Source organism: Watersipora subatra, chromosome 3 (assembly GCF_963576615.1).
Source record: "Watersipora subatra chromosome 3, tzWatSuba1.1, whole genome shotgun sequence".
Lineage (NCBI taxonomy): Eukaryota > Metazoa > Bryozoa > Gymnolaemata > Cheilostomatida > Watersiporidae > Watersipora > Watersipora subatra.
Window position 1 is genome coordinate 73392461 of NC_088710.1, and position 560248 is coordinate 73952708.

Sequence of the window (560248 nt, forward strand, 5' to 3'; positions counted from 1 at the left end):
CTGTAGACAAAGCTGTGTATGACCAGCACACAAAGGAACTAAAACCTCTGCAGGATGGGGATGTAATTCGACTTAGACCAGTGACCTTGGGTCAGAAGGTTTGGCGACGTGCTCAAGTCACACAACGTCTGGATGAACAATCTTATATGGTACAACCAGAGAAAGGAGCTCCTGTTCGTAGGAACAGAGTGGATATTAGAAAAGTCCCTCATCCAACAAAGTCTGAACCAGAAGTACTCAGCACTCCTGAAACAACAACATCAGAACCAGTGATAGACAACTCAACATCTACCAAAACTAAAGAGAGTGAGGTATCAGAGGCAACGCCTATCAGAATCACACGCTACGGAAGAACAATCAATCTTCCTCGTCGCTACCCAGAGTAGCGGGCTGTCTTTTGGACAGCGTTGTACATACTATATTACTGTACTACTTACCTTACATATTATTATATCAATACTCATATCTTACTGAACTTGCTAATTACTAGCGTCGATCATATGGACAATCAACGGGGAACACAACAATCAATATATAAACAATTCTCTACATAACAGATAGACTCAACACATTATTAAAGCACATAAATTACATAATTTTTTTATTATATATTTCAATACATCAGTCTTGGTTTTCGAATAAGCCTATATTCAATACACAAAGAATAATAGAACTATGAAAAACGGGGTGTCAAAAGTACGTCCTGAAAAAAAAACACTTGGTTCAGGTACTCAAAATGTGGCATCATAATTCTCATTTAGCCTTAGGTCATCGATCCCTTTCGCTGCCATTGAGGCTGAGTTTTTCTGTGACATTCGGTGCTGTTAAACCCGGAGAGCGCTAATAATAAACTAAGATTCTAGATAATCAACAATGCCCGCGATTGTGCTAACGGCCGACCAATACAAACACATGTTTTGGGTTAATTAATTATGCTTCAATAAATGTACTGTCGTTGATAAAGGTAATGAAACCACATCGATTAAATTATGACCTGTGGTTGCGTGGCCCTAGGACTAAATGTCAATCGCACATTCGCGAGATCACGCAATGCTTGAAATTAATTAGTCTCAGTCGTCACCCTTAACATCGCATTAAAAATAAAGAGCTAGTGCATAATATCATCGGGAAAATATAGTGTGGTTCTTGGAGTCTGAGGTACTTATCATAGAAATAATATGTACATGGAGAACTAATGACACTGATTCCTTTGTTATCTTCATTCGTTCTCTGGAGTTGTCCTACCTTCACCTGCCATTAGCGTCATTATCGTCATTTTCGTAGTTGATAAATAAGCGGTAAGAGCACACAACAGTGAATATGAGAATTGTGACGTCACAATTTTCGAGACTATGCCAGTAAACTTTTTCGCGGTAGAGCTCTGGGGAAATCCTATAAACACCAACCAATGCCCGTCTCACCATGGCAAACAATAGCTCATTCGAAAGCCAAGACTCTGATGTATTGAAATATACAATAAAAAATGTAAGTTATGTGCTTTAAGAGAAGGGAGGATGTTGTGCCGAACTATTACCGACGCCAATATAGACTATGCTTTGCACATGCGTAAAAAGTCCATGCTCGATAAAATGGCAACTTGACAATTAGAGTATTTATTTAAGATTTAGCCATACCTGCCAACTCTCACGCATTGGGCGTGAGACTCACGCAATCACCCCAAAGAAAAAATGAAAATGCGTGAGATTTTTGCACCAATTTCCATAATTTTATATATACTATCATTGATACATCAATTGCCCCAAAACCAAATCTCCCGCATTGCCCCACTCTTGGGTTGGCAGGCCTGGATTTAGCCTGGCCAGGTTTATCATTAATATTTTCATAGTCGCACATATACTGCATACACATTCTACCTAACACAAACAGGTAAGACGCAAAAAATTGTACTATAATATAGAAAGTGCCACTAGAAAAAAAACACTAATATAAAAACAAAACGCTGGAAATGAAACCAACAAGAACGTCATAAAATGCCACCTTTTGGCGGAGTCCAATGATTTCCGGGTGAAGCTTCCAGCATCAAATACTCGATAAAGCTTTGCATTCGCCTGAAAATAATAAACCCAGCTGCAACCTTTGGAACATCCATAATGATTAATATATATATTATACAATAACTAGGGGCGAACTTGACTGTGCGACGCAATCGACTAGCATGATGATACGCAGGCGACTGACAATTTTTTCTTACACGGCTTTTCATGAGCAGACAACCCGATTACATAAGCAAACGTTTGCGTGAGAACAAAAAGTGTACGGGCGCCAAATGAGCTTCTTTAGCTTAAATATCTGGTAATAAAATTATTCCGAACAAATTGGTAACAATGCTATTGCATCTGCTCGTTTTGATTAGCTAGGAACGCGTAGCGAAGTTTTGCGCTTGCCTCTCGCTAGTATAGCGACTTACGGCATTTGCAAACAGGATCTATTACAAGTTGGCTGATCTTACCAAGTGTGATTAAATGAATACTGTATGGCGGTATTAGTGTACTACGTGCTTTGGTCAATGATTCAATAACACCTGTGATTAGTTCAGGGCTGTATTTGTAGTATTATTGCGTTTGGCTAAAGGTAGAATTGTAGAGTTGCGGTTTTATTCGTAGTTTATTGCGTTAACTTGCGCCCAGAATGATCACCGATGTCAAGGTCAAAAACTACGTAACATTACATAAGCAAGGAAAGACAACACTTAGAGTATAGCCAGCCTAGTTCCACTACATCTCCCCTTCTGGGATTAGAAACAAGCACCAAATGCAACTTAAAGTGTGTACAGCAAAAGATAGGGTATACAACAAAAATGATTATCAGTAGGATTTATCTCAGTACAAAAAAGTACATCATAGGATATATATGTCATAATTATCCGAGGGATGTTTGGTAGTTTTTTACAAGATATGGCGGTGGCTTGCGATCACGTCGCGGTCTACTGTTGATGTTTGGAGACTGAATGTCTTGCCCCTTTTCCGGTATATCCACTGGTCTACACTGTAGCTTAGCTGGTGTGATCACCCGAGTATCTGAGGGGACTGTCATTGGAACGAGGGCTGATCTATTTCGGCGTACTGTGTTGTCTGCTTCATTAGTTATAGTGTAGGAACGAGGAGCTACTTGTCGTAAGACTACTCCTGTGGCTTTCTGATCACGGATGTATACCTGTTGACCTGGTTTCATCTCTGGAAGGTCTTTAGCACGATGACGTTTATTGTAATGCTCCACTGCATACTTTCGTCTGTCCTTCTCCCGGCTGCAAATCTCTTGTTGATTGGCAAGAGCAGGCATAAGGTGATCCGGAAGGACCGGTATACGTGTTTTGAGGCGTCGGCTCATCAGAAGCTGTGAGGGAGAGGATCCATTTTCCAGAGGGGTTGATCGATAATTCAACAGAGCTGTGGAGAGGTCCCCTGTCTTAACCATTAGGCGTTTCATGGTGCCCACTGCGCGTTCAGCCTCACCGTTAGCTCGTGGATAGCGGGGTGATGAGGTAATGAGTGTAAAATTGTTGTCTCTTGCATATCGCTCAAAGCTTTGTGATGCAAACTGAGGACCATTGTCTGATACGATATAGTCTGGGAACCCATGTGTTGCAAAGACTTTGTCTAGGATGGCTACTGTGTTAGCAGAAGTCTGGTTCTTCGTGGTTTCATGAACCTCAATCCAACGACTATAGTAGTCTACAATCAGAAGGTAGACCTTCCCGTCTAATTCAAACAGATCCATCCCGAGTCTCTCCCATGGGCGATCAGGGAAGGAACTGGGTGCCAGTGTCTCTCTTGGGGTAGGCCGAACTTGTTGGCAGATGTTGCATTGACGAACTACCGCTTCTATGTCACCACTCATACCTGGCCACCATATATCTCTCCTTGCTCTCGCTCTACATCTCGCTATGCCCTGATGGCCCTCGTGTACGAGATTGAGCATCTCCAGCTGAAGACCGCCAGGTATTACAAGTCTCCCATCATAGAGCAACACTTCCTTATCTACAGTCAGATGGCCCTGATGATCAAAATAAGGTGTAAGTGATGGATGTTCACTTTTGTAGGCTGGCCAGCCACGTTGACAGAATTCTATTACCTTCCGCAGGATTGGGTCATCGTTTTGAGCATCCCGTATGCGATTCACAGATGAGTGCTTTGGTATGAACACCTTATTGAAGTATTCCACTTCATCAATGAACTGCACTTCGCTAACAGTAGTCGGCGCTCCATTAGTCCTTGATAGATAGTCTGCTACATGGTGTTTCGACCCTGGGATATAGGTAACTGTGGGAGAATACTTCATCAGACGAAGACGAAATCGAAGAACACGGGCCGGCATATCCGCAAGATTCCTTGAATTGAGCAGCGTGACTAGAGGCTTGTGGTCTACCTCTACGGTGAACATTAGCCCGTGTAAGTACTGGTTGAATCGTTCACAGCCCCAGGCTACTGCCAGCGCCTCTTTCTCGATGACTGCATATCTTCCTTCAACCTCCGTTAAGGATCTTGAAGCAAAGCTGACTGGTCGTCGTGTACCATCAGCTTGAATCTGAAACAAGGCCGCTCCTACTCCGCTGTTACACGCATCTGTGGCAAGTACTGTCTCCAGTTTTGGGTCATACGGAGCAGGAACTTTGTCAGAAGCCAGTATTCCTTTCAGTCTTGCAAATGCTTCCTGCTGAGCCGTGCCCCAGACCCACTCTCGATTTTCTCGGAGTAACTGACGAATCGGTGCCGTGAGCTCCGCTAGATTAGGGATGAACTTCATTAGCTGATTCAACATACCGTTTAGGCGTCTGATGTCTGATTGGTTCTGAGGTTCAGGAAACTTTAAAATGGCCTTGGTCTTCTCTGTGTCAGGGTGTATACCCTCCCCATCTATGATATGTCCAAGAAATTGGACCGATGTCTGCCTAAATAGACACTTTTTCCTATTTAGAGTCATGCCTGAGTGAGCGATACGATTAAGAACCTTCCTGAACCGGTCATCGTGGATTTCCTTAGTAGCGGCATGGATCAGAATATCATCCATGTGAATTATTACGCCCTCGATATCACCTAGTAGTTCATTCATATATCGCTGAAAAACCTCTGGTGCGGCTGAAATTCCAAATGGCAGTCTGTTGAATGCATATCTACCAGACGGTGTAAGGAAAGTGGTCAGCAATCGAGAATGTTTTGTAAGGTTGATCTGATGATACCCAGAATTGGCATCCAGACGAGAAAAAACCTTACTCTGTCCAAGTTTGGCCAGGCTGTCCTCGACACAAGCAGTTGGGTAAATCTCTCGCCTAACTGATTGATTTAGGTGGGACAGATCCACACATATGCGCACGGATCCATCTGGTTTTGGTACCGGCACCATTCCACTACACCATTCCGTGGCCTCCTTCACCGGGGATATAACGCCCATTTTTACCATCTCCTGGAGTTTATCTTTAACCTTCGGTAACAGAGGTTGTGGTACAGAGCGGGCCGTATATATACACATAGGTCGGGTATCTTCTTTGAGACTTATTTCGTAAGAGTAGTCCTTGACAAAACCCAGTCCATTGAAGACTGTAGGGTATTGCTGATATATTGTCTCTATGTCTGTCTCAACCTGGTACACATTGCATGTTAGCAGCCCAAGGTTTTTGCAGGCCTCCCGACTCAGTAGGTTGGTGTTCTGGTTAGCTATCACATATATAGTCTCGTTGGTAGATTTTCTGCCATATCTGAGGCACGCTGTAAAAGTTCCTAAGCAATTAATGCTGTGGTTTCCAGGACCACGAAGACGAGACGGGGCTTGGTCTAGATTGACCCTCTGAACCATGGGTTCCGTAATTTTCATAACTGAAGCATCTGCGCCAGAATCGAGCTTGAATTTCACTGGTGTCTTATCAACTTCTATAGTAGCTGACCATCCTGGATGGTTGTGGACACTATCAATCTTGAGGTCCTCGCAGAACAGAGTTTCTTCGGCAGGGCCATCAGACTCTGTTTCAGCCAAATTGATTCGCTTGGAATAGATCGCTGATCTGCAAGCCTTTCCCCAGTGGCCAACTTTGTTGCATTCCTTGCACCTATCTGACCGAGCTGGGCATTGAGACCTTGGATGTGTTTTTCCTCCACAGTAGCCACATGTGCCTGACTTGCCAACACTTGGTTTACTGACATGGGCTGGTTTTTGTCGTCGTGATGACCGGGAGACAGCTTTGACTGGTTTAGTTGGCAAATCAGAGGCGAGTGCTTGTGAGCTAATATCTTTCATCGCCCTGGCAGCCAATTCTTGTGATCTGCAGATTTTTACGGCCTCTTCCAGTGTGAGATTATTCCCGAAGGCTATCAGCTTTTTCCTAGTACAGTCTTCGCGGATGCCTAGAACAATCCTGTCGCGGATGAGGTCTGATTCTACATAACCGAATTGGCACTTCTGAGCCTTTTGGCGCAACTCAAGATAAAATGCCTCAAATAACTGTCCTTCAGTCTGTGACGTAGAGTTGAATAAATATCGATCATGGATGACATTACGTTCTCCGACACAGTATAAGTGTAAGATTTTAAGAATATCGTCCACTTTACACGAATCTTCCTCATACTGTGGGCTTGTTTCAATGATTTTAACCGCTTCAACGCCTACGCAATGTTTTAGCATAGCCACTTGGTATTCATTTGGCCGTTTGTTTAGCTCGGTTAGTATATAAAACGTTTTCCAGCTTGACACAAATGACCTGTAACTTTCCTCCTTGTCTTGCAGTAAGTCAATTGCAGCAGGCTGTTGTATGACAGGTTGATATACAGTTGACATGTTGCCAGTCGACTCAAAGCTCACAAAAACAGTTTGGTCAGTTGCTATATCTTCGGTACTTGAGTTCAATAATTGGCTCTCTGGTTCAACAGAAAACACTGGACATGGGAATCACCAAACCAACTCGCTGCCACCATGTAGTATTATTGCGTTTGGCTAAAGGTAGAATTGTAGAGTTGCGGTTTTATTCGTAGTTTATTGCGTTAACTTGCGCCCAGAATGATCACCGATGTCAAGGTCAAAAACTACGTAACATTACATAAGCAAGGAAAGACAACACTTAGAGTATAGCCAGCCTAGTTCCACTACAGTATTGTCCAAAGAAAAAGTGGTCAGGAGACTGTCAATTAGTAGTTGCCAGAGGCCCAACTCGGTTGTGCGGGGAGGGTCAGGGAGCGGAGCTGAAGCGCCCTCCCAGAGAAGGGGGTTCGGGGGCCCTCCCCCGAGAGAATTTTGAGAATTGAGAGCAAAATTAGAGTATTTTAAAGCGTATCTCATATTATCTAAGGTGGATATCCAGGTCCTGCCAAGATGAGTCATTTCAAGTCTTGCAAAGAGAGCTAGCTACAGAGTTACATGGTTTTGAGTTGTAACCATATATGTATATTTACATTTATGTTCATAAATATACATACATGTACATGTGTACATAAAATATTGATTGTTATTGTAATGTCGGAGTTGTCTACTCAATATGTATATTGACATTGCATCATCATTTCATCAGACTATGTATTGCATCATCATTTCATCAGACTATGTGTGATGATGACAGTTGTAATAGGGAGTTGAATCACTTAGAATTGTGTTGTGTATGCTTATAGACATAGTTACATGCAGAGAATAAACTGTACTTTAAACTGCAAACTTCTACACTTATATATATATATATATATATATATATATATATATATATATATATATATATATATATATATATATATATATATATATATATATATATATATATATATACACGCAGAGACATTACAACGTTCAATACCCACATTGGTTTATACCGTTACAAACGCCTGATGTTTGGTAGTAGCGCGGCACCAGAAATCTATCAGCGCGAGGTTGCAAATATCATTCGAGGCATTTCTGGCGTGGCCAACATGGCTGATGACATAGTGATTCATGGTAGAACATGTTCTGAACATGATCAAAGGTTGCTTGAGACTCTGACGCGCTTGGAAGCAGCTGGCATGACCCTCAACAGGGAGAAGTGTGTTTTTGGTGCTAGAAGCATAGACTTCTTAGGACACCATATATCAAGTGACGGTGTGAGCCCAGGGAAAGATAAAGTCAAAGCTGTAGGTGAGGCCCGCATGCCAAGGAATGTAGGAGAGCTTAAGAGTTTTCTGGGATTGGTTGGATATTGCTCTAAGTTCATTCCATTTTTTTCTGACAAGACAGAATCCTTCAGAAAGTTGACACTACGAAAGAGCCCTGGAACGGAGATTTCAATGAACACACAGGAAGTGAAAGCATTCAACCTACTGAAAAAGGACTTAAGCAATTATGAAACACTTGCCCACTTTGACATTAATGGGGAGACTCTACTGTATACGGATGCCAGCCCAGTTGGTCTAGGGGCTGTGCTAGTGCAATATTCAGAAAAAGGGCCAAGAGTGGTTTGTTACATCAGCCGTGCCCTCACTAATGTCGAAAGACGCTATATGCAGACTGAGCGTGAGGCCCTAGCTATAGTATGGGCATGTGAGAGACTACACCACTACCTCTTTGGTGTCAAGTTTATACTACTAACAGATCACAAACCATTGGAAGTCATATATGGCAGTAAGACCAAGAGGGCTTCAATGAGAATAGAGAGATGGGTGCTGAGAATGCAGTCTTATGACTTTGAAGTCAGATATGTGAAAGGCAGCGAGAACATTGCTGATCCACTGTCGAGGTTATTAAAGGCTGTCGATAAGAGGGAGGAGCTTGAGCAACCTCAAAAGGAAACTGAAGATACTGAATTATATGTCAGACACACTGTACTAGATAGTATCACAGCCATAACAGCTAGAGAAGTTGAAAAAACTTCTCTCACTGATCCTGAGTTGTGTCATGTCCGTAATGCTCTTGAGTCCGGTCAATTTCATGATCTTCCGTCAGAGGTGCCGCGCATATATCGAACTCTCAAGGATGAACTTTGTGTTATTGTTAAATTGGTGCTCCGCGGCAACAGGATAGTGGTCCCGAAGGAGTTGCGAGAAGCCATGATCAAGTTAGGGCACGAGGGGCACTTAGGTATAGTAGGTACCAAGAGAAACCTAAGAACAAGAGTTTGGTGGCCAGGCATCGATGCCGATGTTGAGAGTTATGTGAAGCGTTGTCAGGGGTGTCAGGTAACAGGTTCACCCACCAATAGGGACCCTATTAGGGTCACGGATTTGCCTAATGGGCCATGGGAGGAGCTAGGGTGTGACTTGTTGGGACCATTGCCAAATGGCGACTACCTGTTTGTTATAGTTGACTATCATAGCCGCTGGTATGAAATAGAGTGCATAAAAACAATCACTAGCACCAAAATCATTGAGATCATGTCCAAGATATTTGATGCGCATGGCCTGCCAGTATACATCAAAAGTGACAATGGTCCTCAATTCGTCTCACATGAATTTAAGCAGTACATGACTTCCATGGGTATCCACCACCATCTGGTGACTCCTAGGTGGCCTGAAGCAAACGGAGAAGGGGAAAGACAAAACAGGTCAATAATGAAGCGCATAAAAATTGCGTATGCTGAAGGAGCAAATTACAAAGTTGAGGTACAAAAGTATTTAGTGGCATACCGCAACACACCCCACAGCATTACAGGTAAATCCCCAGCTGAGATGTTATTTGGTAGAAAACTGCGTACTAAATTGTCACATATTAATGACATTCACAACGCTGAACTGCAATGAAGAGATAATGACGCTGAGCGTAAGCACAGCATGGTAGAAGGGAAAAACAATGGGAGACATTTTCATGAAACAAAATGTGGGGATCTAGGGTTGTTAAGGAGGGAAAATCCTAATAAAATCCAAGCTCCATTTTATAGTGATCCATTTAGGGTTCGAGAAGTCTGTGGGCCTGTACTAGTTCTTGAGTCCAGGGATAGTACAATCTTTAGGCGCAATGTCCATCATACCAAACCGTATCTGCCGCCTGCTACTGTTGATGTTTTAGATAGAGACAGAAGACAAGTCCCACAGAATAGGAATGAGCAGATACCTATTACGAGAACAAATGTGATGCCAGTGATGTCACCAGGTTCGCAGGACCCTAGGCCACAACCTTACCAGATGACACGTGTTGATGATGAGCCAATTGATGGGGCAGAGGGATCTAATGCTAACACTGATATTGATACGCCACCTAATGCAGACTATCCTAATCCTGGGGCAAATGAACCCAGGAGATCCAGTCGTCACTCCCAGCCTCCGCATTACTTGAAGGATTATGTGACAGGTTAACAGAGATGCGGACAGCAGTCTAATTGTAACATTAAACTAAGTGGTCTGGTTGATCACTATTTCATACAGCCGCGTTCTATTTGTTCGATAAATGTTTTGTTACGAATGAACTATTCGTCTATAAACGAAAGGAAGGATGTAATGTCGGAGTTGTCTACTCAATATGTATATTGACATTGCATCATCATTTCATCAGACTATGTATTGCATCATCATTTCATCAGACTATGTGTGATGATGACAGTTGTAATAGGGAGTTGAATCACTTAGAATTGTGTTGTGTATGCGTATAGACATAGTTACATGCAGAGAATAAACTGTACTTTAAACTGCAAACTTCTACACTTATATATATATATATATATATATATATATATATATATATATATATATATATACATATATATATACACGCAAGATACATTACAGTTATAGCTTGACACTTGTCTTTTAAAAAGCTCTTCTTCCGTCAATGTGTCCATGGCAGAAATCTTTCACAACTGATTCTGTATCTATATCAACATCTTTATGTATGTTATATATTCATACTGTAACATGTTCAGGAATAAAGAACCACAGGCTAAATAGACTACTAGAAGTTATAGCTATTAGGCTACGGCTTAGACGTCTAGGAGACACGTGACCCCCATCGCTATATAGTGACTGGAGACCAAGCTGACGGCCTCTTGTGATCTTGAGTTCACGGTGAGTGCTTTATTGCTCCCCCAGCAATATAACATGGCGTCGTAGGCAGGGTTGTTCGGGGAGAATTGTGATTGGTGATACGTTATTATATTGTGGTGTAGTGGTGAATAGCTAGTGATATCGGCGATCGATAGTGGTGATACAGTGGTTAGTGATTTTCCGTGGTGTATTTTCTGTGATAAGTGGGATTCACTATACAAGGTGAGTGGTGATAACATTGTTATAGAAGTTCCAAAGAGTGTTCGGAGGTAAGTTTAAGCTATTTTTGAATATGGCTACAAATTTGAATTTTAATGACTTTCCGAAACTAGTAATTAATAGCGACGATGTTGCTGGATCATGGAAAAATTGGTTAAATGAGTTTGATCTAAGCGTTGAAATGATCACACTGAGATTAGGTGAAGAAAAAGTTACAATAGAGGGCGAGGAAGAAACTGTTGATGTATTTAGAGGTAGAATGAAATTAGTATCTTTGTTGAATGCTGTGGGTAAGGCAGGTAGAGCAGCTTTGACATCTTTAGGTTTTGATCAAAAAAGTGCAACTTCTACATACGAGGGAGCCATGGAACTTTTGAAAACTGTTTATGAATCTGAAGAAACTGTTTATGTTAAAACAATAAAATTTGTAACCGCTAGTCAGGCTATAGGAGAAAATGAAAATGACTATTTATTACGAATTGAAGATTTAAGTAGAAAAATGACTTTTGGAACTGAACATGATGCTTTGAGACAAGAGTTTGCTTTAGCTATTGCAGTTAATGGGTTGAGAGAATCTTCTCTTCGATCCCAGCTGATGCAACAAAATGACTTGAATTAGACTAAGTTTTCAGGTATCTTGAGAGCTAAAAAAAATAGCTAGAGATTCAGAAAGAGCTATGGAAACTGTTAAAGCAGGCAATTTTAATGTGAAATTGGAAGTAGATGCAGTAGAAAACAAATCAGAGGACAAAGATAGTCAATTTAAATTTGACTCTGATTCGGATAATGAGAAAGAAATGAATAGAGTATCTTCTAGAGATAAATATAAATCTAGAGGGTATGGTAAGGATAGGAAGTCAAGTAAATACGATAAAGACTATAGTAAAGTTAGAAGCTCTAGAGACTATAGTAGCTCATCTAGGGATTCTGTTAGAGAGAGACCACTTGAATGGCGTAGGAGAAGTAGAGACAGGTATTTCCCGAGGAGATATGATGATAGATCTAGCAAAAATTCTAGACGGTATTCATCTCTAGGGGCAGATGAATGCTATGGTTGTGGAGTGAGAGGACATGAAATCAGATTTTGTCCAGAGGTAAGATGCTTTTTTTGTGCTACCAAAGGGCACACAATTAAGGACTGCAAGGTACGTAGGAGTCAAAGGAGAGATAGGTACGAAAGTAGTGGAAGTAGTGAAGGTAGAAGAAGTCCTACTCCCAGAGTAAGGTTTTCTGAGTCTAGTAATAGCAGCTGACTAGGCAAGAAATTTGTCAGAAATTTATCTGTAAATGGTAAAGATATGGAATTTACTTTTGACACAGGAGCTGATGTAGTAGAGCAGGAACATAAACTTATCTTTCAGCCTTTTCCTTCGGAGGGTGGGCTACTCCAACTAAAATGTTTTATAGTCAGAAATTTATGCTGAATTCAATTATAATGTTTCTACACCTATGTGTTTGCACATTTTTGAGCTAAAAAGCATTTTCGAAATGAGAGGGGGCAACTCCAAGTTTGGTTGGAAAACCTTACATATCAGACAAAGAAAACTATTTTATAATCTCAAAAATTAATAAATGCTTTTGTTTGAGATTAAGTGAGTCAATTCTCAGCATTCCTTAACCCATGCCAAGGATGCAGCAAGACCGCTTGTTTCACTGTCTTGATTAGTCTGTGAATGAAACCCTAGTCAGAGTGACTAAACTTCAATATGAGACAGCCAAACAGTATTCAAACAGATGGTTGATATTGGAAGAAGAGAGCATTCAATGTGAAATTGCTCAAAAAGTGCTAATAATTGAGAACTTCGATGAGAGTTCAGACTTCTTGTCATTATGCCTGTTATAAAAAGTATTGTAACAAACTCGTTATGGAAAGAGCTGAGAAAAGACATGAGAAGAGACAGAAAGAATGTGATACAGCAGAAGAGGTGAGATCAGATATTTATAGCTTTACAAATTCATGATGATTACTCCATGATGATGGTACTTTGGTGGGAGAAAAAGAAAACATTTTCATGTTTGTCTGCACATTTTGTGAGCAGCAAAACTAACTCTTTGCAGTTTACATGACTTGTTATAGTCTACAATTTGGACATAAATTTATAGATGAATTACATGTATGATCCTTCCTTGTTTTTTGCATATGACCACACAAACTACACTAGATATGGCATGCTGTACTATGCAGAGATGACTAATCTGAAAGCATGGCGTAGCAAGGTGTATGAGGCTCTTATGAAGAAGGAGTATTTTACTTATCAATCACGACACCACTGTCCATTCAGCTCTATCGCTTGTGATCAATCTATTGAGCAAACAGTTAAAAGAGACTCAAAGTCTCACGGTAGAATCATAGGGTTTAACAGGAATCATCGGCCTCTCAATGCTGGACTCTATCTCACCCAGAACGAACAGCTGTACATACAGACATGAAGAAGATGCTAGTGCCTGGTGATTCGGATGCACCAAGTTGTGAGATGCGTGAAAAGGCATGGAAGGCTGATGAGGAAATAAGGGAAGTCATGAAAGACTCATAACAGCAAGAATAAATCCGCTTGTGTTTCAAACCACCAAGCTAGTACATATTACCAGTGGTGCAAAAGCCTCCATTGAAGTGGAGCAGGATCTTGAAATGGCAAATGTGATAGGAGAGAAACAGCTTTCAGAATTTGTCCAGAGGAGGTTAAGCACCCAAGAGATTGATTTCAATGCATCCATCAAGTCAAACAAGCTCAAAACCATCCCCACATTACTATCAGCTAAGAAAAAATCAGAAGAAAAAGTCCTAGCGTGTTCGCACAGACTGTTTGAGAATTTGTTAGTGATCAGCCAACAGCGTAACTTGGATTTGAGAAAAGTGTTATCATTCTTTCTTGGCAACATCAGCTGGTCCCTGGCTAACTCTGATGGCTTTATATTGAAGGCTGCCAAGTCGGCTCTGATGACTGCTGTTGAGGAAGATGCTGATGATCAACCATCAATCTATGTTAACCAGGATCAGCTACCAGTCTTTGACGCTGTTGTGGTTGATGCTATGGCCAAAATTCAGACCCTTAAAGCTCCTCCAACTTTTGGCATGGTTGCAAGTCAGCTTTTTCAACGGATAGTTAGTATTGCAAATGTATATCACACGTGTCGTGTGGATTTTGTTTGTGACACATACCCTAATATCAGCATTAAAGGAGGTGAGAGAAGTCATAGAAGTGTGGAAGGAAGGCAGAAGGTTGCTGTGTTTAGTCCGAACTTCTGAATTTTCAGCAGATGGCTCAAACAAGATTGCTTTAGTGAAATTTTTAAAGGATACTTAGAGGAAGTCAACTGTGAAGCAGAAATTAGATCCTGTAACAGCTTTTTCTCAAGAATGCCACACGATCAGCTATGACCTTAATGGATCAATCGCTGTAAACCAAATAGATAGCTTGACACCAGACCACGAGGAAGCAGATACGCGCATGTTATCAAAGATAGTGTGTTAGCAAAGATAATGGAAGACAAACCCAGCTCAAAAGTTCTAGTCAAGTGCCAGGACACAGATGTTTTCCTAAGCTGTCTATCTCTAGTGAATGAGCTGCCATCACAAAAACTCATTTACTGCTGTGGTAAGAAGCAGTTGAGATATGTGAACAGGTTGTCTGTCTACTGTCCTCACATCCGAATGATGCAAAGCACTGCTCGGGCTCCATGCTCTAAGTGGATATGACAGTGTAAACGCATTCTATTCCAACAGGAAGATAACTTTCTTCAAGCTGCTAAAGAACGATCTTGAATTCTGTAACACACTGAAATCATTGGGAACAGATTTTGAAGTTGATGGTGCAATAAGATAATCTATTGAGACATTCATATGCAGATTATATGGCGAAGAGACAAATTCCATCAATGAAGCAAGGTATAAGATCTTCTGCTCACCGTCTCGCACATCACAACTAAACCTACCACCCACACTAGATGAGTTAAATCTCCATATATCTAAGGCTGCCTATCAGACCGCGATATGGAGAAGAGCCAAGCAAATCATCATCAATGTCCCATCTCCCAGCAACATGGATGGTTTATGGAAGATGGAGAGCTTAAAGCTAGATGGATAACACAACAACCAGCACCTCCTGATGTGTTCGTGGACATGTTTTGTCGATGCAAAACTGGGTGCCAGTCTCGTCGCTGTCAGTGTAACAATACAGATCTCAAGTGTACGGACATGTGCAGAAGCAGCTGCTGTAGCAATAGAAATAAAGAGGATGAAGATGAAAGTATTGATGCAAAAGACTCAGATGACTGTGAATTAGAAGGTTAGTATTTGAGTGGTATTTTAACCAAAGGTGCGCTTCATGTTTGATTAGAATAAATATGTGTCACACCGTATAAAAGACTGACTAATTGCGATTTCACTTGCATAATAAAGTAAACGGTTCAACATAATAAGCATTAATGATGAATATATGTATACTAAAATGTTATATATACATGGTCTGAGTCTTTAAAAATACTTTTAATTTTGTTTTGCAGATCTGTAATGATATATGAGTTGCGGGATAACAAGGACAAACTGTAAAGCTGCCACAATATCAACCAAACTGAGAATACATACTATTATATAATACAATTCTAGTATTATAATATTTGAAGAATAAATATTTTAATGTTATCAGAATTGATTCCAACTTAGGTTATTGCTAATTATTTAGTATTTATATGCCATTTTCATTATTACATTGTTGGTAGAAGCACATGAAACATTACAGATATTTATTTAATTAAAACCATATATTAATTAAATTGCTCAAAAATGAACAATCTGAGAGGTGTAGAAACCAGATATTTGAAATCAGCTCAAAATTCTGATCTAGATGCCACTCTTATCACATAGCCCACCTCCAAAAGGAATAAATCACTTTTTTGACAGCTTTTTGATGCCCTCCTGCTCTACTAATGTGTCCACGATGACTGAGAAAGCTAGTAGAAAGCTTGGTTTGAACTTAAAAGAACCCGAGCAAATTTTGAATGGAGCTGATGGAAATAGATTGAATGTTTTAGGAGTAGCTGATGTAGCTATTAAAAGTGCTTGCAGAACTATTGATACTTCTGTTTACATACTTAAAGGTTCTAGAAGAAATCTTTTAGGTATGCCCAAGATTAAAAAGTTGAATTTCTTAGCAGTTATTAATGCTTTGTGTGCTAATGAATTCGACCCTTTGAATGAATTTCCTAAAACCTTCGAGGGACTAGGAACAATGCCTGGTATTTTTAGTATTGACTTAAATAGGAATGCTGAACCTGTTAGATTGTACGCACCTAGGCCTATCGCAGCAGGCTTGCGTGAAAAAGCTAAAAAAGAAATTGATAAAATGTTGGAAAGTAAGGTTATAGAACCTATAGAAAAAGCAACTGATTGGTGTTCTGGCCTTACCATTGCTCCACAACAAGGTGGTAAGATTAGAATGTGTGTAGATTTGACCAATTTGAATAAATGTGTTAAAAGGGAAGTATATCCTTTACCTAGGATATCAGACATGTTGAGTAAATTGGCAAAAGGAGTTATGTTTTCCAAATTTGATGCTAACTCTAGATTTTGGCAAGTTAGACTTGATAAGAAATGCAAAGAATTGACAACTTTTGTAACCCCATGGGGTAGATTTTGCTTTAAGAGAATGCCTTTTGGGATATCTTCAGCCCCTGAATTTTTTCAGAGAGAAATGGAAAAGATATTGAAAGGTTTAGATTGAATTGTATGTTTGATGGATGACATTTTAGTTTACGGTAAAACTGTAACCGAACATTGGCAACGTTTACATAAAGTTTTAAATAGAATTGAGAAGTCTGGAATGACTTTGAGGAAAGAAAAATGTGAATTTGGATGTACCGAGGTGAAGTTTTTAGGACATTTAGTTAGCAGTGCTGGTATTAAACCAGACCCAGGTAAAATAAAAGCTATAGTTGAAATGAAGCCTCCGAGGAGCAAAAAGGAGGCCAGAAGATTTACCGGAATGGTTAATTAATTGATGAAGTTTAATAAAAGGTTAGCTGGTTTATGTACTGCGATTTATGGAGTAACGGATAGTAAATCGGAATGGTTTTGGGGTCCTGACCAACAAGAAGCTTTTGAAACTGTTAAGAACGAAATTTCTAATAGTCCAGTATTATGTACTTTTGAGATAAATGCTAAACATAGAGTTTTCGCTGATGCTAGTAAAAATGCACTAGGTGCAGTTTTGCTACAGAATAACGAGGAAGGTGCGTGGCAACCTATAGAATACGCTTCTAGGAAAATGACTGAAACTGAAGGTAGATATGCCATGGTCGAAAAGGAAGCTTTAGCTACGACATGGGCATGTGAGAAGTTTGATTACTATTTAGTTGGTAGAAAATTTGAAATAGAGACAGACCATAAGCCTTTAATTGCAATTTTAGGTGAAAAGGATTTGTTTAAGCTACCTGTAAGAGTACAACGTTTTAAGTTAAGACTAATGAGATATGATTATGATATTTTTCACACTCCTGGAAAAGATATGTTCATTGCTGATTTGCTTAGCCGTCTGAACAGTGGTGATGTTTGTGATGAGATAAGTAAAGCTGTTTGTAATAAGGTAGAAGCTTATGTTAACTCAATAGTTTCCTCTTCTGCATATGGGGACGTTAAAGAAGAGAAACTAAGAGAAGAGGTCAGTAAAGATTCAGATGCTCTCAAGTGTATAGAGTATTTATATTCTGGTTGGCCATCTGAATTGGATGGTTCTAGTAAAGAACTGATAGGTTTATATGGATCTAGAGAGAGATTAAGTATTTATAATAATATATTGTTATATGACTCTAGGCTGTATATTCCTAAGTCATTAAGACAGCAGTATTTGGAAATTTGTCATGAGGGTCATCAAGGCATAACGAAATGTTGCAGACGAGCTCAGCGTCATTTTTGGTGGCCTGGTTATAGTAAGGAGGTTGCAGATTATATAAGTAGATGTAATGTTTGCATTATGCGTGGTCAAGTTAAACACCAGCCCATGTATGAAGCAGAAATGCCTTCTAAACCATGGGAGGTGATAGGTTCGGATATACTTGTGTTTGATAACGAATATTATCTGATAGCTATAGACTATTATTCGAAGTGGATAGAATGTCTGCATATAGAATCTCAAACTGCAAGAGAGATAATTCGAGTACTCAAGTATCTGTTTTCTTGATTTGGTATACTCAACGTTATCAGGTCTGATAATGGAACTTGTTATGCTAGTAAAGAATTTAGAAACTTTGGAGAGAAAATGGGTTTCATTTTAACTACTAGTAGCCCCCGGTATTCTTGTTCTAATGGTTTAGCAGAAAGCGCCGTAAAATTTTTTAAAGGATTATGGGAGAAAAGTCGAGATAAAGATGTGGCTTTGTCTGCGTATAGGACTACACCTTTGGCTTCAGGATATACGCCAAGTGATCTGATTTTTGGTCGAGCTATTAGATCAAACTTGGGCTTCCCATATGAAAGTGATGTAGACTATGAACTGTTTGAAGAAAATGAAATTAGACATAAAAAGAAAATTAAGAAGCGGTGGGATAAAAAGTATAGAGTTTCAAAGCTAGACGAGTTAAAACCTGGTCAAATGGTTTATGTAAAAGCTCCTACTGATGTAGGTTCAAGAGGTATAGTTTTGAGAAAGGATAAATCCCCTGAAAGTTACTGGGTCAATGTAGGCATGAGTGAAATACGCAGAAATAGAAAACATTTGTTTTTGTTGAACTCAGATGACGAGAACACATTATCTGACTCTTCTGAGGATAATTGTCTTCCCTTCGGTAGCTACTCCTCAAAAGAAGGCCACCCTGAAGTAGTAGAAAATGCTAACGGTTTATCTGAAAGTCAAGAGAACATGATTCCTGATTTAGGGATTCTTGAGCAAAGGGAGGAAACTCCTGGTGTGGCTGAGCACGTGGAGGAAACTCCTGGCATCAGTGAACACGAGGGGGAAACTTCTGTTGTTGAGAGAAATTCTAGAAGTAAATTTGTGCCTCTTAGTAGAGAACCTGTTGTCACTAGCTCAGGTCGAGTTAGTAAACCACCTAAGAAATATGGTATGGAATATTATAAATGATCTTGCTTATAGTTTCAGATTGATATCAGACCAATCTTATTTCTCTATCACTTATGAAGAGTGCTGGCGATTCGCCGGGAGGTGGTGGTGCCGAGAGCGGCGGTGCAGGTAGAGGCAGGGGTGGAGGTGTGAAGGTGACGAAGGATTCAGAAGGTAACACAGTGTGTAGTAAGCAGAAGGGGAGTGAGTCGGGTAAGAACGAGAGCGAAGGTAAGAAAGAAGTGTACGGTAAGCCAGGTAACATTAAGTGTGTTGTCTGCTAAAGCTTTAGAGACCACTATGCTGCTCAGTGTCCTGGATTTGTTTGTTATAATTGTAAAAGTCAAGGACATTTTGCGGTAGATTGCAAGAAGACATTGTGTAGGTTTTGTGGGAAGTTAGACCATGGACTTGAAGGATGTACTCTTGGTGGGTCTTCCTATAGAGATATTGCAGCGGGTATTAAGCGTAGGGTAGAGGAGAGTAACAATAGGGGACCGGATTCTAAGTTGAAGAAGCCTAGTTCGAGTTTACCCTTTGTTGCTGAGATGGATAGTTTTGTAGAAGAGATGGAGTCAGAGCCTGTTTCGACCGAGGCTGCCATCGAGCAGAGGAAAGCTATGCTCTTGCATAAGAGGAGACAAGTAGAGAAGCAGTACAAGCGCGCATTGTCTGCTATAGAGAAGGACGAGAGAGAGTTGGAGGAGGAGATTGAGAGTGAGAAGGAGTATAGAGAGGCTCTGTTGCACTTGGCTGCTGTAAAGCAAAAGAAGGCTCAGAGGAGGGGTGCAAGGAGCGTGAGTTCCGTAACGACTACTAGAAAGAAGAATAAGGTTGAGGAATCCAAAGAGGAGATCCAACCTGAAACCTCCGTTGTAAGAGTAGTCCCTAGCAGAGATGCTAGTTGTGAGGAGAGTAAGGTTGAGGAACCCAAAGAGGAGGTCCAACCTGAAAGCTCCGGAAAGAGTGGCAATGATGACCAGCTTGCTGGTTCTGAGCCAAAAGTTCAGAGTGGCAATGACGACCAGCTTGCTGGTTCTGAGCCAAAAGTTCAGAGTGGCAATGACGACCAGCTTGCTGGTTCTGAGCCAAAAGTTCAGAGTGGCAATGACGACCAGCTTGCTGGTTCTGAGCCAAAAGTTTCAGATAACCTGGTGGCAATGGAGGAGGAACATGAGAAGGCCGATTGGTATGGGGATACTGCCAGTATGGAGGAAGGTGATTTGCTAAATGAAGATGAGGTAGATTGAGATGGATTGGGGTGCGATTAAAACTGTTAAATTTGCGATAACTGATGACTGAAGGAAAGACGAGTAAGTAAACAGAATATTGGGTGAGTAGAGAGATATTTATCTCATCTTCGAAACGGTAACTATGATTTGAAGCTTTTGTGATTATCTAACCTGCTTGGCTTGATAACCCTGCTTCATTGAATTTAACGCTCCTCTTGAGAGATTATTTGTTCTGCTAATGGTGGTTGCACTTGGGTAAATTTGAGTGTATTGGAATTAGAGTTCGTATTTGGATTTTAGATTAAGCGGTGTAGTCTTGAAAAAAAAGGGCATGTTATATATTCATACTGTAACACGTTCAGGAATAAAGAACCACAGGCTAAATAGACTACTAGAAGTTATAGCTATTAGGCTACGGCTTAGACGTCTAGGAGACACGTGACCCCCCATCGCTATATAGTGACTGGAGACCAAGCTGACGGCCTCTTGTGATCTTGAGTTCACGGTGAGTGCTTTATTGCTCCCCCAGCAATATAACAATGTATGTGTAATATTAGAAGATTATTTAGACAGTCTGCCCTATGGTGTTCTTCATCGATGTTTGGATTTGCTTCAATGCAGAAAAGTATCTCTCGCCCACTGCATTGGTGGCAGGCAAAGCCAATACTAGATTAGTCAGCCTCTCTACTTACTCGCTAGTAGCGATAGAGCGCAACATTGCGCTAGAGCGCTAGGTAATTAGTTGTTGGAAATTCCAAGTGAATGATCTTAGACTGAAATTCTTACTAATTAGCCGCCGAAGATCACTAAAAAGTTGGGGCAACTCAACTGCCCAGCTGCCTCAGGGAATAAGGACCTGAGAATTTTAGTGTCACGTAATGGCTTCCACCTGTACACTATGCCGATTTCGCAATTTCCGAGATTTTGACAGAAAAAAGTGCTCCGGATGGTTCCGGAGTCTCCTAATAGGACAATACAGTACTGGATTAGTTGTGAGTAGACCGAGCTGTCCACAAACGAGAGACCGTGTGCAGACCAATGTACTAAATGATTCTGTACATTTTCTGGGTTTGTATCAACCAAGACTGCCAGCGTATTCTGTACACTTTGTATATTTCTTGTATCGTTATTTTCTGTACAATGCTATGATAATTAACAAGCTTGGGAGTCTTTAGTTTATAGCTTTTATTCTTGATTCTTTCTGTAGTGAGTATGTAAGCAATACTGATTCATAAACTGCGATGCAACAACTTATATATGATAGGCTTTGCCCACTTCTCATTAGTATATTCCTTATAAGGTATTGCAGCTTCTTAACTACTGTATTGTCTCGAATAAATGCTATACTTATAAAATGAAAAAATAAAAAAATGAACAACAACTTGATAAATGTGATGAATAAACTTTAGACTTGAACTATGTAATTTTACTACACTCTTCCTTTCAGCATAGTGATATCGTCTACAGTTTATGATCAGGTGCAGGATATCTTATAGAGCACAAAATCTCCATATCGAATCGGGGGTTTCCTGGGTCGCTTTGCTATTTTGTAGTTGTCTTCTCTTTTTGTTATGTTGGGCTCCTCATGTGTGTCGCTGGCGATTTCATCTGTAATATTATTATTTGATTCTTCTTCCGCGACTTCGTTATCGTATTTTTTGTAGCCTCAAATTCTTTTTCTCATGGTATGATAGGTACTTCACGCTGATCACCGACCTTTTTATCGATCGGCTCTTTTGGAAAACCTGGTCGTGCAGGTTGGCGATTTGGTTCTTGTATGACTGAGGCTCTCCCCCAGTTGCTATCAGCTGGAGTGTATTCATCGTTTCTTTTGACGGCATCACCCTGTTTGCACATGTGCTCGTCCACGAAAAAGCCGCCATCTTTGTAGAAAACGATCGTCATTCTCTTGATTTTTTGTATTTTTTGGTGTTGTTTTGATACTAAATTAAAAAATTTGCAAACAAAAGCATTGTTTGCAATAATTAATTGCAGAAGCTTCGTGTTTTTAACGATAAAAGTTGTCCATAAAGATGGCAGACAACAACAGAATGACGTCACGAAAAAATGAAGGATAGTTTTAACCTGGATTCGTGCTCAATCAAGGTTTTACCATGTAAATCAATTAAATAAGTATGATTTTCAAATGATTTTTTGACTTTATATGGCCCTTGCCATTTTGCCTGGAGTTTCGGTGTGCATCCCTTTCTGTATCTTTTGGCTTTCAGCCACACATAGTCACCGTTTTGAAACAACACGGATTGTCTGGGATTATTTGCTCTGATTTCGGCTTGTTTATTCTTTGTGAATTTATATGCTACTGTCAATCTGTTCTCTAGCTCAGCTGCGTAGTTTTCTCTGGATTGTTTCTTTAGACTTGGTCCTGAAATGAGGCTATCTGGCATTGTGATTTCTCGTCCAAACATCATGAAGTTAGGAGTTTCACCAGTGAAACTGTGTGGTGTGCCTCTGATAGAACTGGTTAACCGGGGTAATAACAAGTCCCAATCTGTCTCATCACGGTCTAATAAAAAGGACCGCAGTGCATTTCCTAAGTCTTTATTACCTATTTCGACAACACCATTTCCTTGTGGATGGTAAGGTGTTGTTCTACTTTTATCTGTGCCCCAGATTTTACATAACTCTTGCATCAATTGAGACTTGAACCCAGCTCCCTTGTCTGAATGAATCCTCTCTGGAATCCCAAAATAACAAAAGACTTGGGTCTCTAAAGCCTCTGCTATGCTTCTAGTAGTACCATCTCGTATGGCTATAGCGTCACGCCAACGCGTGAAGTGATCAGCTAATACCAAAATCATGGTATTGTTCCTTGGTGTCTTAGTGAATGGGCCCACTAAATCTACAGATAGAACTTGCCATGGACGGCCACAGAACAATCTCTGTTGACTTGATCCTTTGTTTGTATTACTATGCTTGGCTGCTTGACAAACTTCACATTTCTTAACTCTGCGCCTTATCTGCGATACCATGCCTGGCCAATACCAATTGAGCCTGACCTTCTTGTATGTATTGTTGACCCCTGCATGATGTTGACTCTGGTGTTGTCTTATTACAGATGCTCTGAGCTCTGTGGGACACACTATCACCCAGATGTACTGATTGTTCACACTTAATCTAACTTTGAGCAGATCATCTTCTACCTTCATGACTTTGAATAGAGCACATAGTTTCTTGATCTCTGTGCTTCCCTGCTCAATTAGTTCTTGTGAAGGTTCTTTTCCATCTGTTATTAGTTATCTTACAATCTCTGTTGCACTTCCAGCACGTTTCTGAAGAGGGATTATCTCTTTTCTTAGTTCAGATTCTGTAAATATACCACAAATCGTTGGGTCCTTTCTTCGTTCCAGTACATAGCTATCTGGTCCTGACTCGCTTCCTTCCAAGATTTTACTGTCTGCTACTCGTACATGATCTGTTATCTTGATATCTTTCCTACTTGGTCTGCCATCTCTGCGTTCTATGTTACTACATTGTCTACATTTACAGCAAACTCTGCTTAGCCCATCAGCATTCCCATGCTTTGCTCCGGCACGATGGCTAAGTGTGAATTGAAACTCTGCTAGTAACTCCAGCCACCTGGCCTCTTGATGGGAAGGATCTCTTCTCTTGTAAAGCCAGATTAGTGATGCATGATCTGTGCGCAGGTGGAGTTTCTTCCCATATATGTACGGTCGGAAGTGTTTTGTCGCTAAGATTATTGCTAGAAGCTCTCTTCTTGTTACACAATAATTTCTCTATGCTGGATTGAAGGTTTTACTGTAATATGCTATAGGTCTTTCCTCTCCATTCTGTACCTGTGATAACACAGCCCCAGCACCTTCGAGACTAGCATCTGTATCCAGTATGAATTCTTTGGTGTAGTCAGGGTAAGCTAATACAGGTGCCTCTATGATAAACCTTTTTAGCTTACAAAATGCCATCTCTTCATCTTTACCCCATACAAATGGAGTTCCTTTAGCTGTTAATCTGTTGAGAGGTTTTTCTGTAGTTGCAAAATCAGGACAGAACTTTCTGTAATAACCAACAAAACCCAAAAATGTTCTGACTTCTGTCTGGCATTTTGATGTCTCCCACTCCTTGACAGCTCTAACTTTGTCTTGATCTGTGGACACTCCTTGTGAGCTGACTACATATATCAAAAACTTGACTTCTTTTTGTAGCAGTTCACACTTTAATGGTTTCAGCTTCAAGTTAGCTGTGCGGAATCTGTGTAATACTGACTCAAGTCTTTCTAAGTGAGTGTTGAAATCTGTAGAGAACACAATTATATCATCCAGATATAAAAGTAGACTTTTCCAATGTAACCCTCTGAGTACTTGTTCCATAAGTCTTTCAAAGCTTGCTGGTGCCGGCGTTAATCCAAACGGAAGCACCTTCCATTTCCAGAGTCCCCCCTCTGGTAACAAATGCTGCCTTCTCTTGAGCATCTTGGTCCAATGGCACCTGCCAATAACCACTTGAGAGATCTAGTGTACTAAACAATACACTACCTGCCAAGGCATCGAGACTATCATCGATCCTGGGCAGTGGGTACGCATCCTTGCGTGTCCCAGCATTTAATCTTCTGTAATCCACACAGAGCCTCCAACTGTTGTCTTTCTTTTTGACTAGTACTACAGGGGAGCTCCATGAACTATCTGTAGACTCAACCATTCTTTTCTTTACATGATCAGCTACCTGTCTTTCGACTTCCAGGTCTTTCTCAACACCCATTCGCCTAGGCGGCTGTCTGATTGAGCTTGTACCTGGTTCTACTGGTATACTGTGTGATACTAGATTGGTTAGACCTACATCTGTGTCATCTCTACTGAACACATCTGCGTAATTCACTAGAAGTCTAGCCATTGCCTGTACTTGAGCAGAAGATTTACAGTTCTCAACTGCCTGCTCATATAAGGAAATTACGTGTTCAGGTACTTGTGAGTTTAAGTTTGTGGGCTGTGGTTTTTGTACAGAGTTGTCCTTCTCTATATCTGTGAAGATTTGATCATGGTCTACTGGAGTGTATAGTCTTATATTAGTGCCAGCCTTTAGTTCTACTGTAGCTGAGCTTGAATTGAGACATCTCACCATGACTCTCCCTCTACTATTGGGTTGTGTGAGTGTTGCTGCTATAACCACCTTTGAATCCAGTGCAAAGAAGTGCTCTATTATTCCTACTGGATGAGTTGGACTTGATGTTAGCCTACAGATTAACTGTGCTTCATACCCAGGGGCAACTGTTGTGGTCTCTGTCACCTGTACTTTATTAGAGTACAGTGACCCATTTCTACTGGCGCATAGAAGCAACTGATCTTGTATATTTAACACTCCTTTACCCAGGTTTATCGAGCATCTGTGTTCTTTGAAGAATTGAATACCAAGTATGGCATCATCTGTGATGTTAGCTACTTTGAATGTGACACGCATTTGCATCGTTCTGACACGACAAGGCAATGTTATACTGCCATAAATAAGAAGTCCGCTTCCATCAGCCATGCCTGCAGTGGTTTCATCAACGTCTAGACTTGCCTTCAGCCTACCAGAGAGTTTGTTGAATAAGTTTCGAGATAGAATAATTTCTGTGCTGCCTGTACCAAGAAGGTATAGGAGTGAGTGATTCTCTACCTTGCCTGGTATGTATAGGCAACCATGAGTTTGCCATTCTATGTCTCGTACTTCAGTATTCTCTGATTTAGCCTTAGGGCAAGCTTTCTTGCTCTTAGGCTCTTTGTGTTTTATTAAAGGTCCACGCTGAGATGAGCCAGTTACTGAGCTGGGCCGTTCGCGTTTCCCTGGTTCTGTGGTTCTTGGGTCTTGAGCTTAGGGCAGTCTTTCTTCATGTGCACTGAAGAAAGACTGTTCTTTCCAATTCCAGACGGTTTCTTCCATTGCACTGAAAGCACCCACATCTGGATACATCAGGCTTTCTGGTGAACTCAGGTGCTGTATAGACAGGAGACCGTATAGGCTGTGTCCCTGCAAAATGTGTAGCTTGATCCATTAATTGGTTTGGCCAACTTGTAATTTGTCCTTGTCTTTCCTGGATCATTTTTATAATGTCTGCCTGTTGTTTCACAGTTTGTTGTAATGCCTGTATCGCATCTAAAATTGTACTTGACTCTTCTGTAATAGCAGTCAACTTTGTTGACTTGTGATCTACCTGGAGATATTCTTCAGTCATCTGTACAGCTTCTTTAATGCTTTCTGGTCGTAGAGTGATAAGATGCCTCTTGAGACCTGTGTCATTCATGACTGCTGTAAATTTATCCATGGCAAGATCTTCTTGATCTATATCTGGCATATTAGGATAACTCAGTTTCACCAGTCTGAGGATTTCAGAACCTAGTTCATGAGTGTTCATGTTTGCAGATCGCTTGAGATTCCCTAGTTTATCTCTAGCTTGCTTTGTAGTCAACCCAAACTTGGATCTTAAGTTAGCATAAATCTGTGCCATTGTGCTGTATATACCTTCATCTCTGGCTTTGCTAGTTAGATTGAGCCGTAGATGAAGCAGTGATTCTTGGTCTGACCATTGATTCAAGTTAGCCACATCTGTAAATTGTTGAATAAAAAGCTCTACATTTCCTTCCCCATCAAATGTAGGTGCTTTCAATTCTTTACGATCTGTGTGCTATGTTCTGTGTAGTGCATGTACAAGATTATCTATATTAACTGCACCATCTTGTCTTGTTGGGGTACCAGCTGCTAAAATTGTTTCATGCAAGTTTTCTAATTCTTTGTCTTGGTTATTTCTTCTTGTACACCGTCTGGACATGATTAACGGTGCTTATGAATTAACCCTGTATCTGTACTCTGTACTCTGTATTCTGTCATCTGTACTCTGTAATTTGTACTGTACTCTGTGATCTTGGCTGACAATAGCCCACTGCTGCCACCAAAATGTACTAAATGATTCTGTACATTTTATGGGTTTGTATCAACCAAGACTGCCAGCGTATTCTGTACACTCTGTATATTCCTTGTATCTTTATTTTCTGTACAATGCTATGATAATTAACAAGCTTGGGAGTCTTTAGTTTATAACTTTTATTCTTGATTCTTTCTGTAGTGGGTATGTAAGCAATACTGATTCATAAACTGCGATGCAACGACATATATGATAGGCTTCGCCCACTTCTCATTAGCATATTCTTTATAAGGTAATGCAGCTTCCTAACTACTGTATTGTCCCGAATAAATGCTATACTTATAAAATAAAAAAATTAAAAAAAATGAACAACAACTTAATAAATGTGATGAATAAACTTTAGACTTGAACTATGTAATTTTACTACACCAATACAACGATGTATTATCTAGAAAATTAATACTTGCCAATATAAGTAAAGACAAACTGACGTAGTCAAACAAACACGTACTCAAAGAAACTGAGCGTTTATCAATCTCAAGCGCAATGGATCAAAACGCTGCTATAGTGTGTCGTATGAATCAACCGAATGACGAGACTTGTCCCGAAAGCTTTTACTCTTCCTCGGCTTTTCCTAAAGAAGAGGAAAAGCTAGCAATACTCTAGTTACCCTAATCTTAGCTTTTTATAAGCCGGTATTCATAGAGAATAATAGTAGTGTCAAGGGAGAAATTGAAATATTTAAATTTATTTATATTGTTTATAATTTATATTATATATTATTTAATTTGAAGTATGATTTGCAATTAATCTTTTAACAGTAATAATAATAATTTGATATTTAAATAATAGTATGAAATGTATTGTTTTTGTGTGTTTCCTCTGAGTGTAATAATATTATGGTTCTATGGTTCTATGTGTAATGGTTAGCCTCTGGACCTTGAGTTCAATTTCTCCCGAGACAAAATTTGACCGGAGACAAAGTGGCACTTTCCACCAAAATCAGACTGCTGCTATAAGGCCAAATTGAAATAACAACTCAATCAATTGATATGAACACTCCTATAGTTCTTCTTGCAATTTGTTTTGACAGTAACACGCTATTGCAATGATGAGCCCAAGTATCAAAATTCAACACAAGTAGCATTGAGATTGCAAGGCCTACAACTACTTGTAGGAAATTATTCTAATAGACAACAAAAATGGCCAGTGGGTTGTTTTCAAGTGTTTGTAAACTCTATTTCCTTTAGAAGATCAAAAATAACAGTAATTCTGTCAATACTCACTAGCCAAAGCAAAAATAACAATATGCTTGTATACTTAGCCCTATTAGTTATGGCCTTTCTAGGTTTAATAATTACGTGTGTCTGCTAGGCGTGTAGTGACGAGGCGTGTAGTGATGAGGCGTGTAGTGACAGTTCCTTCTGCTGGCAGGGGGCTGAATGAATTCTCTTTTCTCAGAGCTTTGTAGTTTCCTGGCTTCCCGCCTTTTTGAGTAAATTGTATCCGCTGTATGCTTCCTCCTCAATGGGTTGATCCTCTGCAGGCTGTATGCTGCAGGCTCCTATGGCTTATATTAGCCTCTCTCTATGCGGCCTCTTTTGCTGCTTGGCTCGCTGCCAATCTGCTGTCTCTGGCTTGCTGCCAAAGGCTCTGGCTCGCTGCCAGATCCTCACTGCTTTGGCTCGCTGCCGCCTTCTCCTTATATGGTATACTTATTCTCGGATTAGTGTCAAATGTCACTGGATTCTTACAACATTTTCGTAATGTCTATTTCTAGTGTCCAGCCAGTGTTCCTTTCTGACACTTGATCTCTGACATCTCAGTTGACATCTTATGGGATTCCATGACGATGCGATACGCCCATGAATTAAACTAAGTCAATAATTTGTACAAGGCTTGTCTTCCATGTCAGTCAGCATTCTTTTTCTGACATTTGATATCTGATGCCTTGACAGTTGACACCTTATGGGATTCCATGACGATGCGATACACTCGTGAGTTAAACTAAATCAATAATTTGTACAAGATTGGCCATACCCTGAAAACTGTCAATAGCTGATTCATATAAAATGGATTTTGCTATAATACTCATTCTGAGACAGTTCTAATTATTCATCTTACATAAAGCAAAAGAGATATTCATATTTCATGCTATTCTATATTCATTACATCAATTCTATTTTTCAAAACATTAAAATTCATGCATAGTTATATTATGATTTTACAAAGTCATACTATCTATAATAAATGATGTTATAAGCTATATCTATAAAATGTGTTGTAAATATTCGATTCGTTTATGACTGGTCGACGGTTCGGTGTATGTATGTCCTTGCTTGTGCTTGTCCCTGTAATTGATTAGCATATGGCTATACATCTTCTTCGTGTGTAGTGGTGATATTGTAATGGTAGTGGTAGCCTGATAATATCTCTTCATCAGCTGTAATGGTTTGACGGCTACTACGTTTGATACATGGGAGCACATCATGCAGTGATAACACATCAATTAATACGCTATTTGTAGCAGTGGGGAGAGATTGCCGTTTCTCTTAGTTTTTCCAAGTTTCCTATGCCGGCGTTACCTGTCCAACAATTTACTTATAAATTGTTTTGACAAGTAACGCGCTGTTGTAGCAAGGCTATCAACATGGATGCTGTCCTATCTTCGCAGTCTGACACGCTGACCTGTCAGAGCTTCCAATGCTGATGCATTCCTAGCTTGGCAGTTTATTACGCCTTTGTTTTAGCATTACAATCTTCGTGAATCCAATCCTAGCGTGATTGCTGCTTTCTGCCTCTTTCAAGATTTTAAACCTTCCAACCCTGACAGTAGCTTCACTGTTTACAGTTGGCAAACTAGTGCAGAACACAGCTTATCAGTTGCTTTGCAAGATTCCATGAGAAGCTAACTCTCAGGAAAGGCAAAGACCTGCGTTTCTGAGTAGAGCATAGAATTATAATCTAAAACTCAGCTGCATTTGACAAACAGTGTTATATTAAATATTTGCTAATGCATAGCCTGATCACGTCATTTCACCACAAACGTATTTTACAATTATTACTTAGCTCTGTAATTGTTGAGCCGGTGGGTTTGAAGTGAAACCGAACCAGTGATTTTAAGAATGTTTTATTTGATTGGTAATACATGATACTACGTTAATTGAACAAGAAACAAAATTTTTGCAGATATTTTACTACTTTAGCAAGTTCAAAGTTAAAAATATATTATGGTGCATTTACCGCGGAACATCACTGATTTTCAATGCAGCCGTTTCCGGTAACAGTTTCTTTACCTATTCCTTAGTAAAATAACATCCAACGCATTTGATATATTTTTTTAGCCACAATCAGTTAATTACAATAAGTAGATGCTTCTTTGCTAGTTGCGGATTTGACACTAAAACTCTTGGCATAACCTTTTTTAGAGTTCCTGTGTCTCAGTCGCCAAATTTAGCAAAAATGTGGCTATCTAAGGCAAAGCGCGCTGATTTAACTTTTCGCAGACTACCTGCTAGTGCGGTCGTGTGCATTAGGCACTTCCATGAGAGCCAGCTTTATTCGGAGCAATTTGGGACAACTACAAGATTAAGGGTGATAGGAGATGTTCCATTCCCTTATGGTGTTGTACCAGACAGCAAGAGGGCATCATCAAACAGGAAAACCTCAACTGTAAGTAATTTATACATAATTTTAAATAGATACATGTATTAATAACAAATAAAGTTATTTTATAATATAAATTGATAAATATAATAATTGGAAATATGTAGTACTGTACATGAGTACAAAGCAATAATTTGATATGACTGGGTGACAATGATGGTGATAGTTATGGTGATGTTAATGATAGTTATGGTGATAGTGATGGTGGTAGTGATGGTGGTGACACTGTAGGTAATGGTTTAGAAGCAATTCAAACATATTAACTTTAGTGGTATTTATTTGTAATTTTTTGATAGGATGTATGGCATTGGACCAAGAATCTGGCCAAAAATCTCACTAGAGCATGTGTGCGCAGAGATCAAAAGGAGTTGCTCTCTTGGATAAAAGAAATAAAAAACCATGTGTGGTATTCTGCGGTTCAATGTAAAGGCAATGCTAAGTTCCTGGTTGAGATGGTACTTAGCATAAGATACCATGTCGCTAATATTCATAGGAGCTTTCCAGGACACGACAAGTTCATCCAGTGCTCTCATGAACCAATTGATCTGTTGGTGTTGAAAAAATATATTATTTACAATGTTGGCATGAAAGCTGTATGTTGAATCTAATAATATATTCAGAAATATCAAAACACAGGCAAATGTGTAATATAATATTTTATATATCACTTGCAATGCCTTTGGTTTGTGATATAAGAAAATGTAGTCATTTATTGCATAATACTAAACAGAGATTGTACAAATGGTAAATATTCTGCAGCTAGTTGACATTAGAATAAACAGAAACTTTGCAGATTTATAATATATTGAAAAATAACAACGAATAATTTGATATGTTTACAGAGAAATGGAAAGAAAGGTGAAATTCCAGGAAGTGCAGGGCACAAAGTCCTCCTTTGTGATGCATTAGGGCAAACAAGACAGCTAAACACATTGTGTCTGTTAAACCATGGTCAACACACTGGTGCTTTATAAAACCTCCACAGCCTCATATCAAGTTATGCACCAAAGCGAATAGAATTCGATCCCCCAGGATATTTTACGAGAATCAAACTAGCATTGACAGATCACAACACGAATGTGGGAAGAGAAGTTCTGACTGGTAAGCTGTATTTACAATAAAATTATATATGGATTATACTACACTTCAGCAGGGATACAACTTTTACAGCTTGTACAACATTAAAGATAAATTTATGCAGAAATTGTAATAACACAGTTGATGACTGGCTTTAAATTTTATATTTATAAAATTATTTTTAAAAGATAGCGATCGGGAACTGAAGATGACAGTCTATTACTCTAAAGAAGCTAAAGGCTTTTGCACAAGAACTGTATATGCTGGAAAGACATTTGAATTTCAAAGATTCTCAAAGAGCTTTTAAAGATTATCTGTAATGAATCTATCCGATCAACTCCAAAAGTACCTGCAGTAAGTTATACCTAAACTGCAATGTAATAAAAGCACATTTTTGCGCCGAGATGTTGGTTCAATTAGTCACTGTCACACAGTCTGCAGAATAATGCATGAACATACAGTCAACATGCAGTCTTAAATTACCGTAACACTACTGTGCGACATTCTGAAATTAGTATGATGATGGTGTAACATACAAAAAAATTTCAACCAGTTTGTTGTACTTTTAATTGCTCTACATGTAGATAATAGTTATATTGTCGCACTATATTAAATATGTGTACATCAATATATGAATTGCAGGACAGCAGCTTCACTTTCAAAAAATCTTATAAAACCAGATGGCAAAACAGCGAAAATAATGCACAGGTCAAGATTTACATAAAAGTTAAACTCAATTCCTAGTTGTATGTGAGGTATCGTTTTGATAAAATTAATATAACAGGCTATTCAAATTATAAATATTAGGCTGTTCTTGTATAACATGATTTAGATTTATGTAACGTAAGCTGTTAAATGTGGTGTTTTTATGTCGTGGCGCAAGTCAAATGATTGAAATATAATTATATATCAAACCGTACATTATGATTGTATTATTTTGTTAAAATCACTTATTCACTGTACACGGCATGAACATCAGTTAAGTATGATGCTGAGTAATGCTGTCAGATTCAGTTAAAAGATTTATAAAAACTATATTTTACTCAACTCACAACTGAACTTACATTAATTTCCTTCATCTATAATAAAAAGCTCCACTTCATCTGCGTCATTTTGATCATCAGCTTCTGATTCTACATTTTTGAAGCCTACATAACTCCCATTTGGATCAGGCCACAATGTGCGTATGTAAAGAACAACGCATGAAGGAATAACTTTTCAGTTTTTTTTCCTAAGTACCCGTAGACGAAATCCATATAGTTTCTATAAGCATGGTGTCTGTGAGTCTTTTAGCCATTGTATTGTGAACGTAATAGAACAACGATAGAAATAAACTGTAGTTAAAATATTTTAGCAATATTAGCAATGACGATCATAGACATGTGTTCTAAATGTGCACTTGTTTCCGGATTGTCATAATTGCAGGGGACGTGCGGTTCCCCTCACATTAAATAATCACAAATCAAGTCAAACGCTACGTGTCTCATGATTTGATGATTGATTGAGAATCAGTGTTCCCAGTGGTGAGTCCGTTTCACATTCATTTTCGCAATGACGTTATCTATACGATTTTTGCAAAAGATGCAGCTAAAAAAAAGGCTCCATACTCAGTTATATGTGGATGCACAAGCATTTTTCGTTTAAAAAAAATTATTCTGACTATTTATTTGTAGTAAGAAATAATTTATATTTTGTTAAACGTAGTAAATTGCACAAAACAAATAAGGTAAAAGTTGTCCTTCACCAGTAAATTCTGTTCTGTGTCCCTTCAAGTAAAATCAGGGCAACCCCCGAACCAGGCCAAGCAGGAACTGATGCTTGGTTATAGTAGCCTAGGCACTTCCAATTTAACTACACTTCCGACACTACCAGTGTAAAAACCATCAATACTGACTCGCTATCGCACAGTCGATAGCAGACTGTGGATATACTAACACAACCCCGGCAAGAGCTGACAACTCAGACGCTATTTATCACAGCTAATAGTGGACTGACTGTGTATATCAGTGCAACCTCAGAGCCGATAAATCAGACTCATTATTACAGCCGATAGCAGACTGTCTATATACTAGCGCAACCCCAGCAAGAGCCGATAATACAGACTATATACCACAGCCGATAGTAAACTGTGTATATGCCAGCGCAACCCCAGTATGAGTCGATAATACAGACTCTATATACCACAGCCGATAGTAGACTGTATATACCAGCGCAACCCCAGCATGACTCGATAATACAGACTCTATATACCACAGCCGATAGTAGACTGTATATACCAGCGCAACCCCAGCATGAGTCGATAATACAGAGTCACAGACTATATACCACAGCTGATAGCAGACTGTATATATACCAAGACAACACCAGCAAGAGCCGATAAACCAGACTCTATATAAAAGCCGATAGCAGACTATGTATATACTTGCACACTTTTTAAGCCAAGCTGACTAAGTTACAAAAGAAGATGTGTTATAGTTGAATAAAATTATTATATCACAGTATGTCTAACCATACTTGCCAAATTACGACTGCTATTCAAATACAAAAACAACTGTTTATATAAGCGAGCAGAAGGAAACACAACATGTGATTGGTGGTTACAAGTAGTTGAAATTAATAGGTCAAAATGGCAGTTACTCTAAAGAAACAAACGGTATTCACAAGTAAATACATGATATAAAAATTTTGCTACATTTTTGTAATACATTAATTAATATGAGTAAAGAGTTAATAATAAAGCAAAGAACCGGCGAATATTTTTTCTTAAAGTTCAGAGGATTTTCTGCTTGTAAGTCCGAGGTAGTGGGTGCCTTATAGTTCTTTTAGCAGGCGTATTTTAGCTTGGATCACAAGATGAAGTTCTCAGGGATGACAAATCCAAAGCAGAACATCTGTTCCATACTATATTTGGTATATGTGACACTCTAACCTACAATGATCCACCTGATCCAGTCAACTCTCAAGATGCTACATACGATGAACATGTGAGTCAGCTCAATAACACCATTTCTATGGATGAAGTCAAACAGGCTATCCATAAGCTTAAGCCGTGAGGAAAAAGTCCGGACTATGATGGTATCCATCCAAAAATGCTCAAACAAGGAACAAACTTTTTCTTAATAGCGCTACACTGTCTCTTTAACAAGGTCATGGAAACTCACAAATGGGCATTGAACAACTCTAATCTAGTCATCTTTCTCCAAAAACCAAGAAAAAAGGATTACAGAGAGACAGGTTCATATCGTTCTATTACTATCAGCTCTTACGTTGGTACGACGCTTGAAAGAATTCGGGAACGGAGATTACACTTGTTAATTGAACATTGGTCTCTCATTCCAAATACTCAATATGGATTCAGGCAGGGTAGGGGTACACAGTCTTACCTTTTCAACCTGCTCACCAAAGCTACACATAATGTGAAAAAGAGATTAACATGTGCAGCTCTTTTCTTAGACCTCCAGAAAGCATTTGACACAGTTTCACATCAGGGGATGTTATACAGATTACAAGAGTTTGGAATTCTTGGCAATTTCCTTGGTTTAGCCAACTCCTTCCTTACAGGCCGCCAAATAAACATCAAAGTAAACAACTACATCCACTCAGCACAGCCTTGCAATATAGGCCTACCACAAGAGAGTGTCTTATCTCCCCTATTATTCATTATATATGTGAGAGACATGCTATCTGAAGTTGAAGGAACATCTCTCCAGTATGCAGATGACTGCACTGTGTCGATATCTGCAAGGGATGACTCTGAACTACAAGGAATGCTGCAAAACAACTGCCAAATTACAGAAACATGGATGGCGAAATTGAAACTGCAAGTCAATTACCAGAAAGCAGAAATTGTGGTGTTTAATGGGACCATCCACCACGAACTTGAACTCATCTCCCCACCATGAACTTGAACTCTATTCAGCTGTCTCCCACATCAAAAGTTTAAGTTTTAGGTATTACCATTGACCATCAACTCTCCTTTGTAAAACAGCGCTGCTCCATCATAAGAAGCCTAACACAGCGATTCAATATGCTGAAACCATTCATCTACGCTGGCCTCAACTGTGAAACTGTCAGGAAAATATTTATTCAAGTTATATTGCCAAAAGCACTTTATGGGGCCTCACTCTGAGACATCAACCCCAGAATCTTGCTCTATCCATACATCAAGCTCCTTTTAGCAGCATATTACAACCCGCCCAGCGACTCCCTACACCTACTGATTAACATCCCTCCAATTAAACTATTATACATGAAGGAAAGAATGATGATTGTGAGAGGATTGGTAAAAACTAACCAATTGGATGAGCTCACTAGCACCCAGAAAAGCCCAATAATGGCAGCTATTATAACAGACCGTTATTATAATAACGACAGACTAGACAGCTATTATAATTCACCGTTCAGTGCCACTCAAAGACATATCCCTAAATGATATATCGAGAATCAAAGTCAACAGTTGTGTAGAAAAAGAATTGAATTGACAATGGACCGCTCTAATCAGAGATGGGACATGCCCATACGACCTTGTCTCAAATCTACATCCAGATCATGTCTTCAAACAACCAATAAAACTGAACACCAAAAGAGAAAATCGTGGAGCTCTATGTGACCTGTTAACGGGCCAAAGCAGACTCCAATTTTTCCAATTCAGATCACGATTGAGTTACAGTCCAACTTGCACTTGTTTAAAAGAAAACAAATCTGCTCACCATTACCTCCATACCCGAGGACACTTATGTATTTGCGTCATCTAACTTTCGCGTTTTTGCGGAGTCATCCTCTCGCAAAAATTTGATGAGCGAAACTAAACAATCATAACAAATGAGCGAAAGCGCGAAATTAAATATCTTTGTTCATTGACATCCACAATAAAATCGTCATATTAGAAATGCAGGTAATTTTCGTGTGTGGTTGGGCTCATTAGGCAATTTCTGTTAAACTCATTATAGCTAATACACCGGCTGAGCAGCATAGCAAAGCAAATTAAGATAACAAGTTTTTTTGGAAAAGCCAAGATAAACGAGGAAAATGATGATATTAGTTTAGTCACTGAATTTGTAACTGATGAGGATGAAAGTCTGGTAGGGAAAATCATAAAATTGAATAATAATTATTGTGGTGATGAATTTTATTACCAACCAAAAACAATAACAACCCTCAACAGGTTCAACCATGTTATTCAATTCTGGTTGTGAAGTTGGTTGTTATCTATTTTCTTCTTTTTGGGACTTGAGTGTGAAAGACATGTATTTAATTTTCCTTGAGTGAAGTTAGCATAGCAACTACTTAAATTAAAATTAGCTAATTATTTACTTAACATACTAAGCACTCATTTTTTTGTATCTTTCTGATCCTTCATTCTACACAAATAAAAGGGGAAGTTACAAGCAGTACACACCAGAGAGAGCCATGGTAGGGAGATTTGCTGCAGCAAACACTTTGAAGGCCACGCAGCACAAATACCCCGATATTCCAGGTGTGACAGTAAGAACATGGCGGGGGCTATATGAGAACAGGGAGAAGAAACTACAGCGAAAACATGGGGCTAACTTTGATGAAAGTGTTCACTCCGTTGAAACACTATCAGAAGCGAAGGTTTGTTTATATGAATTCTTGTATTCCAAGACAATGTCTTTGCTGTATATCACAAGAAAACATTTACATTACCTCCTTGTCACCATGTCATATTGGCTTAATTGTCACTGTGTACTACCTACGAGGTGGTGGTAAAACTTATCAGCCACTCCTAGCCTGGGCATGCCCGCAGCTCCACCCCCCTGGTGTGGACCAGCTTTTGCCTAAATGCTAGCGCACTTCCAATGTTACACATGTGTAACATTGGAACCAAAAACAAAAACCAAAAACGTGCTACATGTATGTAAGCTACGTACAAAGCTACATGTATGTAGCTGTCAAGTGTATGTTTTTGGTTATAAAATATATTATAAACTCTGCATTTTCTAGACTGGCAGACCACTAAATCTTGGCACATATGACGGAGAGGTAAAGGAGCTTGTGACAAAGCTCAGAGAGAAGGGTGAAGTCATCAGCACTCGCACTGTAATTGGAATAGCGTGTTAACTGATTAAGAAAAAAGATCCTTCGAATGAGCATAAGTATGTGTTGGGCAAAGGGTGGGCTGCTCACTCTTCAAAAGAATGGGATTCTCTAAGCGGGCTGCTACTACAGGAAAACTGGAAGTCCTTAGGAACTTGCTTTTGGAAATCAAGCACTCATTCACAAACAAAATTGCTTCAGCATGCCATCTTCATAACATTCCACCAAACATGATCATTAACTTTGATCAGACCCCCATCGAGTACGTCCCAACAGGGAAATATACTTTGGCTGCCAAAGGTTCTAGTGGTGTGTCGATTAACGATAAAGGAGATAAAAAATCTCACATGTGTAGCAGGAATAATCATGGGTGGAATCTTCTTGCCACCCCAGCTGATATACAAAGAATTAACCAAACGCTCTACCCCTAAATTCCCATTTCCACAGTCTTTCCATGTAACAGCCAATGCAACTCATTGGTCCAACTAGGAGACTATGAGTGAGTATGCAGATTATGTTCTCAGACTACATATTGAATCCCAAAGTGAGATACACGGTAGTGAACAGAAATGTCTACTCATATTTGCTAAGTTTAAAGGACATCTCACAACCTCCTTCAAAGAAAAGTGCAGATCATTGGTTGCTACTGCAGTACATGTGCCAACCAGTTTCACGGACCATCTACAGCCGCTGAACTTGAGTGTGAACAAGTTGTTGAAGAATATTGTCAACAACCAGTTCAATGACTGGTATGAGCACATGCTTTCACAGGATGACAGTGGGGACCTGGCTACCACAATTCTGAAATTAGGAGTACAGCTCAAGGAAATAAGTTGTGAGTAGATGGTGAGGGCTTACTACCATTACAATCAGGCGGAGCAGACTCAAATTCTCGCCAATGGTTTCAAGGCTGCAGGGATTTCCGATGCAATCCGTGAAGGCCCCAAAGATGATGACCCATTCACAAACTTGAATAGCAGTAGACCTGATGATATTCTTCCATGAATTGTTTTTTGAATGGTCAACTCAACTGAAATACTGGTTGTTTATTTAATGGCTAAGTAAATTTTGATTTTTGTTCTCTTTGAAGTTTATGACAATATATCTATGTAAAAATAATTAATCTGAATCGGATAATACAATCACTCTAGATTTTTTTCTTCGTGACTATTATGGAGCCCTCTTCATCAGAGCTGGACATTGGCTCTGTGATGGATTTGGTAGGAGCAGGAGGAATACATGTATGTGAGGCATTGGCTTGCTTCTTATCCCAGTCTTCAATTGATGGCTGGAGCAACTCTTTAATTCTGCAAAATAATATGTATCGTTTAAATTGAATGTCAAAATTACACCAGTCTCCCATGGCTATAGAACTGTTAGGCAAACTGTCAAATCGTCACAATAAAAACTTATTCACTGATTGTGCCATTTGCAACAAGTAGTTGGTCATGATTAAGGCAAGGGCAATATTGCATTATCATGGGGAAGAGACAGTAATTGAGTTTCCTTCACAGTTAATCACTGACCTATCCAAGTATTCTTTGATTGTGTGACTGGTGCATACTTTGACGGTAATCTCCAACCCACCAAGGAGTATTGGAGATTTCTTTACCGCTGTAGAATATATCATGCATGTTGCTAGCCCACCATGTCTTATGAAATATGTCATGTGACGGGATATCTTCCGTGGTAAATGTCCAACTGTCTTGATACTCCCATTAACTTGTGTCTTCACTCCAACAGCAAAAGGATCCACCACATTGTTTGGTTCTAACTCTACCTAGTATAAATAACAACACCAAGAACATGTGTTGTTGAGTATCCTATCGCTAATGATTTTAGCGATTGTCGTTATACAAAAGATTTGGACTTTTTAGCGAGTCTGGTATAAACTCGCTTGTTATAACTTTATATGAAATAAAAGGTGATCATGCGCGGCGGCTAGTTTCCGGTCCGTGAGCATGGAACATTTAACCTACAATATTTCACTACTGATTTATTAAATCTACCTACATAAGTCACTCGCTGATACCGTCAGTCAAGCAACTTTACATGGTGCCCCGAGTATTTTTTAATGTATTTAAATGGAGAGTCGAATTGTATTTCATTGTATGGAAAGTATTTTTTTCAAACTCATTAGTCTCGGACGTTTGTCATAAACGAACTTTATAATAATTATACAGTCGTCACGTTATTCTTGGATGTGAATGACACTTTGAATATGGAAAAACTATTGTGCCCTGACCCTTTAACTGATGGAGCAGATCTTCCTGAGCAATGGAAAAGGTATAAACGGAATTTTACGTTATTTCTCACAGCAGCTGAGAAAACGGATGCTGATGATGCTGTAAAAGTGGCCTATTTGTTGAGAACAATAGGTGCACGAGGAGTCGATATATATGACTCTTTTACATGGACAAATGCAGCAGATAAAAATGTTTATGCTACCGTGCTTGACAAATTGGAGGAATTCTGTACTCCACGAGTAAACACCGTGGCTTTGACCCACAAACTACTCACCACCAGACAGGGAAGAATGACCATCGATGAATACGTCACTGAGCTCCATAACATAGCCAGGAACTGTGATTTCCAAACAATGTATGAACGAATGGTTCTTCAAGCTTTAATTCTCGGAGTAGAAAGTGACAGGACCAGACGACGTATGTTTGAGAAAACAGACTTAACACTCACAGATGCGCTCAACATATGCAGGTCTCATGAAGCAGCAAGTCGAGAGCTTAAAGCATTGGATGCCAGAAACAGAGATGATGAAGAGCTCCGCTATGCCAAAGCAAATAAACGCGATGCTAAGTACAAACCTTCACCAAGCGTTGGGGCAGCGAAATGTTCCCGGTGTGGCAGCCCACACGCTCCTAGGAGTTGTCCGGCCTATGGAAAAGAGTGTCATCTTTGTGGAAAAATGAATCACTTTGCCAAGTTGTGTTCGTCCAAGAAACAAAGTCGAGGCAACGATTCAAGAAAGTTCCACAAGAAAGAAGAAGCCCACCAGACGACTGAGTGGAATTATTCATCTGATTCGGATGAACATAGTAACAGCATCAGCGTCTCCAAGAAGGATAGAAAGCTGCTGTCAGTTTTGAACATTAAAGCAGGAGATGTTGCGAGAAACATCGAATTTCAGCTAGACACAGGTGCTACCTGCAATATTCTCAGTACTAAAGACTATCACCTACTTGGACGGCCAAAACTAGAACCCACGAACACGACGATTACCTGTTACAATGAGACGAACAGTACTCCGTTAGGGTGGTGTTATTTGGAAACGAGAGACAGCCAAGAGAACAAAATAACACTAAAATTTCTGGTCCTTGATGTAAAGCAACATAGCCTGCTGTCAATGAGCACCTGTTTAGAAATGCAGCTGCTCCATGTGGCCGAGTCCGTGCACTTGACGATGCATGAAGATTTGGATGCCCTATTCACTGAGTTTGAAGACGTTTTTGATGGACTAGGAGAGCTACCAGGGGAATACGAGATTGAAATAGATCCTGAAGTAAGACCGGTGCAAGTCAGACCTAGAAAGATTCCGTTAACCATGAAATCCGAAGTTGAAGCCGAACTAATCAGATTGGAGAATGAGAAGATAATTACCAGCGTAGACCGACCCACAAAGTGGATAAGTCATATGCAGCCAGTTAGAAAATCCAATGGTTCAATTCGTATCTGCATAGATCCTCAAAACCTGAACAAAGCTATTCGTCGGAATCACACTACTATGCCCACGTTGGACGATGTTTTACCACAGCTCAACGCTGCCAAGTACTTCTCGCTCTGTGACGCAAAAAGTGGCTTCTCTCAAGTAAAGCTAGCTAGCAAGTCTACAGATTTAACTACATTTTGGACCCCAAAAGGCCGCTACAAATATCTGAGAATGCCCTTTGGGATATCTAGCGCCCCTGAAGAGTTCCAACGTCGATTATCAGATTCTCTGGTTGGTTTGGACGGCGTTACAGTAGTTGCGGATGATATCCTGATCTTTGGTAAGTCTCGCCCTGAACACGACAGTAATCTAAGAAAGTTACTAGAAAGAGCAAGAGCTAGCGGATTACGCCTAAATAAAGAAAAATGCAAAATTCTACCAGACGAACTACCATATATTGGACACATTCTCACTAGTTGTGGAGTTAAGGCCGACCCACTCAAAGTATCATCCATCCTCCAGATGGAAGCACCTACGTCAGCTGAAGGTGTTAAACGATTTTTGGGACATGTGACATACATGGCGAAGTTTCTACCTAACCTGTCAGCAGAATCGGAGCCTCTCAGGAGGCTGCTAAAACACAAACCGTTTGTTTGGGAGACAGATCAACAAAATGCATTTCAAGTAATCAAAAAAATGCTGACTCAAACAGAGAACTTACAATACTTTGATGTGAACTGCCCAGCAGTAGTCCAAACAGACGCTTCAGTAGCAGGTTTAGGCGCCACCCTTCTGCAAAAAGGGAAGCCGGTTGCATACATATTTAGATCTTTAACAGACTGTGAGAAGAACTATGCGCCAATAGAGTTGGAGACACTAGCGATTGTTTATGCTATGTCAAAGTTCGACCAGTATTTGTTCGGTCACAGAGATGTCACAATCCACACCGACCACAAAGCCCTCATTCCAATCTTCAAGAAGCCAGTTTTTAAAGCATCTAGGCGGATCCAGTCGATGCTGTTGTGCCTTCAACGGTATGCAGGTGCGAAAGTTGTGTGGCAACCAGGTAAAGACCAACTAACTGCAGATCTTCTGTCTCGAGATGCTTGTATGGAGCCAGCAATATCAACGCCAGTCAGAGATCATGCTTTCTCGGTTGCAGAAACTAAATTCACAGATTGTCCGCTGCCAGACAGCACGTATGTGGCACTAAAAGAAGCTACCCTAGTAGACCCAGACCTTCAGAAAGTTCAACAATATGTCGAGGGCAAGTGGCCACCAGAATGTGCAGTACCCCCACCCTTGAAGAAGTACCTGTCATTTCAAGATGAGCTGTCGGTAGAGCAAGGAGTACTCTTCAAAGGCGTGCGGGCAATCATTCCAACAAAAATGCGGTCAGATATGTTGAATCGGCTTCACAGTTCGCATCAAGGAATCAGAGCCACGCTGAGACGGGCACGGATGACTGTTTACTGGCCCGGAATGGCAGAAGACGTAGTAAAGAAATGCCAAGAGTGCAGGACATGCCTGAAAGATGCGACGAAACAGCCGAAAGAAGATCTGAAAAGCCACTCTATTCCTGTTCAACCCTGGAGCAAGGTGGGAATTGACTTGTTTGAGCTGAAAAAAGAACATTTTGTAATCATTGTTGATTATACCACCGATTATTTTGAATACAGTCGTCTTCGCAGTCAAAAGGCAGTAGATGTTATTACTGAAATAAAAGAGGTATTTGCTAGGTTGGGAGTGCCAAAGATGGTGCAATCAGACAATGCCTCAAACTTTACGTCAATTGAATTCTCGAAGTTTTCCAGAGATTGGAATTTTATCCACTCAACCAGTAGTCCACACTATCCACAGTCCAATGGGAAGGTGGAAGCGGCTGTTAAAATAGCAAAACGAATTATCCGACGCTGCACAGATCCGTATCTTGCGCTCTTAGAGTATCGCAATACCCCTACAGAAGGTATGTCTACCAGCCCAATACAAAGAATTATCGGCAGACCAACGCGATCTATGATACCCCAAAACATCATTAGCTCTAAAGAAAATGAAGCTAATTGGCAGGAGAAGTTGGTAAAGCGACAGAAGATTCAGAAAAACTACAATAAAACGGCTAAGAATCTTTCGCCCCTCCAGATTGGCCAGCCAGTAATGATTCGCGATTACCGAAAACACAAACAAGGCTGGAAAGAAGCGAAGGTAATAGCCGAACTCTCAAAGAGATCATACACGGTGGAAGTCGATGGGGAGCTGCGAAGAAGAAATCGAAGAGACCTACGTCCGGCCCCTGTTGAAGCTGGTTATCCCGGTATAGAGTTCGATCAAACCCAAGCAGAACCACGAGTCCACAACCCAGTGGTGTCTGAGGAAACTGTGCCTCCGATCAATGTAGAACCAAGGCGGTCTGGGCGACAACGCAACGAACCTGCGTGGCTGAAAGACTATATCCGATAACCGGAACTCTTAATAGTATCTGTGTGTCATGACAATCTTATCATATTATGTATTCCAAGTCACTAATTACTAGTTATTGTTTTTTTCCTTGTAACAGCGGGGATGTTGAGTATCCTATCGCTAATGATTTTAGCGATTGTCGTTATACAAAAGATTTGGACTTTTTAGCGAGTCTGGTATAAACTCGCTTGTTATAACTTTATATGAAATAAAAGGTGATCATGCGCGGCGGCTAGTTTCCGGTCCGTGAGCATGGAACATTTAACCTACAATATTTCACTACTGATTTATTAAATCTACCTACATAAGTCACTCGCTGATACCGTCAGTCAAGCAACTTTACATGTGTCATGTGATAATGATCATGCAAAGAGCACAAATATTGTTGTTACTCTGTATGTTTGTGGTCAATGATTTTTTTTGTTAAGTGGTCTTGACAGTTGAGTTTAGTAAAAATAATCATTGATCACTTCACATTGAACCCAGACTAATAAGAAAGTACACCTTAGCAGTATTTTACTTACTGGTTGTGATTGGTGCATCTATGTAATGACTAGGCCGTCTACACCCATCTGATCTGGTAGCTAACAAGTCTACTTGCCAACACCTCTGTTTTATCACCTGTAGGAGGTGATTAGTTATACATGTATTTTATTAGCTTTGGGAACTTATTGCTAGAAAGTTAAGGAAACCAATGGTGATTTTCTGAAATTTGTTTAATACTGTATTTAATAAATTTTTTTTTAATAATTAATAATAAATTTAATTATTATACTTTTGTTCATCGATTAAATCAAATCACCATTCGTTTCCTTAACAACAAAAAAGTCAATGAGTAATTGCCTTTCTCCTCTGCTATTGTTGATAACATACTGTAAAGACATCTTCCATGTCAGGAGTCCAGAATTCTCGATAAACATGAAATCCTCTCAACCCACAAGTGAAATCAAACTGATCCATGGCCACCGCGTGCTATAAATACTTGAAATCTAATATTGGTACCACATCAGTCACGACGGCAGGGACCTAGACGTCATTGATAGTCCAAGAAACAAATGGCAGCAAGCTATCAAATTGCATTATTGATCTCGCCTACACATTTTTACCTGCGGTTCACAAATACAAACTAGTCCCAAATTGAAATTTTTTCTCTTTACCATTGAATTGGACCTGTGGAATCTAATTATGTTTGTTCCACTGCATCTATTTTCACATCACTATATTTTCGCACTCATCAGAGCTGCGAATTTAAGTAGCAGCAAAATTTTACTCTGTACGCTACTCACGAAACTAAATACTAGCAAAATATAAGTGTTCTAGGGTATATTTGCAGATTACAAAAATGCTAGATCACACACACAGCCAACAGAAAATAGTTGGGACTCCATAAGACTTCCTGCAAGTCACCCGTCGTCTCATGTTCACATGACAACAGATGATACTATTATAGCCCTGGTCAAGCGTTAACTCAACTAACACTTTACGGCATCTAGAGCCGTCCGACATCAGAAGGAGACCAGCACCACAGATATTTGCAAATACTGTCAACCCAAGCACTCAAGACAATTTCTTGCCAAACACTCATGACAATTCTTGCCAAACACTTAAGACAATCATGCCAAACACTCAATACAATCTTGATTATGGAAAAATTTTGCCAAACAGTCAACATTGCCAAACATGAACAATCAAAGGAAACACGTCCGTTTTAATTGTATATAATATTATCTTTTTTTGCTATATAATATATTACAATTTATTCAGGTCAATATGTACTATGATCGGACCATACAATTTCATTTCATCTTTGCCTGCAAAAAGAGGCTTTTGTTTTATTGTTGTATATTGTATTTTATTTTATCAATAAAGAGTTCATCATCATCATTTTAGCTTGCATTTATTCCAGCGAGCGTCTTAGTCTTCGTTAGCTGTTGGGACACGTCATAATTTGAATTCTTTAGTTGGATAAATAAGCCCTGCTTGACTCGCTATTGTAGTTTTAGCCTTTGCTCCCATCCTTTCTTTGGCCCTTCTCAGTGCCACCAACATTTAGTGAGGAGTTGTTCTTTCGCTTTAGTGGTGAAAAGTCTTTTTCGTAAATTTTACGCAAATTTACTAGATCGCGTTGCATATGTATATCTTGTTTAGTCCAGCTGTTTCTATCATAAAACACAAGACTATTTTACGATGTGTACTGTCCCTAGAACTACATGCTTTCTCAAATAAATGAAAGATGTGTTATATCATGGTTAAGATTGATTGAGATTTTGTTTGCATATAAGCAGGCGAACTCTTTGTAGACAACCTGTCTTTATTGTATTAGTCACGGAACTCTCGTTATATTGCGAGACAAACACTCTTGTGTAAAAACACGTAAAACATAATATTACAACAAGACGTACATAATATGTTCCCAAAGACGATGACGGTAGTAAGTGTCACGAGCACAAATAATTGTGCAGAAATTCCCAACAGCCATTTCAGTAGTGGTTTATTAGTGGAGCTACTTTGAACTATTTTTTAAACCCAGAAAATGTTTTAAAGATGTAGACCTATCATAAGGTGTACAAAATTCCAGGGGATTCAATAATACACTGGGGAAAATAAGGTAATTTGTGTAAATAAATGTACTCACATAAGTTGTATCAAATAATAAGAACCCGTCTTTCGTTCCACTTCCTTATATACTACCCAATGCTGCCTAATACTACCTAATCTGCTAGCTTTACCCACTAGTTTTATTCAATAGCTTTACCCACTAACTTTATTCACTCACCGTAATTGCCACGACCACCTGCAACTGCTTTGAGCTCAGGCGCCAATATAGCCTGAGCTCCACAAATCCCATAAAACAACATGCCTTTTCTATTTGGGCCACACCATACCTACCAGTGAGCACATGTAATAACTCATCATGTGACGCTTGTTATCTGATTCTGTTAGGGTAGTCTCCATAGACTATGCCTCTGGCTTGTCTAACCCTGTGCCACAGCCAAAAATACTCTTCTCTTTACTGCTAGCACCATTGTTAGTGTACACTCGGTTTTTTCATCACCCTGACCTCTGCCACTACCAATACTTCTACCGTGACTCCTGTCAATACCAACACTGCTACTGTGACCACCAACATCTCCAACATTATTTCCACGAACCCCGACTAGCCCAGAGACTTGGTTGGGTCAGTAATGACTCCTCAAACTCACCGTCCGTTTCTTTCATCTTCACTGTGTTCTTCCCAATAGAGGTGGGTTCGAAGGGCTTCCTGTGGGAGGGCTTCCCTTAAGGTGTAACCGACAGCACTGGGGTTGGCACCACATAGCTGGGAGTTGTCATAGGCCCAGACCTATCAAACTAGGCCTGACCCTCGACTGGTGCAGGTCTACTATCAGGGATTTTTTTCTGGATCTCAGCCAACTGCTCAATTATCACCCTGAATGCCTCGGCATTCTCTAACACGTTGAATGCCGTCTCACACTTGACTTTTAGCCTAGCCATTTTCTCCTTCAACTTTCTCTGTACCTCCTTTTTTTCCCTCTTAATCTACGCAACTTCTCTCATAACCATTTCTGTTCAAAACTTCATTGCTGGATACCTCAGCTAAAAAAAGAGCTCACATTTTCCATTACAGATACTGGTCTAGCTACTTTCTCAGCACCTTCACTTACCTTAGCATGACTGTGTTCCCTATCATGCTCCATAAACACTTTCACCTCTATGACGCGTTGGGCTATCCCCCTTGACTACCAATCTCTCCACCACTGCCTATGTGCTGGTTTCTGATATACCTCTCTATTACTGCGCATTCCCTACTCTTCACTCCCTTTGTTTCACTAGTCCACAAATCTCAACCTGTATAGCCTTTCTCAACATCGTTCTCCCTGACAGACTTATTTGTCAGGTTTTGCAACTTGACATTATCCGAAACATGGCAACTTAATTAACCCAACAGTAATGGCGCTCGACAAAAATGGCCTAACTGAATTAATACTTCTACACTCCCTTCCATTTTAGCTAAGTTGATGCCGTTATTGATAACTATTGGGAATAGTGGGAGAGAGGTGGTGAAAGGTGCAGGGTTCGATGCAGATGGTTTAGATTCAGTTATGCCCAAACTCAGTTATGCTTCAGCTCAGTAATGTCCAAAAAAGTTTGCTTTCAATATTTTCACCACATAAACTTCAGCATCCATAGTTCTGTGTTTAGTTTCTAATTGAACTACTGCCATTACGACTATGTTAAACTCACTACTATCAGCATTTTCTAAAGCTGTTGAAGGCTTCTTTAATTGTAGGTTTAACCCATTGGCTGTTGCCTCGGTTGCTATTGATACCTCAGCCCCAGTACCGAACGTAAATTCAAAAGTGTTTACGTTTGGTACGTTTGGGGCATTACCAGTCAGTTTACTATTGACTTTTAAAACTGCTCAATTCTCTGGTCTAGTCATTAGTCTTTAGCATATTTATTCTTAGAGCCAGAAAATCTTACACTTCAACCTCTGCTACTGTCATTGTACCTTTCATCATGCCTATCCATCTCTTGCTTCTCATACTGACTGTCTCTCTCTCATACCTGTTCATACTGTTATCCCTGTATCTACTTCACTTATCTCTCATCTCACGAGGGCTTTCTCTGCCTCTATACCTTTCCCTACTACTATCTCAACTACCATACCTCTCATAGTTGCTGTCGCAGCTACCTCCAAGCCTACTGCTACTACCTCGTCTGTCATACCTCATTTCTACCTTTATCTCTGCAATATCGGGATACATAGATGGATTTAATGAAGGGACAACTCTGCATCTCATGGCCACTATGCTTGCAATTGTAGCAAACTCTAAATCTACTACCTTCTCTACTACTTGCTCTATATCTAGAAACATACCTCTCCCAGCTATTGTCTCTATACAACCTACTATGGAAGCCCTGTCCGTGCTATACTCTCGACTCCTTGCCCATACCTAATAACATCACTACTATCACCGTAATATTTCTTACCACCTCTAAGGTTACTTCTAGGAAACTATCTACCTCCTGAATCATATCCTCTATTACTACCACTCGGGTGCTGCACATGACTGTAGTACTCTGACACCTCCGCTACCTCCTTAGTAATCTCACTTTTCAAGTCGCTACTTCTACTCTCCGCTCTCAAGAACCTGTCCGAATTATTCGCCATCTCACGAGCCCTCAATGCCTCATTCAACATTACTTTAGTCAATTGGCTTTTTCATCAGGTCTCTCTACTCACTTTTCTATCTGTCGACCCATTAACTGCAACTATTAAAGCAAACCTTACTCTATCAGCATTATTTGCTACCTCGTCATATCTGCTCAAACTCTCAACTCATTGCAAGAACTTTTTATCACTTTTACCAAGTGCCTGTCCAGTCTTCAGGAACTTATGCCCCTTCACAAACAAGCTCTCCTGTCTACCATAATACTCCTACAAAACCTCCACTGCCTCTTCCTGAGTGGAATATACACCATCTACATCGAACCTTACTCACTACCGAATCACTACCTCTCTACCACTGTGCCCAATAACTCTCAATAACGGCATCAACTTAGCTCTACCTCTCATAATAGGACGTGTATTACCTCCTTCATAACCTCTCCTCTCAACTACACTCTCAATACACAAATTCATCTCTTCTAAAACTCTCCCACGAACCATCACCATGCTCACCTAACATCAGCTTCAGTTAACCGAACTTCATCACATCACAACCCAGTCTATTTTACGCCACCAACCTACTCTACACCTCTCCTTAATGTTTCAATTCTCAACTTCCCCCACTCCACGAATGATAAATTTCAACTTCCACCTGTATCTTTCCAACACCAAACTCCACAGCTTCGTCACTCCACAACTACAACAACTTGCCTTCACAACACTACACCACCTCACATGCACGCCTGTGAAAGGGTACCGTCAATTCTCAATTTTACGACACCACCAGTATCTGCACTCTTTCGTTAATGATCTCAAGAAAAAATCAAAGCTTTTGTCAACTGCGCCATGTTGTATAAATAAACTAGCTGGATGCCCGGTGTTGCACAGGTAATAAAAAAAAAGGTTTCGACAGAAAATTTACTTTTAATCAACATATTCAACATCAATATGTACCATTCTAACTTTTAATTCAAAGTGTTTGTTTATTTCTGTCAACTGTCCTATTTATGTTGACTGTTTATTTTTGTGTAATTCACACCGTACCGGCTGCAGTGCCTACTACAGGCCTATACTGATTGTAATGGTTTTGTTGGTTATATGAGTTTAAGTATATTTCTTCACTTATGGGCATGCATTTTTCTTCTGGTAAGGCTTCACAGATTTTTCTTTTGGTATGGCTTTACATGTGAAGCTAGCTGCTGTGTTTAATGTGAAGCCATGAAAGATTGGCATGTATTCCAAGTATGTGCCAAATTTATTCCATAGTATAACAAGTTGTGTAGTGTATTGGATAAATAAATGTCTGTGGAACCAGAGGTTTTGAGTTCAAATCCAGTTCGCTGCGGATTTCACATTTTTAAAATTTCACCGCTATAGCTGGACAGACGGTAGTACATACAAACAGATGAACAAACATTGAGATTTATATCTGTACTAGCTGAATGCCTGGGTAATGAAAGTCTTTGCACAGAAAGTTTATTTTTATTTAACATAAAACAACAGTTACCATTCCGACTTTCGAACTTCATATTATGATGAGAAATGCGTTTTGTGCAGCTTAAATTAATTGAGAGAAAAAATAAAAAAACTGTAAAGGCTTTTAAACTTTGTCAAAAACTGTAACTTTCAAATTTTGTATTATGAAAAAAACGTTTTGTGCAGTTCAAATAAATTAAGAAACAAAATAAAACAACTATAAAAGTGTTTAAATGTAAGTGTGAAATAATTAGCAAGTAATAGTTAAATTAAGTCTATTTTGCTACGATTACAATAAAAGATGATTTGCTGATGATACAATTAATACGAACTGAGAAAATAAAATAAAGACCCTGAATATGTTGAATTACAGTAATAACAACAAATCATGAATAGAAGTGTGTGTGTATAAAAAGGTTACTGTTCCAGTAGAAACTATCCATCAAAACTTTGAATATGACGATACTGGTACCTCTTGATACTGGTACAATAGTAAAAATGAGATATTGGACAGTTTTTGTCTGGTACTTTGTCTGACCAAACAGAAAGAGAATGTAGAGGCTATTTCCACTTGAGATAGTACAATTGTCCGCGTGAAAAGTATTAATTTTTACCAATTTAGCATTCGAACCCTGCGAAAAACCAGAAATATAAGTTCACGAAAACACGAAAAAGCGTCATGTTTCATAGAGTTAATAGAATTCATAGTTCCAATTAATATGTCTTTTAAAGTGTGCAATCAAGAAAAGGGTATACGGTGTATGATGAGATTTAGAGAACGCTAAGAACTGTATAGCTCAGTGATTAAATGCGTGGTTTGAATCTGCGGTTGCGATCTCCGTTAGTTCAAATCCAGCAAACAGCAAGCTTTTCATTCCAAGATTTTAATACTTGTACAGGCAGACATCTGAACAGATAATGACAGACGATGACAAACTTTGAGGTTTATATACAGGGGGTCCTCGACTTACACCATAGATCCGTTCTTAAACCATGGTGTAAGTCAAATTTCAGTGTAAGTTGAAATATCATAAATAAAGTACTTGAAACGCCCTGTACTGTAAAGTATTGTACATTAATTTAATTAAATGTATCAAATGACATAACAAAATATTAATTAAAAGAAAAAAACTTCTTACCGCATGAAGTAAATATTATTTTTTTAAAAAGAGGGAACAATTTCTTACCTTATTTCTATGATTGACTAGCACACTGGAAAGGATGTTGCTGGGGATGGAGAGAGAGGTTTATTGTGGAGAAGTTGCTGGAGAAACTGGGGCAGGGGAGTCAGGATTCTCTGGAAGTGAGACAGATGATGGTGGTGAAGCTGGGAGAGGCGAGTCTGGAGGCGAAGGAGAACCTATAGGTGGTGGTGAAGAAGCTGGGGCAGGTGAGACTGTAGAAGAAGCAAAACCTACAGAAGGTGATGGAGAAGCTGGAGATGCAATAGAAGCAGCTGAAGTAGATGGCAACGGCTCTTTAGTAGAGGGTGCAGGTCTCTCTACTTTCTTAAAATACCTCTCCCGGTTTAGACTGGACAGACAGGATCCCCTTCTCATCTAAGATCTCTTTGTAACACTGCAGTATGTTCATGATGCCTCTGGAAACCTTAGTGAACCTGTCCATGTTAGGATCCTGAGTCTCAAAAGTTGCCAATGCTTGTTGTATCTCGGCAAAACCTTTTGACAAGCCCTCCCTAGTAAAAGTCTTAGGATCTGGGGTGGGGGGTTTCTTCTTCTTCCTCTATAATCTGCTTCTCTATTTGCATCAAGTCCTCCTCAAATAACTCCCCTCCATAAGATTCTAGCAACTCTGTCACATCATCAGCCTTCATTTTCAGACGAATTTCTTTACACAGTGCTACAATGTTCTTAACAGCATGGTCAACTGTGTCCTCAAATCCATGGAAGTCATTCACAAATTGAGGGCATAATTTTTTCCAAACTCCATTCATGTTTGTAGTTTTTACCTCTTCCCAGGAATCAGCTATGTTCTTAACTGCATCAAGGATGTTGTAGGACTTCCAAAAGTCCTTCAGAGTCAAGTGCTTTTGTTTTTCTGTTGCTTGCAATGCCATAGAAATTGTCTTTCCGAGGTAGTAGGCCTTGAAAGAAGCTATCACTCCTTGGTCCATGGGTTGTACAATGGCCGTGGTATTAGGTGGAAGATAAATCCCTTTGACATTATGATTAGTTTCCCAGCTGGGTAGGGTGTTCAGGGGCATTATCCAGCACCAGCAACACCTTAAAGGGGATACCCTTTTTAGTGCAATACCGCTCAACACAAGGCACAAAATGGTTGGTAAACCAGTTTTCAAACACTGCAAGTGTTACCCATGCCTTCTTATTTGCTTTCCAAATGACTAGGAGTTGACTCTTCCATACGTGTCCTTGGGTTTTCTTGGGTTCCTTGAGTGTCCTTGGGTTTTCAGCTTGATACATCAGCAAAGGCTTCAGTTTGAAGTCGCCAGCAGCATTTCTCACAAGAAGCAGTCAGCCTTTCCTTGCCTGCTTTATGACCAGGTGCTGACTTCTTCTCAGCGATATATGTGCGGTTAGGCATGCGTTTCCAGAATAAACCGGTCTCATCCACACTAAACACTTGATGAGCGGAATACCCTCCCTCCCTAATTATCTCAGCCAACGCTTTAGGAAACTCACTTGCTGCTTTTGCATCCCCACTGGCAGCTTCACCTTGAATTTTAAGGTTATGGTAATTGGCCCGAACCTTAAATTGCATAAACCAGCCCCTACTAGCCAAAACTCTTCACATGCACTTCCTTCCCGTTTTTCACTTTTCAATGCTTCAAATAACCTTTTAGGTTTGTTTTGTATCACCATTAAGCTCACTGGTATACAACGTTAATTTTGATCCTCTAACCAAAGCACTAATAATCTTTCCATTTTCATAATTAAACCACCACGCTGCTTAGTTATCACGGTTGATTTCATTGGTGCAGATCTTTTAACATGTTCAACTATGTGCTCTTGATCCCTCAAAATAGTAGCCATAGTAGAACGACTAAGAACAAGCGACCGGCCAATGTTCGTTGCAGTTTCACCGTTTTTGGAGCGCTCAATAATGTCTAAATTTATTTCCATAGTGATGGCCTTTCTTTTCTTTGATGCACTACCATCAGAAGCATCTGACTTACGTTTTGGAGCCATAACGAAGGGCAAAACATTAACAGAAACCATCAGATACGTGAGAGAACGACAAAACGCAGCCAATATGGCGTACCACTGAAACAAAGTGACGCTATTGTCCTCACCTAGCCTCATAGCTATTGCTGTTGGTTACGTTTCTTACGACGCAGAACAGTGTAAGTCGGGAACATGTGTTAATGCTTTTTATAATTCTTATGGGGTGCGTCGAAACGGTGTAAGTCGGGACTGTCGTAAACCTAGGACCCCCTGTATATACATTGGATGTACTCAAATAAGTTGTAGCAAAAAAGAAGAAGAACCCTTCTTTCATTTCACTTCCTTGTTCACTACCCAATACTGCCTAATACAACCTAATCCACAAGCTTTATTCACCAGCTTTACCCACCAGCTTTATCCATCAACTTTATTCACTCACCGTAATTGCCACTACCACCTGCTACTGCTTTTAGCTCAGACCCCAATATAGCCTGAGCTCCACAAACCCCATTATACAACAGTGACCATACCCGTAGGTTGTTGCCTAATGATGGAACCACAAGCCGAGCAATAAAATTTTATTCCGAAAACTTCTCGCTTTAAAGACGAATACAATAAACCAATCAGAAATACGCAGCATTTAAGCTACATTAATGGTAGAACATTCATATAAAAAGATTGTGCAGCCAAGTGGTTTCACACAAGTATTTGGCGGATCTATTAATACTACACGCTCAACTTGCCATATGCTCTGGTCAGCAGTTTCAAAACGAATTGTGTCGATGTTGTTAGGATATTCACGGATATATGTTGAAATCTATTGGCACGCGCCATTATCTTCAGGATGTATACTGTTCTACAGCGGCTTCAAATATAGAGCCGTCAATCTTGCTTACACATTGATTGCAAATAAGTACTATATCTACAAATTAATTTTTTTGCTAACTCCATTGTGCTAAATACTTAGTCTATCGTCATTCTGTTTTTTTGGTCTAGATCAATGATAATAAGGCGATTCTTGGCATATACTTGCTAATTACTCCACAACCAGTTTTCTTGAAACTAAAACATCAATCTCACTCACTGTGGGCAGCAAAGTAAGGTTGAAATGATTACAATACAACCAAACTGGGTGATGTCAAACATGGAAAAAAGTGTGACGATGCTGCAATATCTGAAACATTGCATATAATGAAAAGACAAATCAATCCTCTGACATATTATGGCTCTACAGATTTGGAAGATTTCAGCAACAAATTTGAAAAAAATTGCAAAGCCTAGCCTACAAAAAAAGAAAAATTTGCATTTTTGACTAACCCTTGAAGGTTTGGCTGCTAAAAACATGTCAAAGGCTGATTATGCCACATGTTAAGACCAGCATAGAGTTTCATAGAGTTAATAGAATTCATAGTTCCAATTAATATGTCTTTTAAAGTGTGCAATCAAGAAAAGGGTATACGGTGTATGATGAGATTTAGAGAACGCTAAGAACTGTATAGCTCAGTGATTAAATGCGTGGTTTGAATCTGCGGTTGCGATCTCCGTTAGTTCAAATCCAGCAAACAGCAAGCTTTTCATTCCAAGATTTTAATACTTGTACAGGCAGACATCTGAACAGATAATGACAGACGATGACAAACTTTGAGGTTTATATACAGGGGGTCCTCGACTTACACCATAGATCCGTTCTTAAACCATGGTGTAAGTCAAATTTCAGTGTAAGTTGAAATATCATAAATAAAGTACTTGAAACGCCCTGTACTGTAAAGTATTGTACATTAATTTAATTAAATGTATCAAATGACATAACAAAATATTAATTAAAAGAAAAAAACTTCTTACCGCATGAAGTAAATATTATTTTTTTAAAAAGAGGGAACAATTTCTTACCTTATTTCTATGATTGACTAGCACACTGGAAAGGATGTTGCTGGGGATGGAGAGAGAGGTTTATTGTGGAGAAGTTGCTGGAGAAACTGGGGCAGGGGAGTCAGGATTCTCTGGAAGTGAGACAGATGATGGTGGTGAAGCTGGGAGAGGCGAGTCTGGAGGCGAAGGAGAACCTATAGGTGGTGGTGAAGAAGCTGGGGCAGGTGAGACTGTAGAAGAAGCAAAACCTACAGAAGGTGATGGAGAAGCTGGAGATGCAATAGAAGCAGCTGAAGTAGATGGCAACGGCTCTTTAGTAGAGGGTGCAGGTCTCTCTACTTTCTTAAAATACCTCTCCCGGTTTAGACTGGACAGACAGGATCCCCTTCTCATCTAAGATCTCTTTGTAACACTGCAGTATGTTCATGATGCCTCTGGAAACCTTAGTGAACCTGTCCATGTTAGGATCCTGAGTCTCAAAAGTTGCCAATGCTTGTTGTATCTCGGCAAAACCTTTTGACAAGCCCTCCCTAGTAAAAGTCTTAGGATCTGGGGTGGGGGGTTTCTTCTTCTTCCTCTATAATCTGCTTCTCTATTTGCATCAAGTCCTCCTCAAATAACTCCCCTCCATAAGATTCTAGCAACTCTGTCACATCATCAGCCTTCATTTTCAGACGAATTTCTTTACACAGTGCTACAATGTTCTTAACAGCATGGTCAACTGTGTCCTCAAATCCATGGAAGTCATTCACAAATTGAGGGCATAATTTTTTCCAAACTCCATTCATGTTTGTAGTTTTTACCTCTTCCCAGGAATCAGCTATGTTCTTAACTGCATCAAGGATGTTGTAGGACTTCCAAAAGTCCTTCAGAGTCAAGTGCTTTTGTTTTTCTGTTGCTTGCAATGCCATAGAAATTGTCTTTCCGAGGTAGTAGGCCTTGAAAGAAGCTATCACTCCTTGGTCCATGGGTTGTACAATGGCCGTGGTATTAGGTGGAAGATAAATCCCTTTGACATTATGATTAGTTTCCCAGCTGGGTAGGGTGTTCAGGGGCATTATCCAGCACCAGCAACACCTTAAAGGGGATACCCTTTTTAGTGCAATACCGCTCAACACAAGGCACAAAATGGTTGGTAAACCAGTTTTCAAACACTGCAAGTGTTACCCATGCCTTCTTATTTGCTTTCCAAATGACTAGGAGTTGACTCTTCCATACGTGTCCTTGGGTTTTCTTGGGTTCCTTGAGTGTCCTTGGGTTTTCAGCTTGATACATCAGCAAAGGCTTCAGTTTGAAGTCGCCAGCAGCATTTCTCACAAGAAGCAGTCAGCCTTTCCTTGCCTGCTTTATGACCAGGTGCTGACTTCTTCTCAGCGATATATGTGCGGTTAGGCATGCGTTTCCAGAATAAACCGGTCTCATCCACACTAAACACTTGATGAGCGGAATACCCTCCCTCCCTAATTATCTCAGCCAACGCTTTAGGAAACTCACTTGCTGCTTTTGCATCCCCACTGGCAGCTTCACCTTGAATTTTAAGGTTATGGTAATTGGCCCGAACCTTAAATTGCATAAACCAGCCCCTACTAGCCAAAACTCTTCACATGCACTTCCTTCCCGTTTTTCACTTTTCAATGCTTCAAATAACCTTTTAGGTTTGTTTTGTATCACCATTAAGCTCACTGGTATACAACGTTAATTTTGATCCTCTAACCAAAGCACTAATAATCTTTCCATTTTCATAATTAAACCACCACGCTGCTTAGTTATCACGGTTGATTTCATTGGTGCAGATCTTTTAACATGTTCAACTATGTGCTCTTGATCCCTCAAAATAGTAGCCATAGTAGAACGACTAAGAACAAGCGACCGGCCAATGTTCGTTGCAGTTTCACCGTTTTTGGAGCGCTCAATAATGTCTAAATTTATTTCCATAGTGATGGCCTTTCTTTTCTTTGATGCACTACCATCAGAAGCATCTGACTTACGTTTTGGAGCCATAACGAAGGGCAAAACATTAACAGAAACCATCAGATACGTGAGAGAACGACAAAACGCAGCCAATATGGCGTACCACTGAAACAAAGTGACGCTATTGTCCTCACCTAGCCTCATAGCTATTGCTGTTGGTTACGTTTCTTACGACGCAGAACAGTGTAAGTCGGGAACACGTGTTAATGCTTTTTATAATTCTTATGGGGTGCGTCGAAACGGTGTAAGTCGGGACTGTCGTAAACCTAGGACCCCCTGTATATACATTGGATGTACTCAAATAAGTTGTAGCAAAAAAGAAGAAGAACCCTTCTTTCATTTCACTTCCTTGTTCACTACCCAATACTGCCTAATACAACCTAATCCACAAGCTTTATTCACCAGCTTTACCCACCAGCTTTATCCATCAACTTTATTCACTCACCGTAATTGCCACTACCACCTGCTACTGCTTTTAGCTCAGACCCCAATATAGCCTGAGCTCCACAAACCCCATTATACAACAGTGACCATACCCGTAGGTTGTTGCCTAATGATGGAACCACAAGCCGAGCAATAAAATTTTATTCCGAAAACTTCTCGCTTTAAAGACGAATACAATAAACCAATCAGAAATACGCAGCATTTAAGCTACATTAATGGTAGAACATTCATATAAAAAGATTGTGCAGCCAAGTGGTTTCACACAAGTATTTGGCGGATCTATTAATACTACACGCTCAACTTGCCATATGCTCTGGTCAGCAGTTTCAAAACGAATTGTGTCGATGTTGTTAGGATATTCACGGATATATGTTGAAATCTATTGGCACGCGCCATTATCTTCAGGATGTATACTGTTCTACAGCGGCTTCAAATATAGAGCCGTCAATCTTGCTTACACATTGATTGCAAATAAGTACTATATCTACAAATTAATTTTTTTGCTAACTCCATTGTGCTAAATACTTAGTCTATCGTCATTCTGTTTTTTTGGTCTAGATCAATGATAATAAGGCGATTCTTGGCATATACTTGCTAATTACTCCACAACCAGTTTTCTTGAAACTAAAACATCAATCTCACTCACTGTGGGCAGCAAAGTAAGGTTGAAATGATTACAATACAACCAAACTGGGTGATGTCAAACATGGAAAAAAGTGTGACGATGCTGCAATATCTGAAACATTGCATATAATGAAAAGACAAATCAATCCTCTGACATATTATGGCTCTACAGATTTGGAAGATTTCAGCAACAAATTTGAAAAAAATTGCAAAGCCTAGCCTACAAAAAAAGAAAAATTTGCATTTTTGACTAACCCTTGAAGGTTTGGCTGCTAAAAACATGTCAAAGGCTGATTATGCCACATGTTAAGACCAGCATGGTTAACATGGCATTAAATGGCAATACATGCCTACAAGTTGTTAAGGGAAAACGAATTTATTCACAACCCAACTATACAAAGTTATAAGAATAGCCCATCCAGCACTCAGAGGGTGGGCTTTTCATGCTAGCTGCCAAAGATTCTTCAAGGTGCCAGTTGCATTTTACAAAATCTTGAGAGCTTTCAACTAGCTAAAACACATCTGGGCATTAACCAAGTCATGTGGAGCCAAACCATGACATGTTTTATTTCCAGAAAATTGGTTCAAGAAAACAGTATTACTTTTTACAGCATGGATACTTGAGACTCTCAGTGTCGACACATCTGTATCAGCAGCTCAAAGGCTGCCACATCTCCTCGCTACAACTCGCTGGCTACTTACGCAGGCTAGCCAATTACATCTAGCCATGGGAGATGTAGGTTGCAACCTGCACACATCCCCTCTTGCCTTTTTGGTGTCAGTTTTCATTCACATATTCAGTTAAGCTTAGATTTTGTTATAACCTACAAATGCTGGGTCAGCTTTAAGAAAGCTCAAATCTACATACAAAAGGAACAATCACCAAAGATCATCAAATCGGGTCGCTCTGAGTCGATGCCCAGGTCATCAAGCGCATAAAGTATCTTCATACAACGGAATCCTTGTACATGCCAAACTCAACAAACTCTAGAGATTGCCACTTAGGTTTCTTAACAGCGGCAATCCAAACCACAAAATTAAGGATCACTCACGCAAAACCAATTGTCCTTCAGGCTGTGCACCTGCAAAAATTCTGTCAAGACTCAAAGTTTTGCCTAGTATGATAGTTGTCACTTGTAGTTAGGCCCCTAGTGACCAATCTATTTCAACTAAGACATGGCTGCGCTACAAGTAGCCCTAAAAGCTCCGTTCTAAAACAACATTTGGAGAAGCCCTGATAAGGTAAACGTTAAAATTATGTTAATCCGACACAGAAATATTCTCTGTTCCTTGGAGTAAAACTTAGTCTGTACAATCATTACCCAACAAACCATACTCTTGGTGAAGGAGGTCTCACCCAATAACGCAACACGTATATTAACCTAGGTCAGCCCAAAAAGAGGAAACAAAAAAACAAGTTGGAAAGCTATGACAGGAAGGATTAATTTCAGAAAAGAGTGTTTTGAGCTCTCCAGTGGTCCTGGGCCAGAAAAAGGCTGAGGCCTTATGGTTGTGTATGGACTACTGCAAGTTTAACGATTTCAACTCCAAGGATGGATATTTTCTGCTACGCATTAATAATGTTCTAAAAACTCTGGGGAAGTGCTGTGTTAAGCATGCTCAATTTCGCAAGTGGATGCTGACAAGTTGAGTTCAGTAAAGATGTGTTGGAGAGATCCTCATTTGTCACCTGCAGAAGCTTATACGGGTTGTACATACTTCTATTTGACCTGACATTGACCTGCTCAAATTTTTAGCAACCAATGGAGACTTTACTCTAAAAACTGTACTAAAAACTCTAAAAACTCTACTACTCCAAGTGTTTTTATTTATCTCAATTATATTGTTTTCGCTCTGGACATGAACACCTTTATTGTTCATTAAGAAAAAGCTTCACACAGTTTTGGGAGTCTAGTTCCAAATTGAAACCAGACAATGCCAGCTATTTATCAACAGGGATTGATATCTAGATTCTGCTGCCAACTCAGGAGGAGTAAAAGTCAACGAGGTAAAAGTCATGGTCATCCAAGCATAACCTCATCTTCAGCATAAGAATGATGTATGATTATTTCTGGGAATCTGCAATTACTATTGCTGCTTTATTCGTTGGTAATCAGAGTTGGTTCGGTTATTCACATGACAGCTCTAAGAACACAGCCTTCTGCTGGACAAATGAGTACCAAAAGGCGTTTGTTCCTTACTACAGCATACCCTCTGTACTCGACAATGATGTCAGTGCTGACAAGGTTGGGGTTTTGCTGTCACAGATGCAGCAAAGGCAGAAGCGATCCATCACTTACTATTTGAAGATAATGACAGCCTAGGAATGTGACTACTCTGTCTCACAAGAGCTTTTGACAATCATGAAACTATCATGCATTTCAAGCCATAGCTATATGGCTAATTGTTGGTGGTTTGAACAGACCACCTTACTGATGGGATTTCTGACAAGAGCAACTCACTCAAGATACTCACTTTATACATTTTAAAGATATATTAAAAAAGACAAGATTGTAACGATGTTGATGGACTCAGCTGTCAAAGCTGTAAGAACTGTCAGCAGTGCACAAAGCTCGCTCGAGGTGACCTTCCCAATATGCACTTTGATATCAAGGAACCGAGTTCTCACCAGCACCCAAAATGTGATGCTCAGGCAATGTGCATCAGGCAGTTTGATCAAGAAACCCACTACATCACAAAAGGTCACGATGTCGGGCTTCCACCTAAATCACTGTATTCATGGAGCATTTCTGTAGACGTTGTAGATTAGATCCCATTTTCTCATGCACAGCGCAGGTTTACCGCATCTTCTCACGCAGGAGAATCGGTATCATCATACCTGAGTGGTGATTTTAGAGACACTGCATCTTTAGAAGTTGCGGTCTCATCTGTCCTGCCTTGAAATGATAAGCTACAAATAATTTGGTTCGCTGGAGAACAACGCACAGTCTGTGCAAGAATCAAGAGGCTATTCTTTGTCAAAGACACACACGAAGAAGCTCACTTAGGCTTCAGTAAGGTGTTTGCCGCCATTGGCAGATTTATGCTATTGATATGTTCAGCCACCTGTCCATGACTGAGGACCGCAACACTCTGATTTAGGTCTTAATTGACCACTTTACTAGATGGAGTGATGCCATTCCCATTCCTGATTGAAAGGTGACCACTGTGGCTTGCGCGTTGGATGAGAGCACCTTTGCATATTATACTTGGCAACCTTGGGGTGATGCACCTTAACCAAGGGGCTCAGTTGCAATCAAAACTCTTTCAAGCTTGCTGCAATCTTTAAAGGTTTGATATATCAAAGACTGTGCCTTACTAACCTCTCCAGGAAATTGCATGATCGAGAAACTGTACTGGACCGTTTTAAAGAATTAAAATTAAATAATTTTAATCATTTCACAAAAAAGAGGCTAAGATAAAGCACAATTACATTGAAACATACACCATTCCAAAGGCACTATTGTTTTCGATTTATAAAACGGAGCAACAAAGTCACAGGACTGCAACACAAAGAACTAATCAATCTATATGTAAATGGGGACAAGGCATCCTGAAGAAACGGCCCCTATGCAAACAAACTGACCATCGAAAATGGAGTCACATTGGATCAATCTTCAAACTTACTCTAGATTCTCTCCAGCAAAATTTTGATCAGTCCTGTTCCGGTTGAAGGTACTTTGCACGTATTTGAGAAAAGGGAAAAGGCTCAAAAAAGGGGTTGATCACACTTTTCCTGAGAAGCTCCAATAGAGTTAAAATCTACTAAAATGATGAGATTTCTTCATGCACTTTGTTTCTGATTACAATGACATAGTCAAAAAAAGGAAGATGTTAATGAAGTACACGCAAACCATGCAATGAAATCTTGATTCGAAAGCTTTCTGCTTTAAAGCCTGTTATGACAAATCAACCAACAATGTGAATTTCACAGCCAATTGACTTCAATTTAGTGTTTGTCTGATATAATGGTAACGCAGACTTAACCTGCCAGATATTCCGGTCAGCTTGTCATAGGTCGACTTATGTTGATTATCCACATACCAGATTATTTACATACCAATACATGCAGCTTTTTGATGGAGCTATGCTCGAAATTATTGACACTCCCACATCACCATTTTTTGAACAGACAAAGCATTCTATTCCAGCTGTTAATATTGACTTGCCAAATTTGCTGATTAAACTTAAGATTAAATTTCAGATGTATGCAGATATAAATATGTTTTTATAGACTATATTGTGCTGAATACATAGTCTATCTCATTCTACTTTTTGTCTCGGCTCCATTGTAAAGCGTTGGTACTCAAAATTAACCAGCCAATTACGGCACACACTTTTTTGGAACTCGTGCACGAGTCTATTGCACCAATATATCTAACCTAAATTATGTGATAAATGCTTAAATTCATATTTACACCATCTTAATAAAAATTCTCATTCTGATCATTTTCAACCAGCAGTACGGATTTCGACTAGATAAGCACTGTAATACTAGTTGTTAATAACAATAGAAAATAACTGTATGTTGTACTACTAGGTTGTACTAGTACTACTAGGTTGTAATAAGAACATCAACAAGCCTCTGCGTAAGCGTTTTTGAAGAGAAATTCCTCAAGTTAACCTTCATTTGATGATAGCAAATAAGATGCACAATTGATAGTTGATACCGTTGATATAGATATGTTATTAATGTCTTTGTTTGAATTTAAGATTTACTTTATGTTTCTCATCGCTGATTAAACTAATGTACCTTAGACCTTATACATTTTAATAAATAGATGCTTGACCCAATGCTAGCCTGTGTTCTCGTTTTCTAGAAAATAATACACCAGCTATTCTCAAAACCATGATTATCTCAGAAATATAACTCAAATGGTGAAGTAAGATAGCGAAGTAGTTAACTATAGTTATAGCTGACAAATCCCAACTGATTTTAAACCTTATTTTGTTCTGTTTCAAATCATTAAGGCATTTAGTAAATAAAGTCACTGGCTAGCCACAGTCTAATGAAATTTTAGAATAGTTTTAAAACGAAATTATGCAAATGGTTGAATTTCAAATAATTAGCATTAATCATTTGTCATGTTTACAAAAGAGGTCAGTCTAGAATATTTTTCAGCACTCATAATCTCAGCAATCATAATCGCATGAATTTTTAGACTTTGATTGCCTCTCATCCTCTGATTGACTCATGAGATAAATATCATAAGTCTTAGTAATCTCAACTAGTCTACACCATTTATCTACTGCCTAATCTATTTTTATTATTGATTGCTTTCTCATCTTTTCACAGTTCAGCTAGGGAAATGGAGCTAACATTATGATTAGGTCACATTACTTCCCTCTTCAAAATAACAACAGTCAATTCCGTTTCTAGTGTTCTATTTTTACAAAAATAAACTCTTATCGTCTATTTAGGAATACATCCAATGTTGCTTTTGTTCATTTGCAATCAATTTTGGGCCAAACAAGATAAAAAATATCTTGTTATTTGCAGTTTGAATGATTCGCCTATACAGAACAATGTCTAGCCAAACCTTTCAGGCATGGCAGCCGGTAAGCTTGATATGCTCATAGATTACGTGTAACTCCTAGACAATGTAATAGTCACACAATATGCTCATAAAACTACACATAACTCTATAAAATGTAATAGTCACACGATATGCTCATAAGACTACACATAACTTCTATAAAGTGCAGTAGTCATACGATATGTTAATAGATTACGAGTAACTTCTAGACAATGCGATAGTCATGTTTAATTACTTATTTGCAGAGGCCTTGGAAAAGACATTAATAGCATCATTTGTACATTAATTGCATCATAGTGCTCATAGACTACCCATTACTTTTAGAAAATGCAATAATCACATAATATGCTCATAGACTACACGTAACTTTTAGACAACGCAATAGTCATGTTAATCGCCTATTTGCAGAGGCCTTCACCAGACCTGAGAAAGACATTAATATCATCATTTGTTCATCAAATAAACAGCGTACACAGGTGTATATATTGAAACATATTCTCAGATTTATTTGAAGTTCATTCTGTTATACACACCTCTACTTATCCATAGTTCAATCATGTTTGTGTATGAATTAGTGTAGTTTGGTTCTCTAAGGTTTATCATACATATACATACGTGAAATAGATTAATGTGAACAAATACTATTTCAGAAATGGTAAACTCTAAATGGCCATTAATTGTTAAACTAACTACTGTGATGTTCGCAATATCAGCATGGTTAGTTGACACATATGACAGATTAGTTGATGCATATGACAGGTTAGTTGACACATATGACAGGCTAATTGCCAAATATGGCAGATTAATGTCAGACTAACCTGACACATGTGACAGGTTAGTTGACACATATGACAGATTGGTTGACACATGTAATAGGCTAGTTGACACGTGACAGGTTAGATGACACAAATGATAGGTTAGTCGACACATATGACAGGGTAGTTGACATATATGACAGGTTAGTTGACACATATGACAGGTTAGATGACACATATGACAGGTTAGATGACATATATGACAAATAAGTCGACACATATGACAGAGTAGTTGACACATATGATAGGTTAGTTGACACATATGATAGGTTAGTTAATACATATGACAGGTTAGTTGACACATATGACAGATTGGCTGACACATGTGATAGGTTAGTTGACGCATATGACAGAGTAGTTGACACATATGACAGGTTAGATGACACATATGACAGGTGAAAGTGTTATCAATAAATTGAAGACTAGTGTGTATGGATGATAGTAAGGCTGAAGTGGTGACTGAAGAGTCCATGATATAGAATCATTACAAGGGTCCACAAATTCTAGATTAAACAATTACAAAATATTAAAGCACTTACACAGATATGCATTAACATACTTTTGATGAATTGCCATAACTAGTTGGGTAATGAAAGAGAAGACAACTGCTAGTTTCATACTTTTCGACCTGTGATACTCTGTTGTTTGTGATGCATTTGTCACAAATCACCACACAATAGTTTTATCAAACATTTTATGTGAAAGCAGGTGAAAAAATCCTCTTCAGCTCATAAGGAAGTGTGACTAAAGTTATGTATGTGAAGAAAGTAGCAAAACTTTATCAATGATAGTTCTTCATGGAAAGGGTTGCTAAAAGCCAACTTTAGATATCTCTAATGTACGTAGTTTAAGAGAATGAAAGCTTAAACTTTTACTAGTGTTGCCTGTTCTTTGAGATCTTCAACAGCTTTGTGTTCAAAATAAACAAATCCAGAAAGTCATTAAATGTCTTAATATGGTATTGCCAAGGTAGGCATATTTGATTACAATTTTTATATTCGGTATTCGGCTTATTCTGTCTTCAAATTGCACCGCGGTGCCTAACCAAGTTGCATTGTATCCTTGGTTACTGTAAGTTATTGTCCACATGTAGCGCATCATATATCACATCACATATCATATACCCTGGCATTGCGCGGGTATTAAAAATCAGCTTTTACACAATGACAGGTAATGAAGTTGCCTGCCACTTGCCATTAGCCTGGCACATTGCTAATTTGAGTAAGCTAGTAATGCTAAACTTACTGGTAAAAGCCGTGAGAGAAAGCATAAAATGGTGTTGCGGCGTAAAGCGGAGCGGTATGCGTATTTTCACCCACATAGCGACATGTGTTGCTCAATGGTTTAGCATGTCGTCTGGTGAGCGGGAGGTTCCGAGATCAAATCTTTTGTGATACAGATTCTTCATTCCAAGATTTTAATATCTATAGCTGAACAAAGCGAATCACACGCAAACAAACGTTAAGATTTCTATATATAGATTTATCTTGCCCTACTCACACAAAACATGAGTTTTAAACTCACAGAATTGCATGTACATGTATGCCTATAACTATCATAGACAGACACTACATAGATATTAGTGAAATGTGCATGACAAGTGGTGTTTGAATATTTTAGAATACATGTGTACATGCTGCTGTTATATACAATAGCATGCTTGGAAGTCTGTGAGAGTTTGTAAATGAGTTTGTTCATAATTCATTTGTAAAGTGGCAAGGCGCCTGAGTGGTGTAGCTGTTAGTGCACCAGCCCGTAAATTGAAGGATCCGGGTTAAAATCATGTGCGAGGCAATTTTTTTCTAACGCCACTTCAGACAGACAAACACTGCTCTTATTATAGTAAAGACTAGCTGACGGACCTGGATTGAATAGGTAATAAAAAAGTTTTTGTATAGAAAATTTATTTTAATTGGCTAAATTTCTTTACCTAATGAATTAGCTTAATGTAAACTAGTCTAAATCTTTACTATAATAGCTTAAGCAAGTGTTACTAAAAAGATTGTGCCATGATCTCTCACGCAATCATGATCTTAAAGTGTACTCCCGAAGTGTGAGTGTTTTACCCAATCGGCATTAAAGATTGACAGGCGTAATAAGTATGATGCGCGCAATTATCCCATCACATGGCAATGTAGCTGCTTGGCCTAGTGGTTTAGCATGCCTGTTTGTGGACCTGGAGGTTCCAAGTTCAAATCCAGTGTGAAGGATATTTTTTGTAAATGAAACTTTACTGAAACTGAACACACAAATAATAGACAAACACTGAGATTTATATGGATTAATGTCATGAACATCACACTGAGTAAATGTGTTGTATTACCATATTAGTGGCTGCGCAACGTACTGCTTGTAACTGTGAGCTAGCATATAGAACTGTGAAATGTATTCCTACGAAGACCAAATGATAGAACTATGCATTGATATGATAGAATCTCTTTCTAAGTCCAGTTTAAAATTGAATAATAAATTGGTAATGTCAGTAAAAAAGCTTACGATACACACCATTTATTCGATGAAGTCTCTTATTGCGCGTGGGCTGGCAGATCATCAAAACCTGACATGCAAATGTCATGAGAAGGTATCTCAACAATTAGCATCAGAAGTTTTTCAACTAAATCTTTATCCAGAATGAAAATTTAGGTTGGGAATGCTACAAAATGTAGACCTAATTAATCAAAATTCAGTCAGAATCTGAAGCTAGAACAGTGAAATTGATAATAACCGATTCATTATAAATTTTACTGTTATAGTTTCAAATTGTGACTGAATGGTAATTAATTAAAAACAGTAAATTTTGTAGCAATACCAGAGTGAATTAAAAGTATTGCGCTAAGAATGTGGCTGAGCAGTACGGTTTTATGCCTTGCAACAATGGTACGTATCTGTATGAAAGAAGTATGGCAAGAAATTCGTCTCAACATCAATATGTATGCTGTGGCATATGACAACAACTCAGACAAGCAACATCAAGTTTAGTATTCCTTTACTAAGCTAAATTCGTACAGCACAGAACAATAATTATAGCAAAAAAAGTAGTTTGTGCACACTGATTACAGAAATATCAGGTAAATTGTTAATGAGCTAAATATAACTAAAATGGATATTCTGCAATGAAAGCTTCACAATGTATTTTGAAGGAAACTTTCAGCTTTATCTAAGCCTGAAGCCATATCAGCGCGGCCAGAGAGGCGTTTAGTTTCCTCCAAGTTTCCCCAGTTGAAGCTGACATGTTCATCTGAGAGGATGATTGGAGTGTTGACATCTAGCAACTCAGCTAGCCAGTAATGTACTATCTTTGGTCTTCCTTTGACCATGTACTGTAGCTTCTCCTCAAAACCGTCGTAGACTTTGTAATGACATGACTTCAATCCCGCCTCTTCTTCTGTTTCACGTCGAGCTGTAGTGAAAACATCTTCTCCGGGATCAACGTGACCTATAAGCGATCATATCTATAGTTACATCTAGTCACCTTTCTGTCATTGAAACAATCTAGTTGGGTATACAGAATGATCTAATACAGTCACGCAAGAAACGCCTAAAAATATGTAATTTAACACGGATGATAGGCTTTCTTGGAGGCACCTTATGTTTGAATTTTTGTGTTACTTCTTCATGACATGTTTGTTAGCAAGCTATTTATGATTCACTGGTGCGACAAACACCATCTAAAGCTGTTGTTGTATGGAAATATCACCAAAACGAGATACAAACAAGGAGTGAAGCCAGACTATAAGATACACACTCAATACACATCCAATAATTGAAAAAGCAACCACAAGCAAATTAGAAACTCCAGGGTGGAAGGAATCCATCCCAAAAAATGAGTCAATTGCCAAGCCAGAAAACCATCCAATAGACATTGGAAATGACTCAAATGATTACACGAATAAAGATCTGGCATCCTCTGACAGACACAACCTAGATACCAGGAGTAAGACACGAGCTCCACTCCACATGTTTACACCACATACACCAGCTGGAGACATAACGCAAACAAGATATTTTGGCACACCTGGTACTCTTCACAGGCTAGTCTTTTCTACATGCTAGACATTTGTAAACGAGAACAGCTCTAATGACTCAGCCTCTCTCCCCGAAGGCCTGCTTAAGCGCTCTCCTCTCTGCCTGCTGAGGAGCCTTTGTCTTCTGCTTGTGGAGTTTCTTTTCCCCCACCACCTGCTGAAATTCTCTACCTATGGACTGCGATAACTCTCGTTTGACTGTCAAGACTCGAAGCTGTCCGAGACTGAGCAAGCAAGTATGGACGACCGTTTGAGTAAGGATTTAACATTCATTAACTATTTTAACCTTTTTCCATTAATAATGTTTAGAATTTTGTTAGTTGTGTAATTTAATTGTTGAACTTGAAGAATAAAAAAATATTTTTTACTGGTAAATACCTTTCTTACAATTGGTGGTAAAGTATTGCTTACAATAGCTTAACACTTTCATTAGTACTTGAATTAGTCATAATCAAATTAGTTTCCACAAGCTAAGCCAAAGTGCACAAACTAAACATAGTAAAAAAGAATAAGATGACAAAGCAAATTCAAAACTGATGTTGCGTGTGGATTCGGCTTAGTTATGCATAACATAATTTCTCCATATCTACCCATAACACTGCAACGAATTTGGTTGATTCGCTATTCTTTTAAACAGCTTTTAAATTAGGGGGTTGGCTGTTCCGACAATAGTGGCGGTGGTGTCACAGAAGCCTTTGTCGGTCTGCATACGCACGGTATCACCTGGTGTGAGTGTCGGCAGTGTAACAGCAGAGTGATCAGCGTATGATTTCTGATGAGCACGCTCTTGTGACAGCTTATGTTGTACTGCCTCAGAGTCCATGATTGTGGGTCGTAGGAGCGTCTCGGCTGTCGGTATCAGTGTGCGAGTTCGGCGAGATATGTTTCTCTGAGCTGGCGAGCCCATATCCTTTCTCGGTGTGTTGCGTTGGTCAAGTAGAGCCATGTAGATGTCTCCACCCTCCTTGAACGTCTTCTCAAGCAGGCGTTTGGCTGTCTGAACAGATTTCTCTGCCAGACCATTGCTGGATGCATGGTAGGGGCTAGATCGTACGTGTTCGATATTCCACGCTCGCATGAACTTTCTGAACTCCTCTGAGCTGTACGGCTGACCACAATCTGATATTAGAGTCACTGGTCTACCAAATCTTGCGAAATGGGCTTTCAGTTTCTTAATCACAGTCGCTGCAGAGGTGTCACGAAGTGTGTCGATTTCATACCAGCCTGAGTATGAGTCTACAGTCACCAAATACGTAATCGATCTCCAGTAGAACATGTCAGTGGCTACGATGCTCCACGGTTGCGACGGTACAGGATGTAGGATATTGTGTACATGTAGTTTTGGGTTTTTGTTTTTGTATGGGAGTTTATTCCCCTTTGCTTAAGGGAAGACAATCTGTTTTTTGTAGCGGCCATGTTTTGTTCGTAGCGGCCATGTTTTGTTCGTTGCGGCCATGTTTTTTTTTCGTTAGTTGCTCGTTGTTCCTCCATGAGACACGTTGTGTTATTATCATACTCAGAATATATTACTCTAAATAAACAAAGTTAACAGGTTATGGGCCCAGTGCTGCTGACATAAAGATGGGTGATAAGCTAGAGATTACCAAACTCACCAAAGACAACTATCCTACATGGAAATTTAAGGCTAAACACCTCTTAACTGCAAAAGGACTGTTTGGCTATGTAGATGGTTCTGAGACAGCACCTGGATCTAGTGCTTCAGCAGATGACAAGAAGCAGTATCAGAGTGGCAGAGCTAAAGCACACAGTCACATTGTGCTCTCTGTAAGTGATGAACTGTTATATCTCATAACAGAGTGTGAGGATGCAAAAGACACATGGGAAAAGTTGCAATCGCACTTCGAAAGAGACAGTCTCGCAAACCGCTTGTTCCTTAAGAAGAAATATTTCAGGACAGTTATGAGTGAGAATGCGTCCATCGAGAGCTATTTAAAGGATATGAAGGAAATCACAAACAAATTAGCCGCGATAAAAGCACCAGTAAGTGAAGAGGACCAAGTTGTGACCTTATTAGGTAGCTTGCCAGAGAGTTTTGACACATTAGTTACAGCGTTAGAGGCTCATGGTGATAGACTCACTCTCGAATTCGTATCGAACGCTCTTCTTAACGAGGAACAAAAGCGGTCGGAGGAACAAAGATTACCAGCAACTGCCGGCATCTCCAGCAGCACCAGTCATAATGTTAAATCTGATGCTGCTCTATCAGTTGAAGCCAAAACTGCCGATAGCTCACAAGTCAGGGGGTGCTATATCTGTAATAGCCCTAATCACTATATGAGGTTCTGTCCACAGAACAAAAGTCGCGGCCGAGGTCGTGGTGGAAGGTACAGAGGACGTGGTGGCCACACACAACACCTAGCATCAACTGCCTCAGCAGATGATGAAATAGCCTTCTTGGTACCAGAAAGCAAATCTGCTGTCAATGATGATGCTGTACAACAGCCGTGGGTTATAGACAGTGGTGCTAGCAGTCATATGTGCCAGACTAAGGATGTATTCACAGAGTACACTACGCTCGATAATCCAGAGTATGTGACGGTCGCTGATGGTTCGAAAGTTCAGGGCATCGCCAGAGGTAGTGTAAGACTTTCTGTGCGGGTAAGTCAGACTAAGCAACGCACTGTAACTTTCAAGAATGTTTTACATGTACCTGCTCTTAATGGTAATTTACTCTCAGTCAAAGCAGCCACTCAGAATGACTATGTAGTGCAGTTTGGTCGTAATCGGTGTTGGGTCAAGAATCAGAGAAGCATGGTCATTGCTAAGGGTACACTGGTAAACAAACTGTATTATCTTGATCTAGCTGATATCGATCACACTGCCAATGTAGCATCAGGTATAGATATCTGGCATAAACGGCTTGCTCATGCAGGTATCAGCACTCTAAAACGTGCTCACAACGAATCCCTCGTAGATGGCGCAGATTTATCTAGTGTAAGCTTCGATCTGTGTGGCTCATGTGTTAAGGGTAAAATGGCGAGATTGCCGTTTCAGTCTAGTGGTATCAAGTCAAAGCGAACATTAGAGTTAGTTCACACAGATGTATGCGGTGAAATGCAAACAAATTCTCTAGGTGGTAGAAAATATTTTGTCAGCTTTATTGATGATTTTTCTAGATATGCTCATGTTTACTTTCTATGTAACAAATCAGATGTGTTTAGTGCATTTCAGGATTATAAGGCTAAGGTAGAAACCCAGACCGGCAATAGGATAGCCACGTTACGTAGTGATCAAGGGGGTGAATACCTATCACACCAGTTTAGTGACTTTCTCAGAGTAAACGGTATTCAACACCAGCTGACAGCAAGATATACACCTCAGCAGAATGGGTGTGCCGAACGATATAATCGTACAGTGTGCGAGTCAGCCAGAGCAATGATTATAGAAGCTGATGTTCCTAAATCATTCTGGGCTGAAGCTATTGCTACCTCTGTATATGTGCGTAATCGTTTACCTACTGCTGCTATCCGAGATCATATCACTCCCTATGAGCATTGGTATTATTAAGAAACCCAACATCAGTAACGCTCGTGTATTCGGTTCTCTAGCATATGCGCATATCCCCGACGAGCTGCGTCAGAAGTTAGATGTCAAAGCTGATGTTATGATGTCTGTTGGTTACAGTGAGCAGTCGAAAGCTTATAGACTGTATGATCCTGTGAGTAAGCAGGTTGTAGTACGATGTGATGTCATATGTGATGAAAGTAAGTTCGGTATCCCACAGGCCGGTAAGTCAGAACCCGATACGCTCATGTTAGACTTGTCCCCTCATGATGGAGTGAGCTTGCCTGGTGAGCTCCGACGCTCAAGTCGCGACACTAAGAGGCCAATACGGTTTGGTATCGATGAATTCTGTAATAATGCTGAGCATCATGCACCCACTGATAATGTTTTCAGTGAGCCTTCTAGTTTTGCTGATGCGATGTCATGTCCTGAGGCTAACCACTGGGTGCGGGCGGCCAACGGAGAATACAAATCTCTCATTGATATGAATACCTGGGATCTCGTACCGTTACCACCAGGTAGACAGCCTGTTAGCTGTAAATGGGTATTCAAGCTGAAGAGTAACTCTGATGGCTCCGTAGATCGTTACAAAGCTAGGCTCGTAGCTCGTGGTTTCACACAGCAACAGGGGGTTGATTTCGATGAGACATACGCTCCTGTTGTGCACCGAACGTCACTGCGTGCACTGCTCTCATATGGCTTCAGTCGAAACATGATAGTTCACCAGATGGACGTCGTCACCGCATTTCTTAACGGTGAACTAGCAGAGCACATCTATATGACACAGCCCGAGGGTTTTGTCACTCCTGGATCTGAAAACTTGGTATGCAAGTTAAAGCGTTCTCTTTACGGATTGAAGCAATCCCCCCGCTGCTGGAATCTAGTGCTCGATCAATATCTCAAATCACTAGGATTCTCTCAGTCGTCTGCTGATCAGTGTCTACATATGAAATGACGGTGGTCAACAAACATTGTTGGCTGTTTATGTAGATGACATTGTAATACTTAGTGATAGTGAAAAGTCTATGCAAGACATCAAGTCATCGCTCAGTCAGAAATTCAAAATGAAAGACCTCGGTCCGATTCACTATGTATTAGGTATCAGTGTTGCAGTAAACGATGAGTCACTGAAGATGTAGTACCAGCCTAACTACATCTATCAAACTTTGAGGAAGTACAAGATGTATGACTGCAACCCCGTACACACACCAATGACCATGGATGTGAAACTATGTACCGATGATGGCAGTCAGCCTGCGGACAAGTCTCTCTATCAGTCGCTCATTGGTAGTCTGCTCTATCTATCAACTGCCACTCGTCCTGATATCGCTTATGCAGTGAGTGTTCTCAGTAGATTTACAGTCGCGCCAACAGAAACCCACTTAACTGCCGCTAAAAGAGTGCTCCGGTACTTGAAGTTTACTCCAGAGCTCGGTATCAGCTACTCCAGGTCCGGTTCTAAACCAGTCGGCTATTCAGACTCAAGCTGGGCTGATGATGACACTCGTCATTCAACTTCAGGTGTTGTATTTATGTATGCAGGAGGACCAGTCCTATGGTTAAGTAAGCGACAAAGTGTTGTTGCTCTGTCGACCGCCGAGGCAGAGTATGTAGCAGCTTTTGACGCCACAAGAGAAGCTGCTTGGCTCCGACAACTATACTTGGATATAACAGGATGTGAGTGCACACCGCTTACGTTGTACATCGACAACACCTCTGCCATATGCATTGCAAATAACAGTGCGACTACGAAAAGAAGCAAACATATGGATGTCCGTTACCATTATGTGCGAGAAGAAGTCAACAGCCTGCATATAAAAACTGTACACTGTCCCACTGTAGAGATGATAGCGGACATACTCACCAAACCTGTCCCACGACCTCGATACGACGAACTCCGCTCGAAACTAGGTGTAGCATAGGTGCCGGTTTGGGAAATGCTAGATTAGGATTTAGTGTTTGTGTGTGATGTTTTTACACTTTTTGGTTTTTGGTTTGTCTATTTCTTTTATAAAGAAAAAAAAAAAACAAAGGACCCTGCAACTAAGGGGGTGTGTAGGATATTGTGTACATGTAGTTTTGGGTTTTTGTTTTTGTATGGGAGTTTATTCCCCTTTGCTTAAGGGAAGACAATCTGTTTTTTGTAGCGGCCATGTTTTGTTCGTAGCGGCCATGTTTTGTTCGTTGCGGCCATGTTTTTTTTTCGTTAGTTGCTCGTTGTTCCTCCATGAGACACGTTGTGTTATTATCATACTCAGAATATATTACTCTAAATAAACAAAGTTAACATAGGATACGATAGTAACGGTTCTCTTGGATGGTGATTTCTGGATGTCTGGCATATACTGCAGAGAGCTAGTGCTTTGTCGATGTCACTACTCATGCCTGGCCAGAATACAATGTCGTTGGCCCGTCGCTTGGTTGCTTCGATGCCAATATGTCCTCGATGGAGCTGCTGGATATAGTCGACTTTAAGCGATTGAGGTACGATAGCACGCTCACCTCTGTAGACTACACCATTCTCAACAGCGAGTTCATCACAAAATGCAAAATACGGCTTGATATCTTCGGCTACACTGGCCTCCTTTCTGGGCCATCCAGCCAGTATGAGTTCGCTTATCTTACTGAGTACGAGATCACTGGTTGTGGCTTGCTGTAGCTCGAGATACTTCTGGTCGGTTATCGGTGTTACGGCGAGTACGTCAAAGTCTATGTGTTCGTTATTGTCATTGTCCGGTAGATAGGCGCGAGACATTGTATCAGCGAGGTATAGTGTCTTGCCCTTCTTGTATATGATGTTTAGACGATATGGCTTCAGCTGTAGTAACATACTCTGAAGTCTCTTAGGCGCTGCGGATAACGGCTTATTCATAATCGATACGAGCAGCTGATGGTCGGTTTCTACAGTAAAGTCTCTGAATACATAATCTCTGAATCGGTTGCAGGCGAATCTTATGGCCAGCAGTTCTTTTTCTATCTGAGAGTAGCGTTTCTCGGTATCCGTCATAGCTCGAGAAGCGAAACTGACGACTCTGTTGTCCTGAAGACAGGCTGCCCCCAGCCCAGATTGCGAGGCATCGCAGGTAAGTGTCACTGGCTTATTGACATCGTAGTAGGTAAGAGTCGTTGCATTAGCGATCTCATCTTTTATGGCTTTTAGCGCTTGTGCCTGCTGTGACTCTCAGGTCCATGCTGTGTCTTTACGGAGTAGGTCATTTAGTACGGCGGTCTTCTCACTCAGGTGCGGTATAAACTTGGCGAGATACTTGACTATGCCCATGAATCTCTGTAGTTCTTCTACATTAGTTGGGCTTGGCATGTCGGTGATTGTCTTGACCTTAGCAGGGTCAGGTTTCAGTCCCTGATCAGTTAGTACGTGCCCTACATATCGGACTTCTGTCGTCTTGTACTTGCATTTACGCGGCGACAGTTTGAGGTTTATCTCCTGGTGACATCTACATGGCTCTACTTAACCAACGCAACACACCGAGAAAGGATATGGGCTCGCCAGCTCAGAGAAACATATCTCGCCGAACTCGCACACTGATACCGACAGCCGAGACGCTCCTACGACCCACAATCATGGACTCTGAGGCAGTACAACATAAGCTGTCACAAGAGCGTGCTCGTCAGAAATCATACGCTGGACACTGTTTCGGTGAGTGCCGTTTCCCACAGTTACGGCATGACGAAGTGTTATGACACTTGCAGTTCTGGGTCGCGTTGATGATTTAGCGTGATTACTACTACAGTTAGTGTTACTGTTACTCAGGTGTTGCGTATACGATTTGCGTTTTACTACGTCTACGATCGGTTTACTGAACTCGGCTGCGTTCTGCTCTGAAGACTCGTATATCTGACAAGTTTGTATAGCTTTGGCTAGTGTTAGGTCACTGTTTCTGAGTAGTTGCTTACGTACATTATCATTACGAATACCGGATACAATTCTATCACGTAACAACTCATCTTGCAAGTCTCCAAAATCACATTGCGCAGCTTTAGTTCTAATGTCTGCTAAGAAAGTTTGAAACGGCTCACCTTCCTTTTGGCTGCGTGCATTAAATCGATGGCGTTCTAGAATGACATTGGTGATCGGCCTGCAGATTTCTCTGAACTTCCACTTTAAAGTTGCTACCTGCTCCCTTGTTTCTTGAGGTACAGCTACAATCCCATGCTCCGCATCTTCTGTTATAGCTTCATTGTACGTGAACGGCCGTTCTCTCTCTATTGCTTCTGGCCCGGCCAAGTTGAGCAGCATATACGCTCTGGCAGCCTCTGGTTTGTCATTATATATGGCATTGACATAAATGTCATATTCTTGCTCAAATATCCTCCAGTTTTCGGACACATTTCCCTCGAATGATAGCTGCTGTGGCCTCCTCAGTCCACTGTCCATGATTGACTAGTAGGCAGACTCTTGACACCACGTAATATGTTGGTTCTATGTTGCTCAAGTAAGGAATATTGCTTGGAGAATTGAAACGCAGTTTATTGTTCGCAGGTCTAGACCAGAAGAGAAAGTTTCAGTACAAGACACGTAGTTATGAACAAAGCTGATAAAGCAAAGCTGATAAAGCTAACACATAGTATAATACAAAGCTAATAAAGCTGACTCATAATATTATACAGAGCTGATAAAGCTAACACATAATATTATAATTAGAGCCACGTGATTAGTAGAGTTAGAAGGCGCGGATGCATAGAATATACATAGAATGTTACACTTAGTCACTATATTTCAATGCATTAGCAGCACAAAAAATTGATCTCCACTGTCTAAGCACATAACAGTGACAATATGTAAAGAGCACTCACGAGACGTAACAAACTACTTTAGTCAATCAAACAAGTTAAGAAGTCTTACACGATCATTGTTTTCTTTTTGCCTAACGCTAGCGGTCAATACAAGTAAAGTACTTTCAGAATGTGTTGAAACTGTCAAGGAACGCTACGACCACCTATCTACCATATCTAATCGTACCATAATATAAAAAGTGCCTAAAAACAAAACGCTAGAAATGAAACCAACAAAAGCGTCATAAAAATTCCACCTTTTGGTGGTGTCCAATGAGTTCCGTATGAAACTTTTAGCATCAAATACTCGATACAGCTTGGCATTCGTCTGAAAATGATAAAGCCAGCAGCAACCTTTGGAACATCCATAACGATTAATATATTTATAGTTTTATACAATAACCAATTCCGGAATTCCCCGTGCGACGCACTCGACCGCGTATTATGATACGTCGACGACTGCCAAATTTTTCCTGAACGGCTTGTCATGAGCAGACAACCGATTACATAAACAAAAGTTTGCCTGAGCCCAGAGTTGTGTACGGACTCTAAATGAGCTTCCAACAGTAAAATTATTCCGAACAACCTGCTAACAATGCTATTGTATCTGCTCGCTTTCGATAGCCAGGCGTTTTTCCTATCGAAAAAACCTGTAACCTATTTTATAAGTATACTTTAGTTCTGTAATTGTTGAACTGATTGATGCATTGCATATTTATATCTTGTTTAGTCAGGTTGTTTTAATCATAAAATATAAGACTATTTTACGATGTGTAGTGTTACTAAAACTACATGCTTTCGCAAATGAATGAAGGATGTACATAATATGTTCCGTGTCATGAGCACAAATAGTTGTGCAGAGATCCTCAACAGCTATTTCGGTAGCAGTTTACTAGTGAAGGTACTATAAGCTGTTTTTTAAAACCAATTGTTTTGTAAAGATGTAGATCGATCATAGGTGTAACAAATTCAAGGGATTGTATTGCTCAATCATACGTTTCTAATTGCCGACTGATACTTGCTCGATACTTACTCGATAGTAATATTACACTTGTAACTAGCTCCAGGGGCCTTAAGAAAGTGTCTCAGAAGTAAAAGTTTGGTTAAGACTTTGGTTCACCTAGATTCCAGCATTAAGCTGAGTTGTGTTTCAGTCTGAGATATGTCTCAAGTCTCTAACGGTTTTGGGTAAGAAACTGTTATGAAAGAGGCGAGTCACGACATATATTGATGTTGGTTCACTACGGGCAGCAGCACGTGTGATTATGGCAGTATCCTTTTTGTCAGTCGTAAGCTCACCATGAGCAGAAGCTAGCACATTAAGCTTACGTTCATGTGATCGAATCTTCATCAGTAAAGCTACTCTCTGATTTCTTCTTCTGGGTTCAAGCGATTGTAAACCTAGCTTTTCACGGGTGTTGCTGACACTATCTTTACCTTTAAGGTTGGCTATGAATCGTGTTGCTCGGTTCTGAACCATTTCCAAGTTATGTACTGTCTGTCTGTCACTCCGATCCCATGCTGTACAAGCATATTCCAGCACAGGACGACACAAAGCTGTATAAGCAAGTTGTTTAGACTGTGATGGTGCATTATATAGGGTGTGTTTGATGCATCCAAGAACCTTGGAAGCTTTGTTGGTTTTCTCAGTAGTGTGTGCATCAAAGCGTAGGTTAGACTGTAAGGTGACACCAAGATATTTTACAGTATCAACACATGTAAGAGTCCTATCACCCAGTAAATATTGTGGCTGTTGTTGCTCCAAGTTTCCAAATATTATCAGTTCACACTTGGCTGAGTTAAAGGGCATTTTTCATTTAGTTGACCAATCATAGACTGCATCAATATCAGCCTGAAAATTTCTTTGGTCTTCTGCAGAATTTACTTCTGAGTAAATCAGTGTATCATCAGCATACAGACTGACTTTGCATTGCATGATCTCTACATTCATAATTTTACCAGTCCGTTTTGCATTCATGGAAATTTTAAGGCTAGTAGTTTAACGTCACGATAGGAGGCATCCAATAATACACTGGGAAGAAAAGGTGACCGTTGTATAAATAAATATTGTTATGGATTTGCTAAACTCAGCTATTTCTAATAGCCTTATGCATCAAGCTATTCTAGGATTAGCTAGTAATATGCAAGCCAGCTTTCATGGAAAGCCAATGGATTATCACATAATACTGTATATAAGGATATGTAAGCCAGTGTATAACAGGATGGGTAAGAATAAGTAATGAAGGAAGATACACTAGTGAGACAGAAGAACCAAGAGCACAGAGCATGAGATACTGTCTACAAGCGACGAAACGATATCTGGACATTTGTGGATTATTAGAACATTAACACATCTCTGTGCAGCTTTAGCTTGCGTAATAAAGAGCCATACTCATTCACCAGTCATCTTGCTTGCAACAATTACAGTTGTTCATGAGAGCTATTACTCATTCGGTATAAGACAACTTGTACGCAGAACCCACTTTCAAGTGGCTAGTCAGCGCTGACTTCCACAACAATATACTCACATGAGCAAAGACGAATCCATCTTTCGTTCCACTTCCTTATATACGACCCAATACTGCTTAATACTACCTAATCCACTAACGTTACCCACTAGCTTTACCCACTAGCTTTATCATCTAGCTTTATTCACTCACTGTAATTGTCACGACCATATGCAACTGCTTTGAGCTCCGATGCTGTTGTATAGAAGTATTAGCAAAAGCAGGTAGCATAATGGAGAAACACTTAAATGAAAAATGTCAACATGACACCTAATACATTAGGTGTCATGTTGACACCTCCTGTGGAATTAGCCCATGATGTAAGGGACATCAATTGACATGCCAGGAAACCATTAAAAGATATCAGACCTGTACCAGACACGACCAGAACAATTGGAGTTAGTCATCATTTCCAATCATTACACTCTCATGACATACTAAAGACAAGTTCACTCAATTGCTAACCCTCTGCAACATAAAGAACCGAGCCTGAGCGCCTAAACATTTTCTCACAGGCTAACAGAGGTATCTATAAAAGAGAACAGCTCGAACTACTCAGTCTTTCTCTTCTATCTATCAGTCGATTTATCTCTTTTTCCTGAAGGGCCTGCTGAGGCTCTCTCCACTTGCACAGACGTGTTCCTCTGCCTCTGAAGCCTCTATTCTTTCCCTACTTATGGAGCCTCTTTCTCCATCATCAGCTGATTATCTTCTACTTCCCTGTCTCAATTACCAAACTTCTACATATAAGGACTACCATGACTCTCATCTTACTATCGAAACTTGCAGCCGTTCGAGGTCGAGTGAGCAAACATGGACAACCGTTTGAGTAAGGGTGTAACTTTTATTGGCTATGTTAACCTTTTGTCATTAATATTATAGTTTAGAATTTTGTTAGTTGTGTATTTTAATTGTTGTACTTATAGAATGAAGAATTAACTTTTACTGGTAAATATCAGTATTGCTTACAATAGCTTAACACCTTCATTTGTACCTGACCAGTAATAACCAAATTAGTTCCCAAATGACAAAGCAAAAGTACGCAAACTGAGCATATTCAAAATAGAATGAAATGACAAAGCAAATTCAACACTGATGTTGTGTGTGAGTTCGGATTAGTTATGTATGACATAATTTTTTCACATTCACCCATAACAACGCCAATATAGCCTGAGCCCCATAAATCCCATTAAACAACATGCCCTTTCTTTTTGAGCCACACCATACCTACCAGTGAGCACACGTAGTAACTCATCATGTGACGCTTGTTACCTAATTCCGTTAGGGTAGTCTCCATAGGCTTTGCCTCTGGCTTGTCTAACCCTTTGCCACAGCCAAAAATATTCTTCTCTGTACTGCAAGCACCATTGCCAGTGTGCACTCGCTTTTCCATCACCCTAAACTCTGCCACTACCAATCCTTCCACTGTCACTACCAACACTGCCACTGTGACCACCAACATCTCCAACATTACTTCCACCAACCCTGACTAGCCCGGAGACTGTTGGTTGGGTCAGTAATGACGCCTCAACCTCATCTTCTGTCTTTACCACACTCTTCCCAATAGAGGTGGGCTCGACAGGCTTCCTGTGGAAGGGCTTCACCTGGGTCGTAACCGACTGCACAGGGGCTGGCACCACAAAGCTGGGAGTTGTCATAGGCCCAGACCTATCAAACTCGGCCTGACTCTCAACTGGTGCAGATCTACTATCAGTCATTATCTGGACCTCAGACAATTGCTCAATTGTCACCGTGAATACCTCGGCATTCTCCAACTCCCTGACTGCTGTCTCACACTTGGCTTTTAGTCTAGCCATTTTCTCCTTCAAGTTCCGTTGTACCTCCTTTTCCTCCCTCTCAATGTCATCTACCTTTTTCCCATAACCATCTCTGTCCAAAATTTCATCGCTGGACATCCCAGCTAAAAAAAAGCTCGCCTTCTCTATTGCAGATACTAGTCCAGCTACTTTCTTAGCACCTTCACTTACCTCAGCATGGCTGTGTTCCCTATCATGCCCTATAAACATTTTCACCTCTGTGGTGCCTTGGGTTGTCCCCCCCCTTGACTACCAATCTCTCCACTACTGTTCTTGTGTTGTTTTCTGATATACTTTTCTATTACTGTGCATCCCCTACTCATCACTCTCTTGGTTTCACAAGTCCACAAATCTCGACCTGTATAGCCTTTCTCAACATCGTTCTCCCTGTCAGCCTTATTTGTCAGGTTTTACAACTTGGCATCATCCGAAACATGACAACTTAACCCAGCAGTAATAGCTTTCGACAGAAACGGCCTAACTGGCTTAATACCTCTAAACTCCTTAACAGGCCCAAACTGGCTCCCGCATAAGGCATTTACAACATTCAATAATTTTAGCTGCTTCAACTCAGTTATGCCCAAAAAGTTCATTCTCAATCCTCTCACCACATTAATTTCAGTATCCATAGTCCTGTGTTTACTTTCCAGTGAAACTACCTCCATTCCAATTTTGTTCAACTCACCTCCAGCAATTTATAAAGCTGTTGATAGCTTCTTTAACCATAGGTTTAACCTATTGGCTGTTGCCTCGGTTACTGTCAATACCTCAGCCCCAGTATCAAACGTAAACTCAACAGACTCTTCCTTGAATTTCAAAAACTGCTCAATTCTCTGTCCTAGTCATTGGTCTATAGCATATCTATTCCTAGAGCTAGAAAATCTTACACTTCTACCCCTGCTACTGTCACTGTACTTTTCATCATGCCTATCCGTCTCTTGCTTCTCATACTGACTGTCTCTCATACCTGTTCATACTGTTATCACTGTATTTGCTCCACTTCTCTCTCACCTCACGAGGGCTTTCTTTGCCTCTATCTTTCCTTACTACCATCTCGCCTACTGTACATCTCATAGCTGCTGTTGCAGCCACCTCCTAGCCTACTGCTACTACTTCGTCTGTCACACCTTACTTCTCTACCTTTATTTTATCCCTGAAATATTGAGATACATGACCTCGTCGCCCACAAGATAAATATTTAGTAGAGGTACAATTCCGCATTTCATTGCCACCACGCATGCAATTGTAGCAAACCTTATCTTCACTACCTTCTCCACTACTTGCTCTATATCTAGAGACATACCTCTCCCAGCTATTGTCTCTATACGTCCTACTGTCATTGTCTTTGCTATACTCGACTCTTTGCTCCATACCTAATAACATCAGGCTCACCACTACTATCACCATAATACTTTCTACCACCTTTAGGGTTACTTCTAGGAGAATATCTACTTCCTGAATCATATCCTCTATCACCATCACATCACATCATACTTTGACGCCTTCGCTACCTCCTTCTTAATCTCTCTTTGCAAATCACTACCTCTGCTCTCCGCTCTCAAGAACCTGTCCAAATTATTCGCCATCTCGCGAGCCCTCAATACCTCATTCAACATTTCCCTAGTCAAATTGGCATTCTTCATCAGGTTTCTACTCACTTCTTTGTTTCTCAACCCATTAACTGCCACTATTAGAGCATACCCTACTCTATCAGCATTATTCACTACCTCGTCATATCTGCTCAAATTCTCAACTGGTTGCAAGAACTTATCACTTTCACTAAGTGCCTCTCTAGCCATCAGGAACTTACACCCTTTCACAAACATGCTCTCCTGTCTACCTTAATACTCCTGCAAAACCTCTACTGCCTCTTCATTAGTGGAATCTACACCATATACATTGAGCCCTGCACCCTTCACCACCTCTCTACCACTATTTCCAATAACTCTCAATAACGGCATCAACTTAGCTCTACCTCTCATAATAGGACATATATTGCCATCTTCACCTTCATGTCCTCTCCTCTCAACTACACTCCCAATACACAAATTCATCTCTTGTAAAAATCTCTCCCACGAACCATCACAGTGCTCACCAAACACCAGCTTTATATAACAAAACTCTACAGTGTCACAACACAATCTAGTTTATGCCACCAACCCACTGTACACCTCTCTTTTATGTTTTAATTCTCAAATTCTCCCACTTCAAGAATAATAAATTTCAACTCTTACCTGTATCTCTCCAACACCGATACTTGACAGCTTTGTCACTTCACAGCTACAACAACTCGCCTCCAAAACACTACCTCACCTGCACACCTGTGAAAAGATACGATCAATCATTAAACTTACAACACCACCAGTACCTGCACTCTTTCATTAATGATCTCAAGAAAAAATCAAAGCTTTGTCCACTGCACCATGTTGTATAAATTAATGTACTCCATGAGTTGTAGCAAAAAAGAAAAGAATCTGTCTTTCATTCCATTTCCTTGTACACTACCCAATACTGCCTAATACAACCTAATCCACAAGCTTTATTCACTAGCTTTACCCACCAGCTTTATCCATCAACTTTATTCACTCACCGTAATTGCCACTACCACCTGCAACTGCTTTGAGCTCAGACCCCAATATAGCCTGAGTCCCACAAATCCCATAATACAACAATGACCAAACCCGTAGGTTGTTGCCCAATGACATAACTGCAAGCCGAGCAATAAAATATTAACCCGAAAACTTCACGCTTTGAAGACAGACAAAATTTTTTAAACTGCTTTAAACAGCTATTTTTAAAACTAAAACTATCTCAGAAATATAACTCAAATGGTAAAGTAAGATGGCGAAGTAGTTAGCATAGTTGTAGCTGACAAATCCCAAATGATTTTAAACCTTATTTTGATTCTGTTTCAAATCATTAAGGCATCTAGTAAATAAAGTCACTGGCTAGCCACGGTCTAATGAAATTTTAGAATAGTTTTGAAGTGAAATTATGCAAATGGTTTGAATTTCAAATAATTAGCATTAATCATTTGTCATGTTTACAAAAGAGGTCAGTCTAGAATATTTTTCAGCACTCATAATCTCAGGACTCATAATCGCATGAATTTTTAGACTTTGATTGCCTCTCGTCCTCTGATTGACTCATGAGATGAATTTCATAAGTCTTAGTAATCTCAACTAGTCTACACCATTTATCTGCTGCCTAATCTATTTTTATTATTGATTGCTTTCTTATTTTTTCACAGTTCAGCTAGGGAAATGGAGCTAACATTATAATTAAGTAACATTACTTCCCTCGTCAAAATAACAACAGTCAATTCCGTTTCTAGTGTTCCATTTTTACAAAAATAAACACTCATTATCTACTTAGGAATACATCCAATGATGCTTTTGTTCTTTTGCAATCATTCTTGTGCCAGACAAGGTAGAAACTATCTTGTTGTTTGCAGTTTGAATGATTCGCCTATGTACAGAACAAAGTCTAGCCAAAGCTTTCAGGCATGGCAGATGGTAAGGTAAATGAGAGCTTCAGCCATGCTAATATTAAGCCAAGTGAAGCAAGGAGAATTTTTGAAAGCAGCCATGATATTACCCTGAAAGGAATTAAACAGCGACCATTCAAAAGGTACTATCACAGCATTGTCTAGCTTTGTGTCTCATTTCTTATTGTAAAATGATTAGATTTTCTAACAATATGCCCTATCTAAAACTTCAACACCAACTAAGCTCGGTGGTTCTTTGCTGTAATCTTGTTATGCTATGGCTTTTCATTTGTTAACACTCGGTGAGTTAGACAACTCATAAATGTGTGCTCTGACCCAGTTGATTGTTAGTTTATAGTTGACTCTGTTTACTGGTAGTTTATACCTGACCCTGTTTACTGGTAGTTTATACCTGACCATGTTTACTGGTAGTTTATACCTGACCCTGTTTACTGGTAGTTTATACCTGACCCTGTTTACTGGTAGTTTATACCTGACCCTGTTTACTGGTAGTTTATACCTGACCCTGTTTATGGTAGTTTATACCTGACCCTGTTTACTGGTAGTTTATACCTGACCCTGTTTACTGGTAGTTTATACCTGACCCTGTTTACTGGTAGTTTACACCTGACCCTGTTTACTGGTAGTTGACACCTGACCCTGTTTACTGGTAGTTTATACCTGACCCTGTTTACTGGTAGTTTACACCTGACCCTGTTTACTGGTAGTTGACACCTGACCCTGTTTACTGGTAGTTTATACCTGACCCTGTTTACTGGTAGTTTACACCTGACCCTGTTTACTGGTAGTTGACACCTGACCCTGTTTACTGGTAGTTTATACCTGACCCTGTTTACTGGTAGTTTACACCTGACCCTGTTTACTGGTAGTTGACACCTGACCCTGTTTACTGGTAGTTGACACCTGACCCTGTTTACTGGTAGTTTACACTGTATGGAATAGTCGGCTCTGGGCTGGCTGATCATAACTTACTTATCTTTCCTTCATGTAATATTCAATAGCTGATGCTTCAACATTCTCAGCCTTCAGATGAGTCCCACTGTCGGCTTAATGGAGACCTTAATGGAGACCTTAATGGAGACCTTGCGCACTTTCATGTGGAAATGTATTAGTCTTTCTTTATCTAGCTTGAAGTAGTCTATTGCTCCTCTCACTCCTCCTGTATCCCTAGTCAATTTCGATGCAGAGACTCGAGTGAACACTCTCAGGAGAATTGTGTTACTAGAGGCTATTCATTGGAGTCCGCTAGGGAGGAACGGATCCCACGCCGCACCGCTAGCTTAGGTAAAAGCTGGAGTTTGAGCTTCGATAGCAACAAGAAATCGCTTGTCCCTCCACAGCAGTTCAGATCACAGCGAAATGTATGTTGGCTGTGCCAGCTATCTGCTTTTGAGGATTAATCCATGATGTATTCTGTTTTTAATAGTTGGTTTTGACTTAGTGTTTCTTTTCTCAGGAATGTAGAGCACGCCTGTCATTTGGTTATCAAAGGTTTGTTTTACTGGCAACCTTGGTGCACTCACCAAATTCATATCCATCTAATGAGTTCTGTTTGCTAGCTAATCAGCTACACACAATACGATAAGCTTGCAGGATGTATCATAAGTCTTGTGGACTAGGAGAAAGTTCTTCTTATTTGAATCGGTGCTGAAAACACTCTGGGTGTAATGTTTACATAGAATGCACTCAGCCAATAGGTTGTGATTTTACTAATGATTGATGTAGCCATTATATTATACAAGGTTAACTTTTCAAGACCCTTTCTTAAATCTATAATTGTGCGCTTACAATATTCCAGAGTGTACTATTGCCATCGCTTTTTTGTGACTTGAGCAACGGTTAGTGCAACCATTCATTTTTTAGATGTATTGCAACTATAAGTTGTCTTCCCTTGTAGCGTATCCGAGAATGGTTTAGTGTGTTCAGCGAAGTTCAGAAGAATTTAATGCTCAATGACCTTCTGGTAGGTGCTAATTACTATTTTCTACATTCCTGCGAGTTTTTGAATACTCTCCTGTGTATTGTTCCAAACACTCAATATTCAGCGTTGACTCTGCCAATGATGCACATAACAAACTACAAATAATATACACATAATACATTGCCTTATGTATTCTATGTACTACCGTAATACCATCGAAATAAATAGTCTCATCTGGTTGTTTGTTTGAATCAAGACATTTCTCAGAAGCATTCTGTAGATTCTAGCTTTAGCCCAGAGGTTAAGGCAATCAAATGCTTGAGGTTCCTGTCTTACAAAAGGATGGATATTCATGGTGCTACGAGCAGCACCTGATCATTAATACTGCTGTACTGGTGGCTTTCCTGGCATTTTGGGAAAAAAATGCTTCTAATTTCTGTTTTTATAAATGTGTATCTTGCCAACACACCATTTATCTATTAAATGCATCACGCCAGAATGCCTCGTATTGTGTTCCGTTGCAGGAGATGTGTAACCTCCCCCAGATGCATCTGCTTTCTATTAGGTTGGAAGGAAACCTTCATTTAAAATGTCCTCCTAACTGCATGGATTGGATGTCTTGGCTTCCCCAACCAATCGCTTCCAAGATATTCTCATACCTTGACCCAGGTAGACTATACCTTTACTCTGATAGAATATACCTTGACCCAGGTAGAATGTACCTTGACTCAGGTAGAATATACCTTGACCCAGGTAGAATATACCTTGACCCAGGTAGAATATACCTTGACCCAGGTAGAATACTAAGGTTGCTCTCCTTGACCCAGGTAGAATATACCTTGACCCAGGTAGAATACTAAGGTTTCTCTCCTTGACCCAGGTAGAATACTAAGATTGCTCTTCTTGATCCAGGTAGAATACTAAGGTTCCTCTCGTGTCAGTAATAAATGGAGTGGCATTGCGAACTTTTTATCTTTCGACTTGATCATTTTAAATCATTTGTCTTATAGTGTTTTTACCAAGCTTTAGTCATATGTTAGTCAGTGAATCCTTTTCCTGAGAATTGACATAAATGTCTTACTTTTTCCATGGGCAAACGAAACTTATGCCGCTTTTGAAAGAAATTAATAAAGCTGTTGCTTAATATCACAGGTAAAGGATATCACTGATATTAAACCATAACTGTCACAAACACCTTTTATCGTATTTATTAGGTAAATCAGACACGCTGATTCCGATTTTGTACTCAAAATAAAGATTAGTTCACTAACCTTCAAAGTCATTTAGGCTTTTTTAAAGCATTTCAATGTCCGTTTCGAAAACAACACACTCAGCATTACAAGCTCCGCCCATAAATATGTGACGAAACCTAGCTTTTTCAGGAACGGAAGTTAGGAATGTTTAGTCCGATTTAGAATAATAGAGATGGGTGTCTTAAAACCCATTATTATCTAAATCCAGCCTGTAAAATAATTTCAGTTTTTTATGATAGGTATATAAACTATTTAAAATTGCTCGTAGGTTGTTACATGATGTTTGAATGGGCTGAACGCCGAGAAAAATGAGCTCAAAAAGCGCGGTTTTATCACAAGCTAGCGTTGTTATCGCGCTTTTTTAAATATGCAATGCTAAATAGCTTATCTACCTTTCAGAAAAGACTGATATTATTTTTAAGGCTGAATTTAGATATTAATGGATTTTAAAACACCCATCTCTATTATTCTAAATCGGTCTAAACATTCCTACGTAACTTCTGTTCCTAAAAAGCTAGGTTACGTCACGTATTTATGGGCGGAGCTTGTCATGCCGATCGTGTTGTTTTCAAGACCGATATTAAACCGCTGTAAAAAAGCCTTCATTACTCTGAAAGTTAGTGGACTACTCTTTATTTTGAGTACAAAATCGGAATCAGCGTGTCTGATTTACCTAGTAAATACGATAAAAGTTGTTCGTGACAGTTATGGTTTAAGTCTTAAATATTGTTGACAATGTATTTTTCTGTGAGCTACGGTGTGAAACGATTATCTGAGGGTGCATTGCGTTGTGCCATAAGCTGAAGAATTACAACAATGCGATGACTACTAAAATGGATTGAGGAGAAACAAGTTAGTGTGCAACTTGACGTTCTAAACGGAAATCTAGAAATTTTTTAAATGATCAATGGGGCTCAATGATCCTTTGACTGATCAATATGATAATAGCTAAGATGCACTAGTGACGTAAACGCTGAAGACTTTGAATACAATGAGAAGTGATAGTTATAGTAGCTCGGGCGATGATAAAGTAACGCGCATAGCAACATGGTGTAAGGATTGAACGATTGAAGTGGTGCTTGTTTCTCGTTAATAATAATCTGAAAGCGTTTTTCCTCAAATTTTCATCATTTATGTTAGGTATTTTGCTGATTGTAAGGGTCTGGGCTGTTTGTATGTACTAAGTAATACAATTATTTGCGTGGCGAGGTCGCTGCCAGAAGATTCCTTCGACCACGTATGCTACGTCAGCATAGCTCATTCTAACGCAATACTGCTTATTATTGTTGAATTCAAGCAGTCGCACCGTTGCACTGTTTTATCCCATAATTCTCATCTAGTCAGCCTCTGTCAGGCTTCACGCTGCTGCTGGAGCTGGTATGAGATCTCTCATGACAGACAACTTTGGAAGTCTCTTAGCCACAGGAAGTGCTATACCCTCAGTCCATCGCTGCTTAATGATCTTATTGCCAAGCATACGTCTAGCGACAGCAAATGTGTAGAGGTATTTATTATGCTCATTTAGTGTATAGGAATGTATGCTATGAATAGGGATCTGTGTATGTTACTCCTATGTCATAACTGCCGTATATTTGAGCAAATATTCTTAGAAGAATAGATTTTAGAGCTCAAGCAGCAATAAACACTTCAAGTAACATTAAAACGAAGCATTATAGAAATCTATGTAAAAATTTGGAAACCAAAACTACGGAAGACTAAATTAATAACATTCAGTAAAAAGTTTTTATTTCTCTTTAGCAATATGCATGTTTGGTAGTAGAGTGAGTGGCAGAAATATGCAGAGTAGCCAGCTCTAACTTATAAACTCATAGTCGATAAAACATAAATTAACTTACTATGTATTTTGATTATTTCTACCTTTTATAATTTTTACTAAATCTTTGCTGTATCAAGACAAATATTTGCTCAACTTTTATGTCGTATGTTACAAAGTCAATGCATGACTGCATATACCAAGTGTGTACAATGCATGACTGTATATACCAAGTGTGTACAATGCAAGACTGTATATACCAAGTGTGTACAATGCATGACTGTATATACCAAGTGTGTACAATGCATGACTGTATATACCAAGTGTGTACAATGCATGATTGCATATACCAAGTGTGTACAACACATGTGATAACTCACAGTACACCCCACTGTAAAACCTTTATTTGAATGCCATGACGCTCAATTTTTCAACCCTTCCCTTAGAGTGGCGCTTTCTTAGAGGTGGCATTTGAATAAAGGGTGGCGTTGTATTTTTCAAACACCTCGTCAGAATTTTGATAAGATAAATTTAACCCTTTCACGGGCGAATTGAACATCGCCTAGAATTTGTACTCCTTCTGGCGGTGCGACATTAATCCTTTTTGATGCAAAAAAGTTGCTAACTCACCTCAAACTTGTCATAAACATCTAAATGAATTATCTAAACGAGGAAGCTGATACATGTCTCTACCAGTTGATATCTATTGCTTGCAATCAACCTATGACGATCTTATACCCTGCGTTGCAATTTGTTGGAGCTTTAAAGTTTTGCATTTCGTTTTAAATTTGAAGGCATATTCTTATTTTATAACAATATTTAACTAGGTTGCATAAAACTGCGCTCATCAATATGGTTTGCTACAGTTTGCAACCAATACTGGCTTTTATGTGCAATACAACGAGTTAAGAGCGTTGATCCATTGTAAGCTGAGTTCAGAATACTGCAATCATGCTACCAAATAATCTTCTGTATATATAAATCTCAAAGTTTGTTGTTTGATGTGTTCATCTATAGCTATTAAAATTTAGGAATGAAAGATCCGCTTCATGCTGGATTTGATCTCGAAATCTCTCATTCACCAGGCAATAACCTAACCAATTAAGCTACGTGGGATGCAATGGATTCATTAGACGATATGAGTCGTTATGTCAGTTGAAATGCGTATAGCACTCTGCGTGTGCGCAGATGCAGTGTACGCAAATTGGTCGTTGGCAATGTGCCAGGCTAATGGCAAGTGGCAGGCAACTACATTACCTGCCACTGTGTATAAGCTGTTTTTAATACCTGTGCAACGTCGCGCATTAGACGAGTACGCTATAAATCTGCAATTTTATAAGTTGAATAATAATAATCTATCAACTTCTACAAATATATATTCAAGAGCAAGTGACATAAATAAACCCTAATTATAATACACGCAGAAGCAAAAATTAACATTTTTGAAACAAAAATATTTGCATTGTTTGCTCGGCCGGTTGCGTTCTGATTGTTGCTTCTGTATGGAGCCATTTCATCATCTTCTAGCTGTTCAATACCTCCTACAGTGTCTGCTGACTTGAACTCTTCCTTTGCACAGCCAAACTAGTCGGTATTAGCCTCTAAACAGTTTTTTAGCAGAGCAAAACTTTTACGCGCTGCTATTTGAAAAACTTTTCGCAAAAATATTGATAAAGTTTTAGCCGGACCCGTGCTTAGCACAAGTCATCTAATTGCTAAAACGTTTTTCACATACATCGAAGTATCAAGACCGCGTTAAACAAGGAACTACTATTAGCCTGATACAGTTACTAATCTTTTCCACTATTATTTCTACAGTTACTAATTTGTTGCAATCAAAGTGTTTAACGGAAAACCTAAAGACTTGGAGTTGAAAAGCAGACTTAGATATGAACAGAAAAAACTAGCGACTCAATTTTTATTGATTTAGTATTAATTGTTATTGATGTAATCGAGTCATTATTGGCACATTTTTATGGCCACTTCTTTACTGATCACTTGCTATTATGGCTACATTAAGATCAAGAATGTCAAATAGTGGTGGTCAAATAGAAGTGGAGTTCAAATAGGAGTGGAGTTCAAATCGAAGTGGCATTTAAGTAGAGGTTTTACGGTATGTAGTCTCAAATGGCTATTGTTGAATTTTAGTAGAACACAGTAGGTATGTGTGTTCTATGTTCTAGTAGGTTTATGATGTATACTTTATATAACTTATAAATACAATATAATGTCTTATAGTACCTGCTCCAATTGCTGTCAGGCTATTGTGCACTACAGCTATTTAGTCTGATATAGCTGGCGATGCTGACATCATACATAGCATAATAGTTTCCTTCTATACATTTATTGCATAAATGTAATTAACTCTAGATAATCAGGTTAATGAATAGCTCTGTAAATTCTATAGCAAGTTTCACTGTATTTCTTTTACACTCACATTTTGTTTAAGATTTCCTTGAGTTTGCTACTGTTCTATGCATTGCATCTGTAGTAATGATATTCTACTGTTCTATGCATTGCATCTGTAGTAATGATATTCTACTGTTCTATGGATTGCATCTGTAGTAATGATATTCTACTGTTCTATGCATTGCGTCTGTAGTAATGATATTCTACTGTTCTATGGATTGCATCTGTAGTAATGATATTCTACTGTTCTATGCATTGCGTCTGTAGTAATGATATTCTACTGTTCTATGCATTGCGTCTGTAGTAATGATATTCTACTGTTCTATGCATTGCGTCTGTAGTAATGATATTCTACTGTTCTATGCATTGCATCTGTAGTAATGATATTCTACTGTTCTATGGATTGCATCTGTAGTAATGATATTCTACTGTTCTATGGATTGCGTCTGTAGTAATGATATTCTGCTGTTCTATGGATTGCATCTGTAGTAATGTTATTCTACTGTTCTATGGATTGCATCTGTAGTAATGATATTCTACTGTTCTATGGATTGCATCTGTAGTAATGATATGCTACTGTTCTATGCATTGCGTCTGTAGTAATGATATTCTACTGTTCTATGGATTGCATCTGTAGTAATGATATGCTACTGTTCTATGCATTGCGTCTGTAGTAATGATATTCTACTGTTCTATGCATTGCGTCTGTAGTAATGATATTCTACTGTTCTATGCATTGCGTCTGTAGTAATGATATTCTACTGTTCTATGGATTGCATCTGTAGTAATGATATTCTGCTGTTCTATGCATTGCATCTGTAGTAATGATATTCTACTGTTCTATGCATTGCGTCTGTAGTAATGATATTCTACTGTTCTATGCATTGTATCTGTAGTAATGATATTCTACTGTTCTATGGATTGCATCTGTAGTAATGATATTCTACTGTTCTATGGATTGCGTCTGTAGTAATGATATTCTGCTGTTCTATGGATTGCATCTGTAGTAATGTTATTCTACTGTTCTATGGATTGCATCTGTAGTAATGATATTCTACTGTTCTATGGATTGCATCTGTAGTAATGATATGCTACTGTTCTATGCATTGCGTCTGTAGTAATGATATTCTACTGTTCTATGGATTGCATCTGTAGTAATGATATGCTACTGTTCTATGCATTGCGTCTGTAGTAATGATATTCTACTGTTCTATGCATTGCATCTGTAGTAATGATATTCTGTTTTCTTTTTATTTTAGTGGAAAAAAGTCTTTGCTGAGCAATATCATATATCAAGTAATTGGCGACGAGGTCGTTGTTTTATAAAAGTATTCGAAGGTCACACGGAGTGCATTTCTTGTGTCCAGTTTGATGACAAGAGAATCGTGTCTGGGTCGTGGGACACCACTATCAAAGTAAGTACAGTTTATATCACATACATATGACACTATAGATTTGGCTGGCAGCAGCGTCTGTTTTGTTTCACTAAAACCCCTTTTGTGTCAACTATTAAGTTTAGTATGCTGTGATGTCATTGTGATTATTTAAGCTACACCCTTAGCGGGTGGGTGCACACCCTTAGCGGGTGGGTGCATACCTTAGTGGTTGGGTGCACACCCTAAGCGGGTGGGTGCATACCTTAGCGGGCGGGTGCACACCCTTAGCGGGTGGGTGCACACCCTTAGCGGGTGGATGCACACCCCCAATTCCTACAATTTCCATAAATGCGATTGTTTAAGGATGAACTTAAACAAATTTTTAGTAAATTTTATCAGAAAGTGTCAAATTTTTCTATCACTTGCAGTTGTTGTGTATGTTTGAGAGGATGTTTGACACTCGATCACGGTTAAAACACTAAGAAGAAAAGTACATACCAAATGATGTCACTAGTTTCTGTAGTTGATATGAGGTATTGGGCTCAAGTTGCAGCGTTACGCGTCTTTCTTCTACAAGTTTCTCTGTAACTAAAGATATGATAGAGGTACTTTCGCTTCGTCTGAGCGTTTTAATTGCCATCAAATTTTGTTTATTTCAATCTTAAAACAATATGGGAGTCAGATCGCTTCAAACACCAACATTATGGGAGTCAGATCGCTTCAAACACCAACATTATGGGAGTCAGATCGCTTCAAACACCAACAATATGGGAGTCAGATCGCTTCAAACACCAACATTATGGGAGTCAGATCGCTTCAAACACCAACATTATGGGAGTCAGATCGCTTCAAACACCAACATTATGGGAGTCAGATCGCTTCAAACACCAACATTATGGGAGTCAGATCGCTTCAAACACCAACATTATGGGAGTCAGATCGCTTCAAACACCAACATTATGGGAGTCAGATCGCTTCAAACACCAACATTATGGGAGTCAGATCGCTTCAAACACCAACATTATGGGAGTCAGATCGCTTCAAACACCATCATTATGGGAGTCAGATCGCTTCAAACACCAACATTATGGGAGTCAGATCGCTTCAAACACCATCATTATGGGAGTCAGATCGCTTCAAACACCAACATTATGGGAGTCAGATCGCTTCAAACACCAACATTATGGGAGTCAGATCGCTTCAAACACCAACATTATGGGAGTCAGATCGCTTCAAACACCAACATTATGGGAGTCAGATCGCTTCAAACACCAACATTATGGGAGTCAGATCGCTTCAAACACCAACATTATGGGAGTCAGATCGCTTCAAACACCAACATTATGGGAGTCAGATCGCTTCAAACACCATCATTATGGGAGTCAGATCGCTTCAAACACCAACATTATGGGAGTCAGATCGCTTCAAACACCAACATTATGGGAGTGAGATCGCTTCAAACACCAACATTATGGGAGTGAGATCGCTTCAAACACCAACATTATGGGAGTCAGATCGCTTCAAACACCAACATTATGGGAGTGAGATCGCTTCAAACACCAACATTATGGGAGTCAGATCGCTTCAAACACCAACATTATGGGAGTCAGATCGCTTCAAACACCAACATTATGGGAGTCAGATCGCTTCAAACACCAACATTATGGGAGTCAGATCGCTTCAAACACCAACATTATGGGAGTCAGATCGCTTCAAACACCATCATTATGGGAGTCAGATCGCTTCAAACACCAACATTATGGGAGTCAGATCGCTTCAAACACCAACATTATGGGAGTGAGATCGCTTCAAACACCAACATTATGGGAGTGAGATCGCTTCAAACACCAACATTATGGGAGTCAGATCGCTTCAAACACCAACATTATGGGAGTGAGATCGCTTCAAACACCAACATTATGGGAGTCAGATCGCTTCAAACACCAACATTATGGGAGTGAGATCGCTTCAAACACCAACATTATGGGAGTCAGATCGCTTCAAACACCAACATTATGGGAGTCAGATCGCTTCAAACACCAACATTATGGGAGTCAGATCGCTTCAAACACCAACATTATGGGAGTCAGATCGCTTCAAACACCAACATTATGGGAGTCAGATCGCTTCAAACACCATCATTATGGGAGTCAGATCGCTTCAAACACCAACATTATGGGAGTCAGATCGCTTCAAACACCAACATTATGGGAGTGAGATCGCTTCAAACACCAACATTATGGGAGTGAGATCGCTTCAAACACCAACATTATGGGAGTCAGATCGCTTCAAACACCAACATTATGGGAGTGAGATCGCTTCAAACACCAACATTATGGGAGTCAGATCGCTTCAAACACCAACATTATGGGAGTCAGATCGCTTCAAACACCAACATTATGGGAGTCAGATCGCTTCAAACACCAACATTATGGGAGTCAGATCGCTTCAAACACCAACATTATGGGAGTGAGATCGCTTCAAACACCATCATTATGGGAGTCAGATCGCTTCAAACACCAACATTATGGGAGTCAGATCGCTTCAAACACCAACATTATGGGAGTCAGATCGCTTCAAACACCAACATTATGGGAGTCAGATCGCTTCAAACACCATCATTATGGGAGTCAGATCGCTTCAAACACCAACATTATGGGAGTCAGATCGCTTCAAACACCAACATTATGGGAGTCAGATCGCTTCAAACACCAACATTATGGGAGTCAGATCGCTTCAAACACCATCATTATGGGAGTCAGATCGCTTCAAACACCAACATTATGGGAGTCAGATCGCTTCAAACACCAACATTATGGGAGTCAGATCGCTTCAAACACCAACATTATGGGAGTCAGATCGCTTCAAACACCAACATTATGGGAGTCAGATCGCTTCAAACACCAACATTATGGGAGTCAGATCGCTTCAAACACCATCATTATGGGAGTCAGATCGCTTCAAACACCAACATTATGGGAGTCAGATCGCTTCAAACACCAACATTATGGGAGTCAGATCGCTTCAAACACCAACATTATGGGAGTCAGATCGCTTCAAACACCAACATTATGGGAGTCAGATCGCTTCAAACACCAACATTATGGGAGTCAGATCGCTTCAAACACCAACAATCACAAGTGATAAAAAAATGCCGATACTTTCTGATAAAATCTACTGAAGATTTTGCGTAAGTTGGTCCTTAAGGGATGATTTGAGAAAGAAGCCTGTATTTATTTAAAAGTTGACTTGCAACAAAATTCACATTACAGTTATTTGGTGTCAAAAGATTCACCATGTCTTACCCTGTTGTAGGTGCTAAATATGTGGAAATGTGATTGCAAGCTCCTGAAAGCTCAAAAACGAAAAGCCGCCATAGATTGGAATCTGTTTATTTCTCTGACGTAGCCATTACAGTTGGTTATTGTCTTGTCACATGATGTTCTCCCGTGAATTGAAATGCCAAGTGCTCAATAGTGCTTGGCATATTGAGCACTTGGCAACTAGTGCTCAATATAAAACTAATTGTAGCACTAGTTTATGACAAACACTTCGGGTTTTACCGGAAAGCCCGTATCAAACATGGATGCTCCCTACTTTACGGTTTTGTTTCGGCTTGATCTAATCAAGTCGTAGTCTGATCATGTGACCCAATACTTCGCAAATAATTTTTGCAGCACTTTTCGATAATCACAGGTGACCAACAGGCTCGTCATGATTATCAGACAATGATATGTATTCCTTCGAGCTAAGGTTAAACAATTAAGCGATTTTTTACGGTAAGTTATAAGATACTAGTGCTAAAAGTGACAGCATTACGATGACGATAAAACAGACGCGTAAGAACAATAGACATGGTTTTATTGAATGCGTGAAGTATATTTGTGTTAATATTTCAACGAATGAGGTTGCATTAAAGTGTAAACAAAAATCGTCTTGTAACAACTACGTCCCTTTTGAGCCGTTTTGGAAAGAGAATCCAAACTACGGCGGTCTCGTGTGGCTGCGATTAACTGTTCGTTTTTGATCTTTTAAGAGCTTGTAATCACATTCCCATATATTTTGCACCTACAACACAACAGAGTAAGACATGGTGAATCTTCTGATACCAAATAACTGTAATGTGAAGTTTGACTTTACGCCAGTCAACCTTTAAAGAAAATTGCCTAAATGGTCTGACTAGTTATATGCAGAGCCGCGTAGCTGGCTGACTTGGACTCAGCATCTCATTGCCTAAACTAATCAGTGTAATCTGCACGCAGGTTTGGAACATACGCTCCAACTCAGTCATGCTGTCTCAGACCCTAACTGGTCATTCTCAGACCGTTCGCTGCCTTCATCTTTCTGATGGCCGTCTCGTCAGCGGCTCCAATGACTCCACTCTCAAGGTAAAGACGATGTGCAGTTCTCCTTGCAGGTGGCAGTCTGTTCTCTTGTTTTTCAATTGTTCTTCCTTCTATCGCTACTTCTCATTGGTAAGAATGTTGCAATGTTCCAAGTAGGTGTGGGACCTGGATGGCAAAGCTGGTTGGTCAAGCATAGCTTGTAAGGCTACAATGGTTGGACACACAGATTCTGTGCGCTGCCTGGACGTGAATGGTGATCGGGTTATTAGTGGCTCCTATGACAACAATCTCAAAGTCTGGGATATTCTCACAGGCCAGTGTATGCAGACACTCAGGTTTGTGTCCGCTTGATGATCTCTTCGATTTTGCGTTGATCTTTTGCAGCTCACTGATCTGATGGTTTATCCACGCATTAATTTCCTATATTTGTATAGAGGCTTAGTTTGTCTTAACTAACTCTTTAGGCGGCTTTTTACAGTCTTAAAGGATAGCTTCTGTTATCTTGACATCAACTACTACGTGTACTACTACTGCAACATTTAAAGATTGAATTCTATTGTAAGACTTTGGCTAATTTTCTGCTGAGTAATGAGGCACAATGTTTGGTTGCAATAATTGTTGATTAACTTCCTTCACATGCTTGTTGAATACAGCGGACACTCTGGCAAGGTCTTGTGTGTGCAATCTGATGAAGAGAAAATAATATCTGGCTCATCTGACACTTGCATTAAGGTGAGTTCCCTACCTCTTTGGATTTACTGCGTGAATTTCACGTAAAACAATAATTCACACGAACTTTCAAGTAGCACCTATTACACTAGGTGTAGTGCACTGATTCAGCCTCGCTGTTAGCTACTATTCCTATCAGACCTGTAGCTATAGATAGAGCAGTTATGAACCGGTAATTGCTGTTGTATGACATCCCAAATAATAAAAGTACCTACTTTTACAAATACTAAAATGAACAGGAGTTAAGGAATAATGGAGATTATACCTGCTAATTTAGGCACACATCTTGGTTTATTAGTAGAGTGGGGTTAAGACCGGCATGTCTGGGATATTTATTATTTTCTATCAGCTTGCAGTGGAGATTTTCAACACAAATCGCTAGACTGCTTTCACAACAATCTATGAATGTGTTTATTGAGGGCAATTATCCTTAATGCATGCGAGGGAGCGTTGCTGAGTTTCCAATCAGATGGGTGTATGAGAGGTTGGTTCTCAGGCACCAAACAGAGTTTTGAAATCAAATATTTTTGGCGATCTTGCGGAGTGCACGGAGCATAAGCGTATAAAGTTTGCATGAGATCAGCCAAAAAATGTGGAAACTTGATGACTAGCGTTTACGCAGACTAACGGACAGACAGACACGCACACATGTAATGACAAAGTAGGATTTATTCATAGAGATATGCTGAGTTGCAAAGAACATACAAAGACATGGTAACACGTGTGACAGATGCGCTGTAACACACTCTTTGTAAGATATTACAGTTGTGACACACTCTTTGTAAGATACTACAGCTAGGACACACTCTTTGTAAGATACTACAGTTGTGACACACTCTTTGTGAGATACTACAGTTGTGACACACTTTTGTAAGATACTACAGCTGGGACACACTCTTTGTAAGATACTACAGCTGGGACACACTCTTTGTAAGATACTACAGTTGTGACACACTTTTGTAAAATACTACAGTTGTGACACACTCTATGTAAGATACTACAGTTGTGACACACTCTTTGTAAGATACTACAGTTGTGGCACACGTTTTGTAAAATACTACAGTTCTGGATGAAGGAGGAACGCCTTGCCTGCAACCAGAACCTTTTTGTTTCACTTTCATTATATTTATGGTTTCAGGTTATGTAGGGTTTCCTAAGCATATTTATGCTCGGCATAGCATACTCTTGCTGTAGGTGTTTGTAATTATAGTATCGCAATTATGCAACCGAAATAGCGGATATGTGTTCCCTATAGATGTATGTTTAATATACATCGTCAATTCAAACACAAATCGCATCTCGTGTACCAAAGCAAACGTGACATGAATTTTTAAGTTTCTCTAAAGCAAATTTTCAGGGCAACCTTTTTGTATAAATAATAAAGCCATTCATTCAGTGCATCATTTAAGGCTCGGTTGTGAGACAGTAAATCTGATTCTGAATAAATGACAATACCAGCTGGATTCATCTCAACATGGAAAATTGCTCCATTATATCACTACTTTTACTAGTTGTTGCTTCTGGAACACAGCATTTCAGGTTTATTTATTCCTATAGTGAGTTCAGTTGAGCCATTCTCTTATTACTGTGGTGCCTTTTTATACAGTCCTTCCACAACTGTGGTGTAATGCTCAGAGCCACATATCCAGCCATGCCTTTGCACAAAGGTAAAGGCAGGAGGTAAAGGTGAAAAGGAGAAGGAAAAGCCCCTCCTTTCATCATGGAGGGCTTTCATCATTCATCATGATGAGCAACTAGATGAAGTATCTAAATGAGGCACTGATTCATTAAAAAAATTTCAATTTTGCAATTTACACACCGCAAACTACAATAATAAAAAAAATATAGTCACTGTCTCGTGTTGCGCAACTAACTGAAAACATCTCATTTTCTATTTAGCGGTTGGCTGAAGGCTACATTATTCAAGTTCAAATAATGGTAGTCTGGCTACGAAGGTGCGACCAGCAGTTTTAGGGGTGAGTGTTTGTCTAATCGCTATTCCGATACACTGTTTATATCGGTTGCCTCATTCACAGGTTTGGACATACGATGGCCAGTGTATAAGCACCATGAATGGTCACACCGATGCTGTCACTTCCCTTCAATTTGATTCCAAGCGCATCATTAGTGGCTCATTTGATTGGACGATAAAATTTTGGGATCTGACCGGAACTTGTATTAGGACAATTGATTGGATATCTTCGGAAGGACATACGCAAATCATCAGGTGGGTAGGATAAAAACCTATTTTTTGTCTAGAAATGTAAAGCTAAGGTGTTATTTTCATCATATTTTGAACCTTTTGGAGAAGATAGCCTGGATCAAGTCAGCATATCAGAATACTCTTCACCCTTTCCTTTTATCTCTTCACAAATAATTTTAGCCATTTGTTTGTCAAATGTGTAATTCTTTGAACTGGATCACTAAAACTATGTCTGTAGTCAAAAAATTGGTTTTTAAAATTGTAGTTATTTTAAGCTTTAAGTTTCTTCATCACAGTAATGTCAAACCTGTCGATCACTGCCAAACCTGTTGAGCAATGATATAAACCCCCCACAGGATAGGCGACGGCTATCATATGGGCGGGGTTTAATGATCGAGCTCTGTTAGGATTGTGCTAGCCTGGGTTTTAGGGCTAACATAGTTCTCGTGGGGCGGTCCCGTTACCTTGTTAGGTTTTTGGGTCTAAATTTTTATTGCCTATATGCCTCGATCGCGAATAATACCTGATTTCTGGTTAGTAGTACAAAACAACGAAACCCGTAACCAGCAAACACATAATCCCTCTTTCCCTCTTCAATTTTAGCGATATACTAGGATCCATGGAAAATAAAACATTTCCAATTACCTATTTTTACCAGATTTGAGATTGGTAGAGGTCGTAGTATATGCTTAAAGTTAAATATAATTACCCGAAATCACCCGAACAACGTCCTTTTTTCCCTAGTCTTTGATTAATATTTTGCCACCCCTAATATAAAATGACAAGGTCTTTTCCAAATTCCTGTCATTAAGATCTGTATTGGTGAATCATGGATATGCATTGATAGACTGATTTCATTCATAACAATTTGTAGTGTTATTTCAGTATTAACTTTATTATGCTGTAAGGTATATACACAGTTTCAGCTGTGCTTCAGCCATCAGTTTCAGCTGTGCTTCCAACAAATTCAAACACAAGTACGTACGCTGACCAACTCACAGATTTGTTAGGTATGAACATTTTTTAAATACTACAATAAAAGTACCATGAAATTAGTTTGCCATAGGTGCAACAAACCTTAAACCTTGATGTTGGCAGACATTTGTGGCGGACAACAGATCTGAGCCTTTTTGCAATAGGGAGCTAGAAGCTTTTTGCTTGGTAACAGAGCATCTGTGGTTTAATAAGTGTAAATAATTTGATGCGTTATGGCTGTTTTCCTAATAGAACAGTCAAGACATTGGATATGATAGCCGCAACTTTTAGTGAATTGGCATATCAACAAATGAGGGATATCGTTTAACTAGTACAGCCGAAGGAGCAGCCATGGTACATTGGTTAGGATGTGTGATTATGATCAGTAGGTCATAGGTTCGAGTCATTAGGACCATTGGTGGTGTTAGGACGGGCATCATCGATCATCGATGCTAAAAAGGTAGTGTGGTAGTAATTGTTTTTCAGTGATGAATTTGCTTAAGCAGAAATGGTCAAATTTCTCACGTTCATTTACATTATATTCTAGTCATGTATAATTTTTGATGATTTATAAATAGATGCTAGCGATCAGCTTCATGATCTCGTCACGAGTGCATATCATCGAATAATCCAAAATTATAGCTAATACTGCGGATTGTTAAATAATGCTGATGTTGTCGTTGAGTTGACTCTCAATGATATTGAGAGCTGACTATATCCTAAAAACCAAACTTTTTGATTTGATGAGTAAAGGTTGGAATTATATATTAAGTTTTCATTCTACATGTACATCAGTGATGTGTAGCTTTCATTTAAAGTTTGCTTGAATGGTTTTTCAAAGACCCACCAATTACACTTCAGGTGCAACTTGCACCCTTTTTCTCATTGTATGATGATTCTAGCTTCTTTTTTCTCATCACTTCTCATATTCAATCATATTATCTGACTCACACTCTGTATCAACCTTCCATTCACCTTTCATGTATTCATTTGTGAAGATCAATCATATTATCTGACTCACACTCTGTATCAACCTTCCATTCACCTTTCATGTATTCATTTGTGAAGATCAATCATATTATCTGACTCACACTCTGTATCAACCTTCCATTCACCTTTCATGTATTCATTTGTGGAGATCAAATGATCAACACATTACATTTGTCTTCAGGTGTATACAGGCTGATGGTCGAAGGCTTGTAAGTGGTTCAGATGATAAGACCATAAAGGTATGGAGCCTGGAAACGGGTAAAAGGCTTGTAACACTTCGCTCTCACGGAGGAGGGATAACATGCTTGCAGTTCAGCGACACCAAAATTGTTTCAGGCTCATATGACAAACGAGTACTACTTTGGGATTTTGCAATATAGTTTTGTACTCGATTAGGCAGTTTCACATATCTCCTCACTTAATGCCAAAGGGTATATTTTTCCTGAATTTTCTGCAGTAGCCATTTTACGAGTTTGCAACTGAGTTGCTAATTCAGTGACAAACATTATTGCTGTACAGTATAAAAATGTTTCATATTGTTATACTGTACAGCGAGTACAGTATAAAAATGTTTCATATGCACAATGCCAATATTGATGTAGTTTTGTACAAGACAGTTTTTTATTGTACAGTGCATGAATTACCTATTAGGCTTGTACAGTACTCAATTTGCAGTTGTATAATACACAGTCATTTATTATCTGTTTTATTTTACAGAAGAATGCAATTTGTTATATGATATGGTGTTAATCGTTTTACACCAGCAGAATCAAATGATCAATTAGCCCTCTGCTTTAATTAATCAATTTGCCCTTGCTGACTTTTTTGTATTTACATATAATGACTTGGTTTGTAACCTACGTATACATATACCCCGCAATCATACTCCTATTATACGTTGCTCATATAGATTCATACCTTTACCATCATTCTTTGCCACTGTCATAATAGTCTTTTGTATCCACATGTCTGTTTCAAAAGCTTTTTGTCAACGTTTACTTTCAACATATACCTTTTTTAAACATGTCTGCATGTTAGTGTTTTTTTCATAAATTATGTGATACGAAGTGGAAAGTTTTAATTTCCTAGTCATCTTAATACAGACATACTGTATTTTCTAAGTAATGTGTATAAAGAGTGCATGGTTTCTATAAAAAAAAACTAATGTAGCAAGCGTGATTAACAACATTATATGTATCTGGGATCAATTACGGTCATGGGGTCATATTATGACTCATATTCTGGAGCTATATATTCAGGATCATGTAGTCTAGCATCATTTAGTCCTGGGGCATATCTTCTGGGGTCGTGTAATTCATGGTCGTTTAGTTCAGGGTTGTGTACTTTGCAGTTGTGTAGTCTGAAGGATTATTGTTCACTGCCCTGTAGTCCTGGCTGTGTAGTTCGGGGTTATAAACTATAGAGTATAGACTGCAACGGTGTGGGGTCCCGCAGTCAGGGATCATTTTGTGGGTCGTCAACAGTTCTTGTCGTAGTTCAGTTGTTAGTAGTACTTCATTGTAGTGCTGCACCGCCTTTTTGATTCTTTTGGCAGAACTTTGTTGTGAGAGCCAAAGCGTAGCCAGCAGCGTATCTTCATTATCGACCATCTTATCTAGTGGTCCATTACCCGGCCACCTTCAAACTGCTAATTGAGGAAACAAAGTGAAAAAACAGGTCTTCCGTGTTTTTAGTGAGTTAGCAACACATCGTACATCTATTTTAAATTAACTCATGCTGGCAAGCTATTAAAAATCGATTGATATCCTGTGTGTCTGCCTGAATATCAGAGGTATTTCTTCCAGTAGTTAGTAACTGTTGAAAATTTATGCAAGCAGTGTTTTCCTGTGTTTCTTCATACATTCTTAAAAGAATTCAATCCATTTTTTCTTACACATTAAATATACTGTATCTTATTAGACTCGTTATTGTTAATTCTAGGCAGTTGTTCATGCGCTTTTTAATGGTGCCTATTTGTTGGTCCCACTCTGGTTAATCGGTATGTTCATTGTTATGTAATTTAATTTCATATCAGAATATGGTGATTGGATGATTTGAACACTTACTGCAAAGCTAAATTAACACACTTATGTAACATAAACACTGTCGAGAATGTTAAATTAGCGTTTGTTCTCTCAAGTGACTTTTGAGTTGTAAGCTTAAATAAATCATTCATTTACTGAGGAAGCTTGCTTATTTCTTGAAGACAGTCAATAGAATAATAGTACACTAATAATTCAAAAGGAAGACCAGCAGATTCCTATAAAGACATTTTAGTTTAGTTCCTTTCGAGTTCAGCAAGTTGTATTTCATGTAGCATTGTGTGAAGCCCGCTCCGCTGGGTCCAGCAAAACATAACGAGTCAGTTTCAGCTCCCTCTTGTTGAGTTCAGCAGATTGTGTCACAAGAATTGTTGGGTTCAATTGGCTTTGTTAGGTTGCGTAGCAAATAGAGATATAGCGAAATGGCAAGCTCAGAAGTGAGAGTTATCTTTTTGTCTGCACAATAGGATTTGCTTGAAGGGGTAGGAATAAGGGGGTTTTAGATAGGCCAAGGATTTTTCCTTTTAAAACAAAATTGGGTAGGACTTGCTGGTGTTAGGCTTCTTGTCATAACTCTAAGACCTTTCTCTGTATACTCTGAGCTATAAGGTGCTTAGGACCAGGTTAAAATACATGTATGACCACATATCAAAATAACCTATGTAAACAGCATGGATTCTGGCACTCCAATATAACAACAATTGCGGTAAAATTCGAAAAACAAAATTAAGGATGCATTGAAGCAAATGAAAAGAATTTCATTAAACTAGTTTAAAATATGGAGAAATCCAAAAGCCTGTATAAGAGGCGCAACCTCTGATGGATTTGGGGAGCTCAGCTTTCCTGTAATTAGTCGGCTAATACTATTGAAGCACTACGCAAGTAGGCTTGCAGATAAAGCATTAGGAAAAGGGCAGCCATTAGGATTAGGGCACTACGGTCACATGTGTACGTCTCTGTGATTTTGTGTTTTGGACAAGAACAAACGAGTAAGCTAAAGCTTCATTGAAGTACATTCGAATAACATGCATGCAAAGGAATGCTCAAATTATGGCATCACTGATTTGTTTTTGCATGGCTGTGTACATACTTGTACAACCTTTATGCTCTCCCACATTTATAAGTATCAATGTTTGGGTACTTCTTATCTTTGCATACTCATTTCATTATTATGTACGATTGTATTTGACTAATCGATTGTTACTTTCCTGTCATTCGTTTACAATGAAACTTACAACGAAAACAAACTTACACTCTAGACTAAACATGTTACTGTACAGAAAATTATGTGCTTGCAAAAAATGCAAAATAGGTTGTTTTTTTTCATATTGATTTATACTGCTTTACAAATATCTGCAGCGAAGTGCAAGTCTAATTTGACTAGCTACTTACGAGTGAGTTCTTAATATAAGTTGTCTTATCCTGAATGCAAACAGTTTTGCTAGTTGCTGTAAATGTTAGCAATTAAAACCTTAATTGAAGTGTTTCTCTATACAGTTAATTCGAATATAGCTCCTTGTTTGTTCTCTCCTTAGGGCATTAGGTCCGCAGAGTTTGTTTGATGGTGATTAATACACAATAATCATCTCTCATAGATGATTGTTCTGTATTAATCATCTGATATGGTCTTATTCTTGTGCTTTTCTTGCAAACTGGCTTGCACAGTGCATAAGTCATTTCACCTGACTAACTACAGAAAAACTAGACTGTACTTGAAAAATCCATCACACCAGTAGTGTGCAAGTGATTAAATGTTAGAATTGTCCGCTCTTGGTTTTCAAGTTGTCGTTTTATGTTTGTCACAAGAATCAATAGAACTCGCTTGACCGAGGTTAAACATGGTCGATTATTTATTATACATGTATTGTACATATCAAAACCCATTGAGCACATAACAACATAATACAAATATGTCTGTATTATGCATAAATATTAACGCATGGCACCTCGGATGGTTTCTCACACAAATCAAGCGCTATACCAAATTCATTTAACCACAGTGCCTACTCTTGAGATCAACTCAAGGGAAAATTTACCTATCAAAAACCCAAACAGCAAAAACAATGCCCAGCGTGTCACAAACAATCCAAACAAAAATTTACCCAATAGCAATACAATTATGTAGCAGAAAGGATACCCAACCTGCTACAATTACATCAAACATACCAAAAGTTACATTGAATGCCAAAACAAAACAAATGACAAAACAACTCAACAAAGATAACATTATCAGGAGAATAATAGGTAAAGACTAAGAAATCACTATAGATAAGATTTTTCATAGCGCTAATAGCAATGTTCTAGTTCAACTTAGCGAAAAAATATGGTTGACAAAGTTATTTCACAATGAGAACCAACAACCTTTGGAAACTCCAAAATGTGAAAGCTCATTCCACCAACTCTAAAATCAGGTGTATGAAAGGGTGTTCCAACAGACATAACCGATGAACAGATACAGGACGACCTACAACAACAAGACTATAATGTCACTAAAGTTAAGCGGTACAAAAGAGGCAACTCATACAGTAAAGTAGTGAAAATCAGATTTTAAAATAAAACCGACTTCGAAAAGAGGCTAGCTACCAGAGTCATTATTGACCATCTCGCTATCAAAGTACAACCAGTAGGAGGACTGATATCAGTAACACAATGCTAAAACTGCATGAAATTTGGTTACATAGCTAAAGACTGCATGAGCCAAAAGATATAGCGTCACTGTTCTGACCCCTATGAAGAGATGCATGATGAATGCATTTCTTCATAGGGGCCGCTTCTTCATAGGGGTTTTTCATTCTCTTCATAGAAAAGAAATGCGTTAACTGTGGAAGGAAGCACAAATCCGTAGATGAAGAGTGCCCAAAATACAGAGAGCTCTTTCATCGGCAAGAACTGAGACGAGGAACAATTATTACACCTCATCTACTACTATGGCTAACAAGTCTAGCAACGAGCTAAAGATGATGGGGATTAACATAAATGGTTGTTCCCACCCTTAACTATTAGTTCTAGAAAATTACACCACTCAAAATAAAGCAGATCTAGTATTCATCTCAGAAACTAAAACAATGCAGATTTCAAATGATTACTTCAAAAACTACAGTTTTCACTTAAAACCAAACAACAACAGCCTCTTTAGACAAGGCGGCGTTGTTATATTAGTACACAACACTATAAGCTCTGACACACTACACAGTTTAGAACAACAAGATTCAGAAATACTTTTCATCGCCATCAACATATATGGTAAACGATTCATACTCGGATCAACATATATTCAACCTGAAAATACAACAAAACTAAATACTGTTCGCAAACAAATTAGTAAAGCCAGAGTCGAAGTAATAGACAAACACAAAGATTTCACTTTCATCTGCAATAATAGCGGAAGTGTTATAGACCTTATCATAACAACCCAAAATACAGCTACCATAATAAGCAACCAGTACACAGACGACTCTGCAGAACTTTGCTCAGGAGCACCAACCAACAAGAGGCCACATTCTAGTGTGGACATTGTTTACATCACAGAAAATGAAAACGGAACCGAAAATCTCATACTCTTGGAACAGATGTGAGTCGATTAAGTATGCTATACAATTAGAGATAATTTCAGCAGAAACAGATCATACGATTATATGAAACAAAATTCTTACCAATCTTACTCGTTGTAAAAAATCCAATGTCCTAAAAATTAAGCTATTGAAACACTGCAAACCTTACTAGACTGAAAAACTATCAACCCTATTGAAAGAACTAAGACAAGCAAAAGCAAAGTTCAAATACAAAAGTTCTTTTGAGAATGGTAATTCACTTGTATTGTCAAAACAAAGATTCAGAAAGCACTAAAAATGCAAAAACAAAATTTCTGGAAACAAAAGCAGACACCCTCAACCCCAGTAATGGTCCAGAGTTTTTGAATAAATTCAAGCAGACCTTTTATAACAATGCTAATGCTAACATCGGTGATGTAAGTACTACTGGCAAGATTCTAACCACCGATTCAAGGAAAGTAGAACTCTTTTATGACAACATCTTCAAAAGCAAATACCTCAACATCAACTCTACACCACAGTAAGTCATCAGGGACTCATTAGGGACGCATGTAAACAACAGAGTTGCAGAAGAATTGCAAAATGAACCTTGATTTCCCCACTTGACCTCACCAGTCATAATAGAAGAAGTAATCAAGTCTACACAACAACTTAAAACCAGAAAAAAAGGACCTGACTATGGCGGGTCACACCCTTCAATGAGGAAAAATGGAAGTTTCCAGTTTTAAATTACACTCAAAATCTTGTTTGGCAGCATTCTTACCTCAAGCTCAATAACCAGCAATGTAGTTATTTTCTTGAGAAAGCCTTGGGAAGAAAAATTACATCACAACAAACAACTATCGCCCAATCACAATAACCTCTATATGCGGCAATAATATAATAATTTTTCAAAGAATAATTGAGTGCAGACTTAGATATCTAACAGAGTCAAAAGACTGAATACCAGAATACCAACATGGATTCGTAACAGCATATCTACCTCTACTTACCTATGTCCAATGATGATAGAAATTCAACACAATCAATCATCTTAAGAAAAAGTCGCAGACCTCTTTAACGACCTGCAAAAAGCATTTGACAGCGTATGGCACCAAGAGATGTTGTTCAGACTCGCTGAATTAGAAATAAATGGACTCTTAATTCCATTAATATCTGATTTTCTCACACAACGATCGATCAGAATTAAAATTAACAACCATTTATCACAGCCAAAGCAATGTGAAATAGTACAGCCACAAAGAAGCATCTTATCACCTATACTTTTTGTACTTTACACAAGAGACACGCTGAGCTCATGTAATGGAACTATGCTCCAATATGCAGACGATTGTTCAGTTATCTGCTCAAAGCCAAATGAGGATCTACTATATGGAACAACTAGCTGTACCACCTGGCGTTGCCCATGTAATAGAAGAGTCTTTGGACAGAAAATTGATTTGTATTTAACATTTGCCATTATAACTTTCAAAGTACATATCATGAGAGAAGTGTGTTGTGTAGTTGAAATAAATTAAGAGAAAAATAAAAACAACTGTTTAGGTTTTAAAACTTTGTCAGAGACACTGTACCTTTCAAGCTAGTAGCCTGGCATATTGCCAATGGAAAACTCCACTAAGCTAGTTAATAAGGTTAGGCTTCTAATGACAGTAAGCCATGACTTTGAGTCTGTATTGTTGTCCAGCTCAGCTGTTCTAATAATAGCTATAGCCGGATTTCCAACAGACAGATTTTCAACACACGGACTTTGAAAAATATATATATAGATAGAAAGTAACTGCATGAAGCTCACGCATTGGCTAAAACAATGGCGGATGAAAGCAAATTGTTTCAAGACAGTTACAATTTAAATCAACTGCCAACCCAAAACAACTTTAATTCAGCGGAAAAAAACATAAACATTACCAATTCTATTAAAGTTTTAGGTTTAACTCTAGATTCTAAGTTAGCATTCAACACACAAAGAGAAGAAGCAAAAGCAATATTGACCAAGAAATGGAGACAACTTCTCCTCTTCATCAATGCAGAGTTAAAGCCATACTATTCTAAAAAAAAACTAGAATCAACCATAATACCGAAAGCGTTCTACAACAGTTTTATATGGGACCAAAAAGCTGACATCTCTCCATAGTTGTTTGAAAGACATACTGGGAGTAAAGACTAATCCCTCAACGGAAGCACTTCACCATATCACAAACATATCTACACTTGAGCCTCTAAGTTCCAGAGACATATACACACACTGTAGAATGGCAATAGGACAGAGCTATTTCGCAAAAAACTTTGTTATTTACAAAAGCAAACTTCAAAAGAAGATACCTTCTCACATTGTAAGCCTAACTGGTAAAAACACAACTATAGCAGATATGCCAGCGAGTCATTTTAGAAAATCCTCTATTAGAAAACGACTAAAGAATGATCGATGGAAAACTCATCTGATAACAGGACACTGCTCCACTGGTATATTAAAGGACCTAGAAACAGAACATCTGGAGAAAACCCTATTTTACTTATATTAGGTACCAAGGAGCCAAATATCAATTTTAATTGGGCTCTTCACAGACCACACACCTTACAATATCACCTATACTAATTCCATTTAACATTTACACCCACATGCACATGCCTGGATGAGGATGACACAGTAGATTGAGTAGAACATTACCTACCTACCTGTTGCAATTACGCAAATCTAAGAAAGAAAATATTTTCTAACCCTCACAATTATCAACATCTGCTTTAATTTATACATGAAAGCAGCCGATTCAACTTGAAACATAATTAACCCACTGCAGATAGACCATGAAAGTAAACATCGATGATATTCACAGACAGATGATACAGACCAATTGATCTTGTCACAATTAATACACATAGAGAATCTAGTCTTCAGACAAGAACACCTGTATATACATGTAGTATGGATCAATTTGTTTCTGTATAAGTTGTCCTGCATAACTTATTTGAAGTCATCCTCTCATGTAAATTCTCTTTTAATTCTTTACACAAATAATCTCAAGCTAAACATGAATTGTTCCCTGCTATCTTGTATTCAGGATACTTTTTTAGTTTTTATTTTGTTTGATAATATACCTGCAAATAGAGGCTTTTGTTATCAACAAAATAAATTTGTTACAACTGAGATCAATGTACATGTAACCATTGAGCGTTTGAGTTGAGAGTTTGAGTTCAATGCATAATTATTACTTATGGGAACTTTATCTAATCATGGGTGAGGCGAAGGATTGCTAGCGACTCGAATTAAACGTTCAAATAATAACCTGAGAGCATTATAGAATTTTATGAAGCAACTTGCTAAATAGCCCGTTTTGACGCGAGTGAAACTTTCTCACGCTATGCCATGTGGAAAAGGGTAACGAAACAATGTCTTTTTAAACTACAAACGCTCTTAAATACTCAGTAGTAATAGGTATCTATTTAGCGTAAAAGTACAACAAAGTAACGTGTTTAGCTATAAAAAGTGCAGTTGATGTTATTTTGTGTTAAATATTCGGACCTTCATTTTAAAAAACTCATTTAGCTCATGGTGCCACTAGTTCACTGGGATCTCGCTCACTGTGGCCTGAGAACGCGAAAAAAAATTATTTAAATTAACTTTCTCTATGACCTTGATATAACTTTTTAATATAAATAAAATTTAAAAGTAATGTGGTATATATAATATTGACTGTTGAGCCATTCGTTGGAAATAAAAAACCGAAGAGTATCCCAAGGCTCTAAATTTTATCGCCAAAACCAACGCGACAGTTTTCGAAGATTTATGATCTTTACCGGTCATGTATAAGTAAGTCTCTATATATAGTTTAGTCATATACAGTTCTAGGCAATAAAGAATCGCTAATTTTGCTTGCGCATGAACAGGCACTTCTAACTAGGCAACTCAAAAAATCTGCAGTTCTATGATGAATGTTATAGACGTAAACTGCGCAAATAGGTGTTTAAGGTCAACCCGCATACCACCAGGCAACTATTATTCTGGGTGACACTAATTCATGGTGTAGCACATAAGTCTCTTGTCTCAAACTGTCGTAATGCAAATGGAAACCCCAAATGAAGTTTAAGAAAAAAAATTGTCAAGCTCCCTGTAGGCAATCGAACATACCTTGGCAAACCAGCTATGACAATGGATTAGCCAGTTTGCCAAGCCTACAGCATACTCATTTAATATAAAGAGACATTGACCTGCACAAATACCCACAGGTGTCCTTTTGTGGGATATTGCCGAGGCCGAGCTGTAGGCTACACACACTCACACAAAAACAACAAAGGTCAAAGTAGTTATGAACAAAAACAAAACTATGCATCCAAATATTTCACCAATCCGATGAGCAGCACACACAAAAACTGAACCAATCAACAGGACCACTCATCATGACAAAATGTTCCAAGTTTCAAGTCATGTCTTGTACAACTCACCTTATGGTTTCTCAAAACTTGTCCCTATTAATTTGAGACCGTCCGATTGCGGTTTTTGAAATGGTCACTGCTAGCCTAGCGTCCTGCTTCAATACCTCAGTAACTATCGGGGCATCACTGACTGTTCCCAAACTTTTCCCCGATAGTTACTAATGTGTTGAAGCAGGACGCTAGGCGAGGCTAGCAGCGACTATTTCGAAAATAGCAATCGGACAGTCTCAAATTAATAGGGACTTATAGACAAGTTTTGAGAAACCATAAGGTGAGTTGTACAAGACATGACTTGAAACTTGGAACATTTTGTCATGATGAGTGGTCCTGTTGATTGGTTCAGTTTTTGTGTGTGCTGCTCATGGGATTGGTGAGATATTTGGATGCTTACTTTTGTTTTTGCTCATAACTACGTTGACCTTTGTTGTTTTTGTGTGTGTGTATGTGTGTAGCTTACGGCTCGGCTTCGGCAATTTCCTCACTAAAGGACGCCTGTGCAAATACCGGATTTGGAGGCAATTGCTTAAACATTTTTTAGATCGAATTGAGCTAGCACTCTCCTGGGGTAAACCAGAGTGCTGCAACAATCTTTCGTATATCAACTTGTAGTCACACATGCTAAATAAGAAAAGTTTATGTAGAAGTATGCTTTAATTCATTTTCTAAGCATTTGTATGGATTGCAAGGATATCATATGACAGCAATAAGTATGTCATGTACCATACTTTTTGGATTATTAGCCGCTACTTTTTTTTGACGATTTGAGCCATGTATATATAAGCCCTTATATAAGGGTGCGGCTATCCTGTGGCTTTTTCTTTCATCGCTAGGGCGCATTAACCAGAATCTTCGGTTAGTGCCCCTCTAGCAGTGAAAGAAAATATGAAACAATGCCTCACGGTACTGTTCCGTTAGACACTAGATTAAAAAGCGTCGGTTAATACGAAACAGTGTCGTTAGGCACTGTTCCGTTTTAAACAGCAAAGTTGCTGTCGCGTTAAAAAGCACCGTCTTGAGTTCTGCGGCCAATACAAAAGTGTGGCTTATGTATTGTTCTATTATCTTTTTTGGAAAATAAAGCAAATGCTGCTTATATAGGGGTGCAGTTTATAGTCCAAAAAGTACGGTATATGATATCAATTTTTGAGCTAGTCATACAACTTATAAGCTTATGCGCATAGCACGAGTCATGCATTTTCAATTATACAAATTTCAATCTTAATGCAATGCACAAAAATCAGACTCGTTGCAAATGTGTGGCATGTGTGGAAACCTGGCTCACATTGTCTATGCTTCAGACTTACACACATCAACCTCATATATCTTGTGTAAATGCTTGATACATGTGTGAAAATTGAGAGAACCATTGACTGCTGGCTCTTTGTAGCTTGAGCTTTCCATTACTTTTCTTTTAAAAAAGAATAACAATAACAATAATTCACTTTCTGTGGGAATTGTGGCTAAGCCATAAAAAATTATGATAGTTCATAAAAATACATGTATGTAATAAACAATGGAATATTGACATATTCTGCAGTTTCCAAACCAATGAAGGGCTACTGGAGTTCCTATACAGTTCTAGTGAACTTTGCAGGCTTTTCATGTACCGTACTTTTCGGACTATTAGCCTCTACTTTTTTCTGATGATTTGAGCCATGCGGCTTATATAAGGGTGCGGCTATTCTGTGGCTTTTTCTTTCATTGCTAGGGCACATTAACCAGAATCTCCGATTAGTGTACCTCTAGCGATGAAAGAAAATACGAAACAATGCCTAACAGTACTGTTCCGTTAGGCACTAGGTTAAAAAGCGTCGGTTAGTACGAAACAGTGCCGTTAGGCACTGTTCTGTTTTAAACCGGAAAGTTGCTGCCGTGTTAAAAAGCACCGTCCTGAGTTCTGCGGCGTATGTATTGTTTTATTATCGGTTTTTTGGAAAATAAAGCAGATGCGGCTTATATAGGGGTGCTGTTTATAGTCCGAAAAGTACTGTATGTAACAACAGACTCTGTGCTTCCAAATGCCTACATGTGATTTAGTAAATTTATTACATAAAGTAGGTTAAAACTGTCAACTTTTATTTGTATGTACTTCGATTATTGACTATTGTACCACCTGGATGAAATTACTTTTAGTTGAGGTACCTCTATCATTGCATGCTTTTAAACCTAGTAGTTCTGCTTGCCCTTGAGTTTAGTGTTTAGGCATGCATCATTCAAACGAATATTTAATTTACTCATCGACTACTGCTAAAGTTAGTACAGATTGATGAAATAAGTGTTTACAGTACAAACCTGCTAATTTTGCTTAATCTGGTTTTAAAGCATCAAGTCTTACAATTGTTCTACAGCTTTTATCATAATTATTGTCACAGATGGACAAATTTTATCCTTTTCACCTGTGGATAGATTGTATTGCTAGACAAACTGTGGAAAATTGTTGTCAGCATCTTGTAAAACAAATGTAAAAGTAAATTTTTCCTAAATAACTATGTAATGGTATATGTTATTATTCTGTGTACTGTAATCAGTACTTATTGCTATATACTATTATTCTTCATATTGCAGTCAGTAGGTAACACTATGTGATATGCTTCTCGGTAAACTCATTAGTTCATAGAGCAGGTTGTATAAAGATTCAGCTATATTTGTATCTGCTGAGTTGACTTTCGCTTGGTGCTCTGTTTACAAATCCTTTATGTCAACTGTTTAAGTTTTTACTATACAAATATTTGTTGCTCACAGGCTAAGTAAAAAGTGAACTGTGGTGAGATATTGTATACAAATGCATGATGGCTTTTGAATGTTATTAGCAATAATTTAACTAATTTAATAATTTAATACTAATTAACTGCGTATTGAAACATTCATAACAGGCATTTGAAAAAAATTGTGTCGACCTAATAAAAAATAGGCATAGCTTGTTTTGTTCATTTGAAAAGTTTGTTCTTTTTTAATCTTATGCCTTCATATTCGCTCTTTTAGCTTTTAATAAGTTTTGGAAGCTCATAATACATGTCATAACACGCCTACAACATCAAATACCGTTGTTAGAACTTGGTTTAATTTCTTAATATATAAATAAATGTAGAAATCAAGTAAAGCCAGTAACTTTACTACAATAGAGTGAAGGGTAGCTGTATATCGGTCATGGCAAATGTTTTGCTAGAAAAACTGGATAATGTCAAAAACTCGATTTCTATTTGATATACCTAGAATATTACTTTCATGACATACTTGAACATATTCATACATTTTTTATTACCCGGGCAATGCCGGGTAGTACAGCTAGTCTATACAAATATTTTTCAATTTTGGTATGTCGTTCCAGCTATAGCTATAAAATCTTGGAATTAAAATTTGGTGTTCTGTTAGATTTGAACTAATAACAATATATTATTAGTTCCCGCGATATTCTTATCCAAGCGCTCTAACACTAAGCTACAATGGCATATTGACTAGTGCTGGGCCCGGGTAATAAAACTCGTTGAACTCGCGGGTTTATCTTCTCTCGAGTCTCGGGTAATATAGATTTTGAGCATTTCGGTCTTGCGTGTTCGGGTTTAGACTTGCAAGTTTGGGTTTGACTACACGGATTCGTAGTAGAGAAGACAAAAACTCAGTCTATTGCGCTCTAAACACTGTATGATAACCCGTCTGTTAACCCTTTGAACCCTGGCCATTTTTGTCAATGCGTGTCAGTAACTCTGGGCAATCTGTCCAACGATCCGAAGTTTTTAGACTTTTATTATATGTATCTGAACATGCTCATAATACAATGATATTTGGTAAAGCACTAGTAAAAAAGTCGGGAAACCCACAGCAAATATCATCAAACAGAAAAAAAACAGTATTTTACCATTATTTGGGTTAAAAATATAAAAGTTTGTACGATTTTAAAAAATTTGTAAAAACATTTACAATAGCATCAAATTCATTAAGCACACGTTCATCATTATTTTATGCCTGAAAATATACTGGAAAATTATAATTAGTATTATAAAATTCTTTATGACCATATACTCATTTATGACCTACCAACAAATGAGTCGTGTCAATTTTTTCGCGATATCGTTCAAATAAGATTTGCTATTAAAACGAAATAAGTAGGTACAAATATTTGAAAACTGTTACAAATGGAAGTGAAGTTTCTGCTCTAATATCTTGTGCAAAAATTAATTTGATTGGTTTACGCTGTTACTTAGAAACGGCTTCTGTAAACAAAGCCATGTGAATGCTGGAATTCTGGCCGATAGAGATTCTAACACACCCTACGCAATGCCTGAAAACCGACAGCTGGGGTTCAAACTTCAAAGGGTTAAGGCTGCGAGCACGAATATCGGTCGTTAGAAAATAGTAAAAAACAATGAATAAATTGAATAAAATTATAATTGCATTGTAAATTTTAGAATGTGTCTGATCTTTGGAAATTTTAGACATAAAACCCGTAACAACGAAGCCAGTACCCGAAAAATTCATTGGCCAAAAAGTACTCGTGCCAAGCACTACCGTCTTACCCAATACTCGAAAAACTCCAACGGAAGGGGAGGAGTCTAAACTCGTTGGCCAAAAAGTACTTGTGCCCAGCACTAATATTGACCGAGTCGTTACCATATACTGTATAACCTATGCACATGCTAATTATTTTAGCATTGCGCCCACTCGTTACGATGCCCCTGTTAAGAAATATTTTTCGTAAGGTTCGATTACTATATTTGGGATCAAGGCCAATTCTTCTCACGCAGACAATTATATTATCTCCGCAGGAAGAGCCTGGACATTTTCTCTCCGGTCGGTCAAACAAAGACAGTATGATATTTCGTTTTTACATTTGTACCTGTATCGAGAGGTACCAGTATCGTCGTATTCAAAGTTTTGATGGATAGCTTCTGGTGGAACAGTAACCTTTTTTATACACACACACTTCTAAGCAAGAATTGTTATTATTAATTCAACATATTCAGGATTTTTATTTTGTTTTCTCGGTTTATATTAATTGTATCATTACCAAATCATCTTTTATGGTAATCATAGCAAAACAGACTTAATTTAGCTAATACCTATTAATTGTTTTACATTTAAAAAACTTTCAGAGTTGTTTTATTTTGTTTTTAATTTATTTGACCTGCACAAAACATTTCCTTATGATATGAAGTTTGAAAGTTACAGTTGTTTGATAAAGTTTGAAAATCTTTGCAGTCGTTTCGTTTTTTCTCATAATTTATTTAAACTGCCTAAAACACTTTTCTCGTGATATGAAGTTTGAAAGTTAAAATGGTAACTGTGGTTATATGTTAAATAAAATTAATTTTTCTGTGCAAAGACTTATTATGAAGCATTCAGCTAGTCTATATATATAAATCTCAATGTTTGTCCATCCATCTGTATTTGTTTGTCCAGCTATAGCGATAAAGTTTCAAGAATGAAAAATCCGCTGCAAACTGGATTTGAACTCACAACCTCCAGTTCTGCGGACATTTATTTATCCAATACAATACATCGTCCAACTTGCTACACCATGGTATGATTTGTGTAAAGCCATACCAGAAGAAAAGTCATTGAAGCCTTACCAGAAAAAAAATGCATGCCCATTAGTGAAGAAAAATGCTTAAACTCATATAGCCAACAAGACCATTGCAATCAATATAAATCTGTAGCAGGTACTGCAGCCGCTATAGTATGAATTACGTAGAAGTAAACACAATCAACATAAATAGCACAGTCCACAGAAATAAACAAACACCTTGATTTAAAAGTTAGAATGGTATATGTTGATTAAAAGCAAATTTTCTGTACAAAAACAGTTTTTCTATTACCCGTGCAATGCCTGGCACCCAACTAGTAACTGTATATAACCAATAATTGTGTATATATTGTAATAAATGTATATATATATTCGTTGTATTCGTTTGCCCAATAACTGTATATACCGTAAAACCCCTATTTGAGCGTCATGGCGTTCTATTTTTCAACCCTTGCCATATTAGTTGCATTTAATTAGAAGTGGCGTTCAAATAAAGGGTGGCAGTGTATTTTTCGACTTGCTTGTCAAAATTAAAAAAAAAACTTAACCATTTTACAGGCGTAGCGATGCTAATGTCGCCTATATTTTGCACTTTTCTTCGGGTGCATCAACATTAATGCCATCGTATTAATGGCCTCCACATTGTTGTTAAACCGTTTTTCAATTACGTTAAAGTATCAGATCGAGTTAAACAAAGAATTACGTTGATCATAAAATATTAGTGTGGTAGTGTTATTAATTATTTCGGCAGTATTGCTTTCAAGGTTTTAAAAAAAACTGTAAAGCTTTGGATTTAGAAAACGGATATAGCTGTTTTTTCAAGTTTTAAAGAAGTTTTTAACGTTTTAAAGAAGTTTTTAATGTTTTAAAATTAGAACACTGCATAATGATGGCTGCTGTTAGGTTTTATATTGTTCCTGAAACGTGTTCTCATTGTTGATCAAAAATTTTTTAAGTTTTCAGGTAAGGCTGTAAACCTCATGATGGATGAATCTGAAAACAATGGATATGATTTAGACCTTAGTGACTTCGAATCGGAGTGTAGTTCTGATGATTGTAATGATGTAATCTGTAATTGTAATCTCATGTATACCGTCACTAAAATGATGGCAACTACTACAGCAATAACGAAAAAATTAATTGTTGTAACCGAGTCATTATTAGTACTATTTTGTGGATACTTTTCCACTGATCACTTTCTATTATGGATTTGTAAAGATCAACGAATGTCAAAGTGGCGGTCAAATAGAGGTGGCGTTCAATTAAAGGGTGGCGCTGTGCTCGACCCTTCTTCTATAGTGACGTTCTATTAAAGGTGGCGTTCAAATGGAGGCTTTACAATAACTGATAATTGTATATACAGGTATATTGTAATAAGTATATATATTGTTATTGTATACGCTTTCCTAACAACTCTCATGACTGCTAAAGCTGTTCCATGAAACTTTCAAGTGTTAGTCTTAAATCTTTAGTTGTCAGAGGACTCTCAGCCTTTAATCCCTTTCCTTTTTCTTAGTTTAACCCAACAATTGAATTACTGCCAAATTCTATAAAATCTGTTTCTGTTTATACTGGCTATCTAATATGACACTGTTTTATCTGTAACAGTAGCAGTTGTAACCGTGTACTTTATGCACTTTTTGCAGTAGTATTCATGTGAAAGACTCCGATTATGATCTACATCGTATTGTAGCAGACTCTACATGTCAGCCTTTTCTCTATTTTACAAGAGCATTGAAGCTGTGCTACACAACTGGACTGCATTGCAGGTAGGCCTTGAGATAGTCTCGATAAATAATGGCCCCCGCATAGCCTTGGATACCTCGTTTGTAATGCCCGATCTCTGGCAATTAGGATCTTCCTCTGAATAAGGTTGGCAGTACGCAGAATCAACGTACACCGAAAAATTTAGCTCAAAAGATTCATTCCTATCTATTATGTGTAACATAGTTACATATTTTGCCTCTTTACAATGTACGAACTCAATGTCAATAGAACTTTGCTAAAAATATGTGAGTAATAGAAGTGATGATCACACAAGAGCACTCAAGCCTCCACATACAAATGTATGTGGAAACATACATTTGCATACATGCTAACAAATGTATGTTAAATGTTTTGACATACAACATACAATTTTAGTAAATACTTGTTTTGACATTTGAAGTACATGCAATTGCAGCCATACAACATTTAAAAGTTCTGGTTTAAAAACCTGGTAGAAATTACAAATGAAATGTAAAAAGAATAAAAATTACATTAATTTAATTATAATTAGTCTAAGAGTAAGTTTCTATTATTCACTCTGCTGAGGAACGTAAGCATTTCTGAATCTGCCTTTCACTTTATGTGAAATAGCAATGCTCTATTTGTATAATGTGTTCACATGTGCTCCTATACTACTACAAGTCAGCCAGCTTGTAGCGTTGCAACTCGTGATCACATTTTTGAACTAGCATTGATGCCTTGTCTAGTTTACCTTCTATGGTCTGGGCCAATATTCCCACGAAACAATCTTGATATATCCTACTGAAATTGGTATTCTTGTCTCCTAGCTTGCTGTGGCTCACTCATCAGGTGGTGCGCAGTCAAGGGAGAAAGCTGAGTGGTTGGTCGGTGCAACAGAGCAATGGCTCACTGAAAACAGTAAGTCGAATCTCAACTATATCTCCTTATGTTTATTGGATTGTATACTAGCCCTTTCAGAATGAGCAACAGTAACATCTAAATAAAGAGCACATAACTTCCTATAGTGGTAGAGTGCTGCCAAGAACCTTTTGTAGCTAGTAGATGAGTTGGTCAGGGTTTCTGCTTAATGCATTTCCTTGTTACTCATCAGTGATGTTATCTTGTTTCAGAGCTTGTAAAACGTAATTGTCTTTTATTGTGAGATGTAGGAAGTAGTGGTGCTTATAGCCTTGATCACTTTTCAGCATTTTCCTGTTTTTACATTTTAGTCCCAACAGTTGTAGTGTGTAAGTAGATATTTTTTTATGAAAAAGTTTGCCTTAGTTGTTAAGTTAAAGGCTGTAAGCTCTGTGTGGAAAGCTTGGTTACTCCAAACTAGTCCTAGTCCAGTTTTTATAGACTGCAGACTTTATAATTACTGTTATTTCAGATGATGTGGATTCTCTTGAGCTGGAGGAATTCTTGGAAGACGTCATGTCTTCGGAGTTTAACGCTATTGTTGACGATGGCAGTCTAGCAGAGGTTTGACCCAGTTGCCATTCTATGTAGAATTTTGGCCTCTGAGTGGTTTTTAAGACCTGGTTTAAAGAATGCTCTCAATTTTAACTAAGACGCCTGCTTATGTTCATGTATTTACCGTAAAACCTCTAATTGAACGCCATCTTTATTCAATCGCCACCTCTATTTGGCCGACACTATGAACGAAGGGTTGAAAAATAGAGCGCCACCCTCTATTTGAACACCAAATTGACAATCTTTGATCTTTATGGATCCATAATATTAAGGGATCAGTAGAAAAGTTTCCACAAAATCGTATTAATAATTAATTGTTTACATCAATAACAATCAATTCTCTCATTGTCACGCTCCAAAGCTTTTAATTGGTTTTTCGTTAAAACTTTGAAAGCAACACCATAGAAGTAATTAATACATGTCTCAGGCTAATAGTAGTTCATTGTTTAACGCTGGTTTAGTACTTAGAAGTGTTTGTACAGACGGTTCTCAACCTACGAACGAGTTACGTTCCGAACGATTGTTGGAAGGTGAATTTGTTCGTAAGTTGCTTCAGTGCTATATTTTGTATTATAATTTATGTTTAAGGCCTATATAAGTATATCGAAGGTTTATATAAGTATGTTTAAGGCTTGTATAAGTAACCTGTATTGGTTTGTACTGAAAAAAATATTTAATAAAATGGAGATAATACTTTGGTGGACGCCGGGCCATGACACTGCATTTCTTATTTATTGTATGTCTTGTCCTTTTTATTATATTGTTGTTTTAATCGTTATGCTATCACTTATCGTTGTTGTCTTATTTTTTGTATGTGTTGTCCGTTTATTATATCGTTTTTTCACTCGTTATGCTATTGTTATATGTATCTGATATACCGTCATAACACTATCACTTATCGTCACTTATATTGTTGTCATACCAACGCGCTAGCGGTCCTATTTATTCACCTTGTTAGCCGGTGTTCTTGCCGTTAGCCGGAACGGTTGTTATTATTTTATATAAATGAGTGCGCTCATTTAGTTGAGCAGAGCAGATAGCCGTACGCGCCTCGGCTAGTGAAATTTCCTTCGCTAATTAACAGCTGAATAAAATTACACGCACTCTCTTCTCTTTATTTAGTAGTATAGATCGTGCCAAGTAAAGGCCGGCAAATCCCTTTACAATACGTATGTAAAGTTCAAACAAATAACTCGAAAGTTATTCGAGTTACGAACAACGGTACATACGTTCGTATGTACCATTGTTCGTAACTCGAATGTTCATAAGTAGGGAACTGTCTGTATATAAAAACGGTGTACATTTGTGATGGTACAAAGGTTACATTTAGCGAGCAAAACTTTTATGCGTTGCATTTTTGCGAAATGCAAGGAGTAAAAGTTTTGCTCTGCCAAAAAATTGTTTGGATGCTAATATCGACTAGTTATGCAGTGCATAAGAGGAGTTGAGGCCAAAAGACATTGTGGAAGGTATTGGACAACCAGAAGATGTTTGTTCTATCGAAAGCAAAAATCAGAACGCAGCTATCCGAGCAAACGATTCAAACATTTTTGTTTTAAAAACGTTAATTTTTGTTTTTGCACGTAATATAAGTATGGTTTGTTTATGTCACTTGTTCATGAATATACAGTGAAACTCGGATAACTCGCCCTCGGATAACTCGAAAACACGATTAACTCAACGTATTTGTTTGGTCCGTTCCCACGCAATGATAAATGGCTTTAGATAACTCGACCGAAACTCCGTTAACTCGAACAGGTTTTTGCCAAACGGCTACCGAGACGGTTGTTACAATCGCTTTAGAATATCACTTTATTCCAAGCCATAGAGATAAACATCGACTTCTAGAAGTTCTTAGGCCTCGTTATTACTAACATCGGCAAAATATTTTCATTAACGACTTTTCTTGAGGTTTGCAAAAATCAAGTTTTACCAAACATCCGCTTAGCGATAACCCTCCGAAAGCAAGAAAAGCGAGGTAAAATTCGAATAAATTTAAAGTAAAATCGGCAAAATTGATAATGGGTTTTTAATAGTAAAGCAGTTTTGTAATAACTGATGTACTACAAAATTTATCTTGGTTAAAACGCTCAGTAGAAAAATACGTATGTATTTTTTCTGAGCGTTTTAACCGCGATCAAATTTTGCCAATTTTAATCTGAGAACGTCCTGGCAGTCACATCACCTAAAACAACAAACAAATCTCAAGTGATAGAAAAATATCTATATTTTCTGATTAAAAATATTTAAAACTTCACACGAGAGACCCTTTAACTTGCAACAAGCAATCTATGCTTTTGATTTATATATAGTTTGTATATGTACATGTATCTACTGATAAATACGTGCACTTATGGCTGTCCTGATAACTTGAACGCTCTAATAACTCGAACACTTTTGCTCGGTCCCGTGAAGTTTGAGTTATCCGAGTTTCACTGTATATATACAATGTACAGTCAAACATGGATAACTCGAACTTCGAAGAAAATAACTCAAACTGGACCCAGCGAAAGCGTTCAAGTTATCAGAGCGTTCAAGTTATCAGAGCACTGTCACAAGTCCATTTATTTATTTATTTATTAGTAGATACATGTACATATACAAACTATAATATAAGTCAAACGCATAAATGGCTTGTTTCAAATAAATGCTTGTAATGTAAAGTTTAAAACGTTTTTATCAAAAAGTATAGAGATTTTTCTATCACTTGGGATAGGTTTGTTGTTTGAGGTGATGTTATTGCCAGGACGTTTTTAGATTAAAATTGGCAAAACTTGATCGTTGCTGAAATGCTCAGAAAAAAAGACATCTTCTTATGAGCGTTTTAACCAAGATCAATTTTGCCGATTTTCCTTGAAGTTTGTGCGAAGGCTACCTCACTTTTCCTCGCTTCCGAAGGGTCATCGCTAAGCGGATGTTTGGTTAAAATCAAATTTCACCAAACCTTTAGAAAAGTCGTTGACAAAAATATTTTGCCGATGGTGGTAATAACGACGCCTATGAATTATGAAAAGTTGAGGTTTACCTCTACGGCTTTAAATAAAGTGATTTTCTAAAGCGATAACAACCGTTTTGGTAGCCGTTGAGCAAAATACTGTTCGAGTTAACAGAGTTGAGGTCGAGTTATCTAAAGCAATTTATCATTACGTGGGAACGGACCAAAGAAACCGTTCGAGTTAACCATGTGTTCGAGCTATCCGAGGGCGAGTTATCCATGTTTGACTGTATATATATTTGTAGCATTTGATTGATTATCATTGTATAACTTATAAATTTGCAAATTTATAGTAAATTATTTAATAGCATCCTTGCGGTTATCTTAACACGACTTACAATGGATCGACGCTAATAACTCCTCTTCTATTGCACATAAAAAAGCTAGTTTTGGCTGCAAGCTGTAGCAAACATATCAATGAGCGCAATTTTACAATGTTGAACATTATTAAATACAGATATGAAATAAAAATATGCCTTCAAATTTAAAATTAAATAAAAATTGAAAGCTAACAAATTGCAAGGCGCAGGCTATAATATCGCAGATTAATTGCAAGCAATAGATAACAACTGGTAGAAATATTTCTCGGGTTCCCAATGCATATTTTTTGATGCATATTTTATTTAGAGAGCTTTGACAAGTTAGAGGTAAGTTAGTATATTTACTGCATCCGCAAGGTTTAATATCGCTCCACCGGAAAAAGGGCAAAATATTGGCAACATTCGCTTCAGCCATAAAAAAGTTAAATTCATCTTTCGAAAATTCTGACGAGCCATTTGAAAAATACACTGCCAGCCTCTATTTGAACGCCACCTCCGAGAAGGTGGCGTTTCGGGAACGGTTGAAAAATAGACCGCCATGGAGTTCAATTAGAGGTTTTACGGTATATGAATCATTCATTACCTGTCTGGGCTTGGCGGGTTCCCTTGTTTACCTGTCTGAGCATGGCGAATTCCCTTGTTGCAGGTTGCTTCCAAGATCTGCCAATTCTGTGGCTGGTTCAAGAATAGTCAGTTGGAAAAACTGAATGCTGCTGTTGACAAACTTCCCAAAGGATCGGTATTGACCTCTTCACAACCCGGAGAGGGCGACAGCGATGATGATCTGGTTAGTCCTTGAGCCTTGTAGAGAATCCTTTCATTGCTAGCCCTATTCCTCAACCAGTTTTTCATTTATGTTGTAGTGCTCATTTTTCTGTGCACTGAGGCATTCTGTTGTTGACCTAAAATTTAATCAGAGATCAAATTCGCTGTGCAATTCGTCGGAGCAAATTTAGTTGATATTTGGCGTCCTACCTTGATAAACTGTAACACTAGTTAAATATAAACTTTTCAGTATTCAGTATTGGCTGTCAAGGGTCGTGGAGTACTCTTTGTTTGGCATCCAAAAGTGCTTAGGACTCTTCAACCAAAATTTCTTGTCGTACTTCTGATAAGAAGTTGTTTTTGTGCTAAAAAATTGTTTCAAAATTTGCTGTTGCTTTGTTTCAGCTATTTTTCTTTTTGGTCCCCACATCGAAACTTCACCTTTTGACCCTCCACTACCACCATTATTAAGGATGGCTAATTATCAATGAAGTCACTGAATGTTTTCAGCTGCTGCGATAACTTCAGTCTGGGATCTATTATTTAGGGTTATCTGCTCTTTCCCATATTAGTTTGCCAAAAAGTTTGTTCCTGTTTGAGAAGAAACATTGTATTGTAGAGCATGGATGACAGCAATATGATGAACCACATGAATGCCCTTGAGCTCAGCAAAGACACCGAGAAGCCTGCCCACTCAGCTGACTCTAACTCATCCAATCTGGAGGAGAACGGTGTCGCTAAGGTAGATGCTGAACAGATGGAGGAAGATGATGGGTGGACAACTGTGACAAAGGGGAAGAAGAAGCGTGGTGGCTAGGTTGGCGGAACTGTGTGATGGTACAGAAAAGCAGTTCGAGGGGCAAAAAGTCACGAAGGAGGCGGGCGTTCAAATATTAGTCTTTGCTAATGTCTATTTTTATCCTTCAATTATTTCAAGCCTACACGGCCATAAGATATCTTTGTTTGCTGATATTAATATTTTTTGAAGGCAACTCGCCTATCAGTTACGCATCTCTGTTGCAGTTATCACTGTTCAAGGTGCTAATAAAAGTGCTTGTTTTACAATAATAAACCTGAGAATATTCTAGTTGTATGAGCAATTCATTCGTCGATCATAATTTTAATTGTACTGTAAATGTTTATACGCATTGCCCGTATGTTTCTCAATAAGATACCTGTGGCACTTGGTACGAAGCAGCTGCATGACTCATATCAATAAGATACATGTGGCACTTGGTACGGAGCAGCTGCATGACTCATATCTATAAGATACATGCGGCACTTGGTACAGAGCAGCTGCATGGCTCATATCAATAAGATACCTGTGGTACTTGGTACGGAGCAGCTGCATGGCTCATATCAATAAGATACCTGTGGCACTTGGTACAGAACAGCTGCATGGCTCATATCAATAAGATACCTGTGGCACTTGGTACGGAGCAGCTGCATGGCTCATATCAATAAGATACCTGTGGCACTTGGTACGGAGCAGCTGCATGGCTCATATCTATAAGATACATGTGGCACTTGGTACGGAGCAGCTGCATGGCTCATATCTATAAGATACCTGTGGCACTTGGTACGGAGCAGCTGCATGACTCATATCAATAAGATACCTGTGGCACTTGGTACGGAACAGCTGCATGGCTCATATCAATAAGATACCTGTGGTACTTGGTACAGAACAGCTGCATGGCTCATATCAATAAGATACATGTGGAACTTGGTACGGAGCAGCTGCATGGCTCATATCAATAAGATACCTGTGGCACTTGGTACGGAGCAGCTGCATGGCTCATATCTATAAGATACATGTGGCACTTGGTACGGAGCAGCTGCATGGCTCATATCTATAAGATACCTGTGGCACTTGGTACGGAGCAGCTGCATGGCTCATATCTATAAGATACCTGTAGCACTTGGTACAGAGCAGCTGCATGGCTCATATATTTGCTTTAAAATGTGTATCTTTGAGTAATACAAAGTGTATTACTATTTGAAATACAGTATTTGCCATAATAGTATTGGCAAATTATGTAGTTGTAGCGTAACGTACAAGCCATGAGGTAGTTAGTGTTTCATTTGGACTCCATGCGCTTTACTAAAATGTTATCTGACTACTAGATTTGAACAAGTTTGTTTAAAGCCGTGTTGTTTCTGTAAATGTATCCGAACTTTAGTGCATCCCATAGCCCTACGAGACAAACCGGGTTCATGATTACTATTTGTCAAGTTCAGTTTTGCCTACCATTATTTCGTCGCTTGTCACTAGTCGAGGGGTGCGTGTGTACCGCTGTGTGTTTGTTTATTCACTGCATTTGTTTACTTGTGCCAATCATATATTCAGAGTTTTTCATTCACACTCATAACAAGGATACAAAATATAATGAATGTTACGATATGAGCAAATAAAGTGCCGTAAATATTTCAAAATGGCTGTAAAAATAAAAGTGAAATATCGACTATTCATTACTCATGTAGTGCTTGCTCACTCGGCATAGAGCCCGTATAGACAGCCTACAGCGTATAAACTAGAGTTCTTGAAGCTGCCATCAGCATAATTGTCAAACTTGTCATTCCAGACGCACCTGCTGCCCATAGAAAGGGCAGCATTCTTGTTTTCCACGATAGTGACTAATGAAACAAGCTTATGTCTTCTGTAGCCTTCCGACTTGACTCTCTGCTTGATCATGTCTGCTAGTTCTTTGCATTTTTGTGCTGCCAGTTCCGGGCTGTACTCTTTATTTTCTAGTTGGTCCTTTCAACAAAGAACAGTTTGTGTTGCATAAAACACTAGAGCCTGTTACTGTATGTAGGTGTTAACGTAAATACAACCAAAATGTTGAATCAGGTTAATTTATACTGAACTCAAGATGAGTATATGTTAACTTCCTTCAACTCTAGTTCTATTAACACTGCGCATCTTTCAATGCTTAAACTGCTGTTAGCTGTAGGTCTGTCTACCTACATATAAATATATCAGGGCAACATCTGTAATATGTAAATATAGCATGCTTTTGTCATGTAGTGTTCTCATGTTCTCTAGAGAAACACTGCCAGGACTAGTTTTTTATAAGCTACCTTGGGTGGTCCTAACACTTATCAAGGGCTTCTTCTGGAACTGTCAGATTAACCCTAAGGGATGCCTTTTGCAACACGTCCAGTCTGACAAAACCAGGTAACCATTTCACTTGCCCAATGTGCCCATGTTAAAGATCACGGGCTTCCAAGTTACGGTCTAGATCCGAAAGACCCAGCAATTTGCGGTTAAAAGCTTGCTGAAAGCTTTTTTTCAGATCAGCATTGGGCAGGGCTCAAACCTCCAACCCCATGGTTGAGAGTCAAAGACACTACCCACTAGGCCACCCTCACACCCCAATATATAAGTATAATATATATCTATCAGTACAACCTAACGGTTCACTCTCTTGCTTTGCGTAGCTAAAGATTACCATGAGACTCACTATATTGCTGATCACGGAATACCGACCTGCAGGATTTCATTGATTATTTTTTTGATCGGAGCGCTTGGGAAGGCGTCGTCTGGCTCGAGTTTGAAGGTGTTCTCATATTGCACACCGTGCTTGGCGCCTTGTCCAATATCATGGGGGTGGCTGCGCTGTGTGCTGGCTGATGGATGTGACTTCAACGCTTTGGCCATTGTAGTTCTGTAATATAAGGAAAGAGCTTAACCATAATATGGTTCATTTATTAAAGTGACTGTTTCGGGCTTTGATGATGTGTTTAACAGGTTCTCTCTATTACACCAATCACCCTTCAATTCTACATACTTCCTATTTTCTACTCCTTCCTTTTATGGCTTCAAAAATACTGCAGAATGCATACAACCACTATCAACAGATATTACATAATCATTGCATAATGGCACTCCACTAGAGAGCACTTTATTATATAACTCTATAACTCTCACCAGAAGGCAACTTGGCTGGTGAATAATAAAGTTCTTACATGCGAGAAAATGTGAAACTTGTTACTCCTCTAGCTGGTCGACTTGAGAGCTACACATGCGCAATAATAAATGTTCAAGCCTGTTACTAGCCAAAGATACAATCTGAACACTATTGTTTAATTCAATGATTGAAACAATAGCCATGACTGGTGTCAAAAAATTACAAATTACGCGTTGCTAACTCCCTTACAAAAGGAATCAATAGAAATTAAACAAAGGTACAGTTATAGGCTCAAAGACTACACATAAAACGCAGCTGCTTATAGAATTCACCTCTGAGAATGAAGGCTATTGCAATATTAACCTCTTCAGCACAACTCCCATATTACAACTGGGCCCATAAACTATTTTTATCCTTATGAGCTTAATGTTCGTTGTAGTAAAGTTATTAAGGTTAGATTTCAATTAGTTCCGTTTTTATCTATAAATTTGAGATTGCATGTTTTTCTTGCGTGATGAAGTTCATCATTTAATATCTAGTCCGGTTGTTCTTAACCTAGTGTAGGTTCAATTGAACCCTAGGTGTTTGGTGAGTTAATCACAGGGGTTTGATAAAGGCCTCGTCAAGGCAACAACAGAAACCACTCAAATTTGCAAAGTCATTCCTTTGTGCAAAAATACATAATTTGTTGCGAGTTCATGCATTGTATCAGTTTTGTCCCTTGAACCCTGTGATAGTAATAAGATGTTCCTTTTGCCCATCAGTAAAACATTTACCTATCTTGAATGTGAAACAAATCATATTTTATTTTACCATGAAGAAGAGTTCGGTGGTAGCGCATATGTAATTGCTTACTTGGTGGAGTTCAATATATCCAACAAGATGTAGTAAACTATAACCAAATCTAGTTTACCATTGTTAATTTCGAGTTGTCGGAACGATATTAGTTGATTTTTTTCGAGTCAATTATTTTCGCTTTTGAATTCTACGGCCGTAATTTTATACATGCAGGTAACTTTTTAATATGGCGCTTTGTCAAGTCGGTGCAGCTAATCAGTTAATAGATCAAAACTAATATTTTAAGACTCAAATGGTTTCAGCGCACCTATCAAAGAAATCTTAGCAGATTTTATTGGAAAACTTTTAAAAAAGCTATATGAGTTTTACTTTATTTGGAAATAGTGTGCAACATGACAAATCAACATAATCTTTAAAATTATTGTAATGTACAATTTGGTAGTAACTTTTATTTTGAGAATGTGGGATAATCACTTGTTGGACTCGCGATGAAATCAAACATTTGAATAGTTTTAAAGGTTTACGTTAGATCCTAAAATAGATTCATTGACATTTTCACTTATATTTCCATTAGGAGTTGTTTCCTTATGATGCAGAATAAAAAGGCAAGTATTGAGTGTTGTGACAAGCAATCATACCAATCTTGGCAGCAAAAGATATTAACCGGTTACCGTTGTTAATTATTATAAAGAACTCTGCTCGACCGTTTACTTTTCACAGGACAATTAAGGCAAACAAGCACACGGAATATTAAGGCAATAAAATAGGTATATATTTCACGTAAATCTATTTGAATACATTCACATTGAAAACAAACTTCTGGTGTATCTGTGCTGGACCCAACGCTGACGATGATACAACCTGCTGAATCCAACTCACTTGTGCTCTGCTGAATCAAACAGAGTGCGCTGAATCCAACACTGCCGATGATACAACCTGCTGTCTCCAACAGGAGAGAGCTGAAACCAACTCACTTGTGCTCTGCTGAACCCAACGCTGCCGACGATACAACCTCCAGAAACCAACAGGAGGGAGCTGAACCCAACTCACTAGTGCTCTGTAGAACCCAACTGAGTGCACTGAACCCAACCTTGCCATTGATACAACCTACTAAAACTAACAACTGGGGCTGAACTCAACTCACTTGTGCTCTGCTAAAACCAACAGAGTGCGCTGAACCCAACGCTGCCTGTTGTGAAACCAACAGGAGGGAACACAACTCTTGTAAAAACAATAACTCTTTAGTTATCTAATTATTTGTTTTAATATTCGGGCTTGATGTTAGTCTTTTTATAACGATCAAAAATAATATTTCTCCCACAAATAAACAATTATATTATAGTAATAGTATCATGTGTCTTTTTGAAGAGCAAAACACAAGCTGACCTGCCTAAAAAATTGCAAGGGTATTTATATTACACAAGTGATTGGTTGTGAGATTGACAATTATTGTTCAAGCCAACCCATCACATCGCCTTGATGACTTTGTAAAAGTTTTCGCATCCGGAGCAATAAAAATTGAGTGACAACTAGACATTGCAGTGCAACTATGTAAACATTAACAAAAAGTAAATAAACTTTTACATTCATTATGTAGAGAACAGTACTGTTAAAAAACAGTAAGACACATTTTATTAACGAAAAGGACTAATTACAAAATTTTATCTCGAGAAAATGTATCAACAAAAGTAGAAAAATATTACTTTGATGACTAAAGCAGCTAATACTTGATTAGGACAGATACTTAGATTATTCGGCCACGCAATCATGAACATAAAAAAATTCTTCAAACATGCAAACAGTGAAAATAAATTTGTTAAAGATTGTTCATTGCGTACGAGTTTTTCTATAAATCTCGATAAATGGTGTCTGTCATCTTTTCTAGGTCCACCTCTGTCCAAGAAGTCTATTTTATATATATATATCAACTCGGTCACCTTTTCTTTTGATCAGTTCACCATCATTTTCTGCGTCGAGTGCCCTAAGCGCTTTGCTTCACCGAGAGAACTGTGACGACATGAAAGGTGCCATATCAGAAAGCTCAAATGTCCCTCCTGTAAAAGCGTTCTCACTACCAGGGCAATGCTGAATCGACACACGGAAGAAGTGCATCGGTGGTCTGTGGCCATGCAGACGTCGCCCGCAAAGCCAATGTGCACCAGCAGACAAAGGGAGAGAAGAGCGTCTTCTCCGAGGCCGCCGCTGACTGGGCACAGGAGACCAGTGTGGTGCCCATCTAATTAGCTCGGGACAACACCCACACCAACAAGAGAAATCGCCTCTAGAGTTGTTGCCAGGAATCCCTGAGATATGCTTGGCCTTGATGAGCTTGACTTCCTTGGAACCGACAGCATACAAATAGGATAACTCTTTGGAGTTATTCCTCTCACGGCCTTTTTCAGGGCCACCACTCTTTTCATAGAGTTTGTTTCTTAGAATATCTCGTTTGTTTTTCACGTTTACTACAGCATTACAAAGAACAGCATGCAAGAGACTGCCAGTGACCTCTGACTTTCTTGGCTCATCTGGCCTCCTTATATGGGCTTCTCTTATTTGGCTCCTCTCTGTTTATGCTCGGTTGGTCTTGCGCATGTGACTCGACTCCAGTATATAAGTCATAATATGGCCGGTTTAGCCGAACCGATATATTCAAGCAAACTTTGTTGTACTTAACAAATGGGACTGCCCTGGCCGTGCCGACTTGATCCTGTTAGCCGTGCTGGCTATAGTGCACACCTCTAATTAGTGACCTTTCAGTCGGAATACTCAGTGCTAGCGCCTGCACAGCTGCCACTACGTTATTTCGATGGAGTTGCTTTCAAAGCTTTAAAGAAAAACCCGTAAAGTTTTGAAGTTGGAAAACAAGTTTCAATATACCATAACAATGGCTGCTATAATGTCGTACGGTGTTCCTGAACAGTATTGTCATTGTTCATCAAAACGCTTTGAAATCTTCAGTCAGATTGTAAACCGCATTATCGACGAATCTGAAGACAATGGACCAGATTTAGACCTTGGTGACTTTGAATCAAAACGTAGTTCTGATTCGAAGTCACCAAGGTCACCATTGATAGTCACCAATTGTGATGATTGTGACTATCGATCTTCTCCGGTATTCTTCTTCTCCGATCTTCTCTAAAACCATGGCACCCACTACAGCAACAATGAAAGAATTAATCGTTATTGATTAACATTATTAGTAGTATTATAGTAATTGAAAGTACTGTTATAATTATTATAACATTATTAGTCATTATCAATACTATTTTGTGGACACTTTTTTAGTGATCTCTTTCTATTATGGGTTTGTACAGATCAAAGGATGTCAAAGTGACATTCAATTAAAGGGTGGCGCTGTATTTTTCAATCCTTCTTTTATAGTGGCGTTCTATTAAAGGTGGCGTTTAAATAAGCGTGGCGTTCAATTATGAGGTTTTACGGTACACGCATTTGTATCCTTGCCATCTAATTTTAATTATCTAAATTTGGTAAAAAATAGTCATGTTTATCTTTTCCATTTTTCTGCATCAGCACAAATTAAGTTCTTTTAGGCACCATATATTACATTCATCAGATAGTACACTTTGACTATGTAAAAATTGTATTAGTCTAATATAGCATAAAATATAGCTGCTTTTAAATCATTATCTCCAGAATTGTCAAGTTTTTAAAACTGCGTTTTGTTAATTTCTTTAAATGCTGCCCAGCTTTGGTATTGAATTAAATTCTCTGTTACTATAGTGATTGTGGTCAAAGCATTTGTACCCTCATTTGATGATTATCCATACAGTCAAATTGCAACCACTTCATAGTAGAGATGCACTAAAAAAAAAAAAATGTTTTCAGCTAAATATAAATGTGTGAAGGGTAGGTATGGCTATATTAAAAATAATCTGGCTTATAAATTTCTTTTATTTTAGTTGTGCGATGTTTTTCTTTTACCATTATGTAATATCAAAATCAAATCTCAGCCCTTTCCCAGCCAATATATAAGGTGCTATATGCGGATATTTTGGAGGTAATAGTAGATGTCAGGAAGGTAAAATCCACATTCAGTATTTTTCTTTTCATAAACATTCTTATTCTTTTAGTACATATCTGCCTTGAGGCTGAGTGAGGTATGGCCTGTGGAGTACAGCCACTTGTGTTAGAATACGGGAGTGCCGGGAGTGCCCTCTCCTCTGAGGACCCTGACAGGGCTCAAGTAGGCCCTTGTCTTCTATGCAGGGAAGAGTGAGTTGCATTTCTACCAACATAGCTGTCTCTTGAGTCAGTGTCAACTCATATTCAACTGATTGTCTTTATACATGTGGAAGTTGTCAGACCTTGATAATGTTTCAAATTGGCCATCAAAGATACACACTTAAAAAACTGGATTACCTATACAATTTTTTGCATGTAGTTCGGAAGAGAATTTATTTACCAGCTTTTTGGAGAGGCTAAAAACGTTGCTAAATGTTATATATAAAGGGTATATTTTGGTGAGACGATACTATGTGCCTGTCAAATGCTCTACATGTCGGTTAATTCTGGTATGATTTGTTGGGATTCGTAAAGCTCTTTATCGTTTGAGCTGGCAAAAGTTAACAAATAGTAAAAGTACTTTTATTAATAAATAAATTTTACTCTATACTGTTGTATAAATGCTTCATGATAACTTATAACACCTTTAAAGGTTGACTTTCAACAAAATTCACATTACAGTTATTTGGTATCAAAAGATTCACCATGTCCTGCTCTGTTGTGTTGTAGGTGCAAAATATGTGTGAATACGATTACAAGCTCTTAAAAGCTCAAAAACGAAAAGCCGCCGTAGATTGGAATCTTTTTATTTCTCTGACGTAGTCATGAAATTTGGTTATCGTCTTGTGACGTGATGTTCTCCCGTGAATTGAAAGGGCAATAAAAAGCTCAATATAAAACTTATCGTAGCACTAGTTTATGACAAACACTTCGGGTTTTACTGGAGACCCCGTATCAAATATAGATGCTCGCTACTTTACAGTTTTGTTTCAGTTTGGTCTAATTGGCAAGTCGTAATCTGATCATGTGACCCAATACTTCGCAAATAATTTCTGCAGCACTTTTCGATTATCACAAATGACCCACAGGCTTGTCATGATAATCAGACAATGATATGTATTCCTTCAAGCCAAGGCTAAAAATTAAACAAATTTTTACGATAAGTTATAAACTTATAAGATATCACTGCTAAAAGTGACAGCATTAAAATGACAATAAAACAGACGCATAAGAACAATAGACATGGTTTTATTGAATGCGTGAAGCATATTTGTGAAATATTTTGACGAATAAGGTTGCATGAAAGTGTAAACAGAAACCATCTACCACAGCTACGTCACATTTGAGCCATTTTGGAAAGAGAATCCAAACTACGGCGGTCTCGTGTGACTGCGATTAACTGTTCGTTTTTGAGCTTTTAAGAGCTTGTAATCACATTCCCACATATTTGGCACCTACAACACAACAGAGTAAGACATGGCGAATCTTTTCATATCAAATAACTATAATGTGAATTTTGTTGCAAGTCAACCTTTAAGGAATGAGGCTATAGAATAATACTCTATGATTATTCAGCTTCAACCTCCTAGAGCCTGCTGCTAGAGTGTTTGCCCCAACTAACACTCCATAACATAGTACAAGCACATTCTGTAAGCTATCTTATCAAATACGTATGCCAAAACATACCATATTGGAATACTTGGCTACTTTATATCTCACCTTTAGGTTTAATTTGTCTGGTTCAAATTCTCAAGACTTGTTCAAGCATTTGCTGGAGTCTCACAAGCTTGTCATAGCGGACGCTGATCGTATTGCCAACCTACAAAGGTATATAACATTTTCTAGAGCAAATTGCTGCTTTGTATACAGCCATTATACTTTAAATATAGCAAATACTTATAATAATATATAATATATATATGGGCTATTATATATACATGTATGTAATTATATAATAGCCCATATTATCACCAGGTATATTTTACTTCATCATAATAAGTAAACTTGGCCATATTACTGAGGCTTGTGTTGAATTCTTGCAGTTACATAGAATACTGGAGGCCAAGGCTGAAGAAGCTACCTTTGGAGTCTGTTTGTGTGAAGATGGAAGACATGACTGCAGGTAGCCCTTGTATAGTATGCAGAGCAGATTGCTTGTCATTTTCCATTATACATCTCTAGTGTTTGCTTTTCACTCACAGCTCGCCTGTCTAGTGACAGTACATCTAGACAAGGCAGACAATAGTACATTGGCTATAATGATAATCTTTACTATAATAAGAGCCGTGTCCGTCTGTCCAAAGCCACGCCACGATTGTTAGAAAAAACAATTACACGACTTGGGGATCGAACTGGATTCCTTTTCCAAATGTCTCTCAGATTTATGCTTGAACAACGTAGTCACTTTGACTAGCATTTCACCACCTCATCACCGAGTGCACCAAAATATCTCAGTTGTGATATAATTAGGTTTGATCAGAAGAATCCACTGAAAACATTGACACATCATCCGTGAACTTGATAACCCTTTGTTTACTGCACTGAATTCGTCTCTTACACAATGCAGAAACTGTGCATTGTGACTGGCACATAGTATAATCTGTCATAATCCTCCCTATGCTTTAGCCGCATCTAGTGTCGGAATTGTTCATCTTCTCATCGGAGTGACATCGTTCAGTCATAAACATGCGAATCATTGACTTGAAATCGTGTAGTTTCTATTGGTCAGCCTTGCACTCATAGACGTTTCTATTGGTCAGCCTTGCACTCATAGACGTTTCTTGCTTTAGTTTATCCTCCATATCTCTTGTTTCATAACCTCTTTTCTCAAACCTTTACCTACACTTCCTATTGAACTCCTTAACAGAGATGTGTTTATCTCCTGCTGATTCACTGGCTCTCGTTGTTGAAATATACGGTGTGTTGCCTGGGTGTGTTGGCTTCTCAGTTTCTGTTGACTCACCAAGTTTCATGTCTCGGTACATATTTACCAAGTTTAGGTTGGATGCTGGTTTGTTTTGGTCGTGAGTTTGGCTGTTGGCCAGCGCATTGTCACTATCAACACTCAATCACCTGAACAGATGTTTTCAGCTACATCTCTCCGGTCTCTAGATCACCAACCTCCTCTCATAAACTTTAGTATAGCAACCTCATTCATCTTTCTGACATCTAACGTCAATGAACATTTCTCACTAATCGATGCTGTCCAATCCATGGTTTCATCAATCACTTTGATTTGTTTGTAGTCTAAATAAGCATAATTTTTAAATACTAAATAATTTATTACTCACGAAATGGAGCATAGCAAAAGGGTAACACAGCATTGGAGTGTTATACATGGAGCTCTTTCTAGGTTGAGTGTTTTACATGGAGCTCTCTCTAGGTTGAGTGTTCTACATGGAGCTCTCTCTAGGTTGAGTGTTCTACATGGAGCTCTCTCTAGGTTGAGTGCTCTACATGGAGCTCTCTCTAGGTTGAGTGTTCTACATGGAGCTCTCTGTAAGTTGAGTGCTCTACATGGAGCTCTCTCTAGGTTGAGTGCTTTACATGGAGCTCTCTGTAGGTTGAGTGTTCTACATGGAGCTCTCCGCAGGTTGAGTGCTCTACATGGAGCTCTCTGTAGGTTGAGTGTTCTACATGGAGCTCTCTGTAGATTGAGTGTTCTACATGGAGCTCTCTGTAGGTTGAGTTCTCTACATGGAGCTCTCTCTAGGTTGAGTGTTCTACATGGAGCTCTCTGTAAGTTGAGTTCTCTACATGGAGCTTTCTGTAGGTTGAGTGCTCTACATGGAGCTCTCTGTAGGTTGAGTGTTCTACATAGAGCTCTCTGTAGGTTGAGTGCTCTACATGGAGCTCTCTGTAGGTTGAGTGCTCTACATGGAGCTCTCTGTAGGTTGAGTGCTCTACATTGAGCTTTCTGTAGGTTGAGTGCTCTACATGGAGCTCTCTGTAGGTTGAGTGTTCTACATAGAGCTCTCTGTAGGTTGAGTGCTCTACATGGAGCTCTCTGTAGGTTGAGTGCTCTACATGGAGCTCTCTGTAGGTTGAGTGCTCTACATTGAGCTTTCTGTAGGTTGAGTGCTCTACATGGAGCTCTCTCTAAGTGGAGTGCTATCCATTAAATTATCTTTACATTGAGCTCTCGTTACGTCGAGTGCTATACATTGAGCTATCTCTACGTGAAATGCTCTGCATTGAGCTCTCTACAAATTGAGCTCTCTAAATTGAGTTGTTTCTCTACATTGAGCTGTCTCCAAATTGTGCTCTCTCTAACTTGAGTTCTTTCTATATTGAGCTCTCTCTAAATAGATTCTCTCTATGTTTAGCTCTATTTACATTTAGCTCTTTCCACATCGACTACTCTGTATTGAGCTTTCTATTTCTGTTGAGCTTTCCATACTAAATACTTTATGTTAAATTCTTTCTGCTTAGCGTTTTACATGGATATTTCTATTTTAAGCCTCAGCCCTTGTAGCTCTCCCGATTAAGCTGGCCTTTATTTAGTCCGCTATTCTCATTCCAAGAGCCCCCATTACCACTCATTCCTCTGATTTATTGCTTGTTAAACAGTAATTCTCGCCCATAAACAGCATTAGTAATCTAACTTGAGTCAAACTAATCACCCTCTTTAATTTTAGTTCTTTGATCTATATAATCAATGAATATGTTATCATTGTGTTACAGAGGGCCCCGTCTACTACTACATGTTGTCTTCCGTGCTCAAGGAGGACAGATTGCTCAGATCTAAACTAAACCAGGAGAGGCTAAAAAAGATTCTTAATTTGCAGCAATTAGAAAGAGAAGATAATTCCAAATCATGGTGCTGTCTTTTCTGTGGTGAGCTCATCACAGGCAACAGGTTTGCTGTTTATTTTGACATGTAGTGTCGCTTGAGAGCAAATGTAATGGTTTAAGAGTTATAGACGTTTCTCCCTTCCCTTCGGCCTCCTCAAACCCCACGCACTACCTAGCAAATAGCACAAAACTGCTAAAATTATCATATTCAATTAATACAATTAGGTAGAGGTTGATTAATGGAGTCTTAGAGTCGGAAGTCGAGTTTACTGCATTGTCTGACAAAAGCATTGTCTCACGAAAGTATTGTGTGACGCAAGCATTGTGTGACGCAAGATTGGAGGATAGTGTGGGATGAAAGGGGTGTGTAGACAACCATGTGTTTTGTTGACAACACTAGCGAATGACCAATGTTAAAGTTTTGTAATGTTTTTTGCTACACAGCTATTTTGCATGAGGCTGCCGTCCATGATTGACTTCTTTTGTTTGGATGTTCGAGATTTCCTGTTATTAGAAGGTGTATATAAGTGTCCCTCTTATTAGAAGGCGTATACATTTCATAAAACCTCTATTTGCACGCCATGACGCTCTATCTGTTTACCCTTCACCTATAGTGGCGCTTTATTAGTGGTGACATTCAAATAAAGGGTGGCGTTGTATTTTTAAACACCTCATTAGAATTTTCGGCAAATAAATTTAGCCCTTTCACAGGCGAAATGAATGTCGTCTTTATTTTGCACTTACCTTCGGGCAGAGCGACGTTAACCCTTTTGAATGTTTGAAATTTGCTAACTTATCTCCAACTTGTCATAGATCTCTAAATAAATATACCCGAAGAAGCTAATGCATGTCTTAACTAGTTGATAGCTATTGTGTGCAGTTCACCTCCGATGATCTTATAGCCTGCATTGCAATTTGTTGGAGCTTTCAAATTTTTTATTTCGTTCTAGCTTTGAAGGCATCTGTTCATTTTATAACTATATTTAACAAGGTTGCATTAAAAAGCTTATTGCGCTCTTTAATATGTTTGCTACAGTTTGCAGCCAAAATGGGATTTTTATGTGCATTAGAAGGCGAATTACGATCATCGATCCATTATTAGCCGAGTTCATATTACCGCAATGATACTATCACATAACATGCTATAAGTCTGCAAATTTATAAGTTATATACTAATAATTTATCAAATGCTACAAATATATATTCAAGCGCAAATGACATAAACATACCATTATTATGATACATTCAGAAACAAAAAATAACAATCATTTGCTTGCCAGTTGCGTTCTGATTATTGCCTTTGTTTGGACTCATTTCATATTTTTTTGGCTGTTCAATACCTTCCACAGTGTCTTTTGACCTCAACTTTTCTTCTGCACAGCTGTGCTAGTCGATATTAGCATCCAAACAATTTTTTAGCAGGGAAAAACTTACGCGATGCAGTTTACACATCTCGCGCAAATAAAGAGAAAGGGCGTGTAATCAAAATAGCCTCAAAGTTTTAGTCTCAAATACCTAGTATCACAGATTCCCTTGAAAATGCGGAAAACTTTTTGACATACACCCAAGTATTAAGACCGCAGTAAACAAGGAACTACTATTAGCCTAATACAGTTACTAATCATTTCTATGGTGTTACATTCAAAGTTTAAATGGAAAAACCATAAAGACTTGTAATTGGAAAACGAAAAAAATTAATTGTTATTGATGTAATCGAGTTATTATTACTACGATTTTGTGGACACTTTTTTACTGATCATTTGCTAATATAATATTATTTTTTTCATAAGGATCAAGAATTTCAAATAGTGGTGGTCAAATAGAAGTGCCGTTCAATGAAGGGTTTCACACTATTTTTAAACCCTTCTCCCATAGTGGCGCTAAAATAGAGGTGGCGTTCAAATAAAGGTGGCGTTCAATTAAAGGTGGCGTTCAATTAAAGGTGGCGTTCAAACACAGGTTTTAGGGTAATTAACTGCTGCCACTGTAGAGCATTCTTTCTGTGCTATCCGAGTAGCTGTTGTATACTATGATTTTCATTGTCTCATTGGACAGTTCACCGCATAGTTGTCACTGTTTTTAAAGCTCTGTAACTCACCAGGATTTAGTGTGTCACACAACATCAGGAGATCATGTCATAAGCCTCACTCGGTTTATCATCAGCACATTTTTGCAGCTCTTTAGTTCTTGTTGATAACACACTCATGTAACAATCACCTCTTTATCACTACTTAGCCACAGGAGAAGCATCTTCAAGTCTCTCATAGCCAAATCCACATTATTTTAAAATCAATCATTGTTAGGGTGTCATACGCTGGTTTTTGATAATATCTGATCCCTATTCGGTCTATCCCTAGAGAAGCTGGTCTGGGGATATGCTAAGTCCCTCTTTGTTAAAACTACTAATTAAAATGTCTGCACCATTCCTAGCAGATCATAGCTGATAGACTCGCCTTATCTCGTGTCAGTTGGTATGTTCAAATGGAATTTTTGCCTGTAATACTGCAACCATATTTTCGAAACAGGCAAATTGCGGTATTTAAATAAACGTTAACAACATTCATATACCATTCCGAAATGAGACAAAATGGTGGATTTGCCTTCAAGGTGCATATTAATTACAAATTTGTGCAAGGTGATGAGTTCTGTAAACTAAGACGAGTATGAAGCTGCTCTCATATGAGAATCGTTCCAGGGTTCTTCTGGTAGCACCAGTCGACAGTTGCTAGAATATGCTATAAAAACACTGCTCACCAACAGGTTTGATAAACTTGCTCATAAGGCGTTCGTTCGATATAAGCTCTTTTTGCATCACTTATGTTAGTATTGTGAGGTCGTGACCCCCTATGTTTATCAACACTATTCATCCTAACTGTCCTATCTTCACTGACTTCGTAACTCATCATGTCCACTGTTTTCTCTCTCTCTCTCACTCTCTCTCGCTCTCTCGCTCCCTCTCTCTCGCTCCCTCTCTCTCGCTCTCTCTCCTCTCTCTCTCTCCTCTCTCTCTCCTCTCTCTCTCCTCTCTCTCTCTATCTGGCAGCCAGGCTTTTTCATCTTTTCTCAATCTTTCAACTAACTTACCTCCCTCCTCTGTCCATACTCGCTGCTCATCTCTTACTCCTCGTCTCCGCCTTCCTGTCTCTCATTTTAACTTTTCTCTTTCACGGTCTTTCATCCTCTCTTTGTATTTTCTCGCCTTAATTTTTCCCATCGATTGTTTTCACCCACCTATTAGTGTTCATTTTCAATTTGTCTCTCAATTCATAGTTCTTGTTTCCTTGCGTATCAGTCTTTGTTGCTAGTTTTCATCCTTTTCCATCATCCGTTTTCCTCTGATATTTTACCTTCTACCCTAGTCATCTCCTGGTTCTTCTCCAGTCCTCCCTCCACCTCATTGTAGTTTGAGGTTTTCATCAATGAGATTTTTATTCTTTCTCCATTCTTTAGACATATCATTTCTTATACCCGTGTATTTTATATCTAAATACTGGTAGTGTCAGGTTTGAATAATAATACTGCATACACATGCCTGAATTTATATTATACGCCTATATGTCCTATTTACTCTACACACTATCTGTTTTGTGTACATACTTTGTGTTGTGTACATACTCTGTGTTGTGTACATACTCTGTGTTGTGTACATACTTTGTGTTGTGTACATACTCTGTGTTGTGTACATACTCTGTGTTGTGTACATACTCTGTGTTGTGTACATACTCTGTGTTGTGTACATACTCTGTGCTGTGTACATACTCTGTGTTGTGTACATACTTTGTGTTGTGTACATACTTTGTGTTGTGTACATACTTTGTGTTGTGTACATACTCTTTGTGTTGTACTCACCTTCTTTACTGTACATACTTGGTATACTCTACATACTCTGTGTACACTACACTTACTCTACATATAATGTTTACTTGTGTACTTTACAAACATACACTACATAATCTTCGTGCGCGATATGCTCTTTGTTACGTGTTTTTCAGATCTCTCATCCTCGGTCATATGAAGTCTGAGCACAACTTCAACATTGGACACCCAGATAACCTTGGTAATGTACCGTATTATTTACAGCTAACCTTTCAAGTACACCTTCTTGAGCAGCTCTCCCCACGGCTGGTGTACGTAAAACATCTCGTACACCAGCCGTGTTGATCGAGTTCTCTTTTATAGCTTTATCTTCATTATCTCAATGGGTTTAAGTTCATATCATTCCTTGTCTTTTCATAGAGATCGTTGTCTGCTATATTAAAAAGAATACAAAGGTTTTGCTGGCATTATTATATCCTTTTGGTTTCACGCTAAAGGCTATTTTTGCAGTGCTTGAAGGAGTATGTTGATCGAATAGTAAACTGCTCTTGGAGCATGGAACACTTGTACATGAGCCAGATTGGTCCCCTGAGCTTGTCTATATCTGAGGCACTAATAAAGACAGTTTTACATGTCATGGTGCACTTTTAGATTCCCTCAAATACATTAGCTGCCCCATGAATGACATAGCTTGGGTTCTTACTATTGAATAAAGTGGGTTCACTATTTTAAAATTTTGTTGCATTTGTTTCCAACGAGTGTAAATATATGTTTTCACCCATTATTGTGAACAAAACATAACATGTGGACATTGTCATTACTGCTGTTTAACATGACCCCTCTTCTTCCTTCAATGCCACGTGCTCGCGGTTCTAGCTTGGCTCCTTTATTCTGACAGGAGCTAGATTGACAGTATGTGCTAATAGTGATGGAGCAGTTTGTTCTCATATAGTATGCATGCAGGTACTTGGACGTCCTGTGTTATGGTGGTATCCTGATCTGTGTCATGAGATTGATGTGGCATGATTGTGAGGTGGCTGCTGAAACTTATGCAAAAGAGTGTTGGTAGTTTACCCGCTATATCTTTATAAATCCGATATTGCAGAAAAGTCAGGAGTTTCGAGGTCAAACCTCTTTACACGAGGCTATATTCCATCACCTGGAAAATATATTCGATGGTATTAATAGATTGTCTAACTGAGTGCATGTCCTGTTACAAAAGGTTAGATAAGTTTCAGTGATTAGGATAAGGGCAGAAAGGATGGGACGCGGCATAGCAAGACTCATAACAAGGCTTATCTTCTACTCACGACCCTCATGTAGTGCACCCGGGCTCCTAGCTCTCATTTATCATCAAGAACAAAGTTGAGTGAAGCAAGAGACCGATTTAGTGATCAATACAGTTATTTTGTTGTAACTGCAGTTGAGGAATAACATCGCTTGGCTTCTTTGATTTTAACACTGGCCAAGTAAATGCCAGTAAAAGACGCGTAAGACATACCGTAATTTTCATCGATGAACTTCTACATCAAACTTGGCCCCTTTCTAGCTAATGAAGTATCCTTTTCTCTCCCATCTCAGCTAGATCATACCTAATACGCAACAGTTTTAGTTCTATTTTTACATATAATTTTCATTTTGCAGTTCACGTGGAGGCCTTTTTGAACAAACTGCATGACAAGCTGGACAGGTGAGCGCTCGTATATTCCGCCAGCATTAGCCATGGTTCACGTGGCTACACTCTAGTCGGGCATCTGCTGAGCGCATTGTTTTTTCATCACATTAACTTTATGAAGCTGTGACAAAGGAACTCGCTGTTCCTGGTATCAATTGCCTTTAGATCTTTCATCATATCATGTTTTTGTAAATATGGTTATGAAATTATACTAGCCCTTTTGAGACTTGTGTAGGAGGGGTATGTGTGAGGGAGGGAGAGTTGCTTACATGCTAATTATTCTACCAATTCATCACTGCCAGCTATCAGTATAGCAGATCTCACTCCACACGGCCATGACTCACGCAGTCTCTCAGGTTGTGCCAAATATGATGAAGGTTGGCCCGCTTGTATTCAAGTGGTGCCAGCCGCTGGGTCCGATCAGCCTAAATTAGTGTCAGGCTGCATCGGTTCACGTAATTAACAATTTCTCAGCAGTTTTGATTTGACTACTCAGTAGTGAAGGGGTCAGAGGATTCCACCAGTTTAGAAGCCAGATGGGGACCTTTGTCAGACCTGATAGTTATATGCTCTGTAATCTGTTTATTTGTAAGTGTCAGCAGACCCCTAGCTTATGGAGTAAGTCAGCAAGCCTGATGCGCTAGGTGGGGATTACCTGGATAATTCCAACATTCATTGCTGAGATTACATACCTATTGTTATGTACAGAATATGAGTACTGATTTGTGCTAAATACCCACCTTTCTCAAGTATTAGCACTTTATCTGTCTTTTCTCAGTAATTTATCTTTCTTTTATCTGTGCCCTATCTGTACTCTATCTGTACTCTATTTGTTCCCTATCTGTACTCAATCTGTACTCTGTCTGTACTTTATCTGTACCCTATCTGTACTCTGTCTGTAACCTATCTGTACCCTATCTGTACTCTATTGGTATTCTATCTGTGCTCTTATTGATGGCGTAACGATGTTAGTTAGACAAAATATTTGCTGTAATTTTCTCTAAAGAAGATACAATCGTGGTAGTTCACTCTTGCCGATATGTTTCAGAGGCTAACAAAAATATATAATTGACATTAAGGTACAGTCATACCTTATTAACATATGAGCTTAATGCGTTCTGAGACTGAGCTCATATGTCAATTTACTCGTGTCTCAAGGCACTATTTCATATATAAAATAACTAAATACAGATTAAAACAGGATATTACAGTGGAAAAATGTGTTTTTAATTGTTGTAATTCAGTACATGCGCCAATATAGTAACAAATATCTATTTAATTGTTATGATCTGCAATAAAATGTAACATCACTATGTACACCACTTTATGGAGTTTTTACATTCGAAACAAGACTTTGTGGATAGCGGCCGTCTGAGAGAGATTTGAAAGCAACGCGTTCGGTACTCTAAACTTTTGTGACCCTACATAATATAAACTTTGAATTTAACTTGAATAAATTTAGCTTACTAAACACACTTGAAGCAAAGTTTTAATCTTTTAATAAACTTAGTTTAATTTTGTCGTCTTATTTTTTAGTATCTGGTTCAGCTAGCCACGTTTAGCCTGGTGTTCACTGTAACTTTTAGCCAACCTTTTAAACTGAATCGAGAAAAAAAAGAGCGGTGCTGTTTTCGAAAGCAGCCTCTCACATGCTTGACTATATAGTGGCCGTATAATGGCCATCGAGAACCGTCTCGTATCTCAAAGTTTACTCGTATCTCAAAGATTACTCGTATCTCAAAGTTTACTCGTATCTCAAAGTTTACTCGTATCTCAAAGTTTAATCGTATCTCAAAGATTACTCGTATCTCAAAGTTTACTCGTATCTCAAAGTTTACTCGTATCTCAAAGATTACTCATATCTCAAAAATTACTCGTATCTGAAAGTTTACTCGTATCTCAAAGATTACTCGTATCTCAAAGACTACTCGTATCTCAAAGATTACTCGTATCTCAAAGATTACTCGTATCTCAAAGTTTACTCGTATCTCAAAGTTTACTCGTATTTCAAAGATTACTCGTATCTGAAAGTTTACTCGTATCTCAAAGATTACTCGTATCTCAAAGATTACTCGTATCTCAAAGATTACTCGTATCTCAAAGATTACTCGTATCTCAAAGATTACTCGTATCTCAAAGATTACTCGTATCTCAAAGTTTACTCCTATCTCAAAGATTACTCGTATCTCAAAGATTACTCGTATCTCAAAGATTACTCGTATCTCAAAGATAACTCGTATCTCAAAGATTACTCGTATCTCAAAGATTACTCGTATCTCAAAGATTACTCGTATCTCAAAGTTTACTCGTATCTCAAAGAACACACTTGCTCAAAATGCTGCTCGTATCTTGAGTTTCTCCATGTTAGGGCACTCAGAGGTAGAGGTATGACTGTATATATATATGCTACAAATATCCGTGAACTGAGCATTACATACACAATCAGCAGGAACTGAGCGCAGTTGTGAACAGCTTTCTTTTTTAGTGAATGTTTGCACATATACTTGTAAGGTTTCAACTTTCAAGTCTATAATCTAGCAACTGAACCATCTCCCATCCCTATATGTGTACATATGGGGATAGCATGTAGTGATGTTGGGTACATGTAGTGATAGGTACATGTAGTGATGGGTACATGTGATGATGAATCTAATGGAATGTGGTGAATAAACATAATAACAGGGGTAGATATAATGATAGTTCGAATCCATCGCAAATCCACCGTCACAACAGTATGTTTAGTATTGTATTCATTTCAAAGTAAGCAAGTTTTTTACGTGTATTAGTTATAAGCTATATAGCTTATAGTTATAAGTTACAATGCTTTGTTGGCAGTGTGGAATTTACTGCCATGCTAATAATGTGTATGATGCAGGTTGTTGTGTCTATACTGTGAGAAGACATTTAAAGACAAGTTGACACTAAAGGAGCACATGAGGAAAAAATTACATAAAAAGTTGAACCCCCGCAACCAGGAATATGACAAGTTCTATCTCATCAACTATTTAGTGAGCAGTCTCTTGTTTTATCTCTGGTTTTATCTTGGTACATCTTCACCTACTACTTCTATATTACTACTGTATGTACTACACCCATATATATTACTGCTGTACGCTGGCACACCCATATATTACTACTGTACGTTAGCACATTCATATATATTTCTGATGTATATTAGTGCATGCATATATGCTACTATTGTATGTTGGTACACCCATATATATTACTACTGTACACTAAAAAATCGATATATATTAATACTGTATGTTGGTACATTCATATATATTACTGCTGTATATTAGTGTATGCATATATATTACTACTGTATGTTGGTACACCCATATATATTACTACTGTACATTGGCAAATCAATATATATTACTACTGTATGTTGGTACATCCATATATATTACTACTGTATGTTGGCACATCCATACATATTACTGCTGTATATTAGTGCATGCTGTTTTTATTGCACATGAGCTCTCTTGGTACTCACGCTGTTTTAACTGTGGAGGTGTACGTACGTTGCAACAGGAGATGGGTTGTGACAGGGAACCTAAGACTGTGCGGAGAGGACGAGGTGGCGTTGTGGCATACATAACAACCAGCACTGACAGGTCTGTTTTTACATTTGATTGAGCAAATCAGGATGTTGTGTCATCAACTATCTTTGTACTTTGAAATATTATATTTTTCTTGTGACCCTATCACCTATGTTTATGTCCCGCCAGAAATGTGTAGAGCATACAATCACAAGGCCTTGAGGCTCTTTTTGAAGTTACCGTAAAACCTCTGTTTAGGCTCTACCTTCATTGGAACGCCACCTCTAACAAAACGCCACTATAGGGGAAGGGTTGAAACGTACAGCGCTACCCTTTCATTGAATGCCACCTCTAATAGAACGCCACTTTTACATTCATTATGTTTGATCTTTATGAAGTCACTAGATGAATGCCCAGCGTTGCATTGCACCGGTAACAAAATAGAAAATTGCATAGAAAAAATGTTTTTATTGGGTCAAGTTTCTTTACCCAATAAATTTGAGTAACGTACGTTAGTTAATCTTACTGTATTAAAAGCCGTTATTATAACTTAAGCCAGCGTTAGGAAAAAAATTGCGTCATGCTCTTTAAGCATCCTAGTTGAAGCGTGAGTGTATTGACCGATCGACATTAAAGATTGACAGGTGTAATGAGTGTTATGTGCACTATTTTTCATTGCTATGGCCAGTTAGACATGTAGAGTAGTGGACAGAACTTCTGCCTGCAGACCTGGAGGTTCAGTGTTCAAATCCAGCGCAAATGGATTATTCGTTTCTAAAAATTTATTGTTATAACTGGACAAATGAAAGACGCTGAGATATAGATATTAAAAAGTGGTCAGTAAAAAATTCTTCACAAAGTGGTACTTGTGATGACAAGATTACATCAATAAGGATGAACTCATTGTTGTGGTTGCCATGGTTTTTAGTGATGGTGTACCTGAGAAGATCGTCCCAATCACTATAACTACACTCCGATTTGAAGTTACTAAGGTCTAAATCCGACCCATTGTGTTCAGATTCGTCCATAATGTTGTTTACAACCTGATCTGAAGACTTTAAAATGTTTAGATAAACAATAAGAACATTCTTCAGGATTGGCTTATGCCATAATTACAGCCATTATGGCATATCGAAGTCTGTTTCTTAATTCAAAAGTATTTTGGTTTTTTCTCAGAACTTTGAAAGCAACACCGTCGAAGTAAGTAATAATTATATTAGTCTAATATATTTTACTCAAAGTAGCTCCTTGTTTAACTTGACCCAATATTTCAACATATATGAAAAACCATTTAGCAGAAAATTGATGTCATTAATGTCGCTCTGCCGAGGGAGCATGCAAAATACAGGCGACATTTACATCACTTCGCTTGTAAAAGAGTTAACTTTATTTCCCCAAAATTCTCACCAGCTAGTCGAAAAATAAAGCGCCACCCTTTTTTGAACGTCATTCTCTAATAGAATGTCACTGTCGTGAATGGGTTGAAAAATACTTCACCATGGCGCTCAAATAGAGGTTTTATGGTATGTATCTAAAAATATGACAGCGACACTTTCTGCACATTTATGCAAATTACTGAATATAATTAGTCATACTTTATAATAATAAGTTTTTAAAACATGTTTTACATTTGTTTTTTTTGTGTCCCACATTCTATAGAACCCTGTCTTTGGTTACTAAAGATCAAGGAAATTACTAACTTCTACTTTTAGTAAACTTGCTTCTTTGTTTCGTGGTTCGTGTATCGCTGACGATTAGCTGCTGTCACCACTGCAAGCGGCTGATTTCCACTTCGGAGCTTTGTAATAAATTTGTAATTATTTTGTCTGTTTATTGAACCGTGTTTAAACTCGCTGCAATTTAAATTTCTAATATTTCTCTTTGATCGGGACAGAAAAGCGGTAAACTGTTTGATTTTTAAGGCTTTATGTATAGACATATAAACTGTTGCTCATTTTATTTCATGTACATGTAACTCAGTCCTGCATTGCTCCTACTATGTTACCACTCACAGCCTTTGTGACATACAGAACATTCAAGCTATAGTTTATATTGTACTCTCCGATTCACAATGTTACCACCTTTATTCAAACAACACAATGTCAAACATTGGTTTGTCTGTTAGTCGTAAAACAAGACACTTTGTACTTCCTACATGAGTTGTGCTGGTGATGACTCATCAGCATTCTCTAGCCATATAAATCTAATGCGATATTTTTGACTAATCGATCCTTGTTGGTGTTGCTTAACAACACTCAAGGGGACTGATAAACATATCTACCATCTGGTTAATCAACACAGCTGGATGAAGTTTCTGTTGACCAATGCCAGAATTCTAAGAAAAGCTTTGGTAAGGAGAATGAGAAGACTCGATCTACCATTCTTATGTCATTCTATGAATTTTGGAAACTGGCAGACTTTTATACAGGCTAAATAATGCCTGGATTCACTAGAATTGGGCTTCCCTGCCCCTGCTGTGGGAATCGGTGGAAAGTAAGCTAAATTGCTGATGGATATGATGGATTCTGAAAATAACAAGAAGAAATGCTTGAAATCTGATGGACAGGGTTGGCTTAGAAAATCAGAATGACCAACAGTTCCTGTTTCATAGGACAGTTGCAGACATAGCATTGAAATTGCTGCTTTTGGTAAAACATGAAAGCATAGCAGACACTAGATCACTTTCTTTTGAAGTGGTAAGCAAAAAAAATATCAAGAGTCAAATTTGGTGTCAATAATTTATTTATTTTTGGCCTAAGGTTAGAGCTGAAATTGAGATTGGCGCATTCAGGATTGATCGGTGAATTACAAGTAGACTGTTGGGAGCATAGTCTCATCATCATCATCAACTTTATCTTCAAATGCAAGAATGACCATCAAGGCATTTTCAGTCAAATAATCGCACCTTCTAAACTGTGTTAAATGCAGGGACATTGAGAAGCGCTGAATGTAAAACTAACTACAACAGAGTGTTGTCTATCGTTTCCTTCACGTCGGTGACTTGAGAAAGATGATAAAAAAGAAGTCATACGGCAGATGAATCTTAAAAACCATACAATTAAGAAATATACCAAAAAATTCAAGAAAAGATGGAGTGAAATCTTGGATTATGTTATATTATTGATTAGTAAAGCTTGGAAGATCTGAAACAAGTTGAATTCATCTGTTCACATAATCACATCCTCAATTTTAAGGAAGCATGAGGAGGTTTAATGAGAAAAGATGCAGTTAAAGTGTAATAGCTGCAATACAAAATATGGGGAGCCCTCACCAACTTGCGGTGACTTACGGTAAGCTTGAAAGGTAAACTAGAGATATGACATTGATGGAAAACGAAACTAGGACTATTGCGAAATTGATACGCAGGCATGTTTCACCATGACCTTTGAAAAGTGAATGGATCCAAGAAGAGAATTGACTGTTCAGCTTATTTCACTGAATGGAACCATACTGTTAAAAGAAAAGGATTCGCAGCATATTTCGTTCAGCTTTGAATGTATTTGGCGCTGTGGATTAAGCTGCACTGAACAGAAGTCAAAACTGATGCAGAAAGAATTGAGAATGACACTTTGTATTGTGAGAAACCTATATTGACTAAAGCTTTTACAAGGAAAAACAAGCTTTTTGGTGAGTATAAAACTGGGAAGAAATAAGAAATATTGTGGAATGAATCTGCTTAAACAGCTTTGCGAGATAATTATTTACATGGAAAATCAGAGGGAATATTACCATCGATGAGGCCTTTGTGTCCATTTTTAAGGTGGGTGGTAGGAGGAACTGGTTACTACATAAAAACTCTTTTCCATCATTTGTTAATAAAATAAGGACACATGTTATTTTGGACAGAATAAATTCAAACATATCTCCTTAGATTTTACACTCAAGCAGTTTTTGAAGTGTTAGAAATGCCATCAATATGGTCTTCAAACTCCGACATATCTAAGAATTGTTGTAAAGATCAGAACATGGACTTATCAGTATACATATACCGGTTTTATAGACATAATGAAAGACCTTGATACCGGTATTCAGGAATGGCTTTTTGTGTGTGCTGAAAAAATGTGGATGCGCAAACAAACCCACCGGATTAATCCCAGCTTAACATGATGATGTTGGATCCAAGGTAGCTCAGGCAAAATCTTTCTAAAGGATTTAACATGATAAACAGATAAAGCTGTGAATTTTCATACCTGATTGCAATACTTTTAGTGGCATTTATGGACAATCACAGACAATGCATGACAAGCCATCAAATATCATGCAAAAGAGTTGCTGTCTGCAAAACTAGATTGGTGGATCAGAGTGCTGCAGAAATGCTTCTATTGATTCATAAATCCCCATGACAGTAGTCAATTTCAGCTTGAAGCTCAGTAAAGGAACATTCACTGCAAGTATCAGCAAACTATCTTGCTCATTAGCCTTCATTAATCACCACAAACTAGCAGACGTTTGTACCAGCCACAGACTTTGAATATTTGGGAATGACTATCTCAATAATTTCGAGCAATGTCTCTAGAGTTAAAGAGATTTGAAATGTTGCGGAAAAGGCGAGTGGTGCTTGTGCTACACTCAGAACAACACCATTGTCTTTAGTCAGACGAAGTCTTGAGTCTATCACATTGCAGTACTATAACTTTATTACAAAGATCAGAAAGCTGGACTGTATACCGAGCTCAGCTACAAAAGCTATAGCTGGGTGAAATTGTGAAAATAGGATGCTATGATCAAATCACAAATACAGAAATTCTGTGATGTTTCAACTTGTTCTCAATTACTGTTACTCATAATATAAAAATCGTCAAAGACCGGAAAAATACTCACTCTTTGCATAACTGCTATATTCTATTTAAATCAACTTTATACACGTGTAGTTGTTACTATTATAAATTTTTATCCGCATTGTACTTTTACCTACAAAATTGTAATGTTCTGAAAAAATTTTGGTGTTATTTGCTCAAAAGTATGTTGTATGTCAAAACAAATATTTGCTTAAATTTTACGTTGTACGCTGAAAGATTTATTATGCAGATGTTGGGTTGTATGAGAAATACGCCAGTTTCTAGGAACATCTTTTTGCTGGTTGATATAGTTGCTATAGTGATCGCGTGATTCCAATAGTTGCTATGGTAATCAGATGGTTGCTAATTACTATGGTAATCAGATAGTTGCGATGTTGCGGTATTTCAGGTTATTGCGATGGCTGCCGTCGTGATCAGAGTGTTGCTATAGTAGTCGGATGGTTGCAACAGTTTCAATGCTAGTCAAAGGGTTGCAATAGTTCCCATGGTAATCAGGTAGTTGCAACAGTTGCCATGGTAATCAGGTAGTTGCAACAGTTGCCATGATAATCAGGTTAGCCTATTGGCGTAGCTGTCACCGTGATGTTCTATATTAGAGTTGTCATGTCCTTTTCTATTCTGGTTTTTCCCATCTGATTCTTCGGCCCCCTTAAAAATTTCATATCTCAACCATATTAATAAGTGGTCTAAATGCATTTTAGTTGCACTTTTAGAAAGGTATTTGTATCTGAACTAAGATATATTTAGCTCATAAAGTTAGACACTTTTGAAGTTTCATGCCCGCACCTGTTTGCACCTTTCTTGTAATGGCCAATTTATTACACCAAGAGCCGAAGCGGTTAATACCTACAAAGATCTAAGCGTTGCTTGGAGCCCGTATAATCTCTGCATTAATCTGTCAAGTATGGCAGGTTGTGTAAATAAGCAGTTATAGCCTGACATAATCAGCCTTGTTGATGCTGCAGCTGAATGGTCAATCAGTCTAATCCCCTCTTCAGATTATATAAAAGAACATAAATTAGGGTGCCTTGCAAGCCTTCCAAAAGCCATTCATAAAAAGCTATAAACTTCTGATCATCTCCCACTATTAAAAACATTTTCACGGAATATGAAACAATACATGATACAAAAGCAAACCAAACATATTGTTACATATAGGTATATTATATGTACAACTTATTGTTGGAGGCGGTGTCGCTTTTTGTTCACATCCTTTTCCAGTAGGTCGTAAGATCTATCGAGTTCATCTCACTTCAACGTATATCTTAATACAGCTCTTCTCCACCATAGCCGCCTCAAATTTATCTCATGCGTCAAATGAAGTTTTAATGTGTCTTTTGAGTTTCTACTGATAAATTCTAAGCAATCACCAATGTGGAAAGCTTGTGAAGTTACCAGTTATACAGCAGTATAGGTCTATTATGCACAGATGCTTGCGATAATTAACTCTTGGTTTTTTAACAAAAGTCAAAGTACTTCGTGCAATGACACTGATAACTCTTTTGTAGGAGTGCCTGTACTTGGTACAAACATTGAAAATATCAATGGACGTGTAGCTCTATTACAGACACTAATAGCTCTGTTGCATAGGTTAATGCATGGGATAGGAATGGCTAGTTGTTATGAGAGCTTATTGACCTGATCTGATGTAATCAACTAGTTTTTTTAGCTAAAGTCAGCAGTCAGTGTGACTCATACTTGGCTAATCTTGCAGCGATGCAGAAGAAGAATGGCAGGAGGAAACAGATGAGAACACTGCGGAACAGTACCAATCTACATGCCTCTTCTGCCCTCAGACCGCTGGTCAGCCTCATCTTATATTCACGCACATGGCGGTAGGCAAACTGCAGTATGTTCACAATGTCATGCCTCTTCTGCCCTCAGACCGCTGGTCAGCCTCATCTTATATTCACGCACATGGTGGTAGGCAAACTGCAGTATTTTCACAATGTCATGCGCTTCTGTTTCATCCGGATTAGATTATGATTTCCACCGAGCTATAAGTTTTGTATAGAGTAAAGGAAGACACTGCAACAGCTCCTTTGTACCGTCATTGCTATAGTTCAATATGCCCGTACTAAGCAACCTTATCAGCCAATTAAATTCTATAGCAGTCTTGCCACGAGATGAATGTGGAAGGAGTTATGATGTCATATAATTTCTTATGGCTTCCCACGTAACCCGACTACCTAATGATACAGATGTCTACTTTTAACTTGATGTGTCACAGTTTAGGATACCTCGATGATTTAGTAATTGTAGTTTGCGCCATAAGGTCATAGAGTTACCACTCTCAGTAGTCGAAGGGTCCTTATCTTTTTAGAGTCACGGAATTACTGTTAATAGGCTCATAGAGCTATTTCTTAACTAGATTCACAGACCTATGACTGCTGAAGGGACGGTACGGCTAGTTTACAGTCTTTAATTGATTATATTCTGAGAGTTATTAGGTTTAGTAGAACTGCCAAGTCACTGCTATATTGTAATTTCCTGTTTGCTATTTGATTACATTCATGGTTCTTACACTCTTTTGATGTCATAGAGTTAGCACACTATTACATTAACCCTTATACTTTACCAAAGTCATAGAGTTACCATTCTGCAGTTTATACTTTTTATACTCTACTAAAGTCATAGAGTTACTGTGCTACTAGAGTCACATTTCTTATACTTCACTAAAGCTATAGAGTTACCATTCTGCGGCTCATGCTTTTTTATACTCTATTAAATTCATAGAGCTACTACACTACTAAATTCACATTTGTTATACTTCACTAAAGCTATAGAGTTACCACTTGCGGTTCATGATTTTTATACTCTACTAAATTCATAGATTCACATTTTGCTACACTTAACCTAAGTGATAAACCTTGTACTATTACCACTAATGCTAGAAGATACCGGTTACCTAGCTCCCCTCCCAGCTGCACAAAATCACTACACCAATATGGTTGTAGAGGTACTACTTCTTTTAACCTTAGACTTATTACTGCGCTATAATCATAGACTTATTACTGCGCTATAATCATAAAGTTATTACTGTACTATAATCATAGAGTTATTACTGCGCTATAATCATAGACTTATTACTGCGATATAATCATCGAGTTATTACGGCGCTATAATCATAGAGTTATTACCGCGCTATAATCATAGAGTTATTACCGCGCTATAATCATAGAGTTATTACTGCGCTATAATCATAGAGTTATTACTGCGCTATAATCATAGACTTATTACTGCGCTATGATCATAGAGTTATTACTGCGCTATATTCATAGAGTTATTACTGCGCTATAATCATAGAGTTATTACTGCGCTATAATCATAGACTTATTACTGCGCTATAATCATAGAGTTATTACTGCGCCATGATCATAGACTTATTACTGCGCTATAATCATAGAATTATTACTGCGCTATAATCATAGAGTTATTACTGCGCTATAATCATAGAGTTATTACTGCGCTATAATCATAGACTTATTACTGCGCTATGATCATAGAGTTATTACTGCGCTATAATCATAGAATTATTACTGCGCTGTATTCATAGACTTATTACTGCGCTATAATCATAGAGTTATTACTGCGCTATAAACATAGACTTATTGCTTCACTTATTATCTTATTCACTTATCGTCCATATAAAATAATCCAAGGTTTCTTTCCATCTTTTCTTGAATTTCCTAGTATATTTTTTAATTCTGTGGTTTTTAAGTGTAAACAGAAGCCATCTTGTTCAACTATGTGACATTTGAGCCGTTTTGAGAGGGATTCAAACCTACAGTCGTTTTCGTGATGGCTGCGATTAACTGTTCGTTTTTTAGCTTTTAAGGACTCATAATCACATTTCCACATATTTTGTACCTACAACACAACAGAGTAAGACATGCTGAATCTTTTGATATCAAATAACTGTGATGTAAATTTTTGTTTCAAGTCAACTTTTAAAATTCACTTTTGTATACTTCCTTTTTATCCTCTATATCAAGTTCTCCCACGTGAATGCAGCGATTGACAACAATTGCTACTAATTCGTATATCTGTTAGTTTATTAGACAGAAAGAACGGTTGTACCCGTCGGCATAGATGATGAACAAATGGTAATCCCCTGCGCCTTCATTAATCCTCGAGAACACTCATTGAGTTACTCGTTGATTTACTGGTTGATTTACTGATGGTCTGACTGGCTTATAAACCTTTAATTGCCCGCAAAACACCAGAAATCTGTCGATCAATTTGGCTTTGGCTCATTCTATAAGGGATAACACAGGGGTCGCCGGTCTAATACGCTTGATATCGGTGGCGGCGGTGCTCGGGGCGTATTGAGGAGCTAGCGGGGGCTGGTGCACAGGTGTTTACTCGCAGTATTAAATCTCTATTCATCTTCCTTCTGATACAGTTTAGCAGAGAATTAGGTTTTTCTTGGCAATACGCATGTTCTTTGTCACCTTTTCTACGTTCATTCTCTTAATCAATTGTCCATTTACACTACTTTGTAACTTTAATGGTTTGACTACACTAAATGCCTTCAGACTGCTTCATTTGTTTTCAAAGGTAGAGCATTCCTTTCACTTCCCAGAGTTGATGAAAAGATCTGAACTCAACTTTTACCATCAAATTAAAATCATCAACTATATAAGACGCCAGGTTCGTCTAATCATGTATTTTTTATACATATTTCTGTGCTTTGTGCTGTTACACAAGCAATATCTAGCTATATCTAAACATCTTGTCTTTGGTTTACTCCTGTTACACAGTGATGCCTACACATGCATGCCTATATCTTATTGTGTATACAATGGAAAATCTACACATGCGTGTCTATATCTTATTGTGTATACAGTGGAAAATCTACACATGCATGTCTATATCTTATTGTGTATACAGTGGAAAATCTACACATGCATGTCTATATCTTATTATATATACAGTGGAAAATCTACACATGCATGTCTATATCCTATTGTGGATACAGTAGACAATCTACACATGCGTGTCTATATCTTATTATGTATACAGTGGAAAATCTACACATGCATGTCTATATCCTATTGTGGATACAGTAGACAATCTACACACGCATGTCTATGTTTGACTGCTGTTAAAAAATGGTTATTACTGTTCTTCTCTGTTAATGTATGCATCTGTATTTTGAATGTTCTAGTTTAGTGACACGATCAGGTTTACTCATACTCTTAGGATATATGTTCTAGTTCAGAATGAACTTGGCTTTATTTTAGTCTCAAGGTGTGGGCCAAATATGGCTGCTCTTTTTATTGCCTTTTAACTACAAGAGCTACAACATGTTTTCCTCGTGACTACGGTCATTTTTTAAATATTTTTATTATGATCGTGGACTATTATTAAATGTTTGTTGCGAATATCTCGGCCCACCTGCTCGTATGTGCCAAAAATCTTTAAAAGTGCCGATTCGCACTTCAGTGCTGAACAAACAACTGAGCCTAGAAAATGGGAGACCCCCATGAAATACTCGTGTCTACACGAGGGCTCATTAAAGCTGTCCACCATCAATTCAACAGCTCATTCTCTCATCTTCACAAGGTAACCATGCGTTTCACTAAGCAATACATACTTAAATAGACACATACCTACATGGACACATACTTACATAGACACATACCTACATAGACACATACTTACATAGACACATACTTACATAGACACATACTTACATAGACACATACTTACATAGACACATACTTACATAGACACATACTTACATAGACACATACTTACATAGACACATACTTACATAGACACATACTTACATAGACACATACTTACATAGACACATACTTACATAGACACATACTTACATAGACACATACTTACATACTGTGTTTATATGAGATTGCTGGATAATATGGTTAATATCCTTGTCCTTTTTACGCTGACATCCAATAATTAAACTATCATGCTTATCAGTTAATAACATTTATTATTAGTAATGTGATATTTATATTTTTCTACTTTTTTTTATAGAAAATATGAGATATATATCAGTCAAGGTATTGATTTGTTGGTTATAGTGACGCAAATTATATTTAGACGTTCTCTGAATTTTCCCACTATGCAGATTTCCATCCTTGAGTTTGCTTTGAACTTGCCCTCTGCTAACATGAAGCTACTACAAACATGCCAATGACTCCAAGTTTAAGGTCAGCTATCGGTGTTCTGCTGTTTCATCCTTTAAACATTATTATGGAGAGCAGAAGATTAAAGGTTTAGAATGAGGTAAGTCTTTGATAGCAGCATTTATGCATAATTCCATTGACAGTCAAACCTCTACTTGTGAAAGTAATTCACTCTATGATCTGCTCAGTATGTTAAGACTAGACTTTTTTAAGTTGTAGCTAATATTCTTGTAAGAAAATGCTGCAGTTTAATTTGTTGCATAACTGCTCAAGAATTACTGCAGATTGTTACGCGTTGCATTAAGGCTAATGTTTTATGTAGAACTATGTCAACATCCCAATTATATTAAAATTAATAAGGTGATCCGTCACTACAATAGGAGTGTCTGTCTGAAGACACCCTTGGAGGTTGGAAAAACGATTCCATCACACGGGATTTGAACCCGCAGCTTACAGTATAATAAACCGACATTAACAACCACACAAATCAACTGCCTTGTTGTATGTCGGAATAATTGTGCCATTAGTTATTACAATTGACGATCTCTGACAGTTCACCAGATTGCCAGGTTACTAGTAGTCAGGTTACTAGTAGTCAATAGAAGGAAGTTAGCTTAGACACAGAGGTTTTGGCTCAGCAGTTTGTAGGTTTGGAAGTAAGTAGTGATAAAGATCAGGGATGCGACTTACTATAACTTGGGCTAGCTGAAGTTAAACCAAATGAATTTAGATTACGTATTTTTTATTTAGATAATTCTTTGTATTTTATTTTCAAACTTCAATTGCTTTTTCGCTTTTATTTACGAAACTGCTGTGCTTCGTGAAATTGTGCTGGAAAAGCTTTGAGTGTACTTAAAGGTTGACTTGCAACAAAATTCACATTACAGTTATTTGATATCAAAAGATTCACCATGTCTTACTCTGTTGTGTTGTAGGTGCAAAATATGTAGAAATGTGATTAAAACCTTTTAAAAGCTTAAAAACGAACAGCTAATCGCCGCCATCACGAGACCGCCGTAGTTTGGATTCTCTTTCCAAAACGGCTCAAATGTGACGTAGTTGTGGGAGATGGTTTCTGTTTACACTTTCATGCAACCTTATTCGTCGAAATATTTTCACAAATATACTTCACGCATTCAATAAAACCAGTCTATTGTTCTTACGCATCTATTTCATCGTCATTGTAATGCTGTCCCTTTTAGCACTGATATCTTATAACTTACCGTAAAAATTCATTTAATTTCTTAACCTTAACTCGAAGGAGTACATATCATTGTCTGATAATCATGACGAGCCTGTCGGTCACCTGTGATAATCGAAAAGTGCTGCAAAAATTATTTGCGAAGTATTGGGTCACATGATCAGATTATGACTTGACGATTAGATCAAGCCGAAACAAAACTGTAAAGTAGCGAGCATCTATATTTGATACGGGGTCTTCGGTAAAACCCGAAGTGTTTGTCATAAACTAGTGCTACGATAGGTTTTATATTGAGCTTTTTATTGGCCTTTCAATTCATGTGAGAACATCACGTGACAAGACAATAACCAAACTAATGACTACGTCAGATAAATAAAGAGATTCCAATCTACGGCGGCTTTTCGTTTTTGAGCTTTTAAGAGCTTTTAATCACATTTCCACATATTTTGCACCTACGACACAACAGAGTAAGACATGGTGAATCTTTTGATACCAAATAACTTTAATGTGAATTTTGTTGCAAGTCAACCCTTAACATTCTTACCTGCACATTTAGTGGTAGGTGCAACATTCTTACCTGCATATTTAGTGGTAGGTGCAACATTCTTACCTGCACATTTAGTGGTAGGTGCAACATTCTTACCTGCATATTTAGTGGTAGGTGCAACATTCTTACCTGCACATTTAGTGGTAGATGCTATCTACTGCGCTTGTTCAATTTGCTTTTTGAGCTGACTGGCTTTTGTACAGCGTACCATAGCATTGATAGCCCATAGCAGGTGAGCTAATTTGCCTACAAGCTCGAATTCTTCCATTACTCATTGTCCTAAACTGGAAGAGTATACCGCAGTATAATTTCTATATTGCAGAAGTTTGATAAAGTTGACAAAATGTTTTTTAGCAAAATGACCAAAGTCTCAAAAGATTCCAAGCAAAATTATGTCGCGGGTGAAATGATAATTATTATCATTAAACCTGATCACTGCTGGTAGATTAATGATTGTTAAAAAATAGTCAAACATTACTCTGGTTAAAATCAGGTCTACTATATCAGGTATACTCCTTTATGTGAATCACACAGCAGCATTAACATTACACGGCTTTAAATCGAATAGAGTAAAACTCATTTGAGATTGTTGATGCAACGTTGTGGAGAAATTCGCTGTAAATATAGGGACTGACAGCCAGCACCAGTGGCTGTTTCAAAGGATGCAATACTAGCAGATGCATTCTTTGCTTCATAGTAGCAGTGGGCAACTCTCTGAGCCAAAGGACAAATAGTACATTTGGATAATGGTAGTGGTACGGTTAAGAAGCTCTTGAGCCCAAGGGTCATATATATAGGTACGTTCAGAGCTGCCATGTTGAATAGCAAATAATAATGTGAATGGACGTTGATGGGTTTAACCCTAGTATCCGTAACTAAGGTCTTGTTATACATGTAAATAGGAAGGAGATGGGTACTTCAGGGTGCCCTGTGAGGCGATCCATGTGAGTTGAAAAACTTGTGGTCAAAATCGCTCCTTGTGAACAAATGAGTCATGGGAATATATTGAACAGAGAAAAGGAATACAATAGATTAGGAGCAGGAGTCAAGGAAATGAGAGAAGACGTCATGGACTGAAGAATATGAAATAATTAAAAACCATGAATTAATTACGGAGGGGAACTCTGCAAAAAATAGAAATCCAATATGCTGGGAAAGTAGCGTGTCCAAGAATGGACACATTTGGCAGGACTTCACTATCGGTAAAACGTATAGATTATACAATATATAGACTATACGTAGGTTTGTTATTAAATGCTACTGGAAAAGCTATCTTTAATTTAGGCCTATGCTCATTGCTTACAAGCCTAAATTGAAGCTGACCACATAAAAAAGAGAAAGAAAAGGTATCCAGTGGGAGATAGCTGCTAGTTATTAGGCAATAAGCAGTTTCTGTCAGTGTACATTCAATAACCCACGTCAACATTATCTGGTAAACTAGGCATCACAATGAGCAGACCGGTTGTGCTCATCATCATGGACTTCAATTATGCCCTTTTTCTCAATATTAGTAATAGTTGTACATTTATATACTATTGTAAATATTATATGCATTTGAAGTTGAATGAGCTGAACATCAACTCTTTAAGGCTAAGTGGCCCTAAAAAGAACATAGTGTGAAAATTAGGAAAAGTAGAGAAGAGTGGAGTGGGGGATGAAGAAATAGGAGAGTTAATATATACATTATATACTAAGTCTACCTAAACATGTACATTATTTACTAAGTCTACCTAAACATGTACATTATATACTAAGTCTACCTAAACATGTACATTATATACTAAGTCTACCTAAACATGTACATCATATACTAAGTCTACCTAAACATGTACATTATATACTAAGTTTACCTAAACATGTACATTATATACTAAGTCTACCTAAACATGTACATTATATACTAAGTCTTCCTAAACATGTACATTATATACTAAGTCTGCCTTAACATGTACATTATATACTAAGTCTACCTAAACATGTACATTATATACCAAGCCTACCTTAACATGTACATTATATACTAAGTCTACCTTAACATGTACATTATATACTAAGTCTGCCTTATCATGTACATTATATACTAAGTCTACCTTAACATGTACATTATATACTAAGTCTGCCTTATCATGTACATTATATACTAAGTCTACCTTAACATATAAATTATATACTAAGTCTACCTTAACATGTACATTATGTACTAAGTCTACCTTAACATATACATTATATACTAAGTCTACCTTAACATGTACATTATATACTAAGTCTACCTAAACATGTACATTATATACTAAGTCTACCTTAACATGTACATTATATACTAAGTCTACCTAAACATGTACATTATATACTAAGTCTACCTCAATATGTACAAAAGGAGGAAAGAGACTTTTTGAGCTGCGTAAATATAGGACAACTGTCATACTAAAGAGAGAGATTAACAGACTGTTTACTCTAAAAGTCTTGAGCTACCTAAAATCACGTTACATATATTTTACCCTTTTGCTTGATCAACTTTTCATTTCAAACTGTGGTACTAGAACACATTTGTTAAGGTTGGGATCATAAATGTGTATTTAAATATGTTCTGATTTTGCTTGTACATTTCCTGCATCACTGTTTTAAAATTTTATACGCTATCATACTGATCGTACTGACCTTTAGAGATGGCACATATATGCTTAATTGCCTGATAATACTGCATGGAGTGCTCATATGTGAACAGAGTTTCTTCTCCAGGCAGATAGATGTACATGTCAAATAAGCTGACCAAAACTGCTTGAACATTGCCTTTTAATCATCATTATTGGTCACCGATAAGTGTTTTGTAAAATAATAATTTGCTTGTATACATAAACTATCAGTCTCCTATGCATTGGCTAGTATTTTCCAGTTTTCAGTATTTTGCCAGTTTGTATTTTATATGCGCTTCACTTATCAGTGATAACATTTGTAAATATCTTTCCAAGACCTCAGTATAGGTCATTCGTATTACATTGGATATCATGTGTGTCACAGCTTTATTATTTCACATTGTATATCATGTGTCTCACAGCTTTATTACTTCACATTGTATATCATGTGTGTCACAGCCTTATTATATTACATCGGATATCATGCTTGTCACAGTCTTATTATATTACATTGTATATCATGTGTGTTACAGTCTTATTATATTACATTGTATATCATGTGTGTCACAGTCTTATTATATTACATTGTATATCATGTGTGTCACAGTCTTATTATATTACATTGTATATCATGTGTGGCACAGTCTCATTATATTACATTGTATATCATGTGTGTCACAGTCTTATTATATTACATTGTATATCATGTGCGTCACAGTCTTATTATATTACATTGTATATCATGTGCGTCACAGTCTTATTATATTACATTGTATATCATGTGCGTCACAGTCTTATTATATTACATTGTATATCATGTGTGTCACAGTCTTATTATATTACATTGTATATCATGTGTGTCACAGTCTTATTATATTACATTGTATATCATGTGTGTCACAGCCTTATTATATTACATTGTATATCATGTGTGTCACAGTCTTATTATATTACATTGTATATCATGTGTGTCACAGTCTTATTATATTACATTGTATATCATGTGTGTCACAGTCTTATTATATTACATTGTATATCATGTGTGTCACAGTCTTATTATATTACATTGTATATCATGTGTGTCACAGTCTTATTATATTACATTGGATATCATGCTTGTCACAGTCTTATTATATTACATTGTATATCATGTGTGTCACAGTCTTATTATATTACATTGTATATCATGTGTGTCACAGTCTTATTATATTACATTGTATATCATGTGTGTTACAGTCTTATTATATTACATTGTATATCATGTGTGTCACAGTCTTATTATATTACATTGTATATCATGTGTGGCACAGTTTCATTATATTACATTGTATATCATGTGTGTCACAGTCTTATTATATTACATTGTATATCATGTGTGTCACAGTCTTATTATATTACATTGTATATCATGTGTGTCACAGCCTTATTATATTACATTGTATATCATGTGTGTCACAGTCTTATTATATTACATTGTATATCATGTGTGTCACAGCCTTATTATATTACATTGTATATCATGTGTGTCACAGTCTTATTATATTACATTGTATATCATGTGTGTCACAGTCTTATTATATTACATTGGATATCATGCTTGTCACAGTCTTATTATATTACATTGTGTATCATGTGTGTCACAGTCTTATTATATTACATTGTATATCATGTGTGTCACAGTCTTATTATATTACATTGTATATCATGTGTGGCACAGTCTCATTATATTACATTGTATATCATGTGTGTCACAGTCTTATTATATTACATTGTATATCATGTGTGTCACAGTCTTATTATATTACATTGGATATCGTGCTTGTCACAGTCTTATTATATTACATTGTATATCATGTGTGTTACAGTCTTATTATATTACATTGTATATCATGTGTGTCACAGTCTTATTATATTACATTGTATATCATGTGTGGCACAGTCTCATTATATTACATTGTATATCATGTGTGTCACAGTCTTATTATATTACATTGTATATCATGTGTGTCACAGTCTTATTATATTACATCGTATATCATGCTTGTCACAGTCTTATTATATTACATTGTATGTCATGCGTGCCAGTATAATCTTGTTTTGAGAAATAATTTGAAAACTATAGTTCTAAATATCCACCACTAGCTTGTCTGTTCTACCTGTGATTGCCATTGCGCTGTTGAAGATACCAATTTGTTGAAGATATTTTAGCCTTTTTTTGTAAAGTTTCACTAAACATTTTTTCAGTATTACGTTCAAACCCTTGGATGTCACAATTTGATGATGAGAAAGAACGACCCGTATGTTCTCAAGTAATTGCATTTTTGATAGTTTTATTTTATTCTTCAAGTGTTGTTTTCTCAAATTTTATTGTGTAATCATGTACTCTTCTCGCTATTTTTTATAGTAATTGTTGTTTTTTGTTGTTTTAATGATGGTTGTAGCAATCTAGCTAGTGTTTATTATTACACCGACCTCTTTGAGTCCTGGAATGATCGACGATGTTAGAAGTTACTTAGCAAACAAAAGAAAGGAACGATATTTGATTTTCAAAGTGCGAGAAATGTCTATTGGTTTTCATTAGCTAAATACGTTTAATGGTTGAATTACTGCTTTGCTACATCCTCTCTTGCTACATCTCTCTTGCTACATCTCTCTGCCAGGTTGTACAGTTGTGCTTTGCTACATCTCTCTGCCAGGTTGTACAGATGTACATTTTATTGCAGGTCTCTTCACATGCTCACCGCCTTCCAGATGTCTCGCTTTTAGCGTGAGAGCTGTGTGTGGAAACTAAAGGATACCACCAAGTTCAACCACAGCCTCATATGAGTATCAGAGAGTGTCATACGCAATCCTTTTCAACTTAACCTATCTTATTGCAAACACGTTCTATTACGATAAGTAGTACAAATGATGCATTATTTGTGGTCTATCTAATGAAGTATCGATTTCCAGATGCAATTTATAGCTGTCTTTTTACCTCATTCTTGTGGGAACTTTGAATTTTGATTTTTCAAGTGGACCAACGAGTAGCCAGTAATGAGCTGAGCAAATCAGAGGCTCCCTTCAGTCTTACAGATGGTCTTTCTGGCCCTCATTATTGTGTTGCTAAGTGCTTCCATATTTGCTTGCTATCTATTGTCAGATGTACAGACCCTATTTGTTAATAACCATGGAAACGAAATAAAGTTTAAGTACATTTATTGAAATCTATTATTTCAAAAGGTCACCTTGTACAGCGCTTTACCCGAAGCAGCGTACCAATTACCAAGGTTACAATATGACATTTTCAATACGGATTTTAATTTTGTTAGTTGCACATTGGTTGCCAAGAGTGGCCATTTTGGCTCTTTACATATTTCTATTTGATCAGCTGCTATTTTATATCTCAGGTTACTGCTGACTATGTAGTCCGCTACCTGTAGGGTCAGACCAACCCTGTAGGGTCAGACCAACCCTGTAGGGTCAGACCAACCCTGTAGGGTCAGACCAACCCTGTAGGGTCAGACCAACCCTGTAGGGTCAGACCAACCCTGTAGGGTCAGACCAACCCTGTAGGGTCAGACCAACCCTGTAGGGTCAGACCAACCCTGTAGGGTCAGACCAACCCTGTAGGGTCAGACCAACCCTGTAGGGTCAGACCAACCCTGTAGGGTCAGACCAACCCTGTAGGGTCAGACCAACCCTGTAGGGTCAGACCAACCCTGTAGGGTCAGACCAACCCTGTAGGGTCAGACCAACCCTGTAGGGTCAGACCAACCCTGTAGGGTCAGACCAACCCTGTAGGGTCAGACCAACCCTGGACGTCTACTGTCTTGCGATTGGTTTCGTAGACCGCCTCCAGAGTAGAATGTGAATTACATATCCTCTATGTCTCTGAGCTTGCAAGATCTTGCATTATGCTCAGCTGCCTACTCCAGCATTCTGAACACAGCTAGAGTTTCTCTATTTCTCTGTAGATGCTTGAGATGAAATGCCTCCAATGCAACGACTTGTATGAAGATAAGGCTTCTCTCATGGCACATCTCCTACAATCTGGGCACTTGACTAGTTTTGTTGAAGATAGGACTGTATGGGATCAACCTGAGTAAGTCTATAAGTAAATCTACCTGATCACTTACTTTACTACACATAGCCACATATCATTTCTGCTATCTGTCTTTTCAAGCTACCAGTCGTTCAGTTTTGGTTCCTTTATATTTGTCACTTGGTACTCCAATTGTCACCTAGAGTTCTTGTTTCATTGACGTTGTTTCCTGTTCTAATGTCACTTGACTAATCAACCACATTTTTTAGTCGAACATATTTTTATGACAAACTCTGACTGAAAGCAAGGCCTTACAAATAGGCTTATTGCATACAATAGAACTTATCTAATTTAAACCTCCCAGTGTAGTCATCTCTGGTGTGCTCACGACGTAGTGTAATCATATCTGGTGTGCTCACAATGCACTGTAACAATGTCTGGTGTACTCATAACACATGCAATTATGTGTGTAATTATGTCTGGTGTGCTTACAATGCAGTGTAATCATGTCTGGTGTGCTTACAATGCAGTTTAATCATGTCTGGTGTGCTTACAATGCAGTTTAATCATGTTTGGTATGCTCACAATGCAGTGTAATCGTGTCTGGTATGCTGGCAACACATCATTCTCAAGTCTTTTTCTCATTATTTTACTGTTTCGAAGAGTTGATAAATTGCGTTTTGGAAATGATGACACATCCAGTGTTTCTTTACTCCTTAGACTGAACAAGCCCACTAAACTCATCTCTGGTCGGCTCTAGCGGGCTTATATTCTCATTCCTGATTGGCTGAGACTATCCTAAGACACGCTCGTCTCCAATGAGAATTCAACAATTTTGTATTGTTTTCACATTTTAAACCTACAAATCCTATTGCTATCAATATGATCACAGACTGAATCACGCTGCTTACATGTACATGTTTCTTTGGTAGCCAATCAGGATAAAACTGGTGTAAATCAATCACAGTTTTCATCTTTTTGAAATGTTTGATGATTGTTCTGCTGCACCTTGTAATATCTTCAGCGTATTTTGCCGGTGTCTCCATCAGTGGCTCTGTTTGCTGAAGAGAGTAAACACTCTAAGTTGTATTCCACTTCTGAAGAGGCGCTCGAGTGCGCACTAAATTGATGTTTACCAACTTTGCTCATTGCGGTCGTTCGCTTTGCCTTATGTTTGTATGAGCTGCTATTTGTCGTCATTTTCTGATTTTAGATTCAGTTACTGCGGTTTCATTTTTGCTGGTCAACAAAATTTGTCAATAACTTGGCATCTGATATTATTTTAAATACTGAAAACACCCTAACATCGTGAACGTCAGAGTTGTTATCTGCCTCACATGGCAAGTCATGCTTGGCAACTAATTATATATACACTTGACATCCTTGGGCATAGATGCAGATGTTATCAGCTAGCACACGATGATACATATACCTGATTTACTCTCCACTTGTTCCGGATGACCATCTTAGTCACACTCACCTCTCCCTTCCCCTTTCCTTGCCTTACCTGTCGCCATCACTTTTTGAGATCCTGTTGCAGCGAGTTACAGCATCCATAAACTTTAGCTCTAAGGTCACTTACAGGTCAAATGGTAGTAAGAAATGACTGTGAATGTTTGAGCTGCTCCTAGAGATCCTACCTTCAACCCTGCTGGCTCTGTTAATGTTTTGCATGATCGGCTGCACTTTTATTTGTAAAAGCGTTGTCGGGGTTTAAACATGCCTTGTGAGAGTACAAATAACTTTATAACACATGCTTATCTGGTCATATGATTTGATCTCTTCTAACTATTACTAGCATTGGCAAGTTGAAGAACTGGTGAAGGCTTTGCAAGCCGTGTGCATTCATTTAGTTATTTCAGTTAAACTTTTGTTTGTATTCACTCATCTGACTTTTAGATGTTAGCAGAAGTACCGATACATACACAGGCATATTATTATATTAGCAACCCTTTTTGTGAAATAAAGTAGTGAATTTTCATGTATCTACCTAATGTATATTTTGTGGAATATTCAACATGTCTTTTCAATACCAGAGTTACTGAGCACCTATTACTAAGGTTGAGGAGTACCTACTTCCAGGGCTAGGGAATACCTACTACCAGGGGTAGGGAGTACCTACTTCCAGGGTTAGGGAGTACCTACTACCAGAGATAGGGAGTACCTACTCTTAGGGTTAGGGAGTACCTACTATTAGGGTTACGGAGTACCTACTCCCAGGGTTAGGGAGTACCTATTACCAGGGTTAGGGAGTACCTACTACCAGGGTTAGGGAGTACCTACTACCAGGGTTAGGGAGTACCTACTACCAGGGTTAGGGAGTACCTATTACCAGGGTTAGGGAGTACCTACTCCCAGGGTTAGGGAGTACCTACTACCAGGGTTAGGGAGTACTTACTACCAGGGTTAGGGAGTACTTACTACCAGGGTTAGGGAGTACTTACTACCAGGGTTAGGAAACTACATATATAAATTCAGCTGACCTCACCCCTGGAACTGTCAGGATTGACAAACATTCCGAGCATTGCTCTGTTTAGTGCACCTTAGAACTTTTCTAACTGTTAATGCGCTAAGTATGTTTATAATCTGTGCTAGTAATGCTTCTCAAGCCCTTTGTATCTCTCTAGCACACATCTCCGCGCGCACAAGCATCACTTGTATCTCTCTAGCACACATCTCCGCTTGCAAGAGCATTCTAAGCATCTTCTTATGGCATTGGTGGATTATGTTTCCTCTCTAGTCCTCATCCTTTTGACCAAGTATATGTAAAGGTCACTGGCAATAGTTGTACCCAGTACCTTAGTGCAAGGATTCATGCAGTATCCTGTATAGCTTATTTAGTTCTTTCTAAACTAGATGTTTTATTAGAGGCCTTGACAGGGTTTACTGACGAGAAAAATAATGTGAATTAGATTGGCCTCAGTAACCATCAGGGCTGCAATCCAGACCTTTCAGTTCACCTTTTAGAAAAATTCCTAGCAAAGCACTCAGAATGAAGCTCCAGTCACAGTCATTACCGGTCCTGTCATTCAAAATGTTTTCTATTCTTTCCATCTCAATTATCACTCATCTTATCATTATTCTCTTCATTACAATTATCACTCATCTTATCATTATTCTCTTCATTACAATTATCACTCATCTTATCATTATTCTCTTCATTACAATTATCACTCATCTTATCATTATTCTCTTTATTACAATTAACACTCATCTTATCATTATTCTCTTCATTACAATTAACACTCATCTTATCATTATTCTCTTCATCACAATTATCACTCATCTTATTATTATTCTCTTTATTACAATTAACACTCATCTTATCATTATTCTCTTCATTACAATTAACACTCATCTTATTGTTATTCTCTTCATTACAATTATCACTCATCTTATCATTATTCTCTTCATTACAATTATCACTCATCTTATCATTATTCTCTTCATCACAATTATCACTCATCTTATTATTATTCTCTTTATTACAATTAACACTCATCTTATCATTATTTTCTTCATTACAATTATCACTCATCTTATTGTTATTCTCTTCATCACAATTATCACTCATCTTATCATTATTCTCTTTATTACAATTAACACTCATCTTATCATTATTCTCTTCATTACAATTATCACTCATCTTATTGTTATTCTCTTCATCACAATTATCACTCATCTTATCATTATTCTCTTCATTACAATTAACACTCATCTTATCATTATTCTCTTCATTACAATTATCACTCATCTTATCATTATTCTCTTTATTACAATTATCACTCATCTTATTGTTATTCTCTTCATCACAATTATCACTCATCTTATCATTATTCTCTTCATTACAATTATCACTCATCTTATCATTATTCTCTTTATTACAATTATCACTCATCTTATCATTATTCTCTTCATTACAATTATCACTCATCTTATCATTATTCTCTTCATTACAATTATCACTCATCTTATTGTTATTCTCTTCATCACAATTATCACTCATCTTATCATTATTCTCTTTATTACAATTAACACTCATCTTATCATTATTCTCTTCATTACAATTATCACTCATCTTATTGTTATTCTCTTCATCACAATTATCACTCATCTTATCATTATTCTCTTCATTACAATTAACACTCATCTTATCATTATTCTCTTCATTACAATTATCACTCATCTTATTGTTATTCTCTTCATCACAATTATCACTCATCTTATCATTATTCTCTTCATTACAATTATCACTCATCTTATCATTATTCTCTTTATTACAATTATCACTCATCTTATCATTATTCTCTTTATTACAATTATCACTCATCTTATCATTATTCTCTTCATTACAATTAACACTCATCTTATTGTTATTCTCTTCATCACAATTATCACTCATCTTATCATTATTCTCTTCATCACAATTATCACTCATCTTATCATTATTCTCTTCATTACAATTATCACTCATCTTATCATTATTCTCTTTATTACAATTATCACTCATCTTATCATTATTCTCTTCATTACAATTAACACTCATCTTATTGTTATTCTCTTCATTACAATTATCACTCATCTTATCATTATTCTCTTCATTACAATTATCACTCATCTTATCATTATTCTCTTCATTACAATTATCACTCATCTTATTGTTATTCTCTTCATCACAATTAACACTCATCTTATCATTATTCTCTTTATTACATTTATCACTCATCTTATCATTATTCTCTTTATTACAATTAACACTCATCTTATCATTATTCTCTTTATTACAATTAACACTCATCTTATCATTATTCTCTTCATCACAATTATCACTCATCTTATTATTATTCTCTTCATTACAATTATCACTCATCTTATCATTATTCTCTTTATTACAATTAACACTCATCTTATCATTATTCTCTTCATCACAATTATCACTCATCTTATCATTATTCTCTTTATTACAATTATCACTCATCTTATCATTATTCTCTTCATTACAATTATCACTCATCTTATTGTTATTCTCTTCATCACAATTATCACTCATCTTATTGTTATTCTCTTCATCACAATTATCACTCATCTTATCATTATTCTCTTCATTACAATTATCACTCATCTTATCATTATTCTCTTTATTACAATTATCACTCATCTTATCATTATTCTCTTTATTACAATTAACACTCATCTTATCATTATTCTCTTCATCACAATTATCACTCATCTTATCATTATTCTCTTCATTACAATTATCACTCATCTTATCATTATTCTCTTTATTACAATTAACACTTATCTTATCATTATTCTCTTCATCACAATTATCACTCATCTTATCATTATTCTCTTTATTACAATTATCACTCATCTTATCATTATTCTCTTCATTACAATTATCACTCATCTTATTGTTATTCTCTTCATCACAATTATCACTCATCTTATCATTATTCTCTTCATTACAATTAACACTCATCTTATCATTATTCTCTTCATTACAATTATCACTCATCTTATTGTTATTCTCTTCATCACAATTAACACTCATCTTATCATTATTCTCTTTATTACAATTATCACTCATCTTATCATTATTCTCTTTATTACAATTAACACTCATCTTATCATTATTCTCTTTATTACAATTAACACTCATCTTATCATTATTCTCTTCATCACAATTATCACTCATCTTATCATTATTCTCTTCATCAAAATTATCACTCATCTTATCATTATTCTCTTTATTACAATTATCACTCATCTTATCATTATTCTCTTCATTACAATTATCACTCATCTTATTGTTATTCTCTTCATCACAATTATCACTCATCTTATTGTTATTCTCTTCATCACAATTATCACTCATCTTATCATTATTCTCTTCATTACAATTATCACTCATCTTATCATTATTCTCTTTATTACAATTATCACTCATCTTATCATTATTCTCTTCATTACAATTATCACTCATCTTATTGTTATTCTCTTCATCACAATTATCACTCATCTTATCATTATTCTCTTTATTACAATTATCACTCATCTTATCATTATTCTCTTCATTACAATTATCACTCATCTTATTGTTATTCTCTTCATCACAATTATCACTCATCTTATCATTATTCTCTTCATTACAATTATCACTCATCTTATCATTATTCTCTTCATCACAATTATCACTCATCTTATTATTATTCTCTTCATTACAATTATCACTCATCTTATCATTATTCTCTTTATTACAATTAACACTCATCTTATCATTATTCTCTTCATTACAATTATCACTCATCTTATTGTTATTCTCTTCATCACAATTATCACTCATCTTATCATTATTCTCTTTATTACAATTATCACTCATCTTATCATTATTCTCTTCATTACAATTATCACTCATCTTATTGTTATTCTCTTCATCACAATTATCACTCATCTTATCATTATTCTCTTCATTACAATTATCACTCATCTTATCATTATTCTCTTCATCACAATTATCACTCATCTTATTATTATTCTCTTCATTACAATTATCACTCATCTTATCATTATTCTCTTTATTACAATTAACACTCATCTTATCATTATTCTCTTCATTACAATTATCACTCATCTTATCATTATTCTCTTCATCGCAATTATCACTCATCTTATCATTATTCTCTTCATTGCCTAAGCTCTTTCTTATTCTTTTTTTCTTTGCTGTTTAGTAAATAGAACCCAAAAGTTGGCACGAATAAATATGAATCTTTGTGAGCTACAAAAACAACTTTTACCTTCTTGAGTTTCTTGTAACGTTTCTTATTCCTTTAGGACTTATTTTGATTACGTTTTTCCGATGGACCTGATTTTCTGTCAAGCATTGCAATTGTCGTCACTGGCCGAACAAGCTCTCCATTTCGACATCTCATCCATTTTTCTGTCTTCTGTCTGTTCTAGCTGCGGTAAGGATCCCCAGTCACTTATCCTCAAAGCATTGCATCAATATAAAAATCTGTCAAATCTATTTCCTATTTTTCATCCTAGGTACTACTTCCCGACTTATGAAAATGATAATTTGCTGGTTAGCTTACAATGCGCCGAGGAAAGCTTTGATGATGAGGAATGGGTGATACCAGAAGATGTCCCATCATCCTCCCTCACACAGAGACTGGATGGACCCGCACAACAGAGCTGCTGATACATAACCGCCTGTCATTGCTGTTTAGTCCCGCAGTGATCCTCATACTCTTCTAATATGACATGGCGTTACCTGTTGCTGTACTTTTTCTCTCTGTTGCTCAAATATTGCTCTGTCATCTAATTTCTCTTTCAATGTAAAACATAACATAATAAAAATTAAATATTTATTTAATATTTAATCAGAAGTTTCCTATAGTCAGTAGTGTGACATCTGTCCTGAAACAGTTTCAGGCCTACTCAAGGTGCCTCTCACTAATAATCTAATAATGCGAGTGGAAATAACTCGACACTCAGTACTGGTCATTGACAACTAGAGCTTCTTGTCGCTCTCTAGTAAATCAATGGTATGCTGTCTGCGTGCAATGCTCTCGATGACATACTCAAGTACAGCCGATTCATAAAGAGCCTAATGGCTAATATTAACTGTGGCTTTTAATTAGCCATTGAGCTACATAAGGTTTGGTCTGCCTTGTGTTTAGATCTCCTTTATTACCTAACCTTGGACAAACGAGATACCTTGCAATCACGTCTGAGCAGTCTTTGAAAGCTGATCAAAGAATTGGCTTGAAATCAATTAATGAAGCCAATATGAGACCAATAAGGTTTAACACAGTACAGTATAAGAATTACAAAACATTTTATCTTGCTATTTGCAAGATGTGGACATATTTTTGCAGCTAAATGTCTTCATTACATACCACACAAGACCTTGTGATGTAGAGGGGCGCGTGAAGCCTGTGGTCATATGATTAGTTTGTTATTAAGAGAATCTTACAGTACCTGACTGTAATTTGTTTGAATGCGTTATGTTCAATCATTTGCTAATCTCTAATTAGATTTTGTTGGTTCTTTCATTAGCGTTGCAAAGGCCTGGAAACAAATACCTGTCATACTGTCTGAAGCACCTGCAGTGCTCGTACCTGTCATACTGTCTGAAGTGCGCCTGCAGTGCTCGTACCTGTCATACTGTCTGAAGTGCACCTGCAGTGCTCGTACCTGTCATACTGTCTGAAGCACCTGCAGTGCCTGTACCTGTCATACTGTCTGAAGCACCTGCAGTGCTCGTACCTGTCATACTGTCTGAAGCACCTGCGGTGCTCGTACCTGTCATACTGTCTGAAGTGCGCCTGCAGTGCTCGTACCTGTCATACTGTTTGAAGTGCACCTGCAGTGCTCGTACCTGTCATACTGTCTGAAGTGCACCTGCAGTGCTCGTACCTGTCATACTGTCTGAAGCACCTGCAGTGCTCGTACCTGTCATACTGTCTGAAGTGCACCTGCAGTGCTCGCTGTGTTATGTTTTTCATTTTTTCCTGCTTTGTTATTAGATGGTGCTCCGCGAGGCTCTCTTGTACTGGAAGAAGATAAATTTAGATGCTAGAAATGTTGAAGATTTTCTGGTAGATGATGGAGAGCTGTCGATTTGTGATGACAATAAATTAAACATACTGACAATTTTCTTGTAAATGTTATCTCAGATTTAAAAAGCTTACATCACCGCAAAGGTATTTTAGTGAGAAGATTTATAACTGATGAGGGTCATCACTGAAGAACACCTGGCAAATGCTAAATCAAAACTTCCAATACTTTTAGAAATGCCATTTTGTCAAAAATGCTAATTTTGTTTGCCTATCTATAAATCGTTGGCACTAACATGCGGATTTCATAATAACTATGTGACATCTGCCAGTGCATTTCCTAACAAGATCCTTGCATAATTAAATGAATGTTACGTAATTTAAAATCATGCTTTCTTTCAGAATTAGTTTAATTTTTACACCTAATCTCTGTTGCACAGACCTGTAAGATCTACATAATCTCTGTTGCACAGACCTGTGAGATCTACATAATCTCTGTTGCACAGACTACAAAAAATCATATTCATCAAAGTGTAAACCAAATCAATCAGGAAAACCAGTAAAAAGACTCTAAGCTAGACAAGGTGTTAGCCCAAGCTCCTTAAAGTCTAGCCTATGAATGTAAGTTATTAATCGCTTATTAAACTATATTGATATCTACAAAAAATTTGATATTTTGTATGTTTAAAATCAGTAGTTGTTAGAAATGTCGTCGGGAATACTAGATACTATAATTGACTGACATAGATTTCTAATTGTTATTTATAACAATAGTGCAAAGTTCCTTTTAGAAACTATATTTTACAGCTTAGTGAGAGTTTTGGCTGTTTTATGGTGATTATTTAAAAAGGCAGGTCATTATTTCCATGCGGCTTCCTTCTCGTCTCCAGAGATCTGACTCCAACCTTCTTTTCTCTTTAATTTATGCCAAGCTAATGTCCATTAAGGGCAACGTATTCAAAAGACTTGAAGAAAGATGAAAGGTTCCATACGATTTATTATTTAATTAAAACCTATGCTAGGTTGTCCTTTCTAAATTGTATATTATTGTTTACGAGTAAATTAACTGTGTGCATTAGATAGAGAGCGGAAAGATTAAGAATGGATTACATACGCCATGAAGGATATTTTGAGGCCGTTAGCAATCACATTATTCTATGTGTCTGCCAAGCTTTGCTAGGGAGCAGAAAGCATGATTATACGACTCCCATTCAGACAAGCCTTTCACTTAGGGCATTCGCTAGGGATTAAGCGGTGTGATTTAGCTTATGAGTTGGACGTCCTCAGAAGCATGATCCCTCCTCTGCAGATTAAGAAGATGTTTTGTCCCTTTGATAGTTGTACAATCTCAACTCTTTAATATGTCCATAAATGAATGATGGCAAGTATTAACAGCGGATCAGCAAGGCTGACTCCTATTGATGGTTGACAGCAGAGCATGCTTGGCTGATATTACGAGTAGCGGGAGAACACCTTTACGCCCAAACTGTTTGTGACAGTCACATGGCCTTACAGACTGGAAGCCTTTGGGACAACGAGCAGGGTTAAGACTAGAGTATTTATGTTTCATATATCAAGGAGTTTTTCAACAATGAGTTGTGTACAGTCTTTGATATAAGACAACTTGGCGGCGAGACAGACCCGCATGTAGATAGAGTGAGAAGCTTCTTTTAACAAAATCCTTTCATTTCCTTGATTACGTTGTGTATAGATGTTATCCTTGGAAGGGAATGTCCACTTTAGAACTCATTCATCGATTACAAATGCTCAAGTAATGAAGTAAACACAGTATCAAACGCACTCTGTGAAATTATACTCCGCACCAGTCGGGTTGTTCGAGTCGCTAACTGCATATTTCATAAGATAGCATCTGCGTCTCCTTCACCTTCTAATCAAATACCAGCAAAGAACTGTCTAGGGATGAAGTCTTGTCCTAGTCATCAGTCAGGCGCGTTTTGGGCGTGTCAAATGCAGCGGTGCCTTGAGTCAACCCGGTTCACAACAACTAGGGAATTCATCTTTTTTTGGTTTACATCGTTGAAATATCAGTAATCCTAGGCTGAGCTGGACTAGGCAGGAACACCTGCGTGGCTTTGCCTCTGAGAGGCAGCTGAATGAAGCAGATGTTATAAAGGCCGGAGCTCGCATCTGTAGGAATTATAAAACACATTCTGGTCTCTTGGATCATTGATTGTTGTTTAATTATTTATAATTCATCGTAAGCTCTAAGCTTTCTTTAGCATAATGTATCTAGTAAAAAACTATCTGAAGTGTAAACAGAACGCTCGTCAACTTACACTGGGTGTGCTGTGCGCCACCCTCCTGCGGGTGCGCTCTATATCCTGCTATACTAGATATGATAGATGACCAGGAGAAAGCTGAGTGGGTGTCAAAACAAAATACATTGAATATGTATGATAAACAAACATGGTTCTGAATCTTTTCTACCACTAGTGAAAGAGCACAGAACATGAGTATTACAAAACCTAGCTGTCTAGTCTGGACTAGATTTACATGAATGATACTGATAAAACTACACTGAACTCATGAAGTGAGCATACGGTATATGAAGTCTTTGTTTACGGTGGTGACGGGCTCAGAGTTGGCGATGGTGCTGAATATGATTATATTCTTTTCCTAATGAGTCATGTTTCTCCTCTACCCATTTTTATTGAGTTTGTCATTCTTGAGTCCATCCAAATACTCGTACTCGTTCAGCCGGACAAAGGAAACTATGATAAAATACAACTGGAAATATTCCTGAAAATTAGAAGTAAATTGAGTCAGTTGGAATTAAATGTAGCCGAATATACAGCTTATGGAAATTTTTTTGTGAGAGTGTCAAGGCCAAGAAATATACTGCGACTACACTGATGAACGTGTTAGGGTGCTTCCTACACAGTCACATAAATTTAGCACTCACAGTCTCAGAGTCTAACATCTAAATGTTACATGTGGTCTGATCATGGCTGAGTGCTACAGTAAGGTAGTCTCAGAGTCTAACATCTAAATGTTACATGTGGTCTGATCATGGCTGTGTGCTACAGTAAGGTAGTCTTAGAGTCTAACATCTAAATGTTACATGTGGCCTGATCATGGCTGAGTGCTACAGTAAGGTAGTCTTAGAGTCTAACATCTAAATGTTACATGTGGCCTGATCATGGCTGAGTGCTACAGTAATAAGCTAAGCAAAATCGCCAAAAGATGAAGTAAGCAGGCCTTCTGAAGAAATAGTTGGCAAAGTTTTCTCAAAAATCTAATTTGGGCGTAGAGACAAGCAGAAGTCAAGTGGCTTGGCTACTAAAATGATTTTGTTGACTGGCCAGATGACGGGATGGTTGCACTATTTTGATTGTTATCTGACCAATTTGGGGTGTGTTAGAGAATGCCATGCAATCTTGATGCATGATAGAGCAAGTTTGTCATGTGTTCGGGTGGAAGCAGATGGCAAGAGTAGGCAGGTCGAGAAGGAGTGCTGGTCATGCGTCATACTGGGGAGAGTCTGGTTGGTATGAGGGATGGTTTGGTGTGAAAACAACCTTTAAGCAGTTGTGAAGGTTTACTTTCGTGCCTCTGCCTTCCGACTCCTTCAACTAAACAAAACCATATTCTGTGTTTAAACCCTGTACTTTGGTTAAGATTAGGTTGTGTATGAAATAGACCTGACTGTATGTACATATTGTGTTCAATTATCTGCCTGTGTCCGGCTATTAAATGGGTGCTCACAACTTTATCCAAATATCTTACTTCCGATAGACATAGTTTAACAATGAGTATTGAACCCTGCAATTAAATATTATCTGCAATACTATTCAGATGCCGGTCCTTTCCATTACAGGCAGTTACAGGATGTCATCAGTGTGAATTTCTCTAGCACAAGGTAATACGCTAAAACATGAATTGCATTCTTAGCTAGGCAACTGTCTAGCATTTTCCACTCCTCTTTTCTCGAGAGGAAGTGGAGAAGGAGAGAGGAAGGGATAAGCCGTGCCATTTTGGGATATGCACAAGAATTATATCAGTGTTCATCAGCTTGTATTTCTTATAATGCTAGATGATGAGAAAATGATTTCCCATAAAAATTGATTGCATTGCGATGGTAGCGTGTGGCCACCCAAACGATTGATAAAAGGCAAAAATATTGCTTCGTCTAGCGGCTAAAGATAGCCATAATAAATAACAGTTACTAAACTCTCATTGTAAAATTATAGAGTTGCGTTCTGGTGTGAGAGGAGCGAGAACCTCTTCCCCTGCAGGTCGTGCAGTCTAGCTGCCTAATACAGCTTCGTCTGCTGCCTGACTAAAAATACTAGGCTGGTCCCCGCTGTTAACTGTGGGACAAAAAATCTCAAATAAAAAAAATGTTTGTAATCCTAAACTGGAGAAACCTTCAAATGTCCTCGAGATGAATTGTAGCGCAGACGACTCTCAGGTATCAAACAGACAGGAATGCGTAGACACTTCTATACACTCATCGCTTGCCAAGTAGATGACTTTCGGTATCCGCTGTTCCACGTGACCTTCTGCACTTCTGTAAGACAAGAAGACACTCGTCTATGAGTAGGAGTATAAGACGATCTCTTAGACTGCAACCTAAACTGCTCTCGGGGAGGGAGAGCTGGTGGGGCGCTCGATCTTCTGTAAGTGTCCGAGTGTGAGACAAAGTCAAAATCTGAATCATCATGTATTTCCTCATAAATTGGCTCATCGGAGCTGTCTGAAGCACACTCCATTGCAAGGTTGGATATTAAGCTATCATATAATTTCTCTTTGCTTCCAGCATCAAGCTTGTCGTGTTTGATCTCTGTGAAGAGCTCATCGACAGGTGATTTGATATACACATCGTTGTTATTGTTGTATACTCGCTCCGACTTTCTGCACTCCCTTCGATCGGCTGACCCTTTTGGTACTGAACGCGGGCTTATCGATGAATTAACTGCACTGGACAGCTTATCAAGGCTTGTTTCGTATCCCAGGCTGCCTAAATCACTGATTATTTTAATCATCGATTCGCGGACTCTCTGAAGTTTCTCATCCGCAATATGAAAGTTTTCTGGTTGTTTGCTAAGGCAGACATATTGGTCACTCTCAAGTTCAAAATACTCAGACTCCTCGAGACTCTGCCCAGAGTAAAGCATCTCATCGATTTCACTCTCGCTGCAGGCACTCTGGTAGCCTGAGGATAATGTAGAAGTCGGTGACGAAAATTTGTATTTTGTAGAAGGAGACGTTTCTTTGGGAAGTCCAAAGCGGTTGTGTAAGTCGGCCAAGATGTCTGATGTTCTGGAACTCATCTTGCTGTTTGTCTGGTTTCTATAGAGCATTTGAGACTGCTCTGAGTTGAATTGCTAAAAAAGGAAACACATGAGATGTAAAAATTGCACAGGAATATTTTAAAACATTTTAGTGATGTATATGGTGAATTAGGAAGCAATCAATACTTACAATTTGTCCGAGCTGGACAAATATATCGTGATAAGATATTTTGTGTTTAAGGAAAACACGTGTCGAATGTCGGGTGCCGTTTCTTTTGTCGCTAGATTATTGTCTGAAGTGTTTTGCTTATCTTAGCTTTTTATATGTTTACCTGAGAAGCTTGAACGTATGGGCGGAGCTTCAATCATTTATTGGTCCAATCAAATGTTAGTTCACATTTCTGAAGCTAATATTACTACCAGCTGATGTCTCAGCAATCCTTATATATATATATATATATATATATATATATATATATATATATATATATATATATATATATATATATATATATTAATGCAATAACGCTAGCAAACTAAGTAAACATTTGGAGACTCGTGCTCATTGCAAAGACACCGTGACAAACTGACAAAGGTCTCGGAATGATTTGTTATGCGGAGGCTTGCCACTACATCTTCAATATTTTGGGAATTCATCGGTATGCACTGGTGTGTTAGCAACATAATACGAATATTGTTTAACTATCCCACTCTTTCATGTAGACCCTGACATAATAGCTTCATACTTGTTTTGTAAGCGCTCCAAAAATGACCTTGTTGTCTGTCAAGACCTCGCCGCAGAGAGGAAAAAGTATGTTGTTTGAAGGTGTGCTTCGTGTGGTATCAGAGCCGCACAATGGATAGCAAACTTACGAATTTTTTAGGTCGGGGCGGGTAGACGTGTTCACTTCTGTAAGAAGTCAGTGTCTGTATTGCCCATCTGTACTCTAGCAAATCATGAATACACATTACGGTGTAAATAGTTATCTACTGATTACAACTGCAGGGTACCATTGTAGCTGCCAGGTGTTATAAAAAAGTACGTTTTGAACTTTTAGTACCACATCCTGTGTTTTGTTCTAGGCAGTGTTCACTCCAGAGCTGCTATCGCGTGGCACGCACATCAAATAACAGAAAATTCAAGTTTTGGATGATCTGGCTAATTTGGCTTTTCTTGGCCCAAAGTTATTATAATTAGCAGTATAAGTGATGTGTTCATGTATGTGCGTGCAGACTGACTGGCCGGTGCTCGCCACACTCGAGATTGTAATCAACACTCAGGAATAGTCGAGTGTCATGGAAGCTCTTGTTCGTATGCGACAGGTTTTCTCAAGTAGCCCTCTTATGCATAGCAACTCATTTGACACCCAGTAAAGGTGCCCCCTGTGTGACAATAGCCAAAGTCAAATCATAGGGTATCATATGGCCAGACATTCACTGATGATGTCACAATGGTGCGACTGAGGTGTCAGTTTATGCGCTAATAATATTTGTTAGGCCGACATAAGTAGCTGGTTGTAAAACATAATGTGACGCTCCTCAAGCTCCGCGTAGGGCTACCCGCTTCCGTTCCGATAGATCAACATTCCGCATAACACGAGTGTCAAGCTTGGCAAATATTTCACTTTAGAAATGATTATAGTTATTGCCCCTGACATCTTCTACAGGAAGACCATGCATCAGCTTTCATACTTTTCTATGGTTTTTCTGAGACATCATTTACTAATCTGCTGCTATATCGTTATTAAACATTCTTTCTGAAGGATAATGGAGAAGAAATCAGATGAGAGGGAAGAGGGAAAAACTGAAAATGAAGAGCAGATGGGCCGAAGGGATAATAAAGAGAAGACGCTAAGAGAGATTGAGAAGTTGTGAGAGGGAATTCTTAGTCTTATACTTATAAAATGTAATTTGAGTTGTAAAAGTATTTTACAACCTACATTCACTTCCACACGCATTCTCCTGGCCAATCTACTAAGACAGAGAACGTACACCGTTATGGAGCAGTCTTTTTTATTCATTATGTTGGGGTTGTGCTACATTACTCAACACAAGATATGCAGAAATAGCTGTAACCTTAGGCACCTTCTTATACATATCCAAAATGACTAAAAAAAGAACTGGACAGTAACTTATAAACTTATAACTTGTAAACTTATAAAATTATTGAGAAGAGCTTGACAGCAGCTAAGAACTGAGGCTAAGTAGTCAGTAGACTCTCAATTGTATTACTGTGTATTGGGGGAACTTACGAATGCTCAGAAACAAAGTAGTCTATATTGTGACCTGTTATGGCTGCTACTAGACAGGAGACAGACCTATACATTTAAAAATACTTTAACATATTTCAAGTTACAATCACATCTAATTGTACTTTACGGTGCAAGTTTGCAGCTTGGCTTCAAGCGCCTACTAGTCATAATATGAAATTATGTGCTCTTTTTAACAGTAACCAAATTGACATCAAATGCAAATGTCTTTGTTTAAAAGCAAGTTTCAATATAGAATCTTTTTTATTCGTAGTAAATTTATTAAGTAGTTGTCCTTTCATTGGATGTTTATCGAGGAGACAACCTTTGTGTACAAAATATTATTTGGCTGAAAATGTGAGGCCACTCCTGTCTGGACACAGGATAAAAAGCTAGATCATGTAGAGGCCTGGTAAAATAGTTCATACTACCTATATCTAGCAGTAGCCGGTAGTCAACAGTCATATCATACAATAAATCATGTTACCCACTGACAGGTACCACTACTGACCAGTATTCAGGTACCACTGACATGTATTCAGGTACCACTGACATATATTCAGGTACCACTCACATGTAATACATGTACCACTGTCATGTATTCAGGTACCACTGACCGGTATTAAGGTACTACTGACCTGTATTCAGGTGCCAACACTGACATGTATTCAGGTAGCACTGACATGTATTCATGTAGCACTGACATGTATTCGGGTACCCCTGACATGTATTCAGATAGCACTGACATGTATTCAGGTACCACTCACATGTTTTCATGTACCACTGACATGTATTCATGTACCACTGATATGTGTTCAGGTACCATTTACATGTATTCAGGTAGCACTGACATGTATTCATGTACCACTCGCATGTTTTCATGTACCACTGACATGCTTTCATGTACCACTGATATGTATTCAGGTACCATTGACCTGTATTCAGGTACCACTGACATGTATTCAAGTGCCAACACTGACATGCATGTCAGTGTTGGCACTTGAATACAAGCTATTTTAGGGTAATAGTTGTTGCTACAGGTCTGTTGGCACTGAGTCTATTTATGCTATCATCCCCGCTCACTGCCACATGGACACACTTGTCAACAGCTGCCAATAAATCAATAGTTAACTTGACGCAGATGACTTACTTGTAGATTCGATAAATTGAATATTTTATATTCAAATCATCTCAGTCATATTAACTATGTGTATGTTGTTGTTATATGAATATTTAGATTTTACAAAATTACTGCTAGATTTGGAAGTTTGCAAAAGACTTGCACTTTTACACCGAGTCTCAATAAGTGCAAAATAAATTTTGTTTAGGCAAAGAAAACAATCTTGTTGTGTTTTTAATTGTGAGCGAGTCTGATAGGGCAGCACTGAGTGCAACACCCTAAGACTTGCACGTGTAGGAGAAAGTGTGTGATGAATTAGCTGGCAGATACTCCATCATAGTTATTTTGTTACTACCTACAGGCCCTGCATGTAGTCTAATCCACACTCACTACTCTTTACTACTTACAGGCCCTGCATGTAGTCTAATCCACAGTCCACACTCACTACTCTTTACTACTTACAGGCCCTGCATGTAGTCTAATCCACAGTCCACACTCACTACTCTTTACTACTTACAGGCCCTGCATGTAGTCTAATCCACAGTCCACACTCACTACTCTTTACTACTTACAGGCCCTGCATGTAGTCTAATCCACACTCACTACTCTTTACTACTTACAGGCCCTGCATGTAGTCTAATCCACACTCACTACTCTTTACTACTTACAGGCCCTGCATGTAGTCTAATCCACACTCACTACTCTTTACTACTTACAGGCCCTGCATGTAGTCTAATCCACACTCACTACTCTTGAGCCATTATATTTCAGTTGTGTTCAACCAATCCTAAAGGAAGTGAATTTGTGTAATAGTATATCCGTATTGCTCCACTTTTCAAGGTGACTGTTGGCAATAGAGAGTTAATGCAAACACCCGTTGGGCCCATAGAACACGAAGAAGCGCCAATTTTAGTAATAGATTTTTTTCAGTCACATAGGAAATGCAACTCCTAACCAGTTATAAAGAAAGTTGTAAAACTGTTGCTAACTTTAAAAAATGGATGACTGTCTCAGTAATAAACAATAAAATGAAAATTCATTAATTTGTTGATAATTTTTGTGAAACTAGACTTTTTAAACAATGGATAATAATGATGGTAAGAAAGTTGGAACGAGAAGAAGACTTGGAATAGACTACTCTATATATATTGCGCATAGACACTCTCCAGACTGCATTAATTTTCAAGCACTTTACAAATGACATGCACTCGCTTTTGATTACAGGCATTCCTAACTCTAGCAACTAATCAAAAAAGAAACTTTTCCAACAGCTGTTATCCTTACGGTTTGTTTCCAATAACTAACGATACATCCCGCTGCAGGTGATACCATGCTGACGGGTGCAATGCGAACTCATGAGTAGCATCCCAAAGGCTAAGTGATAACATCATATTAAAGCGGGTTAATTTCTCGTACATGTAGATGAATAAAACCAAAGATTTGGGTAAGATGTGGCCTCAAGAGGCTGTCAGAATATGTTGACGGCTTGTACTGCCCGTATGCATTCACTGAACAGCTTTCAAAGCGGAACTCTGCTGCAATCAAGTCACATAGAAACACTCCTTTAGGGATTAGTTTGCGTGTTTGCTGCCTGAGCTGTTTCGATGCCAAAAAGGAAATACTTTATTCGTCAGACATTATCCAAATGCCAACCTTACTACTCAGCTATACGAATAAACTGCTACCAGAGAACTAGAATATTGACCAGCCACTGACGATGCCACCAATACTATATGAAATTAAAATTGATCAAAATTACTTTAGCATAAATAAAATATATTTTGCGTAATTTTGGATGGAAAGGTTTGTCTTGACACAAGAAGCGTTATAATACACAACAAAAATGGCAATGGTAAACGAGTAAGTCAAGTCAGTGTACACATTTTGTCACCTTTTTGCCTTGACCTCTTGGTAGTGCGGTTATTTAGTTCATGGCTGTAGTAGCTGGAAAAGTTGGAGACAACGACAGGCACGAGCAAAGCGATTGTTATTACTCCCGATACGACACATACAGATCCAACAAGTTTGCCGGTAGCACCATCTGGTGTGACATCTCCGTAGCCTACAGTGCACATGGTAATGATTGTCAACCAAAAGCCGTCAGGTATGCTGGCTATATTTTTAGAGCCTGTGTCTAACATATCCGCATAGTAGATAGCAGCTGAGAAGAGCACGACAGTGATTATGAGAAACAGTCCAAAGAGATACAGCTCTTGTAGGCTCTTTTTTATTGTGACTCCAAGAATTTGCATCCCACGAGAGTGCTTGGTTAGCTTCAGAATTCTAAAGGCACGAAATAGCCTCAAAACTCGAAGAAACACGATTGATGTACTGGAGCGCTTTGTGTCACCACAGCTGCCAGAAATATATACGACTCCGAGGAAGATGTAGAATGGCATGATAGCGGCTATATCAAATAAATTCATCCATGCTTTAAAATACGTTTTAAAGGAAGGAGTGGAAATAAGCCGTAAGATGACCTCACTGGTGAACCAAATGGCGCACACACATTCAACTAAAAAAAATGGGGAACTGACATTCAGGGACTCCTTTGGTCTATAAATACCATCGACAGTTACCCAGCTGCTGTTGTCTACAGTACAGGCTGACTTTTTGAAAGTTGGTAAAGTCTCTAGACAGAAATTGACAATAGAAAGTAAAATTATTATAAGTGAGACAGTTGCCGCTATATTCGCCAGACTCGAGCTGCTTGGATATTCTACGAACAGCCAAATTGATCTCTGCCATGCATATTTTGAAAGCGTTATATTTGACTCGGGTAAAAATCCATTTTTTAGTTTATACTCTTTTAGTACATCAGAGCCGAGCTCATAAAATTCTAGTTCACGAAGGAACACATCCTCTGGTATGTCTTCTGGTCGGTAGAGCCGGCCACCACTCTGGTAGTAATAAAGTATGGAGCCAAATGTTGGTGCGTGACGATCGAGATAATAACTCCTGTGTTCCGGGTTCCAATAGCGCCTCCTTTTCGCCGGGTTACCCAGCAGAGTGTTTGGGTACCTGTTTAATGTGCCAAGCTGAGTCTCGAACACCTGGCCACTGACACACATGCGTAGTCTCTTGCACTGCCCTCGTGAGCAGTCATGTCCGGTCACGCTTTTTCCAGGTACCAAGTCTATCTCCTGCTCATATCCTGGACTGTCTTCAGTCAGCACCTCCACTTGTAAGTCATGAGCTTCAAATTTATGTGGAGAATTTAGCGACCAGTCCGTGTCGTGAATCGGCACACCTAAACTCCCGACATTAGCAAAGTGCATCCTATACACTTTTCTCTCTTGTCTCTCGAGATTAAGAAGCCGTTTGCTAATTGATGTTAATTACTAACATAGTCGATGATTTAGTCACTGATGGTATTTGTTACTTCTTCACCGCTCGTCTCTCTTCAAGCCGCCTTCTCCTTGGCTTAGACGCTTTAATAAACCTTCTGATTCGCTGTCTGATTCTGGCTTGGCAGCGCCTCAACACGAGGATGATAATCTTCAGCTGACAATGCGATGATATGAGAGAACCATAGCATGTCTGGGGTCGCTGCCCAATGAGGTTTAGTCATGACAGTTGAAAGTCGATGATGAATATATCATCTAATGAAACTCTTTATTTATACATTGAAAAGAAGCAGAGGACGGGATGTAGCAACAGGATGTTGAATTAATAGTACATAGAGTTTGAGCAATTTCTCATTTGCCGCACTTTAAAAGGTTTGAAATCATTGCTTGCATACAAGACATCTAATGCCTAGGGCTAAAATAGTAAATAAAGACAGAGATGCCGGTATAGGCATGCATATAATAGCAGTGTAGGCATGTCTAGCATATGATATAATATATATGTCAAGTCAATATAATAGAAAGGTCTGCAAGGCATGGGTTCTTTATAATATCAGCCGAAAGAAGTGCACCATCAGGAAACTGAAGTTGCTTTCTCATGTTCTGGGAGCGTTACCAATGCCAAGCACTGTCTTATGACTCCCAATGCCGTACTTTCCAACTGAAACACAAATGTGCTTAAAATTAATTGAACCCATGGAGCTAGCATGAAATAATATATTAACATAGGTAATCGAAGTTATGTTTGGGTTTTTTCAACCAGCAAGAATTTTTATTTGAAACCGTTTGCAGGTTAAGGGCTGCTGCACAAAACATGAGCTCTCTATTCAGTCTTTAGGCAGTGTATGACTTTAGATGTAAGAGATTTCTGCGTAACCTTTGGTGTTTGGAGTTGCGTTATCCCAGAAATGCAAAGCAAACTTGTAAAGATAACAGAACTCGTTACTAGTGGTAGTAATGAGCAACAATCTTATATTTATATTGCTAATATATTTTACTGAATGTGTCACAAACACCAGCTTAGTATAGGTAAGTTGGTGCCCAACAGTGCTTGTGGCAGCGAAACGTTAAAGCAAATTCTCTCTAGCTGCCACAGACAGGCAACGCTTGCAAATCAAACCTAGAACTTTACAGAAATCAGTCAAGAGCTAATAACACTTGCAAACAAAAAGGGAAATTATTTGTTGCCAGGTGTGTTAAAGTATGACCTTACATCGAGCTGTAGCTGTTCTCCGTATGTTAATTGCCAATTAGTCACAGCACAAAACTGGAGTTGCTTAATCAATAACTCATGAGGGACAACTACTAATAGGAAGTTTTTTTTCTTAAAAGTTGACTTGCAACAAAGTTCACATTACAGTTATTTGGCATCAAAAGATTCACTATGTTTTACCCTGCTGTGTTGTAGGTGCAAAATATGTGGAAATGTGATTACAAGCTCTTAAAAACTAAAAAACGAACAGTTAATCGCAGCCATCATGAAAACGCCATAGATCGGAATCTTTTTCCAAAACAGTTCAAATGGGACGTAACTGAACAAGATGGCTTCTGTTTACACTTTCATGCAACCCCATTCATCAGAATGTTTTCACAAATATACTTCACGCATTCCATAAAACCATATCTATTGTCTTTACGCGTCTGTTTCATCATCATTGTAATGCTGTCACTTTGAGTACTGATATCTCAAAACCTACCGTATAAATATGTTTAATCTTTTAACCTTAGCTCGAAGGAGTGCATATCATACTCTGATAAACATGAGGAGCCTGTTGGTCACCTGTGATAGTCGAAAAATGCTGCAGAAATTGTTCGGGCTGTTTGGCAGGAAGTATGGGTCACATGATCAGATAACGGCTAGATGATTAGACTAAGCCGAAACAAAACTGTAAAGTTGTGAGCATCTATATTTGATACGGGGTGTCCGATAAAACCCGAAGCGTTTGTCATAAACTAGTGCTACGAGACGTTTTATATTGAGTCTTTTATTGGCCTTTCAATTCACGTGATAACATCACGTGTCAAAACAGTAACCCAAATGTTTGAGAACGTCATCAAAATAAAGAGATTCCACACTACGTCATTTTTGTGATGGCTGTGATGAACTGTTCATTTTTGGACTTTTAAGAGCTTGTAATCACATTTCCACATATTTTGTATCTACAACAGCAGAGTAAGACATGGTGAATCTTTTCATATCAAATAACTGTAATGTAAATTTTGCTGCAATTAAACCTTTAATTGAGGTGGTAGGTGATTCTCATTTTATAGGTTTAATGCACTTCTAGTGTACTGTGGTACTTAGTTAGTAATACTATACCTCTGTGGTACTGAGTTAATAATACTATACCTCTGTGGTACTGAGTTAGTAATACTATACATGTACCTCTGTGGTACTGTATTAGTAATACTATACCTCTGTGGTACTGAGTTAGTAATACTATACCTCTGTGGTACTGTGTTAGTAATACTATACCTCTGTAGTACTGAGTTAGTAATACTACACCTCTGTGGTACTTAGTTAGTAATACTATACTTCTGTAGTACTGAGTTAGTATTGTTATACCTCTGTTAGTACTGAGTTAGTAATACTATACCTCTGTGGTACTGTGTTAGTAATACTATACCTCTGTGGTACTGTGTTAGTAATACTATACCTCTGTGGTACTGAGTTAGTAATACTATACCTCTGTGGTACTGTGTTAGTAATACTATACCTCTGTGGTACTGAGTTAGTATTGTTATACCTCTGTTAGTACTGTGTTAGTAATACTATACCTCTGTAGTACTGTGTTAGTAATACTATACCTCTGTAGTACTGTGTTAGTAATACTATACTTCTATAGTACTGAGTTAGTAATACTGTACTGCTGAGTTAGTATTGTTATACCTATTTGATACGGAGTTAGTATTGTTACACCTCGATGTCCGTAAGTTTGTAAATCCACCCTTCTATGACAGAGTCATTATTTGTAACCACTTTCCTTTAAATAGTGTAATGTAAAGCTTGACCAAGCTAGAATACAATATGGACTATTCACTTGACACCCTAATTTATAAGCAATATGTGGAAGAAACAATAGAGTGCTGACATAAAATGTGCAATATCACGAGATACCTGCCTTTGATGTTTGGGCGATCGGTTGGTGCTCACATTCTAAATGCTGAATGAGTGAGTATGGATAAACAACACTCAATGAATAATAGATAAAACTAGGCTAGACTGCTAGACTGGTAACTGATGAGCTAGGCACTACTAACTGGCCATATATTTTACCTGTCATCTCGACCTTTGATAATCGCATCTTTGTATAAAAACAAGAAACTCACAAGTAAACGCAGAAAAATTCCCAGCAATGGGTAAGAATTTGTTACAATGTAAACAATTATTTGCTGGCAACCATGCTGCTCAAGCCAACTGCATCCTGTTAACAACCCATAAGATAGCAGTCTGGACAAAGCCTTTGTTGAAGGGTACAAACATAGGGCACTGACTGAAAACTGAAAGCGGGTTGATGCTTACATGGTGTTGGCTTGGGTCGCTCCAACAGCCAGTACTGGAAGCCCTCTTTGGCTCTCATGTTGTAGCTGGTCTGTAAAAAGTCCTTGTATTGCCTGACGGTCTTTGGGCGAGTCGAATGGTAACTTCCAGGGTTGTTGAGATAACTCCTATTTATCGATGACTCAAAGTGATCAACTACATGTATAATGGAAATAAAAGTTAAGGTCAGGATATTTGACAGCAGCCAACGGGTACTTAAATAAAATATTTCAGAACAAATATCAACTTGATAACTCATAAAGATATGTGATAGGTCAAGAAGTACTTTGTGCAAAACAGTTTGTTACCTGAGGCAGGCAATGCAGACTTGACTCTCTCTGAGGCCTGTCAAAGAATACAATTGTCAATACACAGCTAATCTACATGTAATTCAGGGTTTTCAACATGAGATTAATCCTCTAATCAAAGATGTGAAACTTTTCTTTAGTGCAAATGCCAACAAGCAGGATATTTCTAACATTCAGTTGCACTTGCCTACATGTATGTGCAGTTGTTTGGCAGATTTTCAAACAGGATGTACGAATCTCTATTTTCATAAAATATAAAAATGTGTACTTTGACTCACCCTAATTTTCATCTTAGTCCAATGATCTGTTGGACCAGAAGCATTCCTTACAGCGTCATAGCGAGACCAGAAAGTCATGCTGTTTAAGAGAAAACATCGTAATGACAAACTGTTTGTGATATTTTCAACCGGCAATAAGGAGCAGTAGACAACCTCACTCATAACATGCTCTTACCAGTCCGGCAAGTGTAATGATGCACATCTCAATATTGAGAAGATTGCTACACATACTGCTCCAGTTGAGATTGATATAGACTACTATTTACTACTAGAGACTGGCATATACTACTATGTACTACTAGAGACTGATATAGACTACTATGTACTACTAGAGACTGTTATAGACTACTATGTACTACTAAAAACTGATATAGACTACCATGTACTGCTAGAGACTGACATATGCTACTACGTACTACTAGAGACTGATATATAATACTATGTGCTACTAGAGACTGATAAATACTAGTATGTACTACAAGAGACTGACATAGACTACTATGTACTACTAGAGACTGATATATCATACTATGTGCTACTAGAGACTGATAAATACTAGTATGTACTACAAGAGACTGACATAGACTACTATGTACTGGTGCATATTCAAGTAACTGGCAGGTATGGCTGTAACATACCGCTAGGCTGTAGAGCAATATGTATACAATTAGACTTTGAATTAAATGGCTGTAGAGCATTACGTATACAATTAGACCTTGAATTAAATGCACTTAGAAGTAATTAGACCGACAGGTCAGGAATTTGTTGGGCAGTGTTCAGAGGTGAAAGGTGGGTTACATTTGAGGTGTACAAATCACTGAACAGGTAAACATGACATCGAATATGTAACAATGTATAAACTAATGAAAGCTTGTGAAATCGAAGCGTGATAATACGAATTATCGAATTGTGCTAATCCTCTGACACGAGCTTCCTTTGTCTGTCTGTAGAGGAGTAGACTGCTTTACAAAACTAATAGCAACACACAGACTGAGTATACAGTGGCCCCAGCAACGTAATGTTTACTCGCTATATATTTGTATGTATGCCTGCATAAGATGAAGTTGAGGAACTCATGAAAAATTAACATTTAGATGTGACGGCACACAAAAGAATGTGAAACAGTACATACATGTAGACAATGTTGGGTATCACACAACAGAATGTGAGACAGCACATTAGGGAGTGTGTGGCAGCACATTAGGGAATGTGTGACAGCGCATTAGGGAGTGTGTGAAAGCACATTGTTAAACATGAAGGTTGCACATGAATTCCAAAAAAGTTCTAAAGGCCATGAACAGGCATCACAACTTCAAACTAGAACATACATCAAGTCTTTGAAAAAATACATATATCTGCGCGAAAGTGAACATACCAACCTCATTTGGATAGGAATTCAGGGATCTCAATTATCAATGAGCAAACGCCTTGCAACTAGCAGCAGACAAATACAAAGAATGCACTGTTCGTTTAGATAGGCAGCCTTAGCAGTAATATAAAATTAAAATGAAAGGAACCTATTCTTCTAATGACATAACGCAGACTGTTGGTTCTCAGACTCTCAATGCCTGATCAATAAGAGCGAATTCAATAATTGAAATTATCCAGTCGGATCTGCAGCTGTTGACTTTGTTCAGCGATAAGCGAAGGCATTAGTGCCTGGTCACCAACAATATAGGATTATGGGAAATGAGCTTACCGCGCTGCCCGCCTTAGGGCTAATATAGCAGCGGTAGGTCTGACTCAGTGTCCCCTCTGAATACCTACCGCAGCGTTTCTTGGTCTACTGATATTCCTACTTATACTTATGACTGCTCCCAGCCATACCTACGCATGTCTAAGTACTCTTGGAGCACTCTACTGTAGTACTCTAGAGGTACTACAGCTGTTTGCTACAGATCACTGTAAAATAACTGTGACATGTGTCAGCTAGCACTAGACCAAGAGCTAAAGCTAAGAGTGACAGACGACCTTGCAGAGAATAGAAAGAATATAAAGTGTGATGTTGCTGAAACCATTGTACATGACAGACTTCGTCAATAGCTGTATTGATAGAGACTACATCTCAGTTGGTATAATCACACGGTAGAAGTTTAAAGTATCCAAAAAAACATTTTAACTGAGGGAATATATGTACACTCTCTGTTTATCTGCTCACAACAATAGTTACACTATATTTAGTTACACTATGTTTAGTTACACTGTGTTTAGACACTTACTCAGAGATACGCGCTTCAACAGGTCCGATATCTGGTTTTCTCGTCATGGTAGAAGGGTCATCTAATTCGTGGCCCGTCATGACGCCTCCTAAGAAGAAATATGAGCAGACGACTTGCTAATTTGTAAAAATAATCTTAGCAAATATCGGCTCCTACACTGACACTGCTCTTGCAGGCGCTCTTCGAAGGCTAACTGGAGGATATCCCAGATCCAGTGGTCGAGCTAAGCTCGTTACCAAGCAACGCTGACCTAACTGATAATAACAACATAAAATCAATACACTGATAACTGCGCCGTGTAAGAAGGATGGTAGATCAGTAGAATGCTTGTGACAGTTTTGTATAGCGTGCTACAAAGGTGTCACTTGTGTTGTTGTATAAAGACAGCAATAGTCATTAGATATATCTGGGACTATGGAAAAAGAAATTAAATTATAATAAGTTTTATGGCTAAAAACTTCCACTATAGTCTAATAGTTCATATATATACAGAGTCATAGTCTAATATTTCATATATATACAGAGTCATAGTCTAATATTTCATATATATACAGAGTCAGAGTCTAATATTTCATATATATACAGAGTCAGAGTATAATATTTCATATATATACAGAGTCATAGTCTGATAGTTCATATATATACTGAGTCATAGTCTAATATTTTATGTATATACAGAGTCTCCTAAAAGCATAAGCAAGCGCCGTACAATGCCAGTTAATAAAGGTTAATAAGCATTTTAATCGATGTTATTTTTGCATGGTTTTAATCTTGAAGCGTTTTGGCAGTCAGCTCACCAGAAAAATGAAAAGCAATAGCAAATAATAGAGAAATACCAATACTCTCTGATGAAATCGACTAAAATTTTGAGTAAGTTCATCTTTAAGCCAGTTCCAAAGCCGACTTGCTATAGTTTACTATTATAGCAAATTAAAAAGTTTCTGAAAATACTGCGTCAACCGATACCTACAACCTGGTGCAACTGAAATTGATTTCTGCTAGGAATTATATTTGCGAATGTTAAAAATTAAATATCCTTTGTTTGCAGCCTTGCTTATATCAATAGCTGGACTAACACTAGTACCGTCTAAGGCTCTATAATAAAATACAGTTATAGCATACACTGGAGCAGCAGCAGTATTGCATTAGCCCATAAGGCATTGTCTGCTGATACTAACACTCTGCTGATACTAGCAGTCTGTCTTTACTAACTACTAATGTACTGCCACTATCAACACTTTACTGCTAGGGGTGCAGCAGATACAAGACCATTCATAGGTCTGCAGCAGATACAAAACCATCCATGGGGGTGCAACAGATACAAGATCATCCATGAAGTTGCAGCACATACAAGACCATCTATGAGGCTGCAGCAGATACTAGACCATCTATGAGGCTGCAGCAGATACAAGACCATCCATGGGGCTGCAGCAGATACTAGACCATCTATGAGGATGAAGCGGATACAAACAAGACCTTTTATGGAGCTGCAGCAGATGCAAGACCATCCATGGGGCTGCAGAAAATACAAAAGAAGAAAAGTATTGAAGCCCAATGTATGCAAGCTCTTCCTATAAGGCATCAGCAGATACATGTAAAAGCCCTTCTTATGAAAAACTGCAGCAGATAGAGGTTTTCCTGCAGTACTACAGTGATGCAAAAGCTGGCATGAACCTGAATGCTACATGCAAGGCCATATTCAAAGATCAAAAAGTAGAAAAAAGCCTCATCTATTATACATGTGGAGAAGGGTAATGTTCAAAGATCAATATGTATTATACATGTGGAGAAGGGTAATGTTCAAAGATCAATATGTACTATACATGTGGAGAAGGGTAATGTTCAAAGATCAATATGTATTATACATGTAGAGAAGGGTAATGTTCAAAGATCAATATGTACTATACACGTGGAGAAGGGTAATGTTCAAAGATTAATATGTATTATACATGTGGAGAAGGCTAATGTTCAAAGATCAATATGTACTATACATGTGGAGAAGGGTAATGTTCAAAGATCAATATGTATCATACATGTGGAGAAGGGTAATGTTCAAAGATCAATATGTATTATACATGTGGAGAAGGGTAATGTTCAAAGATCAATATGTATTATACATGTGGAGAAGGGTAATGTTCAAAGATCAATATGTATTATACATGTGGAGAAGGGTAATGTTCAAAGATCAATATGTACTATACATGTGGAGAAGGGTAATGTTCATGTGGTGGAATGTTCAAAAAATGTAATGCAAAAAAACAATTTAGTTTAATAAGAACTTCTGCTATGAAATACCAAATACCAAACATGCTTAACATATTCTACAAAATGGGTGAAGAATCGATGGCTGTTTATGACACAAGTGAAGTAAACTTCCATAAATTCAGAATTTCTGGTATTCTACAAAACATTTTAGGTATGGCGTCTGGAAAAGTCAAGGTCAGGTCAGGGCCTGCTGCATTATTTGTAAGTTACAGTTGATAATTGGATATATCCAGCTATCTGTACGTATGTAAAAAATGGCTACAGAAATAAAAAGATCGACCCAAATAGGTTGACTCGAAGGTATGTATGTGAGGGAAGAACTAATTCCATTGTCTTGCTTCTTTTACTTGCTAGATCTAAAATATAGAAATAATCTTTGCTTGTCTGCCATTGACCTCTACAGAGCTTTGCTTAATGAGTAATGCAGGGCATTTGGTATGAAAATGTACTACAAGGCAATTCTAAAATGACAATGTCTTATATAGTATCCCTAAATGCTTTTGCTAGTTGCTAGGTTTTAAGAGGTACCAGGGTCGGTGGAAAAAATTCCTCATTTCCGTTCATCAACTTGTTTCTACAAGCCACTTCTGAAGGTAAATAAATAATATATTACAAGTCGCTGGTTTCAGTTTGAATTTTTAAAGAAATTTAACTGCACAAGGCAAACACTGCTACTCCTCAGTGCAAAGGAGGTTCTCATCTTTCAAGACATAGAAGAAAAGAAATTTAGTGGTTTTGGTGCTATAAATGAATACTGTTAAGTAACAGTTCTTTGCCTGAAAACTCATTACTAAAATACACAGTCAATGTGACATACTGGGTAATAGAGTGTATCACTTGGTGTACACCAATAAATACGGGTATCTATTCATGTAGCACTGCTCAGGGTACTGTACAACAGATACACTTCATACCTGAACAATTTATTTTTACTTATTGTTATAAAAATGTTTAAATGTTATACTAATATAAATGGTCTATTTTTAGCAAACAGCAGAACAACTAAACTTTTTTAATCTAGTGTCAGGTAAGCCTATAGAATAGGCACATATGAGAAGGTGTAGTATGCTAGATCAAGGGAAACAAATCCAAATTTAGTTTCAGTTGGAAAAATTTGATCTCTGCTGAATTTTATAAAATATTTGTCTCATGTCTCTTTTAAATATTGAGAAGACAGATTTGTTCTAAAATTTACTTCCATTTAGGTTGAGTGCCTTTTTTGTTTATTATTTTGAATGAATGATCAAGCCATTTAGATCCTTACATTGTCTGACATAAAACGAAGTGGACGTTGGTCATATCCTGCTAATTTTTTGTTTGTTTTAAAGAAATAAAATCAGACTGAGCTGTGTTTGGCTATTTTGGCTAAAAAAATATTTAGATTCAGATCTTTATCTGTAATCTTTCTTGTGAAATGATTAAGAATTAAGTAGCATGAAGCCTTCAAATTTTAACCACTCTCTACATCACTTATAAGTAGTATAATGTACGTATGATACACACGTATGATAGCGTGTAAAGTAGCAGATAGCAACAGTTGTAAGCCACTCATATCATATACAATTTACAAGTTATATAATGTACACACTGCCAGGCGTGTAGATCATACAGCATTAGGTTAGGCTGGAATAAAGCTCCGAAAATACTTCTGTAATAGCCTTGATAGCGCATGTTGTCTTTGCAGGACTCGCTCAAATTGTTCTTGCAATCATTTTTCTGGCAAGCGCCGGCTCAGAGGGAATCATACAAGATGCCTACTCTAAGTCAATGGCTTACATTTTTTTCAACATTCTCTGTGGAGTTGCCCTCTCTGTGCAGATAGTCATAGCACTTAGACTGCGCAAAAATGTAAGCCAGCTTTCAAGAAATGTAAGTTAAACTCATGATTGATGAACACAACTGTGATGACTTGGTAAAGCTTCACTAATTTATGAATTACTCCGGATCAATTGTGTAGTTAGAAAAACAACTATGTGCTGAAATGATTTCATTATTTGAAAACTGTGTTACGGTTGCACGGTGTGTTACGGTTGCATGGTGGTTTCAGCAGAGCCTCTTTAAATGTTTGAAAAAAACTGCAAAGTGTTTGTAGCGGATACCAAAGTATAGCTGTTGTTCTACTAGTAATATTAGGTCTAGCCCTAGGAGAGTGGCACAGACAGTTTGTTTGTATTTAAAATGTTGAGGAAAAGCCTTCCTGAAGAATTACATTTTCTTGCATTTTCCATGTTCTTAAAGTATAAAGACTATGAATTCTGTCTGCCTAACATGAAGTATGCGTTTATTACAATTACACTGTGCTTGGTTTCACTCTGAATTTTATTATAAAAAAGGTTTTTCATCTAGTTTTCTATTTATTAATTGAAGTGTTATGTACATAATGAATACACGCTATTTGAGAGTAGTTGGGAAGACAACTCCACATACATAACTGAGTTCTATAACTAAGTAGAACTATGACAAGCATCTGGTTTGTAATTTGTACCAGAGCACCAACCAATATGAAGTCTTTATAATCAACTGGTTCAATGACTCGCAACCTTGCCCAAGGCTGTGTGAGCGTTACTATAGCTCTAGAGTAAACACGAGGAGAGCAGGGCTGGTTCACTATAGCAATATTGCAGTTTATTTCAACTGATTTTCTTATTAAGTACCATTGTATCAGCCAATATCATGTTTGCCACTATTACCCTGAAACCAAGTCATTTTTAGTTGGCTTTCTAAAGATATAAATTATTAATCTCTTTCCAAAGGTATAAATTATATTACTTATATGTGATTCAATGATTTTAATAACAATTTTTGCTGTTAAATCTGTAAATACTAAGATTATCAGGTACCATAATACCTTCCATTTTTCAAATTAGCAGCTGATATAGAAGAACTCTATTGGCTAGATATGCAATCAACGAAAAGCAACAGCAGTTTACTCACTCATTTATCGCAATGTCACATCTGCTTGTAGCAAGCACCCAGTTTAAAATGAGCTCCTCAATGCATTGAGCTACATGTAGTTGGGCCAAATTCAAGCGAATCTCAGGACTGGGGGTATTATGTTGGTCATAGAGGTCCACACACAAGATGCCTAGTTAACAAGTGAATGATATACTGAGTGATAACCTAGAGAATTGATTTTATTAGAAAAAAGGAAGGATATTGCTGCTTCTAAATTAGCTGTCGAAGCATGAACATGTTAACTCATAAGGATGTTTATCCATCTTGACCAGATGATGTACATGGAAGCCAGCTGTTTAGTGCATACATGTAGTATGCTCTTAACATATACGCTTGCAAGTGCACTCGGAGAAAGGCATTCAGGGCCAAAAGCTCAAGTTACCATGTTTGGCTTGTAAGAGTGATGGTGGCGTTATCCTTGCCTCCTCTGGGACATGACATCGGAGATGTTAATCGAGACTAAACTGCGTGAACACACTCCCTTGTTAGGTTCTCCAGTTACCTGAACACACATATGAGATACCTAGAACTACTGATAAGACTACCTATAGTTAGCCTTCACCTGATAGCAAACCTAGTCCAACTAGCCAAAAGGTTCAATACTTGGTCATGCTATGTTTAATAGGAGTGATGATCAAAAGAATGCATATAACACGGATTGGTCCTATTCCATGCAGTGCTACGGGAGCCCTTAGCAAAGCTATTTGTCCGAGCTTTTAGAAAATGGTATCGTAGATATAGGCCAATAGCAGATGACATTTTAAACATGACTAAACATGTAATTGGTAAATGTGTGTGAGCAGGTCAGCTAATAGGGAACCTACATGTAGATAAGGATTGACCACAATATGTTGTTATACTTCAATGCAAGTAGGCATTGATAAGTGATAAAATAAATATTTTTAGTTAACAATCATATACAAGTACTACTTGCTGTGCATGTGGCTAGCATATTATGTAAGCAATACTCTTTAGAAACAACTGTGTTAGTAGAGTTCTATACAAGTACTAGTTGCTGTGCATGTGGCTAGCATATTATGTAAGCAATACTCTTTAGAAACAACTGTGTTAGTAGAGTTCTATACAAGTACTACTTGCTGTGCATGTGGCTAGCATATTATGTAAGCAATACTCTTTAGAAACAACTGTGTTAGTAGAGTTCTATACAAGTACTACTTGCTGTGCATGTGGCTAGCATATTATGTAAGCAATACTCTTTAGAAACAACTGTGTTAGTAGAGTTCTATACAAGTACTACTTGCTGTGCATGTGGCTAGCATATTATGTAAGCAATACTCTTTAGAAACAACTGTGTTAGTAGAGTTCTATACAAGTACTACTTGCTGTGCATGTGGCTAGCATATTATGTAAGCAATACTCTTTAGAAACAACTGTGTTAGTAGAGTTCTATACAAGTACTACTTGCTGTGCATGTGGCTAGCATATTATGTAAGCAATACTCTTTAGAAACAACTGTGTTAGTAGAGTTCTATACAAGTACTACTTGCTGTGCATGTGGCTAGCATATTATGTAAGCAATACTCTTTAGAAACAACTGTGTTAGTAGAGTTCTATACAAGTACTACTTGCTGTGCATGTGGCTAGCATATTATGTAAGCAATACTCTTTAGAAACAACTGTGTTAGTAGAGTTCTATACAAGTACTACTTGCTGTGCATGTGGCTAGCATATTATGTAAGCAATACTCTTTAGAAACAACTGTGTTAGTAGAGTTCTATACAAGTACTACTTGCTGTGCATGTGGCTAGCATATTATGTAAGCAATACTCTTTAGAAACAACTGTGTTAGTAGAGTTCTATACAAGTACTACTTGCTGTGCATGTGGCTAGCATATTATGTAAGCAATACTCTTTAGAAACAACTGTGTTAGTAGAGTTCTATACAAGTACTACTTGCTGTGCATGTGGCTAGCATATTATGTAAGCAATACTCTTTAGAAACAACTGTGTTAGTAGAGTTCTATACAAGTACTAGTTGCTGTGCATGTGGCTAGCATATTATGTAAGCAATACTCTTTAGAAACAACTGTGTTAGTAGAGTTCTATACAAGTACTACTTGCTGTGCATGTGGCTAGCATATTATGTAAGCAATACTCTTTAGAAACAACTGTGTTAGTAGAGTTCTATACAAGTACTACTTGCTGTGCATGTGGCTAGCATATTATGTAAGCAATACTCTTTAGAAACAACTGTGTTAGTAGAGTTCTATACAAGTACTACTTGCTGTGCATGTGGCTAGCATATTATGTAAGCAATACTCTTTAGAAACAACTGTGTTAGTAGAGTTCTATACAAGTACTAGTTGCTGTGCATGTGGCTAGCATATTATGTAAGCAATACTCTTTAGAAACAACTGTGTTAGTAGAGTTCTATACAAGTACTACTTGCTGTGCATGTGGCTAGCATATTATGTAAGCAATACTCTTTAGAAACAACTGTGTTAGTAGAGTTCTATACAAGTACTACTTGCTGTGCATGTGGCTAGCATATTATGTAAGCAATACTCTTTAGAAACAACTGTGTTAGTAGAGTTCTATACAAGTACTACTTGCTGTGCATGTGGCTAGCATATTATGTAAGCAATACTCTTTAGAAACAACTGTGTTAGTAGAGTTCTATTTGAACAACTATTGGACATTTTGACTTGTATTTGGAGTTTAGAGCCAATCTCGTTGTACGGTTAAGCATAGATGGAGCCTCATCTCGCACTCCTCAATTTTACGTTCTCAGATATGTCTATCATACGCAGTGCATATAGCTGAAGGGTATTCAAATCTCTACTTGTAGACCTGCATGTTCCTAGAAGCCAACGCACTAAATTTACTTCTAAACCTGACAGTTATTCTGACATCATACACACTTCTCAAGGTACACATCTACAGCGCTCTTGTATTCCAGACCTCTTTAAGTATATACACGTACACAATGGATTTGGTATGCCTTATATCTTGCAGAAAAGTCATAATTGAGGGCATGAAAGCACGATAGCATAAATTATTCATTGCAGTCGTATGGAGCTGAGGCTGATGAGTACCATTGGTCTATTTACATGCCAATAGCTACATACTTAATTGGAGCTTGTCAACTAACTATCTCTTTGATCACCATAATGCTTCTCCTTTGTCGATATCCTCCAAAGATAGGCGCCACCACACAGTACTGGACAGACGTTATTATGTTCTAAACTCCGTTTTATTGCATATTCTATAATATTAGCATATGATAGGATAATGCAACTGGCCATTACTACATGCAATATACATAGAATGAACATAATTTATAGAGAAAAATAACTGTGGGAGAATGTACAACATTTAAAGAGGCTATGTACAAAAACCAAAGGTTAAACCATCAAGTAGCTGTTCCGATTTTAAACATCTCCATTTGGAGCGATACAGTTGGGATCCCTGGTCACTGCTTGACAATTGGCGTGGATTATCTACAAAAAAGGCTTATTGTATTTATTTGTATCTCATAACTATATACAAAAAAAGACCTGAGCAATCTGATGTTTTCAGACAGACAGATGTTAGCATGGCTGCGATAACATTAACCACATCACAGGTATGGAGCATCTAAACAATTTCTGCTGCAGATATTAGATGTAAGCGCAAGGCCACCATCATAAATACGTGTTCAGTTAAGTAGCCTATATAGGCTTAACTATGTACACAATTATTAACTGAGAGGTCAGTGACTGCCAGCTTTATTAGATAGTAGTTACAATTCCTACAAGACTGACTAGTCTTCACAGATTGTCAATTGTTCCAAGAGTCAAATATATTTAGTCATTAAAGTTGCTGAACAAGGCATAAATTCTGAATCCAGCAGGTGCTGCAGCCATAGAGTTTATACTCAAGCTAAGCTGCGTTGTGAGTGATTGCATATCCTCAAATTATGTATTAGTGTGAGCCCAAGATTTTTAACAACTGTGCTTTTGATAATCGAAAACAATCCATTTGTGCTGAAGTGATCAATACTTTGCAATACTGAATTGATCAACAGCAGACGGCATTGGTTCTTCAGTGATTACATAATTACCGTTTATCAATATTTTTTACTGCGATCGGTTTTAGCTCATAAATATCTAAGATTAAATGCATGTGGAGTTAATTCATAAATGCTATTTGCTGTATGACAACAATGTCTATCAACCAGTGCTAAAAGCAAGCAAACAGTATATACCAGCTTTTCATACAACCTGGCTAAAAAATCGTTTAGTGTGGAACCAACATTGATTATACGCAGGTTTGCAGCAGGTTTTACAGAACAAACACAATGCACTGCAGACACAATACCTAAATGCATACTCACATTCTTTAACTTTTAACCATAACACTAATTCAACTCGATATATCTTATATTCTCACCAAACGTGTGCCAGAAAAACTGATGTCGGGTTTTCTTTGAAAAAGGCTTAGATGTTGATACGTACTGGCAAGCGCTGCTATGCAGTTGAAGCTACTCACACTTTTTGGCATTTCAAGGTCTGTGAAGCTGCGCACAACAATATCTTAATAAGATAATCAAATAGCTATTTATTATTCTGTCTGTCTGTTAGCCTTACAATACAGATTTATTTTATTTTTGAGAGACAATTGAAGATCTTAACAAAAAAATGATCAATTTCACATTTTCTCAAAAGTCTAGAGTTATCTTCCCTTAAATAGTTCTGGCCGCAAAGTTTACTTTCTGTGACAAACTTTCAGCAAAAATGATCAAGGTCCAGAAATATTCCTGTTTGAACTCAAATAGCTGTTTGCAAAACTGATCAATGTCCAAGGCCTACAAAGCAATAACAATCATTGCGCAGTCACGTGATTACTTTCAGCCAATAGCAACGCATGACTCATTTAGGAATTTCCAACTTAAAAACGAACATTTTTTGTGTAAATTTGTAAGTACCTCAAGAGTTAGAAAACAGAAAATTACTTATGTTGATGACATTATAGTCGATTCCGATTCATATTTTTATGATTACACAGATAATTAAAGTAGCAGCACTGACTTTGATGGTAATAAAGTAATAGGTTTGTAAGAGAAGGAACATTATACAAGATCGTTTTAGCTTTGTAGCGATCGTAGCTTCACATAGCTTTAGCAATGCACAAAGTATAAATACATTGAATTTTTTGCAAGCATTATTTGTTAATGCATTAGCAAAATAAAATATAAAACAAAAATGTTCTAAATATAGGTAAAAGTTGAAGAAATTGTATACATGTCATGAAGCAAAATGGTTGGCAGTAGGCCGATAGCTAAATTTGTACATGAATGGCAGTGAAAGGGTTAATAACTTGATACAATGGACAGAGGCAGCGGGAATGAAGGGAAATATCCCAAGAGTACTGATAAGCCAAAATGTGTGTGCAAAAGAGTGTAGTGTAATGCAAAACAAAATATTGCAGTTGTTCTAGGACACTGTCAAAAAAGTTGTTGTTGCAGTATTGTGACCTGTTCATTTTTGTTTGGTTGAAATTTAGATGCTAGGAACCCCATATTTCACTGCAATACAACGTTTAAAATCAGAATATTATAACGCTGTAACACTATCACCTAATAAAACATAATGCGTAGAGAGTTGTCAATGATTTCCAAAGCAAAACGATCAATGCCCGTGTAGTGGTTTTAACTTAAGCCATGTTATGCCACACCAAATTATGTCTGCCGCTTCTTTGTTGACCATATTCACAGGTAATGTCCTTATTGATCTATAGCTAAAAGGTTTCTATGATATAAGATGTGATTCTTTTTTAAAAAAAATTTCCAAACTTTGAAATGGTTATATCTCAAGTTGAATAATTGTGACATTGACCATTCTTCCGTTGAGGTCTTCAATTGTTTAGCTTTTGTATTTGTGTATTTGAGGCAAACATTGACAAATTAAAAAGGTTAAAGCTTTGGCTGTCGGAGAAAATGAGAGAAAAACAACTGAATAAACTGACTAATCAACAAACAAACCTTCCTTCATTTCCATTCATTTATTAATGGTAGTAGGGAATATGCAGGAGACTGACTTACCACTAATGACACAGCAACTTCCTAAACTAACTTTTAGCTTTTTTTCTTTTCCAAACTAATTTATTAAAATGGCTCCTCCAGTACACTGTTCTTATCAACTAGTCACGACTAAGGCGACATGACAGACACGAATTTAATGACCCATTCTGAGTGGGATGGGACAGGCAGTCAGAGCATGCTGTATATTACTAGCACTAGTATTACAAAGGCTGTATATTACTAGCACTAGTATTACAGAGGCAGTATATTACTAGCACTAGTATTACAAAGGATGTATATTACTAGCACTAGTATTACAGAGGCAGTATATTACTAGCACTAGTATTACAAAGGATGTATATTACTAGCACTAGTATTACAGAGGCAGTATATTACTAGCACTAGTATTACAAAGGCTGTATATTACTAGCACTAGTATTACAAAGGCTGTATATTACTAGCACTAGTATTACAAAGGCCGTATATTACTAGCACTAGTATTACAAAGGCAGTATATTACTAGCACTAGTATTACAAAGGCTGTATATTACTAGCGCTAGTATTACAAAGGCCGTATGTTACTAGCACTAGTATTACAAAGGCTGTATATTATTAGCACTAGTATTACAAAGGCCATATATTATATTATTATATTACTATTAAAACATACTCTTGCTCTTCGTCAATCAAATCATTTTCCAGGTCAACAGCTTCAACCCCAGCGTCTCCAACTTCGGTAGAATCGCGAAAATCATCCTCATCAATTCCATCCTGATCTGGTAATAAAAAACTTTGGTAAGAGAAAATTAAATAGTATTGCCATTTTTTATTTTTAATAATCACAAACGAAATTAATCATCTCAGGGGTATGGCCATATAAAATAATCAAACTGTGAACCATATACACCTACTGTAATAACACACATATCAGCAATCCATATACACCTACTGCAATAACACACATATCAGCAATCCATATACACCTACTGTAGTAACACACGTATCAGCAATCCATATACACCTACTGTAGTAACACACATATCAGCAATCCATATACACCTACTGTAATAACACACATATCAGCAATCCATATACACCTACTGTAGTAACACACATATCAGCAATCCATATACACCTACTGTAATAACACACATATCAGCAATCCATATACACCTACTGTAATAACACACATATCAGCAATCCATATACACCTACTGTAATAACACACATATCAGCAATCCATATACACCTACTGTAATAACACACATATCAGCAATCCATATACACCTACTGTAATAACACACATATCAGCAATCCATATACACCTACTGTAATAACACACATATCAGCAATCCATATACACCTACTGTAATAACACACATATCAGCAATCCATATACACCTACTGTAATAACACACATATCAGCAATCCATGGTCTGGTAAACAAGACTGACCACACTAAACAACTTTTACACATGCCCTATATATGGAATCTATCACGTCTAGTCGTACCAGTATTAGAGCAAGTTATTAGCAATGAATATTATACAAGAGGTTTTAATTTTGGGTGAGCAAGCACAAACACACACATGCACAGACGCGCGCAAGCAAACACGCACACACACGCACGCACACACACACAGCAGTACCACAAGAGGTAGTGTATAACCACAACTTACCTGTAGGGTCCATGTCATCAGTCTAAAAGAGATAAATTAAAGTTGAGAAAAAGATGGTGCAATAATGGGAGTGAGAATAACAAGTAAACTTGAAAGGCTATCCATGACTGCAGATCTGACAAGCAAGCATTTTGACATGAAGTGAATCCATTTCGATTCTTACTTAATATGTCAAGGTAGTCCTACATTGAAGCAAGTATTCTTGTGTGAATACACAGTATAGCCCAAAAACTTATGCTTCTGATAAGCACTTAGTATTAAAACAAATGCACTATATACAGCTATGCAAAAAGACAAATGCACTATATACAGATATGTACAAAGACAAATCCACTATATACAGATATGTACAAAGACAAATGCACTATATACAGCTATAGAGGAAGACAAATGCACTATATACAGCTATGTAGAAAGACAAATGCACTATATACAGCTATATACACAGACAAATGCACTATAAACAGCTATGAAAAAAGACAAATGCACTGTATACAGATACAGTCAAACATGGATAACTCGGCCACGGATAGCTCGAACACATGGTTAACTCGAACGGTTTCTTTGGTCCGTTCCCACGTAATGATAAATTGCTATAAATAACTCGAACTCAACACTGTTACCTCGAACTGTTTTTTGCCCAACGGCTACCGAAACGGTTGTTATCGCTTTAGAAAATCACTTTATTCCAAGCCATAGAGGTAAACCTCAACTTTTCGTAATTCATAAGCGTCGTTATTACCACCATCAGCAAAATATTTTTGTCAACGACTTTTCTAAAGGTTTGGTGAAATTTGATTTATACCAAACATACGCTTAGCAATCGCCCTTCGGAAGCGAGGTAAAGTGAGGTAATCTTTGCAAAAACTTCAAGAAAAATCGGCAAAATTGATCGTGGGTAAAACGCTCAAAAGAAAAAGATGAGCATTTTCTTTTGAGCATTTCAACAATGATCAAGTTTTGCCAATGTCAATCTAAAAAACGTCCTGGCAATAACATCACCTCAAACAACAAACCAATCTCAAGTGATAGAAAAATCTCTATACTTTTTGATAAAAACGTTTTAAACTTTACATTAGAAACATTTAATTTGAAACAAGCCATTTGTGCTTTTGATTTATATTATAGTTTGTATATGCTCATGTATCTACTAATAAATAAGTAAATACATGGACTTGTGACAGTGCTCTGATAACTTGAATGCTCTGATAATTTGAACACTTGAACATGCTCGGTCCCGTGAAGTTCGAGTTATCCATGTTTGACTGTATGTACAAAGACAAATGCACTATATACAGCTATGTGCAAAGACAAATGCACTATATACAGCTACATAAAAAGACAAATGCACTATATACAGCTATATAGAAAGACAAATGTACTATATACAGCTATATATAAAGACAAATGCACTATATACAGCTATGTAAAAAGACAAATGCACTGTATACAGCTATAGAGAAAGACAAATGCACTATATACAGCTATAGAGAAAGACAAATGCACTATATACAGCTATGTAAAAATGACTATATTATGTAATGAATGAAAACAAACTACTAGTCGCTTACTATCTTTCGCTAACAAAAGCACCTGAGTGAGACACTTTTTAATTCCTACTCAAGGGAAGGAAACAGACCAAGTGACGAAACTAAGAAAGGGGCCAAAGTACAAGACCTTTCGGTTTTTGTACCAAGAAATATCTTTCGTAAGTCGAAGTAAAATTTTTACCAAAAGACTTGAAAAATTTTGTATGTAGATTTTTTCTCAAGTAGAGGTTCCACTGCAGTTGTTAAAAGTCTACACTTATTATTAAAAATGGTAATAAAAAGTAGAGGAAAAATAAGGTGAAGAGGTAGTATGTAAATAGCCTCCACATATACAATGGAGGCTTGAAGAGGGGATTTGAAGGGTTTGTTTAAGACAGAATTGCTTAACGACAAGCTCTTTAGTCCTCATTAAATGAGGATTAAAAGTATTTTAAAAACATTCAGACATCCTATATTTAAAACTACTGTACTTCGTACGGCAAAACAAATAATCACTTTAACTTCACAATTTGTCTTGAAAGACTTGTCCATTAAAGGCAATCAATCATTGCTGATGTTGACTGAAATTTCAGTAACCCAGTACAACGATCGTCTAAGTTATGAAATTATTAAAAAAAATTACAACCACCAGAGATATAAATGGCATATGACATACCAAATTAGTGCAGATACTGATGTTGTGTACCCTGTGTGTGTGAAGGATGAGTTGCCATGGCGAGGGAACCTTCTTGAAACAGATAGCACAACAAAGCACATCCGGTATATTCTCCTCTAAATAAAAAGCGTGACATATTTATGAATCACCATATTTTATAATCCGAATCGATGGATGGTATCATTGTATCAAGCAATGTATAATCGTTCAGCTCTACACAATGCAAGTCTGCAGTATAGCTTAAATTGAATAATGCTGCCTTGAAACAATCATAGATTGCTCACCGCTACATCTGCATTTTTTCACTGATTTGCAAGGCTCACGCTTATGAACAATCATCGCCTCAATGCCTTTGAAAACAAGATGACACGTTCCGCAAACCAGAATATCAGGAGGAGAGCCTAGAGAATAAAAAATGTCACTCATGAAAATTTAAGTAGACGCCTTATAAAACAAGGTGGTTAAATGGATGCATTAGATAAACTGAAGAAAAAATATTAAAATCTTACCATCATCGATTTTTGGTTTCTTTGCACTGCAACGAATAAAACATAGTTACGCATTGTAATATCTATATAAATTTTCATAACTCACAGAAAGTGACTACGAAGAACTTCTGTAACTGTATTGACAATTAATAGAGTACGATAATAGTTCAGGTTATTTAGATTTCAGTGTAGCAGGGACTGATCAGATAGGACGAGTTAAAAATGGGAAAGTACAACTTACGATGGAATGGAGTTGTCCTGACTGCTAGCAGATCTTTTGAACAATGGGCCAGATTGAGATGTCGAGGTAACCCGAGGCGGTGCAGAAGGAAAACTACCTGAACTTTTTAAATCCGCTTTGAAGTCTGCAAGCTTCACATCTATTACAAGGGACAAAAGCAGGACATGATGAGATGTCCTATATTTCAATTGTTAAATGTGAATGTACATAGGCGTAGTATCGTAAAAACAGTTTAATGAATTAGCATGAAAAAATTACTTTATGGGAGTGGAAGTAGTTTTATGTTTTCAGACAGTTACGGGAACTACAACGGGAAAATACTTTATGGAGGCAGAGATGTAAGGTTCCCAATAATTTTGTATCTAAGTATGGAGTGTCAATAAGTTGTATAATGATGGCTCACCATGATAGCATGACACAATAAGCCCTGAAAAGAACTTTGAAGCATTACTAACCGAGGGCATAACCATAGTAGCCGTGACCATTTTCTGAGTGTACAGCCCTCTCTGCGGATTCTACAGTAGTGTACTGCACAAAAGCAAATGAGCAGTAATCAGAGGGGTTGCGAGAACTGAGATGAGATATGGCGGTGATGGTGCCATACTTGCTAAAGATGACAAAAAGATCTGAGCGTGTGACCTTCCTTTTGCAAATGTTTCCAACATAAATGCGGCTATCCTTGGTGGCAGGATCTTTCGTTTCAAACGACAAATTGTTGCATTGATGTGAGTTAGCCACATCCAAAGAAAACTCTCTGCTATCACCGTCAGTCATATTTGAATTAGATCTAAATCTTTGACCACGTCCTGATGAACCTCCTCTTCCTCTTGCATGACTAAGAAACGTTTGACCACGATTACCACCTCGGCGCATCATAGCTAAAAATACAACTGGCTGAAACAGCTGTCCTACAATTATGAATATCTTGTAGGTGTCGAAGTTGACAAAAATTCAAACCAAAGCAAACACTGTATGATACAACAAACTGACGCACTGAAAAAAATGTCGTTTATTAGAAAATGAATTGTTCACGCAAACAAATAAAGATGCACCATTGCTGGATTAAAAACTTCAATGAAGATGAGTCAATGTGCAAAAGTATATGGCCATTGGGGTTGTTTTACAAGTAAAAAGTGATAAGAGTAGGGAATACGGCAGGCCCAAAATCTCGTTCCAATTTACCTGGATTGGTGGAGAAAAATCAGATGTGATGACTTTTTTGTACAATGAACATAGAATGACATTCAATAATAAGTGATATATGAATCAATTTCTGTTTCGCAGACATCTGAAGTAAAGCTCAAGCAATAAAATAAAAAAAATATTCTTTGTGCTAAAAATCAACCACCACAGAACTTGCCAGACACGCATGAAACGGTCCAAGGGACTTTAACATGAAAATAATCTGCATAAATATGTGAAAAACGACGAAAAACATCCCTAAATAAATGGTAACTCAAAATTTGTAATTCAGAAAGTGTATGTTGAAATACCACAGTAATAAAATAGCAAGATAAAGTCAACTGGTAGTGGCTGCGCAAAGTTTTACCATTTTACAAATGTTGTTATAAGTCTGATAGATAATGTCACGTAAAGCTCATCTGAGAATTACTGCAGACAACAAGACTGACATAAAAAGACTAACTCTAAAAATTTGACGTCCTTGAATATAACCAAATATAATGATGAAAGTATGAAATTCTGTTTTCATTTCAGATCACAAGGAACAGTGCTACTGTATTATGAAGACCCTGAAGAATCTATGGCTAATAAAAATTACTCATGTGACAGTAGCTTTGCTTTTTAATTTCTAAAGCATGATGTAAAACAAGAGAGTTAACTGATTCTGAAAAAAGAATCCACAAAACATCAAACCACAAAACATTGTACACGCAAGACTCAGAAGAGTATCACAATTATTTATTCAGCTGCTGCATTAGACAAAACCTACTCCTAACCGACAGTAAACAATCTTTTATTATTGGATTACTGGAATATGCTGTCAATGCAACTGCGAAGCTACCAAGATTTGGAAATAATACTTGTACAGTTTTAGACTAGGGTACAGAACAAAATTACAAAATAGCAAACGACATGATTTAATCACAAACATATGGCTTGTGTACAGCAAGGTATGAAGGAGTAATGGTGTACAGCAAGGTATGAAGGAGTAATGGCGTACAGCAAGGTATAAAGGAGTAATGGTGTACAGCAAGGTATGAAGGAGTAATGGTGTAGAGCAATGTATGAAGGAATAATGGTGTACAGCAAGGTATGAAGGAGTAATGGTGTACAGCAAGGTATGAAGGAGTAATGGTGCACAGCAAGGTATGAAGGAGTAATGGTGTACAGCAAGGTATGAAGGAGTAATGGTGTACAGCACGGTATGAAGGATTAATGGTGTACAACAAGATATGAAGGAGTAGAAGACTTATGAGATATAAGACTTATGATCTTCACAAACTCCAACATTGATTTATTGATGCAGAAACAGTCTTGCTAATTTAAGAAATCAAATGCTGGCAAGTTCCCAAAAAACTACAGATATTCAACTTTTGCAGCAGTAGCAATTTTAGTTATGTGATTCTTATCTCTTTCTGAACACCTTTGTCGATCGATCAGCAGCAGATGCCCGAGCAATTATTTTAAGCAACTAAAGGCATTGACCGACATTCCATTGCAAGTCTACATGATACAACACTTACTTGCACACTAACATCCATTTTAAAATTATGGATGAGTAAAAAATCTTTCATGAAAGGAATTTGAATAAAAAATTGAGGGTAGATCTGCAAGTGTGATGAAGTGATGATTGGCTGCGATTGGTCTAGGCTTGTCAGCATATCTAAGGATACCACACTACATCATGCAACTGATATGAAGATCACAACCCAGCAGATAAGCTTGGTGTCATCAGAGGCTGAAAAATAGCAGCTAGTTGTTGCTAACTTGTTGGCCGCTGCAATAGACTTTTTTCCAATGCCTCGTCTGTCTATTCGGCCTGACTACAGCGACTCATCGATACAAGAGTATATCCTAAGAACAGTAACTACAGATTACTCTCCTTGTCAGATATGATGGGGAAAAATCGAAATAGAATCAAAAATTTGGAATTTTTTGAAACATTGCAAACTTGTTTACTACTAAAAAAACGAAACAATAACAAAACTAGAAATTATGATATGACTAAGTACTTGCAAGCACAAAATAAAATGAGATATTGCCATGAGTTACGAGAAGTAATGAGTTCCCTAAATGCCGACAAATATTACAGAATTCACTTAACTTCAGATCAACTACATAAAAAGCAAGAAGCTTGCGTAGAGTTGCTATTAAGACAGTACGTCTAAAATGTTTAACGCTTGTGTAGATGCGGAGCTGGCAGGAAAATAATTCAACTGTACAATTTTAGTTGTAGATGTGAAATTACCAAATTTCCATCTGAAATGTTTAACGATTGATTGAAGATGCAAAATTGACAGGTACGCATATTAATAGCTTAATGCTTGGGGTACTGGCTAAGTTAGCAGGTATCTTAATGCTTTCCTTATTCAACTTACCCTCTTCAAAGATGGGACAAGCCGGAATTTGCCTACATTTTCAACCATCACTGAAGACAACATAACAATGCAACTGCAAAAATGACTTGTAGATGCTCTTTAGGAGGCTGATTATGATCATCAGGGAGATATAGAGACATTAGGAATAATATTTACTTGAAAAGTGCTAGCAAAAATGGCTAATCAATCTGGACCACGTGCAAGGATATCTCATGCTGTGAGAAAATGAAACCTTACTCATAAAGCTGGCAATTTAACACAAATCACATGATCTGTTGGTTCTTTTGATATGAAGTTCTGAAGAATATGACGTGGTCAGGGGGCACTAAAACATACTAAATCAAGAATTATTGTACAGGAATAAACTTACTGTCGAGACTATGGAGTACAAAATACAATTATTCAAATGAGTAAAGGCCAAAAGTTCGTAGAGCTATGAAAAATATCTTTTATATGGCATTCCGCAGTTTTTACCACCAAAATCCTATTCTTGAACAAAAATATTACAAGGGAAGATATGTTAAAACCAAACTGATCAGATTCCACTGATGCAAGCAAAATGCAACCGCTAATAAAAACCGACATGTTCATTTCAAACCCTGGACATGATACAGCTCCCATACTGGAAAGCTTTTGACAGATTAACACTACTTTACACCATAAGATGTCAGCACTTGAACGTGTATAACTGCTCTTGGGGCTGGCTATGCTTTTCTGCCATATCAGCAAACATGGTTAGGTCATCACATTTTCATAGGCATCACGTTTTCATAGGCATCACGTTTTCATAGGCATCACGTTTTCCAAAATAACATGATTGTACAAATATCAATAAGCCTCAGACACTGCGCCTTAATTATTTACCATTTGGCAAATTATTAAGGCAAATTATTTACCACTTAGCAAACGCTACTCATTCCATCATACACAAATGAGATTGCACCCGTAAAGGAAATTAAAAAACTGGCTATGAGATTGACAAAGTTCTACAATGGAAACAATTAAGTCTCATTCAAACCAAGCTAATTAGTGATTTGTAAACTAGAGACTTGTCAAAATTTGTTTGCTGAGAAAAAATGGCGTAAAACAGCAACACAAATATTTGAATAAATCAAATGCATAATCATACCGATTGTCACAACTACAACTGAATTTAATTTTGGATTTTTTAAATAGAAGATATCATGAATGGAAAGAGACAAAAAGGTTTTGGCTTGAAGACTCTTTCAGCAGAATCACTTGACTAGTTTCCATTACACAGAAGATCAAATCAGTGAAATTAACACAAAATTTTTTTTAAACATTCTCAATTCTAATAAAAATATACTCTTGCATAAAACTAAGTATTTAAATTATTGCTGATATAACTAAGCAATGAAGCGCAGAATAGCCCGTTCAATTGCAAATTCTATGATTACTAAATGTCAATTCAAATATTTCACCTGAGACAGTTCAATGACTCCGACTAGTCACTCAAAAAATAAGGGAAACGCAATAAAAGAATCAACTTCAGCTTCTTCTGAAAACTGTTGATAAGAATGTTAAAACCTCTCAGAAGTCTTGTCATAAATAAAAAAAACCTGAAGCTATGACCGGACTTAAACAAATACAATCATCAGAAAACTAAACATTCCAAAAATGTTCACAAAAGCTAGTCCAACATGGTAAATTTTCGTTAGTTTTGAAATAAATACAATCAAATTTACAGCAGAATGCTTAATGGAGTACGTTTAGAAGAACTGCTTAAATTTCCTAATAACAGATTTGTGATGTAAACTTGACAATTGCATACAGGCCGATTTTTAACTGGATCATGAACTATTTGAGGAAGCAGGCTACGACAGAGCAAAACTATTAGTCACCAACATCCTTGGAAAGATGCACTACAAAAAAAAAATGAGCAAGAACCTTAGTTCTGTTACCTAAAAACTGACTTGTTGACCTATCAATACAACATTGACATCTCAAAAACAAAGGCCTTTATGAAGATTGAAAAAACTTGCTAAAGATGATATATATAAAAATTCTGTACCTGATACTGAGATTATAGCATTCATAATTGACCCACTATGGCGTATGAGTGGCAGAGGCTTCACTGGATCATGAGATTGGTAATATGGTTAAAGGGTACATTGCGAGACCCAGATAGTAGCTGCACCTTAGCAGAGGTAGCAAACTTTAAAAATAAATTTGAAACGACTTACCATCTGCAAAACGCAATACGTCTCACTGAACAATATGTGTCTGAAACTTAAACCATTAATATTCAAGACAGCAGTCCTGAGTATAACTGTTCAGCAAAATCTCTAAATTTGCTCACCAGCTAGCTTTAGTTTATACTATGCTAGAGGTTTTATGAACAACCTGTCCCTCGCACTTTGGGAATTACCTATCTTTTCAGCTTAATTAATGGCACCTGAGCAATGCAGGAGTGTCCCAGCGTCATGTGCCAGAGTTGAATATACTTTTCTACAAATACCTAGCCTAGAGAGTCGAGTGACGATTATTAATATATAATAAGTAAAGAATATAGTACATTTTTATTTTCAATTATGTATACAGCAACGACTGAACTACAAATCACTATTATTTAAGAGACATGCATTTTTGACCCCAACAAAAAAAACGTGATGAAAACTGAAAATCTGGGTATTTCTGGAGTGATTTGGCTAAAGGTCCACTCATTTTATCAGACATTTAATGCTGCAGCTTTAAATTGACAAAAACATTGCAATAGACAAATGAGTTGTGCATGTGGGCCATGCATAAATTTCATCTACTTAGTACAACAAAAACAGTCATTAAATCATAATTAAATTAATAGTTACTAAAGATCCTTTAAAATCACAGTACATAATTTAACAAAAATATTTTAAGCCATGAACTTGAGCTGTCAGAATAAAATGGGGGAAAGCCACAAAATATTACATATACATGTATATGGTATGATATATTGTACAGCGTATTGTGCAAAATAAACTGGATCCCCTTAGATCACCGAACATATTTTTCAAACTTATATATAGTTTGTTGTTCTCATCTTTGTTACTAGTAAACAAACAAACTGGATACCACTGGATTCAAAATCCTGTCAAGGTTTGAAATATCTCATTAAATAATGCGTAGGATGTAGCCAAATACGATTACAGCTTGCATTGCAGATTGCAGTTTCTCAAGCCAATGCAAAAAAGTCACTAGATTACGCACCTCCAGGTTTCATGAGATGCTTTCCTATGATTTATACATATACAGTGAAACTCGGATAACTCGCCCTCGGATAGCTCGAACACATGGTTAACTCGAACGGATTTGTTTGGTCTGTTCTCACGCAATGATAAATTGCTTTAGATAACTCGACCTTAACTTCGTTAACTCGAACAGTTTTTTGTCCAACGGCTACCGAGACGGTTGTTATCGCATTAGAGAATATATCACTTTATTCTAAGCCATAAAGATAAACATCAACTTATAGTAGTTCTTAAGCGTCATTATTACCACTATCGGCAAAATATCTTCGTTAACGACTTTTCTAAAGGTTTGCAAAAAATCAAATTTTACCAAACATCTGCTTGGGGATAGCCCTTCGAAAGGAGAAGCGAGGTAACCTTCAGATAAAATTGGTTTTTGTTAAAACGCTCAGAATAAAATGTCTTTTTTTTCTGAGCATTTTAACCGCGATCAAGTTTTGCCTATTTCAATCTGACAACGTCCTGGCAGTCACATCATCTAAAACAAACAAACAAATCTCAAGTAATAGGAAAATATTTATACTTTCTGATAAAAATTGTTAAAACATTACATGGGAGGCTCCTTAACTTGCAACGAGCAAATCAATGCTTTTGATTTATATATAGTTTGTATATGTACTGATAAATACATGCACTTGTGACAGTGTTCTCATAACCTGAACGCTCTGATAACTCGAACACTTTCTCTCGGTCCCGTGAAGGTCAAGTTCGCCGAGTTTAACTGTATACAGCTGAACAAAGAATGGCAAGAGTCAACTGAAGTTTATGTCTCTACATCAACTGCAAGAAATAGGCTGATAGCTATTGGTTTGCGTAGTTGCTAAGCTCGCAGTAAACCATTGCTGAAAGAAGGGCAGCACAAGAGAATCTGATGGGCTCGAGAACATGTTGGATAGCCAACAGAAGAGTGGGAGAGTTATATTTAGTGACGAATCAACATCCACAATACAAAGTCACTCTGGTAGCAAATACATGCGAAGAAGACCTAGTGAAAAGTTAAGCATCCCAGTTCTGTAATGATTTGGGGCTGCATGCCTGCTAAAGGTGTTACCGATCCCTGAAGGAATGACGAATGCAGGCAAATACATAAAAAATCTAGAAAAGACGCAGATGCCAAACATCAGGGACCTCTGACTAAATGATTGGTTGTTTCAAGATAACAACGTGCTTTGCCATCATGCAAAAATATGAAAAAATAGGTTGCAGATCCCACCATCACAATGCTCGAGTGGCCAAACCAGAGACCAGATCTGAACCTAATTGAGAACCTTTGGTATGGAATGGGTTGACAAAGAAGCTGACAAGCCAAAAAACATAATACCGTCCATCACCAAACTTAATGCCATTTGGCACTACTAAATCAATGCAGAATAGCGTAAGAAACTTGTTGCCAACATGCCCACAGACTGAGTTGTTCTCAGAATCAAAAGCTTGCCAGCCAAACATTAACCAAGAGTCTATCTTCATACCAATGAGGGTAAACTTCATACCTTCATACCCCAATGACCCTTTTCCGGACCATCTAATGCTGTTCAGAGTAGCTCAAACTACATGATTTGAAACAAGCAAATAAAAATGTGTGTGATGTGTTCATATCTGTACCGATTGTTACCTCTGACCATTAATAAACGAAATGTTCAGAATTTGACCTACATGTACAGAACCATTCAGAAACGTAATTTTACAGCTGGGTGGTTCACATAGTTAAAGCCAGGACAAAAGCAAGATGAATTTAATATATAATTTAAGGCTATTGACAAAATTCACAATAAGTGATGATGTTGTGAATGAGAATTTTAGTTTTACATCAAAGGGGTCCAGTTTATTTTACTACTGTAAGGATAATAAAATTGCAAACAACTATAAAAAAAAACAAAGTGAATTTGACAAGCTAATAAAAGTACACACGTGTGTGCATAAAGGTTGCTTAATTTTTCCGCTATAAATGTGGAAGATGCTTTTTTTGGCACGCTCTTACATTTGGCAGCATGTGCTTGAGATGTGGTGAAACTGCTAGGTGAATTGTTGTTAAAATTCTGGCGCTGAAGTCTAGAACTGGTTTTGAAGAAGTCAATTAATATGTTTCTAACGCATGAAAGTTCTTTGACATTTTTCCATTATCCATTGCGCACTCTGCTTTGTCTACAGCTGCAAATAATTATGTATTTGATCTATTTTATTTCGTTTGGTGCAGTTTTTAGCATTAGCGATGTATGTTTGAACATGGGCTAATACTTATTTTTATTCAGTCTTGATGCCAATGTCAAAATTTCATGATGCTAGAGAAATAAATACCAATACACTAGCAAAGACTCACGCCTATTAAAAATAATATAAGCGTGCAAACATATTTTTGGTTATGCTTAGCTAATAGATGATCACCAGCTTGTTTACATAAAACATTATGAGAAATATTTTACGTTGTTTGAAACAATACCCATGAGTAGTGTTGGTCAACCAAGTACTCGGCATCTACGAACTCGCAAATAGCTTCATAATGATTAGAGCATTTTATCATCACGGCGAGGACAAGGACTGCTCGCCCAAATTTAACAGTGAACGATTAAAAGCTAGTTATCAAATTTATTGCTAATTGGTTACACAAGGTTGTCTGATATTTTAATACGTATTCCGCAAAGCACATGGCTAAACAGAAATAAATGCGTATTAGATAACACGAGGATAACACAGCGCCTCCAACAGTAGGTATCAGAAAGCGGATGTCGATGCACCCAATGATGATAGCGATATTCTACAGGCGCCAATAGATTAAAACTTCAATCGACCACTTATACGAGACCGTTATGCTTGAAAGACAGATATAATAAACCTATTTATTTGTCTATGTTGAAAGCTATCGAAAAAGAGCTACCTGCAACGGATACCAGTACAGCGATTCGGAATTACGGAATTAGCAGAAAGAGTCGCTTTCGCAGTTGTCCACTCTTCAATGTTACCTTGGAAATGTTCAGCATGGCCCAGGTTTTGACACAATGTGTGACAGAAAAATATGCGAAGAATATTATGCAAGCATGAAGCAAAGATTTGGGGGAGATTTGGACATGTCATGTCTAAGTAAAGACTAGTACAAGCTGTCGTAAAGTGTGGTAACTGGGGTAATCCTAGGCGCTACTTAAAAAAAAACTGAATTGATCAATCACTTTGTCACAACAATGATATAAAAAGGTAGGGTTGTACATCATTGGTCACAACCTTCATTTTTAGTGAATCTATCCTAGATTTGTTTAAAAGGAACCAATTTAACATCTGCTATTGACCTTGCTGACCTAGTTGTCTTTCAACACAATTTGTACACGTGAAAGAAACTATTACAGTACTTTAATGCGCAGGCTGTTGGTGTTGTTGACACATCTATTAGGGCTCATATGTAATCAGTTGAACAAGTAAAAGAGTTGACCCTCGCTTCTTTGGGCTTCACTTCCTGGAACTTTCAATTGTTCGAACAACATCCGGGGCTTGGACAATTGTCCAAAGCAGCCGTGTCTGTCCGAAAAACTAACCAAATCCAATAGGTGGCTTTAACGACGAATGACGAGAGGAACATGTGGGTGTGAGTTTTTTTGCCAGACCGTTGTACTTTAATTTTCATTTAATATTATTGCTGCCATTAAATAAATAATTAATTTAATCTGTAGATAAATCTAAGTGTTGGTTTGTCGTATGTCCAGTTAGAGTGATAAAATATGCACACTTGCAGCGCTTGTTAGTATTAGGAACAAAAAACCACTTTGCACTGGAGTTGAACTCGGAAACACCACCTTTGTAGACAAGCACCCTAACCACTACACCACACGGCCACCTTGCAATACTAAGGAATAATTGTGGAGACACTTATTACACATTCCAATCTTTAATGGTACACGGGACTGCCAGTGTATTAGAGCAAAAATATGTGCCCAGACTTCCTTAAAATGCTATAAATATATGTATATCTAACATAAACTTAATAAAACTTATAGCACACACAGAACTAAACAAGCACCTTCATTCAAAAGTTAGAATGGTGAATGTTGTATAACACATGTTGATTAAAAGTGAATTTTCTGTGCAAAAACCTTTTCAAAACCTGTGCAACACCGGATGTTAAGTAGCATTACTGTATATTGTACCCTATTGCAGGTATAACCATATTTTACTTTCTCATATATACTGTATATTGTATACATATGTTTATATTGTACTATATTTTATTCTAGGAGTATATGTGTAGACAATGTTTAATGTACTGTACAGGAAAATACAGCACTCACTTTTTCAATGTCCAGACTTTTTTAATGTCCGGAAATTTTCAATGTCCAGACACTGAAATAGTCCGGAAAATGTCCGGACATTTTTAATGTCCAGACATGGTCCAGTCTGTATTAATCCAAACAAAAAAGAGTTGTCTGTAATCAGTAGCATTGGTAAAAACCAACTAGCACTATTTTCATTATGAATCAGTCTTCAATAATATAAGTTTCGCAAGCATTATTAAAATTATTTCATAAAGACTGACCTTGTCACAGGCAAGCAAACCACTCTAGAAGACTTGTATGCGCATATATGTTGACCACTCTAGAAGACTTGTATGTGCATGTATGTTGACCACTCTAGAAGACTTGTATGTGCATGTATGTTGACCACTCTAGAAGACTTGTATGCGCATGTATATTAACCACTCTAGAAGACTTGTATGTGCATTTATATTAACCACTTTAGAAGACTTGTATGTGCATGTATATTAACCACTCTAGAAGACTTGTATGCGCATGTATATTAACCACTCTAGAAGACTTGTATGAGCATGTATGTTGACCACTCTAGAAGACTTGTATGCGCATGTATATTAACCACTTTAGAGGACTTGTATGCGCATGTATATTAACCACTCTAGAAGGCTTGTATGTGCATGTATGTTGACCACTCTAGAAGACTTGTATGTGCATGTATGTTGACCACTCTAGAAGACTTGTATGTGCATGTATATTAACCACTCTAGAAGACTTGTATGTGCATGTATATTAACCACTCTAGAAGACTTGTATGTGCATGTATATTAACCACTCTAGAAGACTTGTATGTGCATGTATATTAACCACTCTAGAAGACTTGTATGTGCATGTATGTTGACCCATAATTTATTCGAATCTGCATCAGTTCCTTATTGATTAAGAGAATTAAACTAACTAGTCAAATACGTAAAGGAGTGGAAGGCATCTGAATAGGCTGCCATTCCAACCAGGAGGCATGGAATGGCTATCGGATATTCTAACTAATAGCCGATCAATAATGTGGCTATTTTATTGCTAACATTAATAGGAATTCAAACCACTCTTCAGCAATAACTTCAACTGAAAAGAAATTGTGTCTAAACCTGAACTACATAAAATACCTCCATAGCAAAGCTCTCCTGTGCAATAAGCAGGCTATTTCTCTTGCTGCACTCCAGTTTTCGCTGATTGCAGAATTATGGATTTATTGAATATTGTCAGAATTTGGAAAAGGTACTTACAGCGACTAATCAAACATTTAAACTTAGTTTCACTACATTAGAGAGCACTAAGCAATCAATTCTGAAGGTATAGTACATTTGATAGGTCAAGAGTTGAACCAGGTAGACTTCACACGACCATTTCATAGGTCAAGAGTTGAACCAGCTAGACTTCACACGACCATTTGATAGGTCAAGAGTTGAACCAGGTAGACTTCACACGACCATTTCATAGGTCAAGAGTTGAACCAGCTAGACTTCACACGACCATTTGATAGGTCAAGAGTTGAACCAGGTAGACTTCACACGACCATTTGATAGGTCAAGAGTTGAACCAGGTAGACTTCACACGACCATTTGATAGATCAAGAGTTGAACCAGGTAGACTTCACACGACCATTTGATAGGTCAAGAGTTGAACCAGGTAGACTTCACACGACCATTTGATAGGTCCAGAGTTGAACCAGGTAGACTTCACACGACCATTTGATAGGTCAAGAGTTGAACCAGGTAGACTTCACACGACCATTTGATAGGTCAAGAGTTGAACCAGGTAGACTTCACACGACCATTTGCTATCTAGTAATACCAAATACATAAGCTTGTTCGTATTATTCTGTAGACTGTCTAGCCTTATGAATCGACTGGTCAGGTGACTGATTGTATTCATCGTTCTTCCTAGCCTTATGAATCGACTGGTCAGGTGACTGATTGTATTCATCGTTCTTCCTGACTCTTGGGCCCAGCAGCCAAATTAGATCGTTGTTTGACTTCGTAAAATTTCATAATTTTTTTCATGATAGTTACCATGAGCATTTTCTTTCCGATACCTTTGGTGGTTTTTACAGATATTGTTATTAAGTTAATAAAAACTCAAAAATTTTGTGTTGGTAACTGCTGCCATTACAAATTGGCTGCCACTTTTGCGGCTATTTATTATGTTAACAAAGGGTGCTTGCTAGAAGCCATTGCCATCCAATTCTATTTGGCAGTAGAATTATGCCGTGTGCAACCATAATGTTGAGTCGTTATTTCTAGCAGGTTTAGAATTTTCCCCTTGTTCAAAAGCATTTTCTTTTAGCTCATAATTGAACATTTTGAGAAAACGAACAAGAAGAGAACATAGCTCAGCTTCATAAGGCATAGGAGAGAAATGGCTTAACATAGCTGACTGCTATACTGTGGCTATTTATTTGCGTATCTGTTACAAAAAATTGGAAAATAATAAATTGGTTATACATACAATTTTCAGATTAAGATTTACCATTATAAGCAACACAAATGTTTTAAACGTTCGACTGTGATAGCCAATTAGCCAAATGGTTGTTAAACAATTTCAAATATAACACATAAAATAATATGTACGTATATATTATGCCTATATACATGTATATATATTAGTGTAGTATAACAATAGTGTAATATAGAATATAAAGAGCACTTAGTTGTTAGTCGATCACTACAGTTTTTTAAACACTTATAGGTCTGCTATCATCAGGTGATAACTTCAGAAAGGCTTGTGTCTGGTGGAAAGCGCGAGTGTCAGTAGCCAGTCTAACCCAATGGAAGGGTGACGAGTTAAAAACTTATAAATCTATATATATATTTCTCAATGTTTGTCATTTGTCTGTTGGTGTGGCATATGTCCAGTTATAGTGATAAAGTAGCACAAATATTGCCCTTTGAACTGGATTTGAACTCTGCAACTCCAGTTCTTGGCTAGCCCATTAGGCCGCACAAGATAACTACGCGTATAGACACTCCGTGATGCGTAAGGCCACTACAGCTGGCTTGACAGCTCACGGCTTTTATTACAGTATGCTGAGCAATATACTAGCTTAATTTACTCAAGTTAGCCATTTTGCTAATATGCGCTGTTTTGTATTACCTATGCAATGTCGGGCATTCATCTAGTATATATATATATATATATATATATATATATATATATATATATATATATATATATATATATATATATATATATGTCCATTGTATTCTTAAAGCTACTATAAGGCTATACGGCTACTGACACTTGAGTTTCCTACCAGAGACTATGGAGTTTTAGAATCTGTCTCTAAATCTTTATGGTTCCATGTGCTCTCTTAGAATTTATTACTTACCTATGTCGCTGAAAATTGGCGAAGCCGAAACTGATGGTTAGGTGGTACTGTACTTGATGCTTCTATGAGTTTTTGTATAACTGATGTTCTCATATTCTAGCATTTTCCTACTCCTTCTCTCAATGGTTGGTATTTTTGCACTCTCTCATTTCCTTTACTGACTATTTTAAATTAAGTAAACTAAGTGATCAGACAGCTCTGCAAGAATGTGTTGCTCTAAAATCTTTGAGTGGCTTGCACTCTTAATCGGTGGAATACAACTTCAAAGCGCTTCGAGGCATGCACTGCGCAAGCAAGCTTCTCCAGAAAAGAACATGATTGTGTAGTGGACATAGCACACAGACATTATCGGCTACATTTCGAAACTTACACTTTATTTTAGTGATCTTCTGCAGCAGTAGTTGTCATGTACGCATATCTATATTTGTTCACCTATTATATCATTTTCCTTGTGTATTGAATGTCTTACCACAACTTATGTAATCACCATCACGAGTTTGACTATAATAGCTTATATAACACTCATTGTTGTCGGAGGTCAACCATATAAAAGGCTGGCACTCTTTTTGAGATGGCAGAGTAGTCTTTGGCTGCGACTGTGCCAGTTATATGCAATTATACACTAAATGACTACTCCCATGCTTTAATATTACTGAGCCTGAAAAAGGGGAAATTAGCTCGTGTGCCGTGAAAGACCGTCTTTTACAATTGATATACAGTATATGACTAGGTTAAGTTTGCCAAAGGTTATACACTACAAGGACAAGCGATTGATTGAGAGCTGCCTTAGAAATGAGCATTGTCAAGTGTCTTTGGCTAAATAATTTCTCCTTCAGTGCCTCTGAACACACTTGGTTTTTGGTTGCTAACCCAATGAAGCAGCAGCATTGGTTTGCTGCTGCCTCAATTGATTCTGTCGGAGTTTCCTTAGAACCAATAAGGACTGCTAATGAGTAGGAGTATAATACAAACCACACTTTACAATCTGTTACACTTTTTGAGACATTTCTAATTATAGATCTAGTATTTATAAAAAAACAACAGCTTATTGAATCGAAAGTATTTGTCGCTGCTCGCCAACCTCATAGCAGCAGCTGTAAATTCATATCGACAAATTTCTTGAACTGCTGGAGTTAAGGACAGTTATTAAGGAAATATTGCTGGAAACTGGAAAAGCATATGCAAAAGTTGACATGAACTCTATTAGAAACTACCCTAAATTGTCTGAAATGCTTCACACGCCTCCATGTCTTATCCTACTCATTTTATGCTGGTGAGATTATGATGTCAACTATTATATAAAAGGAACCTATCACTGTTATCATTGACCAATGTTATTATTGTATTTTTAGATTTTATGGACCTGATGCTGTGCCGTGTGAGAAATAGTTGGTGATATATTTATCGTATCAAATCCTGCCTCTACTGTTCAAGATAGTTATGATTATATGTGAATATGAAAGAAATGCATTAGGTCACAAGCGTTAATATCAACTGGCACAGAAATTATCAATCAAGCGCAGTCAATGATTGGTAGACTAACTAGAAAATTATATTATTATTTTAACGGTAGTATGAGTTGTCACTCATAAATAGCATATAAAATGATAATAAGTCTAAGTAATAATATGATAATAATAGGTGATAAACTCGTTACTGAACAGCAACAAATAATGCTAATATTGATACCATATGTTACCATGATTAGAACAAAGTTCCAACAATAACTCTCGTCTGTGTCAGCCCAAGAATAGTTTTCTAGATAAAAACAAAATAAACATCGATAATGCTGGTAAGTCGATGAATATCATTAAATAGCGTGTGATATGTAGGTAATAGTATAGTAGTATAGTTCCTATAGTAAAATTTACTTGGGTTTTTGTTCGTGTGTTTTTAATTTGTAAACTTTTGGTGCGCCGGGTACTTAATAATTTAGTCGAGTGCTTGTTGTTGCTGTCTTTACAGCAGTGGTCGTCACTTCCGTTTATCGTTCTACTTCATTTACCGCATATAGACACTATATGACTACTACTACCCAAACTCAAATAGAATCATAACGCTTATCCACAATTCTTTTTCAGTTTAGCTAAGCAAGTTTATGTCCATTTTAGTTGTTAGTATACCTAACTTATATTTTAAAAAGCTTTCCTTTGTGAATAAACAGCCATCTTTCATTCCTTCCTCTCTTTTCATATTAGCAAAAGTTCTTAGAAATAGTAGTTGATTTGATAAATGTAGATATTCATTCCAATAAGCAAATGATTAGTTGATTTTTGGCAATTGTAGATAATAGGCTCCACATAAAATTAATGCAATTTTTTTAATACACGTTTAGTAGATCATAAACAGTTGGACTATAACTATCTCGTTATAGTTTCCTTTTGTATATTGAAAGCACCTCTGACCTCTGGTTAATATTCGTTGTCAGCAGATATAATACTCTGACCTCTGATTAATATTCGTTGTCAGCAGATATAATAGTCTGACCTCTCTGACCTCTGATTAATATTCGTTGTCAGCAGATATAATATTCTGACCTCTCTGACCTCTGGTTAATATTCGTTGTCAGCAGATATAATCCTCTGACCTCTCTGACCTCTGGTTAATATTCGTTGTCAGCAGATACCTATAATACTCTGACCTCTGGTTAATATTCGTTGTCAGCAGATACCTATAATACTCTGACCTCTGGTAAATATTCGTTGTCAGCAGATATAATACTCTGACCTCTCTGACCTCTGATTAATATTCGTTGTCAGCAGATATAATAGTCTGACCTCTGGTTAATATTCGTTGTCAGCATATATAATACTCTGACCTCTCTGACCTCTGGTTAATATTCGTTGTCAGCAGATATAATACTCTGATTTCTCTGACCTCCTTGTCAGCAGATATAATTTCTATAGAATCAGTCAGCACATTATATCCAATGATATTCAGTCAATATTTTCAGTCATCAGTTTCCAAGTAATTTAGTCAAAGTATTTGCTTTCAGCGGCTATTGTAATCTTTTCAAGGCGAAAAAGTCGGTCTGACATTGTTAGATCACTTGCAGTTATAAACAATATGTTAAGTTGGTTCTGAAACATCTGATTTGACAGTGTGAAAGTGCTATTATCTGGTATAATTGTAAAATTTCCGCAAAAAGCAAAGTAAAAATTATTTTCATGTTCTGAACTTAACCCTCTTTAACTTCAAAGCACAAGCATTGTGTCAGACTTGATTCAGTTGGGACATGTCACATGCAGATATATGCGTTGGTACGGCACTGTTCGTACTCAGATGTGTTGGTACGACACTGTTCTTACTCAAATGTGTTGGTACGACGCTGTTCGTCCTCAGATGTGTTGGGATGACACTGTTCTTACTCAAATGCGTTGGTACGACACTGTTCGTACTCACTTGTGTTGGTATGACACCATTCGTACTCAGATGTGTTGGTACGACACTGTTCTTATTCAAATGCGTTGGTATGACACTGTTCGTACTCACTTGTGTTGGTACGACACTGTTCGTACTCACTTGTGTTGGTACGACACTGTTCATACTCACTTGTGTTGGTATGGCACTGTTCATACTCAAATGCGTTGGTAAGACACTGTTCGTACTCACTTGTGTTAGTACGACACTGTTCGTATTCAAATGTGTTGGTATGACACTGTTCGTATTCAAATGTGTTGGTACGACAGTGTTCTTACTCAAATGTGTTGGTACGACACTGATCGTATTCAAATGTGTTGGTGCGACACTGTTTGTATTCAAATGTGTTTGTACAACACTGTTCGTATTCAAACGTGTTGGTACGACAGTGTTCGTCCTCAGATGTGTTGGGACGACATTGTTCTTACTCAAATGCGTTGGTACGACACTGTTCGTACTCACTTGTGTTGGTATGACACTGTTCGTACTCAGATGTGTTGGTACGACACTGTTCTTATTCAAATGCGTTGGTACGACACTGTTCGTACTCACTTGTGTTGGTACGACACTGTTCGTACTCACTTGTGTTGGTACGACACTGTTCGTACTCACTTGTGTTGGTATGGCACTGTTCATACTCACTTGTGTTAGTACGACACTGTTCGTATTCAAATGTGTTGGTACGACACTGTTCGTATTCAAATGTGTTGGTACAACACTGTTCGTACTCACTTGTGTTGGTACGACACTGTTTGTATTCAAATGTGTTGGTGCGACACTGATCATACTCGAATGTGTTAAAACGATACTGTTTATACTCAAATGTGCTAGTATGACCCTGGTTGTATGCAAAATGTTAGTACTGTTGGAAGGAAAACCTGTTATTCTCAAGTTATTAAATTTGTCTCTTATCTAGTCTTTTTCCGAGTCACTTGTTATATTTTTGACAACCTTTGCTCTCAACAATATTCTCTTCTTCTAACCCAAAATTTTGTCAATAATTCGTCAGAAATTTTAATTTTATATAAGTTTTATTTAGTAATATCTAGAACTGAGAACTGTTTGCTATGAATTGATAATTTTTTAGAAGTACATGATTGTAAACTGATGATCTCTAATTCAGGTACACATACTGAAATCTCTCCGCCACATATGCTCCCATTCTTTAACAAACCAATAATTGATGTGAGGTTATTGGGGCAGTGCAAAGCTCGCTGTGAAAATGCTTTGAGGTGTAGACAGCAGAGCGAGAGGCAGCTGCTCCAATTTGGGTGACCATTTTACAACTTCGGCGAGTAATACCAGCAATGTTCAATCAATCAAAATAAAAACACTTGACTGACAAACAAGCTACAATAAAGTTAGAAAAACAAATAGCAATGAAAGCAAGCTAATATCTTCTCATGATAGCGTAATCCTCCAAATCTTGTCAGCTCAGTAGCCTGTGCACCGGACCAACAAAATAGATGTCGACTCAATCCAGTGTCTAATCTATGACTAGCAGTCAGCATCTCATCGCTATGCCAACTAGTGACAGACTACTTCTTCAACTATGCGTACACTATTGTATGTTTAATCATGCTTGGTGCATTAAGACTATCCAGCAACAAACTAGATCAAACCCAAAAGCATTTAGTCATCTTTAGACGATATCACTTATGAATGAGTCATCCTAGAACAGTGAAGGATCATAATACGCATGAGACAACTTCATATGTAATCATAATTACTCATTTGAAAAACACAATAGATTGAGCATATCATATAAGTTATGGAAGTGAAATAAAGTATTTCAACTGCGGAAGACAAAGAATAAGAAGCAATAAACTGCTGTGAAATTTAAATGACAACACAAAAACTGTTGGTGGAAAAATTACAATATTTACAAAAAATTGTAGAACAACATTGAAATGAAAGAATGTTTGAAAGCGTCAGCACCTCTAGCGATAAAATACATGCACTGAGCTGTAACCAACCTAATCACAAAAAGCTGAAAATGTTTTGAGAGTAACCATGTCTCATAACAGCATAACAGCAGTGAGGTAAACTTAAAATAATGACTTCCCTGATTGTCCAATCCATCCTTTAGAATAAGCTAAATAATATCTAGCAACTAACACCAAGTCAGTCGCAATAATTTAAAACGCACGATGCTGAGCAATCAATAAATTTGGGAGCAAGAAAAACTCAGTCTGATTTGTCTGTCGGCAGAGCGGTGCTACGCTTGAAGTCAGATTTGAGCAGTCGGTAGAAGAGGACTATGGTCATTAAGGTGACGACAGCGAGCCCAATACTGCCTATTGTGAAGAAGACAAGAGGCACAAGGTCTTTGTTTAGAAACAGCCAACGAGTCATCCATGCGAAGGTCATGATTCGGAATGTAATAAAAGACCCTGTAAAACAGTGACAACACTGAGAAAGCTACTAAGGATTGTCCTGCACACTGCAGGAAATGTTAATATTCTTTAGGTAGGAACTATCGAAGAGAAGACAACCATCAATGAAAGCAGGACTAGAAAGTATGCAGAAGATGTTAACCTATGTTATTAAGACCTCAGAATGAAGAACAAGCATTTTAAGTAGTAAAACAATAGTGGAGGAGCAAACACCGCAAGTAAAGTAAAGTCGTGCAGCAATACTGTAAGAGCAAGTACGGCAGAGGTAGAGCCCTGTATTGCCGTACTACTCTACTGTAAGAGGTAGAGTAGTACGGCAATACTATAAGAACAAGCACTGCGAGTAGTGCAGCAATACTGTAAGGGCAAGTACTGCAGGTAGAGTAGTGTGATAATACTATAAGAATAAGCACTGCGAGTAGAGTAGTGCAGCAATACTGTAAGAACAAGCACTGCGAGTAGAGTAGTGCAGCAATACTGTAGGAACAAACACTGCAAATAGAGTAGTGCAACGATACTGCAAGAATAAGCACTGCGAGTAGAGTAGTGCAGCAATAACGTAATAGCAAGCACCACAAATGGAATAGCGCAGCCATATTGTATGAGCAGGCATTGAGTGTAATAATGTAGCAGTACTGGGAATGCAGGGAGTAATAGTGCAAAAGCGGAGTAATATTAAAAGAGTGGCATTACTAATGGATTTACATGATAGTAAACTAGCAACTCCTCTGAAACAAGCTAACCATATACTCATTATGAAATATCTGGTAGCCAGTTTACTGTGAATGACCCATAATTACCAAGCCTGAAAAAAACTTTACATCTACTACGAAAAAAGCATAGCTGTAACATAGTATGAACAGGAAATGAAAAGTACATGCTTAATATCCACAATATCTCTAGCAAACCAAAGCAGGCGCGAATAGAATATTATAACATACATGTATATCATTTATAAGACAAACGAAATACAGCAGACATTATTGGTCTGAGTAAACAACGAGCAAATATAAAATTGCCGCAGTCCAGACTGCATGCCTATATGTATGAGACAGTTGTTAACATGTTGTTAACATGCCTTGCACGAGATTTGTTAACTGGAGTAATCATTGGGACTAGTTGACAGAGTGATTAGCGACCTTTAAACTACTGATTAGACTGTTTATGTGAACTTGGGTACTACAATACAGATGAGCTAAAGTCCACACAATACAAGGAATTAAAGTACATACAATATTGGGGCACCGGAGTGCATACAATACAGGGGAACAAAAGTACATACAATACAGGGGAGCTAGAGTACATACAATACAGAGAAACTAGAGTACATACAATACAGGGGAGCTAGAGTGTATAAAACACAGGGGAGCTAGAGTATATACAATACAGGGGAGCTAGAGTACATACAATACAGGGGAGCTAGATTACATACAATACAGGGGAGCCAGAGTACATACAATACAGAGAAACTAGAGTACATACAATACAGCGGAGCTAGAGTACATACAATACAGGGGAACTAGAGTACATACAATACAGGGAGAGTAAATACTGCCAACCATTTTACCCCCAAGCAAGATAAAGGTGGGCGCTGGCTGCGTTACTTAAGCACATTCCCTGTCTACTGTGGAGAGGTCAAGGGTCATAGTGGAGAGGTCAAGGGTCATAGTGGAAAGGTCAAGGGTCATAGTGCACAGCTCAATGGGACAGTGCACATAATACAAAAAAATTGTGAAAGCAATGCATAGAATAGTGCAGTACAATAATGCTCACATGCAATGTAATAGTGCAAGCAATACATAGAATAGTGCAGTACAATAATGCTCACATGCAATGTAATAGTGCAAGCAATACATAGAATAGTGCGGTACAATAATATCCGCATGCAATGTAATAGTGCAAGCAATACATAGAATAGTCAGTACAATAACACTCGCATGCAATGTAATAGTGCAAGCAATACATAGAATAGTGCAGTACAATAACACTCGCATACAATGCAATAGTGCAAGCAATACATAGAATAGTGCAGTACAATAACACTCGCATGCAATGTAATAGTGCAAGCAATACATAGAATAGTGCAGTACAATAACACTCGCATGCAATGTAATAGTGCAAGCAATACAATAGAAAAGCACACTAAGGCAGGACCAATGAAAGGCAGCATTTTAGCACAGCAAGTCTGTTTGCAAAGAAAACATTTTGGAGTAACTAGACGAGATTGTTCAGATATCTTTCAGCAATGTAACTATATGATATTATAGATGAATTATTAATACTTTTAGCAAGAAAAGACTTGCTGTGTTATATACATGTATATGATGTAAACAAACCTCGTGTATAAATATAGTTTAAATCAAACAGCGCTTCTTCAAGGAGCTTTGAACCATCGTATGTTGGAAAGTAATTCTAGTATTGAGTCAAATATTTGCTTAAATTTTACACCAAAAGCCAAAAAGTTAATTTATTAAGGAAATTTTAAGTAGAAGTTCCAGCAAATGACACATTTATTTTTGTATTTACTAATATTAAACCATGGTTCAAGCTTGCATAGTCGGCAGTAGGGCATATGAACGAATCGCTTAAAAGAAGATAAAAATTCATAGCAAAAAGTATTATTAATGCATACTCATAGATAACAGAATCCCTTGATTAAAGATTCTTTATTGCAGCATAAAGTCATCAGACTGTTCGGCCTTGACCTCTCTGTCGACATGAAATCATCATTTTGTCGAACGCAGGTAAAACCAATAAGAATGTAAAAGGAATAATAAGTGTAAAGTGATTGTTTAGAGCACAAATTAACAGAAACAGAATCCGAGGCTATTTGCTGGTGTAATCAAACACGAAAGATGAATTTCACCAAAAGGCCTTTGTTATATGACATAAGTTTATGTTGACTTTGCTACCACTATGTCTATGGTAGCCTGCAACAGCTACCACTATGTCTATGGTAGCCTGCAACAGCTACCACTATGTCTATGGTAGCCTGCAACAGCTACCACTATGTCTATGGTAGCCTGCAACAGCTACCACTATGTCTATGGTAGCCTGCAACAGCTACCACTATGTCTGTGGTAGCTTGCAACAGCTACCACTATGTCTGTGGTAGCCTGCAACAGCTACCACTATGTCTATGACAATACTTTCATCAATCAAAACTGTGCTCTCTGGTAGGGTGAATAGAATAGGCAAACAAATTTTGGTCTAACAAAGCAGAGTATCTCATACCTTACTAGTAGTCAAAGCAAAAAAATTAGACTAGAGCAGTAATATTAAAACAAAAACATTTTGGTACCTTTTTATTTAAAAGATGTGCCGATGATGAAATAAAATTACAAAAAGCGGAAATCCTTTTGCAATATTTAAAAATGTTAATGGGATGAGTAGCATTACATATCATTAGCCTATCTTTCTGACCATCCTTCTAGTAGCCTAGAAAACACTAGAAACACAAATGATGATAAAAGAAAAGGTAATTCCTAATTTTATTGGCTCGTGATATGTTAGGCCGACCTCTGACTCCCTTATTGTAAAGGTTACCTACCAACATTGGCCAAACCATTGAGCCTGAAGCATGCCGACGATTTGTCTATGCGACAGATAAGCATCAGCTGTCTAATGTGAAGGAAGACAGAGTTAACCTCAACGACGAGGGCGACTACAGCGTAGCCAACATATGTCTGAAATGCTATGGCTATACCAAAAGCGACGAGGATCTACAAGAGCAGACGACTACAAGGATAGTGATACAGCATGCAGGGATGACTGAAAAAGCATTTGACTGTTGAGGGCTCCGCTGTAGGTTCAGTGAACCTTTTCAGTACAGTTGACAGAACTTAGTGATGCCCAGACCTGTAGTTATATACCTGCAGGTAAAATGTACATTTAAAGCTGTGTGCACACTGGCTAACAATCTGTTACTAAAGTTTATGCCTTGTCTGTGTGAGCAACTTGCAATGTGAGCGATTGACTCAACCAATAATAGAAATGGTATGATATACACATACCTTATTTTTACCTTTGTTTTTTTAAGGTTTTATATAGCATACTCCAGAATACATGTATTCTGGAATAATTATATCGAATCTGAATTGATTGTTGCTATCCAGAATAAAAACATAACTTTTAAAATCTAGTTTTATTACACGGTATGATAAATAGAGTTCTGCGATGTGTTTTAAATGAAGTTTGGGGATGACTGCACGCTAAAACATGAGTTCCCCATCATGCGTTTGCTACTCTGTGGGTAAAAAACAAACAAAAATCAAATACTTGTAAAGCAAGGTATATTTAAATGTACATGCATTAGACCTTCTTCAGAATTTAGTTATAAAATTTCGCTTATTTTTTTCCAAATATATTACATACTAGAAGTTCCCCTGTCATACAGCCCACGACCTGATAATGGAATAAGTGATAACGGAAAAAAGAAATGGCAGTGCTGGTTGTTGAAAAAGTAGTTGTCAGCAGGGATTGGCAGAGTATAGTGTAAATGAAAGTTGTTCGAGATGAAATAAAATAAATTGGAGGGAGCACGAATTCAAAAATGTGCAAATAACAATTTCAACAAATATAGAAAAGTTAGATAAGTTCAGCGTTCTGTTAAAGGTCACGCAATCTAGTCTCCTCCCTTTTACGTTGTAGGATTTGGTCATTGATAGCTAATCGACTGATGCGCTCCCGAGCGAAGTTGTTAACTTCTAGATTAAATTGTTAATTAAAACTGTAGGCCTAACCTACTGTAAAGGTATAAATACACTAGGCAATATTTAGAGCGATATCGCGCTGCGTGGCGCTAATCTGCGCTAGAATTCACTCAGTGTGCTCATCCAGAGCGATATCGTTAGACTTTCTCTGCACAACTTTATCGCTAGCGAGATGCATTTCGATTGGTTGGATTTTACCAGAATGCAATTTTATGGCGGGTAATTATTTCTTATCGATGTTCACCAACGTACAGCAGCAACAATTTGCTATTTTGTTAATATTGAAACATCTTCAGAACGAGCACTGAATTGTTCATAAATTTAATAAGAGCACTCCCAGTCCTGTGCACCATAACAAACAAAAATTACAAAAAATCCAAGTTGAAAACCAACATTTGGAGTCAATCGTTGCGCAGGTTGACCATCTTGAGAACGGTAAATATTTAATACATTAGGCCTAAATATAAAAAACCACTACATAATAAAATATGTATAAAAATAGTAAAAAATATTACAGTTAAAAATGCAATAATCGTTTTTTCTTATGTCTCCTTGTAGTGTAGGCAGTGTACAATCCGTGAAAGTGAGATTAGGTTTAATAACAAATGCGTTTAGTTGTTTACGTTGTCGCCTAGACAGCGCCATATTGACTGACCTAAATTTATTAACAACTCCGAAGAAACTAATGATACGGAATTTTATTGGCAGTTTGTGGGCGTGCCCATTATATCGCTCGCTAGTGAATCGCTCAAGTGTGTTTATGCACACGCTAGCGATATCTCCGCCCTCCTCATGACGCTCGCGATAAAATCGCCTAGTGTGTTTACACCTTTATGTATGTAATTTAACAAGAACAATAAGAAAATGTGTTTATTATAACTCTGAAATGCAAAATTACAAGTAAAATGGCAAGCTACTGTGTACTACACAGTTTGAAAGTTGGTTGTGTTGAATGTAGAATGGTTTTGATAGCGATCTTTAACAGAAAGCAAGTACCAGCGTTCACGCGTCTGGAAGTTTTCTGCAAACTGCAGCAAAATAAAAAAATGTTCTCATCATAAAGGGGCATTGTAGTTCGGCCCTAGCTTGTACATAAGTTGTAAAGAATTTCGGCTAACGTTTTAACTAATTTAATGAAGCCTTCGTGATTGGACAAAAAAACATAGGCTGATAAACTGTGTACCACAATTTCGTACATGTAAATCGGTCTACGCCTCAGCCTCAAACGGTCTACGCCTCAGCCTCAAACGGTCTACGTTTATTACAGAAACCTTCGAATAAATTCGATTACAAGTAAACAATGCCATAGACTGGTGAAATGAGCACGGTTTTCTCGTGAAATGCGTACTGCTAAATAGTTCTACTATCTGTTGCACGGCTTTATTGGCATATCGTAGGCCGGTCTTAACTTTTATTTAAACCAAGCTTTTCAAGCGTTTTGTGGCGATTTCCGGCCAAATTAATCTGTCTATTTGTGTATAATCCGATCAGATGGGTAAGTTTTAAGATACGTTCGACAATTTACAAAGACTTGGTAGCATATTTAAATAGGCTTATATGTGTTTTGTATCGTTATTATACTTTAACGACTCTACAAAACGATGGTTAAATTTGTTGATGAGATTTCGAAACAAGGGTTTCCAACGTTGTTGATGAAAAATTTTCGTAAGTTGTTTGCACATGCATTTATCTTAAAAACTCTCAAACTTCACTCCGCTCGTTTGGTCGTGGGATTAAATTTGAAACCGGCCGGTGGCAGTACGGCACAACAATGAAAACTACCATGTTATGATTGAAAGTGCAGTCGTAAGCTTGTTCAATGGTAGTATATACCGCCCTCTCACTGATATTTGATACCGTTAATTCTGTGAAATACCTTTAACACGGATACGATGAAGCTCCATTATTTTGAGCGTTTGTAAATGCTTCAGACAGCGATGTGTACATTGCATGTATAATAAAAGAGTTTTCTTTTCATATTTACATCCTATTTGACTCGGCAGCAACATGACCATAAAAATTACTCATGCATCAGTCGACCGCAAAGAATTCACCTTCAAATCGTCTGGCAGAAACTCGACTTATGCCTGAGTATATATGGTAATTAACAATTTGATCAACAGAAATAGCAATAGTTATATTTACTTCAATAGCTAAGTTATCAAGCCCCAACTTCAAGCAATTCTAGCAGAATGCTGTCATTACAATAACAATTGTAATGACAGCATTCTGCTTGGGATACAAATTTTATGTCTTTGGTTGCTTGTAACTAAGTTGTTTACAAACATTTAAACAATTGGAAAGATTGTGAATGGTGCATGTAGTAATAGAGATGTAGCAGACTTTGTAACACTTTGTGATAAAAAATAGCACTGTTAAACATGCGTTCAAATAAAATGTTCTGAATGACTGCTCAAGTTGTAATCAAACTAGTCTTGGTTGTCAGCTAGAGTACACGAGGCTTAGAGGCAGCCACCCCACTCATTTTGGTTTCAAGGAGAGTTGGCTCATATGTTCGGGTTGTGTGACAGTCAAGTGAAAACCAAGGCTAACAACAAGTACTCAGTAGGGCAGAGAAAAGCTTAAGTAGTCAAGGATAACTTACTACTGTGTGGTGACCAAGTAGCTCAAAGGTGTCCCTCTTCCTGTGAAAGAGGAGCATGTCAACGCAGTCGTATATTGTGTAACCTACAAGATAGCCGCAGACTGAATAACTCGGTAACTTAGTGTGACTAATAATATGACAAAACACCAACTATAACAGGACTCATATAATAATAGCACTGTCATTATAACAGCACTGATACTATATTAGTATCGATATTATAGCAGTACTGGTACTACTATAGTATTGGTACCATATTAGTCCCAATACTATAATAGTACTGATACTATAGCAGTACTGATACTATAGCAGTACTGTTACTATGATAGCACTAATATTGTGACAGGCAGAGACCAACTCGCACTGAAACAGGTTCAACCGACTTGACCCAACTCTGACAGACCCGGCTCGGCACAGACCTACAGAGAGTCGTAGACACAGTCGAGGATCTAAAAACTCAGAGTCAATTTGCACTTTCTTGTGTATGCTTGTCTTGTACAATTTCCATGTAGACGCAAATAAATTATTCTGAATTTGAAACATATAGTGTTGTTTCTCTCTGAGTTCACCAGTAGAACTAGTAAAAGTGGCGCAATAAATTCCTTTACAATACTACAATAGTGCCAATACCAAAATAGTACTGATACTATAATAGTACCGATATTATATTAGAACCGATACTATATTAGAATCGATAATATATTAGTACCGATATTATATTAGAACCGATATTATACTAGTACCAATATTATATTAGTACCGATACGATGATAGCACTGATACTATAATATTACTGATACTATAATAGTGCTGATACTATAATAGTACTGATACTATAATAGTACTGATACTATAATATTACTGATACTATAATAGTACTGATACTATAATAGTACTGATACTATAATAGTACTGATACTATAATAGTACTGATACTATAATATTACTGATACTATAATAGTACTGATACTATAATAGTGCTGATACTATAATAGTACTGATACTATAATATTACTGATACTATAATAGTACTGATACTATAATAATAGTAGCGATGCTATAATAGTTCTGGCACTGTAACATGAGCGATATTATTGTAGGAGCTAACACAAACATACATGTATATACGACTTTAACGTCACCCTGAGGTAACAGAATCAAACCTCAATAGTCCATTAATGTAACCCTATCGCTGTTTGCTCTACCCATATCACGTATTAAGCAACATAAATAACTTGATTTAAGCGCAGCACTGCTTTGATAGGATATCATGCTGGAATGCAGAAGAATTTATGCCAAAAGACTAATGCCCGTAAGTGAATCACTAGTCACATGCATCCATAATACATCTCGTAAGACAGTAGCACATATTCATGTTTCCATGGCTCTGGTCCAGCCAGTAAGTGCTGAATACACTCAGCATACAACCATACTTAATGTAAACACTTGAATTAAGCTAATTTCTAGTTTCCAAGGAGCGGACAATGCTGATGCTAGGAAGTCTTAGCATCTGTATCTGACGAAATGAGCTGTTAAACGCTTTGTAGAGCTTCACCCTCTTCCCAACTCGACTGTGTACATTGTAGCAGCGGTTACTACACAAATAAGTAAGCTTATCTCCTATGCTACCATCGAGAAAGAGAAACAAATTTACTTGAATCTGCTGACACAATGATATTATAAGGAGCTCAGTGATAAGCATAGGCGAAACAACAACAGCTACCATTTAGGCCTCTTCGAATCGCCAGCGTTGGGTTGGAGGTTTATCTGGCACTTTAGTTTTGTGAAACCAACAATAGCCCAGTTAATATTCTTCTGTTGCTATAAGGGCTGCATGCAAGAATAGACATTCCTGGGTGGTGTTTGAATAGCGAGGAGATATAGTAGAGGGAATTGACAAGCTAATTTATGAAGTACGCTGAGGAGTGCTAGACTGCAGCTCAACTCACCTAGGCTGAAGCATACTAGACTGTATGAGTAGATATCATGACTCGAAATAACATCTTGCGCAAGTCCTGGCGTATATAGGAGACTACAATATGGACAGCAAAATATAATACAACATCTCATCATATGATACTATTGAAATACTCATTAAAATAATAGAAATACTCACACACTATGTAATCAAATTACTAAACATTTAACATGAGTAAATGAAGAGGCTGATCCCCTGTACATAGTTCAACCGAACACGGAGGACAATTTTAACAGAATAAAAGCGGCAAGGAAATGGTTACCATAGATATGTGGAGTAGCACTTGTAAGAGCAAAGGTCATACTTATTTATACTGCAGGTAATACAAAAAGAAAGATTATTAAATGTAAGATTATTAATTAAATAGAACGGATACAACATGTGTGTTCTAGAGTGCTAGGCATGTATTAGCAGTTACTCGACAATCGCTGAACACTCAGACAAGTCAGGGAAGGTCCTGGAAGATGCAGCAGGGTGGTCAACGGATGCTTGCATGACAGCCCATATTTTGACTCGTCTACTCCTACCTACCACACATACTGTACAGTGGCTGGTAACCACTACTGAATGCAGATGATGTCTCACTGTACGAGTACAGTACTACTCACTGTGCATATCGTATGGAGTACAACATAACTCAGCTGTATATAAACTATGGAACATTACTTACTGTACATATCGTATGGAGTACAACATAACTCAGCTGTATATAAACTATGGAACATTACTTACTGTACATATCGTATGGAGTACAACATAACTCAGCTGTATATAAACTATGGAACACTACTCACTGTACATATCGTATGGAGTACAACATAACTCAGCTGTATAGAAACTATGGAACACTACTCACTGTACATATTGTATGGAGTACAACATAACTCAGCTGTAGATAAACTATGGAACATTACTTACTGTACATATCGTATGGAGTACAACATAACTCAGCTGTATATAAACTATGGAACATTACTTACTGTACATATCGTATGGAGTACAACATAACTCAGCTGTATATAAACTATGGAACATTACTCAATGTACATATCGTATGGAGTACAACATAACTCAGCTGTAGATAAACTATGGAACACTACTCACTGTACATATCGTATGGAGTACAACATAACTCAGATGTATAGAAACTATAGAACACTACTCACTGTACATATTGTATGGAGTACAACATAACTCAGCTGTATATAAACTATGGAACACTACTCACTGTACATATCATATGGGGGTACAACCCAGTCCAGCTGTATATATATATTATATGGGGTACAACCCAACCCAACTATAAATATTATATGGGGTACAACCCAGCCCAGCTATATATATATATATATATTATATGGGGTACGACCCAGTCCAGCTATATATATATTATATGGGATACAACCCAGTCCAGCTGTATATAGTGCATGTGCTACAACCAGCTGAGCCTAAAAACCGACTACTTTAAAAGATGCCTAATATCAAATGCAATTAGTAACCAACATAGTTATCTGGGACTTTGGAATGCTGGTACATAACGCAGTCCATACTTAAAATATTGATTTTTAAAGAACTTGCCACACAAAAGCAGTGCTTTATGGTACCATTGGGTTGCTTCAGTCAAACAGAGCTGCGGATTATGGACATGTATGCTTAATCTCTGCTGCCGACCACCCTACCAACTACATAGCTCCCCACTCATTAACTTGCCGTTGTCCATTAACTTACCAATAGCAAGCCCATGTGCCGCTGGTTGCAGCGTGTAAGAGAGATACGAATATGTTTTTGAACTTCCAAGATGACTTGGAACGACTAGGAATGTTTTTAGAAGTGATATATCCAAGCGTGGAGAAAAGGAGGACTGAAGCGGTTACAGTAGAAATGGGATAATAAGATGTCTCTTCTTCCATAACTATATCTCAGTTGTCTCCTTCCACGGGCAAAACTGTCACCAAGTTGGGACTCTTTCTTGATCGCTGACTCCTCGTCTCACCCTCGAACTTTGGTGAATTTCTGCTAGCACAATTATGCTCTGTTGCGGTAGACAATCCTGAAGTGCAAAAACAGCAACAGTACAGCTGAACAACTTGATAACAAACAAACTTTGCAGTGGCTAGTGAACACTTCAGCAGAGCTACTAAACAAGAAGCTTGGGGGTGACACACGCGATGAGGCATATTCCCGCAAATTACATGCATGAATAAAGCTGTTTACAAATGGAGTTAAGCTCCACCCATATCAGCCTGTAGACAACAGTCTAGTGAGAAATCAAGCATATAGCAGCTTATCTAACTTAGTCTTGAAAAATCTCCTTTGTGAAGCTGCTCTAGTTTTGGCAGGGACGACTCTCTGCTGTTGAAAATACAGTTGACCTTGTTGATTAATACTTTCAACAATGCATCTTTGTAGGAAAATTGCTGATGCAAGGTGTATTTGTCAGATTAGCAATAGAGTAAAATAAGGCCATTCAGCGTCAGCTGTTGTATACTCTGTTATCTACAGTCAATATGGGTGCTTTTGGATTCCCGTCGTGAAGGGGTTGTCGGATCGGTTATACTAATGGAGCTAGATTCTAATCATTTTCCTTCATAGATATATAAACCATATATATATATAAGGTTTATATATCTATGTTTTCCTCTCACAATTTTAGTATTTGGGATAGACCATGGTACGCTCTCGCTCTCATTGGCAACGGGTAACTACATGCTTTTTAATGCATTATTAAAAGCTGACTGGAGATCTTTATAATAGTTCAAATTTGTGGGTTACAATAACTGGCCATGTGTAGAGCAAATGTGTTGAGTGAGTGCTAAAAATGTTTTTATTGGTTTCGTTCCAGATCATATCCAATTAATATAATGATAGCACAGAGTTGAATGTGGCACACATAAAATAACTCCAAGATGAAGGGTACAAGTATCCTATCGTGTGGTTCTACTCTAAGATAGAATGGGTAAGGAATCTAAAAGCACTTTTGATATTATCTACCGTAAAACCTCTAATTGAACCGATGGGGCTCTATTTTTTAACCTTTCCTTTATTAGTGGCGGTCAATTGGGGGCGGCGCTCAAATAAAGGCTGGCAGTGTATTTTTCAAATGGCTCATCAGAATTTTGGGAGAATAAATTAAGCCCTATTACGAGCAAAGCGAATGTCGCCTATACGTATTTTGCTTTCTTTTTCCGGTGCAGCAATATTAAACCTTTTGGATGCAATAAATCTGCTTACTTACCTCCAACTTGTCAAACGATTTTTTAATAAATAAGCCTTGAGAAACCGCGAAATATCTCTACGAGTTAATATCCATTGCTTGCGATTGACCTGCGTTGATATTATGGCTTGTGTTCTTCTTTGCAATTTGTTGGCACGTGCAATTTTTTTTTGCAAACATATTTTTATTTTAAATTTACCAATGTTGCATAAAAACCCATTGCATCCATTGCCATGTTTGCAGCCAAAACTAGCTTTTTATGTACAATAGAAGAGGAGTTACGAGCGTTGATCAATTGTATGATCAGATTACCGCAATGATGCTATCAAACAATATGCTATAAATTTGCAAATTTATACGTTATATAATGATAATCTACCAAATGCTACAAATATATATTCATGAACAAGTGACATAAAGGAAACATACTTATATTACTTGCAGAAACAAGAATTACCGTTTCTAAAACAAAAATATTTTCACCGTTTCCTCGGATAGCTGCAATATCTGTTGTTCTTGATTGTTGCTTTCGATGGACCGAACATCTAATTGCCCAAGACCTTCCACAATGTCTTCTGACCTCAACTGTTCTTGTGCACTGCTGAACTAGTCGATAATAGTGTCCAAACAATTTTTGCCAGAGCAAAACTTATATGCACTGCATTAAGCGCAAATACAACGCGTAAAAGTTCGGCTCGCTAAAAGTCACCTTTGGCCCAATACTTGCTAACCGCTTTTTATAAATGTACATCAAGGTATTAAGACCACGTTAAACAAGAAACTACTATTAGCCCGAGACAGTTAATAATTATTTCTATGGTGTTACTTTCAAAGTTTTTTATATATGTACATCAAGGTATTAAGAGCATGTTAATCAATGAACTACTATTAGCCTGAGACAGTTAATAATTAATTCTATGGTGCTGCTTTCAAGGTTCATACACCATCGTAAATTTAAACCGTTTTTATATATATAGACTACTTCGAAGTAGAAAGACTGCGTTAAACAAGGAACTACTATTAGCCTGAGACCTTTACCGATTATTTCTATAGCGCTGCTTTTACAGTTTAAACGATAAAAAGCGAAAAGCTTTGGAATTTGATGAGAGAATTCATTGTTATTAGAATAAACAATTCATGATTAATATGATTTTGTGGACACTTTTCTACTGATCATGTGATATTATGGGTTAATAAAAATCAAAGATAGTCAAAGTGGTGGTCAAATGGAGGTGGCGTTCAAATAGAAGGCAACGTTCTATTTTTCAACACTTCTCTCATAGTGGTGTTCAAATAGAGGTGGCGTTCAATTAGAGGTGGCGTTCAATTAGCGGTTTTACGGTTAATGTATTGAACAAGAGGTCTAAAATGTGACTGCCTTCTGTAAGCATGTCAAAACTCGACAGTTGGATACTTTTGAAAGCCACATAGGAAAGCGCTTGGGAATCCTATTAAAAATCAGTACACTGCCATTCAAAAAGATCACCCCTCCATTTGCTATAAGACCATTTGATAATTCATTTGGCAATGATATAACATAATGAGATTATATTCTTCTAATCCCATTTTTACCCCATCTGATATATCCGTCTTACCCCTGCATTATATTCTTATGTAAATTACATAGGAATATAATAGTACAGGTGGTAAGGAGGAGCATAGACGAGATAAATGAGTACATAGGTAATAAGGGTAGATATGTGTTGAAGGAGTAAATAGGTGGTATGGGTAGATACAGTATAAATGAGTTCAGAGATAAGAAGAGGTAGATATAGATTGAATGACTACAATAGGTAACAAGGGTAAATAAAGAATATATGAGTTCAGAGATAAGAAGAGGTAGATATAGATTGAATGACTACAATAGGTAACAAGGGCAGATAAAGAATATGAGTTCAGAGATAAGAAGGGGTAGATATAGATTGAATGACTACAATAGGTAACAAGGGTAGATAAAGAATATATGAGTTCAGAGGTAAGAAGGGGTAGATATAGATTGAATGACTACAATAGGTAACAAGGGTAGATAAAGAATATATGAGTTCAGAGATAAGAAGCGGTAGATATAGATTGAATGACTACAATAGGTAACAAGGGTAGATAAAGAATATATAAGTTCAGAGGTAAGAAGGGGTATGTATGGGTTGAATGACTACAATAGATAAAGGAAGAGGTAAATGTGGGATGAATGAAGAGAAGTAAGAAGAGGTAGATATGGAACAAAGTAAACACATTTTAGAAACTTTAAATTATGAAAACATGAGAGACTAAGATAAACACGAGTACCGTAAAACCTCTAATTGAACGCCACCTTTATTTGACTACTACCCTGAGAGAAGGGTTGAACAATAAAGCACCACTCTCTAATTGAACCCCACCTCTATTTGACCGCCACTTTGACAATCTTTGATCTTTACAAACCCATAATATCCATTGATCAGTAGAAGGGTGTCCACAAAATCGTATTGATAACGAATCGTTTACATCAATAACAACCAATTTTCTCGTTGTCGAACTCCAAAGCTTTTCATTTTTTTTCGCTATAATTTTGAAAGCAACACCATAGAAATGATTAACAACTGTTTAAGGCTAATTATAGTAGTTCCTTGTTTCACGCGGTCTTGATACTTCAAAGTACTGTACATGTATATAAAAATGGTTTACATTTTTGATGGTAGATGAATGACTAGTTCAAGGGTCAAGGCTGTATTTAGCGAGTATACCTTGTACGCACTTCATTTGCTAAATGCAACACATGAAAGTTTTGTTCTGTCAAAAAATTGTTTGGACGCTAATAGCGACTAGTTACCAACGCAGAAGAAAAGTTGATGTCAGAAGACATTGTTGAAGGTATAAGCCAACGAAGGTATAAGCCAAGAAGAGGTTCGTTCCATTGAAAGCGACAATCAGAACGCAGCTATCTGAGCAAACAATGCAAATATTTTTATTTTAAAACGTTAACTTTTGTTTCTTCATGTAAAATAAGTATGATTCGTTTATGTCACTTGCTCATGAATATATATATTTTTATTCGTAGCATTTGATCAAATATTATTATATAACTTATAAATTTGCAGATTTATAGCATATTATTTAATAGCATCATTGCGGTAATCTGATCTCACAATGGATTGATGCTCATAAATCCTCTTCTTTTGCATATAAAAAGCCAGTTCTGGCTGCAAACTGTAGCAAACAGTCAATGAGTGCAATGAACTTTTATTCAACATTGTTAAATATAGACTTAACATAACAATATGCCTTCAAATTTAGAACGAAATAAAAATTGAAAGCTCAAATAAATTGCAAAACAGTACACAGGCTACAATATAAAATCGCAGATTACTTGCAAGCAATAGATATCAACTGGTGGAGATATTTCTCGGTTTTTCAATGCATACTTATTAAAAGATCGTTGACAAGTTGGAATTTGTTAGAAGATTTATTGCATCCAAAAGGTTTAATATCGCTCCATCGGAAAAGGAGGGCTTGATATAGGCGAAATTGGTTTTGACCGTAAAAGGGCTAAATTTATCTTCCCAAAATTCTGATGAGCCATTTGAAAAAATACAACACCAGCCTCTATTCGAATGCCACCTCTAATTGACCGCCACTAGAGAGGAAGAGTTGAAAAATAGAGCGCCGTGGCGTTTAATTAGAGCTTTTAAGCTTAAGTAAACCTGAATTAGGAGTGAGTTGGGTGATACTGCAATAGGAGGAATAAGTTGAGTGATATTGTAACAGAAAGAGTAAGTTGGGTGATACTGTAACAGAAAGAGTATGTTGGGTGATACTGTAGTAGGAAGAGTAAGTTAGGTGATACTGTAATAAAAGGAGTAGTTAGGAAATACTGTAATTAGAAGAGTAAGTTGGGTAATATTGCAATTAGGGTGCCATCCACATGTAACGGTTAAGACGAATCGGAATGCAAGTTTATTGAATTGAGTATTTGGCATAGTTTATCTTCAGCCTTATCATCAATGACAGTCTGTAGCCGGTGTCATCCACCTCTTAGCCTGCAACACTGGTTTAATCAATGAAAATTGTCTTTCTTTTATTGCTATTAATAGGCTAGCCAACAATCAACATTAGCCGAATAAAGTAGATCCTAAAAGTTGTGTTTTATCACTGTAGCCATGACGATTTTTACATCACATTCGCGACAAGTACAATTGTACACATTGTAAAATTACAAGTAGCACAAACGTAACCGAAAGTCAAAAGAAAACTACTAATATATAACTTGCAAGGCAGTTAATCTATATACACATATATGCAAAGATAGTCTGTATTTTATTTACATAGACTCACAGAAAATGCATTTAATGTTGCTGACGCTGATGACAGAAATTACATAATCTAGAGTTATGAAGCAGCCCTATGGACAACAACTAGATGGTTTGTATGACAACAAAATGAGATGTGAGATGTGATGGCTGCGTGAGATTTAATAGAATTCCTCTTGTGAAGGTTGTGTTAGACAGCATTGTCTTCCTGTTGTGAAAGGTGTCAGTTACAGTTTTATTAACAACTGAAAGTTAAAAACAAAGCATCACTAAATATTAACCTGTTACTTTGCTGCCTACCTTTTGACACGTAATCATTCTATTCAAGAAAATATTACACCTAAATACTCAATACCACCAATATAATAAGACTTTCAACTGAGAATATTTTCCAATATCTTCAAACATACAATCAAATAAATTAGAATTCATGACCTTCTCTACAAGTCAGTCAGACAATGCTGTCACCTTCTCTATAAGTCAGTCAAACAATATTGTCACTATCTTTCGTAGCTCATCTGTCCTAACAATCTTGAAGTCTTGAACATATATTCCAGCTATGCATTATCAGCGAATAGCTTGAAACTCAATTCTCAACATAAAGCTACATGTAGATGTCATTGCAAAAAAGCTAAACAGTAAACTTGCTGGTTTCAAACAAGTCAGACTTGAGGTCATTAAAATGTCAAATTATGATTAACAGAAGTGTAATACAATAATTCTAACAGCTCCATGCAGTTATTTAAATAAGTTGAATAAAAACAAAGCAAATTATTTCGAGCTGTTGCAATAGTGAGATAGATGTATTTAAAGACAGTGGCACATATTTTCCTTTACAATACACATATGAAGAACGAGTTGAAATGATATACCCATAATTATATTAGTTAAATATTTGCTTGCCAGACAAATAATTGGCTACCTTAAAAACAGTTCTTCCACCATTAGCACCATCAAAGGTGTATTAACACCTTAAATGGTGCTAATACATCGCCTATATCATTCAAATTTTGGTTAACTGTGTAGATAGTCTGCTTCATAATTACAAAGACAAATTTGCATTTGACCTATACGTTTTGTACACAAGCAGACCCCCAATCATAAACTGTTTCACAGAACTTTTTCCTTGAGTATGTTAAGCAACCATTTTTGTAAGATGGCCCCCTTTAATTAGCCATGAAATGTAGCGCATTTCCTGTTGTTATTAAGACTTTCACAAGGTAATGTGAACAACTATAAATATACTCAGGGCTCTAGCAACATAAGCACAAGAAAAAAGAAAGGTGATGATGGTAGATCTTCAACTACAATTTCACTATCAAGTGCAAATGAGATTGTTGGTATTAACGCATTAGTGAACTACTGTATGTAAATGTAAATATATGATTCTCCAACAACAATAGCGGTAAATGTATCAAGCAAAGACATTGCTATCGTATGAGTCCTGTAGAGAATCAAAAGAGTTGATGAGATGTTATTATTGTTATTATTAGATGTTGTACTTCTAGCCATTTAGATTTTTAAAGCTGCTTTCCTTGTAGAAAAACCGCGTATTGATGACATACTGCCATTACAGAAATCTGACAAAACATTTGCAATACATAGGTATAACACAGCCATAAATAGCATAGGTTCCTGAACAACTAAATCTAATATATCATAATTTTTCCAGCACAAGTTGTACCAAATTGAAAAAATTAAAAATACCAGATGACACTGAATAAAAGTTGCCTTTCAGTAATAATATTTCTATTGCTCCATGTAGTATACATCAGAAAAATTAGCTTACTGTTAATGATTTTTTATACCAAGCACTTTATATTTAAAATTACTCTGGTGTCCTGTCATAATACTATGAACTTGTTACACTATGGCTGTTGATTATTACATAGCTTATTAAGGCATAACTAAGACTAAGATTTTGCTTTTTTCACGAACACATGACTTCTCTAAAAGTCAGAGGTGGTTTAGCCCCCAGTTGGGCACTTGTTACTAAATCCTAGTAGTTAAGAAATGAAAGGATAGTTTTACCTACAAAGATGTTAGATTGGAATGATGTATGATAGCATATCCCATGCTGGTTACAAGTACCACTTATCTTGCTAGCTGTCAGTTCACTACTACAGTGTAACCAACACAGTATTTCATAAGACCATATTTGTGTCAAACTAATATGGTGTTTACACATGTTGAAGTGATTGTCTCCTTTTAGATGTGCAACAAAAACCCACAATAAGCACTACTCCAACTTAGTTGTACCCACATTTTCATTTCTCACAATTTATAAAAATCAAATAATGGAGAGACGTACATTTTTTAAAACCCGACTAGTAAGGAGTTGTGGAAAGCACCTTCGTTACACGCAATTTAGTAAACTGCATAGGCAATAATATCAGAGCATCCGTATTTCAAAAGTTAAAAATATCCATGTCTACACTTCACGTCGATATGCTTCTTTTGACGGTATATAATTGTAAAGATATTTCTCGTTATTATAAATGTGTTCAGCGCGATTGTGGTAGCCAACGACTATTCCAGTGAAATGTTATTTTTTAACAGTTCAATAAAAACAAAACCTCAAACAGCTGATAAGTTTCCATTGCACCCAAAAACATTTGAAACAAACCAATATACATACCTTGAACAAACATCCACCAGATGGGCGTGCAGCCGTATGTTTTTCGCGACAACTTCACAACAACGTTTCGTAACGCATATGGCCATAGTCTTAGCTTCATAAATCAATTTCATTTGGGATGGACTAAGCCGTCTCCTATACAGAAATATTTGAGCTCTAAAACCTGATGTTACATAAGCAAAATAAGCTAACCAATCAACTATGCAGAATATTAAAACTAACCAATAATCGCTTTGGCAAAAATCACGCCTTGAAAAAGATACGAAGATGGTTCTTGGTTACACGTGTGCTCACAACTCCACACGGAATTGCACCGACTCATAGATTGTTTATACAGTACACTGTAGGACACTGTATGAATGTGTATAATTATGCACTGTAATACTGGCCAATATTTATTGAGGTTAGCATAAGAATACATAATTTTGTCGATCTCACATAGTTACCATATATGTATGCAGTTTGCACCGATCGTTTAAACTTCAGTCTACTTAGCTCACTGTTTCTGATACTCGACCACATTAGAAAATAAATACAATTTATTTAGTGTCCATAATGAATAGTCCATTGGTGCCACCAAGACGGCTCACTGCCTTGTAACGCTTTGTTAAGCGCACCAGCATGTGTAAAGACTACCACTGCCTGCTCCATACGATATTACTCAAACAACGAAGCGATGCAGAAGGTTAACCAAAAATGACAAAGAAGATGAACATGGCCAAGGACAAGCATTCAAACAGAAGCTGAAAGACATTCACTGTCCACCCATGGTGCAAAAGACCTTAAATTAATCAGGCAACACAAAGATTTAAAACCAATGTTGCGCATATTTATATGACAAAAAATTAACTAAATCAACAATCATTTCAAAAGTACACTTATGAAAGTAAGCAAATAAAATCTATCATAAAAATGTAGATAAGAATTTGAAATCTATCGCAGCCTTCTGGTGTTTGCTCTTATCTACTTATAAAATAGGAATGAGATTTGACCCCACCCCCCCCCATGAGAAAATTATGAGCATTGATGCAACATGTGAACAAAGAGCACCTCAATTAACAAATATCATTAATATGAAGGTGTAAAAAAAGCTATGAGCACAGCTCAATGCAGTTGTTAAAGTCCTTTCTTGAAGTAGACATTGTCAGGTGTATAAAATTGCTAAAGTCCTTTGTTGAAGTACACCTTATCAGGTGAGCTTGGGTGAGCGAGAACCTTTGCTTTAAGCTCGCTTTCGAGTCGACTCGTCTTCATGGAACTCATCTGGGGAAAGAGAGCGCAGCAGAGAGGAGTAGCGAGTACAAGGGATGCTCCAACCATCAGTACCTGCAGGGGAGCGCTCATCATCGGATACCTGCAAAGTAAACAGTAGTGTGAAAGTAAAACATGCAACAAATGCTCTTAAATAGAACCGTAAAACGAAATATTTCTCAGCTTAACCATATTTTTTGGGTCATAAACATAGAATGGGTGGAATTTCAGCTAACAGCTAAAATGCGTTGAAATGGCTTCTCATGTCATTCACCATTCAGTTTTGTTATCTCATTGACGACGTCGACAAGTCGATCCAAAACTTAACCAAAAGATATTTCATTGGTATTTTTAACAGTTTGTTATAAAACAGAGTTAGGAAATGACTCGAGAAACGAATGACATAGGAAAAGTATGCACCTGCGTAGGAATGATCGTTTTTCAAGCTTGGCCATCAGTATTGGTGGTATGAACATTCCCGGCACGGCCATCAAAATTCTGCTTACTACAACCTAAAACAGGCAATGAGAATTCATGCAGATATCAAAATAATCTACTTGTCTGTTGCCAATTTTCCTAAAGACTAAATAAATAATTAGAAGAGATGATCTACTAGAGTTACTAGACAATGAATGAGAATGTTGACAATAGTCTGAGGTGAAGTTAGATTAAACAGTACCTGTGTGATAGCACTCTGAGCAGCTTTACGGGACTCTCCAAGTGCCTCCCCATCTGCTGTCAGCACAGGTATCCCATTGACCAGTTCATTGCTCCTCATCATTGGCAGATTGATAGAATTAGCAGCAGCAACAGCGGCGAATGGTACAAACCTAGGTAACTATGAGTGATGTACAGACAGTAATATGTATTCCAATTGAAGCATTTGTCATCTAGGTTGAAAAGGAAGACAAAAAACTTTGGAGCTTACAGTACCTATGCTGGTTATTTACCCAGCATGGGTACTGTAACTTTAAATTTACTGTAAGCATATTTGGATATGCTTACAGTATCCATAGCATGAGAGAGATGAGCTGGCAAATATGTAAGCATTCATGGCTTGAGATATATTTCTTGGTGTCGATGTAAGCGCATATAACCCTATGAATATGAGCTGCATGTATGCACTCCTAGTTTATAGTCCTAGAGAAATGTGTGTAAGTATCCCTAGAACTAAAGCTAAGAACTTATTGTCATGTACGAATGTAAAGTAACCTTAGCCAGGGACCAGTCAGCTTGATCAGGAAGGTAGAGCTGATAAGGAGAAAGGGCACTGCTAAGAGGGAGCAATGGTAAACCTACCATATAAAACTGCATTGCAAAGATGACAAATACAGCGTCATCAGAAAAAACACATATATTCTTGAAAAGACAGTCTGGGAAAAAGACTTGAGCTTTTTCACCTTCCAATAATAGGAGGGAAGCGGGGCGCGAGTCGGTTGAGAGACAGCGCGGTGACAATAGCGCCAGTAGTCGCTCCCAGGTATGACAGCCCTAGCTGCTTCTCACTGATCGGGTTTGCACCACTTCTGTTTGTGTAGTTCACTAAAACAAGCGAGTAATATTATATGAAAGACTAGCCACCGGTTAAGCAACAAAGTCATCTCGTCTCTCAAATGTTGCACCAATCACAACCAATGATTGAGCTCATTCATTCCTGTTTTTACCAGAGACTTTCAATGAAGAATTCTTACCAATTAGTTAATACCCGATGCACTTTCGAACTAGCAATTGGCAATACAAGTTTATCAGTGTTAAAACTTTTTCTTTTCTTTCGTTAATTTTCAATTTTCAGTTGCGCCTTATGAAAGGCCAAAAACTGAGAGGAAAACCTAATAATACAGTATGTCTCATTACATACACTGCCTATTATGTTATTTCGAGGCAGTTATATCCCAACAACTGTTCAACTTATTAGTCTGAACAAAACTAATCCCTCTCATAGACTATAATCTATGATATACAGTTAGACAAATACCTTTGTGTAGTTAGGCTGAAATCTACAGATCTAAGGTTTGTGTAATCTCACATACATAAAACAGTTCATGATCTTATACATATGAGTATCTTTAAAACATAATCCCCATAGAAAAGTGATAAAAATAATAGCATAGGGCAATCTTAGCTAGAGTTACCCAAGTTGCCTTCTTAAAAAGTGATTAAATCTGGTATTATTTATGGTGTCACTTTGTAGGCATGACATCTGGTGTCACTTTGTAGGCATGACATCTGGTGTCACTGTAGGCATGACATCTAGTGTCACTTTGTAGGCATGACATCTGGTGTCATTGTAGGCATGAAATCTGGTGTCTTTGTAGGCATGACATCTGGTGTCACTGTAGGCATGACATCTGGTGTCACTGTAGGCATGACATCTAGTGTCACTTTGAAGGCGTGACATCTAGTGTCACTTTGTAGGCATAACTTTAGGTATCACCTTGTCACAAGGTCTCTTGTCAGGGAGCATCCTTTAATAATTGATGGATAGTTGCCAAACAGTGAGTTTGGAGTAATGTGAAGTCAGAAGTCACGCCTATGAAATGACACTGGAAGTCACACCTACAAAGTGACACCGGAAGTCATACCTACGAAATGACACTGAAAGTCATGCTTCCAAAGTGACACCAGAAGTCATGCCTACAAAGTGACACCAGAAGTCATATATATCACCAGAAATCAATATATTTTCATTTTTCTTGCTAAACACATTATGTAATACACTATACATATATTTACATACACCGTACACTTACAAATAAACACTATACGCATACACTGACATCTGCAAAACATTTAGACAACCTTACCTACTGCGTTGAAAGACTGGTTAATCCACTGCCAAAAGATAACAGCTGGCGTCGTCTTGTAGAATGTCAACATGCAGCCGGTTACTAGCATGTTGCAGGGAACCTAAAGGTAATGACACAAATGAGAGTCCCACATACATGTAGAAGGTGAAGCTGGCGACCACTGCTGTCCAACAACAGAGCAAATCAAGGGGTGCAGACGCATGAAGAACTTGCTAAAATGAAGCTCGTAAATGATAGTAGACTTCAGACTACTGCTCTACAACTAACACTTGTGACTAACACTTGTTCCATGTGACTGCAAATAGAAATAGCCCAAGTGGAAGTAAACAAATAAGAAATAGCCCTAGTGGAGGTACAAAAGTAAGAAATAGCCCAAGTAGAGGTACACAGGTAAAGAGTAGATAAGACAAACATGATCATCTATAGATAATGAAACAAGTTAAACATTCCTACTGACATTTTATTCATGCCATGTTAGACAAGTCTGCATTGAACTGTGTTTAAATTCTGACCTGGGCAGACATTCTTCCAAGCACAAACATCTTTTCTCCAGTATCTGGATGGTAAGTCGAGTCATATAATTGTTTGGCTCGCCATAATTGATCAGCCGTCAGTCCAGGGAGCACCGCCTTGTTTCTGTATTATAATGTGTATGCTGCATTTGAACAGACCAGTAGGTTGAGTGTGGTATTCATGCTGCCGACGTATATACTCTATAAGGTACACATCATGCTCACCTGTACTCCGTAACCAGCAGCTTGGCTTGCTCAAGTTCGGTAGAGCTAGCTAAGATATTGAAAGGATTAGTAACAATAAAGAAGTGCTTGGCACGTCCAGAGTAGGTGCTCTGATCATATCTGGGCTTGCTAATGTCAACCTTGAGCCTATCAACAGCAGGCTCCATGCTTGTATCGCTCTGTGGTATATGATATCTAATATGATATGTGATATGATTATACACTTGGTTCCAATAAGCTGTGCTGGTCAGCATGCATTAATCTTTGAAAAAAAAAATTGGTGTCATTGATCTGGCACCAAATCAATTTGAAACAGAGCTAAAGTGACTTCGATGAAAAATGTGAGTCTTATTTAAATTGGTCATTCTGTTACTAAAACACTGTGGCGGTTTAAAAGAACTTGTAGATTGGGAACCTCTTATGTTTTTAGTTGAATGTCATGCTGTTAATGGATTCGTTGGAAATCTGAAGAGTACCAAATTAAACATCAATATTGAAGCAAATAACTGCTAAACAGGAAGTATAAAGTTCTGAATAAAAGAGAACATAACATGAAATAGGCTGATGTAGCTCGAAGATAATGTCTATTAAAATTGAAGGTTGCAAATGCGACCATAGCATACTTGAAAAAAAGGTCTTGTGGCAACAGTATTCAGGGCAAATTGTTAAAAAATGGCAAATGGGTGTAGAGATGCATGAGAACCACAACAACCCACGCGTTAAATCAGGTTGATGGGAAACTGTATCAGTGATGCTTTGTCCACGCTTTGCAATAACCAATTTTTTTCAACATAAGCTCGCATAGGTATTTGACATGCACGCCTGCAGCCAGATATACATGTAGGTTGGTGGAAGAAAATCTCTAATAAAGTATAGAAATTTAAACAATATACAGTTGAAAAAAAATCTTTGTATCATACACATTCCTGTACTTAAAGGTTGACTTCGACTTGACAACAAAATTCACAATAGTTATTTGGTATCCAAATGTTCATTATGTCTTACTTTGCTGTGTTGTAGGTGCAAAATATGTGAATTGTGATTACAAGCTCCTAAAAGCTCAAAAACGAACAGTTAGCGCTTGGTGCTAGTTGGCCATTCATCCAATTGTGATTAATGGAATTGACCATAGTACCAAACAACTCGCATTCATCAATTAAATCCGCATACAACTGTTACAAATGCTATTTTGCTTTTATACTAATAATTTGTATTGAAAACAGTTTTTAGCTTGATGGTTGATCTAATTATAAACATGCTTCGTTCACATTTGGTATCAGCAATGTTTTGAACAGATAACTTGGGATATGAAAAGTATCTTCATTTGGCCTTCATATGCAGAACTTTATGAAGTGCAGTAAAAAATTTTAATCAGTTAATCAACGACGTATGTAGTCAGCCTAAAAACATGGCCTAACTTGTACTAAAGCAAACAAACCTATATCAAGTACACAACCTTATTACAATGTAATCGCTGATTGTTTTGCTATAATACTGAGGAATACAAATCAAACTAGACTACTATAATGGGAGCTTTTCACAGTAGCTCAGTCAAAACAAGAACCAAGGGCAGCCCCATTTGTATATCCAATTATCATTTCACAATATCAAAAGTTTGTATTTTTTAAGCAGGCTACAGTATTTATTAGGGTTTAGCAACTTTGTATGCAGTAGATTACTTAGCCTATGAATATTTCAGGAACAAAAGACCACTTGTAGCATGAAATCTGAAATGCTATAAGCCAAGCTAGTAAATTAGACTCTGGGTTTCATATATTCATTGAAAATCAAACCGAATGGGTAGAAAGATAAGCTAAAATACATGTATAATAATTTAATACTGAATTCTGGCTGTATGGCTTGCTCTAATTTTCTTCGCACGTTACTGCATGACTTCGACCTTTCTGATAAACTATTGACACAACTTTTACAAATCACAAGGAAAAGAATCTAAATAACAAGCTTAGCACATTTTAGTATCTGTGCCATACTTTAGTATTTGTGCTATACTTTAGTATTTGTGCCATACTTTAGTATTTGTGCCATACTTTAGTATTTGTGCCATACTTTAGTATTTGTGCCATACTTTATACTGACACTAATTTAATAACTTATTTATATCATAAAGATCAATCGAAAAGCCAAATGGTGACTCTACTTATTGTGTATAAAACATATCAAACTTTTCTGGAAAGCTCTGGCTTCTTCTGTAAACTGTGATATTAAAACTTTATGCGCAATCCTAATGCATTATTTTAAGATGGTCCATCAAATTCTATTGTACAATGCCAATAGCCATCTTAACCAATCAGTTTCGCTTAAAAAGTCCAAAACTATCGAAGAATGTATGGCGAATAATACAATAGTAGATCTGTTCACAAACATATTGACAAGAGGTGACGAAGCTCCAAAGATGCTAGTAGAGTCACAATAATGTTGTATAGCAAATTTTTGAAAACAAAATTTGTGAGAAATCCTGAAAAAAGAGTGTTGTACCCAGATTAGCTGACTAACAAGTTAATTAAAACCATGTTCAATCATAGAAACACCGAGATAGGACGCCGACATTGTCAATCAAAGCTTATAGTTAGTTGATACACACCAGCTGATATGCAAATTTGTAAAAGAGGAAGTGTGAATTGTTTGCATACTACATGCCTTACAATACCCTCAAGACATCGTCAGGGTTCTATCAATGATTAGCAGCTGATTTTAAAATAGTGTGTCAGCATCAACAATCAAGGAAGATTTGTGCATATAAGCTGAGGAAGCCAGTTAGGTAGTGAGCATTGGAAGTCAGGACTTGATAATCAGTGAAAGGAGTTACTCAGAGTTGAATATACATGAGAGTTAGCTGAAGACAAGAGTATGAGCCAGCAAATTATACCACAATCAAGCTGGCCATCATGGCATCTCGCCTTATGATCTACATACAAACTCCAATTTTACAGAGAGTAAAAATAAGTAAATAGGAATAAACTGCAGAGACAAGCTGCAGGTTTCAGACTAGCGATGAGCAATGCGACATACCACATTAGGCCAATGTCTATTAAAAGCGAAAACAACACTGCAGTTTGCAATTCAGTGCGGTAGCCAAACGACTATTATAAACATATATTCTCATGTGCTGCATCTTTATATGCTGTTTTGTTCTAATTGTTTCGCTTATACTAATAAATGCATCATAATTATTTCAAAAGCGAGAGATATAAAAATACAATTTTGCTACATCTATGTCTACGATATACGTATTACCATTCTCATCGACGGCAATAAAGATTTGATACATGAGCGTGCCTTCGCGACTATTCTAAATCACAAATGCCTCTTATTTAGCCTCACTAACTTATTGAACACGCTAAAAATATTCACATTTTATAACTACATAGTCTACTGCCATATTTATAAAAAAATAGTTATCTGTTATTATGCTAACAACCAGCAAATCTATTAGGAAAACCCGGCACAACAAGGGAAGAACAACTCGCTAAATTTGTTGGCAGCGTATCTCAAGAACTTCCTCACTGTACATGCTTATCGGATTTTACGAACGCCCGTACTATGCTAAAAAAAAAAAATACGAGCAATGCATAGAGCAATCTTCCCATGACAAAGGCAATTCAAATTGAAAACGGTATACCAGAGCCGTATAGTTTCACATATACGACACTGCGGTATACGACTTCATTAATAAAGGCGTGTTTGCGTGCATTTGTGGGCGTGCACAAGAAGATGTAGTCGACCTGTTCGTTTAACTGCAACGGTGAACCATGTGAATAGCTCCCTGGATAGCTGCAAAAGCGTACTTGCTGCACCTGATACTCACTACACAGGTAATAATAACACAAATTTTACTCAATCTGAGATTTTTGCAGTGGGAAACAGTTTTAAAATTGTGTATAGCTTTGCTTTTCGTTTTCTTTTCCGAGATCTAGTATAGCAAAAACAAAAAAGCATGGAAATTGTGAGTTTATAAAAAGAGCGGAAATTCTATACAAACCAGCCCAATATTGAAATTAGGTTTGAAGCTATATTGATGTGTCAGGGATGATAATAATGCGACTAAAACAGAAGCTATCCAGATTGGAAGAAATGGTTCACAAATTGAAAGATTTGTCATGCTTAGTGTATCCATTGACGCCATGGCACAACATTTCAGCTTATATTATTTGCCTCGCTTCTAAAAGTAGTTCACGAACAAGCTGATACTGTTTGTTATTTTGATGCAGCTGTTAGCTTCTACACTTGCAATCAGAAATTATCTATCTACCATCAGATGGAAAGCCTATCTCACCATTCTGAAGTAATTCAACACAAGCTATGTTCAATATACACTAGCTCAATTTTAGTTGCTAGTAATTGACTTCCGTGATGTGACCTGCTAAACCAAAAGAAAAACGTTAGCATTCACAGGATATGGGGAGTGTGACATACATTTTTCTATTACCCTAGCTTTGACACGAGTTGTAAATAACTTTTAAAGCAAGCGACGAGTACTCCCTGTTCAATGTGTTGCTCAATTTTGTACCGTTTTATAGAATACGCCTTCTCATTCCTTGCCTCTTTAGTGGTCTTGTTCTTAGTGTTATTTGCAACTTTGATTAAAGTAATGTATCTCCTTATGTGCAAACGCAAAATGCGAGGAGAACAGAAGTGTGTGGAAGAAGCTAGATGCAAAGAACTCTGCAACAGTTTTTCTGCAGGCATTAGCTTTTGCACATTTTCTCTCTTATGCATCATCCAATTAGCATTAACTTTGTAATTATTATTTGTGATTCTATGAAATGTAAGTTTGATAATACAAAAGATTCAATTTTGCCAAAAAAGTTGAAAGTCGCTAAATGTTCGAATCACATTGGATTTGAGGTGGTTTTTGTTGCCTACCAAAGCAACAATACCTACTGATTTCTTACTGGCTACATGCTTTGGCATCGCTCACTGTCATCTTTCAGCAGCAGCAGTTTCTACTAGCACCAAAACCTTACGGGCTGTGGCACTACCTGACCTTATTTATGGTTGGTGTCCTAATAGCAGCTAGCGTTTGTATGTAACTTGTTGGTAGCCAGACTCGGCACTCTTAGCTCAGACAGTGACTTACTACAGCTGTTTTGAGATGCCTTCCTAACATCTTACGTAGTTAGTTTGTAGCATTTTTCATAGGAATTGCTTAAAAAACCATGATACATATGGAGGAAGTAAGAGGAGAGAGTATGGAGTATCCTATGTTGGCAGTTCAAAGAGTTAAACAAAAAGGATACAAATTTACTCTACAATAAAATTATATTCTTTCTGAGGCTACCTAGCAATGCTTACATAGGTTAACTTTACTTCTCTTTGCATCTAACTAGCAAGACTGATTTTTGTTGCAGCTAGCTAGCAAAACTGATTTTTGTTGCAGCTAGCTAGCAAGACTGATTTTAGTTGCAGCTAGCTAGCAAGACTGATTTTGGTTGCAGCTAGCTAGCAAGACTGATTTTGGTTACTCCTACGTGCTTCACTCTAAGGCTACCTAGCAAGTCGCACATAAATAGGCATACTCTCTGAGGTCAGCTAGCAGGGCCATATAGGCTTATTATATGGCCCTGAGTGTTGCAACTTACTATCTGTCGCAGGCTGGGTGCAACGGACTCATTCAATAGCTTCCTTATTTTTTGTTTTACATGAAATATTTGCTTTTTAATTTTGGGTCTTTTCATTAATGTAGCTTCATTTGGATGGATAGTGCGTGAAACCGCGCTCAGTACTGAGTGAGACTCCAATTTGAGCTTTTTAAATTGTTACCCAGAACTATGCATTAATGTACATTTTAAAGTTTGGAGAGCGTATCACGTTATGTGTTAAGATTTCTCAAGTCAAGATTCTAAAACTAAGTTTTCTCCCCTATTACAGACCCACTGTCTTATTAAACAGCTTATTATTGTTCTGTTACCTGTAAGTTAGTTTCCTCCCTTTTTACATACGCTCACTTTAGTTGCATCATCATGGCTGCCAAGGCAAGAGCTCTGAGCCTAATGGGCGCTGTGTCGGGGGCCTCTTGTCGGTGTCCAGCACATGGCGGAGGGTTGTCATCACATGCCAGTTACCAGGCCACTCGGTGTGCTGGAGACTCTCCTAATACGGACTATGCCTTTGAAATGGCATGCTCTAACATCAGATTTGGAGAGGGCGTCACGCAGGTGAGGACATGCTTGTCTTGTTCATTTTTTAGCAGGTCATTGTTATACCGGCTCATATAGCTGCATATTTTTGGAAGTTGTATATATTATAGAAAATTAGTTGACCTGCTTTCAAACGACCTTATCACGAGCTGCCAGCCTGTGACGCTATATAAAGGCCTAGGGTCAAAGGTCAGAGCAGATTAGCCGGCAGTTGGTCACTACGCAAACCAAGGGAGAGCTATGTCAAATGTTAGTATAAATCAAGCCTGCTGGCAACTGTGATCATACTTGGCATTGGCTCAGTTTCAGACACTTACACTTAAGAGTCGTCTTCTACCTGACAACTATTTTCGCACTAATTTCTTTGCATGGTGATAATGCTAACCATTGGTACCTGGCAATGTAGGCAAAACCTGCGTAATTTTATACACACCTGTGTTTCACATTTGTTTACAGTAGATAGCGGATGGTCGTTTATAATTGTCACTTTTTAAACAAGAATACATGGTGAATGCCCTAGAGAATAGAGCCTGTTGGCTGAATCCAACAGGTGAAGGGTTTGAGCCTCAGGAAGAGGTCACTTTCTACCCCCTCCTACCCAGCACGAGTAATAGTATAGAGGTGAAAAATTGGGCTATTTTGGTGATTAGTCCCAATGCTGCACTTACCACTCTACTCAACAGATCATGCAGAGCATCGATAGTCACTACTATTAGTGTGTAGCTACTCACAGGAAGCAAATAATGCTAAGCAGAGCGTGTCATGAACCTTCTATCTATTGCTTCTAGCTCAGGTTTCTTTGACGTTTATTCCAGGAAGTTGGGTATGATTTTGCCAACATGAAAGCAAAGCGGCTGGCTGTGGTTACAGATAAAAATATCTCCAAGCTTCCTGTTATGAAAACAGTGCTAGACTCCCTCACAAAGCAAAACCTCAACTTTGATGTCTTTGATGATGTAACCATAGAGCCAACAGATGTCAGCTTTAACAAAGCTATAAGTTGGGCCAAACAAGGCTCTTTCGATTCCTACCTCGCTGTTGGTAAGAATGGTTATTAATTTGGCCGTGGTTACTGTAGTCGCGGTTTAAATTATCCATCATTTTTTAAAAACATGTCAATCTCTATAATCTTTTCAAATTTTGAGCATATGGTTGTTTTCTTGTACATCTCTACCTGCACATCTACTTATGAAATAGCTGTGTTATTTTGCCCTTGTTGTATAGGTGGGGGGTCTGTGATGGACACTTGTAAAGTTGCCAACCTGTATGCCAGTGATCCTGACCAATCGAAGGAGCTCCTCGATTATGTAAACCCACCAATAGGAAAGGGCACACCGGTGACACACACTTTACATCCCTTGATAGCAATTCCGACCACTGCTGGTACAGGAAGTGAAACTACTGGAGTTGCTGTATTTGATCTGCATGATTTGAAGGCCAAAACAGGTTCGCTGAGCTCTTTTATACTAAATCTCTCAGGCATGCTATAACTTTTTTTACTCCACTATTTAATACAGAATGAATCAAATATTTTAGTTGCAACCCTATGGCATTAAGCCCCTGTCCATGTCACAAATTCTGTTGATTCTCTAGAAGATCGGTATGGCAAAAATTTAAGTTGTGTTGAGTGTAAGTAGCACTTTGCGAGATTGATCTTGCTTAATCCAATCCATGATGCTTCATTCTGGATGTTGATGCCCATCAATGTAACATCTGTACCATGTTGATGCCCATCAATGTTGATGCCCGTCCTGTGGTTATATTTTTATCCATTTTCTAATGATCGACTTGTTCTGTCATGGACAGTGTCTCACTGACCTTACTTCAATTTGAATTAGTGAGGCAGTGGTGTGACACCAAAGAATTATTGTGCCTCAATTTAACAAGGTCGAGCATTGTAAGCCCAAGCATTAGAGATTGCAGGTAAAAGTAACGTATGCCACAGACATCGACATTCTTTAGGAAAGGTAAAAGCTGAAAACAAGTTTACTTGATATAGGCAGATGCGATGCTTCTATGTTTTAAGGGGTTAAAAAACTTGCATTGTGGTAGACAATTGCTGAAATTATTTATTCATTATTTCCTAACAGGAATTGGCAGCAGAGCTATTCGGCCATTACTGGGGATCGTTGACCCACTTAATGTCATGACTATGCCTAACAGAGTCGCCGCTTACAGCGCGTTTGATGTATTTTGTCATGCCTTAGAGTCTTACACTGCCCTACCCTACAATAAGCGCTCTCCCAGACCAGCCAATCCTATCAACAGACCAGCTTACCAGGTAAATATAATTTGTCATAAAGTTTGCTGTCTTCAACCAGAATCACATGTTGTTAATATGTAGTTATCACTTATGTGCTATTGTCTTAATCTGTTGCATTGAAGATGTGCAATTGTTACAAGGTCTGTTAAAGACAGGAGATCCACAGAATCAGTAAAATCTTACATGTGGTTCCTCACATGAATGATAGGAGTTGTCTACACAATTAGTAATAAAACTATTTGCGCCATAAACACCATACATTGCTGTTGGTAGACTAATTTATAAATGGAAATAACATGCTGGGGAGCTTTATTATTTCCATCATTTGTGACATCCACGAACACTTTTTACGAACCGAAATTTACGTCTGATCATTAAATATTTAAAAATTTACAAATAATTTTGTTTGTAGTTGTATGAGCAGATCTGTGCTATGCTATTCAATTTTTATTCAAACTTTTGTTACTCTGGGCTAAACAGAAGTTTGTATACTTGGATTTCAAATTGCTTAAAGGTTGACTTGCAATAAAATTCACATTACAGTTATTTGGTATCAAAAGATTTGCCATGTCTTACTCTGTTGTGTTGTAGGTGCCAAATATGTGGGAATGTGATTAAAAGCTCTTAAAAGCTCAAAAACGAACAGAAAATCGCAGCCACACGAGACCGCCGTAGATTGGATTCGTTTTCCAAAACGGCTAAAATGTGACGTATGTGTGCGAGATGGTTTATGTTTACACTTTCATGCATCCTTATTCGTCGAAATATTTTCACAAATATACTTCACGCTTGCAATAAAAACCATGTCTATTGTTCTTACGCGTCTATTTCATCGGCATCGTAATGCTGCAACTTTGAGCACTGATATCTCAAAACTTAGCATAAAAATATGTTTAATTTTTTAAACTTAGCTTGAACGATTGCATATCATCCTCTGATAAAAATGGTGAGCCTTTTGGTCTGCTATGATGGTCGAAAAATGCTGTAGAAGTTGTTCGCGCCATATGGCGGGACTTGTAACTCATATTATCAGATAATGTTAGTTTCAGTTCAAGTTTAATCTATCGCGAATAGCAAACACGCTTTCTCGTATTAAACTTGTTAATTTTCATTCGTCATAATGTCTAACGCGTCACATCGTGTTTGTGCAGCTGGCAAGCTGAGAAGCACCTTTTTTCTTGGCCAAGAGCAGAGAAAAGACCAGGCCCTCACTGGGCGTGGAGCAACTGGGTGAAGCTGGATGTGACAAACTTTATTTATTCGCCTGCTTACTCTTACCTTTGTTTTCGCCATTTCAAAGACGACATGTTTTCTAACCTGTTTGCATACTCCACATGTCACCAAAGCACGTGAGTAATTTATTTTATGAACTACTTGTATTAGTAGTAGTAACTCGAGTTATTTTCTAGTATTCTCCTAATACTACTGTATTAATCTATATTTAATATTACAATATTAATGTCATTTGATTGTAATATGATATTATTAGTATTTTATCTTTTTAATTACGTGTATTATTCTTATTATAATAACAAAACTAATTCATACTGCATATCTATCTGTAAAACGTAATATATTAATCTATAATTGATAAAATAATGTTATAAGTTTCACGATTAATTTCGCCAAATTTCTTAACTCCACTCACTTATAGATATGTTATATAAAATAGTTATTGTCATTTTCTGGTATCATCGTTAATAGCATATTAATATTATTATTAGTATTAGATGATGAAGTGTTTGTGCCAACCACTGAAGACTGGGAAGAGTTTGAGCGCTATGGTGGCCAGCGTCAAACGCTCTCCAATTACATGTAAGATAGAGCTGAACTTAACCAAACTTGACAAAATATAAAGAATATCCATAGAGTTATTACTCACATTTTTACATTTACAATATCATGGATTCTGATAAGGTTTTGTAAAATCTGTGTCATGATTGCATGGCTATATATTTATTCTTTTTCTGATCAAGCAAATATGATATAATAACAGAAAAAGATGTTGTACAAATCTTATTGCAAGTCAACTATTGTGTTGTGATTTCAGACCCGAATCCTCCTTCAAAGAGGAGAAAATAATAGTAAGTGTGACAGCACTCCAGCGATTATTTCACTGTCACGCCTGCGCCCTGCCCTGCTCATTCACGATGGTGCGAGAACGCGGATGGGTAGAGTTCAAGATTACATGTGCCTCCTGTCACCAATCATACACTTGGGAAACAACTGCCAGGGTGAACAGAGCTCACGTCATCAACCCCCTGCTGGCAGCTACATCACTCTTTTCTGGCGGATGCCTTATGCAGAACCTCCGTTTTCTGTCGCTCCTGAACATCGCGATACCATGCCACAGCGTTTGACTCTACCAACAAAGAGAATACTTACATGGTGTGAATGTTAATATTTACCCATAAACTTGGAAAATGTGAGTAAAAGCTTGGCACACTAATTGAATAACCACATTTACAAACAATTTTTTTCTTGAGATGAAAATATGTCATCCTTCAAGCGAAATATATTATAATTTAAAATTCTGATTCTTCATCATAATATAGCACAAAAAGGGGGAAGAGAATTCTACATTCTTAGACTAATGATAATGATACAAATTAATATAGGAGAATAATGAAGTTTTACAATAGTTTACAGTGTATTGCTGAGCAGTACACCCTGCATAACGAGGGATTGATGGCAGCAATCGATTGGGAGCTTGATTTGGCAGGTGACGGTAGATGCGATAGTCCGGGGCATTGCGCACTATACGGGGCGTACACTATGATGGATCAGAGCTGCGGTTTAATAGTCAGCAGCCATCTTGTCAAGGTAAAACTTTGACAGTTTTTACTTCACGGCCTGACAAAGACCGAAATTTTTTAGTAGTTATTAATACATAAACATGAAGTTGCTGATCTAGCTAAATAATTCATTCAAATAATTTGAAAGTGATTGCTGGTCGTAACTTTCTTTACTTTGCAGTCAACGGAGACCACCAGCTCTAACGCCATGGAGCTGGAAGGCTTCAAGCAATGCCAGTCTGATCTAATTTCCCACGGCTTGAGAGTGAAGTCCATTACAACGGATGTTGTTACAAAGGTTTGTGTGCATACCGCAATCTTGTGTTTTGGCTTATGCCGCAAATTCGTCGCAGTGAGCGACCGCCTTTACCTGCCTGCTCGGTGTCTAAGATTTGGGCTCTTTTCCCACCAACAGATGATGAAGAAGAGTTTGCAGACTTGCAAACAAGATTTGAGGCATAAGCCAAAACACAAGATTGCGGTATGCACACAACCTTTTCCGAGCATTTGGCGATGGCTCTCCAAATGGGAATAGATTATCTACCAAAACAATTATTGAAAAACAATAATTGCTGATCATCAAAATAATCTTGATCTTTATATAATAAAATCATAAAACTAATACACTCTTTACTGTAGTAAGTGTACAAGCCAAATATAACAGTTCTCCTTGTGTTCCACGAGTTCAGATTATGTGTGTTCAACCGATGCATTAAATGTGTAACACAAGAATTGTAGATAATGCTTGACACATTAGCATAGCTTTGGTGTTGTTGGCATTAAATGAATATCCAACTCACTATGATATCGCAGGTAATTATTCCGCCCCAACTCGAGGGGTGCAGGCACCACAAGTTCGTCCACACCAGGATGCATACACAGGCATTCATGCTCCCCGCGGTCATGGAGACGATGCGCAAACTCAGCATCATGGCAGCACAAACATTCAGGAAGAGATGGCATGTCTTGACAGCGCTTGCAGACACACCACTCTGTAGCCGGTGGTATTAGCTCCTAAAGAAATGAAGAGATATGTCTATGCAACCATAGCTAACACATCAGGTCGATGTTATCCAACAGTATATCAGTGCAGCACTAGATTTAAATATTAAAATTGTTAATGTTGTCATTCGAGAAAAATCTTTAATTATTTTTTCGCAATATGAAGCAATAATTATCATCACTAAAATCATATATATATATAATAATATTCGTTCTATCACTCTCTAGCTAAAACTATTACTACTAGCTAGCTTGGCACATAAGAGCTGGCTAGTGGCGGTGCTTACTTGCTGGGAGGTTTGATTCTGTTGAGGATCTTCTTCAGATAGAGCGTCAGGCTCGAAACGCCAGGGTCTTAACTCTTCAAAATTTGACATTTTTTATGATCGCAACTCTGACATGTACACGTATGTTGAATTGTTGGACGGAATGGGCAAGCTGAAACTGTAAAGTAGCGAGCATCTATATTTGATACGGGGTCTTAGGTAAAACCCGAAGTGTTTCTCATAAACTATTGCTACGATAAGTTTGATATTGAGCTTTTTATTGGCCTTTCAATTCACGTGAGAACATCACGTGACAAGACAATAACCAAACTCCGCTGATACATCATCGAAATCAAGAGATTCCAATCTACGGCGGCTTTTCGTTTTTGAGCTTTTAAGAGCTTGTGATCACGTTTCCACATATTTGGCACCTACAACACAACAGAGTAAGACATGGCGAATCTTTTGATACCAAATTACTATAATGTGAATTTTGTTGCAAGTCAACCTTTAAGATTTCTGATGTATCATGCCTAGCTTGTCTGGGAATATTATGTAAAGTATTGGTTCAGTATTCTAAAAGGGCAATCTTATAGCTAGATGAATAAATCGTTTATGAATTATTTAATTGTTTTCCTGATAAATGCACGGTTCTTCTCTTGGCCTTTAAACTGATTAAAATTTTTACATTTTTGTACCAGGAGAGAATAAGATTCTATGCTGGATACTACATGAGTATCTTGTGGAGGAATGAATGTTTTGTTATATTAGCTTCGTGCATAGAAAATCTATTTTTAATTGACCAAGTTTCATTACCCCATACTTGCCAAGTCTCCCGGTTTGGCCGAGACCCTCCAGTTTTTCAAGTCAGTCTCCCTTTTGCACAAAATCTCCTGTTTTCCTCCAGCTTTTACAATAAAAGTAATGGTTTAATTTTTTTACTAGTCGTGTTCCCTCTGTTTACTAGTTGTGAGCCCTCGTCATCATACAAAGTTAGCAACAATGAAACAGATCGCTATTAAACCGTATGTTTGCCATAAAATCTGGGCTATTTAGATTTAGCAACATTGATGTCTAATGATTTGCTCTACAGTTTTTCATCAATAAACAAAGATTATACATGGAGCTGTGACATATACATGTAGTTGGTAAACGACCATGACCTCACATTGACAGTAGAGTACCTAAACATTGAATAAAATCGTGGAAGGTCCTCTTATGTAGGTACCTGTTATGTCTTATTCCCCAAGGTCAGCTAGCTAGCTAGCAGGAATGACCTACTTACGCAATTGTTGTTTTTTGCTTAGAGTGACTCATTCTCTTAATATGGCATGGCTTGCTATCTTCTTGCATGCTGTCAGTTGATCAAATAGATTGTAAGAGACAAGTCAACTTCTCGTTTCTACACAACCTAAGGATTTATCACTGGTGTTAGAAGTGGGATATGTCTATTAAAAAAACCTCTTAATTAAATAAACGCTCAAGTGGACAATGGAGGATACGGTTAAGGCAATGATGAATGCTATGCAGCAGCAGCAGGTTCTGTTCCAGAAACAAATGCTAGAGCTGATAGAGAAGTCGGAAACAAGAACATTGCAAGGTACGAATTCCACTCCAGCTATTCCGAAGTTTGACACATTTGACAAGGAGACTGAGAAATGGCAAATTTATTTGGAACGTTTAACCAACACTTTGCTGTTTTCAATGTTACTGATGCTAAACAAAAGCGAGCCTGCTTGCTGTCTTGGGTAGGCGCGCCAACGTATGACCTAATGATGAACCTGTTCGGCTCAGAAGATATAACAACAAAATCTTTTACTGAGCTAACACAGAAACTAACCAAACACTATAAGGATAGTGTTCATATACAAGCAGCATGGTATGAGTTCTATCAGTGTAAAATGAAAAAGAATCGAACGTATGCTGATTGGGCTGCAGAGTTACAGGGCTTAGCATGCCACTGTAATTTTACTTGCAAAAATAATGGCTGTGGTCAGAGCTATTTAGATGATCAGATTAGAGACGTCATAATCAGAGAAACACCCCACGCTGATGTCAGACGCCAGTGCTTACTGGACAACAACCCTACCCTTGATGACGTGCTCGCTAAAGCCGTAACATACATCAAAACTACGGAAACGGATATAGTGCTGAAAGGTGAGTTCAATGAACCACCTCCAGATTCGGTTAACAGAATGTCTGACACATATGAACAGAGAACCAGACAAGCCCAAAGCGCCCAAAGTAGTAATCAAAGAAACTCAAATTCTAACTCGCTAAATCCTGTCCGAGTTGTTTTATTAAACACGATTGCAAAGATTGCCCTTGTAGAGAACTCGTTTGTAGAATCTGCAACAAAAAATGGCATCTCTCGCCTGTTTGCAAATCGAAGGGTGGGCAATCCACAAAGGCTGAAGTCCAAAACTCAAATCTAGCTGAAGAATCAGTGTGCACGGTTAGGCACAGCCGTGACACTACAAAACATGTCCAGCAGAAAACAAAGGTAGACATAATTGAACGAGTTGTAAAACAAATCTGGGTAAATCTAAAGGTCAATGGAATCGACACAAAGTTTCAGTGGGACACTGGAGCTACATGTTCCATGATAGGCTTGGAAGGATATAAACAACTCGGCTCACCGCAACTGGCGGAAACAAAAACTTGTATCAGTGGGTATGGGGCCCGCAGACTTCAAGTCAAAGGAGAATGCTATGTAGATGTTGGAGTTGGAGACCAGGTAAAACAAAACCTGCGTTTGTTAGTAGTCGATACACCTGTAGGATCTAACCTATTTGGCTTAGACTGGAGTGATCTTTTTGGCTTGTCACAGATGGGCTTGTCAGCCGTGTTAGAAAATGTAAACACAATTCAAAGCGACCCGATTGAAGGTTTGGCAGGTAAAGTCAGTGCACTGGCCACTAAATATCCAAAAGTGTTCAACAAAAAATTGGGACGCTGTAAAAAACTGAAAGCTTCAATATACCGCAAAGAAAAATCACAGCCTGTTTTTTTAAGCCAAGAGAAGTACAATTTTCCCGGCGGGAAGCTGTGAAACTAGAAATTGAGCGTGTAGTCCAAGCAGGAGTGTTGGAACATATTGATTTCAGCGACTATGCGGCACTAATTGTGGCCGTATCAAAACCTAATGGAAAAGTGAGAATTTGTGGGGACTTTAAGATGCTAAACAAACGGATATCTGTTGAGAGAGCCCTTTGCCAAAATCAGATGGGCTTATGGAAAAACTTCAAGACGGCCAACGTTTCACCAAAATCAATCTTGCCGATGCCTATTTACAGATAGAGTTAGACGAACAAGCTAAGCAACTTTGCGTCATCAATACACCTTTGGGGCTTTTTCGTTATAACGGAATGTGCTTTGGAGTTGCATGCAGTCCCGCCCAGTTTCAAAGATGCATGGACACAATGACTAGTGATTTACCAGGTGTTGCTGCATACCTGGATGACCTCATAGTAACTGTCAGCACCAGTGAAGAACACTGGAGCAATCTAGACAAACTGCTAAAAAAACTCCAAGAGTATGGCTTCTGTATCCATCAGTCAAAATGTCAGTTCTTCAAAACCTCTGTGGACTATTTTGGCCACCACATTGACAAAAATGGTAAAACACCATCCAATGAAGCCATAGCTGCTCTCGAGCATCTACCACGACCTCAGAATGTCCATGAAGTTAAGGCTTTCCTGGGAAAAATCAACTACTATGGCAGGTTCATAGGAAGTCTCGCAGACAAAGCAGCTCCACTCAACAGACTGCTTTGCAAAAATGTTACTTTCCAGTGGACACCACAGTGTGAGAAATCATTTCAACAGCTAAAGCAAGATGTTATTCACACTACCCAGCTGACTCATTTTGACTCCAGCAAACCCGTAATTTTATCCACAGATGCATCACAGTATGGCATCGGCGCAGTCCTGCTACAAGAAGTAGACAGCGTATACAGGCCAATAGCTCATGCTTCAAAAACGTTAAACGCACCACAACGCAATTGCTCACAGATTGAAAAGGAAGGGCTGAGCAATATCTACGGTGTGAGCAAATTCAGACAATACTTATTTGGTCGTAAATTCACCCTTGTCACAGACCATGAGCCTTTAGTCGCCATATTTTCCCCTGACAAACACATACCATTGCTCACCGCTCAAAGACTCCAGAGATGGGCACTGACTCTCATGGCCTACCAATATGATATTCGATATAAACCAACTCAACAACACGGCAATGCCGACGACCTTTCTTTTGATTCACAAGAAGCTCGTGATAGTGAGGAAATATCGCATATGATTCAAGAGGATTTGGTGGCTTCACCACTTGATGCTTCCTTAATCCTGCACGAAACGACAAAAGATGCTGACCTTGAATTAGTCAGAGGCTGGATCATGCAGGATAACTGGCCGAAGAAACTGCCAGGAGACCTTTTGCATCTATTCCCCTATCTGAGAATGAAAGATTCTTTATTTATGCATAAAGGAATACTGTTGGTACAAGAAGATGCACACACCAGAGCAGTTATTCCCAGAAATACCATTCCTCAGGTCCTTGATACACTGCACACATCCCATTGGGGAATCGTTAGAATGAAGCAGCTCGGTCGTCGCTATGTGTGGTGGCCTTCTATTGGCAAGGACATTGAGCACATAGTTAGAACCTGTGAACCATGCCGATTTTCAGCTAATGAACCGCAACAAACATACTCTGCATGGCCAGTATCTCAGAAACCATGGGAAAGAATTCACCTTGATTTTGCTGGCCCCTTCAAAGACAAAATGTGGCTACTGTGTGTTGACTCATACTCTAAATATCCATATGTAGCTATTATGGATGTAGGAAGCACGACATCATCCCACACTATTGCTATGCTGCGCCATATTTTTAGAACAGAAGGATTTCCTGAATCTATAGTAACGGACAACGGCAGACAGTTCGTATCAGATGAGTTTGAGGAGTTTTGTAGAAAGCTCAGCATACACCATCTCACATCGGCACTGTTTCATCCAGCTTCCAACGGTGAAGCAGAAAGATTTGTGCAGCCACTAAAAAGAAGCATTGAAAAGACTTGTGCGGGAGGAGAATCACCAAAGATTGCCCTTCAAAAGTTTCTAAGCACCTACAGATGTACACCACACCCAGGGCTAAACTGGAAGTCACCGGCTGAAATACTTCATGGTAGGCAACCTCGCAATATGCTCTCACTGCTCGGGCCATCACAACTAACCAAATCACCCAACCAAGCTCTGACGACTAGCACCAAGTACGAAGTTGACTCATTGGTCTATGCCCGAAACTACAGAAGACCAAAATAGCTACAAGGCAAAGTAACAGCAAAAATTGGTGGTGTAATGTATGAGGTCCAGACAGATAGAGGTATTTGGCGACGCCATATCAATCAACTGCAACCAAGAGTGTATGTTGTTGACGACAATATTCCGATACCCCAGAATCTGCCAGCTGCTGTTCCTGAGCCACAACAACCCGTCTTGGCATCCAACTCACCTAGATATCCACGACGTAACCATCGTAAACCTGACTACTATGACGCATCAAACTATCAACTTAACTCACCTTGTATTAACCTTGATAGCCGGTGGGGCTAACCAGTCACAACGTTCGAGCTCAAAACACTATGTTCGCTTGTTACTCAAAATACAACATTCAAATAATTACATGCTGGAGACATTGCTTAAATTTTGTATTTTGTGCGGGAGGAGTGTTATGTCTTATTCCCCAAGGTCAGCTAGCTGGCAGAAATGACCTACTTGCGCAATTGTTGTTTTTGCTTAGAGTGACTCATTCTCCTAATATGGCATGGCTTGCTATCTTCTTGCATGCTGTCAGTTGATTAAATAGATTGTAAGAGACAAGTCAACCTCTCGTTTCTACACAACCTAAGGATTTATCAGTACCAATGAAGAAAAAAAACTTCACAAAGAAATCTAGGCTTCAGATTCAGCTACTACATTTACCGTCAATCTCACGCTTTTTTTTCTCAACTATTTGGCAAGTATGCATTACCCAATGAATTGGAGTAACTTTAGCTAGTTTAAATCTTTACTATAATAAGAGCCCTGAAGCCAGATTGTGTTCCGACATTGCACTTCATAACCTTACGCGCCATGATCTCTCACGCAATCAATGATCTTCAAGCGTGCTAGTAGTAACCAATAGTATTTTCGCAAGCGCTGGAGTATTAAGCTGTGAGTATTTAAAGATGTGGTTGCATCAAAAAATTCGATTTAATGAAATTAAGACCCATAAAAGGCTAAAACATCAGTTACAATTTGATGCCATTTTTGTCATTGTAGACCAACCCTGTCCAGAGATATATGCATTTGAATGAGGCCCTCTTTTAAAAAGCTCACGTTCCAGCGAGTGCTTCTTTCGTGAGGTCACAAGCAATACATCTGAAAAGAAACCACGAGCGATAAATATGAGGTCGCTTCCTTAGCCAATCATCAGCGCGAAATTTTTATATAGGCCGTAATAAATGTTATCACTCGTAAAACGTCTTGTCTGTGATCTCAAATTTAAGGATTTGACTCTATTATTAAATCGCATGGACATCGATATTTACTAAATTAACCAACATCGTTACTTTAATGCAGTGATTTTCAACCACTGTGCCGCGGCACACTAGTGTGCCGTGAGAGATGCTCAGGTGTGCCGTGAAAAATTATCCGATGTCCCTTTTTAATTACAGGTTCCTCAGGCTCTGAGGCAACCTATGAGGTAGGAGTGTTGTATTTGAATGCCAAGGCCTTGATGTAGTAGGCTAAATATCCAGGCACCATGATCCAGGTGCATCTATTCATGGGTTTGATGCATGGTCAATGCATTTACTATCGGCCCACAAAACTCAAAGTTCATCAAAAACGAGAGGTCGTTTAGTGCCATAGATATATATACCATATGCCATAGGTATATATATCTATGTTTAGTGCAATATGCCTAGTTAGGCACCTTTGATTACTAACTAGTGTGATGAATGTCAAAGTGTCTTTCAAATATAGGTGGCCTTCAAATAAAAGTGGCCTGCAAATGCAGGTTTTACGGTAATATTCATCCATCTGGCACACGTAGCTGACTAATGTACCCAAGAGGTCGTGGTGACAGCCATGGAGAAGTTTTTGAAAAGGACAACTGCAAACTCCGAATAGGTCTCTGTACAAGATTCTGACCCGGATGAAGGCCCTAGTATGATTGGTGGGAAAAAGAAAGCAAAGACGGTGAGCTCAAGGCAATATAGTAAAAGCTATCATTCGTATGGATTCACGTTCACCGGGGATGAGATGACAGCTATTCCATTATGCCTGGTGTGTGGCGAGAAGCTATCTAACAGCGCCATGGTGCCGAGCAAGCTTAAACGCCATCTCCAAATACAACACCCTTCACTTCAAAACAAGCCTACAGACTATTTTGTTCGCTTGCGTGTAAATACAGAGAAACAGGCAACTTTTATGAGAAAAACCAAAAAGGTAAATGAAAAAGCACTAAAAGCTAGTTCCATAGTTTTAGTCCCACTGCTGCTCTGTGTGAGGTAATATGTAAACATTTAAAAAGTCTCGAGCAGAAGTTGTCATTTTATTTCTCTTCAGGATCTTCCTTTGGACAGTTTTTGGTTGACTGCTGCCAAGGAGTTCCCCATTCTGGCCAACAAAGCTGTTCTCAAATTGCTCCCGTTTTCCACCACATATCTGTGTGAGCTGCGCTTTTCAAGCCTAACTTCTATATAAACTAAAAACAGAGAGAGACTGTTGAAGAAGACCTTCGTGTCTGTCTTTCTTTTATTCCTGCCAGGATATCGGCTTTGTGTTTATCTAAACAGACCCAGGTTTCCCACTTACTGAGTATAAATAAATTGATGAAATATATTGTGATTAAATATACTGTTCAGAGTGTCATTTTTGGTTAGTGGTGTGCCACAAAATTTTTCCAATGTAAAAATGTGCTTTGACACAAAAAAGGTTGAAAAACACTGCTTTAATGAATTACTCGATCGACACATTTTATTGGCGAACAACATAATTGTAAAAATTGCTGTCAAGTTACTGCGAAGGTGACTCCGAGTTTTCTTGGCATCAGGTAGTTAAAGTTCTACGGAGGAAGATCAGAGAATGGAGGTAAATTTATCTTTTACTTTGAGTCTCCTATAGAGTTTCCTGTTGAGTTTAAATTCAGATTATATTTCCCTGTTTGAGGCTAAAATGTAATTTCCTGCGCGTACGAGATACGTATGTACAGTGAATTCTTGACGGCTTCTTTTTAATCTTCAGCATCTAGCAATACAATGGCTTAGATTGATGAATATACTCAAGGTAATATTTTAGTACTCATTAATACATGTACTAATTAATAAAATTATAACTTTTTTGCTATCATTAATCATCGTTTTATTTTTTTTATCGGTTCACCTAACTACATTTGCTTCAAATTTTCTGTGGCGGTTTTATCTAGTAAATTAGATTTATGATTTGACTTTAGATGTTCACTTTTCACTTGTAGAAAGTGAAGAAAATCAATTGATCAATGCAAATCTTTAACTTCTTGAACCAAAGCTTCGAATCGTTGGCTTGTGCCTTTGTTAAACATTTATTCGTTTTTAAAATTACACTCGCAACCTATCAAACTCCCAATTTGAAAGCTTTCAATAGATACGCTTTAGAATGACGTATCTATGAATGACATATATTTATTGCATTTGTTTTACTGATTACAGGATGTTTATGTTGTCCCACCAGCCGAAGCAGCTTTGTCAATGTGGAAACTGCCATAAAGTGGAAAGAGAGACTTGAATGTGTGCTGCATAAACCATGATGTTTTGTTTGAGTTTGTTGCAGTAGATGAATTTGTCTTATTGTATCAGCTAAAACTATGTGAGTGGCCACGACTTGATGAATATTTTTAATAAAAGCTTTATGCCGAGATGAAAATTTTTTTGCTTGTAAAAATTATATAATAAAATTATATTGTTGAAGATAATGCAAAACATGATTTGCAGAATATTGTAGTGAATTGGATACGGTATATGGATGTCTGCAGAACTGGAGAATGTGAGTTCAAATTCAGTTTGCAGCAGACTTCTCATCCTTGAAACTCTATCCCTGTGTATATTCTTTTCAAAGACGCAGCTTGCTTATTTTACTTACGGTAGTAAGAAACTAGTTTTCGGTGTGGGCAATGATGTACAGCCCCAAGGATAGGCGACGGACATAATGTGGGCGGGGCTTTTGGGGGGCTGTATATCATTAGTGTGGGTAGCGGCGGAACTGTGCTGATACAAAGACCTTATTCTACATAGTTTGCTTGACAGAATTACCGTAGACCGGTAGAATTGGTAGTCTGTACTCAAATGTTTACATAGCATTTGGAGAAAGTGAGTAAGACAAATTTTCAATTTTCATTATTTGAGGCCTTTGAAACATTCATAATAATGTATCTGTAGCGGGGTTTAAAATTTTATTCTAAGCAACATGAGCAAATACAAAATAAAATATATGCCAATAGGGCCGCGTAGGATTAGACTTTTATCGCAAATAGCTGATGTGAATACGAGATATATTGACAGATAAATCACGTGTGACATCATTTTTGGCAAGTCTGGACATGTTTTTTTTGGCCTGAGCGTTTTTACCACGATCAGATTTTTTCGATTTTAATCTTCAAATATCTTGGCAATGAGATCGCCTAACACAACAAACAACATATCAACTGATACAGAAAAAAAATGCTTTCTTTTAAGATCAACTCAAATTTGACGCAACCACATCTTTAACCGGTGTAATGATTATGACCGCAATTATTCTATTGTGTAATGATGTAGCCGCTTGGCCTAGGAGATGGCATGCCATCTGCCGACCTGGGGGTTCCAAGTTCAAATCTAGTGCCAAGCTGATTTCTTGTTCCTAAAGCTTTATTGCTGTAACTGGAGAAATGACAAACACTGAGATTTATATATTTAGATAGGTATGTTTGTCCTGAACTACTTTGTTTTCTGACAAAATTATATAGCAGTAAGAATGCAAACACAATAGCCGGCAATTATCGATGAAGTAAGGTCACTAACTTACGGGTGGTTATAGGTCACTGAAGTTAGGTTTCTGGTACTGCTAATCACTTGGATTTGTAGCTTCAGTTTTTGTACATAGCCTACCAGCTGAGCTGGTAGCTTTGCTCGTTGAATGTCTTCAAAAAAACTCTCGTTTGTCACTCTCCATGTAGCAATGAAGGTATCGGTAACTATTTCTCACGTGTTACCTTAGTCTTCTGCTACAACAAACTGCTGCTTTCTTGCAGGGGAGCAATCCTATCAGTGATGTCTGGTCCAAACAGGCACTACGAATGTGCAGCTCATTCATGATAGACTCAATCAACAGTCCAGACAACTTTGAGGCAAGGAAGCAGATGTGTGCAGCTAGTGCCTTTGCAGGTAATTTTCAATGTGTCAGCTAGTGCCTTGGGAATTAGGTTTCAATGTGTCAGCTAGTGCCATGGGAGGTAGGTTTCAATGTGTCAGCTAGTGCCTTGGTAGGTGAAAGTTTCAATGTGTACTTTTCATATCGCTTATAATTTAACTGCACCATGTAGTGAATGGAGTGAACTGAGCTTCTCCTGTCTCATCAAGCCTCAGCACCAGTTGCTAGAGGTCATGCGAGATTGGTTTCCCTCACGCCAATAAGTGAGTTGTCTCACTTTTGAGGAGGCCTAATAAAATCATCATGTTATTCCGATGACTGTTCAGCAATATAATTAATATTGTTTAGGGTATAGTGTAGATGATATGGGTGACAGATGAGCGTTGGGAGACTGCACTACCATTGTCTTAACTGCTGTGTCATTGTCTAACTTTAAAACCCTACTTCATGTTGTTATTTATCAGATTTGTTTGCCCCCTGTACTTGGCCTAAAAGCCTGCTTCTTGTGAGGTTACGCATTCGCGTGTTCTGCTTGCAGGCATAGGCTTTGGTAATGCAGGTGTGCATCTCTGCCATGGTCTGTCCTATGGCATCAGTGGTAATGTCAAGGCCTATCATGCTAATGGCTACCCAACAGAAAAACCTCTAATACCTCATGGACTCAGTGTGGTCATCACTGCCCCAGCCGTTTTCAAATGGACAGCCCCTGCTTGTCCGGAGCGCCATCTTGAGGCAGCGCAGATTCTAGGACGAGACACGAGCAATGACAAGCTGGCTGACGCAGGTCTGGTGTAACTTTTCTTCACAACAAAATAAATTGATGTCTGACAATATCATCATGATTTGCTCACTTCCAGCGTCTGACAACTCTATCCAACATTTTATTAAACTGCGTATGACTTCTTGAATAGTTGAATAGTAAGTCTGCTCACAACTTCTTAAGTTTCCCAGGTCCTGAGTGTAAGGCTGCTAGAGTCGATGCAATGTCTAATCGCTCATGGCTAACCATGATTACATAATGCTTAATCAGACACCTTTTCTTGTTGTCTTCTCAAGCACTGAGATGAACATTTGGACTAATTTGGATGGTATAGTCGGTCAACTCATTATGGGAGTTCCAAGACCTCAAGTAGTAACTTGTTTATCAGAAGACAGAAACCCTGTAGCTTTGTATTGTGGTAGAAGATGACTGAAAATCCAGCTGCTGGCTGCCATCCACACATAGACATCATTAATTCCAATGCTAAATTGTGCTAATAATTACTTGTTTTAAAGTTTTCATTCCCACCATCTACTTGTAATAGTTGCCACTTGCTGAAAATTATGGACTCCGTCTTACTCATAGAATATCTGGGAGTAATTAACCGTTGAGTTGCTGAGCTATAAATTACTTTTATGCTCACTGTACATGTACATGGACAATACAGCTGAGTACCGTTGCTTAGCCTTGACCACATATCATGTAGAGAAAACTGGCATTTGCTCACAAGTGATTTGTAGCTTTCTCAACTCGGCAGTCTTTTTGTCAGCACCTGGCGAAACTCAGGCTGTAAATAGGCTCAATTTTTAATAAATTGCGCAGAAAATTAGTTTGAACTGCTAGTGCCAAATGGATGTAATACACTTTTCACTTACAATTAATATAACTTGTAAAGTTGAGTTGTCATTTCTTGAACTCTAACAGATTTGTGTACATTAATTTTCATTTCAAATACCACAACTTCCATGCTTGTTGCATGAGTAGGCGGAGCTATCCATTATCAAAGTGCTGTCAGAGCATGTTCAGACAATCACTAGTGTTACATGCTTCGAATTTTTGAGCTTCGAATTTGTGGTTTTAATCGTAGGAATGAGGACGTATTTACATGAAACGCAAGAGTGGTCGCACAACTCCCAATTGTTCGTAGCTGAAGAGTTCACATGCTATGAAGAAATTGTCACACAATCCGCATTTTTATATTAGCCTGTTGCGCTTTTAGCTACAACGAGGCGCATGTTTTATATCGCGGCTGACACTCCTAAAATGCAAGTAAGGTCAAATGTCAAAGCGTGTAGGAAATTTTTCTTTAAAATTAGGAGTTAATTTTTTTATTTCGGAGATATATTTTTAAAACACGTTCATTCAAAACAGAGCTGCGTAGGGATGCTGTAAAGAGGTCATTAATGAAGACAATGAAATTCCAACCCCAATCACAAAGATTTGTGCAATAACACGAATATCAATGTTTACATGATATGCAGTACTTCATTGTTGATACGAAGTTTTCAAATATCCCCCTATATTAACACATTATTATTATTACTGATTTAGGTGTCATACTGGCTGATATCATCAAAGACTACTGCAACAAGCTTGAAATTGATGATGGCCTGAAAACCCTCGGTTATACTAGCAGCGATATTCCTGCTCTGGTAGAGGCCACAATCCCACAAGAGAGAGTTACCAAGCTGGCGCCAAGAGAAAAGACGAGAGAGGATCTTGCTTCCATACTTGAGAACTCACTTACTATGTACTAGAGACTTATAGATAAGCTCGCTCTCACAAGATAAATAAACATATTTAGCTGCCCATTTTAGTGATTCATTTTTATGCAAGCATTCATTCCTACAACTGGCCAGGCTTGGCATTGGCTACACAATTGGCATTCTTCCATGTCCTTATAAGGTGAAAAAAGGAATGGATAGACAACTTCGCTCAGTGCTTACAGCATCATAGTTTTCAGCAGACAGTTTATACTTATTAAAAATTATAAGTTTATCTCGCAAGCATTACGCCTTTTTACTAACAATATCACGATTTAACAATAAACAGGTACAGACATCAACTGCCTATGCAATGGACTTGTCTATTGCACTATTGCACACTATTCTTGTCAACAAAATGCTATTTTAGCCCTGAAACAGCTAAGTTTTTAAACATGGGACTGTTTCACGCTGCTGACTACAAGTGCACAAAATTATTTTAGGCAGCTTCTATTGGCATACATAAGTGAGGATAACTCTAAAACTCGGCAATACAAAATAAATTTAGGATTCACCGTTATTCTATATAAGTAATACATTAGGCGGCGGTCAAAATTTGTCGAGACGATGATGGCTTGATCGCGTTCCTTGATTTTAAATTTTTCCCTTCTCCTTGAAATGGCGAGAATGCTTTTTCTTCGATCTAAAATATAACAATTATAACTGGAAAAGACATACAATTACTGTAGGTAGCCACAACATAATGCATAGAGAAACTGCTTTTGGCTACACTGCAGCAGGATCAATGTTCAAGCATTGCACTGACAATACTGACTTTCAAATAATCATAAGTGTTAAAATTATAATGACGCCAAATCACTAGTACTGGCTGACTCATACCAACAACTACTGTATCCAACTGACACGAAGTATAATAACATAGAGCTGACTCATACCAACAACTACTGTATCCAACTGACACGAAGTATAATAACAGAGCTGACTCATACCAACAACTACTGTATTCAACTGACACGAAATATAATAACAGAGCTGACTCATACCAACAACTACTGTATTCAACTGACACGAAGTATAATAACATAGAGCTGACTCATACCAACAACTACTGTATTCAACTGACAGTAAGTTGAAGCTGACGTTGAATTAAGATGCGTAAACAAGAAGACACCAGAGTTAGATTGAATATTATTTCATTATGTTTTTCACCAATAAAATAATTAACACACAAAAACATTAAAAATTTTGGAATTTTAACTTGGCATACATCAAGTCAAACCTGGAAAACCACGTATTTCATTGGCCAATAGATAGAGGTTTGGGTTTAGATGCACGCTTCAGCTGCTGTACGGAAATCAAATACTACATATCGCGATTCTCAGGCAAAAATTGAAAGATTTACTGACCTGTTTCCATAGCAAGAATAACAAACATGATTAACAAATCAGAAGCGTGAAAAATAATGAGAAATGACTACCTTATCCTCTTCCCTCTTTACACCACCATTTCGAATGAAAGTTATCTTTCCTTTTTGGTAGTCATAGTTTGGAATTCCTCTACAACAGACAAATAAGTTATTGACCAGCTTCTAAGCTTGCATAAGCGGTAACCATCATTCATATGGTTTGTGTTGAATCACCTTTGGTGCTGCAGGCTGTGTGAACCAGTCGTCGTCACTGGACTGTCCTTTTTTTGTCTGCCATCGAGCCTATTGCCTTCGCATCCAAACACCTGCAAAAGGAAGGAATAACATGCATTTGACCAGTGACAAGCGATAATCGATGACAAGCTATGACAGAGGGTTACTGTCAAGGCTGCAAATATATTCACTGCTATGTGCTAAATCACCATACCACTACCCACAACATGAGGAATCACAGAATCAAGTTCAACATACCACTACTCACAACACAGAGGAATCACCGAGTCAAGGTTAACATACCACTACTAACAGGTCAGATCTAAAAAAGATAACGATTTGTGAGTTTCTAGCCGCAATTTCTAAATCGGTTGCGGAATGTACACGTAAATTAATTTCGGCGCCTACAATATAACTGCGCGTTAATAAGGTCGTTTCTACGCAACTACAAAACTGCTAATGCTAGTTGCACTGAGTAGTTGTAGTAGGCTGTTGTTGTAAATGGTTTTTAGTATACTTTTGAATAGAGCTTGTACATTGATAATATTATTACGAACTATTACGTATGTACTACACTGCAAAACGGTTATTTTGTATGACTAAAGCAGGTTTTGGCTTGCCCACAAAACCGTTTTACTTTTTCTTCTAATTACAATATAAATTTGAACCTGACTTTTCAGCAATTATTAGCCTAGCTACAAAACAGTTATATTTCTATTAAATACATATTGGAACCTGACTTTTCAGCAAATATTAGTCTAGCTACAAAACAGTTTTATTTCTATTAAATAAATCCATTACGTCCATGGTATTACTGATTACATATAATCGCCAACACAGTTACACAGTTTTCAAACCGAGTTAGGAACTGCGGGCTATAAACTCACAAATCGTTATCTTTTTTAGATCTGACCCTACTCACAACACAGAGGAATCACAGAGTCAAGGTTAACATACCACTACTTACAACACAGAGGAATCACAGAGTCAAGGTTAAAATACCACTACTTACAACACAGAGGAATCATAGAGTCAAGTTCAACATACCACTACTCACAACACAGAGGAATCACAGAGTCAAGTTCAACATACCACTACTCACAACAGAGGAATCACAGAGTCAAGTTCAAAATACCACTACTTACAACACAGAGGAATCACAGAGTCATGTTCAACATACCACTACTTACAACACAGAGGAATCACAGTGCCAAGTTCAACATACCCCCACTCACCTGGAAAGAAGCCTGGGGTAGTTTGACAGAAGAATAGTCAACTTCATCTTCTTCCATTTTTTCCTCAGCTTTTTTATATACCGGCTCTTTGTAGCCAACCGGGGGAGCGAATTCAACCTTTATATACAGAAGAGTACACTCTAGTCATTAAATAATCCTTACATCGCTCAACACATGATTGCGTGTCACCATCTAAATGTAGGTACTGTAGTCATGCCAGGTGCACCATACGCTCACTCTTTCATTCAAATAGTTACGACGCTTTCACTCACTAATAATTCAAATGGCTCCACGCCTTACGCTCACCCAACATTCCCTGCATGAAACTTAGTAATTCATTTTCTCTTTACAGCTGATGAAGCATTTTATCAAGCAAAAGATTAAAATACTGAAATCTCACTAAATTTAAAAACAATTAAAAAGTTGAAGTCTAATTTAAAATTCTAAAGTGCAGTGGAAATATTTTGAGCCATTTTGGCTTTAATACGGTCAAGAAATGAATCAACATTAATTTTAGTAAAAACTACTAGCGCTGGTAAACATCTTAGCTCTTCATAAAATTCTTGTTATGCTTCTACTATATTAGACCAATGTGTGATACCTTCATTCTACTTTATATACTGCAAAATATTTGTGGTTTCTGAAACGAGAACCACAAAAATACTGAAATTGAAAGAACTTTTCTCTTTCAAGATTAAAGAATTTATGCGTGCTTCAATTTAGTTCATCATCTCGGGGACGAGAATATAATTCCCAACTTGTGGTTGCCTCGTAAAACTTGATGTCAGTAAAGGAACCTACATTCATGTCACATTCTATGATGGAAACAGCGTTACGAGGTTTCAATTCCAGAACGTTAAATTCGTAATGCTTGTCATTATAGTTTATGGCTATAATGTCTCCAACAGTCAGACAAGCGAATGATCGAAGTGCATGTTCCAGCACAGCCTTGGGGTTGCTTATGTCAAGGAATTCCACCGATTGTGGTTGTATCTTCACGTACTGCGCAACGGGCAGTGAGATACTCTCAATAGCTACAACGGCTCCTTCCTGCAGCAGGAGATTCTTCATCATCTGTTAATAAATAATACTATGGCAGTCACACGCTATGGCAGAGTTTCACAAGCTTGAATATTATTTAATAGCACTAAAACAATGACCTCTAGATACGGTTCTCAATGGCATGTTAAACCGCTCTACTCCTATCTCCCTACTTCTATCTCCCTACTTCTACCTCCCTACTTCTACCTCCCTACTCCTACCTCCCTACTCCTTACCTCCCTACTCCTTACCTCCCTACTCCTTACCTCCCTACTCCTTACCTCCCTACTCCTTACCTCCCTACTCCTTACCTCCCTACTCCTTACCTCCCTACTCCTTACCTCCCTACTCCTTACCTCCCTACTCCTTACCTCCCTACTCCTTACCTCCCTACTCCTTACCTCCCTACTCCTTACCTCCCTACTCCTTACCTCCCTACTCCTTACCTCTCTACTTCTACCTCCCTACTCCTTACCTCCCTACTCCTTACCTCCCTACTCCTTACCTCCCTACTCCTTACCTCCCTACTCCTTACCTCCCTACTCCTTACCTCCCTACTCCTAGCGTACAAACTTCTTACCTCTCTTTTCCTAAACCTAGCCATTGAAATGGCCACCAAACATATTAGAAAAATATTTTTCTCCTAACTCTAGCCCTGGTAATGCTATTCCTACCACTTCTAGTTTAAAGATGTGTTCAATAAATAACATCAATGTCTACACTCACCCAGTGAGGAATGTATATCTTTCCTTGATCAGCGACAAACTCAAGAACTCCGCAATGGGTAGACTTGTTTTCTTCCGAGTTGGTAAGTTTGAATAGCATTGGATACTGTATGTTGCTCTGTGCTACAGTTTTACAAGTACGAGTCAGCAAAGGATTATACACCATACACTCTCCTTCATCAATGGTCAATCAATAAAACACAGCATCAAAAGCACGATAAGTGAGAAATACTTACTCAGGGCATCTAATGCAGAAGGGGGCATGATAACTACAAAAAACACAGCATGCGTGGTCAGAACCATTTCACTAAGTTGTCGGAGCTCCATGAATCCATCCAATAAATATCAGATTAAACACATTGGAAATAAGCTCAAGTATCATTAAGTTTTAATTGAACAGCGACAAAGGTATAAAAATCCCTGGCAAGAAAACCTATATAAATGAATAATGTCCTTATAAAGTAAATGAAGATATTTAGCAATGCTTTCACTGTCTCTATAGTAGATCATTGCACTCATTTGCATCTACAATCAGTAAGTAAATGCCTATATCGAGGGAATGAATAGTAACTGACTAGTTAGCTTATTAGCCATCAATCAAATCCAGCTCAGATAAATACCACTTACTTTTTCCTCCATTATCTACATCAGGCCTGTCTTTTCCTTCCATGAAGGAAACAGAAAAGCAGCGATACTGCCTTCTGAATACACCTGGTCTCATGCTAGGTAAACCCAGCTGTAATGAGTCATGAAATCTACTGGTTTGAACAACAAAAAACTTCTGAATCAATCAACAGCCGAGAGGTCACATTTTACGCAGTGTCATAAGGAAACCAAACTTTAGTCCAAGCAGAAGAAAAGGCTGAACATCACTAATAAGCTTGGCTGTAAATAGCTATTGGGATCAGCTAGAATAGATGACAGATACTATATGAAGGTTTTAGATATGGCGCATTCGCTGGTTAATTTAACAGTGCAACGAGATGTGTAACACAGTTTAACAGTGCAACGAGATGTGTAACACAGTTTAACAGTGCAACGAGATGTGTAACACAGTTTAACAGTGCAACGAGATACGTAACACAGTTCAACAGTGCAACGAGATACGTAACACAGTTTAACAGTGCAACGAGATGTGTAACACAGTTTAACAGTGCGACGAGATGTGTAACACAGTTTAACACAAGATAGTTCACAGGATTTACCTAAATTGAGAAATGAATGAGCTAAGAGGACTTAATAATGCATATCGAGTGCTGTTTAACGTTATGTAATTAGAGATGGAAAATGGTTAAAACATGCATCTGTTCATCTGCATGCTGATGAACAGAATACTAATAGTTTGAAAGATACATTACCATGTTATACACATCCATAGCGCTTGTTTCACAAACGTCTTTCTACGACCCAAAGGTTTATCTCACTAAAAATGAACACAGTCACAGTAATCAGCCAGGAGAAAGCTTAAAGGTTGACTTGCAACAAAATTCACATTACCGTTATTTAACGTGAAAAAATTCACCATGTCTTACTCTGTTGTGTTGTAGGTGTCAAATATGTGGAAAGGAGATTACATGCTCTTAAAAGCTCAAAAACGAACAGAAAATCACAGCCACACGAGACTGCAGTAGTTTGGATTCCCTTTCCAAAACGGCTTAAATGTGATGTAGTTGTGAGAGATGGTTTTTGTTTACACTTTCTTGCAACCTTATTCGTCGAAATATTTTCACAAATATACTTCACACATTCAATAAAACTGTCTATTGTTCTTACACATCTGTTTTATCGTCATTGCAATGCTGTCACTTTTAGCACTGATATCTTATAACTTACCGTAAAAACTCATTTAATTTTTTAACTTTACCTCGAAGGAGTGCATATCATTGTCTGATAATCAAGACGAGTCTGTTGGTCACCTGTGATAATCGAAAAGTGCTGCAAAAATTATTTGCGAAGTATTGGGTTACATAACCAGATTACGATTTGACGATTAGATCAAGCCGAAACAAAACTGTTAAGTAGCGAGCATCTATATTTGATACGGGGTCTTCGGTAAAACCCGAAGTGTTTGTCGTAAACTAGTGCTACGATAAATTACATATCGACCTTTTTATAAATTGGCCTTTCAATTCACGTGAGAACATCACGTGACAAGACAATAACCAAACTGCAATGACTACGTCAGAGATATAAACAGATTCCAATCTACGGCAGCTTTTCGTTTTTGAGCTTTTAAGAGCTTGTAATCACATTTCGACATATTTGGCACCTACAACACAACAGAGTAAGACATGGTGAATCTTTTGATACCAAATAACTATAATGTGAACTTTGTTGCAAGTCAACCTTTAAGGTGCACAGTCTAAATGAGCTAGCAAGGGCAATTGAAATGAAAATGAAACAGTCAGTCACTAATGAATTTATAGGACCTGCTCGACGATAATCAAGTGAAACAATCTTTTAACACAGAGTTGTTTAACACAATTTTTACGCAGTATCACCTAACTTGACGGCATTTGAAGCATCAGTTTGCTTGTAACTTGGCAAGGCCAATTTTAGTATGATTGTGACACGTGGGACATTTGAATGCTTCCTCGCATACTTTTTAGCCCAGATGTGAAATTTGGCTGTCATTTATGCTGTTTTAGGCAGTACTTGACACCAACTATCACAGAATGAGATTTCATCCTTGTGATGAAATGCATTGAAAAATTATTAAATATTAAAGCTGGTGTGACCCCGCGGAACCATAATTTAACATGAAAAACTACTCTGTGATCCATTGCAAAAATCTTATCAAGTTTTTGACTCATGACATTAATGTTTGACAAGCTCATATCTCTACTATCCCTCTACTAGAAATATGTACTGTTTAGTTTTCAGGCACAAGTTTAACGATTCTGTGAAGTTTTAAAGAAGGCAACCACCTGTGACCCGCGGGACAAAAATAACAGTATGAAAAATCCAGCATTTTTCTACGTTTTGCAGCTGTTAGACAACAAATTTTCATGTTTTGGAGTTACAACATCGATATATGTGTGGTACACCAAACAATAAGCTAAAATTAGCATATATTATACAGTACTTATTTTATTCAAACATGAAGCACATACGATTCAAAGATTGTCAGACTTTCATGCAGTAAACCTGTTAGGACGATTTTTTCTTAAAATCGTCCTATTCGACCATTATTATTTCCTGATTTTTTTGGTGTAATAACTGGAAATGCTTTAGGAAGACAGTTCCTATAGGTGGTCCTTTGTTGTCGAGGTTTGACCACATGAACCTTTTGCATGCAAGGTGTTTGTACTTTATAGTGTAGCTACATTCATTGACTTCCGCTGTGATAATTTCTCCAATGTTAACTTCAGAGTCATTGGCCAATGCTATCAACATTTGTGGTAAAAACTGCGTCAGCGTTTGTGAAATATCTCCTGTGGTTACCTCTCGATTAGGTTAGATTTTGGCTAAGGCATAGCAGCACAAAATCAAATTATAGATAAGAATTTTATACCTTAAATGGTTCAGGAAGAACAGGCTGCAACTAAATGAACTAAAATTGTGAGGCGCGGGAAAAACTATTCTTTGCTTGCCTGAATGGTAAGGAAAAATAGTATTTGCTAGGAAAAAACGCCGGGGCTAAAACATCTACTTTGGCCCTAATTATAAAATAAAAACAAAATCTATTTCAGAATGAATAGCGAAATTGAGAGAAGATGATTTATTGTCCCGCGCGTCACACGCCATATTAGACAAACCTACTTTCATGCCCAATATCATCATGAAAGATTTCATTATAAAAACTTTCATGTTTCTGTATGTCTGAGCATGTTTACTCGCTAATTGACAGAAAATTATGATCCCAAAAGGGAGAAAAAAATTGCGTAGGCTCTATGTGCGTGACACTATGCTTGGCGTTGCCCAACTGGGTAAAATAGACAATGTTTGGCAATGGCTGGCAACACAACTACATTCTCAATCAGTCACTTGGTGAAGTGTAGAAATGATTGTTCATTATTGTTTATACTACGCTAGTCCGAGTTCCAAAGGTTTAGTTAGGGGTCCTTCGCTGCAAACAAGTCCTTCTGTCATGATCTTCTCTAATTGTCTGAATTAGACATTCTATGAGTTTTCTTAGAGAGAAAAAATGAAGTGGCTTCCCATTGCTAGCTTTGGGTTTTCTGAGAGGGTTATCTCCCTTAGCACAAAAGCACTGCAAGACCGGATGCCCTTCCTGACATCCTGGAGGCATCTTAAACCACTGACCTTCACCTTGGCAGTTCGAAGTGCTAACCCCCACACCACGGCTCTTCCTTAAATGCTCCAATCAGTTTTGACCTGTTTTTAGGGTAACGATCTTTCACTAGTAGTAAGTGCCAAATATTTTAGTGGTACAATTGCCCAAGCACCAATATTGCCCAGATACCAATAACTGACAACCAGTGTGGTAGAACTAGCGCAATATTCTACCTTCAATGACAACCTCTACTCACACATAGCTAGAATATTTTACTTTTTGAAAGTCTTCAAACTCATTGAACGGGTGATATTATCATCGATGATCAAAGGAGATACAAGTAAAAGCAGCATTTATTCTGCCTTAGCAACAATTAAGCTTTGTTCATTAAGATATCTAGGAAATTCAGCTATCAGTTTTTGTTTGATCATTCTATATTCAAGGGTCGAAGATCATTAATCCATTGGCAAGCTGCGCTAAGCAATAACCTACAGATCTTCATGCAAATCATCAAATGATTACTCAAGGCCATGATTTCTTTTGAGCTGTTGTCTAATATGTGTGCACAATTTAACCATTTAAAGAAAAATGATGCTTCAAATTAAAAACATTAACAATTAGAAACATGATGTTACTAGAATGTTTACCTAAAGTTAGTCCTAGCATGGTCAGAATCATAATGCTAGCGATGTCATCCCTTTTTAGCCTTTCACAGCATCTCTTTTCTAGTCATCTTAGCCTTAAATATATTTTAGTTGCCATGTTCCCTTCATGTGTGATATCCCATTTTTTCTTGTACATACATGTAGATAATTGTTTTTTATTTCCGTTTCACTATTCTGGTTAATTTGATTTCCCAGGCCCCAACCTTAGCATAAACATTCGCTATCTTCAACTGATAATTTGTCCTTGATTTTTTGCAATCTATAGCAACAATATTCAACTTCTGATGTGGGCATCAGTCGATAGGTTTGATGATAGCTGGCCTACTAGACCAAGATGTTTTAGCGCAAGTCAACTTAGGCTTCAAGGTGAGGTGAACAAGGTGACATGACGTTAAGAAGACTTAATAAGGACACGATCAAACAAAATAAAATGTCTCAATGCTATGTTGTATTTATATATTTCAATGCATGTGAAACTTTGTAGCTAAGTTGTTCTGTTCATCCACTTAGTTTTCTCTAAGTTCAATTAGTTCTAAGTGCCCCAGTTCCATAGTAACAGTGTGGTAATCTGAATACAGTGAAACTCGGATAACTCAAACTTCAAGGGACCGAGCATAAGTGTTCGAATTATCAGAGTGTTCAAGTTATCAGAGCACTGTCACAAGTCCATGTATTTACTTATTTATTAGTAGATACATGAACATATACAAACTATAATATAAATCAAAAGCACAAATGGCTTGTTTCAAATTAAATGCTTCTACTGTAAAGTTTAAAACGTTTTTATCAAAAAGTATAGATTTTTCTATCACTTGAGATTGGTTTGTTGTTTGAGGTGATGTTATTGCCAGGACGTTTTTTAGATTGACATTGGCAAAACTTGATCGTTGTTGAAATGCTCAAAAAAAAAGACATCTTTTTCTTTTGAGCGTTTTACCCACGATCAATTTTGCCGATTTTTCTTGAAGTTTATCCAAAGATTACCTTACTTTACCTGGGATTCGTTAAGAGCAACACTCCGAAGCAGTTCAATTAAAAGTTTTACGAGTCTTAATATTTCATCTGGTTAACTAATCAAATAGCTAATCATGTTTACAATAATTTATGCTTAGGTAAAAATGACCATATGGAGCAAGTAGAGCCAGCCTGTTTTGGGGCAGGTTGAGCCTAGCTCAATCTGCCCCAAAACAGGTATTGATTGTAATCACTATTGTTCTATACATTTTTTTGATCCACAATGGTTCGAAACTGTAAAAGGAAAACCGACAGGGTTAAAAATAGTAACTTGACAGAAGAGAAGCTCACAGCAGCTGCGAGATTGGTAAAGGAGCAGAAATGGGCCATCAGAACAGCCGCCAAAGAGTATGGCGTGGATAGGATGACACCAGATTTATTGAAAATGACAATCAGAAAGACTATGAGAAGTATAGTCAAGCACGCAAAGCTTTTACTAACGTAACGAGCAAGAGCTAGAACTTGCGATTCACATCAAGGATTTAGATGATCGATTTCATGGACTTAATCCAGAAAAATGCAGAAAGCCGGCCTTTGATAATGCTATGGCTAATAATGTAAACATCCCTACAACAAAATCCAGACAACAAATCTGAGAGCAGATTAGTTTTCCATGTTAAATTAAAAGCAAAACTAAAACAAAGTTATCGGGAAATTTTAGTAAGGTCATATGGTTCTGGATCACATTATACGAGAGCAAACTTGAGCCTGTGCTGTTGACCGACAAGCTAGCCAATAAAATTACATTATATATTCAGTGCTCAAATTTATGATTACTGTTAGGAGTAGGTCTTCTAGTTAGGACTTAAGTTTCACCTAAAATAAAATTCGATATGCCTATTTATTTTTGCTTATAAGAAAAGATTGGCTAATCTCCTTTATGAAGAACTATAGACTGACAGTTCGCGCTCCGCAGCCCACATCGCTGGCTCCACAGACCGGCTTTAACCATCCAGTGGTAGAGACACTCTTTTCTAAACTGTCAAATGCATTAGAGAGGTGACTTACTAGCCTATTGCCCCTAGGTCTTACCAGTTTGAACATGAGTAAGAAATTGCATTAAGTAGATCTTGTATTTGATTTTTATACTTTCACATTACAGTTTATATTCTTGTGAATGTCAAAATATGCATATTTTTTAGGTACAAGTTTGAACCTCAGCATACTTACAATCTAGATGAAACCGGAATAATAACCGTTCAAACTCCTGCGAAAGTAGTAAGCACTCGAGGCAAAAAGCAAGTTGGTGCTACTGCATCACAAGAACGTGTATAATTGACAACATTGTGCTCCGCTATTAATGCTGGAGGCACCTAAATACCTCCATTCTACATATTTCTGCGTGTATTTATGAAGGAAGTGCTCATGGATGGTACTTCACCTGCTACAAAAGAGGTGGCTTCAATGTCAGGATACATGACCACCAACGTATTTGCAACGGAATACCTTCCATTATTTATTGTTCATCCGCACTGTATACTCAAAAAACTTGTGTTGATGATCCTCGATAATCATAATTCACACGTCTCTATAGAAGCAGCAGTTGAACTCTGCAAAAAAGTCGGCATTGTGCTTTTAACACTTCCACCACATACATCGCATAAGCTTCAGCCGCTCGATCGCTGTGTCTTCGGCCCAATCAAAACTTACTTTAACAAGACCATGGATGATTATATGCGAACCCACTTCGATCGCCATGTCAGCATCTATCAAGTTGGAAAACTGTCTGCCACTAAATTCAATCTAAGTATGACACCATCCAACATATTGTCAGCTTTACGATGCAGAGATATATATCTTCTGGACAGTCAAATATACCAGCAAGTGTAACCAATAGACCCCGGTCTCCTTAATCTGCAGCCAATGGCAGCAACGTGGAACCGATAACTTCTGTCGTCAGCAATGAACAATCGTCAAACTATGCCATTACGACAGAGCCCTTTCATGTTAACAGTGAACCATTAACTTCTGCTGTAACTACAATGCCTTTCTTTATCAGCACCCCTCTCCAAGCTTTGCCGTCAATAACTAAAGTTATTCCACAGGAGATCCTTCCACTGCCCAAAGCTGGACTAAGAAATAGCAGAAGAAGAGAGATCGATCAGCTATCGTTACTGATACGCCTGAAAAAACGAGATTGGAAGAGGAGCTGAGAGAGTGCCAAGCAAAGCGAAAAGCACCTTTCAGAAAACAAAAAGGTGGAAAGCGCACCACCAGACCTGCAGCTGCTGAAGACTCAAGCTCTGAAGAAGAACTGGCAAAGGAGAAGGTAGGCACCGATAGCGACAGTGTTAGTGATGAGCCTGTATATAATATTCCTGCACCTCTTACGAAAGATTCTGTAAAGATTAACTTATTTGTACTCGTAAAGTACACAACAAAGATGAAAACAGACATACATTTTGTAGCAGTGGTGACCGACATAAGCAAGGCATGTATAAAATTAACTTCATGCGTAAGGCAACAGGGTCAGGTTCAACTCTCTCGTTCATCTACCCTGACAAGGAAGATGTGGATGACAAAATAACACTGGACAATATTATCATAGACATGGGTGATCCCATTAGCATCGGTGGTACTAGCCGTTCTACCAGTTGAGCGATATTTTCAGTGGATATCAGTAAATTCAATATTTAATAGATTAGTTTGCCTTTTGAGTTTTATAATTTTTAATTTTTGGCAAATAGCAAATGCAACAGTTGAAATTGACTAAATACAACCGATTTTTTCTTCCATACATTTTATAGCAATTAGTATTTGTGGTAAATAAAACGTATGTGAACTTGAATGTAATGTAATGACTATTTTTAGTAGCTCAACCTACCCCACTATACAAGGTGGGTAGGTAGGGCCACTAAAAGCCACTTGAAATTTAAGCAATTGACTCAACCCACCCCACCTTCCCCTAACCAATTTTATAACAATTCGCTCCAATCTATATACACTAAACTAAAATAAAAAGTTAGGTTTAGCAAAAGTAATCGTATAACAAACATTTAACACAAAGGTTTCAATGACATTCTAAATTATGTTCATCTTGATTTTTATGTTATACGGTTATAAAATTGTAATGTATCTAGACAAAGTATCAAATTCCAACAAACGAAAAAGTTGTTTGCGTTAGCAAAGATCTTTACTTTTTCATCTTGACAATAAAATTATTATGAAGATCATATTTTCAGATATCTATAGATCATATCTAGAACGTGCCTGTAAACAAAGAAAATTCAATAGTTCCTTTATATTCAGCTTTGCGTATGTACAGTGGTGACATGTCTATGTTCGTCACGCTCGATGTTCCCTAAGCCCTATGTTCTACAATTCTACAAAATCGGATGACATTCCTCAAAAGGACGAACAACTTCTAAAATAATTGCAATTATGTCGTTTTAGTTTAAAATCGTCGTTACAAAGACACGCCGTTAAAGAAATACAAATCGCTCTGCCTAACTTACGTAAAAATTAAATATCCGACAAATGAACGTTCGCTAAAAATCGATAGTGAAAATATACAAAATTTTAATGATAATTTGATGATGCTGGAGGTGATATTAGCTTGAGTCTAGATCAAGCTATCAAGAAACGTCGGATTGCAAGAAAATTCAAAAAGCGACTATACAGTCAGATGCAGACCTGCCAACCCAAGAGTGGGGCGATGCGGGAGATTTGGTTTTTGGGCAATTGATGTATCAATGGTAATATACCATATACAATTGTGGAAATTGGGGCAAAAATCTCACGCATTTCTTACACATTTTCATTTTTTCTTTGGGGTGATTGCGAGAGTCTCACGCCCTATGCATGAGAGTTGGCAGGTATGGTCAGATGAGTCAGTGCAGGTTGTTCAGCAAAAGAAAAGACAGAGTCAATGCCAGCAAATCCTAGGACTGAGGAAGAATATGAGAAGCCCACTCGAACAAAGAACAACAAAGCTATCTGTAGTAATTGCAGTCTGTCACATCCACCAAGTAAGTGTCCGACCTATGAGCAACAGAGCCATCTCTGTAATAAATTTAATCACTACAAAACTCAATGCCGGTCAACAATACATGTCAAGGCAGTTGAGGAAGACAGTGATGGCTCAGAAGATTCACTCAGTGTCCAAGTACTGAGACAAAACAGAAAGTTGATGTGCACAATGACCACACAGGCTGGAAACAGTCATAAACAGTCTAAGTTTCAACTAGACACTGGAGCATCTTGCAATATTCTAAAATACAAAGATTATACTGACCTAGACAAACCAAAGCTTGGCAACAATCACTCTCAACTTTGACAATTGATGGTTCAACTACTAAAGCACTAAGAGGCTGTAATGTTCAGGTAGAAGGTAAAGATCTTTACTTTTTAGTACGGAGAAATTCAAGTCACAGCCTACTGTCATTAGATACCTCGTCTTAGCAGTGGTTGATTTCACTCAAAGAAGAATGAGTCAACTTAGTAAGCAGTAGCAGTCTTGATGACATATTGGGCAGCTATGGAGATGTTTTCACTGATATTGGATGCTTACCTGGTGAATATCATATAAAACTTAACAAAAAAGTGGTACCTCATCAATGTCATAATCGGAAAACTCCATTATCAATATTCTAGGACTTGAAAGAGAAATTGGACTCATACACTAAAAAGGCCATACTAGCTCCAGTTGATTATTCTGCCGCCTGGATCAGCAACAACGTGTCTGTCCAACAGCCCAATGGTACATTGAGAGTATGCATAAACCCCTCAAACTTGAATGAAGCTATAAAACGGAATCCTTTTTCGATGCCTACATTAAAATGATGTGTTCAGTGAGTTGGATGGAGCAAAGGTATTTTTACTTGGTGATGCCAAGGATGGTTTTTTTAGATTAAACTCAGTAAAAAATCAGGTGGCCTCACAACATTTTGGATACCCTTTGACAAGTACAAATGGCTGAGAAGGCCATTTGAGTTTTTTCAAGCCCTGAGGAGTTCCAACGGCCCCTATCGAATGCATTGAGTGGTCTTAAGAGTGTTGTAGCGGACGGCATACTCATATATGGAAAGGGTCTACACACAAGGAAGCTGTACAGGACTATGATGCAAACCTGAAAAGGTTGCTTACTCGAACCAAAGGGGTAAACCTAAAATTGAATAAAGAAAAATGCAAGTTTCTTATAGATGAGCTGCGATATATTGGCTATATCATCATTCCTGGTGGTGTTAAACCAGATCTTAAGAAAGTTAGGATTATTAAAGAGAAGTAGCAAAGAAATAGTGATGGAGTCGGACATTTTTCAGGCCATGTCAATTATTTGGCCAAATTTATTGTAAATTTTTCTGCAATATGTGAGCCCTTGAAAAGGTTGGTGGGTGCGAAGGAAAAAAACTTTGCATGGGGATCTGACCAGAGCCTTTGCTATGATCAAGAGTCTTATTGTAGAACCTGCACAACTCAAATACTTTTGAGGCAATAAGTCAGCGGTCGTTCAGATTGATGCAAGCATTGATAGCCTTAGAGCAGTTCTGTTACAGGAGAAACAACCTGCATGTTATGAATCCAGAAATTTAACAGACAGCGAAATAAATTATGCTCCCATCAAACTAGAACTGCTAGCTACAGTATACGGGATGCAGAAGTTCAACCAGTACATTTTCGTGAATCCTGATGTGATAGTCCATACTGATCACTGTCCTCGGGAATCAATCTTCAATAAACCTTTGAACAAGGCCCCAAAAACGTTTACAGTCCATGTTCTTGATTCTCCAAAGATATCCTATCAAGGTACAGTAGTTTATTAACCTGGCAAAGAACCAGTCTTGGCTGGTATGCTGTCTAGAGCGCCTGTAGACCAAGTTAGTACAGGCATCCATGAAAAACAGATTTTCCCTGTCAACCAACTCTGAAGTTTCATGTCAGACCTTAGTAGTGAAAATCTGAAAAGTGATCTGTCAGTGAGTGAGCAAATATACCAGCTGATCAAGCAACACACAAAAGATGACCCTGCGCTTAGTAAGCTACAGTCAATGATCATGTTTGAATGGCCGCTCAAGCTTACTGAAGTGTCTGAATTTCTCAAACAGTGTTGCTCCCATAGAGATGAACTGGCAGTGCTTGATTGTAGAGGCTCATCTACAAAGAACCATAGATAGTCATACCCAATGCTACTAGACCGCTGATACTGGACAAACTTGACAGCAGCAATCAAGGAACAACAGCCACCATACGTCAAGCTAAAGATGCAGTGTACTGACGCCAGATGTTGGTAAATATAAAACTAAGGACTGATCTGTGTATTGCCTGTGCACTCGACTCCCTTAGTCAAGCCGCTGAGTCGCTACACAGCCATGACATACCAGATTCTTTTTGATGCAAAGTGGGTATAGATATCCTATTTCACAATAGCAAAGATTATCTGATACTGGTGGACTACTACTGACCTGAACTACGACTGACACTCTATGAGTGTGAGCTCCTAAAGAATTTACGGTCTGCAACAGCTATCAGGATCTGCAAGAGAACATTTGCCAGGTATGACAGCCCACATCAAGTGCACTCTGATAATGCCTCACAATTCACAACGGCAGAATTCAAAAGGTTTAGCCTAAGATGGCAATTTGTCCACACAACTCTGTCTCCTGGACACCAACAGTCTAATGGCAAAGCTAAGGCGACCGTCAAGATTATGAAATGTATGCTGAAGAGAGCCAAGATAACCCTTACATCGTCTTTCTTAAATATCGAAATACCCCTACCCCAGGCATGACTACTTTACCTATCTAAAACATGTTTGGGCAACCCACTCGCTCTATCCTTTTCATTAGCCCTAATTGCAGGACCGACGGTGTGCTGCTGCAGAAGATCAGCCAAAAACAAGCTATTCAGCAAGCATACGATAGGTCATCTCGTGATTTGGCTTGTCTCAACATTGGCTGCCCAGTTCTCCTAAAAGACTTCCAGGTATTGAAAACGAAATAGTAGCATGACAGATTCATTGACCAACTATCTGACCGCTGGTATCTAGTGGCTAAAAAACCGACTGATCAAGCAGTTAAACACAATAAAGTAAATCTTCGGTCATACCGTGGTGAGGAACAAAGTATTTCAGCACACCAACAGATACCAGTCTCGGAATGTATTCCGGAAATTCTCTAATCACCAGGTGCTGAAGCATCAGACACGCTTGCTACCAACAACATCTCCACAGAACCTAGTGCAAGCAGTGCTCCTGAAACTACCCAGATACCACACCGGCAGACCAACAGCAGTCCTGCAGAAACCAGGGCGAGCAGTGCTCTTGAAACTACCCGAAAACCACATCGACAGACCAACAACGGTTATGCAGAACCCAGTGCAAGCATTATTCTTGAAACTACCCCAAGACCAACCAGACAGACCAAAACACCTACCAAGTTTAACGATTTCGTGTGATGCCAATCAGTGTCATATACATGCATATTATTTTAGTGACTGACTTGGGGACTTAATTTGCTATGGTGTTGTTACTGTGACTACTTTTATCCATTACATTTTGTGTTTCTGTCACTTGCACACAATCTTGTACACACACAATCATTGTTGTAAACTGTCTGCGATGCATAATATTTTGTATGTCACCTTGGCATGGTAGTAGCCTGAAGGTCGAGGACTCACTTTCAAATTATGGTAAAAGGGATGTTGATTAATAGTCATGTATGTATACCTTTTGTGTGATTTCTTGCTGTGGTTACTCCATTTATGTTTTACTAGTTCCTGTTTATCTATTTTTGTATATTGGGGTACTCGTGAGTGTATTGAGCCCAAGGGGTTCACTCTCTTCTATTCATTCCCAAAGGCTTGACGAAAAAAAGCACGTTTCAGGGGTGTTTTTTTGGTGGCCTGACACTCTAGAGTGTTTTCCTAAAAAAGGGTATGTTTGTAGCTTGGTACATAAATAAGGTGAGCAAAAAAGGGGCAATTAGTCTGTGGTGATGAAGTAATAAGGGGTAGTTTTTTTATTAATGTGTAAGTCAGTGGAAAGGGTGCATTTCATAACATTTCAGACTAGCCTTTGGGGATGAATAGAAGAAAGTAAACCCCCTGGGGTATCCAGTGGGCTTTACTAGATCTGAACATTTAGGCTACATTGATGACTTATTTCCCATACAAACATATATCCAACATACATGAACAGCGAGTAATATAGGTTTTTGATTATATGTATAATATCATGTAATCATAAAAATACTTTTTTATTTATTAAAATGATAATATCATCGCTTGGACAAACTGTTTCAAGTGTTCCAACATGAACGAAGTTATTAAATCTTTGCGCGACAAATGTGGCGTGAGCGAATCATCAGCCACTTTTACGTCCACCATGTCTGAACAGCAATAAATTTACTGATTGAGCCGTTGCGATTTGGGAACATTCGGCATGCGCAACATAGGGCTTGCGGAACGTACCTATGATTTGCCAAACATTAGGGCTGTCCCTCTAGAGTCAGGTTGGCATGGTATTGTTGTGTCGATTTTTGTTTTTAGAAAGGAAGTAGGATTATGTGGGATGGCGGTTCTTATATTTCACAGGTAAATCAAAGCATTTTTTATTTTGGTAATCATATATATCAGTGAAACTATTATTAAGCAGCGATAATTAGTCCTTTAAAGGGTGAGTAGAAATACATAAACAATATTTTTCTTACGTCATGCGTAATTAGCCAAATGAACCAATCAGCTCTACACACACAAATCTATACATTGTATAAGTATATTTTAATATGACGGCTATTTGGCTACAATTAGCAATTAGTGCTCGGTCAGTTTTCAGTATCGCCCGGTTAGACGCTGGGTTCCTAATAGGAACTTCCTATCCAAATAAGATAGGATATACTAGTTCCTATCCTAAAAATCCTGCTATCGCGGTGCGTGGTATACACGGTAAAAAAATTTCTTTTCTGAAAAGTATTGCAACAACCCAGTTTTAATCTCTCTCACTCCATTCCTGCGTGTAATTGATATAGAAATTAATAAATAATCGTAATTTATTCAGGATGTATCATCTTCATTTTGCTACTAGCTCGAGGTGAGACAAGTAATTATTGAGTGGAGCGTTGTTGTAAAATAACACAAAGTCTGGCTTGCGTACAGGCTAGATCATTCACAGGGGGAGAGCACAAAGTTAAGCAACAATTATTATTGTTGCTGAACTTTGTGCTCTTTCTCTGTGGATTGCTACTCTGTGTTATACAATACCATAATCTGTGTTATACAGTACCATACTCTTGTGTTATACAGTACCATACTTAATACCCCCTTGATTACCCCCTTGACACCTCAGCCCCAGTATCAAACGTAAACTCTACATTTACTCCATTGACTTCCAAATACTGCGCAATTCTCCGGCCTAGTCACTGATTTTCATCATATTTATCTCTAGAGCTAGCAAATCTTACACCTCTACCCCTGCTACTGTCACTGTACCTTTCATCATGCCTATCCATATCTCGCTTCTCATACCGACTGTTTCTCTTATACTGACTGTTTCTCTCATACCTGTCCATACTGTAATCTCTGGGTCTACTTCACTTATTCTTCATATCAAGAGGACTGTCTCTGCCCCAATACCTCTCCCAAGTGCTATCTCGATTGCCATACTCCCCAACACAGCTGTTATGGCTACCTCTTTGCCTACTGCTGCTACCTCGTCTGTCATACCTTACTTTCCTACCCTTATCCCTGCAATATCGGGATACCTGTCCTCATTGTCCACAAGAAAAACATTTAATGGAAAGACAACTCCGAATCCTGTGGCCACTACACTTGCAATTGTAACAAACTCTATCCCGACTACCTTCTCTATTATTTGCTCCATATCTAGAAACATACCTCTTCCTGCTATTGTCTCTATACCTTTTACTGTCCCTGTCCTTGCTATACTCTCGACTCCTAGCCCTATACTCACTAACATCCCGCTCATCACTACTATCACCATAATACTTTTTACCAGCTCTAGGACTACTTCTAGGAAAATATCTATCTCCTGAGTCATATCCTCTATCACCACCCCTTCAGTACTGCGCACGACTGTCGCACTCTGACACCTTCGCTACTTCCTTTTTAATCTCACTTTTCAAGTCGTTACCTCTACTCTCTGCTCTCAAGAACCTGTCTGAACTAATTGCCATCTCAGGAGCCCTCAATGTCTCATTCAACATCATTCAAGTCAAATCAGCATTCTTCATCAAGTCTCTACTCACTTCTTTATCTCTCAACCCGTTAACTGCCACTATAAGGGCAAACTTTACTCCATCATCATTGTTCGCTACCTCAGCATATCTGCTCAAACTCTCAACTCGTTGTAAGTACTCTCTATCATTTTCATCAAGTGCCTGTCTAGCTGTCAAAAACTTATACTTATTCACAAACATGCTCTTCTGTGTACCATAAAATTCCTGCAAAATCCCCACTGCCTCTTCATAAGTAGAATTTGCACCAACTACGTTAAACCCTGCACTTCTTAATACTTCTCTACCACTGTGCCCAATAGCTCTCAATAACGGCATCAACTAAGCTCTACCTCTCATAATACGGTGTCTATTACCACCTTCATAACCTCTCCTCTCAACTGCACTATCAGTACACAAATTCATCTCCTCTATAAATCTCTTCCACAAACCATCGCCGCGCTCGCTAAACACCAGCTTCGGATAACCGATCTCCATCGCGACAACAATATATTTTACACCTCTACACTCTACACCTCTCCTTTTATTCTTTTAATTTTCAACTTTTTCTACCACTTCACGAATAATAAATTTCTGTACCTCTCCAACACTGACACTTCACAGCTTTGTCACTACACTGCTAGGATAGCTCGCCTCCGCAACACTACACCCCCACACCTGCGCGCCCGTGAAAGGGTATCGTCCATCGCTAAACCCCCAGTACCTGCACTCTTTCATTAACGATCTCAAGAAAAAATCAAAGTTTTGTCAACTGCGCCATGTTGTATAAATGAATAAACTTACATAAACTGAAGCAAACAAGGAGGAGAAGAGAATCCGTCCTTCGCTTCACTTCCTGATATACTCCCAATACTGCTTAATCTACTAGCTTTACCCACTAGCTTTATTCGCTAGCTTTACCCACCAGCTTTATCACTCATCGTAATTGTCATGACCACCTGTACAGCTTTGAGCACAGACGCCAATATAGCCTGAGCCTAACAAATCCCATAATACAACACATATTCTTCGGTTAACCATTCATCTGCAAAGATGAGGCGGCTTATTGTTGGTTGGAGTGTACTGTAATCCATTGGATCAATGATGTAGATTATAATTCCATATGATTCCATATCATACATATAGGAACATATTCAGAATTTTTATTTTGTTTTCTCAGTTCGTATTAATTGTATAATTACCGAATCATCTTTTATTGTAATCATAGCAAAACAGACTTAATTTAGCTATTACTTGCTAATTTTTTCACATTTACATTTAAACCCTTTTATAGTTGTTTTATTTTGTTTTTTAATTTATTTGACCAGCACAAAACATTTTCCTTATGATATGAAGTTTGAAAGTTATAGTTGTTTGACAAAGTTTGAAAACCTTTACAGTTGTTTTTATTTTCTCTCTTAATTTATTTCAACTACACAAAACACTTTTTTCATGATATGCAGTTTGAAAGTTAGAATGGCAAATGTTATATGTTAAATACAAATCGATGTTCTGTCCAAAGACTTTTTTATTACCCGCCGGGTAGTACAGCTAGTATACATATATTTATAGCATTTTGGGGAAGTCTGGGCACAAATTTTTCTTCTAGTGTAGTTTTTATTTTAGTCAATTAGTTCAAGTGTGGTAGAAGAAGCCAAGCAGAGGGTGGTTATTTTAACGAATTGCCTTTAAAGATTGGCAACTCGTTAAAATTAGTAAAATATGTGTAATTAGTATATGTATGTGCAAAATTATTCCACAGTATGGAAGTAGGCTGTGTGCCGTAGTGGATAGCATACCTGTCTGCAGAATCGAGCTTTTCTAGTTCAATTCCAGTGCAAAGTGATTTTGTCTCCTAAAACTTTACTGCTATAACTGGACACACAAATGACAGACAGACAAACACATTGGTATATATAAATACTAAGTGACTGGCATTGTCTGGGCAGTAAAAACGTTTTTACCCAGAAAATTTATTTTTATTTAACATAATTATACAACATTCACCATCATAACTTTTAAACTTCATATCATGAAAAAAGTGTTTTGCGCGGTTCAGATAAATTGAAAGAAAAAATAAAATAATTTTGAAGCTGTTTAAATGTGAAATAATTAGCAAGTAATGGCTAGATAAAGTATGTTTTGTTACAATAATTATAATGAGAAGTGAATTGATACTGCTACAACAATTACAATGAACTGAAAAAAAATAAACATCACGAATATGTTGAATTAATATATTGAACTAGTAATAACAAGTAGTACATAGAAGTGTGTCTATAAAAAATGTTACCATTGCTGCAGAAACTGTTCATTAATATTTTGAATACGACTATACTGGTACCTGTCGATAATCGATACTGACACAAACGTAAAATGAGATATCAAGATTAAATACATCGGTGAAGCTCATGAGGGTGTCTGACCGAACTGAGAGCGAATGTAGAAGCAGTTCTTACTAAAAAATGTCCATGTCATCATTTTATAGTTTTACAATTTTTAGCGATTGCCTTTTGCAATAACCGGAAATTGAAATTGTGATGTTACAGTTGCACTGTAACGGAACTTTTGAAATCGAAACGGCACAATTGAAAATTACAAATAAAGAAAAATGAGTAATGGATTTTAAAATGACTTATACAAAAAATTTCAAAAGAAGAACAAATGCAAAAAGTAATATTAATTTACAACAAAACGCACATATTTAGGTCAGATGCGCAGGTTCGCGTACTTGCACTCGCTATCATCGCTTAGCCTTGTGGTCAGGTGCGCAGGTTCGCGTACTTGCACTCGCTATCATCGCTTAGCCTTGTGCGCAGGTGCGCAGGTTCGCGTACTTGCACTCGCTATCATCGCTTAGCCTTGTGGTCAGGTATGCAGGTTCGCGTACTTGCACTCGCTATCATCGCTTAGCCTTGTGGTCAGGTACGCAGGTTCGCGTACTTGCACTCGCTATCATCGCTTAGCCTTGTGGTCAGGTACGCAGGTTCGCATACTTGCACTCGCTATCATCGCTTAGCCTTGTGGTCAGATGCGCAGGTTCGCGTACTTGCACTCGCTATCATCGCTTAGCCTTGTGCGCCGGTTCACATACTTGCACTCGCTATCATCGCTTAGCCTTGTGGTCAGGTGCGCAGGTTCGCATACTTGCACTCGCTATCATCGCTTAGCCTTGTGCGCAGGTTCGCATACTTGCACTCGCTATCATCGCTTAGCCTTGTGGTCAGGTGCGCAGGTTCGCATACTTGCACTCGCTATCATCGCTTAGCCTTGTGCGCCGGTTCGCATACTTGCACTCGCTATCATCGCTTAGCCTTGTGGTCAGGTGCGCAGGTTCGCATACTTGCACTCGCTATCCTCGCTTAGCCTTGTGGTCAGACGCGCAGGTTCGCATACTTGCACTCGCTATCATCGCTTAGCCTTGTGGTCAGGTGCGCAGGTTCGCATACTTGCACTCGCTATCATCGCTTAGCCTTGTGGTCAGGTGCGCAGGTTCGCATACTTGCACTCGCTATCATCGCTTAGCCTTGTGGTCAGGTGCGCAGGTTCGCATACTTGCACTCGCTATCATCGCTTAGCCTTGTGGTCAGGTGCGCAGGTTCGCATACTTGCACTCGCTATCATCGCTTAGCCTTGTGGTCAGGTGCGCAGGTTCGCATACTTGCACTCGCTATCATCGCTTAGCCTTGTGGTCAGGAGCGCAGGTTCGCATACTTGCACTCGCTATCATCGCTTAGCCTTGTGGTCAGGTGCGCAGGTTCGCATACTTGCACTCGCTATCATCGCTTAGCCTTGTGGTCAGATGCGCAGGTTCGCGTACTTGCACTCGCTATCATCGCTTAGCCTTGTGCGCAGGTTCGCATACTTGCACTCGCTATCATCGCTTAGCCTTGTGGTCAGGTGCGCAGGTTCGCATACTTGCACTCGCTATCATCGCTTAGCCTTGTGGTCAGGTGCGCAGGTTCGCATACTTGCACTCGCTATCATCGCTTAGCCTTGTGGTCAGGTGCGCCGGTTCACATACTTGCACTCGCTATCATCGCTTAGCCTTGTGGTCAGGTACGCAGGTTCGCGTACTTGCACTCGCTATCATCGCTTAGCCTTGTGCGCAGGTTCGCATACTTGCACTCGCTATCATCGCTTAGCCTTGTGCGCAGGTGCGCAGGTTCGCGTACTTGCACTCGCTATCATCGCTTAGCCTTGTGGTCAGGTACGCAGGTTCGCGTACTCGCACTCGCTATCATCGCTTAGCCTTGTGGTCAGGTGCGCAGGTTCGCATACTTGCACTCGCTATCATCGCTTAGCCTTGTGGTCAGGTGTGCAGGTTCACATACTTGCACTCGCTATCATCGCTTAGCCTTGTGGTCAGGTACGCAGGTTCGCATACTTGCACTCGCTATCATCGCTTAGCCTTGTGGTCAGGTGCGCAGGTTCGCATACTTGCACTCGCTATCATCGCTTAGCCTTGTGGTCAGGTGCGCAGGTTCGCATACTTGCACTCGCTATCATCGCTTAGCCTTGTGGTCAGGTACGCAGGTTCGCATACTTGCACTCGCTATCATCGCTTAGCCTTGTGGTCAGGTACGCAGGTTCGCATACTTGCACTCGCTATCATCGCTTAGCCTTGTGGTCAGGTACGCAGGTTCGCATACTTGCACTCGCTATCATCGCTTAGCCTTGTGGTCAGGTACGCAGGTTCGCATACTTGCACTCGCTATCATCGCTTAGCCTTGTGGTCAGGTGCGCAGGTTCGCATACTTGCACTCGCTATCATCGCTTAGCCTTGTGGTCAGGTGCGCAGGTTCGCATACTTGCACTCGCTATCATCGCTTAGCCTTGTGGTCAGGTACGCAGGTTCGCATACTTGCACTCGCTATCATCGCTTAGCCTTGTGGTCAGGTGCGCAGGTTCGCATACTTGCACTCGCTATCATCGCTTAGCCTTGTGGTCAGGTGCGCAGGTTCGCATACTTGCACTCGCTATCATCGCTTAGCCTTGTGGTCAGGTACGCAGGTTCGCATACTTGCACTCGCTATCATCGCTTAGCCTTGTGGTCAGATGCGCAGGTTCGCATACTTGCACTCGCTATCATCGCTTAGCCTTGTGGTCAGGTACGCAGGTTCGCATACTTGCACTCGCTATCATCGCTTAGCCTTGTGGTCAGGTGCGCAGGTTCGCATACTTGCACTCGCTATCATCGCTTAGCCTTGTGGTCAGGTGCGCAGGTTCGCATACTTGCACTCGCTATCATCGCTTAGCCTTGTGGTCAGGTGCGCAGGTTCGCATACTTGCACTCGCTATCATCGCTTAGCCTTGTGCGCAGGTTCGCATACTTGCACTCGCTATCATCGCTTAGCCTTGTGGTCAGGTGCGCAGGTTCGCATACTTGCACTCGCTATCATCGCTTAGCCTTGTGCGCAGGTTCGCATACTTGCACTCGCTATCATCGCTTAGCCTTGTGCGCAGGTTCGCAGGTTCGCGTACTTGCACTCGCTATCATCGCTTAGCCTTGTGCGCAGGTTCGCATACTTGCACTCGCTATCATCGCTTAGCCTTGTGGTCAGGTGCGCAGGTTCGCATACTTGCACTCGCTATCATCGCTTAGCCTTGTGCGCAGGTTCGCATACTTGCACTCGCTATCATCGCTTAGCCTTGTGGTCAGATGCGCAGGTTCGCATACTTGCACTCGCTATCATCGCTTAGCCTTGTGGTCAGGTGCGCAGGTTCGCATACTTGCACTCGCTATCATCGCTTAGCCTTGTGGTCAGGTGCGCAGTTCGCGTACTTGCACTCGCTATCATCGCGACTTCAATTCCAGTATGTTAAGGACTTTTCATCGCGAGATTTTAACCGTTAATTGCTGGACACAGCGACGACGGAAAGCAAGAAACCAACAGAAAACAGAAGGCAAACTTTGATATCTGTTTATATACATGTAGATATATAGATAGATGTGACTAAGCTTGTGCTCTCAGCGGTCTGATAGTGAGACTTCAGCAAGAGGACTGACAAGATAGAAATAAATAGTTTTGTATCTCTGACAATCTGTAACATCATATCTTAGGTTCTTCTTAGTCAACAGGTTGTTGCTATTCAAATCACTTATGAGTATGTGCAGACCAGACATGAGTCATGCAGTATAGCCAATCACGCATATGAAATACACTTTTATATACACACTCCTATAACAATTACACCTTACATATTACAGTGGTGCATCTAGACACATACCGGTATATAGCATACAAATTTAGTTAGTAAATCACTTTACAAGTTCAGCTGCATATATGGTTAGAACCTTCCCTTCCTTACAAATGGGAAGACAACTGCTAATTGCTAGCATTATCATTTATTGAATTGAGAAATGGGTGCAAGTTGCTCGTGACAGGCTGTCAAATGCTGGAGTTGGTGGCAGCAGTAAGTGATTGTCTGAGTCGATAGCAGCTGAATGCACCTGCAGTATGATCCGAAGAGAAAATGTGAAGACAGAAACAAGTTCCAGTAAAATATGATTTTATTGCTTATCATTAATAAAGCTAATAGTTATGTCTATGATTAGCTCCTCTCTTCTCACCGATCATAAGCTTATTTAAAGTATACAGATACTAATTTATCGCATTAAAAGTATTGTTAAAAAGATCATCGAAATAATCTAATCATATTAACAAAGTTTCCTGTCCTAATTTGAGGTTTACAGTGTGAGAGACCAGACAGGAATCGTACGCAGTATAGCTTATTATGCTAATGAAATACACACAGTATATACACTCCTATAAAAATCACATCTCAATTATAGTTTGCATAAATAATACAAATATTACATAAATTTCGCTGAGGGTCTTTCCATATAAAAATATCAAGAATGTTATCAAATACACAAATATAAATGTTTCGAAATTCATCTACAATTATAAATTATATTAAAAAATAAATGAAGAAATGTTGAGTTTTTGAGTAAATAAAACAACTTCTTTCAATAGTTAAAGAAGATGGCAAAGTTTTGTGAGTGGCCATGAGCTGTTCTGCTCGTCTTCTCTACTTCTTTATTGCAGGTATGAGATTCAAGCCAGTATATTGCAAATTTAGCATTGAAGGGAGTCTTTGCTGCCGGTTTCTTCTGAAGTAGGGGTCATCCCATTAGATGTTAGAGCGAGATTAGCTCTGTTAAAATAAAAATTTGTTGATACACCTCGATCTACATGTATGTGTTGGCTGGAGCTTCACCCAACCGCCTTACACCAGTTTCTTAGCTTCTCTCCTTTAAAACAGTTTGTTATTTGAAGATCTATAGCAGTGGTGAGGCGCTGCTGTTAGAACTAAGTCTATACAGTGATTGAATATGCTAAGTCATGCTGCATAGAGACCATAACTCTTAACCTCACACTCTAAACAGCAAATGACCAAGTCATAGACAAGGCAGTCAACTACTAGACTATGCACGTGTCTATACAATCAGGTGATGCACTCATGCTACATGCGTAATAGACTGCAGTCTGAGATTGTGGTCCAAATTAACAAAATTTATGGTTTTGTAGTTAACAAAGAGGATGCCATCAAGGAGTTAACACAGAGGATGCCATCAAGGAGTTAACACAGAGGACGCCATCAAGGAGTTAACACAGAGGATGCCATCAAGGCGTTGAGTCAGAGACGAAAAACATTTGCTAGCAAAAATGGCTTCACGAAGGGCTGGGAAAAAATTTGTCTCTTAAAACTTATAACAATCGGTGAAACATAAAATTGTTAAAGCGTACCAGAGGCTATGAAACTAATAAACAGATCACTAAACCTAATACATGTGCAGCCGTGTCCATGCTTTAAACCTTATTATAGTGCCTCATAGGCTTCGATACTTTATTGTGCGCTTCAGTTTCACAGACGATATGTCTTTAGGTTGAAAGCAACTGTTGGAAAAGAATATATAAGAAATTTTTGATGTAGACCTTCTTGAAGCATCCGAGTGAATAAAATATACATGAAGTGTCAAGTGTATAATGGTGCAGTGTCAATCATTTACAGATACATGAGGTGTCAAGTGTATAAAGGTACTTGAGGTGTTAAATATATAATACTACATGAGGTGACCGGTGTACAGTGGTACATGAAGTGTTAGGTATACAGTGGTACATGAAGTGTCAGGTGTACAGTGGTACATGAAGTGTCAGGTGTACAGCGGTACATGAAGTGTCAGGTGTACAGCGGTACATGGAGTGTCAGGTGTACAGCGGTACATGAAGTGTCAGGTGTCCAGTGGTACATGAAGTGTCAGGTGTCCAGTGGTACATGAAGTGTCAGGTGTACAGTGGTACATGAAGAGTCAGGTGTCCAGTGATACATGAAGTGTCAGGTGTACAGCGGTACATGAAGTGTCAGGTGTACAGCGGTACATGAAGTGTACAATGGTACATGAAGTGTACAGTGGTACATGAAGTGTCAAGTGTACAGTGGTCCATGAAGTGTACAGTGGTACATGAAGTGTCAGGTGTACAGCGGTACATGAAGTGTACAGTGGTACATGAAGTGTACAGTGGTACATGAAGCGTCAGGTGTACAGTGGTCCATGAAGTGTACAGTGGTACATGAAGTGTCAGGTGTGCAGTGGTACAAGGGCTCACTTCAGAACTCCCTAGTTTGATACTATTATCAATGATAAGCTGTTATGCTGAGCTGAAAATGTACAAAGAGCAATTGCTAAAAGTCAGCCTACCTGCTGCCAGGAGCTGACAACGGTCGCTCCGATTTAAATGGATGTCTAAATGACCTATTCTTCAGTATCTTCCGTACTAAGATCTGCAAGATTGACAAGGCAAGTCGTGAACATTCCTACCTTCCAACTTCAAAGAGATACATGCTGTATTTCAAAAAGAAGCTCAACTAATGCTTTGCCGCTGTATCCACTCAGACAATGACTTACCATTTAGTTGCGCTTCGTACTTACAAGTGTTTCTAGCTTAGGGATTGTGCGTATTGAGTTTTTGATGTCCTCATCGTTTACTTTAATGAGACCATCAGGGCAGTTCTGCGACGTCTCCAACATTGGTTCAGTACCATCCTTAGTTACCCAGGCATTCAGTTTAAGCTCATCTAATGTAATTCTTGATTCAGGCTTTTTCTCAAGCATCTGGTTTATACACTCTTTACACTGCCAACTGATCTCTGGACTAGAATACACAACCATAATTATATATGTTGAGCATATATGCAGTTGAGTAACATTTCTAGATGTGATGTCAACAACAAACTCCTACCTTTCAGGGTATGGCACTGGGTCTTTGATTATTTTCTGATGCAATGCTACTGGTATGTCATCCAAGTATGGACACTGCAACGAAAGGGGTTCTAATTCATACAGTGACGGACTACGCAATTATGAATAGCACACACATGCATCCAGAATAAGAGGATATATGCAAAAACATACATAGAGTTTTGCACATACAGGATGTATACATATTGGATACACGCGCATGTTCCTATTACAACTATACAGTTATGCACATAAAGGACGCATATACCGCAAAACCTGTATTTGAGCGCCAACTTTATTTGAACGCCATCTCTATTAATTGACCACCACTTCTATTTGAACACCACTGTAGAAGGTTTGAACACTACCCCTAAATGACCATCACTTTGACATTCTTTGTTCCTTACGAACCCATGAGTGATCAGCAAAAATGCTTTCACAAAATTGTACTAACAATGACTCCGGTTACAGCAACAACAATTAATTCTTTCGTTGCTTCTGCTCGTATCAAAGTCCATTTTTCAACTCCAACACTTTACAGTTTTTCATTAAAACTTTGAAAGCAACTTCATAGAAATAATTAATAACCGTATCGGGCTAATAATCAAGACTTGTTTAACGCGAACTTGATACATCAACGTATATAAAAAACTGTTTAACAGTTACTATGGAATCTGTACTACTACTTTGAGGCTACGACATCTGTTTAGTACACGTGTGCAAGATTACACATGGTTTTCCAATATTTGCGTGACGAGTGTATTTTAAATGGCAAAGCGTAAAGGTTGTACTAGTTCACTTTTTACTATTTCATCACTACAGAAAAACAGTTGAGGTCAGAAGATACTGAGCCAGAAAATGAAATGAGTCCAAACGAAAGCAACAATAAGAACGTAACTGGTTAAGCAAACGATGCAAATAGTTTTGTTTCAAAAATGTTAATTTTAATTTGTGCATGTATTATAAGTATGGTTTGTTTATGTTACTTGTTCCTGAATATATATCTGTAGCGTTTGATAGATTACTATTATATAATATAACCTATAAGTTTGCAGATTTATAGCATAATAATTGATAGCATCATTGCAGTTATATAAAGCTTACGACGAACCAATACTCATAACTCCACTTCTGCAAACTAGCAAATATATCAATGAGTGCAATGAGCTTTGATGCTTTATTGTTAAATTTAGAATGAAATAAAAAATTGAAAGCTCCAACAAATCACAGCGCAGGCTATAAGATCATCATAGATTAATTGCAAACAATAGATATCAACTGGTAGAGATATTACTCAGCATTCCAATGCATATCAATTTAGAGATCTATGACAAGTTGAAGGTAAGTTAGCAAATTCATTGCATCTGAAACAATTAATGTCACTTTACCAGAAGGAGAGTACAAAATATAGGTGACATTCGCTTCACCCGTAAAAGAGTTAAATTTATTTTCCCAAAATTCTGACGAGCTATTAGAAAGATATAACGCCACCCTCTAATTGAACGTCACCTCTAATTAAGCGCCACTATAGAGGAAGGGTTGAAAAATGGAGTGCCATGGCGTTCAAGGAAAGGTTTTACTGTATATATGTTCAGATTAGATAAGTCACAAAAGTAGTCAATGTATACAAGTAGTCTGTGATCCTTGCATGCGTGTAACTTTGAAAAGCTGTACTTTATCGCTCTCAATTGGATGCTTAAATGACTCCAAAAGAGGCGCATGCGATGAAAAGGGGTCAAATTACATGAAGTGAGAAGCGAACCTTGCCAAAGACAAAGCAGTAGAGTGTGATGCCAAGAGCCCAGATGTCTAATGCCTTGCCACTGTAGAGCTCTGTTGAGCCTTGCAGCGTCTCTGGTGCCATGAAAGCGGGAGTTCCGGCTGTGTTGGTAAGGAATGCATCAGCACCGGTAAACTCATTGCTCACACCAAAGTCACATATCTATCAAGAGAACAGCTCAGCCGCTAGGTCTCTATGCAAGTTGATGCGATATACTATATCTACTATATAAATATGAACTATAGTCCTTAAAGCTATCTACTTCCATTAGGGGAGAATAGCCATGCGTAGGTAGATTAAGTACAAGCTTGCACAGCCAATACTAAGGTTTTACCTACCTTGATTTGTCCAGACTCACTGACTAGCAGGTTAGAAGGTTTAATATCTCTATGTACAATCTTTTGATGATGCACTACAAAAAAGAAGTCATCGGTAGATTTTAACTACAGGAGACCACATTTACTCAAACACAGTTTCTAAATATAATATGTCAGTTTTACAACTCAAGAAGTATCTAGTGATCAAATTGTAAACTTTTTGAATTGCATGTCAATCTTGAAAATAATTTGTGCTAAAAATTAAATTATTGTTTCTGATTTATCATGAGAAAACAATCCCCTCAAGTTTGTATCTTTCTAGTTTTGTAATATCTAGCCTTTTACAGTTTATTGCCACTTTATAATGTAGTTTAATTTATGATCTACACCGCAATATTGCATATTGGAGCTAAATGCAAAAACACATCAATACAACTTAGATACGCACAATATTCTACACCGTGAACAACATCCCTGAAGTATCTCCGTGAGAGTTTCTCATCAAAGTAGTTGTCTGTTGGTACATCCATCACCTCTCTAAAAAATGACGGTGAGCATAAAATTGTCATCACAGGCGTAATACTGGAGTGTGGCAACACATGTGAGGATGAGCCTAGTGTGTGGCAGCGCTCACGAGTTTGAACCTGGTAAATGACAGAACACGTAGGTAGGCCATGCGTGCAAAAGATCTTAGCATTTCACAAGAACGACTGCTGTTGTAATGAACTTTTTCTTTACTCTGTTATTCATGCAAATAAAGTTTCCTTTTGCACAACTTAATATACATGGAGGCAATATTATGAGGCAATGCTTTTAAACCTAAACTCTATAGGTTGCTGTAAAAACATCTTTTTGGCCAAAAGTTTTTGTTTCAATGACTGCTAGATAGGAGTGCTGCTATTTCAATTATAATTATGAGCTGCACCTCTTTGCTGGGCAAAGTATGCAGTAGAGATTTGTAGCATTACTACTTCGATTAATACATTTCAATAGGTGCTACTTACAAATCAAACAGCCTGCAGGCAGAGGAGGGAGATACTTACTGAGGAGGGAGATACTTACTGAGGGGGGATACTTACTGAGGGGGAATACTTACTGAGGAGGAAGACGCCGAGGAGAAAGACGCTGAGGAGGAAGACGCTGAGGGGGAAGACGCCGAGGAAAGATACCGAGAAGGGAGATATGGAGGAGGAGAATACTGAGCTGAGGTATGGTGCACTCACCCATGCTCGACAAGCTCGAATGCCATATAGAGGTTATCCTGCTCAGGATCATCAAGCACCTCAATGAGCCGTACAACATTAGGATGGTTGAGTTTCTTGAGAATAGCAATCTCCAAATAGACTTTCTCTAGTGGGTTGGCAGTAGGTTTGGCAGCGACTTTTCGAGCGCTTGGTCCTCTTGGTGGGGGCCTTCCTAAGGATCAAATCACAGAATCCGTCACACAACATGCTAAAGCTTCGGCTTACACCAAAATCGCAGACTAATGCAGTTATGCGGGGCTGGGTACTATAAACTCTGTTATGTATTTGCCTTAGGACAGTTAGGTACTACTTGAGCAAAAGGCCTCTCAGGTACTCATTGCCTCAATACACAAGGGTTGAGGCAATGAGTTCAAAGCAGAGTCTGCAGTGCTTCACTTTTTTAGATGCTAATTTGCAATTTTCTCACAGAAACTAGAAAAATACTGACAGAAGATATATCAGGCTCATTTTAAGTAAAACGAAGTAATCAAAGCATCGGCAATAAATATTTGCCTCAGACTATACTAGACGCAGGCTAATTATCTCCCAGGGACTCGTGGGACAAGACATTATGCCTGGGAGGCAACATGGCAAGCAAATAATTCCAGGTGTCATCGCTGCTGCGCGGAGCATCTACAGTGGCTGATAGTCTAATCAGCACTCGAGTACATAACTCACTCATGAATCCTGCCTTTTTGATTAGCTTCTTCTTCGATAGTATTTTCATTGCCTGTAATAAAGAGAAGCGGCGACTGACAAACAATAGAGAAATGTAGAACAATAAAAGCAATAGAATATCGCATGGACTATTAAACAATCATTATCAAGCGTCAAACTTAAATTTAAATCGTAACTTATCGTTTATCTAGGTAAATCAGACACGCTGTTTCCGATTTTCTACTGAAAATAAAGATTGGTCCACTAACTTTCAAAGTTATAAAGGCTTTTTCGCAGCGTTTCAATATCGGTCTCAAAAACAACACAATCGGCACAACAAGCTGCGCCCATAAATATGTGACGTATGCTAGCTTTTTAGAAACAGAAGTTTGGAGATGTTTAGTCCGATTTAAAATAATAGAGATGAGTATCTTAAAACTCATTATTATCTAAAATCAGCCTTCAAAATAACCTCTGTCTTTAATGAGAGGTAGATAAACTATTTAAAATTGCTCGTGGCCTGTTACAGAATGTTTGATAGGCTGAACGATTAGAAAAATCAGCTCAAAAAAGCGCGATTTTATCACAAGCTAGTGTTCTTATCGCGCTTTTTTGAGCTCATTTTTCTCGGCGTTCAGCCTATCAAACATTCTGTAACAGGCTACGAGCAATTTTAAATAGTTTATCTACCTCTCATAAAAAACTGAGATTATTTTGAAGGCTGAATTTAGATAATAATGGGTTTTACTTTTAAGATACCCATCTCTATTATTCTAAATCGAACAAAACAACCCCAAACTTCCGTTCCGAAAAAGCTAGCATATGTCACACATTTATGGGCAGAGCTTGTTGTGCCGATTGTGTTGTTTGAGAGATCAATATTGAAACGCTTTAAAAAAGCCTTCATGACTTTGAAAGTTAGTGGACCCATCTTTATTTTGAGTACAAAATCGGAATCAGCGTGTCTGATTTACCTAGATAAAATAATAAAAGTTGTACGTGGTAGTTATGGTTTAAAATTTTAGCCCATCAGAGTAGCATAGATGAAAACTCATTTGGATGATTCCGATGAGATAGAAAAACGTCTCCGCACCGCTGAAAAGTCTCAAAATGTTGCAAGTAGTAAAGCAGCCAAACCAGACATAGTTTTAATTCAACTAAGGCATGATCCCTTTACATACACAGATCTGTTGTTTGTGAGCAACTTTATTTGGATATCAAAATTTCTCATGAATGTGTATACAATCCAATGTTAGTTCTCAAACTCTCAGATTTCAAACATATTAGAATTCATGCAAAAACTGTAGACTCTGTTTTAGATGCTGAAGACAAATTTAGTACTTGGACACTTCCCAAGATAAACCTGATAGCTTGGCTTGGTTGCCAGGTGCCGCTCTCATCCACTTCCTCTTTCCCCTTTCCGTATCATTAGTAGGCCTAATTAATTGTTGTATGCCGTTATGTTTTACAGAAAGAATAAAAATGTGCTGTTTCTACACTTCTTTATTTGACACTAATCTTCCTAGAGCTGCAGCCGAGGCATGAGCTGCTACAGATGAGGCAATAAATACCCTGATTAGCCTTGTCTACTGATAGAGTAGCTATAAGAGATCCATAGTACTGTATTACCTGCTCTCTTACTACGCATTGTATGTTGTAGAATAATATGAAAATACAATACTTCTAATGTGGTTATTTAGTTATGTAACGGATTAAAATTGTTTACATTATTATTAGCTAGAAAAAACGTGTCAGAATTGACGCACCACTTTTGGAACTGATTGGTCAGATATTGAAGCAATGACCTAGCGATAAAGCAGCTGCTACAGCTGCTGCCTATAGAGGGCAATGATGATGATTCTGACAGCTGACAGCTGACTGGCAGACTTAGAGCCTGTGACCCTTAGAGTTGGTTATAACACCTCTATAACACATGGGTGTGAGATCGCGAGTCACAGACCGATCAGCAAACAGGCTGACAGGAGAATGATGGAAGCTAAAGAAGTAGCAGCTGTGTAAGCAATACTTACTAACTGATGCCATTCAGTACTTACATAGTAGTTCTGATCGCACTCATTGTAGGCCAGTTTTACAAGTCCATAAGAACCCTACAACAATAAATCTTACCTCAGCACCATAAAGGCTGATAACAAACGAGGTAGAATAATCAGATATCTTTCCTGCTCCAAGTTACATGGAATGTTGAAAGGTTCTGACCACACATACTATGTACAGCACCACCTGAGCACACATACTATGTACAGCACCATTTGACCACACATACTATGTACAGCACCACCTGAGCACACACACTATGTACAGCACCACCTGACCACACACGATGTACAGCACCACGAGTGTCCTATTCTTGGCTTGTTTTAATTATCGAGTCGATAATTATCGTATAGATTTCGCCAAAATCTTGATCAGTTGACAAACTTTGAAAAACTTATTTTCGGTCGACTAAAACTTTTTCAAAAACCAATTTGCACACAGTTGTTAAGTATTGACAACTAATCAGAGTGGGTCGACTGTGTTTTCACTTTTTATGCAAAACAAGCTAGCGTAACCAATAAGATTGATGAACATATTTGCACAAGTAATATCAATCGACCGAGCCGATTGGTTGATGTTCTCATTTGGGGAGCAAATTGGCATTCCAAAATCAGCCGAAAACTAACAACAGATTATCGGCTAGTGAGCTCAAAGTTTACAGAGTTTTTCCGATTCTCTATGAGTAGGTTAAAGTGGTACGCGTGACAACATGTCAAAAGGTATCTGTAGTTGAATGGGATTCGTGATAAGCATTCGTTTGGATCATATCCAATTTATCCATAAACCTGCAGCTATCTGCTACATGCTCCTTTTACGTTAATTACTCCAACAATGATCCAATAACCATTTTGAGCAGACGGACGGCCGGGTTTGTTATAAAGCAAACAGTCAACTCAACTTTGTTATCATGTCGTGTACCTTCATGTCCCTCAGTTAAGGCGGGTAAGCCATAACTTTTTTAAAGTAGCGAGTGATTGGAATCCAAACAGCTCACACGCACCGCAATCGCATATCCCCTCCCCCCCCCCCCTACACATGAGCAGCTGCAAGGACCCTAAGTCTTCAGCCATGCACACTCATCACTCATTCAGTGTGTGTTCATGAGGCAAAGACCAGCCCTTGGAAATCAAATAACAAAATGTAGTTGTACAGTTAATATTGATTGTAAATTGATATTAATTGACGAGGAGATTAGGGTAGCAACTGTGTAGAATATCATAGTAGATTTATTAATTCATAGACTTATTTTGGTTCCACTATCACATGATTGCCCTGGCTAAGAATGACTTTCTTTGACCCTATAGAAACCAGTTTATATGTCTCTTAAAAGCAGGGTTGTGACTATTATGACAAAATCATAACTGCTCGCTGATGCCCGGATGTAAAATGCGTGACACTCAGGCCTGTATTCCCTGGTTGCAAGTTGGAACGGCAAATTATATTTTGACTAGTTATGAACACCTGGGGGTTTGGGGGAGCGGTGTAAGACCCCAACGGGATTCGGGGTAGCGCCCCAAGGCTCTGGACCTTTTAAGCATCAATAACCCTCAATGTATGCATAAATGCTTAAATGGTTCGTGGAAGGCAAAAAATTTTCTTTATTTAACAAACAATAATAAAATTACGATATAAAACTCATGACACTACAGATCTCTGTAAGGGACATTGACAGAACAAGAGATATTACTTTTTTATAGCAATAGCTCTTGTTCTGTCAATGTGTCCATGGCAGAAATTTTTCACAACTGATTCTGTATCTATTTCAACATCTTTATATATGTGTAATATTAGATTATTTAGACGAGCTTGCTCCATATAATAGTGCTCTTCATCGATGTTTTGATTCAGTTATGTTATGATAAGGAAAATGCAAGTTTGGAGGTCTTGTTCACACCCCCACTACAAGCAATTAAGTTCAGTTTTCAAGTCTTAACAAAGTCTCACAAGATCACTCATATGGCGCGACCACCTCGGAGACAATATAGAATGCTAGTTGCTAGTAAATTAGTTGTTGGAAATATTGAGTGAACGAGCTTGGACTGCAATTCTGAGTACTTAGCCGCCGAAAATCACTAAAATCACTAAGCCCCAGGGAATACGGGCCTGATGACACTTGCTGTAAATTTTTGCCAGGGTATCAATGTAGTAACTGTTGTATTAGTAGTGCAGTAGTAAGCATATCACAACCATGCAGTATATTTGCATTGCACACTTTTACTACAGCTCAGTAGGGGAGGAGTAGGATAAGCGGGCCTCCAAAAGTGCTAATAATTTGTTATCTGAATATATTCTGCCAAAAAAGCCAAAAAAACTTCCTATTTCATGTCGCCATGGGTTTAAGCAATTGCTACAATACTATAATGGCGTTAGACTCCTGCACTAAAACATTTGATGAAAAATGAGTTTTAAAACTGTGGCTCATGTATCCTTTCAAAGAGGATACATGAGCCGGTATGGAGGATTCTCGGATACTGCTTTTCTGTCTGTTTTCTTTTTGTAAAATTGTGGCATGATTATCTGAAATAATAAAAAAATAGAATAGATGGACCACCTTCCCAATCTCCCAGGTATGTGTGCATTTATGTAGGATACTTGGACCGCCCGGTCCACCTATGCTACCATGGCATGGACAATGTATCCTTAGTCAAAACATTAGTAATTTGATAAGTTTTGAGATTAAAAAGTTGTAAATGTTTGTTAAAATGCATTGATTGGCTCATTAAATGTTCAACTTTGATATAAAATTCAAGCCCATAACATCTTTTTAATAATTACAAAGACCCAACCAGCATTGACTTACTAGAAATAGTCAAAGTTTGCAAACATAAGGCACCTCACCTGCAGCTCTTTGTATGAATGTTGAAAAATGTTAAAAAGGGTAACCATGGGCTCTTTGTTGATTGAAAAAATTGTTGATAAAATTTGTTGATAAAATTGTTGATAAAAACATTATGGCAGTGGAAAACATTCACAGATAACACAGCTGCCACAAAAAGGGGTGGCCTATATATCCTCTGTGACCATCTATCCTACACCTCCTCTACACAGTATACACACAGTACAACTACTTTCTAATGCGCAGTAAGCAGTTCAGTGTAGTGGCGGTATTACCTACTGCACACTGTGCAGCGCTGTATGCTCTGAGAGTATTGCTAGGGCGCATTTCGCAGTGCTAGACACGGTAGGAACTTTTGCATTACACTGTACATGCATGCACAGCACATTCTCATGAAAACTTATACCAAAATCAACTTACTGAGTTGACTTGGATGAAACACCAACAATTCTATTGCAATTCTAATGCGTCACAACCCTGCCTAGAAAGAATGATGGTTTCTTCAATGGATAGTTTGATGCATGGAAATGCATTGAACCAATCTAACTGCACTTTTTCGGTATCGAAAACTTTTCAGGTATAAGAACAGCTTTCAGTGACTTACTGTCACTTGTAGATTAATACAGACGGTTTCACTTGGGAACCGCTTAAAAGGTTTAAGAATGCGGTTTATAAATAAATACACTGCACGAGCTATAGATACTCTCTAATAAATACATGCACTACACGAGTAATAGATACTCTCTAATAAATACACTACACGAGCTATAGATACTCTCTGATAAATACACTACACAAGCAATAGATACTCTCTAATAAAGACACTACACGAGCTATAGATACTCTCTAATAAATACAGTAGGGGAGTAATAGATTCTCACTAATAAATACACTATACGAGCAATAGATATTCTCTAATAAATACAGTACACGAGTAATAGATTCTCACTAATATATACACTACACGAGCTATAGATACTCTCTAATAAATACACTACACGAGCAATAGATACTCTCTAATAAAGACACTACACGAGCTATAGATACTCTCTAATAAATACACTACATGAGCTATAGATACTCTCTAATAAATACACTGCACGAGCTATAGATACTCTCTAATAAATACACTACACGAGCTATAGACACTCACTAATAAATACACTACACAAGCTATAGATACTCTCTAATAAATACACTACACGAGCTATAAATACTCTCTAATAAATACAGTACACGAATAATAAATTCTCACTAATAAATACACTGCACGAGCTATAGATACTCTCTAATAAATACAGTACACGAGTAATAGATTCTCACTAATAAATACACTACACGAGCTATAGATACTCTCTAATAAATACACTACACGAGCAATAGATACTTTCTAATAAAGACACTACACGAGCTATAGATACTCTCTAATAAATACACTACATGAGCTATAGATACTCTCTAATAAATACAGTACACGAGTAATAGATTCTCACTAATAAATACACTACACAAGCTATAGATATTCTCTAATAAATACACTACACGAGCTATAAATACTCTCTAATAAATACACTACACGAGCTATAGATACTCTCTAATAAATACACTACACGAGTAATAGATACTCTCCAATAAATACACTACACGAGCAATAGATACTCTCTAATAAACAACAGGAATGCACAATCATCAGAACTGTATTGCATAGGACATAAAGCAATGTTGTTGCTGTTGTACTAGAGTTGTGTACTCTTACTGTTACTTACCTTGCCAATTTCATCTTTGAGCAAATATTGATTGAGTTGCGTGAAAGAGGTACCTTGGGGTTCTGTTATTAGTACCCGATCAGACTGCCTCGTGGGATTAGTATTTAAGGAACCTTTGTGTGACCCAGTGTATACATTTGGAGCATCTACAGATTTGGACTGTCTGACCAGAGCTCTCTCAGGTGCCTGCAGGAAGAGGTATTCTTATTATTATTGTTATTATTATTAGTGAAGTCTTGGTTGAGAAATGGTGATGATGGATCTTTGTCAGCCAGTTAAAAATATACTCGTGGCAACGATATCAACTCTCTGCTGCTGTGCATTGAAAGACTCAAGCAAAAACAAATCAGATACAAATGAAGACTCAAAGTAAACAAACATATTAGTGCTTATGTAATCAAAACCTCTCATTGCTACTTGATATTTCCATAATCTATAACTTTTTTCATCCTATCAATCATCTAGCAATAGCAAATTGATCACCTAGTTATAGCAAAGTGATCATCTAGCTATAGCAAAATAATCATCTAGCAATAGCAAATTGTATTAAAATTGTCTACTAGAATGCTTTAAGAGACTGATTTAAGGAATCTACAAGTTGTCTGAAGTCAGCAACAAACGTCTACACTGCAAAGCATGCATTACATGTGCTTGTATGTACACATGCACATATACTTGTATGTGTACATGTACATGTGCTTGTATGTGTACATGTGCATATACTTGTATGTGTACATGTACATATTCTTGTATGTGTACATGTACATATTCTTGTATGTGTACATGTACGTATTCTTGTATGTGTACATGTACGTATTCTTGTATGTGTACATGTGCATATACTTGTACTTGTAGAAATACTTGTACCTGCACATGTACATATACTTGTACATATGCTTGTACCTGTACATGTACATATACTTGTACATATGCTTGTACTTGTACATGTACATATACTTGAACATTTATAGCTTTTGGTGTACTTTGAAGATTCAGCTCACTTCAGAGCTGAAAGGCTGCTGCTTTGTGTTTACATATTTAGGATATCGCTAAGCTCATCACAGAAAGATGCCTACCAATCGCCTTAACTGCCAGGCTGTTTTTTATACCAGGTGATTGGTACAAAAAACGCTATCAATCCCATTTCTCGATAAGCTTCAACAATCAATCAACCAATCATTGTGTTCCAGGAAAGTTATAATATTCCGAGAAAGAAGAAATGATAAAGTTGTATGATTGATGACTGTAATACACACAAGACTGCTGATACACGAGGTGCAGATACATACTAGGTTTATATACAGCTGGCTTGTCTAGATTACATCATACAAGCTCTGAACCAACATAACAACCCATGACTAGAAACAGTCACTAGAGTTTCAACAATGCAATGAGTGCTGAACACTTTTCATTCATTTTGAAGCCATCTTGGTGGATTGAGGTGATTTCTTTATTGAAACATAATAATTCAAGCATGTATTAGAGCGAAAAATAACTTTTTCAGTATCCTTTTCTACTGTTTAAACACATCGGCTAAATTATTTGTCAAGGTCAGTTAAAACAGCAGACTATTATGATTACTATTAGCTACTGTATGTCTGTATATCTTACACTAGTGTACATAGTACTGTATATCTTACACTAGAGTACATAGTACTGTATATCTTACACTAGAGTACATAGTACTGTATATCTTACACTAGAGTACATAGTACTGTATATCTTACACTAGAGTACATAGTACTGTATATCTTACATTAGAGTACATAGTACTGTATATTTTATACTATAGTACATAGTACTGTATATCTTATACTAGAGTACATAGTACTGTATATCTTACACTAGTGTACATAGTACTGTATATCTTACACTAGAGTACATAGTACTGTATATCTTACACTAGAGTACATAGTACTGTATATTTTATACTATAGTACATAGTACTGTATATCTTATACTAGAGTACATAGTACTGTATATCTTATACTGTAGCACATAGTACTGTATATCTTATACTAGAGTACATAGTACTGTATATCTTATATTAGAGTACAAAAGTACTGTATATATCATATACTAGAGTACATAGTACTGTATATCTTAGACTAGAGTACATAGTACTGTATATCTTACACTAGAGTACATAGTACTGTATATCTTATACTAGAGTACATAGTACTGTATATCTTATACTGTAGCACATAGTACTGTATATCTTATACTAGAGTACATAGTACTGTATATCTTATACTGTAGCACATAGTACTGTATATCTTATACTAGAGTACATCGTGCTGTATATCCTATATTAGAGTACAAAAGTACTGTATATATCTTATACTAGAGTACATAGTACTGTATATCTTATACTATAGTACATAGTACTGTATATCTTTTACGATAGTATGTTTTTGATTCCGGCTCTACCAATGTAAACTTTGCAAATAGAGCTGTTTATAACAAAAAAAGGACAACTAATTAAGATGAAAACGTTAACAAATGAGTTATTGTTGCGAATGAACACGATTACTGTGTCTTTGACTGGCACAAGATGGAACAATTGAAACCACTTACAGCTAGTTTAGATGTCTGTGACTGTGAATCGGCAAGTTCTATGGTTTTTGATCGGCGGCGTGCGGGAGCATAGTCAGATGAGTTCCTAGAGTTCTCCAGGCAGCCTTCCATGTTGCTCTTGTTGGGTTCAAGGTGTAGCTCATTAAAAATTTTGGTACTCTTCTTGTCAGTGCACTCGTTACAGCGACTGTCTAGTTTGTCTTCAGTATGAGTCCCATTCCCATGCGTAGTTTCGCCATTCGTTTGAGCCGAGACAACTTCCTGATTAGACCGTTCTTTCCTGCAATCAGAATGCTGCATGTAGTTGGTATGCAGTGAGCTCAATCAAGAAAGGATGGGCTATCACTATAGTTTTATGAAAGGATTAATCAGCAGGGTTGAGTCACCCGCATCAAGGAAATGGCTTAAATTCGCAAGTCAAATAAGTTGTGTCACTCGCCAATTTTTATTAAATGTTCCATGCTTGCGAAAGATGGAAACGGTACTTGTGAATGATGCGCGAGGAGTTGCAGTGCAAGCTATTCCATTTTAAACATTTTCCAAAATTTAGTCTTTCCTATTTTGAAAGCGCGCTGCTAAACGAGACAGGTGTGCGCCGCTGTGACCTCTGATGACGAATTATTCCTCTTGTTTAACAAAGTGCTTGCATGGTAACTCCACATGAGCACAATTCCAAATATGTATCATCCACACAATGGAATCCTTGTTGCCTTATGACTCTACATTCTCAAAGTCAAGCAACAAGTGAGGCCTTAATAGTTAAATAACTCAATACAGACTCGTCGCGCACCCTAAAGAAACCATTCATTTGAGGTAGCTACAGTATGAGCGGCCAGTCTTGTGCTTACTGCCGCTGTATCACCTCTCGCTTCAAGTTATCTCTAAATATTCAAACATTTGCCATTTCTTCCGATAAATGTGTAAAATGTGTACTAATGATTGGCATTTCAGATTTGTGTAAATTTATCTAATCTAATCTTAAGTTCGTATCCATCTTTTGCCATAGGTATTATCACAGCAGGTAGGCCTACGCCTCTGGGGCTGTACAAATGGCTGTACCTGGGGATGTTTACCATCAGGCAGAATACAGTAGCTATGTTCACAACAAGAGATGATGCACACCCTCCATCAAATGAGTGATGCAAATATATTCGCGTGAAGACTCCCAAGTCGACCTACTTTAGGCGTAGATATGAAATGAGCAGAACAAATTCAAGCAGTAAATACAGCATAATCCCCTTGATTGTTTATACCCATGTGAGCTAAGACTATCTAGTCATATAAATAGAGACTTGAGAAGCTAAGGCTACATAAGCATACATAACCGTTGAGCTATTTGAGCATATGCTTATGGACAAGGCAAAGGATACCAACAACTGTCTACACTAACCAGGGAACTAGGATTCTACAGCAGCGGCAGCACTAGCCAGAAGAACAGAGGCTGTCCAGGTGTCACCAAACAACACTACAGTACAAGTGTTATATAAAGCTGCTATCGCTGAGTACAAGCACCTATCGACCGACCAGCTGACCAAGTGAGGAGATACTAAAATGAATTAATGTAATCAGTGAAGAAATCAATGAGGATACCTATTCGCAGAGAATAGAGTGAGGTGCTGGTTCCAGTCCTTCATACCTTAAAGAAAGAAATACTCCGTACAAGCTGACAGTCAGCTGCTGCCTGTTGTACTCTGACTACCGGTCTTGTGTACGTAGTAAGTAGGCAGGTAGTGATTATCACTCTCCATGCACTTATCATCAGCCAGTTATACTAGCAAATCTACGGGAGGGCGAGTGTGGAGTACAATAGTTGATAGCAATCGCTGGCTTGAAAGAACAGAGAGCATAAACTGATTGTTTGTGAGGCCTGCATACATACAGGCATAAAACTGTCACATTCAACAGATTTTTGAAAGAGCTTACAAAGCATGCTGAGCTTTTTATTAAAGCTCCTGCTAGGATGTGGATAAGTTTTCCACAGGGCTCATTGCTGGTTCCTCTTTGAAAAAGGGAAGCTTTTGCCTGAGTAATTCCTGAACACCGAGACACTAAATATATGGTTACATAAAAAAGTCATTGTCTATCATCTGATCAGGATATATTCCTCAAAGGTAGAGGCATACACTCGTGATCCTATGGCACCAGTTAGTGGACACCGGGCTATGCCACGGGATATGAGCGAGGTGACCTTCACGACCTTTTCAGACCAAATGAGAGCAAACTCTGAGATGGAAAAAAGGCTAGAGGAATGGTCAATAACGCTGTTTAGACACTCTGTTTTTGGTAATTGATATGTTGGTCCATACACCAACATGAGAGCTGTTAGTAGAGCCAAAACTGACCTTGTCATTCAAGCATTAAATGCTCTATACAGTTTACAGCCCTATAACATAAAATGTAAATTTCACTGAACATTAAGAATTTATGTAAATTTTTGGATTCGTATTACGTAAGAGATTTGATATAACGTAAAGCGTCCAGTCTGTGCAAGTTGCCAAATTCAATTTGAATAAAGAGAGTTCCAACCAACGCTAACATTAAAAGTATCATTTCATCACTCACCGCACTTTGGCAAGGAAAAAACAATGCATAGGGGTATCTGGATTATCTATTATACATTTCTTCTTTGCGGCATACACCTTTCTGTAGAGAAAAAAGTTGAAAAAATGAATTTAAATTGGCATTGAAAGCGTGCGTTCCCCTTGATTTAGAGTAAAATTAATCGAAATCGTAGAATCTAAACCAAGTAGACGTGATGAGAAAAAAGGGCAAAGTGGTCGAAACAAACCAGTAATACCACAATTACTGTACAGTCATTAAATTGAAAAGTTAAGTTTATTTTTTTCATTTTAAAAAGAAGGGTTGAGCTTAGGATGATATGATGACTATTGTAGCTTCTGAACTTACCCAGAATTCATCTGGCAACTTGGTCTTTCTCCCTTCACATCAACAGTGCTCCCAGCTGAAAAACAAGCATTACCAATAACTCTCAAGGCATCTATTTTTAACTCTGTACATATAGTAAATAGATATAGACATGTAACTAATGGACACGCTAATGGTATGCTCGTTAATGCTTTTACAAAGGAAAACGGTTTTTGCATCTTCAGAGCCTAAAGATTGATTGACATGACAAATGTTGATTTAAAGTGAGGATATAACGCGTAAGTATGAAACCCAGAAGCGTTTAACATAGACCATGAGAGTTTTCTTATTTTTAGCCAATCTTGCTTTTTGTGTCACATACAAGCCAACTTAGATTCAGGGTGATCATGTGTATGAAACTTTTTCTTTTATTTAAAAAAAAACAATGATACAGTGTTTTAAATATAACATTATGACACATTTGTGTGTTTTTGAACAAATTTTCTATAAAAATAATGGCTGCTTTACAAGAATGTAACTAGGGATTCAGCAATCACTGATAACTAACTGGTATTGTAACTGTTATGCAGACACAGGAAGTGCAGATCGGAGAACTCTGTATGCACCAGCTAATAATTTTATGGATTTTGCTAAAGGCAGGATTTATTTGCAGTTATTGACCTATTAGAAACTGGAAGAATGATAGACTCTGCGAGTCCGACACACAAGGAGTAGCCGAGCTGGTTCAGTATATATACACATAAAACAATATAACTTCTATGTATTTTTGGAAGTGTTATAATTTTAATGTGAAAATGAGTCTGCAAAGACGACTAGAGTCCTTCAGAATTTCTTTATTACAAATAACTATTCGGGTTTTCCATTTTTAAGCAAGGCTACAACGTTAAAGAAGGCTTACAGATATCGTGGTTGAAAGTCAACCGTATCTACCGCAAGGAAAGTATAAAAGCAAAATAGGGTGCATCCCCGGGTTACGATGTCCATGTTTTACAGTTTTTTGGCCTTATCATGTTGAACAAGGTGTTTTTCCGGTTGCCTTACCCTCATTACGGCATTTTTCTCGCCATACAACATCAACAAATATGTTTCCCGAAATTCAATTTTGGCGATCAGTGTGCTGAATACATCGGAATAACGAAAATGCCGATATGCTATTTGCTGAATCCCTCTCACAATGCCTAAAAGAGATATGATACTTGTTCTCTCTGTCAGTTCAGCATTCTTCATGTTTTGTAAATGTTTAACATGAGTCAAACGAAAATTAGAAAAAAGTAAGCGAGAGCAAAAACTTGTTGTGTATTTCAATGTTTAATATAATATTTACTACAGACTTGAATTCATTATACATTTATAACTATATAACTAGTAACTACATATATTTTTCATTGGTTAGTCATGGGCCCTAAGATTGATAACGGACGTTAAAGGAAGAAGTAAGAATCATAATCATAAGCAGATCATAACCACTAAATACACTACAGTTACTGTAAGTAACTATAGTTACTTACTTATAGTTACTTACAGTAACTATAAGTTATCTGCAGTAACTATAAGTTACTGCAGATAACTTATAGTTACTCAGGGTGATATACTATTTTGTTACTAATCTTTGATATGTACAATTTGTATATATAAAACTTTGATGGGTTTTACCAGAGGGTGTTTGCATTAGATAATTACTATGGGTTTCTATACACCTCTATACGACATTTTCGCCTTTCGATGCCAACACAGGAACGAATTAATGTCGTATGGCGGGTGTCCACTGTACATTATATGGCGAAGGGGGTCTACTGTACAAAACAACCATCAAAGCAAACGTTATTTCTTTAGCAACAAGTTGACTGGAACTGTATAAAAAAATGTTAATCCTTTAGTAACAAGTTAGCACTTGAACTAGAAGCTAGATATCAGTGAGGAGGTTACATGAGCAGACCAGCTTGTGAAAAAACTCAAGTTCAAAGGCGAATGCTGCTGGTTTAAAGGAAGAGCCTTAGTACCCCGCAGCACCAAATTAGGGTGCTCTATGGGGGGTCGGATGAGTCACATCTCTCACTATTAGATCATATTGTGAGAGGCTGCTGCACAATTATGTTCACTGGCCATCGTGACATATGGGATATGCTATGTGATTCTCTACTACTACCATATGAAATCGCTGCACCCTTGTGACCTTTTGAAAGAGAGCGCTGCCTTTTTTCGCCGGACACTCACCCAATACAAGTATAATTATGTACTTGTGCTGCCATTCGTAATCTCATTTGCTGCTAGGAGACCACGATGGATTTATAAAATATTCATAAGTTGTAGCAGCTCTCTTTTCAGTTTAAAGGTCATTCACATAGCCTCCAATTTCATCTAACAAAGAGAAATAGATCTCTTCTCAACAGACAACTACCAACTCAAAGGAACACATGTGAGCTGATGGGTGGCTACAGTTGGTGTCCTCTGTTTTGTCAACACTGCAAAATGTGCTCTAAATTAGCATACAAACATATGCTTAAAAATGGAATCACTTTTGACAAACGACCACTCACCACAAGACTTAAATTAGGTCCCCTTTCTCAGCATGTATTACTATCACTTTAGCATGAACTGACTTCTTTAAAAATTGGTTTTTACAGCCGGCGAAAGATTTTGAGCATATAGCAGGACCAAATCAAGCCGGTTTGGTTTCTCCAAAAAATATGTGGGAAGTAATCTAGGCCCTTCATGACGGGCTATGATACCATATTAAAGTTCACAAATTTTAAAACAATTTAGTGGAACATAGGCTAAACTAAAAGAACATGCTGTGAATTTATAAATCTAATTACATGTACTAATGTTTTACAATAATGACATGCTAATCAACAAAACTTAAACATTTTAAAGTTTTTTAACAACACCTAGAAGTCTCATAGATGAAATAGAGAAAACCAAATAAAATATGTCATAAAAAATGTCAATCATTATTCAATTTTATTTGTCACAATGAATCAATATTAACTTTGTAATGTTAACGTTTGGTATGCTACTTCAAAACAGAAACGATAGAGTTTGGTACGTTTGTAACAACTGAACCCGCGGCATTGTGTGGTTTGGTACGTCTGGAACAACTGAACCCGCGGCATTGAGTGGTTTGGTGCGTCTGTAACAACTGAACCCGCGGCATTGAGAGGTTTGGTACATCTGTAACAACTGAACACGCGGCATTGAGTGGTTTGGTACGTCTGTAATAACTGAACCCGCGGCATTGAGTGGTTTGGTACGTCTGTAACAACTGAACACGGTGGCATTGAATGGCATGCCTAGATTACAAATGGAGTCCCAGAGAACATTACACACATATTGCTGTCAAAGTAATCATTTCTATCATGTCTAAACTTGTAAGTTTACTATTAATGAAAACTCAGTTTTTTATCCAAAAATTTTCTACCAATAGAAAACATTCATTTTTTCATAAAGTTGAAATGTTCATTGTTTGCGGTGTTAAGAAATGAACTTTTGTGACCACTGTCTATAAACCTATAGAAGTGTTACTTATGTCTTTTAAAGCCCATTGCAACAGTATCTAGACCAGTATTTCCCTGGAAAACATGACGCATCCCAAGCTGTGTTTTGAATGTAGCTACACACTCGCCAATCTAGCTACAGCTAATGTGAGCCATCTGCTCGCATGCCATCAACATAGATGTGAAAACAAAGGAAGCTATATTGTACTGAGTAGATGCAATCCAGAGTTGACAGCAAGTTAAATGACATCTTATGTCCCTACGCGAGCTCAGACAGCTCAAATGAATATTTTATAAATTCTCTACAAAACATACTGGAAGTAAAACTGTAAAAAATATTTTTGCTTGCGCAGTACTTTTATAGCCAATTAATTTATATGTAGTGCTTGTGATATAACCTATATACTTTAAACATAGTTATTATACCATATTAACTATATAATTTTACGTATTTTTTTAGTTTGACTTGTCTCAAACTTTTATATACTGGCAGCTTATATTTTACATTGAGTTGTTTTTTCCGGTGCTGTTCGAATTTTATTTTAAAACATAATGGTCTATAATCATCAACCCAATCAACAGGAAGAACACCCATCCTCTGTCAGCTATGACTTCTCCTGCCTAGGCATGTACACTCATGGAACCCATAAGAACTTTGCATAACGTTTCTGTTACAATTTGTTGTGATTTGACCTTCGAAGGTACATTTGACTCCTCAAGAAGCAGATACAGATAACCATGTTGTAGAGGCCCATGCTGCTCAGGCTGAAACCTACATCAGGCGAGTGGCTGGAGGCTTCACTTGAAGCCATGTCATTTACAGCACGATGAGCAAGCAGTGCCTACAGCTGGCTTGCACAGCCTTCGATTCAGACAAAAGTGGCTCCTAGTCAGTCAAATGTCATCTAAGCAGAGATTTCCCAGGAGACTATCTGACGCTGGCTAACTAGAGCTAGAACTAAAGCTAGTAATCATGCTGAGCGAAGAGTATGACCGAGATGAGCATCTGAATGAAGGAAAGAAGCCCCAAAGGATGAAAGCTGCATAGAGGAGCAGCGTATATTGCTCGCTCACTCCTTGAGCAAAGCGCATTAAAGAAATATTGTAAGCTGGCAGCTGTAGCTTCGAGCAACAGTGATAAGATGTGACTCTCTGCCATGTCGTATAATCTGCCTCCGATCGATGAAGCTATCTTTTTAGTTATTTTCCTAGAAATAGAGCATTTTTTAGGTATCTGACGTGGTGTGTCCTTGATAAATGTTATACGTGTCGCTCACATAATAATTGATTCGTAATAATTAATGTATACCGTGGCCACTATAAATAGTCGTGGGATGCAGTGTGCGGCTAGCAGTTGGTCATTACAATAATTTAACTAGACCGGGTATTTTGTCTTTACTCCAGCTTGTAGCATGTCTGTGTGTAAGTACAACACAAAGTCTTGAGGGAATAAGGTAGATAATTGTATATATTTGCTGTGTCAGCGAGGCGCAAAATTATGTCAAAGAAAACTCATTACTCACTTGGAGAGAGGCTATTTTTAACACAAAAATCTATTGTTTCATATCAAGGTAGCAGTATGCAAGGAGGGAGGTGGTCGGATTGCTGCAACAAGGAACAAGGCTAACACTGTAGAACCTATGCTTTCACTAAAAACTTGTTCACTGTGTTTATATTATGATTTATATTCTGTTCGTACTATATTACGCTATTAATACAAAGTTTTGTGGTACTTAAAAAACATAAAAACTATAAAGGATATTAGTACTGAATTTTGTTACTTATCCGTGATACGGCCTTCTCAAGGTGAGAGAGCCATCTGCATAGCTATATATACAGTTGTTCTATTTCATAAAACAAATCAGCCAGTTAAAAGGCTAAGTCCTTGAACTTTATGAGTTCACGCTGCCAGGCAGCAGTTTGTTTCGAGTGAGTTTGTGACGATAATCAGGCAAACAATGCTATTTTACTTGCATTGTTTTTGTACAATTCCCTCCTTTTATTATAATACAAGACATACAGCAGTCAGCTTAACACTTTCTAACTCTTGCTGTCGGCAGTGCCAGTGGCACTTCATTGAAAAGAATGGGTTTTCCAGTAGAGCTGGCTGGCAAACAACAAATTCATCAACAGTTTACCTCATTAATAAGTAGAGTATGCGTAACAAATGTGGTGCAAACCTGTTATCATCATCATCATAGAACGATGATAACAGATAACATTAATAACTGGATGCTAGAGACACGATGACCCATTCCAGCACTCATTCTAATAGTATTTATTGAAAGAAAAATATGGTAACATTTTTATAAGTTTTATTAAATATAGTCACCATTAAATTTTTATTTTGGACACTTTTTGAAGTTTTTAACTTGGTCATAAATGGCCCTATGACTCTATGACTCGAATTTTAACACATGAAGAGTTAAAAAGAACTTGAAATAGATTTTAGCAATAATACTAAAGATACAGATTGCGCGTTGTGTTAAAGACATTGTGTCATGTGACATCGTGTCATGTGACGGTGTGTCATGATCAAGTACATGTTTTAACTTTTCTTTTGATAAACCAATTGACTTCATATCTGGATGTTGCCACAGACTTCGAGTAATTGGAAGCAGTAGTTCACGTCCTATTCACCCGCACCTACCTCTCCGGCAGCAAGATAGTTACCGATCTGCTGAAACTATGTGAGAGGCATAGACACTGTTATAATATTAAGTACATGTGATGCGCTTAACGCCAACTGAATATCTGCTGTTGGTGCAAAAGCATTGTCACCCACACAAAGATAAAAAAATAACATCATCAGCAGACAGTACCATGTCTGCTTTATTTCTTTTCTTTAGTAAATAATCCAAAATCCTTCAACAGAGATTATCATTAAATATAATTTTCTGTTTCCTGTTTATTACTATTCAAGCAATCAAACCTGACTTCTGGACCTACCGTTAGCTGTTCTTACATTAGATGATTAGAGTGTTGGTAGGAAACCCAGCTGTTTTGTTACTAAATAATATCAACAGATAAAATCCACCTTGTTCAATGCTGTCATCTGTCATTTGATATTAACCAATCATTGGTTAATATGAAACAGTCATAGGGTCTCACGGTCATAGGGTCTCACGGTCATAGGGTCTCACGGTCATAGGGTCTCACGGTCATAGGGTCTCACGGTCATAGGGTCTCACGGTCATAGGGTCTCACGGTCATAGGGTCTCACGGTCATAGGGTCTCACGGTCATAAGGTTTCACGGTCATAGGGTTTCACGGTCATAGGGTTTCACGGTCATAGGGTTTCACGGTCATAGGGTCTCACGATCATAGGGTCTCACGGTCATAGGGTCTCACGGTCATAGGGTCTCACGGTCATACTGTCTCACAGTCAGGTTTGATCAGCTGAAGAATAGTAAACAGGAAACTTTAAGCCAAACAGTGCTAAGCTTCATCTCACTGCTGAGATATCTACAAATATAGTTACTTTCACCACATGTTTCCAGAGAAGCTGGGAACATCTAACTAAATAACAACCATTTGTAAATGTCTAAAGTTGGTACATTCCACTTAACCACTACAGATATTCAAGAGAGATTTTCATCATAAAATTGAGACAGTTTTGAACTTAACAAGCTGTCACCAAATGACCAAAACAGCACACACATCTTCTACTATTTTTAGAGCAAGGTTTTTTAGTCCAGTGACTCGTATCTGCAGCTTCAAGCCTTTTTACCAACTGATTATATAGTGTTCTAGATTATATGCTCTACTAACTCTATCACGAAAGACATTTACTGACAAGCCCATTGGATGTTTTCTCAAGTGGGTTGCCTTTTATGGAGCTTGGCTTTCACTATGTATGGAGACATAAAACAGGCTCAAATAGTTTGTGTAAGGAAACAAGCCAAATCTCGTTCGATGGCCTCAATGCAATGCCAGCATAATTCAGAGTCGGAATGCGTTAGATAATCGTTACTATTAGTTAATGTCCTGCTGCCAAAATCTGATCAATTTTTTAAATATCAATCTGGACATAGCATTACGTTGGGATAGTTATATGCTAGTCTACGACATCAACACCATCTGTTTATTCGAACCCCTAACATCTTACTCAATGTATCTATGAACACAAAACATCTAGCATTGTCAGCTATTAACTTAACAGCATTCCTTGTCATTAGCTTTTTTGACTCTAGACAAAATTGTACTGATTTCTAGCAGCTGGTTAACTTTTGAGAAGCTCTATCTAGTGTACTAATACTTCACTGTCTTGTACAGAAAGAGAAGAAAGAGAAAAAAAAGTGAGAGAGAGAGAGGGGGAGAGAGAGAGTGAGAGAGAGGGGGAGAGAGAAAGGGCAGAAATATGGAGCAAGCATTGTTGAAAAGAATGATGGATAGAAAGTGGTGGAGAACCATGATTGCCCACATCCTCACAGGACATAGCAGTTACAGAGAGAGCCTTGTGACACCTTGATTACTATCACAGGGATCACCTGTATTGTACTACTAAGGTTTTGTGTCTCCTTTGCTATCCGTCACTTATATTTTCTCCCAACATCTGTAACAGTAGAGAATTCAGACTAGGGCGTCTATAAATCTTGCCATATTTGTGACTTGACGGTGTTGTGACTAGTGTCTGCAAGCAGTTGGTTAATCATTCAAGCCCGACTTTCATTTATGGGCAATAGCTTTATGACATGATTTATCTTCAAAACTGTATTACAATTGTAATGACCCAATTTCTATGGATCTTCTAACCTATCGACCTTTCATCGATCAACTTTGCAGCATGCACAGCGGCTCTACCACACTTAGAGAAGAGCGTTCCTGGTAGGTTACCAACTTTAATTCGGACCTATTCCTCAGCAAATAATTCCAGCAATATGAGCCTGTGCTTCTCCCACCACCAACTGATGCTATTATTTTTTGTAGCTATTTGTATGCTGCCAGTAATCCCATCATAGGTGAAAGAAGATACCTCGCTGTGCCAACTGGAGTGCAAAGCAATAAAACGGTAGAAAAGTATTTAGAATACATTCTTCTCATGACAATCTTCTATTGGACTCAAACCTGGCTCAGGGCTTGCTGATTGCAAATCATGGACTAACCTTTGAGTCCGGATTGACCCGGAGATGCGATTGTTTGTTGATGTTGAGTATTTTTCTGGAGTGTACCACTCAGATGCTAGACTATATAAACAAGCAATTCAAGTGATTTTGCTCAACAACAAAAACACTGCCCAGTCAAACGTAGATAAAATTGTATGTATGTATAATTAGGGTGCAAGACGTCGCCGTTTTAGGGGATGGTCAAGGGGCAATTTAGTTGTACTCCTGCATTTATTCAGCTATCATATTTTGATAAATAGAATAAGTTAAGAAGGTTGAAAATGATTTAGAATTGCAATGCATTTGTTGTTATATGCTAAAATAAATTTGTTGTTAAAAAGAAAATTGTAAACATGGTTTAAAAAAGAAAACATTCGCTAACAAGCTAGAAATGTTTTTTGTTTGTAGCGGGTAACAATGCTGCAAACTAAGTAGTTATGACTAACGGCAGAATAACTGGTTCGTAGCCAAAGCTAAAGACTCTCATGTGACCATTCAAGAAACTGCTTGACTATTGAGCTACCAAAATGTTCTGAGCAAACAGCCGAGCTGAATTTGAGCTAAACTTGAGCATTTTCAATGTAAGGATTAGTATTGTGAGCAGAGTACTGATCACACAGAAGCCAACAGCTAGTGAGTGGGTTCAACTTCCATCCCTAACAGAGACTGGCCCTCAGTTTCCTGAGTCCAACAGCTAGTGAGTGGGTTCAACTTCCATCCCTAACAGAGACTGGCCCTCAGTTTCCTGAGTCCAACAGCTAGTGAGTGGGTTCAACTTCCATCCCTAACAGAGACTGGCCCTCAGTTTCCTGAGTACAACAACTAGTGAGTGGGTTCAACTTCCATCCCTAACAGAGATTGGCCCTCAGTTTCCTGAGTCCAAAAACTAGTGAGTGGGTTCAACTTCCATCCCTAACAGAGGCTGGCCCTCAGTTTCCTGAGTCCAACAACTAGTGAGTGGATTGAACTTTCATCACTGACAGACTGATCCTCAGTTTCCTGGGACAAACAACATGTGAGTGGATTGAACTTTCATCACTGACAGACTGATCCTCAGTTTCCTGGGACAAACAACTTGTGAGTGGATTGATCTTTCATCACTGACAGAGAGTGATCCTCAGTTTCCTGGGTCCAACAACTTGTGAGTAGGTTTGGCTTTCATCACTAACTGAGACTGTCTTTCAGTTTCTTGAAACAAACAACTAGTGAGTGGATTGAACTTTCATCACTGACATACTGATCCTCAGTTTCCTGGGAGAAACAACTTGTGAGTGGATTGAACTTTCATCACTGACAGGGAGTTATCCTCAGTTTCCTAGGTCCAACAACTTGTGAGTAGGTTTGGCTTTCGTCACTAACTGAGACTGTCTTTCAGTTTCTTGAAACAAACAGCTAGTGAGTGGATTGAACTTTCATCACTGACATACTGATCCTCAGTTTCCTGGGACAAACAACTTGTGAGTGGATTGAACTTTCATCACTGACAAAGAGTGATCCTCAGTTTCCTGGGTCCAACAACTTGTGAGTGGGTTCAACTTCCATCACTAACTGAGACTGACACTTAGTTTCTTTTTTGAACACATTAGTAACTAATCAATCTTTCAGAATTGAGCCTTGTGTAGTTGTTACACTTGTTATGTTTGTGTTGACACAAACCAATTACTCAAAAGTTGATAATTTGTGAATACCAGCCATTACGATTTACCATCTCTATAGAAAGTCAAACATATTACTGATAAACTGATTGATGGTGTCTACTAAGGTGATATGGTAAAATAATCTCACTACTTCAACATTTTATTCTCCAGTTGTTAGTCAAACAGCTAGTTATCCAACTTCACTGTTATTTTGATACATAAAAGGCTTTGCTTACATTGGTATGTGTTTGTCTGATTCCTTTAAGTAACCTTTCTACTTCTCAAAGCGCTGCATACATTGATTTGGGTTCACGATGTGTTATTAGAACTGGGCTGTCATAATGTAACTATAAAGATATCGTCATGGACCAGTAAGCAGCACCTTGCAAGACTTATCATTTGGCATACAGACAGTTGATCATTGAGGCTGTTCTATTCATCAACCCACAACCTTTGCAAATGTGTACTCCCATCAGCTCTATGGGGCTTTCACCTCCGTTAATAACCTATCTCAAATAGACTAACAAAAAATGTGCCAAGACTATGATGCTTTCACTTCTGCATCACCTACATAGATACAAGCAATAAGAGCATGGATTATCCTTAGAGCCAGAGGAGCGATAAATAGCTTTATGCCTCTCCGAAGTTAGCTGCACTTAATAACGACTGATCCTAGCTACTACTGTCTCTCAGAATCTTCAGAAGATCAAGCTAAGAACTTATGCGCCGGCGCATTTTGACAAATGAACCATGCTAATGGTTGGGGAAAGCCATAATACATCAGCTCACTCTGATTGACTCTGGGAACCTTATAGCTATCTCGGTAGATATGATAGAGATGGGCCTCTCCAGTCCAACAGTCATTATGTTTTTATACTTGCCATGGTGCTAGTGACTGCATAGCTCTATTTATAGCCTTCTATAGATACTTCTTACAAACATCTATTATCTATGAAAATGTCGTGTGGAACCAAAATACTCAAGTACTTTTATCATACACAGCTACTCTGTCATATTCTGAATCTAAAGTTCTTTCTGAATTCTCCAAGTTGTGGCTGCTTATCTACTGTAATTGCTGCCACAGAGCTGCTAAGCTAATCCATCTGTATATGACAAGTTTTAGAATAATTGACAGAGAATTCAGACATTTCTATAAATCGCATGAGCTAAAAACAAAGAAGCCTTGAGCCACTTACGTATACAAGTTTATCGCTGCAAGCTCGATAAACTGCAGAAACCCTTATAACTAGTCATGCTGAACAGGCTTGGGATAATATAATGCCGCGTTAGTGTAGAATAATAAATACCTGTGGCAACATTGAGGAGTAATCAGAGGTGGAGAGAGGCAGGCAGTAAAAGTGAGAGAACAGGGTCGAGGGTTGAGCACTAGTAAAAGCCAATCTAGAAGCAAATAGGCAGGCGCATACCAATGCTACGGCTCACTCGCTCTTGCAGAATGAAGCGAGTCAAATGAAAAGACACAGATGAATATTCACTACTCTATCAAGGCATAATGACAGCTAATTATACTGCAAGCATGCTTGACTGACTGCTACTCATTCCATACCAACGTGCAAAGACAAACAACTCCAAATTATAAAATGTTCCCAATGCGGGCAGCAAAAAGCCTGTTTGTATGCCTTAATAGGAATAAACACTGATGCATGCTACCACCCGATATGTGCAATAATTTTCAATAAATTCGCAATTTATATGATCAATTTAGAAGGCAGCAATATTTAACATAATTCTGAGTAATCTAATGCTTAATCGTACTACTGCATCTCAGTATTTCACTTTATTAAACGTTTACCTGCATGTCTTCATTCCTAGACTTCGTTTAATGTTTACCTGCATGTCTTCAATTCTAAGCCTCATCTAACGTTTACCTGCATGTCTTCATTTCTGGGCCTCGTCTAATGTTTACCTGCATGTCTTCAATCCTGGACTTCATCTAATGTTTACCTGCATATCTCCATTTTCTACCTATTTTAAGGTTTACCTGCATGTCTAGTAATGAAAGTTTCTGTGATAGGATTGGTAAAACAGAATGTTTAGCAGGTCAAAGAAAGGATTTTCACAGATTCAACTGTTTAATATGCAGCCATCTCAAGTACTTTCTAAGACACTACGCTTAAAATGATCTGAGATCATTGCAGAGTTTGAGATGATTTAGCTAAGGGAAACACATAAAGCTTGTCTCATATAGCTGGGAAGGGGCAATCGGCACAAGGAAACCATTTATAAGGCACACAGGATACATCCACCTCCCTGATTTTGCAAAACAAATTAAAGAAGGTGATGCTAGAAGCCTAACTAGGTAAACCAGTTAAATGCTGGTTAAATTCAGTTACTCTGTAGATGGCCTGTTTTATTACGGTCAGGTAAAATTATGAAATTTTAACATTTGTGAGCAGTCTGCAGGTCTTCATATTTGACCTTTCAAAAATTAAAATTATTAAGTTCGTACGAAACGCTCAGGTCAAAGGTTGTGTCAGACCATTTATTCTACGATCAGGAAGAAAAGAGTAACAATCACAGTTTTTACAGGTAGAAGTGTTAGTCTTATGCCAACACCAACTACGCATGGGGCTCATACAAATCAATGCTTGTAGTCATGAAGAATGTAGCGACCTTGGCCTTCTCAGAGCAAGCTTTTGTACTTCATGGTTTCATCATTGCTACAGCCTCACAAGTTGTTTGCTGAGCATAATAATGAAGGAAGGATTATCACCGAAGTAAAGTTCAGCTAGTTACGCTACTTTAACCTTATTCTCTGTTGATGAGCACTAGAGCAGCTTTGAAACTAAACTTTTACATTACTATAGATACAGAAGTTCTGGCTACATAGCTCTATTGTTCACCATGCTTACTATAGGTCTATTGTTCGCCATGCTTACTATAGCTCTATTGTTCGCCATGCTTACTATAGCTCTATTGTTCGCCATGCTTACTATAGGTCTATTGTTCGCCATGCTTACTATAGGTCTATTGTTCGCCATGCTTACTATAGCTCTATTGTTCGCCATGCTTACTATAGGTCTATTGTTCGCCATGCTTACTATAGGTCTATTGTTCGCCATGCTTACTATAGCTCTATTGTTCGCCATGCTTACTATAGGTCTATTGTTCGCCATGCTTACTATAGGTCTATTGTTCGCCATGCTTACTGAAAGCTTGAAAGAGTGTTCTTAGTTACAATTTTTAGAACCAGAGATAGCATAAATGAAGGCCGTTTAAAAGTCGACGAACAATTTACTTGAAGTGTATTTAGCATAAGGCTACTAGGAGGCATCTACGGATGGGGTCTGCCTGCACTGGATCATTATAGACATGTTCGACAATTCATCCAACTGTTATGTTTATCTCTCCTCAGAGCTTACACCCTTCGTGAAGACTATATGCGATATGTAACATAATACATGACTCGTGACTGATGATCCTATCATAGTGAGTCATAGAGGCTGATTGACTATTAGAAATAATAACTCGGCATACTCAAAGGTAAACTGACAGCTCACACGCTTTTGAGGAGTTTGTCCAAAAACTAAGTTTTGTCAACATTTTCAAGTTATAAAAATTGACAGAAACATTTGCAAAATATTGACAGGAAATAGCTGTGACGCCGTATAATTATAATACGATCAGTTTTCTTCTGAGCTGGATTATCTAAAAGTTGCCATTCACAATCCTTATTCATGAAAGCAGAGCATGTGTTATTATGTTTTACAAAAATTTACAGTTTCTTAAATTTCAATTTTATGTAAAGGAGCCCTTTAGTGCCAGTGCAATCTGCGAAATGAAATGCACAAGCCAATGGGCATAATAATTATTGTTTAACCCGAACACAAAAGCTATTGCAAGACAGAGCTCTTCGGTATTTTTGCTATTTACTTCAGCCTTGCTCCGCGTGGCAGAAGATTTGATGCTCTACTCAAGGATTTTTAACTATTAACTGACGCCTTATAACAGCACTCAGTTAGTATTACTAGTGATAATCTTATTTTACTGCCAACTTTTCTTAATCTATTTATGAGCTGATAAAATGCCTCTTATGATGCACTTTAAATAATTTGTCTCCCATTAACTAATCTGTAGATTAAACACCATTAGTTAATTCATGTATGTGTATTTTGTAGAAAAATTGTTTATCTTACATCACAGCAAAGTGTTTGCCTCATGAGTGATTTTTCTCTAAAGCTGGTTTTTTATTACTTTTTTGTTTACTAACCTCGAAATCATTGCTAAGAAAAAAGAATATACCATGATTGTATTTGTATAAATAGATGTAACTTTAAAACTGCTGGAACCTGATAAGTTAAGATTCTATTGTATAGCAGCATTATTATTTTATGCAGCAAAACAGTCTAGTTTTTTATTCACGCTGTGCTGAGTTGAATAACAGTAATAATCAAAGTTGAATAGCAGTAATAATCAGAGTTGAATAGCAGTAATAATCAGAGTTGGATAGCAGTAATAATCAGAGTTTAATAGCAGTAATAATCAGAGTTGACTAGCAGTAACAATCAGGGTTGAATAACAGTAACAATCAGAGTTGAATAGCAGTAATAGTCAGAGTTAAATAGCGGTAATAATCAGAGTTGAATAGCAGTAATAATCAGAGTTGAATAACAGTAACAATCAGAGTTGAATAGCAGTAATAATCAGAGTTGAATAGCAGTAATAATCAGAGTTGGATAGCAGTAATAATCAGAGTTTAATAGCAGTAATAATCAGAGTTGACTAGCAGTAACAATCAGGGTTGAATAACAGTAACAATCAGAGTTGAATAGCAGTAATAGTCAGAGTTAAATAGCGGTAATAATCAGAGTTGAATAGCAGTAATAATCAGAGTTGAATAACAGTAACAATCAGAGTTGAATAGCAGTAATAATCAGAGTTGAATAGCAGTAATAATCAGAGTTGAATAACAGTAACAATCAGAGTTGAATAGCAGTAATAATCAGAGTTGAATAACAGTAACAATCAGAGTTGAATAGCAGTAATAATCAGAGTTGAATAGCGTTAATAATCAGAGTTGAATAGCCGTAATAATCAGAGTTGAATAGCAGTAACAATCAGAGTTGAATAGCAGTAATAATCAGAGTTGAATAGCAGTAATAATCAGAGTTGAATAACAGTAACAATCAGAGTTGAATAGCAGTAATAGTCAGAGTTGAATAGCAGTAATAATCAGAGTTGAATAGCAGTAATAATCAGAGTTGAATAACAGTAACAATCAGAGTTGAATAGCATTAATAATCAGAGTTGAATAACAGTAACAATCAGGGTTGAATAACAGTAACAATCAGAGTTGAATAGCAGTAATAATCAGAGTTGAATAGCATTAATAATCAGAGTTGAATAGCAGTAACAATCAGAGTTGAATAGCAGTAATAATCAGAGTTTAATAACAGTAACAATCAGAGTTGAATAGCATTAATAATCAGAGTTGAATAACAGTAAAAATCAGAGTTGAATAACAGTAACAATCAGAGTTGAATAGCAGTAATAATCAGAGTTGAATAGCGTTAATAATCAGAGTTGAATAGCAGTAATAATCAGAGTTGAATAGCAGTAACAATCAGAGTTGAATAGCAGTAACAATCAGAGTTGAATCGCAGTAATAATCAGAGTTTAATAGCAGTAACAATCAGAGTTGAATAGCAGTAATAATCAGAGTTGAATAGCAGTAACAATCAGAGTTTAATAGCAGTAACAATCAGAGTTGAATAAAAGTAATAATCGGAAAAATTAAAGGAGATGTCCCTTTGCCAAAGTTTACACATTTTATTAAAATTTTTCTGGGAAAACAATTTTAACCCAAAATAATTTCCTTGTGAGACAATCTATAATTGTTTTGCATGTTAGGGCTTGAGCAGTTACAAGGGTCAGAGACATGACCAGTAACAAGGGTCAAGGACTTCAGCGGTAACAAGGGTCAAGGACATGAACGGTAACATGGGTCAAGGACTTGAGCAGTAACAAAGGTCAAAGACATGAGCGGTAGCAAGGGTCAAGGACATAAGCAGTAACAAGGGTCAAGGATAATCCTAAAGTTTTGCTGCTATATTTATGTAGTTAGAAAGTTTAATCTTTTGATCAACGCGTTATTATTATTAGTAGTATTGCATCATATGAGATATGATTGCGGATATGCATTGCTGCCAATATGAGCGGTAGTGCATATATCGCCATTAGAGTCGACAAATTTTACAACTGGTTGAATGTTTGGTTTTCCACTTACCCTTATTTGAATTTAAAAGAAAGTGCATGTAAAATATCTAGCTTTTAGCTGCACAGTAAATATAAAAACAGAGCATGCATTCATTTTGGGATATCTACGCATATACAAAATATTCTACCGACGACAATTAACATGAGCAATCGTCAGCATTCCAGCAAGCCATCATGAAAAGGGCAGACCAAGGGGAGGCAAATCTATAGCTAGTTTTGACATAAACTTACACACGAGGAAGTTATTACTATGTTAAATTCTTAAAATTTTTCCTTCCTACTTTCTGTAATGGGAAAGTAACTCCTACTTTCTGTAATGGGAAAGTAGGGGGTAGATTAACCGTTCTTAACAGTTTCTAGTGTGTTTCTGTGGTAGGAAAGTCTTTTCACTGCTATACATACTGATATGCATGTACATTTATTGTGCAGGCAAAAGAGATGTTTCTAGCCTATTGATAGAGATCACCTTGATGTATAAAGGAGCGACTTCGAGTGGTAGTGATGAGAAGGAGACTGCATACTTCTTGGGTAATATAGCTAGCAGCAATGCTTGTCTATGGCGTTAGTAGTAGTGCTTTTAGTAGAAAATACAATAGTTGCTGTTCACACAAAAAGAAAACAAAAAATTATTGGCAAGATGACCAAAAATAGGTGTTGAAAATTTCAAGACTATGAGCTTATATGGAAAGGAAGTTATGATGATGGGTTCATTAGACAAGATGGCAAAGGCTAGGTTTCTAAGAAGAGGCTAAGGCTAGGGGTGAATAGCATCAATATATGGAATGTGTAATGCTGCACTCACCACATCCCATAGTGCTGCAGGTTGTCAGCTGATCAATCCAGAACAACTTTTGCCGCTAATATTGCATCCATGGAGTTGTCTTCCCTGTATTACAAAATGAGTTAATAAAGAATCTGTATATCTACACCTTTTCAGTAGAGAATGCCATTTTAGTGAGATCAAGTACAATTTACATGATAATATACCAGAGATCAACTAAGGCATAAGAATATAAGGCACTAGTCTGGGTGGAAAAGGCGGCGCTGCTGTGTCTACTAACAGGAAGAGAGTTCCAACGAGGTTAATACCTAATGGTATTAACTTGCTCAGGAAAAGGAAAGGGCGATAAATAGCTGGAGAGTGGAAAGATTTATGTTAGGTGAGAAGATTGTGAAGAGAAATTCAATTAGGTTACCCGAAGTCATATACAACTGAAATCATATACAACCATCTTATTGCCACACAGACTCTGTACTCAGCTGCTATACAGCTACTGAATCAGTGAACCAGGTAACCTTGGCTCATTCAAGACTAAAACAGTGGCGTCTTGACGCTGTTATCTCCCATGAGTGTAATATCTAAATAAGGATGACACTATAATCATAAGTGCAGTATATAATTCGCTTCTGCTAGTAGTGTTCACCGCTCTAATTAAACACTGTCAGGTATCCGCAAGAATAGCAACTAAACAGTTATATGTATATTTCCAATAACTGCATTCTACATTTGTATATCTCATTACAGTGATAGTTTTGTAGGAAGCAATACACACTAAAGGACATTTTTCACTCAATATTATTATATGCCTTTGGCCATGTTGGCTGTTGTAATAATTTTATTATGTTAATATATTCAACCAGTTGAATACAATTAATTACATATTATTTTCATTTCCAGTATAATTAAATATTTATTCTATGAGCAGTAACGTGCTCACATAATATAGTTCACACATGCATGCACAAACAGGAGGACATTACTTACAATCTCTTTCAATACAGTCAAACCTTGACTTACAATCACTACCAAAGAGCTATTTTTTGTCCAGTAACCTATAATCAAAACAAGGATCTCTCTCAACATATGAAGATATTTCCAAAAGATGATATCTAAATTTTTTAAGACATTACAACTTTGTAAGTAAAACAAAAATGTTGATTCAGCTTCACAGATGTAATCTTTTTTCTTAACGCTCTTCGCGTGGCTTCAGACATGGCTCTTGTTACAGTAGAGATCACTTAAAATATTGATCATATTATTAAATGATATACAAAGTATTTCTATTAAACTATGTGCTCTAACATAAGATGGTTTCGATATGCGAAGCAAATATAAGAGCAAATTAACTTCATATGTAAAAGTTTGGCTGCATACATACTTTTACGTGGTGCCATAACTTCTATCACATTAAGCCAAAAAAGGTTTTCACAAGAAAAACCTTTCAATGAATGATATAAAACTGGAGATAATCCTGGCTTTTAGAATGTGATTATAAAAACCTAATTCCGCTGTTGTTGAACACTGGCTATGTCAAGAACTCCTACGCGATATATAGCAGTTTTGTTCAGAACTAGCTTGTAAGTATACAGTTGGTTTGATGGTTGAGGCAAAGCTTGGAGTGATAAGACTTGGTGAAGAGCTGAGCATCTCTCCAGTGCACTCTATATCATTGCCTCTTGTCATTCTACGCATCTACTCATATCTTACGTATCAGGATGTATTTTATCTATAGTATTTGCTGTGTTTTTATTGAGGATGAAGAAGATTGCATTGCAGTCTACCTAATAACACGCTAGACCTACAAGAGCCTTGTGATCTAAACTAAGCAGCAAACTAAATGACAATATCAAAGGTCACCTGATTTGAGACTTCCGAGTTCATGATCTGATGCCTCAGAATAATCACTGTCAGCAGCATCCACTGCTTTGCAAACACAACAAGTTTATGTTGCTAAGCTAATAGCATGTTGTGCAAATATAAAGGACTGGCATTACGCATACTAATCGAATAATGGACTTGGGCTTACACCAAAGGAACAAATGCAATGACCATGCGATGACTGTACATTGAACGAGATGGTAATCATATCCAGTGTGATACATATTAGTAAGTTAAAAACAGTCAATCACGTATCTGATATGTTTTTATCTAATTAACACTCATGAGGAGCTGCCATATTCAAAACTGAATGAGATTGCTCAACTCTACTCCTAACACTGATTGTTTTAATGCCTCCTTAGCTGAGCATCAATACAGTAAGATACTAAAACTACTGAACCACCAATATATCACACGATCAGCCAGTAACTATTATTTATCATTGACTTTTCAGGCAGTGAAAACATTTATTATATTGTGTAGCATACATAGGCTAATAGTGTTTATTAACATGTCAGGCCAATCTGTCATCAGAAATAAATGTGATGAATGTGATGAAAGTCATAATTTAACCATGAAAGATAGGTTTCTGAGGTCACAAGCTACTTCACATGAACTCTGATTTCTCTTGATTCAAGTACAAAGCCTCTCAGAATGAAGCCATTTGCTCATGAGATGCTCTTAATGAAATTTCTACAGAGTGTAAGCCACACAGTTGCAGCCACTACGCCAAAATGCCTGGTGTGTAACACAAATATCTAGTGCGAGGGGAAAACATTAGCAAATCTATTTGAACAAGATTAAACTCTTGTAAAGCTAGATTTGGTGATTTTCTGTCATACAGCAGTACAACTGTACACAAGAATATAAGGGAACAAGATACACAGACAAGTCAGATACAAGCAAACTACATGTAAATACGAAAGGGTCACATACAACTGAGTGAGATACAAGGAAGTGAGATACAAGTGAGTGAGATACAAGTGAGTGAGATACAAGTGAGTGAGATACAAGTGAGTGAGATACAAGTCAGTGAGATACAAGTCAGTGAGATACAAGGGAGTGAGATACAAGTGAGTGAGATAAAAGTGAGTGAGATACAAGTCAGTGAGATACAAATGAGTGAGATAAAAGTGAGTGAGATACAAGTGAGTGAGATACAAGTGAGTGAGATGCAAGTGAGTGAGATACAAATGAGTGAGATACAAGTGAGTGAGATACAAGTCAGTGAGATACAAGTCAGTGAGATACAAGTCAGTGAGATACAAGGGAGTGAGATACAAGTGAGTGAGATAAAAGTGAGTGAGATACAAGTCAGTGAGATACAAATGAGTGAGATAAAAGTGAGTGAGATACAAGTCAGTGAGATACAAGTCAGTGAGATATAAATGAGTGAGATAAAAGTGAGTGAGACACAAGTGAGTGAAATACAAGTGAGTGAGATACAAATGAGTGAGATAAAAATGAGTGAAATACAAGTGAGTGAGATACAAGTCAGTGAGATACAAGTGAGTGAGATACAAGTCAGTGAGATACAAATGAGTGAGATAAAAGTGAGTGAGATACAAGTGAGTGAGATACAAGTTAGTGAGATACAAGTCAGTGAGATACAAGTGAGTGAGATACATGTGAGTGAGATACAAGTGAGTGAGATACAAGTGAGTGAGATACAAGTGAGTGAAATACGAGTGAGTGAGATACAAGTCAGTGAGATACAAGTGAGTTAGATACAAGTCAGTGGGATACAAGTTAGTGAGATACAAGTGAATGAGATACAAGTCAGGGAGATACAAGTCAGTGAGATACAAGTGAGTGAGATACAAGTGAGTGAGATACAAGTGAGTGAGATACAAGTGAGTGAGATACAAGTGAGTGAGATGCAAGTCAGTGAGATACAAATCAGTGAGATACAAGTGAGTGAGATACAAGTGAGTGAGATACAAGTTAGTGAGATACAAGTGAATGAGATACAAGTCAGGGAGATACAAGTCAGTGAGATACAAGTGAGTGAGATACAAGTCAGTGAGATACAACTGAGTGAGATACAAGTGAGTGAGATACAAGTGAGTGAGGTACAAGTCAGTGAGATACAAGTGAGTGAGATACAAGTCAGTGAGATACAAGTCAGTGAGATATAAGTAAGTGAGATGCAAGTGAGTGAGACACAAGTGGGTGATATACAAGTCAGTGAGATACAAGTGAGTGAGATACAAGTGGGTGAAATAGGAGTAAGATAAGGGTGAACGAAATATGAATGAGATACAAGTAGAATGTAGCTCAAAACTTACGAATAAGAAGTAAAACAAAGTCCAGAGCTAACTTTTCAATTGTAGAATATGGATCTCCGTGATAAACTGATAAACATTTTGTCAACTGTAGAGAATGAAGGAGTAACATGTGATTACAAGAGTTTGTGGTCAGGAAGCCTCGTCGCTGAGTTTCAATGATTAGATATTAAAATCAATACTCGCCTAACAGCCATGAGCTTTCGATAATTAGCTAACAGCACATAGCGGGTCAAAAGCGCTATATAATGCTATAAAAGATACTTGGGGGAGCGTTTTTATCATTAGTACAATGTGATACAAAAGCACAATGCAAAAACAACGGGCCAATGCAAAGATAGTAAAGAGCAATGCAAAGAATTATATCAGCTTACCAATTATAAGTACTAGCCAAAATCAGGTTGTAATGTGTGAACAGCATTTGTGATAATGCTCTTTGCCTCGCGTTTCTGATTGTTATCTATGTACACGCAAGAGTAAGGCTTGTACATATATCATATTATCATAGAGTTATGCTCAGAAAATGTACGAGATAAAAACAAGGATAAATGATAATGAACATCTGTTTTGGTTCATGTAGATGCTGTACCATCCATCATCCAAAACAACTAACTTTTCTCAAGCACTTCCATCATATGTTCCTATGAAAGACTTCCGAGTGCAGAGTGTTGGAATAAATTTTTTGCCTCACTTTTTTCTCAGATCACCAAAAAACTAACAGACACGATGAGCAGCTTGCTGGAATCGCTCAATAATATGAGTATGGCATGATCAAATAAATATTAGTAAAATAAAAGAATTAAATTGTAGAATAACCATGTAGTTCTGTAAGGGTAACATAATTTATTATGATATAGAAAAAATAAAATGGGGTAATCTAACACAAATAACAGTGTACTTAAATTAATTTGCATATAGTCTGATAGCAAGAATGTTTTTAATGTGCGGTAAACAAACAAGTTCATATGTTTTGCCCAGTGAAAGGAGGCTGAGTGTTGGTAGATAATAGCGACAGAAAATTGTTTTTCTTCCACTTTTCTTCCAACAAGATTGCATGCATTTCATGACATTGGCACGCAAAGAATGGCAGATTTGCTCATCTCTCAAGCAACTTTGAACAATTATATTGGAGGTAGATAATTGCACGGTTTTGCTAATAGGCTAATAGTAGTTTTGTCTTTCACTCTGATTGCTTAAATGGAACCCTTTCGTAAGTTCAATTCCTAATTCTGAACAAGTAATCATGATAAGTTATATTTAGTAAACTGTTAGCAAATGACATAAAGTTAGTTGCCAATATGCAGCAAGTATGAGGTAATACTACTTTTTTATGAAATTACAAGTAATAAGCTAAAAATTCTATATTGGTTGTTGTTTTGGGCTGCTCCTACAAATGTGAGAGCATTGGTGTAAACCGTGTAGTGCAGAGGAGTGGAATTCTGATGCTTAGGTTTGGCACGCCGCACGTACACTCATAGTACTACAAATAGGTCAGTCTAAGAACACTGTGTGCATAGTTGTCTCCCTTTTTGTTACACTGAAGGCATAAAACCCACTCGCGCAGCCTTATAATCTAGCTGGTTCCTAAATTCGCTCAAACTGTGGAAAAACGATTCATTCGGAAACATTTGACAAGCGAAGTTGGTGTTAAAAACGTATATCGACGGCAGTTTCTAATCAGTCGAATTGACTAGAACGGCAACTCGCCTTGGAAAACGTAATCTAGACGTATATCTAGACGGAGGTAAAGTCGTCCTTTACCGACCAGTCGACGATTTGCGCAATTAGACAAAGTGGCTCATTGCGCCTTCGCTCGTGTAAATGAACGTTCGCAATGACGTCTTCGTATAATACAAATACATGTACATGTAGTTGATAAATGTATATAACAAATGCTCATTATGCAGTCGCGATGATTCGCTAATTGCGAGCGCAGTCTAGCTAAAGTAACTAAACTATCTGTTATAAAGTTTACTAGCCAAACTTATAATAAAGGTGAGCGTACACAGTACTGTATTACATGATTCGAAACGGCTAGAAGCATGCCATCTAGTCAATCTGGTTCTTCTCATGGCAGAGGTAAGCATCATACATTGACACTAGTTTAATCTCCACAATGTTTCAAAATTAAAATGAGTTGTACTGTATATTATACGACGTATTCTTATATTTTGCTCTTATTTTATGCACGACACACTTTTCGTGACAGAAAAATTAAAATTTGGAGTACGCTTTTCAAGTTAAGTTTTTGAATAAAAATCGATTTCCAAGATTCAATTTCAGTTGAACCAGTGTTGTGTGATGTAAGGTTGATAAATCTTACAAATTGATAATATAAAACACGTCTGATTTTTTGTTCCTCATCCATATATGTATATATCTCGGTGTTTGATTGTCTTTTGTCGGTCTGTCTGTGTGTTCTGTTATATCAACAGAGTTTAAGGAATGGAAAATCCGCTGTGCACAGTATTTGAACTTTTAACCTCTAGTTTTGCAAACAGGCATTTATCAAATACACTGCACTATCCAACTGGCTATACTATGAAATAAATTATGCACATATTCATTACACCTGCCAATCTTCCATGGCTTCATGTTAAACATTGTAGTTAGTATTATGCTAGAATTTTTGGCCAGAAGAGAAATGCAGAAACTCTCATACGCAGCAAGTCTATTGCAATCAGTATAGAGCCGTAGTAGGCACTGCGGCAGGTACAGTATGAATTACCCAGAAATAAACACAGTACACAGAAATAGTGTAACGCCAGACATCCAGCTAGCTGACTATAATTCGTTACCAGATGAGCTAACACCCTTTTTAATCTTTAACAGACTTGTGTAAATTAGCTTGAAGATATTTTGCAACAGTGGACCATTAGTGTTTCCCTTCGATTAAACCATAGTTTCACTGAATGACTCCATTACATGAGTAATTACTTGATTTTCTATAAAATTTAAACTTTTTAATGTTGACAAAAGCTATCATAGCTGTGCTCAACTTCCTTTTTTTATAATGTCAACTACTTAAACTCTTTTACTACCAATGAAATAATCTGTACCTGTCAAATAATATCTAACAAATCAAGTCATCCACCTGATGTCCACAATTCAAATCACAAGCCAAACAATAATTCAAAAATATTTCAAAAAGGTCATTGAGTCCAGAAAAATTTCAGCAGCGGAGCATTTCAGTAGCGGAGTATAACATTGGCTAGGTAATCAGTTCTTTCTTTTCATTATGCTATTAAACAATATGTTATAATAATTCTCCCTTCATCAAAGGTTGATTATATATATTCTTAGACTTTTCCTGTTATAATTATATTATATGGCTGCAAAGTGCAAATTGAAATTAACAGAAAATCACCATGTTAAAAAAAATTGCAAAATTCCTGAAAGCTAAGGATTGCAAACTGTTAAATTTAAAGACTCAACTTCTTCACGGTTTCTACCCATCCTTTTGCAATTGAGATTTTTTGCCATGTGTTGACTGCTTAAAAATATCATTTACCAAACGTGGTACGCAACACTTGGCTGGGCTTTATCATTTTGTACAAACACAAACAGTCAAACAAATTGTACTCAAACAGTCCTCAATGATAATTTCAAAATAATAGAGCAAAGCAGCTAGACTAACTTTTGTTTTCAATTTTTCTTCACAGGTACATGAGAGAACATATTTCAGAATAGTGATAATTAGATTTGTTTGCCAAACCCTAAATAACCATATTTGTTTTTGCAATCAAATTCCAAATAATTCTTGTATTTGTTCAAATAAAATAAAAAATGAGTCTCATTAGTTTAAAGGTTGACTTGCAACAAAATTCACATTACAGTTATTTGATATCAAAAGATTCACCATGTCTTACTCTGTTGTGTTGTAGGTGCAAAAGATGTGGGAATGTGATTACAAGCTCTTAAAAGCTCAAAAACGAACAAATGTTCGCAACCACACGAGACCGCCGTAGTTTGGATTCTCTTTCCAAAATGGCTCAAATGTGACGTTGTTGTGGGAGATGGTTTCTGTTTACACTTTCATGCAACCTTATTCGTCGAAATATTTTCTCAAATATACTTCACGCATTCAATAAAACCATGTCTATTGTTCTTACGCCTCTGTTTTATCGCCGTTGTAATGCTGTCACTTTTAGCAGCGATATCTTATAACTTACCGTAAAAATTCATTTAATTTTTTAACCTTACCTCGAAGGAGTACATATCATTGTCTGATAATCATGACGAGCATGTTGGTCACCTGTGATAATCGAAAAGTGCTGCCAAAATTATTTTCGAAGTATTGGGTCACATGATCAGTAAAGTAAATTGTAAAGTAGCGAGCATCTATATTTGATACGGAGTCTTCGGTAAAACCCGAAGTGTTTGTCATAAAATAGTGCTACGATAAGTTTATATTGAGCTTTTTATTAGCCTTTCAATTCACGTGAGAACATCACGTGGCAAGACAATAATCAAACTGTCATGACTACGTCAGAGAAATAAACGGATTCCAATCTATGGCGGCTTTTCATTTTTGAGCTTTTAAGAGCTTGTAATCACATTTCCACATATTTGGCACCTACAACACAACAGAGTAAGGCATGGTGAATATTTTGATACCAAATAGCTGTAATGTGAATTTTGTTGCAAGTCAACCTTTAAATGTGATTGGTTTCAAATAGTTCAGTATTCAAATCATCATTGATTTGGCACTGTTCTGATAACCATTGCCTGAATGCTTTGAGTTTGGAATCAATCAATTCTATTGATGTAATGTACTGTATATGTAGCCAAGATTTGGAAGTACTAATTCGAACTCTCTGCTCAGTCCAACCATTAATCGGAACTAGCAAGCAAAGTTAATAGAATGCCACAACCTACACCCTGGCTAATAAGATGATTTACATGTTTTCATGCCGATTATGTTGTTCATCATTATTCTAACTTGTAAATGAATATAGTCAATACGATCGTAATACTCCCTTCACACATGTTATTGGCTCTGCCATCGAATAGAATAAAATTAAATATAAGATAATTATTAATAATAATATAATAAACCTAATATTAGATATTATTAGGTTATCAGATTAAATAGATTGGGTTAAATATTTAGGGATTTTTGAAGCATGCACCCTTTAGGTGCTTTAAACCTCTGTAATAAACACTAAAACTTCATCTAATTAGAACCTCGAGATTGGGCTCACTTATTGAATTAGAAAAAGTATGGCATTGTGAATTTTAAGCTTATTAAGCCAGAAACCATATCAACACTTGGTTGTTAACGCTGGCATTTCCATGATTATAGCATTAGAATTTTAGACTTTTAAACACCTACACAGTAGAGTCAATTATAACAAATTTAATGTGATGTCAATAAATATGATCAGCAAACTCTTTAAATCATTAATAGTTGTTTTGCTATAAATCTAAATACGGTCTTCAAAGCAGAATACAATTTCTACAGAATGAGCAAAAATTGAAGATAAGCTTAGATGAACAGCTAAAACATGCCACTGGTATATAATGCCCTAGATCAACAACGTGCAACTAAAAACAGAATTGTAGGTAAAATGTATGAACTTGATTTTTAGTGAATATGTTGTGATAGAGATTATTAAGACTCTCCATTCTCATAGTAACAGCGGCAGAAGGCAGGTTGATAAGTACTCAAGTTACCCAAAATAGAACACTACATAAAATTCTAATACAGTTGGAAACTGCAAAAAATGTAGTAGTAGAAGTGCACTTGCAACTGGACTTGGCACAGACGAGTTGAGCAATGAAACAACACAAGGTTTTGCTAAATCTTTCCTTCTCCGTATCTGTGTTGGTTTTTCAAAAGTCACACAACCAATTTTTGACATACTAGATGAATGCCCCCCTCCCCATTGCACGGATAATAAAAAAGATTTTGCACACCAAATTTACTTTTAGTAAACATATACAACATCTACCACCCTGACTTTTAAATGAACGTGTTTGTTTATTTCTGTGTGCTGTGTTTATTTCTGTGTAATTCATACTGTACTGGCTGCAGTGCTTACTACAGTTCTACAATGACTGCAATAGTTTTGCTGCCCATGTAAGTTTATACATTTTTCTTCTGGCCAATAATTCTAGCATAATGCTAACTAAAATATTTAGCATGAAGCCATGAAAGATTGCCATGTGTAGTGAGTATGTGCACAATTTGTTCCATAGTATAGCATAATGTTTTGGATAAATGCCTGTCTGCAAAGCTAAAGGTTCTAAGTTGAAATCCAGTGCACAGCAGATTTTTCATTCCTAAAACTTTGTTGCTATAATTGAACACACAGACAAACAAAAGAAAAGAAACTACTGAGATTTATATATATACTGTATATATATATATTAATATATCAGTGGCATATATATATTTATATATACTGATGAAGAAGAAGGTTGCAGTTCACTAGAAGAGAGTGCTCAATATTAAAATAGAGCATTTATATAAAATATATTAAGAACTGAAAACTTTTAATACTGTTTACTACTTAAAGGTTGACTTGCAACAAAATTCACATTACAGTTATTTGGTATCAAAAGATTCACCATGTCTTACTCTGTTGTGTTGTAAGTACCAAATATGTGGAAATGTGATTACAAGCTCTTAAAAGCTCCAAAACGAAAAGCCGCCGTAGGTGGGAATCTATTTATTTATCTGACATATTCATTACAATTTGGTTATTATTTTGACACGTGACATTATCACGTGAATCGAAAGGCCAATAAAAGGCTCAATATAAAACTTCTCGTAGCATCAGTTTATGGCAAACACTTCGGGTTTTACCGACGACCCTGTATCAAATATAGATGCTCGCGACTTTACAGTTTTGTTTCGTCTTGGTCTAATCCTTTAGTCATATTCTGATCATGTGACCCATACTTCCTGCCAAACAGCGCGAATAATTTCTGCAGCATTTTTCGACTATCACAGCTGACCAACATACTCGTCATGTTTATCAGAGGATGGTATGCACTCCTTCCTAAAGTTAAAAAATTAAACGAATTTTTCGGTAGGTTGTGAGATATCAGTACTCAAAGTGACAGCATTACAATGATGATGAAATAGACGCGTGAGGACAATAGATATGGTTTTATTGAATGTGTGAAGTATAGTTGTGAAAATATTTCGACGAATGAGGATGCATGAAAGTGTAAACAGAAGCCATCGTGTTCAACTACGTCCTATTTGAGCCGTTTTGGAAAGGGATTCCCGTCTACGGCGTTTTCGTGGTGTCTGCGATGAACTGTTTATTTTTTAGCTTTTAAAAGCTTGTAATCACATTTCCACATATTTTACACCTACATCACAGCAGAGTAAGACGTGGTGAATCTTTTGGTACTAAATAACTGTAATGTGAATTTTGTTGCAAGCCAACCTTTAAAAATACATGTAGATGCGTACTACACATGTCCAACCAACTAAATGTAAAAAAATCCTTCAACTATCAATATCATCATCAGATTTAAACGCTTGGTACAATTTAGCATTTCAGTGGATACTCTACCAATTCTCACAGACAGTTTTTTTATTTAAAATTCCTAATTCATACATACTAAAGCTACGGTACCATTCTTAAGCTAGGTGGGTACTTATTTAGGTTCTTACTAAAGAATGTACTTAAGTTTCTTGGTAAAAAAGCTAAAGGTAAAGTATTTTTTAGCTCTTGGATTAGATGGGTACTTTTAACTAGGCCTAGGCAGAAACTCACAAAACAGTGACTACGACCAAAACTGTGGATCTTTAATCCACTACATACTAAAGAAAATTTAGAAATAGAATTACAGTAAACGCTCTTATAATGTATACCTTCTATAACGTATACCTCCTATAATGTATAATAATCCTGTAACATAAATTCTAGATAACGTAACAAATTTATGAGAAGCTTTTGCTTCTTACTACGTAAAAAATTCCTATAACGTAAAGTGTCAAGTCGGGCAAGTTTTCGAAATCGATTTGAATGTTAGTTTATCTTGCCGTACTTGCACAAGAAAAACCGTAGTGTGTTAAGCGTTATATAAATAACTTTCGCGACATTCTAGTTCATCGTAATAGATCGTTAAAAGTGTCGACAAAAAGGCGAATAGGATAGCTTCGCGATTGGTCATAAATGCAAAGGCAATCTATTGGTGCAGGTATTACAGCGTCGGTCTACAAGTTTATGTCACGAGTTGGAGTATCGTCGAAAATTATTTTAATCTTAACCTTGACCCCTGGATAGGGATAGATGGCGAACCGACGAACAGGTAGCACTGCTTTTATAGTAACAATATTTTGTTGTTCTACCTTATTGTAGACGTACAAAATATTTGTTATTAGCTTTACTTTGCAGAATAGACTTTGCTGTTTAGAAAAATAAGCAAGTCGATGTAAATGAACGTCGAAAATGTGCAGTCCCTATCAACTTGTGGTAAATTTACCGCAATCATGGTCTATAAAACTAGCAAGATTGATCATAAAAAGGAAAAAAGTTGTTGATTCAAACCTATAATTTTGCAGTTACGCAAATTAAAAGAGTTGAGTAGTTTTTCCTTTTTGCATGGCCAAAGGGGTGAGTTTGAAAAGAGCTTGGAACGGATTAGGCATTTTACATGTATGTTACTGTTCTTATAACGTAAATCCCCTATAACGTAAAAGTTCCTGGAACAGATTGTTTACGTTATTGGAACATCTACTGTATAATATTTGCCATTTAGATAAATAAATACAGCTTAGAGAATGGTAACTCTTTTCTATGCAAACAAGTCTTGTCATCAAGTCTTCATGCTCTTTCTTTTATACTTTAGTATGACCAGTACAATTGCATGCATTGATCTGACTTAATGCAGTTACAGCTCTGTTTCAGGCAGTCGGTCGAGGAGTGGTGAGCGAACTCGATCTCGAAGTCGCAACGGTCGACGAAGGGACTCAAGCAGGAGGCATCGGCGACATCGTCGCGATTTTCCAAAAATTCCTGAGAGGAACTTTGTAGGCGCCGCTTGTTCTATGTTTGCCATAGTTGGTGCTTGTACAGGTATATCTCTAATCATATGCCTCACTACTTAAAATAATGATCCCTCAGACCCCCTTCTAGCAAACTAGCAAGTTCTATCTAAGACTCATCAGTGTTGACCCTCAACTTCAATTTTCAGATAGTCTAGTCTCAGTTTTGGCATCTTAGCTGACTCAGTTTAAACCAGGTTTTAATTTGGCTCAGACCGAGGAGAACATATAAACCACTTCATATGGCTGAAACTGACTATCCTACCATATGATGACATATAAACCACTTCATATGGCTGAAACCGACTATCCTACCATATGATGACATATAAACCACTTCATATGGCTGAAACCGACTATCCTACCATATGATGACATATAAACCACTTCATATGGCTGAAACCGACTATCCTACCATATGATGACATATAAACCACTTCATATGGCTGAAACCGACTATCCTACCATATGATGACATATAAACCACTTCATATGGCTGAAACCGACTATCCTACCATATGATGACATATAAACCACTTCATATGGCTGAAACCGACTATCCTACCATATGATGACATATAAACCACTTCATATGGCTGAAACCGACTATCCTACCATATGATGACATATAAACCACTTCATATGGCTGAAACCGACTATCCTACCATATGATGACATATAAACCACTTCATATGGCTGAAACCGACTATCCTACCATATGATGACATATAAACCACTTCATATGGCTGAAACCGACTATCCTACCATATGATGACATATAAACCACTTCATATGGCTGAAACCGACTATCCTACCATATGATATTAGAATCAATGCATTTTTACTTAAATTTTATTTCTAGTCTAAAACAATATAAATATTATATTATAAATACAAATGAAAAAAGCTTATCTAGATAGGCTTAAACCTGAGAGGTACTTTTCTAGAAAAAACTGGCGGTCGTAAGCTGCTGGCTCTTTTACACGTTTTCACAGTTTGTATTTGATGATATGCCTTTTTAAATACATCGCAAGTATTTGTAGATATTGTAAACATCGTCTCCTATATCCACTCTTTTCATCCCCCTTCTCTTTTACTCTGTACTAATTTTGAGCCTTAAAGGTTTACATGCAACAAAATTCACATTACAGTTATTTGGTGTCAAAAGATTCATCATGTCTTACTCTGAAGTGTTGTAGGTGCAACATATGTGAAAATGTGATTACAAGCGCTTAAAAGCTCAAAAACGAACGGTTGATCGCAGCCATCACAAAACCGTCGTAGATCGGAATCAGTTTATTTTCTGACGTAGTCATTACATTTGGTTATTGTTTTGTCACGAGATGTTCTCACGTAAATTGAAAGGGCAATAAAAGGCTCAGTATAAAACCTCTCATAGCACTAGTTTATGGCAAACACTTCGGGTTTTACCGAAGACCCCGTATCAAATATAGATGCTCGCTACTTTACAGTTTTGTTTCGGCCTGGTCTAATCGTCTAATCGTAATCTGATCATGTTACCCATACTTCCTGCCAAACAGCCCGAACATATTCTGCAGCATTTTTTGACTATCACATGTGACCAAAAGGCTCCTCGTGTTTATTAGAGGACGATATGTACTTCTTCAAGGTAAGGCTAAAAAATTAAACGAATTTTTACGGTAAGTTATAAAATATCAGTGCTAAAAGTGACAGCATTACAATGACGATAAAATAGACACGTAAAAACAATAGACATGGTTTTATTGAATGCGTTAAGTATATTTGTGAAAATATTTTGACGAATGAGGTTGCGTGAAAGTGTAAACAGAAACCATCTTGTAACAACTACGTCTCATTTGAGCTGTTTTGAAAAGAGATTCTAATCTACGGCGGTTTTGTGATGGCTACGATTAACTGTTCGTTTTTGAGCTTTTAAGAGCTTGTAATCACATTTCCACATATTTTGCACCTACAATACAGCAGAGTAAGACATGATGAATCTTTTGACACCAAATAACTGTAATGTGAATTTTGTTGCGAGTCAACCTTTAAGTTCATGGACATCACAGGCAAACTCTCTACCATGTTTGATTAGGTTTGGTTATTTAGAAGAATATGTTGGTTAGGCATGTCAGAACATCAAAACAATCAGTTCTGATATTCACATTGTATATCGAAACTGCTGTATGTTGGAGCAAATATGTTATAAGAATACATTGTGCTTCATTTAATTTGTTCCACGGCTCAAACACTTACCGATAAATACTTCATGTACTCCTGTATAGTGTTAAAACAAATACATTATATAAAATTTTTCAAAAACTAAATAAATAAAGTAATAGCCAATGTATGCATGTATAATTTTTATTGGCATCAGTCATCATCAACGCAGCTATGTTTTTTATTACACGCCAAAAGAAAACAGGACAAAAATCCAAATTATTGTGTGGATTGAACAAATGTGTTGTAAAAGTTGGTGATCTAAAAAATCTAAAAATGTTCTGGATTCACCAAACAAGAAAAAGTTGGGGGCTTAAATGTCAGTTTTCTTGGAAGATGAACTCACTTGACAAGTAAGCCAAGACTGGATATAAAAATCATAATTGCCGATAATGCAATGCATGATGTGCATTGGTGGTTAGGAATTGTCTTCCTGAAACCAGTTGCTGATGGACAACTTCTCGTTTTTAAATTTTTTTTCAAGATAGATTTTAAATTTGTCTGTCTTCGAGAACTAGTCACTGGTGTATCATGTTTTTCAAGTTGATGTAACTGATGCACTCAACGCATTGCTGTCAGGCACTGGGTTCTCTTACTGTCTCATACAGCTAGCTCCAGGTTCCTTGTTGTTATATTCGGTTTTTCTGACCTAGTTTCTGATTTTTTCTGTGCTTCTGGTAGTTCTAATGACGTTCGCTTGTACAGTGTACTCTGAGTGCTGCTCTTTATCCTTTTGCACTTTTTTGGTCTTCTCCGCTGTTTTGCAGTTTTCACTGATTAAAACCTTGTTGTGCAATGAATGTCTCTGGCTGGGCGAGTCCTTTTCAGGCCAGTCAACAGTTTGGCCAGTCGACAAGAAATTCTACTTGAAGTTATCTCTCATAATCAGTAGAAGTTTCTTTTGCAAGTACTTTTGCTTCTTCATTAGCTGCATTTCACATAATTTTGTAATAAGCCACTGCTCATGACACAGGGTCAGTACCTTACTAGTTTGATAAGGAATATAGCCACTGTTCATGACACAGGGTCGGTACCTTACTAGTTTGATAAGGAATATAGCCACTGTTTATGACACAGGGTCGGTACCTTACTAGTTTGATAAGGAATATAGCCACTGTTCATGACACAGGGTCGGTACCTTACTAGTTTGATAAGGAATATAGCCACTGTTCATGACACAGGGTCGGTCGGTACCTTACTAGTTTGATAAGGAATATAGCCACTGTTCATGACACAGGGTCGGTCGGTACCTTACTAGTTTGATAAGGAATATAGCCACTGTTCATGACACAGGGTCGGTACCTTACTAGTTTGATAAGGAATATAGACACTGTTCATGACACAGGGTCGGTACCTTACTAGTTTGATAAGGAATATAGCCATAGAACAACGTAACGCCAGCAAAGATTATTTGAAATGAGAGTGACACAATCCTGTTAAGAAAGTATTGTTACTGCTCAAGTAAGAAAGTCAGTCCTAAAAGATGGAAGTGGTTGCGCTGGCAAGTAGTCTTAGCATTACAAAGCTATAGTCATGGCAAATAGTCTTCGCATTACAAAGCTATAGCCATGGCAAATAGCCTTAGCATTACAAAGCTATAGCCATGGCAAATAGTCTTAGCATTACAAAGCTATAGCCATGGCAAATAGTCTTAGCATTACAAAGATATAGTCATGGCAAATAGTCTTAGCATTACAAAGCTATAGCCATGGCAATTCACTGGCACATGAGACTGAGTCATTTGTTGTTGCTATCAACAGTGTTAGTTATTACTTCATCGTCTATCAATACACATAATTAGTCATTCGATCTGATTAAAAAGATGGATATTGTAAAGCATCGATCAACTGACAAATACCACAACTTTATACAAATTGATCTTTTGGAATGGCCATCAAATTTTGTTTGCACACAGTGGCAAATTGTCAAGCTTCTGACTATCAGCTTTTTGGACCTCACGCAACCTGCTGTATGTGCCATGCCATCCATCAACATTTGTTGCATTCAATTCAAGGTGTTTAACATTGTTCTAAAATCTGGCACACATGTGACAAGTCAAATATTTTCTGAAACATTATTTGAATCTGATATTAATATTCTGTGTATTTCATGATTTCATGCCTGTAGAGTGCTTTTTCATTTTTTTCTGTGAGAGTTTTAATATAGCTATTATAGACACTCCTATACTATAATTATTATCATGTATGCATTTTACAATCTTCACAAAAGCTTGAAAGCTTTTCATTCTGGTGATACTTTTTTAAAAAACAGCTAGCAGCTGCCTGATCCAAGCTAGACTTTTAAACGATTTTACACACTTCACCCACCTTCAACTTACTACTACTAGCAACTCTCTTAAAGATGTGATTGCGTCAAATTTTAGTTGTTTTTAACAGAAAGTATCGATCTTTGTTATCATTTGATATGCTGTTTGTTGCTTTAGGCGATCTCATTGTCAAGATATTTGAAGATTAAAATCGACGGAAATTGATCGCGGTAAAAAACGCTCAGAAAAGAAGATGTGCCCAGACTTGCCCAAAATGGTGTAGCCTATATAGTGAGACAGTCTGTCTCTATCTCTCGTATTCACATCGGTAGAGGTGGAACGAGACAGATTTTTTAAGTTCGAGACGAGACTCGAGACACCGTCTTGTAAAAATTCGAGACTCGAGACACGAGACAGTAAAATAATGAGCATTTGGTGATGATTTCACTACACAAGTACTAGCGTACTTGGTATATTTAAAATTAAAAAACCTCTTTTTAGATGGAAATTTCACCTGGTGTAAACAATTTAATTACAACATTTTAATAGTGATATGCATGTAGTTTTTGTAAACAAAAGTGACACAAACAGCTCTAAAATACCGAAGTTATATATTTCTTAGAATTTTGAGCTTGATTGATAATAATAATTATAAACATATTGATTTGTACATGTATATTTTTACCATCTATTGAATAGGTCTTACTTTTTAATGTAATGTGTAATGAAACCGATAGCCGTCGCTCTACAAAGAATTACTGCAACTAAAAGAACACACGATAACACTTTCATTCTTATCGTTTCATTAATGTTAAGTTTTGTTTGTGTATTAACTGTAGTATGTGAATTATATATAAATAGTACTCATGAAATTATATGAATTACTGTATACATGTACATGTATATTCTTAGATTGAACTAACAATAACGTCATTGTTAACCGAACACGGACCATGGTCGACACGGCCTTTCGTTCGTTTCCCTGTGTTCGGGCAAGTTTTACCCGCATTTGATAGTATATAGAGGAGGCCCGAATTCTATGAAGGGCAGTTGGTGTTTAGACACGATACGATGAAATACAGACATTTTACCCGCAATAGTCTTATTTATTAAATTGGATTATCCGGAGAGTAATTGGATACGACCTGGTATCTGTTTTAAGGACACAGAACTACAATATATTAACAGGGCCGTTGTCCGGACTACATGATTTGACTCGGTGGCCAACATAATCAATAGCAACAGGTAGTAACGGACCGGGTATAACATTAAAGGAAGTTGCCCGCAATCTATTACAATATATGGAGTTGTTGCTATCGCAAGAAGCCATGTTTTAATAACCATGCGCAGGCGCTTTAGTTCTATTTCCTGTCTCGAGTTTGGCAATAGTGAAGTCGAGACGAGACCGAGACGAGACAGGTCGATACTCGAGACGTCTCGTGTCTCGTTCCACTTCTACACATCGGCTATTGCGATAAAAGTCTACTCCAAGCGGCTCTATTGGTATATATTTTATTTTGTATTTGCTCATGTTGGCTAGAATAACATTTTAAATCCAGCTACAGATACATTATTATGAATGTCTCAAACACCTCAAATAAGGGAAATTAAAAATTTGTCATATTAGTTTCCTCTAAATGCTGTGTAAACATCTGAGTACCGACTCCGATTCTGCCAGTCTACGGTAATTAGGTCGTCGAGTCAACTTATTTTATCGCGGCCTTAGTATCAGCAAAGTTTTCAGTTGCTACCCACACCGGATACTAGTTACTAAATAAAATAAGCAAGCCGCATCTTTGAAAAGTATGTTCGAATATATGGCGAAACCAACTGCATCTCTAAAAAAGTCAACAGTTATCCGGTCATTATTAGTATCAATTTGTGGAAAATAATTTACTGGTCACATTTGATTATTTGATTCAAGTACAAAACAGATGGTTTTATGAGTTGACTGAAATAGTGGACGCAAAACAACAGAACAACGTCAATTTCTTTGAAATCAATTAACCCACCAATTCTGGCAAAGAGATAATACAGCCATTCTCACACCTGGTTGGCGGTTTGTTGACTCACCTGTTTTCACTTAGCTGCGTGGAGCACAAAATTGTTTGAGCTTACAGTATTTGGTACATTGGAATCGAGTCCAGCTATGCAAAAGTACCTGTCAATACAGCTCTGATTACAATTCATAAATCCATCTATCAGACAAGATTTCAGCACAGGTGGCAATGGGGCTAGGATGTATTCAATATGTTCTGCAAATCATGTTTTGCATTATATTCAACATTATTATTTTATTATCTAATTTTTACAAACCAAAAAATTTTCATTTCAGCAAAATGTTTTTTATTAATAACATCCATCCAAGTCATCGCCACTCACATAGTTTTAGCTCATATAATAGGACAAATTAACTTACTGCAGTAAACTCAAACAACAAAACACATCATGGTTTGTACAGCGCACATTCATGTCTCTCTTTTCCATGTATGACAGTTTCCACACTGACAACTGCTCCGCTGGTGACCGTCATAAACATCCTGTAATCAATAAAACAAATGTAATAAATAGCCTATACATGTATGTCATTCATAAATATGTCATTCTAAGGTGTATCTACTGAAAGCTTTCAATTTGAAAGTTAGATAGGTTGAGAGTGTGAAATTACAAAATGAACAAATATTTAACAAAAGCATAAGTACACCAAGCCAACAATTTGAGCTTAGTTTCTGGTAGCTAAAGATGAGCATTGATCAATCGATTTTCCTCACTTTCTACAAGTGAGAAGTGAACATAAATTCTAGTCATAAATCTAATAATCTAGCTAAAACTGCCAAAGTAAGTAAATTTGAAGCGAATATTATAGATGAAATGATGATTGGCGATAGCAAAAAGTTATAATTTTATTAATTAGTAAATGTATTCATTAGTAGTAAAATTATTACCTTTAGTTTAATATATATATATATAGGAAACCCAAAATTAAAGATGAGTTTACCTTCATTCTCCTATCTTCCTCTGCAGCATAACGCTGCTGATGCCTGTCAGCTTTAACTATAAGCTGTCTGCCCCGATCTTTAATGACCTGATGCTCAAAAAATTCTGAGTCAGTGTTGCTGGAACTGGAAGCATTGTTACTATTCTGTTGTTCGTCAATAAAATGTGCCGATGCAGTAATTCAGTAAATTAACAATCTAGTAGTAATTGAGTAAGATCCCTAACGACGAGAATCTTCGAGATCACAGGCATTGCATTTTATTTCCTATTATTATTATTATGACCTATATAGAAATTCTGTGCTGATGATTGGCTAATGAAGAAATAGTATACGCTTTTTCATATACGCTCACTATACACGTCACGATTAAAGCACCCGGTTTAATCTGAGCATTTCAAAAAACTGATCTCATTCAAACGCTGGACAGGGCTAGTTTACAAAGACAAAAGGGACATCAAATTGTAGCTGATGTTTTAGCCTTATATTCGTTTTAATTTCATTTGATTGACTTCTTTGACGCAATCACATCTTTAATAGCTTTGTTAATTTTAAATAGTGAGGCTGATTCGGGTGCTCTCAAGTTTGCATATTCTAACACATCAATTTATGTGTTTTCCTAAAAATAGCTAGAGCTGTAATTTACAAGATTATAGCATTTCCGTCTCAATTTTCAAGCTCAAAAGCGAATTCAAAGCAGTAGCTTGATTTCGCTTGCCAAGCTAAATCAAGCTACAGCTTGTGAAAAGCTCATTTAGGCTGACCTTGACCTAGAGGTGATCTTTTACAATACACACATACACACACAAAAACGTTTTTCATATACGTTGAATTATCACACCGAGTTAGACAAGGGACTACTTTGATTATAAAATATTAGGGTGGTGCTGTTATTAAAGGTTGGCTTGCAACAAAATTCACATTACAGTTATTTGGTATTAAAAGATTTACCATGTCTTACTCTGTTGTGTTGTAGGTGCAAAATAGGTGGAAATGTGATTACAAGCTCTTAAAAGCTCAAAAAAATGAACAGTTAATCGCAGCCAACGCGAAAACGCCGTAGATTAGAATCCCTTTCCAAAACGGCTCAAATGGAATGTAGTTGAACACGATGGCTTCTGTTTACACTTTCATGCAACCTCATTCGTTGAAGAATTTTCACAAATATACTTCACGCATTCAGTAAAACCATGTCTATTGTCCTTATGCGTTTGTTTCATCATCAACCCAATGCTGTCACTTTGAGCGCTGATATCTCACAACCTACTGTAAAAATTCGTTAATTTTTTAACCTTAGCTCGAAGGAGTGCATATCATCCTCTGATAAACATGAGAAGCTTTGTTGGTCACCTGTGATACTCGAAAAATGCTGCAAAAATTGTTCGCGCCATTTGGCAGGAAGTATGGGTCACATGATCAGATTACGACTGGATGATTAGATCTAGCCGAAACAAAACTGTAAAGTAGCGAACATCTATATATTTGATAAGGGCTTTTCGGTAGAACCCGAAGTGTTTGTCATAAAACTAGTGCTGCGAAATGTATTGAGCCTTTTATTGGCCTTTTATTTCACGTCATAACATGACGTGTCAAAACAATAACCCAAATGTTTGAGAACGTCAGCCAAATAAAGAGATGACAAACTATGGCGTTTTCATGATGGCTGCGATTAACTGTTCGTTTTTGAGCTTTTAAGAGCTTGTAATCACATTTCCACATATTTTGCACCTACAACACAACAGAGTAAGACATGGTGAGCCTTTTGATACCAAATAACTGTAATGTGAATTTTGCTGCAAGTAAACCTATAAGTATTGTATTTAGATGGTGTCGCTTTCAAAGTTTTAAAGAAAAAAATGTTGGAAAATGGACATAATGTTTTTAATTTGTAAAGACGTTTTTAACGTTTTAAGCTTGGAATATGCCATAACAATGGCTGCTGTTGCATCGTACAGTGTTCCTAAAGAATATTCTCATCATTCGTCAAAACGTTTTAGTCTTCAGGTAAGATTGTAAATCACATCATGAACAAATCTGTAAAGAATGGATATGATTTAGACCTTAGCGACTTTGAATCAGAGTGTAGTTCTGATGATTGATGATCAGTTTCCTCAGGTACACCATCACTAAAATCATGGCAACCACCACAGCAACAACAACAAAAAATTAATGGTTATTGATGTACATGTACCTCAGTCATTATTAGTACTATTTTATGGACATTTTTCTACTTCATCACTTTCTATTAAGATAAAGATCAAATAATGTCAAAGTGGCAGGCAAATAGAGGTGGTGTTCAATTAAAGGGTGGCATTGTATTTTTCAATCCTTCCAATGTGGCGTTTTATTAGAGGTGACATTCAAATAAATGTGGCGTTTAAATAAAGATTTTATAGTAGCTGCCACACTAAAATGTAAGTAGATCAATATCTAGCAAATACCAGCAAATGTAAAACCAAGAGTACACAGGCTATCTTGGTACTCCATGATACACCAGAGTCACCACCAAGAGTAGCATACCAACACTCAACCAATTCCTTCATAAAACAGGATAAGTAAGGTACAACATAAATAATTGTAAACACCTAATTCACAAATGGCCTTCTATTGCAACTTCAATGGAGTGTTTGAAATCCAGAATGTTTGAAGACATCTAAACTTTTCCTGCTCACGATGCTAAGTTTCTTCTCAGGTCCATCCTCCAGTTGTCGGTTGCCTTTTTACCACTTTGAAATATCCTACTTTTGAGACCATGTAAAACCTTAAAAGTAAGTACGATTTGGGTTTCAAGCCCTAGCAGCTTGGTTATTGAGCTAATAGCAAAAGCCTACATATGGGCATGCTTTTCTTCTCAAAAGCAGTGACTCACCCTAGAGCAGTTAGTAGCCATATTGTCGAGGTGCTGATTGTGCAACTAGGATTTACACCAAAGCTAGCTCTTCTGAGATAGACAGCACTGATTGTCTTACCTAGTAAGGCTGATTTTAATGTAGCAGGAGCATGAGAAAAAAGAGCCAGTTATTAGGTAGGCAGGTTATTAGGCTGGACTGCCAATTTCTGAATTATGAACATATGTTTGAGCAGTTGATTTCATTATGTGTGCTTGAAAACTTTAAATATTGTTCTGCTATACCTTTTGGGATATAAAATCAAAAAAATGTAAGTTCGGATCCAAAGTAGGACTGGTGTCTGAATTTTAGCAACAATGCGATAATCAAAAAAATCTGTCTGAAGGACTTCTGGATAGCCCAATACATGCGTGTAGTCCTGGAATAACGTAGGTGTCTTCTTACATGAATGGACCCTGCTAACCATGGCATGTAAAAAAGTGGTGCCAGCTATTACAATTGCCATAAGCTGCCCAAGACAGCTAGGTCAAGTTGTTTTAGTCATGAATGTGGTCTTTGAGGTATTTGGACTGCTAGCTGAAACTGCCGTATAGAAACTGAGGAAGACCACACTGGTTCTGGTTTTATGATGCATTGGGAAGAGTCACCTAAAAATGAATAAACTGAAGTTATTGAAAAGTCTGCTAAAAACAACTCATATCTTTCTATGTAGGCTAGGTGGCTTTTCGCTCATGTCATTATGGGCTATGAATGAAGCTTCACAGTTTAAAAAACCTCTCATGATTGGAGGACACTCGGAAGGTTTTAAGAACTGGTAGACCTCAAATGAATGCTGAGGCTACAATAATATGCGATAACATCCATCCAAATTAGGCTGTCAGAATTGTTTCAAGAACTCAAGGTCATCTGAAGGTAAAAAGAGTTAAGATATAAAACTAGCATATGCAGGTAAAGATGACAGATGGGCGATTAAAATGGGCACATTTTAATCAAAGCTTAGCTTCTGATTTCATACTGACAACGCACCAGAGAGCAATCTGATAGCGCAATGTGCTAGAGGAATCTCAGAAGATTGCAGTGTCTATGATGCAAGAGAGTGCAGTATCTATGATGCAAGAGAGTGCAGTATCTATGATGCAAGAGAGTGCAGTATCTATGATGCAAGAGAGTGCAGTATCTATGATGCAAGAGAGTGCAGTGTCTACGATGCAAGAGAGTGCAGTATCTACGATGCAAGAGAGTGCAGTGTCTACGGTGCAAGAGAGTGCAGTGTCTATGATGCAAGAGAGTGCAGTGTCTATGATGCAAGAGAGTGCAGTATCTATGATGCAAGAGAGTGCAGTATCTATGATGCAAGAGAGTGCAGTGTCCACGATGTAAGAGAGTGCAGTGTCTATGATGCAAGAGAGTGCAGTGTCTACGGTGCAAGAGAGTGCAGTGTCTATGATGCAAGAGAGTGCAGTGTCTATGATGCAAGAGAGTGCAGTATCTATGATGCAAGAGAGTGCAGTATCTATGATGCAAGAGAGTGCAGTGTCCACGATGTAAGAGAGTGCAGTGTCTATGATGCAAGAAAGTGCAGTATCTACGGTGCAAGAAAGTGCAGTATCTATGATGCAAGAGAGCGCAGTATCTACGATGCAAGAAAGTGCAGTGTCTATGATGCAAAAATGTGCAGTGTCTATGATGCAAGGAAATTTTTTAAGAAGGCTTGCAGCAAGCTTACCAACTTCACATGGTTGTAAAAAATATAGGTAACATTTGTTGTACTGTGCACTTTTAGCTGGTGACACGAGCATCAACGTGACTATAACACTTATAGGGCAAGCTGTGGTAACCAGCCATCAACTTCAATCACGTTTTCTTGTAACGCAACAGGGATTTCCTGACTACTAAACGCTCCTTTTTTATGTGCATGCATGGCTTAATCCTGATGACAGTGTACCTGTACTTAATCGTAGACAAAGTATTGTTTTCTCGGTTTTCTACTGTAAGCATGCGTCCATCTTGGCAATATAAGAGTTTAATGGTCATATATGTACATTGTTACATTAGTAAATATATGCAACTCGATAGTATATCTAGAAAACTTTCAGTGCACAAGGGATTTCATAAAATAGATCTAACTGGTCAAAGTCATATTCTGTTGGTCGATAGCTAGCCAATGTATTTTTCATCAGACAGTCATTGGTTGCCTAATAGGATCGATCTCGCCATGTTTACGCCCGAAATTGTCTGTCATGATAGCATTTTGTGCTTTCAAAGATGCATTTTGTGATGATCTGAATGGCGCCATAGTTAGTTCAAATATACACAGTGTTAGAATTTTAGAGGTTTTTCAGCATATTTTGAAAAGCGCATGTTCTGAAAGGCGATATCTGTTGAATTATCTAATGATATGATTATAAGGTAACTATATGATATAATTCCAATTACCGTAAAACCTCTAATTAAACCCCTCTATTTTACAACCCTTCCTCTATAGTGGCGGTCAATTGGAGGTGGCGTTCAAATGGAGGGTGGCGTTGTATTTTTCAAATGGCTTGTCAGAATTTCAGGAAGATCAATTAAGCCCTTTTACCGGCGAAGCGAATGTCGCCTTTTTTTGGCCCTCTATTTCCAGTGGAGCGATATTAAACCATTTGGATGCGATAAATCTGCTAACTTACCTACAGCTTGTCAAAGATCTCTTAATAAATATGCATTGGAAAACCAAAAAATATTTTTACCACTTGATATCTGTTGATTGCGATTAACCTGTGATGATATTATAGCCTGTGTCCTGTTTTGCAATTTGTTGGAGCTTTCAATTTTCATTTCATGCTAAATTTGATCACATAGTTTTATTTCATATCTATATATACCAATGTTGCAGAAAAGCTCATTGCGCTCATTGATATGTTTGCTACAGTTTGCAGCCAAAACTAGCTTTTTATGTGCAATAGAAGTGAGGAGTTACGAGCGTCGATCAGTTGTAAGAGCAGATTATCGTAATGATGCTATCAAGTAATATACTACAAATCTGCAAATTTACAAGTTACGTAATGATAATCTATCAAATGTTACAAATATATTATTCATGAACAAGTGACATAAACAAACCATACTTATATTGCATGGAGAAACAAAAATTAACGTTTTTAAAACAAAAATATTTGCTTCGTTTGTTCGGATAGCCGCGTTCTGATTGTTGCTTTTGGTGGAATAAACATCTTCTGGTTGTCCAATATCTCCTACAACTTCTTCTGACTTCAACTCTTTTGCACTGCCGGACTAGCCGATATTAGCGTCCAAACAGTTTTGTGGCAGAGCAGAACTTTTATGCATCATATTAAGCACAAATGTAACACGTAAAAGTTTTGTTCGCTAAACGTAATCATTGGCCTAAAACTAACCATTCCCCTACCATCATACTGTAAATGTAAACCGTTTCTTGCATATGTACTTCAAAGTATCAAGACCATGTTAAACAAGGAACCACTTTTAGCCCGAGACAGTTATTAATTATTTCTATGGCATTGCTTTCAAAGTTTTCACGAAAAAAAGCGAAAAGCTTTGAAGTAGGACAGCGAGAGAATCGATTGTAATTGATGTAAACGATTCGTTATTAATACGATTTTGTGGATATTTTTCTACTGATCACTTGATATTATGGGTTAAATAGAGGTGACTGCCAAATAGAGGGTGGCGCTCTATTTTTCAACCCTTCTCTCATAGTAGCGTTCTAATAGAGGTGGCGTTCACATAAAGGTGGCGTTCCATTAGAGGTTTTACGGTATGATATCCTATTGGTATCGACAAATCTTTGTAATTTTTCCTCGTCATCACTTGCACATTTGCCAAGCTAATCTATGGTGCTCTAATAGATAGGCCAGAATCTGGTTGTGTTGAATATACTTCAAAATTCTTTAATCTCAATTGATATGATTTCAAACAATATTTGTCGTGTTTGTATTATTATTATTATCACTATTATGTCCTTTTCAGATAGCAACCAAATGCTTTCTATGCAGTGGCGTATGGCTTTTACTCATGGCTTGCAATGTCTGGAAAATCCATTCTGCTTGAAATATAGACTTTCCAACTGAGGCGAACAGTTGTTAAGCATTATAAAAGTTAATTGTTAGAATCCAAATATAATTTGATTCATGATTGAAACCATGTGACAACTTCCTTGTCAATTATTACTCAGTTTAATTTGTTTTTTTCATCTACTACTCCTTTGTTCAAAAATTCCTTTCAATACTATTTTGTAGCGTTGGCCAAGTCTGAGATGCTACACTTTGAAGGAGGAAGCTGTCAAAATGGTATTGGAGTTTACCAATCGAAAATAGAAATCTCGAAGTTTTTTTACACAGGCTATTTTGTGAACAGCACCACGTACCACTATGGCTCAGCTGCCCTCTCGCACAATCTTATTAACTGTGTCACGCCAGAGCTAGTCTCTGTGCTCAAGTCAGTGCTTTCCTTGGTAGTTGTCAGCATAGCATGCATGCTTGCCGCATTCGTTCTCGACATTCTAGGTCCTAAGCAGAGACATGTGATGGTTGTAAGACGTAATGGGACGCTGAATATAGCTGCAGTGATCATTTTAGCAACTGTCTGTGGCTTATGCTATTGGGCAGCCACTCTCTTGGAAGACAACTTGCGTGAGCATAAGCGAGCGAGGGGCAGCAGAGTTGTCATCTACTTCGGGGTTAGCTACTACGTGCTCATCTGCTCCGCCGTTATCAACATTGTGGCAACCGCTTGTAATTTGCTACGAAAATATCCCCCAACTCGTCGCCGTGAGGATACCCAACCAATCCTAAATGAAGTGGACCAAGCTTTATTGCGAGAGGAGTTGTCCACACCACAAACAGTGATGGTTCGAGAACCGCCTCCATATGCACCATAAATCAGATCACATTGTCTATTATTATTTTTATAGTTTTCTCCAAATGTGTAGGTCTGCTGGCTACCACCAGCTGGACATGTGTTAACCTCAGATTCTCTTTGGCTTTACTTGATAAGGACAGCATTCGAACACTTCTATAATAGTTGACAAGATTTTTGTGCTGTATTAAAATTTGAAAATATTTTCTAACAAAGTTGCATTTCATATATTTAGGATAGAGGCACTACATGTAAGCAGCTCTTATATTTCTATGACCTTACCTAATCTTGTATATTTTTAAGTTTTTGATCTAACTTTATAAATAGACATGCCAGAATACTTTGTATTTTACTTGCATCTATTTGTCGCTAGTTCTCAGCAGCGGTTACAGACAATTGTTGGAACATCTCCATATAATACAATGGTTGTAGATGTGCTAGTAAATTAAAGTAGCTCATATATTTTAATAAAATCAGTTTAAGCAGACTTCTACCCACTACAGAAATGCAACAATTAAAAAAATGTTAAATTTATCATAATACAGGCAATAAATAACATAAAACGGAACATAAATTCTAGCGGATGACAAGATGAAATGAGCTAGAAGCTATTACAAAAATATATGTACTAACCACAAAATGCATGTCATGGTGACATCTTCTACAGCAAGTACTAGCAGACGTTGCGTTGCTGCTAACCAAGCTATCTCTACTCCTCCGTGAAGACACACTACCCATGACACACACTAATGGTGACATTGATTCCCAAATTACCATTGTCAGAGAAAAGCCTGGCTATGTTGGTATCAAATACTAGACAGTCACTGTTTTGAATAGCGGATTGTACACCATCATGGATACTTCGTGGAGTTGCTTCCCACGTTAGACGGCGTTTATGCCCATTCAACTCTAATCTATAAGCAAAGTTTTCAGCTGCTTTACGAGTACCGATTAGCTGAACGATTGCATAAAACTGCTGGTGTCCATCATATTTCTCTTGCTTTTCTAAAACGAGCATAAAACTTTGGCCAAAGCATGACTGCATCATCACCCAGTCGACAGCACCAGGAAGATTAATGTCTGTAGCAAGGAAGACTATGTCTTCTCCCTGTAATGTAGTGATGCTTTTGTGCTGTGTAAGTAGATGAGGCATTACAGCATCAAGTGACCCCTGCCATTTACAGGAAGCGCCTGGGCATGGGCAGCAATAAGGTCGGCATTCGCAAATGTCCTCATGCTCGGTTTTATCAGTATGTAAGAGAGTTAGTGTACAGCCGCCGGATGAATATTTACATGGAAAAAGAACTGTACCGGCCACTTTCTCCATAGCCAAGTTACGAATGTTCCCAAGGGGAGCCCTACATGTAGGGCAACATTGCAATTTAGGTCGACAGGTCTGGCACACAATATGGCCGCTTTGGCATTGCATGATTGGAGGCAGAGCATAGTCGAAGCAAACAGGACACTCAAAAAGGTTGGCTAAGTCAGGGTTAGCTGTGGCAGCACTCATCATGTTTTGTACAGCTGCTACTGGTGTGTTAGTAACTGAAGAAGGACTGACTGTACCCAGCTTCGGTGTCTGTCCAGAGGCCATTCTGGGGTTGGTGGCCACACTTGGTTTTGCACAGTTGTTGCTATTGTTCATACTCATGACTAAAAACGAAAAATATGAGATTATACAACTGCACCAGACCAGTGTCACTCACATATGCTAGCCCATTTTATTTTAGTACCTCGGTTAGGACTATCTATAATAAACATGTGTAAGAAAAGTTTGCAACTTTACCACGAAGATTCCACCACTAAAACAACAACAGACGTGGGGGACGCTCGAATGCTACCGGTATGAACAAACTGCTCTAAGATATGAGCTTGCAGTGTCAAGAGTTTTGCCCTGCTTATACATACCTGTTTAAATCTTATCGTGAACGAAAAAAATAAACAGTAAAAGAATATGCTGTGCAAGACTAACAATTTCACATAGAGGAACGTTAAAATGGCGATATAGGTTAAGAAAAGACAAAATAACAAATCCGATCTACTTTTATGACAAACGAAAATGAAATAGACGCTTTTACCTAAATAACTTCTTACGAATTTTCACTATATCATGAGAGATTTATAAATTCAATATAGCTGCAAGTACTGACAATAACAAATTCCCTACTTTTTATTAATTTGACAACACGAATACAGACATATTCCAGTTCAGGTTATTTCACAGCATGTTACTTATGATAAACTGTAAAGCCAACTAACAAAAAACAGTTCGAAGCGAAAACCAGCAAATCTCATCATCGCCCTTTTTGACATCACCTATTATTAATGTAACTTAGTAATAATATTATTATTATGGACCAAAACCTCGAGAGAAAGGGTATAGCATTACAAAGCTAAAGTTCTATGAATGAAATTACAGCTTTACAGTCGGCTATAATTTCATTCATAGAGCTCATGAATACAACTTCATACCTGCTATCGTGAACAAGTGAACAGAAAGTATGGTATGTATATAAAGCCAATCCTTTTATAAAAAAAAATTAACTGTTTCGCAAATTACAACTCGACACTTCGCCAAACGTCTCCTTCGAATAGAGCGACTGCGGAAATAGGTTTGTGCTACCGTAATCAAAGGCGGTTGGGCTCCAACCTGAGTAGAACATAAAGTCTTGAACTCAGGCTCCAACGTTCTCAATCAAGTTGTAAAAAAAGTTTCAAAATATTTTATTGCGCGTAAACGTTTTTATGCTAACCTTGCGTATATTTTTCATTCATGCATTGGTTTTGCGTATTCAGCTTAGTTTTTTCCATAAATGCTTGATTGACGTAAGCGTTGGTATTATATGAAGGGAAGTGTAGTAAACATAAAAATCGAGAAAGATACTCTAGCGAACAAACTCTATGAAATCAGTGACAATTTTAAAAAAGGCCATGGGGGAGCGACTCCGCAGAGTAGAACAGACGACGTAATATTTTCCGTTCTGCTTATAAATTTTTTCGCAACGAGATTTTGTATTTATTCATGTTTTAATTTGTGCCATTTGTGTTTATTTACTTTTTGTTCTTAAGTTATGTTTTCTACTAATTGAGAGTACTGTTCGCATGATATCGGATATACTTTTTACAGGCCTTTGGGTAGTGCCCAATTTATTGCACCATGACTGTTAGTTGCAGCAATGATATACAGCCTATCATTGGTTGCAGCACAATGTTTTTATTGTTGGTATATAAAAACTTTGCAAAGTTAGCAGACAACAAAGTAAGGTGATTGGTCAGTTCGAACAGTAACTTGTTAAGCTCTGTCTCGACTGCTAATGCAATATAAATACCGCTGCAATGTTTTAGGCAGGTCGAGTTTGTGTTTTGCTCCTGAATGAGACAAGGATATACATGTATTGCATCCATAAAATTTTTGATTCAATGGGAAATTGTTATCAATATCTGACTGTCAGTTAAATCAATGACAGCAAGTTTGAGGAAGGTTGTAATGATGATTAGAACCAGGCCTGCCAACCCAAGAGTGGGACAATTCTTGAGATTTGGTTTTGGGGCAATTGATGTATCAATGATAGTAAATGTACAATTGTAGAAATTGGGGCAAAATCTCACGCATTTCTCACCCCTTTCTCACGCATTTTCATTTTTTCTTTGGTGTGAATCTCACGCCCAATGCGTGAGAGTTGGCAGGCCGGGTTAGAACTAAAGAGTTACTATTCTTACAAAGAATTTAGTCCCCTCCTGTTGGGTTCAACAGGTTGTATTGTAGGAAGTGTCGGGTTCAGCGTGCTCTGTTGGTTTTAGCAAAGCACAAGTTAGTTGGTTTTAACTCCCTCCTATTGGATTCAGCAGGTTTTACTATAGGAAGTGTTCGGTTAAGCACACTGTTGTTTCAGGAGAGCACAAGTGAGTTGGTTTCAGCTCCCTCCTGTTGGGTTCAGCATTTTGTATTACAGGAAGCGTTGGATTCAGGGCACTCTGTTTTCTCAGTGAGCCCTAGTGAGTCGGTCTCAATAATGTATCTCCGATAAACCAGAATTGAGAGTTGTCTCCATCCCACTCTAAACGATTTTTGCTTTAAAATTAACATCCCGACTAACTAGCAGACTGTAATTTTTTCCTTTTCTTCTATATACATAAGCTTAGAAGTTAATAAATTTATAAAATTTAATTTGGGTTGTAGTTGATATTACATCTAGTGATTTGTCACACCAAGACAATCCCCTGTCATCCGAAATTCATGTGTCATAACATATAGATTGCGGATGAAGTGTTCAGCCATATTTCTCTTCAATGAGACATCTACATGTAGTCTTAAATAGGCATTTTAAAGGGTTAGTAGATATGCACTGTCACGTTGTCTTCTTCATTCTCCAAAAAAGACAGCATAAAAATTAATTTATAAAATTTTCAGAGACCACAAGCTAAAACTCGTAATTGAAACAAACAAATAGCTAACTTTCTAGATGTAACTTTCAATTTGACACAAGTCCCTACCTAAAATCAGACAACAGAATACTATATGTACATGAACACAGCAACCACCCTAAAACCATAATCAACAACGTCCCTATAAACATAAACAAACGACTAAGCACCCTGTCATCAAGCAAACAAGAATTTGACAAAATGAAACAACCGCACCAAGATGCACTAAGGCAAAGTGACTATAACCATGAACTCCAATACACAACAGAAGCAACAACAACAAACAAAAACACAGTAAACAGCGCAAAACTATTTGGTACAACCCCACATATAACTCAAGTGTCGCAACCACCTTAGAAAAGAAATACATCCAAATTGTTACCAGATGCTTTTACAAAGAACACCCTTTGCACAAAATCTTTAGCAAATACACATGTAAAATCAGCTACTCATGTATGCCGAATATGGAGAGAATAATAAAAGCACAGAACAATAAACTTGCACAAAAAAATGAACCAAACAGAATAAGCCAAACAGAAAATGCAATTACCGATAAAAAGACCAATGCTCACTAGACAACAAGTGCATCAACAAAAACATAATCTACCAAGCTGAAATGACAAATAAAACTGACATGAAAACAGAATCATCTATTGGATTATGCGCAATGCAACAGAATTCACATCCAGATGCAATAACCGCAAAGCTTCGGTCAACCAGGAAAGTAAACAAAATCGTACCAAACCTAGTAAACACATAGGGAATTCAAAAGACAACAACGAAAACTTTGAGATAACTTTGAAAATGAAAGCCTGCGTCCAACCCCACAACAATAGAACAAAACGCTGCAACTTATGCCTATTAAAAAAATATTACATCATATTTAAGACTGAATTAGCGACACTAAACAAAAAGAATGAATTGAAATCAACACACAGGCATGTGTGGAGTTATCTTCTCAAAAATTTGTAAGCACCGCCCCATCCCGCCAAAACCATCAGTCACAGCCTGTCAAGCGCCAAATGCGAAACAACGTTGTAGCTAGCACGGAAAAATTTTAGTCAAAATTCAACTAGTCTATATATATAGGCTGAATATATATATGGTATATGAATATATATACATATATATATATATGTACATATATATATATCATAATTCCCATAGTACTCGGGAATTATGCAAAGCAACCTCAACCACGAAGCCGAAGTACGTCACAAAGGCATTACCGAATACAAGGAGCGCGTTCGGCAGGTCCTACGAAGCCGGCTCAATGCCAGAAATCAAGTCATGGTTATAAATAACTACGCACTGCCAGTAATAAGATACCCAGCAGGCATAATAAAGTGGACTGAGGAAGCCATCAAGGAAACAGATAGAGCAACTCATAAACTGCTGACCATGCATGGAGCACTCCACCCAAAATCTGCTACTACTAGACTGTATCTCGATAGGAAAGATGGAGGTAGAGGACTCAAAAGTGTACAGCAGACAGTGAAAAAGGAAGAACAAAGCATTAAAGCCTATGCAGCCTCCATGGCTACCTCAGATCAGCCTCAACTCAGATTGTTAGCTGAATTTCAATTGGCTGCTCTGACAATGGAGTCTCGCAGTGATGATAAGGAACTTTACTGGCACATGAAGCCTCATCATGGTGCTTACCACCAACAAATATCTAAGGTTGGCAATCTCCACCAGACATATACATGTATGTGGTTGAACAAATGAAACTTAACAGCCAATACAAGGAGCAAATGCTCCTAACAAGGCAACTCCAAACAAAAATCTATCACACTAGAAATGATCCTAGATGCAGGGTGTGCAAAGATGCACTTGAGACCATCAAACACATCATCAGTGGATGCAAGCAGCTAGCAGGAAACGCATACACTGAGCCGCATAATCATGTTGCAGGTGTTGTGTACAGAAGTCTATGTGATGAGTATGGTTTTAATAAACCACAACACTGGTGGTAAGCTCCTGGTAAGGTCAATGAAAATGACCATGCTAAGATCCTCTAGGACTTCTTCATCCGGACTGACAAGCATGTCCTAGCAAACTAATCAGATATAGTGGTGGTGGACAAGGAGAACAAAAGGGCTACTATAATAGATATAGCAGTACCCAATGACTACAATATAGCCAGCAAAGAAAAGGTAGAGAAATATCTACTTCTTGGAGAAGAGATTGAAAATGCTGGGATGTAGGAACAACTGTAATTCCAGTAGTAATTGGAGCACTGGGTGCAATAACATCTACTCATAAATATTGGCTTGCCCAGATACCGACAGCAATCAACTCAAGTGAGTTGCAGAAAAGTGTGCTATTGGAAACAGCTAAGATCTTTGGGCGAGTGCTCAAACACCCAGGTATCTGATAGGAGACCCGAGTTGGAGCAGAAATTACCCCCCATATGAGTTAACTGGGGTGAGGACACCATTTCTTTTTATATATATATCTATATATATATATACATATATATATGTGAAAAAAGGAAACTAAATTGTGTATTAAAAAAAGATGAATTTGCTTATAAAAACAGCATTTATGTCTCCTTTCAAGTCTATAGAAGAACAGAACAAGTCTCAAAGACCAAATAAAGTGAAAGTAAAAAGCTTGGAGAATCACTTGTGACAAAATCCTCAAGCAATTTATAACTGCAGTTTACCGTATGAAAAGAAACTGTTGATTATACTTTAAATCAATGAACATTAGTAATTCACAGACATCACATCGACTCAAGTTCATACATGCCAAGTTGATTTTTGCTAAGATTGATAAACCTTGCATGAAATAACTCAAGAGTAACATTTGGGTCGTTATACCAAGATGAGCATGGCTGGAACAAAGAGAGGGTCATAAAATAACTTGCTAAATATGCTGTATGAATCAAACTGTGATAATCGATGTTCTGTAAGTTGAAAACACTGTTATTTGATGTTCTTTGAGCGCCCAACGTGGGTGTAATCTAACCATTAATAAGTAGGCTATGGGCCAAGCAGGCAGAAGAGCTCTAGAAATAATGTTCCGTTGGCACCCCCTTTCAGTGGCAATTTCTGCAGTGATTTAGACTAATTTTGGTATGGAGAATTAAAAACTGAAGAGTTGCCGCAGCTGCCATTCCCACTTCTATGAGACATTCGATAAAGATAATATTTTAGGATTTATCTCCCCTGTAAATAAAATTCCTTTCATAGAAGCATCAGATTTGCAACTTTTATCATAATTATTTGCAGTGATTTAGAATGTCAGTGGTAAAGTCAAAATTCATCTTCTATCTATTTTCGAACATTCCATATCCTACGATTGTTACACGCACATTTAAACTATATACATGTATATACGTATATGTAAATGTGTATATATAATATAATATATATGTATATATGTATATACATATACATATATATATATGTATATATATATATATATATATGTAATATATATAATAATTGTATGGTTCAATAGCTTTATTTTACCAAAAAAAATTCAAAACAATATAATTATGTTTTATAACCTGCACTGATGAATCACAGAAAATAATAAGATTCAAGATAAGTGCATTCATGGTTTGAGCCTTGATATGACTTGTGTATCCCACATACATGGCTCTCAAGAAATTAATTTGATAAACATTGACCAAGCACACAGGTCAAACACTTGGTCTCTGTCTAAAAAGCTGGAAAAAAATTTTTTAAGAGCCTGAAAGGCCTCTTATCAATAGTGTATGCCTTCAACTTGTCGGCAAGGGCTCCCAGATTTACAGAAAATGCTATCAGATACTAACAACAGTAAAATTGAGCTTGGTAAGTTAAAACACAGTGAGGTGAGGGAGTATTTTTTAAACTTGCGATACTTTACCACTCAAACATTTAAGGTGAGATAATGCAACTGATAATTATTCTACAAAATAATTATTATGTAATTCAAGTACATCATTAATAATCATTATTAAGATCGAAGGAATGCAGACATTGAAATCCATACAAACTAGTAGTGGTGGCTACTGATCAAGATGCTTGTATTCAGTTTGAGAAATAACTAAATTTCAAAGGCATCAACCATTAGTCTTGCCCTCATTTATCAAATGGACAAATCATGCATGTATTCACTCTAGTTTATTGGTCTAAGCTGATTAAGTGGTGGTGATTTCCCCAGGCAATGTTGTCCTGGCACTCATTTAGCCACATGAAAAGAATTGGAAACCTGCTACTCATGATACACTATGTCAAAATGAAGATGAGTAACCAAAGCAAATCACAAGATTCAATTCTTCTGTCCACCTATACACATCAAGACCTACATTTAAACATGTACAGCTGATATATGAAAAGAAAGTGTGGTACTACTCACACAAATCAACTACTTGCAAAGCTGTCCTTCAAGTGGCTAAAACTGTGTCTGCAGGTATGTCCAACCATCTTGTAAATTAACCTAAAATATGATTTCTTCAGTTGTTTTGACTATGATTAAGTAATTGATACGGTAAGTAATTTATAAGCAGTGCCCTGTATTGTTTTGCAGACCAACTTGTACTGGTATGGCACCAATTATTGGCATCATATCGCCGTACGAGTAACTATGGCCCTCACAACGGATTTAAACTCCTAGTGACATCTTCAAGCATGGTTTCACATAAACAACTTGCTAATTTTGCGAGCAGTGCTCCTGTCTACATATGCAGATGGATTGAAAAATGCTGCTACCATCAAACAGGAAGAACGTGCACTTTGTAAAACTTTGATCAAGATGTGATTGCTTTAAAGGTGACAAGACTGAAGGTTCTGACAAGTATATCTGCGTAATGCTCAATACACAACTGCGTAATTGGTGAAAATGTTGATCAGTCTTGCCTCAACAGAATCAATTAAGATTGTTCACTACTTACCTATAGTATTTTGGAACTTTTTTATGTAAGGTGGCAATCAGAGAGCTGGACCTTTAACTGCAGTTTGTGGATATTACAGCCCAGGTTCCCAGAAGGCAACTGAATGAGAAACCTTCTCAGAGGACTAGTTCATATTTATAGCAGACATGATCAAACTACCATAAATGCAGTGATTCGAAGCTATTGAGGATGTGGGGGCCATCTTTTTGGATGCCATTGGGCTAATGCAAGCCCTGCCTGCCAGTTCCATCTCTTTAACATTCAGTCAACTTGCTGATACCATTATTGATGTGCTTATTGCTCATACTAAAAAGTACAAGGCTGCTTGTGTGAATTTTGTGATCCAAAACTTTTGCAAGAATAGGGCTATTAAGCTCGAAGATCAACTTCCAATGTGAAAATCTCATAGGTTTGCATGGTTTTTCTAGCTGTGATGCAGTTTCATCCTTTGCAGGCAAAGGGAAAAAGAGTCATAGGAAACTCATCAAAACAGAAGTCGATTCGAAAAATCATGTAAGTTTTGGGGCAACTTTATTCTCTCTGTGAGACTTACACATGCAGACTCTATGGCCAAGAAGATAGGACCCAGTAAAATGGCACAGGCTTCAACTGATTAAGGGACAGACTGTTTGTGTCTAGGTCTAGGCCAGTCGTTTCCTCCCTTCAATTGCTGAAAAAATATGTGCATTGTGTCAATTATGTAGCAGCTACCTACATGTATATGGAAAGAGGCAACAACATAACTTGTCAATGCACCATTTCCATGTCCTTCTTTACACGGGTGGATACTGAGTAAGAAAATTGATGGGTATGCAGTAAAGTGTCATACCAGAATCATCGCTTCACCTGATATTATACAAGCAGTTCTATAGGAGTGTTAAAGATCCAGGTGCTGAGGGAACTGATGTGCTAGTATCATGGCAAAGCTGCCTTAAACAGAGCTTTGCACATGCGTGCACTAAAACAAAACCAAAGCGAGCGTAGAAGAGGATGCCTATGGTGAAAACAATGACTGAGAACTCAACATATTGAGCAAATAGTTAGGATATGCGATATTTTGAAATATCCCAGCTCCTTTTGTAAGACTGTTGATATTAGCTACTAATAATACTACTAATAATAATGCTAATAATAATCACCGTGTTCACACTGCTTGCAGCGTTCTTATTATTTTCTATGATTCATTAGTGTTAGGTTATAAAACATAATTATAGTGTTTTGAATTTTTTTGTAAAATAAAACAATAAACAATTATATACATGTGGACATATACGTACATACATGTATATAGTTTACATGTGCGTGTAACAATCGTAGGATATGGAATGTTCGAAAAGATAGATAGATTGATAGATGAATTTTTACTTTATTACTGACATTCTAAATCACTGCAAATGATTATGATAAAAGTTGCAAATCTGATGCTTCTATTAAAGAAATCTTATTTACAGGGAGATATATCCTAAAATATCATTTTTATCAAATTTTCATAGAAGTGGGAATGGCAGCTGCGACAACTTTTCAGTTTTGAATTCTCCATACCATAATTAGTCTAAATCACTGCAGAAATTGCCACTGAAAAGGGGGTTCCAATGGAAATGCAAGATAAACTGCCTTGGCCCATGGCCTATAAGTATGTTTCACCAATATTTGGCTGTGTGTCAAGTTGTCATTTGTAAAAAAAGGAGAGAGTCACTTAATGCTTGTACTTTTATGGTGGAGTAAGTATTCAGAAAACTCTTGTAGTTTGTAACTACAGAAAACCTCTTCGTATGATTTTGTAAATATACCAACTTTTTAGAATTCAAAGTAAAATTCTAACAAGTATTTAACTCTACACCCAAAGTAATTTTCAACATAAAAAGTTCATAAAATGCTCAAAGCACCGCAATTTCATAAGGAAAAATAAAGAGGCTGATGGAAATTAAAAACAGTATATTAAGAAATTTGAGTCAAGTTATTATTGAATTTGAATTGAGTAAATTATCCGCATATCTATAAACGCCTGTATTTTACAGCCTTCACATCACTGTGTGTACACTTCTGTTCAATTGTAAAAAGCTCTTTTTTTCTGTTAAACAATTTAATTTTTTACCAATTACCTAGTTTCCTGCAGTATTAATTGCGGAAGCATCATAGGCTTTCAGGCTGTGAATTAACCAACATACGGTGTTAGCATATGAAGCGAATCTCAGAATCAAACTTATGTGGAAATTTGACTTTACTTAGTGGAATTTTGAAACATAGCGAATGTAGACAATAGTTTTTTGTAATTATCTTCACATATAATAGAAAGTTTTAGCTCTAACGACTAATGATACACCTTTGATACGTTTCATAATTTTTTAATAATACCTTTGATGCATTGGTATTATTAAAAAAATTATGAAATACTTGTAGTTTATTTCAGAGGAGCTTTCAACAAATGCTAGCAGTTTTTACTATCTACATCATAGAATACTTCTACATCTGAAATTATAATGAGCCTTGCCCTTTCTGCAAGCTTTCCTGTTTAACACAATTTGGCCAGTGACAGATTTTGTTGACTCTAGCTAGACAATAATTGTTTTTCGTCGCTCTCTCGTATAAAAATACATTTGTCTAGATTGTGTGCCTTGATACTTAGTTTGCCATTTGTCTTCATTGACTGACACAGGTTTGTCATACTGCAATAACAATGCCAGATGTTTAGACAGCAAAGTTACCTGGTATACAAGGTACATAAATATCTTGACAGATCATCGAGACAATCATATTGACAATTAGCCAGCATTTAAATAGTTTAAATCTATTGATGATGGCAAAACCTGTTATAGTCAATACAAGATACAAATTGTAAAGGTTAGGTTGACCTCTACGATTAAAATGCAGTATATCTAAAATATGGAATAAATAGTTTAAAAAATCCCTTTTGCTATTGTGAATTTGAGCGTTATCCAGCTGAATAGTGAGTGTAGAGCTCAATGTAGAGCTATTCATCAGATAGGTTTAATCATCAAGCTGGCAGAGAAGAGCACAGCCCCTTTTAATCCAGTGTTGTACAGGACGCTTAGTGTTCAGAAGCATTTTGACAACAAAGTTAGTGGAATGTCCGGTTGTACTCAGAGTTCCCTTCCTTTCACTCGTCTTGTAGACGGGACAGTCATACCGCTTGTCTGACACATCTATAGCTGTTTTCAGGGCGGGCTTTAGCCAAATTAATGGCACCTTGTCATTGAGGATTTTAGATAACTGTTCAGTGAGACAATTCCTGTATAGATAGAAAAACGCATCGAATCACTTTCTCTTGTCAATCTAAGGCAAAGCCACTCTAAGGGTGCTTTTGTTTATTTCAGTCATACATTATGTACATGTGCCATGTAAGTACATTTCACTTCTAAATATAGCATCACTTACAATGATGCTGATGATCTACCATATAACATTCCATTGCATTTGGTATGAATACACGAGTCTCTATACTTACTCTTTGCGATCCCACCTGGCCCCATCCAAAAACAAGCCATATACATAAGCACCATCATCAGGTGCAGTTTCTGATCGGTCTTCAGTCAACAGCTACAACACAATACCAGTTATCTTAGTTAGGCAACTTCGTTTTTGTAGGCTTTCTGCTACATATTTGCATTATAACATATCATAGTGGTTTTTGTGAGTGCGCAAACCTATGCTTGTCCGTAGTACAAGTGACATGCAAATAAACTCTATAAAAATAAAGGCTTTACTATTATTTACTATTTATCATTGTAATATTTATCAAATATCACTGCAATCATTTATTATTGATAAATGATTGCAGTGGTATTTGTTGGAGTGAAAGTTAGAGAGAGGGTAGTGCAAGTTTTCTTGCTTGTCTGAGTCTTTTCCTAAAAAGATGTTTTTATAAGAACCAAAAAGTGGAAATAACTCCTTATGCTACACCTTAGAGGGAATTGTTCTAATTGACTTTTATCTTCTTTCTGCTCATAAGCATATTTGACAATCGTCAGCTTTGAAAGATTACATCATCATCTGAATTTATTAGTTTGCTTTTCAGGCATTAAACAAAGCCAAAGACTACTGAGGGATGTGGACTAGAATTATACAAAAAGCAGTGAGTAATTAGTCACCTCAAAGTCAAAGTCAAGCGTATCAATAGGTATGGTGTACTTTCGGGCATAGTTCTGTCGGACACCTGTGAGAAAGGCTTGAGTGAAAAAGAACCCAGAGACCCAATAATCCGCCGGTTTTCCTTCATCGTACCAAAGCTGAAGGAAGGCAAGTCTGTCGAGGAAATCGTTAATATAGCTACCCAGTGGCTTCAGCGATGGATATGAGCGCTTGGCCCATGTTGCAGGAATTTTGCCAATCATAACACTGGCGGCCACTCCTTCTAACTCAGATGACATGACAACCAATCCCACTATGGCTTTCTGCAGGTTGATCAGACTTGTTCGGATAATCGACAGCAGTCTGGAAAATAATTTTATCAGAATTAGTCCTAACCACCATGGCCCTTTAGAGACAGTAGTTTTGCCTGATGCAACATGCGGTAGTTAGACTGTGGATAATCACAATGGCCTTTGGTGGTCAGTAGTTTTGTCTGATGCTGTACAGCTAAACCATAGATATTCACATCTTCATGCTTAGTTAAAATCGACCTTTGGAGACAGTAGTTTGCCTGATGTTTTATAGCTGAACTATGGATAATCATACCTGTCCAACCATAGTAAAATACTCACTTGTTAAATCTCTCCATTTCTTGTGTCAAGACTGTGTTCATACTTTCATTATAAGTTACAGGAAACTTCTTTCCTGCTGCTTCCAAGTCAAAGTTTTTGGGCAACTGTGGGCACAAATAATACAGTCACAACTCCCATGTTTGATCATTGCTAATGCAAGCGCTTTTAACCAATTTTGTTTTGCGCACTTGTCAGAGATATATGTCAAATATAGCAGTGAATGTTGCATATCTGATCAGTCCACAAAGTCAATATTACTTTATCACAACACGCATACCTTCTTTAAGATGTCTTCACATATTGAGTTCAGTGCCTCATCAGCCTTGCTACTAGCCCCACCACCACTAGCGCCTTGTGTCAGTAAGACAGAGTCAAACAGCTCTCTTGTTTCTTGTAGCTCTTTACTGATATCAACATTGTCATGCATCCCAAATATTTCTGGTAGTTGAGTGGCCGGTAGGTTCTGGAGAGAAATTATACAAATGTTACAGCTAAAACAATGGCAAAGAATTATATGAAGTAACTCAAGTAACCATGTCTACTTCCTTATGCACATTTTTTTACTAAGTACACATAACAGCTGCTTTTACGGTAATGATGCCTTGGGCAATATACCATATTTTCTCTGTATGCTGCCCTACCTTTCAAGCTATTCAATTAGTACAACTGTTAACTATCAATTCATACAGCCCACTGTAGCATCCCTTTTGGGTACTCACTTGCTGTATATGATATATGATAACACTGATTATTCACATCAAGATGGATGTAAAATTCGTCAGAATGGTAACATTGAATCATGATACTCTTGGTGAGATTCCCTAGCACTCCTTACAAGAACACCAACATTTTATGTTGAAGGACTGTGATACCATTTTAAATGTATGCTACTAGCGGTTGTGCAACAGTTCTACTCTGCCATTTACCTTAATAAACTCTACATATTCTTCATATGTTCCTTTTGGAGGCGCGTAATAGTTGCCACTCGGGGAGAATTTGTACTTGTGGTCATCTATGATGGCTGGATTGTAGAAATCACGGAGTGTAGTGAGGAGGCAGCGTCTGTCCCAGTCATCAGTGACACGGCCTCCATAGTTGCACTCACCAGCCATATAAGATATGGCATCAAATGGTACTTCATCGTATTCATTCAGGTACATCTACATTGTACATGCATCATCAATATAGCAACCAGTATTAGGATGTTGTCTGTGAAACCACTGAAAGCGCCCATCAGCCTGGCACCATATAATATTTGGTTTGTCAAACACTCTAGTTGTGCTCGAGGCGGTGAGACTGAAACTAATGACATACTCTGACAGGTGTACAGATTTAAAACTGATGGTTACCTGCAACTGTCTAACCGAGATTCTCAAGTCAGATTCGTTGAATCCATACGAAATATTCCATCCCAAAGGGCCAAACTTTCTCCTCTCCTGGATGAGCGCGTGGAAGAAGCAAAGACCAAACAGCAACTTTTCAAAGTGCTAAAATTAAAAAGAGTGTTAAAATGTGCAAGAATATATGGGAAAGGTGGACAAATGAAAGATTGCAAGACCTGTATTTTCACAGCTTATAAAGGTGGTTTGACTTACTGGTTGTTTTTCACCGCAGCCGTTGAAGAAGGTCTCATCACTAATCGGATCATTGAGGTAGGATTGAAGCAAGTTCTGCCTGAGACCTGTAGGTGGCTCATTCGTCATCTTCACTCCATTCTGAAGGACTGTCACGGGGAACTTGTTTGAAGGATAGCTGGTGAGCCAGAGCCTAAAGTCAGGATGTGTGGTCTCTGGGACTAACTCCTCGCACAGCTTTTCCATGGCAGTCATCCATGAAACGGCCAGATGGCAGTTCTGGAGCAAAACCCAAGCGCCGCTAACCTTTGCTTCTGTAATCATCTTAGCAGCAATTGGTCCCTGCAAATAAACCAGCCAAACTTATTCCTCAAGTATAGCAGCAGCCACAGTGTGTAACTACTGCTGCTATTATACATGCCGAGATCATTTGTATCGACAGAGAAAATTTTCGACGCACCTGACCCTGACCCAAGGAGATGGAGTTGAAGCGTTTACCACCAAAGCCTTTGTCATCGGCAAACTTGAGCAACGCCATGGTAGGGTCAGCACCAGGGGAGAGAATAAAAATGAGAGGTGCACAGCAATTGGAATCTCCATAGCTCTTTGCCAAGTCAAATGGCGGTGGTTGCACAAACTTGTCTCCTAGTTTCTTAGTAACAAATTTAGTGATAGAAGGAATCATCTTATCTGGGCGTATGCAACGCAAGACCATCATGCTATGGAAGTCTGAGAGCTTTGTGTCCCATGGGGCTGGAAGACTGGCAAGATGAGGCTCTTTGTTGTCATAGAAAGCTCGCCACACGTCAATGTTTTTGCTGACATCTTCTCTAATAACAATACCACAGAATTTATCAGCCAATTGAGCCAAAAAATATTCATGCAGTTGCCATAAACCTACTAGCTACAGCTGCATAGAGATAACGCTACTTACTTGAGCCCTTTGAATGGTTTAATATCAGAGAGTCTGCATATCTCATCCCAGCTCTTATCAACTAACCAACTCTTGTCTGGATTAGGGTTGGTGTTGGCAAGACCAACACCCCCGGTGAGAAAAAACATGAAATCGTCTTGGGCTAGTTCGTTTTTAGCGCTAAAAACCAAATATTATGCAAGAATCAGTGCTGTTGAAGTGAATGGTCAGGAATACAATGCATAAGCCATAGGAAGATGGGTGTATATCATGCCATGTTAGGCATTCAAAATTATAGGTATAAGATGAATGCATATTGCATAAAACTTATGAAATGGGAAGGCACACAATGGTATTTACTATACATCTATTAAATTATGTACATGAACGGGTATAAAACAGTCAAGTGTCAAACAACAAAGCAACTTGCAGGTCAATGGGATAAAATAGCATTAGTAGGAGGCTGCAACAAAAGTGAAGCAGGCTTGGTGGGGTGGGTAGAAGATGTGTTTGTGGATTAGGAATGGATAAGGATTGATAGTGGCTGAATGATTAGAATGAGGGTTACACTGGTGGCAGGTGGTCAAGTGTGGCAGGTAGTTGGCATATGGAAACTGCCACTAGATGAATAGTTCTTACTGACAGCAAGTGAGAAAAAGATATATGGAAGATGTCATTGGTATGGGCCGTCGAGCATGGTTTAGTCATAAGCACCAAACTAGGAAGCAAGCAACTTTTGACAACGTGGTTTTTCTAATGGTAGCAATTAGTGCAAGAACGTAAAAAAAACAATAGTTTCAAATTATAGTTGTGTGCTGGCTATTAGCTAGTTAGTGTTTGTTAGTCGCAGGCGTAATGGAACAAATTTGGTGGAGTTGACTTGAAAGCACCAACAATTAAGCCGGCGGTCGTTTTGACCTTTACTTACAACAATATCTTTGAGCAAAGGACAAGCGAGAAGAGGAGCTTGTCTTTCTCAAAGAGTGACCGACAGACATTGGTGTAGAGACTGTATGTAAAATGCTCGTTGAGATAGCGTAATCGTTTCTCGAGTATCTTAGATTTATTGCTGCAATAGAGATGTGAGCGACATGATGAGAGAGTAGAGAAGAATGAACAGCGTTAAACTAGTAACTAGTCTACTGCCAACGCAATGCATGACCATACATTCCTTGAACAAAAAACAAGGGTTCACAACATAGTCAAAACAGTATGGCTGTTTTAACTGTATTTTCCTCTGTCCAAAAAAGAATCCAGTTCAGTCATTGCTAAAAGGTTGGCAGTACATCAGCTCGCTAATTCAACTTCTGTGTTCAACTAAAATGTAATTCCAACAATACTCACACTTCTAGGCCAATGCAGAGTAAAAATGAGAAGACAAGTTTATGTGTGGCAAATAAAGACCGACAGACATTTTCGTAGAGGGAAAATTGGAAGTGCTCCTTCATGTATCTCAGTCTTCTCTCTAAAATTCTTGATTTATTGCTGAAATGACAGCGTGTAATAGCATGTGTAAGATTATGCATCGCTAGCAGTACAGTAATACTTCAGTTTATTACAATCCCTTTTACAGGTCATTTTACTTGGATCTACACTACCATTATCTAGGTAAGGTGGTAAGAATAACATCCCTAATAGGTTAATGAGTTATTCTATTTGCTACTCTAAATCCATATCCTAATATGTTGGCTTGTTATGCCTTTAATGTGTAAAGCTCTATAACTCGAACCCAACATATTTCTCACATCCCTGACATATTCTCCTGCATCCCTAACATATTCCCCTGTATCTCTGACATATTTCCATGTATCCCAGACATATTCCCTTGCATCCTGACATATTCCCCTGCATATTTGACAGGTTCTACTGCATCGTTGATACACCCTTGTGTTCTCGATCTACTACCCTAATAAAATGTAGCCATAATGCAGCAAATATGTAAGAAATTGTGCACAAAATATTACTGAATAGCCACAAAACAGGCAGAGAAGAGAGAGTTCAGTTGGTACAGACCTGTCCTGGATAGAGTTGATGAAGAGGTTGACAAACCAGCTGAGGGAGTACTGATACATGGGGTCAATGTTAGGCAGGTCAGCAATGGAGAAGAAGAGGTTAGCAGAATGCTTAGCTATTGGTCTATAGCCCATGCGAGAAGCGTCTATCTTCTTTTCTGTTTCCTCAGCAACCTGTGAACAAACGAGCAATTCAGTATTATCTCAATTGAGTAAATGCAGTGAAACGGAATTCAACATTAAATCAATAAGGTTCTTAATCTGCCAGTACAATAATTTAACGCGTTTGAGCAACCTGTCAATTCTTGTCATTTGTGACTGGCATACTTGAACCGGTTAAAAATATGTACTAACTGCTCAAATCTCAGCACTAAAAGAATTATACAATTTGTAAGACTGCCAACTGCTCATTACTTCATGTTACACTAGTATTATATTACGTCTGCACTGCATGAACAACTGTGACTACAGAGTATTATATTACGTCTGCACTGCATGAACAACTGTGACTACAGAGTATTATATTACGTCTGCACTGCATGAACAACTGTGACTACAGAGTATTATATTACGTCTGCACTACATGAACAACTGTGACTACAGAGTATTATATTACATTTGTAAATTTTAAACATCAACATAAGAAATTTAATTCTCACCTTCTGTTTTTTGCTGATTTCATCAGAGAGAATTTTAGATGAATCTAAGATCTGGATAGCACTTTCATCTTCTAGAATGTTCCCTTCAGATGCTGAAAGAGTGTGCAGGATCTTATCCTCAATCTCTTTTAGCTGCTTTCTATTTTGTGCAGAGGTTATAATCAAGCCTTGTCTCTCTTCCTCTAGCTCTGGCCTACAGATACAGTTGCCCAAGTCACGAGTACAGTTACTGACGATATAACTCGATTCTGTGTACTCTTATTTTAGATAAATTGTATGCTGAAATACAAGAACTTTGCTCGCTACAAACAACACAGTCCGTTTGGGACTAAAGCAGGAAAAAATAAAACAAATGGTGCTAAATGAGAGTGCAAAGTTAAGATGACTCACCGCTCTTTGGCTACAACTATACCCAGCAGTTGGTCCTCCAAACCTTCCGGGGTTATCATAAAGTTAAGAAGTGAGACCTTGACAGCTACTTCAGGAAGGTAGTGTGGGTTCCTCAACTTTGTTGTGATGTAGAACCTAAATTCTTTGTTGTATTCAATCACATTCTCTCCGAGCCTGATCATGTCTACTCCACCTAGAACATTTGTATGCAATAGTAAGACCTTGTCATCAGGAATGTCTTTTTGCAACCTGATTGTACCAGTCAAGCAATAGCAACAATTTGGAGTGACAGTGTTTATATATATATACTGTATATATATATATATATATATATATATATATATATATATATATATATATATACTGTATATATATATGCATATATTATATTTGATTATAAACAGTAGATGATGTTAAGAGAAGAGTTGTCAGATAGGCTAGTCTCTACTCTAAATTTACAAGGCTGAATACTAACCTGGAAACAAGCCCAGTTATGCAATGTAAAGAGGCTATGAGAGAATCAATGTATTTTCATATACGACATTCAATTCACAAGAAATGAAGCAGTACGGGAAGTGAATTACATGATTCCGCCTACATTGCGGAATTTAATATATTGTTGAACTGTGAAGCCCTCTGCCATTTAAACTACCAGCTAAAATCAACGGTCAGCCTATGAATAAGGAAGTCAAAAAATGGTGTGAAAATGGTGTGAAAATGGAAACATTTGTTTCATCTAAAGGAAGAGAGAAGATACAACATAGTTGCATTGGAGTTGTCTACTCACCGGCCATACCAACTAAATGCAAAAAGATTGTAAAGCAAGTGAACATGGGATTGCACTCGAGTTGTTAGTAGCAGCAGTAAACAAGATTAGACAGCTCAGGGTTGTTTTTGTAAGCAAGTAGTAGTAGGTTACAGCTCTCTTTCTTATGAGTGTGCTACATGGATATGTGAATAGGGGCTGACAGATTGCTACTACCTGCAGCAGGCTGCGGCACTCTATACCCACGGGGAAAATTCATTGAAGGGTTCTCAAGTACTACTGAAAAAGTTCAAAGTTATACAGACTTCTTAGCTTGTGTACCTTGTTTAAAAGTCTGTTTCAGAAGAAGGGGTTCAAGTGATGGGTCGAGTTCCTCTCCCACATTTTCAAGAAGCAATGGGTTGCCAAATTGTATGCAGTTCTCCAAATTCCTCATATAGTCGGAGTCAGTGAGTTTGATTACAGCAAGCTGATGGTCTTTTTCCGAGTTCTTCACCCATTTATTAGCTTGGCCTTGAGGGTCGATCATGAGTGGCCTAGATAACAGCATATTTAACTGAAACTGAAATAAAATGAACAAAGAGACTGGTATTACGGAAGGTAAAACATGACAGAATGCTGATCTCTCGCCATCTCTATCATTTGGCTAGGATTTACATAACCAGGTTCTCAACTAGCGTATAGCTGTGCTTCTCACCATCGCCTTGCATTGGCTACAATGACACCATTGTCAATGCTGAAACTGTCCCTGGGGAGACCGGCTATATTCCACTGCTGAATTTTTATTGGCTCTCCCAGAGTCTTGGTTAAAGAGAACTCAGCAGAACATGGAATCTTTTTGGATAAGCAAAGCTTCACCCAATCACCAGTGCAATCCTACAACAAGCATACAGGAAAGACAATATATGACAAGAATAGCTTACATTCAAGTCTGGCTTTGTTATCATCTTTTAGTAAAACATTTTTAGTGCATTCAACTAAAGTCTGATCAATAGGTAGTGTAAGTAGGCTAGGGTCCTTGTGCTTACCAGCCTAAATGCCATGGTAAAGGGTCCGAGGTAGGCCATAACTCCAGAGGAAATGAGTACATCTCCCGACAAGTTTTCATAGATACTTTGCAGCCTGCTTGCCGCCTCAGTCCATCTCACTTTCTCTCCACCAAGTCCCCCAATCAGCTTTTCTGCTCGCACCAACTTCTTTCCACACAAGTCCACCTAAAATGATGCAAAAAGGTTTGTATAAAAGAATTTGCCTTAGATGAACAGTTACTGGCCAAAGAGGCCTGTGGCGCACGTTTTTGTATACAGACAAACCTTACCTGAAACTCGAGGTTCTTTTTTTTCTCCACCATCTCCTGGAATGTCTTCTCAAGATTAGCCAGACGATCCTGAACTGCTTTGAGTTCAGCTCTTTTGGTATTCAACAGCGCCATTGTCTCAGCTAACTGAGTCTGAGCTTCTTTCAGCTTAGCCTTTTTAGGGGCCACCACCTTAGCCACCCTGTCATATATTTCCATAGCCATGATCCACTTGGTTAGACCTTCTGCTGCGGATGAAGCTTTGGCTACCTGGAATGATTAACAGCTTAAGTCTTATTTTATGTTTAAGCATTTTAACTTCAAGTTGAACAGTTACTTCCTAAACTTTCCAACATTGTAGCTACATGTTTGTTGTTTAGTAAAATTAGTAAATTCAACCTCGTGTGAAAAACAGACAGAAGGCAACTCAGTGAGTTGTGCTATAAAGCAAGACCAACCTTTACAGGGTCAAACTCTGGGTTTGTAATATATTCCTTTCTAATTTTAGACATGACATGCACTGGTATATTGTCCTTGTCATAATCTTTCAACATCTGCAGGAAGCCCATATCACCGAGCAGCTTTTTCGAAGGGCCCCAGTAGTCTAGAATTTTTTGACCTGATCCTGATGGGTCATTTATTTTCTCAGGCTTAATGTCTTTCATGACACAGACAGCTGACATGACCAGCTTGACACCTGCTGGTGGGTTCTTCATTGACTTCACTATAGTGATATCACTCGGCTACAAAAATGCGCAGCACATTAACTCGGTCAGAGCAAGAATTTATCTCAAGACATACTCAAATTAGTTTCTGCTAATGATACAAAACATGACTGTGTAGCTCTTATGAATTCAACGCACCTTGAGCGTGTCAAGGGCAGAAATGGCAGCCTCTAGTGCAGGAATAGCTTCTGCCAATTCAGCCTCACACTCATCTTTAAGGGCCTGTGCTGCTTCTGCCTGCTCATTGGCTACCGCCTCATCTTTAGCCACGACCTCACTCGTTTTCGAGACCTCTTTGCTCTCCTTCTCTATGACAATCATCATCTTATCCGTTTCCTCTGAAGACTTGACCAGCTGTGGCTGCAAATCTTCCAACTCCTTTTGCATCTCTGCCACCTAAAGGCAGATTAGTGTGTGATAGTGCAACTCTCGTTGTGGTAAAGCAACTCCTTTGATGCATCTCTGCCACCAAAGTTAGGTTAGTTAGAGACATAAATAATCTCTCGTTGTACTAAAATAACTCGTTTGGTTTCTTGGTAACATTAAAAGCTTTCTGGAATGTCTTACTAAAACTCACCCTTTGCTTGTCACTAGTTTGTGATTCATTTAATAACTGTCACATGTTTAATAAATAAAGATACTGTTAGCATGCTTTGTGTCAACAATTAACTAAATGCAATGACCTGTAATGAATCACGGTTTCAATAATGCCTGAGAGGTAATACGGATAATCTACACATTTGAAGGCTTAGCATTTATCTGATGGAGCCTGGAGCCACACAGCGCTCCTTATGCTCTATTAGTTTATACTAAGGAGAAAGGTTACTTTACCTGTGACGCAGCAAAAGCTAATTTCTCTAAGCCAACTTCATATCTTCTCTTGGCCTTCATGGTCTCATCTTGCTTGGCGCCGAGTAGGTTTTTAAAAGAGCCAATCAGCTCGAGATATGACGTTGGTGTCACGTAATTGTGACGGCCGAGTTCATCAAGGTAGCGCGTAGAAAGTCCATCAGCGCTCTGATGAAATGTCTTGCAGATGTCGACACATTCACGTTTCATCCAATCTTCCATCTCGAGTCCTTCAAGGTATTTATTACCAACTTTCTCTAACGCCTCGTCAGGCCATGTTTGGAACCAGTCAATTGTGCAGCAGTTAATCAGTGATGGGAATTGTCTTAACCTGCAAGTAGATTGATGCAGTAAATAGCAAAATGGCTACGAACATAAGATCCTGCTTTTTGTACTTATGAGTTTGATCAACCGGAAAGGAAATACATATATATTTTTAAATGATTTGCCAGCTATCTAACAGGTTTGCCACTAGAATTAGAATTTGCTAGTTGCAAAGCGGTTCGAGACAGGACAAGCACTTGTGGCCATTGTGTATATGCCATACCTGTTTCGGAAAGCGTCTCCAATTGGACTGAATGCAATGACAATGTGCAGATTTTCCTTGCATTTGTTGACAAAGAAAGTGAATAATGCGAGAGGACTAAAGTCAGCATTCTTGTCTTCAGCAGCTGCAGTGATGGCTGGTCGCACCAACTCCATGATGTCTGCCTTTTCATCTGTAGCAAACAGGTTGGGAACTTCTCCCGTGTTTAGTAAGCTGTCTATGTCCTCAAGGAATGATTCCTGCAGATAAGGATGACATCTCATAAAGCATACAAGATCACATGACACTATGTCATCATGACAGCATCATACCATAAAGCTTGTTATATTATTTGATATCATAAAAACCATTGAAACCATAAAAGTTTATGATCTGGAATAAAAAATTTACAACAAGTCCATAATTCTATTAAATCTTGAACCTGTTTGATCTGTGAGTCGGCTATCAAAAATGTTGTAGGTTTTCCCTCAGCTCCCGCCTTTTTCATCACACTCTTGATATCCTCCCTCCACTCAAATGTCCCATAGTTTTTAGAAATCTCGGGCTGGAAAAAGTGATAGCTGGCCATGGCAGTAGCTAGTTTAGTCAATGACTGCCGACCACTTCCACCAACTCCTACGAGAAGAGCATGTCCTCCTACAAAAGAAGCAGAAGTTATATATAGTTGTAGCATTTGTCAGTTTTTAATATTGCTCACTTTTACATTTCTCTTGGGCGTCATTATTAAAACTGGATAAAGTATTATTGGTACCGGTTTATGTTGGTACATACTGGTGATTCAAACGTTTAACTAACAACTTTCAAATGCCTGCAGAATAAAGCGGAAGAAAATTTAATTTGAAGCTATTGGTCACTTACCAGGAGATCGGAGAATCCTACACATTCTCGATAGATGCTCAAGCACATATCGGAAAATGACAAGATTCATTCTGTTTTTGTGGGTGTTATTATATTCTTCAAGACATTGTTCTGCTATCTTGTAGAACTCGTCTATTGAGAAGATTTCAGCATAGACTCTATCTTCAGGTTCAGCGTCCGGCACCATAAAATCTCCTGAATAATAATGATTTTCGCGTCTTAGCAAAATATAACTAAGTTATTTTCAAAAGAGCGCTACTTTGCTAGCTGCAGTAGTTCTATTGCTTACTTAAGACTAGAGATTTGGTACAACCTACGAATTGCCTGTCAAATCTTCACTCTTTCCTTGCAATCGTGAAAACAAAGATAAGATTACTAAAGATAGCAAATATTGGGCACAGAATACATTTGGGATTATGGATAGCATTGCTTGTCTTACCAAACATCAGACTTCTAAGGTCAACCTCCTGCACCTTTGATTCTTCTGTGAGATGCTCGAATACGCTGTCAAAGCCCTCCTTGAATTCATCTTTGGTCAACTTTTTGATGAGATCAAACAGCCAGGCTCTATCTTTGTCATCTGTCAGTCTGTCGTAGAAAACTCGGAAGACTTCGTGCACCCACAACCGAATCATGACTTTTTTGTTCTCCACCTAGTCGCAGTTAATAACATGAGACACAGATCTATCACCAAATTGCAATAAAATAGCACCTAATCTTTAGAAGCACCATAACTAAACTCCTACCTCGTAGTAACTCCAAACCTTACCTGAGGCTTCTTGATGAGGCATACACCTAGTATGACCCTGCTGAAGTCTCTCAAGTTGAAGACGTAATGGGACTTTGCTGGCGTTGGTAACAACTGCTTCATCGCTTCTTTATAAACTATCAAGGTTGCTGCCACAATCTGGTTTCCTAAAGCAGTAATACATCAATTGTAACAGACATTTGTATTGGTACTTTTCTGTAAAAAAAGAAGTCAAATAGTCAGTTACCAGTCGGAACCAACCTGCAAGTAAGATCTTGCCAACAACATAACTTGAAATTATTGTGATAAAAACTTTTCATTGGTAAAAAGGTTCTTTATAAGCCATTACAAAGATAAGGTAATGAAGCGCATTAAATGACATATTGGTTCTGATGTACCAATTTTTCCTTGCTGATCATTCAATATACACATGCGCAAGCGATTATTAGAGAGTAGAAAACTTGAATGAGTTTGTCTGCTGACCAAGCGTGAAGAAATCTGTCGTGAAGTCTTGGCGTCTGAAGTAGGTTGTCGTGAGAGTAGAGAAAATCTTTGTCATTGCCTCGTCATTGAAAGGGGTGATGCTGACAATGTTGAAGTGTCTAAGGAACCGCGGAGTTACATCATTCCTGCCTCCACCAGGCGGTCCCATGGCAGAAATAAACTGGATGTCTTGAAGTGTCAGTTTACTGGTATCTTTCAGGTCATACCTAGCAGTCATTGAAAAAGTGTCGATATCAAGCTATATTATGCTGCAAGCGTCTTGTCTGTAAACAGGTTCACATACATATTCTTTGAATAATTTAAGGTTGTAACACTCTCTGCCCAAACAGCCAACTCATTATTATTGCCTGCAATACAGCTGGAAACGGAGTTATGTGTTCATGACTTCCAGAAGTGTGATATAATCTCATGCAAGCAGTACAGATGACTTATTGTCAACTAGCCTGAAGTCGTGGCTACACAGCAGACAAGTTGAAGCTTGTGAACAGACTATCTCAACCAGAGCTACTGAAGTATTCAAAGAATGGCAACACAATTCGGTACTAAATACAAATAAGTAATTATGTTACATCTGTGTTTGGTTCTATAGTAGCATGATTCTATTTCTGGCAGTCTGAGTCACAATTAAATTGATCATTTGTAAAAATATAAAGTACTTGTATATATTGCACTCACTAAAATAGGTTGTCCGATTAAACATGGGCTTTAGCTTTTGCTGGCAGAACCAAATTTAGCATAATAGTGCAGTTTCACTGCAAACTTGGCTTCGTGAACTTCAACTGTTTTTCCAGCTGAAGTTCCGATGTTAGAAGAGTTGGTTGGGGGTGTGTATGGTCACTCTTTTACTATACACTTCCTTTTACTCTAGCAGATTTGTATACTTACCAGTTGCCTTGATCTAAATACTGCCTAAGGAGCTCGATTGGTGGCTGGGCACCGTATATCTCCTTAGCTGGCATGTTCAAGTCATCAACAAAGATGATGCATTTCTTTCCCATAGGCGGTCCAAAGACTCCCTTGCGACGACGGTCCAACTTAGACATGATGATAAACTGTGTCTGGTTGGCACTCGTCTGCGCGGACATGTTGACAAAGGATGGCATGTACTCCTCATTACTGAGTCCATTAAGCATCATGTCTTGTACATAGGCACTCTTACCTAGAACAGCCGAGACAAAGGTCAGTTACACAACCATCATAGCCTTTTTTGAAGTTTTCAAACCTTTTTGAATGGTGTTATATGACTAAATTAAATTTAAGTAAGGTTTTTTTAAAACTCTTTTAGGCTTCATATAGCATTCAATATAGATTTGAATGAGTCATACTTTTTTAAATAAACACGTGTATCTGGCCAGAGCCGCTGATCAATTTTATACATACCAGTTCCAGTTGGTCCGACGAACAGAATAGGAATCTTTGCATTGATGCAGTATTTCATGAGGTAGGTGTACCTAACTGTATCAATGGTCGGCACAAGAATCTGTCTTATCGGAATGGTTGCTGGTATAGCTGTGGTTTTGATAAAATCATTCCAGGGCTTCCAGTTTCCTTTGCCTCCTTTCATCTAAAAACGTTTCTATTCTTCAATTAGTTCCATACCTCATTTAGTTCGATTTTACAAATAGTTTTATCACTGTCATAGTTCTACTTAGTGCTTATGATCACTTGGTTAGCATCTTCACCTAGTCCGTCACCAACTTCACCTGGTCCGTCACCAACTTCACCTAGTCCGTCACCAACTTCACGTAGTCCGTCACCAACTTCACCTAGTCCGTTACCAACTTCACCTAGTCCGTCACCAACTTCACCTAGTCCGTCACCAACTTCACCTAGTCCGTCACCAACTTCACCTAGTCCGTCACCAACTTCACCTAGTCCGTTACCAACTTCACCTAGTCCGTCACCAACTTCACCTAGTCCGTCACCAACTTCACCTAGTCCGTCACCAACTTCACCTAGTCCGTTACCAACTTCACCTAGTCCGTCACCAACTTCACCTAGTCCGTCACCAACTTCACCTAGTCCGTTACCAACTTCACATAAATGTAAGAGCTTATACAATCATCAGTATACAGTTAGCATCTTCACCTAGTTCGTCACCAACTTCACATAAATGTAAGAGCTTACACAATCATCAGTATACAGTTAGCATCTTCACCTGGTCCGTCACCAACTTCACATAAATGTAAGAGCTTACACAATCATCAGTATACAGTTAGCATCTTCACCTGGTCCGTCACCAACTTCACATAAATGTAAGAGCTTATACAATCATCAGTATACAGTTAGCATCTTCACCTAGTTCGTCACCAACTTCACATAAATGTAAGAGCTTACACAATCATCAGTATACAGTTAGTAAAAATCCCACATATTGAAGACGTAATCGAGTCAGTTGCCCGAAGCAAATCTATAAGGAAACCGCCTTTCATATGAATCAGAATAGAAATGATCAGTGATGCTGAATGGTAACACACAAAGAACTAGATTAACTACTAAACATTTTTATCTGAAAAGAAAAAAGGAAAAGTAAACGAAGATAAAAGCAGCTTTATCCATGGCCAGTTAGAAGAAAAGTTCTACCATAATACGAAAAGCTTCAAGTACTGATATTGTCTGGTTACAGCATGTTCAAGTGTGCACAACAAAGACATCAGACCTTCAGTTGATGTTAGAACTGATATGGTGGGCTGGCTGCCCACAACTTAGAAATATTAACAGAAGAAGAGAAGGCAAATCTGTTGCTTATCAAATCATAACAGGCAACTTACAGGCATCTAAAAAGGAGCATAAACCATACCGATTAGTTTGTCAAATATGACACAAGTAGTGATGCGTGTGTGTAAATATAACACAAATAGTGATGCATGTGTGTAAATATGACACGAGTAGTCATGCATGTATGTAAATACGACACGAGTAGTCATGTGTGTATGTAAATATGACACAAGTAGTGATGCATGTGTGTAAATACGACACAAGTAGTGATGCATCTGTGTAAATACGACACAAGTAGTGATGTGTGTAAATATGAAATTATAATGGCAGCAATAGAACAACTTTGATGATGAAAATGGAATATGGTAACATATATAGCCCATCTGACTACTCACGTCATACATGAAGTCATACACAGTGTGTTCATTTGGGAAAGGCAAGTCATTCTTGCCCACAGACTTAGGGATTGGATGTGCTTCTAGTTTTCCAAGGCTAAGGTCTTTCAGGAAGCTGTCATATTTAGTCCTCCCATCTTGGTCACAGGTCGCTCCGACGGACCAAACCATGGCAAAGAAGAACTGGGCCTAAAAACCCAAAGGAGATATGCACTCGCCATGAAATCTAAAGAAGACTACGAGTAAAGGGAAAGGTATGATAAGTAATGTATAGCTAAAATCGTACCATGACATACACCCTTAGGTGCTTGTTCTCTGCTGCACCCTCAGCAGCCATCACCTCATCTAGCAGCATCCTCATCCATCGCATCAGTGACCAAACAAGGTTCTGTGTCTTAGACGGGCTGTACTCCTGCAAGCATGTAAAGTACAAATGCGCATGAGCCTTTTTTCCTTTTATGCTAAGACAATAGCGTCAGCAATGGCTAGACAAATAAGCAACTAAATAAAGATAGATTTTGCAGAAAGGAATAAAATTATACTATGATGAAAATGCTAAGGTCGATGTACCATGAAAGCTAACAGATTTATGTTCAATAAGCATGTGCTTGCGTGGTGTCAGCCTTGCTATAAACTACTCATTCTGAAAAAACGGTTTTGTCAAGTAACATTCAGTTCAAATCTATAGTGTAAAACTCTAGGCTTGAAGAATTCAGGCTGTAAGCAGGTGTCTGTATCATACAGTTACATGTGAGTCAGTGATAACATCGCCATCCAGAATGAAGAATTCAGGCTGTAAGCAGGTGTCTGTATCATACAGTTACATGTGAGTCAGTGATAACATCGCCATCCAGAATGAAGAATTCAGGCTGTAAGCAGGTGTCTGTATCATACAGTTACATGTGAGTCAGTGATAACATCGCCATCCAGTGACGCTCTTTACACTCGTGTACAATTAAGTCTGTCAAATTTGTGCTTCTATTGATCAGTCTATGTCTATGGTGATTGTCTGAACTCGAATAGGTTTACTCTGTTTTAAACAGTAATAAAATCAATGACTTTATCATGGCAACCTGTGCACACTTTCTGCAGTAAGTGATACCATGACCAGAGTTGAGGGAAAAAATGCTAGCGATTGAGTTCGCTTTCAGTAAAAAAGAACCTTAGTGTTCTTCTTGATGAAATCAATGCTCGGGTCTACAAGCCATTCAAACATTCCATCAAGAATTTCCATCAGTTCTGGATTTTCCGAGATGCAAGCGGGAAGTGCCTCCATCCATGATTTAGCTAATGGTCTCCAGCCAAGTGTGCTTGGCTCCAAGTAGATCATCCCACAGCGGCTCACAGTAGCTGGCTGTCAGGAAAAATAAATGCTCTCTTATTAATTTATCTACTCATGCAGTAGAGTAACTTAGAGGTTGACTCATTGGTTAATCTGACTTACAGAGGCCTGTGATAGGTCCATTGTCTCAAAGATCAGACTCATAACATTAGACATCTGAATAATCTCTCCACTCATCAAACAAAGCTTCTTGTTGTCATCAAGCACAGTGTTCATGTTCTCTATCCAAACGGCATCTACGGGACCATCAAACAGCACCCACTTCCTGTCGGGTGTGTCTGTAGATGCAAACTCACGGAAGGTGTTAGCTGTTATGCCATCAGTCCACTGCAAGGTGAATAAATGGAAAATAGTCATTGAACCAAAAGGGGTATGATCACAAACAATGAGAGAAAGTAAGCGACTTATCTGAGCGTTTATCATCTCAATTGCTGCAACACAATCCAAGGTGACTATTACTGGAGAGACAACTTACAATACAAGGTAATTCATGGGAAAGAAATATGTTGGGGATGGCAAAATAAAGTAACCTTTGCATAAAAGCACAAAGAGATGTAAGGAGACATGAGTCGTCATTTGAGACGCGAGTCACCATTTAAAACAAGAGCCAAATAACATAACATAAACTATCTTCATAAAAAGCTTGCTTTATTCTCATAAGCAGGAGGTAGGATGGAAGACTTCCAAGCATTTAGGAAAGCTATAAAATCATATTGTAACACTACACACATGCAATGCTCACGTGGGAGATCACTATAATATGAGGATATGCAGCTTTCTGCCCTACCTGCATCGGGTGACCTACCCTCTGGTAAATATAATAACTAATGCATTAAAATATTTTAAAGGCGCGTAAAAATATGGGCCCTAGATAGTCTCAGGGTAGAAAAACGCAGCTGAGAATCAAACCTTGATCGATAGTGACATAACATGGCAGAATAGAGTACAATATATGACAAACAGCATATTTTGGCCTTATTAGAGAGATCAAATCTGTTTGCTAATAAAGCCTCTAATGTCTAGTAGACAGGTCAGCTGAGTTGCACACTTGGTTTAAGTATCTAGAGTATTTTTGCTTCTCCAACACTTGAGGTGATGATGAATGGCTAACAAGTCATGCTCTTGTGTTATTCTCTCACCTCATGAGAAACGGGGTCAAACTGTCCATAGAGTTGTCCCATAGTAATAGCCTTGGGGTTGATAATCTTGTACATAACTTTCTCATACTCTTCTTCATGCCCTTCGTCGTTGAGAAGCGTCATGGCCTCAGCCAGAGTCTGCAGTACCTTTGTCTTGCCTCCCATTGGTTCACCAACCAACATGAATCTGTTGTCGAGAAGCGTTGACACTACATTTAGCTTGTAAACAGGTCATCAAACCTATTGTCTCATTTCAACTATATATTAATATTGAAACAATTCAAATAAATATTGCTTTAACCCTGAAGCTTGGCTCACTTATAGTACACTATTAATATAACAATTCTGACTCACCCGTGTCGCACTATCATCATTTCGTATGTCTGAATGATTTTCTCAATAAAGAAGTCGACAATCTGGAGCTTGTTTTTCTTGCAAACTCTGTGTACAGCATCTAGGAATGTTTTATAGTCAGCCTCAGGCAGTGCGAGTCCAGGAAAGAGGTCTGAGATAATACCATTGAAGAGTGGGATGTCATGGGCCAGGAATTTGGGCAGGTTCACATCAATAATAGACCTTAGAAGCTAAAATAGAAGTGGTTTATCACTAAAACATGTTACCAATTACCAAGTCTGGAATATTTTATTGTGGCTCAACAAAAGTTATTCTTCCTCAAAGTACGCTTGAGGTCAGACAAACACACATGGGTGTCCAGATTCTTGAAAGTAAAGGAATACTCCAGCACAAAGCAACGATACATGGATATGCCTCAGTTCTCTTACCAAAATGTTTTCATCATCATCTGGGAACTTTAGCTTAAGATTTCCTGCAGCAGAAAGCACGGTCTTGACAGCTCTCATCCCGTAGTCGTAGTGAAACTGACTAGATAGCTGCTCAGAGCACAGTCTATATGTAGTCACAATTTTGACAGAGAGGCTGCGAGCATTGAGGAAGCCAAACGAGTAGAGCGAGATTTCCGCAATCATGGCATAGTCGGGCACCATCATAGCCACAGTTCTAAAAAGCACCTAAAATACAAACAAGCTTACTCTAGACCCTTAAAATGTTATGCATCACTTCATGTGTATACTTTGAAAAGTTTTTGTTTCAAGCAAAAAGCAAATGAGGTCTGTTCGCCTACCTTGAGATTATCGGGAAGCTCTGAGCGACCGGCATAGCCTGGATTCATTGTTATGCATACATAGCAGTTCGGGTTTAGCTTGAGCTCGGTTCCCTCAAACTCAAAATATTCAGCTTTTTCTCTGACGGCACGGATGATGCAGAGAATCTGTTGCGCTATGACGGAGAGCACCTCTAGCTCAATCCTGTTGAACTCGTCAAAGCAGGCCCAAGCACCTGCTGAGGCCAGGCCTTTGAAGAACTGCAAGATGATATGGAAAGTTTAAGTATGATACAATAATGAGTCCGGCCAGTAGAGCTTTGAAAGCTCTACTCTTTGATTTTGTTGCCATTGATGTCTTTCACAAACTTCTGATGTTAACTATTTTTCACATTGCAACACTTTGATAGCTTCAACCTCTTATCATCACTCTATGCAACTAATATGAGACAGCACGCTCAATAGCCAGCAAGGGCTAGCCTGAGATATAAGTCATTGACAAACCTTGCCCATAGCAATATAGTCTAGACCATCAGAGCAGTTGAACACTACACACTGTACGGCTAAGGCTTTGGCTAAATCTTTTGTCGTCTCGGTTTTGCCAGTGCCTGCTGGACCTTCTGGTGCTCCATTCAGATTTAGATGAAAAGCTCCAACGAGTGTGCGATAGCATCTGATAAAAACATAAACATTGAGTGAGGAAAGCGTCAAGATGCGAGATGCTAGTCAATATTCTAACGCACTATGATTTTACCAGAATTGGTCATAGTCTACGTACATATGAGCTATAGCCATAGGTTAGGAAGTACGTCAATGAAAATATCTCATCGTAATGCAAGATCAGGAAGAAATTTATAATGCAAATAAAGCAATTCCTCATACCAAGTCTCTGTAAAATAGTCTTCACAAAAAAAAACGGTTGAAAGGTTTTTGATCTGTAGAGGTCTGCTAAACTGTCAGGAGTTACAGCTTATTCACCTGTCAGTAAGCGGAGTGATGACAAGGCGCCCGGAGTTACCCAAATACTCATATGCATATTTGACTGTGGCATTTGTGATACGGGAATAACAATTTTCTTCTTCCCAGTAGTATCGCAGCTGGGCCAACCATTGGAAGTCATTCTCTGATTCAACACCTTTTTTCACCATATCCTCTATTACATCTCTAGCGTGCACGTCTATGACGACGAGAGCGCCGAGAGTTGTCCTGTTTTGTTTGCTCAGCTTGCCTCGCACCAACTGCACAATGTGACCGAGTTGTTGGTCTAGTTTCTCCTTGTAGTCAGCAAGGCCAGCGGTACCGCCAGTCAGTGCTTCATGCACCTCGGTCGTCCAGTATATTTGAGAAACGCAGAGCACAACCTGTCCAGGCCAGTCAAGCACCCAGTCTTCTCGAGCCTCCTCAGCGTAGGCCTGCAGACAGCCAAAAAAAGAGTGATGTAGAGGCTCCACCCCAAAGTCACCGCTCATGAAAGTGATGTTGTTCACATAACTACAACTCTAACATATGGGAACAAAAAAATACAGTCTCTCTTACTTTGTCGAGGTTACATTCCAGACCCATCAGCAAAATGAGAATTTCCGCGAGATACAACCTAGGTTGTTTGAAGCATGAGCAATAATGTTGATAATTAAATATACTGTACTGCTGTACACTTTACTGCTGTACACTTTACTGCTGTACACTGTATATATATGTGTATATATATGTATATACAGATTCTTTAATTTATTCATTTTACGACCAGAAAATGACTACGACTTCCAAAGACAAGTACAAAAAGATTATCACATTTAAAGAAGACACCTGAGTGGCCAGGAAACCTCCGATACATGATGTCTTCATAGTTAAAGCCCAAGTAGCATGGATTACTGTACTTTTTAGTACTGGTGAGTCGTTATTAAATGAGACAATAACAATCCGCATGGCAAATGATAAACAAACAAATAAAATAAATTTTTGTTTAGATACTGGAACGTTAACAGTGTCTCTACAACTACTGACCAGTCGAGCGATTTGAATAACCTCTCTCAAAGAGACAAGCATCACATCCTGCACTTGTAGAAGCCATTTCTCGACTGCACCACGCGCTTCTGATGTGGAGATGGAAGATGCCAATTTCACCTATATCACACATAAAAAACTAAAGTAGAATACTAGCAAATATCAGCAACATGATTAGCAGAGTCTATCAAATAAGTGAAATGAAAAATAACTAGGAGAAATAAAAGGATATACATTACTTCAGAAACTACATATGCAAACAGATACCTTTTCGCCTTCACTAGAGAACATGGCGTGAATGTCAAGTTTCTTGTCAAACTCAAGTTTGGCAATTCCTTCAAAGCACTTTTTGAGATGTGGCTGTACTCTGAGAGGATCCTTAGTTTCTGACAGGATCTCCAGCATTTCATCATTAGACAAGAAGAAGAACCTAAAAACAGCAAATATTGTGCCATAAATGCTACAAAACTTCAGTGAAATTATAAAGTAATAAACTTGTAAAGTATCAGGACATTTGAGCAGTTCTATCTAAACCTAAGGAACTGTTTGCATACTAAATTTATATTATTATAATTATTATTATATATTTTGTCTACTGTTCAGTTAATAATCTAGTTGGATACCATCGACCAATCACATAGTCTACATTTACATTTTTGATTAGAGTAATACCGGGGAAAGAAGAGCCGTTTCTTTTCCAGGTAAGCATTGAGACCCTTGTTAATCTTGTCAAGCAGACCGTTGCTGTCTCGAAGTTTTTCTAAAAGACCCGTCATGCTTGTAGCTTGCAGCACCTGCATCAGATGTCACTTTCTTTATGAGCCATTAGCTCCATACCTTAACTCACTCAAGTAGCTTTACAATGTCTTCATACACACCCTGATGCAATGGACCCATTCAAACAACAAACAATTACATTAACAAATATATGTATAGAACATGGGTGAGAGTCTCACTTTAGGGTCCTTTACTACGTGTTTCATGATATCCTTCCAATTTCTGTCAACAGTCTGAAACATTCTAGCTTCTTCGGGCATTTGAGCCATGATGTCTTCTGAAGAGAAGATTGGCTCAAGGTAGAGCCACTGAGCCTGCACTTTCAGCCATTCATCTATGGTGTCTTGAATACGAAACAGTCTTTCTTCCCACTCCTAGCACAGAAAAACAGGGTTGGTGCAAACGTACACTTAATAATCTAATAAGCACTGTGGTGTGCGACAAGGCTTACTTTCTACCATCACAAATGTATGCCTCTGCTTGTTACATCGTCATCTACTAATTTTGGAACAAAAGTACATGATAGGCAGGGGATCGCGAGTACCTTGATCTCTTTTTCAAAAGGCTTGATAAAAGGAGAGCCTCTCATAGTCAAGGTTTTCACTATCTGGTCGTCAAGCATAGTCTGAATATCATCAACGCTGGCTAGAATAGATACACCTGAGTCTCGATATTTGGTCAAACCAAAAGACATTGGTTCCCAGTCTTCCATCATCCTGTTCATAGCCTTTTCAAGTGAGTGCTCCTTAGTTGCTGCAGCGCTGTAAAACATCCCAACAAATCCATTATGGAACAAACAACTGCAGTCTAGTTTATACTGGACCTTGCTTTTATACCGGACAAGTAAAGTTCAAATGTCAATAACAAAAAAGCTATTTCAGCTAATAATAATAACTGCGTTGGCACCTATGTAAGAGTAATATGTTGGTAAGAGCATATTGCAGGTGATAAAGAGTAATAGAATGGAGTAATAGGCATAGAGAGGATAAAATGATAACTATACCGCGATACGAGCAGAGTTTCCAGCGATGTCTAGTAGTGAGCGGAGCAGTAGACTAGAATTGCACTCTCTAGCAGAAATATGACAGCCATTTCAGTACAACATACCTGATACCCTCAAACTCTTCCATATGCTCTCCTAAGTTCAGCTTGAGAACCTTCCTCAGGGTAGTTCCAGAGTTGGGCGTTATGTCGAATCCCGCGGTTTCCGACATAACTGTCCAATGGCGAGTTCTTATGCCAGGGTTGCACAACACAGATATGGTAGGGATGTACTCCTAAAGTGAAGCGTTTGACCCTTAGTAATAATGGTGAAAAACCAATTAACAAAGTAGAGCTAATTAACCAACTAGCCTTGTATAAAGACAGTACTAAAGGGTAGCTAGAGTGACACCGGAGTAAGGGTCAGAGGAGAAGCGGATAAGCCAACCTTGAAGCCAGTGATGTTCTCCATGGTGTTGCTGCATACTGTAAGAGAGGCAGGAGGCACCAGCTCTGGGAGGGGCTCTTCTTTTGAATCTCCTCCATCCGTATCAAACTTCTTTTTCTTTTTGCGCTCTCTTTCCAGTTCAGACCTTTCGTGCTATAGAAACAGTAAATAGAGCTTTAGAAACAGTAGATAGAGTGATAGACACAACTTCTCTCATTAGATATTGATCTCGAGCAGAAATTGGCCAAGATATAATGCATTGACATATTATTGTTGTGCATTAGCACCATCCAGATGAAATTGGTCTAGGGATAATGCACTGACATTTTATTGTTGTGTATTAGCTATAATATTAGCATCATCCAGATTCAAACCAAAAATTATCTGTGCAGCAAGCATGACCTGAACCAATGAATCAGTTTATTAGACATGACAGAAACAAACAAGAATCATAGGGTAATGGAATAAAATGACAAAACTATAACAATGAGTGTAGTAAGGTGGTCATCTCTCTAATAAGATGAAAATCAAGGAATGTAGAGAAAGGTAAATAAAAATCAAACAAAAGGCTCAGCCGGGGAGGAGACTAGCGGGTGAGCTCAGCCTCAGGAGAAGGCTGGCGGGTAAGCTCAGCCTCGGAAGGAGGCCGGTAGGTATAAAATCTAATAACTTCGAGAATTAGTAACTGATAATAGCTGTCTGATGCACTAATAGCTGACGATAACAACATAAACGAAGGAATGACAACTGACACCGATGCAATATAAGACAATGCAGGCTCCTACCTCGTCCATTAAACAATAGGTCCAGATGTCTAGGCCATAGCTAACAGCCTCCTAGACATACACACAAGTGAATGGTATAGAAAACCAATGCAGGGGCACATAAACGTAGCAGACAATATTTAGTTGGAAATGGATAGTGCTGTGGTTCATGACATACTACTTCCTAAAGTTCCAGGAATTGATGTCATTGAGATATCTAAAGCATGCGGAGTTGTCCCCTAAATACTTGCATCTGCACAAAATAAGGCGTTGGTTGTGCTCCGTGTGTTTAGCAGGTGAAAGTCAAGTGCTATCACATGTGCAAAGAAGGATCCTACTATCAGAAAGCAGAAGGTCACGAAATTGTCCGTAAGAACTTATGGCGTATTCAAATATACTGCTTTGCTTAATGAAGCCTTTTGCATTTGCTTTCATATTTTAACTTGCAACGCGTAAAGCGACATATCAACTAAATGAATACTACATTTTCTCTAAAACTGTTCAATACAAACCTGAAGTTTCTTGAACTTGTTGTTAAAAAACTTTTGTATCTTGTACAATTCTCTCCAATATTCATCCACTTCTCCCTCGATGACCTCTGAGTCAAGGTCTAGGAAAGCGCCGTCAGTCCATTTTTTCTCAGCTCGTTGCCATTTGACAACGACATTGAAGAGCTTGAAGAAGGGATCGATCGCACCAGCAATCTCATCAACTACTGGGTACTGACTGACCGGGTACTTGTAGAGCACCTGCAAGAAAGAGCAGAAAAAATGATAACAGTGACTTTACGATACATGTATATAATTTAGTCAGATCTGTAATAACAACTCTTTACCTCCTCTTTGTTGAGCCAAGAAATGCTCTCTTGCGCATCTGTGAGTCTCTTCTGTACGGCTCGGATATCTTGCACATACTGGCCCATCATGTCTAACTCTCCATATTCGTTGAACTCATCGACACGCTGTCGCAGTTTCTCCAACTCTAGCATTACCTGAAACATTATATGCAAGAATTACGCAGTGTCCTAGACGCAATCCACAGCAGCAATGCTAAGTATAAAAGCCGTGCTATTCAACACAATCCTGACTTTACCTTCTCCTTCTTTTCTATCAGATGTTTCTCTCCTTCCAGCTTGCTCGCTTCAATCAACTCCTCATTCTTATCAAATACGGGGTTGATCCTTTGGGGCCAGGTCAGCACTTCAGCATTTAAGTCAAGGTCACCTGTAAACGTTTAAACGGAAAGATGAGCTCACAGTGAATAGTTCGTACTAAATGATCAGCTAGTAATAATCTGGGATGGTCACAAACCCTGTTCAAATAGATAGGACTCCATCAGGTACTGCAATCTCTCCATTGCATTCTTTATCCGCTCATTCAGTTTCACCATGCCTGCTGACCTTGCCTGCTCAACAAACTGTACCATAGCCATTAGCTCTGCGCTATCCTCAGGAGGTTGCAATGCCCGGCTTTGTATGTTGTTGAACTCAGCTATAATGCTGCAAGATCCAAGACAGCCAATAATACAGACAGGGTAGCCTGTCATTCCACATTCAAAAGCTTTGAAAAAAAAATCTATGCTTTATAACAGTGATATGCATATATCTATGGCTTTTATAACAGTGATATGCGTATATCTAAACAGTGATATGCCTCTATCTCTGTTTTATAACAGTTAGATGTCTATATCTATGGCATGTTTATACCTATGGCGTGTCAAGAACTTGTGATCATCTACTTCTAGCGTCTGTGACCAGCCACACCTTGCGTGTGTGGTTACCGATGTTTACTACCTGAGACTGTTCATGCTTAGTATCCGTTGTTATTAATACTATAGTTATTAATGTTCAGTCTCCGCAGTCATTTGCTTTGAGTCTCTGTGACAAATGTAACATGTTTGTCGTGTTACTGAACTTAGCATTGCCTAATAATTGTTCTGTTACAAAGAAGAGAACCGTTTTAAAAATACAGCAGAGGTCAAGCTGCAATAATCCCATTACGCAGCTTATGAACAGCATTCACCAAACTTGTGTGAGCGTAATGAATTTACACAAAGTAAACAGACTGAACCACAAGCCTTCTTTAAGAACTTAATACGTAACATAATTACTGGGCAACGAGTCGGATATCGAGGAAAGCTTTATGAAGTCATATATGACAGTTCTGTGATTGACATTCTCTACCGCAAGCATATTTCTATTTTGTTTAAACGTTTAATATAAAAAGGCTGCCAATCTCTTTTGTCAATTTTTACTCCCTTTGTTTTATATTCAGGACTTAATTTTTCAATAATACAGTTATGATAAAAACTGAGCAGGTGACTTCACATCACATTCAGACATCAATAATTGCTTACAGTTTGTTCTCCGCTCGGTGGTCATCTGTGACCTTTGTGAGAAGCTGATTGGCTAGCTCTTTGGCAGCATCAGCCAATCCTCTCTTGAGGTCTTCACAGTCAAGACGAATCATGTCAAATGTCTCTATACTTGGCAAAGCGACAATTTCTTTAGCCACTGCTTTGTACTTCTCTATCATCTAGTAAAATAAGACAACTATTCAGTGGGAGAACATTGAGGGCCTTGTTAAAGACAATTTGGTATCCACTGAGGAACACCAGCGACGGAATCGACATTTAGTGGCTTCTTATGGAACTTGAAATGATGAAGCATAAAACGCTGAATTGAGTCTTACTTCTGTATATTCCTCAAAAGTGTGTTCAACTGCCATGAACTGCTTGATATCGCTCTCAGCCTCGCCATTTACTAAGTAATTATATCTCTCCACTACAATAAAACAAGCCATCACCGTGTCATCCCTTCTTGTTCAACATAAGCCTGGCTGAACTTCACTTGGGCTTTCAAACATCACATGCCTCACACTGCTTGTGTTGCTACTAGATACACATGCTGTGGAGATAAATGTACACTTGTATTGTTACCAAATATACATGTTCTAGCGATGGATGTACGGCTTGGAAGTAAACCATGATTGTGGAAGCAAATCAAATTCTGCAATATCTGTGCAGTGTCAGAGCCTAATATCAAAAATGCATCAAGGAAAGTGGCTCCCAGCTAGAGACAAAATAAAACGCAGAAATGGGAAAATAAGGCATAAATCATAGCTGCCTGAATGAATAAAATGTTACCAAAAGACTGAAGGTGTGCTTTGGGTTCCTCAAAGTTTCGCTTTACAGCTTCGCTAAGCTTAGCATTAGCTGCTTGAATGATGTGTGTGGCAACTGTTGCTGGTGTGTTGGTCACAGTATTACCTCCTGACAGCCAAGAGTACACCTGAAGCAACGCAATCAACAACAGGAATCATGGTAAGATGGTACATAAGCATGCAAACTGTAACACAAAATATGAAATCATTTGAAAGACCATACTGTAGGAACATTCTGGAGAGTTTTGCAAATAAGAGAGACTACAAAGAGAGCAAGCTCTTCCAGTTCCTCATACTGTGGGTAGAATTGCATCTTCCTGTCATCGAAGGTGAGCTCCATTCGCAACAGTGGCAGGTTCTCCTTGTTGCCTTCGTCAAACAGTGAGACCCATGAGTCGACGGTTCTTACCAGCAAATCTTTAATCTGTCAGTCAATAATTTTAATCATGAATTGGTGAAGGAGAATGGGCTGTTTAAGATATTAGCTATGGAATCTATGAATCTGCCTTTCAATATATATCTCTGACACACTTAATGACAAAGATGGCTGCAGAAAGTAATGCTGACCTGGTTAGAAATCAATGTCGTCACGCAATTGTAAAAACTCTCTTGTTTGTCAGGCTTGATGCCAGTGAAAGCGTTTTTGTCAGCAAAGATATTGATGATGCATGGATACCAGGTGTGCATGAGCTTGTCTTCAGTTTTCTCACACTCCAATATGATGTTGTTTTTCAATGAGCTGAATTCGAGAGGTCCTTCAGACCTAATGGTTATAAAGAGCGACTCTGTATTAAATGCAAAGGATAAAATAATATTTTCATGTCATTAACAACATTTAAGATGTTGTTAATGACTTGAGAATACCATGTGAAATATGATAAGGGGTTAGCACTAACAGTAAGATATTCTGTGTGGCTAAAGGGACTTGCCTGTACTGTGTACAATCAACAACAAGTATATCACTGAGCGCCTGTTGGCAGATGCCCAGGGACTGCTGCATGGATGGATGGAGCATGTGCAGGTGGTTCTTGATAAGGTCCTTTGCAGCCATATAGTCCTCATGCCATGGCTGAGAGTAGTCAAGGCCAGCCGCTTCCTCCGGCATTGCAGACCAATCATCCTCCTCCAAGCCCTTGACCTCAGGTTTCACCAGTGTTAATTGGACTGTTAAATAGAAGGGTGGTTTTCAATTGTATTACTGCTTCCGAAAGATGAATAGTGTCATGTACTGTAGCTGTATTCCAGTTCAAGGATGCACGATCAAACATGCAAATTCCAAAACTCATGATATCCTAGCCAAAAAAGATTGGTTATTAAACGAACCTTTTAAAAAGAAACTGACAATGCTTTATATGATTAAACATAAAAAAGAAGATTTATTTGGCTGTTGCCTGTTAGTACCAACCTATATGCTGCCTTTACCCACCTATATGCTGCCTTTACCCACCTATATGCTGCCTGTACCTACCTATATGCTGCCTGTACCTACCTATATGCTGCCTGTACCTACCTATATGCTGCCTGTACCTACTTATATGCTGCCAGTACCTACATATATGCTGCCTGTACCCACCTATATGCTGCCTTTAGCTACCTATATGCTACCTGTACCTACCTATATGCTGCCTTTACTTACCTATATGCTGCCTGTACCTACCTATATGCTGCCTGTACCTACCTATATGCTACCTGTACCAACCTATATGCTACCTGTACCAACCTATATGCTGTGTATACCTACCTGTACCTGCCTGCTTCCCAAAGTTTTGCAGCTAACCAGTCGGACTACTTGGTAAATGTATAGTCTAAGCTTAAAACTTACTCAAAGATTTTTGCATGCTTTTAGAGAAGTTTTCTCCAACTTCCCTAAGTGTCTCTTCAATCACTCCTCGATTTTTGGCAGTTTTGAGGTGACTTGGAATCAGGGTTAAAATATTGTCGAACCATTCTTGCTGAATGGGTACAACAGGTGCCTGTTCAACACACTTCTTCAGGAACTGGTAATTGACTCTCACCCTTCTATCTTTGCTCATCATCTGCATAGTATTTGGTAACAATTAATTCAGCAGAGTTAGACTGAGCTATCACTGTTTCAAATAATAAATATAAACTTTATTGTAAAATATAGATACTCATATACACATTTTACATTCAATATTATCATTATTGGTATTAAATCAAGAGGATATTTGTTTGACAACAGCGGGGTGTGGAAGATAAACTATTATTATAATGTATATATACGTGTATCATTTTGATGATACTTTACAATATTCTTCTTTGTTTTTTTACATCAAGTTACTTACGAATCTATAACAATGCTGTAAAAATACACGCAATGACATTAAGTGATCTAATACATACAGGTCTTAATAGCAGTGCGTAGCACGGCAAGTGAGAAGATGTATACATATAGAAAAAGGTGTCAGTTAAATTGTACCTGATCTGGATATGCTGGCTCATCATTAGTAGACAATTGCTCCTCTCGTTTGTTGTGTTCTACTGTGCTTTCATATGCTTCTACTGCATTATCAAGCATTATCTTTGTCAGCAAGTTTTGTTTCTCTTTAGCAGCTCTGTATTTTAATAACTTGCTTTTGGCATACGGATCATCCCTTTTTACAGCAGATGTAGGAATAGGTGGAAGACGTGGCATACCATCTGCACCAACTCGCTTCGCCATCGGCTTCTTTCTTTTGTCAGAATTAGCCTTAGCAGACATCTTTTAGAGTGCTAAATATACAAGAACTCAAAACTCTTTGTTCTGAAATAGCTTTCACGCTGAAGTTAATGTGTCAAATGTTTAAGTTTACAATTATTTGCGTGTAACAGACAAGAAATCACCTAAAGCTGGTCGTCCGTAACAGCTACGACAGAGCATTGACAGTCACTGTGCTGCTCATGTTTTATTTTTAATGTATAAATTGATATTGAGCTTAAAAAAATAAATTTATCTCATACTATTTAAGCTAAAAACCATTGTTGCATTAAACTATTTTTAAATAGTTTCATGGTTGGCTGCAAAGTTGCATCTCCCATCGATATAAGTGAAATCTAAACGTTAACGACACCAGACTTCACAAAAACTACGTGACACACAAATATGTTTGCATACTTGTACAAATCAGCGTAATCTACATCATCTATGTAACCGTGTTTAGCGCTCTAGCCAATAAGACGAATATTCATTGCTTCAACACGCTTATAGTGATTACTTCTTTTTGAGGAACGCTGTCGCAGGTTTCGCTGCATTCGCTGTTGTTATGGTTGTACAGATACCGCACCAAATGAATTTCCCAAATTTTTTTCCTTTATTAATTATGTTTAATTATATATTTTATTTTAAAATTAAAACAAAAACAAAAAATAAATTTGCAAAACATTTTAACGTTGTAAAATTGTTTTAAAGAAAGCCTTGACCTTTAGCGAGTGGTTACTGCGGCAACATACACACAGGAGTTCGCGTAAAGAATAATAGGGTAAGTTGATTCCTCGCACTCTAGAGTGCAATTTTGACAATTTTGCTTAGGCTAGCTACGTGAAAAACTAAACACTGCACAAATTTTAACAACTAGCATTATACTCACACGGTGTAATGCTAACTGCTTGAAATTGCCTGTCTGTGAGTTTGGCAATAATTTCCTTATATGTAGCACTCGTTCAGTAACGACTGTTCTTATGAAAATGTTTGTTTTTTATTTAGTTTTTAATGGAAGCTTTTGCTTGAAAGTGTTATAATTTTACGCAGCTTAATTAAGAGCACTTTCCAAGTGTCGTTTAAAATATTTGAATTATAACATATGTATATTTCCTTTCCAACAGTTTATTATGGCTGAAATAGATTCAGCTGAAGTAGAACTTACTAGTGCAGAAAAAAAAGATAAAGAGACTACTGTAGAAGCACAACAAGAGCAAAATGACGAACTCTTAGCTAAACAGCCAGAAGAAGAAATTAAAGGAGGTGTTATTGAAGCTAATGAAGGAGTCACAGAAACCGCTCAACTAGAACAAGAGGTATAAATAGGTTACCTCGTTACCTCGTAGAATACATCATACTGGACCACCTAGGGGTGTAAGGGGTATGCCTCATATGATAAATTAGGTTTTGCTTATTTTAATTCAGTTTTCTGAGTAGTTAATATAATATTAATGTTTGTTTGGTGTCAGTACAGGTATAGTTAACCTGTTATATGTTGGCTCGTTCCTTTGAGCTCCGGCACTGTCCGTGGTAAGAAGCTATTGTGGTATGTATTTTTATTTGTCTGTAAGGAAGTGGGTTGTCCTTTGGATCTAGCTCTGGTTATCGTGTTGCTTTCCACATTCATTAGCTCGTCATAGGATTTGACTAATGCCGGGTGAGTTTCTTCTTTGCTGAGTATTCTCATCAGAAGTCTTAAGCGCTGATGCTGTCATCTTATCTCTAGAGTTGGCAAGTCAAGCTTCGCTCGTGCTTTGCTTACTCCTCTAGTTCCTTTAATTTGAGCAATAAACCGAATAGCTTGATTCTATACCATCTCTAGATTATTTACTTCGCGCTTGTTTGTAGGGTCCCAAGCAGCAGCAGCATACTCTAGGTGGGGAAGACATAGTGATTTGTACGCTAGTATTTTGGCTCTTTGTGGAGCCCAGTACAAAGCACGCTTGATGATCCCTAGTTGCCATTTGGCGGTGTTGATTTTTGAGTCTATATGTTTGGTGAAGGTTGTTCAAAATGAAAAATGGTTTTAATTAGCAGAGTCGTTTATTATCTATGCTAGTTGATGTCGAAAGTTCATGCTGTAAATATACTAATATGCTATTGCAAACTTGTCTAATTTTTTGGTGCATCTCGTCTGCTTTGCAAGACTGCAGATTCCAAGGTTGCTGAAGAAAAAAATGAAACTGCTGAAGTAGCAACGGAAGAGACTGTACCAAAAACTGATGAGAAAGAGAATGATGATGATGCTGCTAAAACAACAGCAGAAGTACAACCTACAACAGAAAACAAACATGATGATGAAACTGTTGCTGAAACAAGCAAAGATGTTTTACCAAAGGAAAGTGATACTGCTCAGACTGAAGATGCACAGCTAGGTAACTGCTGTCACATTCACAAGTTAAACCATCAGATTTTGTGTACTATTAGTCTATTAGTATGCAAAACAACTAGAAAATGTTGATTTATTAGCTTGTCAATTATTTGGATACTTTACCAGTAGAAGATGCTCCTCCGCCAACTACTCCCGCAGAAGATAAGCCAAATGAGCCAAAAGCCAAGATAGAGCTAAGCGAAAAAAGTCAACTTAACACAGAAGAGCCAGCTGAGACTAGCCTCATTCCTCAAGAGATTCCATCTGCAACAGGTGACCCCTGCATGGCGCTATCAATTTACTTTGTGTTACAAATAATTTCCAGCTTATTCTTTGCTTAATTTATTGTTATTTGCTGTTTTACAGTAAAATTTGTCCTTCTGCCTACTGCGCAAGTGGCAACTATGAAGTGTGCGCTAAACCAAACACTAGGAGAATTGAAAGAGCACTTTTCTCTCGAGCTAAAAATACCAGCGGGAGTCATCCTCCTTCTACATGAAGGTGAGATCATCTTTTCATGTTTTTCATAAAAAAGCAAATCATACTTTCTGCAAGCCAATGCAGGCTCTTATTAATAACTAAGTTATAGCATGCCATTATATTGCGAAGCATTAGCTGATTCTATTAAATATATGTAGTGGCAAATAAATGCACACAGTAAACAAAATACATTTTCTATATTTCGTTTATTAAGAAATCCTGTTAAAATTGCTTAAATTCACTGGCACATAAAATCTAACAATGACATTCTGGCATAGATGGAACAACAGCCTCTATTGTTGCTAAACTGCGGTAATTCTTTGAAAATAACTTCAAGATATAAAGTCAATATGGCTGACAAAGAGGATCAAGTTTTTAAACGAGATGAAAGTATATCTAGTGCTAGTCGGGTATATGACTCTGCCACGCTGCTGCCAGATGATCAGATCTTTGCTGCTGCTGAGTCTCAACTTGTTGAAGAAGAATCGGAAATAGATATAGCTTACGCTGTTCACGGAGATCGTAGCTCGTCCAGTCAGTCTCTCCCTTCTCTCCATCCATCTTTAGCTGGTTCGCGTCTTCTCATAGCATATGATCCTGTTCTAACTTCCAGATCTGATAATCTGTCTCTTCAGGGTAAAAAATGAGCTATCCATACTAAGTTACTGCTGCAGTTACTATGATTTCTCGCTTTGACTCTGCCTGTTTTGAGTCTTTTCAAAGATAGCTGGCTGATACTCAACATCTAGTGGATAGCATAGGTCTGTGAGTGAATAGATGCATAGCTGTTTTTTAGTGAATGAACTGTACACATACACTATGCAGTAGCTGAAGTATTTGATTATCCAGGAGCCAATGTTGAAAATGAAAAGACTTTGGCTGAGCTGGGTGTCGGTCCGAATGGCACAGTGCAGTTAGAGATGCAATCCGCAGATCCAATAAATACTCCTATCAAAGCATTCAGGCCAAAACAGAAATATGTCATGCCTGATGTGATTACTGTCAGAGTAGAAACTGGTGAGTAAACATTATCACATCAATATCTTGAACATTGCACTTTCAGTAGTCTTTGTGTTAGTACAGGTTTATTCTTGTAACTTCACTGACATATATCACTTATAACAATAATATATGTATTGGTGACAGAGCCAAAGATATACAAGGATATCGTGGTTGAGGTCGAAAGATCTACAAGAAATAAACCATTTCTAGGAGGCTATAAACACAAAGAAACTAATGTAGAGTTTCATCACGCCTCGGCGCAAACTGGCCAAAAGGTTCGAGCCACAAGCAATGTAGAAAGGTGAGTTAAAATGTATGTACAGTCTATCACGTGTAGAACTCATGACAGAACACATTATTTAGCAATGCATATAATGAAAAGCTAGCTGAGAGCGTGTCTGTATTGTGACAGATATTGCCGTGACACACAGACATATCAAATGAAACACATTCGCCAACAAACCAGTGAGGATACATCAACGCAGATGACAAAGATAGGAGTTTATGTATCTAACATGTCAGACAAGCTCATGGTTCCTGGAAAGTACACAACAGCAGAGCAACATCACAGGATGATATTACGAAAGGTATGCTCTCAAACTTTTGAGGTGTAATCTGTGCAACATGCATCATCCAAGTATAATAACCACAATCATTCAAAGCATAACACATTTGAATGAGCCACCGTTTTTCCTAAAATCACTGTACTCTATGCCATGATATTGCTTAGGTGGTCATACTGCAAAAATACTGGAGGCGATGGCTCGCTACGCGGTATGTGACTAAGCTAAAAACAGATAGACAGAGGAGGCTCGATTGGGAGAAACAAGAGGAGATAAAGAAACGAGAAGAAAAAGAACTCAGAATAAAGAAAGAGTTTGAAAGGAGGATGAATCCCAAGACAAAAGAAGACTTTGATCTACTTTACGCCGCTCTAGAAAGTGAGTTAATACTAGTTAGCAGTACTAGTGGCTTTACAAATGAATAACTACAAGATAACTATAGAAACCAAACTGAATCGAATGATAGCACAACTTTTGATTTTACAGAGTGGCGTTTAGAAGAGATAGATAAGATAGACAGCAGTCTGAGTGGGGCTGAGCGCAAGGCTGCCCTTTGTCAGCTGCTGGACCAGGAAACTCAACTCATCGCTTCAATAGGTCGTCACAAGAAAGATGCTGATGCTGAGAATCGAGAAAAGATAGTGATGTCCTTTTTAAATAAGGTAGCTTATTGTTTGTCCTCCAAACACAGCTTACTCTTGGCCACAGCAGAACAGAAAAACTCATCAATGCAATTTACTCATTTTATAGAACTGGTACTTTCTTTTTACTACCGATGAGACCTTTTCTTTACTGATAGGCTGCAGCTCCTAAAAAGTGGAGAGGCCCAGATGGTTGTTACACAGAAATGGACACTCCATACACGATAAGGGCTCAGGAGCTAAGGGACATCTACAACAGCATATGCATGAAGTACTTGACCCAGGACGAGCGGCTTGATGTGCTCCTCACTCTCAAACATACCGTCAAGGTAACCATTTCTCAAGAGATATAATTACTAATTCCATGCCTGTGCAGTCTATAGTCTGCGAGTCTATACTGTATAGACTACATTTACATGAATACTCTCTTTTATCTGTCATGCTCCCAAGCCACCGATTATGTCTAACTTTTTAAGGAGCATGATTGTAAGCTGACTCAAGACATCATTGAGCTGATAGACAGGGAAGCTGACCTACTAATGAGAGGAATAAGAGATGCTAACCTTGAAGGCTTGCGAAAGAGGATATCCACATTGTTTCTTCAGTATATTAAAACTCCAACCTTCAATCCGGAGGCAGCGCGGCTTCTCAAAGTAATACACTTCATATCAATAAGACAACCCTCTCTGCTGTGTGCATGAAGACCTCATGAAGACCTGTTCAAGATGGCTATGCAATAAACACATAAAATATATGCAAATATTATTTTAGGTTCCCCAAGATCCTTCCACCCTTCGACAGAACATTTACTATTGTGCCAGTTGTAATCAGTATCTCTCATCAGTCGAGTTCCAGTTGTCAACGAATTCCCGCACTGTTGGACGCTGCAGAAAGTGCAGGCATCTTGACAATGATGCTCGCACAAGACAAGACTATAGCCACTACAGGCTCATGCTCCGTGATCTGCGGCGTCTTGAAGAATCATATGGAGATGACTCCAAGGTTGCGTTCTTGCTGCAGGTAGCCTTCAAGTTAAACACTAGAATAATTGATGTTTTCTTTATTTCCTCAGCGAATATAGTGAAGAACATTTGGCCCTCCTTAGTGTGAGATGCCTTTCTAAGTATAAATAATTTTGAAAGATAGTTTGTAATACTGCAACAAAACCTTTTATTCAGATGAATTGCTTTCATATTTACTGGTGATGTTGTTGAGGTAATATCCACTCAGTTAGTTTAGCTTTGTGAAGTAGCTTTTATTGGCAGCACTTAATGCTTTTGCACAAATCTGTTGCTTTGAAATTTTGACAAAACTCAGTCAGTTATATAAAAACTTTAATCGAGCCTTTTGCTGAAGTTGAAGGCTTGGCTGGAATGAGAGCTAAACTAGAGAGCACCATGTATACTCATTTTATTCTTACATTGTTGAATATGCCTTGCAGGAGAATGATTTAAGATACCTGGTTGAAAAGATATGGAACAGCCAGAGCATTGTGAGCGCGTGGGATGATCTTTATGATCTCATACTCGTCAGATGGGATAAGCACAAAGAGTGGTCACCTTGGAATTGTGTGCTCATTACAAAAGAGGAATCATCTGCTCATGAGAAGCTTGAGACCCTGACAGAGGTAGGCTGTAACTTATAGATAATATCCATTTCAATAAAGTTTGGTTTTACTTGCTGCATACGTGTTCTGATTGGCTACTGAGAAAACATCTATCAAATGTCATATAACAGTTGCAGGCAACACAACTGTTATAGCTTCGTTTCTAACTGTCTTAATGCTAAACATCCCGGATTGCTTATGGTCTGGCTATTTCAGGGTTATGGCAAAGAACTGATTCATAAGATCCATAGGAAACATGCATTGGCAAGAAATTACTTCTCAAGACTTCCTGGCATGTCTGAACACATGCGAAAACGTGTAACCGAGCCTGTTGATGGTCCAGCCGTCGAAGTGATATCAGTCAACTAATATGAACTTGTATATATGACACGTGTATGCAGTGCCTGTTTGAGGGTAGCTATTGCATTAAAACAATATCTAATGCTTGGCTTAATACATTGTAGTTGAAATTTTTGTATGTTTATTTATAATTACGCTTATAGTCTACACGTCAAATTCGTTAGTGCTTTACAAATAAACTTGAAAGCAAATAGCATAGTGACCACTGATGTATTTATTAAATCATTTAGCACAGAATGACCATATAGAGACAAACCAGTGAGTATTAGTTTCTAAACCAAAAGCTTTCAAATGAGCTTACGAGTGTGAGTACACTAAAATGTACACCAGAAAATTGGAGACAAAAATAAAGCTAGAGTCAAAAGTAACATTCATTATGTCTTTGAGGATAAAAAAGATAGTAGCTACACTGCCAAACTGTTAGCACCCTACTGATAGATTGCAGTGGCAGCTCGCTAAAAGTAGTAGTCAGCAGTAAACAAGTTGTCCTAAGCAGATCATAGGTTGTTGTTTTAGTATTGCATACGCATGCAGGTGCATTAGAGAATAGAGCAGAGAAATATAAGCTAGTAAAGAAGCAGAGAAATACCAGCTAGTAAAGGTAAAACGCATCTCTATAATATGACCAAGGTGTCTCAGCTCACACAGAATGAGGAGATTTTTATGACTTGTTTTTAACATGTAACCTTAGTTTATAATAGAACAAAAAACGGAGAGAAGCTTGCAAGAAGCGTGCATCGCAGCAACAGTCTACAAATAGGAGGAACAACTGCATAAAGAACAGTTCCATTAAGTGCCCTTCTCTATTTTTTGTGTAAAGTTGGCAGGAAAAACTCCCTTGGCTAATGTGTTAACATTAATACCCATAAGCCAGCCATCATCTTGCTCATCTTCTCCATCAAATTCTACAACGTTAACTTTATCTCCTGCGTCAAAAGATAATTCATCGCTATCTTCTGCTTCGTATGGGTGAGTAGCAATCACCTACCAAAAACAAACATCTCTAAAATGGCTACAAGTGCAAAAAACAGCAGGATTAAATTCGCACAAGTTGGGCGTTACAATGAATGAAAATTGCATCAAATTCATAAAAAAACTATTATTTTCATGCAACAAAATTCCCAGAAGAATTGCATCTATTGCACTGGAAATGGAAAAAAGATAAACATAACATGCTTATTCATATTTATGTTTGCACATTGCTCTCGACAATGTGCCAAGTACATACCAACTATACAAATATAGAAATATATATAAATATTACACCAAGATCACTTAGTGCAAATGCGCTGTAGAAAGTTCTTTTGCCTAGTGAAGATTGGCAGAGCTACCATATGAATCCCTTACACATGGTTTTGGGAGGTTTTTGAACAGGACATCAAATAAAATAGACAGAAAGACAAGAAAATGTAAATTAACTGCCATTAACTAGCAATCCCGAGTAATCCAAACTCAAATTCACCATTTCAGTTGACAAATCAACTACAGAGAGAGCAATTTGAAGGGTTGGTGTATGTTTGTCAATCGTTACAAATCACAAAAGGGGGGGGGGGGAGTTAAGCAAGCTATCACATCTGAACCTCCTTGTACAAGATTAATTGTACATGCAGGAGCTAGTGTGTGTCATAGCGCATGTGATAGCACAATCACATGCGCTATGTGATTATGCTCACACACCCAAGCACGCCCGCACGCGCACACACACACACACCACCCGCACACACACTTGTGTGTGTGTCTGTGTGATAGCATAATCACATAGCGCAATCACATATTGTGATTATGCTAGCACAATCACAATATCTATGACATTAAGTTTCATGTACTAATAGAGTGTGCAGGTGCTATTGAAGGAACTAACATTTATTTAACCAGCATTACTATGCTTTTATACTTGCAAGGGTAGCAGTCAGTGACTAATATAGAAAAGCAGTACAAGTCACAAACCAGCAGATGTTGAAGCTACATACCAAAAACATTCGATGTAATCATACCTGTATTATATTAAAACTATGGGCATGGCTAATGTTTCTGAAAATATAGTAATTTTCTATTTATTATGGCTAATATCTGATGCTATTAATCTGTCCCGTAGCGAGCAATGCAATGATTCAGAACTTTTAAAAAGGCAGCCGCTGACTGTCCACACAAGAGTGACAATAAAAGAACTAACCGAGATGCAAGTTACATAAGATGTATACACGTATGTGGTCAGCTATGTAAAACTGTAGGAACATGGTCGCTGAGCAGTGTTCTAAACAGGCCTTGAACGATGTTAATACCAATAAGTAAAGTGAGGCAAGGCAACTCTAAACAGCAAACAAGAGTAACTAACTTGTAATTGTCTGTTATAAGTAATAACTGTTTGATGTTGCTACTGAGGATGAAAATAGACCTCCCCCTGGCCTGTTGATAGCTTGACAGCACGTACAGGTGCTGCTGACTATCCATTCCATTCAACAGGTATAAGCCTTTCTAGCGGTTAATTGAACAATTCCTGTGTTTGTAGTCAAGACTTGAGCAGACTGCATACATATGAGGAGTAGTGTGTAACTCTGTATGGCATAAGCTTTAGCATGTGAACTGACCTGATATAAGACATTGGAGGAAGAGAGGCTACTTGTAGATGGTTTACTATCACTCTCTGGGCGAACAGATGAAGCGGCTCTAACCTGTGGCACACAGAAAAGATGAGTGGGACTAGTCGCCGCCTCACTAGTCTCACTAGTCTACAGACAAACTTGGATAGTAATAAGAAGAGTAGATACAAGCCTGCCTCACCCTTCAAGGATGAAAAGGCAGTTCTGAACTCTAGCATTAACCTCTTTTAGTCAGATAAAAAGCTTAATAGGAGGAAGAAGCGGAAAAGGTCGTGCTTAGCATTCTAAAGCATATATGAGCAAAAGCCACAATGTCAGTCTAGTTCAAGTCATGTGAACAAAACAGAAGGAGCTGCATGTTTATGTCAGCCATGTCCCACATTCATTACGCACTCAGCGTGGTTAGATATATCCATGTACAAATGATATGTAACGGACGCAGCATGTCTATGTTGCTAGTGTACACATGATACATAACGGATGCAGCATGTCTATGTTGCTAGTGTACACATGATACATAACGGATGCAGCATGTCTATGTTGCTAGTGTACACATGATACATAACGGATGCAACATGTCTATGTTGCTAATGTACCAATGATACGTAACGGACGCAAATGGATATGCAAAACGGACGCAAATGACCGACAAATGGTTCTCATCTTGGTCACGGCAAGCAATTAAAATTAGAAATGAAAACGTTGTCAAGCAGGATTTTTCCTTAAAAGTCATAACACTTCCCTAGTTATGAGTCACAGACTTTAGAAATTTTTTATCATAGGGTAATTAAGCTATTTTTATCAATTTAAAAGTGTTCAAAAATAAACAACAGTATTACGTATTAGTAAGCCATACTGCACATTGAAATGAAATTATACATGCTTGGCTGGCAATCAACATATAGAATGGTCAATAACTGAATTAGCTGGCTTTTACCAAAGGCCTCTCATTCAGCTCATCTAGGAAAATTAGACCAAAACCAAAAAGGAAAGCCATATATAATATTACGCGACCAAAAAAGCGATGGAAACTTTCTAACCAACAATACATTTGTTTTCAGGTAAATAAACATTTTGCTTACATGAAGCTGTCAAAAATATTTGCGCATTTCAAAAATGAATGATTGAATGGTGATTATGAATGTGAAAGTTACAGCATGAATTTCAACACATAACAACAACAACAAACAGCTGCTATGTTTGTGAACTTTTGGGCAATGTCGAGTTGATTGTCATGATCAGACAACTTCTATATTAGGTTCACAAGATTTGAACTAAGAGTGAGCAGTAGCAAGCATACGTAGAGGCATGAAATGGTGAGTTGAAACACACAAGATGAGACGCATTCATGGACGAAGACTAAAGCATGCATAAGAGTGCATATCGACATAGGAGTGCTGAGCGTAAACGGGTAATGCGGTGTTAGAGCGGTGTTAGAGCCGTTAGCAGCATTACAGGAAAACTCAAACCAAGTCTAAAAGTCCCGAAGCATCTGGTGAAGTCACCCTTGACGTACCATGCACTCTTCTTCTCCTGCAGCAGCTAGCTCCACTGCACCAGCTGGCTCCACCGGCAACACTATCTCATCAGGCATCTCCTCTCCGCTGTCATCTTCAAAAGGATTTCCGGAACCATTGGAATTTGTACCAACAGAATTTTTCAGTTCTGCCAAATTTTCTCCTTGTTCTGAGATGTCTTTGCATTCTGAGGGGTCTTTTTGTCCCGAGTCATCTCTCTGCTCTGCATCATCCTTTAGCCTCGAGTCATCTTTGTTTTCCGAATCATCTTTTTCTTCGGAGACGACTTGTCGACTTGACTCATCCATCTCCAAGCTGTTTTCTCGCTCCGTGTGATCCGTCCGCTCCGAAGCATCTTTTCGTACCAAGTTATCCTTTTCTTTTAATTCTTCATCTTCGTGTGTGGCGAAAGGATTGCCTGCATTGGAGCTAGCGGGAGATTGAGGAGTAGTTGACGGCCTGGCTGGGGGAGGAGCCCTAACATGGTGCTCAGCTTCCCCTGCACTTACTTTCTGCAAGTCATGGAATGAATAGATACACCAGTGATGTATGATGAGACAAGCGGAAGAGGTAACAGCTAACATAGGGACATGATAGGCCAGCGTATGCATAAGACAACTGGAGATAAAGATATTAAGGTAAAAGGTTGGAATAAACTCTGGTGATACTGGGCATGAGAATGAACAGGCAGATAGACAGCTTTAGATGAAGTTCTTGAGAGAACGCCTAGTATAATGCCGATACTGTTTATGAAGGACTGTGCTGGCCCTCATTCCACAGCGCAGTGGTAACAAATTCACCTTTGGGTCCATGTTGAAAAAGGAGAAAGAAGCACAGTGACGGATGTGTGCTATTGTCCCTATAAATATTCCAATGCTGTAATCAGTAAAAGCAGCATTTATTGTGTGTTCATACAAGAGAGAGAGAGAGCAAGAATACTGTACATGCTACAATAGCATAAGTCCTTGCCATACAACAACCATGCCAAGCACATCAAAGCTTCTAGGGATCTGCGTTGACTAATTCTGCAGGCATGATATTAGATAGTGAAGGCTGCAGTAGTTACCTGGGGACGGTCTTTGCTGGGGGTATGCGTGTACCCATCGCCTCTGTGACCATTTGCATTTGTTGGAGACCGAACATCTGCTATAAACGAAAGAAAGACAAACATACAATACATTGCAAGCAATAAATAACTAATCAATCGATAAAACTAAGTAAGAGACATTGAAAATATTTCTATTAAACATTGATTACAGTCTGATCAGCAGCAAAAATTATGCTAATATTAAATCTTTTTATCTGTACCAACATACAGCACACCGAACAGCGGACTTCTACACACAAATAACAAGCGCCCTGAAATTTTACTGCAGACCATTTTTAGCTTTGGCCTAGCTAAAATTTATTATAGTAGTAAAAGTTACCCGCAGAAAGAGAGGACAAGTCTAACCCTTCTCCTCCCCCTTGAGATGCAATACTTGTATTCAAGTTTTGAGGCGACCTGCTCAGCTTGTCCATCTCTTCTGAGTGTGACTTGGCGAGAGTCTCAAGCACCTTAGCCAAGTCATCATGTACCTGAGTAGTGAATATGCAGTGATATCAAGGCAATCAGTATTAGCGATCGATATTTTCTAAATTTGAAAAATTGCATTTGCAACTTCTACAGTAAGACACCAAATAATTATTAATATTGCAACTAGTTTACCTCTGGTAAGGCTTGCATGTGTAAGGCTGTTATCACCTATGGTCAACAATGTCCATAAAAAACATACACACCGACAACGGAAAAACAGACAACAAACACTTATATTTATAGATCTAAGCGTTTGTCGTCTTTAGGTCTTTCGTCTGTATGTCGAGTTATAGCAATGAAGTGTTAGAAATGAAAAAATCCCTTTACACTGGCATTGAACTGAGCACCACACGGCCTACGTGCGATACTATGGAATAACTAGGTGAATGCCTGGCATTGCACGGGTGATAAAAACATCTTATAAACCGTGACAGATAATGTAGTTGCCATTATCATGCACTGTAATATGGGTTCTTATTACAGTAAAGATTTAGATTAATTCAAGCTATTTAAATTTATTAGGTAAAGAGACTTAACCAATGACAACTACATTACCCGCTACTGTTTATAAGCTGTTTTAAATCTTGAGCCAATGTGTAGACGATGTAAGAAATGCTTTCACCAATCTGTTTTAGCTATGCTTCGAGCTTTCAAATATTTGAATTATGCATCAGCTCAAGTTACTAGCTCAAGTTACTAGCTCAAGTTACTAGCTCAAGTTACTAGCTCAAGTTACTAGCTCAAGTTACTAGCTCAAGTTAACTTCTTTACTCAAGTTCATTGAGTAAAGAGACTTAACCAATGACAACTAAATTACCCGCTACTGTTTATAAGCTGTTTTAAATCTTGAGCCAATGTGTAGCCGATGTAAGAAATGCTTTCACCAATCTGTTTTAGCTATGCTTCGAGCTTTCAAATATTTGAATTATGCATCAGCTCAAGTTACTAGCTCAAGTTACTCAAGTTAAGTTACTCAAAGTTCATTGAGTAAAGAAACTTAGACAATGACAACTAAATTACCCGCTACTGTTTATAAGCTGTTTTAATTCTTGAGCCAATATGTAGCCGATGTAAGAAATGCTTTCCAACAATCTGTTTTAGCTATGCCTCGAGCTTTCTAATATGCATAGGCCGGACACACACATAAATAAACACCATCATTTACAAGGTAAATGTTTTTTATTACCCGTGCAACGCCGGGCATTCAGCTAATATTAATATAAAATTAAAAGTATTATTAGACTGGATCATTGAATATGTAACACAAACTCATTGATAAAATAGTGACCAAAGACATTCCGAAGCTTACAATGTCATGCAATAATATTCAACATAAATCTACAAGTAAATCAAACAGATACCGAGTCAAAGGACCTGGTGATTTAAAAAGCCAGCACAAGTAAAAAAGTAGATCACTATTGAATGACTGTCTTCTTGCTGTCAGTGTAGTAATTGTGTACATTAAAAATCCTCTTCATATTAAAAATTGTAAAAAAACTTACCTAGTTTACCTGAAAATCATCATTTTTAACACTTGCGGTACTATTAACCACTATGTTGGTCATAGACTTTCCAACATATATATATATATATATATATATACTTCTACTAATGATAAGCTTTTAGAGATCATTGTTCATCTCTTAAATGTTTCTTGTTAGATTGCTGATTGTTCTCTCTTTTGAATGCTGTTTTTTCAAGGATTAATGATAAGACTGCAGGTTTCTTTAATGTTGCAAAACCTTGTTGTCATAGTATTATATAATCAAAACCTTGTTGTCATAGTATTATATAATCAAAACCTTGTTGTCATAGTATTGTATAATCAAAACCTTGTTGTCATAGTATTATATAATCAAAACCTTGTCATAGTATTATATAATCAAAACCTTGTTGTCATAGTATTATATAATCAAAACCTTGTTGTCATAATATTGTATAATCAAAACCTTGTTGTCATAGTATTATATAATCAAAACCTTGTTGTCATAGTATTATATAATCAAAACCTTGTTGTCATAGTATTATATAATCAAATTTGCCTTCAAACTTAGAAATGAATCTTTAGTGTTTCGTTGTCAATACAGCAGTGAAAACTATGTCAGTAAGTTGTTTAAGTATTAAATAGGTGTTTAATGAGCAATCTCACTTTAATTCAAACCTATTAGCAAAACCATCCGCAAGCGGCGGGTATTATTCAAGGCAGGTTTTTTCAACAAAGAGCAACATTGTAATTAACATAAAGTGTATGCTAATTATAATTGAATTAACTGCTCATTTTAGAAAGATTATCAGCAGCATGCTGACTTCAAACAAAAGGCTGACATGCACTTTTCTTTGGTGCAAAAATCATTGAAAAAAAATGACTGTCTAATTGTGTATAAAAATAATGAAAACAGTAGGCATTGGTGTGTTGAAGTGAGTCTACAAATCAGCACATCATGTATGCAGCACATAATGTATGCAACACATAATGTATGCAACACATCATGTAAACAGCACATCGTGTAAACAACGCATCATGTAAACAGCACATCGTGTAAACAGCACATCATGTAAACAGCACATCATGTAAACAGCACATCATGTATGCAACACATCGTGTAAAGAGCACATCGTGTAAAGAGCACATCATGTAAACAGCACATCATGTGAACAGCACATAATGCGAATAGCACATCATGTAAACAGCACATCATGTATGTCACACATCGTGTATGCAACACATCATGTGAACAGCACATCATGTAAACAGCACATCATGTAAACAGCACATCATGCGAACAGCATATCATGTAAACAGCACGTCAAGTAAGCTTTAATGAAACGAAATTGTGAGGCAGTTCAGTGACAGTTCAGAGACAGTTCAGTGAATATATGTTCACGCTATACTTTCAAACTATACGTTCAAACTATAAAGGTACAATACCAAGCAAAAGATAATTTAAGTCATACGTGGAAAGAATTGGTTGTTTAGGAGTTAAAGATTAACAAAGCTGCTGTTTACACATTTGCGCAGCTACTGTTTACACATTTGCGCAGCTGCAGATAACACTTCCTTCTATGTAGTCTACTGTAGTCTTCAACTATCGCTGTGGAGCAATCCCAAAAGCAAAGGTTGTTTTTATTCAACTGACCCTAACTGACCTCAACTGACCTTAACTGATCAACTGATAACAGTACGGGCAAACACAAGTTGTGGAGGGTGACAGTTCAATGAGCAGATTCAATGTGGTTCTCAAGACTTGCCTGCACTCACCAGAACTGATCAGTCCCAAAAATATACTCTAACACAAAAACACTTGTGAAAAACCCCATTTTTGCAAAGATCAGCACTTTTGGCTGAACATGCTAATTAAATGTAAAATGGCAAAAGCAGTAAACATAACTACAAAAATATGAAATCATTTATCTTCATTTAATGTTTACATAGGCTAAGTTACAAGTTACAACTAGCTCAATACTTCTATGGTGAGCCTACCTATGCATGAAACTTTTTCTATAGCACAAAGGCTGTACCGTATATCTGTGCTGTATATCTCTACTCTACACTTAGCTGTACTGTGTTATTCTCTATATCTCTACTCTACCCCTAGCTGTACTGTGTTATTCTCTATATCTCTACTCTACCCCTAGTTGTCCTGTGTTATTCATACCACTTTACCTTACAAAGGTTATACTGCGATATTCTTGTAGTTTTTATTTTAGGTCAATTCGACCATCCATTTTCACATTTAAACCATAAGATTATTTCATTTGATATTTTAGTCTCATTATTGCTATTTCTATTCGAGGGCAGGTTGTAGCCTGTTATTCCCACTACTAACACCCCAAGACAAGTTGCAGACAGTAGCACCTAGACTCATAGGACAGACTACGGAAAACAAATTGAAAAATCAAAGAGCGTAAAAGCAAAAAGATTCTCGGCTAATGAAGCCTAAACAAACACCATGGTACTACGCATAATGCAATGCACTATGCAATAAACTAATGTCATGCAATACACAGAGTCTAATACAGAGACTGATGCAATACACAAGTGTCCTGAGATAACATCAGTGAGTCATGGTTGTTGTGAGTTTGTACTGTAAATAATTAGTTCATCACATATTCATAGTAACCACATTTAGCATCATAGGCTTGAAACGTTGTAAAGTCGCATAGGCAAGTGAGGAGGCCATAAATCATGATTGTTATAATAATTGATCCACCAGAACAAAGAGAAGAGTTGCCTGTCAATCTCTTGATATTAACTGCACTTGGTAAACTCAGAGAGGCCAGACAAGAAACAGTAGTAGAGAGAATATAGAAGGCAAGACACTTTGGCCACCTATAGAGTAGAGAACACATGTCTCAAAACATTTTAGGGCATACACACTAGACAGATTGTCGGTATTGTCACTACTGTGCCTGCTGAGTTGAGAAGTCAACAGTCATGGATGAATACAATTACAAGGTAATTGTACTTGGGAATGTCCGCCAAGTTGCGTCGATAAAACCAACCGTAGCTTTTGATATACTAAGCATCACTGTTGGGATGGTGGCCAGTGTATCGATTCTTATATGTACTGAAATCCAAAAACCTAACGATATCATATTTTGAAATCTACACTGAATATTTCCAATAAAGAATAAAGCAATCCATAGAAAATTGCTTCTTGCCTCTAAAGTTACCAGGCAGCTGAGAGTATTAGCCATAAAGTGATCATATACATGATCATCACAGACATCTGTTTGACAAATACTAGTGATGGTGTGGTATAAAATATCAGGGTATGGTCTCCGAGGTGAGGGTGTGGACTGAGAGGTGAGGGCAAGATCTAAGGGATAAGGGCGTGAGCTAAGGACTGGGGTATGGTATCAGAAGTGAGGGTGTGGTCAGAGGGATGAGAGTATGGTCTAAGCCCTAAGGGGTGATGACGTGGTCTGAGATATCAGGGTATGGTCTCAGAACTGAGGGTGTGGTCTAAGGGACACCTTAAAGGTTGACTTGCAACAAAATTCACATTACAGTTATTTGGTATCAAAAGATTCACCATGTCTTACTCTGCTGTGTTGTAGGTGCAAAATATGTGGAAATGTGATTACAAGCTCTTAAAAGCTCAAAAACAAAAAGCCGCTGTAGATCGGAATCAATTTATTTCTCTGACGTTGTCTTTACATTTGGTTATTGTTTTGTCACGTGATGTTCTCACGTGAATTGAAAGGCCAATAAAAGGCTCAATATAAAACTTCTCGTAGCACTAGTTTATGACAAACATTTCGGGTTTTACCGAAGACCCCGTATCAAATATACATATACATTACAGTTTTGTTTCGACTCGGTCTAATCGTCTAGTCGTAATCTGATCATGTGACCCAATACTTCGCAAATATTTTCTGCAGCGATTTTCGATTATCACAGGTGACCAACAGACTCGTCATGATTATCAGACAATGATACGTACTCCTTCGAGCTAAGGTTAAAAAATTAAACGAATTTTTACGGTAAGTTATAAGATATCAGTGCTAAAAGTGACAGCAATACAATGACGATAAAATAGACGCGTAAGAACAATAGACATGGCTTTATTAAATTCGTGAAGTACTATATTTGTGAAAATATTTCGACGAATGTGGTTGCATAAAAGTGTAAACAGAAACCATCTTGTACAACTACGTCCCAACTACAATTACTTGGAAAGAGATTCTAATCTACGGCGGTTTTGTGATGGCGGCGATTAACTGTTCGTTTTTGAGCTTTTAGGAGCTTGTAATCACATTCCCACATATTTTGCACCTACAACACAACAGAGTAAGACATGGTGAATCTTTTGATACCAAATAATTGTAATGTGAATTTTGTTGCAAGTCAACCTTTAAATAGACAAGTATTTTCCATTGGTATGATTTTAGCCACCCATGGTGCAGCTTCTGTCTCATACACACCTGACTGTTTCGTGTATTATGCACGTTCATACACACTACACATACATAATCATACATACATGTAGACACAGATAGACATACTCAGACATACCTTGCCAACGTTTGTGTGAAAGGTTGACTCAGCATTACATAGCCTGAGGAAGTTAGTAGAAAGAAATTCTACTCTATAGTCATGAAACTTTGGCAGTTCCCTATGCAGTTCATTATTTATCTCTTCAAATAGGCTTTTGGTATCCAGCAATGTCTCGTGAGCCTGCAATTGTGTAGTATTGCGACTAATGCAATAGACAGAGAGTAATACAATACACAGAGACTAATACAATACATAGAGACTAATACAATACACAGAGACTAATGCAATACATAGAGACTAATGCAATACATAGAGACTAATGCAATACATAGAGACTAATGCAATACATAGAGACTAATGCAATACATAGAGACTAATGCAATACATAGAGACTAATGCAATACATAGAGACCAATGCAATACATAGAGACTAATGCAATACACAAAGACTAATGCAATGGACAGAGAGCAATACAATACATAGAGACTAATACAATACACAGAGACTAATGCAATACATAAATACTAATGCAATACATAGAGACTAATGCAATACATAGAGACTAATACAATACACATAGACTAATGCAATACACAAAGACTAATGCAATACACAGAGACTAATGCAATACATAGAGACTAATTCAATATACAGAGACTAATGCAATACACAGAAACTAATGCGATACATAGAGACTAATTCAATACACAGAGACTAATGCAATACATATAGACTAATTCAATACACAGAGACTAATGCAATACACAGAACAGAGGCTGACACAATGCAATACATAGAATCTAATAGCATGTACAGAGGTTAAGAGCTGCTCTACATCACAGTAAGAGCTAGCTAATAAAATAATGAGAATAGAGCCTATATTGGATGACCTATATTGGATGGCCTATATCAGATGACCTATAAGAATGAAGAAACCTATTCACTCTCAATGTGTTCACTTAGCTATAATAATAGTCTAAGTGAAAGATTAGGTAGCCGCCCTCAAGCGCTGCAAGCATAATTATCATTTGTACTCACCTTGGATATTTTAACACTGTCAGCTTTCTTGGCTGTGTAAAGGGCATCATAAGAGTGCTTGGCATTGTCATAATCTAGTCGTTTTCTGTTTCGTTTGTTCATTTTGTCCTAAAAAAATTGAAAAACCTAGTCGCTAAGCAAAAGCAGCAAGACATGAAGCGCAATGCAAAAGATACAAGGGCATGCAAAGTAGATGATAGCGGAGAGACTCAGGCTGCTGAAAACTGCAGTTGATTGGGTGTGTGGGCAAACAAATCAGAGTTAATCTCTACATGAGCACAAGAGGTGGTGGGTGAGATGTGGTGGGTGAGACGTGGTGGGTGAGATGTGGTGGGTGAGACGTGGTGGGTGAGATGTGGTGGGTGAGAGGTGGTGGGTGAGAGGTGGTGGGTGAGGCAGAGAATACATCAGTAAAACACGTGTAATTAAAAAGAGGAAGAAAGCTAGGAGTATGAAGTACCTTATATATTGGAAACTGGTCAGTATAGTCATTGATGTCAGCGCTGACCCTCTCAGCAAGCTCAGCCTCATAGCTGACGTGCAGCAGCTCAAGGGACTGAAAAGAGATAGTTACCTGTATACATGTATAGTACTATTATACCTGTATACATGTATACATGTATAGTACTATACATGTATGCATGTATAGTACTATACCTGTATACAGGTGTAGTACTATACATGTATACATGTATAGTACTATACATGTATACACGTATAGTACTATACATGTATACATGTATAGTACTATACATGTATACAGGTATAATAGTACTATACATGTATACAGGTATAGTACTATACATGTATACATGTATAGTACTATACCTGTATACATGTATAGTACTATTATACCTGTATACATGTATAGTACTATACATGTATACAGGTATAATAGTACTATACATGTATACAGGTATAATACTATACATGTATACATGTATAGTACTATACCTGTATACATGTATAGTACTATACCTGTATACATGTATAGTACTATTATACCTGTATACATGTATAGTACTATACATGTATACATGTATAGTACTATACCTGTATACATGTATAGTACTATTATACCTGTATACATGTATAGTACTATACATGTATACAGGTATAATAGTACTATACATGTATACAGGTATAGTACTATACATGTATACATGTATACATGTATTATTAGTACTATACATGTATACATGTATTATAGACTATACCTGTATACAGGTTTAGTACTATACCTGTATACATGTATAGTAATAGTACTATACCTGTATACATGTATAGTACTATACCTGTATACATGTATAGTACTATACCTGTATACATGTATAGTACTACACCTGTATACAGGTATGAGCCTTCCAGTACGAAGGGAAGGTAAGTGGAGCGGCTTTGACAAACGAGCGCATGTCTAAAGACTCCCTCTCAATACAAATTTCACTGAGAGGAGAGCAGTAGGCACAATAGGCAACATAATACACAGTAAGATCAAATCTTTAGTCTTTTACTACTAGCTACTAGCCGTGTTAAATCTGTGTCAACACGCTCAACTGTGACCGGAAGACATATTGCTACCTACACATCCTGCCAAACCCACTCACGTGAATCAGAGCGGTGCTCAAATTATGCTCACAAAATGTAACAACAAACAAACTGTAATAAGGCATAAATGAGACCGAAGAAGAAATGAGACCGAAGAAGGAAGAAGGCTCACATTGAGAGATGAGTTGAAGGAATGGGGATCATACCAGTCCTCCTCGTATGTTTCCTTCATGACAGCGAAAAGGCCTTTGGCAGCCACAGTCATGGCTACAACAAAGGGTAGTAGGGTAAACAAGTAGTAAAGGAGTTGATACTCGGTGGCCAGCGCTCTAATCGGCATATTAATCTAATGGCGGGAAGCTTCTGATCAAACGGATGATAGATGATAAGAAATGATGAGACATGCAGCTATACCACTCCTTACAAGAGCACTCCTACGTTGGCACTTATACAGTAGAACTTATAGACGACTAATACGTGTCATACATGGAGCGATGAAGACATCGATTTAGGCTACATCCTAGTCCTGGCCGATACGACACTTAACAGGAACATTTAGTACAATATTATATCTTCTAGAGACTTAATAACAGCCAACTAATAAGGAGGCGTAACATCCCACACACAATCAAAGCAGCAGCCAAAAACTGAGTCCTAAAAGCTTGAAGGCGGCAAACCTTTGACTTGCCATGGAGTACTATTACAAAATGAAGCGCAATTGATATACAACCATCATAAGTCAAAACAAAAAGCACAAACTATAACCATGCCGTGATTTTATTATCATATCATCAATGTATTTAAGCTCTGTATTCCTCACTATTCCTCACTACGAAGAGACTCAGTGATAAATTCATGTGCAGAGAAGAGCAATAACATCGGAACAGTCTGGCTTCACAGCTTTATATCTTTGGGTAACAAAAACCTTGACCTAGCCTAGTAAGCCGCAGTTCAACTGCGTCTACACCAATTGATAGTGGAGCACATTTTGCTAACACCTGAATTGGCCAATCACTGAGAGCAATATATGATTATCAGTTGATCAGAACTTTACCAAATAATCAATTAAAATGCAGTAAGCCCGTGTTGAAATTCTAAATGATTATGACCAGCAACAAAAATCTGGTTGACTTTATAAAACGAATTTGGTGGTAGTAGTAGTACTTTGGAATATTATGTATGTAGAACATGCAATGAAGATTACCATTCCTCCGTCATTACAAACAACTGTAATATATACATATATATGTTTTGTGAACACTAGCAAACAATGTCGTTATATGTATTCCTAAATCGCAACAAGATTTTATTTGAAGCAGAGTGCTGACAACATGGTAAACGCTAAAGGAAGTCCTTTTAACTTTGTGATAGTGATTGATTGGGTTGATAAGCAATGTAATTAAAAGTAACCATCGCTATTTATCTTTGTCAAGTTGCTATTAGCGATTTTTCTTATTTAAGTAAACACAAAATGCCAAAACGCAAATTTACCAAAATGTAACTTTTATTATGACGTATAAAAGTATTTTTGTATTTTAACAGAAAAAATCTGACAATGGCATTAGAAAGTTTTCAATGGGTTTGATACGGACATCTCTACAAATGCATTAATAGCTTACAAGTATCCTAGTTTAAATATGTCAGCAAATGTTAAGAGAAATCTTTAGGACTTGGCAAATAGCAAAAACCGTTATTTTAAAAACGGCTACATTTGTTAAAGAACAATGACGTAAGCTTTATGTAATTCATTTAAGAATTGTATGGAAATTATCACTTAGAGCCACATGCACTTGTGATTAGAATGAAGCGATGACATACTTTCAGTGAAAGCTGAAAATTTACATTGCAAATCGGTTGACATAACATTTGGCTAGTAGTAGTGTCAGCTAGTGTACAGTCAGCTTACTACAAGTTAAACAGAAGAGCAAAGCTAGGAGGTATTTTAAAGAATACAATTGATTATAACCCCCCCCCCCTCGTATAAGCAATATGCAAAGGACTACATTGTGTAATAAATGGACACATAAAATGCACAAATTTTAAAAAATTAGTGGCTATATTCCAGTACACTTTAAAGCTACTGTAGAGAGGAGAGGAGGAGAGAGTAATACCAGAGCTAGCAATCACAGGTAAGTGTGATAGTATTAAGTGGTGAGAAGATGCTTTATGGCATGATTTAGTCTCCGTGCTTAACCTATGGTGATCTATAACTGTACATGTTCATGCAGCAAAAGCTGCCTCTCATTTTGGAAAAAACTGAAGAATGTGGATTTACCGTCAGTCAATATGTTTGGAACTCAGGGGTATATCGAGGTTTAAAACTTGGCCGTATGTCGAGGTTTAGACCTCCCGGGTTCACAAAATTTGGCAAAATATCTTTAAATGCCTTCAGCTTGACAGATTTCAGCATGTTAAGACTAGCTCATACCGGATGCTGTTCACAAGGAGCCCTCATAGAAAACTGGCAGAATGTGTATGTAAACATGGAAAACTGCATACAATTGTCACATGATCAAACTTTTTTACCCTCTTGATCAACGTGAGTCCTGACAGCACCGCACAGCCTGTCTGTCGACAGAAATAAATGAATATTGTTGAGATAATGTAAAACTAGAAATTCAAAAAAGACCATCCAAACTAATGTGAGCACAACTTCCCAACAGCAAATGTTCGTGAGTGTTGATGTGACACCCAAAGCAAATAAAGCCTTAACCCTTTCAATGTTATTCGAAATCTATATAAGTAGATTTCGCATAAAAAACCTACTGATGTAGATTTTTTATGTTTATGCGAAATCTATGATCGACCGTCATGGACGCATTTTTGCAAAAGTTACTGTGGTAGCGTATAAACTGAATATTAATGATTCGTGCAAATATAACCAACATCATTAGTATTTCTAAGGCATTGAAAGTGTTGTCCAAATATTTTTATAAAAGAGTAACCTATATTCGCAAAAAATTATAATCTTTGATCAGGAAATTCCAAGTCAAAACGAACATTTTTTTCTGATGATCAAACTTTTTAGTTGTAATATGGCTACCGCAAGCACCTCCCGTGTTGGAAACATAACAGCTTTTGTTGATGATATTATAGCCGATTCAGAATTAAATATATACTCAGATAATGCAAGTGACAGCACTGACTCTGATGGTGGTAAAAGCAATAGTTTTGTAAAAGTAGGGAACAATGTAGAGGATTATTATAGCTTCGTAGCGATCGTAGCTTCACATAGCTTTAGCAATGCACATAATGTAGATACATTGAATTTTTTGCATAGCTCTGTTTGTTAACATGTTGGCGACATAAAATATGGAACAAAAATGTTCTAGATAGGGTTTGAAATTGAAAAAAATTGTATACATATCATGCAGTAAAATGGGCAATTTTCAGTAAAATGGCTGGCATTAGGCTGAAAGCTAAATTTGTACATGGCTGGCAGTGGAAGGGCTAGACATGCTTATGCATCGTGAGTGCACCTATTTAAGGATGTTAAAGACGATAAAACCTATTCATGCAGGGCGATGAAAGACTACAGATAATCGTAGAAAGGACAGACATTGATCTACTCACCCTTGACACAGCTAAGATAATGCTTCATCTCCTTTTGTAGCCGAATGGCAGCTGCCTGCAACAGTTACCATGGCTGCAAGGAATGTGGTTGCAAGGAATGCTAATTAGGCCAAGCTTGCATGACACAGGCCAATATTAAATTTTACATGAGCAGGGTAAACGGTATGTAATAACTTCTACCAAAAAATTAGACATGACGGATCGATACAGCTTAGTTTGTTTCTATTGAAATGCCCTAGCGATGATTTTCCCCATTTCTTTCAGCTATCAGAAACCTGGTCTTTCAATTGTGATCCTGAATAAAAAATGGCAATGCGGTCATTGAAAAGAACAGCTTTTCTCACTTGGGTGGCCTCCTTGCTAATATATTTAAACGGTATGTCTCCAGCCTACATAGTAGTTATCCAAGATGAAACTAATATTGCAAAATCAAAAGGCAGAATAGTTCAAACGCTGAAATCGAGCTGGATTGATTTGAACAAGGGTTAGGCTAATGCAGAGCATTCATAGAAATAAACCAAGTCTAAGTGCTTGAAAAGTTAAGGCTTTCCCTAGTTATTAGGCATAATGTGATGTGTTTCTAGGTCTAACCCGTACCAAACTAAAGCCGCTTCCCAGTTCGTGGTATGGATGTAAATTGTGTGAGAGCAGGAGCAGGAGTGTATGGACTCAGTCATCTACTTAATGCCATGCACTATGTGGTAATAATAAGAGGAAGGGCAGCAAAAAGGCACTAATCGTTTATGCCAGGTGAGCTGATGTAATTTTCAGATATTAGTATAAAATGAAAGGCCAACCATGCTGAGCTATTGGCATCAGATAAAACCTAATGTGAATATTATGGTTATTCACTGTGTGAGTTCTGCGATTACATATGCAAAAGCACTGGTATACAGCAAGATCCCTTTCAGCCTTAATACAAGTACCTCAGAATGGAAGACAATTGTCCATCTATAGAAATCAAGAAACTATTTGTCGTTGAATGCTTTTAGGCGATGATTTGCCACACCAGGTTATTTTCAGCAGACACCAGCTGATGGAAGGCAGGAAAGGTCTGAACCCTTCTCTGACATACTACTACTGTAGCTGCCTGTTACAATGACAGCCGCTGCTTTCCTCAACTCACTGCTACTAAAGAATGTTGTCAACAGGCTTTACTGTTGAACTGGCTAGTGTTTATATCTCAAAGTTTTGAATGTGTGTACTATTTCAGTATATCTTTAATGCAATGGCCCTTGGCTTATGAATACACCACAGCAGTTCTATGATGCCAGATTTCTCAAATGACAATGGGTTTTATGGAAAGTAGGCATCAACTTATTGATCCCTTACACAAACTCTCTTGCAAGACATCCAGCTGCATGCTGGAAACATTTTCGAATGCAGCTAAGTCAAAGCATTTGCAATGGTGTCAGGTGTAAACGTCAGGTGTAAACGGTATTTAACTACTGAGAGCATGATGAGGATGAGTATAGATTGTGAAAAGGAAGGTCGGTAATCATGCATATCCACCAAGGTAGTTAACTGCTGGTTGCTAGCAAAACCAAAAATGTTACAGATTTTAAACATATCTATTAAATTTCCTACATGCATCCACAATTATTATTTTAGCAACAGCCCTACTTACGTGTTTTTGTAAATGCATAAAAAATACCGTTTAAATGGTTAAAAAAGGTCACTGCTTTGTCATAGTAGTGGGAAGATGCGAGTGCAGGCAGTTTTAAAAATGTACACAAGATTTATTTCAAATTCATACCATTACCTAGATGAACTGAGACGATTGAAGCAAAGACTTCACAAAACAAATTACTGGTATTCCTTTTGATTGCAAGCTAGTTTAATAACTCTTATAATTGGGTATATTTGGATATAATAATGTAACATTGTTACAGTTAAGAGTAGGCATACAGCTAGCAATTTAAACTCACTAATCTAATTTGAGGAAGAAAGATACTTGAATCATGTGCTACTATCAAGTGTGAAAAAAGCTGTGACTTGCGAGTTCATTACAAAAAGACAAAAAAACACAAATAACAAAAAAGTGCTGATACTAAAAATAATGCTTTGAAATATGTAAAACCCAATACCAATACTTATTAACGAAGAAGAAGATTAATTTTTTCCCATAATCCAAAGTTGTCTGAATATTATAGCAAAATAAAAATACAGTCAAACATGGATAACTCAAACTTCACGGGACCGAGCAAAAGTGTTTGAGTTATCAGAGCGTTCAAGTTATCAGAGCACTGTCACAAGTGCATGTATTTAACAGAAGATAAATGTACATATACAAAATATGTATAAAGCGAAATCATAGATTGCTTGTTGCAAGTTATAGGGCCTCTCATGTAAAGTTTCAAAAGTATTTATCAGGAAGTATAAATATTTTTCTATCACTTGAGATTTGTTTGTTGTTTTAGGTGATGTACAGCCATGACGTTTTCAGATTAAAATTGGCAAAACTTGATCGCCGTTAAAACACTCAGAAAAAAGACCCATCATTTTCCTCTGAGTGTTTTAACAGAGATCAATTTTGCCAATTTTAATTTTAAAACATCCTGGCAGTCACATCACCTAAAACTACAAGCAAATCTCAGCTGATAGAAAAATATTTAAATTTTCAGATAATTTTTAAAACTTCACACGAGTACACATTTACGACCAATGCAAAAACGCATGCTTTACATCTGATCAGTTGTTTCATTTAAAAAACTTATTGAGTGTAGTCTGTGAAAAGATGTTTTGTTGAGAAAAATCAACAGTGTAACTGAGTGTAGATATAGCTTTTAAGCAGTTATTATAGTCCTTGACCTCTCTCGTATCTATAAAACGTCTGAGGACATCTAAAGCGTTGTTTGCATCAGCCATGGTAGGTGGATTAGGTTCAACAATCTCAGCCTCATCTTCTCCATCAGAATCATCCAGAGTACCCCAAGATGTCACAGACTGCACAATTTCCGCATCACTCAAATGCTCAGCAACAGTGATGTCTGCATCAACCGCTAAAAGCTCATCTGCAAAACAAAACTCTATTTTAAGGGAAAGTAACACTACGTTTAAAACATTTGTTAGGCACTATTGACGGTCATAAATGTAGCCCTTTATTGGGTCGAATTCATGATAATTTAACAGCATAGGCTATTTCAAGATTACCTACTTGCTGTCACATTTGATGTAGGATCTATGGTATGTAGTAGCAGATTTAGATTTCTCACAGTGTCACCTTCTTCGTTATCATCAACAGTTGAAGTCACATCTGTTTGATCAAGGTTGGTATGACCAAGCCCGTGGTGAAAACAGCGAGCTATGGTTTCTTTCGTGACACAGTGCCATGCTTTGTGCACCCAGCGTATAGCTTGTAAAACATTAATAGATGCATCTGGCTTCTTTCCATGAGTGTCAATGTAATCAACGGTAAATTGCAAAACTTGCTGACGATAGTAAGATTTGAAATTTCGAATAATTCCTTGGTCCATAGGTTGCAGCACACTTGTGGTATTGGGTGGTGTGAATAAAAGCCTGATTGACATAAGCCTATTCATAGTTGGGTGTGATGGACAGTTGTCAATGATGAGAAGCACTTTTCTGTTTTTTCTGGTCATCCTCCGATCAAAATCTCTTACCCATGCTTGAAAGATGTCACTCACCATCCAAGCCTTCTTGTTGTGGTAATACTGACATGGAAGGTTAGTAACATTTTTGAAACAGCGGGGCTTTCCAAACTTTCCTATTACAATAGGAACTTCCTTCTCGGTGCCCGACATGTTAGCACAAAGTGCCACAGTCAGTCTTTCTTTTGACAGCTTCCCTCCACTACACTTCTCCCCTTTAAAGTGCAACGTTTTGTCAACCATGAGCTTGTAAAACAACCCGGTTTCGTCCATATTGAATATGTCATCATAAGTATACGTTTGAAGTAATGGAGTTAGCACCTCTTCCTTCCATTTTTCCACCTCTCCAACATTAACTGCAGCTGACTCTCCAACAACTCTCTGACCGCCAATAGAATGCCTTTTCTTCCACCTGTCGATCCAACCGCGAGAAACAATAGTATCTTTCCCTAAATCCTGTAAAAACTTGTTAGCCTTTTCTAATAAAATTGGCCCATCGATAGGTACGCCTTTACCACGCATTTGTCTAAACCAAGTCAATAACACACCATCCAAATCATCGTGCGACGTTGAACGATCTCTTAACCTTGATGAACTTTGGTCACATAACGATCTTATTCTTTCTTTCTGTTTAATCCACATTGACAATGTACTTCTTGGAAGATTTTCTCTTTTTGATATTGCAGATGACTTTTGTCCTGCTTCAATTTGCTCGATTATTTTAAGTTTTTCAAAAGGTTTGCACGGTTTTCCTTGTTTTCGTGAGGCCATTGCAAAACGGATGTTTGGTATAGCGGACGCCGGGCCACGAATATATTTTTGACATTTTTTCTTTATATATCCACGTAATTATAATCACTCTTACAATATGCATTTTGCTTGTTGTGTCGATCTTTATTAAATTTTTATCGCTAATACTTTTTAACGTTTTTAGTTTGGCCGTAACTTAGCTGACGCGTTAGCGACCCCATTAATCAGGTTTTATACGGTTTCTTAATCAGTTCCATTATACGGTACGGGGGAAATATATATACACTATACACATATAGAGAGCGCTTTCCTCGCTAGGAAGGCAGAGTAGTCGTAGCTCCGTGACTAATGTAAATTCCTTCGGATTAAAACCAACTTCGGTTTGTTTTAAGTTGGTTCCTTTGGCACAAAAACTGTTCGAATTATCAATGTTAAGTTCGAGTTATCTATAGCAATTTACCATTACGTGGGAACGGACCAAAGAAACCGTTCGAATTAACCATGTTTTCGAGCTATCCATGGCCGAGTTATCCATGTTTGACTGTACTTGTATAAATTGCGCTGACAAGCAAAGCACAACATTACTACATTATTCGAACTTTAGCTAGCTAGAAATTTATTCTCCAAAATTGACAACAAAGACCGAAACATTAGGCTTTTTTAAAACTGAGATAAAAATCAATCATAATCTGTTACAAGTACGGGAATCTTAGATGATGGTTCATATTAAATTTCAAACAAAACATGAGAGATAATCCTGTTTCAACCTAATAGGATATTTGGTAAAATGTGTACAGTCAGACCTCGACATACGAGCTTATTAGGTTCTGGGACTGAGCTCGTATGTCAATATTCTCGTATCTCAATGCAATATTTTCTATATAAAATAACTAAATACATATTAATTCGATACCATACTATAAAAAAACCACATAAAACAGGATATTACGGTGGAAAAATGTGGTTTCAATTATTTTAATTTAGTACCTATGCTAACAAAGTAACAACAACCTATTTAGTTGTTAAAATCTGTAATAAAATGTAACATTACGCTGTACACTACTGTAAGTTTTTACCTTCGAGACAGACGTAGTAGCTAACATCTGTCCGAGAGAGGCTTAGTAGCAGTGCATTCGGCACACTAACTTATGTGATGCTACGCGACAACCTTTGAAATTCACTTACAAGAATTTAGCGTACGAAACACACACTTAAAAACTAAGTTTTAATTTTTAATTAAACTTCCTTTAATTTTATTGTCTTAATTTTTCCATTGTCTGCTTCCGGTTTGACGCTTTTCGCCTTGCTTTACTATAACTTTCAGTTAATCTTTTACAAACTTTTTTCAAACTGATTTGAGGAGAAAGACCAAACGATGCTGTTTATGAAAGCGGTTTCTCGCATACTTGGCCATTTAGTGGCCATCAAGAACCAGCTCGAATCTCAACGATTTTTCGTAACTCAATGGAGAAACTTGCTTGAAATTCTAACTGTATCTCGATTTTCTCGCATGTTTGGGCGCTCATATGTCAAGGTATGACTATAAATACTTGTACATGAAAGATTGCCAGACATTGTTCAAATCATAGATGCAAATACTCAACTTGTAGTAGCCAAGGATAATGTATTGGTTTGACAATGCAGGAACAACCAGTAAATATGAAAAGATGACACAATTACAAATGCAAATACAGTGAACCCGCGGGTTACTATGTCCCTGTTTGAAATTTTTTTTGCCTTACCATGTGGAACACTGTGTTTTTTCGTCCCGTCATTATGGCATTTTTTCGCCATATGACATCAACAACAAATTTCTTTCAAAATTCAAACTTGGCAATCGGTGTACTGAATACGTTGGAATAACGAAGACGCCGATATGCTATTCACTGAAATCCCTCCACAATGCCTGAAAGAGATACAATGCTCGCTTTCTCTCTCAGTTCAGCATTCTTCATGTTTTGTAAATGCTTAATATTGCGTGAGTCAAAAGAAAACTAGTGAGAAGCAAAAGTGAAAATTTATTGTGCATTTTAAGAATTTAACATAATATTTACTATAAACTTCGATACATTATTCTCGTACGTAACTATATAAGTACATATACGGTATAACTTTAATTTAATTTTGCATTAGATAATTACTATGGGTTTCTATATTTGTCTAGATGACATTTCCACCTTTTTACGCCATTACCAGAATGAATTAATGTCATATAGTGGGGGTCTGTTGTACTCCCTTAGATATCTCAATGTTTCAACTTTACTCAAGTGTTTGGTAGTAGTATTGTTTGATATGTCTCAATATTTACCTAGCTTGTGAATTTATTCAATGTAAAATATCACGTGATGTACAAGTTTTTCTGGCATGCACTTGTATCGGTTATTCTTATTATTAACAGTATATGTTATGTTCCATTAACTTATATTGCACTGCACATACACTAGGAGAATGTAAAACGTCAAACTCGCATTTGAATTTATAAAGGGTACCAGTTTTGGCCTACTTGCTATTTATTGACATGGATTGCACCATCAGTGCTTTGACAGCAACCAGAGCCAGTTTTATAAAAAAATACACCGCAAGATGAGCTTGAACAACGAATAATTATCAGCATACCTGCTGCTTTTGAAATGCATTGATATTGTCCTTGTAAGCATCATCTGTAGTTTTCTCTGCTTTTCCAACTCTTTGCAGGACCTTTAAGTTAAAGATAAGTTATACGAATGTAAAGGATTTGATGAGCACCTGTTAGCAACCAAATACTTGTCAACACTGTGCAGTCTCTTTCAGTCACAGCTTACAGATGAACCTACCCATTTTATACCCGAACGATTACAGCTCAATAATCTCATGAATCAACCTAACTTTTGTCATAGGTAAATAGTTCCATCTCAAAGAAAGCAGGGTGGAAAAATCATTATTTCTTTACAAAATAAAAGAACCAAACTTTTTTTATTTCAATCTATTTTTATGATTTTTTGATCAATTTGACTTTTTTGCACATTTTTGTTTATGTAAATTGTCTGTGTATTGCATTGCAAATCGGAATGCTGGTAAACTCACTTTTTAGTATTGGTGACTTACATACTTTAATTAATAATTAAAAGCTTTAATTAAACATAGCATTTAACCGTCATATAAGATTACAATGTGCAAACTACAAGGATGTTAATGGAGTAGAGCTACTAGCAGTTTCACACCAAGTACGAATGAAAGTCAAAGAAATAAAAAGGCAATATGATATATTCTTCCTCGGTGTGATTGATGCTGTTGATCATGCAAAGCAAAATATAAACACCAGCTTGCTTGCTTTTTCAGTACCGAGCCAATTTCCTATTTTTAAATTACCAAAATGCAAAGTAGGGAATCCTTGCATTTGATTTGATTGTAGTAGAGTTTGATGTCATGTCATTTATAAACGGTATACTTAAAAAAAGGAAACAGTCCCAATATCGACAAGTCCGAACCTAGACAAGTCCCAATCTCGACATAGGTTGGTCTGAATCTAGACAAAGGTTGGCCTGAATATCGACAATTTATGCTGTACTGTACACCACCAATATAACGGTGATAAAAGAAATTTTGCACCCACAAACTAAAAATTATGGCGCCTTACAGTGCCTCGCGTTGCGCGTTCACAACTCGAGTTGTACAACTCGAGTTGTGAACACGCAACGCGACTTTTCAAAAGTAAGGTGCAATATATTGGTATTACGGTAGGATAACCGTAGATCTGGTTATGTTAACAATGGTACATCAATAGGCACCCGTTAGCTAATAGAAATTAAACTATGTATGTATGTATTGTAAAACTAGAACTAAATGGCGAATTATAGTGTGCTGAGTTTACAACTCGAGTTGTACAACTCGAGTTACACAACTCGAGTTCATCAAAACCCAAGCCGAGTTCTTTCAACAACAACTCGAGTTCAACAACTCGGCTTGAGAACATCTCATTTCATTTTCTCTAGATACGGTATATTTTTATATGGAATTTTTTGGTGCATCATTAAACGTCGTTGACATAATTTCTATGTTTGTTTATTTTCGGTGTTCATTCAGTTTCTTGTCAGGTTCTAGAGAGATAACTCTTTTTCATTTGAAAAAGAAGTGGCCCAGCTCCCACATAGATTGTTTTTTAATTTGCTATTTACATTCTACAATTGTTTTTGTCTCGTTATATTTATAGAAACAAATGTACGCAAATATCGCCAATATATATATAATTTAAATGTGCATATATATTTAAATTATTAGTGTTAAATTTCTGTAAATGTTCTGTAAATGAGACACCCCAATTACTCACTTTGCTTTTTTTACGAACCCGTGTTAGTTTTGCGTAACACAACTCGAGTTCATCAAAAACCCAGGCCGAGTTGTACAACACAGCAACTCGAGTTGTACAACTCGAGTTGCGAACACGCAACGCGAGGCACTGTAAGGCGCCATAAGAAATAGCCTCCAGTGGTTATCTGATGAAGTATATAGGCCTAAGCTAAACGAGTTTTAAATTGATAGCAAAATTGTAAATGAACTGCTCAAGAAAGGAAACTAAAGAAATCAATGAACACAAGAAAATAATAAAACTATAGACTGTAAGACTATAAACTTCCATAAATAAAATGATGCAAAAATATAATAACTATAGCATTAAATTTACTTATTATTATAAGATTGAAACTAACCACTGTCGGGATTGGACCAACAGTTGCCGATATACAAACTCGTCGAGCTTCAAACCCATCGAGGTTCGGACTATAATCTGAAGGAAAGCTGTACCAGTTACAGTTGCCACCGCACAATTAGTCCTGCTTTAAACCATAACTGTCACGTACAACTTTTATCGTATTTTGTAAGTAAATCAGACACGCTGATTCCGATTTTGTTCTCAAAATAAAGATTGGTCCACTACCCTTCAAAGTCATTAAGGCTTTTTTAAAGCATTTCAATATCCATCTCGAAAACAACACAATCGGCATAACAAGCTCTACCCCTAAATATGTGACGAAACCTAGTTTTTTCAGGAACAGAAGTTAGGGACGTTTAGTCCGATTTAAAATAATAAAGATGGGTGTCTTAAAACCCATTATTATTTAAATCCAGCCTGTAAAATAATCTCAGTCTTTTAAGAAAGGTATATAAACTATTTAAAATTGCTCGTAGCTTGTTACATGATGTTTGAATAGGCTGAACCCCGAGAAAAATGAGCTCAAAAATCACACGGTTTTATCACAAGCTAGCGTAGTTATCGCGCTTTTTTGAGCTCAGTTTTAAATATGCAATGTTAAATAGCTTATCTGCCTTTCAGAAAGAACTGAGATTATTTTTAAGGCTGAATTTAGATAATAATCGATTTTAAAACACCCATCTCTATTACCGTATTCTAAATCGGTCTAAACATCCCTAACTTCCGTTCTTAAAAAGCTAGGTTACGTCACATATTTTTTGGCGGAGCTTGTTGTGCCGATTGTGTTGTTTTCGAGACCGATATTAAAACACTGTAAAAAACCTTCATTAATCTGAAAGTTAGTTGATCAATCTTTATTGGTCAACTAACTTTCTTATGAGTATAAAATCGGAATCAATGTTTCTGATTTACTTAGTAAATACAATAAAAGTTGTACGTGACAATTATGGTTTAAGGTTTACTAAACAAACTCGCAAGTACTAACTTCAAACATCCTTCTGCAGCATTGCACTGCAAAGGATTTGTGTTGCCACCTTTACAAGCTCCTCACGAATGAACAACTTGAGGCGCTTTTTGTTTATACATATATTTGCTTGGTTTATGTGGTTACAATATAGAGCATGAAACACAAACAATACACAAACTGGCTTCAAACTGGGCTCTGCTGGCCAGCTTGCGAGTGGTGCCTTTTATAGGTGACAAGCCCATCCTTCCATGTGAGGCTGGGCTGAGCTGGCTAGGGTCAATGCAAGTCATCCTGGCTTGGGGTATCCTGGCACGACTGGCTCGGTCTCCATCTCATACCCCTCTCAATTGGTGACCGCCATCTCCAATTCTCATTTTGAAGGAAAGCCAACTGGGACCAGGCTTGATGCTGACAGGTTCTGTACCGTAAGAGTTGTATCTTGTCCTGTACTAATCAGTACTACTCTATGTGTAATGTTTTTTCCCTTAGGAGAGCCCGCATATCATTAGCCGCCCAATGCCAGCCTTCTTTGTCTTGGGCCAGCTGTCGAGCTCTGTGATGCTGCCGCTCCTGTAATAAGTGGCTAGCTGGTGCATGGCCCACCACTTTGGCCAAAGTTCTAGAACCTGACCGGTTCGTGGGGCTCCTGCAAGTCGAGGGAACATACTTTCGCAAGTTGATTCGGTCCTAGCATGAGCCGTGAATTCTCTTCGCCCTGACTGCACCTCAACCGTTCCTCAGCGGTTAGGGTCAGAAAGCAGTTGTCCATCTGTAATTGTGGGTCCCACCCTTACCTTTGTCTAATTTGTTCTCACTCCGTTCGGTCTACTAGATATACCATCGGGTAGACCTGGCCCGGTTGATGAGTGGTTTGGCGCTGCGGCACTTAGTCCCTTGAGACATGTTGCTATGCACAGAGACAGGCAAAAGCGGCGTAGTGCTGCAGTACATAAAGTTTTATTCAGCGGCTGCCCATAAAAACCTTAAGATTTGTTTTCAACAATAAGTATATATTGTTCTAAAATCTTCTGATTGTCTTCATCATGAATTTTAAAACTTCTAAAAACATACAATCACCAACAAACATATTTTAACCTAACTGTTGAAGGAACTAGCACAATATAAACAGATAAACAGATCTACAATATGCATTTCTGTTCATTACTTACCGCTTTTTTATTTATATATTTAATAAATATATATAAATATAATATATATACAGATATACTCATGCTACAGACAGTACTGTTTCGGCTATTGAAGCCTCATCAGTGCAGCTCAGAGCAGGCAAAGGAGACAAATCCCATTACCAATGAGGGTTGACTTCCTGCCATGAAACAACTAGGTTGCCTCGCAGACTATAGACTCGCAGATAATAGACTCGCAGATAATAGACTCGCAGACTATAGACTCGCAGACTATAGACTCGCAGACTATAGACTCGCAGACTATAGACTCGCAGACTATAGACTCGCAGACTATAGACTCGCAGACTATAGACTCGCAGACTATAGACTCGCAGACTATAGACTCGCAGACTATAGACTCGCAGACTATAGACTCGCAGACTATAGACTCGCAGACTATAGACTCGCAGACTATAGACTCGCAGACTATAGACTCGCAGACTATAGACTCGCAGACTATAGACTCGCAGACTATAGACTCGCAGACTATAGACTCGCAGACTATAGACTCGCAGACTATAGACTCGCAGACTATAGACTCGCAGACTATAGACTCGCAGACTATAGACTCGCAGACTATAGACTCGCAGACTATAGACTCGCAGACTATAGACTCGCAGACTATAGACTCGCAGACTATAGACTCGCAGACTATAGACTCGCAGACTATAGACTCGCAGACTATAGACTCGCAGACTATAGACTCGCAGACTATAGACTCGCAGACTATAGACTCGCAGACTATAGACTCGCAGACTATAGACTCGCAGACTATAGACTCGCAGACTATAGACTCGCAGACTATAGACTCGCAGACTATAGACTCGCAGACTATAGACTCGCAGACTATAGACTCGCAGACTATAGACTCGCAGACTATAGACTCGCAGACTATAGACAGATATATATATATAATCAACGTTGTTCTAAAGTACTCATAGGTTAAAAACTTGAAGATGCTGTTCCTTACAATTTGTTAAAACAGCATGTCACCTGATCTCTATGTAAAATATTCATGGTACAAGAAAGCGACTAAAGGTTGCTATAGCGCATGTAATTAACAAACTAAATTAGCTCTAAATACCTAGTGCCACTAGTAATAATTTTAGGACATGACAGGTGTATATTGGCAACGTGAAACAAATCAAGTGGCATAAGCCACTTCATCTCACTACTGCAGAGTAGTGAGATAAAGCTCACCACCGCATATTTAAAAATCACCTTAGTTTTAGTTCGTGTTAGAGTCTTTTGCACAGCTTTGGCAAGTGCACCACCACTACTATTACCACCACGCGATGCCTCAGACATAGCTCCTAGTTGCAGCGGCGATCTACTAACTGATACGGGCGATTGTATTGACGGAAATACTTAGTAGAACTTATATATTTCTGCAATAATACCGCTTCAAAATAAAATTATTATTACTCAAAAAAATATTTTCTGTAAAAAAAACGATTGTAAAAAATATTGAAATTGACTAATCAAATTATTGACAAAATAAAACTTCCTCTTGCAGTGGCGGAAGTTGGTTGGGAGTAGCAGAATGACCCTGCAACACTTGGAGAGTATCGCTCTTCCGCAAGCTTATGTGCATTGAGAAAATATTGTTGCATTTAAACTGGTCGGAACCTTTGAATATATATATATATATATATACCTTGAATTATTCGATATGTTTACACAATCAACCTTGTTGAAGTGAAGGATTTTTTTACGTTCGTTCAATCAGTTGTTATGCATCGGTACTAGGGTAGGTAACGCATTACATTTTTTGTCACAAATAATTTATTAAAACAAAAGCAAAGAGTTAATAATTGCAGGCGTTTTAAAGGAATGTGATAGCCATAATCATCTTGTTGCAGTATGCAGGACTTGCTTTGCTAAGGTGAAAGTATGATTGATATCGTATCTGGCTACTGATACGACGCTCGTAGTAACCGTGGGTCGGGAAAACGGTACGCGGATAATTTTGAAGTTGTTGCATTGTGTTAAAAGTTTATAGTTTACAACGCTATTCAATGCCGTGCTGATGTTGCTGCATAGTGCAAAGATCATAGTTTTGCTGTATCTGCTAGTTTGTAGATAGACACGACGGTACGTGTTATTCTACAAAGATAGTTTTAACTTAACTGTACGAAAACCAAACAAGCTATAGAAAGTCGATAAATAGAGCGGAATATCTCACATATGATATGCTATTTAAAGAATCCAATTGTTTTCGGTAATGAAAGATAAACATTTGCAACGTGATTACAAAGACGTTGTTGGTCAATAAAAAACTGCAACTCCACTCTTTTCACTGCACTGGCGAAACAGCTTAGTTACAAACCATAGTATAAGCCTTAGCCAGACTAAGACTTGAATCTCTTCATAACCATGTTGGTATAAATTCATTTAGCTTCTGCAAATTACTTGCTGCCACACTATAGTAATTGCACCAAGAGTTGTAGTTGTGTAACCATAGTGCTCACGAGGGATGGACACCCCAAAGTGTAAAATGGTGTTGAAAGTTGTAGGTAAAGCGCATGGCATTTATTTATTAATATCAATGTATTTTAGTGCTAGTTTGTGACAGTTTTGTTATATCTTACCAATAGCTAAATTTAATGCAGTGTGTTCCAGTATTAGAAATATTGTATCTGTGTTTGTAATCTGTGCATCGGTTGAACATTTTCTGTGTATCAAACTTTTACCATTATAACCAAATAACAAGGTATTTTGAGCAATAAATAGATCATTTTTGTGTGTAATTTTAGGGTTATGTTCTGTCAAACCTCAACATGCAAATTTAAATTATTCTGATATTTCCTTTATGTATCAACAACGTTCGTGTAGCGTATGAAAGTCTGTTTTTTAACTCCGAAGTTTCTCAAAACTTTGAAAGCAACATCATTGAAATAAGTAACAATTTTATCAGTTTACTGTTTTAGTTAAAGTAGTCCCTTGTTTAACCTAGTCGGATACTTCGACGCCTATGAAAAAAGGTTTTAAACAAAATATTGATGCCGAGAGTACTGTGATGTCAGAGAGTGCAAAATAATGCCGACAAAAATTCCACTTTGGCCATCAAATGCTTAATGTATATGAAAGTGCGCTATTGAGTTTTCTAATCAGTTGGGTATTTGAAGGTTGACTTGCAACAAAATTCACATTACAGTTATTTGGTATCAAAAGGTTAACCATGTCTTACTCTGTTGTGTTGTAGGTGCAAAATATGTGGGAATGTGATTACAAGCTCCTAAAAGCTCAAAAACGAACAGTTAATCGTCGCCATCACAAAACCGCCGTAGATTAGAATCTTTTTCCAAGTAATTGTAGTTGGGACGTAGTTGTACGATGGTTTCTGTTTACACTTTCATGCAACCACATTCGTCGAAATATTTTCACAAATATAGTACTTCACGAATTTAATAAAGCCATGTCTATTGTTCTTATGCGTCTATTTTATCGTCATTGTATTGCTGTCACTTTTAGCACTGATATCTTATAACTTACCGTAAAAATTTGTTTAATTTTTTAACCTTAGCTTGAAGGAGTACGTATTATTGTCTGATAATCATGACGAGCCTGTTGGTCACCTGTGATAATCGAAAATCGCTGCAGAAAGTATTTGCGAAGTATTGGGTCACATGATGAGATTACGACTAGACGATTAGACCGAGTCGAAACAAAACTGTAATGTATATGTATATTTGATACGGGGTCTTCGGTAAAACCCGAAATGTTTGTCATAAACTAGTCTACGAGAAGTTTTATATTGAGTCTTTTATTGGCCTTTCAATTCACGTGAGAACATCACGTGACAAGACAATAACAAAATTTTATGACTATGTCAGAGAAATAAACAGATTCCAATCTACGACAGCTTTTCGTTTTGGAGCTTTTAAGAGCTTGTAATCACATTTCCACATATTTTGCACCTACAACACAACAGAGTAAGACATGGTAAATCTTTAGATACCAAATAACTGTAAAGTGAATTTTGTTGCAAGTCAACCTTTAAGGTAGACGTATATATCACTTTATCGCCGGAGTGATCTGGTAGTGCCGCAGGCTACTGACTTCTTATCTCCGCAGTGTAAACACCTGATCGGACTATGTTCAGATTCCTAATACCTTTAATCTCTACAGTTGAAGCAGCTTATTTTGTGGAGTTGGTTTTATACATTTTATATACAGGACAGCAAATAGCACATGGTTCACCGTAAGCCATGCCGCCTCCACCTCCGCCACCTCCACCTGGTCGACCGCCACCAGGTCCTCCACCCCCTCCATCATCGGCTGCTCCTAAAGTTGGATCTAAAGCTAAGCCATCAGGGGGAGGTGCTGGGGCTGGTAGAGGAGCCCTTCTGAATTCCATACAAAGTGGAGCAAGACTAAAAAAGACTCAAACCAATGATCGAAGTGCACCACAAGTCGGAGGAGGTATGTGTGGTTAAAAATTATAAGCAATGTGTTTGAAATATGACTTGGCACAATGCAAGAATGGTCACCATCATTGAATAAAAACCATTGGGGACTTGAGGAGATGCACCAGTTAGGAATAGTTTCTCATATAAATGTATGTAGCCATTATTAATTTCACTAGCATAATTGCCATACAATTTTTGTTTTAGGGATAGCCTGCTCCTAGTTACTTGTGATGGATGTTGGCATGTTGCCAATTGTTCTTGTTTTGTTTTAATGATTTTTTTAGAGTTGATTATCAGTTTGAATACTACTATTCCTTGATATAGAGGAGTTCTGGTCGAGAAAGGTTCATTTTGGTTAATAATAGAAATATTAAGGTGGTTCATCTTGGTTAATAATAGAAGTATTAAGGTGGTTCATCTTGGTTAATAATAGAAGTATTAAGGTGGTTCATCTTGGTTAATAATAGAAGTGTTAAGGTGGTTCATCTTGGTTAATAATAGAAGTGTTAAGGTGGTTCATCTTGGTTAATAATAGAAGTGTTAAGGTAGTTCATCTTGGTTAATAATAGAAGTATTAAGGTGGTTCATCTTGGTTAATAATAGAAGTATTAAGGTGGTTCATCTTGGTTAATAATAGAAGTGTTAAGGTGGTTCATCTTGGTTAATAATAGCAGTATTAAGGTGGTTCATCTTGGTTAATAATAGAAGTATTAAGGTGGTTCATCTTGGTTAATAATAGAAGTGTTAAGGTGGTTCATCTTGGTTAATGATAGAAGTATTAAGGTGGTTCATCTTGGTTAATAATAGAAGTATTAAGGTGGTTCATCTTGGTTAATAATAGAAGTGTTAAGGTGGTTCATCTTGGTTAATAATAGAAGTGTTAAGGTGGTTCATCTTGGTTAATAATAGAAGTATTAAGGTAGTTCATCTTGGTTAATAATAGAAGTGTTAATGTGGTTCATCTGTGTTAATAATAGAAGTGTTAAGGTGGTTCATCTTGGTTAATGATAGAAGTATTAAGGTTGTTCATTTCAAGGATTCCTCTACATAAAGTTTACTTGCATGAGAATTTTGATACGATGAGATATGATGTTGACAAGTATAAAATTTAGATAAATTGACCTAGAGCCATTATTTACTGTTGGAGCACTAAGATTTGTATATTTTTGTATTATATGCAATGAACAAAGTTGTTTTTACATTTTAGTAAAACCCTCCCCAGGAGGCGGTGGAGGGGGTAGTGGCGGTGGACGAGGAACTGTTGGACAAAGTAATGGCAGCGCTCCTCCTCCTGGAGGCCTTGGTGGATTGTTTGCTGGAGGAATGCCAAAGCTGCGACCAACCGGTGCTGCAAGAAATACTGGAGGTGGCTAATATGCATGCACCGCGTCCATATTTTACACAACCTGGAGAGAAGGCAGCCAATTGCAGTAGCATCAGTCTGTCATTTGATTCGGGTTGTCAAAGCAGTAGAAATCTTTTTATATTACTGCCAATTGATTAGTATGTTTATATGTTTTTATTCACACACCAAACCTGCAGTTTAAGCAATAGAAAACAAGCTACATTCAAACCTTTAATTACAAGTAAAATATGAAAATCGAGTAAACTTAAAAATCAAGCATAAACATAGTAAGGTAATTTTAACTATATCTAGTTTGAGTGACAGTGAGTTACACCGTGTACCAAGGTTCTCCCCAAAAATTGTGACTGAGAAAAAAGTTGTAGGCTCGCGCGAATGGTTGGAGTTGTACTCTCGTGTCTCCCAAGACGAGTCCCAAAAACTTCAATATTTTGTTGACTATTAAATTCCTGTCAATAATTTACAAGCTTTCATTATGGCAACCAATTTTTAGCTTGGGTTAACACGATATGCTGTAGTACAACTAAAGCTATTCTGTTTGCTCAGCACGCATGCGCAAGTAATGCTCATTTATAACGGCTCGTCTTAGATGTCGTGAAACAATTCAAGGTGGTCAAGTTAAATACTAGCTCAGCTAAAAGTTTAATTTTGATGCTCATATCGACTGGTTTAGCAGTGGAATTGATGCTCATATCGACTGGTTTAGCAGTGGAATTTATGCTCATATCGACTGGTTTAGCAGTGGAATTTATGCTCATATCGACTGGTTTAGCAGTGGAATTTATGCTCATATCGACTGGTTTAGCAGTGGAATTGATGCTCATATCGACTGGTTTAGCAGTGAAAAAGATTTTAGATTGAATTACAGTGCAGATGATTTTGGAAACCCAAAAGAAGTTGAAGTGAATAAAAGTGACACTGAGAGTAAAACTCGTTGTGGCAGCATAGAAGCTAATGATATTGAATGAATTTATTCCAAAAGGTTTTACTTTAGTTTTTGCAATTAATATAAACATTGATCATACATTTCACTCGCTTTTGTATATTTCTTATTAACATTTGATAGATTATCATCATCATTCATTATATAAATTTGCAGATGCATAATAGCTAGTCAGTTTGATAACTCCAAGGCTGTTCTCTAAACTGGGCATGCAATGAATAGAAGCTCCTACCCCAATCTTTTTGTACAGTATAGGTATATAAAAAGCCAGCTTGTGCTGCAAACTATAGCAAATTTGAATCAGTGCAATGAATTTTTATACAACATTATTAAATATATTGATAAAATCTAAATGTTCGTTCAAATTTAGAATAATTTCTCATAGCTCTGAAGGTTTGCAACTCAGATGATAAGATCTGCATATGCTACCTGCTAGTCAAATAGTTGTAGAGAAATTTTTCACCCTTTCTATAAACCTTTATTTACTGCCCAAGATACAAATTGAGCTGCTGAATAGAATAGTCTTTGCAGCGCATTTGTTGTCCCGTGTGCTCAGTCGTGAAAGGATTAGCTAGATGGGCGGGATAAAAATGGTGGGGGTGGTCCGCCCCTCCGCCCTAGCTGAGGAGAACCATGGCCTGTATATGTATGTCTATCACTCACTTTACCACTGAACTTAGGCATTACTGAGTGTACACTTCCACTCACGTGTCTCTAAAGTAAAGTAACACTACAAGCGTTTTGACTTATACCAATTTTATTAATTTAGCTTTTTCTTATTAGTTTTTTCTCATAATTTTATTGTAATAACAGGCTTGCCTGGGTTAGTTTTACTGGAATAACAGGCTTGCCTGGGTTAGTTTTACTGGAATAACAGGCTTGCACGGGTTAGTTTTGCTGGAATAACAGGCTTGCTCGGGTTAGTTTTATTGTAATAACAGGCTTGCTCGGGTTAGTTTTATTGTAATAACAGGCTTGCGCGGGTTAGTTTTACTGGAATAACAGGCTTTCCCGGGTTAGTTTTGCCTCAAACCATATTAGGTTTGAGGCAAAACTAACCTCAGGTCTCTTTTCGTTCTATGTGTCTATTTATCAATCTATATGATGGATGTTAATATATCATTTGTTTGAATAAACATGACAACTATAAATATAAAAGGAAGATGGTAACAATAAATTAAAACAAAATTAACCTAGCATGTTGGGTCTTGTAGTTTGGAAATATAGCAATGTTGGGGCGGAAGCCAGAAGGTGGCACGAGTGTCCATTTCCTAGGAGTTATCTAGTTGTGACAAAAACGTCGTCGCACTTTTTCTCTAACTTATTTTGGGGAAAAATTAATTTATAAGTTCTCAGCCCTTGAGCATATTTTAAATTGCGTGCTAGTTAGCAAAATTTGTCATTCGATTTCATTGCTAAGTGGATTTGTAAGAACTCGAAATGGCAACTAATAGAGATTTCTCTTTTCAATATGCAATATTTTGATTTAACTAAAATTTCTACAACCTTTGTAGAGATGTCAGTATTCTACTTGCAAATTTTAAAACAGTTCTACACTTTGGAGTTCTGTACTACATGAAGATCTAGCAAATTTGATGTCAGTGTTAACATCAAACATATATCATCACTTCAAATATTTACCATTTTTTTCATGCTCAGGAACAAATTACGTGAAATATAAAGATAAAACACTATCTTCTTCAACATAATTTTGATAAGAGGCTGCATTTTAACTTTATAAGTCAAGGTTTGGCTATCATTTGCAGTTTTGTCTTTATAAAAGAATGAAGCATTATTTAGCATTGTTCCCTCCACAAATTTAAAGTAACCTTAGTGCGGGAACATTCCGTTATCTCAATGTGACATGTAAAACAGTATAGATGGAGTAAATATTTAATTCAATCATTCAAAGCACTTTCAACATAGACAAATTACTATTTAAATCTTTAAATTTATATCCATCAGCCTGTCATTTTCTTCGTTCAACCAGTTAACAGGTTAAAGTTGTTTTGCATGAAATTAAAATTTTGTTCCCAAGTATTCCGTCTGTCTAAAGTGTGTATGAGATGTGGGGCCTAATTAACAGCTTATAGATAATAGAAGGGTATTTGCAGGTGGTGGGGGTGCCGCGTTCAAACCGCCAACCAAGAATGGTCCAGCACCTCGATCAACACTTCCAGCTACTCCGCGAGGGCCAACAGTCAACCCAGCTTCTAAGCCAGTTGCAAACAACACTCCTTTGAATAAGGCTCTTCCCAATCCACCTGCTATGAATCACAAACCAACAACAGGTTCCACTAACGCTCTAGCCCAAAGGCTGGGTCAACCTGCGCCCCGACAGGGTCTCGCACCTAACCACGGTCCAAGTACGGATAGACCGCTACCAGCGCCTCCAGGAGGTGCATCACCATCTGGGGACAACCGAGGTTCACACACTACGCCTCATTCAAGTGCTCCCCGACGTTTTCCTCCACCTCAAAAGGGGCCTAGTAGCCATCCACCGTTACCACCAACTCCTCACGAAAAGGGACAACCAAATGCAATAGCCAATAGGCCCCTGCCTGCTCCTCCATCTGCCGCACCTCCAGCTGCTGTACCTCCACCTGCTAGACCTCCATCAGCTGCAGTGGCACTTAAAAAAGCAGAACTGCCACATCCTCCACATGCAGTTGGTGGACCACCTCCATTACCAGCCACCCCTGCTGGTCGGGGTAAGGTACCTCCTCCCACACCAGACAGAAGCTCAACAACAACTGTGACTTCCGGTACAGTTAGTAGGAAAACCAGTGGTCAACCACCACCACCGCCGCCACCCAGGTGAGCATCTATTCATAGACATTCTTAATGTACAGTGCACCCTCGAGATACGATGTTAATCCATTCCAAGACTGGCATCGTATGGCGAAAAAGTCATACCCTAGGACACTTATGTATTCGCGGCATCTAATTTTCGCATTTTCGCGGCAACATTCTCTCGCGAAAATTTCATGTGCGAAACTAAACTATCATAACGAACGAGCGAAAACGCGAAATTAAATGGCTTTGTTCATTGATATTCACAATAAAATCGTCATATTAGAAATGCAGGCAAGTTTCGTGTGTGGTTCGGCTCATTGGGCAATTTTTGCTCAACTCATTATAGCTAATACACCGACTGAGCAGCATGGCAAAACAAATTAAAATAATAAATTTTTTGGAAAAGCCTAGACAAATAAGGAAGATGATGATATTAGTTTAGTCACTGGATTTGTAACTGATGAGGATGACAGTCTGGTAGGGAAAGTCATAAAATTGAATAATAATTATTGTGGTGATGAATTTTATTACCAACCAAAAGCAATAACTACCCGGAGCCATGGCCACCGCGTGCTATAAATACTTGAATTCTAATATTGGTACCACATCAGTCACTGCGGCAGGGACCTTGACGTCATTGATAGTCCAGGAGACAAATGGCAGCAAGCGATCAAATTGCATTATTGATCTCGCCTACACATTTCTACCTTCGGTTCACAAATACAAACTACCGTACTTTTCGGACTATTAGCCGTTACTTTTTTGTGATGATTTGAGCCATGCGGCTTATATAAGGGTGCGGTTAATCTGTGGCTTTTTCTTTCACCGCGCACTAACGGGAATCTCCAATTAGTGCACTTCTAGCGGTGAAAGAAAATACGAAACAATGCCTCATGGTACTGTCCCGTTAGGCACTAAATTAAAAAGCGTCGGATACTGTGCCGTTCTGCACTGTTCCGTTTTAAATGGCAAAGTTGCTGCCACGTTAAAAAGCACAGTCCTTAGTTCTGCGGCCTATACTAAGGTGCGGCTTATGTATTGTTTTATTATCATTTTTTGGAAAATAAAGCAGATGCAGCTTATATAGAGGTGCGGTTTATAGTCCGAAAAGTACGGTAGTCCCAAATTGAAAAATATTTCGTACCAGTGAACTGGACCTGAGGAATCTAATGATGTTTGTTCCACTGCATTTATTTTCACATCACTATATTTTTGCACTCATCAGAGCTGCGAAATTAAGTTTCAGCGAAATGTTACTCTGTACGCTACTCACGAAACTAAATACTAGCGAAATATAAGTGTCCTAGAGTATGTCGGGGTATAGAAACCATTGTAATTATACCATGGAAAAATGCAAGGTAAAAATCGTCCAAAATTTTACAAAAATGCGGTACATATTGAAAATTAGTAACAAAATAGTATGTTAATTTATGTTTTAGTATGTATTTTGAATTAGTTTACTGAATTTCAACTTATTATCACGAAATTTTATCCTTCATAAGTTTCTGTCTTCACTTTCATTATAAAATTTAGCGTGTCTGGTTGAAACCTTTTTCAACCAGAATTCAATAAGAAAGGGCGAGCGATGCAGTTATCGAAAGCGGCCTCTCACACACCTGACCATTTAATGGCTACCGAAAAGAAAAATGAAATTTTATTTACTATTATACAGGACGTACATACCTTTGGAGTAACGTGACTTTAGCTGGTACATGTAGCGAATAAAGCAGAGGGGAGGTAAACACGTATCAATGTTAATTATGTTGCTGTACACTTGAAGGTTAATTTAATACGTAATGAAATGGAATTTTTAGCAGGCGAAAGGAAGTTGTCTAGTCCTGTCCAATTTTTCTTCTGATTTAAAAGAAAAAATGCTGGCGCAATGCAGAAAACTGCTAGCTAGCTAACGCTTGTAGAAGGATCCAGAGAAGGTGCTACAGTAGTTTTTCTTGTATGAAACGTGCACAAGAATCAATGTAACCATACGTACAAAGTTTGTACGTATTTATACACTAGAGGACAAGGCTTTAACAAGTTTCAGAAAGTAATGTGAATGCATCAACTATCTTGAGTAGCTAGTTATATGAGTTACATACATACAATGAATTGTATTCACATAGGAGATAACAAGCCCATCTGCAAAGACATGGTTAAACAAGAAAGTAAAACAAAATCAAAAGGAAACAAATAAAATGAATAAAATATGAAAAAATGTGCCACACAAGAGATAAATAATATATATTATACATGTATTGTTTTAATGTACCATTCCACATCAGTAAATTAAACACTTGAAACGTTTCTGCCAATGTGGGGGTTTTCTGTATCTTGTACCTCCTCGCCCTTACTAATTGGTTGCTCCTTTTGAATGCTGATCGCGTGCATGGCCTTCTAACTCCTTCAAATCTTCAGTCGTAAGCTTCTTCTTGTGCTTGCTTTAATGGAGTTCATGTTTTAATAATAATTGCAAATGCTGATTGGTTACGATCATATTCCTTGACAATGTTAATAATACGGGTGCCTTCTTCTTATTTACGACATCCAACTTTGTTGACATAGAAATCATTTTTCCTTCGTCTTGTATCAGTCTCAGATTTCATAGCTAACGAATTATATGTAGATACTCGTAGTTATATACGTATGCTGACTAAAAGTTTATAGTAAAAAATATTATAACACTACAAATGAATATTTCCGCTGCCTTGAGTATTTTACACGAAATTTTCCACACGGAATTCTAACATGAAAGAAGTCGATCATCGTGTCTCTTCTAAACATTCTGAAAATGTTTTCGGCACACTATGCTTCGGTGTCTTTTTTTATTTCGACGTGCGTTATGAGCACACCGACCACCAAATTTTAACTCGGGCGAAACTTTTCTCACAATCGTATGGTGAAATAAAATTCGTATAGCGAGGTGAAGATCTCACAATGTTTCACTTCGTAAGGTGAAAAAATCGTATATCAGGGTAATCGTATCTCGAGGGTACACTGTACAACCACAGACAACTTTTGCAATTCTGCCAAGAGCAACAGGAATTCCATAATAGTATTGATTGGCAATTAGCCAGAAATGACAATGCGTTCAAGTAGTTTGCTTCTTCAGAACACATGAAGCCCATAATTTTTGGCTAAACTCCCAAAATGAACATTGCTAAGACACTAGGCATGGGTATTGCTTCCTTATTAATTTAGAGCATCAATGTTAGCAACTTAACTATGGGTACTACCTTATCTGTAATATAGAACATCAAAGCTAGGTATGGGTACTACCTTATCTGTAATATAGAGCATCAAAGCTAGGTATGGATACTACCTTATCTGTAATATAGAACATCAAAGCTAGGTATGGGTACTATCTTAGCTGTAATATAGAGCATCAAAGCTAGGTATGGGTACTACCTTAGCTGTAATATAGAGCATCAAAGCTAGGTATGGGTACTACCTTATCTGTAATATAGAACATCAAAGCTAGGTATGGGTACTACATTATCTGTACTATAGAACATCAAAGTTAGGTATAGGTACTACCTTATCTGTAATATAGAGCATCAAAGCTAGGTATGGGTACTACATTATCTGTAATATAGAACATCAAAGCTAGGTATGGATACTACATTATCTGTAATATAGAACATCAAAGCTAGGTATGGGTACTACATTATCTGTAATATAGAACATCAAAGCTAGGTATGGGTACTACATTATCTGTAATATAGAACATCAAAGCTAGGTATGGGTACTACATTATCTGCAATATAGAACATCAAAGCTAGGTATGGATACTACCTTATCTGTAAGATAGAGCATCAAAGTTAGGTATGGGTACTACATTATCTGTAATATAGAACATCAAAGCTAGGCATGGGTACTACCTTATCTGTAATATAGAGCATCAAAGCTAGGTATGGGTACTACATTATCTGTAAGATAGAGCATCAAAGCTAGGTATGGGTACTACATTATCTGTAATATAGAACATCAAAGCTAGGTATGGGTACTACCTTATCTGTAAGATAGAGCATCAAAGCTAGGTATGGGTACTACCTTATCTGTAATATAGAACATCAAAGCTAGGCATGGGTACTACCTTATCTGTAATATAGAGCATCAAAGCTAGGTATGGGTACTACATTATCTGTAAGATAGAGCATCAAAGCTAGGTATGGGTACTACATTATCTGTAATATAGAACATCAAAGCTAGGTATGGGTACTCCAAAATAGTAACACATTCTGATTGCATGCATGTAGAACGTCAGGAGATCGACATCAGCCTCCACCACCTCCACCTGCAGGAAACCCAGCTCGAGCTGGTCAACCTCCATCAAGGCAAGGATCCTTGCAGCAAAAAAACAAACAACTCACTGTTCCGCCCCCTCCTCCTCAACGAATGTCATCGAGTGGGCACAACTCCTCTCTCATGGACCTGAATGGTTGGTAGAAATGCTTCTCCCTTTGATATCAGCGCGTGAATGCTGTGAGATTAGGTTAGTTGTGTGAACATAACTTTTAACATGGAACACACAACATAAATAAATTGTTAATAATAAAAGACTGCTTTCAAATAATATTTGGCACAGCAGTAAGCAGTCCCAAAAACTTCAGATGCCTTCTTTCTTTATGGACAAACATAACATTGTTTCTGAGAAGGTCTGCTATGGCTCATAGCGTTTTACATGTGTATATCAGATATTGGTACAGTTAACTGCTGACATGCGGCTCATTGAGTTTACATGTGTATATCAGATATTGGTACAGTTAAATGCTGACATACGGCTCATAGAGTTTACATGTGTATATCAGATAGTTGTACAGCTAAATACTGACATACGGCTCATAGAGTTTACATGTGTATATCAGATATTGGTACAGTTAACTGCTGACATGCGGCTCATTGAGTTTACATGTGTATATCAGATATTGGTACAGTTAAATGCTGACATACGGCTCATAGAGTTTACATGTGTATATCAGATAGTTGTACAGCTAAATACTGACATACGGCTCATAGAGTTTACATGTGTATATCAGATATTGGTACAGTTAACTGCTGACATACGGCTCATAGAGTTTACATGTGTATATCAGATATTGGTACAGTTAAATGCTGACATACGGCTCATAGAGTTTACATGGGTATATCAGATATTTGTACAGCTAAATGCTGGCATACGGCTCATAGCCTTTACATGGGTATATCAGATATTGGTACAGTTAAATGCTGACATGCGGCTCATTGAGTTTACATGTGTATATCAGATATTGGTACAGTTAAATGCTGACATACGGCTCATAGAGTTTACATGTGTATATCAGATAGTTGTACAGCTAAATACTGACATACGGCTCATAGAGTTTACATGTGTATATCAGATATTGGTACAGTTAACTGCTGACATACGGCTCATTGAGTTTACATGTGTATATCAGATATTGGTACAGTTAACTGCTGACATACGGCTCATTGAGTTTACATGTGTATATCAGATATTGGTACAGTTAAATGCTGACATACGGCTCATAGAGTTTACATGTGTATATCAGATAGTTGTACAGCTAAATACTGACATACGGCTCATAGAGTTTACATGTGTATATCAGATATTGGTACAGTTAACTGCTGACATACGGCTCATAGAGTTTACATGTGTATATCAGATATTGGTACAGTTAAATGCTGACATACGGCTCATAGAGTTTACATGGGTATATCAGATATTTGTACAGCTAAATGCTGGCATACGGCTCATAGCCTTTACATGGGTATATCAGATATTGGTACAGTTAAATGCTGACATACGGCTCATAGAGTTTACATGTGTATATCAGATATTGGTACAGTTAACTGCTGACATACGGCTCATAGAGTTTACATGTGTATATCAGATATTGGTACAGTTAAATGCTGACATACGGCTCATAGAGTTTACATGTGTATATCAGATAGTTGTACAGCAAAATGCTGACATACGGCTCACAGTGTTTACATGTGTATATTAGATATTAGTACAGTTAAATGCTGACATACAAATTTAATATGTTCAGATATTTGCTGTGTATGTGAATACCAACGGGTGACTAGCAAAATAGTCTTATAAGGATACATCGTGTTCCGTTCATTTCGTTCTTGAGGCCAAATTATTTGTTGCCATTTTCTTCATTTATGTTCATTTCAGCCTTTTTTTTCTCTGCTTCGCATCTTCTTCACAATAAATACTCTATGACTTCGAAGATTTTTTATCTAAATATGTTTGTTCACTTTTTATACTTTTTGCTGTTTTAATTATAATAAAGCCTAGCCTTCTTTTATTCACAGTTACTGCCGTTTGCACTAGTTTCTGTTTGATCTATGATTTTACAACTAAAAAAGAAAGCGCGGCTTACGATAAATTGAGCAATGGTGGGTCAAACTACATAGAAGAAACTACTGACATATGCACTAGTTTGCAAAACTGCAATTTTTCAGCTTTTTCAAACTTCTTGCTTTGTATTTGAAAATTATTTTGATATGCCGAGACAACTGTTTGTTCAAGTCGTATAGCCTGTTATAAAGGTTATACAAACTATAACCTTTATAGTTACAGATTATAGTTTTATAACCTGTAATAATAAAAGGCTTGAATCTAGTAAAACCTCCAAATTTCTTATGATTGTAATTGAAGGTTCAACTGTGTTTATATCCATAGAATATCCAAGGATATTCTATGGATACAATTTTATAATCCTTGACATTAGCATTTTAACACTTAGAAACATTAGCACTGTCATTCGTTAGCTTTGATATTCGTTATCTTTGGGCGGTTTATATCATACTCGTGCTCTGATCATGTTTAATGACAGTTGTTATTTGTTCTAGAATATGTTATAACAAGAGGGAATATGTGAGTTGCTGCTCCGTGTTTCAATTTGCTGTTTGCACAGAGATATTGGAGTATAAAATGTCTGTCAAGTCATGAATAATTGACTGAAATGTTTATTTTCCTATTACACAATTAGCTCCACAATTTAGTTTCCCTCATGTTCTCTCTTGTAGATTTAGAGGCGAGATTTAAATTTCTCGATCCCAAAACATTTCCACAGCCTGAACCGTTCCAAGGAGGCTCTAGGAGTTACCCAAGCAAGTCCCAAAAGAGGAATATCAACAGTGAGTAGACTTTATTGATAGACCGGCTTCTCTTGTTCTTTTCCTTCTGGCTCATTCCAACAGCATGGTCTCTGCCAGTCAGATTTATTCATTTCATAAAGTATCAAGGTGTATCATATTTCCTGTTCTGCACCTGTATTGACTCTGCTGAGCTTAATCGCTGTGTCATTCCCTCCACTCAGCTATAACTCAACTTTAGCCCTGATTTTAACCTAGCATGCTTTATACTTTAGGAGAGCCTCCCCCAGCGCCTCCGCGCTAACTTTGGCATTGTGTCATGGGAATGTGTGTTACATTAAAGTACTCCTTTCGTTATTAAAATGGAGCTTAGGATCAGCCAAGCTCCTTCATCGTGCCAATCCCGACCACTGACACTCAGCTCTGCATGCCATGGCTGACTACGCACTGCTCAAGAAATCATTTACGAGGTCTCTATGTATGACACAACTGTACACACAACTGTAGACGGTGATATTATTGTTAGGCCTCTGCTATTTCATAGACCCATTGATGGTGCATACATGAGAGGGTGATCGTGGCCCCTGCTGCAGCAGCCATACTTAGCATGCATTCCCCTGCTACACAGCTAACCAAAGCTGATGGAATTTGGCATTTAAAGGAACATTTCATCAGGGGTTTCTATTCATGAAGAGTAGATAAGAAATGTCTGTAGTATGCAAATGAGTCCTGAGTAATATATTTCTTTACGAATCATTGCAGAATTATTTGTTATTTCTATTATATATGTGATGCTATATATTTTTCATGATTAATCAATTACGTAAACAATTTTTTTCTATTTCTTTTTTGTATAATTATAGATTCTTCAGCACTGTTCATGGTTAGCTGTATGGAGGCTTTCGTTGGATTTGCCCTCCTCCGATTTTCTTGTTATATCATTTGATAAGATGTGCGATCGTAGGCTAATAATTTACTTTATCACTCTTGTAGTTTGAAGTTACCGATTTTTCTGCCCATTTTTTATAAAACAATGGTAAATCCTTATTAACCACTTCGACAATTCAGCTCATCGACTAGGCTTTTGAACATACTACAATCTGATTTGGATACTGGCTGTATTATAGCTGTTCTGTCATATTATCACCTCCGTTCCAAGAATAGTTTTAGAGTGAATCTAGCAGCGCGCTGTTGAAAAGGTTGCTAAGAACTCAAGTATTTATTTTAGTTAGTTCGGAAACTTCCTTGAATATGGAAGATATGGTGGAATTTACAGAGATTATTATAGTTAATATGTGTATACGGTTAAGGTTAAAGAATAAGATAGGCTGGGTACAAGCCTAGCCCGCAACCAACTGTCGAGTGAAAAAAGCAATGTGCTCAATTCTTTTTCATGCGTTGTTTGAGACACCCATTCGTGACTGCACCAATTCTAGAGATAGATGGTGTTTAAAAACCATGATCATTTTCTGTAATTTGGTAACACCACAAATAGGTGTACTCATCTGTTACATATGTAGCTTTAAGTCATTGAATAATAATTATGTAATAGAACAAGTGGGTTTTGTAACTCTATAGTATATCTAGCTAGGGCCATATACATTGTACAGACTTCAATGCTACACATGTTTTGGATTCGCAGTGGCAGATCTGCAGGCAAGAATGAAAACTATCAAGTACCAACACTAAAAATGCCATAAAGTAATACAGTTAGTGACAGTGCGCAGAGCCATTGTATTAAACATCTCTTTAATTTTAATGACATCATATCCTGGCCTTTGCTAACTTTATATGATGATTACTTGCTTGCTACACACCCTGTTTTTACCTAGAAACTGTTACAATTGATTATTGAGCCCCACATTATCACTGTTTACACTAGTGAAGTGGTACAACAGATCAACTCAAATATCTCCGTTTTCATGTCAATATTCACATACCTGCTCCAGTTTCCTATCCATTTTGTATGCAAATAGTGATCAATGTGAAACAAGTTTCAATGTGTTATGACAATGGAGCAATGCATAAACGCTTCAATATTTATTACTAAAATTTTCCTATTTATTACTAAAATGTACAGTCACAAATATACATGAGTGTTGTACGAAGGCAAAGATTTGCCAGTATTAATAATATCAAGGCATATCCATATCAATGGTAGTTTTGGATATGCCTTGAAATTATTCAAAGTATTACTCGATAGGTTTTCACAGAAATCAAACAATTACTGAAGTTATAAGACATTTCATCACATTCATGATAAAATTAGACATTGTTAACTTACTTTCGTTTGAAAATTGAAGCGTATGAAAAACTTATGATTTGGTATTATACGAATACACAAACAATGTTTGAATATGCAATAAGCCAATGGGAGGAGTAAAGCATCATATTTGCATAAAATATGAAAACCCAACAAAGGATTTAAATATGGTACCTATATATGATTTGTACACTACTCCATCTGCTCTTTTAATTGAGCATGCCTAGAGTTACTGGTTTAGCCACTGTCTGTATTACGCAAAAGGTGCACAAAACACATTTTGCTGTTGGCCGTTTAAATGAAATAATAAATTGGTGAAAGTTCAGCACTTTTGTCTGTATATTAGTAGTATATTAGTTTTACTAGTGATTGTGTTGTAACTTTATTTTATTGCAGCACAACGCTGCAACGATGGCACACCAACCTCTACTTTGCCGCCAACCTTTACCGCAACAGTGATACACGTCCCCAGCAGAATGCCCCGTCACCAATCTCACGGCAGTCTCTACTGCTAACCTGTATGCAGGCCAAATTAGCGGCCTCGCTGCTATACGATAGTCCAGGGGTGGGCAAAGTTTTTTCTCAAAGAGCCAAATTTCAACGTTGCAAAAGTTTTGGGAGCCGCACAAAATGTGTATTACAGTATAACATTTCATACTGATAATACAAGCTTAGTAGTTGTATTGTAATTAAATTTATTTGTTAGAATACTTTTACAATAGCATTGAATAATGTTGACGTGAGCCTAAAGAACTTTGTATAACTTAAAGTTTAGTGAGATTTATAGAATTGTTTATGGCTGCTCATTATCTCTTGGTAATCTGGCTCTCTACTGCAGCATGCTATTCTTAGGAGCTGACACAAGTGATCTCGAGTCAAAGTGGATCTCAACTTGCTCTTGATATTATTCATGTATGAAAATGCTGATTCACATATATATGTAGCAGCAAACACAGTGTACCACCATCTTCCTAGTTGAGCAAGCTGTGGATATTCAGCCTTTGTTGGAGCTTTCAAGTAGAACCCCTCCTCAATTTCATTTATATCTGTACCTTTGAGGTTACACAACTCCAGTTGCAGAGATGAGGCATTAACCTCTTCAATGGCAACTGAGTCACCCACTCTCCATTAGGCTTTGCCTTCTGAGGTGCTTTTATGAGTTGTATGATGTGTTTCAAAGAGTGAAACTGACTAAATCGATTGTTAAACTTTTGTTGAAGCTTTTCTATAAAGTGAGTGTAATCAGCTGTACAAGAGGCCATTTGTTCATCCTCATCTAAAAATGCATTTAAAGTAGGAAAGTGAAGCATATTACTTTACACATCCACTAGAAACAATTCCAACTTATGGGAGAAGGCTTAAACAGCTGGTAGTGTATCAATGATAGTCTTGTTCTTTCCTTGAATCTTGAGGTTCAGATCATTCAAATGGCCACAGATGTCAACAAGGAAGGCGAGGTCACTCATATCTTTAGAAGAGCTCATCATCTTTTGAAACTGTCTTGCAATCAGGCTTGTGCATGTATTTAAAAATGAGAGTAGCTCCTGACAAATACTCCACAACCTTGACAGAACATTTCCCTTACTTAGCCATCTAGGACAAAAAGCGACCTCTCTGAGACAGCGCTGAAGATGTAGGCGCAGCTAGTCACTAGTACTATAGTTATTCACATAGCACGCTAGTTCAGCTGGATAAATTGCAAATGTGAAAAAAAAAATTTGTGTTGATCAACTCCGCAAATAAACATAAAAAAAGATCTGTAGAGTGGCAGTTGCTGTGCTAGTATTTACAACAGAGAAAATGAGAGCCGATAAAATGGAATGGCTAGTTATTTTAGAAAACATGCAAATGGATTTGTTGAAATACAGAGTACTGATTGAATGATTAGTATGCCACTGCAAGAGAAGTTTAATTATTACCAAGACAACCAGCAAACTTCATGAGTTTTACTGGTCTCTAGTTGAATGTTCAAATGAGATATCTCTAAGCAAGCCTTATGCTCAGTCTGACCACTCAACCTGTATTCTAATAGTGGACTTTGAATTAGTGAGACTTGTCAGGTGGCATCACCTTCAGCTTCAATGACTGGTTAATAAATTGGCTCTAAGATTTACTAGCCAATATGTATTGATTGCAGGAGGGGAAAAGAGAGCCAATATTATTGAAGGACAGAGGCACAAGAGAGACCAAGAGAAAATAAATCACCAGTTGATAACATTCAATAAAGAGGCATAAAAGATTTTAAGGAATGACATATATCATACCTTCTGGAGTAACACACCGATTAGAAATAAGAACTGTCATGCTATTCAACCCGTGTATTATGGCATTCATTTTGAGTAATATTCATTCATATATTTTATCACATTCTGTTGTAGTTTCTACATGTGATCGCATGCATTATTTGAGGGGCCAATTACTCAAAGATTGTTTATAAATATTTGCAAAGCCTTCCATTGTTTTAAACTGGGATGTAGCTAAAACCTACATAATTGACAAATAACATTAACCAAGCTAACATAAATTTTCTTATGAAGTCTGTGCGAACTTAATCACATGTACAATATAATAGGATATTTGTTTTGGCACCTTAGTATTGAGAGGACAACTCCTACAAAGTATCAAACAAAATCAATGTTACCGTTTGTACAGAGGTCTGTTAGCAAGCAGAAAGGGCATGCTCTTTCTAGTTTATTATCCCTGAAATCGCAGTACTAGTCAGCGTTGTTTCAAACATTCAAAACATTTTTTTAGCTATTTCTTATAGACGACATCTCAAGTTATGGTATTTTGAATTTAAATTTCAACCCTAATTTGCCAATAAAGTTGTGTCTGCCTAGTCAACTAGAAACAATCTAATAAGACTTAAATAATATTTTTACGAAGTGGTAGAATGCGTGTTACTGCTCAACCTCTGAAACATCTTTACTGCAGACACTAATGTATGATTGCAATCATCAAATATAGTGTTACTGGAATAAAACTGACTAGACACGGTTGTAGAAAAAGTAATAATGTAACAGATTTATAACAAAATACCAATTCAGGCTTGATAGCCACCACCCCGACACAATATCATTGTAGGCACAGCAGCAGCGATACACACAATAGTCAATACAAAATTATATCTCAAAACTATCTCTTCCACATGGAACAGACAAGTGATCAAGTCTTCTAAAAGCTATCTAAATATACTTTTAGATGCATATAATTTTAGACAGTCACTGCACAGGCAATCTCCCTAAATAAATAAACTCAATATTATAATATTGTAAAGATTTTGAGAAAAATGCAAAATTCAGTAGATTCCCACAATATCACGAGACCGCTAAAATGGGCAACAGAAAGATGAGACTAAATATGTTGTGACAAGACTATACATATACATATAAACATAAATGGTAATAAATTATTCTACGCCGCCTCTTCTTTTATTTCTGAAAATTCTGCCGGTCTTATGATACTAAATCTATAAAATGCACTTTTCGTGTCAATGAAGGTGTCACTGGGACGCTTAGAGCACGACTCGATAATAGATCCTCGAAGAAGATGCTCTGCATACATTTGAGCTTCTGTTGTACTCGGCGCTAAACCAGCCCTCATGAGCCATGACGACAAAGCGGCACCATGAAAGCAGTCTTTTCTAGACCTGTATAATAGAAGGACAATTACTTGGGATGTGAACATGCACAGGACGGCAGAATTTGACACAAAATTATTTGTAAAGGACAGACAAACCTGTGCACACGAGGCAGAGTCTCCTTACAGTGTTGAAGATGGTGCTCTTCAAATTGCGAACAAACTCGCACAGTCTCAACAGAGAGGTTTACAATTTGTCTTTCAGGGTCCGACTTCTTTGCGCAAAGACGTTGAAACCTGCAAGACAAAAAAGAAGTAAGCCAGAGAAGAACGTTGTAAATACATAAAGATATGTCTATGAGCCATATGCAGTAACTTACTTATAACAATATTCACTTGTCACGATATACAGTAACTTACCTATAAAAATTTTCCCTTGTCACGATATACAGTAACTACCTATAACAATATTCACTTGTCACAATATACAGTAACTTACCTATAACAATATTCACTTGTCACGATATACAGTAACTTACCTATAACAATATTCACTTGTCATGATATACAGTAACTTATCTATAACAATATTCACTTGTCACGATATACAGTAACTACCTATAACAATATTCACTTGTCACAATATACAGTAACTTACCTATAACAATATTCACTTGTCACAATATACAGTAACTTACCTATAACAATATTCACTTGTCACGATATACAGTAACTTATCTATAACAATATTCACTTGTCACAGAATAATAATCCAACTAATTTGGATTTTAAAGGTTTTAACATATCTAAGAATCTGCATGAAAGAATACAACCAATTTCACCAAAAGAACAAAAACAGATTAATTTTGATCTACAGCCTCTAAAATCGGAGTGTATAAAAACGCGTTATTCCATTTTACTTTCAAATCAAACCTCGATTGTCGAATTCAGCCAACTACTAAAATCTGGATAAATTCCTTTTATATTATAATCAAGTTGGCGTCACATTCCCCTATGATAAGCTGATGTCATTAAATAGAGGTCTATGACATATGAATGTTTCATATGAGAAGTGGTATATAAATAGAGGTCTATGGTATATAAAAACTGCTGCTGGGAATGGCTAGCCAAAAAAGCGATTCTAATGCAGCTGGTATTTCGTGAGCAAGTAACTTTTTAATCGCGTGTTGCAGGGACACTTACAGTCGCTTGATTGGACTGAGAACTATCTCTGTATCAAGACCAAATATGAGAAAAATGAAGATTCCTTGGCCACTGTGAGTTACTACGAAGAGAAACTCTATTTCCACGAGATAGTTAGAATCTCCTTCGTATGGCGGCTCCACCATCGTCCATATATAGTAATTGAGGACCTTCAATATAAAAATGAAAAAATTTGCGCAGCGAAAAAATCTTAAAACACCACTTAAAGAAATCTTTAAAATGGTCAATGCTCGTTTCGTATCAAAAACTATAGCAACGGTCTATTTAGATCAAATATTTAAAACATAATTTTTATTGAAATTTTGTAGTGTTCATTGAGAAGGCCATCAAAATTGATTGAAACTCAGGGTTTTGGTTTAAAATGCTGATATTTAGGGCTTGACATAAGACTCAAATCTGATCAGCACATTTGCAAAGTAATCATTGAAACACCAGATATGTCTTTATAGCTGTACAGGGCATCTGAACAATATCAATGACCCATTACTCGAAGAATATTTGAAATGGATACATATTATAGTGGTAACATAACTACAAAATATTAATTATTAAAATATATATATTTACTTTACTACAAACATTATTAAAAATAGACATCAAATTTGCACAAAACAAGATCAACGCAACTTATAAATTGCAAATGGTTCAATACATCAGATTCTTGCAGACCTTCAAAACATTGCGCCTAAAAAATCTCAACATAGAAATGTGAAGTGAATCTTGGCCGGAGTGGATGCAGAGTTTATCAGTAAAGATCGTAACCAAAGCATTTTATCATAACAAGAGTGGAACAACTCCCACAAAATTGACAACGAGCTTTGTTAAATGTTGCATTTTTAAAGGTCTATTATGCCCTAAAAAAACTTTTAGCTTCCACAATTGTAAACAAATAGACAGCCAATTATGCAATGATACCGCCCTGTAAACAAATAGCAAATGCATTGAGTATCTAAGAGTCATATGTACATTCTCATGGAGTCACAGTGTGTTGACCACAGAGCAAAAATAAAGAATGCATACCACAATTTGTGAAACAATTTGGACGATCAAAAAAGCGAGCGTTCGTCCTAATTTAGGAGATGTTGTCGAGTCACCATTCACACATTGCTCTTGTGCACCAACCCTACAAATGTTTTCCGTAAAGTTAACAGCAGTTCTGAAATGCTCCATAGTACAGTCTTTGAACTAAAGTAAAGTTAAAAGCAGTTCTGAAATGCTCTATAGTACAGTCTTTGAACTAAAGTAAAGTTAACAGCAGTTCCGAAATGCTCTATAGTACAGTCTTTGAACTACAGTAATGCAGAATTCTAATAAAATACTGATATAAAGACAGACGGCAAACAAGGAAAATCTATACCCAAGACTGGATCAAATCTCACCTATCTGGACAGCGACTGCAGGCATCGAGTAGAGGGCTCCTCTCCTCATCAAGTCCTCCATTTTGGGAACAATTCGATCTGGTTAAATCTTCAATAGCAGGAACCTTAGTCTCTACAGTGCAGAGATGTGCATACTATTGCATATACCGCGTGAAATATTAAACATAATATGCGAAGTACTTGATCCAAACCTTGAAAAAAGCACTTATGAAATGTCAGAGATAAATTCAGACATGATGTAGTGCTTAATAATTATTCCGGACGCCAGATGCGGTTAAACCTTTAAAACTACACCTGAAGCCTTAAATCCAGCCCCATGATGTGACATGCCTTTATACGACACCAATGCTGCTTCCTTAAAAATGTGATTGCGTCAAAAAGATTGATTTAATGAAATTAAGACCAATAAAAGGCTAAAACATCAGCTAAAATTTGATGTCATTTTTGTCTTTATAGACTAACCCTGTCCAGAGAAATAAGCGTTTGAATGAGGCCATCTTTTAAAAAGCTCAGATTCGAGCGAGTGCTTCATAAGTGACGTAACGAGTGATACGTGTGAAAAGAGTCCTCGAGCGATAAATATAAGATCTTTTCATTAGCCGATCAGCAGTACGAAATTTTATATAAGTCATTAAATGTTATCGCTCGTAAAATGATTTGTCTGTGATTTCGAAAATTCTTGTTGTTAGGGACTTTACTGTATTACTAGTTAGTTACGCGCATCAACTAGTAGTAGATTCTAGTAGCTCCATGCATTGATATCAATATTTAATTTACTGATTTAATTGACATCATTAATTTACTGAATTACTGCACCGACACGTTTTATTGACGAACAGCAGAATTCTAACAATGCTCAGTTCAGCGAAGGTGACTCAAAGTTTTCTGAGCGTCAGGCAATTAAAGATTGGGGCAGAGAGGTTATGGTTAGAGCTGACAGGCGTCAGCAGCGTTATGCTGCAGAGGAAGATAGGAGAATGGAGGTAAATTTATCGTTAACTTTGAGTATCCTTTACATATATTCTAAACTAACGGTAATAATTTTAGTACTCGTGAATACATCTACTAATAAGTAAACTTATAACTTTTTTGCTATCACGAATCATCATTTCGTAACTTTTCAATCGTTTCACAACATTTTATCGTTTCACTTAGCTATAAAATTTGCTTAAAATTTTGTTTGGCATTTTTAGCTAGTAAATTAGATTTATGATTAAAATTTATGTTCATTTCTCACCTGTAGAAAGTGAGGAAAATCGATCGATCAATGCTCATCTTTAACTCTCAAAAACAAAGCTTCAAATTGTTGGCTTTGCATATTTATGCTTTTCTTAAACATTTATTCATTTTAAAAATTACACTCGCAATCTATCAACTCTCAAATTGAAAGCTTTCAGTAGATACACGTTAGAACGACATATATATATAAATGACATATATTACATTTGTTTTATTGTTACGGGATGTTTATGTGGTTCAATAGGAGAGCAGTCATGTCGATCTGGAAACTGCTATAAATGGGAAAGAGAGACACGAATGTGTGCTGCACAAACCATAATATGTTTTGTTTGAGTTTGCTGCAGTAGATTAATTTGTCCTATTATATGAGCTGAAACTATGTGAATGGCCACGACTTGGATGGATGTTTACAATAAAAACTTTATGCTGCGATGAAAATGTTTTGGCTTGTAAAAATTATATAATAAAATGATATTGTGGAAGGCAATGCAAAACATGATTTTCAGGACATATTGAACTCATCATAGCCCTGTTGCCATTTGTGCTGAAATCTTCTCTGATAGATGGATTTATGAAGTGTAATCACAGCTGTATTGGCAGGTACTTCTGCATAGCTCGACTCAATTCCAATGGACCAAATATTAAATTCAAAAAATTTTATGCTCCACTCTACTAAGTGAAATCAGGAAAGTCCACAAACTGCCAACCATATGCCAGAATGGCTTTAGTAATCCTTTGCCAGAATCGGTGGGTTAATTGATTTCAACGAAATTGACGTTGTTTTGTGTTTACTATTTTGGTCAACTCATAAAACGATTTGTTTTGTACTTGATTTACTAATCGAAAGTGACCAGTAAATTTTTTCTACAAATTGATACTGATAATGGCTCGATAACGTTGACTATACATGACTTTTTGGGATGCAGTTGGTTACGCCATACTATATTCAAACATATTATTTTCAAAGATGGCGGCGTGCTTACGGGTATTTTGTTTAGTGGCTAGTTTCCGGTGTGGGTAGCAACTGAGAAGTTAGCTGATACAAAGACTGCGACGAAATAAGTTAACTCGGCGACCTAATTACCGTAGATCGGCAGAATCGCAGTCGATACTTGGATGTTTACACAGCATTTAGAGGAAGCTAATATGACAAATTTTTAATTTCCCTTATTTGAGGCGTTTGAGACATTGATAATAATGTATCTGTTGCTGGATTTAAAACTTTATTCTAGCCAACATGAGCAAATACAAAATAAAATATATACCAATAGAGCTGCGCAGGAGTAGACTTTTATCGCAATAGCCGATGTGAATACGAGAGATAGAGACAGACTGTCTCACTATATAGGCTACATAATTTTGGGCAAGTCTGGGCACATCTTTTTTTCTGAGCGTTTTTTACCGCGATCACTTTTTGTCGATTTTAATCTTCAAATATCTTGACAATGAGATCGCCTAAAGCAACAAACAACATTTCAAATGATAAAAAAGATCGATACTTTCTGTTAAAATCAACTAAAATTTGACGCAATCACATCTTTAAAGGCAACAAAGTTTATGGAGACTAGATCAATGTTAGAGCAAAATAGGAATATGTTATAAGGGGGATAGGCCAACCTGACTCACTCTTGCTGCAAGCACCATATGACCTGCCATGGCCGTCAGTTAGTTTAACGTTGAGACTAGACTCCATACTAGAAATGTCTGTGGCAAGTCTCAGCTGTGACTGCTGCTGGCTCATACACCTGTGCCTTAGTACAAGGAAATAGATTGCAACCAGAGTATTGAGGGCCAACACGACTGTCACTAAACATACCTACAAATGAGAGCAAAGGGAATACAAAACGTTAAGGACAACGGCAAGACTGAAACTAATAACTATAGACGTTTGTTGAGCATTGAAACAAGTTTGGCAACTACGAAAGAATGAATTGCAAGACAAACTGTGTAAAAGCTAAACTAAAGCAAATGATAAGTGAGATGGGATCAAACTCACACCTTAGCCAACATACTATAAAAATATGAATCTTTACCAAGCTACATGCTCCTGCAATAGAAGACAAGAGAGGCATTGAGTGCGTGACTTAACACTGCAAGTCAAATAGGCTGGTTGAAGTGAGCTACAACTAGCAGTTACTTACCTGTGCAAAACCAAACATGCGCAGGCCTACACATGGCAGAGACAAAATGTCGTTGAGAGGGATGCTAATGAAGCCAATGAGAACAGGAAATCTGAAGAACAAAACAAATTGCCTCTTTCTATTCTGTCGCAGTACACTATCATTAGATATGCAATCACTTCAGGTGTAGTACAATATGGTTAGATATACAATCACTTCAGGTGTAGTACACTACGGTTAGATATACAATCACTTCAGGTGTAGTACACTATGGTTAGATACACAATCACTTCAGGTGTAGTACACTATGGTTAGATATACAATCACTTCAGGTGTAGTACACTATGGTTAGATATACAATCACTTCAGGTGTAGTACACCATGGTTAGATATACAATCACTTCAGGTGTAGTACACTATGGTTAGATATGCAATCACTTCAGGTGTAGTACACTATGGTTAGATATATAATCACTTCAGGTGTAGTACACTATGGTTAGATATGCAATCACTTCAGGTGTAGTACACTATGGTTAGATATACAATCACTTCAGGTGTAGTACACTATGGTTAGATATACAATCCCTTCAGGTGTAGTACACTATGATTAGATATGCAATCACTTCAGGTGTAGTACACTATGGTTAGATATACAATCACTTCAGGTGTAGTACACCATGGTTAGATATACAATCACTTCAGGTGTAGTATACTATGGTTAGATATGCAATCACTTCAGGTGTAGTACACTATGGTTAGATATATAATCACTTCAGGTGTAGTACACTATGGTTAGATATGCAATCACTTCAGGTGTAGTACACTATGGTTAGATGTACAATCCCTTCAGGTGTAGTACACTATGATTAGATATGCAATCACTTCAGGTGTCGTACACTATGGTTAGATAAATAATCACTTCAGGTGTAGTACTCTGCGGTTAGATATACAATCATTTCAGGTGTAGTACACTATGGTTAGATATACAATCACTTCAGGTGTAGTATACTATGGTTAGATATACAATCACTTCAGGTGTAGTACACTGCGGTTAGATATGTAAAGGTATATGTGAGGATAATGTGGAGCATTTGAGAGAAGATATGAATAGAAAAGAACTACCAAGGGACACAATAAAATATCAAGCAGCTCAGCTTAATCAACATTAAAAGGTAACATTTTCAATCCTATTAGCTATGCCAGTCTAAGACTTCCTTACGGTACCAACAGCATATGTACATGTATATACATATATACAATCCACTTTTCAAAAACTATAGAAATCCATGGTAAAGATTAACTTGATTTTTTATATAAAATCGTTAAATGCCTATTTTTTGAATGCGATGCATTTTTAAAAAGCCTCAGACTTTCCTGTTTAATTTTATGGGTTCTCAAATCTGATGCTGCCAGTAATATATAGCTAAATTCGTCTCTTTACATCCTACAAAATTCAAGGTATTTATTGTATTTATTTACAAAAAAGGTATTTATTGCTAAATGAGTGGATGTCTATCAAGTTTTGTTCTTAGTAGAATGCCATATCAGTAAAATCGTTACAATATCAACAGTTACCCAGAGCGAGTTTTCAATGATGAAAAATATATGATACTGGGAATAACTTGAAAACATTTTATTTACAACCGATTTAATGAGCCCATTAGAAAGAGAGTTTACGCTGTGAATTTCTTGTAAACATATAACTGACAGCTAATCTTCCTTGGTAGGAGAATGACCGTTATGGTGGCTTTTAAAAATTGACACGAGTGCTGGACTGAAAGTGTTAATAACTATAGAGAATCAGGAAAAGCTTGTGCATTGAATATCAGTAGCAGTAGATCTCTTGGCATGAAACAAGTTTGCATACATTGACATAGTGTCACTGTACTTCAAATGCGCAAGTAAAGCGTGAACGAGAAAGCAGGAGACCGACAGTGTGAACAGTTATGATGTGTAATAACGCCTCGTAGTTAAGTTGTATGTCAAAACTATTTAGCGTGAACGAGAAAGCAGGAGACCGACAGAGTGAACAGTTATGATGTGTAACAACGCCTCGTAGTTAAGTTGTATGTCAAAACTATTTACTTCATCCAATCAAGCCAAAGCGAGTCTGAGCCAAACAAAACAGAATGAGAAAACCCTATTTATGGAAACATCTTTTAAAAAATCCTTGGGAGAATTTATTATAACCTTTAAAATTAGCATAATATTTTAATGCAACGCTAATTGTTAGTAAACAATTTTCTATAATATTGTATCAGCATTAAGTCTAATGCAAATTGGGAGTGATTCTAATAGAATTGCGTTACCTAAAACATTAAAAAAATTATGTCCACTTTCAGTTTTTACGCAAGATGTTTCAACGCAAGACCTCTTAGAACAATGCAGAGCTTATCAATGTCTCTTAACCAATAGCAAGCTACACAACGGTATACTTGGCATTCCCACTCTTGTGTCTAGAAAAGCGTCGAAGTTGGAAGAGATTAAACAGGAAACCTTATCCCACTCAAGGGGTAGAGCTTAAACATATATTGAGGTGGCGAAAACATAAACTACATTAAATCAATTTACAAATTTAAAATTGCAACACAAACAATGTTTTCTCGCCGGTCTTGTGGGACATAAAGAATGGCACACTAAAAGATTTTGCCTATCAGTGTAACAATAACAACAACATTCTGGAGGGTCTGAGGATGCGAAGAGTAAGATAGCATGGACTACTGACTTATACAGTGTACTTATACAGTATGACAGACCATACCCGATGACTCATAGAGTATGACAGAGCATACCCGATGACTTATACAGTATGACAGAGCATACCCGATGACTTATACAGTATGACAGACCATACCTGATGACTTATACAGTATGACAGAGCGTACCCACTTATACAGTATGACAGAACGTACCCACTTATACAGTATGACAGAGCATACCCGATGACTCATAGAGTATGACAGAGCATACCCAATGACTTATACAGTATGACAGAGCATACCCGATGACTTATAGAGTATGACAGACCATACCCAATGACTTATACAGTATGACAGAGCATACCCGATGACTTATACAGTATGACAGACCATACCTGATGACTTATACAGTATGACAGAGCGTACCCACTTATACAGTATGACAGAACGTACCCACTTATACAGTATGACAGAGCATACCCGATGACTCATAGAGTATGACAGAGCATACCCAATGACTTATACAGTATGACAGAGCATACCCGATGACTTATAGAGTATGACAGACCATACCCAATGACTTATACAGTATGACAGAGCATACCCGATGACTCATAGAGTATGACAGACCATACCCAATGACTTATAGAGTATGACAGAGCATACCCGATGACTTATACAGTATGACAGAGCATACCCGATGACTTATAGAGTATGACAGACCATACCGAATGACTTATAGAGTATGACAGAGCATACCCGATGACTTATACAGTATGACAGAGCATACCCGAGTCCGTATAGGAGAAGTTTCCACTTCTGCTGTAGAGCATAAGAAACACCGTGGCAGCTGATGAGATAAATGCAGATGGCTGATATAGAGAACATGCATGAGATGCCAAGTGTGCCAACAGCGTGTAGTAGATAGACAAAATAGTCGGCAAAGTTTGCGGATGCTTTGCAATCATCAGTAGCCATTGTGCCAGGTACGAGCGTTCCAATGTTTGCCAAAAGCTGAACAAGAAATAAATCAGAATGAATCATATTAAGATGTTGGGAAGCACATCATATCTGATACATGTGATACCTTGTTTAGACTGACAGAAGACCTGAGCAATGAAACAAACTGACCTGAAAAATGATGAGGAGCACAACCATGATATGGGGCAGTTCGCAGCCTCTTCTGGTGAAAGCAAACAGAAGCAACACTCCAACCTAATGTACACACAAAACAGACGCATATAATAACCAGTACAACAAAAGCTTAACCAAGTTGGACCATTCCAAGATTTCAGTCCTATGTCAAAATTGCTGGCCTAATTGTATACTCCGTTATGCCTCACTAAAACTATGTAAAAGTTATATGTAAAAATAAAATTATATGTAAAAAGCTGAATAAATGAAGCAATAATCAACAAAAATAAGTTTTTATTGTTACTTTGCCTTTAGATTGAAAACTTTCAAAACAGAGGCGTAGCCTCGCCTTGGTAATACAGCAGACAGACGATGTGTAGGTATATGCCGTGATAAGTATACAGAGGTTAATTAACTTAGACTATGTGACCTTTAAATAACTTGTTTAAATTTTTTGCTTTTATATTTGTTATTTTACACTTCATCTTTAATTACCAAGTCCAGCTCCACTTACACTAGTTTCAGGCTATTTTTCCTTCTCAACACTTACATTATTTCTCACAATCACTATGTTTCCATGGTGCGCAGTACTGCGATGCAGCCCCCTCCGAAGTCGAGGAGATTGTACGATTCCATGCTGCGCAGTGGTTTTCAGCAAATTAGCCAGAGAAGAGAAATTGTATAAATCGAATCGCCTGATGGAGAAATAGAATCGATCATGGATACCGAACGTCAGAAACGGTCTTTTTATGCTTCTGTCGTCATTATACTTTTATTTACAATACACATTCACAAGTTTTTACAAACCATAACACAATTTTTACAAAGTAATATATTTTTAATAAGTATTTTTTAAGTAATATAATATTTAAACGTTAATTTCAGACTTGCCACCTATTTTTCGAAAAATGTTGGCATCGATAACAAAGTCTAGGAAAGCAATCACCTCATCATCCTTGTGGGTGCAGACCATAATTAAATTTAGGTGAAAGAAGATCGGAAGAATAGAAAAAAAAACAAGATTAGCGGAATAACTTTTGTACTAGTTTATGCCCCTCGAAGAATCCGTCTCCACGGCACGAGAGCTATGCGCAGCCACTGCGCAATTGCTGTTTCCTTGCTGCGAATTTGCTCTGGCTTCGCACTGATTAGTGCGCAGTGATTTCAGTGCGAAGACGCCATTTCCATGATTCGGAGAGGGCGCAACTCTGAAGCACTGCGCATCATGGAAACATAGTGAATAGCTGTTAGAGGATTTCCTAGATTTCTTAATGAATTGATTCAGAAATATTTGCTAATGTTTTTGTCTTCATTGTTTTGTTGCAATTCTAAAGAAAGCATCGCCTTTTCTCTCCATCACGTCTTCCAGTTGAATTGGTCTCCTTAAAATCCATGATTTCAAAAATATGAAAAGTGTGAAAAGCTATTTAGTATATTATTTTAAGAATGTCCAACCAGACTATGTGAAAAAGAACTGCATACGCGTGTACTGATTTACAAAACTGCACCTTTTGGAGAAACTTCAAATGTTGCATGTTGGAAAGTACCTTGACCCAAGTCTAATATTTACTCAAACTTAACACCAAAGGCCAAATAATAATAATTGAAGTTTCTTTAAACAGTAGGTTCGTACAGGAAATCAGTATACATGTACAGGAAATCAGTATACATGTATAGTAAATCAGTATACATGTATAGTAAATCAGTATACATGTATAGTAAATCAGTATACATGTACAGTAAATCAGTATACATGTATAGTAAATCAGTATACAAGTATAGTAAATCAGTATAGATGTATATTAAATCAGTATACATGTATAGTAAATCAGTATACATGCATAGTAAATCAGTATACATGCATAGTAAAACAGTATACATGCATAGTAAAACAGTATACATGCATAGTAAATCAGTATACATGTATAGGAAATCAGTATACATGTATAGTAAATCAGTATACATGTACAGTAAATCAGTATACATGTGTAGTAGATCAGTATACATGTATAGTAAATCAGTATACATGTATAGTAAATCAGTATACATGTATAATAAATCAGTATACATGTATAGTAAATCAGTATACATGTATAGTAAATCAGTATACATGTACAGTAAATCAGTATACATGTACGGTAAATCAGTATACATGTATAGTAAATCAGTATACATGCATAGTAAATCAGTATACATGTATAGTAAATCAGTATACATGTTTAGTAAATCAGTATACATGTATAATAAATCAATATACATGTATAGTGAATCCATATACATGTATAATAAATCAGTATACATGTATAGTAAATCAGTATACATGTTTAGTAAATCAGTATACATGTATAATAAATCAGTATACATGTATAGTGAATCCGTATACATGTATAATAAATCAGTATACATGTATAGTAATTCAGTATACATGCATAGTAAATCAGTATACATGCATAGTAAATCAGTATACATGTATAATAAATCAGTATACATGTATAGTGAATCCGTATACATGTATAATAAATCAGTATACATGTATAGTAAATCAGTATACATGTATAATAGTAAATCAGTATACATGTATAATAGTAAATCAGTATACATGTACAGTAAATCAGTATACATGTATAGTGAATCAGTATACATGTACAGTATGCATGTTCTTCCTCACAGTTTGATTTTACGAAGTTCAATATTAAATAATGTATCATACCCTCCTTTTCGAGCATCAAAATCATCAACACTAGAAAATTGATAAAATTAAATTTAAGTATTTTGTTTCTGTTTAAATGTGTTTATATTTATACACAACTCTAAAAGTGAATTTAAAGTTTTAGTTTATAAAGAATCCCAACCATATAAATCAAGATGCTGGAGCTTTATAAGACTCAGTGTCTGAGCCTTATGACACCCATGAGCCCAACGTTTGAGCCCACCACGCGCAGTAACTTACACAAAAGGTTATGGAGATTATGGAGATATCGACAGAAAGAGTTGGCAGCATGCTGTCTTCTAGAGAAAACATGGGAATGCTGACCATTATAGCTGTGATGAACATGAAAGGAGCGGCTATAGCGGTAGCCAGAACCAGTGATGTTGATATCTGCAAGAATAACAAAAACCTTTGAAAAATAAGAATGCTTGCCTTTTAACCTCAGATAAACTCTCTAGTTTCATGTTAGTGACTGTCACACATCGGTGTATTTAGTAATAAATTATGAAGGTATGTATGTATGTTGTGAACTATCAAAGATGGCACATCTAATATTTGTGTAGTAATTGTCAAACTGAGGTCTGACCCATTTAGAAAAATTAATTTAATGTTATTCCCAAGTAGTTATAACTTATAAGTCAGGGTTTTTGTTGTACATGTACTTATCACTATGTGATGATTTATGTTAGAGAAACTAAGGATGAGAGGAAGTTGCTCAAAACTTCATACAAATAGTTTAAAGCTTACAGGAAATAATTTTGACATTATTAGTTATAAATCATAAAACAATAACACTCTACTGAGAGACTTTTCTCAAGTTGCGTTGCTTTATTACATAAAAATAATCTATAATCGTGTACAACCGCCAACTCTTCAAGGGCAACACGCGTGCGCAGTTAACTTTGTTTTGCTGAGCAGTTTTTACCTGCTATTCAATTGTTATTAGCAATAAAAACCTAATCACACCAACTCCCACTACTATACAATAGGTTTGTTTGGTCAGTGACCCAATTAAACTATTGATATACTTATCTCTATCTACACATTTATCCAGTAACTATTCGCATGCTCACTACCTTGTCAGTTAAATAAAAATATATACCCCATATACAATTATTTTGTGTTCTCACAGGTACTTGTATGTATTATTTTGCTAAATTATTGTACAGCAAAAATGATATCCCACTTATATATATTCACAAAGCTTGATAGTAAGTTGGCATTTGAAGCATTTAAGAAAACTGTAGCTACATAACAACATGTTGTAATCTCATTTGCCAAATATATAACTTGTACACGCATAATAACATTTATGCAGTCCATTGTAATGTCATAGTAATTATAAGGCTAGTGATGCAACCTGTTGCTCAAACAGTTTTGATATATGAGCGTATGTTTAGTCGTTGAATTTACAATATGAGACTTTGATTTGGTACGAATAGCATGCTATTAATATCCTCACTCATATTCATTTACTCGCTACGCAGTTTAATGCATGACCAGTTAGGCATGTTGTAGAATGCAGTGACAGTACTAACAACGAGTCTTACATCCAACCAACTCCTCATTGTTTATGAGAAATTGGCGGTGTGATACCCCACACAATAGCAGCAGCTCCAACGTGCTTCTCTTGCAAATCCTTGAAATATTTTGAAGAAAAATCTGATATGAATCATCAAGCTTAGTCAAGGTATAATTAGTTTGTAATTGCAGGTCAATTGGAGTAACCTACTTTATTACCTTGGTGATCATTACTGGTTTGCATATTTAACTGGATCTACATGTATGTTATTCTATCTACGTATGCAAGCTCTAAATGCATGGACACCCTTTGCACTTTTCAGTTTCAACCAATGTTTACAAATTATTTGTTAGTGATGTACCGATGTGTCATGCTATTGCTTCTCGCACTTCAAGCGAGTGACATCCACTTACACAATAAGCAAGTTTACATTCTACATCTGATAACTGTTTCACTATAAAATTTCTCAATGTTTGGCATCTAATACACTCAGGAGAACAAATTTGTTTGATACATGATTATACTTTTGAGCATTGAGCTTTGGAACAATGTAGCTGTTGTAATGGGATTGGCCAGTATGTAGTTGTTGTAATGGGATTGGCCAGTATGTCCAAATTGGCTGTACAATTAGATGCATTGACCTTGATTTGCTGAATGAGTGGCTGTTGACAGTGTTAAATTTTCCCAGTACAGGGCAGATTGATGGTTTCCTCAAATTCTGTTGCTACATATTGATGCTGCTTACATTCATTTTAGACAATAATCACACTTTAAAGCATGACATTTGTAAATTTTGCGCATTCTGTTTTTTGAGTTGGGCCATATTATAGAGTTTCTGTCCAATACGCTGAACCACATTATAGAGTTTCTGTCCAATACGCAGAACCATATTATAGAGTTTCAGTCCAATACGCTGAACCATATTATAGAGTGTCTGTCTAATACGCTGAACCATATTATAGAGTTTCAGTCCAATACGCTGAACCATATTATAGAGTGTCTGTCCAATACGCTGAACCATAATACACAGTGTCTGTCCAATACGCTGAACCATATTATAGAGTGTCTGTCCAATACGCTGAACCACATTATAGAGTTTCTGTCCAATACGCTGAACCATATTATAGAGTTTCTGTCCAATACACTGAACCACATTATAGAGTTTCTGTCCAATACGCTGAACCATATTATAGAGTTTCTGTCCAATACACTGAACCATATTATAGAGTGTCTGTCCAATACACTGAACCATATTATAGAGTGTCTGTCCAATACGCTGAACCACATTATAGAGTTTCTGTCCAATACACTGAACCATATTATAGAGTGTCTGTCCAATACGCTGAACCACATTATAGAGTTTCTGTCCAATACGCTGAACCATATTATAGAGTTTCTGTCCAATACACTCAACCATATTATAGAGTTTCTGTCTAATACGCTGAACCATATTATAGAGTTTCTGTTCAATATGCTGAATAATATCAAGAAGTAAATAAGAATTTAATGTAATCTTGGTAGACTTGATTGATATCTCTTCAGTAGCCATGTTTAATAACCTAAAGCTTGAACTGAACAAGTAATAATTGAAATCACATCAATTTGCATGAGAATAATCTACAGCAAAGATAGTCTACAACAAGCATAATCTACAGCATAGATAATCTACAGCAAAGATAGTCTACAACAAGCATAATCTACAGCAAAGATAGCCTACAACAAGGATAATTTAGACCAAAGACAGTATATAACAAGGAAAATCTACAGCAAAAATAGCCGACAGCAAGGATAATCTCCAGCAAAAATCGTGTGCAACAAGGATAATCTACAGCAATGATAGCCTATAACAAGGACAATCTACTGCAAAGATAATCCAGAGCAGTGATTGGTTAAAACCAAAACGATATGTTGAGGAATAAAACACTCACCACATGCACAGCAACGCCGTAGTGAGTAGCATAAATGTAGACTGTGGGAGCAGTAGGTATTGTGCCATAGATAAATGCAAACATAGAATAATCTGCCGTTGAATTGGTGTCAGCACCACACTGCAGTGCTGTAGTCACGGCTATGGCAATAATAGATAATACCAACCTGGAGGAGTAAATAGAGGGTAGTAGTTGCAGCTATGTTGGTGATAAGTAATACCAGACAATAATATGATTAGAGAGAAGAAATTGGGCGACCCATGAATGATTGAGTAGGTATGGCGGGTGCCACCATGTCTACTTACAGTTTAGCAGTAACTAGTAGGCCACAACCGGCGAGTAACAGGGGTGATGGGTTGCTGAACTTTCCAACAGCACAGATGCCAAGCAGGAAAAGTGCAGATGCATTGAAAGAATCAGCTGCAAGGTAAAAGAAGCTACCCTCATGCCAATATCCATGTCACTTAGTTACGAAATGCAACCAGTGCAGAGCTCTTATGGTTGGCGGATTCAATATTCCTCATCAAACATGACATTTGTGCTCTTGAAGTATTTTCAGATATTGGGTATTCCATCCTTTTTCTCTTACATGACAATCTTAATAAATACAACTACTATGCATTTTCGTAACCAAACAATTCCGCTGAATTATTTTGGTAACCTGAGAAACTAAAGTTGAAAACCGCCACACTCAAATTAGTAAAAGGTTCCTTGTTTGATATCTATCAAGAGCAATGAAACGTGAAATAGTCAGACAGAAGAGATAAAGGGAGATAATTACTAGGTTTAGCTTTGAAATAGCAACATGTATTGGTGCTATTCAGGCATGACCAGCAACAATAAATGCTTTGTAGTAGATGATCTTTACTATAACAAGAGTTGCGTCTGTCCGTAGCCACGCAAGGGAGTGTTACGAAAAATGAATGAAAGTGCAGGAATTGAACTAAGCTACTCATGCTACCATTCGCGCCACTCAACTACCTTGCCTTAAGGAAGAATAATTATGCACATAGTTATTACACATAACGATCTCTCACAGTGTACCTCTTACAGCTATAGAGACTGCGAGTGTACCAGTGTAAATAATTGTAGAACGCAATGCCATCTCCCAATAGGTGAGCAAAATTAATAGGCCAGATAACATTTAATAATAGGTGAAATATTACATGTCTATTTGAAGCTACTAGATTAATAGTGAAAGTGACTACTGACTTACATATAGAGCTCTGAGAACACTGAGCGTAACCAGTACATACCTAGAGTTGTGAGCAAGCTGTCTATAATTGCTGGTAAAATCCCATGGAATAAAAAGTTGGCGATGACCCCAAGAATAGTTGAGATTATGATCGGGTTTGTAAAGATTTGCTTTATTACGCTGAGGAAAATCCGACCCTTGCTCCTGTAGCAACAAAATATTTTTATAAGAACTGTACAGTAACTCGTAAAAACAATCAATTAACTCCAACAATTGTATGAAAGTTTCCAAGCAAAGGTCTGGCACTCACTTCTGCTCGCCACCCGCTGATGCCTTCTGTATTTCAAGCAGAACAAAGGCTATTGGGTTGAGTATTACCACGGAGATGGGAGCAATAAGATATATGTATTGCACAAACTCTGGATGACTTTTACCATAAAGGGCAGAAACTGTAAACAAATAGCTGGTAATAGAATACTCTTATCGAAAAGATGGTAGTAGCCTGAATTCTTTTTAGAAACAAAACCGTGCTGTATTGTGTCCAGCAAATAATGCAATGAGTAACTTACAAATAGGCACAGCTAGTGCAAGGTCATTACTCTTCGTCGCAAAGATAGAGTAAAGGCCGGCTGCACCAACATTCATAGGGTGTTCCAAAACGAGACTGACCAGCAGAACGATGAAGAAGAGGCTGGCCTTGCTAATGAGGATGGAAAGAAGAAATAGCCATTCTACCTGTAGGTATAAACCAAAATACACTGAGCATTTCTAATATTATTGACTCCAAACAGATTAACAGTGCAACTTTGTCATCAAATATAGAACAAACATTATAAACACCATGCAGAAGCTATCCGCACCTCTGTACGGCTAGCTTGATATAGATATTTGAATCAGACCAAAAACCTCACAGAGCAAATGCACATAGTAAAACTTAGTGTCAAATTCCAGAAGAAATAGTTAGCACTAAAACATAACCTACAGTAAACAGGCTCTTTATAGAGGACAAATACAGAAAAAGAATCTGCAGAGTCAGTACCAAGGAATGGTGGATTAGATGCATTGCACATAGCATGTATGCTGTGATATATATATATATATATATATATATATATAGATAGGACAATATACAGATAAATGACACACAATTATGGTAACTCCATACAACAGCATAACACGCTATTGCGCATAACAGGTGAACATACTGTAGACCAGTCCAGCGTCGCCAAGGTGGTAAACAACATGGCTGGTAATGCAAACCAGCCGGTGAAAATATTGAGGCCTTCAGTTTGAGAAGGGGTTATCCACCGAGCCCGGCCAGCGATAAAGCCCAAAAGAATGATGGTGAAGCACTCCACAAGGGCAGGGCATAATGACATTATGGTCTCATTCGTTGAGCTCATCTTTCGAGATGCAACTTGACAAAGAAAAGGAGACTGGTCTTTAGATGTCTTTCAAATAGCACGACTCTGATAACCTGATGACCTCCTACAACAAAACCAATTGTAAGTTTGCCTCATCGAGCTGTGGTCTAGAGTGCCTGACGTGTACCAGCGGGTAGGGTTCTATTCCCAAAAGGGCAATTATAGGAAAATAAATAGCGTTAGACCTCACACTGCCCTCTCTGACAAATCAACTCCTGCAGATTAGTCAGCATACTGACAGGCAATTGCCTTAACTAAAGTTCGGTGAGAAAGAACATGCCTTTGTATAACATAGCTAAATTCCTAGCAAACATGTAAGTGCCTAAGTTTATTAATACTTGTTTAACTAAACATTTCTTTCATTAAAAACACTGGAGAAGACGGTACCGCACTACATCAACTATTCTGCGCATATAAGGCACAAGAACGCCAGAAACATGTTTTTTTCAACTGAAGAATCATTTGGGCTTTCCCAAAGATGTGAGCTAGCTTGTCTTGGCGGGTCAAAGGTTAATTAGTCACAGCACCATGGTCATTTCTGCAGTTGATCACAAATAAAACTAAACGGTTCATTATCTGGTAGCCAATTTTTAAATTGGTAGAAAATTAGTTCCGCTGAGTTTGCACAAAAGTTATACACCAAGTTATACACTAAAGTTATAGACTAAACTGCTGTAATGGACAGCTGACTATATTAAATTTATATCTTCAACCCTAGATAAGCCAGAGGCGCTTACTGAAATGATAAATAGCTGCCTATGCAAAAGTGACCACGCAGAGTTAAAGAACCGCTTCATTATTTTAACTTACAAAAATACTGCATACGAGAAAATTAAAAACGATAATTGGTGCTGATTATCTTACGCTCTTCAGCTTCATTGTCCACAAATTTTTATAGCCAGCTGTCTAACCCATAATCGAATTGATCACAGCGCTAGTGGCAATGGCTTGGCCATATTCATTACCATTTGTAACTGCAAAATGAAAATTAGTTGTTGAACATTTCTTGTAAATATGAATGATAGGACTTGACCGAAATTCAATGTTAGTCATCTGGTTTAATTGAAATATATGCATGTATATTTAGCCTCAGTCTGGTTCAATAGTGATATAAACATGTATATTTAGCCTCAGTCTGGTTCAATAGTGATATATACATGTATATTTAGCCTCAGTCTGATTCAATAGTGATATAAACATGTATATTTAGCCTCAGTCTGGTTTAATTGCGATATATATGTACATGTATGTTCAGCCTCAGACTGGTTCAATAGTGATATATACATGTATATTTAGCCTCAGTCTGATTCAATAGTGATATAAACATGTATATTTAGCCTCAGTCTGGTTTAATTGCGATATATATACGTACATGTATGTTCAGCCTCAGTCTGGTTCAATAGTGATATATACATGTATATTTAGCCTCAGTCTGGTTCAATAGTGATATATACATGTATATTTAGCCTGTCTGATTCAATAGTGATATAAACATGTATATTTAGCCTCAGTCTGGTTCAATAGTGATATATACATGTATATTTAGCCTCAGTCTGATTCAATAGTGATATAAACATGTATATTTAGCCTCAGTCTGGTTTAATTGCGATATATATGTACATGTATGTTCAGCCTCAGACTGGTTCAATAGTGATATATACATGTATATTTAGCCTCAGTCTGGTTCAATAGTGATATATACATGTATATTTAACCTCAGTCTGGTTCAATAGTGATATATACATGTATATTTAGCCTCAGTCTGGTTCAGTTGTGATATATACATGTATATTCAGCCTCAGTCTGGTTCAAAAAAGTTGTGATATGTTACCCGTGTGAGCCACAGCTTGAGGTTATGTAAGACTTAAAACTGTATCAGTGTCAACCAAATATCGCAGGAAACATTAGGCATCTGAAAGTTTACTTGGAGTAGTGATTTAAAGAATCCCAGACCAACATGAAACCCCAGTTTACAGTTTTAACGTATACCTTGACCTAGCTTTTAGTCTTACTTTACACTGTTCTTCATTTATGACATAAATAAAACCCTTTTATTATATCTAGGCTTACATATGGTATAGTGTTAAATAAACTGACACATTTTTGGAAGGCTTTTTCACCATCTCAGCGTTAGCAGATGACTATGGCTTAAGTAGAAAAGGTTTAGCCTTCCGTACATTGCTTTGAAGATCTACATGTAAATCATCAGCTCTGGCATATTCCATACACATCTGGACATTTAGCTTTACTTCAGTACATTCTCTAATTAGTAGCCTTTCGTTTAAATTTTAAAATGAGGGGAAAAATAGACACGTCACTTTTTCTCTTTTGGCATCACACAAAAAACAAGAATCATGATAATAAATGGTTTTAGGTACGAACTCCCTCTTGAGCACCAAGTGACTCTGGAGCTGATAAAACACTGTTGCCTAGAGTTAACTTTAGAATTTGTAGGAAATCAACATATAAACTTTAGCTAACTTGGCCTTGATCAAGAAATGATAATAAAGAATAAAATATCACTGGTAGTGTAAAGTATGAAAGCGTTTTAATAGTTTGATACTGTAGTTCAAATTAAATATTGGCAACAGATATCATACAATACCATTCGAGGAGAGACTTTGATAGCACACAAATTAGTACCACTAAGCAAAGTGGATATTTTGAGTTCTTGTAAGAGTAAGTGCTTGTCCACCTCATAACATGTCAATTACCATAAAGCCTCTAATTGAACGCCTTGACGCTCTATTTTTCAACCTCTCTCATGTAGTAGCGGTCAATTGGAGGCGGCGTTCAAATAGAGGCTGGCGGTGTATTTTTCAAATGGCTCATCAGAATTTTCGAAAAATAGATTTAACCCTATTACGGGCGAAGTGAACGGTGCCTATATTTTGCTCTTTTATTCGGTGGAGCGATATTTAACCCCTTGGATGCAATACTCCAACTTGTCAGAGATCTCTCAATAAATGTGCATCGAGAAATATCTCTACCAGTTGATACCTATTGTTTGCAATTGACCTGTGATGATAATATAGTCCGTGTTCTTTTTTTGATATTTGTTGGCATTCTCAATTTTTATTTCATTCTAAATTTGAAGACATGTATTTCTATTTTATATCTATATTTAAAATTGTTGAATAAAAGCTCATTGCACTCTTTGATATGTTTGCTAACGTTTGCAGCCAAAACTAGCTTTTTATGTGCAATAGAAGTGGAGTTATGAGCATCGATCCATTGTAAGCCGTGTTAAAATAGCCGCAACAATGCTATTAAATAACATGCTACAAATCTGCATATTTATAAGTTATACAATATTAATCTACCAAATGATACAAATATATATTTATGAACAAGTGACATCAATGATATACAGCCCCCAAGGATAGCCGACGGCGCTCATATGGGCGGGGTTTAATGATGAAGCTCTGTTGGGATTAACCCGAACACGGCACCCGAACAAACAAATATGCTGAATAAAGCACCTTGTAAATTTACGAATATTATGAACTATAGTGGTTATTTTACTTATCTGTTGAATTCATTTTGTTGTCAAATAAATATAGTATCCCAATATTGCCACCGTTATGATCAGTCAGTTACCATTCACAAGCATTCGTGATATTAATAGTCACAATCGTAAAATAGCTCAAATTCGGTTTTGCATTTGGATTTTGAGTATGAAAACTACACTGCACAGCTTTGCCTGCTGTCCCATCTTATTGGCAAGGTGAAACAATGTGAAACCGATGAAAGACTTTGTCATTTTATATTAGGGGTGGCAAAATATTAATCAAAAACTAGAAAAAAAATGCCGTTGTTCGGGTAATTATATTCAACTTTAGGCATATACTACGACCTTCACTAACTTTAAAATTACTAAAAGTAGGTAATTTGAAATGTTTTATTTTGAATAGATACATTATTTTGGTTAGGTATTACCCCTACATTGCAGAAATTCAATGTGTGCTATTGTGACCCGCGGGGTCTACTGGCTGAATAAGCTAATGAAACGATAACAGCGATTCGTGTTTTCTAAAACTTAACAAGGCAACGCGACCGCCCCGCGAGAGTTGTGTTTGCTTTGAAACCCAGGCTAGCACAATCCTAATAGAGCTCCATCATTAAACCCCGCCCATATGATAGCCGTCGGCTATCCTTTTGGGCTGTATATCATTGGTGACATGAAGGAATCATACTTATATTACTTGCAGAAACAAAAATTAGCGTTTTTAAAACAAAAATACTTCTATCATTTGCTCGGATAGCGGCGTTCTGATTGTTGCTTTCGATGGAATGAACATAATTTTATTCTAGTTGTCCAATACCTTCCACAATATCTCCTGACCTCAACTATGCTTTTGCACTGGCGAACTAGTCGATATTAGCGTCCAAACATTTTTTTAGCAGAGCAAAACTTTCACGTGCTGCATTTAGCACTAAATGCAACGCGTAAAAGTTTGCTCGTTAAATGTAACCTTTGGTCCAAAACTTGCGAACCGGTTTTTACACGCATGTCCTTCGAAGTATTAGAACCGCGTTAAACAAGGAACTACTATTAGCCTGAAACAGTTAGTAGTTTTTTCTATGACGCTGTTTTCACAGTTCCATCTACCATCGTAAATTCAAACCATTTTTTTAATATATGTACATGTACTTCGAAGTATCAGAACCGCGTTTAACAAGGAACCAAACAGCCCACCACACATTAGCCCGAGACAGTAATTATTTCTATAGCGTTGCTTTGAAAGTTCATCTACCATCGTAAATTTGAACTGTTTTTTATATGTAGGCTACTTCGAAGTGTAAAGACCGCGTTAAACAGAGAACTACTACTGGTCTGAGACTGTTATTGCTTATTGCTATGGCATTGCTTTCAAAGTTTTAACGAAAAAAAGAGAAAAGTTTTGGAATTGGACAAAGAAAGAAATAATTGTTATTACTATAAACGATTCATTATTAATACGATTTTGTGGACACTTTTCTAATGCTCAGTTAATATTATGGGCTCATGTAGATCAAATAATGACAAAGAGGCGGTATAAGGGAAATGGCGTTCAAATGGAGAGTAGCGGTCTATTTTTCAACCCTTCTCTCAGGGTGGCGGTCAATTGGAGGTGGCGTACAAATAAAGGTGGCGTTCAATTAGAGGTTTTATGGTATGTTTTTTCAAGGTTGACTTGCAACAAAATTTACATTACAGTTATTTGATATCAAAAAATTCACCATGTCTTACTCTGCTGTGTTGTAGGTGCAAAATATGTGGAAATGTGATTACAAGCTCTTAAAAGCTAAAAAACGAACAGTTAATTGCAGCCATCACAAAACCCCCGTAGATTATAATCTCTTACCAAAACAGCTCAAATGGGATGTAGTTGTACAATATGGCTTCTGTTTACACTTTCACGCAACCTCACTCGTCGAAATATTTTCACAAATAAACTTCACGCATTCAATAAAACCATGTTTATCGTTCTTACACATCTATTTTATCGTTATTGTAATGCTGTCACTTTTAGCACTGATATCTCAAAACCTACCATAAAAAATCATTCAATTTTTTACCCTTAGCTCAAAGGAGTATATATTATTGTCTGTTAAACATGACGAGCCTGTTGGTCACCTGTGATAATCAAAAAATGCTGCAGAAATTATTCGCAAAGTATGGGTCACATGATCAGATTACGACTAGACGATTAGACCAAGCCGAAACAATACTGTAAAGTAGCGAGCATCTATATTTGATACAGAGTCTTCGGTGAAACCCGAAGTGTTTGTCATAAACTAGTGCTACGAGAAGTTTTATATCGAGCCTTTTATTGACCTTTCCATTTACGTCAGAGAAATAAACTGATTCCAATCTACGGCGGCTTTTCATTTTTGAGCTTTGAAGAGCTTGTAATCTTGTTTCCACATATTTTGCATCTACAACACAGCAGAGTAAGACATGGTGAATCTTTTGATACCAAATAACTGTAATGAGAATTTTGTTGCAAGTCAACCTTCAAGTTTGACGAAATGCTGGTCAGAGGGGTGGGCATAGGTTGCTCGTATGGATAATCCTTGTAGTGACAAAATGCCCAGTGCCCCGTAAGTGACAGTGCCCCTTATGCTATTTTAACCAATAAGCTCTGTTGATGCATGTATTAAGTTGTTGATAATATAAATCTCGCCAGTGAGAACCAGTCATATGTAACTGCACAGTGACCAGCTTGCTTTTAATTTGTCTGTTCAATCAATATAAAAAGACAGTGTTGGTTACACTGACCGTTACACGGTCTTTTCGCATTACGATGTTAGACACGATGTTTTTTCGTCCTTGCCATACAAAATCTTTTTTCGCCATTCGATAACAGAATTTTTTCTTGAAATTAAAATTTGGCAGTTAGCGTACTGAATACATTGCAATAATGAAGATGCCGATATGCTATTCGGCGAAATCTCTCTAACACCTAAAAGAGACATGACCCTCACTTTCTCAGTTCAGCATTATTTTTATAAGTTATAGTGAAAAAAACTGAAAACCGACAGGTGAGAAAATTTTAGCCGATAACAAAGTTGAAGTTTAGGTAGTAAAATACATACTAAAATTTTGCTTGAAGCAAGTGTTTAGTGAGCTAAATACAGCTAAGTTAAATTCATCGATCATGTTATACGTCTGCCTCGAAAGAAAGAACTTCCTATGGTACGTACTGTACATAGTAATGTTACATTTTATTGCAAATCATCTCTACTAAATACACTAAAGTTACTGTAGGTAACTATAGTTACTAAAGTTAACATAAAATTTTGTTACTAATTTTGAATATGTACCGCACATAAATAAAATTTTGTTGATTTTTAGTAGGGGGTGTTTGCATTAGATAATTACTGTGGATTTATAAACTCCTCTATATGGCATTTTCTCTAAAGGATGCCAACACTGGAATGAATTAAAATCGTATGGCGAGGGTCCACTGTAGTAGAATCGTACAATTGTAATAAGTGCATTGGCTAACTGTTGATGAATTGCTAACTGATTCTCTCCGGTACGATAATATTTTTCGGGTATGTACTAGATAAAATCCACACGACTTGAAAAATGGTCTTACAAATTAAAAATTGGGATTGATTTTAGAGAACTTTGTGATGCCATAAGAACTTGATCACTGTATATTTTTGCAAAAGCTGAATATAGTAAAACTGAGCTGATAAAATAACGAATTCTTGTATTAGCTGTATATGGTTCTATCTATCAGAATATACGACATTACTGAATAAACTAAATTTCTGGTATACTTTCTTCAAGCATGGTTTTGCTTTTGTGACAATTTTTAGTAGGTAGTTTTTTGGTCACTTAAAGCTAGCAATGGCACCTCCAAAATTAATAACGGATCCTCCAAATTTAATGATTTAGTTCCTAAATCCTTGGTTTGTTTTGTATTTTAAAAGACTCCGGTTTTCTCATAAATGTATTAATGACATTACTGATTACTCACATGTTTAAGTAGCTTCAGCCAACAAAAACCATAGGAAAAACCATATTTGTTTAAAATGTTTATATTACAGTATAGTCGCTAGCTATGAGATCCTTGCTTACTATAAACGTGTCAATGGTACTAGGGAAGCCCAATGGGTGCCAAAAACAGCAGCGTAGAACACTCCAATCAAAGAAATGAACTTCAATCATATGAACCGATCATATTAAACAGCAAGCGTTGGAATGTTTAAGTTGCGCAGCCTCAATCTTGCCCAATGATAAACTAGATCTATTAGGCTTAGTAAAAATGCCAAAAAGGTAGACTTCTTGTTAAAAGCTCTGAATTACAATCTATTGCAACACATTCATTTTATCAATTTGTATTGAGAAAACCCTCATCAATCAATATGTTGTTAAGCTTCTAAATTATAAAACATTTGATAAAGGAAAAAACTCGAAAAGGCGAGTTTTTCATTGGTATAAAGTTTACTTCACTTGTATACCGTTAGCAAGAATTGATGAAAGAAAAAACTTCGGTTAGATTATAAATTCACCCACGGGTCATGCAAAACACGTTTGAATTGTTAGGTTTAATATTCTGTAATAAAATACTGCAGTAGCTTCAACTGCTTCAGCTGAATAATTGGAGTTATCAGTAACTTTTCTGGTAAAAGATAACTTTAAATCTGATGCTAAGTTATACACAAACTGAGTACATACTGTGCCTTCCGCCTCGCATAGCAGTGCGCGTTGTGTTGACAACAGCCTTACTGCTACTGTGGGATTTTTTTGAAAACACAAAGCTACCAACTAAAGCTGTTCTCATATAATTTGTTCAACTCAACTGCTACTAAGGAGCTGCAATTCAGTTTTGAGTTGGTGCTAAAACAAAAGTTTTTGCTATATTATCTGAATAAATAAATCCCTTCACAAGGTAATACTTCTATTACTTGCATATTATTTAACAAAACATTATGGCAAACTGCGCCTGCTTGCAGCACATTGTTCTAGCCATTATACTTCCAATAAACAGCGAAGTACACAAATGTTTCACACAAGCTCCCGATTTTTTTTATCTATTTTATCACATTTGCTAAGATTTTTAGTAATTTTTTTGAGCGAAATTTTCTAATGAATTTAGTTATTTTTTAAAATCAATAGGTGTACATAATGAAAAAGAGCATTAACTATATTCTCTTTCGTATGACACACATATACGATTTGCGTCAATATGTGAGCAATAAGGGATGTAATTTTCAGTTTTAGTAAACTAAACCAGCACTTTAAGGCTTTGAAAAACGAAAAATCAAAGCACGCACATCGTTATTTTATAAATCAACATCTAAGCTAACGCGTCTAGGTCTAGGTCTAGGTGTTTTAAGAACCCGTAAATCCCGAAATCGGGCAAAAGAAGGCCGTTGAGAACTTTATTTAAAAATAGTCAATAAAACATAAAATTATGGTAAGCCGCGCAAGTTGCGCGATGTTCTAGGTAAAAAACTATTCATATAAAACCCGGTGTTTGCACACACAGCTGAAGGAGCACCCCCCGTAACCAGTCTTGTTTCATGACTGTGAAGAACATTTTGTATTTGGTTAAAACTTTCGATAAGAGATTCATGGCAGTCGTCAGATAAAATCTTTAGCATGAGAGACATTCTTGCATGTTTGCGTCTTAGTTCTAAAAGTTCTAGATCTATAAAAATTCTTGCCTCTGTAACACTCTGCCTACCTTTCAAACCAGATATAAACCTAACCGCCCTTCTCTGAACTGCCTCCAATGATGCTACCTGTCGCATCAAATGAGGGTCCCATACCTCACTCGCATATTCCAATATTGGTCTACACAGAGTGAGATATGCAACCCTCCTAACCCTCATCGGCGCATCAAACAAAACATGCTTCATCATTCCCAATCGCTGACTTGCCTTAGATATGATTGAGTCTATATGTAAATCCCAATTAAAATCATTTGATATAAAAACTCCGAGGTATTTAAAACTGTCTACTACAGATAAAGGTCTGCCACTTAGGTAATACACCACATCTGGGTTTCCGCTACTCTGCCTTGCAAAACGAACGATTTGGCATTTATCAGTGTTAAAATTCATTTTCCAGTTATAGGCCCACTGGTCTAATATGTTTAAATCCTCCTGGAAATTCACTGAATCCTGAAGGGTGTTTACCTGAGAAAAAAGTAGAGCGTCGTCTGCAAAAAGCTTGATAGCAGAAAAATTTAGATTATCGGAGATATCATTTATGTACACCAGAAATAGGGTGGGCCCGAGGACAGACCCTTGTGGAACGCCCGATGAAACCAGCAGGTCAGAAGATGCAGCACCCTCTATCACTACTCTTTGGAGTCTGTTTGACAGAAAGTCCCTAATCCAATTTACCATGTACGGGTTTATGTTTGATTTTATCAATTTGTCGATCAACAAGCCGTGAGACACCTTGTCAAATGCCTTAGAAAAATCCAGTACCGCTGCATGTACTATATTATTGTTATCTACTAATTTCATTATTTCATTCACAGTAGAGACTAGCTGGGTGGAGCAAGATAGGCCTTTTCTGAAACCGTGTTGGTTAGAATATATGACATTTACCAGATCTTTATTGATGTTACTAAGCACAATATGTTCTAACAATTTGCAAGCAATGCATGTCAGAGATATGGGCCTAAAATTTCCCGGATCTTCCCGACTGCCTTTTTTATGTACCGGAACTACATTGGCCACTTTCCAGATATCTGGAAGTTTTCCAATGTTCAACGAGTACTGGAATATGCTCGCCAATATCTTACTAATAATTTCAGGTTCTAGGCAAAGATCTTCTTTTCTAAACTTATCTGGGCCCGGGGCTTTCCCGCGCTTAAGAGTATTTAGAAGTTTGAGAACTCCATCACTTGTTACTTGTATAGGGCATTTATCTGCAGAAAGTTCAGTTTGAGTTGTGGAAAAACAGTCACTATTTGAAAAAACACCCTGAAAAAATTCGTTAAAAATCTCAGATGATTCTAAGGCTGATTTATTTTTGAAAACCGCAGTGCCTTGTGAGTTTTTTCCAGTTTTCCGCCTATAAAAAGAGTAAAATGGTTTGCTATCACCCCTTTCCAAGGGTTCAAACAGCACTCGGTGGTAATATTCCTGCTCCATTTTACGAAAACTCTTTCTGTTGGTACGCCTAGTTTGTTTATACTTGGAGAAATCTACTTCTAACCCAGTGTGCTTACTTCTGTCATAAAGTTTTCGCTGTTGTTTCACTGCACGCCTGGCTGAGTTATTAAACCATATTGGCTCCCTGTTATCATTTTTCTTAGGGATACATTTAGGAACAAATCTATTGACAGCTAGATTCATGGACGTCTCGAAAATCTGCCAGACGGAGTTGATACTCGTTTTACTTTCAATTGCCTGTACTATATCTGTCAGAGAATCAGTCAAAAGCTCTTTAATAGCAGTAGAATCAGCCTTGTGGTATAATTTGATAAAAGAAGGCTGTTCATGAGATGTCTTAAAATTTGCTGCTACACAGAGTTCAACTAAAAAATGATCGCTGATACCGGGGTTGATTATCCTGTAGTCATAAACAAAACTAGACTTATTTGTCATAACTAGATCTAAAGTGTTTCCTAGCTGATGTGTTTGTTCCATTATAATCTGACGCATATCATGAGACAAGATGCAGTTCAAAAAAGATCTATGCAATTGTTTTTGATTTGAGTTTGATCGAATTTGTAGGTTGCACCAATCTATATCTGGAAAATTAAAATCCCCCACAACTAGTACATTTGACCCTGGAAAGTCAGAGGTCATAAAATCCAGCAATTCCTCAAGTGGTGCAACTGCCTCTCTCGCCAGCCCAGGCGGAACATAACAACAAAGAACAAAAAATTCATTTTCATCTCTAGGACATCCAACTTTCACACAAACAGCCTCAACGGGTAAGAAAGATCTTTTGAAAAAGACTTGTTCTTGAGGCAAACTGGCTGTCAAAGCTAACAAAACACCACCGTCAAATCACAGTAGTTGGCCAACAGCCCAACACCTTGGTGAAACGTACATTACGTGTATCTGGACGTTTAGCTGGCATCAAAAAGTCACTACAAAACGTTGTTTACTGCCAAAAAAACAAATAAAAATAAATAAATTCAAAAAACATATGTTCTAGCTTGAAATATTGTGCCGCGAAGCTCAACCGAGTGTACCCTCTTTCATGAAGCGGTTTTATAACTTCAGGTTTGGAGTGTCATGTGCTTTGTATTTAGCCCGTAACCCGCGGTATAAATTCGCCCATCCCTTAACCTAAAAACTGATCCCTGGAAAGTCAGAGGTCATAAAATGTCATAAAGTGCCAGAGATTACGCCTACAAGTGATTTTGCCTACAGGAGATTACGCCTACAAGTGATTTTGCCTACAGGAGATTGCGTCTACAAGTGATTTTGCCTACAGGAGATTACGTCTACAAGCTGATAGACTATGCCTACACGATCTAGGATATTGCCCCTACTTTAAATCTGTGAATTGTGATGCAGAAAATTACGAATGGCACAATGAATGCATGTTATGAACGTGTGTTGATGTATTTTATTATGTAAATTATTTTTTATATCAAATCCTATAATCATCCATATATCAAATCCTTGCAAATATATAAATTTAATTCGAGTTGATTATTGGGAACCATGGCCACCATGGTGATTTAACAGTTGTTTATTTGCAACCAACCGTGTTATTGAAGTTAAAACCACATTTTTATTGAATTATTAAGCAAAAAACAAGCGTATGTATTTTTGAAGTTGTTACTCTTATACATACAGACACACGTCAATAACTGAGTATTTCTATGTTATCAGCAGCCCATCACTAAAAGTGATCAATGGTTGTTGGTCAATATATCATTTCATAACTTTGGAGTTGTTTTTTATCTCCTATTGCATACCATTATGTTTCACTTTTACATGGAGCCTCCCTCACATCCGGTTGAGATCACCCTTGGGTACATATGCATATATACAGAGTAAATTACAAATACAAGTTCTATGATTTACAATAGTGTCATCCATCATAAATGAGCAAAAGAAGGCTCTCATAAAAATTTGATTTTTCTGCATATAACCTGTTATTTCACTTTGATACAAAAGAAATTATTTACTAAACAATATTGTTTTAGCAAGAAAAAATATGACATATAAAGGAGCCAACTCTAAATTAACAAAAAGACCACAAAACAATTAAGCACGTTTGATAAAATTATGCTAAAGTGGCCATAGCTTCAACCACATTGTAATGCTGTAATAAATATCTTTGAAATGAAGTAAAAACCCATTTCTCAATCTCCTTGCATGGCTACTATAACTGCTCCTTCTCTTTAGCTTTGCTATATAATAAGCATACATTAAAAGACTATTTCGAAGTGAATATCATTTAGACTTATACAAAATTACTCACTTTTGTATAATTTGGAGGAATTGGGCTACTTTTGTACACACAACAGTTCATATGCTAAGTACACATTCTTGCAGTATTTTTACTTGCTGAAGTTTTTATATTTCATCAATTGAATCAATAGATAGATTATAAGTTTAGGATTTATTCTGCAAAAAAATACAAACATCCAGTTACAGATTTATTTGCTCCATTTTCTCATTCATCACATATAAGCACCATCATGTCAGTGATACATCTTAAAATGGTAGTATCTGTACTTGTACTAGTATTTGTTCAATAACGTATGTATCGTCATATCACCCTATCTTCTGACTGTCATCATTCTTTCTCAATCGACTTTCAATGTTCTACAAAGTAGAGTAGAAGGTCATAAAAAAGCAATATGTTTTTGAGAATATTAGAAAGTATGATAATGCAATTTACTTTCTCTACCTCGATACATCAGAAACCCAACACTACACTGAGCGGATAAGAAAATTTGCACAGAAAACAAATGCAAGATTTTGCAAGATACAGAACAAATCAACTTAAGCTAGGTTATAGGTATAATATTCTAAAATGTTCAAACAGTAATATAATGATTAAACTTTTGCTTCATTTTTGTGAGCCAAAAGCCCTGCTAATCATTGTATGAGCTAGTTTAGCCTGTTTAGACTAGCTTTAAGAAAGGAGTCGTGTGTTCAACCACAGCAAAACTCTAACAGACAACTTCCAAACCGCTTGTTGAGAGAGTCTAGAGCTATTTTTGTGCCTGCTACATATTGCATAAAATGATGCTTGGTAGGCTAAGAGATGAGGTATTAAGGGACTCCATGCGAGTGCCAAGAAAGTGGCCGAAGATGAACTGACAACTTAGCTGATAACACAAAGCCTCAACAGCTACACAAGACAAAGCTCCCATGCTGCAACAAGATTTATGCTCTCTTGAATCTTGAGCCAAAATTTAGCACATGAAATTTAATCCACAAAAGTATTACCATCTCTCTATTGGCAAGTCGTCTTTGCCGATGGATACAAATAACTTTCTCATCTTATATGATCACCATCTTCAAAGTGTGACTTCTAATCCTTATTTTGTGGTAGAGTTGCAGAATGATCTGAAATTTAATCAACATATTTTTAAAATTGAATCCGAGGAAGAGCAATTAATCGGCATGCTTACAATAGTTCTGAAAGATGCAGATCAAAAGACAAGAAAGATAGCTGATACATCACGAGTTAGACCTGGTCCTGAATATGGCTGCATGGTTTGGGACCTTTACCTTACAAAGGATATTACTTTACTAAAGTGAACTCAAAACGCTGCACTGAGATTTTTGTATAGACAAAAAAGCAGAGTTAGTTTTCTTCAACTATGAGAAATTAATTATTTTGAAACCTTGAAAGACAAATGAGTTAAACTTTGTCATAATGTTTTTAGTAAAATTCTGGGTGGTGATATTGACTTATTGATCAGGAGCAATATCAATATACCAATATTGACATTGGTCCCATTCGCTACCTGGGACTTGTAATTTAGATGTTGCGTACAAAGCTACATACATGGAAAATGGTAGCGTACAGCCTGCTACACGGTATTGGCGTTTCATAATTTACAGTTTTAGACTAATTGTACTGCTCAGAGGATGAAATTTTTAATGTCATGTTACTTATCACAATTAGCCATCCCAAGACAAACAGTTTTAACTCATGATTCAACCTTTCGATCAATCAACCTTGCTTGAAACACAAAATAATAAAACCACTACATAATTATATACATGTAATATATATTATGTATATGGTATAATATACCAAAGATATAATATTACTACTACTATATATATATATATTAGCAATGCATAAGACATTGCTAAAACAATGTTTTACAAAGCAAGCTAAAACAAAGCAATGCGTAAAACATTAAAAGTGACCAGAAGAATGGAACAATTTAGTTATAAAACAACTATTTATTTTTTGTTATTTATTCGCAAATAATCATACTATTTTGTCTCATTCATTTACCCACACTCGTTTGACTATTAAATTACTATAAGCAGACAGACCAATGCCCAATATATCGAATTATTAATACTAGTTCACCGTTAGTTGCAGACTATTAATTAATTACAAACTATCAATAAATAATAATTCGTAGTACAACGAATGGTACTACCACCCTAAGGTGGTGATGATTTTATCAGACTCAAAGCATCTACCAAAGCGTTGAGATTTTAAGCACACATCTTAGCGTTTCTGTGGCTCCGAACAGCCACCAGTAGTAATAGTAGCAGTGGTAGTAATCGTTAAGAAAGCCAAGAAAGGAAAGGAGATACCGGTAATAAATTGTTTTTATTTTACACTTCCACGATTTTCGTTCTGATCGATAGATGACTTTAATCAATAGTATGTTTTTCAATCAATGTTAAGTGAAAACACTATTATTGCATTACTTTTTACCATTTTTCTTCAACAATCAATGGTATGCACCATCTCCATCACTGTAGACGTAATCTCCAGGAAGTGTAGACGTAACCTCCAGGAAGTGTAGACGTAACCTCCAGGAAGTGTAGGCGAAACCTCTTGTAGCCGAATCATCTTGTAGGCGTAATCTCTGTAACCCCCTAATACCAGATTGATTTTGTGTTGATAATCACAGGTTATAGCACAAAATTATACGTGCCCGGCCTAACATTGAGTATAATTTCTCAGATATAAGGCTATAAATACTGCGCATTAATACAAGAATATCCTACATATTCTAAATCGTGTAGTCGAAAAGTGGCTTTTTTGCCTCTGGGATCATCACTTAATTTCTTGTCGTTAGTCACAATGATAATGAAATTTCGAAACTGTTCATCAATAGATTATGGCTAATGCGTTTGGGCGCTATGTATCAACTTAGCCAAAGGTGCTTGACAAATAATACCAATTTCATTGCGTTTACCATATTTCTGGTAACATTTGGTAAATGTTTGGTGCAATCATTTTAATCGGGATTTATCAAACTATTCACCTCAATTATGACAGTCGCCGTTATAAACTGCTAAAATTCTCGCTACTGGGATATTGGCTCCGAATCTGAAAATATGCCTTTTCACCGCCTCCCCAATGATGTTGATACACGTTCCCATTACGGTTTGGAGTTGCCCTTCTAAGCAGCTGCTAATTTCATCTATCCTTATGACACCCCATAAAGGGAAACTGGGTTGTCAAGTAGCGGTTTATCTGGCCCAGGGAATAACAATGATATTAGCCAAGTAATAGTTTTAAAGTGTAGTTGTAGTAAGAATGACAATTTGATTACTTTAAAACAATATTACAGCTACCGGTATATATTCAATGTAGTTTTATGTTACGTTACATGTATACTGTTTTGAGCCTATTCAAAGCATGAAGAGTTTCGAAGCTAACAAGTATCGAATCCTTAATAATTATTTTTCAATTTCCTTCGTTTGTTAGATATTTGAGATTTACATAAATTTCGGCAACTAGCAAAACACTTGGTGCTTGTATGATGCGGAACCGCGCTTGTGCACGGAATTGTGGGCTAACTATGCGACATCCGATTAAACTTTTCGCCGTTCGTACAGAACAAACTGATTCTTACATTTTTATACAAATACGAGAATGCAAGATTCACTAAAGTATGCTTAAGTTAAGCAATGATGAATGGTCCTCGTAATGGTAAGTTTGATGAGCGATATTAAAATGTCAGGGGTTTCCTAATAGCATTTAATTTGACTCTAGCTTGGCGATTCTATAGCTCGCATTGATGTTTCTTAGACATATATAACCTGTCATTTTGGCGAGGTTTGATAGTTGTTGATAGCTATTAGTGACCTGCAGTTTATAGTAGCTTTAGTGACGGACATTTCTGTATACCGCATGAAAGCCCTCTAACATATAACTAGACAAACTAATTATGCATTGAAAAACGCTTTGATGTGAGTCGTTTTTGCACTGAGACGAAATAAGCCGTGCCTTGTTACTGTCTTTTGACATACAGAATGCTTTGTTTGTAAAACTGAATTTATTTCCAGCTAGTGTTCCTAAAAACTGCTCAATATTTTTGTGCATTCATATGTTATAGGTCCGCATCATGCAAGGGTAATAGTAGACCCGAAGATTGACAAGTCAAAAAGATCTCACAATTACAAGCTCATTGTTGATCCAGCATTAAATAAGGGCCAAAAAAAATTGTACCGAATAGATGGCGTCATTCCTGGAGATCCTACGAGCAATGTCATTGTTACGGATCCTCGATCTCGAGTGGCACGGCTTCTTACCAAGAGCAAACAAGCCGATTTATTGGTTCCCCAATTCAAGGTATGTGGAGAAGTAAGCTAGTGTATTACAGGAATCATATCTGTTAAGACGCTCTATAACATAGTTTATTTAGGACAATTTAAAATAGCATATTTTCCTGTAATATTTTGATGCATGACTTTCACAGATTATCTTTATTGTGGGATTTACTCAACATGGTAATTTACTCAACTTCTCAGGTTGATGAATGCTATGTCGGGATACCACCACCTAGAGAAGTTACATTCGTCAATCTTAATGACAACATTAATTCAGACTTTCTGAGGAAAATGGTCACAGACTTGGGAAGAATTGATGAGTGCTCTGTATGTTATAATCCTCAGAATGGAAAACATCTTGGAATTGCTAAGGTAAAATCATTGAGCAGCAGAGATATACTTAAATAATACGCTTCTTAAAGGTTGACTTGCAACAAAATTCACATTACAGTTATTTGGTATCAAAAGATTCACCATGTCTTACTCCGTTGTGTTGTAAGTGCCAAATATGTGGAAATGTAATTACAGGCTCTTAAAAGCTCAAAAATGAAAAGCAGCCGTAGATTAGAATCTCTTTATTTCGATGACATAGCCACGAAATTTGGTTATCGTCTTGACACGTATGTTCTCACGTGAATTGAAAGGCCAATACAAAGCTCAATATAAAACTTATCGTAGTACTAGTTTATGACAAACACTTCGGGTTTTACCGAAGACCCCTGTATCAAATATAGATGCTCGCTACTTTACAGTTTTGTTATGGCCTGGTCTAATTGACAAGTCGTAATCTGATCATGTGACCCAATACTTCGCAAAAATTTTTGCAGCACTTTTCGATTATCACAAGTGACCAACAGGCTCGTCATGATTATCAGACAATGATATGTACTCCTTCGAGCTAAGGCTAAAAAATTAAACAAATTTTTACGGTAAGTTATAAGATATCACTGCTAAAATTGACAGCATTATGAGGACGATAAAACAAATCTGTAAGAACAATAGACATAGTTTTATTGAATGCGTGAAGTATATTTGTGAAAATATTTCGACGAATAAGGTTGCATGAAAGTGTAAACAGAAACCATCTTTTGCAACTACATCACATTTGAGCCGTTTTGGAAAGGGTATCCAAACTACGGCGGTCTTGTGTGGCTGCGATTTTCTGTTCGTTTTTGAGCTTGTAATCACATTTCCACATATTTTGCACCTACAACACAACAGAGTAAGACATGGTGACTCTTTTCATATGAAATAACTGTAATGTGAATTTTGTTGCAAGTCAACCTTTAAATAATACACTTAACCTTATAACTAAAGCTAAGTGTCTTGATTATCCTTTGATGAAAACATTAGCTTTCAGAGAAAAGCACAAACAAAGAGAATAACAAAATAATCACAATTTTGCTGCGTTATCTATGAATAACCAACGATGGTGAGTCTCATTGATGCATTAGTGCTTTAGCTAATCAAGAGTACTTGTAAAGGAGGTTAATTTGATGATTGGACTTTTTTTCAATGTGACATTTATTTGGTACATGTTTGGAGCGCGCTGAATAAACTCATCACTATTTGGGTCTCATGCGCCAAACTTTTATAGTAATACCATAGTACAGTTTACTTGTTGACTCAGATCATTATTTTAACTAGACCAGCCCGTTATAGTTTTGTATCGAAATAAACTTACAGGATTTTTTGAGGTAGCTTCGAACAGTTTTTTGCCGAATTCACAAACGGTTTTCGTTCAATTTATTTAGAAAGAGTTTCCACTAGTCGCGGAGCTGAGACTACTCTGCTTTCTTAACGAAAGCGCTTTTTATACGCGTATAGTGTACATATAATTTCCCCCTTACCGTATAATGGAACCGAAAAAGAAATCGTATAAAAATGATTAATAGGGTCGCTAAGACGTTCGCTTAGTTACGGCCAAGCTATAAACGTTAGAAGATATTAGCGATAAAAATTTAATAAAGATAGACACAGCATGCAAAATACATATTGTAACAGTGATTATATGCGGATACATAAAGATAAAATGTCACAAATAGGCTCGTGGCTTGGTGTCCGCTACAACAGACATCCGCTTTACAATGGCATCACGCAAGCAAAGAAAAGCGTAGAAACCTTCTGACAAACTCAAAGTACTCGAGGAAATCGAAGCAGGACAAACGCTATCAGCATTATCAAAAAGAGAAAATCTTCCAAAAAGTACAGTGTCAACATGGATTAAACAAAAAGAAAGAATAAGATCGTTATGTGACCAAAATTCATGAAGGCTAAGAGATCGTTCAATGTCGCACGATGAGTTGGATGGTGTATTATTGACTTGGTTTAGACAAGTGCGTAGTGAAGGCGTACCTATCGATGGGCCAATTTTGTTAGAAACAGGTGGAGAAAAAAGCATTCTATTGGCAGTCAGATAGTTGTTGGAGAGTCAGCTGCAGTTAATGTTGGAGAAGTGGAAAAGTGGAAAGAAGAGGTGCTTACTCCATTACTTCAAACGTACACTTATGATGACATATTCAATATGGACGAAACCGGGTTGTTTTACAAGCTCATGGTCGACAAAACGTTGCACTTTAAAGGGGAGAAGTGTAGTGGAGGAAAGTTGTCAAAAGAAAGACTGACTGTGGCACTTTGCGCTAATATGTCGGGCACCGAGAAGGAAGTTCCTATTGTAATAGGAAAGTTCAAAAATCCCCGCTGTTTTAAAAATGTTACTAACCTTCCATGTCAGTATTACCACAATAAGAAGGCTTGGATGGTGAGTGACATCTTTCAAACATGGGTAAGAGATTTTGATCGCCGGATGACCAGAAAAAACAGAAAAGTGCTTCTCATCATCGACAACTGTCTAGCACACCCAACTATGAATGGGCATATGTCAATCAGGCTTCTATTTACACCACCCAATACCACAAGCATGTTGCAACCTATGGACCAAGGAATCATTCGAACTTTTAAATCTTACTATCGTCAGCAAGTTTTGCAATTCACTGTTGATTACATTGACACTCATGGAAAGAAGCCAGATGCTTCTATCAATGTTTTGCAAGCAATACGCTGGGTGGACAGAGCATGGAGCCATGTCACAAAAGAAACGATTGCCAACTGTTTTCACCACGGGTTTGGTCATACCAACCTTGATCAAACAGATGCGACTTCAACTGCTGATGATAATGAAGAAGGTGACACTGAGAAATCTAAATCTTCTACTACACACCATAGATTCTACATCAAATGTGACAGCAAGTAAGTAATCTTGAAATAGCCAATGCTGTTACTTTATTATGAACTCGACCCGATAAAGGGCTAAATTTATGACTGTCTAAGGTGCCTAACAAATGTTTTAAAAATAGTGTTACTTTAGCTTAAATTCAAGTTTGGTTTTGCAGATGAGCTTTTAGTGGTTGATGCAGACATTACTGTTGCTGAGCATTTGAGTGATGCAGAGATTGTGCAGTCCGTGACATATTGTGGTACTCTCGATGAGTCCGATAGAGAGGATGAGGCTGAGATTGTTGAACCTGATCCACCTACCTTGGCTGATGCAAACAACACTTTAGATGTCCTCAGACGTTTTATAGATACGAGAGAGTGCAAGGACTATAATAACTGTTTAAAATCTATTTCTACAATAAGTCACACTGCTGATCTTTGTCAAAAAATTACCTTGTCACAGACTACACTCGATAAGTTTTTTAAATGAAACAACTGATCAGATGTAAAGCATGCTTTTTTGCATGGGTCATAAATGTTTATGTTCAGTTTTAAAAATTATCAGAAAGAATAGATATTTTTCTATTGGGCTGAGATTTGTTTGCAGTTTTAGGTGATGTGACTGACAAGACGTTTTAAGATTAAAATTGGCAAAATTGGTCTCGAGTAAAACACTCAGAAGAAAAAATGTCTTCTGAGCGTTTTAACCGCGATTAGGTTTTGCCAATTTTAATCTGAAAAGTTCTGGCAGTCACATCACCTAAAACAACACACAAATCTCAAGTGTATAAAAATATCTATACTTTCTGATAAATACTTTAAAACTCTACATCAGATGCCCTTTAACTTACAACAAACAACCTATACTTTAGTTTTATATATACATGTAGTTTGTATATGTATCTACTGATAAATACATTCACTTATGACTGTGCTCTGATAACTTAAACGCTCTGATAACTCAAACACTTTCGCTCGGTCCCGTGAAGTTTGAGTTATCCATGTTTCACTGTATGTGTTACAGCGGCAAAGTCTGTGCATTTTACGAACACGAATGCGGGACTCACGATTTTACTTTAATCAAGAGTAATTTTGTCGTAAACAATTCAAAATGGTCTGGCACGAGATCAAACCATCAGTAACATAGTTAAATGACAGAGACAGTCCATAATGGTCTGGCATAAGATCGAACCATCAGTAACATAGTTAAATGACAGAGACAGTCCATAATGGTCTGGCATAAGATCGAACCATCAGTAACATAGCTAAATGACAAAGACAGTCTATAATGGTCTGGCACGAGATCGAACCATCAGTAACATAGTTAAATGACAGAGACAGTCCATAATGGTCTGGCATAAGATCGAACCAGCAGTAACATAGTTAAATGACAGAGACAGTCCATAATGGTCTGGCATTAGATCGAATCATCAGTAACATAGTTAAATGACAGAGACAGTCCATAATGGTCTGGCATAAGATCGAACCAGCAGTAACATAGTTAAATGACAGAGACAATCCATAATGGTCTGGCATGAGATCGAACCACTAGTAACATAGTTAAATGACAGAGACAATCCATAATGGTCTGGCACGAGATCGAACCATCAGTAACATAGTTAAATGACAGAGACAGTCTTTCAATTCTCAAGAAAATTAATGCTCTGAGAACTGCCTTATTAGGTCCATTTTCTGCTAACCAAAGCTTTTGAAGAACCTTGATTATGATGAGCAAATATTTGTTATGAAACACGTCTAATCACGGATATAATATTGGGTCAGTTGTCATTCCATTCTATTTTTTGACAATGTATTGCTATGGGAATTTGGTCTATCAGTATTATATCACTATTTTACAATAGCTTGAATTTCGACTGTATAAACTATTTGTCTAATTTTTGTTTCGGTTAAACCATGTGGATGTTACAAAAGATTGCATACCCTATTTTAGCTGCATTCAAAGTATGAAAATAGTCTAAATTTTATTTTTTGTGTTTCATGCGCTTAAATTGAGTATTACATATTCATCAGTGCAAGTATTGTCGTCAGCATTTCAACAGCTTGTCACACATTAGCCAGATCAAGGGAGGCAATTCTAGAATTTATTTGGCATAAATTAGAGCATGGAAAAGTTATTAACATATAAATTTGTTGAAATTCTCGTGTCTACCTATTAAGTGTCATTAACACAGTTAATTATTAACGTGTTAATGGCATTAACTCTGACTATTATATTGTAAGCTGATAGGAAGTGGGTGCAGCAAAAGTTATACAAAGAATTAATGTTTTTCATAGTTTTATAAACTCTGCTTTCAATACTGCTTTGAATAATCTGTAAAATATAAATAAAAAAGTGATATGCCTGAAATCGTCATCCCATTTCTGGATGCAAGCTTTAAGCAAAATTATTGTATTGTTATGGTAGTCTTTTTGGTTTTATGTAAGAAGTGTGGTCTTGACCCATGGCAAACTAGCAAAGATCATCGCTCGAAGTTTTTGTGGCACTTCTACATGTAAATATTCACGATTGTTTTGGATAATCTGCCCATCATCAGCATAGTAGATAAAGAAAAGTCAAGGGTTTCCATAAGAGATATGGCAGTGCTCAGTGACTGCAACCACACCAGCAAATTGAAAAAAGTAGACCAATGTCCCTCACTCAAGGAGGTGATTGGCAGACTATTACTTTTGAAAACAAGAGAGACTGTAGTAGTTTCAGTTGGTCTGGGTGTAATAATAGCTTCACATCTAATGTAGGTTGCAGAATATGCATTAGTGGGATGCATGCTCACAAAAGAAGGATACATTATTTGGTCTATTCGTGTTGGCATTTTATGGGAAAAAGATTCTCTCTTCCGGTTTACAATAGTTATTTTTTTGTTATTGTATAACATTGGTTGGGACAATGAGTTTACATCATCTTCCAAACTTCTTTTATGATTTTTAGGTGGTATTTGAAACAACTAGGTCTGCAAAGGCTTGTGTTGCTAAATTTGACCAAACCAATAAGATGGGTAATACTATGACTGTATTCACTGACCCATTGGGTAAAGAGCGACAAGGCTACATTGATGAAAAGGTTTATGGCATCCCCAGACGTCAAGTGGATATCTCCTCGGAGTTTATACCAAGGCCGGAGGTTTATGTAGATCAACCCGCTGTGCACTTGGACAATACCCATTCTCCACATGTCCCAACAGAACATCCACCTTTGCCACCCCCTGCCGAACAAGAAGACTGTTATAGCGATGATAGCAATGCAGCTCATGACCGTCATTCCACTCTTTCTATGCCTGATGATTATTTAGAACCTGACTCGGACTATTTTTCATCTCGTGAACCTCAAAGCAACCATCGATATAGCAGCAAAGATATTGAGTTTACTGATGAAGAGCGGTCTGAGTCTTCAAGGCAGCGCTGGAATCGAGGACATAGCAGGGATCCCATTAGAGACCATCCTCGAGACAAATACATGAATTCTCATTGGCCCCCGCAGCACATGCCAGATAGAGACATGCTTCCAAGTTATGATCAAAGGAGTAATGATAGATTTGCTAACAGTCGAACTGACTACTCTGGCCATGATCGAGTTTCAAGATATGCTAGAGGTCACCATGTTAATAGACACTTTCAAGACCCTGAACACTTTTGGGAAAAGGAATTCCATCATTCCCACCACACTGAAAGGGACAGAAATAGGCATTTATATCTTGATACCGGGCCACCTATGTCCAATCGGCATTCGTATGAACAAATGCATGAACCCCCTCCTAGTCGCCATCAAGTACAGTCAGTGCCAGAACATGTTTTACATGAAAGGGAAATTTCAGGTAAGGACCAGTTGTCCCATGAACAAGCTCCACCTGTACGGGGTGCGTCTCCTAAGGAACCTTGTGATAAAAGTCATGTTCCAAGTGATGACGAAGCTTTACCAAACGCTGAGCAGTCGGACACTCCTGTAGTAGAAACACCATCAGAATCTACCCCATTAGATTTAGATTCTAGGATACAGATGATGTTGAATATGAATAAAGATTTGGCCGGTTTCGGTGCGCCAGAACCTGTCCCAGCGAGCCCAGTTGAACCAGCACCTCCAGCATCTCTTGAGCCTCCGATGACTCGTCCACCTCCTATTGATTACAGCATGCCACCCCCAGATGTCCGTGAGTTAGATTTGCATGCTATTTCTTAGTTTACTTGCCATAAAGCTTGGTTGCTTTTAAGACTGGTTCACACTATATTGTCGTATCTAGGCGTTGATTCTACAATGCTTCGGTAATCATCTATGATAACAATGTTCACACTATCACAAACCCATCCGCTTGTGCATCAGGAAATACTCCGTGACGTAGTGTTCTCTATTTTCTTTTTAAATTTTCGTTTAGAAACCTCTTAGTTTTTGCCTGCTTGAATCAAATACTAGTCCCGCAGCAACTATCATAATGGAAAATGAATAAGCTATCCTCGACGTGAATTACTATCCCCAAAATGGTTCACATTGTAAAAGTGATCGTCGATGCTCAGCAAAATATCGGCAAAGTTTGGCAGCTGCAAACTTTCCTGATGTGTCCGCGATGCTTCGTTGATGCCATCGGTTTATGGTTCACATAAACTCATGAATGCCAAAAGGAAAATGCTGACATACTGCGATATAGTCTGAACCAGCCTTTAGTTCTCACAGCTATAATTGTTGGTAGATTTTTGTTTTCTTCAATTATACAATCCCAACCAGCCCTTCAGTAAGAACATAAATTGCAGCTATTTTTCTGTTTTCAGTTTACGATTTTAACGCTAGTTTTCACATTGTTATATCACCTTGAGAAAGTATACCTCATTCACTTACTCATTCAGCTTTTGTTTCTATCCATAATGACTCTTGACATTGTACATGAACGACGACAAATGACAGCAACAATTCTCAAATTGTTATAAAGTCGAGTTTTATACCCTTACACTTTTGTAGTGCAGCTCAATTCTTTTCTTGAAGATTAAAAACACTTCTTCTAGTCTTTGAAATGCACAATTGCTATCTATTTATTTGTTAAAATCTTTTAAATTAAAATGAAATCTCTGAAACAGTTCATTACCGGTGCCACAGATTTTAATTAATTGTGTAGAAAATATTAATTATACAGATGCCGCAACAAACCTTGAGCACACACAAAACTGCGCGTACACAATTTAACTTAGGCTCAGGCTTAAATTAAATTGTGTGCGCTCAGAGGTCATGAAATGATGGGTATTTTTCCTATTTTAGGATTTGTTCGAAATGATTTGATTATGAATGAGGTATCTGAACAAGCAGCAATTGATTGAATAAAATGGTTTTTGCTGGTGTCAATATATGAATAGTGAAAGTTCTAAGGTTCATTACAGTTTGTACTGTTTTTGTATCTCGAGATCTGTATTCAGTTTATATTTTTATATGTGCCAAGGTTAGTGCTCAATATACGTATAATCATTACACTTGCATAGGCCTTTAGGGTCTTTAAATCATTGCTGGAGTAGATCAATGTGTAATATTATACTACGGCATCAATATATCAACAGTTATGCGAGATAATATTACAATCAATTTAAGGTGACTGAGCTGGAGATATTAATGCATCAATTAATGTGTGCATTGAAACTATTAATATGATACTTATGTCTATGATAATATGTCTTCTCAATTCATAATTGTTGATCATGTAAGCTTACCATCTTATATACTAAATATACAGTTGATTTTTACACTCTCACACAACTGATGAGAATTTCTTGAGCACCTGCCCATTAAAGCACATCAATTATATCACTACTTTTATCATTTATTTCAGTATGTTAGAGTCTTGGCTTTCGAATGAGCCTATATTCAATACACAAAGAATAATATAACTATGAAAAAAAGGGTGTCAAAAGTATGTCCTGCAGTAAAAAAACACTCAGTTGTGGCTCCCACAATTTGATGTCATAATTAACATTTACCCTTAGGTCGTCGATTCCTTTTGGCTGCCATTGAGGCTGCGCTTTTCTGTGACAGTCGGTGCTCTTAAACCTAGAGAGCGCTAATAATAAACTAGGATTCTAGATAATCAACAATGCCTGGGGATCGTGCTAACGCCTAACCAATACAAACACATGTTCTGGGTTAATAGGTTCTGGGTGATTGTTAGAGTTTGCTTTTTTCATCCTTTTGTTCGTTTTCAACATTTATAGTAATTATTATTACATCATTTTATATGATGGCAATATTTGTCCCATACAGAAATGCAGTAGTAGTAGTATTATTATTTGAAAAATTCGTATCGCTTTCCAAGCTGCGTTTTAAATATGATTATGCTTCAATAAATATACTTTCGTTGATAACGGTAATGAAATCACATCGATTAAATTGTGACCTGCAGTGGCGGGACCTAGGACTATATGTAAATTGCACTCTCGTGAGATTACACAATGCTTGAAATTAATTAGCCTCAGTCGTGCCCCTCAACATCACAATAAAAAGAAAGAGCTAGTGCATAATATCATTGGGAAAATATAGTATGGTGCTTGGAATCTGAGCTACTTATCATAGAAGTAATCTGTACATAGAGAGCTAATGACACTGATTCCTTTGTCATCTTCATTGGTTCTCTGGAGTTATTTTACCTTCGCCTGCCTACCTTCGGTAAGAGCACACAACACCGAATATGAAAATTGTTACGTCATAATTTGAGAGCCTATACCATTGAATATTTTTGTGGTAGAGCTCTGGGGAAATCCTATAAACATCAACCAATGTCTCTGTCTCACCATGTCAAACAATGGCTCATTTGACAGCCAAGATATTAAAGAATCTGAATAAGCTGAAACAGTACTGATATAATTGATGTGCTTTAATAAGTTTAATTAAAATTGTTGAATTTACAAGCAGCCTTCCAAGCGTTGTTAAACCTTCCATACCTCTATGCTCAAGCTTATGAAGCTTAAGCATAGAGGTATGGAGGCGGCTTATCAAGCTGCCTCCATACCTCCTCCCACCAACATCATCTTCGCTTCAAACCTTATCGTGTAAAACGTTGGTTCAGTTTCAGCACTGCACTAGAGCAATTGTAATTTCTGATCAAAAAACTATATTAAGTTCAGGTGGTGTCAGCTAACCTAACACACTGGTTTCTGGCATCACCAGTGGAAAAAGTCCAAAAAAATGTTTACTTATTTTTTGTTTTGTGTTCTAAATCTTTAATCTGATGTTTGTTCTCATCTCCATGATTGTTTTGAAACATTTACACATAAAACTAGTGTAATGAAGCTCAAAGGTTGACTTGCAACAAAATTCACATTACAGTTATTTGGTATCAAAAGATTCACCATGTCTTACTCTGCTGTGTTGTAGGTGCAAAATATGTGGAAATGTGATTACAAGCTCTTAAAAGCTAAAAAACGAACAGTTAATCGTCGCTATCACGAAACCACCTTAGATCGAAATCAGTTTATTTCTCTAGCGTAGTCATTTCATTTGGTTATTGCTTTGACACGTTGATGTTCTCACGTGAATTGAAACGCCAATTAAAGGCTCAATATAAAACTTCTCGTTGCACTAGTTTATGACAAACACTTAGGGTTTTACCGAAGACCCGGTAACAAATATAGATGCTCACTACTTGACAGTTTTGTTTCAGCTTGGTCTAATCATCTAGTCGTAATCTGATCATGTGACCTATACTTCCTGCAAAACAACGCGAATAATTTCCGCAGCATTTTTCAATTATTACAGGTGACCAACATGCTCATCATGTTTATCAGACAATAATATGTACACCTTCTAGCTAAGATTAAAAAGTTAAACGAATTTTCACGGTAGGTTTTGAGATATCAGTGCTCAAAATGTCCGCATGACAATGATAATAAAATAGACCCGTAAGGACAATAGACATGGTTTTATTGAATACATGAAGTATATTTGCGAAAATATTTCGCTGAATGAGGTTGTATGAAAGCTTAAACAGAAGCCATGTTGTTCATTTACGTCCCATTTGAGCTGTTTTGGAAAGAAATTCTAATCTACGGCGGTTTTGTGATGGCAGCGATTAACTGTTCGTTTTTGAGCTTTTAAGAGCTTTTAATCACATTTCCACGTATTTTGCACCAACACAGTAGAGTAAGACATAGATAATCTTTTGATACCAAATAACTGTAGGGTGAGTTTTGTTGCAAGTCAACCTTTAAGCATAGGGAATTTATAAAAAACAGGACTTTGTAAACTATATATTTAGTTTTATGATTAGTGATCAGAGGTAGTCCCAAGCTTTTCATTCATGAAAGTAGTGCTGACTTTTGTTGGTTTTAACAGCTTGTGAACTTGGCTGTTTTTGCAGAAACAGGTTTCTTCGAAAATAGGTTTACATAATTAATCAATGTTGCGCTTGAAAAGCGTGTCTGCATTAAACTTATTGTTTATCATTAATGGCTAAATTAATTTATTACTATTCAACTTATATCTCACATTTAATAGTATTTTGAGTTCGCCATGTAAGATAGCGAATTTTAATTGCTCATATTTGGAAGTCTGCCACATTGTTTGGCCACATTGCCTGGGCTAGAAATATGAATAAAATAATTCAAAAGTAGTTTTACTGTCAAATTCATTAGGCAAGGCTTTCCCATATGCTAACAATCCTTACGGATGCAAAGGAATTGTCATGCTTACAGCTCCATTTCCACTACCAATGATGCCGGCAGGGGTTTCAGGCCCTCCACCTCCAATGCCTCCACCGGTATTTGCGAATATGCCTCCACCTCCCCCACCTGACTGGTCGTCGTACAGCAACAATGCCTATCATCCAGATGTGCATCATCAAACATATAATAGCTTGCATAATGAGTACGCCGGATATCCAAATGAAGAAGCGTTTGATGAGTATGCACAAGATGTGAGTTGCTCTCCCTTGTATAGTTTCTTGCTAGTCTGTAAGTCAATGAGAATAATCCATGCCATCTGCTAGGCTCATATATTCATGCTGGTGACACTTTATTGTTCTGCAGCAAGAGATGGATACGGTTGACTATGCCGATGCCTTTGAGTTAGCACTCGAGGATCTCATTCAAGACCTTCACAGTATTATGAAAAAAGACATCTGTAAGAAGATGGTCACTCAGTCTGCTTTCAAGTTTTTTGAAAACTGGTGGGCTGTGGAAGAACGCAAATCCAAGGTCAGTCACAAATGTTGCTTTAGCTGTTCGGAATTAATCTCTGCGTAACATATGGCAAGAAATCAAAAATATTTTGTTCATATGTTTAGAGCATCAAAGAAAGTACTAGTTCGCAAGAGAGCAGTTCAGCAGCGCCTACCAAAGTACTCACTGAATCCGATAATCCTCCACCTCCGAGTCAGCAAATGACTGCACCTACCTCATTCAGCTCGCTCTTCGAGGGCTTCGGGTCAGCTTCGTTTCTTGGCATCGGAACAGGCCTTCCAAAAATGCCATCATTCAGGGTTGGTTACTATTCCATGCGGGCTATGTAGAGCTATTTGATTTGCACCTGTATGTTAGATACTTCTTTAATGATGAATAGCCCTATGGACATGATACTTTCATTACAGTTGCTATGATTGAAAACTTTAAAAAGGCGGTAGGACTGCTCAACCATTCAGTATAATGCTGCGATACAGAAATAATGCACCCGCGTTGTTGATTGTACTATTTCCCTTAAAAGCCAACAGTTTTCAAATTATAGGAATTGTTATATGATAGGGTATAACGGAACTAATGTGAACCTGAGCACCCTACACTCTCCGTTTCGTACCTTGTAACCGTCTATATAATACAATAAGCCATGTAGAAACCTTGTAATGACCATCGCTCATGACATCCTCATCAATATATCTCTCATTTATTGGCTTAAGCTCAAGATCATTAACACCGCTGTTAGTAGTCATTCATTGATATATACCGGTAATAGATTATCAAATTTTCCCCACCGCATGTGATCTGTTGACATGGAGCAGTTTTTTCTCGGGTTAGCAGTTCACACAGACATTTATGTTTCCTTGTCGCTCATCAATTACAGGTACAAGACAACCTAGACTTACAGACACCTCAACATAACAATGTTGTGACATGTGACACATTTCAGTAAATATTTGTGTCGACATACAAAGTAATTTTCAACATATATCTTGAAATATTCCAGTTTTGTAAATCAGTATACATGTACATTGTACGCAGCTCTCCTTCACATCGTTTGGTTCTTTGGTGTTTGTCTAATATTATATTGTGCTTCATACCATATTTTTTATTTATAAAATCATGACGAGTAGCTGTAGTGATGTGAAAGAAGGCAATGGTTTTCTATGCATTTTAACAACAAATGATAAAAACCATAAAAACATAAAACCGTTTAGTAGATATCGTAACAAGGTTGACCGATGTGAAGAAAAAACAGCCTAAAGTAGTGAAAGGGAAAAGTTGGTTTTGATTATAAACGATAAAATTTAAAACATGTTCCATATAGAAATAGAACAATATTTTGAAATTCATGTAGTATAAGTTAGACTACTGTAGCTCTAGCATCACTCTTCTGTACACACAGTCTGTCTCCTTGTATCACCAAGGCTATATCTCAGATCACCTGTTTTAGATGTAAACATGCAAGGACAATAATACAATCATGTTTATGTTGGTTATTGCTTTATGTAGTTTTTATGTTCAATTTTCTTGCATTCACTTTTTTACATCGTTTCATATAAAATGTTTTTGCATGCTATGTAAGTACTATTTGTTGAGCTTTTGAGCTGCGGAACAAACTAAACAAAACGCAATATGTACTTATAGGAGTATTTGCTCCAACCTACGATGATTTTGACATACGAAACAAATATTGGATCAGATTAATTCTATATATCTAGCCGTACATGCAACTCTTTTAAAAAAGACAAAAAATCAGTTTATGCCGTTTAAATCTAAGTTGCATGCGTTATTAGCTGTTAACTAACTCTTCCCAGCTCAACTTCAGTGTTCTAGTTAATGAGCTCTCATGCTTCAGCTTTCACACTTCACTTGTTCTAGAAAAAAATATCACCCACACGAGAGTTGGAGCTAAAGAGAGAGGATGAGGCGAGAGAGCGAGCTAAGCTCAAAGGTGAGCTTAACATAATTCAACCATTTCTCCTTCATTCACTAATTCCTATGCGCGTGTTTCCAGTTATTGGTAACAGCATTTATTATTTATTGAGAAAATAAATTGTCATGCTTGACTATTTATCAGCTTCTGAAGATGAAGCACTTCGACGTCAAAGGAAGTCGCTGAAACGACGTGGTTCAGTAAGCTCAGAAATCGAGAGTTCATCAAGCAGTGATTCATCCTCGTCATCCGAAAGTGAGAGTGACAGCGGGGAAGAAGATGATGAGACGTCCAGTGGCAAACAGAAACGCAGTAAGTGCTTTTGGCTCTCTGAGGTATTTATACTCATTCTTCGTTGTGCTTCTCTTCAATATGTGAACATGGTATTGATCAAAGGTACATTTCATCTAGATGTCGATATCTATCTGTTGGATCAGGCGTGATTACTGCCCGTGTTTGAGCTTTTTTAATTACCGTTTATATTCGAGTATAGTCTGCACTTTTAGTATGTGGAATATGAATGAAACTTCATATAAAACTTCTTTTACTTCTTATTCACCCTTGTCTTTATTTTTACTGTATACCATTGTGTGTGAGACTGTATTTCAGTTGTCATTACAATATCTGGAATAAATACTCTACTGTTAAAAACAACGATCAGTTGAGCACCTCTCTAAATTCTTATAAATGCTGTCACAATAAAACAATTATCAGTAAAAAGTAGTTTTTTGAATGGATTAATCCACGAATATACCTACTCATCAACGAAGCGCTCACAATTTTGGGTACATGTAACCTTCACCCTTTAGTGAACATTTTAGGATGCTATAGTGCTATAACAAATTTGATATATTTTGCCCCCAACTGGCAAAGTCCAAAGCGGTCCTTTGACCACTTTACTATTTGTAAAGCATTGCTTTTGAGGCATCTGTTTTGTCATATGTACAGCCGCTACTCTATTTGTGAACATTCGTGTTACGAACAGCGTTAGATACGAACATGTTGTGCGTACAGACGCTACCCTATAACCCTTTATAACAATATTTAACAATGTTGCATTAAACGATAACAGCCACGAAAAGCTTTCATCGTTCTTTCCAGGTGAATCAAACGCGCCGATTTCGATTTTGTACTCAAAATAAAGATTGCTCCTCTAACTTTCAAAGTCATGAAGGCTTTTTTACAGCGTTTCAATATCGGTCTCAGACGACACAATCGACACAACAACCTATACTAGCTTTTTAGGATCAGAAGTTGGAGATGTTTAGTCCGATCTAGAATTATAGAGATGGGTGTCTTAAAACCCATTATTATCTAAATTCAGCCTTTCAAAATAATCTCAGTCTTTTATAAGAGGTAGATAAGCTATTTAACATTGCTCATAGCTTGTTACAGGATGTTTAATAGGCTGAACGCCGAGAAAAATGAGCTCAAAAAAGGGCGATTTTATCACAAGCTAGCGTTGTTATCGCGCTCTCTGAGCTCATTTTATAAATGATGTTATCAAAGAATATGCTATAAACCTACAAGCTTACAAGTTTTATAATAATCTATCAAATGCTACTAATACATATTCAAGAACAACTGACATTAACAAACCATAATTATAATACATGCCGAAACAAAAATAAACATTTTGAAACAAAAATATTTGCATTGTTTGCTCGACAGGTTGCATTCTGATTGTTGCTTTCGTATGGAACGATTTTATCTTCTGTCTGTTCAATACCTTCCAAAGTATCTGCTGTTCTCAACTGTTGTTCTTACCTGCTGAACGAGTCGATATTAGCGTCCAAAAAATCTTTTTAGGAGAGCAAAACTTTTACGCTTTGCTATTTGAAATACTTTTCGTGAAAATAATGATCAACTTTTAGCCCATACGCTTAACAAAGTCGTTTAACAAACGACCGTTCAAAAGATATCTCATTCGTAAGTTGGGAGCATCTGTACCTTGATAAACAATTTGTAGAAAAGATTAGATAATGCCAAGGCAGGCCATCCTCACTAACCCGGCTAATCCGCATTTACTCATGTATCATGCGCACCTTTAATTTTCAATTGAAAATTAGCACAAAACTTTACGTGTTATATTTGAATAAATACAATAAGATGTCATGAATGGTAATCATTGAGAAAGTGTTTTGATGAATTCATTTCCTGATATAACGATGCACTGTAGGGAGTAATATGGATGGCTTAACAAATTTGTACTAAATCTATTTTGTTACTCTATATAGCTATTTTGAGCATTTTGTCGAATCTATATATATACTTTAATACCCGGCAGCTGTCGACTCTAGCTCTGATGATGGTGTGAGTAGCTCTTCCGAGTCTGAAAGTGAAACGGAAAAAAGTGAGTCTGAGAAAAGTGAAACAGAATCAGAAGCTGAACAGAATGATAATGTCGGAGCCTTGACTAAGAGGTATCTTTTTTGTTTTTCCATGATAAAAGGTCGGCTGTCTACTTACACCCCATTAGTAACTTACTTAGTTTTACTTACCCAAAATACAATATACCCATGTATATCTACATATAAATCTCAAAGTTTGTGTCTCTGTAGTTTGGTTTGTCCAGCTATAGCTATTAAAAGTTAGGAATGAAGAATCTGGAGTGTAGAAGATTTGATCTCAGAACCTCTCATTGACCAGGCAAAGACCTTACCAGTTAAGCTACGCGAAATTGATGGATTTTTTTGGCGATATATGTCGCTATGTGGGTAAAAATATGTTACCGCTCTCCATTACGGCTCAACGTAATTCTATGCTTGCTTGCAATGTAGTTGCCTGATACTCGCCATCAGCCTGGCACATTGCCGATTTGAGTAAGCTTACTCAAATCGGCAATGTGCCAGGCTGATGGCAAGTATCAGGCAACTACATTACCTCTCACTGTTTATGAGCGAATTTTTAATACCTGTGCAGTGCCGGTCATTCCGCTAGTATTGTATATACGCGTATATGCACTATACAGGTAGTCGTCGACTTACGACTGCGTTTGGTGCCAGCCGGTCGTAAGACGATTTGGACATAAGTTCATACTGTATAATCTGTCAATTCGGATCTAACTTAAATGAATTTAGCTTACTAAGCACCTACTTGAATGAAGTTTTAGTATGAATTTTATTAAGCTTCGAACTTTCAACTATCATTCATCTGTTTTGGCCACAATACATAACGCTGAACTCGCAATGGTGAACAGCGTTTATTTCTTAATAACGTATATAATCAGCACACAAATCGACAAATTTTAATTTCGAGAAAAATTATTGTTGGTATCGTGTGGCAGAAAGATTTCACCCTAACGAAAAAAATAATGAAAAAGCTTAACGAAAATAACGAAGAATTGTTTACGCTATGCCTCGCCCTGAACTGCCTGACCTACCCACAGACATGGTCGTCAAATCGCATCTGCGTATGTCGCATAGGTCGTAAGTCGACGATTACCTGTATACTCGTATATACAATATATATGCGTATATACAATATATACACGTACACACAATATATACACGTATATACACCAACACTGGTTAAAGAATAGAGAAAGTGTGATATTATTATGCTTTATTATTTATCTTGAGGTGTTGACTGGTGTTCTAAAAAAAGAATCAAGGAGATTGACCAACCAGAAGCTGAGATATAGCCAGCCAAACACAGGTCTACCAAAATACATAAGTGTTTTGGTAATACTCATATTAGCATCAATATATGACGTATGAAATCGAATTGTGTGCCATTGGTCAATTAAGCCAACTAATGCGCTCTCCTATAACAATCACAGCGTTTTAATTGGTTTAATCCCTGGAAGTATAGAACAATCAAATTGGGCCTAACAATCATTGCTCTGATAATTCCAAACCAGTCCCTCTGACGTGTAGATTAGTTTTAGCATGAAATAATTACACGCATCTATTATTTCGCAACATTTCGCTATCTTGCTAGTTCAGCTCAGTTTTGTTGTTCTCCCACTTAGCTTCTCTATTCAGACTCATATTTAGCGCTGTTCAGATTTTTTTTATCTATAGCTAATAAATGGAATCAATTAAATCAATCATCAATCTCGGTTATCATTTATAATTATCTACAAATTATATTAGTTACATCATTTATTCTATACGCAGTTATATTATTATTTTGTATAATATGCATTATGATTATTATATTAATCATAAAAATAATCATAGATAAGATAATAGATAAATAGAAGAATCAAATGTTATCGTTTTCTTTTCTTACAGCAAGAGCAGCATGGTTAAGTTATCATTTTTAAAATTATGGCTGTAGTAAACTTACAGTCTGTTAATAGTGACGATAATCATAAAACTCAACTGAATGTTGCAGTACGTACACAGTAGAAAAATGATGAATGGACAAAAATTCACATTCCCATTTCTTATTCTGCAAACAAACTGCAAATCACGGATATCGCATAATACAGACTATACACGCGCCATTCGTTGAACAGAGGAACTTCGGAGCATATCCGTGGAGATCGAATTAAAATTTGAAGCACATTAGTCAAAATTTGCTCTTCTGTTTTGAGAAATCATGCCAAGGTGTTGTGGGCAACTGCCTTTACCACACAACGTTTGCTTGGTTTTTCTGAGAAACCAGAGCTAGTCTGTAAATTCTTTACTATCGCGAGAAGCGTTTCACATCGTAGCCTAAAACAATCAGTAAACGTAAGGGTACGCAACTCCGGCACATGTCCAATAAGTCGATTTCATACGTCACAATTCTTGGGATTTTCGAAGGGTTTTTCCTCTGATTCGTTATTAGGTAGACCTGTGTTTGACTGGCTATATCTCAGCTTCTGGTGGGTCAATCTCCTTGATTCTTTTTTTAGAACATCAGTCAACACCTCAAGATAAATAATAAAAGCATAATAATATCACACTTTCTCTATTCTTTAAATGAAATCCAATGTACTGTAGGTATGGGGTGTCTGGCATCGAAATACATTGACCAGTCCTGTACCCCTGTTTTTATAGGAAAGTACCGCCCAAACGTCAGCCAATCTCAAAAGCTAAAGCTGTTATCTCAGATAGCTCTGACAGCGCTGATGATGAAGAGGCAACTTCTGGCCAATTGTCAAAAGCACCTACTAATCCTTTATCTCCTGTTGGACCACAAACTCCAACATTGGCTGTTTCTATCTCAAGCAATGATTCTGCTGAGGAAACTGATGTGTTAACTAAAGAAGAAAAACCTTGTACTGATCTCTTTCGCAAGTCTTCTGAGCTCAATGCAACACACAATAAGCTCAAACCTCCTGAGGTATGTTTATCTCCTTTTTTTCCTGCAGTAACATGTTAGTTAAGTTGGTTTTAGACATAATTATAAATGCTTGTTTTAAAACAACACTAATGAAAGTTCAAAAACTGTAGATTATATTTATCCTGATCAGCTATGCATGAATTTTGTTAAAAAGGTAACAAAAGTGAATGCTTTTATTATTATGGACAGATGTAAGGTTGCTGCAGTTCATCGTATTAATTGTCACTTTAGATTGCTTATTCAAACCGTAATTGTAGTGAAACCAATAATTCAGTCTGTATTGCTATCCAATAAGAACAAAATTGTTTTCCGATAATTAGATTGTGACAAGCAATTTTTTCTATTGCAGTAGTTCATACTTTTCAGTTAGCATGTCAATACATGTGAGATAAGTATGTAGTGGTTTTATTAGTGGCATACTAGACTACAGAAAGATATGTGAGATAAGTGTATAGTGGTTTTATTAGTGGCATACTAGACTATAGACAGACATGTGAGATAAGTATGTAGCGGTTTTATTGGTGGCATATTAGACTACAGAAAGACATGTGAGATAAGTATGTAGCGGTTTTATTAGTGGCATACTAGACTACAGAAAGACATGTGAGATAAGTATGTAGCGGTTTTATTAGTGGCATACTAGACTATAGACGGACATGTGAGATAAGTATGTAGCGGTTTTATTAGTGGCATACTAGACTACAGAAAGACATGTGAGATAAGTATGTAGCGGTTTTATTAGTGGCATACTAGACTACAGAAAGACATGTGAGATAAGTATGTAGCGGTTTAATTAGTGGCATACTAGACTATAGACAGACATGTGAGATAAGTGTGTAGTGGTTTATTAGTGGCGTACTAGACTACAGAAAGACATGTGAGATAAGTATGTAGTGGTTTTATTAGTGGCATACTAGACTACAGAAAGACATGTGAGATAAGTATGTAGCGGTTTAATTAGTGGCATACTAGACTATAGACAGACATGTGAGATAAGTGTGTAGTGGTTTATTAGTGGCGTACTAGACTACAGAAAGACATGTGAGATAAGTATGTAGTGGTTTTATTAGTGGCATACTAGACTACAGAAAGACATGTGAGATAAGTATGTAGTGGTTTTATTAGTGGCATACTAGACTACAGAAAGACATGTGAGATAAGTATGTAGCGGTTTTATTAGTGGCATACTAGACTACAGAAAGACATGTGAGATAAGTATGTAGCGGTTTTATTAGTGGCATACTAGACTACAGACAGACATGTGAGATAAGTGTGTAGCGGTTTTATTAGTGGCGTACTAGACTATAGACAGACATGTGAGATAAGTATGTAGTGGTTTTATTAGTGGCATACTAGACTATAGACAGACATGTGGGATAAGTATGTAGTGGTTTTATTAGTGGCATTCTAGACTACAGAAAGACATGTGAGATAAGTGTGTAGTGGTTTTATTAGTGGCATACTAGACTACAGAAAGACATGTGAGATAAGTGTGTAGTGGTTTTATTAGTGGCATACTAGACTACAGAAAGACATGTGAGATAAGTGTGTAGCGGTTTTATTAGTAGCATACTAGACTATAGATAGACATGTGGGATAAGTATGTAGTGGTTTTATTAGTGGCATACTAGACTTCAGAAAGACATGTGAGATAAGTGTGTAGTGGTTTTATTAGTGGCATACTAGACTACAGAAAGACATGTGAGATAAGTATGTAGCGGGTTTATTAGTGGCATACTAGACTACAGAAAGACATGTGAGATAAGTCTGTAGTGGTGTTATTAGTGGCATACTAGACTACAGAAAGACATGTGAGATAAGTATGTAGCGGTTTAATTAGTGGCATACTAGACTATAGACAGACATGTGAGATAAGTGTGTAGTGGTTTATTAGTGGCGTACTAGACTACAGAAAGACATGTGAGATAAGTATGTAGTGGTTTTATTAGTGGCATACTAGACTACAGAAAGACATGTGAGATAAGTATGTAGTGGTTTTATTAGTGGCATACTAGACTACAGAAAGACATGTGAGATAAGTATGTAGCGGTTTTATTAGTGGCATACTAGACTACAGAAAGACATGTGAGATAAGTATGTAGCGGTTTTATTAGTGGCATACTAGACTACAGACAGACATGTGAGATAAGTGTGTAGCGGTTTTATTAGTGGCGTACTAGACTATAGACAGACATGTGAGATAAGTATGTAGTGGTTTTATTAGTGGCATACTAGACTATAGACAGACATGTGGGATAAGTATGTAGTGGTTTTATTAGTGGCATTCTAGACTACAGAAAGACATGTGAGATAAGTGTGTAGTGGTTTTATTAGTGGCATACTAGACTACAGAAAGACATGTGAGATAAGTGTGTAGTGGTTTTATTAGTGGCATACTAGACTACAGAAAGACATGTGAGATAAGTGTGTAGCGGTTTTATTAGTAGCATACTAGACTATAGATAGACATGTGGGATAAGTATGTAGTGGTTTTATTAGTGGCATACTAGACTTCAGAAAGACATGTGAGATAAGTGTGTAGTGGTTTTATTAGTGGCATACTAGACTACAGAAAGACATGTGAGATAAGTATGTAGCGGGTTTATTAGTGGCATACTAGACTACAGAAAGACATGTGAGATAAGTCTGTAGTGGTGTTATTAGTGGCATACTAGACTACAGAAAGACATGTGAGATAAGTATGTAGTGGTTTTATTAGTGGCATACTAGACTACAGAAAGACATGTGAGATAAGTATGTAGCGGTTTTATTAGTGGCATACTAGACTATAGACAGACATGTGAGATAAGTATGTAGTGGTTTTATTAGTGGCATACTAGACTATAGACAGACATGTGGGATAAGTATGTAGTGGTTTTATTAGTGGCATTCTAGACTACAGAAAGACATGTGAGATAAGTGTGTAGTGGTTTTATTAGTGGCATACTAGACTACAGAAAGACATGTGAGATAAGTGTGTAGTGGTTTTATTAGTGGCATACTAGACTACAGAAAGACATGTGAGATAAGTGTGTAGCGGTTTTATTAGTAGCATACTAGACTATAGACAGACATGTGGGATAAGTATGTAGTGGTTTTATTAGTGGCATACTAGACTACAGAAAGACATGTGGGATAAGTATGTAGTGGTTTTATTAGTGGCATACTAGACTTCAGAAAGACATGTGAGATAAGTGTGTAGTGGTTTTATTAGTGGCATACTAGACTACAGAAAGACATGTGAGATAAGTATGTAGCGGGTTTATTAGTGGCATACTAGACTACAGAAAGACATGTGAGATAAGTCTGTAGTGGTGTTATTAGTGGCATACTAGACTACAGAAAGACATGTGAGATAAGTATGTAGTGGTTTTATTAGTGGCATACTAGACTACAGAAAGACATGTGAGATAAGTGTGTAGTGGTTTTATTAGTGGCATACTAGACTACAGAACGACATGTGAGATAAGTGTGTAGCGGTTTTATTAGTGGCATACTAGACTATAGACAGACATGCGGAATAAGTATGTAGTGGTTTTATTAGTGGCATACTAGACTATAGACAGACATGTGAGATAAGTGTGTAGCGGTTTTATTAGTGGCATACTAGACTATAAACAGACATGTGAGATAAGTATGTAGTGGTTTTATTAGTGGCATACTAGACTACAGACAGACATGTGAGATAAGTGTGTAGCGGTTTTATTAGTGGCATACTAGACTATAAACAGACATGTGAGATAAGTGTGTAGTGGTTTTGTTAGTGGCATACTAGACTATAGACAGACATGTGAGATAAGTATGTAGTGGTTTTATTAGTGGCATACTAGACTATAGACAGACATGTGAGATAAGTATGTAGTGGTTTTATTAGTGGCATACTAGACTACAGAAAGACATGTGAGATAAGTATGTAGTGGTTTTATTAGTGGCATACTAGACTACAGAAAGACATGTGGGATAAGTATGTAGTGGTTTTATTAGTGGCGTACTAGACTACAGAAAGACATGTGGCCAAGCTTTGATCATCTATTAGTCGGACGAGCTATTTCATTATTAAAGCAGTTGCTTTCGAACCTAAGCCTGAAGTTTATGGCCATCTCAGTTCTTATTCGTCTTTCAACATACGTTTCTATGCAAGCGTGATTTGGTGACCACACAATTTCTATGGATTGCATGTAAATCTATATGTAAGTTGTGTCTTCAACTACTTTCACTGCTGTGTGCGGTACATGTACATGCCCAGTTGTTGGCAGTCCGTTATATTGAATATTTACTAGCCTGAGGTGCCGATGTCGATAGATATGTCCCCTAGCCACCTTCCTACTGTTATTGATGAGGATGAAGATGTCAAGCTTGTTGGAAATAAAACAGAAGAGCTCAATTCTGTGAGTTCAGCAGGTTAAATATGTTCATTTGAATGTGTTTTTCACCTTCATACTGTAACTGCTTGTTGCTACTCTGTACCACCCTGGGCCTGTCATAGTATCTGTCATCGTACCTTGTATGTTCACTTGAGTAGTGTAAGTAGTTGATCGCTGTTTTATTTCTTGTAGGGTCTTTATCCTACTATTGAGCATAATTATGCTAAGCTCCCTTCAGAAATGCCACCTTCAGATAAAAAGTCAGCCAAGACCAAGGTACCTCGGCAATCCAAAAAACAGCTGCAAGATATTACTAGCAGCGTTAGGGCCAAAGGTTGGCATCCTCTTACTGCTTCTTTATATCCTATTGCACACTTTTGTGTCTCACTCAATCACAGTCTTGTCAAGTATTAATCCTAATGTTTTATCTGGTATCTAACTACTTGTACGCTTGCTGTTTAGGCAACCGAGAGCTTGACCGGTTGTTGAAAGACATTCCTTCAGAAAAACTCAAAGAAACACGAGATGAAGATACTTCCGAAGAGAACAAATCTAGCTTTACACTTCGAGACACTTCAGCTCAAAAAGCAGTTCTTTTTGACCTGTTTACTAGTGGCGTCGATGCTGAAGATATGTTGTATTTTAAGATGTGCTATAACAAAATGCTCAGCAATGACGATTCGGTGAGTTGTTAAACTACATGCACCTTTTGACTGTTTCATTTGGTATACGGCTTTTATACATATACAGACGTTACCTTACTCATGAACATTCGCGTTACGAACAACAGTTGATATGAAAGGTGTTGTGCATGTCAAAAGTTGTTCATACAGAGATGCCGTAAGTTAAAATCTGTATTGCCTGCATTTTTTCAAGTTTGCGGCTTTCCGCCGCTGATGCCGACGTGCAGCAACACTTTTGAAAAAATGCAGTAGCTTTTTTTTCACAATAGTTTCTCTTCATTTGTTCACATCTTTATAGAACATATTGTTTTATTCTTTAGTGTTCCTTAAATGCAGTACAAACAAAAATGTAGGTTGCTTATACAAACCTTAAACATACTTATATAATCCTTAAACATACGTTCCGTACAAATTAACAAACTGAGCCAACATATGAACAAATGAGCGGCCATTCGGAGCGTATCTTGTTCGTAAGTTAGAGAGCGTCTGTACTCGGACTGTTCTTACCTTATATCTGTCAGTTTTATACGCGCCTACTGTTCATTATTTGTCCAGGACAAAGAAACATGTGCATCTTGGATTTCACGAGTGTCATCCAATACAAACCACGATGCATTGTTTCTTGAGAACTCATGTGATATTTTTTGTCATAGAATTATGAATGGTGCAATGACACACATTGGGTCGACCATTCGATATCGAGCATACCTGACCCGCCTCCACCTGCTAAGAAGTCTAGAAGAGCTTTTCAACAAGATCCGGACTACATCAAACCTCATCAGACTGGCTCAGCCAGAACAGAAGGTATTGCTGTCATGGATTTACTACTATTGTTGATGCCATATGTTCAACATCACTTGCAGTATGCAGACTGTCTCGTTCTTGCGCTCCACGTTCTACACAACCTTTATACGTACCGCAAGCTACATATTATATTTGCCATTAATAGGCTACTACAAGATAAGCTCATATGAGAAGTCCAAGTATATGACCAATGCTCGACAGTTTGAACAGATTGGTAAAGCAGTTTCTACTAAGAACATGTCATCTGTAAGTATTTGTGACCATTAAGAAAAAGTCATATTTGCGTATTGAGAAGTACTCACTGATGTAAAATGCATTACAGTTGCAGTAAATTTATGCCTAGATATCTGTGTAGTTGCATAAAACCTGGTTCCCATCGGTGACAACACCGCAGGCTATTGCGGTGAAATGTGAAGCTACACGCCGGGTACCTCAGAGTACTGTCGGTACTCAGCGCTAAGAGTTTAGCGCTGTTTAAATTTCGCGAAAAGCCACAGACAAAACCTTCCCGAAATGCACTGTACAAGTGAAGGTCACCATTATCGAAATGGCATGACGGGCGAACATTTTATGCGGTTATTAGCAATGCAGCTTTATATGGGAACAAAAGCCGCTTAGCGTCGCAAGCGTTTTGCTGCGCAAGTTCATGCTGGTCTCGCAATCGATATGGGAACCAGGCTTTAGTAGTGCAGTAGTAAGCATGCCACAGCCACGCAATATGCAGTATACTGTAAAACCTTTATTTGAACGCCATGGTGTTTCATTTTTCAACTCTTCCCGTAGAGTGGCGCTTTATTAGAGGTGGCATCCAAATAAAGGGTGGCGTTGTATTTTTCAAACACCTCGTCATAATGGTGAGAAGATAAATTGGGTCGCGATCCCAGAAACCATGGTGAAGTCGCAAATTACGAAGTTGAGTTATTCGACTTTGAAGCTGCACTAACTGAATTTATAATATTGATAACGATTTTTGCAACAGGTGCATCCGTATGAATCAAAGGGTGATCTTTCTGAATCTGAAGTTAGTTAAGCCAATAGAATTTTCCAACCCTCGGAAAAAACGTTGCTACGCTAAACAGGACAGTACCGAAAAATTCCGTCCGATAAAAGTAATTGTTTCTTTTTTGCCGATTTTAAAGATTACTCTGACATTTTGGACGCTGTTAATGAGTGCCTGGTTTTCCAACTGATGCCAGGAGCAATGAAAGTAAAGGGAATGAGGATGATTTTTTCTAACGATTTTTATAAGATTATTATAAGATTTAATTATAAGAATGACTATTAGATTTTATAAGATTTAATGATAAAAATAGTTATTTGATTTTACAAGATCGGCGTATATAGTGTCCGGTGGTGTGCAATATTTTACTGTTATGGTTTTTGTAAAGATTTTGTTGGTGATACTACGTCTGTACCCTAAATCGCGATACTGCCAAGTCGTTTTTAATATCTGCAAAATTAAGAATAAGTAACACATTTTCTAATAGATATACAGCTATTTATATGACAGCCAGCTAAAATCTGTTGAGATTTTTAAATTAAGCATAATTTTTGTATATAAATACAAAAATCTAGATAAATATCACAACTTCTTGATATTGGTTGCTATGACGTTTTGAAATGTAAACAAAATTGTGCATTGGCTTTCGTTTCTCAAACGTTAACACCGGTTTTTTCAGAACTATGTTTTTGCACTAATGGTGAACGTGCATTCAGTTTATTGACCATAAAGTCTGCTGTAATTAAGCTAGAATCAAAGTTTTTTTGCAAAATAACAGAATTTTCTCCTTCTGCTAGTGTAGATAATTCCAAATCTCACACACCCGACTTAACCATGGTTTCTGAGATCATGACCCAATTTAACTTTTTTATGGGTAAATCGAATGTTGCCTATATTTTCTACTTTGCTTCGGGCAAGAAATTTTCTAATTTACCTCCAACTTGTCGTAGATTCTTAAATAAATATGCACCAGGAAGCTCATACCAGTTGATATCTATTGCTTGCAATAGATATCAACATGCATATATAGTTGATATCTATTGCTTGCAGTAGATATCAACATGCATATATAGTTGATATCTATTGCTTGCAGTAGATATCAACATGCATATATAGTTGATATCTATTGCTTGCCGTAGATATCAACATGCATATATAGTTGATATCTATTGCTTGCCGTAGATATCAACATGCATATATAGTTGATATCTATTGCTTGCCGTAGATATCAACATGCATATATAGTTGATATCTATTGCTTGCAGTAGATATCAACTATATATGGTTTAAATGGATAGCATGTAAATGGTTTAAAACTTCGAATCTTCGTAGCGATTCAAACCTCCGGCTCAAGGGGGGGTTGGGAGGTTTCAAAGGAGGGGAGTATTTTTAAAAACCTCGTATCAACAATGAAGTACTGCATATCATGTAAACGTCGATATTACCAATGCCATCAAATAATAAGCTGTAAATGTGCAAACTTATAAGTTTTATAATAATAATCTATCAAATGCTACAAATATATGTCCAAGAACAAGTGAAATAAACAAAACATAATTATAATACACACAGCAACAAAGTCAACATTTCAAAACAAATATTAATATTTTTAAAACTAAAATATTTGAATACACTGTACATAGATGCACAGTACATCTTTGTAAAAAACTCATCAGAGAATCGAGTATTGAGTTGACATTAAATACGTGGTTGCGTCAAATTTGAGTTGATTTTAAAAGAAAGTAATTTTTTTGTCCATCAGTTGATATGTTGTTTCTTGTGTTAGACGATCTCATTGTCAAGATATTTGAAAATTAAAATCGAAAAAAATTGGTCGCGGTAAAAACGCTCAGGCCAAAAAAACATGCCCAGACTTGCCCAAAATAATGTAACGTGTGATACAACCTGTCTCTATCTCTAATATTCACATCAGCTATCGGATAAAAGTCTAGTCCTACGTGGCTCTATTGACATATATTTGATCTTGTATTTGCTCATGTTGGCTAAAATAAAATTTTAAATCACACTACAGCTACATTATTATGAATGTCTCAAACTCCTCAAATAAGAGAAATTAAAAACTTGTCTTATCAGCTTCCTCTAAATTCTGTGTAAACATCCTCGTACCGACTATTAATTCTACCGGTCTACGATAATTGTGTCAATCAAACTAAGTAGAATAAGGTCTTTGTATCAGCACAGTTCCGCCGCTACCCACAAAGGAAACTAGTTACTAAGTAAAATAAGCAAGCTGCATCTTTAAAAAGAATATGTGGCAAAGCCAACTGCATCCCTAAAAGTCTTGTACATTGTATAGTCAACGTTATCGAGTCATTACTGGTATTAATTTGTAGAAAAAAACTCACTGGTCACATTTGATTAGTTGATTCAAGTACTAAACAAATGGGTCGAGCTATGCAAAAGTACCTGTCAATACAGCTCTGATTACACTTCATAAATCCATCTATCAGACAAGATTTCAGCAAAGGTGTCAAGGGGGCCATGATGTATTCAATGTTCTGCAAATCATGTTTTGCATCATTTTCAACAATATTATTTTATTAAATTATTTTTACAAGCAAAAAAAATTTCATCTTGGCATAAAGCTTTTATTAAAAATTTCTATCCAAGTCGTGGCCACTCACATAGTTTCAGCTCATACAATAAAACTAATTCATCTACTGCAGCAAACTCAAACAAAACATCATGGCTTATGCAGCACACATTCAAGTCTCTCATTCCTATTTATGGCAGTTTCCAAACTGAAAAAGCTGCTTCGCTGGTGGGACCACATAAACATCCTGTAATAAATAAAACGTATGCAATAAATATGTGTCATTCATAGATTTGTCATTCTAACGCGTATCTACTGACAGCTTTAAAATTGGGAGTTAGATAGATTGCCAGTGTAGTTTTAAAAATGAATAAATGTTTAACAAAAGCATAAGTACGCCAAGCCAACGATTCAAAGCTTTGGTTATGGAAGTTGAAGATGTGCATTGATCAATCGATTTTCCTCACTTTCTACAAGTGAGAAGTGAACATCTAAAGTCTAATCATAAATCTAATTTACTAGCTAAAACTGCCAAAGAAAATTTGAAGCAAATATAGCTCGGTGAAACGATAAAAAATTATAAAATGATGCTTGGTGATAGCAAAAAGTTATAATTCTATTAATTAGTAAATGTATTCATGAGTTCTAAAATTATTACCTTTATTATATTCATCAATCTAAGCCATTGTATTGCTAGATGCTATGGATTAAAAAGAAGCCGTCAATAACTCACTGTGCATCCGTATCTCGCACGCGCACACAGGAAATTACATTGTAGCCTCAAACAGGGAAATATAATCTGAATGTAAACACAACAGTATATCTATAGGAACCTCAAAAGTAAAAGATGAATTTACCTCCATTCTCCTATCTTCCTCTGTAGCATAATGCTGCTGACACCTGTCAGCTCCAACTATAAGCTGTCTGTTCCAAAATTTAACCACCTGATACTCAGAAAATTCAGAGTCACCTTCGCACTAACTGGAAGCATTTTTACAATTCGGTTGTTCGTCAATAAGACGTGTCGATCGAGTAATTCATTAAAATAACGATGTTAATTACATATAATTTAGTATATATCGATGTCGATACGATCTAATAACAGAGTAAAATCCCTAACTTCAAGGTCACAGGCAACGCGTTTTACGAGTGATAACATTTATTCCGACCTATATAAAAATTTCGTGCTGATGATTGGCTATTGAAGCGATCTTATATTTATCGCTCATGGACTCTTTTCAGATGTATCACTCGTTACGGCACGAATGAAACATCCGCTGGAATGTGAGCTTTTTAAAAGATGGCCTCATTCAAACGCCATATATCTCATATATGGCGCCATATATCTCATATATTTGTATACCAACCCTGTCTCATATATCTCTGGACAGGGTTGGTATACAAATACAAAAATTACATCAAATTGAAGCTGATGTTTTAGCTTTTTATTGGTCTTAATTTCATTGAATTGACCTTTTTGACGCAACCACATCTTTAAGGCGACCGCCACATAATTGCAAGATGTGAATGCTGCTTGAGCATGAACGGGGAAACAAATTAATTACAATCAGCCTGTTTTATATGGTTAAATAACGTATTATGGTTTTGGTATATAGCCTAATGTTAATGAAAATACAATGCAATACAAAGACCCCAATTTCATCAAAATAGTGATACTACCCGACTTTTTATTCTGAAATTATATGGTAGTTAGAGTGCAAGTGCAGTAAAGGAGTTTAAAAAGCCAGCAGTGTCAATTGATTCACAGTATCAACTTCATAGTAGTGTGCAGTTGCGGTGCACAATCATGTAGTTTCATGTTTTGAAGAATGCGCATTCACCGTATGCATGAATCACTGGCTTTCAGGTAATGTGTCATAGAAATACATAAATATGCATGAGATCATAATCGACAAGTTGCTGTAGGAGCACAGTTGCACTAAATGTCTACTACGCACTAGAAAGTTGTAATGCCCTACAAAATTACTGCGCACTGCAACGATGCAATATAATTGTAATTTGTCACCTCTCCGGTTTGCTTTGGCCTTTTTCACTGCCAGTTTATTATAGTTCACATGTTTTTCTTGTCACACAGTAGTCTGACCTTGAATTTTGACTACCATGCATTTTAGTCGGCTATGATTTGAATTCCGAAATAATTTTTTCCATAACAAATAATGTGAACAATTTAAGTAATTTTCAAGGCTAGAAAATGGCTTTTCTAAGCATTTTGTTTTACATTATTTTATACCATAAACTGTTTATTTACCCTTTTGCTTTTTTATTTTTGAAACTACCACATTAAATTCTGTACTTACAGTTCTCGAAAGGAGCATTTCATTGCATTGATTATTAAAGAATTTAGTGCTTTGAACTATTTAAGGTTTATGTTGTCTTTCAACATATTAATAAATCATATAAAGCTTTAATTTACGGAATGAAAATCTAGTTGCGCATCAACTATCTGATTGAAACACATATTTCACATTGACGAGTTATTTATAAAATCTGCTGCCGTACAGAAGTGGTTTTTACCTTATAATCCTCTGAATCACAATTACAAGTCATTTTAAACTGTTTACCAATTGTTTGAATGTAGCAGATTTGATGTGAAGAAAATATCGCAATCATATTTTAATTGCTTCCAGTAGGAAGTAACTTACCTTGTCACTTTATTATCTGATATAATCACATAAAGAGTGACTGGATAACTTTCTTGGGCATTCAATCCAAACAAACAGATTATATTTTAACTGGTTTTTTACTTCATAAAATTGGCTTTGGCCAAAACTGAACGGTCGACATAGCGACTAAGCGTTGTTTGTCTCGGGTATTAAGGGCTGGTGAGAAGAACAATCTTTATTTCGTATTGGAGAAAACGTGTCTCAAACTTCATGGTATTCAGTTGCTGATCTTCTGGGGTTGCTTCTTCAGAACACGACTGCCTCTTGTTTAAAGTTGGCCAAGTGTAGTGAAACATTTAGAGAATTATTTTTTAGTCAATGAAGGTCGAAAGCACCATAAATTTTAAACGAAGGTGAACAATTAGAGATTTTACAGTGGTAATGGTAATTATGGGACCACTTAATAATCTTTGTTGCGGTGATTGTTATAAACTCACTTTATTTATTATATCTGACCATACATACTTTACATACTTGAGGAACAGTTTTTGCAGACACTGTGTCTGCTACAAAAAGTATTCTCAAGAAATATAATCTATTTACCTGGCTCCCATTTTATCCTATCCTCTGTGTGATTAGTAATAAGCGCTGGCCAACCAAGTATTGAAGCTCTAATAATTCATCAAAGGCCGCCAATTTACTCTCGCATAGTTACATATGTACGATGTTTAAAAACCATGTTAAATTTGGCCAATTTGGTCAACCAATACACACCTAGTTTTTATTCAATTTTTGTGAAAATGTGTAGATACCGCCATGTCACACCAAAACCTGATTAAAAAGGCAATTGTAAGTATGTATTTAATGTATTAGTATTCATGTGTAGAACATATTTAGCTATTCATTGATCTGTGTATTCACCTAACAATTACTTGAACTATGAATTAATCACAAATAACTTATTCATTCTAAGAGCTCCCTTCTTTTTCATTACCGCAGTAGATCATCTCTCAACAAATGTTAAGCTCTGCGACAAATTGAAGTAGCTAAACTTTAACTCGGTAGACAACTCCAAGTTTGGGTTGAAGTTGTGTTTCGCATTGAATGTGTTAAAAGAGCATGCAATGTATAATGCACACTGAATTTCTGACAGATATACAGTGCTATTAATAGAGAAGGCTAGGCTGGAGAATGCACTGCTGTATCTGTAGCAGTTCGTACTTTAGCCTTTCTTCCCTCAGTTTTGTCTGAAATAAAAAAGTGTAGAAATAGCTTGTGTATTTCATTCTAGTTGAAGATAAAAATAATATACAGTAACATACTAGGCAAAACACATAATGCTGTCAATATTTCTTAGATCATAATGGACACATTTGTCTGAATGGACTGTCTGTCTGAAATCTGTCTGAATTTGTCTGATGGACACAGTTGAATGCTAAAGATAACAATATGGAAAAAAAAAGTTAGCTGGCAACTAGGTCGTGGCAGCAGATTGTTTTATTTTTGGGTCATTCGAGTTTTATATTCTCATTCCGCATGATCTGAGATGTCTGAAAATCGAAGCTTTACTATATGTCTGACAATCTCTATCAATTTGCTGTGTTAGCTTTTGCTTAGTTTGTGTTGAAATATTTCTTTCCGTCGATACACTAAACTCATGCGTCAATTGTCTACCAATATAGGATGCCAAGGTATCTGCACAGAGCATCCAACGTGAAGCCAGATCGAATCAGCGAAGGCTTGCTACAGCTTTTGGTGACCTTGACACCGGCGAGCTTCTCAAATTTAACCAGCTGAAGGTCAGCATCTATTTGGTATCCTTCTTCCATGTACCGTAAGAAAGTGAAGCATTATTTTCATGAAAGCTACAGCAATTACAAATATATTAATAGAATAACTTGCTGTAAGAAAGTCTCCCATTTGTGAATTTTGCATTAGAGTTGTGGCCTCTAATAGGATACTAATCTGTAAGAAATTTGGTGTTCTCTACCCTTTTACTGCCATTTAACCAATATACAATGTTCCTTGTTGTTCCTAATTACCCCAAGCTAAATTATGTGTTATTATGATTGAGCAGGCACAACTATGACCCTAAGCTGTCATTTTTTCTGTTGGCAGTTTCGCAAAAAGGCTCTTAGGTTTTCGCGATCAACCATCCATGATTGGGGACTGTACGCGTGCGAGCCCATACCCGCTGATACAATGGTGATTGAGTATGTCGGGGCCATCCTGCGTCACTCAGTAGCTGATGAAAGAGAAAAGCAGTACGAACGAACTGGCATTGGAAGCAGCTACCTTTTCAGAATTGACGGTGAAACAGTTATTGATGCAACCAAGTGTGGAAATTTGGCTCGTTTTGTCAACCACAGTTGTGACGTAAGTTAACTTATTTATAGGTTTATTGCAACAAATTGAGGGAAATGCAGTCTAACCTCAATTCCCAAACTTATCAACTTACAAATTATCCAACACACAGTGTTTGAAATTTTGTGAAATATTACTGTTGTATAAGTGAAGCTTGTAATTTAGTTAATTTATTTAAAGCATTGTACTTCAATGCTTTGTGTAATCACCTGAAGTGTTATTAATATCATAGGTTATTGATCTCTTTAATGAATTAGAAGAAATACGGAGGACTAGTATAAAAATATTTGCTCCAACATGCAACAAAGTAAATTTCAGCACAAATTAGATCCTTGTGTCGAAGTTGGACTGCGCATGATATGGTCTATAATTATCCACAGTAGATCTTTCTCACTTTCTTCATTTCACTAAACACACCAGAAGGCTTTGGGTGAAACCTATATTTCCTACTACGCCTGATCAGGAAAGATAAAAATCTTAGCCGTCTAGGGCATTTTATGGGTTATGTGCTGCCTCAACAATTCTGTTTGCAAAAATTGTTGGCTGGCTTGAAATTTTAACATTATTTTATACAATATGTTATATACATGTACAATTGTGCCCTATCTATCATCTTATGTTTTGTTTACAGCCAAATTGCTACGCTCGAGTCATAACTGTTGATGCAGCAAAAAAGATAGTGATTTACTCACGCCGCAAAATCGATGTGGATGAGGAGATCACATATGACTACAAATTTCCATATGAAGATGAGAAGATACCGTGTTTGTGTGGCACCGCTGCATGTAGAGGCTTTCTTAATTAACTATTTTTTTATATTTTCTGTAAATGTATATAGTTTTGTACATGTTTGTGATATAATGATATCTGCAAAGCCACCACACCTTCAATTGTCTTGAGGTTAGCCAGAGTTGACTGTCAAACTTGCAGTTCTTTATACTTTTAACTCACTGTAAATGTACGTAGTTCGACTGTTAATTCTTTCAGCCTCAAACCAGGATCTTAGCTGTCTAGGAAATTTTAATGGATTATATGATGCTCAACAATTCCATTTGCAAAAATCTGTATCATGAAATATATGCAGATAGACTTAACCCTTTTGGTAGCGTAGGTTTTAAATCAATTTAAATTTCTCAGAGTTATTAGTCACCTCAAACTTGAATGCACAAGTTCTTGCTGTGGTGCTATGCACCATTTAAGAGTAGTGGCTTCCCACAAGGACTACATCGGCTATTCAGCTTTCACATCTCCGGATGCATAACCCTGTGTAGGCAGACCTGCCAACCTAAGAGTGGGGCAATGCGTGAGATTTGGTTTTGGGGCAATTGATGTATCAATAATAGTATATATAAAATTGTGGAAATTGGGGCAAAAATCTCACGCATTTTCATTTTTTCTTTGGGGTGATTGCGTCAGTCTCACGCCTAATGCGTGAGAGTTGGCAGGTATGTGCGTAGGGCATAAAATTATAATCGTTAATTCAGGCGTTACCTGCGAGGCGCTAGGAAGCAGCAAACGCGCAAGACTCACCCGATTATATTATATAAATGCAATATTGACGTGCAGAGTAATTGTCTATGATGCGAATTGTTAGTAATCTTTTATTTTGCTGATAACAAAAAGGCTCTATTTGCAGGCATATTATAAAATAGAAACTGTAAAAGTATCCTGAACGCAAGATAGTAGTGAACAAATCATGTTTAGTTTGAGATTATTTGTGTAAAAATTAAAAGAGAATTTAATGATGATGCAAATAGAAATATTTCTATGGAGATCTAGTACAAGGCGTATAAACTAAATTTTTGATTTTATTAAAATGTCGCATTTTACCAATAATTTGTTCACGCCCTAACCCAATAATTTACAAAAAAAGTCCGAGTATATGCACCGGGAGCTTCCGGTGGCGCCATTTTGCGAGACAGTCGCCCGCGTGTAGGAACAGCGAGATTTCTTTGTTCAAGTGCAGCTAACAATGGATCAGGAAGGCTTTGGGAATGGAAGTGCTGCAAACAAACGTCAGCCTAAACCTGAAGAGCAAGCTTTAGTGGACGAGTTTGCCATCTTATCTGCCCAACATGCAGACCAATTTCCTCATATCTGTCAATTCCTACAGAAAGGTTGGTTTAATGTAACCAAGTTATTAATTTCTTTGTAATGTTTAAATTGTTCAATAGTGCTAGCTAATTTATATCGCGACAAACAATTGGGTTTCTTTTGAAGAATGTTATGCTGGCACTATTGGCATTAATCGCATGACATTCAACGCCCTATCTAATTTATATCAAGTCGTTAGATTGCTTACAAATTATGTTATTGGTATAACTACTAGCATATATTGACGTATCTAACTACATTTCAAAATGTCAAGTATTCAAAGTACATCTATATAGTTACATAAGTTATTTACTGTATCAAAGCGCGACACATTTTTTATTCCTTACTCTAAACAGCGTTCAGCATAGTTTTGACTCTAAGATCCTTTAATATAATTCATCTTTGCTCTAGTTAGGTTTTTTGGAATTTTTTTGTTAATGTTGAATTTTGTTTGCAGAAACCAACAGAATTTCAAAAGGTCACAAGTCTCTTGAAGAAGAACATTTTCTTGATATTGAAAGTGGCAAACCTGTTCGTTTAACTTACAAGGTCTCTGTGCCCGTTGAAAAGTATCCAAACGTAAGTTGACAACAAATATCCTGTGAATTTTTTTAATTTATTCAATTTTCATCATCCCATAGGTTTTAAAACCATTTTGTCATTACAGTTTAACTATGTGGGACGGTTACTTGGACCTAAGGGCAGCACACTGAAGGGAATGCAAGAAATATCTGGATGTAAATTGGCTATTTTGGGACGAGGTTCAATGAGAGACAAGGCAAAGGAAGAACAGTGTAGACAAGAAGGTGGCAAATACTCACATCTCAATGAAGATTTGCATGTAAGTGCATCATCACCTTTTGAAGTTAGCAGTCATGTCTGATTACTGCTTTGATGATGCCTTGAGTGTTTTTTAAGACTTTTTTCCTAAACCAGCTAGCACTTTCAATAAGTCCTCTGGGTGCCAGAAGGTTAATGGTATATTTACCTCTATTCTCACAGCAAGTGAATATCTTGAAACTTTAATTCGAATGCCATGGTACTCTATTTTTCAATCCTTTTCCTGTAGTGGCAGTCAAATGAAGGTGGCAGTCAAATAGAAGCTGGTGTTGTATTTTTTAAATAACTTGTCAGAATTTTAGGAAAATAAATTTAACCCTTCTGCAGTCAAAGCGGTGTTCCCTAGATATGGACTTTCCTTCTGGCGGGGCGACATTAACTTTTTTGGATGCTATAAATCTGTTAACTTACATCCAAATTCTCAGATATCTCTAAACAGGGTTGGCACGATTTAAATCAGGCGATTTTTATTTGATTTAAATCACACGAAAAAAATCATGATTTTTTTTCAAGAAAATAGTCTACCACTAGTGTAGTAGATTTAGTCTAGCAATAAACAACCTGTTTTGTACTGCTTTCAACTCAATAGTATAAACTTACTGACCAAACATTCATTTACTTAAAGAATTTAATTAAATACGAACCTACAGGGAGTGAGAGTTTACAGAGGCTTGCAGTCTTGAACTGCATGCTGCAGCGCTAATCCATCAGATTATCAATTATTATCAATTATCAGTTTCTTATCGCAGAATAAAATGTAATTCTTTACATAAATTTGTATTGGCATTCTCGTTGCAAGATACTAAAACAGTTATTGGTACAAAAATTCGTAAAAATAGATTTAAATCACAAAAAATCTGATTTTTTAGCAAAAAAAATCATTGATTTTTACCAACCCTGTCCCTAAATAAACATGCATCGGGAAGCCTAAAAATATTTCTACCAGTTGATATCTGTTGCTTGCAAATAACCTTTTTTTCAACTCAATTTTCAACTCAAAACTATAGTTAACAACGTTGCGTAAACGCTCATTACATTCATTGATATGTTTGTTACAGTTTGCAACCAAAACTGGCTTTTTTTGCGCAATAGAAAATGAGTTAGAGCGTCGATCCATTGTAAGCTGAGTTAACATAACAGTTACCGCAAAGATGTTATTACATAATATCATAGAAATCAGCAAATTTATAAGTCATATAATCTGTCAAATGCTTCAAATCTATATTCATGAACCAGTGACATAAACGAACCATAGTTAGAATACATGCAGAAACAACAATTAATATTTTTGAAACAAAAATATTTGCATCGTTTGCTCGGCCAGTTGCATTCTGATTGTTGCTTTCGATGGCTTGAACATATGTCTGTTCAATATCTTCCGCAATATCTTCTTATCTCACCCTTTCTTCTGCGCAGTTGAACTTGTCGATATTAGCGTCCAAATAATTTTTTAGCAGAGCAAAACCTTTGCATTGAATTTCGCACGACTAATGCATAACTTTTAGCCGCATAGATGCTAAGCACAACTTTTAGCCTCAAACTAGTTATTCATATACCATCGTCTTGTTTCAATGTTTTTAGGTGTGGATACAAGCCTTTGGCCCACCGGACATGGCTTTCTACAAACTCTATGTGGCAGCCAAAGAAGTAAAGAAATATCTACATGCTGTGAGTAGCTGATATGTGATTTGTTAACCCTTTCGCTATCGAGTGCATCTAGCTTGGAAGCGCCCAGCGTACTGGGCACTTATGACTAGACGCACTTAGTGGACACTGGTTTTAATTTATGACATAACCAGAAGTCACAAGGAGTCAGATATGGTAGGTATGGATGTTGCGGCATCACGGCCATGTTGTTTTTAGGGCAATACTGTTTCACAAAAAATGACAAGTAGGTACATCAAAATGACAAATGTTGGTTCATCACAAACTTTGCCAAGACTCGTCTCATGTTCAAATCGACAGTTCAAACCCGTTAAACAATCCCAAAACCACTTCCATTCTCTCCAGATATCTTTTTAATACTAAGATGATGATCTGCAATGGCTAGTGCCCTCACACTGTCAATTGATGAACAAGTTTTTGTCGCGGTTGGTCTGTCAGACCTCGTGTCATCTCCAGTGCTGTCTATATCTTCACGAAAACATTTGTGCTGCCCAAAAACTTGTACAGTGATAGCAGGATTTTTTTCGCCCTGCGGTATAGAATAGGCGGATTTTTCGCCCTTTCCACACAAAATCAACAAAAAATTCTCTTGAATTTCAAATTTGGTAGTCGGAGTGCTGATTCGGAATAAGAAATATGCGGTTACGCGATTTGCTAAAATCCCTCTAACAACGCATGAAGGTGATACGATGCTTGATCTCATTCAGTTCGGCATTATATGTTCACTACGATTTTTACCAGGAGATGTTTGCATTAAATATTTACCATGGGTTTCTGCACCCTTCTATCCCCAGAATTTTCGTCTTACCATGCCAACCCTAGAACGAATTATAATCATATGCCTAGGGTCCATTGTATTTTCTTTAAAACGTTATTTCCAAAAGCACTGTTTAATGTTTCGACTAAGTACCAGCTTCCCCTATATTCACACATTTAATGTAAATGTTTTGTTTCAATATCTTAGCCACTTTGACAAATTTATTAAAAGTTGGGCAGAAACAACCGGATGACCTTGACATAGCGTTGGCTCACTCGAGAAGCCTTTGTTGCCAGTGACCTGAATTTTTGCCACAATATTCACAAGACATTTGCTGGCTATAGGATTTCTCATACATATATATGCGAGTGTACACAGCTCCATTTGTTCAACTTTTGGATCAGACTTCGTAAATTTATAAACAAGTGTCAAAACAATATTTATAATACATGCAAAAACAAAATTTAACCTTTTTGAAACAAAAATACCTGCATTGTTTGCTCACCCAATTACGCTCTTATTGTTGCTTTCGTTTGGGTTTATTTCATTTTCTAGCTGTTTATTACCTGTCTTAGTATCTTCCGACCTCAACTCTTCTGCTAAACTGCTAAACTACTGCTAAACTAGTATTAGCTTTCAAACAATTTTTTAGAATACTTTCGCGTAATTAATGAGAAACTTATAGCCATCTGTACAGCTAAGAGCAAATTTTAGTCTTACAATAGTAGATTCTATCGTATTTACTCAACCGATAATTAGTTGGTATAATACAAATTTACCGACAAATGAAAAGGATTTTAAAAAGGTCTAGCGAAAAGTGAAACCACACCTGCTGATGTGGGTTTGGTAAGCTGGGACAAGTCTCATCCCGATATAGTCGGTAGTATACGGAAAAGTTTCAATATAAAAGGCCAGCAAATTCTCAGTCTCAGCAATTATCAGTTGGTGTCGCTCATGTTCATTGGTTAAACCACTTACTGACTAGTAACTGTACGTTATTGTAGTCAATAAGGCTAGTAAACTATGACCTTGGCTAGCTTATTTGGTTGATCCATATAATTACATACACTCGCCCATCATCACAGTTGTCAACCAATTCATAAGAAAAATTACTTCACACAAATTAGCTTCACAAAAGGTTTGTTCTTGTCATTATTGCTGGCTGTTAAATGATTGCGGTTTTATGATGTTTCAATTAGAGATTAAGATCTGGCTATGATGTACTGTGTCAGTCACAGTTTGTCGAACTATCAAAGACGTTCTGTCATTGTTGTCCGGCTGCATCAGATCGCCTGGGATCTAAGATAAACAGTCAGTATCATAGTGCTAAATGCATTCCCTTCTTGCATTTAGTCTCCTTTACCCGCAACATTTCAGTTTATGTATTTCAAATAAGCTTGTATCGTTTAGCATTTTCTTCTGCATTTTGCAGGACTATAATGATGAGATTTTCACAGAACAAATGATGGTATTAGAGCAAGAAGGCTCACTGCCACCTGGCTATACAGCATCAAGGGCGGTTCCACGTGGGCGTGGAGGACGAGGTATGATGAGAGGCAGTATGTCTGGAAGAGGAGGAATGGGTGGTTCTATGGGAAGGGGCAGTGCTTCTAGGGGTAAGTAGTATACTGTTTTATCGACTGGAGTGTCCTAACACATTTAACATTGGTTCTTTCGTTAATCAGTTGTATAAATAATCGCTACTACCCACCCTCAACAATACACTGTCCTCTTTTGATGGTCTTTTTTACATGTCATTTACAACCACTTAAAAATGCTTGTCATTATTGCCATTGTATAGTTTGTTTCGCTAACAACTAAATGGTCTTTAATGCTTCTCAGGTGGTGGAATGCTCAGAGGTGGAGCTAGAGGCCGGGGTAATGCAATAAGAGGTAGCACTGTTCGAGGTGGACGTGGTAGTATGCACAGAGGTGGCGCTAGTGGTAGTGGAGTAAGCGCTGATACTCTGTATGAGGATGTCTATGAACCTGCACCACAAGCCTTCAAATCGGAATACGAAAATGGCTCATCATCCCTTGGTGGTGGTGGCATATCCAATGCATACTTTGATGAGTTTCCAGAGCCGAGGACTGGTGGTGGCGGTGATGGCATTGGTTACCAACGACAAAGCCATGGTAAACAAAGCAGATTGAATCACATAGGAGGTATATCCCCAGGTGGTATGGCCATGCACCAGAAAGCCTATTGAGTAACACAACGTCGATGAAAATAAATATCCAGTCAGAGTTCAGTGCTATATCATACATGTACCTAAATAAATAAGCCCGGCAGTGTCCCCATCCGTTATGCCATCAACAAGTCCAACATACATTGTCTTCCTATGTTTATGGCCATGCTAGTTTTTATCTATTCTATGTTTTGTACAGATGCTTTAGAGTCATTTGTTGGTTGCCTATACAGCAGCCCTGTATTATATTCTTTGTAAGCTGTTTGTACAAAGATTTCCAATGAGTGACAAAACCAAGTGTGACTTCATCTACAAGGCAGACTAGGTCTCTTTCAAGCTCGATATGTACAGTATTGCCGCTTTCATCTTCAATATATTTCTTACCTTTCAATTTTTTCAGTGTTCTCAAACTTTTTCAGTCATCTCATTTTTACTCTCACATCTCATTTTGTGGACAGTACTCTCAAATCATTGATCCGGTTGTCTTTACTCAATAAATTGTGCAAAGCGGTCGCTGCTCTCGGCAATGTTTCATTGTTTGCTCTTCTCTTTCTCTGTTGCGCATTTCGGCTTGCTGAAGATATTCAAGAGAGTGCTAGATTCTATATGTTCCACGATCTGTTATCATTTAGCAGGCAAGTAACTTTCTCTTCTCCTTTGTTACTCAATTCATTTATTCTTTTGAAACTAAAATTTGCGCACGTTCGACCTGCTTCTGCCTCGCTGTTCTCTCTGCACATTCGACCACCTGGTTTTGTCACCCATCACTTTTTTTCTCGCGATTGTGTCACATTTTTTTGGTGGATTATAGGTGGCTATGGTGGCAGTTCTATGGCATCTTCAGGTTATGGCATGGAGCCAGCTGGTGTCAGCCAGTCTGGTATGGACGGTGCTTCTTACATGAGTCATGGTAGCATGGGGGGGATGAAGCGAGGTATGGATGGGTTGGATCATCCAGTCAAGTATCCACGTCGATACTAAGTAAGTATGGTCTACATTCACAATGAATTTATTTTGTATAGTTTGCTGATATCATAAAAAAACTGATAACTTGATGATTAAATGTGGTAGTCTAACAGAAATTATGATATACCTAAACGAAGTTTGTTATATAAACTGATAACTTGATGATTAAATGTGGTCTAACAGAAATTATGATATACCTAAACGAAGTTTGTTATATAAACTGATAACTTGATGATTAAATGTGGTCTAACAGAAATTATGATATACCTAAACGAAGTTTGTTGGCAAAAAAGTTACTAGCATTGAGTTAAATATCGAAAGATAATGATAAACAGTCCAAGGGAACCGTTACATTTTCCAACTGTAAAGAGAGTTGTAGTAAAGTTTGGTGTGGAATCTTGCTACAGATGATGTGTGTAACAGGAAATAAGGAAACCTAAAAAAAAATTGCCGAGAAATTAATAATTAATTATGAATATCATAATCTCAATGGGCTGCATAATTAATGAGATGAACAAAATGAAATTTTTAAGCATGGATGTAATTTTCATAATGCTTCAAATATATTTGTGTTAATAATTCTTTGGTTAATTTTTGTTGCTTATATGTTTATGCCTTAAATGTAATTTTGATTAAAAATGACTCTGTTTGTAGCACGGACAACCCTTGAACATAAAACTGTTCCATATCTCAGAGAGATTAAACAGTAGCTGTCTAGAAGTCAGCATTTAAAGTACTAAAGAGAAAGTACATACCATACTTCACTAGTTTAATAGCTAAGTATGTGTTTGCTGCCAAAAAGAAGGTCACTGATGATGAGGTAACAAGCAGTATAATAGACAAAATGGTGATTCTAGTTAAATGTTGCTATTTAGTTCCAACCTTGGCTTTAAATATCTCCATTTCAAGTCTTGGAAATAATTACCATATTAAAATAGTGTCATCATAAACATGTAGAAAGCTATGTTGTAAATAGGTGTTATTGATAATGTTTGTCTTTGTATATATTAAGATTTCTTAGTGATTTGAACTTTCTCATAATTACAATAGCCTTGAGTTTACTCTGTTCAGTGGTCTCATCACTTTTTAATATTCTTGGAGTTATGTCACCTTGACTATAATTTTGCCTATTTAAAACTAGGTAAATAGCTAATTTGTTTAAAAACCAAACACCATCTGTTCTTTGAGACAATATAATTCATTATTTTGAAACGGACTATGTATATTAATAATACTTGATAGTGCGTAAAACATTAGTTTGTTTAGAAACCAGATATGTATGGTATTAATACTAATGATAATACTAATAAATTCTTTTTTACCTCGTTCATATTCAATGACTAACTGTTTGCGTCTGATCACTTCAAATGTTATGACCATGACTATTCCGTATCAAGCAGCAAAGTAATATCCAACTAGCAACCTTTCGCATAAACCTTTTATGTACTTGTAACAATACAATAAACTCTTCTTCAATCTTATACAGGAAATGGTTACTTATAATCAAGAAATTAGCTATCTAATTTAATACTATAGTAATGGCACCAAAGGAAGCTTCAAACAGTCTTTAATTAATGCCAAAAAGGATTTAGAATTGATTGACAATAAAACAGAGTAACTGTTTATAGATATGGTATGATACATTCGATGTTCAATTCTATGCAAATGTGATGTTAGCTTAATAATAGGCAAATAATAAACATCGGCACTTGCCATCATGTGTCTAAAAAATAATGTGTCGCTTGAAACTTTTGCTTGGATCATATTTATCTAAATGCATTCATGTGGAGAGCTTGAATGGCATTTTATTTTAAAAGCCTATCCTAATCGTTTCCTTGCAATTTGTGGCGGCTTGCCATGCAATTCAGGAGGTTCTGTACAATGTTTTTAAACCATCGTACTTTCCGTCACTTGAACTCAACTCTGTCTCAGTAAGACAGCAATCAGCTACAAGGTGGGTAGCAAGTAACGACATGCATACAAACTAATAACTAATGTCATTACTGGCGTTATCAAATTTTTTACTCCCAATAGCATTTGAATCTTAATAAACTGACATCTGTTAGTAGTGAACTATTAGTATGTGTGAGTATAATTTCAGCTTGAATAGGGTGATATATTATGGTAAGTCGTTGTTTGGAAGTTTTGAGTCGGCCTGTTTGACTAGCGTATCTGTTTCCAGCTTTAGTCTTGCCAAACTCTCATACAGGGCACTGGCAAAGTTGATGGGGTCATGGTTTTTGGATTCCACGAGGCGTTCCTTTAAAGCTGAGCGATAGCATCTTTTTAAGCATACGCCTTGAAAATATTTATAGGCCACAGTTTTTTCTCTGCGGATAGCTGATCAATGAAAATGTGTTTTGTTAAGCCTATAATGCATTTAAAAAACTTATTATCTTACCGTACTGAATATTTCAGGTAAATATTAAGAGATTTTTGTCACATTGGTCTTGTTATTTTGCTTTCATTATTGGTCAGGCTTTTCTGTCTTTGAGGCGTTTCAAGGCTCAAATAAAGCTTTTTAGTATTGTGCTCATTGCATTTATTCTTTACAGAAATGTTTTTTGATAAACAGGTGTTTACCTACAGGTAGCAATTGTACTCGAAGCAGATTAGACTGCACAGGTAATTGGTTTATTAGTAAATCTATTGCATTTATAACTAGTTTTGAGAGACTGAATTTTGTTGCTGTTGAAACATTTTCTGTCTAGCTTTTCTTGAATTGCAGCGGCTTCGCATCATTTTTATTGATGGTTCTATTTAGTTTGTATAACCTCGTCGATTCTTCTGCTACCCAAACACTGCGTGTTTAAAGCCATCCTAATTGTTAAACCCTTTAAACAATGCAATTGTTTAAATTTTGCGTAAGGTTTATACTACTAGCTTACCAGGTAAGTTACTCAAATTCATCAGGCAATTATTTTACTAGTGCAATGCATTTGGCTAGTCACGGCTAAAAATTGAGCAGACTAGTATATATGGCATTCATTACAGGACTTGCTCTTGGCTTGCATAATGATCGAACTGCTAGTTAGTAACCCCAAACATGTGTGAGTATTTTAACCAATGTAAGAAATGTCATGACAATCATTCATCACCGCGGTTAGTTGAACATTGTAGTGTTGTAGATTAGCTGTTCGAATGCAGACCTGGAGGTTCTGAGATCAAACCCTTTCCAAAATTGCTTTTTTTGTTGTTGCTAAAACTCGCTATAACTGGACACATGGATGACAAACCAACAAAAATTGAGATTTATATAAACTAGCTAGTAATGAAAAAGTTTTTGCACAAAAAAATTAATGTTTGTACTACTTATACCATTCTAACCTTTATTTTAATTGAAGGTGTTGGTTTATTTTTGTATACTACATATATTCATTTCTGTGTACAGTAAATGCTATACCGTATACCCCCTATAATGTAGATTTCACATAATGTAAATAATTTATGTAAAACTTTTGCTTCGTGGACCCCCCTCCATACAAAATTCGATACACTGTAACGTACAGTGTCAAGTTAGTGCAAGTTTTCAAATACCATTTGAATGACGGTAATTTTGTAGTTAGCATTAAAAATATCGCTTCTCTCTCACCGCACTTGGAAGAAAAACTGACATGTTCATAGCATTATTTGTATTATCTATACCAGTTCCGTTGAAGTCTAGTTCGACGTGATAGAATCAGATAGATCATCGACAGAGAATAAGTAGCTGCGCTATTGTTCAGAAATACTTTGAGACGTTTAATTGGTGCTTGTGGTACATTCATGCTACGTTCTAACAATATGGATGTCACAAGTTGGAGTGTTGTCGAAAACTATTTCTTACCTTGACCCATGGAGACAAATACATGACGGACCGGTAGTCATCACTCCTATTATAGTCAAAATACATTGTTGTTTTACATGATTATTATGAAATATTTTTTATTAGTTTTCTTTTGCGAAATAGACCTTGCTGTCTTGGAAAAATAAACAAATCGTTATAAATCTTGCTAAAGATGTGCAATCCTCTCAACTTGTTGTAAAATTACCACAATCATGGACTGTAAAACAAGTGACTGGGATAAAAAAGGAGAAAATTTGGCGAAAGAAACCAAAAATACTGCAGCTATGGTGCAGCCACTGAATTAAAAAGTTGTCTACTTTTCCTTTCTGTACGTCCAAAAGGGTAAGTTTGAAAAGATCTTGGAACAAATTGAGCAATTATATCTATTTTACTGTTTGTATTATGCAAATTCCCTATAACGTGAAAGTTCCTAAAACGGATTATTTACGTTGTAGGAGCATGTACTTTACTGTGGTAATTTCTGTGTAATTTATACTACTGGTTGCAGTACCTACTACAGCTCTATACTGATTGCAATAGTTAGGCTGCCCATGTGAGTTAAAGCACTTTTCTTCTGGCCAGCAATTCTAGCATAATGCTAACGAAAGTGTTTAGTTGAAGCCACGAAAGATTGGCAGTTGTAATGAGTATGTGCACAATTTATTCCTTAGTACATGTATGTACATTCCTTCAATACACTACACCGCTCTTGGCCAGTTAGGTAGTGTATTGGATAAATATATGTTTGCAGAACTGGAGGTACCAAGTTCGAATCTTGTGCACAGCAAACTTTTCATTCTTAAAACTCGCTATAACTAGACAGACTGACCAACAAAAGGCAAACATTGATAATTATATAGATACTAGCAGAATGTCCGCCACCATTAATGGAATATTTATATGGATTTGAGTAACTTACCTGGAAAGCTAGGTCTTTACTAAAACAATACCCATGTTTTGTGTCAGCTTAACAATGGTAATGCGTTATCTTAACCAAGGTAATGATTATTTGATTAATGAATCCATTGTTATTCCGTGTAGCCTAATGCACTGGTGTTACACACTACGAGGTTTTGTAGTATTTTTCATCTTTGCGGCATGTAAATGGTTTAAAACTTCGAATCTTCAAAGCGATTCAAACCTCCGTTTCAAAAGAGGGGAGTATTTTTGAAAACCTCGTATCAACAATGAAGTACTGCTTATCATGTAAACATTGATATTCGTATTATTGCACAAATCTTTGTGATTGGGGTTGGAATTTCATTGTCTTCATTAATGACATCTTTACAGCATCCCTACGCAGCTCTGTTTTGAATGCACGTGTTTTAAAAATATTATCTCCGAAAGAAAAAATAGATTAACTCTGAATTTGAAACCAAAATTTCTTATACGCATTGACATTTGATTTTAGGAGTGTCAGTCGCGATATAAATTGTGTGCCCCGTTGTAGATAAGAGCGCAATAGACTAATATAGAAAATGCTGAGTTGTGCGACAATTTCTTCGTAGCGCGTGAACTCGTCAGCTACGAATAATTGCGAGTTGTGCGACCACTCCTGCGTATCATGTAAATTCGTCCTCCTCATTCCTATGATCAGAACCGCAACCTCGAAGATCAAAAATTCGTAGCATGTACCACTAGTGATGGTTAAGTTTGTCGCCTTTAGATCTGGAGGTCTCAAGATTAATCCAGCGCTGTAATGATTCTTCATTGCTAGATTTTAATTGCTATAACTGGACACAGGGTTCAACAAAAAGGCAAAAAGCAAACACCAAGATTTATATACATAGGTAAGCATTATAAGCATGATTAGTCACACAGCATTGAAATGCTTGTTTTTCAACCACTACTGTTTTTTAGCTATCTTGAAACATGTAAGTTTTAATATAGTTTAATACATTTACGTGCACTATTCAGGTTGAAACTCCAAGTACATAGTTGTAGAAAGAAAACAAGTGAGTATTATATGCCATGATATCTCAGATCCTCCATCTGGAGCACTTCATTGTAGTAGCATTACACCGCTACCACGTTAGCCGAATTGTCATATTTTACATTTTGTATCAATATGATATAAAACAATTGCTGGTCAGTTTTTAGTAAGTAAAAAGTTGGTTTTTCTGCAGCACTTTCTAGTACTTGGACTTAAAGGCTCGTGAACTTGATGGGATATTTTGTACATACTTACATAAATAGCAGGGCTATATGCCCTTTTTGGTTTGTAGCTTTAGCTGTCCCATAATGAATTGTATCAACCAAACGTAAACACAGTGTAATAGATGAACTTGCTGTTGTCTGATCATTTGGCGAGAATGTACTTTTCTTCTAAACAATACTGGCCTTGAGCTTTGACCATTTTCAAACTGAATGGATAATTGTTCTTGCTATTTCATTAGTGGATCATGTATTTTAATTGCATTCAAGTTTGAGTCATAAATGTTCCGATTTCTTATTGTAACAATGACTTGCGTGCCAGATCCTGTACTATGCTGGTAAGTTCGCTGCCTGCTGCAGCTTCTATTTTTATCGTATCACCAATCTCGACAAAGCAGCATTTTTCAGGGTGTAATATCTACAGAACTCGTTTACAGGTTAAACTCCATTCTGTTTGTTGTGTATCCACCTCTACCAGCATGTTTGTAAGTATGCTAGTTTCATCACATATTTGCTACTATTCACTCTAGTGCCTGCAGGCCATAAGCATAATGATAAACCTGAGTGCCATGACTAACAAAGACCACTATATCTATGTAAAATTAATTAAATTTACCCTTTATTTTGGTTTTATGGTTGAGTCTAGTTTTTAGGCTTCCTTGTATTTTGGTTAGCACAAAATGTATAATAATGTTAATTTGGTACATTTACTCTGACAATTATACTATACTTGAATATCACATTTTAATAAGAAAGATTTGAAAGGAGACTATTTGGCCATCTGTTTCAATACGAAATTATTAGTAAGGACAGATATTTTCAAAAGTCTGACTGAACAATGTAATATTTTTGGGTGTGATCATTTTTTAATCTATAAATAATCACTCTAGCATCCTCAATTTATTTCTTACTTCAAAATAAGCTCGTTAAACATCCCTCTTATCCTAGTACTAGACTTCGGTAAATGCTAAAATGTCTCAGATGCACTACTCAACTGTAACATGGGGGAAGAAGTGAGGAAACCAAATGAGGTTAGGACTTGTTACTTCTGACAACAGTTGACTTTGCATGCTTCAACAAATGTTGATGTCACATGATAGCTAGTTCTTTCGCGCCAATAAATTTGGTTTTTGGGCTTTTTTACCACTTGATCAAGTTTGCTCTTGAGATCCTCTCAAATCCCACAGAATTTTCTTTGTCTCTACTGATTTCTGCCCTGTCAGTTTAGTGCCTTTATAATATTAAAGAAGCTTGAATACAGTGTTAATCTTGATATGAAGACTACATAAATTTTGCACTTTAACATACACAGTCTAGACTTCAAACTGCATCTGTAACTAAAAACATAAGGGCAAAGTCCTGCTATCACTCAATTGTAAAACATGCAAGCCTAAAGTAAAATGTTAGGCTTTCAGCATTTTAAAATTAGAACCAACACAATTTCAAATCAAGCCTTTTTACTCATGCCTCTTAAATGATATCCCTGAAGAACTTTTCTTTTTTACAATTGCACATACAGGAAAATGGCGGCAACTTTTCTTAAGGATTGTCTTGTTGCAGCCGGAGCATACAGCACTAG

The 560248-nt window shown here is 37.5% G+C and overlaps 24 protein-coding genes and 1 long non-coding RNA gene across 40 annotated transcripts; 10 read left to right on the forward strand and 15 right to left on the reverse strand.

Annotated features, from left to right (window-relative positions):
• Positions 1-68241: 68241 nt before the first annotated feature.
• On the reverse strand, positions 68242-78075 carry LOC137391133 (bis(5'-nucleosyl)-tetraphosphatase [asymmetrical]-like). The gene is made up of 2 exons (XM_068077497.1): positions 77888-78075; positions 68242-68722 (listed from the first exon to the last, which is right to left on the reverse strand). Exons 1-2 carry the CDS (start codon positions 77997-77999, stop codon positions 68409-68411), a joined length of 426 nt encoding a protein of 141 aa, XP_067933598.1. The 5' UTR covers positions 78000-78075; the 3' UTR covers positions 68242-68408.
• A 7346-nt stretch (positions 78076-85421) lies between these two features.
• Positions 85422-104138, forward strand: LOC137390136 (F-box/WD repeat-containing protein 7-like). Of its 2 annotated transcripts, XM_068076406.1 has the most exons (11): positions 85422-85584; positions 86649-86823; positions 87360-87425; positions 87908-88052; positions 89977-90140; positions 94079-94234; positions 98458-98583; positions 98698-98876; positions 99195-99273; positions 101307-101497; positions 103620-104138. In XM_068076406.1, exons 1-11 carry the CDS (start codon positions 85460-85462, stop codon positions 103816-103818), a joined length of 1605 nt encoding a protein of 534 aa, XP_067932507.1. In that variant the 5' UTR covers positions 85422-85459; the 3' UTR covers positions 103819-104138. The 2 variants fall into 2 exon arrangements, with proteins under 2 accessions (XP_067932507.1, XP_067932508.1); XM_068076407.1 differs by lacking the exon at positions 85422-85584 and having other exon boundaries at positions 86681-86746.
• A 16482-nt stretch (positions 104139-120620) lies between these two features.
• On the forward strand, positions 120621-127431 carry LOC137391629 (pre-rRNA-processing protein TSR2 homolog). Its single transcript, XM_068078146.1, has 5 exons — positions 120621-120749; positions 121536-121626; positions 122099-122190; positions 126143-126283; positions 126881-127431. The coding sequence occupies exons 1-5, from the start codon at positions 120684-120686 to the stop codon at positions 127076-127078; spliced, it is 588 nt and encodes a 195-aa protein (XP_067934247.1). The 5' UTR covers positions 120621-120683; the 3' UTR covers positions 127079-127431.
• Positions 127432-128588: 1157 nt separating this feature from the next.
• LOC137391384 (dynein light chain Tctex-type 5-like) lies at positions 128589-130307 on the reverse strand. Of its 2 annotated transcripts, none has more exons than XM_068077840.1 (3): positions 130193-130307; positions 129752-129929; positions 128589-129019 (listed from the first exon to the last, which is right to left on the reverse strand). In XM_068077840.1, exons 2-3 carry the CDS (start codon positions 129920-129922, stop codon positions 128750-128752), a joined length of 441 nt encoding a protein of 146 aa, XP_067933941.1. In that variant the 5' UTR covers positions 129923-129929; positions 130193-130307; the 3' UTR covers positions 128589-128749. The 2 variants fall into 2 exon arrangements, with proteins under 2 accessions (XP_067933941.1, XP_067933942.1); XM_068077841.1 differs by having other exon boundaries at positions 130231-130279.
• A 4758-nt stretch (positions 130308-135065) lies between these two features.
• On the forward strand, positions 135066-175503 carry LOC137391513 (zinc finger protein 277-like). 2 transcript variants are annotated; one of them, XM_068078015.1, is made up of 12 exons: positions 135066-135203; positions 136719-136820; positions 137036-137115; positions 139677-139851; positions 143780-143844; positions 145248-145293; positions 148154-148286; positions 148816-148898; positions 155337-155457; positions 158183-158275; positions 168121-168248; positions 175236-175503. In XM_068078015.1, exons 1-12 carry the CDS (start codon positions 135091-135093, stop codon positions 175387-175389), a joined length of 1293 nt encoding a protein of 430 aa, XP_067934116.1. In that variant the 5' UTR covers positions 135066-135090; the 3' UTR covers positions 175390-175503. The 2 variants fall into 2 exon arrangements, with proteins under 2 accessions (XP_067934116.1, XP_067934117.1); XM_068078016.1 differs by lacking the exon at positions 175236-175503 and having other exon boundaries at positions 155337-155425; positions 168121-168245.
• LOC137392265 (guanine nucleotide exchange factor subunit RIC1-like) lies at positions 174252-174779 on the forward strand (the record flags this gene model as incomplete). Its single annotated transcript, XM_068078933.1, has 2 exons — positions 174252-174338; positions 174615-174779. Coding segments are annotated over 2 exons (252 nt in total), but the record flags the coding sequence as incomplete, so codon positions are not given.
• Positions 175504-180768: 5265 nt separating the features above from the next.
• LOC137391310 (uncharacterized) lies at positions 180769-182285 on the reverse strand. Its single transcript, XM_068077739.1, has 2 exons — positions 182195-182285; positions 180769-182097 (listed from the first exon to the last, which is right to left on the reverse strand). Exon 2 carries the CDS (start codon positions 182071-182073, stop codon positions 181213-181215), a length of 861 nt encoding a protein of 286 aa, XP_067933840.1. The 5' UTR covers positions 182074-182097; positions 182195-182285; the 3' UTR covers positions 180769-181212.
• Positions 182286-186946: 4661 nt separating this feature from the next.
• Positions 186947-188651, reverse strand: LOC137391723 (potassium voltage-gated channel subfamily A member 1-like). Its single transcript, XM_068078255.1, has 2 exons — positions 187265-188651; positions 186947-187054 (listed from the first exon to the last, which is right to left on the reverse strand). The coding sequence occupies exons 1-2, from the start codon at positions 188649-188651 to the stop codon at positions 187035-187037; spliced, it is 1407 nt and encodes a 468-aa protein (XP_067934356.1). The 3' UTR covers positions 186947-187034.
• A 323-nt stretch (positions 188652-188974) lies between these two features.
• Positions 188975-195156, reverse strand: LOC137391583 (uncharacterized). Its single transcript, XM_068078096.1, has 5 exons — positions 195067-195156; positions 192848-192926; positions 192570-192606; positions 192244-192417; positions 188975-189381 (listed from the first exon to the last, which is right to left on the reverse strand). The coding sequence occupies exons 1-5, from the start codon at positions 195144-195146 to the stop codon at positions 189317-189319; spliced, it is 435 nt and encodes a 144-aa protein (XP_067934197.1). The 5' UTR covers positions 195147-195156; the 3' UTR covers positions 188975-189316.
• Positions 195157-203491: 8335 nt separating this feature from the next.
• On the reverse strand, positions 203492-220268 carry LOC137390218 (uncharacterized). 2 transcript variants are annotated; one of them, XM_068076528.1, is made up of 9 exons: positions 220167-220261; positions 211377-211799; positions 210922-211060; positions 210702-210727; positions 210477-210593; positions 210193-210308; positions 207988-208009; positions 206979-207084; positions 203492-203747 (listed from the first exon to the last, which is right to left on the reverse strand). In XM_068076528.1, the coding sequence occupies exons 1-9, from the start codon at positions 220168-220170 to the stop codon at positions 203744-203746; spliced, it is 957 nt and encodes a 318-aa protein (XP_067932629.1). In that variant the 5' UTR covers positions 220171-220261; the 3' UTR covers positions 203492-203743. The 2 variants fall into 2 exon arrangements, with proteins under 2 accessions (XP_067932629.1, XP_067932630.1); XM_068076529.1 differs by lacking the exon at positions 207988-208009 and having other exon boundaries at positions 206979-207079; positions 210166-210308; positions 220167-220268.
• A 10194-nt stretch (positions 220269-230462) lies between these two features.
• On the reverse strand, positions 230463-250660 carry LOC137391795 (TLC domain-containing protein 2-like). 2 transcript variants are annotated; one of them, XM_068078331.1, is made up of 6 exons: positions 250593-250660; positions 242183-242504; positions 240426-240508; positions 238477-238559; positions 234710-234881; positions 230463-231156 (listed from the first exon to the last, which is right to left on the reverse strand). In XM_068078331.1, exons 2-6 carry the CDS (start codon positions 242362-242364, stop codon positions 230951-230953), a joined length of 726 nt encoding a protein of 241 aa, XP_067934432.1. In that variant the 5' UTR covers positions 242365-242504; positions 250593-250660; the 3' UTR covers positions 230463-230950. The 2 variants fall into 2 exon arrangements, with proteins under 2 accessions (XP_067934432.1, XP_067934433.1); XM_068078332.1 differs by lacking the exon at positions 250593-250660 and having other exon boundaries at positions 242183-242601.
• Positions 250661-251407: 747 nt separating this feature from the next.
• On the reverse strand, positions 251408-258430 carry LOC137391794 (sideroflexin-1-like). Of its 2 annotated transcripts, none has more exons than XM_068078330.1 (8): positions 258418-258430; positions 255388-255534; positions 255163-255286; positions 254648-254750; positions 253244-253385; positions 252523-252673; positions 252264-252355; positions 251408-251946 (listed from the first exon to the last, which is right to left on the reverse strand). In XM_068078330.1, the coding sequence occupies exons 1-8, from the start codon at positions 258420-258422 to the stop codon at positions 251754-251756; spliced, it is 957 nt and encodes a 318-aa protein (XP_067934431.1). In that variant the 5' UTR covers positions 258423-258430; the 3' UTR covers positions 251408-251753. The 2 variants fall into 2 exon arrangements, with proteins under 2 accessions (XP_067934431.1, XP_067934430.1); XM_068078329.1 differs by having other exon boundaries at positions 255388-255566.
• Positions 258431-259084: 654 nt separating this feature from the next.
• LOC137391685 (hydroxyacid-oxoacid transhydrogenase, mitochondrial-like) lies at positions 259085-280864 on the forward strand. The gene is made up of 8 exons (XM_068078207.1): positions 259085-259220; positions 261359-261563; positions 262361-262586; positions 262770-262991; positions 263636-263826; positions 278177-278309; positions 278834-279079; positions 280607-280864. Exons 2-8 carry the CDS (start codon positions 261369-261371, stop codon positions 280810-280812), a joined length of 1419 nt encoding a protein of 472 aa, XP_067934308.1. The 5' UTR covers positions 259085-259220; positions 261359-261368; the 3' UTR covers positions 280813-280864.
• A 194-nt stretch (positions 280865-281058) lies between these two features.
• LOC137391686 (ubiquitin recognition factor in ER-associated degradation protein 1-like) lies at positions 281059-302325 on the reverse strand. 4 transcript variants are annotated; one of them, XM_068078211.1, is made up of 10 exons: positions 302306-302325; positions 286778-286842; positions 286047-286155; positions 285656-285688; positions 285421-285542; positions 284455-284727; positions 283654-283770; positions 282419-282510; positions 282257-282335; positions 281059-281461 (listed from the first exon to the last, which is right to left on the reverse strand). In XM_068078211.1, exons 2-10 carry the CDS (start codon positions 286793-286795, stop codon positions 281357-281359), a joined length of 948 nt encoding a protein of 315 aa, XP_067934312.1. In that variant the 5' UTR covers positions 286796-286842; positions 302306-302325; the 3' UTR covers positions 281059-281356. The 4 variants fall into 4 exon arrangements, with proteins under 4 accessions (XP_067934312.1, XP_067934310.1, XP_067934313.1 ...); XM_068078209.1 differs by lacking the exon at positions 302306-302325 and adding an exon at positions 294542-294631 and having other exon boundaries at positions 286778-286838; XM_068078212.1 differs by lacking the exon at positions 302306-302325 and adding an exon at positions 294546-294629.
• A 5672-nt stretch (positions 302326-307997) lies between these two features.
• LOC137391735 (calcium/calmodulin-dependent protein kinase kinase 2-like) lies at positions 307998-344922 on the reverse strand. Of its 4 annotated transcripts, XM_068078270.1 has the most exons (15): positions 338410-338553; positions 334808-334915; positions 326888-326942; positions 323981-324260; positions 321404-321589; positions 316801-316854; positions 314768-314819; positions 314069-314261; positions 313294-313382; positions 312867-312940; positions 312511-312690; positions 310750-310823; positions 310440-310662; positions 310209-310291; positions 307998-308662 (listed from the first exon to the last, which is right to left on the reverse strand). In XM_068078270.1, the coding sequence occupies exons 3-15, from the start codon at positions 326896-326898 to the stop codon at positions 308584-308586; spliced, it is 1578 nt and encodes a 525-aa protein (XP_067934371.1). In that variant the 5' UTR covers positions 326899-326942; positions 334808-334915; positions 338410-338553; the 3' UTR covers positions 307998-308583. The 4 variants fall into 4 exon arrangements, with proteins under 4 accessions (XP_067934371.1, XP_067934369.1, XP_067934370.1 ...); XM_068078268.1 differs by lacking the exons at positions 334808-334915; positions 338410-338553 and adding an exon at positions 344142-344922; XM_068078269.1 differs by lacking the exon at positions 334808-334915.
• A 5313-nt stretch (positions 344923-350235) lies between these two features.
• Positions 350236-372881, forward strand: LOC137392150 (transmembrane protein 127-like). Its single transcript, XM_068078781.1, has 3 exons — positions 350236-350362; positions 357157-357324; positions 371862-372881. The coding sequence occupies exons 1-3, from the start codon at positions 350326-350328 to the stop codon at positions 372500-372502; spliced, it is 846 nt and encodes a 281-aa protein (XP_067934882.1). The 5' UTR covers positions 350236-350325; the 3' UTR covers positions 372503-372881.
• A 40-nt stretch (positions 372882-372921) lies between these two features.
• LOC137392149 (E3 ubiquitin-protein ligase Siah1-like) lies at positions 372922-375069 on the reverse strand. Its single transcript, XM_068078780.1, has 2 exons — positions 374953-375069; positions 372922-374133 (listed from the first exon to the last, which is right to left on the reverse strand). Exon 2 carries the CDS (start codon positions 374129-374131, stop codon positions 373211-373213), a length of 921 nt encoding a protein of 306 aa, XP_067934881.1. The 5' UTR covers positions 374132-374133; positions 374953-375069; the 3' UTR covers positions 372922-373210.
• Positions 375070-384598: 9529 nt separating this feature from the next.
• On the reverse strand, positions 384599-416392 carry LOC137391945 (dynein axonemal heavy chain 12-like). The gene is made up of 59 exons (XM_068078510.1): positions 416321-416392; positions 415646-415938; positions 415028-415241; positions 414135-414369; positions 413773-413968; positions 413429-413629; positions 413189-413333; positions 412735-412826; positions 412400-412578; positions 411355-411542; positions 411137-411267; positions 410880-411035; positions 410557-410793; positions 409281-409433; positions 408959-409128; positions 408396-408612; positions 408031-408225; positions 407747-407868; positions 407342-407504; positions 407075-407194; positions 406049-406482; positions 405575-405743; positions 405092-405331; positions 404733-404978; positions 404305-404534; positions 403951-404137; positions 402914-403138; positions 402632-402823; positions 401756-401881; positions 401466-401658; positions 399737-399913; positions 399242-399515; positions 398336-398562; positions 397874-398019; positions 397544-397757; positions 397105-397299; positions 396668-396882; positions 396247-396485; positions 395682-396030; positions 394989-395246; positions 394584-394868; positions 394147-394395; positions 393857-394042; positions 393526-393704; positions 393150-393364; positions 392063-392255; positions 391673-391865; positions 391015-391187; positions 389930-390070; positions 389023-389181; positions 388549-388918; positions 388110-388430; positions 387864-388001; positions 387441-387674; positions 386792-386977; positions 386515-386618; positions 385903-386245; positions 385260-385351; positions 384599-385043 (listed from the first exon to the last, which is right to left on the reverse strand). The coding sequence occupies exons 2-59, from the start codon at positions 415925-415927 to the stop codon at positions 384782-384784; spliced, it is 11955 nt and encodes a 3984-aa protein (XP_067934611.1). The 5' UTR covers positions 415928-415938; positions 416321-416392; the 3' UTR covers positions 384599-384781.
• Positions 416393-418399: 2007 nt separating this feature from the next.
• On the forward strand, positions 418400-423070 carry LOC137390979 (IQ motif and ubiquitin-like domain-containing protein; the record flags this gene model as incomplete). Its single annotated transcript, XM_068077293.1, has 12 exons — positions 418400-418547; positions 418641-418775; positions 419604-419771; positions 419901-420057; positions 420169-420343; positions 420487-420697; positions 420806-420981; positions 421119-421289; positions 421437-421613; positions 421732-421980; positions 422402-422587; positions 422783-423070. Coding segments are annotated over 12 exons (2106 nt in total), but the record flags the coding sequence as incomplete, so codon positions are not given.
• Positions 423071-423117: 47 nt separating this feature from the next.
• Positions 423118-453329, reverse strand: LOC137391733 (myc box-dependent-interacting protein 1-like). Of its 2 annotated transcripts, XM_068078265.1 has the most exons (12): positions 453201-453329; positions 447755-447835; positions 440778-440832; positions 437377-437471; positions 436120-436215; positions 435660-435767; positions 434639-434800; positions 428471-428621; positions 428110-428189; positions 427043-427555; positions 425515-425598; positions 423118-423910 (listed from the first exon to the last, which is right to left on the reverse strand). In XM_068078265.1, exons 1-12 carry the CDS (start codon positions 453285-453287, stop codon positions 423716-423718), a joined length of 1707 nt encoding a protein of 568 aa, XP_067934366.1. In that variant the 5' UTR covers positions 453288-453329; the 3' UTR covers positions 423118-423715. The 2 variants fall into 2 exon arrangements, with proteins under 2 accessions (XP_067934366.1, XP_067934367.1); XM_068078266.1 differs by lacking the exon at positions 435660-435767.
• Positions 453330-453526: 197 nt separating this feature from the next.
• LOC137390114 (WAS/WASL-interacting protein family member 1-like) lies at positions 453527-469560 on the forward strand. 2 transcript variants are annotated; one of them, XM_068076372.1, is made up of 7 exons: positions 453527-453729; positions 456159-456404; positions 457599-457757; positions 460812-461514; positions 465747-465928; positions 468529-468639; positions 468873-469560. In XM_068076372.1, exons 2-7 carry the CDS (start codon positions 456191-456193, stop codon positions 468899-468901), a joined length of 1398 nt encoding a protein of 465 aa, XP_067932473.1. In that variant the 5' UTR covers positions 453527-453729; positions 456159-456190; the 3' UTR covers positions 468902-469560. The 2 variants fall into 2 exon arrangements, with proteins under 2 accessions (XP_067932473.1, XP_067932474.1); XM_068076373.1 differs by lacking the exon at positions 453527-453729 and adding an exon at positions 453841-453934.
• Positions 469561-473869: 4309 nt separating this feature from the next.
• LOC137390159 (lysosomal cholesterol signaling protein-like) lies at positions 473870-493062 on the reverse strand. Of its 2 annotated transcripts, none has more exons than XM_068076439.1 (16): positions 492795-493062; positions 492159-492324; positions 491900-492038; positions 491651-491793; positions 490700-490814; positions 490395-490560; positions 487185-487334; positions 484232-484315; positions 483891-484114; positions 480423-480513; positions 479908-480097; positions 477043-477154; positions 476684-476786; positions 475643-475812; positions 474599-474736; positions 473870-474509 (listed from the first exon to the last, which is right to left on the reverse strand). In XM_068076439.1, the coding sequence occupies exons 1-16, from the start codon at positions 492990-492992 to the stop codon at positions 474275-474277; spliced, it is 2424 nt and encodes an 807-aa protein (XP_067932540.1). In that variant the 5' UTR covers positions 492993-493062; the 3' UTR covers positions 473870-474274. The 2 variants fall into 2 exon arrangements, with proteins under 2 accessions (XP_067932540.1, XP_067932539.1); XM_068076438.1 differs by having other exon boundaries at positions 479899-480097.
• Positions 493063-506046: 12984 nt separating this feature from the next.
• LOC137391683 (uncharacterized) lies at positions 506047-507048 on the reverse strand. The gene is made up of 2 exons (XR_010978153.1): positions 506898-507048; positions 506047-506267 (listed from the first exon to the last, which is right to left on the reverse strand). It is a non-coding gene; the product is annotated as an uncharacterized lncRNA (long non-coding RNA).
• Positions 507049-509466: 2418 nt separating this feature from the next.
• On the forward strand, positions 509467-545263 carry LOC137391732 (histone-lysine N-methyltransferase SETD1A-like). The gene is made up of 19 exons (XM_068078263.1): positions 509467-509586; positions 509993-510228; positions 510408-510578; positions 516370-517585; positions 522096-522316; positions 522429-522596; positions 522686-522880; positions 524454-524526; positions 524653-524820; positions 526796-526931; positions 529500-529785; positions 534066-534173; positions 534342-534483; positions 534612-534832; positions 535486-535636; positions 535782-535882; positions 543497-543613; positions 543933-544190; positions 544810-545263. Exons 1-19 carry the CDS (start codon positions 509565-509567, stop codon positions 544981-544983), a joined length of 4164 nt encoding a protein of 1387 aa, XP_067934364.1. The 5' UTR covers positions 509467-509564; the 3' UTR covers positions 544984-545263.
• An 820-nt stretch (positions 545264-546083) lies between these two features.
• Positions 546084-554170, forward strand: LOC137389927 (KH domain-containing, RNA-binding, signal transduction-associated protein 2-like). The gene is made up of 8 exons (XM_068076116.1): positions 546084-546295; positions 546730-546851; positions 546940-547113; positions 548694-548780; positions 550967-551150; positions 551377-551670; positions 552535-552704; positions 553344-554170. Exons 1-7 carry the CDS (start codon positions 546151-546153, stop codon positions 552702-552704), a joined length of 1176 nt encoding a protein of 391 aa, XP_067932217.1. The 5' UTR covers positions 546084-546150; the 3' UTR covers positions 553344-554170.
• The last annotated feature ends 6078 nt before the right edge of the window (positions 554171-560248 follow it).

Coding starts and splice junctions, on each gene's coding strand:
- LOC137391133 (XM_068077497.1), bottom strand. CDS start 77,999: ATGGATGTTCCAAAGGTTGCTGCTGGCTTTATCATTTTCAGACGAATG. Junction 68,723..77,887: donor TCATTGGACACCACCAAAAG/GTGGAATTTTTA, acceptor GATCGCTTATAG/GTCACGTTGATCCCGGAGAA.
- LOC137390136 (XM_068076406.1), top strand. CDS start 85,460: ATGGCAGATGGTAAGGTAAATGAGAGCTTCAGCCATGCTAATATTAAG. Junction 87,426..87,907: donor TAATGCTCAATGACCTTCTG/GTAGGTGCTAAT, acceptor GTTCCGTTGCAG/GAGATGTGTAACCTCCCCCA. Junction 94,235..98,457: donor CGTGGGACACCACTATCAAA/GTAAGTACAGTT, acceptor ATCTGCACGCAG/GTTTGGAACATACGCTCCAA.
- LOC137391629 (XM_068078146.1), top strand. CDS start 120,684: ATGTCAGCCTTTTCTCTATTTTACAAGAGCATTGAAGCTGTGCTACAC. Junction 120,750..121,535: donor ACAACTGGACTGCATTGCAG/GTAGGCCTTGAG, acceptor CTTGTCTCCTAG/CTTGCTGTGGCTCACTCATC. Junction 122,191..126,142: donor ACGATGGCAGTCTAGCAGAG/GTTTGACCCAGT, acceptor CCCTTGTTGCAG/GTTGCTTCCAAGATCTGCCA.
- LOC137391384 (XM_068077840.1), bottom strand. CDS start 129,922: ATGGCCAAAGCGTTGAAGTCACATCCATCAGCCAGCACACAGCGCAGC. Junction 129,020..129,751: donor TAATCAATGAAATCCTGCAG/GTCGGTATTCCG, acceptor CTTTGTTGAAAG/GACCAACTAGAAAATAAAGA.
- LOC137391513 (XM_068078015.1), top strand. CDS start 135,091: ATGGCCTGTGGAGTACAGCCACTTGTGTTAGAATACGGGAGTGCCGGG. Junction 137,116..139,676: donor GATGGAAGACATGACTGCAG/GTAGCCCTTGTA, acceptor ATTGTGTTACAG/AGGGCCCCGTCTACTACTAC. Junction 143,845..145,247: donor TGGACACCCAGATAACCTTG/GTAATGTACCGT, acceptor TTCATTTTGCAG/TTCACGTGGAGGCCTTTTTG.
- LOC137391310 (XM_068077739.1), bottom strand. CDS start 182,073: ATGCTCTATAGAAACCAGACAAACAGCAAGATGAGTTCCAGAACATCA.
- LOC137391723 (XM_068078255.1), bottom strand. CDS start 188,651: ATGCACTTTGCTAATGTCGGGAGTTTAGGTGTGCCGATTCACGACACG. Junction 187,055..187,264: donor CAAGAGGTCAAGGCAAAAAG/GTGACAAAATGT, acceptor GTTCTCTGGTAG/CAGTTTATTCGTATAGCTGA.
- LOC137391583 (XM_068078096.1), bottom strand. CDS start 195,146: ATGACGGGCCACGAATTAGATGACCCTTCTACCATGACGAGAAAACCA. Junction 192,927..195,066: donor GTTGAAGCGCGTATCTCTGA/GTAAGTGTCTAA, acceptor TCTCTTAAACAG/CATGACTTTCTGGTCTCGCT. Junction 192,607..192,847: donor GGACTAAGATGAAAATTAGG/GTGAGTCAAAGT, acceptor ATTCTTTGACAG/GCCTCAGAGAGAGTCAAGTC.
- LOC137390218 (XM_068076529.1), bottom strand. Junction 211,061..211,376: donor CTACTATGGTTATGCCCTCG/GTTAGTAATGCT, acceptor CCCTTGTAATAG/ATGTGAAGCTTGCAGACTTC. Junction 210,728..210,921: donor CAGGACAACTCCATTCCATC/GTAAGTTGTACT, acceptor TATTCGTTGCAG/TGCAAAGAAACCAAAAATCG.
- LOC137391795 (XM_068078331.1), bottom strand. CDS start 242,364: ATGGAAGAAGAGACATCTTATTATCCCATTTCTACTGTAACCGCTTCA. Junction 240,509..242,182: donor GGCACATGGGCTTGCTATTG/GTAAGTTAATGG, acceptor TCCATATTGTAG/TCTCCTATATACGCCAGGAC. Junction 238,560..240,425: donor TCTAGTATGCTTCAGCCTAG/GTGAGTTGAGCT, acceptor GCTATCTTGTAG/GTTACACAATATACGACTGC.
- LOC137391794 (XM_068078329.1), bottom strand. CDS start 255,554: ATGGAGCCTGCTGTTGATAGGCTCAAGGTTGACATTAGCAAGCCCAGA. Junction 255,287..255,387: donor CTGCTGGTTACGGAGTACAG/GTGAGCATGATG, acceptor ATTATAATACAG/AAACAAGGCGGTGCTCCCTG. Junction 254,751..255,162: donor TTGGAAGAATGTCTGCCCAG/GTCAGAATTTAA, acceptor CATTACCTTTAG/GTTCCCTGCAACATGCTAGT.
- LOC137391685 (XM_068078207.1), top strand. CDS start 261,369: ATGGCTGCCAAGGCAAGAGCTCTGAGCCTAATGGGCGCTGTGTCGGGG. Junction 263,827..278,176: donor TCAACAGACCAGCTTACCAG/GTAAATATAATT, acceptor GCTTTCTTGCAG/GGGAGCAATCCTATCAGTGA. Junction 279,080..280,606: donor TGACAAGCTGGCTGACGCAG/GTCTGGTGTAAC, acceptor TTACTGATTTAG/GTGTCATACTGGCTGATATC.
- LOC137391686 (XM_068078211.1), bottom strand. Junction 285,543..285,655: donor TTCTGCATTAGATGCCCTGA/GTAAGTATTTCT, acceptor GTAAAACTGTAG/CACAGAGCAACATACAGTAT. Junction 281,462..282,256: donor TAAAGAGGGAAGAGGATAAG/GTAGTCATTTCT, acceptor GTTATATTTTAG/ATCGAAGAAAAAGCATTCTC.
- LOC137391735 (XM_068078268.1), bottom strand. Junction 316,855..321,403: donor TCAAAGATGAAATTGGCAAG/GTAAGTAACAGT, acceptor TTATTGTTGTAG/GGTTCTTATGGACTTGTAAA. Junction 314,262..314,767: donor CAAAAAGGCAGGATTCATGA/GTGAGTTATGTA, acceptor TTTGATCCTTAG/GAAGGCCCCCACCAAGAGGA.
- LOC137392150 (XM_068078781.1), top strand. CDS start 350,326: ATGCCATCTAGTCAATCTGGTTCTTCTCATGGCAGAG. Junction 350,363..357,156: donor TGGTTCTTCTCATGGCAGAG/GTAAGCATCATA, acceptor GCTCTGTTTCAG/GCAGTCGGTCGAGGAGTGGT. Junction 357,325..371,861: donor CATAGTTGGTGCTTGTACAG/GTATATCTCTAA, acceptor ACTATTTTGTAG/CGTTGGCCAAGTCTGAGATG.
- LOC137392149 (XM_068078780.1), bottom strand. CDS start 374,131: ATGAGTATGAACAATAGCAACAACTGTGCAAAACCAAGTGTGGCCACC.
- LOC137391945 (XM_068078510.1), bottom strand. CDS start 415,927: ATGTCTGCTAAGGCTAATTCTGACAAAAGAAAGAAGCCGATGGCGAAG. Junction 413,334..413,428: donor CTCTCCAGAATGTTCCTACA/GTATGGTCTTTC, acceptor GCGTTGCTTCAG/GTGTACTCTTGGCTGTCAGG. Junction 402,824..402,913: donor TGGACCTATCACAGGCCTCT/GTAAGTCAGATT, acceptor TTTTCCTGACAG/CCAGCTACTGTGAGCCGCTG.
- LOC137391733 (XM_068078265.1), bottom strand. CDS start 453,287: ATGTCTGAGGCATCGCGTGGTGGTAATAGTAGTGGTGGTGCACTTGCC. Junction 437,472..440,777: donor TTATCTTAGCTGTGTCAAGG/GTGAGTAGATCA, acceptor CCTTTGTTGTAG/CCATGACTGTGGCTGCCAAA. Junction 436,216..437,376: donor CCTTCAACTCATCTCTCAAT/GTGAGCCTTCTT, acceptor ATCTCTTTTCAG/TCCCTTGAGCTGCTGCACGT.
- LOC137390114 (XM_068076372.1), top strand. CDS start 456,191: ATGCCGCCTCCACCTCCGCCACCTCCACCTGGTCGACCGCCACCAGGT. Junction 456,405..457,598: donor TGCACCACAAGTCGGAGGAG/GTATGTGTGGTT, acceptor TTTACATTTTAG/TAAAACCCTCCCCAGGAGGC. Junction 465,929..468,528: donor CTCTCTCATGGACCTGAATG/GTTGGTAGAAAT, acceptor TCTCTCTTGTAG/ATTTAGAGGCGAGATTTAAA.
- LOC137390159 (XM_068076438.1), bottom strand. CDS start 492,992: ATGAGCTCAACGAATGAGACCATAATGTCATTATGCCCTGCCCTTGTG. Junction 491,794..491,899: donor TCAGCGGGTGGCGAGCAGAA/GTGAGTGCCAGA, acceptor TTGTTGCTACAG/GAGCAAGGGTCGGATTTTCC. Junction 477,155..479,898: donor TTGCAGCAAGAGTGAGTCAG/GTTGGCCTATCC, acceptor TCTGCACTGTAG/AGACTAAGGTTCCTGCTATT.
- LOC137391732 (XM_068078263.1), top strand. CDS start 509,565: ATGATGAATGGTCCTCGTAATG. Junction 522,881..524,453: donor CAAAAATGCCATCATTCAGG/GTTGGTTACTAT, acceptor CACTTGTTCTAG/AAAAAAATATCACCCACACG. Junction 534,833..535,485: donor TGCTCAGCAATGACGATTCG/GTGAGTTGTTAA, acceptor TTTTTGTCATAG/AATTATGAATGGTGCAATGA.
- LOC137389927 (XM_068076116.1), top strand. CDS start 546,151: ATGGATCAGGAAGGCTTTGGGAATGGAAGTGCTGCAAACAAACGTCAG. Junction 548,781..550,966: donor TAAAGAAATATCTACATGCT/GTGAGTAGCTGA, acceptor TGCATTTTGCAG/GACTATAATGATGAGATTTT. Junction 551,671..552,534: donor TTACCAACGACAAAGCCATG/GTAAACAAAGCA, acceptor GGTGGATTATAG/GTGGCTATGGTGGCAGTTCT.